This window comes from Drepanopeziza brunnea (genome assembly GCF_022702325.1).
Source record: "Drepanopeziza brunnea f. sp. 'multigermtubi' strain 214-2 chromosome Unknown ctg5, whole genome shotgun sequence".
NCBI lineage: Eukaryota > Fungi > Ascomycota > Leotiomycetes > Helotiales > Drepanopezizaceae > Drepanopeziza > Drepanopeziza brunnea.
In genome coordinates, this window is record NW_027094068.1 from 1,257,003 (window position 1) to 1,710,803 (window position 453,801).

The following is a 453,801-nucleotide window of genomic DNA, read 5'->3' on the forward strand; positions in this document are numbered from 1 at the left end:
CTTTTAAACTTTAAAAAGCAGATAAAGTGTTTTGCAATTGCATATACTTTACGACTTTTTGAAGTTACGAATATATTTTTCGATCGCGAAAAGCATTTTAATAGTAATTAGTAAATGTGATTAATAAATATGATTAGTATATATAATAAGTAAATATAATTAATAAGTATTATTAATAAATATAATTAATAAATAAAATAAATAAAAGTATTTTTGTAAAATATAAAATTTGTAATTAATCGTGAATTCTATTTTATATAAACTTAAGCATTAAGTTTAAGAATAATCTTAATTCCGTATCGCTATCTTTAACGCCGTAAAACAACTTCGAAGCTGGCTCGTTCTTTTTTCAAATCAATTGCATAACGCGTTAAAATAAAATAAGATCGCAATTAGCTTTTTTAAATTCAGTATTCTTTTCGAATCTTTTTATATTCTATTAAGCGGCTAAACTCGGCAATTCGTATTTAATCTTATCGGTATTTGCTTTAATTTTAACTCGCTAATACTTCTTTTTATTAAAAGAAAAGTAAACGTAAAGAAGCTTGATTAAATAAAAACTAAAAGTTATAATATTAATTTAATTAATTGAAAGCATAATAAAATGAATTTTTATTTAATTCGTTTTAAAACCGTGCTTGCTAAGTTTTAAGCTATTAATTTAAAGAAAGCTTTTTTACTTTTTAAATTAATAGCTCGGCATTTTATTAATAAAGACCGCGCTATACTTTGCTAGTAGCGACGAAATTGCTAAACGGTTATTATATAGCGTGATTTTATATTATTAATAAAATATAAATATTTAAATGAAATAAAAGCTTACTTATGCGTGCTAACGTGTTAATTGCCGAATGACCTTTTTTATCTTTTTATCGGTAATCGAAACGTATTTATCGCGAAGTATATTATTATTTTCTTTTTCGTCTTTTCGCAAATTAAATTCTTTATAAACTTTTTCGTTTAAATTAAATGCTTTATCAACTTAATCGCTATTTAAGTATTTTCTATTATTAAATCTAATTGCAAAAGAAACGGCTTGCATAATAAGATTATCTGCGTAGATATTTCGATTCTTTTTAAAATCGATTAATAAATTGCTTAATAAATTAAAGAAAAGAAAAAGTATCGTTTATTTATAAGATTCTTTCGCATTTCAGCTTATCGAGTTTTCTTTTCAGCTTTTAATGTTTAAAAATATTTTAAAGTTTGTTTTTAAATTGCAAAAAGCTAATTAACGGCCGCTTAATCTTGTCTTTTAGCTTTTCGAAGCTTATCTGCTTAAAGATCTTGTTTTAGCTTTATTATACGAGCATTAACTTTTATCGTATAAAGATTAGTTGATAATTAGCTTTTTTTTAGCTTTCTTTTTTAAGAAAAATTAATAAATTAATAAAAGTTAAAATATTACGTAAAAAAAATACTTACTTTGCGTTTGCTAAAGTTTCTTAATACCGGATTGCTTGCTGTTACGATTGCCGTCGTATCGGCCGCATTCTAAGAAAAACGTTTTTAATTAGTAAATAGATTAATAAATAAGAAAATGATTTTTATTATAAATTTTTTAATTCTTTTTATTAAATTAAGCTGATTTGTATTTGCAATAATACTTTTTATCGAATCAAGCTAATAAGCGGCTATATTAAATAGTATTATAAGGAAGCTAAACGTTAAGAGTAATTATTTAAAATAAAATTAAAGATAATAAAATAAAAGTGTTAAAGTTAAAAGTGAACTCGTACATTTTATTTCTAAAACATCTTAACGCGGCCGCTAATGAATTCACAAAGTAATAAAGCAGCCGCAGCTAAAATAAAGCGGCCGCCTCGCGCAATTTTTATTTTATAAAGTAAAGTCTGATTTCTTTTTACTATTACTTAATAATCAATTACAATTATCGCTTTTTTATTTGCTACGCTTTTAAATACAACGCTATTTATTGCTTTATAAAGTCGTCTTTTTTTTATTTAAAATTATTAACTTATTAATCGTAAATTAAATTATCGCGATCAAGTCTTTTTATTAATACTTTTAAATAGCCTTTTTATTAAACGAACCTTTGCTTTCGAACCGACTTCTTTCTACTAATATATTAAGTATTACGGCTAAAAGAGATAACGCAAGCTAAAATAAGTTAATTAATAAAGCAATTAAGAATCAAGCGATTAAAAGTCAAGCGGCTAAAAGTCAAGCGGCTAAAAGTTAAGCGGCTAAAGGTCAAGCGGCTAAAGGTTAAGCAAATAAAAACGAAGCATAAGAAAGTAAAACAAATATAATACGCGGCGAAAGCGTAAAAAAAGAAAACTTAAATTTATAAAGTAAATAAAGTAAGTTTATATTTAATTAATCGAAGTATTATTAATACTTTTTCAATTACTTTGCTTAGCGCAAATCTTTATTTTTAATCTAGCAAAGCTTAATTAATTACGAATGCGCTAAACCTTACTTTTGTTAAGCGCCGCGCTATTATAACTCGATAACTATCCGATTAATCTTTAATTAGTAAATTGATTAGTAAATTAATTGCAAATAATTAACAAGTATTTATAAAAATTCTTGATTTTACTTTTGCTAAGCGCCGCGCTATTATAACTCGATAGCTATCCGGTTAGTATTTGATTAGTAAATTAATTAATAAATCAATTGCAAATAACTAATAAGCATTTATAGAAATTCTTAAAACTTCGCGCGGTATTATAAGTCTATAATAAAAAACCGATTTATCTTCGTCCTTTTTTCGCTAAATTTCTTAAGGTCAAGCTAGTAAGTATTAATTACTTTATTAATTAATAATTGTTAATTTCTATTATTTTAAATAACGCTTTTCAAATACTAATAAACTCTCGCGCAAATATAAACTAGCATTTATTATCTTTTAAACCTCGATCCGATAATGTTTTTGATTTATAATTAATAAATATTTATTAATTAAATTTTTCTTTAACAAACGCAATTAGATTTACTTCGGCTATTCAATCCGAAATAAATAAAGGTATCGTTTTTAATAATATTAGCATAAGTATTAACAGCTTTTAATAAGTTTAATTTTTTAAAACTTTTTTTTTTCGTTCGCTAATTATTTTAAAACTGCTTTAAAAGCAATATAATAATCGACGAGCTAAGCGAGTGCATCAGCTTAGCTTCAAAACGAAGATTTGTTTTACGATTTAAGTATTAAAAACAATTTTTCTGCAATTGCTAAACTTTCTTTTGCTTTTATTAGCAATCGCATTAAAAAAGCTTTCGCGCAAAAAGCTTTTAAAAAGTCTTTTATTATCTCGAGCTTAATTATAGCTATAAAAACCGCGACGAAGACGATGCTTTATAATAATACAAATGAAAAAGAGCAAAGCGATGATAAAGAAAACTTAAATGAAAATAATATTCTTTTCTCTTAATACAAAAGAGCTAAAAAATCACTTTCGACGGCTAAAGTTGCTCGCTCCGTTTTATTAATTAGCAAATCACTTTCGGCAATTAAAACTTTTTTTCGTCAAAAATCTAAAAAAAGCAAGTATCTTAAAAAGTCTGCAATTGTTGCGAAAAAAAGAAGTCTAAGCTAACGAAAGCGCCGTCGCTATAAGCTAAAAAGTAAGTTTAATTAATTAATAAATTGATTCTTAAGTACAATTACTGATTTATATAGCTATTGCGTTAAAAGAGATCCGACGATACTAAAAAAGCATCGAGCTTTTTATTAAAAAGACTCTTTTTTAGCGTCTTATTCGAAAGATCACTTACGATTTTAAACAAGACTTTAAATTTCAAAGCGATGCTTTAGAATGTTTATAAGAAGCTTTAAAAGCATTTTTCGTAAAAGAATTTAAAAGTAAGTACTTATATATTTATTTACTAATCGATTTATTAATCGATTTACTAATCGATTTACTAATCGATTTACTAATCACTTTTAATAACGAACTTATATGCTATTCACGCTAAACGAATAACGATTTAAAACAAAGATATAACGTTAGTTAAGAAATTACGAGAAATCATAACTAAAAGTTTTGTTTAGTAATTTTAGTTTATTATAATGTAATGCAATATAATTGTAAAGTATAACATATATAATTAATAAATATAATAAATAAATATAATAATTAAATAAAATTAATAAATATTCGTAAATTTGTTTTATTTTTAGCGGCCTTATATATATTATTTTTAACTGTCTTACTTTAAACTCATAAGGTTTTCTTATCCTTCGTAAGGAATTTGACTTAAAAAAATCCTTTTTATAAGGTTCAAAAAAAAAAGTCCTTTATCGGCCAAGACCTTATGGGAGGAATGGGGAGGAAAACCCCATAGGGCCCCCACCCCATGGAGCAGCCTATCAATCGCTTAGAAGCAATCTAACATTAATCAGTAGTTGATTTACTATTAAGTGATCAATTACAAAGAAGCTAAGACTTTATAGCGAAGATACCTTTTATTACGATACCTTTCTTTTATAACGGAAAAGCGATTCCGTATTAAGTCGCTTGCTTATATTACCGATTTTTTCCTTATTCTTACAAAAGAGTGATTCCGAACCAAGTCACTTTTATACAACTTTCAAAGCTGTAAAGCCGCGCTTATTACACATAGCAAACCTAATTAATAAGATCGATTTACGTACGAACAAACAATAATTATAACCGATCGAACAACTAAACTTTTAAATAGAAAGTCTAGCCGACAAAAAGCAAAGTATTATACTTTTCGAGTCTTATCACCACTTACGGAACCCTTAACTATTTAGCTAAAAGAACTACTATACTTAAAGCTCTTAAAGCTATCGGAAAAGCTAGATAACGAAATATCGAGCATTTTATTTAACTTGAATAAACTATTATACGCAAGGCTAAATAATAAGATCACGGCTCGAGCGATAATAAAAGACTTCTTAAATGCGAAGTATAAAAGTCTAAAGGATTACGACTTGTAAAGCTTATTCCGGCACGCTTTCTTACGTTAAAATTAAACGAGCTTCAAGATAACGAAAGACAATACAAGACGAAGCCTTAAGTTTATTACTTTTATTGACTTTAAAAAACACTTGCTATCTAAAGGAGTGTAATGCTTTTCGAAGCAAGAGGATTACGCTAATAAAATAGTTAAGCTTTTAAACGATAAGCAGCAATACTAGTAAACCTTTAAAGAAATAAAAAAGCAATAAGCAACACCCTTAAGCTTCGAATCAAAGTGGACCGCCGAAAACTTTACGGACGACGAAGATATTACGCTTTAATTATCTCTACCACCTTTACGAAGTTTAAAAGAGAAAGAAAAAAAAGTATCAAGCAAAGAAAAAGAAGAAAAAAAGATTCAAAAGTTGCGCGAAGAGTTTTTAAAAAAGAAAAGAGATATAAAACGAAATATAAAAGTTATAGCAAAGCAAATAACGGAATTATAGACTTACGCTATACAATCTAACGAAAGACTACGACGAAATACTTTAGCGTACTCGTTTTTAATTTATTAATCGCTACGCAATACGCTAATCATATAACAAAAGCTAAAATCACTTTAACGGCTTTTAAACCCCTTTCTTAAGAGCTATACTTAGTTTTTTAAAAAGCTTAAGCCGAGTAGCAATAATAATAATAGTCTTAAGATCATCATCGAGCTAAACAACACTCGAAGCTACGAAAGTTATACGCTAAAAGAAGACCCGCTAAAACTTAAAAGCATTCTAAGCAAATTCAGCTTTTATTAAAGATAACGAGCAGATTTCCGTACTTAATTTTAATAATTCGAAAAAAAGATCTAGCATCTTCAGACGTACTAGCAAGCTCTTTATATCTTTTAAAAAGCTACGTATTAATAAAAGAGATACTAAAAGTATAAGAATCGTTAAAAGCAAGCTTAAAGATACGGATATTATTAAGCTAAAGCTTTAGCCGGTGATCCGGATGACTTTAATGATCTTAACGATAACCGACGAAAAAAAAACGAAAAAGATTAGCAAAGAGATCGAAAGCATAGATACGAAAAAAGTAAAAACGGCCTCTTTAAACTACCGAAAGGATTCGGAAACGGACCTTTAAAAGACCCCGGATCCGGAAATAAGCTTTTTAAAGACTTTAAAAAAAGACGACTTACTATAAGCAACTATATCAATAACCTTTTATCGATTAGACTATTAATTAAGCAAAGCACACTTACGTATAACACTTTAAGCGCTCTTAACGATAATAAAGACGATTTCTTTAAGCTAAAAGCAACGGACCTTTACTTAAAAGTATGGTGACAGAGGGCGTATACCTAGGTAGGTGGAGCAGATCAAGGTCTAAGAGATGGCGATAGAAGTGTCTGGTCTATTCAAGGGAGCACGGGAGCAACTGTAGATATGTACATGTGTGGTACGTGGCTTTTAAGGAGCTTGGCAGGCACGTGCAAGGGAGCACGTGCTAAGCTACGTAAGGAGCACGTGAGGCAAGGACTATACTATGTAACATACCTCTTAGTTGCGAAGCGACTGCTCAACTGACAAAAGGCTCGCTTAAAGAAAGAAGAAGGGAAAAAACAGACGAGAAAAAACTTAAGGAAAATCTAGCTAAAACATGAACGGAGCTTAAAAGCTCTTAAACAGCATAAGGCAGATAAAATAAGAGCACGCTAGCGCTAGTAAGCTGCAACGAGCCTCTTCTAAAGTGGCAACAGCTAATAGTCCTTAAGGCAAGGTGCAAGGTGGGTCCGCTTGCCGTCGCAAAGACTCGCTAATTTAAACCTCTACCCCTTAAGAGCGACTCAAATAAAAGAACTTGTAGTTGAGGCAAGCGTCTTAAATTCCTTACACTACACTTCCCTTTCGCAAGCTTTAAACACGGTTTCTAAGCTTTAATAAGCTTCTAGCAGCGCAAGGCTACGGCTCAATCTATTCTTCCGGCGTGCGCGAGCGGCTCTAATATCCTTTATAGACCTGCTCTTAGGTGGCCTTTCTTAAGCAGCTACACTTTTAAGGTATTTGGACTTGCCCTCGCTAGTAGAAGCTCTATTCTCTTTTTATAAGAGCTTTAAGCTCGCCTTCAGCTTTTCGTAGCTAAGCATAAAGAATTGCTCTTTAATAGCTTGAAGCTTCGGCTCCGACACTATGAGATTCTTAAGGTTTTGACTAGTAGAAGCAAGCTTTAAAAGGTCGTAAGAAGAAGGCTGCTAAGAGTGAGTACGCATGCAAAGGCAAACCTTTCTTTTCGAAAGCTCGCCGAGTGTAGCGAACACACTCTCACGAGCTCTTCTTTGCTATAGATGCTTTTCAAACATCTTTACGTAGTCTCTTAAGCTCTTCAACTTAAAAGCTTCTCTTATATTAATAGCGTCGACTATAAGTCTTAAGTAGCGATTGCTTTAAGCAAGGTTTAACTTTTAAGCAATTACTTTTAAGAAATCTTTTATAGCAAAAGAACCGACAATATCTTGCAATTCGGGCTTTAAAGCGATAGCTTTAGAGTGCACGAGCTCTTAATTTCGAATCTATTGCTAAGGTTCAATAGTCCTCGCAGCTCTTTCGTTAAGAATTCGGCGGTACTCGTCTTGCATATGCTTTTTCGTCGACTCGTCGTCTTTTGCGTACTAGTCTTGTAAAGACTTTATTAGCGTTTAGAATGAAAACTCTTTTTTTTTAATCAAACGAGTCTTATAAGGCTGCAGCAGCTCTTTTAAGACCGTCTGATTCACTTATTTTAATATGTATTGGTATTTAGAGTTCAAAGCGCTTTAGCGCGCTTTTTTCTTAGAGTACTTTCTCGACCGGTATGCAAACTTCTCTTTGACGTCTTGGAAACTCGCACCTCTTAGCATTAAGCGGTCCTTACGAGTAGCTAAAAGCGCTTCTTTTTATTCTTTTATAAGATTATCTTTCCGCTCGTTCTCTTTAACGATCAAGTCGTTAATCGTAAGTGGTGCCGGCGGTTCTAAAGAAGGGATATGAGGTTGGGTTTCTTTCGAATAAGGGTCTGTAAGCTTCTAAACGCTTTTCATCATCGCAACGGCTTTGTAGTCGATAAACTAATCGACTTATAACGCTCGGTCCGTAAGGTGTTAGGCGCTGTAAAGTGATATGTCGTAAAATAGCTCGAAGTAGAGTGTAAAATGAAGTAAAAAATGAGGTTTGAAAAGCTCTTATTGAACGCTCCGAGCGTTAGAAGGGAGAACAACTTCTATCGACCGAAAAGAAAGAAGACGATAATCTTGCAACCACCGAAGCAATCTGTATTGTATTATCGATAATTAAAAAGGAGCTCGTAAAGGCGTATGGCTCTTAACTATAATGATAGAGGGCGTATACCTAGGTAGGTGGAGCAGATCAAGGTCTAAGAGATAACGATAGAAGTGTCTGGTCTATTCAAAAGAGCACGAGAGCAACTATAGATATGTATATGTGTGGTACGTGGCCTTTAAGGAGCTTGGCAGGCACGTGCAAGGGAGCACGTGCTAAGCCACGTAAGGAGCACGTGAGGCAAGGACCATACTGTGCAACAAAAAGCAAAGGAATTAGCTTTATTTGCAAAAAGCTTTCTTAAAGAACTAAAGTATTCGAAACTCGACGATGACTTCAAAACTTAATTAAGTATTTTCGCTAATTAAGCAAATCGATACGACTTAATATCCGACGACTATTTAGCAACGTTTTTAATTATATTTACGAAAGAAGCTATAACCTTTTATTACAATCATATGATCAAGGCTAAGCTTCTTACGTTTAAAGCGAACGTTATTGCAATAAAAGACTATTTCGAGACTGATCATCGGCGGCAAGCAAAATACGATCGCTAAAAAGAAATTTCGCTAGATTTAATCAAAAAAAAGAATTTAAAGACCTCGCTTAGCGAGCTTAGCGAGTGCTTTAAAAAGCTCGCTAAAAAGCTTAAAAGCATTTAAAGCTCACTACGACTAAGTTTAAGAAACGATAAAAGTCTTGCCGACAAGCTGTATTCGGCTTACAAAAACGTGCTAAAAACTACTATTACACGAATAAACCTTGCGTTTACTTCTACCGCCGCAGTTGCCGACATCCGCCGAGCAATTGCATTTGCAACTAAGACCTTTCGACCCGCTAAAGCGAGTAAAGCTTACGCGAGCTCTAGCGAGCTATACGATCATACTTGCTTTCAGCACGCCTTAAAAGCTGACTCCGATTTAAATAAAGAATACGAATGCTTTATTCAAGACCGTTAATACTTTAAAAGTAAGAAAGCTGTTAAAGCTATTAAGAGTAAGAAAAAGTGTTTTGTTTGTAAAAAGTTAAGTTGTTAAAGCATTAATCACACCTCCGACGAAAAGAAAGCATCCGTCGCTAAGTTCCAAAGCTTTAAAGACGCAAAAAAAGTGACGAAAAGCAAATTCTTTTAATACGTAGCATTAATTAAAAGCTTGCTACTTGTATTTACGAAAGAATTCGATTAGTTTATCGCAAGCTTATTAAACGAGCCGCTCGAATCGAGCAGCTACGCTAATATATCGGAAGGTTTTATAATTATCTACAGCACTTTTAACGCTAACGAAGTATACAAACAACTAAAGATTCAAACGGCATTCTACGCCCTTACTAGCCAAATCGAAACCCAAAACGTGCCCGCGAGCAAAGCAAAGACTTATATAGCTTCTAAATACTTTAAAAACGTATTCATAAGCCTTATAATTAACAGCGAAGCAGCTAATTTCTCTACCGCTAGCTTGCTTTAGCTACGAGCATTTTAAAAGAAGTACTTCGAAGTCTAATTAAATACATCCCGAGTAAAAAAAAAGTCCGTCAAATACGAGATTAGCTTTGCTACTTTTATTAAAGCAATTACTTTAAAAACGCTTTTAAGCTAAGTAAAGTTTTACGTCGTAAAAAGTAATATGCCTTTTTTATTTTTATTAGCTAACATAGATAAGCATAAAGTGATCTTAAATAACTCGCGGAACGTGCTAGTTTAAAAAAAAAAGAAATACTAATAATAAAGATGTTTAAGCACGTATAAATGCTATTAAGTAAAAAGCACGTTGCTGCTTATTATAATACCGAAAGCGAGACCGTCTACTACTACTTTACGGAAGAGCAATTAAAGACTATCTACAAGCGTTTTGGCCACCTTTTAGCAAGTCGATTTGCTGCTGTTCTTAAAAAAGCCGAGTACGAATTCAAACGGGATTTGCTTTATAATATCTAAAAGTTTTACTATTACTACTAAGTATTCGGACGCTCTTTAAAGAAGTTTAGTATTAAACTCAAGGATAATACTAACTTTAATAATACGGTATACGTCGATATGATGCACTTTAACGGCAAAAACGTATTGCACGTCGTTTGCGATTTTATTAACTTTTAAGCCGCTATTTTCTTTAAAAGCATATCCGCATAGCACTTACTTAAAAGATTCAATCGATATTAAGTTAATATTTACGTCGGACCTTTTATAAACGTCGTGTACGATTTCGGAACCAACTTTAATTCGGTAGCGTTCTAAAGCTACCTTAAAAGTATTAGCAGCATTTTAAAGCAGATGCTTATAAAAGCTTATTATAGCGTCGAGCTAATAAAACGCTATTACGTCTTTATGCGACGCGCTTTTAAAATCGTTATAAAAGAGCTTTTAAAAGCTTTAAAAGAAGATCGGCTTCAAATAGCTATTAAAGCTATTAACGATATAGCTAGACTTAATAGCTTGATTCTTATACTTTTCGTTTTTAAGACCTTACTAAAGCTAACGGAACAAGATCGACTTGCTGCGTTTATTTAAAAGCGTGCTATTACTATCAACAAAGCTATAAAGGAACTACGAAAATGCTACGCCGCTAAGCAGGTTAAGGACGCGCTTAAAAAGAAGAATAAGCTAATTACGGAGTATACTTTAGACCTTTTTATTAATTCACGAGTACTCGTATAGCAAGAAAACTAAAAGTAAAAAGACCTTTTTTAACTGCTTAGCAAGCAAAGGTACACGTGCATAATAGTATATTCGAAGCTTACGGAATTCAAGTCAACTTTAATAAAACCTTATTACTTTAAAGTTGAAAAGCTGCTAAAGGAGATGCAAGTACTTAAGGTAAAGGTGGAAGAAAATCAAAGCGAAAGCGAAAAAGAGCTGGAACCGCGAAATTAGCTTAAACTTTAACATTCGCTTAATCTATCGAAGTCGCTTAATTTAAAAAGCTCGTCAAGAATAGCAAACAGCTTTCTTAACTTTTAATTTATTAATTTTTAAAAATTAATAATACTAATAGTCTAGATACTTTATTAAAAGTACGATTTTAATATCTCGACCGTGCTCGACGAAAAAGAAAGCGATTCTTACGTTTTATTTATTAAAGACTCCGAAGTATTTATTACCAATAAAGAACGCCGGGATTATAAGCTTTTAATTAAGTTACGAGCCGAAAGGATCATTAAAAGCTTTAAAGCATTATTTCAAGAGTTAAAAGCAAAAGAATTAGCTAGATTAATAACTTAAAGCATCTTTTAAATAATTTCGAGCATCGACTTACGTGCTAAAAGCGCTAAGATCTTCGGATTTAAATTTATTAACGAGATTAAAAGCAAAAGAACACTTACGCTATACGAAAAGTCTTGTATAATAGTCTAAGCTTTTTAAAATAAAAGCAAAACGAAAGTATTTATCGAGTCATTTACGATGCAGCGAGCGAGTTAAAAACTTTATTATGCTTTAGCTTTTTCGCTAATAAAAGACTACGGATATTAAGTTTATAATAAAGATATTACGCAAGCTTATACTTAATCAAGCACGAAGCTTATTTAAATAATCGTCGTACGACTACTTAAAGAAATCACTTATCGATTTTTTTTCGGCATTTTGTTTTTTATAACTAGCCTTTTATACGGCATCTTCGAAGCAAAGACGCATTAGTATAAGCGTTTTTCCGAGCACTTTATAAACAACTTCGATATAAAGCAACCGAGCTTTAACTTTTGTCTTTTTATATCAATTAATAAAAACTAGCTAAAAATAGCTGCTTTATAAACGAACGATGTTCTTATAATTGTTAATCGAGTTATAAAAGTAAAAAAAAAAAAGAGTTGGTTAAATTTAAGCTAAAGAGCAAAGAAATAAAGACTTTTACATACGCCGAACCGATGATTTTTTATAGATGCAAGTTATTTCTAAATAAAAACGGGTTCGGACTATTAATCGAGCAAAAAAGATAAAGTAAAAAGCTTGTTATAATCAAGCCCGATTCAGCTATACGAGCTAAAAAGTACTTAAAGCAACGTGCTTGAAAAGTATATTTAGCTATTATTTGCTACTTAAAAGCATCTTATGCTTTATTAATAGCTGCTTAGCATTAAAAACCGAAAGACGAAGACTATAAAGCCTTGAATAAAATGATCTAATAGCTAATCGATCACTTAATACGAGAGATCTATTACGTGCTTTTAAACTTAAAGATTACGAAGCTTTTTATATTCGTAAATAAAGCGTTTATTAATAACGCTGACTTCAACTTTTAAATCGGTTTCGTAGCTATCTTTAGCAATAAAGCTTACGTAAATAAAAACGAATTCACTTTAACGAGTGATATTTTTTATTAAGTGTTATAAAAGTGCAAAAGGATGATAAAAGCAGTATTAGCTTTTAAGCTATACGCTATATCTTTAAATATCGATATAGCTATTGCTATATCGATTACTTTTATTTAAATCATAGTTCAGCTAAAGATCCTTAACTTCTTCGTAATCGTGTATATTAACTCTTACTCGCTTTACGAGTGCATAATAAAGCTAAGGACTATTAAAGAAAAGCGCTTAATAATCGATATCATAGCTATTCGAGAGTCATACGAAAAGCGAGAGCTCTTTAAGGTACGCTAAATCGAAGGAAAATCTAACTTTGCTAACGCTATAATTAAAATCGAAGCTAATACTTCTTTGCAAGAGCTAGTTTTAACCAATACCTTAAAGGTGCAGGTAGACGGATAGGTGGAAAGGCCGCTGTAAAAGAAAGGAGAGTGAGGTTTAGTAAAGTGAAATTGTTTGTTCTTTGTTTAATCACCTTCTTTTCTTTTTCGGTCGATATAGTAGTTAGCAAAGCACTGCTTGCTAAAGAAAGAATTGCCGGTATCGGTATTTCTATATCGACCTTAGCTAGCTAGTAATAGTAGTTAAAGAAAGCTCACCCGTAAACTATGATTCACGGGTCACTTAGCATGCCTCGCTTAGCATATTAGCAATCAAGGGATCTTTAACTTGACAAGTAAACCTATTAGTTAGCTAGTGCACGTGATTCCTTTTAATCATATAAAAGGAATCAGCTCCCTCGAGCCTTAAGGAGCAGACAGAATTCAAATACCTTATCAACCGAGTGTTTTGCAATTGCAAGTACTTTGACGAACGTTACGACCTTACGAATATATTCCCAATCGCTTGGAAGCAATCCAACAAATAGAATTAATCACTTCGAAGATGAAATCGCTAACTTACTTTTTCGACCTTTTGTTCAACTTTAATCTTAAGTTCGATTCGAAGACCGCGACGAATCTTTTATTAAATATACCGCTTAAGATGCTAAAAGTAAAGTCAGCTTCGAAAGTAAAATTTATATTGCAGCTATCGTGGTAGAGTTGGGGCTTTGTATTTGTTTTGTCCATATATATAATACTAATGCTAAGCACCTTTATCACGTAAGTGCGCTGCATGCTTTAGCCCTGCTAAGTACGTGGTTAAGTCACGTGCAAGCTTTTATATAAACGAATAGTTAGTTCTTTTTTAAACTAGCATCATATCACTATATAATATAATACATATATTTATAAAACATATTCGAATATCTTTCGATCGCTCTCCTTTTCTCTTTTTATTTACTTACGATTTTACTATAGCTATATTTATATATATCTTTTGATTTAACGTTAAGTATATATCGGAGCTCTTTTCTTTTATATATATTTAATGACTTACGCAAGAAATCGAACTAAAAGTTGGTTTTTATACCCTTTTTAGACTTGCTTCCTTTACGAAAAGCTATATATTCGAAGTTTTCGTTATACGCTAGACTATTAACTATATGCTTTTGCGATATTCTTTCGAAAAGTATTCGATATACGCTAAGCTAATAATCAAGTGCTTTTGCATATAAACTTTAAGGCTATTACTTTAAAAGCGATCTTTTTTCGATTTGTATCCGTCGAGCATACTATTCGATATACTCGATAAGTACTATTTTAAAAAACGTTATTTTAATTCGAAGATCAAGCCGGCTAAAGTTTAATTCGGTATTTATAAAATTTTATTCACTTAAGCTACTTTACATAGCGATACGTTTAAAATACTATTCGTTTAGCATACTTTATTTCTTCGATTTAATATCGCTTTTAATACGAGTTTATTATTCTTTCTTTTTGTAAAAAAGTAAGCAATAGCTAAGTATCGGAAATACTACGCTAAGCTTAAAAGATTAAGATTTAATATTTACTTCGCAACGGAAATTACAAATAAAGACTTCGAATTGCTTTCGAATATCCTTCGCTTTAATAAATAAAAGATACGACGAGCGGAAATAAGCGTTATGCAATTCGAAACCGTTTCGATGTCGCATTATACTAAAAGCAAGCTATATGCTTGCACTATAACGACACGCCAGGTCTCTTGGACGCACCTCACATGCGCCAAGCTACTTCCCTCTTTTTTTCTTTCGTATTCTTTTATTCCTCGCTTTTGACCTATGAACTATAGTTCACGAGTCTTTAGCGCTTTTACTTTCGTGCATATAAATCTTAGCTACCTTCGACCTTTATACTCGGTAGTTGTTGATTTTAAGTCATTACTTTGAGATTCTCTTAAGCTCTTATATAAACTTTTGCGCTTTCGTAAGTTCTTTTAAGTAATCGCTTAAAGTCGTTATATTATTAATAATTACTTTATTTCGCCGGAAACGGCTTTAATAATATTCTTCTTCTTTAGAATTCTTTAATAGTTGGACGTCGAAACACTTAAACGACTTTAACGGTTACGAGAAGGCTTATTTTAAGTATAACTTAAAGGATAGCATTTATATAATATAGCAACTTTCGCTTCGCGAGCAAAATCTTTCGCACACCTCTCAAAGCTGCTTTAGCAGCTCCTTCCTCTTTTTCTATAGCTTAACTAGTAGTTCTTTTTATTTAAAAAGAAGCTACTAATAAGCAAAACGATAAAGATAATCCTTCGGCTTTTATCAACCTTGAAGAAGCCTTAGCTTAACATTAAGCTCTTTTTTAGTCTTAACGAGAAGCCGTTAAACTTAAAAAGCTTTTCGCAAATACGAAAATCCGCAACGAAGAGCTCGATAAAAGCGCTAGCGAGCAAAAAACCTTTGCTAATAAAGCTAAAAAAAAAAGCTCGTCGAGCTCGAAAGGAATTATATTAGCTTTAAGCGGTCTTGCTAATTACGGAACGCCCGTTAAAGCCTCTTTAAATGTCTTTCGAAAATAATTTTAAAAGCAAAGAGTTATATAAGCTCTCGGTCTTTTAAACCACTCTTTTTACTTATAAAACCGCTAACTTTCGCCGCTTTTTCGCCGACGACGATAAACTACTTTCTTTTTATAAGTTAATTAACCTTCGCATTTTAGCTCAGTTCAATACTTTTAAAGCTTCTTTTTCAGCTTTTTAAAGTTGCGCTTGTATCGAGCGGATCTTTAATTTTAAATAAAAGCTTTTAAACGGTGTAAGCTACCGAGCACGCTATTAGCAAGCTCGCGTTTTCGACAACTTAAAAGCTTTCGAAAAATATTTTTTTATAAAGCGCTAACGTAAAAACTACGTTTTTAACTAAACCGAAAAGACAGCTCACTTATTCTTAGCTTTTTTGATTATAAATCGTAGCAACCTCGTAATCGCTTCGAAACTCGTTTAAATCGCTTTCGAGTTTTTAAACGACTTCGTTAAAAAGGCTAAAGCGTTAATTAAGTTTAAAAAACTTTATATAAAGCTTAACTAGCAATTCTAAGACTTTTATTTTGTTTTTTTAAAGCTTGCCGTTATCGCCGAAATTAAAGACGAGAACCGATTACGTAAAGCTTTGCGTTTTAAGATTATTAAAACGCTACGCGATTAGCTTTATTTAGAATTTGCTAAGATTATAACTTTTAAAGACTTTTAAACCGCCGTTTAGCAATTAGCTATTAGCTAATACGCGTTTGCAAGGCTTTACGATGCTTTATAAGCTAAGTATAATACTTAATTTGCAAAGAGCTTTTATAATAAAGCTCGTAACGAATCTCGCTCGGCTTAAAAGCAGCGGTTAAGTAAAATACTTATTACGAGAACCGCTAAAGTAGCTTAACCTTCGTTTCTTTCTTTACTTTTTAGCGCTAAACTTTTAATAGCTTTAGCGCTAATGCAGATCGATTTAATAAATTCTTTTTTCTCGAAAACGCTTTTAAGTTAGCGATTAAAACTTTTAAATCGTCTCGTAAAAATTCGAATACGCCGAAGCTCTTTCGTTATTACTTAATCAACGAAATAAAATATAGCGCTAGACTTAAATACGGCTTTTATTCGAATGACTCGGACGATAAGCTTTATTCCCACGCTCTTAAAGACTATTAAGAGCTCCCTTTTGCTAACTTCGACGCTTTTAATAATAAAAGAAACGTCGAAGCTTAAGTAAAGCCTTTTTCTTAAGCTAGCTTCGAGATATGCGATACCTCGACTTTACGAAGCTCTTTAATAATAAAATGATGTGCAAAAGCAGACCTGCAATGCACATTGCAGTAACCAGTCTTATAACCCTATACTCCCGCACGACACACCTCTTAGAGCTGGCCGGTTGACGCTTACCGACTGCTTTGTAAACTACGTTGCGGTTAATAGCATCTCTATCACTTATCGAAAATAGATTTTTGGTCAGCGATTTTATTTGCTTAAATGCAGCATCGCAGCTTGACTACTTATTAAGTCATTATATCTTATCGATAAGAAGAGTGGATGCCCCGCAGCTAACGATAGCGGGGTGGCACCGGGTTTTCGGCTAAGAAAACTTTGTTCTGCGCTCAGCATAGCTTAATGATAGCTAGCGATCGATCGACTAATTGAGCTATCGAAGCGAATGTGGCTCTTAATTGATGTGCAAAAGCAGACCTGCAATGCACATTGCAGTAACTAGTCTTATAACCCTATACTCTCGCACGACACACCCCTTAGAGCTGGCCGGTTGACGCTTACCGACTGCTTTGTAAACTACGTAGCGGTTATAAGCTTTCTGTCACTTATCGAATAGATTTTTGGTCGGCGATACTCGTATCGCCGCTTGACTAATAAGTCACCACTTCTTTATCGATAAGGAAGTAGATACCCCGCAGCTAACGATAGCGAGGTAGCATCGGGTTTTTAGCTAAGAAAACTTTATTCTGCGCTCAGCATAGCTTAATAACAGCTAGCGATCGATCGACCAATTGAGCTATCGGAGCGAATGTGGCTCTTAACTGATGTGCAAAAGCAGACCTGCAATGCACATTGCAGTAACCAGTCTTATAACCCTATACTCCCGCACGACATAAAGCTATAATTATACTCGTCACTTCTATTAAAAATAGCTTTTCGTATAAAGTATTTGCTTTGCTCGACTTAAGAGCTAATAAGTACGCGTTAATTAACTTAACGCTATTTAAATCACTTTCTTTTTTTTTAAACTTTTAATTTAACCTTTCTTAGCTTTATTCTTTATTAAATTATATAATAAAGCTCGTAAAGCTATTATTTTATATTTTGCACTTCTTAATCTTACGATTAATAAGCGCGTTTAATCTTTTACTTTCTTTTTTATTATTAACTTTAGAAATCATAGCGTGATCTTCGAACGAGCATAATTAGCTAAGTATTAAATTCTTTTTAATTGCGCTCGCCGCAAGCTTTATTAATTTCGTTTTAACTTTTCGACCGCTACTTACGCTAAACTTATTAAGATTATATATTTTAATTAGCGTAAAATAAACGCTCGTTATTAACACGACGCTAACAAGCGTAATCGAGCTTTAAATCGCTTTTAAAGAGCTTACGACGCTAATTCATTTATAAACTATGATTTACGAGTGAATTAAATAGCAACGATAATCGCAAAATCACTTTTTTCTTTTTAAAATCGTCTTTCTTTCGCTTCTTTTTTTAAGATCGTTAAACCTTTTTCTTTTATTTACTTTCTCGTAAAGCCGTTACTCTTTCGCTTTACGAAAAACACTTTTTTTAAAGGCTACGCTAAATCAATATCTTAAATAAACCGTAAGCTTATATTAATCGATATCGCTTTTGTAAAACCTTTTTTACTCGCTAAACGCTTTCGCTAAACATTTAAGCATAAAATTAATAGAAACCTCAAAATCAACGGCGTTTCCGAATACGCTTTCTATATAATTGCTCGCTAAAAAAACGTAAAATTATTTTTTACGTCTTTTTACGAGCTCGATTACTTGATCTCCGAGCGTTAAACGATTACTTTTACTTAAGCTGACTATTAAGCAGCGCTAATACGCTTTACTAACGGCTTTATCTTTGCTATTAACTTTGTAGCGGAATTATTAAAGCTTATTAACGACCCTTTTATTTTTTTCGAATACTCCGATTATATATACGTGTTTTTTAAAGTCGCTAGCAACGTGCTAGCATTATATAAGCTTTACGATTATAAAATCGAGCTTTTCGAAAGAGAAAAAAAAGCGCTTCGATACTTATTATTATATAAAATATCGATCCTCGAGCTAAAGCTTATTAAAGCTTATTTTATCGATAATCTTAATAAAGGTTTTATCGAATTTTTAATAGCGTTATTTGCAGCTTTAATCTTTTTTGCTAAGAAGCAAAACGGTTCTTTCCGCTTTTATATTAACTTCCGCGCGCTAAACAACTTTACTCGTAAAGATCGATACTTTTTCTTTTTAATCGATAAGACTCTTGCACGTTTTTTAAAAGCTAAAATCTTTACGAAACTCGATATTCGGCAAGCTTTTTATAAAATACGAATAAACCTAGCTTTAAAAAAGCTTATAACATTTAAAATACGCTACGATGCTTACAAATGCAAGGTTCTTTTATTCGAATTAATTAATAAACCCGCTATTTATTAACGCTATATAAATAACCTTCTTTTCGACTTCTTAAATATCTTTTGCACGGTATACTTAAACGACATTTTAATTTACTTTTTCGACCTTTTAAAGCACGCTTATTACGTCCGCTAAGTTTTTTAACAACTCGACGACGCTAGCTTTTAAGCTGATATTAAAAAGTGCGAATTTAGTATTATTAAAATAAAATACTTAAGCTTTATTATTTCTATCGAAAGCTTAAAAATAAATCCGAATAAAACCTCGATAATAAAGCATTAAGCGCTTTTTACAACCGTTAAAAGCGTTTAAAGCTTTTTTAGATTTTATAACTTTTATCGTCGATTCATTCGAGATTACGGCGTAATAGCAAAGCTTTTAATACATTTAATTAAAGCTAACGTTCCTTTTTTATTTAATTCTTAATGCTAAAGAAGCTTCGACCTCTTAAAGCTCGCTTTAATTATTACGCTAATTTTATAGCATTACAACTAAAACCTTTTTTATATGCTAAAAATTAACCTTTTCGACGGCGTAATCGCTTTAATCTTTTTTTAAAAGCATAATTCCGATTAGCTATCAATCGCTTACTATTTTAAAATTATAGCTTCCGCTAAGCTTAATTACGTCGTTTACGATAAAAAGATGCTAGCTATTATACGCTTTTTTAATAACTTTTGCGCCGAACTCGCCGGCTTCTTTTATTAAGTTTAAGTAATCACCGATTATAAGGCCTTAAAGTACTTTATAACCTTTAAAACTTTTAACGCTCGTTAAGCACGCTAAGAAAAGCTTTTTTCCGATTACCAGGGCAAAGGATCAAGTTCTTTGTAATTGTCACCAACGGGCTAATTACTCGATTATAAAAATCTTTATATATTCAAGTAAATTATAAAATAAATAATAATAGAATCTAAATAAATATAAAGGTAGTTAATATAAGAAATAATTTATTTAATAATTTATTATAAAGAAGAAACCTTTTAAAAAAAATTACCGGGAAGACCTTATACCCTTTTTTAAATTACTTATATTTGATAATTTAATATAAGGGGGAGACCCTTTTAAACCCCCCTTTTTATTAAGGAAATTTTATACCCTTTTGCGAATTACTTATATTTAATAATTTATTATAAGAGGGAGACCCTTTTAAACCTTTATTTTACTAAGGAAATCTTACACCCTTTTGCGAATTGCTTATATTTAATAATTTATTATAAGTTAGGGGGAGACCCTTTTAAACGCCCTTTTTTAGTAAAGAAATCCTAGAGCTTTTTGCGAATCACTTATATTTAAGGCAACGACGTGCTTTACGTATAGCAGCCTTACGTAGGTTACGTATAACAGCCTTACGTAGGTTACGTGTGGCAGCCTTACGTAGGTTACGTGTGGCAGCCTTACGTAGGTTACGGGTGGCAGCTTAGCTGCCTTACGTATTACGTAAGGCAGCGACGTGCGTTACGTGTAGCAGCGACGTGCGTTACGTATGGCAGAATTAATAGCGGTGGCTGAATTAGGCTTAGCTGTTGTACATGAATTAAACGGGCCGACTCGTTTCGAAAAAAGTTCAATAGATTAATATAGAATAAAAGTCTTAGCACGCTCAGAAATCTTGCCAGATCCGTATAGAATAGTCTTACGTGACTGGATGACTAACCACCACTACAACTATTGGAATTTATCTTGGGTCACCGTAGGTGACAATAATTTTATTATTACGTATAAACTAAATAAAGATAACCTTTTAGCTAACGCGCTAATACGTCGCATCGAAAAGCTCTTTTCTTAAAACAGCCTTAAGCGCATTTAGCGCTTGCAAACGCTACTTTACGCCGATAACGTTAACTTACGACTTTGAATTAAAGAGCTACGCTAATTTACGCTTTCGAAGACCGCTATTATTATCGAAAAGATCGTAAAGCTTTTATCGATATTCCGAGTTATTAACTAAATCTTAAAAGCTAATCGAACCGCTTTTAGTTCTATAGCACTTCCAATTCAAGCTTTTAAAGCTAAATCCTTACTTATAAACTACGGTTCACGAGCTAAACTTATTATAAAAAGCGACTTGCTGCTTTATAACGGCCGCTTATTAATTCTTAACGTTTAAAACTTGCGCTCGTTACTCGTTCGAAAAGTCTACGTGTTGGATTGCTTTTAAGCGATTAGGAATATATATTCGTAAGGTCGTAACGTTCGTCAAAGTACTTGCAATTGCAAAACACTCGGTTGATAAGGTATCTGAATTCTGTCTGCTCCTTAAGGCTTAAGGGAGCTGATTCCTTTTATATGATTAAAAGGAATCACGTGTATTAGCTAGCTAATAAGTTTACTTGTCAAGTTAAGGGTCCCTTGACTGCTGACATGCTAAGCGAAGCATACCAAGTGGCCCGTAAACCTTGGTTTACGAGTGAGCTCTTTAACTACTATTACTATTAGCTAAAGTCGATATGAATATACCGACACCGGCAACTCTTTTTTTAGCAAGCAATGCTTTATCAACTATTATATCGATTGAAAAAAGAAAAAAGGTAATCAAATAAAAGTAATTAAACAAAAGAAAAATAATCTTTTCCTTCTTTTTCTTATAACGGCCTTTCTACTTATCTATTTATTTGCACTTTTAAAGTATTAATTAAAACTAGCTTTTGCAAAAAGGTATTAGCTTCGATTTTAATCATAGCGTTAATAAGGTTAAATTTTCTTTCGATCTAGCGTACTTTAAAGAGATCCCGCCTTTCGTATGACTCTCGAATAGTTATAATATCGATTATAAAGCGCTTCTTCTTAATAGTTTTCAGCTTTATTATGCACTCGTAAAGCGAGTAAAAGTTAATGCACATTATTACGAAGAAATTAAAGATTCTTAATTAAGCTGTGATTTAAGCAAAAGTAGTTGATATAACAATAGTTATATCGATACTTAAAGACATAGCGTATAGCTTAAAAGCTAGTATTGCTTTTATCACTTTCTTGCACTTTTATAACACTTAATAAAAGATATTATTCGTTAAAGTGAACTCGTTTTCATTTACGTAAGCCTTATTGTTAAAGATAGCTACGAAACCGATTTAAAAATTAAAGTTAACGTTATTAACAAACGCTCCGTCTACGAATACGAAAAGCTTCGCCGTTTTTAAGTTTAAAAGCACGTAATAAATCTTTTAAGTTAAGTGATCGATTAGCTATTAAATTACTTTATTAAAAGCTTTATAATCTTCGTCCTTTAATTTTTAATGCTAAGCAGCTATCGATAAAGCATAAGATGCTTTTAAGTAGCAAATAATAGCTAAATACGCTTTTCGAGCACGTTGCTTTAAATACTTTTTAACTCGTATAATTAAATCGAGCTTGATCACGGCAAGCCTTTTACTTTATCCTTTTTGCCCGATTAACAGTCCGAACTCGTCTTTATCTAAAGATAGCTTATATCTATTAAAAATCATCGGTTCGGCGTGTATAAAAGTCTTTATTTCCTTGCTTTTCAATTTAAATTTAACCAACTCTCTTTCTTCTTTTACTTTTATAGCTCGATTGACAATTATAAAAATATCGTCCGTTTATAAAGCAGCTATTCTTAACTAATCTTTATTAATTGATATAAAAAAGCAAAAATCAAAGCTCGATTGCTTTATTTCGAAATTATTTATAAAATGCTTTGAAAAACGCTTATACTAATGCGTTTTTACTTCGAAGATCTCGTATAAAAAGCTAATTATAAAGAATAAAGTCTTAAGAAAGAATTAATAAGTGATCTCTTTAAGTGATCGCACGACGATTATTCAAATAAGCTTCGTGCTTAATTAAGTATAAGCTTGCGTAATATCTTTATTATAGACTTAACACTTGTAGTTTTTTATTAGCGAAAGAGCTAAAGCATAACAAAGTCTTTAACCCGCTCGCTGCATCGTAAGTAATTTAATAAGTACTTTCGTTTTGCTTTTATTTTAAAAAGCTTAGACTATTATACGAGACTTTTCGTATAGCGTAAGTGTTTTTTTGCTTTTGATCTCGTTAATAAACTTAAATCCGAAGATCTTAGCGCTTTTAATACGTAAATCAATGCTCGAGATCACTTAAAAAATGCTTTAAGCTATTAATCTTACTAATTCTTTTGCTTTAGACTTTTAAAACGGTGCTTTAAAGCTTTTGATAATTCTTTCGGCTCGTAGCTTAATTAAGAGCTTATAATCCCGGCGTTCTTTATCGGTAATAAATACTTCGAAGTCTTTAGTAAATAAAACGTAAAAATCGCTTTTTTTTTCGTCGAGCACGGTCGAGATATTAAAATCGTACTTTTAATAAAGTATCTAGACTATTAATATTATTGATTTTTAAGAATTGATAAGTTGAAAGTTAAAAGCTGATCTTAACGAGCTTTTTAGATTAAGCGAATGTTAAAGTTTAAGCGAATTTCGCGGTTTTAGCTTTTTTTCGCTTTCGCTTTTATTCTTTTCTTTTTCCGCTTTTATCTTAAGTACTTGCAATTCTTTTAGCAGCTTTTTAACTTTAAAGTAATAAGGTTTTATTAAGGTTGACTTGAATTCCGTAAGTCTCGGATATGCTATTATGCACGTATGCCTTTGCTTACTAAGCAGTTAAAAGAAGCCTTTTTACTTTTAGTTTTCTCGTTATACGAATACTCGTGAATTAATCGAGAAGTTTAAAGTATGCTCCGTAATTAACTTATTCTTCTTTTTAAGCGCGTCTTTAATTTGCTTCGCCGCGTAGCATTTTCGTACTTCCTTTATAGCTTTATTGATAGCAGCAGCACGCTTTTAAGTAGACGCGGCAAGTCGATCTTGCTTCGTTAGCTTCGATAAAGTGCTAAAGACGAAAAGCGTAAAGACTAAGCTATTAAGTCCCGCCGTATCGTTAATAGCTTTAATAGCTATTTAAAGCCGGTCTTCTTTTAAAGCCTTTAAAAGCTTTTTTATAACGATTTTAAAAGCGCGTCGCATAAAGACGTAATAGCGTTTTATTAGCTCGACGCTATAATAAGCCTTTATAAGTATCTGCTTCGGAGTACTCTTAATACTTTTAAAGTATCTTCGGAACGTCGTTAAATTGAAGTTGGTTCCGAGATCGTATATTACGTTTGTAAAAAGCTCGACGTAAGTATTAACTTAATATCGATTGAATCTTTTAAGTAAGTGCTATGCGGACATGCTTTTAAAGAAGGTAGCGGCCTGAAAGTTAATAAAATCGCAAACGACGTGCAATACGTTCTTGCTATTAAAATGCATTACGTTTACGTATATTATATTATTAAAATCAGTATTATCTTTAAGTCTATTATTAAACCTTTTTAAAAAGCGTCCGAATACTTAGCAATAATAGCAAAACTTTTAGATGTTGTAAAGCAAATCCCGCTTGAATTCGTGCTCGGCTTTCTTAAAAACAGTAGCAAATCGACTTGTTAAAAAGTAGCTAAAACGCTTATAAATAGTTTTTAATTGCTTTTCCGTAAAGTAGCAATAGACGGTCTCGCTTTCGGTATTACCAGGGCAAAGGACCAAGTTCTTTGTAATGTCACCAACGGGCTAATTACTCGATTATAAAAATCTTTATATATTTAAGTAAATTATAAAATAAATAACAATGAAAATTAAATAAATATAAAGGTAATAACGTAAGAAATAATTTATTTAATGATTTATTATAAAAAAAAACCTTTTCAAAACCTCTTTTTTACCGGAAAGACCTTAGACCCTTTTACAAATTACTTGTATTTAATAATTCAATATAAAGGGGAGACCCCCTTAAACCCCCCTTTTTACTAAGGAAATATTATACCCTTTTGAGAATTACTTATATGTAATAATTTATTATAAGGGGGAGACCCCCTTAAACTCCCCTTTTTACTAAGGAAATCCTATACCCTTTTGCGAATTACTTATATTTAAGGCAACGACGTGCTTTGCGTGTGGCAGCTTTACGTAGGTTACGTGTAGCAGCTTAGCTGCTTTACGTATTACGTAAGGCAGCGACGTGCGTTACGTGTAGCAGCGGCGTGCGTTACGTGTGGCAGCTTTACGTAGGTTACGTGTAGCAGCTTTACGTAAGTTACGTGTGGCAGCCTTAGTACCTTACGTAGGTTACGTGTAGCAGCCTTACGTAGGTTAAGTGTGGCAGCCTTACGTAAGTTACGTGTGGCAGCCTTACGTAGATTACGTGTGGCAGCCTTACGTAGGTTACGTTTAGCAGCTTAGCTGCTTTACGTATTACGTAAGGCAGCGACGTGCGTTACGTATAGCAGCCTTACGTAGGTTACGTATGGCAGCCTTACGTAGGTTACTTGTGGCAGCCTTACGTAGGTTACGTGTGGCAGCTTTACGTAAGTTACGTGTAGTAGCGACGTGCGTTACGTATAGCTGCTGGCAGAATTAATAGCGGTGGCTGAATTAGGCTTAGCTGTTGTACATGAATTAAACGGGCCGACTCGTTCCGAAAAAAGTTTAATGGATTGATATAGAATAAAAGTCTTAGCACGCTTAGAAATCCTGCCAGACCGGTATAGAATAGTCTCACGTGATTGGATGACTAACCACCATTACAACTACTGGAATTTATCTTGGGTCACCGTAGGTGACAATAATAAGTAGCAGCGTGCTTTTTACTTAATAATATTTATACGTGCTTAAACATTTTTACTATTAATATTTCTTTTTTTCTTTAGATTAGCACGTTTCGTAAGTTATTTAAGATCACTTTATGCTTGTTTATATTAGCTAATGAAAATAAGAAAAGTACGTCGCTTTTTATAACGTAGAACTCTACTTAATTTAAAAGTGTTTTTAAAGTAATTGCTTTAATAAAAATAGCAAAGCCAATGCTGTATTTAACGGACTTCTCTTTTGCTCGAAATATATTTAATTAAACTTCGAAGTACTTCTTTTAAAGTGCTCGTAGCTAAAGCAAGCTAGCGGTAAAGAAATTAGCTGCTCCGCTATTAATTATAAAGCTTATAAATACGTTTTTAAAGTACTTAAAAGCTATATAAGTTTCTGCTTTGCTCGCGAGCATACGCGGATCTTGCTTGAACATCTTTTAAGTTTTTATTTAGTTAATAAAAGCGTAAAATGCCGTTTGAATCTTTAGTTGCTTGTATACTTCGTTAGCGTTAAAAATGCTATAAGTAATTATAAAACCTTCTGATATATTAGCGTAACTGCTCGATTCGAGCGGCTCGTTTAATAAGTTTGCGATAAACTAATCGAATTCTTTCGTAGATACGAATAGCAAGCTTTCGATCGACGCTATATATTAAAAGAATTTGCTTTTCGTTATTTTTTTTGCGTTTTTAAAGCTTTAGAACTTAGCTACGAAAGCTTTGCGTTCGTCGAAAATGTAATTAATGCTTTAGCAACTTAGCTTTTTATAAATAAAACACTTTTTCTTACTTTCAATAGCTTTAGCAGCTTTTTTACTTCCGAAGTATTAGCGGTCTTAAATAAAGCATTCGTATTCTTCGTTTAAATCGAAGTCAGCTTTTAAAGTGTGTTAAGAGCAAGTATAATCGTATAGCTCGCTAAAGCTCGCGTAAGCTTTACTCGCTTTGACGAAAGGTCGAAAGGTCTTAATTGCAAACGCAATAGCTTTACGAATATCGGTAATTGCGGCGGTAAAAGTAAACGCAAAGTTTATTCGTGCAATAATAGTTTTTAATACGTTTTTATAAGCTGAATACAGCTTGTCGGCAAAACTCTTATCGTCTCTTAAACCCGTTCGTAATAAGCTTTGAATGCCTTTAAGTTCTTTAACAAGCTTTTTAAAGCATTCGTTAAGCGAAGTCTTTAGATTTTTTTTTTAATTAAATTTAACGAAATTTTTTTTTAGCGGTCGTATTTTGCTTGCCGCCGGTAATTAGTCTCGAAGTAATCTTTTACCGCAATAGCATTAGCTTTAAATATTAAAAGCTTAGCTTTAATTACATGATTATAATAGAAAGTTATAGCTTTTTTTATAAGCATAATCGAGAATGCTATTAAGTAATCGTTTAAAGTTAAGCTGTATCGATTTGCTTAATTAGCGAAAATACTTAATTAAGTCTTAAAGTTATCGTCGAGTTTCGAATACTTTAGCTTTTTAAAAAAGCTTCGTGCGAACAAAGCTAATTCTTTCGCTCTTAAGTAAAAGTTTATTGCTTTTAGCTTAAAAAAATCGTTTTTATTATCGTTAAAAGCGCTTAAAGTGCCGTACGCAAGCGTGCCGTGCTTAGCTAATAGTCGGATCGGTAAAAAGTTATCGATATAATTGTCGGTTATAAGTCTTACTTTTTTAAAGTCTTTAAAAAGCTTATTTCCGGATCTAAGGTCTTTTAGAAGTCCGTTTCCGAATCCTTTTAATAGTCTAAAAAGGCCATTCTTACCTTTTCCGTATCCGTATCCTCGATTTTCTTATTAAGCTCTGTTATGCGGAACAGGCATGGTTCTACCCAAGCTACATATGACATGTCATATGACTTTACTTAATAGCGCTTTTAGCACACTAGAGCTTTTAAGTATATGTATATAGATCTTAACGAGCTTTTTAAATAGAATATACTAAGCTTTATTTAATCTATAGAATCTTTTCTTGATCTTAATGCTAATAAGCATTATAGTTAAGAGCTATATTCGCACTTACGAGCTATTTAATTAGTTTTTAACAACCTCCGAATTAATCGAGAGCGGATTTTGCAAGTCACTTTAACGCTACTTTACTATAACTTTCATTTTTGCAATCTATCTTTTTTCAACTATATTTATTCTTTATAACTAACACTTATTACTTTTAAGAACTTTAACTAATTTTCAAAAGCTTTAATTATAAAATCAACTGCTATAATAATAAACGATAAAGTAAAAGAAGTTCTTTTAATTAATAAAACGAACTTTATAAGTCGTAGCGACTTTTTAAGATAGATTACAAATTACAAATACTTTATTAAGCGCTTTAACATAAAACAATACGCATCTCTTTGTATTAGCGTAAAAGAACTTGCTCTTTTTATCGAGCAGATCAAATTAAAAACGAAATCTGCTATAAAGATAATAACGGAGCTTAATAACGAATAGTTTTAAAAGTAAGACTGCTAACGAAAGGCTTAAGAAGAACTGCACTTAAGAGCTCTTGCAAACGATCTTAATAGACTTTTAAAGCTAAAAGACGCTGAGTTCAAAGACGTTCGAAAAGCGTATAACGACAATATAAAAGAATATAACTTCGTTATAAACAATTAAAAGGTCTTAAGTAATAAGAGCAATCAAATCATAAACTAGATTAAAAAGACGGTTAAAAGCTTTATTCTCGAAGAAGCGATCTTAACGGCTTTAAAAAAAGATAATACTTTTATTTAATTCTTAATAAAAAAGCTTTAAGAAATATGCTATCTATCCGACTCGAGCTTTAAGCTATCGATAGTATAAGATTATAACAAATCCTTATAAGCAGCTAAGCAAAAGAGCGTCTTTTTAGCGGTATAAATTAAAGAACACTAAGCTATTTACAAGTTAGCGAAAATAAACAACTTTTACGAGACGACGAGTATACTCGCGATAAAAGCATTCTTAAAAGCTATTAGCGAAAAATAGTCATTAACTTAAGCGTCGTTAAAGCTCGTAAAAATTATTCGAAACGACGAGTTGTTATTGCTTTAAAAGCGCACTTTTTACGACTACTTTAACTAGTACGAAAGTTAAGTCGAAAAGAAGACTAGCAATCCGAACTTTAACTTCTTTAGCGTATTCGTTACTTTCGGAGATCAAACTACTCGTAGCACTTTCGAAAGTGATAAAGCTAACGATATTGCTTTTAAGCAGTTTAGTAAACGCTTCGATAGCTTTAAAAGACTTGCTAAAAGTTTTAAGTGCTCGTGCTTTAAAAAGAGAAACTATTATTAAAACGCAATCAAGTGCAAGATCTTTCGCTATTGCTTTAACAGTCTTAACGAAAATAGATTCGTAAAGCCGAACCGAGATGATATCGTCGTTATAAAGAAAAGGCTTTAAAAGCTTAAGTTCAAAGCGCTTCGAAAAGAGATTACGAAAGAAGGTTAAGCATAAATTTAAGTCGATAAAATCGTTTTAAAAAGCAAAGAAAAGCAATCGAATGATAGCGATAAATTAAAATACTTTAAAAAAGTGTTAATAACTATTATCGATCTTAAGCTCTTTAGCACGCTCGATAATCTTGTCTTTAACGGTCTTTATAACACGGCTAATAATAAGCATTAGCTATTTAATAGCATTCTTTTCGATAATTGCGGCGCTATTCACTTTATTAACGATAAGAATCTCTTAAAATTAAAGTTAATTCAACGCTTTCGCTTAACCGACTTTATCGAAGCTAAAACGAGTAGTCTTTTAATCGTCGAGCGAAGTATTAAAATCTTTAAAAGAGCTTTAAACGGATTAAATAAAGCTAAAACAAAAGATTTGAAATTAGAAAACGTCGTTATCGTTAAAAGGTTTAATATCAATATTATCTCGGAAGCTCTTTTAAGCAAAGCTAGCGTATAGTACTCGAGATATAACGCAACTTTCCGTTACGAAAAGATCAAAAAGAGCGTCGTGTTAAGAAAGTTAAAAAAGAAGTTTAATCTTACGTTCTTTAAATATAAGCTATTTAATTATTCTTTGCTTTAATTGATTCGTAACTCTTTTTGCTTAATAATATTCTTTACAACTTAAAAGCGCTTGCAAATACGCTATAAATTTTAAAAGAGCAATATTTTTCGAGCTTTAAAAGAAGATTCATCGGTACTTTAACATTTACGGACAAGTCATTTAAGTAAAAAAGCTTTTGAAGCGCTAGCTTATAATGTTAAAAAGGTAAGACTTAAAAGAATCATTAAGGTTAAATGTAAAGCATATGCTATTACGCACGCTTAATAAATTATATTTCGCTATACGTCAAATAACAAAGCAGCTAAGCTATTTTACAAGATCGCTTGAAATCTATTCGACTTTCTTAACGGTTTTAACGAAAGCAAATAATTGTTAATAATTAAAGATGAATATAATAAAAAGCTATTCGGCTTTATATTAAAGGACAAATTGCAATTGACGGTTATAAAAGTGCTAAAGGAATTTGAAGCATAAACAAGACGCAAATACGGTCTTTTAATAACTATTATGCGCTATAACAACGATTCTTTAATAATCGCAATTAACGTTATCGGCTTTATCGAATACTAAAGATAAGCGAAAGAGATCGAGATCGAGTTAAAGCTTTTATTATCTTTTAATTACGAACTTAATAAAAAAGCTAAGAAAGGTAAAAGAAAAGTAATAAAACAGTTTATTAAAATAAAAGTAAGAGCAAGGCTTTTAAAGAAGCTCTAGCTTAAAACTATATTAGCCGTTATCTACTTTTATAATATAATACCGAAAGCGAAAAGCTTTATAAAGAGTTCGAATGAAGTGCTACAGCTTTAATTTAAGTAATATTTTAAGTAGTACAATTCGGCGATCTTTATACGGATCGATACCGACTTAAAACTAGATTATAGCGGTTTGGTTGCGTATAGCGCTCGTGCGTACTTAATAATCAAAAACCGAAAAGCTTTTCGCAATAAAAAAGCTTTTAAAGTCAAACCGAAAAGACATATAAGCTATTTAATTAAATATATAACTTTTAATATATATAAAGTTTATGTTCTTGTGCTTTATAAAGTGATTGTTATACGTAACGTAACGTTCGATAAGACTTAATTCTATCTTAAAAACGAGAAAAAATCGGTCGGCCAACTAATTAACGAGATTAAAAGCATCGTTATTAAATTAAAAGATATTAAAGACTTTAATCAAACAAAAGACGCTTTGTTTAATATAAAGAACGTTAAAGAAGATCGCTTAAAAGAGACGAATGCAGCTGATGTAAAAAGTGAGCAGCCGTTAGACTTTATAAAAGTTGACTTAAAAGGATTTAATTAAAGCTTAAAAGATGCGACTTTATTTAATTCGAGCGATGCACAAACGTCAAGAGCTTTAATTTTAATTAAAGACTTTATAAATACGTCTATATTAAAAGCAATTGCTTTACGAAACGATTTAATAAACCTTGACGATTCGAATTATACCGCTGACCGTTTCGCTAGCTTTTTAATTAAAAGCAAAGGCGAAGGTGCTTTAAAACTGTTAAAAGCAAAAAGGAGCACCGTAAACGAGCAAAAACTTAGCTTTAATAAAGAAGCGCGCAAATTATACTTTTAAGTTGTTATTTAAAGCCGGGGCTTAAAAGGCTAAGCTATAAGCCGACTAACGGAAGCTTTTACGTTAACAACTAGCGGAGATTTAAATCGAATAATTAAAAAAAAGCTTTTAAACTTCTTTAAAGCGAGCATTAATAATAAGAAATTAAATTATAAATACTTTAAACAAAATTCCGATTTTAATAAAGAGTACTCATTTATTAATAGCCGTATTAAAAAACGCGCAAGGATATACGCAAGTGTTAATAAACTTTTTTTAAACAACTCTTGCGCTAATTCGAACCGCTATTCGCGCGTTTTAGATTTTATATCGACTTTTTAAGCTAATAGCGATCTCGTGTGCGAAGATAACAAAGATTACGAGATATTACACGCTATTATAGCAGCTGCTACTTCGTTTAAGTTATTATTAAAACAATTTAATTCGTAAAAACGAAAACATTTAAAACCTTTTACTTATTAAAAAGAGCTATAACGACACTTATATAGCAAAGAGTTTAAAGACGGAGCTTTTATAAAGCTGAATAATTTAAAGAAAAGGAACTGTTAAAAAGTGATTCTCGAAAGCGAAGCTAAGTTAAAACTTATACTTTTTAAGTAAGTGTTTATATATAAAATTAGCTCGTCCGAAAAGATCGTGAAGTTTAAATCGAAGATTATAATTAAAAGCGATTTTTAAGACGAATCTATTATCTATTTAATTTACGCTATTACGCTAGCAGCTAGATCGTTTAAGATAATAATAATTATAATAACCGAATTTAATTTAAAAGTAAAATAATTCGACGTCGTTAACGCTTTTATTAACGCTATAAGATATACGAATAGCGTTTTAATTACGTATTATTTCTTTAACGGTTTTAAGCAAAAAGGTATGTTCGTAAAAGTCGATAAAGCTTTATATAAACTTAAAGACTTGTTAGCTTTATAGTATTTCGACTTCACAAGCACACTCGATAAATTAAAGCTTACGCTACTCGATAAAGAATCGTGTATTTTTACGAATTTAAATAAGACGGTTTTCATAGCGTTTTACGTAGACGATATTCAAGTTATATATTATCACTTTAATCTTTTTAAAGCGCAAGAGATCATTAACGGTCTTAATAAAGCGTACGAGATCGAAGCGATAAAAGATATTAAATAGTTTCTTAATATAAAAGTCGCTCGAAACCGTTAGCGAAAAACGCTAACGCTTATATACGACGCTTATATTAAAAAAATAGTTAAGAAATTCGAACTTACGAACGGACGCTGCTTAGCAACTTTATTACCGTTTTATAATTTAATTAAAAATAAAAAGATAGCTTCGCGGAAGTAAGTGAAAGAGTATTAAAAGAAAGTTAGATCTATATTATATATAGCGATCATGCTACGCTTAAATATAGCTTTTACAGCTTTTTAACTCTTTCATTTTAGCATTAATTTAAGCGCAAAGCACTTTTAAATTATAAACTAATGTTTGCGATATTTATTTAGCTCGCGCTTTAAAGGTATTCAATACAGCTAGTTTAGCAAGTCGGAGCTAGTAATAGCTTTTGACGCTTTTTACGCCGATGACGAAAAGATAAAGCGATCTTTTTAAAAGTATATTATGTTTTTATTCGAAAGTACAATCTTTTAAAAAGCTTTAAAGCAAGATATAATTACTATATCATTTATTAAAGCGGAGCTTTTTAGCATAGCCTTTATAATAAAAGAGATTATAGCGCTTTAACGATTTTTCAAAGAGCTGCACTTTCGATTTGCGGCGCTTTAAGTAGTCTATTATAATAATCAATAAACAATCAAGCTTATAGCTAATAAAAAAGAGCGTATCTTTATTAAGCTTCGTTACGTCGATATTCATAATATATAGCTGCGCTAAAAGCACTTTAAAAAAAGCTTTTAAGTTCAATATCTTTTTATTAAAAAGATGCACGTTAATAGTCTTATTAAGAATCTAATTCGATAAAAGTTTAAAAGCTTTATCAAGCTCTTAAATTTATAAGACGCTCGCGCGTTAGTCGAAAAGCTTTAATAGCACGCATGTGCTATTCACTTATTACATTTTATTTTTTTCATTTGCACGTGATTTAAAAAAAAACATTTATTTAATAATCTTAACTATTATTTTATTTTATCTTATACGCTTTTACCTTTCGCTTCTTATAACAAAAGATCTATTAAAGCTTTTAATAATCTTTTTACTTTAGCTTAGCGCTCCGTAAAAGTTATAACAACGGCGAGCGCCGCCGCGAGAGCGGCAAGCGCAACGACTAGCGCAAAAAAAGCGACGATAATAAGTGCGACGAAAGCGACGAAAGCTGCGAGAGCGACGAGAGCAGCGAGAGCGACGAGAGCAACAAGAGCAGCAAGCGCAAGAGCTGCTATAGCAGCAAATTAAAGCTTTTGCATAAAGTTCGAAAAGAAATTTTAATTAAAAAGAGCTGCTTAAATTAAATTATTTCGAAAGTTAAAGAGCTTAACTTACGAAAGAATAATATGCTCGAAGCGCTTCGAGTCATCGGATTACGATTCGCTGCTATAAGACTATTCAATCTAATAAAAGCTATATTTAAATTAAAGGTCTTAAAAGCAAAAGCAAAACTTGCAAAGCTATCGAAACTATTTTTAAAACTTTTACTTTTATTCGCTAAACCGCCCGGATTATTAGCAGCACTTCTTGAAAAAATAGCATTTAAAGCGAACTGTTATCGCATAGCATTTCGAAGACTTCGGCGAACTCTTTGTATGACACTATTGTCTTTAGCGCTTACGAAGTTATCGAAAGCGGTGTTAGCAGTAATAAAAGCAGCGGTATAGTTGCTATAACTACTTTTAACACACCGGAGATAACGAATAACGCTCGTATCGCAATTGTAATAGTCTTTATTAAACTTCGATATGATCTTATTATTAATGTACTTAATGCACTTTAAAGCTTTAACGGTCGTTAGCATAAGCAAGCGCTTAATAAAAAAGTTTAAAAGAAAAAGCGAAGCTTTAAAAGTAAGAGTGCGTAGTATAGCCGTCGCAGCCGCCGCAGCTGCAATAATAGCAATAGCTAAAGTAAAGAAAGGATTCTTTTAATAGTTAATATAAATATATTAATCTATTAAGAGCACTTACTTTTAAACGGCTTCGGCCGCGCTTAACGATTCTATTAGATTAAGTTATTTGTTTAAAAAGTATTATATAAATAAATAAAGGTTGAGTGTTTGTTATAATAGAAAGGAACGCGCTTTTATTTATATAGCAACGCGATAAAGATAGCGCTAAAGACTTCCGCTACGTAATAAGACCGATTTAAAAAGGAATTGCATTCTTAATTGACACTTAATTAATAATGATAACCGTTATTTATTTGTTTAAATTGCGATAATAATCTTTTTTATTTACATCGAGTTTAAAGAGCTTAGTCATTTATTTTTTTTCTTTTTTATTTGCTTGCAGCTTAACAGCTACGCTATTGACTTAAAAGGTGTGTTATGCGGAATAAGTATAGTTTTACTTAAGCTATATATAACATGTTATGTAACCTCGCTTAGTAGCGCTCTTAGCACATTAAAGCTCTCAAGTACATATACATAGATCTTAACGAGCTTCTTAGATAGAACATACCAAGCTTCATTCAATCTATAGAATCTCCTTTTGATCTTAGTGCTAGTAAGCACTACAATCTCTTTCGTTCTTTTTTCGTCGGTCATCTTTAAAATCGCTAAAGCTATTTAAGTTATTTGCTAAAGCTTTAGCTTAATAATATCCGTATCTTTAAGCTTACTTTTAGCGATTTTTATACTTTTAATATCTCTTTTGCTAATTCGTAGCTTTTTAAAAGATATAAAAAGCTTATCGGTACGTTCGAAAGTGCTAGATCTTTTCTTCGAATTGTTAAAGTTAAGCACGGAAATCTGCACGCTGTTTTTAATAAGAGCTGATTTTGCTCGGAATGCTTTTAAATTTTAACGGGTCTTTTTTTAGCGTATAGCTTTCGTAGCTTCGTTCGTTGTTTAATTTGATGATGATCTTAAGACCGTTTTTATTGCTATTCGGTCTTAGCTTTTCGAAAACCCGGCTATAGCCCTTAAGAAAAGGATTTAAAAACCGTTAAAATGATTTTAGCTCTTTTTATATAGTTAGCATATTACGTAGCGATTAATAAAGTTGATGAATTAAAGACGTCGAGTACGCTAACGCGCTTCGTCGTAGCTCTTCGTTAGATTATATAGCGTAGGTCCGTAATTCCGTTATTTACTTTATTATAGCTTTTATACTTCGTTCTATATCTCTCCTTTCTTTTAAAAACTCTTTCCGTAACTTTTAAACTTCTTTCCTTTTTTCTTTTTTGCTCGAGGTCTTCTTTTCCTTCTTTTTTAAGCTTTTCGAAAGTAAAAGTAAAAGCGGTTAAAGTATAATATCTTCGTCGTCCGTAAAGTTTTCGGCGGTCTACTTTAATTCGAGACTTAAAAGTATTGCTTATTGCTCTTTTACTTCTTTAAAAGTCTATTAATGCTGCTGCTCGTCGTTCAAAAGCTTAACCATTCTATTAGCGTAACCTTTTTGCTTTAAAGAGCATTATACGCTTTTAAATAACAAGTGTTTCTTAAAGTCGATAAAAGTAGCAAACTTAAAGCCTCGTCTTATATTGTCTTCCGTTATCGTAAAGCTCGTTTAATCTTAACGTAAAAAAGCGTGCCGAAATAAGCTTTATAAGTCGTAATCCTTTAGCTTTCGACACTTTGCATTTAAAAAGTCTTTTACTATTGCTCGAGCCGTAATCTCACTATTAAGCTTTGCGTATAATAGCTCGTTTAAATCAAATAAGATGCTCGATATCTCGTCGTCTAGCCTTTCCGAAAGGCTTAAGAGTCTTAAATATAGTATTTCTTTTAGTTGAATAGCTAAAGGTTCCGTAAGTAGTAATAAGACTCGAAAGGTATAATACTTTACTGCTTTTTATCAGCTAGACTTTTTACTTAAAAGTCTAGTTGCTCGATCGGTTATAATTATTGTTTATTCGTACGTAAATCGATCTTGTTAATTAAGTTTGCTATGTATAGCAAGCGCGGCTTTATAGCTTTAAAAGTTGTATAAAAGTGATTTGATTCGGAATCACTTTTCCGTAAAAATAAAGAAAAATCGGTAATATAAGAAGCGACTTAATACGGAATCGCTTTTCCGTTGTAAAAGAAAAGAGGTATCGTAATGAAAGGTATCTTCGCTATAGAATCTTAGCTTCTTTACAATTGATCACTTAGTAGTAAATCAATTACTAATTAGTATTAGATTGCTTTTAAGCGATTAAAAATATATATTCGTAAGGTCGTAACGTTCGTTAAAGTACTTGCAATTGCAAAACACTCGGTTAATAAGGTATTTGAATTCTATCTGCTCTTTAAGGCTTAAAGGAGCTGATTCTTTCTATATAATTAAAAGGAATCACGTGCACTAGCTAGCTAATAGGTTTACTTGTTAAGTTAAGGGTCCCTTGACTGCTAACATGCTAAGCGAAGCATGCCAAGTGGCCCGTGAACCTTGGTTCACGGGTGAGCTCCGTAACTACTACTACTACTAGCTAAGGTCGATATGGATATACCGACACTACGATCAAGTATTTATAGCATACTTTAGCTTTCGCAAAACTTATAAGCTTTTTGCAGCATAATACTATTAATACGGTATAGCTAGATTCGTTAATTAATATTGCCGCAACTGCTACGCTTGCAAACGAGCTTTAATGCCTCGCGATAAAAAACTTAATTTGCTTTAATTTTTTTCGATCTTTTCGCGCTTTTAAGAGCACGTTATTATAGATTTTTATAGCTTTAATAAAAACAAATACGGCTACGATAACGTCTTTATAATAATCGACCGCTTTTTTAAGCAAGCAATCTCGATCTTTTATTATAAATTTATCGACGCTAAAGGCTTTGCTAAGCTTTATATCTATTACATTTATAAGTATTTTAAAGCTCTTTTGATATTGACTTTTAATAAAAGACCTTAATATTAATCCGAGTTTTAAAAAAAAATTTAATAAAATCTTTAATATTAAATTAACTTTTAGCATCGCCGTACACTTTAAAATTAACGATTAAATCGAAATCTATAATTAATACTTGCAAAAGCGCTTCCGTTTTTTCGTAAGCTATTATTAAAACGATTAAAGCGAATTCTTTTTTATTATAAACTTCGCTTAATTAACGCTCTTTTACGACTCTTTCGGCGGTCTTTTTTCTTTCGAAGTAATTTATAATTACGCTTTTCGAATCATTTAAAATTAAAGCTTAAAACGACTTAACAACTAAACCTTTTCTCGCAAGCTTAATTAAAACGAAGCTCGCGCTTACGCTAACCGCTACTTCGAAGCTTAAAACCTCGCTAAAAAGCATCTTTAGCGCGCTTAAGACCGTATAGCTAAACAAGCTAATAAATCAAAGCGCTCGATTGACTTCGACGTTAATAATAAGGTTTGGTTAAATATGCGCTCGTTCTTTACTTTTCGACTGTTAAAAAAGCTCGATAACTTTACGAACGGATCGTTTAAAGTTATCGATAACGTTTATAACAGCTTTAAATTTGAGCTCTTCGAATTAATAAAAGTTCATATAATTTTCTATTTCGAACGGCTACGAAAAGCTTTTAATAACTTTATCTTCAAGCAAATTATTCTTAAACTTGATTCGATTAATATTACTAGCGAACTTAAGTACGAAATAAAAAATATCTTAGCCGTACGCTAAACTAAAAAGCATTTTGAATACCGCGCTTTTTAACTCGGCCGCGATATTAACTTTACTTAATACTTCGCTTTCGACTTTATATACGCTCTTTTTAAAGTACGTAATTTCTATTTAAAATATAAGAAGCTCTTTAGCTTTCCCGCAAAGCTTTTCGAATAGATCAAGATTTATTTAAACGGTATTAATAACTACAATTACTTAAGCAATAATAAAGCAATAAATAAACGCTTGAAGACGAGCTTTTCTCGAACGAGAAAGTAATATAACGATACGCTAAGTCTTTTAGACGCATTTTACATGCGCTAAGCTATTTCTTTTTTTTTTTTTTCGTATTCTTTTATTCTCCGCTTTTAACTTATAAATTATAGTTCACGAGTCCTTAGCGCTTTTATTTTCGTGCATATAAACCTTAGCTACTTTCGACTTTTACACTTGGTAATTATTGATTTTAAGTCATTACTTTAAGATTCTCTTAAGCTTTTATATAAACCCTCGCGCTCCCGTGAGTTCTTTCAAGTAATCGCTTAAGGTCGTTACATGCACGAAAGCTCGGCTATTACTCGATTTCATTTTTATTTTAATATATTTAATCTCGGCAATTACTTTTCCGCTTATTACGGATCTTATATTATAAAATTAAACGTATCGCTAATATCATTTATTATATCGATTTAATTTCGATTATCTAGCTCAAAGCAATCGATACTCGATTTTTTAATAAATCACTTTTAACGCATCGAAATCTTATATTTTTATAACATTTCTTTATATATTTAATATTTATTATAAATTATATTATTTTATTTTTATTATTTATTTATACTTATATCATTTATATCATTCTCGTTCCTTTTTTATATCCGTTTTAAAGCACTTTCATATCTTAATCGATATCTATTAATTCAATTTAACGAGCTTACGTTAAAGCTTTCGAAAATTAAAAAAAGCTATAACTTTTTCGATTTAAAAAGATTTCGGATTTAACGAAAATGCTATTCGCAAGCTAACCGAAAACGAAGTGAAAAGGATTTAAGCCTTTTTATCTTTCGTAAATGCTTCGAATTATATAAGTATTCGTAAACTTTTTTTTAAATTTAAAGCTTTTAAAATGCTTGCTTTCGATAAAGCTAATATTACGGATTATATTCGCTAGCTTAATCGAGCGTTTAAAAATTATAATATCGTTAGCGATTCGAAAAAAAAGCAATGCTTTATTAAATATAATATTTTTAATCCTTTCGATTATAATATACGTTATAATATCGAAAGCCTTAAAAGCTTTTTAAATTCGAAAATAATTTAAAACGAATTTAAATCGATAATTAAAAAAAAAATATAAAGCATTCGATTTAATTAAATAAAAAGATAATATTAAATTTTTAAACGACTTAAGCAATAAGTAAATAGCAAAAGAAAAAGCTTTTAAAGCGTAGCTTTTATAATTTATTCGATAATTTAATCTTACGAGCTTTGCTTGCTTAATTAATAAAAATATTATCGATAAGCAATTAAAGTGAAAGTTCTTTAAGTGCTTATCGCTATCGATATAAAATCAGATTTGAAAGAACGTCAAACTTAAAGAAGATTACAATCTTATAATATAATATATATTATAATAAGCGACTTAATTAAGTAAAAGCAAATCATTATAAAACGGATTAAAAAATACGGCTACGCTAAAATCTTCGAAGCTTTTTTTCGTTATAATCTTTATTAAAACGAAAACTTTCGTTTTTAAATACCGTTTATTATTCTCGAAAGCAAGCGAAACTTATACGTTTTACTTTTTTATAGCACTTACTTCGATAATATTTTTTTTTTTATCGCGTAAGTACTACCGCTACGAATTCGATTACTTTATTCGTCGATCTTAACTTAAAGATCGAAGCTTTTATAAAACAGCTAGCGAAAGTTAATATTTACTTAAGACTTATCGATAGCTTCGCATCCGTACCGAAAAAAGCTTATATAAACTTATTAAAAGCAGCTTAATACGAAAAAGCTTAAAAAATCGTTTTATATCGAGTTTACGAGATTAATGCAGCCGATACTTATTCGAGTCGAAGCTACGCTATATTAAAGAAAAAACGATCGTTAAACGACTTTATATACATTTTTTATTAATATTAATAAATTGCTAATCTACTTAGCTATTAATAAAAGCTTTATAAATATTAAAATTAATGCTATTTATTTATGCTTTAATACGACCTAGCTTTTCATTTTAACGAAGCGAACTTAATATATATCGAATTATATCGAAAAGAAATACTATCGATCTCGTTTCAATTTTAAAACGATACTTTTAAATACAAGCAGGTTTTAAAAAAAGTTCGTAAAACGATAAATAATCTCAATTTAAAGCGACGTTAAAAAGCTTTAAAAGCATAGCGAAAATCTATTAAAAAAGCTATACAAGAACGCGCTAAAGCGCTTATTCGAGCAATTAATAGCGGCAATATAAAAGCTTTTCGTATTAACGACTTTAATACTTCGAATATAATTCGTTAGCGATGCATTATATTAACGAATTTATATGCTTACGTTTATAATACAAAAGCTATTATTATACCGATAAAAACTCGAGCGCGCAACGCAGCTTTTCGAGTTACGCTATACTCGCTAAAAGACGTTTTTTCGATAAAAGCAAAAGTTTAATTTATTTATAATTAGCTTAAGATTACTTTCGCTAAGCTAATAAAAATAAATAAACTCGAGCCCGTTTATACCGCGATTTTAAACCGAAACGCTTTACGACCGAAAGACTTACGCAATTTGCTCGTTACGCTATTAAAAGCTTTTAAAACTGCATTTAAGCTAAAAGCCAAGCTTTTTAAAACTATTAAATTATACGAAGGTCTTAGCAAAATAATCTTTTTTTTTAAAATAAACTACGAAGCGATTCGTATTAAGCTTTTAAAAAAGCGCGATTTGCTTAAAAACTTAACTTTTAATAAAACTATTGCGTTCTTCGCTATTTTTTTTATTTTTAAACGATTTTCTTTCGAAAGTATAATCGATAAAATAATTCAGTAAACCTTTATTAACGAAAGCGTTATTAATTGCTTTTAAATTATAATTAGCGTTACGAAAGCTTCGAAAGATTGCTTAATCATAAGTAGCAAGCTTATATCGAAAGCGACGGATAATATAATAAAAAACGAACTTGCTTCGAAGCCTTAATAATTTATTTAAAAAAAAAGTAATATCTTTTTATTTAATAGCGATTTATTTTGCAAAATTACGAGTCGCTTTATCGATAAAGCGCTTTATTATAAGAATTTACCTTTTCTTTTTTCTTTTGCTGCTTCTACTTATAGCCGAATCATTAGTAAAGTAAATTTTATATAAGTCTTCGCTCGATTAAAACGAATCTTATATCGAAATGCTATTGCTTAACGGTTTTAGCTTAAACGCTTATTCGAATTCTTTTAAATATTTAAGCTTTAATTGTAAAAAAGCATCCGTAGCAGCTAAATTAAATACCGCCGACGTATTACGCTTTTAACACTTAAAGCTTTTTCGATTTAAAAACGGTTTTGCTTTATTTTTATTATCGGCTTTATTCCGGCTCTTTTTATAATCGTATTTTACGATATTTTTTAATTTTAATATTTTTTTCTTAATTAGTTTATTCGTAAAGATCGACGTACTTTACGGACTACGATCGAAAGTAATACGAAATCTTTTTTAACGGAAATCGGCTTTGCATTAACGTTTAGCTAGCTATTCTTTAAATACTTTTATTATTATTCGTTAATTTTTAAAGTTATCGTTAATATATTCGAATAATTTTTAATTATTAATACGCGAGCTATACTCGATATAAGTACAAAAGTTAATATTATTACTTATAATACCGCGATTAAATTTAAAGTTCTTATAGCTTACGATTAAAAAATAAGCTTTCAAATAATTATCGGTTTTTTATCGCGCTTTATCGAATACGCTAATAATTTATTTATTAATATCGAAAATGCTACGATTCGTATTCGATTTTATATTATAAATTCGCTAAAGTTTCGACTTATACTTAATTACTTTTTTATACGCAAAGCAAAAATAAATCTTCGATACTTTTCGGATTATAAAAGTAGCTTTATTATTATTATAATAACTAATTCGTTTACGAGCTAAACTATTTAAATTAAAATAAGCGATAAAACGAATTAATACAACGAAGCCGTCGATCGCTTAAAAAAGCAAAGTATAAGCCTTATTTACTACGATAAATCTTCGAGTAATAGCGATAGCGATTCGAAAAACTAATAATCGACCTCGTTAAAAGCGCCGAAATTAATATATTAAAAGCTTTTTGCCTTTCGCTTAATTTCAAAAGCGAAACGTTATAATATCGAGAAAAAAACGATTTTATTACTTAAAAACAGTTTATCGATATTTTTACTTTTACGAAATGCAATCTTTTAATAACTTATTAAATAAATGCCGTTAGTATTGATAATTTTATAATCCGCTGCTACGATTATATCGATTATTAGAATTCGATACTTTATCGAATTCGAAAAAAGATCTTTTTAAATTCGATTAAAGTATTCGATATATATAAAAATAAAAATAAAAAAATCAAGCTAATAAACGAAGCAAACGAAATAAAAGCAGTATTAAATAGCAAGGTTGATTAATATAAGTTATTAAAAGCAAAAGATACTTTATAAAAGCAAGTAAAAGAATATAAATAATACTTTTTTCCGCGCATTGCCGATATATCGAAAAGCTTTCGAATCATACTCGAACGCATAGCGAACTTAAATATCAATAATATTTTATAGCATAAAAAAAAAGATTTATTTAAAAAAATAATATTAAGTAAAAAAAAATCAATCGCATTCGCTTAGCAAAAGTGCGATAAGTTTTACGACGACGTTTTACTTTCGATTAAGCTTAAAATCATTTTATATACGGCTTAGCAAGCTTTTAATTATTCGTATTCGAAAGTTTTATAACTTATTATTATTAAAATGCTTTAAAACAAGCTTAATAAAAGAGTTTTAAAATATTACGAAAAACCGTACCGAAATTAATAATTTTTAATAATTAAAAAGCAGCCGAGCTAATATAAACTTATTAATTCAATAATTCTACTTAATACAATTATATAAAAAGACGCTAATCTATCTTTAATTATAAATAAGTCTATCGAAAAGTTTTTTAATTGCTAAATAGCTAGCTTAATCGAATTTTATTCGAGCTATAATTAATAAACACTTTATTAATTAAATAAAAACCTTACCGCTTTCTTTATACCGCTAAGTCTTTTTCGATGCATTACCCTTTCGCAAAGTATTATAAATTCGATAGCTTAATTCGTCCGAATAATTAATTTTATTTTAAAACTTTTATAACTTAAGGTCTTTATATTATTTATCGACGATATTAAAATAAAAAAAACTATAAACGAATTATTCCGACGAAAAAGTACTTTCGAGTATACGTCGATTCGTGCTCGAATATTTTTAAAATATCGATAAAACTTTAAAACGGATTAAACGCATTAATATTACGATCGAAAAAAAATCATAGTTTTGCCGAAATAAAATAAATATAATAAAATTCGTATATAATTCGAAAGATCGCGAACTCGCTACGAACAAAGTTATTAAAATTAATAATTAAAAAACCTTTGAAAACGTTATTAAAGTTAAAGGATTTTTAAGCTTTTGCTTTTACTTTCGCATTTAAATTAAAAGATTCGTATATATTGCTAACCTTTTTTATAATCTTATAAAAAAAAATATAAATTAATAATAAATCAAAGCGCATTCGAAAGCTATACGAATATTATAAAACGCTTTAACGACGACTTCGATTTTAATCAAAATCGATTACGAAAATTAAAATAAAAAAATAATAATAAAAACGAACGCTAGCTTAAAAAAATAAAGAAAATATATCGGCTAACGCGAGACTACTTTTAATAAAATGCAATCGGCTCGATATAAATCCGAAGCTTAAACGAAAGTAAAACGGAACTACAACGCTATTAAACGAGAATACTGCGAAATACTTAAAGTTTTTAAAAAGCTTAAGCTATAAATTATTAAAATGCATTTTATCTTCGAAACTAACGCTAAAGTGCTTATTATTTAACTTCGACGAAAAACCATCGATATACTCTCGGCTTTAATTACGCGCTAACTAGCTTAAATTAATATATTTTCAATAAAGATTATATCGCTGCCGATGCATTATTAAAACAACTATAGCACTTTAATAATTTAAGCGATAAGAATAAAAATAAATTCGATAATAGCTTGCTAATCGATTTAAAACTTATTAAAGCTCGAAACGATTTCGAAAAACCTTCGACGGATCTTTTAATAAATATTCGTTAATTTATTTTTAAAAATATATTTTAACGTTCGAAAGAAACGGAAAATGTAAACTTAAACGAATTTAACGACGATTATAATTACAAAAGCTTTTTAAACTTAATCGAATACTTTTTAAAATTAATTCGAATAAGTACTTTCTTAACGATCTTGCGAAGACTTAAAGACTTAAATAAAATAAAATGCTATAAGTTTAAAAAAAAGCTATTAAGTATAAAGTAAACGATAAGAAACTCTAAAGATTCTCGACGAAAAGCTTTCCTTTTCGATTAATAATCGATAAACTTTCGATTAAAACGAATATTATTACGGCTTATTACGATAAAAGTAATTATAAAAGCCGTAAATCAATTTATTACCGTATTTCTTAGCGCTACTTTTAATATAAATGCTATACGGATATTAAACGATTCGTTAAAACTTATAAAGAATATTAATATTAAACAGCTAATAAGCTCGAAGAATTATTGTATTTTATTCGATTTAATAGCTTAATAAAACGCTAAGCTATCGATATTATTTATTTATTTATACGCAATAGCAAAAGCTATTTAATTATTATTAAAAATAATATAAATAAATAAATCGAAGCGAAAGCGATTCGAACTCGAAACTCGTTCTCGATAGCTAAGTTTATTTAAAAAAAATATTATGTGCCGTTATAAGATTTTCTTTTAGCTAATAATCGACGAAGATTTGAAATTTAAAAAAAAAGTAATCGACTTGCTTAATAATTAAAGAATCAATCGAATCGTAATTTTAACGTATTATTTTTAAATAAATAAAATAATAAAACGCAATTACGGATTAATTAAAAACGCGTTAAATAAGCTTAAAAGTACGGATTAAATTGCGCAATTGCTAGCCGTTTTATTCGCCGATCGCATTTCGATATATACTCTTATCGGATTCATCTTTTTTTATATAATATATAATAAAAAAGTAATACTTTCGATTAAAACTCGAATTTAATTTTAAGCTACGTTATTTTAAAAGCTAATAATCAATCGTATTAAGCTTATCGAATTGAAAGCACGTTAGTTTCGAATGCGAAACAAAAACGCTACGAAAGTTATACTTAAGAAAACCCGCTGCCGTTAAAAAGAAAAAGATGCTTTTAATAATAAAAAAAACTTTCGAATTAAGCCTTTAAAAGTAAGTGACTTAATTCTTAAGCACGATTCGATTTGTAAAATAAATATATTTAACGTTAAAAAGCTAGATTTTCGATAGCTTAGCTTTTATTAAATTTCGTCGGTAAATATAAAAAGATATTATAAATTAAAAAAGCTAAAAAAAACGAGGTTTTGCTAAATAAAACATTTGCTAGCAATCGATTAAAAAAGTTTTACGTACGATACACTCTTAAAGCGTTATTACTTCGCTTTAAGCTTTAAATAAAAAGATTTTTAAAATAGCTTTTATTAAATAAAGTAGCCGAGTCCGGCTTTTAAATCAAGCGCTTAAATAGATTTATTATTCGATTGCTTAGCTTTACGGAAAAGCAACGAAGCTAATACGTAAGAGTCTTTATAAGCAATAATAAAAAAGCAATAAAAAGTAATTAAATTATAAAAGCATAATTATACGTAAAAGAAAGACGAGTTTAAATTTGATTTTTAATTTTTTTTTTTTAAGTTTGGTTTTTTTTATTTTCTTTCTTTTTATACTTTTTTTATTTTTTTTTATATTAACAAGCTTTATATTATTATACTTATATGCTTTCGATTTATTATATACGAGCATATTATATATATAAAGCGGACCTTATTCGAAAGCTAATTAAAAAAAACATACGAAAAATCTATTATATTAATTACTTAGCAAGCTGCCGATACGCGATAAAAACCTTTTCGACCTTATAACTTAAAGTTAAATAAAATAATGCGAAAGTTCTTTATAGCATTTTAATTATTACTTTTACCTTTCGAAAACCCACTAATATTATTACGGCTCGAACCTTTCGAAAAACTACGAGTATTGCTACGGTTAAAACCTCTCGAAGAACCACCGGTATTGCCGCGATTAAAAGCTTAACGAGCATTTCGGCGAAGCCTTTTCGCAAAAAAAGTAAGAAAAGCAAAAGAAGCAAAAAAAGCAAAAAGTAATAATAATAGCGAAAATAAAAATAAGCGAAACAAAGACTTATCGAAAACCTATTATAATTAAATCCAAAAAGAATTGCAAAAGACTTTTAATATATATTTATGCATTTAAAAAAGTTACTTAATAAAATATTATTTTAATTTATAGCGGCTAAAATCTAACGCAGCAAATCTAGCGAAGCTAAATCGGCGATAGCAGCGGCAGCAAGTAAGCGTAACGCCGAAACAAAACTTAAGCTAGCTAAAAGACTTTAAGCATTAGCGGCGATAAAAAAAGCAATAGCGATACAAGCTCGAAAGAAAAAGAAAGCATTATTAACTCGAGAAGCAAAAGCGCGGCGGGTTTTAATAAAAAAGTTATTTGCAATTGTGCTTAAACGAAAAACCTTATCGGCCGACTTAATTTTATTATTTATAACCGTTATTATACTTATTAAAGCTATGCTAGCATCGACGATTTTTGCAAAGAGCTATCGAATCGAAGTTAAAACGAATATAAAACGAAAAGTAAAATAACTTACGAAAATACAAGTTAACTTAATATCATAGCAGCGCTCGCATTTAATAGAAGTATCAAAAAAAAAGATGCACCGGTTCGTAGCATTATCGATAGTTTTGCTTGCGTAGCTTACGCATTAAAAACAAATTAAAAATATAATAATTAATAATAAAGTTGATAAATAATAATGCTAAAGAAAAGATAAAAGAATATAAAATTGATATAAAAAAAGGTTAATTATTTATAGCAAGACCTCGAGTATATATTGCCGCTTTTGTTTTCTTTATTATATTACCGCTTTAAGCTTTGCGCTATTATCGATTCGATAATGCGTTATTACTTAACCGCTTAAGCCGGCGCACGCTTATTTTAACGATAATACTAACGCTCGGATTGATATTATTCTTATAATTAAATAAAAGTATTATAAGAAATATAAAAGAAAGTTAAACTCGAAAGATTATCTTGCATTTTCGTTGCTATTCTTATCTTTTTTATTATATTATATACGCTCTCGTATTAATATCGATCCGGCGATGCATTATTAAGTAATACTTTAAAACCGTATTGCGACTATGCAATTCGGCTATATGCTCGTCTTAAAAACCTAACCCTACTACCTTAATAAAAAGTGACTCGAAAGCGAGTTTGATTCGAAAAGAAAACGTATATAATAAAATTAAAGCTCTATATTTATTTTGTTTATATATATAATACTAATGCTAAGCACCTTTATCACGTAAATGCGCTGCATGCTTTAGCCTTGCTAAGCACGTAATTAAGTCACGTGCAAGCTCTTATATAAACGAATAATTAATTCCTCTTTAAACTAGCATCATATCACTATACAATATAATATACGTACTTACAAAACATATTCGAATGTCTTTCGATCGCTTTCCTTTTCCTTTCTTATTTACTTACGATTCTACTATAGCTATATTTACATATATCTTTTGATTTAACGTTAAGTATATATCGGAGCTCTTCCCTTCCACATTATTAGCTACGGACTATAAAGACGAAGAAAAGGAAAAAGTAAAAGATACGGTAATTAAATGCAAGACTGTAGCTTTTGTAAGAATTCCGAAGACACGATTCAAGCTTTTTATTAATATCGGAACGAGTGTAAGGCTTTTAAAGATATAATTGATAAAAGATATATTTATATTAATAATTACGAACGCTTTTGCTTAAGACTCAAAAGGATCGGTGCTTTTATTATTTAGAAGAAAGAGAGAAAGACTTGGTTTAAATCTATCGTATTAAACGTTCGTAAAACGGAATACGATAATATCTTAAAGAATCGATTTACTAGCGGACCGAAAACTTATAAATATTTAATCTCTTATTAATAATTAATCTAATAGCTAGCTTAGTATTAGTTAGATCAAAATGCTTAGCGACTAGCTAACTAGCCCAGTTAGCTTATTATTATCTTTAAAAGACTAGTCGATATTAAAAATATTAATATCGTAAAATAGATTAATATACTTAATTACCTCCTTAATATAAAAGTTGCTTCGGTCGAAATCAACGATACCGCAAAATAAAAAGCTAAAAAGCCTTTTTCGCTTTCGAAAAGATTTAAGCTTATTAAGATTAAAAAGAATATCTAATAATAAAAAGAAAAGAATTATAGCACTCTTAAGGCTCGTGCTTCTTAAGAATCGAGTACTATAATTAAGATAGACTTAAACGATAAGTTATTCGATAATATAATTAAAGAAAAGTCTTTTAAATTAGTTAAAACCGACGAAGTTATAAAAGATATAAAAAAAAATTAAGATCATTTAGCAAGTATCAAGAAAAAAGAAAAAGAGGACTTATAAACGAGAAAAGATTATTAACCTTTACGTTATTATTAAAGCTTAAGAAAAAGTAATAACGGCGATTATGAAATCGAGAATCGAAATTTAAATTAAAGACTTGTTTAGACTTAGCTTTCGTTTCGATAAGCTATTAAGCTATTATATTCTAATAATTTTCGATGCTAAAGAAAACGTAAAAGTCTTTTAAAGTAAGCTTATTCTAGTAAACGCTTTAATTATTAAACGTTTAAGTCGGAATTAAAAAGGCAAGCTAGACTTTTTGACGACGCAAATCCGCAAACAATTTATCGCTTGCAACTGCTTTAAAGTAGCGATAAAGACTTTAAAAGTTTTCATTAATATCGACGGCATAATTAAAAGCAGATTTTTCTTTAATAACAAATCTAAAATCAATACCAGGCAGAGGACCAAGTTCTTTGTAGTGTCACCAACGGGCTAATTATTAATTTATATATTATTAAAATTGGATTTTTATATAATTAATAATTAGCCTGTTAATAATATTACTTTCAACTTGGTCATCCGCTTAGTATTAAACTTATTAAATAAATCGTAATATAAGACTAAATATATATAAAAGTATTATTGTAATAGAAATCAAGGAATTTATAATTTATTATAAGAAAGAGACCCTTTTAAACTCTTTTTTATTATTTATATATTTATTTTTAAACCGAGGAGACCCCGGACCCTTTTTATTACTTACCAGGGCAAAGGACCAAGTTCTTTGTAATTGTCACCAACGGGCTAATTACTCGATTATAAAAATCTTTATATATTTAAGTAAATTATAAAATAAATAATAATAGAATATAAATTAATATAAAGGTAGTTAATATAAGAAATAATTTATTTAATAATTTATTATAAAGAAGAAACCTTCTAAAAAAAAATTACCGGGAAGACCTTATACCCTTTTTTAAATTACTTATATTTGATAATTTAATATAAAGGGGAGACCCTCTTAAACCCCCCTTTTTATTAAGGAAATCTTATACCTTTTTGCGAATTACTTATATTTAATAATTTATTATAAAAGGGAGACCCCCTTAAACCCCTCTTTTTACTAAGGAAATATTATACCCTTTTGCGAATTACTTATATTTAATAATTTATTATAAAAGGGAGACCCCTTTAAACCCTCATTTTACTAAGGAAATCTTATACCCTTTTGCGAATTGCTTATATTTAATAATTTATTATAAGTTAGGAAGAGACCCTTTTGAACCCCTTTTTTTAGTAAAGAAATCCTAGAGCTTTTTGCGAATCGCTTATATTTAAGGCAACGACGTGCTTTACGTATAGCAGCCTTACGTAGGTTACGTGTGGCAGCCTTACGTAGGTTACGGGTGGCAGCCTTACGTAGGTTACGGGTGGCAGCCTAGCTGCCTTACGTATTACGTAAGGCAGCGACGTGCGTTAAGTACGTATAGCAGCCTTACGTAGGTTACGTATAGCAGCGACGTGCGTTTTGTAAGGCAGCGACGTGCGTTACGTGTAGCAGCCTTACGTGCGTTACGTATAGCAGAATTAATAGCGGTGGCTGAATTAAGCTTAGCTGTTGTACTTGAATTAAACGGGCCGACTCGTTCCGAAAAAAGTCCAATGGATTAACATAGAATAAAAGTCTTGGCACGCTCAGAAATCTTGCCAGATCCGTATAGAATAGTCTTACGTGACTGGATGACTAACCACCACCACAACTACTGGAATTTATCTTGGGTCACCGTAAGTGACAATAATTATATACTTAATTATATTACGAAAAAATCAGAAGTTACAAAAGTTACAGAAGTTACAGAAGTTACAAAAGTTACAAAAGTTATAAAAGTTATAAAAGTTATAAAAGTTATAAAAGTTATAAAAGTTATAAAAGTTATAAAAGTTATAAAAGTTATAAAAGTTATAAAAGTTATAAAAGTTACAAAAGTTATAAAAGTTACAAAAGTTATAAAAGTTATAAAAGTTATAAAAGTTACAAAAGTTACAAAAGTTATAAAGGTTATAAAGGTTATAAAAGTTATAAAGGTTATAAAAGTTATAAAGGTTATAAAAGTTATAAAGGTTATAAAAGTTATAAAGTTTATAAGAGTTATTAAGTTTAAAAATATGTATTAAAAAGAGTTTAAATTCGAATCTTTAACTTATTTATTAAAAGTACACTTAAAAAAAAGGAAAAAGAAAAAGAAAAAGGTCTCGAGCAAAAGAAAGAGGTTTACGTTTCTTACGTAAGCTCTTCTTAAACGTAATACATTTCTTAAGACTTTATCGATAGCGAGCATACGCATCTTTAGAATTAAATATTTATGCTTTACCGGCTAAAGAGTATGCTTAACACTTTTAACGAGCAACGGCGCACGCATCGCAAAGCGAGTCTACTAGCTTACTTTTATATATTTGTATTAGCTTAAAGTTGCTGTAAACACCCTGCCTGATGGGGTACCTGCCATGGCCACTAGGGCCACACTAGACGGACCCATCTTCTATAAGAGGGCACACATCTCTTAGCTAGAATAATCAACGAGCTTTCCACCCATCCTTTTTGGCACTTCTTTTGTGAGACCATAAGGTCCAGCCTCAGAGCCAGGCTTCTATACGGCACATCTTTTTGGGTGCTTCTACAATAAACTTTTAATAAAACTTAAAACTTAAGTGCGCTAAGCTGTAGAATCGAAACCTTAATAATATTAATAACTTTAATAACTTTAGTAACTTAGCTAAAATGACTTACTTATGCTATTACTTGTGCTACTTTAAGCAAGCTTACGTATAAAACCGTATGTATCTTCGTTAAAACTTGAATCTTGAACGCGTCAAGCCGTAGAATCGAAACTTTAATAATAATAATAACTTTAATAACTTTAATAACTTTAATAACTTTAATAACTTTAATAACTTTAATAACTTTAATAACTTTAATAACTTTAATAACTTTAATAACTTTAATAACTTTAATAACTTTAATAACTTTAATAACTTTAATAACTTTAATAACTTTAATAACTTTAATAACTTTAATAACTTTAATAACTTTAATAACTTTAATAACTTTAATAACTTTAATAACTTTAATAACTTTAATAACTTTAATAACTTTAATAACTTTAATAACTTTAATAACTTTAATAACTTTAATAACTTTAATAAATTTAATAACTTTAATAACTTTACTAACTTAATTAAAAGGACTTACTCATGCTATTTAGCGCTAGCTTACGCATAGAACTATTATGTATATCTTCGTTAAAACTATTTATGCTATTACTTCGAGCAGGCTTACGCGTATGCCGTAATAAAGAAAGCGAAAGCGAGCTAAGTTGAATTGCAAGATCGCGTAAGAAGGATAGTTTATTTAAAGTACGCCGTAATAAATAAAAAAAACTACGAAAGTATTTGCGAAAGGTACGTTGCGTAAAGTGAAAGTGACTAAGCTTTAGTAGTGAATATCGTAGAAAGCGTGGTTTTCTAAGAGAAGCTCGTAAAAGAAAAGCTGCTTAAAGCGCGCCGAAGTCGGTCGCGAGGCTTTTTTATTAGTAGATCGTAATCGTTATTAGACGGACGTCGGAAGTAAAAGATGTTTTGCTTTGTATGCAGATTTAAAAGCTTTGTTTTTAGCTTTATAATCATTGTAAAAAGCGAATATTTTACTTTGACTATAGTTTTGAAATGATGTAACAAGCTAAAGGGTGTTCTTAAGTATACATCGCGTTTAAGTATAGATACGAAAGTCTATATTATAAATTAGTAGAAGTTGTAACAATACTTAAGCAGATGATAAAAGACGAAAAAGTTAAGTACGTACTTAATACGTGCAGATACTATAAGGTACTGCGCGTGTTGCTAAGCTACTTATCCCGATTAGGTTTAGCTATTGTATATAAATTAAACGGGCCGATCTGTTCCGAAAAAAGTTTAATAGATTAATATAAAATAAAAGTCTTAGCACGCTTATAAATCTTGCTAGATCCGTATAAAATAATCTCACGTGACTAGATAACTAACTACTACTACAACTACTAGATTACTTATCACTATTACAATTACTAGATAACTAATCACTATCACAACTACTAGATGACTAATTACTATCACAACTATTAGATTACTCATTATTACTACAACTACTATAATTTATCTTAAGTCACCGTTGGTAACAATAATAAATAAAAAAGTTGCTAAGATAATTAAACTGCTTATCATAACGAATGGAGCTTTAATTTATATTATTATATTCGAAGATTTTTATAACTAATTTAAACAAAGAAAAAAAAGGAAAAAAAAGGAAAAAAAAGAAGGGAAAAAAAGGAAAGTTTTTTTTCTTTTTAATTAAGATTAAAACTAATGCTAAAAAGATTCTAGCTTATTTTTTTGAAAACATTATATTAAATTATTAACGTTTTTCGCCGTTTTTTACGCTGACGCTTGAAGCGGGACAGACTTTTTTCGCGGCGGGATATACTTTTTTCGCCCACTTTAAGGAAGGGCCCCAAAAGTTGCGACGTCAAAGCCCATTATTAATAATAAATATCGCCCGTCATTTTTATTCAAAAAAAACCCCCCTCCTTTCGAAAAAGACAAAAAACTCAAGGCCTACTAACCGCTCTCCCATCTCAACACGAATACAAAACCAAATAGCCGTCCGTCCGCCGCTCGTTCTCAAAGTCGAAGTCAAAAAAAAAAAAAAAAAAAAAAAAAAAAAAAAAAGGAGGGCGGAGCGGCGCGTCGACTTCAATCCTCTCGATTCTCGATAGACTACCGGTAGCACCTACCTATCTACCCGGCGGCAATGCCAGGCCCGCCCCTTAGCGGAACGCCTAATTCCAAACTGGCGCGTAAGCTATCTACCGTACTACTAAGTAATAGAAAGAGCGCTACGCTAGAATACCGGGTAGCCGTCCGCCGGCCCTTTTGGCGTTTCATCCTCGTTCCTGCTAGTCTCAAAGGAAACTGAAAGAAGAAGAAATACAGTATCATAAGTGTACGGCAATCTTCAGCCTTACATAATTAATTCATTGCGAATATGGATTATGTAGAAAATAGGTTTAAATCTCTTAAGAGCTGCGATTGATTTACGGTTAGCGGCCGTTAAGAACCAGCGTCGCGGATATCCAAGTGCATGTATATTTAAGCTGGCTTGTAATATCATCCTTAATATTCGATCGTTAGATGTTTAACGTAAATGAAGAAGCAATTAAAAAGGCAAAGGAAAGGATACTTTCAGCATATACGCTGAATATATTTCAAAAAGGAGATGAATGAAAAAATGTTGCTGCTTCACTTTCAAAAGAGTTGAGTCGATTATACTGCGTATTCGTCATCCAAGAGATACAAACATCTTGGCAAATTGGAAAAGGGACGGCCAAGGCGGATAGTTATCAGTTTCTCGTGAGATTGATTCCGTAGTAATCATCTTATCCATTGCCATGGACTGTAATGTACAACCGAACGCGAAAAAGCAGCCGTGACCCAGACCCAAGCGATACCCCATTATCATGAAAAACCAACCCCAGAGAAATACCAACCCAGAGCAACCAAGACCTACAACTCTTGGCTGGCAGTCTTTCCTCCCTTGACCGTCTTCTTGGGCAACAGGTCTGAGCAAACAATTAGCGCGTGAATCGTTAACCTGCGGATGAGCCGAAACTTACTCTGGTGGATGTTGGGCAGGACACCACCTTGTGCGATCGTAACGTGTCCCAGAAGCTTGTTCAACTCCTCATCGTTGCGGATGGCGAGCTGGAGATGACGGGGGATGATACGGGTCTTCTTGTTATCACGGGCGGCGTTACCAGCCAGTTCGAGGATTTCAGCCGCGAGGTATTCGAGAACGGCGGCGAGGTAGACGGGGGCACCTAGCCGAAGACGCGTCAGCAAGCGGAAGGGCTCAGGCTCAGCACAGAAGAGACGTACCAGCACCAACACGTTGAGCGTAGTTGCCCTTGCGGAGAAGACGGTGGACACGACCAACGGGGAATGCGAGACCGGCCTTGGAAGATCGGCTGTAGCCTGGTTAGCAATGCGATCCGAAAGAAGCTGCAGATGGGAATCCGGAGATGGCCGACGTGCGAGGAGGGTTGTAGGCAGTGAAAGACGCGTCAAACGCGACCGAGGAGCCAGGTCGCGAGCTGGAGCGGAAGAGTAACTCACGATTGCGCGTTCTTGGAGCCGCTGGCCTTTCCTCCGGACTTGCCTCCAGTCATTTTGAAAGAGTTTGTTGGGGGGGGGGGTTTGGGGTTTTGGATTGGTTTGGGTGGATTGTAGATGTGGGATGGACGTGGAGATTGGTATGGATGGTGGGAGAGGAGTGATTGATGATGGTGATGGGGTTGATGGTGGATTGAGAGATGAGAAAGGGACGAAGGAAGAGGAAGAGATGGCGACGGGCGATGGAGAAGTTAAGTACTACGGCGCGCTAAGATTCCGTGATTTGGGAGCAAAGCTGGGAGAAGTGCAGACTCGACCTCTGATTGGCCGCATTCCGTCGCGTCGCAGCAGCCTAAACCGCACTCGGCCGCGCCCCGTCGAGCTCGGGCCACTTGATCTCTTGATTGCCGCAGCACTAGCGGGTTAGCTCCAAAAACTACATAACCGCGCCTTCGTCCTCGGTTGGAAACGAATTCCCTTCTTCCTTCTCTCCCCATCTACATTCCAACATCCACATCTCCATCGTCCACGCCCACGTCCATCCCACGTCCACGACCACATCTCCGACTTCATCCATAATCTCCCATCTTCACCACCACCACCTCAACTCCAACTCAAACCCCTCTCTCCATTCCCCCTCCCAAAATCCAAAATGCCCCCCAAGGCCGCAGAGAAGAAGCCCGCCTCCAAGGCCCCCGCCTCCAAGGCTCCAGCTGAGAAGAAAGAGGCTGGCAAGAAGACCGCAGCAACCGGCGAGAAGAAGAAGCGTACCAAAACGCGCAAGGAGACCTACTCTTCCTACATCTACAAGGGTATGTCGTGTTCCCGCTTCCAGAGTCGCGTTCTCGACGCGTGTTTTGCGCGTCGATCACTTCAGGGTGATGATGAAGCGGAGTGCCAACTCCCTCCATCAAGAACGAGACGTGCTGTCCATTCCAAGTATCTGCTGACATCAGGCATTCAGTCCTCAAGCAAGTCCACCCCGATACTGGTATCTCCAACCGCGCTATGTCCATCCTCAACTCCTTTGTTAATGGTAAGCTCGATTTGACTCCGCTCTGCATGGATACCGGGCCCTAACAATACCGCCAGACATCTTCGAGCGGGTTGCGACCGAGGCTTCCAAGCTTGCCGCATACAACAAGAAGTCGACCATCTCTTCCCGCGAGATCCAAACATCGTAAGTACATTGCCTTGACTCTACACACCTTAATCTGACCCATCTCTAGCGTCCGCCTGATCCTCCCCGGTGAACTCGCCAAGCACGCCGTCTCTGAAGGCACCAAGGCTGTCACAAAGTACTCTTCATCCACGAAGCAATAAGGGTCTGGTTTTGGGGTTTCACAGGATTTCGGATTTCGGATCACCTTGGGCTTGAGATCATCTGGGTGGATGAAGTCTGGGCTTTTCGGCATCTCCGGGTTCATCTTTCTAATGCGTTATGGATGGTCTGCTTTTTTATGGGGCACAACAAGCCTTCACGGTCTGCTTTTCGGGGTCAGTGGCTGTACAATAAGTCTTCGGGGTATGGTTTTTGCGAAGACGGCAATTGAATCATGAACATCAAAAACATTCCGTATCACCCATCATCTTTTACCTACGTGAGCTAACAGATACTTCCCTGCAATTTTGTTACCGACGTAAGCTAATAGATGTTTTTCTTATCATACAGCCCGACGGCGAGACTCGCCCCTGATTCTTTATATAAGCTTGCTTTGCTGCCCACCTGACACGTTGCACAAACTCTCGGGATTGTTTTTATGTTTTTAAACTTCAAGTCACGGACGTCTATTAAGACTGCACTTTGTAGACAAATTTCAGGTTTGGCAAGTTTGGCAATTGTCTATCGTTTCTTTACGTTCTTTCCTATATATCACGTGACCCGTTGGTGTTCTGCATGCTTCTCAAGACGGTCTCGGAATCTATTATCATTTCTACAAATCGATTGGAACCCAGGGAATTGTCGCTTACACGGAGGACTCGGTGCAACGGCCACGCCCAGCAGTCCCCTCCCACGTTCGGTATCCATCACAGAAGAAGAACAGCTCCACAGCTTGGGACACCGGATCAGCCCAAACCAGCCTTGCCCGTCTTGACAACATGGGAGACCGGCTGCAAGATACCCTTGTTGTTTTCGGAACCAAGAGCCGTGCCCTTGGTCCAGCCCATCTTCTCGAGCATCGCACGACCTCTGTTCTCAGCACCGAGCTCGGGAGCAGATCCACCCACGATGTCGCCATTGCGGTACTGGACAGCAGCATTGTTGTGGAAGCCGCCTCCGCTACGCTTTCCGAAGCCACCACCTTCACCACCTGCCCTCTTGCCGCTGACATCCATGCGCGGAAGATAACGGCGCGATAGTTTAGCATACATGGCGTCAATCGCGCCACTGTCGGTATTGAAGTTCCGAGTTCTAGTCGTCTTGTACAGAATTGGGAAGCGTTTGTTGCCGCCGCCAGCCGATTTGGACTTGAGACTGAAGAAGTTTGCGAGCTCGTGGACGATCTTGCGGTCTGCCTTGTCCATAGGAGGCAATGCGATTCTGGAAATGTTAGCAAAGAACCCTCATCGAGCAGAGGAGAACGTACGTCGTGTCGACTCCCCGCAGGAAACCCTTGATTTGCTCCTTGACATCTTCGATGCTCATCCCTTCTTTGTACTTTTGCTTCAGGTCCACCTTGCCGTCCTTGCTTCCCAGAAGACCCTGAGCCCGCAGCTGCTCCCGCTCTTGCTTTTTCTCTTTTTTCTTGAGCCGATCATTCGACCATGCTTTCTGCATCCCAGCCTCGAACTCAGAGTCCGAATTTTCCATGACGAGCTTACCCTTGCGAGCTTTGGATCTCTTCTGTAGGCTGGGTCGATCGTAATCCATGACATCAAAGCCATCGTATGCATCAGCCAGCAGCGTCGCAGAAGGGAATTCACCTCGAGCTCGCGATGGTCCACGCAGAGGTTTCATCTGCCGAGCCGCAATAGCAGCACGGTAGGCCGACTTTGCAAAGGAAGTATCATTGACTTCGGATGCATCTTCCTCATAAGCATCCAGCAGCAGAATTTCGTCAGAGCCCATGCCAAGTTCCTCCTGCTTGGACAGCAATCGCGCAATCTTCTCGTCGCTCATCTGGTCAATCTTCATCTGGATCAAGTCTTGGTCGTCATCGTCATCACGGTCGATAGCAGGATCCATCTCATCCGAATCACTGGTGTCCTCTTCCTCACTGCCCTCAAACTGTGCCACGAGTTTCTCCTTTACTTCGAATTTCTCCACGTGCATCATCGCGGTAACACTCGTTAACGTCGTCATAGGAACCCATCTTGCATCATCTGTTGACTGATGCTCCCAAACAACTAGATATTGCGTTCCGGAAACACGTTCTCTCTTAGACAGTATGTCCTGTACCTCGCCCATGACCCCATCGGACGTACTCAGGTCATCCAGATCCTCAATATCTGACCGGTTCCAACCACCCTGAGATGGCTTGCTTGACTCTCCAATAACTTCTCCAGAAGAGGCTTCGGTGTCTTGCCAGACCTCCCCGTCCTCGCCGCCCAAAGCACGCTGGCTGAAAGATGGAAATACAACATCCTCCCCATCCATGTTCGCAATGTAATCAGCCATGATCTCGTCTTCCTCTGATTTCTTAAACGCATTTTTGTTGCGGTGACCCCGGTGTGTCTTCTTTACAGGATTTGGGGGTAAAATAGCTTCAAAATCGGCCCTTGGACTCTCGACTGATGGATGAAGTACGGAAGAGTATGGTGTTTGGTCGTGTTGCAGTTCTTCTTTAAGAAACTCTATCCGGTCCTCAACCACTTTAATCTTGGCGTCGAAGGAATCCGTAGGCGGCACGGAAGCTTGGGGAAGTTTTGAAGGCAGAGGAGCCCGAGATAGTGCTCTTCCTTGCTGATCCCTGCCACAGAAGAGAATAACCTCCTCGCTGGAGTCAGACGGCGTGGGTGACGCAGACCGTACTCTTGGAAAAGCCATGCCGGTATGTACGGGGCCACTGCCAGCGGTATCGATAACGAAAATTGAAGTTTCCGCCTCATTTGGTGTCTTGATAGAAGAAGATTCGGCTGCTTCTTCTTCTTCTTCTTCTTCTTCTTCTTCTTCTTCTACAATGATTTCAAACTGCTCGACTTTGGCCTCCACCTCCTCTTCATCGACTTCATCCTCCTCCTCGACTTCGTCCTCCTCTTCCTCCTCCTGTTGAGCTTCGGCTGCCTCCTCTTCTTCACTGTGGACCTGAATGGAAGCGAGATTCAAGTGTGCCAGGGCAGCTTCGTTGACATCTAGCTTCGTCGGCTCAAACTTGCCCGCACTGACAAAGCTGATCTGGTTGTCTCTCAATCGTTGATCTGTATTCCAGAAGGCGGCACCATTGCGGTCGGTATTGCGAGCTTCTTCCTGTAAGGTGAAGGCTGTATGTAGGTTATCAGTAGAAGGTCAGGTCATACCAGGCTGTGATGGGGGGGGCACTTCCTTACCATTAGCTGTGCCCTCGAACGGCACAAAGGAGGTGTTACCGTTGCCGTTACCATAGCCATTACCGCTTCTTCGACCTCCACCTCCGCGAGAAGCAGCTTGGAAGTTGCCGTTGCCCCTCTTCGACCTGGAGAAGCTGTTCTTGGGTTTCGGCATGTTTGCTTGACACCGGGGCTGATGTGGTTGTGCGGCCTAGAATGCCATAAGATACTTGCTCTGCGTGCGAGTGGCGGAGAGATGTGGCGAGCCAGAGAAATGGAAATGGGAATGGGAATGGGAATGGAAAGGAAGTGGGATCGTGTGGAAGCAATGATGACGGCGTTTGTGGTTTATTTGCCGGCTTCTTATCGATAAGAAGTGGTGGGTGGATGCAGTACGGTAGGTATATTGAAGGATTGTCCAGTATCCACGTCATTTATTCTGGTATTAAATATAAATTTAAACGAACAGGAATGAGTACAATCAAAATGCAGATGACAGTAAATAAATATATATGGATATGCATGGAGATGTACAAATATAAGTAAACTATTGAATAATTCGAAATAAACATAATCAAATATAAAAATGTGATGAAAAATATTTAAATATAAATATGAACAGCTCTCAGCAGCATATAGAATATATAAACACAACATGTAAATGAGTACAATTAAATATGAGTAAATAATAAATTTATTCCGATAACTAATGAGTGATAGTCTAGCAGTCTGATAGTCTGTCCCCGTCCCGTGACCGGATCATCATGCATCTTTCTTACCTGGGGTAGCTAGCTAGCTGACTACCCGACTATCATCTCTGTAGGAACCTCCCCATCTATTTCGACCTTTCAACCCGTCTATTGAGTTCCCTACCCACCTAAACCTACTCAGATACCCTTTCTATTCATCTGATGTCCCCTCCCTTGTCACCTCGTTGAGCTACTTACTGCTCCAACATCTGCGACCACCCCACGGCGAGGCTGCCCCACGTCCCCCGCCATTCTCATCTTCCTCAACCCCTAACAACAACAACAACAACAACAACAATAACTATCACAACAACATCAACAACAACCCTCTCCTCGATCGATGCCTCCAGCTGGCTTTTTCCAATATCCTACGGATTAAATCAACATGGCCGCTATGGACTTCAGCAAATACAAGCGGATTGTGCAGCAGTACTTCTGGGACCCCGAGCCGACGATTGATGCTGCCTCACGGTCGCCGGTATGGTGTCTTGGGAAGGAATACAAAGTCACCCCCCCGAAACCTCAGGTCGAAGGCGCAACTGCCTGCACTCCCTCCTCACTCCCGGATCTGAAGTCTGCTTCTGCAGAGTCGAGTCGTTCAGCGCAGCCTGCCACACCGCCAGACAGTACGGCAAGTAGCCTTGGCTCCGGAGTTCACGAGGACGAAGACGTCGGAGGGTGGCCGACGCCCTTCCTAGACGATTTCGAATCCAAGATATGGCTCACCTACCGCTCCCAGTTTCCCGCGATTCCAAAATCTCAAGATCCCAAGGCCTTGTCTTCTATGTCGTTGTCGGTGCGCTTGAGGAGCCAACTGGTAGACCAAGCAGGGTTCACGTCTGATACCGGATGGGGTTGCATGATCAGATCGGGGCAGAGTCTCCTTGCGAATGCGCTTGTCATGCTGCGTATGGGCAGAGGTCAGTGATTTTCTCTACATGCTGGTAGGATTAGTACTGATAGTACGGTTCAGACTGGCGTCGAGGCTCCTCGGCGAGTCAAGAAGAACGGAGCATCATATCTTTGTTCGCAGACACCCCCACGGCCCCATATTCTATCCATAACTTCGTTGAGCATGGAGCTGCTGCTTGCGGGAAGCACCCTGGAGAGTGGTTTGGACCTTCGGCCACAGCTCGTTGCATTCAGTGAGAACCTACGGCGTACTGCTCAGGCGTGTAATTAACTCCCGATAGGGCTTTGGCGAATGGTCACCAGTCACCCGAGCTGCGAGTCTACGTCACTGGTGATGGGCTGGAGGTCTATGAAGACTCGTTCATGAAGATCGCCAAACCCGATGGTCAAGCCTTCATACCCACTTTGATATTAGTCGGTACGAGGCTAGGTTTGGACAAAATCACCCCCGTGTATTGGGAAGCGCTCAAGTCATCCCTACAAATTCCGCAGTCTCTTGGAATCGCTGGGTAGGTGGTTCTCCTACAGTGACGGCGCAACAACACTAACATCACTAGCGGTCAACCTTCCTCCTCACACTACTTCATAGGCGTACAAGGACATCATTTCTTCTACTTGGATCCTCACCAAACTCGCCCAGCGCTCCCATTGCCAGATAACATTGAGGATTATTCTCAAGAAGACATCGACTCATGTCACACGAGGAGGTTACGTCGGATCCATATTAAAGAAATGGATCCCAGTATGCTGATAGCCTTCCTGATACGCGATGAGGATGACTGGAGGCGGTGGCGACAATCTGTCCAAGAAGTCCAGGGTAAGGCTGTCATCCACGTGGTAGACAAGGAGCCATCTCTTCAGGGACCTGGCACTGAGCGAGAGGGGGCCATTGATGAGGTCGAGACTTTTGACGACGAAGATGACGAGGATTCCATATTGAATGCTTAGCTCAGTGGGGACTGGAATGGTGCAGAGGCGTTTGAAATTGGCAAACGGGTATTGGGACAGGCGATATGTGGGCGTGAACCCTAGGCAGGTATGGAAGCGAGGCATATAATTTGGTGTTGTTCTTGAAATGGATGGTTTTCAAGGTATTGTCATGACCGGTTGACTGCGGAAGTTACCTTCAGCGATATTATGGGCAAGTTATATACGGCAGGTTGGTGTTGTTCCGTTGGCCGGGTTTATTGATCCTTTATTAATCGTTGTTTTTGCTAGATCTGTGCCTTTATGTTTTCAGTTTTCTACATTTCTAGTCTTCGTCTTCTTCATTTCCGCAACCAGCCCACAGCTACTGCTGTGTTGTATAACCGGACGTTTTTTACCAAGTGTAAGATATATACGTAACAAGTACTGCATAACCAAGGGCATACATACTTCGAAGTCTCGAATCTGTTTCCGATTGTATTGACTCCCCTCGAACCTTTGCCGGATCTTTCTGTGCAAGCGACAATCTGTGATGTAAGGACAGTAAACCCTCGGTCTGTTTGGTCTCTCTCGGGTCAGTCAATCTGCTTCTTGCAGGCAACTATCCCTCCTTTCTACTCCAAGCAGCCGAAAGATTTCCACACCCGCTACCGTCGCGTGCCTGCCTGTGGAGGAGGAGGACCTGAATAACTACCTACCTACCTATATTCCAACCTCTCCATCACCGTACATCTATAACAAGTTACTAATAAATAAATAAAAAATAGAAACTACCAGACGCGGAATCCTGGAACTTCTTTACCTATCCAGTCGCTAGGTATACATACATGCGTAATAAGCGACGAAAAAAAAAACCCCTCTCCCTGGTCTATTAACTCATCTCAGCTTTAATATAAATAAATGATATTATTATAATTCGTAGCGACATGGTATGATATGATAATGATATGATATAGCAGTACCCTTTGAATACTGATATATACTTTTTAAAACCTCAAGTGTGTATATACGTATGTATGAAAAAAAAAAATACCATTATCCCCTTTCTACTTTCTTGCTTCTGCTTGCTTCTGCTTCCACAACACGCGCGCGCGCGCGCTTTCTGTAGTCTGTGTGAGCTGGAGTGTTATTAAATATATATATATATATATATCACCCTCTCCGGCAAAAAAAGAAGACCAGAATCAGGTACGCGCGGGTGGACGGCAAAGGGAATGAAGGGGATGATGTCTGTCTGTCAAGTTTTCAAAGAGGTCGTTCGCTGTCGTGGGTCGAAGGTTGTGCGTGGGTCGTGTCTGTCTACATACATACCTATACTGACTGGCTGGCTGGCTGGCTGGCTGGCTAGCTGGCTGGCTCGTGTGTATTATGTATATGTATATATATGTATGTATCCATGGATCCGTTCGGTCTCCTTGGAGAAAGGAAAAGGACATGTACAGGGAGGGGTATAGCGGTCGGTATAAACAGAGTCGACCGAGAGCGTCAAGCTCGGAGCTGTGCTTGATACCTGCCTATCTCTGTATGGCATGGGAATAATAGCGACGATAACAACACCGCAGAGGTGTAGATAGAGTCTGGCAATGTCCGATCCAAGTCTCGTTGACAAGATTGTTCGGTGCGTTCGACCCCGTTCTTGTATCGTTGGGTTTTGCCGGTAGGGAGGGGGACTTGGATTGCGGTATAACCAACACCAACCTCGTTCGTTCATGGAGGTCTTATATACTCATAATGAGAGTGAGTGAGTGAGTGAGTGAGTGAGTGGAATACCGGTAGTAATCAAGATGGATAGCCCGATGAGGTATACCAATAAGTGCTTCAGCTTATGCAAACGCTACAGACCGGCATCGGCTAGAGACGTCTTAGAGACTCATGCTTGGCCGGGCTTTTCGAGACCCCGATTGTTCAGACACGGGAGTGGAGATATACTTGCGAGGTGGTGAGGTTATCCTCGGGACTTATGGAGGAGCGGAAGACAGAACTGAGGAGAACAGTCTAGAAAACAGAACTATACAAACCTCACAAGAACTGTAGGGGTAGGCTTTGGTCAAGAACGCTTATACATTCGCTTGTGGATATCAGTAAACACTACTTTGAGGGTATCATCGCAATCTCAGGCCATCAGCGCTAGTCCAACTACTATTGTACGATGCAGGACTGCTCAGTAGGGTGTTTGTAGTTGATTCCGAACTCTTCCCTCCCTCTGGCAGTCTGGTTCTGGATCTGCTTGCTCCGGACCTCTTTTTTGAAGAACCTTTCGAGGTAGCATTCCATCTTCAGATCGAGATTGTCTACTGGACGGTTAGAAGCCACGAGTATCTGGGTGCACATTGATTAGACTCACCGATCGTCGCGCTCAGAAGAGTATCGCTGCGGCAGATAGGGCAAAGTGCCCGCGAGTATTCCACTCTTTGCAAGACGATCGTACAACGGATACAAAGCTATACATGAGATGGTCAGCCATGTTACTGAAAAGGTTATGGGGCTGTACACTGGACATACGATATGCCTACAATCCAGCCGAACCGCACGGTAGTGGATATCGCTACAGACGGGACAGGTGTAATCATCAACCTGCGGAACGATGCCAATGAGATCTTGGGTAACTTGTTGACAGACTGCCGTTGCAATAGTACCAGACATGATGGTATGAGCCAGGAAGAGGTTCGGAAACATTTTTGCGGCACCCAGGCTGGTTTTTTTATCGAATTCTGGGCAGTCGTCAGAGGATTCGTCTCCCGAAAACACCCATCTTCCAGGGGGCTTACTCTTCAAAATTTTCCTGATGGCATTCTGGTTGTATTCTTGGAAGTTGAGGTTTAAGAGGAGATTCATATTGATCTTGACGAATCGTGCAAGCGACAGACGACTTTCCCCCACTGCATGGCACGGAAAAGTCAGCAAATACCTGTTCAAAATTTTCGGGGCAGGAGACAAGACATGCTCCCATTTGTATAAGGAGAATCAAATATAGGAAATAAGAGAGCTCCCTTCCTCCACTACCTACGTTTGAATTTAGCCTCAATTCCTCTTTTCCCTAATTCCGTTTGAAACCTGGGTACCAAGTTAGCTTTTGATTGTCCCTCGGATGGAGGCACGAGAACATACCATTGCAACTGTTCTTTAGCCTTGGCGTAATCTCGAACACCAGAGTCCGTCTCGTTCGTGGAGAAGAAAATGTTTGCTCGCAAATATAGCTCGAAGAGTTCTCGCCATCTGTACAGATCGCTATGCTGGAACAATGGGAATCTCGTGGGCCTAGCTAGGTCAGATAGACAATCGAGACATCCCAAATGTACCGGAATCCGCCAGGGCGTTCAAGCAGCACTTACATTGCCACCCGTGTAAGAGATCTTGACAAAGCCTGGATGTCATCGAGAAGGATTGTCTGCTCTTTGGCCTGGAGCTTGTCGAGAGAGACTATATCGTTCTGGAGTAGCTCGAAAAACTTGGAATCGAAATTTAAAGGAATCTCTACACGCTGGGTGTTTTCCAGTACTTCGGCTGCTCTGTAGGAAGTCAGTGATTTTTTTCATTATGACTCCGATATGCCCAGCAGGACCGGGTGACATCGAGATCAGGGGTCCATGGTCTTGCAGCCGGACACCGAGGAACTCGAATAATGTAATTCTTTGATAAAATATACTTGCTCTTCAGAAGAAGGGGTACTGGGGGGAGGAGTCTCGGCTTGCCCATCTAATGAGTTGCCCAGGCGCTCCTGTGCTGCCACTCTCAGATAGTTCCTGGTAGCCGGTGTCAAGAGTGCGTTGACAGCTTCCCCATCGGTGAAATCCACGAAAAAGGTCAACTTCGGCACCAAAGTTTCCTGGTCCTTGAAGTTGTATTGGAAGGCAACGCCGCTGCGATGGCGACCCTCCTCGTCGAGGTTTGGCTGGCGTAGCTGTGTCAAGGTGGCGGCATCAAGACCCAGCGCTTCGAGTTCTGCTTGGATCTGATCACGAAGGCGACGTAGTTAGTACGGAAAGATATACAGACAGGGCTTTCTATATGTGACCGACCCAAACCATGCGGGCACCATTGGAGTGGTATACATCTATATACATACCTGCTTCAGAACTTTTTTCAACCCTTTGTAAGGAATTGCACTATTGACCCCTGGATAACGAGGAAGTCAGTTAGCAAATTGAGAAAGGCGCCCTCGTTCTCGTTCTCGTTCTCGTTCTCGTCCTCGATCGACACTCACAGGTTTGAGGCCATCCCTCGTTCGCCATGGCATCGGCGAATTTGTGGCCGAACTTCATTCTTTCTGGTGGTGGGTCGGCTGACGGCCGGCGGCTGGCTACACTCCACGCTATCTATTATTATGATGGATGAATGGATGATAGATCAAACCTGCCGTAATCAGCAATCAGAATTTGCATTTGCATCAGATTTGGCTTCGACTCACTCAGTGTGTTGAATAATGCTTATCTATCGATGAAATGCGCAGTCATCCCAAAGTAAACAAATCGCTAGTTGTAAGCGGGTGCTGGTGAGATGACGGACGGACTTTCGCTGTTGTTGCTGGAACGAGACGAAGTGAAGAGTTTGTTGGGCTGGCCTGGCTTCGCTCGGGCTGGGCCGGTTGACGGTCATGTGGTTGAAAGGGAAGGCACGGCACATGGTGTACCGTGTGTGTAGATAGGTCTATGTTATATATGTGTTATATATATAAACATTATATAAACATATATGGAATCAAGATCCAAACTTCAAAGAATGCAAGATGTCCAGGATAGAGGGTGGGTATGGGTCTCTCCACTGGTTTCTCTGCTTACATGTATGTAGGTTGTAGGTATGAGATGTGTATGTGTATTGATTGCTTTGCTTGTCACTTGTTTACATTTCCACTTGTTTACCGAGACCGACGCCGCGTGCCGAGACCTGAGTCATGATGTAGTTCAAAATGGATACGACTTACTTACTGTGCGGTACTATCTGCTGACGGAAATGAAAGTTTATCCCCGTACTTGTATGTTTTGAAGTTGAAATGAATTGATCGCCCGCTTGTCTAAACCTTATCGCCCTGGGCGTGCTGACGTCATCGCCCCGCGTCGATAAAGATAACCCGGCTGTCCGACGTCCGAGGTCCGATATCCGACGTCCGACGTCCGTCTCCACCTTTTGATCAGCACCTCTACCTCCACCTCCACCTCCACCTCCACCTCTCCGTACGGGAATTGCAGCTCAGCTCTCGTTTGATTATAAATCTCGATGTTCCGTAGGTAAATCAACCAAAAGTAACTAAGAACACAATATATGATACGAAAATATATTACCGACCCAATCCACCCCACCCCCTCTCTACCCACCTCGACCAACCTCGTGTTGACGTCGTCGCCAACTTTACTTCGACTACTACCATCTTCCCGCTCCATCCATACTCCCCCCGCACACAACACAACCTGAAGATGACAACAGCAGCTTCGAGCAACCAACGTCCGAGAGGGCCTTTGACCTTGATGCGCCTCCCGGACGAGATCCTCCAGCACATCCTCACGTTTTGCCCCCCGTCCGACCTTCTTCTGAACATCCAAAGTGTGACCAAAAGGTTTCACAGATTGGCTGCCGAGCCTCTGCTCTGGAGACACCATTGCCGAGCAGAGTTCAAGTACTGGGAGCCCAAACACCAAATCCAGCAGAAATTCCAAGCGAACGTGGGAGATGTGGACTGGAAACGTCTCTACGCCCACCGGAGAAAGGTTGATATCACGACAACCGCCCTTCTCGACCGTATCCTCGACCGCCAGACGGACAGAATATCCAACTTCCAGTGCATCTCGGAATACGGATACGATGCAAAAGATGTTCTGTTACGGCACTGTCGGACTGATGAATCGGCTGAAGATGTTCTCGCCAGACGGTATGACTGCGAGCCATCACACTACACCCAACCCAACCCAACCCAACCTGTCGGCTCACTGACGGCGTCCAGATACTATGCTACTTCGGTTCTCGATCATCTACATCGAGCAAAAGCTTTGGCTGAGTGGAACCGAATCGCTAATGGCGAAGATGTTCCCCTTGAACGAGCCTTGGGAAGCTTCGATTTATTCGTTTTGCACGACCACCAAGGTGACTTATTGGAGGTACGAGTCGACCAGTTGAAAGACGTGATCCGAACTTGACTGATCCTCCGTGTCAGATAGCAGAGATCTTGGACCGTCTTGCGTCTCAGTTCCGCTCCGAGTGCCCTGGAGCAGACGAGCTTTCGGTGAGAGACAAAGCCATTGCAGCTGTGAGATTTCTACGAACTCACAACCTCACTGGCCTCTCCTCGGAACGGGCATACAGGGACCTGCAGAACAACTACATCGGCGTTGCTCTCCTGGACCAACAGCACCCCTCTTTACCACTGATCTCTGTTGCAATCTTCTGTGCCCTGGCCCGGAGACTGGGCCTCGACGCCCGGTGCTGCGGTATGCCGAGCCATGCGCATGCCATGGTCCTGGCTCCTGGTGGCGAAACGCTGGATGGTCGGCCCTTGGCACCAGGTACAAGACCTGCAGAGCCCATGTATCTGGATCCCTATCGATCAGACCGGGAGGTCACGCTTGCAAGTCTCCATACGATGCTCAACGAGTGGGGAGTTCAGCAGATGCAGTTCGCAGGGCTCCTCTCAGACTCGAGCACGGCAAACGTGGTGCTGCGCACATCTCGGAATATCCTAGCCACCGTTCAGGAATATAGAGCACATACTACAAGCACAGTAAGTACCCGTCATCCGACTATCCGGCTTCACGCCAACTCGTTCGCCGACCTGGACAACGCATACTACTCCGCCCTTTGGGCACAGTACATCTTCGGAAACCCATCTCGGAGGCTAGCGGCTGCGGCCCAAAGCCAATTCATACCCCTCATCGTAGATAGGTTCGAACGGCTATATCCCATGGATGCTTGCCTCATCGAACGCTATGTTCTCCCCCTGCACGACAACCTGCCCAACGTCGAGCAATGGCAGCTTCACGAGGCCCTCCGCGTCGTCCGTACCGCGGACCAGACACCAAAGCAGGTGCGCCGCCGCAACGCCGTAGCCTCCATCGACGGCGTCCGATACAAAATCGGGCAGGTGTTCCGCCATAGACGTTACGCCTACACAGCCGTCATCACCGGCTGGGACATTGAGTGTGAGACGAACACGGACTGGTTAGCGCATAACAATCTCGATGAGCTATCGAGGGGAAGGAACCAGAGCTTTTACCACGCTTTGTAAGCATCTCTTTTTCCCCTAACTATGGGGTGGTAGCTGAGAATTAGGACAACTAGTGTGGAAGACGCGAGTATCCGCTATGTTGCAGAGGAGAACATTGAGGTCATTGAGCCGGAGGCGCCGGTTCTGTTGATGAGTCTGGCGGGCAGGTTCTTCAAACGGTGGGATCAGAAGAAGCGGGTTTTTATCTCTAATATCAGGGATGAGTATCCTGATGATTGAGTAGTAGTAGTAGTAGTATTGTTTAACGTCTATAGCGGGTCAACCCTGATGATTGAGAAGATGCGAGTGAAACGATAACATACAAGAAGAAGAAAAAGCAAAGGTACTGTTTCCTTCCTCTCCGATATTATTGTAATGCTGCGAATTCTTTGTTTGGAGAAGGGGAAGAGGGTGGATCCACCTTACATGGTTGGTTTCTCCCTGGTTAGGGACTCCCGAACGTTCTTTCCTATTTTGATTCATCGAATTTGGAGATTTCTCTTGTTTCTGAACAAGTGACGCTGCGCTGCTACGCTAGCAAATTCTTATTCTTGAGTAGGTAAACAAGTGAACGCTGCACTAGCAGCTTTGTGGATGTGGCCAATATGAATCTGATCTTGCAAGATAGGTAAGGTGTGTGCGATGAGCGATGAGCGCCTAAAAGAAGCCTTTCGCAAGAGTTAAGCCATAAAAAATGTGATTCACAGCCACGTAGAAAAAAAAAGGGTTGGTTACTTTGTGATCAATCAGTCTCGTTTGCTTGACTAGCTAACTGCCCGGTTTGCAGTGTGTCCACGTCAAGACGGGCGAGACCGAGCTGCCTACAGGGCAATTCATTCATTGGCTCCTGCTGATTGCAGATAGATAGATAGATACGTTAGTCCTAGAAGTACAAAATGGTCCATCCAGAGACAAGAAGATCGGGGCGGAGAGGGTATCGTATCTATCGGCTGCGAACATCTACATATTCCAGACCTCGACCTCGTCCTCACGTCCTCAATTCTTGCCGTTGCCCTTGCCCTTGTCCCGTAAATCCTTGATGATGGAAGGCAAGACTCCCGCATCAGCGAGAGCTTTCATGGCCTTGTACATGACGGGAGTGAAATCCTTCTTCCGACGCAGGGCAATCGCATCCTCCTGTACGACAACCATGGCCTCCTCCTGATACGCCGCGAGGGAGCGGCTCTGCTTCTCAGCTAGACCTTGGTAGATGCCGAACAGCGTACGCGGCTCGCTTTTGGCGGCCTCGATATCTGCAAGCTCGGAGTTGGAAGGTGCGGAGGCGGTGACGAACTCTTGGGTCAGTCCACAGGTGGTGCTGAGTTCCGAGAGAGGTGCTGCGAGGGGCGAGTTGATGATCACCTTCCAGTCGGGGATGGCATCGGCCAAGGCGGTTTCTACGGCTTGGAGGAGATGGGTGTTGCTGGCTAGGTCTTCGACCGCGGAGCGCATAGGGCTTTTGCAGAGGGCCATTAGGCAGAAGACGACACCATCATCGGCATACTTTAAGGTTCGCTCTTGGACGCTGTCTCGGGCAACGCTGAACCAGTTGTCACCAGCGGATCCTGGCCGAAATCAGTTTTGCTTCTGCGTCAGTTGGTCAGGTAGTTTGGCTCACCAAGGCTGACAGGCTCTCTTTGCAGACCGTCCAACCTCCAGACCTCCCCTTGAACCGGGACATAAGCGACGTAGTGGAAGCCTGGCTCGTCCTCGTCTTTCTGTTTCTTCTTTGGAGGAGCCTTCTTCCTAGCAGTTGCCTTTTTCTTTGGGGGATTGTCCTTGGTCTTTACCCATTTGTCATACTCATTCTTCAGAGCAAGGTCGGCATTGAGCACATCCATCTTACTATAGGGTCTCAGCGCATATCCATACTGTGTATCAATAACTGATTATGGATCAGGTGGCCTACCGAGCAAAGGAGTTGTGAATGTTTCGAATGAACTCATCATTCCCGATTCTCTTTCCCCGGTACGGTGGCTTCAAGTCTTGTGTAGACTCCTTGAATGCCCCGAGTTTATCACCGAGGTCTAGACCAGGAATGTTCATGACGATGTTGAGAAGAGCAATGGTGGCACAAGCGTTATTCGTTGTCTAGGCGGCAATTAGCTACTATCAATGTAGTGGAGGGGTTGGCACTGACTTGATTCGCGAACCAGACGCGCTGGGGGCACTTCTCTACATCCTCTTGCTCTTCAGCGTCATCATCATGGTACCTAAAAAGGAAGACCAGCCCGTAAACTGGCTTCCTGTCATGATATCAGTGTTGCTCGCAGTCGAGTGGAAAGATGCCTTACGGGAGATACACCAGAAACTCATCATCCAACGAAAAGATCTCCTGAATCTTGATATCGTTTATGCCCAACTGCCGTAAAACGTAGTTAAAGTGAGCCTAGTAAGATGTCAGGTTCTATTCAGAATCAGTAAACAGAACTGGAAAAACACACCGGGTCAGACTCTAGCTCCACCCAACCCTTCCAAGCTCGACGTTCGTCGTCGGTCAGCGGCTTCAAGGCCTCCTCAACAGTATCAATAGCAACCGTTAGTTCTTTTCTCTTTCGGAGGTTTCTCCTGCCTACTAGAGGATCATCGTCCGAAGCGAGGCTTCCATCAGCCATAGCCTCGGAGGAGTTGATCATAGGAGTATCCAGGTCGACTGTACCCGTAGACGCAGGTGGCTGGGCCTCCATTTGCGAAGCGCTTGACTTTACATGGACTGGAGAGCTGGACGAAATATTGAAGTCAGTCTCAATATGGGAACTGAGATCTGATTGAGTAGCGTTTGTAGGAGGTGTGTCCGAGACTTTATTGACTTGAGTGTCGAGCATAGTCTTGGGCGAAGACATGGTATTTGTAGATCCGGGGTTCTGGGACATGTTGCCGTTATTATAGCCGCTTTCGGCACCATTGCCTCTGACTTTAAAAGACGCATTGACAGCTGTGTTTTGAGAAGTACTACCATTGAATTGGGCTGAGGGGGTGGAGCAGACAGAGATATTTGGAGTGTTATTACCATTGGCTTCAACTGCAGATAGTGTGATGCCAATGGTAGTCTCGGGGATGCTTAAAGACCCTGGCGAGGCTGATAGACGTCCGGAAGACTGCGTTTTGTTCAAGTCTGAGGTGTGAAGCTCGACCGAACTAGCTTTTGTGAAGGTTGCCATTTCAGACTCCATAGAAGCCTTGCTAGCCCCCCTGATATCCAGTTTTGAATTGATTATCTGTAGACTCTCGAATCCTTTTTAATCACCTTTAGAGAGGATGTGTTCAGACTATCAAAAGTAAGCAAACATTATTCAAAATCAATCGGAGAGCTCACGTCGAGACTGACCTGTGTAAGCAGCTGCCAAAAAAAAAGTAGCTGCTTTGCTCAGACTAGTATCAAAGATTCAGAGCCGAGCAGCAGCAAACCGAGCAGAGAATGAGCGGAATGCGCAGTTGCAGTGAGTGCGTGGAAAGAGTAGAAACAGCAGAGTCTATCTTTGTGTCGACGATGGAACAAGAAGTAATCGATCGCAAGCAAGTAATAGGAGAATGTTATCACCGCAACTTGTGAGACGACGCGTCCTTCTACTCCTGCACGTGTCTCTTCTTGCACCTCATCTCATGTTGCCGACGAGCAGGAGGGGGGTGAGGCTGAGGAAGAGGAAGAAGAAGAAGAAGAAGAGGAAGAGGACGAGGCTGAGGAAAAAGACGAGGCTGACTGAAAGTAAATAAAGCGTTACGCAGAAACTCCACTCGGTTTTGATATCGATATCGAGGTGGGGGGAGCTAATGATAAAGCCAGCCACAGTTACAGCCACAGCTACAGCCAAAGCTACAGCCACAGCTACAGCCACACCCACGCACAGCCACTCCATTCCCTAGCCACACACTCGCAGCCACTCAAACCCGGCTTCATGTTAATGCGGGCCGAGCGACCCACCCTTTGCTGAGTGATGTTTGTTTGTTTGTCGCGTCTTCCTTCATGTTTTCTATCCTCTCCAACAACAAGAACAAGCTGAAAATCCGCCCACCACCACCCAACAACCACGACCCACCCAATATCCCAATCCAGCAGCCCCTCTTATTGCTTTCGGCCTCCATCTCGAAATCCCAAGCAAGGCGCCCTATCCGAGGACTCGACAGCCTATTCCTGACGCCTCCATCCCCATCCCCATCCCCATCGCCATCTACATCCCGAGCGTCCGCAAGGACCTCAAAGAGCATGCCATGAACGGAACACCTCGTTTGCGCTCGGCGTACCCGCCGACTCCTAGATCTGCTCAGCGAACCCCAGATCCTCAAGATGTCTCGAGAGTCAGAACCACTCTCCCGACCCTCCCTGATGCGACCCCCACAGCTCCAGCTGCTGCGCTCAGCAATCCGGTAATTCCAGTCAACCTGATCGATGCTCCGAGCCAGCGCATGTATACCGTGGCCCTATATGGACTCCTGTTTGTTTGGCGCCTTTATGACTGGTGGACTCTCGTGGAGGAGGACACCCACTCGTTCCCGCTTTTCTTGAAGTGGTGTATCATCGATGCAGTCTACTTTTTTGGGATACCATACCTGCGGATACCTTGGCTCGAATGGTCAGAGTCGGTGTCAATGGCAGCATCAGTTGGACACATTGGCTTGAACGCCATGTTCATGTTCAGGATACCTGCAAGTCATTCGCTGTACTCATTAATGGAATCTTGTTAACGCCAAAGCAGCTCCCTCTTGAACCGATTTTAGTAGCCGTTGCGAAAACCATCTTCGACAGAGAGATGTCGATTTCCGAGAATAGCGTACGGCCAAATAGTATTCTACACAACTCGTCTCTCATCATGGGCAAGCAAATCATCAATATTCTTCCTGAAGGGTAAGTCTTCCTGGGACCTTAACATGATCTTTCCTAACATCAAAATCAGGACCGTCACTATGAATCCAGACCAGCTGCCTTTCTGTCTCGACAGTAGTAAGCCGGTGGCTCAGATCCCGCTTTACTTTAATCAAACCACACCAAAAAGTGTTAAGCTGCTACGGATTGACTTGGAGACAAATATTAACGAGACGATTGTTCTGTCAAGTAAGGAGGTCAGGAGCGTCCGGAAAGTCCAGGACGACTCGCTTCTGACTCTCAACTATCCTGCCAAGAAGCCGGGCTTATATAGGCTTTTGGAAGTCTTCGACAATACGAAGCTGGAGGTCCAACGTCGAATGTCTGATACTCTTGTCGTTATTTGCCCAAAAGCTATTGTCAAATCGACAGGTGCTGATCGATGCCTGGGTGATCTATCTGACCTGACCATGGTGATAGAGGGAACCCCGCCTTTGAAGATAGTTTACAGCCGAACCGCGAACAGCGAACAGAGTGTTCATCACTTTTCAAGCATTCAGCCAGAGAATTTCGCTTCTCCTCTTCTCGGCTCTACAAGTGTAGGAACCTTGGTTCCTGCAGGTTCTGAAGACGCATCTCGGGCTCGATCACAACGCATTACCGTGCCATTGAACGAATCGATGATGCCGAGTGGCCAATGGCTATACTCTGTTGACGAGATTCATGATGCCTTAGGCAACGTCGCCAATTTCTCTTCGGGATCGGATGACGTCGAGCATGTCTACCCCAAGGGTGCGCATCTGGAGCAGGCTTTTACGGTGCACGACCGACCTGTCTCTAGACTGACCAGTTGCGATTCCCGGAATCCTATGATGGTGGCGAATGGAAGGACTACCCAGCTTCCTGTAGAATACTCAATGCCCGGCAAATCCCAAGACGATACGTCCCATACCGTTACCTGGAAGTTTTCGCCCTTGAACACTCTGACTCAAAGTGGAGATCACGGCTCAGAGGTTTTTTTTGAGGAGTACTTTGCCCCAACCGCTTACAGTCAGCCGACCATTCGCCAACCTGGCCTCTACACCTTGACGGGGGTGAAGAGCAAGTTCTGCGAAGGCAAAGTCAAAGAACCGGCATCTTGCTTGCTTCTTAACCCTCCCGAGCCAGAGTTGACCCTTTCAGCCGAGAACATCAATGATAAATGTGCAGGGAACTCGATCGGTCTTCTGGTTGATCTTGATCTGATAGGCACACCTCCATTTGTCGTGAGATATGACATAGAAACGAAGACCGGTACTCACTCTGAAAGCATTTGGGTAGAGGGGCTACGACACCAGCTCGAGTTGAAGCCCAGGGACGCTGGTCACTTCAAATATCACTTCACTTCTATAGATGACGCGATATACAAGGGTCAGCAACTTAGTGGAAGTGGTCTCGTATTGGAACAAGATGTCAAGCCCCCGGCTTCCGCCTTCTTGAGGCGACCTTTGGGCCCTATTGATGCATGTATCGAAGAACCAGTAGAGATGAACGTCGAATTATCTGGTGAGCCGCCATTTACCTTGGAATACGAATTGGTTCATGATGGGAAACGAAAACGAACCAAGGAGACCAACATCGAGACGGATATCTTCAACATCAGGACAGACTCATTGTCCAAAGGCGGAGAGTATTCTCTTGCTCTTACAAGCGTACAGGACAGAACCGGATGTAAAATATTCCTCAACAGCGAGGTCAAGTTTACCGTCAGACGCCAAAGACCGAAGGCATCGTTCGGACAGTTAGAAGGCAAACATACAACAGTCGAAGTAGAAGGCAAAAAGGTGGAACTTCCTCTCCGACTGACTGGTCGTGGGCCTTGGACCATCAAGTATCAGAACCTTGACGATGCATCCGGAAAGATACTCGAGAAGACCGCCAAAACCGCCAATGATTTGATCCAGGTCAACGAACGTGGCATTTATGAGATTCTGGAGGTGGCGGATGACCAGTGCCCTGGAACTGTCGACCCCGCTGCATCTACCTTCAAGGTCGATTGGTTCTCTAGGCCCCAAATTAGGCTGGCGGATACTGCCGCTCTCATTCTTGACGGTACGAAGTATCTCAAACGCGAGGTGTGTGAGGGTGATATCGACGCGGTTGACTTCAATCTCATCGGTAAGTTCTCAATATCAACGTTGCCGGTGGCGCTAATCTGTTGCTAGGAACATCCCCATACAATGTCAAATATGAAGTCCGGCATAGACCAGAGCATGGTTCCGGCTCGATCGCCAACAAGGAGTTTGAAGCTGCTCTTGGAGCTGCTACTATCTCCATGGACACAGCTAAGCCCGGAACTTACGAGTACAGATTTACGGAGCTATCTGATGCATTATACGATCACGACGGACACAAGCATACACCTCTGATTCTCGAGCAAACGGTCAACCGGAAGCCTTCGGCCCATTTTATCAAGCCAGGACAATCGTACAATTACTGCAAAGAAGAATTAGCAGGAGACGAGGTCATCCCTATTAGGTTAGAAGGCGTTCCACCATTCAGCCTCGAGGTAGACATCAAACACCAGAGTAATTCTCGACCTGAGACTGTGAAGATTCCAAACATCGATTCCAATCACTATGACTTCCGAATACCACATCGTGTACTGTCTCTCGGAATCCATCAAGTCAGCGTACGTAAGGTTCGAGACTCTCACGGATGCCAACAGAAGACAGAATATGGAGCACCCCATGTTCAAGTCCAAGTGTACGATGTCCCGACAATCTACCCACTAGATTCGCGCGTAGACTACTGCGTGGGGGAGAGAATTGCATATACCTTGTCTGGTACTGCGCCATTCGAGATATTCTACACGTTTGAAGGCGTACCAAGAAAAGCCAAGTCCCAGTCAACAACCTTCAAACGTATTGCCGAGAAGCCTGGCAACTTCATCATCACGGGCATTTCAGACAAAGCTAGCGAGTGTAAGGCGCGGACTGAGATCTTAAAGATTGTACACGAGATGCCGAGTGTCAAGATCAGCCAAGGAAGACAGGTTGAAGTCGACATCCATGAGGGTGGGGATACGGAGATTCTCTTTGAATTCTGGGGCACCCCACCTTTCGAGTTCACTTACACCAGAAGTACGAATGCTCGCCGAGGGCAGAAGTCCAAGATTCTGGAGACTAGACACGAGGTGTCCGACGAGAATAAGAAGACGATCAGGGCCTCACAGGAGGGCACGTACGAAGTGGTGGCGATCAAGGATAGGTTCTGTTCCTTCTCTACGCAACGAGCCGATATGGGAAGCAAGCAGAAGCTTCTCCAATTCTAGAAGGTTGATGGCTTCTTGTTGGATCATGGTATCAAATTCATTGTCATAGCGCGGCGTTGGGCGTGTTCTTTTGCAGATCTCTTCTTTCTTTTGATCGGCCCATAATTCAACAGATATGAAGCGAATATGAAAAGCATCCGTGTTTATGGTCCTCGCTTTGTAGACATATGTATGATACATACATAGGTATATATATCCAGGTTTCATCCCAGCTCTTTCACGCACTGCGCTTCTCTTCCATCCCAGACCTCGATCTCTTGGCCTCAATGAAATTCTTGTCCTTCTTGTTGGAGTCCTAGTCTCTGTCGGCCTGATCCTTCTCTTCCACGGCGTCCATCCAGGAGATATTTCTTCTACTCCATGTAGATGCGCTCTCCCTTTACATCTCTCTCGATCGATCGATATTCCTTCCTGCAGTGCACGCTCCAACTCTTTCAAATACTCCCCCTCGAAATCGATACCTCTCGCCCTTTAACCCCCCTTCATCAACCCCCCATCGATCTCCCCAACTTCCGCCCTCAGCCCCCTCAGCGCCCTCATCCCATCGAGCGCACACATCTCTTTTTTTCTGCTCCCAGATGGTGAACGTCTGCGGCGGCTCTTGCCATGCTACGACGTACCAGCAGCGTGTGGACGGACGTGTCCGTCCATCTATCTGCACTACTCACCCACCCACTTCAAACTTGCAGACCTTTCCTGATCCCCCTCTCTTTCCCCTCGCCTTATCCTCGCTGGCGTCTGCGCCTCCACCTCGCCTGGCTTCGAGGGCTTTTTTTTTTTTTTTTTCTTTCTTTCTTTTCGGCGCCGTGGTGGATGATGTGGCTGTCTGATGGACGTGGGGAGGGCACGTCGGGCGCTGGACAGCAGCACCAGATCCGAGCGCCGGCGTCTTGTGCTTGCTGCCTAGACGGTGGGTTGTAGTCCACATTTGCGGATTGCGGATTGCGGATTGCGTGAACCTTCTGGGTCGGGGAGCCATGGGCAGCAGGCAAGGGCAAGCAAGAGAATGGGGGAGGGTTCTCGAGGAGGGAGGGAGTCCCAGGGCCTGCTGTCTGCTGTGTGTGGATATTGGCGGCGGCGGTGGCGGACTCGAATGTCGACGAAGTAGGCTGTCAGGGGGCGCGATCCGATGAGATTGATTACTTCGTGTTCTATTCGCAGGAGGTGAGAATGTAGTTAATGTGTTTGATAGATATACATCTGTGATTACGATATGGGGTATTTCTGAGAAGGCTGCTGCTAGGTTTCAAGGACTCTACTAGACTTCGTTCCATGCAGAGACGTGGGTCCGAGAGAAGGCATGTATGATATGTATATAGGTAGGTACTCGCCTGGTTATCACGTAAGAAGAAGGGTTCCTCTCTATAGACCACCTGGACGTAAATTCAGTTCTATTCTCAGCTCACTATGCTAAATTCATTGCTGGATGCACGCATGCCCTGAATTCCAGCTGTTCCAAGATTGGCATCCTCATCGCTCAACAGCTGGCATGCAATCGAACCTTGACCCCGTTCCCGCTGCAATTCGTGAGCGTCAGGTTATGCCTGACGATAGGATCTACTTCCAACGACTCCATCCGGTCGAAACGCTGTATCAGACGCACGGTAACATAGGACGCCTCGGTAAGAGCGAATTGCTGACCTATGCACATGCGTGGTCCTCCATTGAACTGTCATTCTAGTCAGACGTCGGCGAAACCAAAAAAAAAAAAAAAAAAAAAAAAAAAACCGTGAGGCTGTGTAGTTGGGTTGACCTACCGGGAGGAACTCCCAACCGGGTTTCCTACCCTCGAACCTCTCGGGTCGGAATTCCTCCGCGTCCTCACCCCAGATGTCTTTTCTGTGATGCATGGCATGCACGGAGTAGTCGACGGAGGAGCCTTTGGGGATGAATATCTTGGACTTCCCGTCCTTCCCGCCTCCCCGGGGGATGGTCGTATCGCGGTTGGCGAAGCGGCTGTTGATCGGGACCACGGGGTAGAGACGGAGAGTCTCACTGTTGCAGTGCTGCAGATACTGACAGCCCTTCACCCGAGAGAAAGTGATATCCTTCGGCTCGTCAAAAGTTCCGAATTCTTCAATGATCACGCGTCGCAGCTTCGCAAATCGAGTTGGGTTGCGAGCCAGGTTGAAGAATAGCCATCCGAGGAGCGATGCGGTCGTGTCTCTTCCAGCAAGCAGGATGTTCAGGAGCTGCGAGCGGAGTTCAATCGGATCCCGGGTCTGTCGTACCAGTTGTTCTAGAAAAACATACTGCTTCAGCTGTCAGCACGTAGATTTTTCGAAGCGAGTGAGCATAACGAGGACTCCGTCCGCTCTTTGCCTCTCCAACCGCAATGCTATCGAGGTGTGATGAACTAACTGACCTTCCCCGTCCCAGGTTCCTTCTCCCCGAGATCTTTCGACAGCGCCAGGCGAACAAAGTGATCAATAAAGTCATGGCAAGTCTTGCAAGCCTGCTTGAAGCCCTTGGGATTGCAAAGGTAATACTTATCTCCAAACCGACCTCGCGTCGCTAATGCCGCTTGACCTCTGTCAAAAGCCTCTGCAAAGTCGGCCGAGAGAGGGCCACCAGACTGGCTGTTCTCGCCCTTGTGGTTTGGGAGGAGACGCACTTGGGAGTCAACAGACTCGCCAAAGAGGAACTCCGTCGCAGAATCCAAGGTGAGGCGGAAGAACAAGCCTTGAAGATCGACCTCGTCGGTCCACTTGTTAGGACCTAGCTGGGTGTCCAAGGCTCTCATCATATTCTGAAGATGCCTCTCCGTCATTTCCAAGTCCGAGATTTGCTCCCTCGCGAACTGAGGCCTCATCATGGCGCGAGAATGCTCCCCTGGGTCTCAGTTAGCACCAAGGCATGGTACCTTCTTCCAGCGTAGAGACCAGAACGAACGTACATCCAGCCCCATCCTGCGTAAAGATTCCATTCCCCAACAGCGGCCAGAAGTTCCCCCTCCTCGTCGGCCCCAGATCAAAATCAGTGAACTGCGTAGCGAGGATAGCCTGGATGTTCTTCTCATCGGCGGTAAAGATGTTGCGCGTGCCCAGCAACGAGTACCTACATGTTTTCAGCTTTGAAATTCAAAGCGGTCGACAGACCATGCCCAGTCACAGTGCGATTTTCGAGATTTGACAATGAGGGCGAGAAGTGATTCGGAGTTTACCTATAAGTGATAGCCCCGACATCCGCCATGCGCTTCATCGAATCGTCAGGGAATCGTTTGGCTTTGTCGGCTGCCAGAGCACGCATGATGTTGTCGATGCCTCCGGGATATCGGTTCTTCTGGAAGGGCGGCTCCTCGCATTTTAGTTCTCGAGCCTTGATGGCCTGACGACGAGTCTTGAGGAAGCTGGAGATGAATTTGTACAAGATGTAGGATACTGCTACCCAGAGGGCTGTGAGGCGGATTGGGGGTTGCATCTCAGGTGGTGGGCGGGTGGCGAACTTTTGGATCTTGACAGCATGTATCGATCCGCGAGAGATCTGGAGTCTAATTAGGTCTAGGATAGATGTAACTTCCACAGCAGAGCGGTACGGGGTAGAAATGGGAATGGGATTGATTGCAGTTTGAAGGGATATGTATCGAGGATTAAGGATTGAGGATTGAGGATCAATGACAGAGTATGTATCGTATGAGACATGAGGGTTGAACCATGATCGTCAAGTCAAGTTCTTCTAGAGCATCCGGAGCCAACGCCCTTGGCCACCTAATGCAGGCTCTACTCCGTAAAGTATGTGGTTTGTACACACGAAAGTGTCGCGAGCGTCTTGAGACATTGTATGCTGATTGACGGAGTTAGATACCACACGCACGACGACGACACTCATGCTGCATTTTCAGGTCTTCTTCGTCGGAGGTGCCTACACTAAGTACACGAAGCAAATGCAGATTCCAGGACTCCATCCGCCATCGCTACCGTGCTGCGCCGGCCTGAAAAAAAATCCGAAAGAAAGCAGATCTGTGACCTACCACGGCAAACCACCGATGAACGAAGTCGCAAGTGCACCAACGCTTGTCTCTACATCGCTCCCATGTCCCAAGTCCCAAGTCCCCATGCCCAAACCCTCTTGGACCAACCCCGATGACCAGGGCCGTCTCCTCCATGCATCCGCCCAACCCATTCAAGAGACATTAGTACAATCGTCGAAAAAATTCATTTACAGTATGACATGACATTCGTAGAAACATCGGGTATTGTCGCCGTGACACTTATGCATGCTCGTAAGGTCGTAACTATCGCACCAGGTCGCCGTCCAGTTGCATCCCGAGGCCTGTGTGCTGTGCAGCGTCAGGACCATGGTCTCGCATGTTGGGACTTTGGATTGAGTTGTCAAAGGTGAGACGTCTCTTAGCAACCGTGAGGGGGGTCTTGATCGTCCTCGGAGTCTTTGGCCACACCTTCTGGGCTGGGCTTGGGGTGATGTTGACAAAGTCAGCAAAGTCGAAGCTTTGGGTAGGCGTGTTGGGATGCAAATTTGCTAGAAATCCGACTCCAGTACCTCCTGGAGTGGACATCATGGACGAAGGAAGGCCAGGAGTCTTGGGAGGTGGTGTAGACGGTGGCTGCATACGGGATCGGGTTGGATTTGCGGGCGACGGAGAGGTTGCAAGATATAACAACAAATCTACACCTTCAGACTTTCCATTCTTTCCTTGGTTGCGGCGACCCAGGCTGCCTCGAGCGCGGACTGGAGAGGGGGTGCGAGGTGGGGAAGAGCGGATGTCGAAGGAATGCTCTGGCAATGTGTTTTCGTCGTCGTCCGATGCCGCAGCGAAGTTGGAGTGGATATCGGGGAGATGGGAGCTTCCTGCGTAGAAAGACAGACTCGGGCCAGAGGAGGTGGTGAAGTGTGGTTGCTTTTTGGGCTTGATGGGTGAGGATTGTGTGAGCTGATGGGAAGCACGGCCAGCACGAACTGTCCGGCCAACTGTTGGAGAGGAACGGAATCTCTTGCGAGAACTTGCGCTGGAACTTGGCAGTTCAAATGCGAAGCTGCTGTGCTCGAGAGCGTTGTAGGTTCGCTTTCGGTATCCGCTCCCACTTCTACTTCTTGGTTCAAGCTGATCGGAAAATATGGCTGGGGCTTTCAAGGGAGAGGTCATGATGTTTCTCGAAGTCGCATTCGAATTCGAACAGCGGAACTCGACTGAAGAGTCGCTCGACGACGAATCAGACAGAACTCCACTCGATGTCGGTCTTCTTCTTCTCTTCAGCTCCTCTTCAACCCTGGGCTCAATGGTGTCAAGCGGCAGGTCCTCCCATCCGCGAGCGGCTTTGAATTGTGCGAGCGCAAGTTGGGTCTTGAGTTTCCGGCCAATCTGCGACACGTTGTCAGCCTCGTCCTACGGCTTGAGAAATGGTGCGAGCGAGGACAGAGGATAGAGGAAAGATTTCTCGATATATGTATACCTTGCCAACTTCCGCCCGCTTCAACACAGCATCAGCCACCACCTCGGGTTGTCTCTTTTTCCTCGGAGACGACATTTTCTCGGTTCAGATTCGGATTTGAATTCGCATGCGCCGTCAGGATTTCGCAACTTGTACGGCCGTGAGGTGAGTGGAAAGGCCGTATAGCTGAGGGAGATCGCAAATCAGCGTCTTCGTAGGCACCAAGTCGAGATGTAGGTGTTGTTGTCACCGTCCAAAGGGGGTGGAGTGGAAATTGGTTCCTCGGTTGGGTCAAGGATCGATCGGTCGGTAGTTTCTGGAGTGAATGAATAAGTGAGGTTCGAATGTCTTGCTTAGCAGATGTAACTTCGGAATATTGTATGTAATAAGACGAAGAGTGTTCCGAAAGTGCGAATGGGTAAAGAGGTGGAGTGGTGAATATGTCGAGATGGAGAAACCAGATGGACTTTGCGACGGGGAGGACAGACAGGACAGGACGGGAACTGAGATGATGGTATTATTGACATTTCATCTCCCAGCCAATGAATGGGACATGGCGGCGAATCCACTTTTATTACATTTCTGTAAGTGCATATACCAAGAATATCCCGTATAGGTAAGTTTTGTTTAAGTTATAAATAAGCTATATATTACATACTATATATCATATATCGTATATCATATGTTATATACCTCTAAAGTGATCACAGTTCCCATCTCCCCGGCGCCCTGATCCCTCCCCGTCAGTGTCAGTGTCAGTGTCAGTGTCATTCTCAGTCTCAGTCTCAGTGATCCTCTAGCCGCGCAGCTCTCCTCGGCGCTTCAATTCCCCCTTTCCTTCGCCTGGGGACTCGCTCACTCGCTCACTCGCTCTGCAGACTCAGTATCGGAGAAGAAGAAAAGGAGAAAAGAAAACAGAGAAAGTAAGAAAGAGCTACGCAGTAAGTAACTCTACTCTACTACCTACCCAATCCAGGAGGCTTCCCGCAGAAAACAAGCAAACGAGCAAACAAAACAAACAAACAAAACAAACAAGCAAAACAAACAAGCAAAACAAACAAACAGATCAGACAACCACTCCACTGCACTGCACTCCACTCCACCCCACTCCACTCCAACACAATCGCGTTGGATACCCGATACCGGTACTCTACCCAGGTACGGAGTACGGAATAAACAAACCATCTTTTCTTCTTCCCGCTGCCTGTGTCCCCATTTCCATCACCCATCACCTATCGATCCGAGGCGCTCGTTCTACGGAAAGCTCTAACATCCCCAGAGCCCAGATGCGTGCATAAATGATAATGGCACCCTCGTTCCTCCGAGATCTACGACGGCGCTCCAAAGCAAGCTTCAAGGCAGACCGATCAACCGATGGATCCTCAAGCAACGACACCAATGGCTCGACGCCCTCAACCTCGACTTTAAACTCGGCTGGGGGCCATGAGAGCAAAACCCCCCCGCTCACCAATTCGACCTCGGCCCCGAATTTGGCGGCCCTCTCTGCGACAATTGCGCCTCTCGTCAGACGACCGACCCTCCCTACATCCTCTTCAAACAGGTTCAGCAGATCAGGAAGCGTTTCGGGAATGACTGGGCTGGGATCGCCACCACCAAACTCTTCTCTGCCTACCTCGCCCTACGCCCCAAGAATCACCAGTATTGCAGACCAGACTTGGGTACGTGACAAGACCGTGGCTTGCGAAGGCGTGAAGGCTGATGAAAGAAAACAAAACAAAATAGGTCTCTCAGAAGATTTTGTCGGTTTATGGAGTGATTGCAGATCCGGCACTTCAAGCCTTGGAGGGTTCGGTTACGGTGAGGAGGATCGATGATGGGTTCCCGGCAACGGACTGGCCTGTTTGCGAATCCCACTTCAAATCGCTCGTATACCTGTTGCCTGGACCGAACAAGCTGAGATTCGACTTCACATCACCGAAACTGGCTAATAACAACACTGGAAATCCGATCCACTCGTCATATTTGACTGTACATATGATTCCCCCACTCGCATCTCCGCCCTTACAGCTGGTAGTTCTCATGGCCAAGGATTCGCCAGGAACCTACGACGCATGCCCTCAGCGTGTCGAGAGAGAAGGCAACGGTCTGGAGACGGCTATCAAAAAGTTTCGAATGGCCGCTTATCTCTGGCAAGCTTTCACGGTAAGCCATGAGGATTGCACCGAATGGCCGCCTGAAAGACTAACCGCGTCCAGGCCGAGCAAATGTATCGCAACAAATTTGGGAGACGTTGCTGGAGGGTAGAAGAAGAGTGGACAAATGGGACAGCTAGTTCTCGGGACAAAGCTAGTGGAGTAATGCGATCAGAAGCCAAGGTTCATGTTGTGCGATGTTCGAAGACGGTCGCGGAGCTCCGCGACCTAGATCTTGCACAACAAAACCCCAAGGCCAAACACAGCGCGGAGCTCTTCAGTATTGCTCTCGATGCTGTCAAGGAGTATTTCAATCCGCTGCCAGGTCAAAAGCAATACGTCTCGGTACTCCTGCTTGACGCGCACTGGGACAAAGAGCAAAGCATGATTACGAGCCATGCCGCTCTTGGAGGAGGTTCGGGAGAAATTCAGTTGGCGATCTGTGGATCTCACGCTCTTCACAGCTACCCCAGCAACTTCGAAGAAGTTGTTGCGGCTTTCTCGGACTGCACACCGACAGACACGAACTATGTTGCAAATGATTGCAATGAATCTGGCAGCAGCTGGGAAGCAGCCAACATAGGAATCGGCGCACATTTGCATGAAATAGGGCATTTGTTTGGCTGTCCCCACCAACACTCGGGAGTCATGCTACGCGATTATGTCAAGTTGAACAGATCATTCATTACACGAGAGTGCTATTCGACAAGGACGAAATCCAAGGGTGGACTGGTTTTGCAGAACGACGAATGCACCTGGCACCGCCTCGACCTCCTGAGATTCAAGGCTCATCCATCCTTCGCGTTGCCTGGAGACCCTCCTCGACACAACGACGATTCTGTGCAAGCATGGCCCGTTGATAACGGAATTGTCTCCATCACCGCTCCCTCTGGAATTGCCTACATCGAGATATATACCGACGGCGACGAGATGTGCAAATATTGGCAAGAATTTGGCGATGGTCCGAATAACATCATTCAAAAACAAAAGGAATTGACCGAGCCGGAACTGCGGGCTCGGTTACCAGATGATCGAAGAAAGGCCAAGCTGAAATTGATCATCAAGTCAGTTGCGGGCGGAAGCCACGAGATTGAAGATTTCACGATCCTGGCATCCAAAGCTTCCAGAGTCAAGTTGCCAAGCGGGCATTTCGCCTTCCGGAGCAGCAAGCTAGGCCTGTCACAATTGGATGGGTCCACTCCTGAACAAGTTATCTTACATAGCGCCATAGAGCAGACAAAGCTCCTGACGCAGATTAAATTTTACCACGGCAGCTCGCTGGACGGTGTCGAATTTTGCTACGAGGATGCCTCTTCCCAGCTGTTTGGTAAACGGGGAGGGACACCAGGTGGTAGCGAGTTTAACCTGGGTAGGAACCCCAATGAAGCGCTGCCTTTTTATATGGCTCGACTGACGGATTCCAGATATTCGAAAGGGCGAATACATTACTGGATTTTATGTCAGAAGCGGCTTCTGGATCGACGGTCTTGCTGTAATCACTAGTTTGGGTAGGAAATCCGCTGTCTATGGAGATGCGAACGGTGGTGATGGGTAAGAAGCACTCCAACTCTTGGAAAATACTGCTAATCGCCAATTAGTCACACTTTGATACCCCCAAGAGGCTACAATCTGGTCGGAATCTACGGCTCTTCCGGCGCATGGGTCGATGGTTTCGGAATTCTAATAACTCGATGATGCATTCTTTTTGGCAATGGGCTCTCCCCATTGGATTCGTAGGGCTAGCTAACACCTGACCCTGAATGATGCCCGGCAGGCTGTATGTAACGGCGGCCAGGTTGGGGCAACAACACACGACCCATGGATGGTATTGTATAATGTTAGGGCAGGGGAAGCAACTCATGGGAAGGCCACTCCGGGGCAGGATATGCCGCGAAACCATTCACCGCGACTCATGGATAGGCGCTTCAATGAAAGGCGAAAGTAGAGGTACACACAGGCAGGCATACATGAATTCTCTGTGCTATACAGGGAATTAGAAGATAGATACGCTCCAAGTTCAAGAATTAATGTGTATTCCAACACGCTTCTCATGCCGCACTAGACAGATGGTTTATTTGTTTGTTTACTTACAATCCGACTACAGCCTGACAAACGAGGTTTGTGGCGCAGGTGGCTGTGGTCTATGACGTTCGCCAAAGTACAGTCAGTACGTACAGCTCACTCACTCAGTACAGCCTCTTTCACTGGAGCCAAAACCTTGGTTTTGCTTTGTGACCCTTCTGGCACTTGTTTACTTTGCCCACAAACTCTACTTTTACAATACAACCTACCTACCCACCCAACCACCCACCTACCTTTCGGCGCAGAATTTATTGAATTACGAATACCCCCATCCCATGATGTCGAAACGAGTTGGTACCGGTGTTGCGATGGGAAGCGCGGTGAAGGAGGATCCGCCTGGTATTACCCATAAATCTCGACAGGCTTGCTCAATACCACGGGGACTAATATGGGATAGTTGTTGACAAGCAGAAGAGGCTTTTGACCGAGGAGAATACCCACTTCAGCTTAATCCGCGCCATGCATCTAGCTGATCTGATCACCGAACTGAACGGTAGATTGATGCGGAATTCCCTCGTCGCGACAGAAGAGCTGACAGGACTTTGTAGGCTTCTGCGGGGTTATGTCTATCTTCTCTGCCATGCGCTACTGCCTGGGCGCTTCCACGGACTACGGAAACCTCTGGGCAGCTCTGGCTTTCATGCCCTTCGGCCTGTTCTTCGATTTCATGGATGGCAAGGTTGCGCGGTGGAGAAAGAAGAGCAGTTTGATGGGACAAGAGCTTGACTCCTTGGCAGATCTGGTACATATCTCTCCCTCTATCCCTCGCGCATGAGAAGAAGCTAACAGCCAAATCCAGATCTCCTTCGGTGTCGCCCCCGCCGTGTCAGCCTTTGCCATTGGCCTCCGCACACCTGTCGACCACCTCCTCCTCACCTGCTTCGTCCTCTGCGGTCTCACCCGCCTCGCCCGCTTCAACATCACCGTCGGCAACGTCCCCAAGGATGCCACCGGAAAGAGCAAATACTTCGAAGGCACCCCGATTCCCACTTCGCTCTCCATTGCCGCTCTGATGTCCTACTGGGTGAGCAAAGGCTGGATTCTGGAGAACTTACCAATGGGGACCTGGGCTACCGGTACCATGTTCGAGTTTCACCCTGTGGTGGGACTTTTCATCCTGAGTGGGATTGGCATGACCAGCAAGACGATTCACATTCCGAAGCCTTAGGTGGGATTTTAGTATTTGGGTTTGGGAGCGGTTTGCCGAGGTGTTGGAGCCTAGACTCTCGGTGCAAAATAGGCATGGTGGATGAGCAAAGGGAGGGGGTGTGATGGTGTGAAGTTACGGTGCGTTGCTATGATACCTCTCGGTCAGAGCCTTTAGAAGGTGACTTCAATACACTTGCAGACACGAGAAACCGAGCCAAAATGGTCCCTACTGATACTGTCTGAAGCCTCCTTGTCGTACAAGTATCCAGGCTAGCTCGTGACATAGGAGGGCTGAGATTGTTCATGCAAGAGTCATGCATTGATATCGAAGCAAAAGAGCCAAAAGGTACAAGCCAGGAAAGAACACCCATACCAGAGCGAGATGCAAGACATGAGACCTTCACCTACCTACGCGGAGGAACTCCAGAGCTAAGGAGGCTCGCTAACGTAACTAGAACAGTCAAGATAACAGCGTGGACTGAAACATAGTGTAGAAAGAATCCCTGACATTTTGTTGCCCCAATACCACCTTGGCAAGTACACCTCCAAAGAACCTTCAACGCCGAGATATCCACGGAAGCCAGACCATAGCAATTCTTCCACCTAACCACGACCTCTCGAGAATCCACGGCTGGCACCACCTCGCCCTCTTGGAGTGAAGCCGCCACCGCCTCCCCTCGAGAATCCACCGCTTCCTCCACGGCCACCACGTCCGCCAGCACTGAATCCACCTCTGCCTCGAGGTGCACCTCTCGCACCGCCACGTCCACCTCGCATGGGTCCGCCTCTACCTCCCCGGGCGCCTCCGGCTCGCTTAGGCTTCGCTGCTCCTGGGGGCGGTTTGGGCTTGGGGAGAAACTTCTCCAGGGGGAGAAGCTTGTCACCACCAATGTAGAATTTGTCTCCGGATTTGAATGAAGCAGCCTGGATTCCCTCACTGCACTTGATCGTGAAGTAGACGTTATTGATGGGGCCAAGAATCTGTTCCGTCTGTCAGTTAGTGCTCCTCAGGTGCATCGACAATGGCGACGAATGTTCTCCCCAGTAGAGCCTCTTGCCGTGTCAAAGCGCACTGAAGAAATCTTGGGTTGGAACTTGCCTCGTCGACCTTTCCTATACTCGTTCTAAAGAATAAGACGTTAGAAAGTGATCCGAATGATTTGTCTGGGTCGTGGCAAGCGCGCAGCAAGCACCATTAGTCTGTCTTGTAGCATGTGCTCCCTCCAAAGGGTGCACTGGGACACGAAACGTGCACTTGGCGCCTGCCCGACTAACTCACTTGTTTTGAAGGTATATGGGCGCATTGAAGTATGGAATCTTGGTATTTATGGATTCGCACACAATCTCTCCTGTAGCTGGCGCGTTAGCCATCACCCGCTTCAACTTGGGGCAGAAGTAAGAGAATAAATACCCTCGCAGGCGTGCATGAAGCTTCCCATCTCAAGAACTGCATCTGGAGGTCCACTGGAAAATCCGCCTCGACCTGGTAGAAGAATCAGTCCCAGCTCTGTAGTCGCCTCGATAATCCCAATTGCTCACCTCCTCGACCTCCAAAACTGCCGCCACCTCTACCACCACCGAATGAGTTTGAGCCTGTGCCGCGACCGCGGGGAGCTCCTCGGAATGACATGATCGTAGATTTTGGTGGGTATCCGGAGGGGTGGAATTGGAGAAAATGTGCGTTCGTGAAGCTCAAATCTTTAGAAAAGTTTCCAGGCGGGAGCTAACGAGCTTCGGGCTTAGCGTTGGTTATCCATTCAACTCGGTGGGCAACTCTCGATTCGACTCACCGCGCTTCTTTTCTCCAAGTCTCCAATTCAGCTGGGATAACCGCAACAAAAAAAAATTGAGAGTTCGACTCCATTCATGGAGCAAGCACAGAAGGCCGTTGAGGCTGTCGCCGAAGGCGTCAAGAAAGTAGCCGTTGGCGAAAAGAAGCAGAAGGCCAAAAAAGAAAAAGGAGGGGATAGCGGGGCAGATGCTGGTAAGACACCCTCCTTCGAAATGCTATACCAACAGGAAAGAATAACATTTGCGCAATAGGTCCTCTTGAATTGGATCCACGTAGGTACCCTGCTTACCTAGGACATGACGTTCACGAATAACTATCACCATTTCGTCGAGGTCTCACACTCACTGACCACGAAATCTGTTACAGAACCTCAATTCCTCGAAGATCGCCTTGCGCTGTTCACCAGATTGAAGACGAAATTCGATGCCGAAATCGCTGCGAAACCCCGAGAGCCAATCACGATCACACTCGCAGATGGAACCGTCAAGTCGGGCACCTCGTGGGAGACTACCCCTGCCCAAATCGCAGAAGGCATCTCGAAAAGCTTGCTTAAGCGCACAGTGGTAGCGCGACTCAATGGAAATAACGAGCAGCTGTGGGATCTAGGAAGACCTTTGGAGGCAAGCTGCAAGCTGGAGCTACTCAGCTTTGAAGATCCGGAAGGCAAGAAGGTTTTTTGGCACTCGAGCGCGCATATCCTTGGTGAAGCTTCCGAGAGGAGATTTGGCTGCAGTCTTTGCATTGGACCCCCAATTGATGATGGCTTCTACTACGAGATGTCCCTGCCTGATGGAGCCCCTGTTCAACAAACAGACTGGAAGCCTCTGGAAACACTGGTAGGACAAATTGTTAAGGAGAAGCAACCCTTTGAGAGATTGGTCCTTTCCAAGGAAGACTTGCTAGAGATGTTCTCGTACAACAAGTACAAGCAACACATCATCAAGGACAAGATCAAGGACGGAGAATTCACCACGGTCTACCGAAATGGGCCGCTGATCGATTTATGCCGAGGTCCCCACGTGCCCAACACTGGCCGCATCGAGTCATTTGCTATCATGAAGAACTCGGCGTCATATTTCCTGGGAAACAAGGATAATGACTCCCTTCAACGTATCTACGGTGTCTCGTTTCCCGACAAGAAGCAGATGGCCGAACACAAGAAGTTCTTGGAAGAGGCTGCTAAGCGAGATCACCGAAAGATTGGCAAGGATCAAGAGCTATTCTTCTTCCACGAGCTTTCCCCTGGGTCAGCAATGTGGCTACCGCATGGCACCCGAATTTACAATACACTCCAATCTTTCATCAGAGAAGAGTACTGGGCCCGTGGCTACAACGAGGTCATCTCTCCTAACATGTACAATTCGGAACTGTGGAAGACTTCAGGTCACTGGGACTATTACAAGGATGATATGTTTACCTTTGGTAGTGATAAAGAGACATTTGCTCTGAAGCCAATGAACTGCCCTGGCCACTGCCTGATGTTTGATCATCGCGAGAGAAGCCACCGAGAGCTCCCATGGAGAGTTGCCGATTTTGGTGTACTCCATCGTAATGAGGCATCGGGTGCTTTGTCTGGATTGACGAGAGTACGCAGATTTCAGCAGGATGATGCTCACATTTTCTGCCGTGAGGATCAGATCAAGGATGAGATCAAGGAGCTGTTTGATTTCCTGCAAAAAGTTTACGGCCTATTCGGTTTCACATTCAAGCTCAAACTCTCCACGAGACCCGAGAAATACTTGGGCAAGCTCGAGACATGGGATATGGCCGAGGGGAAGCTCCGCTCTGCATTGGATGAGTTCGTCCCGGGCAACTGGGAACTAAACGAGGGAGACGGGGCTTTTTACGGACCAAAAATCGATATCACCATCTCGGATTGCTTGCGACGAGACTGGCAATGTGCCACCATTCAATTGGACTTCCAGCTGCCGCAAAATTTTGGCCTGGAATACATGACTTCCGAGATGGTCACCAAGTCCAAAGACGAGCCGGAGGTGAAGCCAGACGAGCCCAAGAAGGCAGCAGCTGTCTCGGGACCTGATGGACAGAAGGGGAGAGTCTACAAGCCTCTCACGCCTGGCTGTGCTAGACCTGTCATGATCCACCGAGCCATTTGTGGCAGTATCGAGCGTTTCACCGCCATCCTGACGGAGCATTTCGGTGGGAAATGGCCCTTCTGGTTGAGCCCCCGACAAATCCTGGTCATCCCAGTCGGTGTTGGTTACTTCGACTACGCCAAGGAGGTGCAGTCGATTTTCAAGGCAGAGGATATGTTTGTCGACGTGGACCTCAGCGGCAACACCCTGCAGAAGAAGATCCGCACGGGTCAATTGGCCCAGTACAATTTCGTTTTCGGTAACTACGTTCATACCCTTGTTTGGAGATGTGTTTACCCGCTAACCGCGTACAGTTGTTGGTGACCAGGAGATGAACGGAAGAGAGGTCAATGTCCGCAATCGGGATGACACTTCAAGTCAAGATCGAGGCAAGCCTGTTTCCTTGGAGGAGGCAATCGCCAAACTTAAGGCACTGCGTGATGAGAGAAGATCGGATAACCCTTTCCCAGGTGAGGCTAAGGCTTCCGCGGTCAAGGCATGAAGCGTTTCCCTATGAGGGCTATTCGCATTGGCGTGGGCCCGCGGGGAGGCTGCACTGTCAGCAAGGCGCGATGACTATTTGGAAGATGTAGAACTCGAAAATTTGAGAGGGGCGCAAAGGGATGGGGGGTTGGTGGGAAGAGATGCGCAGAATCTAAAGAATTCAGCGATCACCACTTACAATGAAGAAGCGCTCACCTGACGTGCTGAACCTCGCGACTGTAAAAGTGATTTAAAGTATGAGGTTGGAGCCGGGAAAGTCAGTATCGTATAGGGCTGGGGGTACGACAATATTGTACAAGTATACCGTAGCGGTAGGCAGTGGGGAATGGGGATGGGTGTCTTCTCCGGTTGGCTGTGATTCTTGCGGTAGCAGTAACAAGCAGCAGCAGCAACTACGTCACCGACTCACCAGTGTCACCCATATTCCCGATTCCCGAAGGCAAGCAGACTGCAGACTGCAGACGGTGCCCTAAGCCCTTTGTTCTGCAACACCGATCGACACCATCGCCTCTAAACATCCTCTTTTACCTTTATCCTTATTTTCACTTTCGCTATTCTTACATCACTAGGTACCGGTACCGGTATCCTGACGATCCTCCGCATCCTGACGATCCTCCGCTTCCTCCTCACCATCTACGTCATCTCTCGCTCGGTAAACAAACCTTGCTTCACCGCCCCCGCCCTCTCCCCCACGTTGCGGAGACGGAGAAACAAGACAACATTTGAAAGGTCTCCCCAACGACCACCACATCACGGGGCCCAAGGTGAGTTTGTCTCCCTCTTTGCTACGGTATCATTCCCTCGCATCTACAACCTCGGCGGCATATCTCGCTATCACCATCACCATCACCATCGCCGTCGCCATCTCCATCCCCATCCCCATCCCCTTATCATTACCCTTACAGACATACCTACCGCCCGACCTACCTACGGCACCTGTGCTGAATACAACTCTAGTTCGGTACTACTCTGTGGCACTGATCACCACCGACGTCAGACAGAACAATTGGGCTCTCTGCCCCTAATCCCCGTCCTCCCTCCTCCCTCCACCCCTCCTCCACAATGACAACTCTCAACATCCCTCCGCCCTCGAGAGCACAGGTCGACAAAGGCTACGGCGCAAACAGCTCCCCATCCAATCTAGGGGCTCACACAGTCGCGACCGACTTTGGTTCTGCACCTGGCGTCCCCTCTGCTTCGACATTGTTGTCGCCGTCTGCTGCCCAGCCACATTACTGCGGCAAGTTTAATGAGGAGTGGGATGCAAGCCAGCGAGGCAGCTCTCTCCTGGAAGGCGGCAACAGCAACAATAAAAACACCATGCAGCGCTCCGATTCGGTCATGTCGCAAGGCGATACGTTAATCCCTTCGCGCGGGGGAACCCTGAAGAAGAAGGCTTCCATCCGCAAAAGTGGCTCTGTGAAGAGGAGTCCTAGTCGCAGAAGCCCCCAAGCTGGTAGCGTGCGCAGCTTAGCACATCAGGCTTCGGGTGAAGTCGACGAGACAAATAGTGCTTTTTACTCTCCGGTTCCCACTACTGGCAACCCTACGGAGATCCTGGCAAACAGATTCCAAGGTTGGCCATGCTCTAGACTATCTGTCTTGCAAAAGAACTGACTTCTTTCTCTTCCGCAGCTTGGCGCAAAGTCCTCAAGGATCTGATCACCTATTTCCGAGAGGTACAAACAAGCTATGACCACAGAACAAAGGCTCTCCTGAAGCTCTCTAATATAATCAATAATACTTCGGTACAACCAATGTTCATGCCGTCTGGCGGGATCGACGATGCCATGCAGGTTCTCCGAGACTACAACAAGACAGCCATAGCTGAGGCCAACAAATCCAAGGAAATCGAGAATGATGTTATCCTGGCTCTCACGGGCCTGAGAAGTGACTTGAACCAAAAAATCAAGGAGATCAAGGGTCTCTCGAGTGACTTCAAGAACTCAGTGGACAAGGAAATGGTGATTACTCGCAAAGTCGTCAACGAGCTTGCGGAAGGTCTGGGCCAGTCTGATATTGATCCTGCGCAAATGACAGGCAAGAAGGATCCATATTTGTTGAGGCTTGCGGCCGACCGTCAAGTTGAGAAGCAGATTGATGAGGAGAATTACTTGCACCAGGTAATCACAAACTCCTATCTCTACGCCATCATTGGGAAGCCGCTAATATGGGTAGGCTTATCTGAACCTGGAAGCATCCGGCAGAGAGCTGGAAGCCATTGTTGTGGGCGAAATTCAGAAGTCGTACAACGCCTTGGCTGGCATCCTCAAGCGAGAGGGAGATGCGGCCCACAGAACAGCAGATGAGCTGCGAAATGGTCCTATCGCCATGCCCAAGGATCACGAGTGGAATACCTTCGTCCAGAACAGTGACCATTTTGTTGACCCGAGCATCCCTATTCGACAAGCCCAGGATATCCAGTATCCCGGCCGAGATCATGAACTAGCTCAGGAAGTTCGTGCCGGATTGTTGGAACGAAAGTCCAAGTATTTGAAGAGCTACACGGCGGGCTGGTAAGTTGATTTCTTTAAACCCGTCAGCAAAGTAGCCGCCTACTAACAATCTGCTTAGGTATGTCCTTACGCCGACTCATCTCCACGAGTACAAGTCTGCAGACAAGGCACAAGGCCCAATCATGTCTTTGTACCTTCCCGAGCAGAAGCTTGGCTCCCACTCGAACGAGAGCTCTTCTTCAAACAAATTCATGCTCAAGGGCCGTCAGACTGGTACAATGCATCGTGGCCACTCCTGGGTCTTCAGAGCAGAGAGCTATGATACGATGAATGCATGGGTAAGTCTTGTTCTTTAGGTCCTCCTTAATTTTGCGTTTTCAAGATCTCACAGACAGGGTCCTCTCTTGGAACTCTTGTTTAAAGTCATGTGTATCTATATCCCTCAGAGCGACGGCTGCTGTGTTGATGATCCAACGATGCTATGCCGTTGCTGTTATCAAGTTACTCCGCTGCCATAAAATTGCGATCTCGCCCTCGCCCGTTGCGATACTGATTTATTCTAGTACGAAGATATTCGAATTCTTACCGAGAAATCTCCCCAAGAACGTAGCGCTTTCGTTCGTCAGCACGCCCGAAGTGTCAGCGGAACATCGCAGCGAGCTGGGTCCATCAGCAGTGACGGAATCATGGACGATGAGGATGAAGAGCCATTTTCTGCTCAGGCTTCGGCGATTGTTAGCGCACCAAAGCAGGATGAGCTGCCGAGACGTCCCGCGCCAGGTGGGCGTTTCCCATCCGACATTTCGTTATCCAGAGGCTTACAGGCTCCTCTTTCCCCCTCTAGCGGAAGTTCCGGTTTCGAAGATCAACATGTAGTTGCTGCTGCAAGAACCCTTCCAGGGAGCAACGTTCAACAGTACGGTCAGGAGGGCGCGGCTTCGCCTACGCATGCGGCATACGTCGACCAACAGGCCCAGGAGGACGGCATTAACCCTTACACGTCTCAGCGTATGGGCCTGGACCATGGTGGTCGTGATATGGGAGGAGTTACTGCTGCTGGACTTGGTGGCGCTGGAATGGGATCATACCAACACCATCAAAACGAGCAAGTCGCTAAGCTGCGCTCGGACGAGGAAGAGCAGGCCGCACGCGAAGCCGCTGTCATTGCTGCACCCGATGCTCAAGAGCAGGAACAGCGAGCTGTACGCGAAGCTGCCGTAATTGCCGCCCCCGATAGTTATGAGCAGGAATCCGCAGCACTAGCCGCCCGCGAAGCTACTCTTTACGCTGCTCCGGACACCCACCTGGGATCAGCTCCAGCCGTCAATGGAAGCGCGACTTTTGCTGACCATGCGTACCCGGAAGCTACCACAACCAAGAGTGGTCAGACCAGTCCGATCGAAGCTGCCGTTAGACCTTTGTCTGATGACCCGCTTCCGAGGCCATCACTTGCCGTGGAGCAAAATCGTGAGAGTGTCATGAGTGTGAGCCAGCTGCATGTTCCCGGGAAATATCCCAAGGAAAATGAGACACCTTTGAGCTTGGTTTGAGCAGTAACTTGTGGTGCATCGGGAAATTTACGTGTATAGCTTTTGTAAGGATGAGAACTGGGTCTTCCCTGGGAGTGGGGGCCGAGGTTGGACGGGTTGGAGGACAGCGTGGGGAGTTTTCGGTACTTGCTCTCTTGCTTGCTCTTGAAGTAGGATAGCTATAGTTACTCACTATACCTGGCACAACAATGGAGCTTTGTTTTTGTGAAACGGAGCTTCTCATGTGGCCTCCTGCTTCCTGTTTCCTGTTTTCCTGGCGACATCGACGCATCCCCTTCATAGTAGCCCATCGATTGGACCTGAAGCCGGCGCTGACGAATCAGTCTAGTGGAATAAATCGCAGATGTCCAGTCTCGTTCCGTGAAACCAAATGCCAAAAGGCAAACAAACCTCTCTGGACCGGGGATATAAGTACGATCATCATCAAACCATATCTGAGCAGTCAACGGCATATGGAAATACATGGGTGGAAATACGCATGTGGAATTCATCGCCTCAACTGACATTCAGGCGCGCTACCTCAACCCCTTACGATGCAAAAAAGCACTTGCGACCTATCCTGGCTGGCATTCTGATCCAAATGTAGACGAGCCCTCACAAACGCCGTCGCTTCCGTGAAATGTAAATGCAGCACCAGCAAAGCAGACCTGGCACGGGAACCGTCAAACAACCGATTTTAAAAACCCAAAGCCTAGATCCACCCACAAGAGCCCAAGCCAGGGTGGGTGAGATCTGACCCGGGACCTGATTAGAACTAAAAACTCATTCCTGCGGTTTGTGGTCCAGCTTTAGTGACGAGTCTGACCCCCTTAACCTCGTTCTCCGTCTCGGTGGCGCCTTTGGCGGCATTTTCTTGCTCACATGTACTTGCAGCGCATCGGGAATTGGGGGCGGTGCATGGCGCCTACTGTGGACCGGGGGCGGGGGATGTCGTCTGGTGGGCGTTGTCTTTTCGCTTGGCTTCACCGATTCTATTCTTTCGTCCTGACCATCTTGCCCGTTTTTCAGGTCTTCGCTGTGTGGCCCGTCTTCGAGATCCAGTTTCCGGCTCGGTGTTTGCACGCCAGGCTTCTCCATCACAGCTGCCACGTCTACTACGCTGATTGTACTCCCTGACAAGGTCGAAGAGAGGGAGATTCCGAGGAGTTTGCGTGCGACTTCGGATTGGCTTACAGTGTCGTCTTGCCGTAGCCACGAGACTTTAGCTACCCGGTCAACGAGGCGGACTGTTGTCTCGTCTGCGGGTTCCCAGTGCGCGTTCGAAGAGTGGCCTAATATCTCCAGTACTTTCAGAATTTCGTCATGCTTGTAGTGTGGTGGTTGGTTGAGCTGCGTATGAGCCAGTAGAGGGTGCATAACCCGCAGGTAGGTATGCCGTAGAGAGACCAACTCGTTAGGGAGGTCGAGCAGGTTACGGATTATAACGTCGAGTAGGACGCGCAGGTCATTGGTATAGAAATACTCGTAGGTTGCTTTGGTGGTGAAGAGGAGGTAGAGGAGCTTGAGGATGAGGAGCTGCAGGGAGGTCTCGGTTTCACGGTTGAGGAGCAGTATGATGTTTTCGCCGAAGGTCATGTATGAGAGCCCGTGCTTAGATAGGATCTTGATTACGCGGTTTGTCGGAGGCGGAGAGGAGCCGGTGGAGGGGGTTTGGGTTGAGGCTACCATCCATTGCTCATTGAGCACCAGCTGAAAATAGGACATAAGCACTCACACAACCATCCCGCAAGTGGGATTTGCTTACCAGTACTCGAATGACCGGATAGTGGTACGGATCATCCACATCATCTGACAATTCCTCGATAATCTGTAACAGCATCGTGACAAAGTCGTCGTCGACCAGCGCCAGTTCTTGTGGGTTGAGAGGCTGGCATCTGGACATCTCATACAGCAGCTCAAGCAGCAATCGATGTAGCCTCGAATCATCCCTCTTTCCCAGCTTGATCAACTCGAGCAGCCGCGCAAAGCACCCCTCGGTATTCATCATCTCAAACGTGTCTTGGCCCTGCCTCCCATCAAAGAGCAAGATACTCGTAATAACATGCAGCGTCTCCGGCCGGTCCTCTTGCAGCAGGCTGTACACGATCTGAATGCGCACGTACTCCTTGTTGGCCTGGAAGAGCTGGCTCTGCAAGAGCTTCTGTAGACAGCGCGTGAAGCCATAGTCGGAATTGAGATACTCGTCCTTGAATTTGGCAGTAAAGTGGAGGAAGGATCGCAGTGCGTTGTCAATCAACTGATGGGATTCGCATTTCGCGGATACAATGTCTTCGATCTCTGAGCGGCGGGGGAGGTTCTGTTAGCCAGGTCCAGAAGAAAGAGGGGTGGGGGTCAGGATCGCAGGCGCAACGGTTACAGTACCATCCCAGAACTGCTGTTCGTTCTCCAGAGAATACTCGAACTCCTCCATGTTCCCGGACCAGACCTGTGTTTTCTTGTCTTGCGCTGCTACCGGAGAAGCATAACGAGGTTCAGCGCTTTTGGTTTTGGTTCTGGTTTTGGTTTGGGTTTGGGTTTGGGGGGGGGGGGGGGGGGGGAGATAGATGCGCAGCGTTGTTCAAGACGAGCCGTGCCAGTCCCTCGTTGTCCGTTTCACACTCACTCACTTGCTACTAGTACCAACTTACTTGCAGTACCTACAAGGCTCGATCAGCTGACTGAGCGAGGCTGACATCCGTATCTTCATGTATCACTAGGCGTGACTAATTTTGATAATCTAACTTTTTTCTACTATTTCGTATTATAAGCACTGGAATGAGTGCAGGATCCAACTGGAAGAGTGTACCGGTAGACTGACTACCTTCGGGCAAGGTTCGGACAGCTAGAGACCGGAGTGGATGGCGACAATTCTCAACTTGAAGACGCCCTCGGCGGTGGCAATAGTATGTATACTCACCTCATTGTTATAAATCATGTGTTACAGTCAATCGCAGAGCCAATTCTATGATTTGACAACTTTGCCGGTCTCGATAAGTTGGTAAGTGGGCTCTTTCACCAACTGCATGCCCATCACAGCTGCCAACATGGCCATCAGCGTACTGATAGGACCTCCTTGCCGCGTTGTGATAGAAGGCCAGTATACTTTGGAATCCCTCTCCAACAACGATTTTGTGCTTCTTCCAAATACAGGTAGGTAGTGGCGATCGTCCCTGAGGATTGACAACCCGGTACTGTCAGCTATAGCAGTTTTCATCTTCGTAATCCGTGGGCATCGGGGCCGAGGACCCTCATGAAAGTGATGCTTATCAGCACGCAGCACGACGCTGGGCCCCAACAAGTACCGGTAGACGCGTCTGAATGGGTTCGGTGCGCAAAAGTAACCAGTCTCCATCGCGTCTATTGCTACTACCGGTACCGGTACTTGTTGGCGAAAATAACATTTTAACCTTCTTGACTGGTCGGAGAGGGAAAAGTATGTTGATAATAATGAGACTGAAATACCGTAGAAGGAAGCCCGAGCAGAGTCGTCGACGAAGGGGAGATGTACTACCAAAGTACGTACCAGTAGTACATGGGATGGGTTAATCAGGAGATAAGGAGGTAGGTACCTGCCGTTTCTGGATCTTGATTGCCGGGCTAGAACGATTGTTTGAGCAACTAAGCGAGCTCTACGCGATCAGCCGACCCAATATAGTAGTAGGTAGTTAACATGGCAAGCAACGTACTAGTACAAGTAGAACAGCCCAATGCCTTCTCCGTACGTTGAAGGTTTCTGGGTGGGTCCAAAAGAGCGGCTGGAAGCCACTGTGGGCCACATTCCATCAGAATTTCGGGATTGCCGAAGCGAAGTGTTCGGAGATGAGCTTCTTTATCTGCTCTGCAATGCAGATGCACCGTTTGCAGATGGCCCCTGTTTTTTGGGGGGGGGGGGGGGGGGGGGGGGGGGGGTTTGAAATATATACATATATATGTATATAAGGTATATATATATATATATATATATATATATGGACTGCGAGAGCGCATGAAAGAGTCTGAGAACATCGGCTGATACTGATTTAAGTGGCTATGGCCAAAATCTCGGGAATCGGTGCAAGGTCTACCAACCTCGCCTGTCTGGAAGTCAAACTCGCCAATGCCAGTCGAAGAGGAATTTTCAAAACATCGGCATGAGTGAAGAGGTGACCTCCGCGGAGCGAGATGCCTCGGAGCGATTTTGTGCTCCCTCAGTCTCCTTAGCATAGCATAGCATAGCATAGCCTGGAAGAAGTTTTCTGCCCCGTGCAAAAGTAACAGTGGCGCATAACGCACACACGGACTCGCTACTTTCTTCCGCAGTCATTTGCTAAAGCCCCTAGATGATGCCTCATCGTGCGTCTATATACTTGGTGTAGTTATTTCTGACAATATGGGAGGATCTGTGCATCCATCCAGCAGTAGCCAGGATGATCACGATCGCAGGGTGTGTTTTTCGCCCGGGGTCGCTCTTCACTCACATGCCAGACACCTATCGGATCGCCTCTGGTGTTGCACAACACTTTGCATTGCGCCTGATGTTTCTACAGCTCCAGGTTCCCCACTGAATGAGTGTGTAAAAATGGCACATTGTCGAGAGAAAGCAAGATATTACTGGGTAGTTGAAATTGGACGGGCGTCGAACAAAATGCTGGCCTGGCTTTGACTTGCCGGCGCTGCTGCAGAAGCCAGGAGCGCATGCATGCTGTCAGTTATTGTTTAACGGCATAGCTTCGGGTTCGGGTCAATTCGTGTCTCTTGAGGTTGAGTTTGCTGAACCGTGCTGCTGAGCAATCTTCCCTCTCAGCCTAATCGTGATTGAGGCATATTTACGAATGATGATGATCCAAATGTTAAATGTACCGTGAGCATTTGACAAAGATTTTGTTGCCTTGAAGGAGCTGGGGAGGTCGTTAAGGCCCTGGGCGGTAGGCCGTTGCAGATACGGGGGACAGACCCCAAGTAGCCTCATTGTCAGATGTCAGGGAGCATGCCTTCAGGAAATAGACACTTAGGCCCGCGTCCATAGACCGGGTAAATCCCGATAGCTTCAAGAAGCAAGCGGGCCTCGATACGGGTGGCTGGACGGTCGTACGGTGGTCGGATCATGGTTGAGATATACCCGCATTGAGATGATACCACGCAGAGCGTTGGATGCAGTCCGACTGACAAGCTCCGCGCCAACAGCCTAAACGGTGTACCTGATAGGTGGCCGAAGTTCCGAAGCGTATCGAGGCCCTGATCTTTGAGATTGAGCCGCCAGGGCATGGCGATGGGTTTGTTGGCCTTCAAGGTACGGTTGAACTATGGGCTAGGGCTTGCGAGATTGCACAATTCCCAGGGCACTTTCCCGAGCAAGGGAAGTACGGTAGAAAATTCGAACAGCTGGCGAACGTCCCATAGCATCTACCAATCCTAGATATGTTCCTGTCAACGCGGGCATTGATAGTGAACTCGGCGCGTAGATGAGTCTAGCCTACAAGAGCTCCCCTTGTGTGTGGCCGTCAACCTGGACAGTGAGTATATATCCTGTTAAAGGTGATGGTTTCCCTTTTCCCCCAGGCCGCCGTCGGACCTTCAGTTGTTGTATTAATCAGCGCAATTCGGAAGCGGCCTGAGTATCCCGATGCAGAGATTTGGTTGAAAACCTGCAAGAGACAGTCCCGAAGAACACAGGAAGGAACTCGGGCCACCATGAATTGCAAATCGGTAATTAGCCGATACATGCGCAGAGCCTCCTTGCTGAAGGAAGAATCTCGAGATGAATTCATCAATACACAATCAGGACAAACTGCGATAAACGAGGGCGGCCTGTTATGGCCACACCATATTATCTATGTGATAGGATCACGGTATTTGTGGAAGCGGCAATCCAGGTAGAGCACCTTTTGGCTTCCTTTTCGACTAGACAAAAGCCTGTGAGACAAGGATGGGAAGAAATGGTACTCGCCATGTAATAATTATGCAGGCCAACTTTCTGACGGCTGACTTTTGGATTCCGAGGTGCAACAAGCAGCATATAAAGTGTAGTGATGTAACATCGTCCCTCGCGGAAGCTAGCCGCTGCATGCAAGTGGCTAGATTTGACAACACGCAGACATCGGGATTGATGGCGGGTGTGCGATTAGACGGTACAGAGAAACATGAAGGAGAGAGCGAGCCATAAATTCAACAAGTGTTGACAAATGAGAGAGTGCGGGTCGGAACCCTCAATCCTTTTGAAGTTCCATGCATGCTGCAACGCATGTACCGACCGTGATGGATCTGCTGTCAGATTCTTGACTTTTCTGGCTGACACGCGTATGTATGCATGCGGCGAGGAAAGAGAGTGACTCCTGTGGCGGGAAGTGCTCCGAGGACACTACCGTCGGTACCGAGGGCCTGTCTGGCTCCGTCTGTATGGTGTCAAGGTCAACTCTGAACCCGCGAATTAGTGCCCAGCAGGAGCAGGTCAGATTCTTCAGCGGCGAAGAGCTGCAGCAAAGCCGGGCGGAGGAAGCGGTATGTGTGTATGTATGTGTGTATGTATGTATGTATGTAGAAGCACGCGAGTCAAGTCGTAAGAGGGAGGATTGGACGTTTCAGTCCCTCGCACGAAGCTGGACTCGTGCCCGCCGTGGATGGATGGGAACCGGAGGGGCCTCTCGTTTCCGTCTTCCAAGATGTACCGAGTGCTCTCATCGCTAGAGTTAGGAGGAGGAGGAGAGAGTTCGTCTTTTCGAGGAATGGGGGATAAAATTTGAGGTTGGCGGAGGTTTGGAAATTGGAGGTTGAAGGTTGAAGGTTGAAGGTTGAATTGGGTTTGGTGATGAGGTTGAGAATGAGATTGAGATTGAGGGCCCAAGTACTACGTAAGGTAGGTAGAGGGAAAGAGAGACCGGCCCACTTTTTTTCTTCTTCTTCCTCACTGTCCCTACGCAGCCGACCGACGCGAACTACGTGCTCGTTGCGCCTTTTCCAACTTCCAACGACCAACGACCAACGACCAACGACCATCGACCTGCTCTCGTCGTCCCAGCGCAAAGGACATCTAATCTGATCACTCTCTCTTCAATTGACTTCCGCCTTTTCTCCTCTGCGTCAGATTCCGCCGCCGCCTCCGCCTCCGCCTCAGTGCGACCGACACACAAATACACACACACACACACACACACATACACACACAAGCACACGCACACGCACAAACTGTCTGTAAGTTACGCACATCAAACACAAAACGCGGGTCGGGTTGCCAGCCTTCTATCCTATCCCATCCCATCCCATCCCATCCCATCAAGCAGGGCGGGGAATTCGCATTGGTCAGGGTCGGGATCAGGGCCAGGATCAGTTTCAAAGATCAGGATCAGGATCAGGATCAAGACCAGGACGCTCTCTCTCCTGCGCGTCAGCCTGCGCGTCAGCCAGCCAGCGAGCCTGCCTGCCTGCCTGCCTGTCTGCCTGCCTGCCTGCCTGCTTTGCCCAGCCTTGCCTTGATCTCCTCCTCCGCATGTTAGATCCGTCCAACGAACGAACCAATAATAATAATAAAAACCAAAAAAAAAACCCCCCCAAAAAAAGATTATTAAAAAAAAAAAAAAAAAAAAAAAAAATCCCCTACAAGCAAATGAGCGAGTAGCATTTCCGTTGCTTTGCTAACATCTCTCTCTCTCTCTCTTGCAGATCAGTTCTGGTTGTACGCGCGCGTAGCCAGCCAGCGTCCCTCCTCAAGCTCTCCGATATACGCTCTCTAGGTCTGCACTGCACTGCACGTAGCTCAAGACGCAAAAGCTGCCTCAAATCGACATACCTACACCTGCCTACCTGCCTACCTGCCTACCAACCTACCTACCCCATCCACTCGGAAGATACATCGCAACCATGTCGGGTGCAGGTTAGTTGTCCCCTCCAATCCAAATCCCAATGCCAATCTCCAATCCCTTGCCCCTACTCCTCCTCCTCCTCCTCTTCCTCCCTCCCTCGTTTCATCCATCTATCCATCCATTCACTCAGCCTGGGTCCGGAGTCGAGACGACTCCTGCTTCTGTGCACAGTCTCCCTTTTACTCTGCTCCGCTCTGCTCTTGTCTACTCTCCTCTCATCTACTTCTTCATTCTTAAGCTGCTGTTCGGCATGAAAAATTCCCAATTGCTGACATCTCGCCGCACTTAAAGTAGACGACTCGTATCGCCCCGGAGTAAGTTGTCACGGATCAATATCTTTCTTTACCCCCTCCCGTCGATTGGAGCAAGTTGCGCCCGAGATTGCTGCAGCAAGACCTCTTGGTGCTTCTGCCAGATAGTATTGTTGAAATCTGCGCTCGAGATCGACTCTAGCCTCGTTGTTGACGCGAATTCACTTCTAACACCTTGTGGGCGGGCTCCACACTTCACCTTCCACTCCCCCACTACTCTCCCGAACATCCCGGCAACTCCTATCCCCCTCTCCCATCTGTCACCTTCTCCATTAATTCTTCAAGACCGCAATAGTGACTTACGTCCAACAGCGCGAAAGATCCCCAAGAAGACGCTCCCGCTCTCCCCGATCTACCAGACGTCGCTCCTACAGTCCTCGATCTCGCAGCCGAAGCCGTGAAGATCGACACCGAGGTGACAGAAGATCTCGCAGTCCTATCAGTGGCGGGATGTCTGCCGGTGGAGGAGCACCGCATCGATCCTTTGAGGAAAGAGCCCAAGCTAGAGAGCAGATGCTAGCCAGCCTCAAGGACAATTCGCAACAAGATCGCCGGTCAGTAACGATCTGGGAAAATAAAGAATGGATTTACGCTCACAGTTGGATTCAGGGTCTACGTCGGTAACCTCAGTTATGATGTCAAATGGCACCACCTGAAAGATTTCATGAGAACTGGTTAGTGGTTATTATTTCACGGACACAACTGAGTTGGAGCTGATTCGAAGTGCTTCTCTAGCTGGGGAGGTCTTATTCGCAGATGTGTTGTTGCTTCCGAATGGAATGTCGAAGGTGGGCGCCTATACATAGCTGGCATTTTGAGTTTTTCTTTTCTGGTTTTTGAAGGAATGTTGGATTGACGGATTGGGACGATGTTCCGCGGGACATGTAGGGATGCGGGTAAGTCTCCCAAAGAACTACTATGTGAAGAAAAAAAACCCTTTGCATCAAAGACTAATTTCAATACAGCATTGTAGAATATGCTACGAGGGAGCAAGCTCAGCAGGCCGTCAACACTCTCAGCAACCAGAACCTCATGGGACGACTTGTCTACGTTCGAGAAGTAAGTCTTTATACCACGTGGTCCCCGGATGGAGATGGACTAATCGTTCCATGTCAGGATCGTGAGGCCGAACCTCGATTCACTGGTCCGCCTTCAGGAGGTCGCGGCGGATATGAAGGTGCCATTGGCGCTGGCCGGGGTGGATTCGGTGGTGGATTTGGAGGCGGCATGGCTGGTGGTGGCGCTGGTGGCGGCGGTCGTCAAATCTACGTCTCTAACGTTTGTTACATCCTTCCCTTAGTGTTAGCTCTTGGGGAGCATTACATTGACTTGCTCATCTAGCTCCCTTACACCGTGGGATGGCAGGATCTGAAGGATCTGTTCCGTCAAGCTGGTAAGTCTGACCTTGTTGCTAACAAGAAGATAGTGGGAATAACACTCTAAATAGCTCGTAACGGCGCTGTCGTCCGTGCGGATGTTCACTTGGGACCAGATGGCCGCCCCAAGGGGTCCGGTATTGTTGCTTTCGAACATCCTGATGATGCTCGCAATGCTATCCAGCAATTTAATGGTTATGATTGGCAAGGTCGCCCCCTCGAGGTTCGCGAGGATCGTTTCGCTGGCTCTGGTCCTGGCTTTGGCGGTCGAGGCGGATTTGCGGGCGGGCGTGGAGGTTTTGGAGGAGGATTTGGCGGCCGTGGAGGTCCTGGATTCGGTGGCCGTGGAGGCTTTGGGGGTGGCTTCGGAGCTGGTGGTCGAGGTGGCTTCGGAGGAGGCTACGCAGGTGGTATCCCAGGCGGTGGATTCGACGCCGGTGCCCCTGCTGCAGCTCCTAACCCCTTTACCGATTACGCTACTGCTGGTTCCGAGAGGAGCGAGATCATCTATGTTCGAAACGTAAGTACCAAATGACTTGAAGCTTGAAAATATGCGCTAATGCATCGCAGCTTCCCTGGTCTACGAGCAACGAAGATCTTGTGGAACTCTTCACCACCATCGGAAAGGTTGAACAAGCCGAGATCCAGTACGAACCAAATGGCCGATCCCGAGGAACTGGTGTTGTGCGATTCGACAGCGCCGAGGGTGCCGACACAGCTATCGAGAAGTTTTCTGGCTACCAGTACGGTGGACGCCCGCTGGGACTGAGCTTCGTTAAGTATCAAACTCCTGGTGGCGTTGATGCCATGGAGACCGAAACCTTGACTCAGGATCAAATCATGTGAAGGGGTCATTCGTTGTCAACGACTCCTCACGATTTTGACACGCCAAAGAATCGCTTGTTACACCAACCTTTCCTTTTGCGGTCCCATCTCCTTTCCTTGCATGTAATCAAATTCGCACAAAAATTGTTACGGACACCATATCAGTCCCAGGCTGAGAGGCGCGGGTCTCATCTTCCTTTGCTTCGTTCGGGGTACTCTCTGTCGCTTTGGAATCTGAGGTCACATGGTCGTATGGAGAGAGAGAATGTGCCATTGCCGTTGATTCCTTGAAAAAAAAACTGCCCAAATCAAATCAGATGCGTTGAGCATGATGATGCGTCTAGCGCACTCAATACAATGATCTTGAACCTTTTATTCTCCAGGCAGGATGAGCTGTGAAAATCTGAATCCTTGAGGCCCTGAGCAATACGGAAAGCATGGGTACACTTTCAATGCCTCCCTTAGGATGACTCTCTTGATTCACAGGTGTTTAATAACTCTTACTCTATTTACTCCCACTCTGATAGACGGCTAACAATAACAGGACTCGGGGTAACGTATCAAACAACGCATGATTCGAGTCCAGTGATTCACATACAATACCCTTCACAGCCCTGCCATTCACTCTATGGCACTCCATTGAAGAGGCACGCATAACTCATTTAAGCCATGAGCGAACGTCCTTGCCACTTCGCAACTGTACAACAAACACATCTTACTCACTCTACTCGAAGGTTCTTCTAGACAAATCATCTGGGGATCTAGAACACTCATACTATCTTATCAAATCCGAACTCGACCGCAACAAGAGTCAACTCTCAGCCTCACATATACACACTGAGCCGTGAGGGCGATGTGCCTAGTCGTCCCCTTTACACTCCCTTGCTGCCCGAGGGTATACGTCGAAGTTTCTAAACTCCCCAGCTGCCCAAACTCCTGGCCGGAAGAAAAATGCCCTCCAGAGCTGTGCATCATACAATTCTCAGGATATGGCGTCGAGCAGAAGGAATCCGGGACCTGCTGGCGATGCTTGGCCAAACATACTGGGGCATCTGGACGCGAAAGAGAGTTTATGAGGCCAAAGATCGACAGAGCGACCCAGGTGCTTGGGCCGTATGCATATGAACTCGGAGCCCTTGGGAGGAAGAGGAAGACGGAGAGGGATGGGGAGTGCTGGTTCTGCGGTGCGAAACGAGGCTGCCGGAGTTGTGGATCGAAGGAAATATTGGAGGGGGAGGGGCATGAAAAACCCCATTTCACTGGATTCAAGAGATTCTGGGAGGTTGAAAATACCGAAGGGAAGGAGGTCGCGCGCAAGCGGGCTAAGACTGAAAGAACGGATTCCCAGCAGAATATGAAGCCCCCGGCCAGAACGTCTCGAAGTACTAAAGAGAAGGAGGTCGCGCGCAAGCGGGCTAAGACTGAAAGAACGGATTCCCAGCAGAATATGAAGCCCCCGGCCAGAACGTTTCGAAGTACTGAAGAGAAGGAGGTCGCGCGCAAGCGGGCTAAGACTGTAAGAACGGGTTCGCAGCAGAATATGAAGCCCCCGGCCAGAAATTTCGACTTTCCGGATCCGAGTGGTGCTTCGCAGTGGCAACAGCAGCAGCAGCAGCAGCAACAGCCCTACCCTCAGCTTTGCAACTCAGATCCACAGCCAAGCAGCCAAGTTCCTCGGACGTTCAACGAAGAGGTGGGAGTTCACAGTCAGGACCTCGGGGCCTATCCAGTAGGGGAGGTCTCGTATCACGGCTTGTCACCAACTGCTGGATCCGCATTTGACGGCAGAAACGAGACACAACAAGCGGGAAGATGGCAAACGATCCATATCCAGCAGAACAACATAGCCGGACCTTCACACATTCCGCCTAACCAACAAAGACAACAGCAACAACAACAGCTGACCCGGCTCGACAGAGATAGGGAACGGGCCGACTTCAAGCCTGAAAACCAACTCTCTCGTCTCTCCTCACGCCCAGGTGGCCCAAATTCGCGACCACAGCCTCATCAGGGATACGGAAGCTCGAGCTCTGATCAGGAGCCGCAGCAGAGGGGCCAGTTGGTGGGTAGTAGAGCGCGAGAATTGCAGCCTCGGCAATACTATTCAAATGAGCATGTCGCCAGTGCTGGCTTCCCATACCAAAACACGAGCCTGTATCCTCCAGATCCACCACCGCTTCAACAGTATGGTTCGTCACTTCTCCCGTTCCACATTGACAACAACAGCTCTCCAAACTCCGATCCTCAAAAGTACCATTCGGGTGGCTATGCGGAGTTCTCAGGCATCAAACCTGCGCTCCGAGAATACCAGGCACCGCAGAGGTCTACAGCTGGACCTTCCAGGTTCAACACTGCTCAGCACCAAGTAGGCAGCGATGGCTCTCATGGCTTCATACCTCCACAACGTGACTTTCATGGCTATGCACAGTCGACCCATCTCATCGACCCGGCTCTTCAAGCCACGGATAATCCTCAACACCAACAAACTTATGCAGAACATTCCAGTAACAACAAAGACGGCAATACTGATCGAAATCAGCCCGGTCGTGACGACCTCCATAATGCTCCTGAGGCCCAGTACCCTTCAAATGACGGATACGTTCCATATTTTAACCAGGACCTACAAGTTCAACCTGGGAATATGCCCCAGGCCAACTTTGCGGATATGGACAACGTCACACTGGCGCCGATGTACGGCTGTGCTCTTCCATCTCAGAGCCAACAATATTCTACAGGTCAGAGTTCCAGCCGGCAATCTGTTACTGAGAAAGGGAAAGGTGCTGGGCAGCAAACCCAGGCCCAACAATTGTAAGAGTCGAGTAGGCGGAGGAAGAAGTGTACAACTTGTGAGATGTGGCGAGGCTTTTATCTGAATACTGGTTCGTTGGGTTTGATTCCAGAATGGGTGGCTTTATACATATGCAGGTCGGGATTGCTATTTGTATGCTAGCCGAAGACGGACAGACAGAGTCTTCCACCATTTCTTAGATGTATTATATGCCGTCCTTAGTAGCATACATAGCATAGCGTTGGAGTAATGGAATAGCAAGATCTTTGCCATCCCTTCTACCCTCAAAACAACACATGCCCTGTCTCACCACGTAGCGCCTCCATGCGCAAATCTGGGTGGGTATAACCTCTGTCGCCTTCCATGCCAAATGTGCTTTTTATAAAAATGAACCTCGCAACCACGACATCTAGTCCTTCTTGGCCTCAGCGCCCGCCACGCCCGCCGCGCCCTGCTGCTTCCTCTTCTTTGCCTTTAGCTTCTCCTTCGCCTTACTCCTATCCCTCTTCTTCAGCCCCGACATACCCAGCTTGCACACCTCCGCATATTTGGCAAAGAAAGCCTCTAAAGCATCGGCCTCAACAACCGTAGAAAGCTTGACCTTCTTGGCGCGATTTTTCTTGGATTTGCCGTTCGTCGCCCGGATAATGATGGGTAGCGGTTTGGACGGGCTCTGGTCGGGGAAGGGCCTCTCGGTTTCGGTCTTGGTGGCTGGTGAGTCGTCGTCGTCGGCTTCTTCGCCATACGACACTGCGATCGTCAGAACATGCTGTAGATGTGCGCTGGTCTATTGGTTACAGACTGCGTTTTTGAACCAGGAAGATGCTTCCATGGTCTTTCTTTCTGCGCTCGTCGAAGAGCTCGGAGAGGCGCAGGAAGAACTATTTGCGCGGTGTCAGTGACTATTCCATTCATTATACGCTCCCTGTTCAAGCAGCTCATTACATACATCGCCATTGCTCAGGTGCCCCCTCGACATCTCTGCGGCTCAGGTGGTGAGAAATGAGGTTGATTGATGCTGGATATCTAATATCTCAGTATCTCTGTACAGGATGGTGGTGGCATGTTGATGGGGTGGGGTGAGAACCCGGGAAATCCTCGGTAGCCTGACCTCTCCATCCCGCGTAAATTATTTTCGAATCCGGGGATTTCTGAGCGCACCATCATGATCGTACATCTATGCAATGGCGCCGAAACAGAACCAGTTGAAGTTACCCAAATCTCTCATTGATCAGCTGGGTGGTGAAGGTGCGTGGAAGAAGGAAATTTTTCCGAACTTGATAATTGATGCAGATTACAGATGCTCTTTCTGGTGGGCGCAAACAGAGATCAAGAGCTGGGTCGAGAAAAGAGCTGCGTAAAGCTGCACGGGTAGAAAAGAAGAGCGCAAGAAGTGGGCCTCCCCCCGAGAAACGAGCCAAAACATTCCATCAAGCAGATCGTACTGCGCAGCCCAAGCCGCCGGCCCAAAAGGCAGAGTCGGCGAACCCTCCTCGACAGGATCTAGTTGAGATACCGAAGCCCAAGCCGATTCTAAAGCGTGCAAAGAAGGTCGACCAGGAGCTCGAGGAAACTAAGAAAATTCGATCGTTATCACCACCTGCGAAAGTATCGAGAGCTGTGCAGGACAAGCTGGCGGAAGAAGATGCTGAGATTGCTGCGTTGGAGAAAAAGTTGGGTCTGGTAGGGAAGAAGGGCCTACCGCAGTCGTTCAAGGACGATGGACTCGATGAGCTGCTCGATGGACTAGGTGCTGAGGAGAGCGAGGATCAAGGTGTCCAGCAGAAGAGGAAAAGGAAGGCGGAGGGAGACGAATGGCTAAATCGAAAACGGAGGGAGGCGCAGAATGCTGCGAAGGGGAGAGCTCCAGCAATACAGGACGAAGAAGCTGATGACGGCGAAGAAAACGGGAGCGAATCCGACGAAGAGGTTCTAGAGGAGGGAGACGAGGCTGATGACGACGATGGGGCTTCTGACATGTCTTTGGATGTACCAGAATTTCCAGATGATGATTCACAGGAAGATGAAAGTAAAATGGGGGACGAAGACGTGCTCGATGCGAATAGTGACTTCGGTGGGTTTGATTCCGACGATGACTTGGACGGAGATGCGCCTTTAAAGCCTGCTAAAAGAGTTCGTGAGAACCCGTATGTGGCACCTGTACGTGGTGGCAGTGCTTCATCTGAGAAGTACATCCCGCCGTCTTTACGCAAAGCAGCATCCTCGGATTCCGAGGATCTAGTTCGTCTGCGGCGCCGAACCCAAGGATTGATCAACAGGCTCACAGAAGCGAATTTGCTATCGATTCTTGCAGATATCGAGAAACTCTATCGCGAGAGCCCACGGCAACATGTTACGTCCACATTGGTGGATATATTACTGACATCTGTTTGTGAGCCTACGAGCTTACCCGATACACTTATCATCCTTCCGGCGGGCTTCATTTCTGCTATTTACAAAATCATCGGAACCGATGTTGGAGCTCAGGTCATCCAGAGAATTGTGGAACTATTTGACGAGCATTATGCACACGCTACGGCTGCTGGAAACCATGGCTCAGCAGCTGCAACGACCGACAGCAGTAAGGAGACGTCGAATTTGATTATGCTTCTTTCGGAGATGTACAATTTTCAGGTCGTAGGAAGTCATCTCATGTTCGATTACGTCAGATTGTTCTTAGAAAAGCTCTCCGAGGTAAATGCTGAGTTGTTATTGAAAATAATCAGAGCGTCCGGACCCCAGCTCCGACAGGACGATCCATCGTCACTCAAAGCTATTGTCGCCATGCTCCGGCCTGCTATTGAGAGCGCTGGTGGAGAGTCCAACCTATCTGTCCGAACGAAATTCATGATCGAGACGATCAACGATCTTAAGAACAATAAGATGAAGGCTGGGGGAGCAGCATCGGCAATCACATCTGAACATACCGTTCGAATGAAGAAGATCCTGGGTTCTCTCAATACAAGAACTATCAAGGGCAGCGAGCCTCTACGAATTGGTCTCAAGGACATCAGAGAATCCGATAAGAAGGGAAAGTGGTGGCTTGTAGGTGCCAGCTGGGCCGGCCATGGAGATGAAGATGCCAATGAGCCAGCACGCTCCGAACCTATCCAAAAGACTGCTACACCTATCGAAGATTCTGGGACAGCAGACCTACAGCAACTTGCGCGGGAGCTTGGAATGAACACTGACATTCGACGAGCTATTTTCATTACCATCATGTCCGCAACTGACTTTCATGATGCCTACCAACGGCTGATGAAGCTGAAGCTTAAAAAGGTGCAAGAGTTCGAGATCCCTAAGGTTCTGATCCGATGTGCACAAAGCGAGAAGAGCTACAATCCGTACTACACCTTGATTGCGAAGAAAGTATGTGGTGACCGAAGACTTAAGACCTCTTTCCAATATTGCCTGTGGGACCTATTCAAGAAGATGGGCGAGTCAGAGGAAGATGAGGACCCCGAAGATCATGTTGAGGCACTGGATACCCGGCAAATCGTCAACCTCGCGAAGATGTTTGCCACGCTGCTGGTCGATGGAGGGTTGGCTCTTAGCGCTCTCAAGAATCTCAACTTCAGCTACCTACAAGTGAGGACGAAGACTTTCATGGAGATTTTCTTCATCACAGTTATCTTGCAGTCTCAAGAAAAGTCCCAGCCCAAGAGGGACGAGCAGGCTGTGGTGAAAATATTCAGCCATGCGAAAGGTATACCACAGCTGATCAGAGGCTTGCAGTACTTCTTGAAGAAGGTCGTGGGCAAGACGGATATCGCGGGTGGGAAGGAGGAGAAGGCGACGGTAAAGTGGGCTTGTAAAGTAGTTGGAGATACCCTTGCGGCTTTAGCTGTAGATGCATGAATGGGAGGGTTTTGTTGGTACACTTATTTCGAGACTTGGCCAAATGGTGCTATATTGTTGGTTTTGAAGGAGAGGAATGAGCCAGGTATAGATGAACACCGTTTAGTCGTTTGATGAATAACTTTAAACATTTTAAATAAACCTTTTCTCCGGTCTTCTACAAGGCTATAGCCACAGACAAAGAAAAGAGACAACTCAGAATGGGGGTCCGGAACCATGTAAATTGGTCTTGTTTGTAGAGTCGTAGGAGTAGCGCGGGTTAAAAAACGGAGACGGAGTAGCCGAGAGGCGGAGCCGCCTCTTGCTGGTGTCCCATCAAAAACATCTTGTCCATCCAGTGGTTCCTAACGTTAATCACCACAACCAACTTCACAAACCATGCTTCGAAGTTTAGTATTGCCACGGGCGGCTGCCAGATCTGCCTTCAAGCAAAGCTCGTCGTCGTAGGGCGCCCATCAATTGCGTTGCGAGTTGCAACCCCGGATCAGCGAGCTAACAATCTCTTCAGCCTTCCTTCCATTGTCGCTCCTACATCGATTGCGAGATGGTCGCGACGAGCATATGCGACGGAAGCTGGTCAGTTGCTCTTGGGCTCAGCTTTGATAGGGATGGAGCTGACGGCGCGCAGAGGAGCAGGATTTGGTTATCATCGGAGGTGGTGTTGCTGGATATGTCGCAGCTATCAAAGCCGGGCAGGAAGGAATGAAGGTAGGATCTACACACGGCAACAGAGCCTCATGATGATACATGTTTGACGGATCAAACAGGTTACATGTATTGAGAAACGCGGCACGTTGGGCGGAACCTGCCTGAATGTTGGCTGCATCCCCTCGAAAGCTCTCCTTAACAACTCGCATCTCTACCACCAGATTCTCCACGACACGAAAGCCCGCGGTATCGAAGTCGGCGATGTTAAACTCAACCTGGCACAGATGATGAAGTCGAAGGATACCGCTGTGGCCGGTCTGACGAAGGGTGTGGAGTTCCTGTTCAAGAAGAACAATGTTACATATGTCAAGGGCACCGCAGCTTTCTCTGGCGAACACGAAGTCAAGGTCAACTTGTCGGAGGGCGGAGAGCAAACCATTCTCGGCAAGAACATCCTTATTGCCACTGGCAGTGAAGCGACGCCCTTCCCCGGACTTGAGATTGACGAGAAGAGAATCATCACCAGCACTGGTGCTATCGCACTGGAGAAGGTGCCCGAGAAGATGGTTGTCATTGGTGGAGGTATCATTGGTCTTGAGATGGCCTCAGTCTGGTCGCGGCTAGGCTCTAAGGTCACGGTTGTGGAGTTTCTGGGACAGATTGGTGGTCCTGGAATGGATGCTGAGATTGCAAAGTCCGCGCAAAAGATCTTGAAGAAGCAGGGTATTGACTTCAAGGTTAACACAAAAGTCATGGGCGGCGATGCCAGCGGCCAACAAGTCAAGCTCAGCGTCGAGGCTGCCAAGGGTGGCAAGGAAGAGACTGTAAGTTTGATAAGGCTGCTCATGTTACTAGCCCTCACGTACTAATTGTTTTCAGCTCGATGCAGATGTCGTCCTCGTTGCTATTGGACGTCGACCGTACACTGCCGGTCTCGGATTAGAGAACATTGGTGTTGAGACTGACGACAAGGGAAGACTGGTTATTGACTCGGAATACCGAACCAAAATCCCTCATATCCGTGTCATTGGCGACTGCACATTTGGCCCAATGCTTGCTCACAAGGCAGAAGAGGAGGCCGTTGCCGTGGTGGAGTACATCAAGAAGGGATACGGGCACGTCAACTACGGTGTCATCCCATCTGTTATGTACACCCACCCCGAGGTCGCGTGGGTTGGTCAGAACGAGCAGGAGCTCAAGGCTGCCGGCACCAAGTACAAGACCGGATCGTTCCCTTTCTCTGCCAACTCGAGAGCCAAGACCAACCTTGACACCGATGGTCTGGTCAAGATCCTTGCCGATGCCGAGACCGACCGAGTCTTGGGTATCCATATCATCGGACCTAACGCTGGAGAGATGATTGCGGAGGGAACGTTGGCCATTGAATACGGTGCGTCGAGTGAGGATATTGCACGCACGTGTCACGCGCATCCTACTCTTGCGGAGGCGTTCAAGGAGGCTGCTATGGCGACATACGGCAAGGCTATTCATTACTGAGCATACCCAAGTGTACGATAGGTAGATAAACTGCGAAAAGCTTTCGAAACGGATCAATAGTGCTTTTTTGAGGGGCCTGTGTATGTACAGTTTGAGCGAAACGCCGGTACCCTAATGAACAAGCTGAAAACCGACACTGAGTAAAATCAAAAATCAAAACCACTGCTATAGTAGTCCGTAAAGCATAGCGCGTGACGTCTGAAATACCTGCCCTGCAGAGATGATGTTTAAGTAATCATGAGAGAGAAGGCGTTCCACCTCCTCATGCTCGTTTGTTTGTTTGTTGCTCGCCAAATATCGCTTATTCCGAAGTTGAGGGTGGTCATCCTTGGGTCCACAGATGATTGAAATGGATATAATGTGTAATCCAATTGTTTACTACATACCGGTATGACGTCGCTGGGTAATGAACTGGGGCTCCAATTCAAATTCACGCCTAAGCCTTAGCGAGCCACTTAGAGGCCCCGACTGAGATGAGTCCGCGTTCCCCACATGGCCCGAGATCTGACTTCATGTTAAAGTCAATCTCCATCGTCCGAACTCTTGACGGCCGTTTTTCTCTTTACCGATTGATCAAAACATCCAGTCAAATCCAAAAAGCCGCGGCCACTTCACCGATTGGTCTGGTTAATCCTTCGCCATGTCTTCTAAGTCCACCCCCCGCCGGACAGAAGTTTTATTGTCTCGAAGATATATCGAGGGCTTAATAGCGGATGGGAGGTCAATCATTGTCGTCAACCAGGCGGTGCTGAAGGTCGATCCGTGGCTCAAATATCATCCTGGAGGCGACAAGGCTATCCAACACATGATCGGCAGAGACGCAACAGATGAAGTAACTGCGTATGTGTACCTCCATTGCTGCATCGAGGCTCTCTGGTACTGACCGACTCCTGCAGGCTGCATTCCCCGGAAGCACAGAAACAAATGGAGCGGTATAAAATTGGACGGATTGAAGGTCGTTGGGTGAACTTTGTCCCTCCGATACAAGGTGGAAGATTTCGGTCATACTGTGCGGGGACCTCAGACGCAGAGGACGAAGAGGACAATGTCGAGGACCAGACCACCAGCTCTGAAAATTCGAGGGCTCCTTCTCCCATATTCGATGCCGTAGATCTGACCGTTCGCCGACGCATACGATCTAAGGACGATCGTCTGTTATCTTCTGCATCATCTGTATCTTCTGTCGCAGAACTAGAAGACGGAATGTCTTACCTGGACGCCCAAACTAAAGAGCAGATCGAATTGGATCTCTCTAAGTATCCGTCTCTGGACCTCAATACCCAGGACGAGGTCATCACGAAATACCGTCTGCTAGACCAGAGATTACGAGAGGAGCATCTCTACGACTGCAACTACTCTGCCTATGCGATTGAAGCCTGCCGTTACACCTTCCTCTTCTGTGGGATGCTCCTATTTCTGCGCCTGGGATGGTACGCTACCAGTGGTCTGTTCCTAGGTTGTCTCTGGCATCAGCTGGTATTTACAGTGCATGATGCAGGACACATGGGTATTACCCACAACTTCCACGTCGACACGACAATTGGTATTATCATTGCTGATTTCATTGGCGGGCTGTCTGTTGGCTGGTGGAAACGGAACCACAATGTCCATCACATTGTGACCAACTCTCCCGAACATGATCCGGACATCGAGCATATGCCGTTCTTTGCTGTTTCTCATCGGCTGTTTAACTCGCTCACGTCGTCCTTCTATGAGCGTGTAATGACCTACGATGCATTTGCACAATTTCTGTTGCCATATCAGGCGTATCTTTATTATCCAATTCTTACATTTGGACGGTTCAATCTCTATGTGCTGTCCTGGGAATACCTCATTCGAGGCTTGGGACCCAAGAAGGGACCTGCGTGGTGGCATCGATGGCTAGAGATTACTGGACAAGTCTTCTTTTGGTACTGGTTCGGTTATGTTATCATGTACAAAACCATCCCAACTGCCTCCGGCCGTTGGACTTTCCTCTTGGTCAGCCATATGATCACCATGCCCTTGCACGCTCAAATCACCTTGTCCCATTTTGCCATGAGCACTGCGGAGCTGGGGCCGCACGAGTCGTTCCCTCAGAAAATGCTGCGTACCACCATGGATATCGACTGTCCCCAGTGGTTGGATTTCTTCCACGGAGGTCTGCAATTTCAAGCCATCCATCATCTCTTCCCTCGGATGCCCAGGCACAACCTTCGTCGAGCCCAAAAGCTTGTCCAAGAATTTTGTATCGATGTTGGCATTCCCTACGCCCTGTATGGATTCGTGGACGGGAACAAAAGGGTCATTGGGAAGCTTGGGGAGGTGGGAAGGCAGGCGGCAATCCTTGCAAAGTGTCAGCGAGTCGTTGCTGAGAAGGGAGATATTCTGCATGGACATTGAGCTTCTTGAAATCAAAAAAAAAAAAAAAAAAAATCAAGGCACTTGGTGGTACCCATATTCGACTGCATCTCCGTAGAGAAAGCCTATACTTGCAGTTTCAGAGATGAGAGAGCCGTCGCTTGAAAGAGGCGGTCTCGTATATGACTACCGATTACATTAGCTCAAAAGTCCTCGTAGAAATTTGTATGAATATAATAAGGCTATTTTTATCAATCTTGTGCAATGCAGTATTCGGAATGCTCTCGACCAAACAAACAGCCATCTAAATGGCAAGGTTTCCACGATATTGTTATTGCGAAAACCATAGTATTTGACAACGATTCTCTCTATACGATTTGACAAAACCACAATAGTTGCGCTGGACCAAACGGGCCCTAAGGCTTCCCGGTGGGATTTGATACGAGTAGGGGACGACGCTGTGAAGGACGTGCTCTTTTTTTTTTTTTTTTTTTTTTCTTAGGGACTGGGATAGCTGACTGATGGGATTTCAGACGAAAAGTGATTGTAATCGTATGCATTGTTTAACATTGGAGAATCCGTCTGATGAGACCGAGTAAGTTCTGGTTGCAATTGCGCAGATGTCCTGACGTGAGACGTGAGATGATGTTCGTAGCTGACGACCCGGCCATCCATATGTGTACAAAATCCCGTGTGATACAATACAAAATCCGTGATCGGATCGAATCCTCCGAAATGCAGATAAGCCCGCAACGTAGAGACCAGAAGAGGTACGGTAGCCAAACTGTTCTTGACGACCTTTAAACATGCCGACTACTCCTGGCAGGCGAAGGAAAACAAAACATGCTGTCGCTTAAATCAATAAATCAAAACAAAACAGGGCCTCACCCCGACGACACACGTGACTTGGCATGCGGGCGAGGGTTTGTGCCAAGGAGAGTCCAAGCTGGAGCTCGGAGCTTGACAACGACAACGACAACGACAACGACAACGAAGACAACGACTTCACAGCTTCTTTACTTTTCTCCACCACCTTATCTTTTGGAAGCCAGCCAGTTGTCCTGTCTCGTCGCATATTCTCCACTCCCACTCGGGAAATCCGGGTTCCGGCACCGGTAAATAAAGGCCGCAAAACGACTCCTGCCTGCTGTGCTGTGCTGTGCAGCTAGCTTGCTCTCACTCACTCACGTGCTGCTCCTTCCTGCCTTGCTTCTCCCAAGCTGAGCGAACTCCATTCTCCTCCAGCATTCGAACTTGCTGGACATCTTTCTTCAAGCATAACATGTTCTCAGCACCCAGCTAATACTCAAGATGGAGCAGAGCGTCCAGCGTGCGCTGAACGATAAACTCTACGACAAACGTAAAGTCGGAGCTCTAGAGTAGGCAAATCCATACCCATTGAATTGCTCGAATTTAACCCTTTATCAGGCTTGAACGTGCCATACGGGACCTCACGGCTGCGAAGGATTTCGATAGAATCAAGACGATCATCCAGCAGCTTTGCAACGAGTTCGCTTACGCTGTCCATGCACCTCACGCCCGAAATGGAGGTCTCATCGGACTCGCAGCTGCTGCTATTGCATTAGGGCCGGTATGTCCCAAAAATCTCGTTATGCGTAATATGCGGCTGACGATCTTGTAAAGGACTTGGCCCGGTACTTGGATGAAATCGTTCCTCCCGTGCTGGCCTGCTTTACCGACCAAGATGCTCGAGTCCGTTATTATGCGTGCGAGAGCATGTACAACATCGCAAAGGTCGCAAAGGGCGAAGTGCTACCCTATTTTAATGACATTTTCGATGCGTTGTGCAAAGTACGTTGGCCCCCGGTTCCTCACAGATGCAGGAAGCCAGCCGTACTGATGCAAAAATAGTTAGGAGCAGACTCAGAACTATCCGTCAAGAACGGAGCCGAGCTGCTGGACCGTCTGATCAAAGACATTGTTTCGGAATCGGCAGCAACATATGTATCAATACTTCAGACTGCAGAAGACCCGACGCTAGAGAACGACAAAGAAACAACAGATGAATCCGTAGATTTACCTACAGCCTTCTCGCTGGTTAAATTCCTTCCTCTGCTCAAAGAGAGAATCTACGTGATCAACCCATTCACTAGAACATTCCTGGTGGGCTGGATCACATTACTCGACTCTATTCCGGACTTGGAACTCGTGGCCTACCTTCCAGAGTTCCTCAGCGGACTGTTGAAGTTCCTCAGTGATCCAAATCGAGATGTTCACGTTGCTACGCAGGGGGCCCTGGAAAGATTCCTGGGCGAGATTAAGCGGATCTCACGGATCAAGAAGGGCATCGCAGAAAGTCGAAAAACTCGCAGTGATGTAAAGCGGAAACGTTCAGTCTCAATGGATAGTGAGGTCTCGACAGGCGTTGGAGCCGATGCCGATGAAGGCTCCGAAAGTGGCGATGACAAAGATGCTAGTGACGACGATGACTGGATCCCAGGACAAGATGTGCAGGTAAATCACAAGGAGATTCTTGAGGTTCTCACGGCCAACCTTGATTCGCCCCTGGGTATGTTTTGTTCCATTTGTCTACGATACCGCAACTAATCGTCTGTAGAGGAGGACAGTCTACTGGAGTCTCTACGGTGGATTGTCGATTTCCTTGACATCTGTCCCGAAGAGGTGCTTCCATTCGCGCCCAAAATTCTTGCCCATTTGCTACCCGCTATGGCCAGTGGCGTCGAAACTATCCGACTCGCGGCAGGAAGAGTCAATACTTCGTTGATGAACTATGTGGTGTCACTGGGCGATGAGGGCGCGCCTCCAGAAGCAGCCTCTGGGCCATCGAGACTACCCACATCAATAGTGAGGGATAGTGCTGGACCCGAGAGACGAGATTCTTCCACGAATACTCGTGGATCCATCTCCAACTCTCGCGAGCTGGACAGGTCATCGGAGGTTCAGACACCACCTCCGATGTATAAAACCCCGTCGCCTTCCTCACCAGTGCAACCTCAGGTCGACCTTGATTATGCGGCGGCTGTCAATTCTCTGACCCTCCTCTTCCTCAATGATCATGAAGCTACAAGAGTTGCCGCTCTATCGTGGCTGCTCATGCTACACAGGAAGGCACCTAGGAAAGTCCTCGCCTTCAATGATGGCACATTCCCCGCCCTCCTCAAGACGCTTTCGGATCCAGCAGAGGCAGTGGTCACTCGAGATCTGCAGCTGCTTTCTCAGATATCGAGGAATAGCGGTGATGACTATTTTGCCTCCTTCATGGAGAATCTATTACAATTATTTTCGACTGATCGGAAACTTCTTGAGACTCGTGGAAACTTGATAATTCGCCAGCTCTGTGTCAGTCTCAGCGCTGAGAGGATCTATCGTACCCTTGCCGACTGCATCGAGAAAGAAGAGGATGTCGAATTCGCCAGCATTATGGTCCAGAACTTGAACAACAACCTCATTACGGCGCCAGAGCTGGCCGAACTTCGAAAACGGCTTCGCAATGTGGAGACAAAGGATGGACAAACCTTTTTTGTGGCGCTGTTTAGGTCCTGGTGTTACAATGCTGTCGCTACTTTCTCCTTATGCCTGCTTGCTCAGGCATACGAGCAAGCATATAACCTGCTCCAGATTTTGTGAGTCTTCATTCCACGATAGGGTGGGGATTCGCTGACGTGACTTAGTGCGGAGCTCGAAATGACAGTCAATATGCTCATTCAAATTGATAAACTTGTGCAGTTGCTCGAATCCCCAGTGTTTACTTGTGGGTTTGGTGGTACGTACTCACTATGTCCGCTAACAGATTCTAGATCTTCGGCTGCAACTATTAGAGCCAGAGAAACACCCTCACCTCTACAAGTGCCTATACGGCCTTCTCATGCTGCTACCCCAATCCTCCGCCTTTGCAGCATTAAAGAACAGACTCAACAGCGTTAGCGCAATAGGCTATCTGCACATTGCCCCCCGAGCGTACGTATCTCAATCTCGTAATAACAGTGTCGTCGAGGCCATCTCTACATTTCAATTTCATCAACGTCAAAAGAGTGGTGAAACTCATGCTTCTTCGTTTAGCACGCCTACAAACACTGGGCCGTCAAGCTTCGATAGATCCAGTCGACTGAAAGGCAGGGATGAGGGTGGCATTCGATGGAACGAGCTTTTAGATAAGTTCAAAAGCGTCCAGGAGCGAGCCAGGAGGGTGGCAAAGAGATCGGGTGGAGATTTCGATGATGGGCTCGGCATGATGTCGGAGCCTCGAGCGGGAGACGGTTCAGATGCAAGAGCATTCAAGGATTTGACTCGACTTCATGGACCACCGCAAATTGTCAAGGATGCAGCAACAAATCCAGCCGGGGCTCAGCCAACGGCGAATAAATCGAAGTCAAGCCTGGGGAAGTTTGGGCGGTTGGGAGGAGCGGTATCAGGTACTCGACCCAAAAGATAATCATGGAGGCAGAACAGTTTTTTGCTGCAGGCTTCACACGAAATTTTAAATGTAGGGAGCTTCATCATGGTCTCGTTTTCTGGGGACTCTCCCGTTCCACCAGACTTTCAAACATGCTATCCCGCTGCAAAGTAAGATCTCGTAATTCCACCCTAAGACCTTCCAGCTCCAACCTAGCCAAGTCTGTGTCTTGTGGTAGACCATGATAGCTCTTCACTTGCGCCTCTAGATTCTTCACAGTCTCCATCAGAGACTTGAACTTGTCTTCCTCCATCTTCACATCTTGAATAGTAATCTTCGTGCTAGTACCCGCTGATAACGAAGCCACTCGGTCCTTCAGTTCGGGAAGCTTGGAGGATAAAGCTTTAGCCCTCCTCTGGTAATCAATCGTCTGCTTCGTAAGATCCGCTGACGGCTGGTACGCATCCCCTTGCAAGTCCCCGATCAGTACATTGATACTCTCAAGCTCACTGATCAGATGCGCTTCCAGAATTGATATCCGCTCGCTAGCCTGGTCCAAATCGTAGGATGCAACCTGCAGATCAAGCATAGCCCTTCCCAGTCTCTCGGTCGTAGGAACCGGCTGGTTGAGAGCCACACTTAACGTCGACAGTGCTTCCAGACTGGTTTGACCTTCGCGCGTCAGGCATTCTTCGAGGGAGGCTAGGAGTTCGGTATGGGGATCGGCTTCTTCCTTCGCTTGGAGGTCTTGAAGAGCTTTGGCATCGATACGGGCGAGGAGGTCGCGCTCTTCGTCTGCGGTGTCGTTGAGGGTTGCGAGGGCGAGGAGGGCCTTGAGTGTGTCGTTGTTACGCTCGAATGACGGCGGGCTTTTGCCGTTGAATTTGATCGAGAGCCAATTGTCGATGTAGTTCCAATCTTTCGCTGCGGCTAGCTGTTGCCGAGCTGCTGTGGGGGAGAAGATGGCGCCGGGTGAGAGATGGGCCATTGTTGATCGGGGGCGGTGGTAGCAACGCCTGGACGTTGAACGGGGGACGATGGCATGAATAGCTCAGGGCTCCTATCATTAGAAGCGCCTATAAATAGAAAAAAAACTCTTGGCGCGACAAAGGTCGGCCTGGAATGTACTCAGTCACCGAAACAGGACACCTTTTTCTCTGATCCGAGATCTGCCAGCTATCGACGACTTTCCGTACTTTCCATACTTTCCATACTTTCCATACTTTCCATACTTTCCATACTGTCTCTATTGCAATCGAATACTTCGCAACAACCATGATCGTCCACTTTTCAACTTTGGCGCTCGCCACTCTCTTGTCTTCTTCCTCAGTCATCGCAATCTCTCCCTCTGAGATTCCCCCTGATACCCCGATCTCCTCTCTCCTCACGTCTGCAAACACCCACCTGGCAAAAGGCGAGACCAACGACGCTCTCACTTACTACGATGTTGCGATCTCCCGCGACCCTCAGAACTACCTCACTTATTTCAAGCGGGGTGCAACGTACCTCTCCCTGGGCCGAACCGTGCAGGCAACCTCTGACTTCGACAAAGTCCTGTCGATCAAGCCTGGGTTTGAGGGAGCTTTGATACAACGTGCGAAAATACGAGCCAAGAACGGTGAGTGGGAGGCTGCGAAGAAGGATTACCAGTCTCACGGCAAATCCGGAGAAGACCTGGCCGAGTTAGAGGAAGCAAAGGGCGCAGCTGCGCTCGCGAGTGCTGCCGAGGAGGTGGGAAATTGGGAGGAATGCATCAGCCAGTCTGGAGTGGCCATCATGGTCGCAAGCAAGATGCTGTCCTTACGAAAAACGAGAGCACACTGTCGATTCGAGCGCGGGGAGGTGATGGAGGGGATGAGCGACTTGAAGCACGTTCTCCAGATGCAGCCGGGACAGACGGAACCGCATATTCAGATAGCGGCCATCACGTACTATGCGCTTGCCGACTTGGAGCATGGGATGGACCAGTTGAGGAAGTGCTTGCATTCGGATCCGGACTCGAAGAAGTGCAAGAAGCTGTACAGACGGCAAAAGACGCTGGAAAAGCAGTTGGCGCAAGTGAACAAACACTTCGAGAAGAAGCAATACGCGAGCTCTCTGAAATTGCTGTTACCGGCAGGCGAGGACTTGGGACTGGTGCAAGATATCAAGGACGATGTGAAGGAATTACGGGAAGCTGGTACAATTCCAGAGCACGCGCCCAACGACCTGGAAATTGGAGTGGTGGATAAGGTTTGCGAGGCTTACCATGAGGTATGTCGTTTCTGTTCTCTCATACTAGATCTGGCAGCTAAAAACAACAGTTGAAAAACACCAAGAAATCCATCACATGGTGCGACGAAGCGATCAAACTGAATGAGAACTCCCTTTACGGTCTCCTCAACAAAGCCCGCCGATCCATGGAAGCCGAGAACTTCGACGCCGCCATTGCATCCCTAAAACAGGCCAAAGAACACCACCCCGGCGCTCAGCAAATCAACCAGCTACTGCACAACGCGCAGCTCGAGCTCAAGAAGAGCAAGACGAAAGACTACTACAAGGTCCTCGGCGTTCCCAAAGATGCAGATGAGTTACAGATCAAGTCGGCGTACAGGAAGATGATTAAACTGCACCACCCCGACAAGGCCCACAAGCAGGGTATCACCAAGGAGGACGCGGAGAAGAAGATGGCTGCGGTTAACGAGGCCTATGAAGTTCTCAGTGACCCCGAGCTGAAGCACAGATACGATCAAGGCGATGACCCTAATGATCACGAACAGCAACGACAGCATCCTTTCCACGGACAACAGTTCCGCGGCAATCCCTTTGGTGGACACAGTGGTGGCGGTGGGCAGCAGTTCAAGTTCGATTTTGGCGGCGGAGGATTCCCTGGTGGCTTCCAGTTTGGTGGCTAAGTCTAAGTGGAGAAGGGTGGGTGGCATTTGATTTGGGCGTTGGAGTTGGCTGCTTGGAGGAGTTGGATCAGTTGACGGCGAGCAACAAAGCTTGGAATGCATCGCTATGTGGCATGTACAGTGAATGAACAGAGATGACCAATTGGACTGATATCACAAATTCGACCGTGAGTTGGGAACTGATCAAGAAATAACTTGAGCCTACGTGACTTGGCTTCTCGGTGGTGGCTTGTGTTTCTACTGCTTGGCTTGGAATACCAGCTAGAGAATCCTCATTTCTCCCATTTCAACATCTGAAAAATTTGTAGAGAAGCACTAATGTACATTGAAGTCATTAGTAGCCTGATGAGTTTAGATGTCTTTCAGAAGGGACGGCAAAGCCTTCTCAATGCCTGTCCACACAATCCATGCCAACTCAAGTACACACTTTGGCTTTTGGACCAAATAACTCCATCCTTAACGCCACCGCCAACCAGCCATGCCATGCAAGTTCATCAGAGACGTAAATTCCACCCACACAGCCTCCCCTCTTAAGCAGGAGCCTCATATGCCCGTCTAATCACTCTCGAGAACTGCTCCATCTTGACGTTCTCCCGCACAACCGTTCCCTTGGCCTCGTTCTCCTTGTTCAGCGGAACCTTGACCACACTACCGTCAATCCGCCACCCACAGGTTGTGTTGACAAACTTCTCGAATTGCTCGCCCTGCATTCCCAACCACGACTCCAAAACGGGTCTCTCAACTTCGCGGACAGATTGTGAGACGTTGAGTGCAATTCTGATGCGGATAAGCTCCTCAAAGCCGGCGACATCGGCGATCAAGTCAGCGTAGAGGTCGTCGCCGTTGAGGGTGCTCCAGAAGAGCGCGTAAGAGGCTTGGCCGAGTAGGTTGTTCAGCACGTTGAGCTTTTGCACTGCCTCGGAAAGGGGGGCATCGCCGGCGGCAGGGAGGGCGGAGGACGTGGAGATGGGGGTCAGGATGTGAGGTGGTAAGAGGTGGAGGGCAAGAGAGAAATCGGGGGAGGGGAAGACGGTGAGGGACTTGACGAGGATATTGGTGATGGTCTCATCTTTGTTGAGGTGAGGATTGAATTGATATCTGTGCACAGGCAGATTGAATTAGCTTACTGCGCGCTTTGGGTGTTGGGTTGTGAGAGAGGGAGGGTGTCGGTTCAGATAGAGCTAATAATAAACTTCAAGGACCAGAGGGATTCAATCTCCATGTCATCAGGTAATAGGAAACGTTTAAAGATGGATCATCATGTAGACACTGCGTAGACAGTACGTGAAAAGAGCTGATTGTGTAAAAGAGAGGATGCTCACAGCTTCAGTAGCGCCAGGTTCGCGAAACAGTCCACGAACTTGCCCTCACATTGCTGCACGACGTATTCTTGAAAGATAGCTGTCGTCTCCGGGTTGTATCGGTCAAGGCCATTGAGGATCGCGTCGATGTGCTCTGGCCTGTCCGGCGCATAGTCGAAAGGGACACCCATATTTGTAGCTTCAGTGGGGGATGAGAGCGTTATGGTGGTCGAGGTCGAAATATGTGCCAGTTGGAAAGAATTTAGAGGCGCCTTAGACTCTGTGGCTCTTGGTGGGGCTAAAATAACCGAATACGTATCACGTGATATACCACCGCTTGTCTTGATCGGCCCTCCGGTAACGTCGACGTGCGAAGGGCTTCGGTTCACTTTCCTTTATTTGGGGCCATGTGGCAGCAATACAAGCAAGAAGTATCACTTTGCCCTTCCAGATCTTCAGTCTCCACATCCCTCCCTGCCACTTCCAAAAAGCAATCTGCACTGTGAGATGGACTAGAATCTTTCTACAATTCATGAACCCCACTATCATCTATTTACCTCTACTCGGGAAACCATGTCCCCTCCAAGCCTTGCGATCTCTGCCAGAATAGCATTCTTGTCAATCACAACTTCCTCTCCCTCATCCGCAACAGGCTTGGTAGCGTATGCAGCGTTAACCCTGAAAGCTCGTGCTGCCAAATTCTGAGGATTCCACAATCCTCCAATAGCACCGCTCGAAGGACTATGGAAAAATACAATACTGCCCGTATACAGGTTCTTCAACTCCTCGAGATACAGCTGAATTGGTTGGTATCCAATCACTCCGACATCGATATCCGCTTGAACCTCAAGATTCTTGAATTTGGAATTGCTGACCTCTTTCGGCTTCTGCTTGCCAGCGAAGTTGGGTGAGATATGGATCACGAAATCGTAGTCTCTTGTTGTGGAAGCAAACAAGGATTTTGGCTCGAGGTAAATGCCTTTGTCTTTGACCAACTTGCAAGCAGAACGAGCTAGTGCTGTCATCCGAGCTGCGACCATCTTCGAAGGCCCTTTGTCTGTAAAGCCAGTCCCGGTCTGATCATGATTGGAAGCTGCGAAGATTACTGCACGGTTCATGCTGGGATCGATCTTCCTCCAGGCTTCTAATCTAGTGTTTATCGAATCGACCTCCTGGCTGGTCATGGTCCCACTAAAGTCTACAATAACCGGAGAGAGACGCCAGTCCCATCTCGAGATGAAGAGAAGGGTCCTCAAAAATCCAGTCATTACTGATGACGGTGCTTGCCATGGGAAAGGCTGTAAAAATGTCCTCACAACCAGAAGCTCGACCAGCTCTTCGCTGATGTGCCCCAGAAGCATGTGACTCTCGAACCACATCTTCGTTAGTCGTATCGCCGGTGATAGAAGTGGGAAACGAGTGCAGTTTTTCGAGATGGACTGTGTATGCACCGGGAGGTGGATGAAGTTCTTTTTATATACCGACAGTGCAGAGACAGCTGCCTCTCGAGCCCGGTGATCACTCGACTTGTCCTTGATCTGACGTTCAAGAAGGATCTGCTCTCGGTCGTTATGAATTCGGAGACGGAACACAACGCCGGAGCTGTAGATGACGTCTAAGAACGCGCAATTCTGAAGAGGCTCGTCTTCATTCTCCAGACCAACTCGACTTGAAATGCTATCATCCGACTCCTCGAGCAAACTACCAATCTTGAGCAGGAGAGCTATTTTCGTTCGTTGGATCGCAATGATGTCATCCGGCCACCTTCCAGATCCCTCAAACTGTATCATCACATCGGCTGGAGCTTTCATGGGCCGCCCAGCGCCAAACCCAGGTGGGTTAATAGAGGAATACCGAAGTTGGGGGCTGACAGCCGAAAGTTGTCTGAGCTGTAACGGTAGCCCTTCGAGATCTCGGATCTGCTTCTCAAACATGCGATAGGCCTCTCTGAGACCGTCAAATTGGCTTAGTTTCGTTCCCGGCCCAGGCAATATCTTGTTGAAGCCCTCTCCAAAGAACATGAGACTCGCAGCTGACGCATCGCCGAGGTGACGCTTGACAAGAAATGTCACGATCTCTCGTAATATACTGTGGGAGGAGCCAGGTGACCATATCAAACTTTCGAGGATACTGCCATCCTTGAATCGTCGCAGCTCTGCTTTCTCTCCCCAGAACTTTTGAAATTTGGCAGCCTTCTTTTTCTCCTCTGCTGCTGGGCCATGGTCTACTAGGCGGTCGATATTGGCTGGGTCAAAGACCAGTGAAACCAACAATGACTGATCCTTCTCGGCTGGGCAGCTCGAATTGATTGACCAAGAGGGCAGACATTGCTCCTGAATGTCGATCAGACTGACACGGTCCATTAGGCCTTCTCGCAGAACTTCGAAAAGTTTATTGCTAACTGTTCTGTAGCCCGAGATGTGATCGGGAGAAGTATGATCGGATGACTGAGGAGAGAAAGATATTCGGATTGTGGAGTCGTATCTCTGAAGATTCTGTGAAGTTTTGACAATAAAGGTTGATTCGAACTGGTCGAAAGTAGAGTCGTTCAGCATAGCCAAAGATGTCTTGGCCTCATGGCGCAGGACCTGGTATGACCAAGGAGTCATTTTGTAGAGCGTATTCAGCCCCCGTACTCCGTCGAACAGAATCGGATTGTTAGACTTTGAAAAGACCACATCTTTCCCTTCGAAAAGGACTGGCCGGGTAGTCAAATCGGTAGAGGCAAAGAATTGCAGAACAGCCTTGAACATCTGATAACTGCTGTAGCCTGGAGATAGTACACTGTGGCCTTTAGGGCCACCTCCCTTAAGAAGCAGAGCAGTAGTTATAGCCCACTCAAAATGGCCAAAGCCTCCCTTCCAGATGTCGCTACCGAAGTCTCGCTGTCGTAGCCAAATTCTGCCAAGGATACATGACTCTTTAAAACCAGCCGCAAGCTTGACCGAGGAGTGAAGAACCTTGAGATAGGGTTCGAAGCTGCAATCAGCTAGGAGTGATGCGTTGTAAAATGGCGTTGGCAGCAAGGTGCTGGGTCCGTTCTCAAGGGCGTCCTTCTGTCGAACAGCATTTTTGCTTGGCTGCAACTTAGACTTGCTAAAGAAAGCTGGAGGGGCCCCGGGTATGATGCGAATTTGATAGTTGAAGCTGATTTTCGATTCGTCCCCTGGGCTCTGTCAGTAACCAAGAAAATTGGGAGAAGAGCTGTAAAATATACTCGATATAGGCTTCACGGTTAGGATTGGCTGAAGACTGTTGCCGTTAAGATACTGAAATGATAAAGATAACTCGTCCTGTACAGCATTAAGGAGTCCAGCTGCAATGCAAGCCAAGTAATATGCTCTCTTATAGAAATATCGGTAATTCAGAAAGTCCTTCTCTTGAAATATTGAAGCAGGCATAATAACTACCATATCGACTGACAAGACCTCTTCTGATTTCACCATTGTCCTCGAAGCATAGCTTCCGACAACATTGATGTTTGAAGGTTGCTCGTATGCGAGTTTATATGCTGCGTTGTGATCTGGCTTAGGGTCTGGAAAGGGAACTGTGATCTTATGCGACTTATGCAAAGCTTTCGTAGCCTCTGGAACCTGATATAATAGTCAGATTGTAATTGTCTACGAAGACTTAAGATAACGTACAGAGACAGCAGCACGAGCTTCGATTCCCTCAATCAGGCCTTTCAGTTTGCGGAGGAGTTCGTCCACCCCGCAGAGCCGCTTTTCATAATTTGGCCGTACCTCAGCCAGTAGCTCGTCCACCTGCAGCTTGAACAGACTCGACTTGTACATTCCCCCAGCAAATATCGCAGAGTCGTCATCCTCTCTCGTGTGCTTCATCTTCGGAGTTCCTGGTGTCTGGACGGAATGTGCTTGAGGGTTTGGTTCAGAGTCATGGGGCGTTTCCTCCCCGGAGTGGCTGGCACCAGAGCCGTTCGAATCCCCGGAAGGCGAGCTGGGCTGCCCATTTTCTAGCTTGCGCCGTTTCGTCGAAAGTGGTGTCATTGTTGGTATCTGGATTTAGCAGTGGTGTGCATCTTCGTATCGAGAATTACAGTAAATTTTTGATCTCCCGACCCGATAACAGTAGCGTAGCTCTCCTATCTACACGTGCTCCGGGCCCCAACTATCAAGATCGCAGGTGGAACTATCAACCGGTAACGGATCGAATAGTCTCTACTTCGTACTTCTGTTTTGCAGACAAAACAAGCTTCTTTCTTCTTAAAATTTTGTGCGTAGTATTTACCAAAGGGATCACCATCCTTCCTTCATTCATAATGTCAATCATCGACCTTGGTGAATCAGTCCCGGCGCTCACGCCTCATGTAAGTCGATTTCCGCATATTGTCTATTATCTCTCGACATATTGCCTAATTCAGTTATAATGCTTCTTAGGCCACGAGTGTTTCCCTTCCAAAATGGGCGGACAACGTTGAATATGAGCAAGGAAAGGAGAGAGTTCTGAATAGAATGATAACTGGTTACCCACGGTATGACTTGAACACCCCTAAAATCTGAATTCGCCACACTGACTTGCCCCCGTGATCAAGTTTTTTCGTCCACAAACTCATTGTTGCGTTCGCTGAAGACATTGTCAAGCAAAATGGCAGGCCTGATCAGCAGGCAATGTTGTTCCCGTCCACAAGAACTGCACAAAGATGCGTAGCCTTTATGCACTCGCGAGATCCAGCAATTACTGCAGACCAGATCCATTTGGTTGATTTGGTTCTGGACTTGAGTCGAACGAATTCTGAGATCTTGAAGAAACTTTCCCCATCCATATCTGCTGTCATCTTCCCCAAAGATTTGTTTTCTTTAGCCAAGCAATACTGGCAGCATTCAGGTGAAGGAGTCTCGAGTAGACGTGCCGAGTTCTGCCATGGCCTCTACCAAGAAGGGATATTGGTCGAACAAACAGCTCTTCAACCAATTGCCAATGGTTTCGTGAAGGGTCCGAGAAGATACCAGAAAGGTTCCATAGACAAGACGCCACCCAAAGCATACCAGAATGGAAGTGCGGCTCCCGGATCCAATGGAGCAATCGGTTCCGCCGAAAGCCGGGAGAGTTCACAATTCCTAGAGGAGCGTTTTGGACGCAATCTCGATGTCTCGTTCGTGGAAAATGCCAAGTCAGCAATCCGACGCCGTATTGCGGGCTCACTGATGGGGGAGATAGACTTGGCCACAGTGCCGGCTCTCGATACTGGTTCAAGTACACGTGGAGTGGCCAGTCTTTCGGAGAGTGACGTTTACCTCTACCCTACTGGAATGAATTCTATATTCTCCTCACATCGAATGTTGATGCAGGCGAGGGGTCCCATGAAGAGCATCTCATATGGCTTCCCTTATGTTGACACGCTAAAGATCTTGCAGAAATTTGGCCCCGGCTGCATCTTCTACGGAAATGGAGAGCCGGAAGATCTGGACGACCTAGAATCTCGATTAAACTCAGGAGAGAGGTACCTCGCACTGTTTTGCGAGTTTCCAGGGAATCCCATGCTGAAGTGTCCTGACCTTCAGCGGATACGGAAGCTAGCAGACGTATACGATTTTGCTGTCATTGTCGATGAGACGATTGGCAACTTCATCAACGTCCATGTTCTCCCATATGCCGATGTAGTGGTTAGCAGTCTGACCAAGATATTCTCTGGAGAGTGCAATGTTATGGGAGGCAGCTTGATCCTCAATCCCGGCAGTCGGTACTACCAGGCAATGAAGGAAGCTATAGAAGCTGAGTACGAGGACAACTGCTGGGCAGAAGATCTAATCTTCATGGAGCGGAACAGCCGCCACTTTGTTTCAAGAATCGAGAGGATCAACGAAAATGCCGGGCTGATTTGCGAGATCCTGCGAGCACACCCATTAATCCAGAATCTGTACTACCCGAAATACAACCGTTCGCGGCCATTCTACGATGCGTGTCGTACACCGAATGGCGGTTATGGAGGTCTTCTCTCTTTCACCTTCAAAACGACGGAGCAGGCAATAGCGTTTTACGACCGGATAGAAACAGCGAAAGGTCCAAGTCTGGGAACGAACTTTACACTGACATCGCCTTATGTTATTCTGGCGCATTACCTGGAGCTCGACTGGGCTGCACAATTTGGCGTTCCAGCTGATTTGATCCGTCTCAGTGTCGGTCTGGAGGATGCGGAGGATCTGAAGTCGAGGTTTGCAGTTGCTCTGAAGGCGGCCGAGATGGCTACCGGCTGCTCGTGAAGGTATCGATGAGCCTGGGAGGAATTGTATGCATTGTACAGCGTAATGAGACATGGCGCAGGGTAGCGGAAAAGGGCCGATCCGAACTTGAAATGCAATGGACTTGAACATATGAAAGCAGAGGGAAATAGGAAAAAAAGGGGAGCATATGGTATGCCTGATGGGACATTGCAATTGTGGCCTGAGATGAATCCAGGGAATGGGCTGCAATAAGAGCCAAGTCCGAACTACAATAGTGTTTGATCTGGGGAATTGTTTGGGTATAAGGGCAAAACGAAAGTCCAACGAGAGTTGACGTACGTTTCTTTTCGTTGGAGCATATTTGTTTTGATGAGGCGAAGATACGTGCCATTATTCCGTCTCTTCTTTGCAGAAAGTCAAGGTGGTGGGTTTCGCGTCAAAAGCTTAAATTTAGCGCGGTCAGTCGCGTTGGTCGCCGCTACCTGACTGTACCTTCACGAATAGAGAGTCCTTGCGAGGCAACGACAACATCTTCTTATTGCTACGGACATCCTCGACACCGAACGCCAATATGGCACCTCAGAAGCGCGTCAGATACGATGAAGACGAGGAGGCAACCACAGTGGAAAGCGCCAGTTCCGCATTACGAACCGGCAGTGTAAGTGTTCGCAATAGGCATTCACTGACTGTCTGTTCATCCTTACTGATCCATTTCAGCTAAACAAGAGAGCGCGGCTATCATCTGCCCACAGTGCATCGGAGTCCCGACAGCAAAGTGCTTCGCCATCTTCAGAGAGCGAGTCGGACGAGGAACTTCCCGATGCCATCGAGGACAATGGACAAGAGGCGCCACCAACTACACAATACGAGTCTATACGCGACGCAGACTGGAGACATCTTGCAAACCCCGACCTGGACGATGCGATTGCAGAGAAGAGGATCTTGGCAAAAAATCGACGGGTGGGCGAGAACCGGGCCAGCGAAAACGCTATCATTGAAGAGATCACCTGCTACAATTTTATGTGTCACACGAGACTGAACTGCAAGTTGGGACCACTCATTAATTTTGTTGTTGGTATGAACGGTAGTGGGAAAAGCGCCGTCCTTACTGCCATCACACTCTGTTTAGGCGGTAAAGCAGCTGCCACAAATCGTGGTGCCAGCCTCAAGAGCCTCATCAAAGAGGGCACGGAATCCGCCAAATTAGAAATCAGACTGAAGAATGAAGGCAATGACGCCTACCAGCCAGATATCTACGGAAAATCAATCATCATCGAGCGCCATTTTTCAAAGACTGGGAGCAGTGGGTTCAAGCTCAAGAATCATGCAGGGCGAATCATATCCTCCAAGAAGGGCGACGTTGATGATCTCGTCGAGTACTACCAGCTACAGGTAGACAATCCAATGAATGTTCTGACACAAGACGCTGCCAAGTCCTTCATCACCGCTTCGACACCAGCTCAGAAGTACAAGTTTTTTGTTGAAGGTGTGCAACTCGAGGCCTTGAATAATGACTATAAGATTGTACTGGACACTTGTGAGCAAATTGATACAAGACTTCAGGATTCGATAGACGACATCAAGCTCCTCAAGAAGAAGTTAGACGATGCGCAGGCTAAGCACAAGGCCGTCAATGAGCGTAATGAAATGAAATCGGAGCTGAGACGACTTGGGGGAAAACATGCGTGGTCACAAGTACGTGATCAGGAAGTCAAACTTGCTGAAATCGACCAGAAACTTGCAGACCATCAACAACAAATCAATGACGCCGAGGCTAGGGTAACTGAGAAGGACGAGAACTTCCAAAAGGCAGAAGATCTTTTGACCCGTCATAAAGACGCTTGTACACAATTGCAAGACGAACTACCTGCCCTGAAGGAGGAGGAGGAGAAGGCCCGAAGTGTCCATGAAACGGCGACGAAGGATGTAGCTGCGATTCACACTCAGCACAAGATTATCAGCGACGATTTGAAGTCGGCACTTAAAAGCGTCAAAGCTGTCCAGGATGCGATCAAGGCGGAAGAGAAGCGTTTGGAAGATGCTAATGGTGGTGTACACGCTCAGAAGGTTCAAGATCTTGCCGAAGCCAAGGAGACTCTCGAAAATGCCAAAGCAGAATTTCTCCGGAGCGAAGAAGCGCGCCCGCAATTGGAGGAAAACTTACGCAGTGCAAGTGCCACAGCCAGGAATCTGGAAACTCCTTTGCAACAGAGGACCGAGGAGTTCAATAATGCAAAAACCAAGTTAACCCATTTGGATTCGAACCAAGGGGATCAGCTGGCAGGCTTCGAAAGAGCCATGGCCGGAGTGTTGCAGATCATCCAAAATGATCGCGGGTTCCGAGAGAAGCCCGTAGGTCCTGTGGGACTGCACATCAAACTTTTGCAGCCTAAATGGTCCAATGCCATAGAATCAAAAATGGGCGCTGCTTTATCCGGGTTCGTCGTGACAAGTAAGCCTGATCAGTTGAGATTGTCAGACATACTTGTAAGTGAATTAGCCCCACGCAGTAGGTTCCTTGGTGCCAAATGATCACTAACCTATTCCTCACAGAGGAAGAACAAGATGGGATGGTGCCCAGTATCAATAGTGAATGGCCCTCCTCTAGACCTCTCAGGCAATGAGCCAGATCCCCAGGTACGCTGCCTCATGTCCCATAATTCCTCCTGATCAAGACATCGCCGGTTATTAGAACCGGCACCCTTTGTGTGTTGTTATTAACATTTTCAAAATTCTAGTATGATACGATCTACCGGGTAATGAGTATTGACAACGAGCTTGTCAAGCGGCAACTGATCATCGGATATGCGATCGAACAGACCATATTGATTGAAAGTCGGTCTCAAGCCATAAGCGTCATGTATGATGGCCCAAGACCGAGAAACGTGAGGCAGTGCTTTGCCATGCATGATAGTAAACGTGGTTTCGGTCATCAGCTCTCATTTGGTCCACGGAATTCAAGAGAGCTTGCCCCAATCCACCCTCCAAAGGGTCGGCCGAAAATGAGAACCGATCGTGCAAGCCAGATAAACAACCAGAGGGAGATCGTGGACCACCTCGAGCGTCAGAAGAAAACACTCGCTGATGAATACGAAAGAGCCAGACAAGAGGCTGGCCGATGCAAGGCCGCAATTCAGCAACACATAAAAGAAAATAAGACGCTTAAGATCGCCTGTCAAAAGGCAGAAGCAAAGGTTGAGGACATCGAGGGCGACCTTCAGAACCTGGGCGGGGATGATGGACAACTCGATTCCCTCAAGCAAGAATTGGAGAGCGCGGAGAAACAAAAGGCAATTTGTGAGGATGCTTACGGTGGCGCAAGTCTCGAAAAGCAGCATCAGAATAGTCTCTCGACTGAAAAAAAACGAGCCTTAGATGCTTCCAGGGCCCGAGTGGTGGAATTGGAAGCGCAGATATTAAAAGCCCGGGACAAAGTGAACAGGACCGAAAAGGTTCGAAACCATTGTCTCTCTGCAAAGAACCTCGCGGTGGAGAGCCTTGAAGATCTAGAATACAAAAAGATACAGATTGAAGATGAGCGTACCGCGCAGGCCAAGTCTATTGCCGAAGACTTCGTGGTGCAAGCCGAGAAATATGGCCCGCGGGTGCAACTCGGTCCAGGCGACACTACGAAGGCTCTCGAGAAACGTTGCGAGAGCCTCCATTCACAGTTGTCGGCTTACGAGAGAGCGCAAGGCGGTACTGATCAGGAGATCCACGAAGCAGCCATTGAAGCATTGAACATCTTCCGCAATGCAAAAAGACAGAGAAAGGGCCTTGAAGAGCTCTTGTCACTCCTCAAGCAGTCGTTCGTTGACAGAATGGAACAGTTCAGGAAATTTCAGAGACATATCTCCGCCAGATCCCGAATCAGCTTCAGCTATCTCCTCAGCGAGCGAGCTTTCCGTGGAAAACTTACTATTGACCACAAGGCCAAACTCCTCGACGTCCACGTAGAGCCGGACGAGACATCGAGAAGTGGCAAAGGTCGTCAGACCAAGACCCTTTCTGGCGGCGAAAAATCCTTCTCGTCCATTTGTCTGCTTCTCTCTCTTTGGGAGGCAATGGGTGCTCCGCTACGATGCCTGGACGAATTCGATGTTTTCATGGATGATGTTAACCGAGATGTTAGCACCAAGATGATCGTATGTACACTGCCCTCTTGACCCACAAGAGGTACTAACTTCAATCAGATCAGCGCTGCTCGCAAAGCAGTTGGACGACAATTCATCCTGATTACCCCCAAGGCATTGGGTGCTGGTATCGGGAAGGCTGACGACGTGCGAATTACCAAGTTATTGGATCCTCGACTCAACCAAAAGCAGATTGATGAGATGATTCAGCGTCAGCGCGATGGAGAAGCTGGGGATTGAGGTCCGTGTGTGAATGATGTAGACAGTAGTGGGCGTCTGGAGGCGTTCTGATTTTGGCTTACGCGCTCTGGGAACGGTGGGATGCTCTCGGTAGAGTCACTTCTTACGAACATCCTCTGTACACTCTTCAAGATGTAATACTACAGTCATGAAGCCTAACTTGTAAGGCAACATCTCCGTCTCGCCTTATACCCTGACACCCTTACTTCTCAACACGTTCAAGCCTGCGCGGGCCGTGAATCCCACCCACTGCCCTACACTGCCCAGCGCACCCCCTAATGCCTGTGAGTCTTTGAACCTCCTCTCCAGAAACTCTCTCGTCTCAGCATACTCCGCCGACTTGTCCCTCGTCATGAACAATTCCGTCGCGGCGTATATCGTTGACAGGGAGGCCCGCTTGGTGTACCAGCTCGAATCGACGGATGGGTCGCCGGCCAGGAACCAGATCTCGTCAGAGAGGGACGAGAGCTCGTGGAGGGCAGTCGGCAGGTTGGAGGGCTGGGCCATCAGAGCCAGGGCCTGCGTGGTACTCACTCCGCACGTCAATAAATGAGTAAATGAGAGATTTCCTTTTCCCCCTCCCCCGGGGCTTGAACGCAATCCCACGTGTGAAGAAAGAAGCAGGAGTCAAATCAGACAGGGCCGCGAGAATGGCGGCACGTAGGGGGAGTAGAATGGGTAGGATGGGTAGGAGGAGTAGAAGAAGAAGGGGAAGAAGAAGGAAGAAAAACGTTACCTCCTGCCAGCGATGCACCACCTCCCGGTTCGCCATCAAGCGCTCCCACGTCAACTCCTTGACTTTCCTGCCCACACCCGCACCCGCACCCGCACCCGCACCCGCACCGCCCTCGCCCTCGCCCTCGCCTCGTGCTAGAACGGCCTTCGCGCCCGCCCTCTCCTTGAGCCCTACCCTCTGGCGAAACAGGTAGTAATGCACGAGGCTGAAGGCGCCGTGGGGAAACAGGTTCGTCGAGGCCTCGATGTAGCCGGCGTCCGTGGCGCCGCGGGCGAGCGTCGTGAGCGTGAAGCCCGAGGAGGGGACGTGTGGGAGGGCGGCGGCGAGGATGGCGCTCTCGGCGTCCGCGAAGGGGCCTGGTGGGGGGGGGTGGTCGTAGGAGTGGTAGGGGGAGGAGGGTCGAGGGCTGGGTTTGGGTTTGAGGGGGAGGCGGGTGAGAGGCCGTAGGCGTGGGAGTAGGGTTTTGGTTGCCATTCCTCTCCTTTTTTCTTTTCTTTTTTTTTCGGTTTTTTTGGGGGGGGGGGGATTCTGGTTTTTGTTCGGACCGTGGAGGTATGTTTGTGAAGGGGGGAGAACGAATAGCTGCTGGACGAGGTGGTGATTTTATGCCGAGGCGAGGCTTTGGCGAGGCTGTGTGGTTTTCGGCATGGGCTTTTGAGCTTTCAGAGATCCCCCCCCTCTTGCTTTTAACGATATATTTGAAGCATTCAGAAAGCTCAAGCAAAGCCAGTTGTCACTCCTGCATGTTGGAAGATACAATTGCTCGACACCTTCCATGGGTTGCTCTTTGGCTTGGGATCGTTTCTGGCCACGCCAGGCTCGAATTTCGCGTAAGATACGCATATCACGACACTTATTTCATTATTGACATTGCACAGTGTAGCTTTCTTTCTATCTGCTCTCATCTAAGCTCCTCCCACTGCACCCCCACCCACTCCTCCACATATCCAACCCCGGTGCTCACCAGCTTCTGCTGACAATCCCTCTCGCAAACCCCAACAATAATCGTCCCCCACTCCATTCCGTCAATACTCATCTCCTCGCTCTCAAGTTCCATGATGGCATGCGGCGTAAGCTGCACCTCGAACACCCTCCCCGCGCTACAGTTGCCACATCTCGGCATGCGATTGCCATTACTCGACGCCGTCGTCACTTTCCCGTTCTCCTTGCCGCCATTGAGTAGCTTCCCAACAGCATCTTGTTTCGAGTACAGCAATGGCTGACCCTTGAATTCGTAACGAATGACTTGCTCGGGGTTCTGCGCGAGCCTATCCGCAAATGTTTGGAAGGTCTTATCGATCGTGCTTTCGTAGACATCCTTATCTTCCTTCTGGTTGCCAGATCCTCCGCCATCGTCGATCTCCATCGTCTGCGTAGGGATCGGTAAGTCCTCTGGTTTATCTAGGGTCTCGTAATCAGCGTCTGCGAGGTAGTAGAGCGGGTATGCGGCTGGGAGCTCGGATTCCGGAGGCCATGGTTCGGGTGGCGAAGGGGGTCCGTACTGAGGTGTATCGTTATTGAGTTTGAGTGCGGAAGCGAAGGTCTTGGGGAGGTCGGTCGCTGGTGACGAGGGTGCTTGAGGGGGTTTGGCGGCGAGTTCGGATGTTGGTGCTCCTACTGCTGTAAACGGGTTCGCAGTACTGCTCATCGAAGAGGATGTAGAGAAAGGATTGCCCGCATGTGCAGAGCCAGCAGTCGAAAATGGATTCGCCGAGCCCGATCCCGTACTCGAGAATGGATTGGCACCAAATAAGGTCTGTCCCAGGTCAATCGCAGGTTTCGCTGGCGCTTCTGCCTCCGGGGCAGGCTTCGTCTCCTTCTTGACCTCGGCGATCCTCACACCCCTCAATGCCCTGACGCTGCCCTCCTGGCGCCGGCACGTCTTCCTCCGACACGTCAACACATATAGTCGTCTCTCGTGGCCCGGGAAGTGTTCGGGGAGATCGCCATTTAGTTGTAACAGAAGAACCATGAGGTCGTTGCAGACTTTGCACTTCGCGAGCGTTGCTGAAGGCGGGGTAGCGGGGTCGAGCCAGGACTTTGTTAGAATCAGTAACAGTGACAGTGACAGTGACAGTGACAGTGATAGCGCTCGAACTCAACTCCTCGCTTCAATCTAGTGATGGGAGAGGGAGAGGTTGTAAGAGGGAATGCGACATATTATGGTTCGGATGCGAACATACTGGTCTTCCTCCAAGGTAACTGATCGTATCGTCCGAGGCTTCTTTCGAGGCGTAGCCAAGCAGCACGTTCGTCTCGGTGTAATCAGAATTATCCTCGCCCCCAGAGGAATCGCTGTCATAGGGTGCCATATTTGCGTGTGAGTCGAGCAGAGCAGAGCAGCGGTGTCGTTGTCTAATAACGTGGATAGAGTCTTGATCTTCGGGTAAGCAGGAAGAGGTAGTTAGGTAGTTGTAGCTTGTCGGTCGAGCTTTTTTTTTTTTTTTTTACGCGACCAAGGCTGGGAGAGGATTTTGGCTAGCCAATTAAATCACAACAATCTACCCGTCAATTGCCTTTCATCACCATTCCACAAATCAGTCTAACATCTAAATGAGAAGAGGCAAAGGGAAATTCCGGGAATCATTATTGACATACACACACACACACACATATATATATATATATACACATACAGACCATACATAGACCATCAAGTCCTGCTCCAAGACACGCCTGCGCTATTTTCCGAAGGAGACAGAGAGGTACGAAGGAAAATCTGCACTATCGATGTAGTTGCAGCCCAGTTTCGTGATATCATAAAATCAGCTCGGCGCCTTGTAGATGGCCCATCGCTCATCGCCCGCAAGTAACACCTAGTCTTAAAATGCACAGCGAATCTTGGCATACAAGTCGGTATCGAGAAAATTATAGTTCAAGTCCAGCTCACAGAAGGGGTGTCCAGAAAGCAGGGTATCGGCAGTTGGACGCTCAGAAGGATCGCTATTTTATCAGTCAGGACAAATTGCAGAAAGGTATGGCAAGATATCAGGATTACTCACATAGTAAAGCAGTCGGCCATGAAGGCTATGGCGACGGGACTGATGTTCATCGACACGTCGTCAGGAACAGGCGGTGCCTCGTTCAAGCTACCAAGCTTGTAGATAGCCCCCACGGTTTCCTCTTTGCTCCAAGGTCTTCGTCCTGCGAACATTTCGAGAACAACGCACCCAAGCGACCAAATATCAACCTTGGCCGAGTATCCTTGGCCCTGGGAGCGGACAACTTCGGGGGCCATCCAGAAAACAGATCCTTGCATATTGTTCGATGCGTCATTACCATAGATGTTGTCGGTTTTCTTCGAGATGCCAAAGTCGGAAATCTTACAAGTCCCATCGAGATCGAGCAAGATGTTGTCGGCCTTCAAATCTCGATGTAGGATACCTTCTCGATGAAGATATGCAAGACCAGAGAGGGTCTGCCGGGTGAGGGAGCTGACCACGGTCTCCTCAAACTTGCCATGCTTGCGTAGGCAGCTTCCAACACTACCACCGGAGATGTATTCCAAGAAAATGCTGATCGACATTTCCTTCCGCTCACAGCCAAGGTATTGGACGATGTTGACGTGGTCGAGATGCTGCATTGTGTCAATCTCCTGGTCAAGAGCGGCGACCATTTCTCTTATTTTTTCCTTGTCGTTTCCCGCTTTCCCGGCAGCTGCTGCGCTTACTTCGACTTGTTTGACAGCGAGGAACTCTCCAGTCGTGGCGTTCATTCCCAAATAGACGCGACCATATGTACCTTTTCCAATCAGCTGACCCTTGAACCATCTGAAGGTCGCTTGTCGTTTTGGTATTGTGTCTTGAGGAATCCGAGGTAGAAGCATACTCCCGCGCTTTGGTTTGATCTGGACAATGTTGGCGCCAAACATTTTGGTACTCTTCCGCCGAAGGATTGTGCTAGATGAGCCGCCTTGAGCTATTGGTGCTGTGAAGCGCTTGTTTGCTTCATGTGCTCCCCGGGCAACTTCACGGATTGACTTCATGCGGCCCAGACCACCGGAGAGACGGATATTTCGCTGAGCGATGCTTGGCATGGAGCCGGGTCTCTCTCGTTCTAATGCCTTCAGAGTAGATTCATCAGAGCCGAGAGTATCGCCATCGCTGTAAATACTTGAGCGAACAGTGTTCGGTGACGGGCTTTCGGTCACATTCATGCCAGCCTGTGAGGCCGCAAGTTGTGTCGTATTCTCGTGCTCGGCCACTGGTGAGACCGGTGGCGAGGGACCAGCAGTCTCCTCTAACACAGGTTGGTCCAGATCGAGGTTGGGAAAGAAGGCATCGAGATGGTCGATAAGTGCTTCTGCGGGAGGTCTGCTGGCCCAAACGTCTTCTCGTGCAAACGAGTCACGCCGGATTAATTGTGCACTCATGTAGTCTGAAGATTCGGCGGACCAGCCACCCTCGGAGTTCGCAGAGCCGGGATTGCGTCGCTGAGGTCGCTTCCCTGAACTTCGCGGCGTCTCATCCTCAAAGTCGGACGTTCTAGAGTTGCTTGCAGCGCTGTTGCCATCCTGAGGCGATGTAAAGGTGACCGATAGACCTTTCTTTGACCTCGAGGTCCTGACTCTCAAGTTAGGTCTCTTCGCAATACCATCCGTTTCGCTGTCCTTGTCTCCCCCTGCTGCAGGCCTTCGCATGCTTGACTTCTTCGCTGGCTTTCGATTTGCAAGCGGCACTGCGAACAGGCCATCATCGGAATCATCATCGGAGTCGGTCTGGGGGTTCTGCTGAGGCAAATCCTTGAAATCAACGCTAGACTCTGTGAAGTCCAGATTCGGCCCATACGACCTTCTAGTTCCTGGCGTTCCCATTCCGGGCATTCCATGAGCACTACTTGGACTCAGGTTAGGAGATGGGAGTCGCTTCGTACCCTCCACCCGAAGTTTGTTGTCATCAGTGTTATCGGGTATCTTGACGGATAGAGACCGGTCGCGCGTAGCACGGACGCCACCCTCTTGACCATAGTCCGGGACCGTGAAAGATGTATCGCCTCTTCCCCAAGTTGTACTGCCGGGCGTCCCACTCAGAGATCGGGGGCTGCTGTTACGGGAGTTGAAATCGACTGAAGACATGGCACTTCGGCCCCGCTCAGTTTGATCATTCCCTCTCGGCGGTGTTCTCTTGCCCCCCATTAGGGAGTGAGCGATATTGGGACTAGGGTGACCGACTCCTCCAAGCCGGCTTCCCATGCCGACGAGCGCAGATGCTATGCCACTGCTAACTTGGGTTGGTGCAGGTACGTGTGTTCGTTTGTCGTATTCCGACATCTCTTCAAGCTGAGGAAGAAATTGCTGATCAGCACACGACATACGTCTGCCCTCGCTGTCGATGCTCGTGACCGACAAACGTGCTTGCTGCCCCGACCTCTTGCTGAGCGAATTCGCTTTGATCAAGGTTGCTGACTCGGCAGGTGGAGGGGGAGGCTTCCTTTGAGGCAGGAGGCTGTCCAGCTTCTTATCTTCGAAAGGGGAGTGTCGAGGCTGATCAAAATCAACATTGCGACCCACGATTCCGACCGAATTGTCAGCAGGGGGGGTTTCCCTGCTTGCCTTCTTTCTAGCTGTGTACTCATTTTGTCTTCGTTCCATCACGGCCTTGTATTCTTTCATAGCCATTTCCATGAAAGCTGCTCTATCGGCTTCAGATAGCTGACTTTCGCCACCTTCAACTTGAGAATTACGGAATTTCAGCAGACGATCGCGGAGAGGATCAGATTGGGCTTGGGTGGTTGTTTCTTTGACGGTGTTTTGTCGAGAGCTTGGAGGAGAAGAGCATGACCGCCTTCTCCCAGTGAGCGTTGCATAGGCTTCTTCATCCAAAGAAGCCGAAGGCAGCAATCCAGGCGAAAAGCCAAGTCTGCTGCCAAAGCTGGCTCTGAAGCTCGATGGCTGCGCCGCAGGAAGTGCCGTCGTCGAGTTGGCTGGTGCTCGAATGTATAATTTCAAACTCCCCGTCTGATCAGCCTTGGTTCTTCTATGCAATAGGAGCTTATGGTCGTCCAGCGCGTCATCATGTTCGACTCTGCCAAGCTCCGTCAGGAAAACCTGCACCAGGTCCATATCTGCTATACCCATCGTCGAACAAAGCACGCTACGAAGTTCGCCAGCAGAATCTACATCTGTGACATCACAGAGCCGGTAGTCTGTTCCATTCAAAGTCGCCAAAACAAAATTCCTCCCTGGCACATTCCGGGCGCCACGATGCCGAGTAGTGTGTGCAAATTTGTCATATTCAGAGGCCGAGAATGTTGAAGACGGCCGGTCGAGCGAGGTCTCGCTAGAGTTTTTTCCATTTCCTATGAAAGGACCTGGCCGGAAATTTAGACAGGGACTAGTTGGAGACTCAAGATATTGTTCTTCGGGAGACGGGCCAGCTCCATCCTCTTTTCTCTTCTTTCGGAAATGTTTGAGGAATCCCTTTGGTTCTTTTGCGGACGTTGGGGGCTCGGAGGTGCCGGATCTGTCTCCAGCATCAGAGGGCGGTGGTCGCGGACCATCAACACCGTGGCGACGACCGTCTTGATTGCGAACCAGATTTGACTCCCCTACAACCCCTCCCATCCCCCCACGGAGTATTTGGCTGGCGCCCGGAGGAACTCCAGAGCCATAGATCGCTGCATTGGAAGAAATCGAGTCGGTGCTGTTACTGGCACGATGCCCAAAGTTCCTAGTATCGGGCGACACCAAGAGGCCTCCCACGCCGGTCATTTGCATGTTCGTGAAAGCTCCACCAGGACTGATGCTTTGCGGGCTACCTTCCAGACGAAGGGCCGCGCCTCTAAGGGGGCCCTCGCCTGTCTCGCTGCTCGCACTGGGACTGTGACGCCGGCTACCGTCACCGTCGATGTGGCGGAAAGCGTTCCTATGACTTGTCCGGTTTAGGGCGTTGTATATATCCGGGTCTTGTGTGTTGATGACTGGCATCGTTATCCCCCGGGTGGAGAATCGCCTGTTGGAAAAACCTGGCCCTGGTGACTTGAACAGAGACTTTCTGGGGCTGTCGTCCCCATTCGCTGTGCTCGGGGTCGAAATGTGGGCCTCACGGCTGAGGTTGGGAGAGCCTTCTAACGTGCCCTCCGTGCCGGCACTTGGAGTGGTGCCATTTGAAGACTCTCGCCGAACATGAGATGACTTCGAATCCAGTGATCTCCCAGTGACAATGCGCTTGATCAGGTGACGCATCCTCTTGCCTTCTTCACGCTCCCGCGCCTGATCCCAGCCAGTGCCGCTGTTGGAACACTCCTTTGCAAGGCGAGGGTAGACTTGCTGATGCATCATACCAAAATTCCCTCTCCCGCCGTGGCCACTGCCCAATTCCAGAAAGACAGAACCAGAAATGTTCAGGGCGGCGAAAGTTTGTTGCCAGTCACTTGAAAATGAGTTCTGTACTAACCAAAGGAGAACTCGATCGAGAGGCCATTGCGAACCAGCGTCTACAGGAGATATAGGGGTGTTCGCGTTGCTAGAACCTGCTTGTTGGTGAGGGCCTCTGCTGGTCTGCCGTGCATTGAGAAGTGGGATGGTTCCGGAGGGGTTATATTCCGGCATGTGGATATTGTTAAAACGGTTCATCTGTGTCTGGGACGGGTACGTGCGATCTCGATCTTGATAAAAACTTCCGCCATCATCCATGGGTGTAGATAGACCCGTCTCGGCGGTATTTCTCGAGCTGGACCTATAGCTAGCATCTGAGACGGCAGAGAAATCAGGACTATCGCCCCTGTTGAAGCTCGATTCTTGTGTTCTCCCAAAGCCAGGTATTCCCACCCCAGGTCCAAAGGAATCCCCGTGGGGTATATAGGTTGCTGACATCTGAGGCTCGTTACTCGGGGGAGGAGGTATGGATAAAGGCGGAGGCTGATGGGAGACATAGTTCTGACCCGAATTATACGCTTGATGTTGACTTTGACTGTTCGCAGGAGGATTGGGGGGAGGGAGGGGAAAGCCTCTCGCATCGTAGGAACGATTCCAGCCTCCCTGCCAACTCGACACCGGGGGCGGTCCCGGTGGCGGAGGGATGACGACGCCCGGGTGGTGGTTCTGGGACGGGACACTGCGCAGAGGGGGTGGAGGTGGAGGAATCGACATCATATGCTGTTGGGCCGGCGGAGACATCAGAGGCGGCGGCGGAGGAACATATTGTCTCGAGACATCCTGTCTTTGCGCTGGATTGTACATCTGGACACCCGGTCCCGACCGCGGCGACGGTCGGTATGACTTCGCGGAAGAGAAGGATGCGCCCGACGGCGAGTTCACCGGATCTCCAGCAGCGGACCGGGCTCTCGGTCTCGTCGAATCGAGGGTTGGATATGGAGAGCCTCTCGAGCCGCCGTAGAGAGGCGCAAGGAGACCGGAGGAGCTGCTCAGCTGGGGGATGTCGTGGTGCAAGATATCGTCAGATAATACCGCAGTCAGTCGTGGAGAGGGTTGGTAGGCTTCTGAATTGGATCGGTCTGATCTGGTCATCGTGGCCAGTACCCGCGCATCTTCGAGTCGTGGTGGGCCCGCCCTATCAAAGCGAGATGGGGGATAGGTAATCTGATTGATACTTTCTGATGCGAATGGCTTGGCCCTTGCGTGTTCGTGGAGCTGGGTTGTGGGTGGGAGGCGGCGGCGAGTCGAAGAGGGTTCGTGCTTTTTTATGTTTTTTTTATGTTTTTCTTTTTGGTTTTGGTTTTGTTTTTGTTTTGTTTTTGGGTATTTTGGGGTTTTTAGGTTTGTTGTTGTTTTTTTCCGATTCTATTTTTTGTTCTGAACCTTCTTGTCCTTCTTCGACTGGATGTCGCTAGGCGTCGCGGAGTTTGGGTCGGGGGGGGGGTTGGTTTGGCAGGGCAGACGGGTGCGGGTCGGTGTAGTCGGGTCGGTTGGTTGGTCGGTCAGTCGGTCGGGTCGGTCGGTGGGTGGGTGGGTCGGGTCAAGCAACAATTCGCAGTGGCAATATGGAGTTTGGGGCGGTTGTTGTTGATTAAAGGAGTTTGGTGAAGTGCGAGCGAGTTCCCGTTGCTGGCGGGACTGGGGGGGTTTGAGGGTTTGGGGGTTGGGGGTTGGGGGTTGGGGGTTGGAGGCTGACTGGATTGGGGCTGGCGGGACGGGGTGGGGAGGGGAGGGCTACCTAGAATGGACTGGGCTGGACGGGACTGGATTGCACTGGGCTGGACTGGGCTGGGCTGGCCTGGACTGGGTTGGGCTGGCCTGTACTGGCCTGTACTGGCCTGGACTGGGCTGGGCTGGCCTGGACTGGGTTGGGCTGGCCTGTACTGACCTGCACTGGCCTGGACTGGCCTGCACTCGCCTGCACTGACCTGCACTGGCCTGCACCGGGATCCGTCGGCCAAGACGTCCAACTACCGTTACAGGGATCGACCAGCGAACGACCAGAGAACGGACCGTGTCATGTCGCTGCGCTTTTGTTTTGTATCTACTCCGTACTCCGTAGTCCCCAACTCTCCACTCCGTAGTCCACAGCTCCCCCACTCCGTAATCCACAACTCCCCGTATTCCCGTCGAGCCCGCAGCTTAATACCGGTACTTAACAGGCACCGAACGCATTGACTTCCCGGTCATCAGGTCTGATTAATAATAATGCGTTAATCTGCTTAGTCAGGCAAGTGAGTACGATATGCGGCCACTGACCGAGTTTCGCCTAGATCGATGTTGCTGTTGTCGTCGCCCTGGATAGACTACGTATATTGTCCTCTGGATGTATATGTATATATATATATATATATATATATATATATATATCCATATCCATATATCTGCATATACATATACACACACATATATCTACATCTACCTCTCTCTACCTTTATATTACCGTAACTCACGGCGACCCGATGGAGCATCATGCAAACCACCACGTGACTCTCACGCCTGGAGTCCAGAAAAGTGGCGTGACCCAAGTACCACGGTAACAGGCCTAAGTATTACCCCTCGAGGGTGCCTTCAAAGTTTAGTTTCCACTTTAAACCCCCTGTTTTCCCTACCCTCGAGGGCTAATACTTACGCCTGCGACGTAGTAGGTACTCGGGTAGATACGGTACTCAGGTACTTACTACCTACTACATTCGATCTCAAGAAATCCGTTTCTTTCCTTCTCCTTCTTCCTTCTCTCCGTTTCGTTCCTTCGCCTTCTTCCTTCTCCCCGTTTCTTTCCTTCTCAGTTTCTCATTTAAAATCACCTTTCTCTGCTTCAGACTCTCTCGCTCGCTGGAAACTCTTCAACTCTCCAACTTCACCATCTTCTCCATCTCTCCATCTCTCCATCTCTCCTACTCTCCTACTCTCCAACTCTCCCTCTCTCCCCAATTCATCCACCCGCAAAATGACTTCGACCCCGTTGGGCACCAAGTCCCCTCCCGACATCAGAACTTTGTCTCTCCAAAGTCCAATTGATGTCGCTGAGTACCTCTTCATCAGACTCCACCAGATGGGCGTGAGGAGTGTCCATGGACTCCCCGGAGACTACAACTTGGTCGCTCTGGATTACCTCCCCAAGACGGGCTTGAAATGGGTTGGCAATTGCAATGAACTCAATGCTGGTACGTCCTAAGAATCTACCCTGGCCCTGCTATCGAGATACCCTACTCCGCTGACCTTTCACGTCAGGCTACGCTGCTGATGGATATGCTCGAGTAAGTGCCAATCCCTTCCAATGAGAGATGTGGATACTGAAGTCGTTGGACAGATCAAGGGCATCTCAGCTATAGTGACCACCTTCGGGGTTGGTGAACTATCCGCAGTAAACGCTATTGCTGGAGCTTATTCGGAGCATGTACCGATCGTTCATATCGTTGGTTTGCCTTCCACCCTCTCTCAACGGGACGGGATGCTACTACACCATACGCTGGGCAACGGAAACTTCAATGTAAGCGTTCCCATGAAAGATTGGCCCAGGTTCTCCCGTGACCCCCAGCTATCAAACCCATATGTGGCTTAGCGAATTGTTGACTTATCGTGCAGGTTTTCTTCGACATGAACAAGGACATTTCTTGTGCAATGGCCAAACTCAACGACCCACAGGAGGCCGCTACTCTCATAGATCACACACTCCAACAATGCTGGTTGCAAAGTCGACCAGTTTACATTACGCTGCCCACAGATATCGTCCAAAAGAAGATCGAGGGAGAGCGACTCAAGACACCAATTGACCTCCACTATCCCACGAACGACACAGCAATGGAAGACTACGTTGTCGAAGTCGTACTGAAGTACCTCCTGACGGCCAAAAACCCAATCATCCTGGTTGACGCTTGCGCAGTCCGCCACAGAGTCCTCGAGGAAGTCCACGATCTGGTCGAGAAGACGGGCCTTCCTGTTTTCGTTACTCCAATGGGTAAAGGAGCCGTCAACGAGACTCATCCCAGTTACGGTGGCGTCTATGCTGGTGACGGAAGTCAACCTGCAGTCCAAGAACGGGTCGAAGCCTCGGACCTGATTCTAACAATTGGCGCCATCAAGAGTGATTTCAACACCGCAGGCTTCACATACAAGACCTCGCAACTCAACACGATTGACTTCCATAGCAATCTTATTCAGGTGCGGTATTCGCAATACCCTGGGGTGCATATGCGAGGCGTTCTCCGCAAGATCATCAATACAATCGACGTTGGCAAGCTCTCTGCTGTCGCCGGGCCAAACGTGATCAACAAGGTCGCTGAGAACACGGATAAGTCTGACACGATCACCCAAGCATGGTTCTGGCCACGACTCGGTCAGTTCCTAAAGGAAGACGATATCGTAGTGACGGAGACTGGAACCGCCAACTTTGGGATCTGGGAGACCAAGTTCCCCCAGGGCGTCAGTGCCATCAGTCAAGTCCTCTGGGGCAGCATTGGTTACTCTGTAGGTGCATGCCAAGGAAGCGCGCTTGCTGCCCGGGATGCCGGCGAGGACCGAAGAACGCTTCTCTTCGTAGGCGACGGATCGTTCCAACTGACTGTTCAAGAAGTCAGCACCATGATCCGTCTCGGCTTGAAGCCCATCATGTAAGACCCCCCCCCTCCCTTCATCCAGTCCTTTCCCCCGCCCCTCGTCGAAACACATACTAACGAACGTACTTGCCCAGCTTCGTAATCTGTAATGACGGCTACACAATCGAACGCTTCATCCACGGCTGGGACGCCGATTACAACGACATCCAGCCCTGGTCCTACAAAGATGTCGTGAAAGTCTTCGGTGCCCCCGAAGGCAAAGCCCGCACCTACCAGGTCAAGACCAAAGACGAAGTCGAGGCCTTGTTCACGGACGAGAAATTCAATTCAGCCGATGTGCTGCAATTCGTGGAGCTTTATATTCCGAAGGACGATGCCCCGAGGGGATTGAAGCTGACGGCTGAGGCGGCGGCGAAGAATAATGCTAGGCTGGCATAAGACGAGGGATGAACAAGTGAGAACCGGTGAGTGATAATGTGACCTGGAGTTTGGCGAATGGGCTAATAGTCAGTGCGCTGACTTTTACCTGCGGTAACAGTCAGGACAAGCAATTGTCCCAGGTCAAGCAAGTCTCCATTTCAAATAGTCAGAACACCGAAAATACTAGCATTCTATATTCGACAAAAAAAAAAAAAAAAAAAAAAAAAAAAAAAAAAAAACACATCACAACGTATTTTGACAACTATTATATGTAAGCAAAGTCGGCCTTCCTTCGAATAGAATCAATTGACTTTGCATTTAACTTTATATCCGAGCTTTTTTGTAAATCACTTCCAATTAGACTCGATTCGCGGAATTCGTTGTGATTCAACTATTTTAGTACCTAGTACTTGCGAGTTATTAGTCTCAATTTAAAGATTAAGCTTAAGAAAATTGATATGGCTATTCGCTTTTCTTTCTCGTTTAGCTTTTAACTATAAAACCATGTACGTAGTAAAACAATTCAAAATGGCTTTCGCGCGTTGAGCGAGCGTCTTTACCTATAATTGCAGTAGGTGCTTTACAAGCTCTCGTTTTAAGATTAAAATCCTTGCGGGCAAGCACGCGTAGGTACCGGTAGTACAGGTACCCGGTATGTATTTCTTGCCATGGCAAGCTGACGTGACCTCGTTCCCTCCTTCGCTCTGTTTAGCTTCCCTTCCCGCGCAGCTACCGCTACCGCTACCGGTACCGGTACCGTACCGTAGACCTTGCTCACCCCAAAGCTTACGACGGTACGGTAGGTTCCATCTTTCCTGATACCGGTCGGTAGCCGCGTTCCAAAAGGGTTTTTTTTTTTTTTTTTTTTTTTTTTTTTTCTTTTTCTTTCTTCGTCGCTTTCCGTCGCGCCGCCACCATCTTTTTTCCTCCCCCGTGCGAGTGCGCAGTTGGGAAAATTCGGATTGAAGGCCTTCTTGCGGACGCACTAGGTAGGTCTAGGTACCGGTAGTGGTACCGGTACTGGGTAGTCGCGGCTGGAAGAGCGGGGCTGGGTTGGATGATTGGTTGATTGGTTGATTAGTTGGTAGATAGAATGGGATGAGGATGAAGATGAGGATGAAGATGAGGATGAAGATGAATAAGGGGAAAGGAGGAAAAGAAGAAAAAGAAGAGAAAGAAGAAGAAAGAAGAAAAGGACTTATAGATTTGAAGTAGGTAATAAATTCCTGGGCGCGCTATGAAAAGAGTTGCTTGCTCTTTATCAAACTCTTAACGGTCCTGCCAGGCCTGGAGGAGGTCTTGGCATGGTTCTACGGTACTACCGTACGCCTGCCTTCTGGGATATGCGTAGGTGGTATATAGGTATAGGTAAGTAAATAAGTAAGTAAGGAAGTAAGTAAATAAGTAAGTAAATAAGTAAGTAAATAAGTAAGTAAATAAGTAAGTAAATAAGTAAGTAAATAAGTAAGTAAATAAGTAAGTAAATAAGTAAGTAAATAAGTACGTAAATAAGTAAGTAAGAAAGTAAGTAAGTAAGTACTCTAGACTAGGTGGGTGGGTGCTGGAAAGTCATATATATGGATTCTGAGAAGTAGCGCGTCACGAGCAGGCAGGCAAGTAAGCAAGTAAGTACCTACCGTACCTACCTTACCTTACCTTACCTTACCTATCGGTACCTAGGTACATCAAGCGCACGCGCTGAGAGACTGCCCGCCCCGCCCGGCCGCAATACAGATACCATAAGAGCACCCTCCGTGAATACGGTAGTGTGATATGCACACACACACAGAGAGAGAAAAAAAAACCCCCCCATATATATATATATATCAGAGATCTCCCTCCTTACTGCCTTCCGCCTTTGGGCGAGTCGAAGAAGAAGAAGAAGAAGAAGAAGAAGAAGAAGAAGAAGAAGAAGAAGAAGAAGAAGAAGAAGAAGACGAGATTGGCTCTCTCTGTCTGATGGAGAATGCCTTGCGCGCAGGCAGCCCTGTGCTAGATAGAGGTTGGGAGGACGGGATTGCGAGGAGGCCCTTTCTTCGCTTTGGTGATGTGCACCTCACCTACCTTGGATATGGGTTATGGATCGCGTGCTCCCTTGTGTGTACTTATGTGTGTATGTGTATGTGGGCGCTCTGCTTATACTTTACTTACTACTCAGTGACAAGTGAATGATCACCGTCTCCTACAGTTCCGCATGCTATGTTGCGTCGTCCGCCGGTGGAGACGAGGACGAGGACGATGACCATGGTCATAAAGCTTCGATTCATAATAGGATATCAAAACACCAAAATTCAAATCTCGTATCCGAGATCGACATTCATCATCTCCGCGTAATACTTACTTACTCGCTCGCTCGCTCGCTCGCTATGGTGCTATGGTATGGTATCGTAGTAGTACTAAAACATGCGCGACTGAAAAAGCCAAGAGGCACAAACAAAAACATTCCCGCTAAACGCTATCACAGAAAGATTTCAAAACAGATTTTCATCGGAAAAGTTCGCCCCTCGACCCCGATTCATGTATCGTCAGTCCAACCCGGTTGCTCTACTTCAGAAGAACGTCCAGCCAACGACTCGCCCGTTTCGGAAATGGTCGATGGAGCCAAGCAACATCTCACGTAGTCGTCATCAGTGGTAGGTCAGAGTCCAAGAAGAACGTTGAGCTCCACCAACAACCGCACAAACACAGCATGCAGCTCCAGGAAGAAATCTGGCATGCCCACCAGCTCCGCCAGTCCCTTCGCCCGCAGGCTCATCCCCGCGTATCTGCCATCTGCGCCGCGATTCCTACCACTCAAGAAAGACGACGTAGGCGTGCTGTAATTGCTGTGTCCCTCGCTACCGCTTATTTGAGGACTATCAGGGTCGCCAGTGGAAGCAGCCCCCTCGGCCAAGGACTGGATCCATGCAGCGATCTTGGGGAAGCGGTCGGAGAAGAACGAGAAGCTCTGCATAGCAACGCGCTCGCGGTGCGTGCTGAGCGCTATCAGGGCGTAGACTCTGCGCCGACCACGCGCATTTGGGTCTGGGATACGAAAGACGAAGGCGGTAGTGTAGCCAGCCATGGAATCGCCGAAGAAGATGGGGCCGCCGGACATCGAGGTCGAAGAGGACGGGCCAGGGGAGAATGGAGTGTTGATATAGGGAGATGTAGGCGATGAGGTGCGCGTGTTGGGGGATGGGGGGAGTGTCTCACAGGAGAGGGTGCGCAGACAGGATTGCCGGACGAGAGAGAAGGAGGTGGGCGCCAGTGGTTCGTGGGTGGAGGTGTAGTCTAGGTAGTGCTCGTGGGAGGTCACCAAGAAGGAGGAGTCGCTCGAGGACGTACCAACTCGGACGATTGTTCTGGAGCGCGTTCTGTGGTGGGAGGGCCTGCTTGAGATGGCATTGTCGGAGTCGGAGGACTGGGAAGAGGAGACGGAGGTTGGAGGTGAAGGTGAAGGTACGCTGACTCGCTCATATGGTTTGCGCGTTCGGAATATTGGGGCATTGGTGTCGATTGAATTCGTCGTAACTCCTTCATTTGTTGCCTTTGGCAGAGTGAGCCTGCAATTTTCGCAGGGCGCAGATTTCTTCTTGTCATTCTCATCGTATGTCTTGCTGAAGCTTGAGTTCCGTCTGGTCATACCCAATGCTACAGCTCGTGGACTCTCTGGCGGCGTCTCGATCGCAATCTGTGAAATTGGGGTTGCGCTTGGGGTTGGGGACGTTGGAAGCTCGTCACCGGCCCTCTCTGACAGAACTGAATTGTTCCTGTTGGCACCTTGGGTAATCGCTGCGAGGCCATCTGCAGGATTCAGAGATCTAGAGCTGCTGGGTCGGCGCGAGCTCTTGCCCTTGCCCTTGCTCCGGCTTTGGCTTTCGAAACACGATGTGCAACCTACGGGCAGCCCCTCGGTCACCATCAGCGGGGTTGGTCCATGAGTGTCGCAATAATGCGCAAGACACAACTACACGCGATACCTGGTCAGTAGTATGCTCTGGGAATAAAATAGGTAACCTGCTATCCGCAGAAGATGCGCGTCGGCTGGCGCAAACGCTGGGACGTGGGGGGAGGAGGATGCGGTGGGCATGCGACAAAAGATAAGGGAAGGGTAGATGGGTCTTACAATGGAGGCCATGATTGGGGTCCTGGGCCCTGAATTTTAGGTCCTGCTGCGTCTCGCGACGTTCTGGTTCAGTCGGAATGCCCGAAGTGCGTCAATAAAGTAGAGAGATGGGTGCCCGCGCCGTCTCGCGAGAGGTCGGGGGTTGGAATTGAAAACGGGGTCGTGAGGATGGGGATTGTTGGGAGCTATGGAGGTCCTGTTTGTTCGTGTTCGGATTCGGGCTCGGGCTCGGGCTCGGGCTCGGGCTCGGGCTCGGGCTCGGGCTCGGGCTCGGCTCAGAGTAGACTCGGGAAGTTGACTCGGGAAGTTGACTCGGGCAGAGGAAAGCGATACTTCGTAGTACTGTATGAAATCAATATCTCCGCTGAGAAAATTCGATCAAATCGAGATGGTCAATAGACATATATATATACAACAACCACTGTCATATCATTGTTATTATCATCGTCATCCGGAGTGAAAAAGAAGGTCGGGGAATCAACTTTCAAGGCAAATGAGCAACATCCGGGCTCACCGCTAGATCATACGTACAGAAATAATACGATATGCATACCTACCTGCCTACCCCTTTCACCCCGTTTTCATCACCAGCCCTCCCTGCCTTCAGAATTTATATCTTCATTTGAGATGAGGCTCCTCATTATCTGTCGAGCAGCTGCCTTCGCTTGCTTATCGCCGTGCAGAGTAGGTACCATAATCGGGACGTACACACGAGATGCCATGCCACGGTGTTGGTGTTGACTTCCCACGCCAAGGGAGGTCAGCATTTCGCTTAGTCGCGTAGAATGGATTTAGAGTTATACCAAGTCACTCTAAGGCTAAATATGAGTAAGAGGTACTGGTACTATGCATGTATAGTACTTGGTAGTATTGCTTTTATCCAGAGCGCACTGATAGCAACGGTGATTAGGTAGGAAGCTGAATATGGCCTTGCCGATCTATCCATATACGGAGTAGTTGTACTAGTGCCGAATAATCACTCAAGTAAGGTCAAACAGAACGGCGTAGAAGATACAAAGTGGACTGACTCATGCAAACGAAGTTTGACGCTACCCAATCGCAATGACATTGAGTATCATAATCAGACACGCAGTACGCGCTACAAAGGAGGCTGGTAGCCCCTGTTAAGGTTGTACAGTAAGCTAAGTAAGGTAAGCGAGGTGGAGTTGGGAAATCAACACCCGAAGAGATCGTATGCCACACTGTTCGCAGGGGCTTGGAAAGAAGAAGTACAGGCTGGCTTGCTGATACTGGTACTGGTACTGAGGTTACTGCACTCTGGAATCGAGTTGCATTACGGCAACCCAGGGTCAAGTTTCCGGGTGCTTTCATCTCTCCCCTGTATGGGATGGCCTCGGATGTTTACTGAGTAAGTATATAGCCGAGCTTGGGCTACGTCAAGTAAAGCAGAAAGAGCGATATCGGAGACGTACTACGGTACGAAGTTGATGCGTCTACTTTCATTCCTCTTTATTACGTATTGATTCGATCAGATCATCTTGGCAGCTTCATCAGCCTTTATCAGATCTTTTAAGGTTCAAGGTATACTCTAATGGTAGCTTGGCAGCTTTATCAGATCTTTCAAGATGTGTTCCAGGAGTGGGGGCTACCCTCCGCTGGTCAGGGAAAAAATTCCATCTAGTCCTTCTTATTGGGCATCCAAGATCCGACGGGTTACTCTTTACTTTAGAGTAGAATAGTACCTTTGAAGAACCTCTGAAAAAGGCTGCAAAAACCGGGACCCAAGAAACTATATGCAAAGGCTATTGATTCAATGTCCCAGAGAGGTGATACCCCGTTACTACTTACATACTGTACTGACTGTATTGTAGCATAGGGGATATATACTTCAGACTTCCCCCCCCCCGGATTAAAACGTCTGTCAAGCAAACTCGTCACTCACTTCGCTACGATGGATAAGCCTCTCGAACAGAACACCATGGAGGTCATTGCTCAAGCCAAGAGCAGGAGTACCGTATGTCCGGATGGACTGCAAGCAAAAGATGGCATCGACGAGAAAGCACCGTCTGTGCGTGTTGATCAGGAGTCCATATCAAAGACCAACATGGAGTTCGATGGTCAGGATGGAGTCAAAAAGATTGAAGCAATGACTGTGGTTTGGACCAAACCATGGCTGATTACCGCTTATGTATTGTGCGTTCCTCTGATCTCCTCTGGCTGAGATCTGCAGACTAACGAAGCTCGCCCAAAGTGTCTGGGTCATCTTCTTCGTGAACTCTCTGCAGCAACAGGCAAGCTTCGCATGGACCCCCTATGTCACCAGTTCCTTCGCACTTCATGGCCTTACAGCCATCACTGGTGTTGTTTCCAATCTTGTCGGCGGTGTTTCCAAGCTCCCCCTGGCAAAGTTCATAGATGTTGTCGGTCGCCCGCAGGGATTCTTACTGATGTTAATCTTCACAATTCTCGGTTAGTCGTGCCCCGAGGTATCATCGTAGGCTTAACTTCTGACGAGGCCCATTCACCACACAGCTCTGGTTCTCATGGTTGCTTGTAAAAATGTCCAAACATTCGCCGCTGCACAAGTGTTCTATTGGACAGGTATGAACGGAATCGGCTATGTGCTGGACGTCTTCATTGCCGATACAAGCAGTATGAAAAACAGGGCCCTTTTAATGGCCTTTACCACGACTCCCTACATTTCCAACACATTCGCTGGTCCAGAGCTAGGTCAACGGTTCTTAGATGATAGTACATGGCGATGGGGCTTTGGAGCCTTTGCCATCATAACCCCAATCATGTGCGTTCCTTTCTGGACCATCTTCGTTGTCATGATGCGCAGAGCGAAGAGACAGAATATCATAGTCAAGGAGAAAACTGGACGGACTTTTTTGGAATCTGCGTATTACTACCTCATTGAGTTCGACGGTAAGTCCTGTACCAGCTGCAAGTAGTTACGTTCTGACGATACCAGTTATCGGCCTACTCCTCATTGTCGCAGGCTTCTCCCTTGTCCTCCTACCGTTCAGTCTCGTCAGCTACCAAAGGGAAGGGTGGGAGTCACCAATGATTATTTGCATGTTGGTGTTCGGCTTCGTATCCCTAGGACTCTTTGCCGCTTGGGAGAAGTACCTGGCACCAAAGACCTTCTTCCCCTTCCACCTCCTTACCAACCGATCTGTCCTCGCAGCCTGCGTACTGGGAGGCAACCGATGGATAAGCTTTTAGTAAGCTTCACCTGTCCCATTCTACTTTACATATCACTAACACAACCTCGCTCGTACAAAAATTACTACTCCTCATACCTGCAGGTCGTCTTCCAGCTCTCTGTCTCGAAAGCCGGTTACAGTAGGTAATGGGGAAGCCCAAGCAGTTTCCATTGCGCCCAACACATGTCCTCCTTTTCATATTAATGCGGCTGTTGACTCTCGCGTTTCTGCTAGTAAACAACATCTTCAACATCGTCTCATGCGCCTGGGGCGTCATCATCGCAATGTGAGAAGGGCCTCTTCCCTCCACTCAATACCCTACAAACTTCTAATTCCCTTACCTCTGTAGTGCCATCCGCAAATTCGATCGCTTCAAGTGGGCAATGCTCATCGCCATACCAATCAACATCGTGATGACCGGTCTCCTCATCCACTTCCGAGCCGCTGGTTCGGAGATCGCCGCCCTCGTCGTGGTCGAAGTATTCAACGGCATCGCAGGCGGTACGCTAGTAATCTGCGAACAGCTTACCGTCATGTCTGCCGTACCGCATGAACACGTCGCCGTCGCCCTGGCTCTCCTTGACATGGTGACATCAGTCGGCGGCAGCATAGGAACGGCGATCTCGGGCGCTATCTGGACGAATGAATTACCCAGCAAATTGATGCAGTATCTGCCGGAGGAGACGAAGGGGAACGCAACGCTTATATACGCGAGTTTGGTCACACAGTTGGAGTATGAGTGGGGGAGTCCGACGAGAGAGGGAATAGTGAAGGCGTATGAGGGTACGCAGAAACTGATGGTGATCACTGGAGCAGCTACGCTGGTGCCGTGCTGCATCTGGGTGCTTTTTATCAAAAACTTCAGGTTGAGTGAGCACAAACAGAAAGGAGGGCTTGTGCTGTGAACGAGCTTGCTCGGTGAAGCGGTCAGGGTCTACAAATGTCGGTAGCCAGAGAAATCGCGATCGTGACCTCAAAAGGGTACTTGTCGATTTCCAATTTGTTTCAGAGGGCTTTTACCACTTGCGATATATTAATGAGTGTGCCTCTTTCTAATATACGGACTTTTACCGGGCTATCATACGTCAAAAGGGGGGGGGGGCGGGGGGTTTTTAAAAAAAATTGGTGATTTAAGCGAGCGTGAGTACACAAAATACAGCCAAGAACTTGTTCTTTAATTCGGCAAATGTCTACAAAATTTGGAAATTTTCCCTCTAGTTGGAATATAAATATGCTTGTAACCTGTAATGGCCGTTTCCTACCTACTTATCAGGGTTATATTTCCTCTTCGCAATCGGAAAACATCTAATGAACCTTATCAGAACAATTCAACAAGTACCTATCGACCCAAGCATGATGAATCTACCTATGCATCTCGCTAACCGCCTCGACTATCAAGGTTTCGTCGGTGCAGCCCACACTCATCAAGTGCTCCAAGAACCACAGGCTACTAACGCTCGACTCCTGGGAAATATTTGACAAGCTCACGAGCTGCAATTAAGCATCGATCTATTACGTGATTGTACCGCTGAAATGCGTGATTTCCATAAACAAAGGATCAATCTTCTCGCTTACAATATCATGAACTATTTGGAGTTGGATGATCAAGACTCAGTCGTTCGCGTACCTCTTTACTCTAGAATGAACCAACAGAGAATCAACCGTCTGCGTACTTTCGCTTCGCAACACAAGATTGATCAGGCTTGATTAATCGCGTGGATTCCAAACGAGAGTCTGTATAACCATCGACGTCTCCTCCTTCCAAATAGTGCGAATCCTCGGTATCAAAGAAAACCACTTTCTCACATCTCACTCCCTGTACCTCTCCATCCTCGCTCGCACTTCAACCTGAAATTCAGCCTCTCCGCTGCAGCAGAAAATATCCCTGGAAAATCCAGAGACTCTTTGCCCGTCCGAGTAATCTACATTGACTTAGCCGGATCTGCTGGCCCCCTTTACTCTGCCAGCTTCCAAGATTGAGGAAGCGAAAACTAAGTGAGGACCAGGAGAAAGAAAGTTTTTCTCTTTAATGATTCCCGAGATCGGCGAGTATAGCACACGTACCGGTAAATCTCGGTCGTTTGGGCTTACTCTATCCCCAAGAGCGACCCAGCTTTCGAACAGGCCGAAGTCAACAATATAAACAAAGACAGATAAAAAAGAAAACTTTATCCAATATAGATATTAATAATTACATATAGCATTTCATAGAGATGGAGCTGGGAACCAATATATAATCCAAATCATCCACTTGACTTCAGCCCCGCCATGTTCCCGATCTTTGACCAGCGAAGCTCGGTAGAAAATTCCCTCGGTTAAGTTTTCGAAAGACCACAAATGCATCAAAAGGCTGAGCGGCTGAAATCCTTAAAACAGCCTTCTTTCTGATTCCAGAAGAACATTAATTTCTCTGGATACATGGCCAAAATTCAAAAACAAGATCAGAATATTTCTACTCGCTCCCTCGGGTGGGCTCGAACCACCAACCTCTCGATTTCGGATATAGTCCTAACAGTCGAACGCGCTAGCCAATTGCGCCACGAGGGACTGTAACACAAGCGGTGCTTGCTCAGGTCATGTTCAGCGCCGCGGTTTAGGGAATAATATCCCCAGCAAAAAATTGGGCGATCTTTTGCCGACGAATTCCCGCTAAGTCGGCGATATTTTATTAAGTCCGATCTCCTCTGTGGACTGCTCGCTTTTGTTGGCAGCGCCTGCTTGTCAACTAAAAGTTCAGTTGAAATGACAAATCAATTTTTTTCCCCATTAAAGCAGAAGACATGAATTTGAAAGGGGCGACTGAAGATTGCGATTGCAAGAAAAAAAAAAACGAGCTTGACCTAGCCAAGCAAGACGTCTCCATAATCACTTGCGTTACAAGTAGAACAACATCACAGCCATGAGTACTTGCATTGCATCAATTGTTTTTAACTGTTTTTGTACACGCACAACGTGTTATACAAAATCATCATCATCACCCTTTCCCAATTCAATGCCCGTAGCCCCTTCTCCCATTCCCATTCAACCTCTTCCCATTAATCCTCAGGTCATAGACACTCATTTTCCTCGGCACCTCGTCCGTCAACGCGCGCCACATATCCATGATACCCGCCCGCCGAGCTGGTAACATGCTGTACTGCAAGCTATAGAGATTCTTACGGTGAATTGGTGGCACAAACTTGCCTGTTGCGAGGCAAAGGAGGACGCGGGGTGAGAGATAGTGTTTGCGGATGCGGTGGCCGAGCTGGAAGTATTGTTGGAACATCGCGCGGAAGGTTAGGGGGACAGACTATGACTGAATCAGCAGTGAGTATTATTAGGATGTAAGGGGAAAGACGAACTTTGAGGTATATGTGTGAGGTTGGTGGTGTTCTGAGGGCGGTATCAACCAATTGTTGCGTGTCTCGAAGTTCAAAGCTAATGCCAGCTGTTGTGTATTAGCAGCTGATTAGGGCAAGGTCAGGGATGCATACCTGGCAATCTCTGAGAATCTTTTATTCTCAACATGAGCGCGAAGAGTGGAAAATGGTTCAGGCACGCTAGAAGCGTATCGAGGGAGGCTTTCAGAGATATGATCGCCATGCGTGCGCATGCAAAAGTGAGGTAAAATACAATCACTGTTGGCAGCAGGAAGAAGAGAAGCGTGAACAGGATTGTTCCCAGAAGAAGTTGGTCCAGATCGTAGTCGCAGGAGTCGATACGTTTTCGGAGTACATTGTGTTTCTTTCCGCGAAATAGCTGAAAGAGGGAGAGAAGTATGGTGTATTGCCAGTTGTAGATCCGGGCCGAGGCGAGATAGAAAGAGTAGATGTGGAGGGTCAGCACCGATAGAAGATCTGAAAAGAGTGCAATTGGCATGCTTGCTCCTGCAAAGCTGGAGAATCCAATGAACCAGATAGCGTGGGGCAGTAAGGGGTTCAGTGCTTCAACGCAGCCTGTAGGGTCAGAAACAGTTTATAGGAAAAGGGGCTGCACATACTGCTCCAATGATCTATAACCCATAAGAAGAGGTCACCGAGAAATGCTGCCAACTCGTTGTTCAGCTTCAGACCCGCCGGATAGTCCTGGAGTCTTTAGTAAAGGGCGAGATTGAGTGAGAGGCAAACCTTACCATTAGCCACGCCAGCGTTGTTTGAAGCGCTTCAATGGAGTAGTCTTTGAGAATTCCACCTATGAGTTCCGCAATCCAGTCTTTGTTATCTATAAGGAAAGACCCCATGGCAATACCTATGATAACCTGGTAAGACAAGGAGGAGTTAGTCATTGTTGATTGAAGAGAAGGAAACAGATACAGACATCATTTGCAACGAGCCTACAGAAGTTAGTATCGCACTACACAGAGCTTGAATTTATCTGACCAAAGTGTATTATAGAACCTTATGTATTCTGGATGGCTATGTGTCACACTCTCCCAGTCATCCTTTCTCTTCTTCAATGTCAGATACTGCATAGGCCACTAAATAAGGGAAAGTTAGCAGCTGCCCCCTTTCCTGTTCTTATTTGCTGAAGGAGCAAAGTCTGTTGCAAAAAAAGAGGGTTGCGGCATTCTCAAGAGAAATTTTGAGAATATCTTGAGCTTGTTGCCCCAAAGTACTAGGTAAAGGCTTGTTGCCTGGTCTGGGGATTTAAGCGAGCTTTCGATTTCCCTCAGATTGACAGCAAATTTATAAGCACGACCAGCAGACAGGGGAGCAGAGAGATGGGCAACGACCCGGAAGACACTGGACTGATAACTTACGTAGCAAGCTTGCAACAACCGAATTTCAACTTGCTGAGCAGTGGCAGATACATCCTTCAGGGCAGCATAACCCGGCTTAGCCCTCCACTCCAGCATGACAAGAATTGCCTCCGCGGCCACCCGATGACATACAAGTCCAATGACAAAAGCTCGCCGTAGAATAGGGTAGAGGTAGAGGGTAATTATTTGCCAGATCGCCATCACTACAAAGTTTCTCATTGTTGTAGCTGACTCGACTACACGTTCTGACACGCTCAGACTCCGGCGAGTGCGTCTGCCAACAAGTGAAATGTTCTTCTGTAGTAACGAGTGAAGTTCGGACGAGCAGTTGATTTGGTTGACGATTCTTGGCAGAGCAAGCTCCTTTTGCGAGGCTGGATGCTTGGTGATAGTATGAAGCTTCAACTTATCGACTAAGTTCGTCATTTTTCTCCTATTCTTCAACTCTTCTTGCTCTTCTTGTGCATCCACTGTGCCGGGCTCAAGGATCAACTCGGCCTTGTCCCCCAATGCCAAAGAGATAGGGTTCAGCGATATGTACTGCATCCGGTGCGGCTGCGGCCGCTCAAACATGATGATCTGTATTGTGGATGCTCTGGCGCATGATATCCTGGGAGCTTTGGCGTTGGAGCCCGTGGCCGCATGCATCTGGAGAGTCTCAACCTCGGCGTCTGGAGTATTCGCGAGCCCCAGAACATGCATCGAAGATTGTCCGGAGAGCTCATAAATTCGTTCCATGGGATGCGCTGCATTTCGGAATAATGTGCCAGCCTTCAGAGCGTTTTCCACGTTCCGCGCCTGGATGAGGTCAGTCGATCCTCCTTGACAGCTTTCCCACGACTTACATCGACATCCTCTAGTATCGCTACAACAAAGACGTCCAGCCCAGAGTTCCTCCAGCCGACGATTACCCCTGGCGCATCAGACTTGGGTATATCCAGGGGCCAAAATATCCTCATGAGCCCGTCATGCTCGGGCATGACAGCTTCTTTGCCAGAAAGGTCGTCAGAATGATCCTCGACGACGCAGTTGTTCCCTCGCAGATATCCCCGCACTCCCAGACCGTGGGTGCTAGAATTGCATCAGCCAGCCATATCCATTGCGCCGAGAGTATGCGGGCACCCACGAGCTCGGTTTCCCTTAAGGCCAGTCTTTCCACCGGGATTATAAAGAGGAAGAAAAAGAGGGAGAGGATCGCGAACCCTTTCGCTGTGCGCGCCTGTTCAATGTCAGACTTTGAGATAGATTACTTGTCGAGCATACATGGCCTTACGACAACTCCGTGATCCCAAGCAAAAATCGCGAGCTCATAAAGTCGCGTAACCAGATCCCACCTTGCAGTGATATAGCCGGCTACGAAGATCGCAAGTGTGAGGACGGAGAAGGGGTGCATGAATCGCCGTTCGTTGCTTCAGCATCGCCGTTTTTTGTAGGTTCAATAGGTAGTTGTCTGGATGGAGCTGCCGATAGAAGGAACGATCGACTTGCGCGGAGTGTAAAGCTTTTGCATTCGTCGCTTGACTGGATTTCGAAAAGTAAGGAGAGTGTGATGGTGAGGGTGACAGCGAGCTGATGAGGCCCTCGGCATACGTCGTCTGAAAGTCTCACAGAGCACCAAGTGCTACAGAAGAGGCTGATTCTACAGTGACCAACCCAACACCATTAAACCCATACTTTGGCAAGGATTATAGAGATTAATGCAGATCACGTGGAGTAGAACCTACTCCGTGTATTTTCCAGTGCAGCACAAGGTATCTACGGAATAGGTATATTATTTACTATGAGCTGACCCCAGAGCTCCTCAAGATAGAAAATGGATGAATAATAACCTTCTTGAGAGCGTAAACGGAGAAGACGGGGTAAAGTAAGAACAAGCTCTAGATCTTTTGGACGTGTATCTTGTTTGTTGCAAGCTCATTCCAATGGCATGCAACAAGTACCTCGGAGAAGAGTCTCGCGGATATATGCTCCACACCAGACGCCGTCCCAATGCCGCTACCAATACTGTACATCATCAAATAGACCATATTCATGTTCTGTAGTTTCTTACAAACAATGAGTAGCCACTCCGAATCACATAGAGGCATTCCACTCACATTTGCGCCTCATGTGGAGAGCATCGTTCTCCTTGTGGTCCTCCCGAGCTTCTTCCAGCATCTTGTCAATACCACGTTCCTTCAGGGCCACCTATCCCAAGTTAGACTCTTCCATCATTGACTGGCTGGCTGAAAGTTGGGTGACTGACTGTCAAGCACTTTTTATAGTCCTTGAACAGAGGTTCACACTCGTCTGTTGTGGCTTGCCCCCTTAGATATTCTGGTCCGGTGAGTGAAGCTCTAGCTCATCCATCCATAGGGGAGAGTAACCAACTTTCGCTATACCATTTCAGGAAACAGGAATCGTAACGTCTATGATGATGTTAACCTATGAAGAAGAGGGAGGTGAGGAGGTCCTATTTACTCCTTCGCATCATTACATTCCGGAGCCAAAGAGGCAGACATTTTTTTCTTGGAATGATGTCTGGAGGTTGATGAGATGGGAAGCAGGGGAAGCCATAAATAAACGAGGCGGCCACCACTCGGTACACGAGGCTGAAGCCGCTAGCTAGCTCCCCCCATCGGTGTTTTCAAAGGCCGATCCGATGTTCAGATCTTTTTTTCTTCCAAGTAACTGTGCACTCTCTCGTCCCGCATTCCTTTGGCAACACTCTGAAATTCTGGACAATGGAGCAGACCCAGGAGTTCAAGTCCTTGCAGGACCAAGTCCAAGCTGCTCTGATCTCCACGACGCGAACTACGGGTCAGATATCCGCAGAAGATTTGGGGTTCCATCGGACCTTCAACCCAGAAGTCGGCACTGCTCTTGACGAACAAAGCGAACGCGTACTTGCTCTGGCCAGCGCGTTGCTCAAATCGGCAACTTCGATATCAGATCTACAGGCGCCGAGGTTGGAGGACGCGGATGATGTGGAGACAAATTGGCGCAATGTGGTGGACGTTGTTGATTCCTTGCTAGAGAAGTCCGACACCTGCCTCGACGAATATACTGGGGTGATCAAGCGCAAGGATTCCACCAATGCTGAGCCATCTACCCAGGTGAGGCAGCTTATAGCCCCAGTGCTATTTCCAAAAGCTCACCGTTTGCAGATACCATCAAGGTTTAAGAAACAAGGGCAAGGAAATGCTTACAGAAATCAAAATCTGCTCAAGCCCCAACTCGGCTTCAACGTCAAACCAGATAACAACGACGACTCGCCCTGGAAGCCTATCCTCTCCGCGAAGCCACATGCCATCACCCCCTTTGAAAAGAGTCTTAATACCTTCACAAACGAATTTGGACAGTTACAGTATGAATGTTCCTTTCTCCCTATCACCGGCGTCGCTGCCCTGGAGCCTGCCTGCTACGCCTGCGCGCTTGAGTTAGAACTAAATATTTTTATACGGGGGCCTGGTGAGGTGTTCAAAAGAGCAGAAACACGGCCATATTCGTCGAATCAGACAATACTGACGCTCTCGCAGGTATTGCCATCCTTACGAGCATGAGATCCTACACCTGACATATCCACAATCCATATACCAAAAAGCAGACCCCATTCCCTACCTACCCTTCGAGACAACCTCTGCGACTTTCGTTGATACCGAAGAGGGTGTGCGAGAGATGCTCGAGGAGCTCAAGGAAGCCTCTGAAATAGCAATTGATCTTGAGCACCATGACCAGAGATCATACGTGGGCCTGGTTTCTTTGATGCAAATTAGCACTCGGGAAAAGGATTGGATCGTGGATACACTGAAACCTTGGAGACAGAACTTACAAGTACTCAATGAAGTCTTTGCTGACCCAAAGATCATCAAAGTCTTCCATGGAGCTTTCATGGACATTGTATGGCTTCAACGGGATCTTGGTCTCTATGTAGTTGGACTGTTCGATACGCACCATGCGAGCAGAGCTTTGGGCTATTCTGGGGCGAGTCTGGCATTCCTACTCAAAAAATTCATTGATTTTGACGCCGACAAGCAATACCAAATGGCCGACTGGAGGATCCGGTGAGAGAACAAGAAAATACCCCACATGTTTGTGATGTTCGCTAACTCTGTAGACCACTGCCAGCTGAGATGTTCTTCTACGCCAGAGCTGATACGCACTTCCTTCTGTACATATTCGATATGGTCCGCAACGAGCTAATTGATAGGTCAAATTCAGAAGTACCAGACGAGAACAGACTAGAGATCACGCTTCAAAAATGCAAGGAAACTTCTCTTCTTCGCTTTGAGCGCCAAGTCTACAACACAGACAGTGGAAAGGGTCCTGGAGGATGGTTCTCGCAACTCAACAAGACGCCATCTCTACTCAGCAATGAGCAATTTGCCGTCTTCAGAGCGGTGCATGGGTGGCGGGACAAAATTGCTCGAATTGACGACGATAGTCCGACATTTGTGCTGCCTCAACACGCAGTCTTGACCCTGGCGAAGCTGATGCCGATGGACATGGTTGGTGTCCTGGGACTTATCAAATCAGGCTCACACAGCGTAAAGTCTCGTGCAGCTGAGCTACTCGATGTCATCAAGTCGGCCAAAGCCCAAGGGAAAAACGGTCCAAGCATGATAGACATTCTCCGATCCGACAAATCATCCTCCACCCAATCTGCAATCCCTGAATTCAAAGTTTCGGCTGCGATTGCAAAACAGGCCCCACAGACTTTGGTCGCAGTAATGGACGAAAGCGAACTTCGCAGTTCGAACTCGACCTTCTGGGGTGGTGCGTTTGGAAGCAGCATGTGGGATACCCCAGATTCGCCTCGCAAGAAGGCTGGCAAGAACGAAAATCTGCGTCTCGCTGTCCCTCTGCCACCATTGTCTTCCGAGATCTTTGGTACGCCCCAAGGCTTTGCCGAGCAAGCTGAAGTTGCGCAAGAGACGCCTCTTCCTGACAGCCCACCACCCCCTCCCCCTCAAGTTGAAGAAGCATTCGTCCTGAAGCGGGGTGCGAAGCGGAAGAGCGAGGCCATGTCAGATGTCGAGCAGGAAGGCGATGGCGAATTCGATATATCTCTAGATATCGAAGATGAAGACAGAAAATCTTTAAAGGCCCGACGCAGAGCCGAAAAGAAAGCACGCAAAGCAGCCAAGAAGAAGGCAGCAGAGGCAGCCGAGGCAGTCGAGGATAATGTAGAGGAATACGATGAAGAGCCCTTTGATTACAGTAAAGCCGATTCAGTGCTGCATGGTAAGAAGGGCGTGGACAAGGGCGGTAAGAAGAGTAAGCAGAAGCCGATGGATCCTTACGTAAAGAGTATGGATGCGCCGAAGGGGATGAGGAGGTTGCAGACTGAGAGGGCGGGCAAGAGCCATACATTCAAGAACTGAAAAAGTGGGAGCGGAGGGATATGCCATTATGAGATACGCGAGGTGATCTGTGATGAGACTAAATACTTTGAAAGCCAAGGTGGAATTATGATTGTTGTCGCCATGCTTTTTTGTATATCCAAATATTAGCGATTAGTCCTCGGCCCTCCCAAGGCCGACGCCCAATGCAGCGGAGGCTTGTTGATGAATTTGAATTCCAGATGCTGCTGCTACCAGCCATGGAGAAATCTAAGTTCGTCCAGAATCCGCTGCTGATCGAAGTGACACGTACACACGCACGCATAACTTTCTCTTGTGAGGGTGCCTTTTCCACCGTTGCGTATGAACACGATCTCGCATCTCGAACTGGGTGAGAACCACACGGTCAGCTGGGGCTTCGTCTGATGCAGTCTCGTACAGCGTGCACCTTCTTTCTCCAGCTCACTAGGGCGGGTGTAAGAGAGAAAAGCTTGATCTAGACTCGCTTAATCCCGAAGGTAAAAAAATAGGATCGAGGGGGTTCCAGATCACGGTGATGGACGAGTTTGGTTGCATTCAGTTCTGTTCTTCCTCTATTCTATCCAGCTATGCATTCTCCCAGTCTGGAGCCATCCAACTACTGCTATCAACCAATGCATATTATATCTGTGATGCCTTCCCCCATCGCCCCAAATGCAAGAGCGGAAGAGCGTTGTCCAACTCTCCCTTGACCGATTTCATATCTCATGTCTCGTCATCTCATAAAGCACCGAACTCCCCTCTATCAACTCAGGTCCATCTCCTCCCCCTCGCCACCAGCCGCCTTCTCCTGCTTCGGCTCCTGCATCCTAGCACTCGTCCCAACATCCCTCAACAACCAATTCATCAGCCCCCACACAGCCTCCATCGCCTCCACCCTGTCCACCCCCAAATAAAGATCCCACCACCTACTCCTCCACACCACCACCCGCTCCCACTCCTCCCTCTCCTCACCACCCAGCACATCCATCAACGCCTCCGGCACCCTCGCACGCACAACACAGACGTGGTGGTTCAACGCGCTGATCAGAAATATGTCATCGTACCCCGTCCCTTGCACCTTCCCAATAGCCTCATACCTCACATTGCGGTCCCACATTGCGGACGGCGGGTTCATCTTACGGTACGTTTGGTACATCGCCATCAAATTGCCATCCTTTCCCTTCTTCAAGCGTTTGCCTGCCGTAGGAGTCCGGTCCGCAATACCGCCTATTTGTCGCTTAACCTCATTCGCCATCTTCACTCCGGCATTCTCCTCCACACCTCTTGAGATCTCGACAGGCGATTTTTCGGGCACCCCAGAAGCGGCGAGGGTGAGGGCGTCTTCTTCTGCTTTATCGCCTTCTTTGCCGATAGGGCCGCCTGGGCCACCGCCCCAACGGGGAGTGCTGGTCCACCACTTACCCTCCCCGAACCGCTTTTCTGTCTTGCCGGATCGGGCGCGTTGTTGAGCTGTTATGAGGATGGCGACGATTTCACGAGTCAGATCGAGGGTTTCGTCCAGAGGAGTGGCGAAGGTGTGGGTTGCGCGTGCGGAGACGGCAGCTACTGGTCCTTCAACTATGCCACAGCGAGCAACGGAGCTCTCACCCGGTAGGCGGTAGATGAAGTGCGCGGAAGAAACCATAGTCGTGGGCGGTCGTGTTGCGTGTGGTGGTGCTCGCGGGGAGGGTGTGAGGAGGAGGCGCGGTTCTGTGCGGGATGGGGAGACATTGCAGCCGAAGTCCCAGGCGACGAGTCTGACGAAGGCTGTGATCAGATGTTGGCGGCAGTCTGGAGGGAGCTGAGCACCATTGCCTACTGCAACGTGGGTTCGCATGTGGATTGGGATGGTAGACTTGTCTTTTTCCTCGGCGTCTGTCGAAAATGGTTCGGCTTCGGGTGGGAGGGATGTGTCGGGCCAGTAGCCGGATAGAAATTCTAGGTGCTTGTAGAACTCATACGCATTTCCTAGGCGTGCATTCGTCTCCCCTTTTGGTGCTGGCATCCGTCTGATACTCCTGAAAGCTGCGGTGTTGTCTATAAGCAACTCCTTTCGACGTTCTCTATAAGTCTGGGCGCCTGGTGACCGACCGCCGTTGCTGAGGCACTTTTGCGTTGCCCAGTTGGCATCTGATAATTCGCATGCTGGTATTGCATTCCACTGCTCGAATGGTGGGAGGTAACTGGCATCCGGGGTGAGGTCTTGTGGTGAGGCATCTGGGATCACGTGGATCCCGACGGCCTCAAAGACGGAGGGCTTGATGTCGGCTGGCCTATGGATCTTCTGTAGGAGTTCGACGAGAGGTGTATCTGACTGTGTCTGAAAGACCTTCTCTTCCGATTGGGGTGTGAATTGGGGGAACTTGACTGGCGTGCGAGGTGGAATTACCCTTGGTGCATTTGGTGCCGGGCCTGTTTTTATGTGAGAACTGCTCTACATTGGACTTGAGAATTACCCCCTCGCCCCACCCCCCAAAAAGAGGAGAATTGCCAAGTACTTCTCGATATCCAAATAACTGTGCTTGAATATGGGGGAGGATGGTTTGGAAGCTGTCAAAACCACCACCGACCTGGCGGAAGGAACTCCGAACGAACACCAGAATTGGGGCACAGCCAATGCTGAAGATAGCTTGATCTGGCCTATGCTCATATAAAGATCCAGGAATGACATTGACCGTAGAGGCAAGACACGCACATTGATTGCCATAATTCGAGTCTTGCGATCTTGGCTGGCGTTGCGATACGAAGCAAGATAGAAAGAGAGATATGCAGCTCTCAGTAGATAGGAGGAGACCTGCTTACCTAGTCCTATGTTTCCCAGCACGGAGAACATGGTTGCGTCCTGGAACTGCTGCTGTTGTTGAATTTGTCGTGGTTGAATTTGTTGTTGCTGTTCTTGCTGTTGTTGTTGTTGTTGTTATCGTTGTTGTTGTTGTTGTTGTTGTTGTTGTTGTCGTTGTTGTTGTAACAAGGTAGTTGTTGTAGCTGTTAAAAGCGCGGGTACCGCGACGGGAGCTACAGATAATGTATATACCTAAGGTACATACATATACATGTATATATTGTTACACACACATGTATACATATGTAGGTAGCTAATTGCCGTCAACTCCTGCAATGTTCTCCTCTCCTCCCCGCGTCGTACGGAGGATAACGGTGTAAGGCGCAGGAAGGATTGATTTGGTCGGATCGGATCTGGTGAGACAGTACGGCGTTGAGTTGTCGTTGTACCGGTACTCCGTCTGTACCCTCTGGATGATCGATCGATCACCTCGGTCTCAGGTCTCGGGTGCATCTAGAGGGAAGACCACGACTCGGCTCATGCACCATCCCACCATCGGGAGTCTCAACACCTCCGTGCTGTCGGTAGCTATTTATAAACACAGATATTCCAAAAAGAAATTTGTCAACATGCACGTAGTATGATAAGATGTATTATACATCAAATTTACGTAAACATGAATTTCACCATGTGGAAATCCGGTTGGTATCGCATGATCTCGAAGCAGGATATCCCCCTTTGTTTATACATACCGGTATATCAATACCGGTACATGGCAGTTCGGTATATCAGTACACATATATCAATACATATATCAGTGACGTCAAGCGCTCAATTGTAGTTTCAGGTCAGAAAGTCTGATCCAAGTCTAAGTTCATCCGTTCTGCGTGTATGACTCGTGACCCGGAGACAGACTGACAGACAGACTGACTGACAGACAGACTGAATTGGTTTCTCTTTGCAATCCTCCTCCTTACCCATCAATCAAATAAACAAACAAAAAATCAATCAATCAATCAATCCATCAACCAATCAACCAATCCCCCAAAGATATCCGAGAATGCACAAGTATCCCAGTGCAGCATGCCAGCCAGGTCAGCTGATCTTGAACATATCGGGCTGGAAGCGCACGGACTTAAGACTTTCTTCCTTTCTCTCGACCCCTGAGAAGTGCTCGAGCTCGTCTCAACTCAACTCAACTCAGCTCAACAAGACCCCTATTCCCCGTCTCGCATCCCTTTCGTTGTCCCCCAACTTACCCTTCGTCCACTTCGCGGAAGACATCGTGGAGGTCAACGTCAATATGAACAAACATCATGGCTGGGCTGGCGGTTTGATCTGATGGCCTGGGAGCCTCTTGGGTCGCATACCTACCTCCACCATTCTCTTTCGTCTCCGGATTGTGCAGCTGCAGCAGCAGCAGCGGCAGCACATTCTCGACCTTCCGTACCGCGACTGGCCTTGCGTTTGTTCCATTTTCCGTCATGGCGACCAACCCCAACCTGCCGGCAGGATTTTTCATAACGACCATCGAAGGGAAGAGGTGTACAGCGGTGCCGCGGGCTCTCACGAGCTTGCCGGGTGGCGGGCCAAACAAGGCGGCGGCACAACCGCCGGCTACAAATGCAATGCCGGTATCAACGCCTCCTCCTTCAGCTCCGGTACCCGTTGTTGCGACTGGTGTAGCGCCGGCGCAACCCAGTAGAGCAGCTGCGACATATCCGGCAGCGGTGGCAGCGGCTCCAGCTATTCCTATACCGAGTGTTCCGGCGCTGGTAGTAGCAGCCGCCGTCACACCGAGCACGTTTACTACGATCTTGACTACGACACCGACTTCGAGCTCTCACCACAACCTTCCACCTTTTGTAGCGCTTATTGCCTCTTCATTGGGAAACAAGAAGCTTCCCCCGAGTACTCCAGTGGCCGTTGCCCACAGTGAAGTGACAGCATCACCAACCAGCCATACGGGAGATGGCTACAGGGTGGATTTCGCGGCCCCATCTCACCCAAATTCATCACCTAACGTCAAATCGACACCATCAGCCGGGCCCAGGGAGTCATCAGAAGCCTTGAGCATGTCTTCCGACTCAAACCGTTCCATCGGACCCATCATTGGAGGCGTAGTAGGGGCTCTGTGGATGATTGCTCTGATAACATTCTTGTTTTGGTTTCTCAGAAAGGGGAAGGAACGACGAGAGTCGCTTCTCACTCCTTTAAACATTTGCCGACGAAGTCCTTTCTACGACGAGGAGGGAGCGTCTCCAGTACCGACAGGACGAGTGAGTAAGTGGAGGACTGAAATAGGCTACCGAACCGACCGAGCACGGAACGTTAGTTCAGACCTCGTAGGAAACCTCTCGGCATTTGGTGCATCTCTGAGATCCAAGGTCTCAAGAGATAAAAGCGATGCTCCAAACGTCAACCTCAACAGAGGAAATTCCCAGTTCATAGATGGGCCCATCCCGCAGTGTAGTACGATCAATTCAGCCCTATCAGCTACCGCAGCACACGCCATAGTCAAAAAGAAAGTCACAGATGGGTGGGAGCGTTTGCGCAACGGCGGCCTCTTTTTCTGGCGCAAGAAAGTTGAGCCAGCGGACCCCTTTGCTATAGCACGCAGCGAGAAGCATGCTCGCGGCAGCAACAGCTCCCCCGACTTCAACCGATTCCCAGGCATAGACCACAGCGGGCTTCAACGACAAGCCGAACATCGACGAGTCTCCTTAACACATCAGAGCCCCACCCTACCTCAGCTAGGGCATCTAGGACCGAAGCCCAAAGCAAGCGAAGCACCGTTCGTCGGTCCCAGACCAACAGCTTCACGGCACTCTCCCACAGGCTCCGCGAAATTCAAGCTCTTCCCAGACCCCATGCCCAAGCCTACCAATCTGTATTCTGATCCCCCCCCTAAAACTCCTCTAAAAGCTGCCATCCCAAATTTAAACACGTACATGTCCGACGTAGTACGCTCGCGCGACCAATCCATCGACGCAGTAACCCCAAGCTCGAACCACGCAACAGCAACTACACCCATGTACCACTCGCCCTCCACCATCAGCTCTCCTCCAGCAAGCAGAGACAGCTACCGCGACACCGTGTCCAAGAACTTTTCTGAAAACGTGCGAAAAGGGAAAGGAGGCCCCGACCCTTTCGATCTCGAGCGGGCCGAGCTGTGGAAACCGAAGGAACTCACATCTTCAAACCTCTACTCTTCCCCTCTAGGTACTTCGAAAGGCCCCCATGCGCACAACAACAACGAGATCACCAACAACGGATCCGCGTATGCCCAGTACCGGCAGTGGAAGCCAAGCGCTGCGCTCTCTAAATACAGCTCCGGCATGTTCGGCTGGGGTGACCCCGGACCGGGCATGGCACCTCGGAAGTTGAGCGATACTAGCAGCCTGGGGGCGAACGCCGGTAGCCAAGGGGGCAGCCTCGACTATGGGAACGGGAGTGATTCATTATACGCCAGTCTGGAACAGCAGTTGAAAGGTGCTGGTGTGACGAGGGGTCTTTCAAGTGCGAGTAAGGCGAGTAGTAGGGGGGGCTGGGGAAGGTGAGGTGAAGGAAGGGCCCCGGGCTGGGACTCATGGACTAATTGACTGACTACCTTCGACATTTACCAGTGGGGTAGATACGCAGTAACAAGGGTGCACGTCGAGCCGAGGGTGGGAACGAGGCGCGCCTCCGATAGAAATTCGCGGTGAAGCATACATTTCTTCTTATGAAGTTGATGCTCCTTGGTCGCAGATGTCATGAGCGGTGGCGCCAGGGCCGACCTGGCGTCTTTGTATGTGCTCATTTCTTTTCGTGTATGATCGGCAGGAAAATACCATTGAAGCAAGGAAACTTTAGCCGAGCCGAGGTCGATTCGAGAACAGAGGAAGGTTGTAATTGATGGGCATAGCCGGTGCTGCTAGATAGTTGGCTTAGCATGGGTAGATACGACGAGCACTGATGATGTGTCATGAAGGAAGTTCCTGTATATATTTGCGTCTATACTGCATACAGCGCAGTCTTCAGTGTTCGCTATTGCGTTCCTTGTATTTACTACTCGTGATCATCGCATCACCTCCACCATCTACCCATCCACCAACCCATCCGACTCATCTGATCATGACCTTCACTCTTCATGCGCTCGTTTTTTGCCTGCCACGCACTCTTAGTCTCCAATTCTATCAAAAGCGGCAACGCGAAACGTCAAAGATGGCACAAGTACAGGTTCTGAGCTCGCAAAGGGTCCACGTGCGCAAGGACAAATCAATCTACAATGCAGCGCAAGGGTGATCTAACTCTTAATAAGAAGACTATGACCAGTCATCTCCTCGGGTTGCTTCAAGCCCATAGCCTCTAGAATAGTAGGCGCGACGTCGCCGAGCACGCCATCGTTCTTTTTTAAGCTCCAGCCCTTGGGGGCATTGGCCATGATGAAGGGGACTTTGTTGGTTGTGTGGGAGGTCTTGGGCTTGCCGTCTTCAAACTTCATTTCTTCGGCGTTACTAGAGATACCCGGTTAGCATCAAGGGGGCTATTATTGACGGCTTCTACATACCCGTGATCAGAAGTGATAAACAAGATATAGCCTTCTTCCTTGCAGGTCTCGTAGATGGCTCCAATAGCCTTGTCGGTAGCTGCGACACCGATGATGGCAGCTTCATAGTCACCGGTATGGCCAACCATATCGGGAGGAGCGAAGTTGTTCATGATGAACTCGAACTGGCCCTCCTTTATGCGCTTACTCATCTGCTTAGCGACACCGGCGGCACTCATCTCAGGAGCCTTGTCGTAAGTGGCAACGCTCTTATTAGATGGGACGAGATCTTGGGACTCGTCTCTGGTCTCGAGAGGGAACACTTTCTCGACACCGCCGTTGAAGAAGAAGGTAACGTGGGCATACTTCTCAGTTTCAGCAACGTGGACTTGCTTCACACCTTGGCTACCGAGGGTCTCGGCGAGGACGTTACCCATGTGTTGGGGCTTGAAGGCAATTTGGAATGGGTAGTCGAGTTTGTATTGGGTCATGGTGGTTAAAGTGATGTTCTTAGGGTAAGCGAAGTCCTCCAATGGCGAACGGTCGTAGTCTCCGAGCAGCTGGGTGATCTCTCGGACACGATCAGACCGGTAGTTGAAGAAAAAGACTTGGTCACCCTCTGTTCACTGTGTCAATAACGATTCCGGATTTCGGAATTTTGGACCGACCTCCAATACGAGCCTCCTTGCCGCCAAGAATAATTGGCTTCAAGAACTCGTCGTTCTCTCCTTTCTCGTATCTCCCCTTGATAGCCTCGACTGGGTCTGTGCTGGTCTCTCCGTCACCAACACAAAGAGCATTGAGGGCAACCTCAACTCTGTCCCAACGCTTATCACGGTCCATGGCGTAGTATCTACCGACAACAGTCGCAACTTCACCAATCCCAATCTCCTTGATCTTGTCCAAGAGCCCTTGCATGTATCCAGCACCAGACTTTGGGTCTGTGTCTCGTCCATCACCAAAGAAATGGATGTAGACATGAGGGATGCCGATCTCCTTGGCAAGCTTCAAAAGAGCGTAGAGATGGTCTTGTTTGGCGTGCTATTCCCAATCAGCCTCGAGCCTCTTACTTGCAGGAATATCGACATACAACACCACCGTCCGAGATCAAGCCAGCCAAGTGAAGACGCCCATTGCCCTCCTTCGCCGCATTGAAAGCCTTCATGATAACCTCATTCTTGTTCAACTCGTTTTTCTTGATCGTCTGGTCGATACGAACAACATCCTGCCACACGACCCTACCAGCGCCAATATTCAAGTGGCCGACCTCCGAGTTGCCCATCAAGCCCTCGGGGAGCCCAACAGCCAGCGAGGAAGCCTCCAGCTCAGTGAATCCGTCAGTGTTCTTCTGAAAGGCGTCCATGAAAGGAGTCTCGGCCGCGGCAATGGCATCTCCATCCTTGGGCGACGACTCGCTGGGGATTCCCCAGCCGTCAATAACGACTACGCCAGACCATTACTATTAGCCACGATATCTCCAGGTACATAAGGCAGTACAGCAGGGTAAGTATGTAGTCGGGCTTCTTCTTGAGCCTCTGCCGTAGCTCGAGCGGGGTCCTCTGAGCCTTTGGAGAGGAATTGATTGGGGATGGAGATGGAGAAACCATATTGGCACTGCAGGAGCCCGGATTGGCAAATGGTGGTAGCATTCACACGAAAGATAAGTTTGAGAGATAACGTTTGCAATAAAGGAACGGAACATACTCAGCACGGTCTTGTGGTCGACGTGGACCATAGCGAAAGTCGTTGGGTGGTGAGGATGATGCTGGGCTGTATCTCAAATTAGGTGGGCTAATCTATGTGAAGCCGTCCAGGGGTGGGTAGAATAAGGTGAGTGCTTACAATAGAATACGAAGCGGATCCAAGTCCTTCTTAAATACAAAGGGATGCTTCGAAGAGAATTCTTGTAGGATCGTAGAGTTGTAGAGTTGTGAAGAGGATGTTGGGAGTCGGGACGGCTACGGAGAGATCCTTAGTGGGGTAATTGAGTTTTGGTTGCCGGATTTTCAAAGCCCCTCGTTACGGAGAATCGCGATAAGCTCAAGGTCCATCACCATCACCATCACCATTCCATCATCCCGACATTCCACTGCTCCACCATTCATCCCTTCCATTGCCAGTCACCACGCCCAGAAACGCGGATTCACTGGCCAAGTGGCGCTGGTACTTCTTCCAAACTGCCTTTGTCTCGTAATCCTCGCCTGCAACGAGTAGACGAGGAGCCAAGATGTCGAGCAGCACCCCCCAAATAACCTCAGCGCCGCCCTCTCATCTCAACCTCCCCGAAGGTCTTACGCCAGACTCGATTGACACCCTCACCGTCCTCTCTTCAATCCTCTCCCGTGTCGATCTCACGTCCAAGAACCCCACCGCCTCAACCGCCGGCTCACCACCAGCTGCCACGCCCTCGCAGCCCCCTGCCGACTTGGACCATGGTCCACTCACTGTCAGAGACCTGCCAGCCGCGACGGACGGGCTGAAGCACAATCTGCAGAAGGCGAAAGTGTTGTTGAAGCAGCTGCCGGATCTGGAGAGGAGTATCAAGGAGCAGGAAGACGAGATGAGGGATCTGGAGGCGAAGGTTGGGGAGCAGAAGGCCGTGTTGGCGCAGTTAGTGGAGGTGGGAGCCAGTGTCAAAAGGGAGAGAGAACAAAGAAATCGAAATGGTCGAGCGGATGATATGGTGGAGACTTAAGACTGACTGCTTTAAATACGAAGATGGAAATGAATATTCAGAGCGACCTTGATGGCTGAGGTGCAAGGATGCCGCCTAGACCTGTCACTAATGTGTAAGCCCTCTAGCCCTTCTGGAGGGGATCCCATGCGAGGAAGGATGGGCCAAAGGCACATGAGATAAGTAGTTCTGGATTCGGTGTCAAGAATGAAGATGCCAACAAGAGGCCCAGCAGCGTTGGATAGACGCGACATTGTTGAAGGAGTGCAGGAAGGGTATATGCATTGTTAGACAACCACAATTTACGGAATAGTCCATTAGGAGGCATTGACAGTCCCAACTCCATCGCTATTGTTCACCTTGATCCACCAAAAGCCCATGAAAAAGCACTGTTTCCACCCGGTCCCTGACACTTGGTTAATCTAGTGTGGTGGAAGTCTGACTTTCTTCAGAATATCTGCAAGTCCAAAATTTGGACCCCCAGGAACAACCTTTGTCCAGACAGATTCCTCGAGGATCTCATCATCTGGCACAAGAGTCCAATTTGGACTATGCCCTGCCTTGAGCCAATTGAAGTCGTCAACTTGGTCCCATTGGTTAGGGACGATGTTCTCGCGAGTTGTGTTCTGATCAGTAATGAGTGATGGACTGTGGACAAAATCAGGCGGAATTAGTTAAAGTAACTCACATAGCATTCGGGAATTGGGGAGAACCGAACGTTGCTGCAATACTCAATGATGGGTCGGCTGGCACAATGAAGGTAGATGTCCACGTCGCGGCACTCATGCATACGGACCTGTCTCGCAGCCACAACAATGATGCTGTTCTTGACTCCAGTTATATGAACAGCACCTGCTACATGGCCAGCAATGATCAAAGACTGTTGGATATCCTGTAGTGCCAGACCAGCAAAGGGCGCGCCATTTGTCGTCGGTACAGACATATCGACGATGCATCTATTTAGCTTAGTGATAGAGCCCGAGGAGGTAGCACGGGATGCAGATGAAGGGAGAATTATGTGGAGACCGTTGTGGCCGGTGATGTTCACACTTGGAGCCTGAGAGAAACTTGGTTTTCTGACTCGGGCTCCTGGTCGATCCATCTCTTCGTTGTAGTTCTTTGGAAAGGATGGGAGGTCGCCGAGTGTATCCTTTGAACTAGTTTCACCAGGTAATGTATTGAAAAGTCCTGGTGTAGTAGCCATGGAGGATTCGTTGGATGACAGAAAACTTTGCCCCGATACGGGAGCTTTGAGACCTTGCTCTTTCGCCAACTCGGCTGCCTCACTGAGTGGATTCGCTGAGCTGTTCTTTTGCGTGGTCTTAAACTGGAATCTCTTCTTCGGTGCAGCCTTGGTGCGAGCCTCCTGCAATTTATCCTCTAAAGCTCTGATGACCTGGGATTTAGTTAGCGGCTGATTGCTCCATTCTGTATCGTAGCTAGTCACAAGAGGAGTTTAGGGGCCTTGGAGATGGGTACGGGCCGGACGGAACAGAGAGAACAGATAGATATACAGAAATTCTAGCTGACCTGTTGGTAAATTCGCTGATCATAGGCCGGTACAAATGGGATTGCATCTGTGACCTTGTTGGAAAGCTGAGTGAGGCCAAAATTAGCATGATCGATGGCATCTTGCTGCTCTCCGGCAATGAAGCTATAGCTGTCGATCTGTTCGATCTCCTCATGGAGTTCTGTGCTTTGCTGTTGGAAGTTTCGATAGAAACGTTGGCTGATCTCTGCTTGGGACATCTTAGCCGGCTGGATGGGAGTGAATTCAGACGAATCCATCATCTCGTCTTGGGCCATTGCTGTACACAGGTCCCATGTAATAATCCGTTGCACCTTGCAAGGCACGAAGCGTTGGTGTCAGTGTCAGTGTCGGGGGATCGGGAGTTTGGGTTCTGAGTTTCCGGAACGCGGGGAAGAGTGGAGTGGAAGAGTGGGAAAGTGGGAAAGTCGAAGAGTCAGTGGCTGCAGGTCTTGCTTGCACAGAGTTGCAGAGATAAAGCCGATCAATGACTGACTGAGCTCTCTTTTCTCGTTTCTCGTTTCTCGTTTCTCGTTTCTCGTCGGCAGCTTCTGTCGCGAAGGACCGGATTTGATGAAGCTTGAGGCCTTAAAAGAGGTGAGATGTGCAGTGGTATCGGAAACTGAATTTATTGTTATCGCTTAGACGCGGGCTGTTTTATTCGGCCCAGGCTGGTAGGTCGCGGCTTCCCGAATTAGTGCGGAATCAGGTGACCAAGGTGGGAGAAATGGGGGAAGGGACGGTTAGGTCAGCTGACAAAAGGTGTGCAGGCGATAGTATAGATATACCGGTACCTATAGGTTTATAAATATAGATTGCATAATGTAGAACAATGAGCGAACAACGCAACACAACCGACCATCAGTCTATACCAAATGTGTTTGCTCTGAGCTGTTTGTTTGACGCATTTCATAAATGACCATTAGCATATCAATCGATAGCCTTGCTTTAGGGCCCTCAATTCAAAGAAACTTTCATCCTGGCATGGCTTTGGCATGGCTTTGCAATGATATGCACCAAAGTATGTAGATGCCCTAGGTGATGGGGATAAGCAAAACCACATAGCTCCCTGAAGAGGCCGCCTCTCTGCTCCCTGGTATCTGGCAACAGTGAATTGCGCGAAGGAGCTCCTCGTGAGAAGATCGTAGGACCCTTGGCCTCAAGCCGCAAAACCCCCACGCCTTTCGAGGGGAAATGATACGATGAGATGTACAGACATGCTTGATCCCAAACATCATATTCTTGTGTAATGTACATTCCGGGCCCCATCGATCCAAACCAAGAAAACGTCTATGACTTTGCGGGCACCTCGATACCATACTTCTCCTTAATCCTCTCCCTCCGTCTCTCGTCGTATCCCGGTCCGTACACACCTAAAAGAGCAAGGTTAGTGGGCTGAATACTTTGGAAGGAGGCCATATACCTCTTCCCTCTCCGATTTCTGATATTGTCTGGTCAATTGGCCGTCTGCGATTCTTCCTCAAAAGTTCTTTCCGCTCGAACTCATCCATCTCTGAGTCCTTCCTGTATCCGGTCAACGCTCCGCCTGTGTAGTCGTAGGCACCCATAACCACCGCTGTCAGGGCACCAAATCCAAGGACTGCGGGTGTCGTTCCAACTGTGACAACAATCAGCTCTATTCCGCCCTCTGAAGCAGCCCTCATCCTACACGTACATCTCAATCCCAGCACAGATCCAGCCAGAAATCCTCCGAGAGCCGTGTTCAAACTATCGTCCTTCTCTCGCAGGTTGGCGGACGCAAATCGTGTAAACTCATAGGTGCCTCCCATAGCGGCTTCACACCAGTCAGCCCAGCCCAGTTGTCGATTTTGGTACCGTTAGAACATACCAAAAACAGCGATCGTGCCTCCCGTCCTCGTGAAGACTCCCCATGCGCTCACGTTCTTCTTCGTCAGGGAGTTCTGGATCGCAGAGACCAGTCCGCCAGCCGCGCCGGTGATCATTGTGCCATTGATAGCAGCCTTGATGGCATCATGTGGGTGGTATGCCTCATTTCCAGGAGCCATGTTGACTGGTGCGCCGCTGGCTAATTGGTCTGGTACTGCGGTCGTCGTCGTTGATATTGAAGTTGAGGTACTTGGAGAAGCTCGGCAACTAAGCCGGTGGGCGATCTAAGCTCATTTGGGGCGTATATTGATCCAAGTAATCGCAGTCTGTTGCCAAGCTTACCCACCCCAGCGGACTCTCTGTGTTGTTCAGCTCTGAAATAGTAGTATTTCGCAGCCTGCATACGTAAATGCATACGCACGCAGGCATGTACTGGTTTTAAATAAGTACTCTCATCTACCTGCATACTATCCCTCCGATTTCAAGCTTATCGTGAATCATAGGGCTCTCTTCCAGCCGCGGTTGACAGCTACCCTGCCTGTCATCCATCTCGGAAAGCCCATATCAACCACCGCATCTCCAACCCGCATCGTCAAAGCTACTGAACGAGCCCGACAAAAAAACACCTACTTCCGCAGAAATCCAACGAGTGAAACTGAGGCCAAGGATTCAACGCTCGTAACGACTGGCAACCGCTGATAAGCTGGGGTCGACGGAGGTGACGAGTGTACGCAGAGGCAGCGGAAGAAAGGGCCGGGAAAGAAAATACTGTCCACGAGCTGCAATTGCCATGGATTCCAGTATGATGTTTCTTGCGCCAGGTCTGTTACCTTGCCAAAATAAACCCTTGTGCTTTATCTGCCTAGCTTAGGTACTGATACCCATGGGAAATCCAGGGAAGACCGCCCCCAGATTGATCTTGGACCTTTTGAACTACGACCCCCGACGGAGAGAAAAGAGCGGTAGAAATGTACTGGCGGATGTAGAACCACGCTTCAAAAAGGGATTCCTGTCTCCCACCGCACTCCCCAACGATTGCCAACATTCTCTCGCGAGGAAAGATGCCCGAACGCGCGCCCCAGCAGCACACGAGCTGCCACACAATGAGGCCGAGTATGTCGTGGCTGCGTACTGTACGAAATGTCGGTACCACTTCACAATACGTGTAAATTTTTATGATCGGAAAGAGTTTCAGGTGCCTTGCAGGCAAACTGACAAGGGAAATCCTCTACACCATTTTCGATTGATACAATCGCCGACAATCGAGAAGGACAAAGTATCGAACAAGTACGAGCCGCGGAAAGAGACTTATACCTTTTTATGTTCGGGTCAGAAATGCCCAGCTCTGCTCGATATCGGAATATCTGGACCAAGACTTCCGAAGTCCCTACTTGGCCTGATCAATGACAAGAAGATTCTTGGTGCTCGTGGGCGAAGAGAATTGGATAAAGATCCCATCAGATACGAAGGCCAGCAGCCGTCGACACCGGCGAATGCCTACTGGTATCTTCGGTCATACCTTAGCGACGCGAAAGGGGCCACGGACCCGGCCCAACTGAAGAAAATCGCAAAGCGGAACAAGAAATATAAAGTCACATTTGACGATGAATGCGATGAGCTTTTCGAGCATCTCGGTTTCGTTTCCGTCAAAGAGCTGTCCCAAAATCCCGATGTGAGCTGGGCTCTTTGGCCTCTCTTTCTATCCAGTACAAAATGATAAATGCTGACATCTCTCGGTAGGAGGGCATGAATGGTTTCTGGCAGCTTCCTATCATCACGGATGATAATCGATATTTCATTGACGATGTCATCTTTGAACTCGACACAATCCTTGGGCAGCTACCGCAGGCTGATCAGATGGCAGTGGCCATGAATTTCATCGCTAGGCCTGTACCCGCGACGAAGGATATCGAACGAAGTCTCGGCTGTGCTGACTATCCAACCAAGTTCAGGGAGATTGATTTGTCAACGGAAGAACACCCTTGGTTTCGCAATCTCGGGGCGGTTGACAACTTCACTGATGAACTTATAATTTGGGCTTATGATCGGCAGTGCGAGTGCGATCCGCGTAATAAGCCATATTACCTTGATTGCCTCGAAGGTATCGCCCAAGGCCGGCAGAGCTCAGACTTGGAACTCAAATTTACCATGGCAGTTTCCGTTGGCGAGTATGGACTGGCGAAACTGGAAGATGCATACAAATATTTTGGGCTGACACCCGGTACAAAAGAGGGAGATGACCATGTTATGGGCCTCTACAAGTCTCGCATAGCTGCGGCGCCCAAACAGAAGAATGACGCTATGGCCGCGCTTCTCATCATTGCTAAACATAGAAACAGCGAAAAAATCGAAGCCCTTGCTACAGACAACACCATGACTTACGAGGAGGCTCTCGAGCTCCTTGGTGTCACTGATGACTCTCCTTCTGATTCCATTGAGGCAGCTTCTGTGGTATTGGTAAGTCCGCCCGCACAAGCGTCTTTGAAAGATTTGGCTCCTCGGTCATAAGCTATGTCTAACACATGCAGGCACTCGATATGGACAAAGCTAGAGTGGCTGAGGCCCTTCGAGCCATTGCCCAACGACGTGGCAATGACTTTGGTCTCCGGAAAGCCGCATCGGCGATGGGATCTGGCCTCGGTATCGACGAAGCGTACAACCGACTACAAATCGGACCTGCATCACGGAATGCGCCTGATGAAACTATCTTCACTTATTACCAGAGCTTGTCTGGTGGAGCCCCTTCCGGATCCAGGGATAGCTATTCTCAAGCTCTGGAAACCATCGCCTTGGACAGAGGGAGTAATTTTCTGCTGGCAAAGCTTAGCGATCCTAATGCAGAGGTACCGACGAGTGCTGCAGAGCCTGTCGGACTCGGAAACATTGGAAATACCTGCTACCTCAACAGCTTACTCCAGTATCTGTACACTATCAAGCCAATCAGAGACATGGTTGCTGACTTCCAAGACTACCGAATGGATATCACACCTGAGAGTCTGAAGGTCAAGCGCGTTGGAGGTCGTCTGGTTGATAAGGACGAGATTGTGAGGGCACAGCGTTGTACGTTATCCCACCTTATTATTCGAGACCACACTGACAACTTAGTCGTTGACGAACTCCGGAACCTCTTTGAAAGCCTCAAAACGGCACCCGGGCGTTTTGTCACGCCGAACAAGGAGCTGGCAGAATTGACGTTGGTGAGCCAGGAGAAGAAGGAAGAGTTCCTGTTGCAACGGCGGAAATCTATGAGCAGTCCTGCAGTCCCTCCAAATATAGCATCGGTTGTGGAGGGTCCCGTCTTTGGTCCGCAATTGCCCCCGCCAACCACAACGCAATTATCCTCAAAGACTGTGGACGAAGATCTTGAGATGATAGACTGGTCTGTTGACACTGTGGAGACCCGTGATGATAGCAGCGAGGTCACTCTCGTCGACCCGGAAACATGTGCCGCCAAACGCGAAAATGATGTCAATTATGAGAACAAGTCTGCTTTCCATGGTGTTGAAGGTTCCAAGCCGGATGTTGTTATGGTCAACGGCAGCGACGAACCCTCTTCCATTCCCGCGCCAGAAAAGCCGCCTCCAATCCCGCCTCGCAACAAGCCTGATCTTTCGATTTCGACGGACGGGCACAAGAACATTATTGATGGTGAGACGGCCGACCTTTTGAGCTTCGGCGCTCAGCAGGATGTGACCGAAGTTATGGGGAATGTTATTAATCGGCTACAATGCGCCATAAAGCCGACTGGCTTCGAAGAAGATATGGAGCAAATCGACATTATCAGAGACACGTTCTTCGGTACAAATACAAGGTACATTCAGAGGAGCGATGGGGAACCTCCAAGGGTTGAAGCCTGGCCCTACATCATTGCCTACCCCGGCAGACATGATGATATTCGGGACCTCTATGAGTCTATTGACGTCTTATATGACGAGCAGCTTGTTGACGTCGCGGGCTCGAAGACACCCTCGTATATCTCAATCAGCAAACTCCCCCCCATTCTTCAATTTCAGGTTCAGCGTTCCGATTTCGATGACATTCTCAAGACCTCTTGCAAGAACCATATCCACATGCCTTTCCCAGAGACGATGTACATGGACCGTTACGTTGACACTGCGGATCAAGACTCGGAAATCATGCGTCGCCGCCGCGAAACATGGAAATGGAAAGCCCAACTGCGAGACCTTGAAGCCAGACACGATGCACTCAAGAACACGAGAGGGGACATCAATATCCCAGATGCACTCCTTGCAACTAGAAACTTCATCACCAGCCTCCAGGAAGAGGACATCGATGGCATCGATATCTCACCAGAACTGTCCATGGCTCTTGAAGATCGCATCTCCGAAGTAGCTGCCGAGCTCGAGGATATCAGCAGACAAATGGACGATCTCAAAACCAAGCTGAAAAATCAGTTTACAGACCTGCGCGAGTATGAGTACAAGATTCACGCCGTGTTTATCCATCGCGGCGAGGCGCGTGGCGGCCACTACTGGGTCTACATCTACGACTCGGAGCACGATATCTGGCGTGAGTACAACGATGAGCATGTCACAGAAGTCAAGGACCGCCGGCGGATCTTCGAGAAGGCCGGTGGTGCCGATGGCACCCCGTATTACATGATCTATGTGCGGAATCACCAGCTGAAGAAAATGGTTGATGTGGTGTGTCGGGACGTACCCGTACCTGAGCTACCCGCCGAGAAGCCAGGTGCGGAGATGTACGTGCGCATGGACGTCGATGTGATGACGACGTATGAGGATGCTGAGGAGGAGGACAGCAATGTGAGGCATGTGGAGTATGCGAAGCCGAGGCCGATCCGGCCGAAGTTGAGTGATGTTCCGCAGAGTTTGGAGGGGTGGCAGAGGGATCTGCAGGACGATGCATCGCCTCCGTCTTACAAGGAGGGTTTTGACGCTAACGGAAAACCTTGGTGATGAGAAGGCGAGATATGCGGAGTTTTGTACACTTAGGGTGGCTGGTGGTCATGGAGGGAATATCGGGTTGGGAGGGAGGGCCTTGGGGGTAGGTGAGCGGAGGAAGATGCAATTATCACGATGACATGAACGATGGCAGAACACAGCGATGATATCCATTTTTTGATTTGTAATTTCGACTGGACAGCAAGTCAGAGGCTGGCTGGCTGGTTGGTTGGTTGGTTGGTTGGTTGGTTGGTTGGTTGATTGATTGGTTGGCCGGCAGCACTTACCTAGGTAGCATTATCTGCATTTGCATCTGCATTTACATCTGCAGCATCAATGGACATTTTGCATTTTGCATTTTGCATTCCGCATTCTGCATTCTGCATTCGGGACCCGAACCCGACCCCGACCTGGTCTGTAATCTCTGGCTGGTCTTGTCACGTAAGGAGAGGAGAAAAGGGGGGTGTGTGCTACGGTACCGGTAGATACTAGATACTAGATACTAGATACTAGATACTAGATACTAGATACTAGATACTAGATACTAGATACTAGATAAGGGTCCACCAGGCAGAGGCAGCTTCTCTGCTCTGCTCTGCTCTGCTCTGCTTAGCAGCTACCGGTACGGTAGGTAGACCGGTACTGTATGGAAAACCTCGAGCCAGGTTCGTCTGTCTGCACGTTGGGTTTTCCACCTTCTTCTCTCTCTCTCTCTCTCTTTTTTTTTTTTTTTTTTTTTTTTTTTTTTCAAAACTGGCCGAGTCAGGGCAGCGTGAGAGAGATTTACCTTGTTCTCATGTTCCCGTGTTCCCATTTCCAGCCAGCCCCAACCCCGCTTGCGAAGATCAATACGAAAGTTTGGTCAGGGAAAATCATGGTATCATTCAAATACCCACGGTACAGGCCTAAGTATTACCCCTCGAGGGTGCCTCAAAAGTTTAGTTTCCACTTTAAACCCCCTGGTTTCCCTACCCTCGAGGGGTAATACTTACGCCTGCGACGTAGTACATACATAGAGTGCATAGTTTCATCGTTCATGCGGCTTTCATAACCTCCCCGCCACCCTGCTGCCACAACCACAGCGCCTCGACCGCATAAACCTTACTCCCTTGATGCCCGCCCTCCAACCCCGCAGCCTCTTGCAGCGTCTCCAACACCTGTCCACCCTTGATGCACATCCAGAGCCCATGCGTTATTTCGCTCTCGGGACCTCCCCACTCCCCTCTGCCCAGCCTATACAGCAGTCTCCCCAAAGTCTGGAACGCCACGCATCTCTGCGCGGGAAACGCCGATCTCGCCAGTCGCGCCAGTTCGGGAACCGTGTAGCCGGCCGCTTCCGGCGCCTCGCCGTGGTGATGCAGACCTTTGGTGACCGGAATCGCACGAGCAGTTCGGGGCGGAAGTAAGCCGCCCCGGAAGTCGAAGCGGATGGCGTTCGCGTTGACGCCTTCTGCCAAGGGGTAGTAGGGTGATTCTTGGTCTGCAATCGAGTCCTTCGTGGGGAGTGGCGCCATCCAGGCTAGTTTCGAGGGATCGGCCGGGAGCGTCGGGAAGTATTTGGTGTGTAGGGTTTGCAGGAAGTCGGGGTCGGATGGGTCAAGGTCGGGGGCAGAGGGTGCGGACGGAAAGTGTATCGAGGGTACGAAGTCTTCAGGAAGAGGTTCACTGGGTGCTGCAGCGGCTTGTAATCCTATGGGCTGCGAAGGCTCGGATTCCTCGTCTTCGAAGCGGATGGATCTTGGGGGGTCAATTCGTTTCCCGGTCGGTTTGGGGGCCGGGGTGCCTTCTGTATCCGATTTCTTGTTCGTATCTCGTTGCTGCCGCTCGCTTTCCTTCTGCTTGGTCTCTTTCCTCTTTGCAGCGATCTCATCTGGGAGATCGATCCCGGTGTCGCCTCTTCCATCGTCCAAGTGTGGCCTCTTCAGTAGCATCTGGATTAGAGATGGGTCCAGACTCGACATAAGTTCCCTTCTCTCCTCAGCAATCTCATCTGGCGACATAGCTGCCAGCCTCTGCGTGTTTTCCTGATCGATCCTCCGTCTCTCCTCGTCCATATCAGAATTCTTCTGTTTCAATGAAGGTCCATTAGTTGACGGCGGGGGGCGCGTAGCAAAAGCATTCCCCGAGTCGCCAACTACAGGCTTCACCGATCCAGTCCTTTGCTGTTTGAAAGTGGATACTCGTGTGCGCTTCTTGTGCTCAGGAAAGCCCGATGGTGTGCTCTTCATCTTGGGCGCTGAGGGAGGGGCAGTTTCGCGTTCCCTGATGTCGGCCACGAAGGGAGATGATATGGACGGCATAGCGGTCGACGGGATCCTCGAGCTGGGCTGGGACAGGTCCTCATCGTCGGAGAAATCGATCTCGAATCGCTGGCCGCGCAGGTCCATGGTTGTGAAGTGGTTTTGGAGTTGTTGAAGATGATGATGCCCAACTCGTTTCCCCCACTGTGGGTGGGATGGATGCTAGGGGGAGAGCTAAATAAGGCAGGCTAGCTGGGCCATGGGGTGGGGTCGTGGTGCACAGACCAGCGGCGGGGCCCATACAGTACAGTAAAACGGGGACCCGAGATGAATTTGGCGCTAGTACCGTAAGGGGTCATTCGTAGGTACCGGTAGATACCGGTACCACGACATGTCAAGAGGTAAGTCAATACGGTAGGTAGGTAAGTAGAGATAACGACAATCACAACAACAATAACAATAACAACAACAACAAAAACAACAAAAACAACAACAACAACAACAACAACAACAACAACAACAACAACAACAACAACAACAACAACAACAACAACAACAACAACAACAAAAACAACAACAACTACAACACAACAACTACAGCAACAACAACAACAACAACAACAACAACAACAACAACAACATCAACATCAACATCAACATCAACAACAACAACATCAACAACAACATCAACATCAACAATAATCCAATAAATTTGGCTCTTCTCCGGGATATGTGTTTATTCCCGAAGTCCAGGTGTACCGGTATTGAATTGTAATTATCATCATGGCCACCATGCACGTTTCATCTCATCTCGTTTCGTTTCGTTTCGTTTCGTCTGGAGGCGTAGCGTACCGACGGATAGGTAGGTAGGTACGGTAGGTAGTAGGAGGTACCTTACCCACCATCCCAACCATCCCACGTTTTGCCACATTGGGTCGCTTGCAAAGGTTGGTATCAACAAGCTTCGATTACCTACGTTAAGGTCGAGATTGAATATCTCCGAAGCCGAAGAGCCGGGTGCTGTGATTGGTTGCTTCAGGCCTGCCCAGTGTCACCTGATCCCGATGCGGCAGGTCGGCTAAGTATCTACGGAGTACGGAGTAGGTAGTATGTGTGCGGTTATGGGATACGGATACAGTAGGTAGTTTTGGTTGGTTGGTTGGGTGGGTGGATGGGGTGGATGGGGTGGATGGGGAGACGGTGGATGGTGGGTGGCTGAGAGCCGAGCCGACAAGAGATCAATCGATGAATCGATCAATCGATCAATCGATCAATCAGTATGAATATCCATGTCCATGTAGGTCTATCCATAGCAAGCAACATCACCTTCACCATCACCATTACCATTACCATTCATTACCATTACCATCAACATCCAGAACAAGATTAACATCAATGTCAATGTCAATATCCATATCCATCTCCATCTCCATCCCCATCCCCATCGCCATCTCCATCTCCACCTCCACCTCCATGCCAATATCCCAACCCATTATCAAAATCCCCTAATGCTTCTTTCTGTCTGCGCCCGCCCTGCTGGTGCCCCGTCGGATTCCTTCAGTCGCTCAGTCCAGGCAGGCAGTTCCTCCTGAGTCCCCAAGGCCCCAAAGGTCCCAAAGGCCCCAAAGGCCCCAAAGGCCCCCAAGTCCATCCATTTTCCCATGATGCCCCAAACCAAATAAAAGTCCGTACGCTTGCTCGATCGCTCGCTCGCTCGCTCGCTCGCTCTGCACGTCCGCGTTCCTTTTCATCTCATCCCCTCCCCCCTCCCCACCATTACCAGCACCCGCAACCAACCCCTTCTCTCTCCTTCTCTTCCCCTTTTCCCCTTTCTCTCTCCCACAACTCCACCACTCCACCACTCCACCACGGCCACCCCTCTGCCACAACTGCAATCCCCCCCTTTTCATCGATATCCCGCCATCCGCCATCAATCACCACTATCTGGGACCCTTATTCGAACCCGACAATTCGACTTGTTCCGTGCATCGACTTAGACTGCACCCGCCTGCCCTGCAATCTGCACTAGATCCAAATTCCCATCTGTGCGCCGTCGTGTCATTTCCCTCCTGAAGCTATTCCGAGCGAGATAGCACGAAAACGTGACGAGCAGGCAAACGACGACGACGACGACGACCACCACCACCACCACCACCACTCATTCCGGCCTGCATCTTACCACGCGTCTCCCCACGAGACGACGACTCCCATCATCTCGGCTCGCCCGTAACCGATATTGGGTCGGCGCATGTACTGACGAGCTCGATGATGGCGACTACAGAACGCCGCCGTACCATGGATGAGACGGGGCGGGCAGGTGGAGCGGGAGGAGGTCTGTCACCTAATTCGGCCAGTGAACTCTCCAGCCCTCCTCGATCCAGTCCCGACGCAGGATCGCCGTCGCATCGCATCCAGGATGAGAAATCCAACAACCACGCCAGCCATAAGGTCAACAACGCCAGCATCGCCGTCAACCCGCCGCAAGTGCAACCGCAAGTGCCACCGCAACCGCAGTCGCAGTCGCAACCGCAGTCGCAACCGCAACCGCAAGCTGGCGTCCTGGAAAACCCGGCTGACCAGAAACCGCCGCGCAAGAAGCCCGGCCGGAAGCCGGGATCCACCAACAAGCCCAAAAATAATGACAGTTCAGCGACCAACACCGATACGCAGGCGCCCAAGGTGAGGAAGCCGCGAAAACCCAAAGACCCGAATGCGCCTCCGGTCCAGCGACGAAAGCGCAATGCAGCTTCCGATGGGGCGCAGCAGCATTTGGACATCGTCTTCGCGAGCGAGGTGGGACGGCAATCGCCACACCCACTGCAGGAAGCCCCGCCCAATTTCCAGGTTCCCGTACTCGCATCCCAAAACGGTAAAAGTGAGGATATACCACGTCCGGCTCAGTCATTCTTCAACGCTCCGGCCCCACACCCCTCAGCACATCAACAACAACAACAACAACAACAACAACAACAACAGCCACAACAACAACAATCACAACCACCATCACAACAGCAACAGCAACAACCTCCACAGCCACAACAACCACCGCCTGCCCCGCATCCCGTGCAACATCATACCATGTTGCGCACCAGCAGCAGTGGTCAGAACTACGATCCGATTCGATCAAATTATGACCCGGTGAGAGAGACCGTCGTTAGTCACCATCCTTACAGCATCAATTCACAAGGCTCGCCCAATCACCCACACGCATTGAATCGCGCCAGCGCATCCCCATCGATTTCCAGCTTGGTCGACCCTCCTAACCAGTCTTTGACGTCGCCTTCCGTCGCCACTCAGTCATTTTTCAACCAACAACAACAACAACAACAGCAGCAGCAAGCTCGGCTCCACCAGCATGACTCAGCTTCGGGCCCGCCATCTCCAACGGTAAATCGACAGGCCCCTGCGGCGAACGTCGAACCAAAGATCAGCCCAAACGCACAAGGGCCCGCTTCCTTTGTGAGCAGAAAGTCTGATACAATGGCACCGCAACAGGGTCCGTCGACAGTTTCCAGAAAATCGGGTCCTTTGAGCACGACCAACTCATCGGCTGCCGCCTCCCCCAAACCCCAGAAGCCCAAGAAGACTCCAGCGGCATCAGCAATCGAAGAAGTCTACCCAGCACCTCCACCACTTCCAGGATCGGGCCTCATGGGTATCGGCGGCGGCGGTGCCGCAGATGGCACCGAGTTTCGCGCCCCTACAGTCATTCTGACCATTCCCATGAATGGGGAGGTCAACAAGTACATCAACTTCACGCGTCTGGCCGAGGAGCAATACGGATGGGACGCGCTTCACCCTCGATTGGCTGCTCAACGCGACAGGTTGGCACGTGTCGCCGCCGCTGGTGCTGCCCTCGAGCGCCAGGGGTCCAACAAGGACAGCGGTGATGAGATGTCTCTGGACTCTGAAGGTGAGGGCGACGTGAGCAACGTCGAGATGGGCGGTATGAGCGATGGACGGACTGGCACGGACGGAGGGAAGAAGGTCCCCAAGAAGAGAAAGATGAAGGAAGATGAATACGATAAGGATGATGGGTTCGTCGATGATACGGAGCTGCTTTGGGAAGAGCATGCTGCGGCTACTAATGATGGCTTCTTCGTCTACTCTGGCCCACTGGTTCCGGAGGGAGACAACCCTGCGTTGGAGATCAGGTATGTCACGTTCTTCTCTAGACGGACTTGTTCCGAACGGAACACGGTTAACATCTCCCAGCACGGCACCAAAGCGAGGACGCGGTCGCGGGAGCAGGGGTGGACGCGCCGCGGGAGGAGCTCGCGGCGCTGCTGCCAACAAACTGCTCGGCTCCATCCCCCTCGGCCACAACGGTCTCCCAATCCATGGTCCTGGATCTCGCGGTGGCTCTACGACACGGAAACCCCGGATCACCAAAGCAGATCGCGCACGCATGGAGCAGGAGAAGCTCGATAGAGAAAAGATGGGAGGAAGCATGGGCTCTATGCCTGCGAATTACGGAAACGTGCCTCACGTGGCGAGTGCGCCGAGCAACCTCGGGTCGACGCCTATGGTTTTCAATCAATAGATGATCATTGTTCTTGTTTGCGTTGTGCTTGTGGTAGGAGTTGGCACCGAGCCCTGGCTTGGTTTGCGGGTTTCATTTTCTCTGTATAGTTTGTCGGAGCTGTTTGAGGGAGGGGAGAGAGGGGGGGGGGGGGGAACGAGAAAACCCAAGGTCTATCTCGGATGGATGCCGGATGGATGTGTAAAATAGCCATATCTGCCTCGCTTTGCATTGCGAAGTTGAGGATAATTGCATGAGGAGAGAATGAAGAGTCTTGCATTATTTTCGCAGATCAAGGAGGTAATATGCTCCAGTGAGTGATAACTTCTGCGCATGATTCGTTGAATGCAATACATTGTTCATAAAAAGTTGAAGGCAACAACAAATATTTCGGCTCCGCTACCCCAGACTTGCTATGCTCAAAGCAGCAGGCAGCGTTCTTCCAGCATACGTCCAGCTCACGCGCCATCTTATGGTCTGTGCGTTCCGCCAAGGAGAGAGGCATCTTTTGTTCACGTCACGTCACAGGCACAAGCTAACCCTAGCATGCGATAAAAGCTAGTTAAAGCTTCAGAGCTCGATCAAAACCAAACATCGACAAATTGAACTTCACCCTGCATCCTCTCTCACTCGCAGCCCTCACTTCCTCCACAACCGGCTCGAAAATGGCGACGGCAACATCAGCAGCACCCCTCGAAAAATCAAACGAGCGACCGAGCGCCCTGCGCTCGATTATTGCTGGATCGACGGCGGGTGCGGTCGAGATTGCCGTCACGTATCCTGCTGAGTGTATGTCCCTTTGTTTTTGTCTTTTGTCTTGGCCGAGAGAGGGAAAGGGAAGGGGAAGGGGAAGGGGGTCTTGATTGGGGGATTCAATGTGTGTATGTGGTGCTAATTGCAGAGATAGTTGCGAAGACGAGGACGCAATTGAATCGCCGGTTAGGAGATGGGCAGAAGTTACCGTGGCCGCCGTTTGGGAAGGCGTGGTATGCGGGGTGTACGACGCTGATCATTGGGAACTCGTTGAAGGCGGGGATTCGTAGGTCTTTTTTTCTCTTTCCTCTACTGCGAGTGGACGAACGGGGTTGTGGATTGGGGTGGTGTTGGTCGTTTGGGAGAAGGAGTGCTAGGTGCTGAGTGCTGAGTGCTGAGTGCTGAGTGCTGAGTGCTGATTGGCATGGGCAGGGTTCGTGGCGTTCGACCAGTACAAATCAATGCTACAAGATGCAGATGGCAAGATCTCAGGCCCGAGGACGGTTATTGCTGGGTTCGGGGCGGGAGTTACAGAGTCGCTGTTGGCTGTTACGCCGTTTGAGAGTATCAAGACTACACTGTTCGTCTCCCAACTTCTACTTTGGGAATGCCACCCAGATCTGACACTATACAGAATCGATGACCGCAAATCCGCCAAACCCCGCCTGCGAGGCTTCCTCCACGCCGTGCCTATCATCGCAAGAGAGAGAGGACTCAGGGGCTTCTTTCAAGGCTTCGTGCCCACAACCGCCCGTCAGTCAGCCAACAGCGCCGTTCGCTTCAGCTCCTACGCCTTCCTGCGCCAGCTCGCGCAGTCGTACACGGCCCCCGGGGAGAAACTAAGTACCATGGCTACGTTTGGGATCGGTGGTGTGGCGGGACTGATCACGGTATATGCGACGCAGCCGCTGGACACGGTGAAGACACGGATGCAGAGTATAGAGGCGAGAAGCCTGTATCGGAACAGCTTTGCGTGTGCGGCGCTGATTGCGCGGAAGGAGGGGGTGTTCACCTTCTGGAGTGGTGCGCTGCCACGGCTGGCGAGGTTAATGTTGAGCGGGGGGATTGTGTTTACGATGTACGAGAAGAGTATTGATTTGATGGCCAGGCTGGATCCGGAAAAGAAGTACGTCTGACGTGGGCGAGGGACAACATGGGATTTTTGGGGATCTAGGTCTGAGGGTATATGCACTCACTTCTCGGATGAAGCACGGCGTTGGGCGTTTACAGATATAGAGAGGGCCTTGGACCAACATAGTCGTGATTGTATATTCATTAATGGTACAGATATGATGCGCTGCCCCTCCAGAACTCCAATGGTATAGATGTACAACATGTAGTTCGGATCATTCCTTAAGTTCGCATGTTAGAGGCCTCATAGCCTTCCCTTGAGACCTCCTCTCGCTCTGAACTCGGATACGGCCTTTTATGTCTCGCTAGGGCCAGCACCCTACTACTTCTTATCATTGAATCGCAAGAAGCCCTTCCATCTTTTCATCGTCCTCTCCATCCACCCACTCCTCGGCGCCTCCTCCAGCTCCTTGATCAAATTCGTGTAATGATTTGGATTGCTCTTCGGCTTCATCAAGGCCCCCGTAATCGGATACTATGATCCCGCGGAGCAGAAACAAGTTAGCCTCCTCCTGTCCTCTGTCCTCAGCCCTCTCGCATCTCCTTTCCTCTCGGCCGCTTCCGGTCTCGTCTCACACATACCTTCCGGCTATATCGATTCTCCAACAGCGAGTACAGTGCATTAGCCTGCTCCAGCTCCAGCTTCTCATCTAGAGCGCGGTTGGCTGGGAGGGGGGATGCTGCCGTTTCAGAGCTTGCCGCAGGAGCAGCAGCAGACGCGGGCAGGAAGCGCGAGTCGAGGCGCCTGCGCATGATATCCTGGAATTGGCATTCTGGACGGAGGGGGTCCTGGGGGAAGCGCGCAAGGGCGCGAAGGTGGTGCTTGTAGGAAATCTGTATATTTTTTTTTTCGAATGGTCAGATTATAATTTTCTTTTTTTTTCTTTTTGGATGGGATGATGGGCGAGGGTTTGGTTATTGACTTGCGGATTTAGACATTTGGTGAGTTGTGATTATTGTTGTTCGTTGAAACAGTGCGAGAGACTTGAGAGAGTCGACCTGGATCTGTCCCTGTCCATGGTTCAAGTCTTGACGTGCATCATAATGCCATTGGATGCGGCATGCGCTAAGCCCCAAGCCCCACCTTAACTGGTTTGGGAATCCGATCCGACAACTCCGCCCTTCAACTACCGATCCATCTGTCACAGTTGAACCTCCTGATAACTTTACACCATCACCCTCCAACCACCGACTACCAACCACCTCACATCACGCTCTTTGCCCTCACTTTCTCTTCCCTTGTACCTAAACCCAATCTCGGGTCGGCCGCCACTCCTTTCTCTTTGTCCTTCCCCAAAACTACTACCAGAACGATAATATGGCTTCGCAACGCTATGAAAGAGTACGTCTCATCGATCGCCACGCAGCCCGTACGATGTTTAGTAGCATCTCAGGATATCTCTCTAACAGTTACACACAGGTGTCTGCGAATGATGCCGAGTCGCCTCTAAGCCCGACCATACCTAGATCGCCGCCACCGTCCTTCAGATCCCGCGCTTCGTCCCCAAACTCTAGACACGCCACGGCTATGGAGGACCAGAATCTGGCTGATACTTTCGATGCGGACGGGTCCGACAGCGATGAGGAGAACGACGGCGATGATAGACAGCGATTAATGCGGGGGGCGTCCGTGGTGACTTTGACTGAGCAGATCGATGGGACAGACAGTGAGGTTCAAAGGCCAACGGTCATCGAGAGGAGACCGATGCCGTTCCCGGCTTTTGTTCCTCAAACCCCTACGAATGGAAGAGTATACGGCGGTGGATCTGGCTCCGATGGTGTATTCGCAAACCTGAGTGCTAAGCCCGAGAGGGGTGAGAAATTGGAAGAACACCCACCCGTACGTCCTACCTCGAGCGGTGAACATGTGACCTTCTACTGACGAAATACAGACATACGAGCAAGCAGCTGCAGATGCCGCGCCCCCTTACTGGGAAACAACCATTCTCGCACCCGGTATGGGTGGGCCCGACGAAGTCTATATCGACGGCCTCCCCGTCGGCTCTGTCTTCTCCTTCATCTGGAACGGCATGATCTCCATGTCGTTCCAGCTCGTTGGCTTTCTCCTCACCTACCTTCTACATACCACCCACGCCGCTAAGAATGGTTCTCGAGCTGGCTTAGGCATCACGCTCGTGCAATATGGCTTCTACATGAAAGGGTCCAACATCATCCCGCCGGTCCAGGACGGCCAAGACCCCCAATATCAACAACCCCCGGACCCTAACAGCCACGACTTTGACCCCAACGCCGTGAATGGAGGCCGCGTGGACTCGGGAACTGGAGGGCTGGGTGATTTGGGGATGAATGATATCATGGCGTACATCCTCATGATCGTCGGCTGGTTCATCCTTATTCGCGCCGTCTCCGACTTCCTGAGAGCAAGGAGGCACGAACAACTAGTCTTGCAAAGCCCGGAACGGGGGTTGAACGTGCCGATCATTGCTACGGGTGAGGAACCGGGCACGGTGGTCTGAGCTTTGCTCTGATTTGTAGATATGGGATGGAAAGGCGTTCAACTGGAAAGTTTGCAAGTTGGTCTATAGCAATCAGCGGGGCGTTCGAACTCGGGTGCTGAGTATACTAGACGCTGGGGATGATGCCGAGGTTGCTTGGTAGATCTTAGCACGTATATTCATCAATCGCATCTCTGAAGATTTCAGGTTTCATGACTCTGGCATCTTGCGTCCTCCAGGTGTCACTAGTGAATTTCTATCGGTATCGATATTGAGTATCCTCCCGGTGACGCCTGAAACAAGCCTTGGGATTAATTGTTTTGAATTTTATTATAGTACATGCAGGTTTCAGAATGTCTTGCTCAGATCGAATCAAGCATCGTAGTACTGTAAGGCTTTCTTTCTTTCTCCCTTCGCTTCCCATTCCCTTCGCTTGTCTCTCCCGGTCTCTCTCTGATTCTGGCCTGAGGTTTTCCATCGCAGGGAAGGGGGGGAAGACGCCGGGGAGGTGTTATTAGTGGTAGGTACCGGTAGTAGTACTGTAATACTGGGAGGTAGGCTGGCTGGCTGCCTGCGGTTTTCAAAGGGGAAGAGGGGGGAGGTGGGGTTAGAGATATGTTGAATTGACAGTCGAAAGTCGGGTTTTTGCTGTTTGAGAGGGTGGAAGGGTGGGTGGGCGGCGGAGCGTCTTCTTTTGGTTGTTCTTTGATTTTGACGTTTCTGTTTGGATTGTTTGGGGAGTTGGGGGTTTGGGTGGTTGGGTGGTTGGGAGTATGTGAGAGGAGAGGAGATGAGAGGAAAGGAGAAGAGGAATCGTATGCATTCACTGCGAAGTACTAAGTAACCTGCAGGATGTTTGTTTGTTTGTTTGTTGCGTGGCTGGTTGGACTTACCGGTACTTTCGTATAGGCAGTCGTAGACCTGGGCATGGTTACTCTGTATCTGTGGAAAAAAAAAAAAAACCACAATGATAATAGTAAATTAATAGATGAATAGATAAATAGATAAATAGATAAATAGATAAATAGATAAATAGATAAATAGATAAATAGATAAATAGATAAATAGATAAATAGATAAATAGATAAATAGATAAATAGATGAACAGATGAATGAATAAATAGATGAACAGATGAATGAATAAATAAATAAATAAATAAATAAATAAATAAATAAATAAATAAATAAATAAATAAATAAATAAATAAATAAATAAATAAATAAATAAATAAATAAATAAATAAATAAATAAATAAATAAATAAATAAATAAATAAATAAATAAATAAATAAATAAATAAATAAATAAATAAATAAATAAATAAATAAATAAATAAATAAATAAATAAATAAATAAATAAATAAATAAATAAATAAATAAATAAATAAATAAATAAATAAATAAATAAATAGATAGATAAATAGATAGATAAATAAATTTCCTGTCCTACATAGAGAATTACGAATAGATCTCTACTTGTGAGATGAGATGAGGCAGTATGGGCAGAGGGCCTAGAGTCTATACAACATCGGATTTGTGTGACCTTGGAAGTAAAACCCGTGCGTCCCTCTCCATACCTCCTTGGGTGGAAGTGGCGATTGGGAAGAGGAGACGACGGCGGCGTTGGGATCGATCGGCTCTGCCGAGTCGGATATTTTTGGAAGGGCTCCGCTCCGGTCTCCCGCTTACAGATGCTACGGGCTGCAAGGACTTTGCTCATGGTCGTCTTTTACAGAGAAGGATCGCGGAGGGGAGCTGGCAATCTTCTTTCGTGTGGTGCTTGTTTATCAATCGTATACCGGTCCGCTAGCCGACAGATAGATTAAGCGAAGGAATGAGAACTGAGCTATGAGCCGGAAGTTCTCGTGAAAGACCACAACGATGAGAGTTGCGTCTGGGGTCTAAGATACGACGTCTACGTATAAATCTTTCCAGCTAGCTGCTTCTCTTCAAGCGTGCTGTTTCTTCCTGGCAGCTCTGGAACCTCTTCCCGGTCATTGCTGGAGATGGCCAGTCATCTTCAAGAGGTTTCTCCATGTGGCCTCCCATCTCTTGACAATATTATACTTGTAATTTTGGATGAATTCTTCTTATATCAGAACAGAACTCGTCGAGTACTCGTCGATTTCATTTTTTTTTCTCCCATCTGGATTATTTCGCAGGGTGGAAGAAACGTCGAAAATAAGATAGCAACCAACGAGTCATCGACCAGGTTGGGCGCTGTAACTCACTTCGGTGCATCTGTAAGTGGGACGTATCTCACTCCATAAGTTTTCTTCTTGGTCACTTCCCCTTGCGCGTCTTTTTCAACAATCCAGATGTACTGACCACCTCCATTCGGGTCCTCGACAGGAATGAAAATTCTAAACCGAGTCAGTCCCAGCATCCCACACCCCGGGAAAGGTATTCTTACCGTCCAGGGCTCTTCAGTTGGTCAACTAATTCCTGATGAAGCTTCACCGCAGCAGCTCCGACATGGATTGCATCCCAGCCGTCCTGAGCATCCTCACCCTGGGTCCAGCCCTTTCTCCCATCTCCCACGACAAAGCTTACTCTGCCATCCTTCAGCATCTGTTTACCCCGATCACTCTTCGACACGTTTCTCTCTCCCAAGTCCCGCAATGCCTTGATGTGCTCGAGTCCTACAACTTTAGCAACTTCAGTACCCCTTCCTGCATCATTCTGTGGACTTGCAAGCTCTGCCAGCACAGCCGTCAGGTATCCAGAGCCAGAGCCGATATCCAAGACTCGGCAGCCAGGCCTTAGGAAAGGGAGCAGGGACTCGGTAGCACTGGCGTGCATATGAGGTGCAGAGATAGTGGCAGCATGACCTATACTCTGAGGTGAGTCCTCGTATGCACTCTCGGGGTCTGGGCAGTAGTGAGCACGGTCGACCTTGAGTAATACCTGATCAGCATGACCCGCCAAAGACGCCGGAGCTGCTACGAAATACCTAGGTAGATAGATCACATACATTCATCATGGCATCCCGAACTCTTGGGCTGGTGATCAATCCGTTTTTGAATAGATTGTCAATAAGCTCCATGTTCGTCCGTCCGGAGCAGCGCCAAGCCATATTGTGACTCGAGATACCGCTGAACGAGGGGATGATATTACGGACGGTATGTATCTCGAGTCCGAGGTTTTATTCCGAAGCCTGAGAAGCTCCGAATTTCGACGGATTTTGTGTGGTATTGCCCTTTAATACAAAAGGTCTTGGTTCAGAGAGAAGCTGCAAGCTGCAACTAATAGGTAAGGTACTTATCGTGAACCGAACAAAAGTGGCTCGTGTACCCGGCAAACGCCAAGTCCACTCAACACGTCCTTTGTCGCGTCGACGCGTCTCAGCGGCTGGGAAATCGACAAACCCTCTCAATCTCTATTCTAACAATGCCACATTCAATCTCGCCCGAAGAGCCTTTGCTATCCGACCGAAACATGTCAACAGAAGCTGCCCCCGAAAATGGAAATCCTCAAGCCAGAGAAGCATCTCCGGCAGCAAAGCCAACAGAGAAGGATGGCGATTCCCAGGAAAGCGATTCCGCACATGAGGATATGACAATGGCAGACGTGGTGGCCGACACGAAAGCAGTTCCCACAGAGGCTGTCAAGGCCGAAGTCGCATCCGAGGTCAAGCTTGAGGACCTTTTTGCAGATATGGATTCGGACGAGGAGTTTCCTAGCTTAACTGGTCAAGAAAGTAACATTAGGAGCTCTCCCCCGGGGGCGCCTGCATCCCCTTTGTATGTTCGCACTTGTTACGTGCGAGCTATGCTGACCTTTCAAGTCATATTGGCCCTGAATCGCGAGCTTCTGATCCAGAAGTAATGAAATCCTTCTACCAGCGTTTGTTCCCCTGGCGCTACCTCTTTCAATGGCTCAACCATTCTCCCACGCCCTCCAACGACTTCGGACATCGTGAATTCGCATTCACATTGCAGAACGACGCATACCTCAGATACCAAGCTTTTCCTACCTCAGATCTGTGAGCTTGGTCCCTCCTCATACGTTGCGCTCTGCTAATTACTGAAGCCTGCGCAAAGATGTCCTTCGCCTTATGCCTTCGAGATTTGAAATTGGTCCTGTGTATAGCACTAATCCCCGCGATCGAAAGACCCTTCGGAAATCGGCCGCTTTCAAGCCAATCTCCAAAGAATTGTGTTTCGATATCGATTTGACGGATTACGATGATATTCGAACCTGCTGTGACAAGGCGAATATTTGCAACAAGTGCTGGCAATTCATAACCATGGCTATCAAGGTCATTGATGTGGCATTGCGAGAGGATTTCGGGTTCAAGCACATCATGTGGGTTTACTCGGGAAGGAGAGGGGCTCACGCGTGGGTTTGCGATAAGAAAGCCAGAGCGATGGACGACCAGAAGAGAAGAGCTGTCGCAGGCTACCTGGAAGTTATCAAGGGTGGAGCACAAAGTGGAAAGCGGGTGAACGTGAAGAGACCACTTCATTCTCACGTAGCGTAAGTATTTCAGATTCCGTTTCTGCTCCAGTCACTAACACCCAACAGCCGAAGTCTTGATATCCTGAAGTCTCACTTTCAAACAGACATTCTCCAAGATCAAGATCCGTGGGAGACGGATGAGAAGTTTGATAGGCTCCTACAACTTCTCCCGGACAAGACACTAAATGAAGCATTAAGGAAGAAATGGAGCTCCGCACCGGGCCGTGCGTCGAAATCAAAGTGGGCTGATATAGATGCTCTTGCCAAAACAGGAGCTAGCAAAGCCCTCGATCCTAAGGCTCTACTCGATGCCAAGCAAGACATTGTCCTTGAATACACATATCCCCGTCTAGATATCGAAGTCAGCAAACATCTCAACCATTTGTTGAAGAGTCCCTTTGTTGTCCATCCTGGCACTGGAAGGGTGTGTGTTCCGATAAATACGAAACACTGTGCAGACTTTGACCCCTTGGGTGTCCCTACTGTTACGGAGCTCCTCCAAGAAATTGACGAATGGACAACACCCGATGGGGAAAACGGCGGGAAAACCTTTCAAGACTGGGAGAAGACGAGTCTGAAGCCCTATGTGGAGTACTTCAGAACTTTTGTTATAGCACTAATGAAAGACGAGAGAGATGTCAAGGTTAAACGGGAGCGTGATGAAGGAGCTGATGCAATGGAGTTTTGAGATGCACGCGAGGGACGGTTATCGTTGAGGTCTTATGTAATTCATATTTGCTTTTGTATTGATAAATCAGCGAAGTAGCTGCTGTCAATCTGGCGGGCTATGGTAAATATCACAACAAATCAGGTCTACCGTCGGCTTCCTTTGCTTTGTTGACTTGATCGCGATACCTTCCTCGCCAGTTCCGCCCGATTTTCTTGCAAGCTAATGAGTTTGCATCACGTGCCACACAACAGAGACGGATTTTAGTGAAGCCGCGACCGACCACCAAGGCCTTGAAGATTCCTCTACCTCACCTCGAGAGCTCAGCTGCCAATACTTCCTTTCCCACACACATACAGTCGAACAAACTCTCGCCCCCATAACAGCAAAAGAAAACCCGCCTCGACAAAACTTTAAATAAGGCGTCCACAGCGGCCACTCACCAATTCAATCTCTGCGCACAAGACGGCATTCTGCGAACTCTACACCTCATCACGTCGAAGCTACCTACATCGCGAATACCAACGTCTCCGATTACCTTCTGCCCCTCGACCCTCCCCTTGAGTCGAGGCTCAATCCCCTCGCACTCTATCCCTTGCGCAGGTGAATCGCACCTTACCGAATGCTATCTCGCAGCCTCATCTGCGATCAATAAATCCTCGAGCAATAAATCCACACCCGAAAACAAGCTCACGCACAAGATCCTCGCACCACCCCGCTCCCCGCCCGCGCCTCGAAACGAATCCCTTGACACAAAATGGCGGAAGATCTAGCACAGAAGCTGGACTCTACAAAACTTAGGTGAATAACAATGACATCGGACTGTGATGTTAGGTTGGTTGTGTTGACAATCTAGCAGCGACGATGCGTCGGAAGACTGGAAGAAGGGTCTTACCGTTCCCACCAAAGATACCAGAGAGCAGACTGCGGTATGAAAGGCCTCATTTACTTCTGTGAGCATCTCTAATTCTGCGTGCAGGATGTCACCGCTACTAAAGGTCTTGACTTTGAGGACTTCAACCTCGATCGAAAACTTCTCATGGGTATTTTCGAAGCCGGTTTCGAGAAGCCATCACCAATTCAAGAAGAGGCGATTCCTATTGCCCTCGCTGGCCGCGATATACTCGCTCGAGCTAAGAATGGCACTGGCAAGACAGCAGCCTTCATCATCCCAGCCCTCCAAAAAGTCAGCGCGAAGAACAACAAAGTCCAGGCCCTTATTCTAGTCCCTACTCGCGAGCTGGCAATGCAAACCTCCCAAGTCTGCAAGACCCTCGGCAAGCATCTTGGCATCAATGTCATGGTAACAACAGGTGGTACTATGTTGAGAGATGATATCGTGCGTTTACAAGAGCCTGTCCACGTGATTGTTGGTACTCCTGGAAGAATCCTCGATCTTGCTGGGAAGGGTGTTGCCGATCTCAGCGAATGTTTCACTTTCATCATGGACGAAGCCGATAAGCTCCTTTCTCCCGAATTCACACCAGTCATCGAACAACTACTCCAATTCCACCCCAAGGAGCGCCAAGTGATGCTCTTCAGTGCCACCTTCCCGATCACCGTCAAGACTTTCTCCGACAAGAACATGAAAGATCCATTTGAGATCAATCTAATGGACGAACTCACTCTGCGCGGTATCACCCAATACTACGCCTTCGTTGAAGAGAGCCAGAAAGTCCACTGCCTCAACACTCTCTTCTCAAAACTCCAAATCAACCAATCCATCATCTTCTGTAACTCCACCAACCGTGTCGAACTTCTTGCTAAGAAGATCACCGAGCTTGGCTACTCTTGTTTCTACAGTCATGCCCGCATGATGCAAACGAACCGTAACCGTGTTTTCCACGACTTTCGCAATGGCGTCTGCCGCAACCTGGTGTGCTCCGATCTTCTCACCCGTGGTATTGACATTCAAGCTGTGAATGTGGTTATCAACTTCGATTTTCCGAAAAACGCCGAGACTTATCTCCACCGTATCGGTAGATCGGGACGTTTTGGACATTTAGGTCTCGCCATCAATCTCATCAACTGGGATGACCGTTTCAACCTGTACAACATCGAGCGTGATCTTGGTACCGAAATCTTGCCCATTCCCCCAAGCATCGATAAGAATCTCTACGTTTATGATGCTCCAGAGAACATCCCGCGACCAGTTTCAAACTTCCAAACTGTTCAGAGCACTCGTCAACCGTCTAACCGCGAGTCTTCATCGCGTGACCAACCACCTCAGCAGCAAGCCGGAAGCCAACGCACTGGCGGGTCAGGTAACTACAACGCTGGACGAAACAACAGAACGAACCCCGGTCAAGAGCAAAGACAACAACCACCGAACCAACGCCAAGGTCAAGCCCAGGGCTTTTCTCGGGGCGGCGGCAATTTTGACCAGGCTGGTCGACGAGGCGGCGGTAACCAGGGCCAACGTCAGAATGGATACCAAGGGCAGCGAGGCGGCCGTGATCAATCCACGCCGATTCAATAGTCCTCGACGGCACATAAACGATATTGAGGAAGCGGTGTTGACTCTGTACATATTACCTTCTCGACACCAGATTTTCGACAGACTGGAAGGTCGAGTCCACATAGCTTTTCTTCTGCAGATCATTCTGGATATCAGCCAGTTTAGGTTTGCGTTGGGGAGGCTATGGACACTCGACCATCTTGTTGTACTATATGACTTTCTTATTCTTTACTTTTCTTACTTTTCTTTGCTGGATGCCTCTCGCCAACTGGGCCGGACAGGTTCAGCGACCTGGATCTGTTATGACTGGATGGCTGGCGTTTGCGGCGTACGGACGATATTTATCGCCTGGGCGATCTCTGGAGTATGGGCTATCTCCGCCAGAAGGGGCATGGATAGGCTGGCGTCGGCAGAAAGATCGGTCTGCTTTTGATCTTATCGCTCACGATTCGTGAGCCGTGGTAAAAAGATATGTTGCATGCATTTGGGCATCTTTGAGCATCGTGGCGATATGATACCTGGACAGGCTGCGGGATGTGGTGGTTGGGGGGAGGGGTGTTGGTGGGTGGGTGTTGTGGGTTTCGCAGAGCAATGATGGTCACTTCTCATACGCTAGAAATGGGAAGCTTGACATCCGGGATGAGGGGGAGCAAAAAAAAAACCAACAAAAAAAAACTTTTTTTTTGAGGAGGGCGCTGGGGAAAGTACCGGTTAGAAACGAGATTAGGCTCGTTAGCTGGGCTTTTCTTTGGCAAATACACTTCTTCTTCTCACTTGACCTGATCATGCGTGAAACTTGGGCCACTCAACTTTGGTTTTTCTTTGTGTTTTTTCTCATGCGTTTGAACAGTTTTTCGAATTTTGCATGGTAGAGTCCTCCCGGCCCGCGTCGTGGAGAAAGCGCATATCTTATCGATCGGCGAGAAGTACGTGCATTTCTTTCCTGTCCTGCAATCGGTCTGCCCGTACTGTGGGCTCTTGAAATCTGTTCCTTCATTCCTTCCTTCCTTCTCCATTCCTGGTTACATGGAAAACCAAGAGCGCCCACACCTTCAATACCAAATCCGGCTGCTACCTACATCAGATTCATCTGCCTACCATGTACAAACATAATATACTTCTGCATACATTAATGAAACCTACAAGACTCGTTACAGAGCGGGGAGCTAAACTACTTTCTGCAACGCCAGTTGAATGCAGCCCATTTTCGAGCGAGGCGAAGATGGCGTCCACTGGGTACTCGCTTTTCGCGTGGGGGAAATGTCACGCGCTGCTTCTCCTGCTTGCTTGCTGCAACCGGCGGGATATACAGAGTGATTCGTGAAACCCACGAGGATTGTCAGGATCGTTGAGCTGTGTATGTGCGTACGTACATACGTGAGGTGCGTGTGGGTTAAGTGAGAGAGAGAGCTCGGGTACAAGGCAAGGCAAGGCAAGGCAAGGACACCAGGTTTGATGGGGGAAATCGGCCTTTGATATCAAATTCAAATTCACACGGGTAAGATTGGTGTAGGTACTTGTCCTATCCCGGCAGCGGGCTTGGGAAGGGCTGTTTCTATCGGTGAGTTGACGTGGGAAAATGCTGGTGCTATACTATCATTGCGCGATGTGCGGTCTTGATGATGGAAGGAGGAGAGTAAACAAACAGACAAACAAGCGAGCGAGTCCTTGGAGTGGCTAGGACGAAATGAAATGAAATGAAATAAAAGCACCATTTACTCTGGACGCTATAGAGCTATTCATGTAACAACGAATCATTGCTAAGCAAAATGTCATGAATCTTCGCTGGTCTTACTCCAGCTGTCATCGTGGTCCAGTGATCTCTCCTGCTTGGTATCCTCGCCGTGGGTATGGATTTATATTGACTCCTATGTTTATCGGCAACAGTAGTGCTTTAGTCGACCGAGAGAGGACGCTGGCTTTCGGCTCTACTATGAACAATCACCACGCTTGATTATCAGCCAGCCAGCGTTCAGAGTTTTGATTGTGACTCCATAGCAAAATGCTCGTATATGCATTTCATGTTAGTCTCACCACGTATAACTTTTACAAAGAGAAAGACCCATCACCATTTCGCCCAGTATCTATCTCCCAGACAAACCTTTCCCAGACCAAGTAGCAAATCGGCGAGTACAGCCAGCTAAACCCCCAACGCCACCAGATTAACCGAATAGTATCTACAAAGCCTTGATACTCTGGAAGAAAGGGTTTGTCAAAAGCCTCTCATCTCCCTTCACCAAATCCCGCATCTTGCCAATCTTCTCCTCCTTGCTCAAGCCCTTACCCTCGCATTCCTGCTTCCACTTCATAAGCACATCTTTCAGCAGCGCACTGCCCTCTTCTACATCTTCCTTGCCGTACGTAATAGCCTGTCCCTCATGCTTGCTTGTGAAGTCCTCTAGCTCATCCGCCTTCCTCTTCGCCATGTTAACCACCTTCTCTGGGAAGCGCACAAGCTCAGCAACGTGGATACCGAAACTCTGATCGCAGACCCCCTCCTCCACCTTGTACAACAGTGTAACTTCTCTCTTTGCTTTGCCGTTGTCGTCAATATGCGCAACAACATGCAAATTATGTACTTGGGGATACTGCTCCACAAGTGCAGTTAGCTCATGGAAATGCGTAGCAAACATGGAGAAACATCCGATTTCCTTAACGATGTGCTCAGAGATTGCCCACGCCAGTCCGAAACCATCATATGTGCTGGTACCGCGCCCCAGTTCGTCGATGATGATGAGGGACTCGGAGGTCGCGGATTTGAGGATATTGGCTGTCTCGAGCATTTCGGCCATGAATGTCGAGACGCCTTTGAGTTGGGAGTCGCTGGCTCCAACGCGGGCTAGGATGCAATCGAATATTGTGAGCTCAGCCTCGTCGCAGGGAACGAAGCATCCGATTTGAGCCATTAGTGCTATCACACCTATCTGACGGATGTATGTAGATTTTCCGCCCACTGAAGGTCACGGGGGAGTCAGCAATTGCCCGATTGAGAGCATCTCAGGAATAGCATGCTAGAAGGATAAGACCTACTGTTTGGACCCGTAATTATCAAGAACTCGGACTCTCCTCTCTTCAGCGCAACATCGTTTGTGATGAACTGAATGTCATCTTGCATCTCCATACACGGGTGCCGAGCCCCTACCAAAACGGTATTCCCTTCCCCTCGTGGATGTATTTTTGGTCGAACATACGAGGTCGGCGCATGTACAGAGCAATGGGCAAAGCTGATGATCACGTCCATATGAGCCAAGACGTTCGCCAGGAGCTCCAGAACCGGGCAGTATGAAGCAGCCACACTGACCACCTCATTAACCAAACTGCTTTGAGTACGGTTGTAGTTTTCGGAAAGCTGATCAAACTCCCGTCGAATGCTCTGAAGTTTCTGTGTCGTGAAGTAGACTCCGTTCTTCTGTGTCGAGCATTCTTGGTAGTTCCTTTTGTTGCGGATACAGCCGGCTTCAGTTCTGGTCAGTCGCAAGCACCAGCCATGTTGTTTGTGGTTCTCCAGGAACAGTTTCTTGTCCATTTCCTGCCCAAGATCTTTGCTGGCAGCTCTGTGCTCCTGATCCATTTCAACCTTCATCTTGTCGAGCTTCTTTCTGATAATCCGAAGCCCATCGTCGAATTCTGGCTTGATAATGTATTCGTGATTTTCGGCAGCCTGTAGATCGACGGTTGTCTCTACCATCTCCTGTAACTTAGCTAGACTTTCCAAGTACTCCCTCAGCTTCGAAGTGTAAGTCTCCTCCAAAGGTCCCTGGTACTTCTCGTCCATGACGCCTTCCAGAGCACCGATGAAGCCTGGCAACGACAGAACAACTTGAGAAGCTCTAACGACATCCTCAAGAGTTGCGAGTTTCTTCTGGAATCGTTTCGTCAATCTGAAGAGATCTGGGATCGAGCGCATGTGCTCTTCTTGAATGGTTTGTCTCAGTTCTGTATCCTCAACAAATGCTTCCACAAGCTGTTGTCGCTTTTCAATTTCATCCCTGCTCATCAAGGGTTGCTTGAGCCACTGAGACAATAGACGTCTTCCAACAGGGGTTTTGCAGTGGTCAAGTAATCCAAATAGTGACATGGTCTTGGCGCCGTCTCTTGGTCCAGGCATCAAATTCAAAGCCTTCAAGGCCGAGGCGTCCAGCTTCATGAACTGAGAAAGATCGTGCTGGTAGAGTTGATATTGGCCAAAGTTTGAAGAGTCATGCATCACTCCCAGATACTTGATCAAGGAAGCCGCAGAACCCATGGCAAGCTTCAAGTCCGTTTGTGGTAGAGTTCCTGCAGCTTTCTCGTCCTTCAATAACCTAGCTAGATCCTGGTCGATATCCTTTGTACCAAAATCAGCTGCTGGTCGTTCCGAGATAGCTATTCCACAGCTGTCTATGATGGTTTTGAGTTTGGTCATCTCCACATCTTTCTCAGACTTGTCCACCTGAATTATGCATTCCTTCACACCCAGTTGAATAAGGAGAGACTCGAAATTCGAGTATAAGTCGTTGTCCAGAAATTCGGAAACGCCCAGTTCACGGACACTGGCATCTGCGAAGCACACCCCAACATTTCTAGCTTCCGAAGCTTTCGCCGAGACTTTGACTGCCAGTATAATAGGAGCTCCATCAATCTGCCCACCTAGCTCCTCCTCGATGTCCTGCAAATTTCCAGGTGACGCTTGTTTGGTGATCTTCCAGTTCATCCGGCCAGTCGTTCCCCATACTTCCACTCTCTTTCCAAGACGAAATAGAACCTCTCTTAGAAGATTTCTGTAGACCGTAATAGTCATCGTGACTGATGGAAGGCCGGTCGAGTCATTTTTGCCCAATTGTCGCAACACCGAGGTCGTTTTGTACACCTGAAGTCGGTCAACCTCAAGACGATATGTATGCGGAGTCTAACCCACTGTTCGGGCAACAAATGAAGCATCTTCACCATGGGCGGTATACCAATCTCCGCGGTCAAATATTCGAATAGTCTCGTCATCTTTAGCTGGCAGTGATTTGAAGAGCTTAATGAATCCGCCTTCATCGTCAACCTACGAAGGATAATCAGCAATGCATTGTGGTGATAAGTGGGAGAAACCTACCTTCAATTCCGGACGTGAAGACATGTTGGAAGTATGGAGCAATGTCTTTTCAAAAACACCGAAAGTTGTTGATCTCAAGTGAAATGCTAGGTTGAAACGCGGAGAGGTACACGAAAATCTGCATATGTCAAGGAGACGCGACGTGAAAGAGCTAGTCTCAATCAGGCCTTGCATGTACACCGCCCTGGCATTTTATTTGTATATTTGTAGTGACGTTTGCTCCCAATCAAGTGAGCAGCGCAATCCACCCAACAACATGGCCGAGCTTGAAGAACGACCCTCCAAGATCCGGAAGATAGAATCGCCAGATGGATCAAGTGAGCCTTTCCAAGGCAATTCTTCAAGCATGGACCTCCTGGACGAACTTCCCAATGGTCAGGCCGAGTCCGCAGTCAGCCAGGCTCCTCCTACAGAGGAGAACCCGCCCTTATCCAAAAGCCAACTGAAGAAGCTCAAGAAAGCCGCGCATTGGGAGGCTGGTAAGGAATACCGCAGAACGCTCCGGCGAGAAAAGCACAAAGAGAAACAAGCGCGCAAGGCCAAGGAACGAGAGGAAATCAAGGAAAAGGTTGCGAAAGGCGAGATGGAAAGACCTGTGATGGTGAGAAAGCCTGGTCCGAGAAGGCCTATTCAGGTTCCAATATCGTTTGTGTTGGACTGCGATTTCAACGACTTGATGATGGAGAAGGAGATCATTTCGCTGGGTGCCCAGCTTACGAGGTGCTACTCGGACAACAAATGTAATCCTTATAGGGCTCACTTGAGCGTCAGCTCGTGGGGAGGGACACTCCAGAAGAGGTTTGAGACGGTTCTGACCAATAATCATAAAAGTTGGAAAGGCATCCGGTTTTTTGAGGAGGGCTTCGAAACTGCTGCCGAGGAGTTGCATAGAGTCATGAGAGGACCCGGTGGAGGCAAGCTTGTTGGCGCGTTAGGTCCCAAATCTACAGAGGTTCAGAAGAACGATACATCTGCTCCTTTACCTAACTCAGGACCGGATGCGATCGATCCTGCTGCCCAATTAGCAGTAGAAGTGACGGAGTTATCCTCGCAATCCAATGGTGTTACCCAAACTCCTGAACAGCCCTTGGCCGAGGAGAATCTGGAAATAAAGCGGAAAGGATCTCAGGATACGGCCGACACAGGCATGGAAACTGCTTCCATATGCCCCAAATCAGAGCCATCTATCGTCTACCTTACCTCCGACTCCCCAAATACCCTGCGCGTTCTGTCTCCTTACACAACCTACATTATTGGTGGTATCGTCGACAAGAACCGCCATAAAGGTTTATGCTACAAGCGAGCCTGTGAGCGCGGCATCCCAACTGCAAGACTTCCGATCGGCGAGTTCATGACTATGCAAAGTCGGACTGTCCTTACGGTCAATCATGTTATGGAGATCATGCTGAAATGGCTGGAGACTGGTGACTGGGGCGAGGCGTTCTTGAAGGTCATCCCTAAGAGAAAAGAGGCCAAGTTAAGGGTGAAAAATGGAGGGGGAAGCACTGCAGAACAGGAGCAGCAAGGGGAAGAAAGCGACGACTACGAGCAAAGTGAGGTTGGAGGTAGTCTGGACGTCGTGAACGGGAAGAGTGATGACGAAAATTAAGCAGAGTCTAAAAGAACGTCTGAATGAGAAAAGAAATACAGAATCTCGCACTATCTACGGACATTTTGTCCACTTTCTATCACATCTGATATGTCTCTCCGCATGCTCAGGTTCGTCAATTTGGAGAGCAAAACGTGCTCGCCCATTTGTGACGGTTGAATTAAAGACTTCCATGTATATCACAACTCCCCCAAGTGCCACACTTATCCCTCGTCGCCAGGCTCCCGTCCAAAGAACCCACCCATACGCCCCCCTCTGTCCACAAAGATGACAGGTTACTACCGCTTATCACCCTTCCCAATATAAACCTCCGCCCTTTCTGCCTTCTCCTTTCTCGCAAGCGTCTCAGGCAACGTCCTCATTAACCCCTCCAGTCCTTTAACACCCTTCCCCCAGCCCCTCTCCACACCTTCCTGCCTCTCCAACTTCCCGACCCCCAAGTCCGCTTGCTTCTCCTCAGCCTGCACGCCCTCTTCCAGCGCATTTAGTACCCCCTCGTCAGCCTCTATCCCTTCCTTATATTCCTTGTTTATTGTTTGCGCAACCTGGGCTGGTACCTTCCGGCGCAAAGAGGCGATTTCTTCAATCAGATCTTCCTCCTGGCGCGCAAGGTCTTTGGCGCGCTCGAACAGTTTTGCGTTGAAGGGCTCGTGCTCCTCGATCTCTAGCGTTGGGTTCGTGGATGTATTGCTTAGCATGGACTTGAGAAGATCTTCGGAGGGGTCTAGGCCATTGATAGTGATATTTTCGGAGGCGGTTTGGAAGACGTTGTTGATGTACTGCTTTCGTCAGTCTCATCGCTGGAGCTTGGGGATATGTAAATATATTGTTGACGCTGGAGGATCGAGTTTGAAGGGAGAGGAAGGTGGCGCACTGCATGGACAAGCTCTTCAACGCGCTCGCGCAATTCGTCTTCCCCTGCGATGGGCGGCAGGTCCTTGTCTATCTTCTCGTTCGCGGCGCGTCGGATATTGGAGATGAGGAACTGGAGGTCATCGGGAGACTGCAGCTCGATTTTCCTTTGAAATTCGGCCATGTTCTCTAAGCCCAACTAGCTGTCCCGTCGGGATGTTTGATATTCGAGTTTAGCGTACGTACTTGTTGATTTGCGATAGAATCATGTTCTTTGAATCCGTCTCGGAATTGAAATTTCCCATGTTTAGCTCCGTACTTAGAAGAAGCGGCCGCTTCCTTGGCGCGTCGATACTTTCGGCACTCCTTATCTCATTCCTTATCGTTTGCGGGGGAGACTTGGCGGGGTCAGCGAGCTACCGGTACTCCGTAAGTAAACAAGGAAGAGGGAAAAGTGCCGGATTGGAGTACAAGAAAGACGTGGTTTGATCCGGCATGCAGCGTAGGAGATACGCGGCTACACAGCCAGCGCCATTTGCTGGGCTTGCAGCGACACGAATCTTTAGGTGCAACATACTTAACAATACACTTTCAAGCTGGAAAGCTCGGTATACGATCTTCTTCTCTGAGGCGTAACGACTGTTCTTCCAGCGAAAGCTCGGATCATGATATCAGTTGAACCAAGAATGACACTAAGCTGGATGTTCATGCTCTCAAAGTCAATGCCTCGTCTCAAAAATCTGCTGGTCAAGATTGGCCGTGTGTTGATTAACTGCCTCGATTCGACGGCTGTCTCAGGAAAGCCAGCTGTCCCTGCTACAACAGACATTCGCCGTTCATCCAATTCTGTATTTAATTCAATTTCGGGTCTGGGTTCAGGGGTTTGTGATGCTGCAGCTTTTCATATCTCGGCGCTGTTTCGAGCAGACCGCCTCGCAATCACCTACCTGCCTTATCTCTAGGTTGGCTGCCAGTCAACCTTCCACATGACTCCAAATCCGGTAACGAGAATCACACCGGCATCACTCTCAAGTTCGTGTATATACTGCTGGAATGGCCAAGGCAGATTCATTGCAGTACCGAACCGACTAGGTAGAGAGTGACGCCCATAGAATCCCTTCATTCAACCAAAACCTGGATAAATACCAACTCCATGATCCGTCCGAACCATCATTGCTGTAATCATTGTGTTATCATATTTAGTAAACGCGTTCATAAACCTCGCTCCCAAACACTCCTGTATCCATGTGAATAATATGTTCAATCCTGCGCCAATGTGCACCTGTATTCTGACCTTCAGGAGGGTATATCGTTCTGGTCCCAAGAATCGATAAGACTGTGGTCTATTGGGGAAACATCTTCTTGATCTCCTCGTCGCTGAGGCGTATCTCGTGCACAGGATCTCGCTTTCGCTCGAGTGATTCGAAGTTTGATTCGATGTAGGAAGGAAGGAAGATCTCTGAATATGTTGTCAGCCAAATATGCCTGGTACAGTCCCGAAACAACGAGGCCTCCATACCTGGGTTCCACTCGTACCCTTGGGATGATCTGACGCAAGTGATCTGTAATTATGATTGTTACTGGTGCTCTGGGATTTATGGCAGTGTTTGGAGTTTAGGAATACATACCAGACGTGGCACTCCGTCGGGATCTCCTATATTGATTACAGTGTGTTCTTGCTTCGAGAGAGAGGAGCCTGTCCAAAATCAGTCATCTATCAAAGAGATAGGGTAGATCCTAGCCCAATGTCCTGCAGCCTTTGAGGAGCGGGCCGAGTCGATTTATAGTTTTGGAACGATAGGAAAAGAACAACGAGATAGTACTCACTCAATAAGCTGCGTCTCCGATCATGTCCGTACTTCGAAGTCGAGGAAGGCGTTGTCGGTTTTTCTTGTGGTTGCTGAGGAGTTCTTGGTGAGCTAGAGTATGAGCTGCTTGAGGAGCTCGCAGCGGCCTGGGATTTGCTGCTTTCACCGTAGCAGGTCCTTGTCGGAATGGTGATAGATGAAGACATGGTACACTGCTAGAAAGTAGAAAGCGAAAGAAGGTAGTGAGCGTTAGAAACTTTATCTGTTGTACTTCGTAGGAAAGCTGAAATGTTGTCTTCTGTGTTGTTGTTGAATGATAGTTTGGGAGCGGAACCAGACTCAAGGGGAACGAAGTCGCATCACGGGCCCTAATCTCCAGGTTCCGCGGGGGCTAATGCCGAAACGGTTAGCGGCTTGAAGCTGTTCGTATGTGCCTAGGTGCCTTCGCGACTTCACTGGATACAAACTTTCAGCAACCTTGGACTTCGGCGACCTCACATCTCTCAACACGATTCACTTCTACATATCACGAAATCGCAGCCAATATGGGAGAGGTCATGACGGAAAATCCTGTGAACCAGGTTCTGCCTCACCGCAAACAAATGCCATCGTCCATACCAAACATCGATTCCCTGGAGGGTCTAGGAACAGATGGCACCGATGAATACTCAACGATGAAGAAGCTCCAACGGCATCTAGAGTGAGTTTAATCACACATTAAGTTTTGGGAGGCAGTTGCTGATACGGACACAGATATATTCATCTTCAAGAAGAGTACATCAAGGATGAGCAACGGTACGTCCTCACGAGTCGGCTTCCATCGAACGATGGCTAATTATTTCGCAGAAGCTTGAAGAGAGAGCTTGTGCGTGCGCAGGAGGAAATCAAGCGGATTCAGAGTGTGCCGTTGGTAATTGGACAGTTTATGGAGGCTATCGACCAAAACACTGGCATCGTACAGTCCTCGACTGGATCTAACTATGTTGTCCGAATTCTCTCTACTCTCGACCGCGAGAAGCTCAAGCCATCATCCTCCGTCGCTCTCCACAGACATTCCAACTCCCTCGTCGACATTCTCCCACCTGAAGCTGATTCTTCTATTGCCATGTTGGGTGCTGATGAGAAGCCGGACGTCACGTACGCGGACGTTGGTGGCTTGGACATGCAAAAACAGGAAATCCGCGAGGCAGTAGAGCTCCCTCTCACTCACTTCGACCTCTACAAACAAATTGGTATCGATCCCCCCCGCGGTGTACTCCTCTACGGCCCTCCGGGAACGGGAAAGACTATGTTGGTCAAGGCTGTCGCAAATTCTACCACTGCAAACTTCATCCGAGTTGTTGGATCTGAGTTCGTGCAGAAATACTTGGGAGAAGGTCCTCGGATGGTTCGAGACGTGTTCCGTATGGCCCGCGAGAACTCCCCAGCAATTATCTTCATTGATGAGATCGACGCCATTGCCACCAAGAGATTCGACGCCCAGACCGGTGCAGATAGGGAGGTGCAGAGAATCCTGCTAGAGTTGCTCAACCAAATGGACGGTTTCGACCAAACGTCCAATGTCAAGGTCATCATGGCCACAAACCGAGCCGACACCCTGGATCCTGCCCTTCTGCGTCCTGGACGTCTGGACAGAAAGATCGAATTTCCCAATCTCCGAGACCGAAGAGAGAGGCGTTTGATCTTTACCACTATCGCATCAAGGATGTCCCTGGCTCCTGAGGTCGATCTCGACAGTCTCATCGTCCGAAACGATCCCCTGAGTGGTGCTATCATTGCAGCAATCATGCAAGAGGCTGGGTTGAGAGCAGTCCGCAAGAACAGGTACAACATTATTCAGGTCGATTTGGAGGATGCATACTCTAGTCAAGTCAAGGGCTCGCAGGAGAAAGACAAGTTTGATTTCTACAAGTAGGGCAGTGATCGCGATGGGAATGTACGGGAGGCGCGCTGGATAGCGATATCTAGGTGTTCTGGCTGGGAAAGCGGTGTTTACGGATGGACGTGGAAGTGCCACAGCATAATCTTGATATTCGATTTTCAAGTGTCCAACGGGGTTTTGGTGGACTGACTAAAGCGAGTGAGGGCATTTTCTTTTCTTCTTGTGTACCAACAGGAGAAATACTCTAGTGTAAATTACAGATCCCGCCTCCTTGCGATTTTTTCTCCGCCCTCCACCCGGCCACCCGTTGTCGCCCGTGTGCGAAGAAAATGCATGTGGGTTTCCTGCGGGACAGCAGAATTGACACAATATACAATTCTGTTCTTCTGTTCTACTATGATACAGGTCGCGGCTTAGTTAGACTGCAAAATCCGATGTTATGAACCGATCAGCACTTTCTTCGGTTCATTGCCCCGGACAACTTCATTTTCCAAGACGGTATCACGGCATCCATTGAATAGGTAGTTTGGCCTCCTGGCGGACTGAATGACAGCATGGTCAGCCTCGTACTAGCGTATAACTAAAATTAGACCTTGGCAGTGCGGATGGTGACTTGGATATTTTGATATTTCTCACGAGAAGGATGTATTAACATCAACATCAGCCTCAACAACACACCATGGCGGACTCTAACAAACGGAAAGAGAGACCGAGAGGTGATGGAGATGGCCGAGACAGCAAGAAAAGTAAGGTAAGTCATGGATTTTGTTCCATGCTATCTGATGCGGATTGGATATGATAGACCATGAATGACATGGTGTTTTCGAGTTTGAAATTATGTTGAGGCTGTTTCTTGCATCTGGCATCATTCTTTTCTGAAGAGTGCATTGTTTTGCTGCTATATTAAATTGAATATATGCATATTCCGTCAGCAGACAAGCTTTCCCCTTCCCTCTCCCCCGCCCCCCGCCGTCAAATTCTAGTCTAACATTGCAATAGCGAGGAAATGGTGGGAAATGGCAAACGCCACATCAGAAAGCAAAAATTGCTCTTCGCGGAAGTGGGCATATTGAACCTGGCAATAGCGGGATCTGGGCAACATGCGCGAAGAACCAAGAAGGAAGAGCAACGGAAGAGCTGAAGGTGATGTTTGACGAAGCATGTTCCCCAGTTCGTTGATAAAATCCAAGTGTCTAACGATCATAGTGTGCTGAGCGCTTCTATGGCATCAAGCCGAATTCCGAAAAGGAAGACGATGATGAAGACGACATCGAAGCATCCATTCAAAAAGAACTTGCCGCTATGGACAGCAAGAAAGGCGAGACAAAACTGTTCTCACCAGTTCATCTCGATATCCCATGTGTCCTCTTCTTCAAGACCCGGTCACCGATCGATCCAATCGACTTTGTTCACAAGATCTGCGAAGAGATTGTTGCGAACCCAGGTGTACGGAGAATGAAGTATGTCAACCGATTGACTCCGATGACGCTGATGGCGAAGGCAACCGAGAAAGGTCTCGAGGATCTGGGAAGGACTGTACTTGGCGAACACTTCAACATGGTTGAGCAAGCCGTCCATGGAGACGATGCGAAAAATGAGACCTCTGAGGCGAAGCCAAATCATTCGGTAAGTGAAGCTTGCCCCTGAGCAGTTTTGGCCCGGCTAGGACCGAAATTACAGCCGGGCAGTGTGCTGTTATGCCCTGTACAGGAAGCCTTTGACGAAAAGAGAATATTGAGATATTGACATTTGAACATTTGAACAGTACGCTATTCGCCCGTCAACGAGAGCCCACACCGCCCCTCTTAGACGAGATTATCTCATCAAGTCGATAGCATCCTTGATATCAGATGTGCACAAGGTTGATCTCACAGCTTCGGACAGGATTATTGTGGTCGAGGTTTATCAGGTCAGTCTCCATTCAGACTAACACTGGCTGGCTATGCCTGTGGCAGATGTCAAGCTCGGCTCGTTCCCAGTAGACTAATACGCTCCTTTTAGTCCGTCTGCGGAATGAGTGTGCTGGGTAGTGACTGGGAAACACTCAAGCGATACAACATCGCCGAACTCTACAAAAAAGATAAGCTAAATGAAACGCCTAGTCCGAAGGACGAAGTTACGTAGTAGTGCACAAATCGCAACACAATTCCAGGCCGAACTTTGAGCCGGGTGGCTTGGTGGCTTCGGAGAACCAGCAACTTGGGGACCTCATCATCGAGACCTAATCAAGGTGGTAGTTCTTCCCTGCGGATGCGGGCCGAGACCTTAGACCACGTCACTGAGATCATAGGAGAGGAGACAGAGCTTGGATGACTACCCTTAGTAGGAATCCAAACACCTTCGCGATTTGCGGTGGACCAAACACAGCTTCTCCAGCTTCGATGCCTACATTACGTGAAACATCCCGAGCGCTCTCGAGTGTTTGCAATCTGCACAGTTAACGATCAACTAACCCTAATCGCCATTGATTTAATGCAGCTATTCACGAGAGATTATTGGTTTGAAACAGACGACATACTCGCTTTCGAATATAACACCTATCAACTGACCAGTTTTCAGGGTTCGAAAGCGAGAATTCCTCCAGCTTAACGATACCAGGTTTACGTATAATCCTCTTCACTCGGACGACGACGACGTCGTCGACCACGGCCTGCGTCTGTGCGGATGTGGTTCTCATGGCCAAGCGCCTATCCCGGCCGGCATGGAATGTTCCAACCTCGGCAGATCTAACCCGATACGCCCAAAATTGACGAAGCCCGACGACCACTGCAAGGGGAAGCGAGACACCGAGCATATCATCCATCATCCATCATCCATCATCCATCATCCACCATCCACCCGACCCCGTACGGAGTCCGAACATCGATTGAGGTTGGTCAATATGCAAAAAGCAAAGGATTATATTGTCATGCCACAAGCTTGATACAATCAAATACATCCAGAATGGTGGGATGCAGTTGAACGTTCGGTCGCCTGTCAGACTGCCGTCGCATCGTGTGGAATAATGATAACTGACAACGATAGCAAAACAAACAAACAAACCCTGATACTCCCTTTTTCTCGTCTAAATGTCTAGATACTGTCCAATCACAGCCACCAACCCCCTTCCTTCGCGACACAACCTCGTGGCTCCGCGTAGCTTTTCCATATGGGTGCATTGCATTTGCATGCCGAGTACAACATGGCATCAAAAATAATTCTTTGATATCCATGCCGCCCGCGTTTCTCGCTCGCTTGCGAGGTCTATTATGAGTGAGTACCGTAAGTAAGTAGCTGCTTCTCGTACCGAGATCCCCACACACGCGAAGCGAAGGAAGTGTCTTGCCCAGATAAGTCTTTCGACATGTCAGATATATTCCGACTGCCTGCTGTATGCATTCTGCATTCTGCATTCGTCCATCTCCATCTTCATTCAATCTTGGGAGTTTCGTTTATTCAAGCCAATCAGTAAGTGCTCTTGTTCTTGCTGTCAAGTCACGGATCTGATATGCATACGATCTCTGATGCTGGATGCAGCACTCTTCAAGCCGAGAAGCGCAGAACTCGTGGTGGGAATGGAGAGTTTCAGACAAAAGTTTCTTCTCTTTGTTCAGTTTCAGTACACTTAATAGACGCAACCATCCCCATTCTCCAGTATTCCTCGGCATCTGATCCCGATATCTACCTTCCGATCACTTGCAGTTTTCCAACTCTTATCAATCCCCCCCCCCAAGGCTTGCTGCATCACATATAGGGCAGCAGCTTATAAAATCAAGTTCTCCTGGTGCATTCGAAGTACGGAGCCGGCAAGGATATGATAGCCAGCAGCAGGAATCCGGACCCGGTATATTTTCTCCTGCATCCAAGGTCGGACCTCCCCCGCGTGGGCCTCCCTCCCACCAGAGCGTCGGCAGTCACTGGGTCCGTCTCCTCAACCAGAGAACCAACGTCCAACGCTCATGCCCATGTCCAAAACGGTGGTCGATATTACATGCCTGCCGTAACCCGAGAGCGCAGCCGTTGCGCCATGTCGTCCTGGAGAGTTGCAGTCCCGCCACGACCACGCCCTCGGATGCCCCTGGTGTACTCCCTGCCCGTTCAGTGTTTGAAAGAGCTTGCAGCTCATGACGCGCCCGGCGCGGCGCTCGGAGCTGTAATAGAGGTCAAATCGATGCAGCTCCCAAGACTATATAGTCTGTTGATGACGGACGGGCTGCCGCTTCTTCTCGCTATCAATCCCAGTCTTTCGGTCCGACTGTTGAGGCACGAATCTACGATCATGGCTTCCGAAGCTTGTGTTGTCCACTTTCTTAATCAGCCAGACCCGCGTTCGCAGTCAACCGGATCCCCTCGCGGCGAAGAGGAAATCCTGTCGAGCTCGATGCAGTTGCTAGGGCTGGTCCCCAAACTCCTCAAACACTCGTCAACTAGCAGGGAAAGCGCGTACCCGTACAGCATTTTCGAACCCACGGCTGGCGTAGTCATCTCGATGCTGTCTCCTCCACTAAGCCCTTCCAACCGCCGATCGGTCGACAAGGAAATCGGCGCCATGGCAAGGGCGCTGGCGTCTCGGACATCCCCTACTGGTACTTTTGGGATGGCAAGTCGGATTCTTTCCGATCCTTCCTGCAAAGCGACATTAACATCGCCGAAGGTCTCCGGGTCGAAGACTTGGTCTGAAGCTTTCCAGACTTTGCTTGAAGCAGTGTTGAGAGATGGCGAGGATATGTCGGTTTTGTTGCCGTACGAAACCATCCGTACGCACTACCGAAAATTATGCTGGCGTCTCGATGCAGTCAAGACGCCCAGGCTGGTGGTCATCAACGTAAACAGTGACGACAACGTGATGGTGGAAAGGAGGTTCAGCACGAAGCCAGTTGAGACTGCGAGGTTGACGGGTCTTCGAAACTGGAGTCAAGGCATCTTTGGGGATCCAGTATTGTCCAGTTGCTTCGACAATCCCAGCGACGAGTTCATAGAGGGCTGGCAGGATGGCGGCGAGGAAGTCATCGAGGACGAGGAGAACATGAATGGCCGGTCGCTTTTGTATCAGTGTTACCGGGCCGTCGTCATGATTGTTACGGAATACTACAGACCGCAGACCGACAGCAAGAGGGAGCTTAACGGCCGGAGGAGACTGACGAGCGCTCTCAAAGAGCTTAACGAAATGTTTAACGACGAAGACGAAACAATAAAGAGGGTGCGAAGTCTATCGATAGCGGAGATCACGAGGTCACCAAAGAGGCACAAGCTCTCTGAAGATTAGATCGTTTGCAGCAGCATAGTATATATTCGGCGTTTGGGGCTGGGGGCATGCTGTAGTATGATACCCAGTGAACGAGTAATGAAAGTAGTGAGAAGATGAACATTTGCTCAAGGCTTCTTCGTGCTAGGTGATGTCGAATCCTCGTCGTCTCGAGGTAACTGCATTCCCATCATGCCCATCAAATTTCCTCCGGGCCCTGCCATGCCGGCCTGACTCTTGAAGCTTTCAAGCAGATTCTTGGCCAAGTTGAAGTCGATATCAAGATCGTCATCGCTCTCGTCATCCGAGTCTGCGTCTGCAGGTTTTGTGCCCTGCTTTCCAGTGTCTGACATGCCCTTGAGCGCTGCAAGCTTGTTGGGGGTAGGGTCCAAATTTAGTGCTCCGGCCTCGTCCAACTCGGCCCCCATTTGCTCCATGAGCTTTCTGATTTCGCTGGCTTCGTCTTCGTCATCTTCTCCATCGCTGCTATGGAGCTCCTCAATCCTATTCTGGCCAAGTTGAGCCGCAGTGCTCTTTGACTGGCTAGCTTTAGCTTGATCGCCTTCCTCGTGCTCCTCTGAAGGCAAGCCCATCATCTCCCTCATCATCCTGGCGAACTCATTCTCATCGAAACTGACGTCTCTGTCCTCTTCCTCACTGTCGTCATCATCATCATCTTCTTCATCGTCGTCGTCGTCGTCGATATCCATGTCATCCAACTCAGCACCGTCAATACCAGCATCGTCATCGTTGAGAAATGCTTCGAACCTCTCGACCATCTTCTTCAAATCGGATTGAGCCTTGGCATCGCCAAATCCCGACGGTGGCTCCGGCCCAAAGACGCCAGGTGCAGCAGACTTTTTCGCCTTATTCTTTCCATCCAACTCACGTTCGAAGTCTTCGAAGTTTATGTCCAGCCAGGTCTCGCTATCTTCACGGTCTACATCCTTCCATTTGGCAATATCTTCGTCAGTAGGCAGCGTCGCATCGTCATCCATCTCTAGGTCATCCAGTAGGATCTTAAACTCGCGAACGATCCGGCTGTCTCCATTCTTTGAATCCGTGACCAGCATCTCAAACCCTGAAGTGACTTTCATGCCAAGCTCTAAACATGCGTATTTCTTGGCTCCGATGTGGTCAGATGGCGCATGCTTCCCAGCACTGGATAGTCTATCCTTCCACGAAACTGGTGCTGAGAATTGCTGTGACTTTAGTTGCGCGTACAGAATCTTGGTAAACCGGGTGGAGATAGTCACAAGGTCGACCGGGGGAAAGACAAGATCTGACGAGGAGCTCTGGAGTGGTTTCAATGCGACTGGATCGCGAAGATAGAAAGCTTCCACCGCGGGTGCGATGGATGTTGGCCGGGCATGCAGGAGGTATGCAAGTTTTCGTGGAATCGTAATTAGCGAGTGATGCAGAGATGCGTTGATCTGAGACGGGTAATGTCTGAGTCGGTAAAACGCTTCTTCCTCTACAAAAGGAGAGTTGATGAGCACTTCTGGGATTGTTGTGATCGTCTTGTGGGCTTCATCCAGAGTCAGGGGTCGTGACACAGGGCCTGTGGGAGTTGGCGAGGACGAATTGAGGACTGCGCTGAGTGGTATGATGTGGAGTCTGTTGTTGTTGATCCATACGCGGTTATCAGCAATTTCTGGGTTGAGCCAGCGAGGTAAGGCATTGGCAGCTTCGATCAACAAGAATTCGCCATCGGTATCCACAACCTTGATCCATAGATTTGGAAATCGATTGCTTAGCTCTTTGAGAATATATACAATAAGCCATTCATCCTCGACCGAGTCGCCGTAGTTTGTCAAGCCATGGAGGTACAACAATCCTAGGCATATAGTTTAGCACACGGAGCATGCTCTTGGCAATAGAGAACCTTACCTTTACTACTGTCAACCTCCAGCTTGAATGCGTCCCGTTGCCATATGTAATCCTTCAACAGACTTTCTGTCAATGTGAGAGCCTCCTTGCGCACTTCCTCTAATCGTCCAAGGAGTTCCCTCTGCGACTTCAGCCTAGAATCAAGGATGAAGAGAGAGTATTCGACGCAATCTTCGGGAAGGCTTTTGGGAAAGCCATCGAAACCTTCTCCTAACCCGTTGAAACTATCCTCTGGCATATCCATCTCGATATGCTATTGTATGAAATAAATGTTGGAAAGGTGGCGCGGCCGAAGCAAAAAGTCAAGATGAGGCTGGAGTCTTCGATGAGGCGTCGCTCGCTCGGGAAAACTTGGCGCTAGCAGGGGTCTTGCTAGTGTTTGCCCGGGCTGAAGTGAGTAAACAAAGCCAAAGCAAGTCGCGTCCTCGAGGATCAACCGCGAAATCTTCAAACTTCACCACCGACCACTTTTGCATTTCCTTTGGAGTTAATGGCCAGCACCAATCTTCTTGCATTCTCGCTCTCGGTATCGTTACAGTAATACAATATTTCGCCTCCGCTGGAGCTGCGCAAGCTCCATTTCAATTGCAATATGGTGCAAGCTGGGGTTGGGGGTCTCGACACTCCACGAACGAACATCGGAGATGAAACTTGGCTCGAGAGACCTGATATCGACTTTTCACAAGAGCAGTCATTTATCTCGCCTTCCAAGGACAACAACAATCTCGTGAGCCAACTTCGGAATGGCGGCCGACGCGGCGCGATCAACCTTAAAACACCTCGAAGTCGCGCCGTGCTCAACGATCGGCGCAATCTTCCAGCAGGGCTAGGTGGCGGAGAGTTCACACCACTCCTCAAGAGCGCCACAAGAAACAGCGCTCTGCGAAACGGACACGGCAAAGAGAATGTCCCCGCCACGCCAGCATTCCTAAAGCCTGGAGGCCTGGATAAGATATCCGAAGACATGACTCCACTCCCTGTGGGGAGTTCAGTCTATGGCGGCTCTCGAAATGGATCATATATGGCTGGCACGCCGATGCCCGAAATTGAAAGCAGCAGCGCGGCTTCTACACCCATGGCATTGTTGCCCCGACGAAGCGAAAGTGCAGGTGTTCTACAGGATGGCAACCAATTATCATTACGGGAGCAGGAGAATGTGATCAGCAGGATTGAGAAGGAAAATTTTGGATTGAAGTTGAAGATACATTTCTTGGAAGATGCTTTGAAGAAGAGTGGACCTGGATTCAGCGAGGCCGCCTTGAAGGAGAATACGGATCTGAAGGTAGACAGAATCACCATGCAAAAAGAGCTCCACAGATACCGTAAATTCGTCGCCAGTGCAGAAAGCGATGTCGAGCTCTACCGTCAGCAATTCCTGGAGATGCAGAATAAGGTCAAGCGCAAGCACATGGACCAGGGCGTTCGCGAAGAACTGGACCGTGTTCGGGTTACCTTGGAAGAGAGGGAGGCGGAATTGGAACGGCTCAAGAGCCAAGAATCGCAGGTGGATGACTTGCAGGACAAAATAGATGACCTCAAAACCGACCTGAGAGAAAAAGATCGAGAAGCCAACGACTTTGAAGACGAGATCGACAACCTCAAAGAAGATCTTGAGAAACGGGATAATACAATCTCCGAGCTGAAGGCTGCCATGGGGGAGGCTCAGCGCCGTGCCGCGGAACTGGAGGAGAAAGCTCAAGAGCTTGATGAAGCAAACGAGAAGATCAAAGAGTTGGAACATACCGTGAAGGAATTCAAACATGAAACAAGGGAAACCATTCAGGACCTGGAGCGCGACTTGCAACGATGTCAGGAGCAAGCCGAAAATGCCATCGAGGACAAAGCAGAAGCCATAGAGGGAAAGCGACTTGCTGAGGAAAAACTCAAGCAAGCAGTCCAAGAAAAGAAAGATGCTGAGGAGAACCTGGAGGAATTGCAGGAAGATATTGCCAACAAGTCAATGACGAGCAAGGGCTTCAGTCGGCAAGTCCAAGAGAAGACCAGGCGTCTGCAAGACGATTTAGAGGAACTACGAGAGATTCATGCAAAGCTCGAGCATGATCATGCAGATAAGACTCGTGAGGCGAAGAAGCTACAAGAAAAGATCGAGGATTTCAAGCAGGATGCTGAGGTCAAGGAGCAGAAACTCAAGGATAAACTCGAGAGTGTACAGAACGAAAACATCTCTACTGTTCGAGAGCGCGACTCCTTGTCCAAGCGCGTTGAAAGCCTGCAGAACGAAGTCCACCAAAAATCTGACGAGAAGAACCTCCTCCAGATTCGCCATGACGCACTTACTACGGAATCGGCTGGTCTTCAGCGAGACTTGGCGAGATTACAAAAGACTATTAAAGATCTCGAAGAAAAATTGGACCACGAGAAAACATTGGCCCTCGACAATGAGCGTCAAGTGAGGGACTCGTACAAGAGCGAGCTTGATCGTTTGAATGATGAGAACGAGAACCTTCAGGCTGCAATGAAAGATCGCGAGACTCTGTACCGTGAGTCTGATAAGGGTTGGAGTCGCGAATTAGAAAAGCTCCAATCACAAAAGGACATGGTAGAAGACAGAGCTGCCAACTTACAACGTACGATCGACAGACTACAAGAAGCCGAGGGCAACTTGTCCACCAAGGAGTCGAAGTTACAACAGGCTCTTGAAAGCGAAAAGGAGAGACACCAAAGCCAGGAGGCTGTCCTGAACCGCCAGATCAGTGAGCTCAACGACGACCTACAAACCAGACGTCAAGAATTCGATGAGGTCCGCGTGGAATTGCAGAATGTCAAGGAAGAGCTACGTCTCAGCCAGCGTGAGCACAGATTCCTTTCCGAAAAGGTCGAGGGACTCGAGGATGAAGTTGAGATTCTTCAGACAAGTCTCGACGATGAGAGCGAACAAGCCAATCAGGAGATTGCGGCTGCGAGGCAAGAATCGGACAATCTCCGGCGACAAATCCAGACATTGAAGCAAGATCTTGCGAATGCAGAGTCTGTAGCGGCTGGGGCTCGATCCGAGATGGAGGCTTTCAAGGGCGACCTGCAAGCAGGTAAGGGCAGCAAGGAACAGCTCAGTTCCAGATTGAGAGAGGTTGAGGCTCAGCTTGCGGGTGTACGACAAGAGAAGCAGATCTTGCAAGATCAACTAGGCAAGCTCAATCTCGAGATTCACACCCTGCGTGGCTCGAAAGCCGATGCGGAGGCCGAGCGTGACGAGCTCAAGAGTCAAGTCAGATCAATGCAACGGCAAGAGGAGGAGACTTTTCGTCTGGATCAGGAGCGGGTCGACTTGCGAACTTCTAAGATGAAGCTTGATGCCGAGGTGCGACGGCTTCGAGAGGAGAACAAATTGGCTCTTGCCCAGCAGCAGGCGGTGGAGAAGGAACTCCAGCAGGAAATTGACAGATTTAACGCTGAAGAGACCCGCTTGAGTTCGGAGATCCACGACTTGCAAAGAATCTTGCGAGGCTCTTCGGAGAAGCGAGAGCTGGCATCCGCCAAGAAGACCATCCAAAATCTCGAGGCCCGTATCCATGAGTTGGAGGCTCAGGTCGCCTCTGGTGATAACCAAAATGATGCTGCTAACGAGTTGTCAATCATTCGCCACGATCTCTCTGCGGCCCGACAGAAAGAGACCGAATTCCTCCAACGAGAGGCCGCTCAAAAGGACGTGCTTCGAGGTCTCAAGCGCCAACTCACCGAACTCGAACGCAAGGCTCATGAGGCCGAAGTCTCACGATTCGTACAGAACTCCCCTCAGTCCTCTGTCAGCGGCTCCGCACGTAAATCCGAACTGATGGAAGTTCGCTCTCAGCTCGCTTCGGCTCATCAGACTATCAAGGAGATCCGCGCCCAGCTGAAAGCATCTGACAAGGATGCCGGCCAGAAGATCAATGCTCTCAGTATTGAAATTCAAGCTAAAGCTACAGCTTGGGAAGCCGAGAAGGACGAGTTTGAGCGAGCCCTTGACGAAGCCGAGTTTGCAAGAGAAGAACTAGCCGCCAAAAATTCCACCGCAGAGGCGACAATCACTCGTCTCCGTGGCAAAATCGAGCGTCTCGAAAAGGCTCTTCAGCAAGAACGTCTCAACAGCAATGAAGACCAAACAATAGTTAACGAGCGTCGCGATCTTCATGAGATGCTACGCGAGACCCAGCTACAAGCCGAGTCCCTTGAAATCGACGTCCAGCAACGTGATGAGAAGATCGCAGCCATCACATCCGCCGAGAGAGATCTCCGTGCTCAACTCAAGCGTGTCCGTGAAGAACGAGCCCAGCACCAGTCTAAGGCTGCCGCTGCCCAAGAGCAATTGCAGAATCTGGAGCGCAAACATCGTAAAGCCAAAGAGAATTGGCTCCAGGAGAAGGATATCTGGGATCAGGAGAAGAAGGTCCTCACCAAGGGCGTCCGCTTCGTCAACACATCCCTCTCCACAAATCCCGCCGATGAGGCTGTGCTCGAAAACATGCAGAAGACCTTTGAGCAGAAGGAACGTCTCCATCAGAAGGTTGTGCGCGGCTTGAGCATGCAGCTCGATTATGCCAAAGCGAAGTGTGCTCGTGAAGAGGCCTTCCGTGAGGAAGCTGCGTATGCTAAGCGATACATGGCTTTACAAATTGCGCTATTCGAGGCTTGGTATGTTCCCTCTCCCCTTTTTTCTTTCCCCTTCCCTTGTACTTGCATCAAAACAAATCACATCATAAGCGAGATTTGGCTAACCTACCTCCACCCAACAGCAACCTTGCAGACATCCGCGCTCTCGAGTCCGCAGGCGTCAAGCGCCCGGCTCCCCGGCCCAAAAAACCCCTCACCCTCCGCAAGGTAGCCATCATGGTGCGCGCCACGATCCGCATGCAAAAGGGCGCCGAGGAATGGGCCGTCAGCCGCGCGCTGAATGATCGCATCGTCGCGAAGCAGAAGCAGCAGAAGAAGGAGGAGGCGGTGCAGAAGCACCGCGATCTGAGGGCGCGGAAGGAGCGTGAGCAGGAGCGGGGGTGGGGGTCATCATCACAGCGGGACCGGGAGGAGCAGAGAGGCGAGCAGAGGGATAGGAGCGGAAGTACGTCTGGGGAACGGACGGGGAGTACGATTGCGGAGCGGGAGCGCGAGAGGACTGGCAGTACGGCTGCTGGGGGGGACCGGGCGACCCGTAGCAATATGGGGAGCGTCAGGGGAGGTGCTCGTAACTATTGATGGATGCGGTTGGTGGGTTAAGGCGAGGGAGGGGTGATTGAACGAGTTACGGCTGTCCTCTGTTATTTTAGATGCATTTCTTGCGTATGCGTATGCGTCAGGCTGTGGAGTTTGGTATCAACGAGTGCCAGGGGTATCATTCGTATAGACACTAGGGTTATTGAGTGGTGTTTATAGGGGTGGATTGGGTTGTGTCAGCGTCAGCAGTGTCGAATCAGAATCTTCAGTCAGTCTTCAGTGTGCCGAAAGGGAAAAAAATTAATACGTTGATGGATGGAAGCTTTTTTTTTCCAGGATGATCTCGAGGTTTGTTCTTTGTCTCTTGCTCTCTCTCCCTCTCTTCATCCACCGAACGTTTGAGATTTTTGTATGGTGGTGTCATAAGATAAATCAAGACATCTCAGAAGCTTCCTCCCCAAGCAGACAGATAAATGAAGTCCCAATCCACGAAAGACCAGTCCGTATCATCCAAGAAGAAAGCAAAGACAGAAGAAAAGCCCAAGGTGCTTTTACCTATATACTATATACACAAATTGATTTCCAACGCCCATCGGCACTTCTACGAGCCGTCCCGCTATCCCCCTCCCCCCTCCCACCTATTCTCTAAAAACCACGTGCCTGACTATTCTATTTACATCACGAAGAGGAGGTTGGTGTCTTTTGAGGCAAGTTATCAGCAATGGAGCTAGACCATAGAGAAGAGGAAAGGCAGCATCGACGACGTACTTAGCGGGTGGCTGCAGCTTAGCTGCGGCTTCTGCGAATATTTAGTGGCTAGCTCGTCGCGGATGCTATTGAGCAGCTGCACGTAGCTCTGTTGCGGGTTCTTCCTCATGGCTGTGATGAAGGCCCATGACATGGCGCCTGTGGCTTTGGCGGCGATTGTGGCATCGGCTCTGTGTGAGACAGGACAGTCAGCAAGATGTTCTGAGTTGATAGACGACAGTCAAGAGGCCTGTTCCGTCTAGTCTGTCTCATTAGAGACCCAACGTGACTCGCGGCCCTAAGCCTACGCCTTAGCCGTACTTAGTACTTGGCAGATGGCGTAGTCTTAGGGCTTTGATTTTCTACTATTCTATGCAAGACACATGCTACTAGAACAGTGGCCGAGGACTTGCCCCATAGCCAGAGTGAACAATCCCACGCCTACTCAGCCTCAAAAACGCCTTCCCAGCCGTCTTTTTTGACATTCCTTGTCCCCCATGATATAAAAGCAGAACGGAAAACCTATGCAAAACAGGGAACGGAAGAATATACTGACGATGTCTGATCATCCTTGCTTCCTGACCACATGATAACGTCGGCTGGCGATGTCTTCGTAGACATGGTCTTATTGTAAGCGTTGTCACCAGTAGTGGCCTTCTTAAACAAGCCCATCAGGTTTTTAGCAACGCCGCCAAGATCACCCTGACTGTATGAAGACACAACTCCAAGAAGACCTTGCCCAGCTTCTTTTGCGAGATTGGGCTCTTTGAGCACACCTTGTGTAGAGTAGACATAGGGAAGATCGAGAGCTGTTCCGGAATGGCAAGAATCGAAGATGGCAGTCAACCGGACTCCAGGGTGTAACGGAGTCACCATTATTCTGTGCATCTCGTCATCAACAATATGGCCGACTTGCCGAAAGTCAACTGGGTAGATGACTTCGTCGTAGCCATCTCCTTCGTCACCATCCAGATCTCTAGTTTGACCTCCGTGACCTTGCCTATGTTAGCGCTTTTCCAATTTACCAGGCAAGAACTTCTTACCCGAGAAGTGGAAAAACAAGGAGTCGTTAGGGCGGGCATCTTTTACCAGCCAATGCATTGCCCGGAGGATATTCTGTTTTGTCGGCTGGCTCATGGGGTTTTGTTGGTCGTCGGTCAGGATAACCATGTCCTCCCGTTTGTAGCCGAAATTCTCGTATAAAAATGATGACATGTTCTTGACGTCGTTGATGCACCCTCGCAACTGTCCTCTTTGTCCAAAATAGTTTATGCCGATCAGTAGAGCTTTTCTCCTTCCGGTACAATTCGAGTATTGGAAAGAATAGCCTTGTGGCGCACCGCTGCCGAAGCTTTGCATAGAGGAAGGTGGTGGGGGAGGAGCCGCATGGTTACCGTGGACATATGCATTCGAATTTATCGATGGCATACCTGCAAGATTCAATGTCAGCGACTCGAATTCGTCGGAAGAGGTTCACCTACCAGGTCTGCCATATTGTGGCTGGTTATTCGGCACATTGTTGTAACCACCGTATTGCTGAGGGGGCGGCTAGCCAGAAATAATCAGCTTGTCTTATCTTCCATCCATACTACATTCCGAGCTGACCTGCGAATATCCGTATGGTGGTTGTTGGGGTGGGGGAGGTTGTTGATAGCCGTACCCTGGCTGCGGAGGTCCGTAGTTCTGCTGTTGAGGTCTAGAAAGGATATCAGCGATGCAGCAGAAGTATAGGAGCCACGAGTTCCTACGGGTAGTAGTTTGGCTGAGGCGGGTACTGCGGGGGATACTGCTGGGGCGGCGGCGGCGGCGCTCCATATCCTCCATGATATCCGGATCCTGGATACCCAGACATCTCTGTCGAGACCGGTAGTCTAGAAGCGTTTTCGCTGTTGTCGGCTAGACGCCGAAGGGCGCTTTCAACACTGGAGGATGAATGCGCGGAAAGGCGGTAGTGGACTTGATTTCAAGCTCTTTCTCGGACAAGTATCGCAGACGAGAAGAGAGGATGGCGTATCTCATACCAAAGAAGGAGGCTGGAGAAGTGTGTAAGTATCTCCGTATGTATGTATGTCTTGCTTGGGCTGTGGTGGGGAATGATGATTTTCAAAGGGTCCGGAGGCTAGAGCGGGCAGGGGAGGGCGGTGTTGGCCTGGGATCGACGAGCCCGAGATGCGATGCGACGCGATGCGATGCTTGTCGGTCTCGAGATGGATGCGTGTTTTCCTTTCTTGCGGTAGTGGGAGCGGATTGCCAGACAGGTACGTAGTAGTTGTACAGCTCATGGGCGACAGGGTAGAAAGACGGAGGAGGATGGAGTAAGTTTAGGAGTCGTGGGAGGAATCACAGCCACAGTCAGCCTGGTGCGGCTAATGCTACCGGTATTACAGAATATATTATTTGAAAACTCGTATTCCTTTCCACCAGATTCCCAAACAAACAAAAGCGTCCATCGTCAATCATCTACGCCCATACGGTCATTCATTTGACCTCGGCCGACGAGACGTGCCCCGAGCGGCAACAACCCGACCGACCATACACAACACCAGGAGCCGGGTCGGCCGGGTCGGCCGGGTCGAATCAAGATGCTGGAAGTGCCTTTTGCTGCCATTCAAATCCCATTCCCATTCCAATTCCCATTCATTCATTCATTCTTAGAAGAGGCCCCCTGCCATGAGCTACACTAGGATCACTGATGTGATGTCCATTCCTTTCTGTGGGTCGGACTCGACTCGACCTGGGAGCTCGCTTAAGATACCTCGAGTCGTCAACATGCCAGACAGATAAGCGGGTCTATCACCCTGGCACCTATCGAAGATCGACTTGCTTTTGCGTACCTTTTGTACTTCTAAAGTTAATTGCTGGGGGGGGAGGCTAGTAGTAAGGCCGATACAGAAGTCCAAGTCAAGTGCGATGATGCATATGCATTCATATGGCATGGTCGTCAGGACAGACGGATGAAATCATCACCTTCACCTGGCTATGGAAAGCCTCTACGAACATTGCAATGTTTCGGATCTGAGCAGGACGCACAAGCAAGCCTGTGTATAACAAATCCTTCCCGGCTTCGGTGATAACTGACCTACAAAGCTATTCCGGAATCACTTCCGACGCGACTAGCATCTCTCTGTTGCATCCAATACGTGGGAGACGCAACTGTGCTGTTATGTGTATCGGAAGATATCAGAAAGAAGATATCGAAACCACGGAGCGCCCGAGAAGCTCACTTACTTGGTGGCTTGACTGAGAGCTGCTGAGCAGTTGCGCATTCAAAACCATCAACACCTGCATATTATCCTCTGTGGACCCTACTGGAGGACGCCCTCAACCTCCTGCCGCAGCATGCATATGTGCTGTTTACCTATCGGTCACGTCCCATCTAAGTAACGAGACGAACGGTATATATAAAAGCACACTACTGACTGGCTCATCATCTCCTTCCAGCCCCCTCACCACGTTCTTCACAATGATCCCAACCAATTGAGGCCTTGCCGACCCGTTAGCCCTGCAAAGAAGCCTCTGTAATGGCTGTGGTCCCGTTACATGGCATGTTGGTGTAACAAAACAATACAAATCAAATCAAATCAATCGAAACCACACAAAGTCTACAGGAGCAAAAGACTTCGCTTCCCGCAGTCGATCTGCCGCAGCCGTCCATCATCCATATCTTCGTCTCCACTGCTCTAAAAGAAACTTGGGAACGGTCAAGTCAAGTCCAACCCACACAGATCTGCTTGGCACAAACTGTTTAGAGGGCGTACCGGTACATCATTACTTTCATATGCACGCGTTGGTGGCTACTGCTGTCGGACTTAGACTCAGACTCAGACGCACAGCTGTCAATCCCGCGTCATGTCATCCCCATCAGCTCGGGTCCAGGACCACAACCTCGGCTTCGATGGGGTGGCCGATGAAACCACAAATACACATATATCCGCCAGTCGTAGCTCAAGTTCAACCAGAGCTGTGCCCTGCATCGAAAATTCTCTGCGTCTGCCCTAGTACCAACTAAGCCCCAGCCTGTTCCCTTTTTTCGGCCGTAAACCATTAAGAACAACGCCCAATAGCAGCAGTTGCAAAGCGAGGTTTAAGCTTAACCAAAGCGAGCTCTTATTCTTACCGATCAGGATGGGATTTCGAAAGTGCAGATGCAGCCCAGTACCGGTACCCGTTACCCATCTACCCCTACTTATCTGTCTTTAAAACCTCGGTATGATTTAAAACCTCGGGGACTCAACTTCCGCTCTGCAGCAAACAAAGCGTTCATCATCAACCCTCAGTTCTCTTTTTTTTTTTTTTTTTTTTTTTTTTTTTTTTCCTTTCTTTCATAGTCACCTCGGCACATATAATTTAAACCTCAGGGAGTCCTCGATATGCCTACGATTATTACCCGAGCGTGGTATGAAGAAAATTACTACGCCGCGTTCGTTGCGTGGATAACACGACGAAAAATACTAGTATCGAAATTATACATCACCCACCCAGCACACCTGGGATACGGAGCGCGTATTTGATATTTAATGATGGTCCTTGATATGTATACGGGAGGAAATCAATATTCTTGTGTACATACATGCATATAGCACTTGGAAAGAGGTGGAAGGATGGCTGGAACGAAGGAAGGAAGAGCCATGCTCGTCTGTCTAGATTTAATGGTGCAATGTGGAGGTACCGTAGCTCGCTCGCTTGCGTGAGTTGGGACAGTGAATAATATCGCCGAGCAGAAAAGTTGAAGAAGAATTTTGTCGAGGGACAGGTAAACATAGATAGATACCGAAGCGGAAGTTCAGGTTTCATGAACCAAGACTCAAAAAGGCAGTAAAACCTATCCTCTTCACTTCAGGCATCTAAAACTGCTGTAGGGAATGGATAGTATCTAACCTCAACCAACGTATAGCGTCATCTCGATTCCCAACAGCATTGAACAATGAACAGAGCCTCAGCATCCAACTATGCGATATCTAATACGCTTTTCCAAGTCAGATACCTCAATCCGCGTTCATCAATCCGAGAATAACAAATAGTGTATCTTCAAAACGTGGCTCACTGATACTAAACTTCAAAAATCCGTCAAAACGTCATAATTCATCCCAACATCAAACCAATCGCCTCATTGCTACCACCCAAACTTCTCGATCGCAACACCTACATCCCTCCCTTCCCTAATAAGCTCCGCACAAGTATTCCTCACACACCTCCCCATTCCATCTGGCCCACTCCCCACCACGCTCGTCCTCCCTCGCCTTTCCTTCCCACCATGCAAATCCACTAACCCTCTGATTATCCCTCTCAAATCCGGTCGCCCTGCCTCCTCCGTCGCGCGTGGCACTATGATCTCCGCGCCGAGGTTCTCTGCTGCTGCTAAGGCCTCCCTGCCTAGCCATGAGAGATGGGATGCTTCGTGGATAACCCATATTAGAATGACTTTTTGACGCCGTAGTGCATAGCCAGTGGCGGATTCAGTGTCAGTGAATCGGGACATGGCCAGGAGATGATGCAAAAGTGGCCAAGCGACGGCGATGCCGCTTCCGCCTGCGACGAGCAGCGCAAGCGAAGAGTCCTCCAGCAAGGTGCGCGAGTGAGGGCTGCCGTAGGGCCCATCGACCCGGAGCTGGACTTTTGTGTGCAAACGTGCTGCGTTGAGCAGATCGCGAGAGAAGCCGTCTTGGGCTCTGATGAGCAGTTCGAGACGGACTTCTGGATCTCCGGGCTGCGGTGAAGGGGAGGCGATAGTGAACGGATGCGCTTGCAGGGCGTGTTTGTGCGAAAGAGAGGGGACGGTGATGAAGATGTGGTCGGGGGCGTACCAGCCGCTGTGTAGAGTGGTGCTGAGGAAGTTGAAGCTGGGTTTGGGATCAAGAGTTATTGTGGAGGTGAGCTTGACTGTTTCTTCGTCTTCGAGGATTTTCATTTGCGCGGTGATGACTGTGCTTTTGACGAGGAAGCGGTAGATAAGGCGGTCCAGGATGAATATTACCAGGGCGGCGAGGACGTAGGGTCGGCCAGTGGTATGGTGGAAGTAGAGGCCCAGTAATGCAAGAATCTGGAAGACAATGTGTAGACCCAGAAAGAGTTCGTACCATCGCTGGCGGAACATAGCCAGTGATGTGAAATAGAGCAGCTCATAGGCGAGCAAAATTCCAATCCCAATGAAATTACTCTTCAATAGAAGGAAGTGAAGCAGGCTCCATCCAGCCGGCTTGAACAGAGCGTACCAAACCAGCAGGAAACCAACAGCATGTAATAAACCCTCGAGACACAATAACTCGCCTAATCGACGATGGAAAATATTCAGAGATTCATAAGATCGCCCGGTAAGTACCCGCAAGGGCTGATTTTTCGCAGCGAATAGATACAGAAGGGGAATATTTGCCGTGAAAACAAGACCGAAACGGTCGGCTAGTAGTATGAAATAATCCGGAGTCAGATCTATGTCGTAAAATAGATAAAATAAATTCAAAACTAGAAAGGCAAGTACAACAGCAGAAATGCCGTTAGAAGGCAGGATCTTGTTGAGGAGCGGAATCGGCCGGGGTTGATATATCAAGGCTGCCCTGATCGTGGATATCACGCTTGGTGGCGAAGGTGGCACACTAGACTCCAAAAGCGGCGTTTCCTCATTCTCATCGATAGCTCTACGCCGGGGGCTGAGAGTTCTGCTATGAGAAGAAGAGAGTGTTTTCACATCTTGCTCATTGTCCGGTGACCAGGTTGGGTGATTCGACCCGGAATGATCATGGATATCTCCATATTCAGCCCCTGATTTCAAGAGCCTCGAAGCCCTCCTTCGTCTCCATCTGAGCGCAGTTTTGGTCCAGTGTACAACCGAAAGGACCAAAACAAAGCCGATAATGACAGCGTGATATGTCAAGATAAACCGTCTCGAGAACAGAATCTTCTCTATCAAATTCCGGAATCTCGGATCTCGTTCTCGTGCTCGGGTTTGACGATTCCCGTTATCAGCCGGGTGGTACAGCGGGGTTTTCAAGGCGATTCGGATCCCCTCACGGAGCCATTCCGAATCCATGACTACGATACTGGGAGCCCGTGTTGCACAAGATCACCTTCACGGCATCGACGAGTTTCGACTGTGGCAATGTTGATGTTGGTCAGAGTATGGGGGTAGTTCAAGATCGCTTTGAATTGGGAGATCACACAGTACTCGACCCAAAGTACCTGGATACTGGCTGGTCATGCTTCAAGTATTCCGCGCTAAGATTAGATAACGCTAGCGAGTGCTTAGCGTCGGGAACTCTTTTGTGGATTTTGGAGAATCTCAAGACCAAGACCGAGACCAACTACGCGCCGGAAGCTGTTGACCACGTTCACAATGGCAGACACGGAACCAAAGTAAGCACATTTTGCCAGATAATCCTTCAACGCCTCGCATATTCCCAAGGACTAACTAAGCCAACACTAGAAAAGAAGTGGTAGCCCCTACGAATCCTCGGGGCATCCCCTATGCGCCGTTCGTCGACAAAGTAGAGGACTATGTCACATCCCGAGCGGATGTTGAGAAGACATTGAAAAAGTTCCAAGAGATGATATCGTAGGCATCTGCCGATCGGATATGGGAACCGGGGGCTCATATCGTCATAGGAAATATCAGTTCATGGAGTCGAATCAACAACGGCGGGCAATAGGGCTAAAGGAGAAGATGCCAGAAATCAAGAAGACGCTTGATATGGTACAATTCCTGAAGACAAGAAAGGTATGCTGCTGGTTCCATGTTGGCGATCTAAGCTGATTCGTGGTTTCAACAGCCAGGCTCGGACCCAATCGAAACAACGTTCGAGCTCAACGACACATTGTATGCTAAGGCTCATGTACCGCCGACGGAAGAGGTCTATCTTTGGCTGGGAGTATGTTGCAAAATTTTATAATTAGCGGAATTTTGCTGACGTTAGTCCAGGCGGACACCATGCTATCATACCCGATCGTTGAAGCAGAGGAGCTTCTCACCACAAGGCTAGCTACTGCAAAGCAGAATCTGGCCAACTGTCTGGAGGATCAGGAATTCTTGAGGGAGCAGATTACGGTAAGGCTTTCAACGGGTTGGGGCTGCATGGTGGAGTCAATGAAATGCTTAGAACAAGGCTAACGAGGAATAGACAATGGAGGTTGCTACTGCTAGAGTATACAACTGGGATGTTACTATGAAGAGGAAAGAGAAGAACGAGCAAGAAGCACTGGATGATGGAGAGAAGGGCACGCCAAACGGTTGAATATATCAAATTACGACGAAATGACAAAAGTTAATGTTCCAGACTCTGAAATTGAGCTCAGATCTGAGCGCAGAGCCTGCTATCAAAAAAGTCAGTTGTGGAAAACTATGTGTAGTTCGGGCCCGTTTGGTCCAGCGCATGATATCTTTATTCGCGACAGGCTTTTCCCTGCGATATTCTAACATCCTCTCTCTCTCCTTTTTTTCTCCCTTTTTCTTTTTCTTTTTCTTTTTCTTTTTCTTTTTCTTTTTCTTTTTCTTTTTCTTTTTCTTTTTCTTTTTCTTTTTCTTTTTCTTTCTCTTTCTCTTTCTCTGTTCATATACGATTGAAACAAATTAAAAAAGCGGTCATCTCGAGCGAAGCCGCAAGATCGCCCTCGCCTTGCTATTTGAATCCTTAGCGCTATCAAACTTGCATAAGCTGAACTATACGGAGGACGTCCCGTGACCGAAATTGAAGCTTTACGATCTGTAAACCAAAGGCATAATGGAGATTCTATGTACTTTTACATTTCATTATTTCCGACCTCGATTACAAAACTCCGGGTTCTTAGGCCCAGACTTAATAATCCCCGGTGGACCAAGGTGGGCCTTACAAAAAGGGGAAGAGCGAGGAGGGTTAGCTATAGCAAGGTCTCTGAAAGCAACTAGCGCAGAACAGCCGAAAATGGTTTTTGAAAGTACCTAGATCTGGATCAGATTTCGCGTTACCGCCAATTTCGTATAGGGTGGCGAAGAGGTTTCAAGATCACAGCTATCTCGATCATCTTTTTCAAATTTGTGTCAAACGCGGAATTCGACCAAAAATTCTTGGCAAATACCCAGAATCGCGAAAAACCACCTTGGACCAGACAGGCATAGTAGGGTGTGGACTTCACCATGTGTCCTCCCCTGTATCAATTTATTAACTATTTTTATCCTGGGGCAGATCTTTTGTTTGAAAGAATGAGTTGTACAAGATACAGAGGAAATGACCTGCAGCGGCATTATATTGCAATCATCCCAGCTAAGCCCCCTTTCCTGTTTCCTCGCTAAATAATTTGCCCGTGTACACCGCTTCGTCATTACATGAGGGGCACAACATGCCTACATTGAATGTTCAAGACTACCTATTTGTCTTCCCTACTTCTCTCCTCTGTAACAATCTTACAACAACACCATATCCGTCATCATGGCAGAGATTCCCGGTACCACTTTGAAGCTTGACTCTAAGTACGACGACTATGACTTCCCCATCGTCTCTGCTACCAACCAGACCGGTCACCCGGGCCACACAACCCCCGAGCAGGAAGCCTCTCTCTACCAACTGCGAATGAAGCTGGAAGCTGCTGGCTACACCGAGAGACTCGACACTTTGACCCTCGTGCGTAAATAGCACAGCCCTATCTTCTCTTCCGTATTTAGGACTAACAGCCTCCAGCTAAGATTTCTGCGAGCCCGTAAATTCGATGTCGCGCTGTCCGAGAAGATGTATGTTGCGGCACACATCCGCAGTATTACTAGATTACTAGGTGGGTCTAAGCTGACCTCGAGGGCAGGTTCATCGATTCCGAGACCTGGCGTAAGGACATCAACCTCGACGACCTGACCCGGAACTTCGACTACAAGGAGAAGCCTCAAGTCGCAGAGTACTATCCTCAATACTACCACAAGACAGACAAAGTACGGATATTGCACCCCGGCAACAATACAAGTGCTAATAGACGAGTAGGATGGCCGACCTGTATACATCGAGCAAATGGGCAAGATCGACTTGACAGCCATGTACAAAATCACCACCGCCGAACGCATGCTGAATAACCTCGCCGTCGAATACGAGAAGGTCGCCGATCCCCGTCTGCCCGCCTGCTCGCGCAAAACCGGCCATCTCCTTGAAACCTGCTGCTCAATAATGGACATGAAGGGAGTTGGGATCACCAAAGTCCCCTCCGTCTATTCCTACGTGAAGCAAGCCTCCGCCATCTCGCAAAACTACTACCCCGAACGCCTTGGCCGCCTGTACCTGATCAACGCTCCGTGGGGGTTCAGCGGTGTCTTCAACATTATCAAGGGCTGGTTGGATCCTGTTACTGTGGAGAAGATCCACGTTCTGGGCGGCGGGTATCAAAAAGAGCTCTTGGCGCAAGTTCCCCCCGAGAACCTGCCCAAGGTCTTTGGAGGAACCTGTGATTGCCCTGGTGGATGTATGGCCAGCGATGATGGGCCATGGAAGGATCCTCAATGGACAAAGCCAGCAAAGTGGGAAAAGGCCAAGGATGCTCATGTCATTGATAACACGGCCACCAACCCAGCTGTAGTCCAAGCTGCCAACACTGCTCAAGTCCCAGTTGTCCCGGCAGGAGATGCGACCCAGGCTGCTCCTGCGTCACAGTAGAGTGTCTGTCATTTGGAGTTGCAGGTGTACAGTGGGTAGGGGGAGTCGAGCATGGATGAGAGAAGAAAGCAGAGTTTGGTGGTATGCGGACCTCCTCTAGTATCCTCCTCTAGTATACCTTGTTATGGGTTCGTTTTGCAGGCCTCCTGACTGCCCAGAATACAATACAGACCTTTTGTCTTATCACTGTTGCCTTTGCTCCCATGATTTTTTTTTTTACTTGTCATGAACATGACCTCGCTTGTAGCACCGGGGTACGATCATCTTGACCTCGAATTGGCCGCATTGATTATCAGAAGAATATCTGAGTACTTGTATTATCCTCTAAAATGCACCCCGTATCGTAGAAGTCAGGATGAAATTTCGGAAATTTTGATAAGGCCAGCCGAGTTTCATTATATCTGACGAGATTATGCAAGCAATATGAATGTGCGGATATATTTAAGAGTGTAAATGATTATATCCTCAGCAGTCTTCAGTAACTTTAGATAACTTTAGATAACTGTTTATCGTCCCCCCCTCCCCTCCCCTTCCTTAGATCCTTCCGTCCACACGGCAAAATCACGGCCACCAAGCCACTGGCCTATGCTCCACTGCAAAATTTCAAACTTTTGTATATGATTCCCAACACCAACGAGATATCCCATGACAAACTCAACAAGGACAGATGGTAAGTCTCCTCAACATCGTATCTGCGTGCACAATTAACATGTCCTAGGCCGAGCTGGTTATGGCGCCAGGTTAAGGTTCTCCTTAGCAACGATTTCCTGGTCACGAAAGTGGCGTGGGTTCGAGTCCCACTCTGTTCAGTGAGCATCCTTTTTGATGTTTTCTTTTTTGGCGGCTATTTTTTTCTTCCTTTTTTTTTTTTTTTTTTTTTTTTTTTTTTTTTAATCCCCATCTCTCCATCCTTTCCGTTCATTTTCTTTACTTTCGTTACCTCTTAACATCGGGTCTTCCTATAGGAGAAAGTCGTTGACGTAAGTTAAGTATTCAATGCAAAAATTAGATTCGCAATACGAACCCCCCACCCCCTCCCAAAAAAAACTCGGAATATAAGAATTACGACGGTTTTGATATTGCCGTGTTGAACATAGCAGGAATACACCCTGGATTATTATTTAGGCCTCTTTCGCTTTGACAGCCGCTCTTGATATCCAGCCTGCAAATATACCTTTATCGCTTGACGCTGCTCCTGAACATTTCTGTTAAAAAGTTTCGTTGGTTCGCCGGTAGCGAACGCATCTCTCTCTCATCAACGTGCATATCGCACTTGGTCACTTGCAATTGCAAAACAACGGGTATGAATGGCATCTAAATTCCACCGGCTCCATGAAGCTAAGCGCGGATCACTTTTTAATACTTAATGGTACATACAGTATACGGAGGTAAGTACAGCGGTGAAGTTTTTCCTGGCCCGCTTTGGAAACTAGCTTCATCGAGCAACACCTTTCCGGTCCCGCGCTCAATCGCATGCGGCTGTTTGTCAAGGATGCGTATGAAAAGGTCGGCGAGATTTGGATTTCGAAGCGCTTGTTGAGAGAGTATGCCGGAGCGTTGTCGGGCTGTGTAGGAGGCTATTAGGAGATTCATAAAATATTGAAACATTGATCCTTTAATACAGAGTAGATATTGTATCGTCGCCATCGGCGACACGAAGCGGGGGACCGGATGGTACGGCAACTGTTCGATTAAGCTAGTTTCCAAGGTGGGTCGGGAAACTTCACCGCTGTACCTGGGGTAGGAGGAGTTCCTCTGAATGGCTACCGGTACTTTTACTTATATAGTAACAACGTTTGTAAGGAGGTTAGTGCTCCTTTGGCTCCTACTACGTATGTTCCGCTAAGCGAGACATGTCCAGGCTAAGCGAACCAGGTCGATAATGGGGAACCGACAGGTGGTATCGAATAATTATGCTATAGGTAGTGAAAAGATAAGCCCTAGTTCAAATTCCGAGTGGATATTATGTAATTCAAAGATGTTTAACCATCATTGCTAGTACTTGGTACTTATCTAGTGATAATACTAGGTCACAGGAGGAAGCTTCTGATGATATTGTGTGTATGGTTGGTATTCTCTAGAACGACCGGTAAGAAATGGAGCGAGGCTATAATAATACAGTATAGGCACCAGTGCCAAGTCAAAAGATCCGTGCGGTGCCCTGGTGGCACATGCACCCTGCTCTCCTTCCGCTTTGCCTAGCAACAGCCATTTATGACGAGGAACCTAGAACGGCAATCGCGAATTCGCCCCCACCACCAATGTCCTTCATTGTAGCTAATTCCAAGCGCAAGGAACCAAGACGACCATGCCGGGGTGAACTAAATCGTCCTTGAGAGCTTCGGGGTTCAAGGCCTTCAAGTCGTAGGTATTGATGCAGAAATCCTGCCCAACCGCTTTGTAACTATCCTCATTCGTCATCGTGTAGTACCCGTAAAGACTGCCCGTGATCCTGGCGCAATCGCGCTTTCGAGGATAGCAAGGAACTTTGTAAGCTTGTCCTTTTTTCGGGACTCTGTTCTCGTTCAATTGCAGCAGGCGTTGCTCATCAACGCAAAAGTCACCCGCGACTTGCTGTAAGGTGTCGGTGTCTGTAGGTTGGTACTCGCCGGTGCTAGAGTCCTCCTCGGCATGGCAGCTTCGGCGCAAGGCGGTTGCGACGCCGAGGAAGGAGGCGAGCAAGAAAATGTTGTTATTGAAACGCATAGTGGAGTTGGTAATTGAAGGTGATCGTTTTGAGGGATTGAGCTTATAAGAAGACTGTAGAGGACTGTAGAGGACTGTAGATGATTGTGTATGTTAAGAGTTAGGAAGAGGAACAGCCTATCTTATATAGTTGTGAGTGCGAGGTGGCCCGGCAATTCCGTATATAGTACTTTCTATCGCTAATATCAAAAATACGAGCAATATACTTTTGGCAAGGCAAGCCATGAAACAATTCGAAACAAAATAGTTTTTTTATGCTAAAACTACCCGCCCCATTGAATAAATGTCGGACCCAGTTTAGGCCCATAAATCGTAGAGCGGTGGTTTCTTAATGGCTCAAAGCCCTGTTGACTCCACTGTATAGACTAAACACTGGCTCAAAGATACTATACTACGTAAGTTGATTGGTTTAAGCTCTGGTAACATTCCTTGCGAAATTATACTTTCGACATTTATTCATGGGAGATACAGTTTTCGAAAATCATCGTCAAGCATTTGAAACCTAGAGGCTCTTGGTTACAATGAAGTCAAAAAAGTCAAGCAAGTATCTAAACTATAAAAGTCGGTGTTCAGAGTAACGCATCCGTTACTACAATATAAGGCCTGAGACCAAAAGTAGCCGGTTGCCGATAGCTTTCTTTATTACCGCACGGTTATACGTAGTATTCGACGGGTAATACTTAAGCTTGTACCGTGGTATATGAAGTTATCCTTTACCGTATTACGCGTTGAGGGTAGGGTAACCTGGATCGATTAAACCGTCATGAGGCCATAAGGCAGAAACAAGCATACACGTATAACATAGCCTCCTTCGCCACTTCTCCCGCTACCTTTTCCGCTACCTCTCGCCAATCCCCTACTACCGTATCCTCTGGTTTAATAAGACCTTGGCAGGCCGTGCGGGTGGAGCCAGCCAAGTAGAGAAGCGAGAAAAAAGGATTATTCAGCCAGCAAAATCCAACGTCGAGAAGATGGTAAAGGTCAGAATTAAGCGAATTTCAATATTTTCGTTCCTTTTTGTAACTTATTTTATTTTGATAAATATATTTAAATATAAATTGCAATTAAATCTATACTTTCTATTACTTTCGATCAATTTTTATATTCGGTTCCATCATCGTCTCGTTTTCGCTTTTTCTACGAGCTTTACTAAATAATCTTAGCATATCGATCAATTCGGCGTTTTTCTTTGTAAAAAAGCCTCGGCTATTGCGCTCTTTTATTAGATCTATTAGATTTTTTTTCCGCAATTGCTCGTATTTATCGCATTCTACTCATTCGGAATCTATATATTAATCGCGTTTTGGTGGAGTTTCAATGGTGAGCAAAGATATATTAGCATATCAAGATGTAATAGCAATGCAATTCTATTCATCTTGGCTGCTTAAATGCTGTAGATTTTGATACTTGGCATTTCTGAGTCATCAATCCCTGCTAATCGGTCACTTATCGCCGGGGCCCGTCTCTACTACGCACGGCTTGCCAAGGTCTCATTTAAACCAGGGGATACGGTACTTCCTTCGCCGTTTGACTTAAAGCATGTTCAACGAAATAAAACCTATTTAGCCTTTCGATAATACCGAGCACGTGCGCTCGACTTCTTTTCTGTTACCTTTATTTTTTCTTAATTTAATTTAGCTGATTATAAGCTATTTCAGCCTTTTATCGATAACGTGTATTCACTTCGAAATAAACCGCTACTTATATTGAAAAAGCTTTACGTTTATTATTACGTCACGTGTTGATTCGAGCGTGCACGTAAAGCTCTTCAAACTTCCGCTTTTAGCCTTTTTTTTGTTACGGTCCTAGCAAGCAGGCCGTGGTTAAGAGAATAAAGGATTAGTCAGCCGAAGCTAGCGGCCGCTTAACGAGCCTCGTACGTGATACCGGTATTCGAATCAAATCAATCACGAGCGAAGCTTTAACGACTTAGCCGATTTTGCGAGCGCGTTTACCGTTAGTCAATCCTTTACAAAGTAGGTAATTGATGCGGGAATGATAAGGGCTACACCCGATTGAGATTAGATTGATCGGAGGTTCGGCGTCCCAGTGGCTGTCTAATGCATGTGTGCCTGTTTCTGCCTTATAGCCTCATGACGGTTTAATCGATCCCGGGTAACCAGGAGGTTTAAAGTGGAAACTAGACTTTTTTGGCACCCTCAAGGGGTCGATCATCACGTAATAGTACAGTATTTCCCATGCCTCGAATAAAGTAGAGTTGTTTTTCCTAAGTATGCTTCAACCTACTTTTTGAGTGGGCCGCCCAGCCAAATCTACTCGCTGCTCTATATAAGAAAATTTTTGCATGTACTACGTATGTTTCCCTTACCATACCGATACCGTAGCTTCCTTAGTTCGAGGGTTGTATTGTACTATCTACGTACTACGTAGTAGTTGCAACGAGCGCGCCACTTGCATGTATGGTTAAAGCAGCATACGTATCTCACATAGTAGTAAGTCTTCTCGCTATTCGGACACTTAAGCTCCTATCGCTCGTGGATAGCTTGATCAAGTACTGCGTCTTGGAAAGCTTCTAGATTGTGAAATATATCGCCTTGCTGAATTGAAACAGGTTTCTCTTAAGAAGCTTTGAGAAATGGATCTGTATTTTTATCAAAATCGAGTATACCGAAGCCGAGGTCGTTGAATGTAGCGTCTAAAGATTCTAATAAAGTATTCAAAGGAGCGTCGGTAGTAAGGATTTCCGCTATTATAGCTAAACAAATCGCGATAATAATACCCTAAAATTGTAAAGCAGCGAGTGAAATTTGGCTGGGCGGCCCACTCAAAAAGTAGGTTGAAGCACAGGAAAAACAACTCTACTTTATTCGAGTCATGGGAAATAATCGGCCATCCTCGAGGGGTAATGCTTACGTAGGCCTGTAACGTGGCATATCCGTACGGACTTCGATCAAGATGAGGTTCTAGACCATCACGTCGAAATCTACTACGTACCTCGAACATGCTAGTAGTAGAGTTTTTCTATTTTTGTACGGATACCTTGCCCCCAGCCACCTTTGCGTCACTAGGCACTTAGCATTGTACCCCCCGGATACTACGATCCCCCCCCATGAATAAATGTCAAAAGTATAATTTCGCAAGAGATCTTACCAGGGCTTAAACCAATCAACTTATAAGGATTCAGCTTTGAAAAGTATCTTTGAGCCAGTATTTATAGTCTATACAGTGGAGTTGACAGGGCTTTGAGCCATTAAGAAACCACCGCTCTATGATTTATGGGCCTAAACTGGGTCCGACATTTATTCATAGGGGAGAGTACGTAGTTCTCGGTCTGAAAATTTTTATATTGTTAAAGCGCCTGATATCTTGGCTGTTGACATCAAACATCCAAGGACAGATGGCCGAGCTGGTTATGGCGCCAGGTTAAGGTTTCCTTAGCAACAATCTCCTGGTCACGAAAGTGGCGTGGGTTCGAGTCCCACTCTGTTCAGCAGGTAAACTTCTCACTGTTTTTTTCACTCCCGGCTATTTTCTTCTCCTTCGTTTCCTCTGGTTCCCCTCCTCGATTTCTTTCTTCCTTTTCCTTGCTGAGCTGCGCGATAAAAGAAAAACAATGAGAAAAGAGCTCTTTTTCGTTTGGTGGGTGGAGGGAATAAGCGAGCGAGCGACCGTTCTTGGCCGCGCCCTGGCTCCCTTCTCTTTCCTGTCTCCAAAGTATGCGTAGATAGGTAGATAGGTAGATAGGTAGGTAGGTAGATTTTCCAAAGACTCTGTTCACTCAATAATTTTCGCCCCTTCTCTCTCCAGTCTACTTTGAAACAATCAGTCCCATCTTATTCATTTTGTTCGGAGCTGGCTAGGACTATTTATTATATGCGAGGAACCAGAGATAGTATAATCCTTCGGGCTTGAAGTTGAATGTGGTAACTGTCTCTCTGACCTGGTATGGTTATGCAGCTAAGCGACGGCAGAAATCAGGCCCGTTCGATTTTACTATTTACTACAGACACAGTCTACTCGCTCTCCTCCTCACTACCCTCCTCCTCGCTACTCTCCTCCTCAACCTCCGCCTCCTTCAACCACTGCACAAAGACCCCCGTCTTCTCCCTTACCCTCCGCATCTCGCCATCCTCCTTGTCGCCCAGATTCTCGCTCGCCTTCCACCACGCCAGAAACGCCTCCTCTTCCAACACCTCGAGCTGGTACAGCTTCTGAGACACCGCGGCCAGTATCACTGCCCCGTTACTCCGATGCACCAAGTCCTTCTGCAGACACCCGATGAAATCCACTTGATCTTCCTCCAACCGGTCAGTACCAACGGCAACTTCCTTCAGAAAGCTCTCGGCGCCAGGAGAGGAAAAGGCGATGCCTGCTGCTTTCGAGGCTTCGATCTTAGACGTCTCGATCAGCTGAGTGATGCGCTTCGTAAAGGCGACTGCGATTGCGCGCCGCATTTGGTGGTCCGTAGCATCGTTTCCGAGACGGAGTCCCATGAACTCTAATCGCGCGGCACCAAAGTCCCCGCCCTCTTTCAGGGCATCGAGTAGACCAGCCACAGCATCGTGGTGGAAATTCTCGTTCGAGGAGGAGCCGGGCTCGCCGTCCTCGGAGATACTGCCGGCGAAAGAGGAGTGGCGGGACCGGCCTTCGTCGGGGGGAGAGATAGACGGCTCGGAGGTGATGGTAGAGATGGATTCCGAGGAGATGTTGAGGTGCGAGGTGCTGTAGATGAGGTTGCTGTGGAAGATGGTGGCTTCATCTTCATCTTCGTCAGAGTCCTCGAAGAGGTAGCCTGAGCCGCCTTCGCCTACTATGGACAGGTCGGACGGTATTACAGCTGCTGATAATGAATCCGAGTCCGAGTCGTCGTCGCCTTGTCTCCGCTTGGCGCGGGTGATTCGGGAGGCTTCTTTTACTTCCTTGCCGTCTGCTATCCGGACGCCATAGGAGAGGAGAGCACCAGGCTGGATCTTGCAGTTCTTGCCGACGACAGCTTCGCTGGCGATGATGGCTCTGTCCACAACCGAACCATCGCCAACTGCGACATCGTCCCAGATGTAGGCATTCTGAATCGTGACGTTCTTACCAATCTTACACCTCCTCCCAATGATGCTGTTCGAGACCACACTCCCATCTCCAATGCTCGTATCCTTGCCCACCACTGTCCTCTTTCCCACTTTGCACGTCCGCGCAAGAATCACCCCATTCTCTTTGCAAAGCCCACCACGCTCAAACTTGTAGCTTTGGCCAGCCAGGAGGTTGCTATCCGGCACAAGAGGATAAGTCCATCTGCCGAGGATATCCTTACTCACTGCCTCATAAGACTGCAAGTTGAAGACCCTCGCCGCATAATGGTCATCCACTACCTCCGTGTGTATCGTCTTCCCATTCAGTTCATAATCCTTCAACACACCATGCAAGAAATGCCGTCTCGGGACCTCATAATCGAACGACTCCGCCCACAAAGCCAGCACATCCGGCGTGCAGATATCGATCCCGCAATCGATCAAATCGGTCCGGATCTCCAGCTCGGTATGAGCAGATATCAGTTCCGGGTCTAGATTGACGTATCTGTTTGCCTGCAACGGGTTTATCTCCTCGTAGTGTAAACACCTGCTCTTCGTCGGGTCCACCACGAAAACAGGCGTGATGCCTTTACTCTTTGTCCGATGTGTTTCCAGTCCCCCGGCGCGCAAAACCATTGTCATAATCGCATTCTTATCTGCCAGTCTCCGCGCTCTGTGAGCAGCTAACGCAACATCGATTGGTAGATTCGATACCAAATCTCCATGTACGAGCAAAAAGTCTCCAGTGATCAAGTCCCGCGAGTCAAGATCCCGCATAGCGTCTCCGACGGATCGGGCGGTCGTCCTGACAATCTCGAGTTTTGCGAAGGGCGAGGCGGGGCAATCAGGGTGCCATTTCGAGGCTTGGATGTAGCGTTCCACGTCCGCAGTATGCGCGCCGCAGTAGATGTAAATATCTGCCACACCAGACATGGCCAGGAATTCGAGCGTGTATTCGATCAGAGGGGTGTTGGCTAGTGGTAGTAGACACTGGTGTAGATCAGCTACTGCTCCCTTCACACAGGGCTACCTTCTGCATCTGCCAGAAGCTGGGGGGTGGCTCACTCTTGGAGTCTGCAACGTAAAAGGACTAAACCGCGTCTCGAACGAATCTGCAAGAACCTGTCCATTGTCAGTTCTCAAACCCTCTCCTCAAGCTGCACCACGGACACAATAGCACATACAACAGCCTGCAGCGTCTCGTCCCTCTCATCCTCGACCTTCTTGCCCGGCGCAGCTTTCTTTCCGCCCTTCGCAGCTCTGCCCCCGCCCCCACCGGCACCCTTCGCAGACTTTTGCGCCTGCGCCATCCTCACAATCTTCCTTCCTTCCACTTATTTCTTTGGTCAGATATCTGGATTGTATCTTCTGCTCGTTTCGTAACCTCTTGAAGTTAGTCGATGTCGCAATTGTGAAAGTGGTGAGTTTGCAGCGTAGGTATGGGAGGTGTGTAGATATATGTGCGTCGAAAGTTTTGAGTCATGGAGTGATAGTCAGAGTAACCGAGTTCGCAAAAAGCGGCGCTCAGTACTTAAGGCTGACATGACAGGGGGCGTTGCACAGATTCACCTCACTGAGGTCTAGAACCTCAACAGCAAAGCATACCTTATTGCAACGACAAGTCTTGCTTTCTGTGCTACAAAGTCATCAAGAAGCGTCTGACTGCTCGATCTCATTCCACAAGTTTCATCTTGCGCGAGAGGCAGATAGATGGCAGACAGCTTGCTACCTAACTGCCTGAGAGCACAGAACACGGTCACTGGTAACTTCAATGTCAAATCAACAGGCACATATAATGTGATTTACTTTTGTATACGCTGCAAATATTTGGCCGCACGTGCAGACCTATTAACAACTGACCTATTATCGACAGCGGTACTCCTGTGGCGCCGATTTAACCTCAACACCAAGCTGTTTTGTTTACCTGATGGTTTCGATACCTCCAAATATCGCCTCGCCCCCAAGCCTCGAACGCCGTCGAGAACGTGGACGGCAATACCCAGATTGCGCTTTTTATAAAAAACCTGGTCTTGCTCGCTCTTAAAGGCCGAAGTTTTTTTTTCCCCTGGCGTCTCATTGCGGAAACCCAGTCCCAGCCCCATAGATTCTCTGCCTCTTCTCGGGATGATTTTCAGTATCTCCACCGAGATCAGATATACCCCGTCTACGTACGCCGGGTCCGGGTTGCCCGTGTACCTGTTGTACCTGCCCCTGGACCTGCCCCTGGACCTGTCCCAGTGCAGGATTCGGAGGCGGGGGAAATCCAGCTTGCGGACGAGGTTGGGCAGTTGCCATGTTGTACTGCCGGTCATCTCCCATAGGTTGCATAAAGACACCGGGAGCTCCTCCTATCTGCGATTGTCCAGGAAGTTGACTTGGAGAATGCCATGACGTGGCTGTCACGGGCGATTTACCAGGGGACGCATCTTCATTCAAGGACTGTGTCGCCGAAATTTGTTCCATTTTCGGCCCCAGCGGTGTTTGAGCAGAGTTGTTGGGTGTTGCGAAGCCGGGATGTGCCATTTGAGGTCTTCCGGTCGGAGGGAAAGCCGCATCCTTCTTGAAGCTTGGCAGGTGCTTTTCCAAGGCTCTCAACATGCCCTCTTTTGTGAAAGGCTTGGGCAAAACATCATTCATACCTATATACTCATATCAATACCGAATTATCGAAAGGAAGCTGCCAGACTGACCGTAACGGAAGTACATGTCGATATCATCCGCTCGAATGTTGGACGTCATGGCTATGACGGGGATTTGCGGTCTCATTTCTCTTATACAGACTGTCGCAGACACACCGTCCAAGTTAGGCATGATAATATCCATAAGGATAAGGTCAACTTGGTTATCAGAATGATTAAGCTTGTTCACGGCTTCCATTCCATCACACTAAAGGATGTCAGCGAAAACTATATATGATGGATGGCTTTACAACCCACGGCTGTCTCAACACCGCACCCGAAAGCTTCCAAAAATCTTGAACCTATATCAGCGCAAACTCTATCGTCTTCAACCAGCATAATGCGAGGCTTCTGCACTCCCCACACACAATCCTGGGGGTTCGTCTTTCTTCTACCACTAGCTTGCCCCCCCCCGGATAAAATGTTCGACATCCCCTCGGGCAACATCTCCGGCATGGGATTGGTGTTCATCATTCCATTCGCAGGTAAGGAGTAAGGTATATTGTTGATGTGCTCGCTGTTGATAGGATCAATGCCATTTGTGTGACCTACAGGGTATACCATGTTATCTAGATCGTTGGCTACAGGATACCCCATATTCGCACTCGTGTTCTCCGTATGAGGTGCCATTGAAGCCCGGGGATGATCATTCGGTGGCGTCGAGTAGTCGTGTATGAGATGGAATTCATGGCTCATCTGCTCGAGGTGCTTTTCGGGCAGGCTCTCAGCCGAAAATTTTTCAAGTAGTTCCGAAGCCTGTTGCAAAGGCGATGCGGGATGGTCATCCATAACCCCGTCATTTGGTAATCCGTCGAATGGGCCTGCTCCGATGCGACTACTCCGCCGATGAGTCGCATTAACACTACGCAAAAAACCCAGCACCAGATGCATAACACCTTCATGGTTCTTGATGAACTTCTGTAGGTGAACGACTTGCTGCAGCAATGTAACATGGCCTTGGGCGAGATCTTGGTACCTCTCCGAAAGTTGTTCGAGTTGTTGTTGAGTTGCCATCAATTGGCTGTTGACGAGGTCCATCTGTTGAGAAGGGAATCCCTGATCTTCCATGTTCTGGGTTGTCTTACGCGGTGCTGGCGCCTTTCGCTTAATGCTGTCCAAAGAATCCTTCTTGTTCGCCTGAAAGTCAGGATGCTTAAACTCCCATGCCTGACGGGTGATTGATTAGTCGTAGGAGGAAGACCCGGCGGCAGGCGACTCACATTTTGCCCGTAGGGGGACTGAGTGCTGTCATCATTGTTACACCGGACCTTGTGGAAGTCATACTTGTTCAGCTGTCGCACAAAGGAAGCAAAGTTGCTATGCTTAAAATGCATAGGCAGAATTTGCTTCGTAAATCTCTCGTTCTGCAAGATATCAGCGGCGTAGGATAGACACAGACAGCTGAGAGCATACTTCGAGCACCACAAAGCTCTCGCCACCTTCTCCCCACCGTACAATCTTGGCGTAAGAAGGGTCTTCGAGCATGCTATATTGCAGCGTATTAGCCACCTGGCGCAACGACACCTCCCGCAATGGTAGATTTGTACGGGAATTTTGTATACTGACTTATACAACTTGCGAACCTGGCCCAGGATCAGTCAACAGGGTCAGGTCTAGGCCGTTCGAAAGGTAATGAATGTACTTACAAAGTCGCTGGAGCTGTTGGCCGCAGGGCCCTGATCACCGCCTTTGTCCATGGTGTAGATTTCTGACGGGAGCGGTAATTTGAATGTCCTGGTGTTGCTTAGCCGTGGCCGAGGTCTCGAACGTTCTCCACGTCAAGGGGTTGGAGGGGTTGTTGTAAGTGTGTAGCGCAGAAACGCGGTCGGATAATGGCGACGTTGGGAAGCGGGTGCGGCGGTTGAGGGGGGGGGGGGGGGGGGGGGGAGCGATCGGTCGGTGATGCTCCTACTTAATCTTGCGTTGAAGCCCTCGACATGGCGTTGGGGGGTGGGTGGCGTGGGCAGGGCGATGTTGAACGAGGTCGAGGTCGAGGTCGAGGTCGAGGTCGAGATCGGCGGGGGTGCGGCGGCAGGCGTGCGATGCAGATATATTCTTTGTTCTTTATCGCTAATTGATTGAGTTGGATTGGGTTGAGGTGAGGTGAGGTGCAATGGGTTGAGTTGAGTTGATCTGAGTTGAGTTGAGTTGCGTACGGAACAGTGTGGCGAGGGAGGGGGTCGTGGTGGTGGTGGTGGTCGTGGTCGTCGTCGCGGTCGTGGTCGTGGTCGTCGTCGCGGACTTTGAAATGGTGTGGGAACCTTGACGATGATCGTTGGCTTCTGGACGGATACAACATGTTTATCCACTTGCCTTGCGATGATGTTAACAGGCCCGCACTGAGCAAGGGTCAGTTAGAGAAGCGACAGATTAATAAACAGACCCCCCCTCCCCACCTCCCTCGATGAGACGGGTGATTGGCATTTCGGGCTGGACGAGGGTCCCATCAAGGAAAAAGAGCCGTGGCTGTATTGCACCCTGAAAATGATTCAAATACCGTATAGACTGGTTTAAATGAGTCCTTGGCAAGCCGTGCGCGGTGGAGACGGTCATCGGCGATAAGTGGCCGATTGGCAGGAATTGATGACTCAGAAATGCCAAGTATCAAAATCTATAGCGTTTGAGCAGCCAAAATGAAAAGAATTGCATTGCTACTACATATCAACATGCTAATATATCTTTGCTTACCTTCGGAACCCTCGGAAAAAGCTCTATTCATAAGAGAAGTTGAGTTAATAATTAGCTTATTCTTAAAGAAACACGAACCAAAAAAAATCTATAACTATAAATTAATTTTAAGTAAAGGTCGGATTAAATATATACGTATATTCAAACAGAATCGAGCTTAACGAATACTTAAAGCCTTTCTAACGAAAATGAAAACGCTAGTTCAGCTTTAAAACAAGGCTTAAAGGTATAAAATCTCAATCCAACTCGAACAAAGAAGATAGTTGTAGTAAAGTGCTTTTTTTAAAATATAAGTTTAAATTTCTCAATTTAAAAAAAGATCTGATAGTATAGAAAATTGAAAATATTTAAATTCGCTTGATTCTTGACCTATACAAGTATCTCGACGTTGGACTTTGCTGGCTGAGTAATCCTTTTTTCTCGCTTCTCTACTTGGCTGGCTCCACCGCGCACGGCTTGCCAAGGACTCATTTAAACCAGTCTATACGGTATTGGCTCAAGCGAGAAATCCGAGCGTCCGTAAACATGAAATTATACGGAGCAACTACCGTACCTAGGCAGGTACTTATCCCTTTTGACTTTCTACCTCCACCAAATGCCCCTTACCAATATTTGGGATATCTTGGTGTCGCTAAGGAGAAGCAAAGGAGAGAGAGAAGAGGTAGGTACTTCTGTTGTACCGTAGGTACTTATGTTGTACCTGATCATAATCATCACAGCACACGAGCAACTTCGCTCAGTCGAAACTCGAAAGCCCTTATCCGTACGGAATAACTAAAGTTTCAGGGGACCCGACTAGGACCCGGACCAGGACTCGGCCCTTACTTGACAGTCTTGCGAATTTTGAATGCGCTAATTAGCTCGAAAATGCCCCTATTTCCGAGGGAAAAGGCGAATCTCCGTAATAGGTAGGAGATCCATACTGTATAGGTACTCGCTCGTATCAGGCACCAACCATCCGCTAATCTGTCCATTCTACTGGTATGGAGTCCGCTGTATCGCAAGAAGTGAAGAACAGTGCTCATGGGAAACAACACCAGTGACAAGAAATGCAGCCCAGGTGCATTTTAAAGAAACGACTGGGAAAATGATGTCGCTGCAAAATATGGATAACAAGTCAGTTCGCTAGCATCGCCCCTGCGGTGATCTCTGTCATCCAAGATTTGACCAAGATAGGTACCTAGGTAGATGTCCGTACGGAAATGTCATGGACTTCGACTTCGACTGTTGTAATAACCGTGCGCCAGTAAGGCAAGCTGTCGACTACCGGTACTCTCATTGGCATTGAATGTCTCTGCCCTGCCAAAGAATAAAGAGGCACGGGAAAGAAACGTGAACTAGGTGCTCAAGACAAAGATTCTCCGGGATCTGGAGCACTGGACTGCATGCACCAACTGTTCCTGGAAATACTTAAGTATTCTGATGCCAACTGTGATATATATTAGCAGCCAGACAAAACTTTATCAATCGACCTGAGGCTCCTGATGACCTCCACATCAGATACAGGACAGTTCAGAATTGGTTGCAGCAATCAGATTTTCCCCGTGCGCAACTCCGGTGCGATCACTGAATCAGAGACTGAGAGGATTCCTTCCCGTTGCTTGCTCACGGCGGGTTTGTTCTGACAAGGCACTGGCAATGGATGTGCCCAAGTGCTCGCTGACTTGACAGACGCGGATACATGGCGCCTCGCAACCGGTGAAACCATATTGAAAAAGTCGTGATGTGATGTGTTTGATATCTGTCGCCAGGCCAGGGGAATCCATTCTTAGGTACTCACGCTACGAGTAGCGCACCTACGACCACTTGAAGCGAGGCTGAGAACTTCGTGATCGCAACAATTTCAACCGACGATCCGATCGAACGGAAATATCCCTTTCCAACCTTCAACTCAACTCACGCACTACCTCACTACCAGACCGCCAGGAGAACTGCGAGAAAAACTGCAGACTCCTTGGCCCGTCCTCCCAAAAGTGTTTGGATTCCTCCGCACGTCGCGTCTTGTAAGCGCAGCCTCGTTCCACAAGATGGCGCGCAACGTTTATGGCTATGGCAATGGCCCTCAGGGTCCATACACCTTGACTGCGCTCAACAGATGGTCTGTTGCAGATAAAGCTCAACTGCCAGGTAGGATGGTGCTATCGGCCTCTGCAAGCACGTATTAATCTTCACGCAGCGATGGAGAAGATCAAGGCCTTGCACGTCTATGATTTTGATAATACCCGTTAGTGCCCACCCACCTGTACCTTGGATGGCCGTGTGCTTATCTCTTTTCTACAAGTATTCAATAGCCCTCTCCCAAATCCGAGACTATGGAATGGACCCTCGATCGGCTTTCTACAGTCCCAGGATACATTTAATGCGGGTGGTTGGTGGCACGACTCGAGAATTCTAGCCGCGACCGGTGAAGGTGTTGAGAAGGAAGAGCCGCGTGCCTGGGAGGGATGGTGGAACGAGAAGATCGTCGAGTTGATCCAGCTCAGCATGCAACAAAAAGACGCCGTGACGGTTCTGCTCACTGGGCGCTCCGAAAAGGGATTCACCGAGTTGCTTAAAAAGATGATCGCAAGCAAAGGTCTTGACTTTGACATCATCGCACTGAAGCCAGCTGCGGGACCCAACAACCAACAGTTCTCAAGTACCATGAAATTCAAGCAAGTTTTTCTAGAGACTTTGATGGAATCTTACAAAGGTGCGGAAGAAATCAGAGTCTACGAAGACAGAGTCAAACATACCAAGGGTTTCAGAGAATTCTTCACGGACTACAACAAGCGGCAGAATGGTGCGAATGGAAGTATTCCAACTCGAGGCCCAATCGTCGCTGAAGTTGTTCAGGTAGCTGAGAGCGCTACCCATCTTGATCCTGTCCAAGAAGCTGCAGAGGTCCAACGCTTGATCAACGATCACAATGCGTCCATTGGCAGTGGAGACCAGCGTTCTCGTTTTGCTATCAAGAAAACAGTCTACTATACCGGCTATTTGATCAGCAACACTGACACACAAAAGCTACTTACTCTAGCTCAGCTCCCCTCTAAAATGCCCGACACCGAGATGAAATTCCTCGCCAATAATATCCTCATCACGCCCCGCCCCGCCCCTCAGAGTATCCTCGACAAAGTCGGCGGTATAGGCAGCAAGATGAGTTGGGTAGTAACCGGAACCGCCGTCTTCGAAAGTAAGATATGGGCTGCATCCGTCCGCCCCGTCTCATCCAATATAAGCTACTACACCGAAAATCCCGTCCCCATGGTCGTGCTTGCGCTCCGCAAAGGCGCTCGCCCTGTCGACGCAGGTAAGATCCAGAACTGGCAGCCTGTGCCTCAAGACAAGCAGTACGTGTTTGAGAGCACGGTGGGCGAGAAGGTCTTGCTTCGCATCGAGGCGGAGGACCAGAGCGAGACTTCGTATGAGAGCCTTTTCCCCAGCAAGACTCATAAGCGCAAGCATGCGCCGGACCCTGACGACGCTAGCAGGCGAGATGGTGGTCCGTATGGCCATCCTACAGGTGGTGGCAGAGGTGGCTATCAGCACGAAAACCACCGTGGAGGTGGGGCAGGTCGAGGTGGTCGGGGCTCTCATCGTGGTCAGCGTGGAAATCGTGGTGGTGCAGGTAAGGGGAATGGTGGTCGAGGTAAGGGCCGTGGAGGGTACAAGAATTACCAATCTCTTGACGATGTCGGAGAGAAGGGTAACAACACGCCCACCTACAACGCCGCCGTGTCGTACGAGGAGTTCCCGCCCTTGCAAAAGCAATATCAGACTCCTCAGCAGCTCGTCCAGCAGCAATTCCAGCAGTACCAACAATACCAGCAACAGATGCAGGCCAGGAACGGAAACGGTAACAAGGGCGGCAATGGTAATGGTAATGGGGATCTGCAGTACTCGTAAATCTCGACCGGAATCTTCATTGATCATTGTATTTGAGCGATTTGTACATTACTGCATCGGCTGAGACTGATATTTTTGGTATTGCATAGCTGGGTGGGGTCAGGAGTAAAGAACGTATGTATATGGCTTAGATATGGCTTATGCCTCCTGCCTTGTAGGTAGATCTCTTCCCTACCTCCACGGCAGGCATATGCCAGAAGCTCATTGAATAATACTTGTATTGCAAAATCTGTTATTCTTTCCGGAATCACACGGAATACGGCGAGGTAACTGATAGGGAAACACTTTCTGCTTTCCCAAGCTGCACGATTGGACTAATAAATATGTTGGTTGAGTAAGTAAAAGGAGCTGCTCCGTACATTCTCTTTCGACATCTTGGTTCTGTGATTTGAGGAGAACCTTGCATGGTTTTGGGGAGGGGAGGGTGTGTGGGATTAGGAGGGGGGTTTTTTTTTCTCCTTTTCTCTTTTCTTTGAGAACGTAGAGATATGCTTCATGTCCGACGTAGTCGCTCTGTTGTCCCAGGGCGCTGCGAGATGAGAATTCGAGCGGTGTGGTGTGAAGGTTTGGAACGGTAGCCGGTGTGAGTGTGCTTCACACTATCACTACTTCGCAGAGCGACGCAGAGCGACGCAGAGCGAAGGACATTGAGAGAGAGCGAAACAAGCAAGCAAGCAAGCAAGCAAGTGACTTGCCAACCGAATACAAAACACAAAGCACAAAATAGAGAGCATTATCTAGCTTCTTCGATATCCATATTCGTGACTTTTTCTAATGTTGGACATACAGGCCGGCCCGAAACTGCAGCTCTCTAAATTTCTAAGTCCAAGCTGATTTTTTTTCTTTATTCTCGTCTATGCCTCTCTATTCTATTATATTCTGGAGATCTATGCTCCAATCGAATAAATTAAATTCCTACATCTCTCCCCTCTTTCTTGCTTGAATTCAGCTCATCCTTCCTCTGCGGCTCCAGCTCCCGCACGATCCACTCATACACAGCCCACTGTGCAGCGTTCACCACGAACGCCCTCGTGCTGCACACGCCCAGCCCTCTGAAGAATACCCCTACGCCCTCGCTGCGGTACGCATTTCTTGCTATGGCTACAGCTCCCAGTCTCTGCGATCCGGTTGCTTCGCCTGCTAGTAAGGGGGCAGCTTCTCCCGGGCTGCTGACGCGTATTACGACGGCTTGTTGAGTTTGAACGCGGGTTTTGATGACGTCCAGTGGGAAGATGCTCGCCCACGTTACCACGCCGGCGATTCCTCCGCACAGCAGGACCTTCGCGGCTTCTTCCAACCGGGTACCGGCTTCTCCGCGCTCCTTCATCTTCTGGACCATGAATCTGGTCGTGAGCTCGTAGCTCCAGAAGTAGAAGCCATAGCCGACGCTATCTCTCAGAGCGGTCACCACGCCCCCGAAATACAAGCCTCGGACCCCTTCTGTGCGCAGAATTTCTTTGGTAATGCCCCAACTTGAGGCAGCGGCTGAGGTGGTGGATATCTGAGCGCGGCATTTGACGATTTCGGTGGGGGTGGAGATGACCCACGTTGCGAGGCCGCCGATGGCACCTGCTATCCAAGTTGTCCAGAGGTTTGAGGGACTAGATGGTGACTGGGAGTTGAGGAGGGTGCTGGTGCGGTTGTATGTTACGAAGAGCAGGGCGTTGAGAGCGCCGTAGCCGATTATTGGAGCTGTTGCTCCCCGGATGAGGGAGGAGGCGGACTGAAATTGCGTCCTGTAGGATGATGGGGGTAGTGGTACTCCGGTTGAGAGAGAAGGTGTCGAGAGAGCTGGTGAGGCCTGGAGACGGACTTTGATGAGGTCGAGAGGGTTTCCAATGAGAATCCCGGCTGCGCCACTGATGTAGCCGGCCCAAAAATCGGCTGACATGGCGTAGAATATATACAAGAGAGAGCGCCAAAGACTGGGTTGAGATTATTGCATAACCATGATATACAACATCGAAATATCAACTCAAAGCCGAGAAGTTGAAGGATCCCCCGCTTACTGCAGAGCCTCCTCTGACTTCTTTACCCAGTGTTTTCTTTGAGCTGAAACCGGCAAGACTGGGCCCGAAGAATCCCGAATCGACCTCTTCGCCAACGTGATCTGAGTGAGAAGTCCCAGGAAAATGGCTGCCCACCCCAGGCCAGCTCTGAGCGGCCGGGGAACAGAAGCAAGTCTTGGGAATGTAGAGCTTAACGGCTCATAGGTTGGTGTCGTCCGACGTATATACTGGTGATGGGCGACTTGCAGTGCAAAAGTTCCCATAAGAATAGGACTTTGGTATTTCGCACAGAGCTTGTCCATGGCTGTGGGCGGAGGCGGCGGGGCCATTTGATCGAACCCTACTAGCGAGGAGCGGCGGATAGCTAAATGATAAATGGACCTGGGGTAGGTGAGGCGAAAAAAGAGGCAGAAAAGAAATCGAAGAAACAGTTCTATAATCGGAGGATGTAGCGTGTAGGAAACATGAGGAATGTCAAAATTTCATGAAACTTCCAAGGGATGAACCTGTGTACCATTCACATCTATTTCAATGACAGTGCACGACGTCGTCCCGGTTATCTCCTACCTGCCAAGGACTCGTTTCGTGCCTTGCCTATGCAGCCACGTGATGCGGTGACCTCGAGACGCGCTTGACGCGTTTTGTTTTCATCCATCCCCGCCACTCAATCCTAACGCCCCTATATCTACCATCCACGACAATCAGACCGCCACTGGAGCATGATCCTGTTTGAACACCGATTAAATTGAGCCAGCGCTGAACCGTCAAGATGATCATCACTCCGCCTGATGAGCTAACAACAAGTACGCCTGCGCCGACGATGTTCATCACTCCGCCTGACGAAGTAGCAGCAAGTACGCCTGCGCCGACGAAGAAACGCCTTGGGATTCACAGAGGAACACCCCAGACCGTTGATAAACTGAAGAAGCCATTCGGGCTTACTCTGAATGAAGATAAGGAGAACACTTATCCCACGCCTCCTGCAAAAGCATCGGCTCCTCAAGGCTCTCAGCGTCTTTACACCCCTCAATCCGTGGATAAGCTCGTGAAACCCTTCAGATGCCCAGGATCCGCGACTATCACACGCGCATCCGTGAAGCCGGCGCGAAAGCGAAGAAAGGTTGACTATGGAGGTGCGGATGGAGAACAGGAGGATGGAGATAAACCCTGGACGAACGAGGATCGATTGGCCCTTGCGAACAGAGAATCGAACAAGTTCCCGGTATTCCAGGTCAAGGACAAGGACACGATGTTCAGAAAGGCATTCGCCGTTCCGCTGGCAAATAAGAGCCTCCCATCCTACAATCCGAATCGACCTCCTCCCACTCTCGGTCTCAGGCAGGGAGCAGTCTTCATTGCAAAGCCGCTACATGATCCCAGTGGCGAGTTCGCAATTGTCCTCTACGATCCGACCATCGATGAGAAGCCTAGGACCATTGAGGAGGCTAGGAAGGCTGAAAGTGGTGAACCACCAAAGATAAAGGAGCCTCTCGTACACAAGTCACTGGCGGAGATTCTGGGAATCAAAAAGGTTGTCGAGAGCGAAAGGCCGAAGGTTCCTGTTGTCATTGACCCTCGACTATCGAAGGTTCTACGGCCCCATCAGATCGAAGGTGTGAAATTCATGTACCGGTGTGTTACTGGAATGATCGAGGACAACGCAAATGGTTGCATTATGGCCGATGAAATGGGTCTCGGCAAGACTTTGCAATGCATTGCCCTGATGTGGACGCTGTTGAAGCAGTCTCCTGAAGCTGGAAAGCCCACAATTCAGAAGGCTATTATTGCATGCCCTTCTAGCCTGGTGAAGAATTGGGCGAACGAACTTGTCAAATGGCTTGGACCAGATGCTATCCAGCCATTCGCTATCGATGGCAAGGCTTCCAAAGAGGAACTGCAACAACAACTACGACAGTGGGCTATCGCCAGCGGCCGATCGGTTACCAGACCAGTTATCATCGTTTCCTACGAGACTCTGCGGCTTAATGTGGAGGAGTTGAAGAACACGAAGATTGGACTCATGCTCTGCGATGAAGGCCATCGGTTAAAGAACGGCGACAGTCAGACCTTTACGGCACTCAACGGCCTCAATGTATCGAGAAGAGTAATCTTGTCCGGAACACCAATTCAGAACGATCTTACAGAGTACTTTTCACTCATCAGCTTCGCCAATCCTGGCCTCCTCGGCACGCGGATGGAATTCCGCAAGAAGTACGAGTTGCCGATTCTCAAAGGACGAGATGCTGCGGGAAGCGACAAGGATCGTCAGAAGGGTGACGATACTGTGCGCGAGCTGCTAGGCATAGTCAATAAGTTCATCATCAGACGGACCAACGATATTCTATCCAAATATCTACCAGTCAAATACGAGCATGTGGTATTTTGCAACCTGGCTCCTTTCCAGCTCGACCTATACAACCATTTCATCAGTAGTCCCGACATCAAGGCTTTGCTTCGAGGCAAGGGAAGTCAGCCTCTCAAGGCTATTGGATTACTAAAGAAGCTTTGCAATCATCCGGACTTGCTCAACCTTCCGGAAGACCTACCTGGATGTGATAAGTATTTACCCGATGACTACGTTCCGAAGGAATCCCGAGGAAGAGACCGAGATATCAGACCATGGTACTCAGGAAAGATGCAAGTCTTGGATCGAATGCTTGCACGGATCCGCCAGGACACGAACGACAAGATTGTCCTGATTAGCAATTACACACAAACCCTTGACATGTTTGACAAGCTTTGTCGTGATCGAGGTTATGGTAGTCTTCGCCTTGACGGTACGATGAATGTAACCAAGCGACAAAAGCTTGTAGACAGGTTCAATAACCCTGAGGGAAGCGAATTCGTCTTCCTCCTTAGTAGTAAAGCCGGAGGATGTGGTCTCAATCTTATCGGGGCGAACAGACTCGTTCTCTTCGATCCAGACTGGAATCCTGCCGCTGATCAACAAGCTCTTGCACGAGTTTGGCGTGATGGTCAGAAGAAAGACTGTTTCGTGTACCGCTTTATCGCGACAGGAACGATTGAGGAGAAGATATTCCAACGGCAATCGCACAAGCAATCATTGTCTTCATGTGTCGTTGATTCCGCCGAGGATGTGGAACGTCACTTCACTCTTGACAGCTTGCGTGAGCTGTTCCAGTACCACGGCAAGACCACCAGTGATACGCACGACACGTTCAAGTGCAAACGTTGCAAGCCCGATGGAAAGCAGTACATCAAGGCTCCGGCAATGATGTACGGTGATACGAGTACATGGAATCACTTTGTCAATGAGGGACTGAAAACGATCCAGGATTTGCTGCTGAGACAGGAGTGTGGGGACGAAGCTGTGTCTGCTGTATTCCAGTATATATCCCATTAATGCATCTTATTGCTGTTATATATTAGCAGGCTGATATAATCTTTTGGGCGTTTGGGCGTTTGGGCGAATGAAGATGGGCAAGATGGGCACGTCGGCGACGGCGTAACTGTATCCATTTGATTGGCAACTGCAAGCGGGTTATGGTACTGGGTGAGCGAATACAGCCGTGCTTGAAAAAATGGGTAGCATTTACAGTACCAACAAAGATACGATTGTTTTCATTTCCCTTCCTCTGTAAGAAACGAGTGACATATCGCTTGTAACGCCCCATGAGATCTAGTCGATTGGGTGGTACAGATTGGGAAGGCGCGTCCCTGCGCTGTACAGGAATGCAAAAGTGACAGGTTCCCCACATATCGAGTACCGCCGAAATGTGATTCTGTCTAGCGACCTCGATGGCGCCCTGTCTTTAAGGGGGGTGGAATGGCAAGGAAGGTAGGAAGGTGGGAAGGTAGGTAGGAAAGGTAGGAAGGAAGGTAAGTACCGTAGGTAGGTGAATAAATGGTCGAATCCGGCGACCTCGCTTCCATGACTGGGCGGATCGGGGCTGGCTGCAGATCGGCAAGTCAACAAGGGGCAATAAGCGAAAGATATATATATATTAACTGGTCTTCACACAGGCGCGTCTCGGAACTTTAGATACAAAGATGAAGGATACTGCTTTGTAGCCGAATATTGGTGGCTAGGCGGGCGGGCGAGCGGACGGCGCTTACGGGGTATACGACAAGGCTGGGCAGACGGAGAGCTCGTCGTTGGAGCGAGGAAGGTTGCTGAGCCAACTCTTTTTTTTTATCGTCTTGTTCGTAGGGCTGCGGATTTGGAAGGTGGCGGTTTGTATAAATAGGTGTGAGATAGGAAAGGGGAGAGGAAAGGGGAGAGGAAAAGAAAGGGGAAGGGGTATCTTGATTGTCTTCATATATACAACCCACTACTCACTGCTCAGATCTCGGGATATGATTCATCAATGGAAATTTCTTTCGACAGAATCATGTCAGTTGACGATACGTTTCATCTTAGACCCAGTCACAGATTCGTCCGAGAAACGCCGCATTCATCTTGTTTTGGCGGCGGCAATATGGCAATAGTGGAATCTCAGAGATTGATTTGAAGAGACGACTGCATAACATCCTGTGTTGGTGGAGTATATAGCCACTCGATCTCCTCGAATCAGCCCTTAAAAACAGGTTTGGGGGTTTCGCTAGCGATGAATCTTCATTCGATCTTCATACCAATTGAACGGTTCTATAACCGCTGGAATACCAGTAAATGGTTTCGAGGGAAGAAGATTCAAATTTCCCCGTTTGGCAAAAATCGAAAAGTTCGTGGGGAGGTGGACTGTCTCATCTGAGAGTGTGCGATGTGGCAGTACCCCTTCTTTGGAGAGCACGAATAGTAGGCGGGCTTTCGGAGATATTTGGAAGACATACTCACGGAGGCTAGCTTGAGGTTTAATAGCTGTAGCTTTCGCCCAATCACAACCAAAATGCCCTGCGCTCCCAGCGGTGAAAATGTTTCTCCACTGCGAACAGGTGCGCGTAAGGTTTCTCAAGCCGAGGCCGAAGTGGATAAGGAATATGCTTCTACAAAAGAATTACAAATTTTTAGTAGACTTACGGAAGAAATGCATGATATATGCGGCAAATCATAAACCATCATGTTGGGTATTTCTCTCAGCTCGTTCATTGTCCCCCGTGTGCCGCTGTTGCCTGTGATTCCCATACACTCCACCATACTCCCATATTCGAGGCGACTACCAAGTCCAGCATTTTGAGCCCTTCATCGTGGATGATAAGCTTGCCAAGTTTCACGCGCTTTCCACGGATGCCACCCCCTGCTTTCTCCTGGCCGATACTGAGATCAAGACGGCCATAGTCCTCGTCTTCTTCGCTGGCCGGCTTAGCGGTGTAGGGGAACGGGTGTCTCCTCCGTGGGATTGGAGGCGCCGTATCATCTTCTGTTGAGTAGCTTGAGCTTGCTGGCGAATGCGGTCTAGGCGGAAGCTGTGGCGGCTCTTCGTCTCCACTAGGGTAGAGAGATGCATGGTAACTTGAAAGTGGACGGGATGGAAGAGATGATTGAGGTATCTTGTGACTAGATAGTTTATCCCGAATATGATTGAGCTTGGGAATAATGAACCGACCAGCATCTACCCCTTTTTTCATGGGAGACAACCCTTGGAAGATAGCTGAGGAGGGTAAGTTGAATCGCAATTCACTTACAGTCGTCGAAGACTGTAAAGAGGAAGATGTATCGGACGCGTTGAATGCTGATACAGGTCCCGGAAGGCTGTGTTTACACCGCAGGGACCGGCCCCCTGGCCCTGTTGAGAATTTGCATCGACCTCCCCAGGGACTGAGAAATACATAGCCCTTAGACTGCGATTCCTCGATATCCGCAGGGATGTGCGGTGCTCTTCCAGGAGAGCTCCCACTTGCGCTTCTACCACGTGCAGTAATTGTGTGATTGTCCGAGATATCAGAAAGTGCTCTTTTGTGCTGCATAGAAGAGCGGTTCCAGAAGCTGGACCCTTCCATGCGAACCTGTCGATCAAAGCCAGAGTTCGATTCTGGGTGCACGTGTGACTTCCCTTTATTGGGCATGGACACAGTCGCTCTGGGACCTGCTACATTATCTCCCGAGTCACTACCAGTGGTCTGTGAACGGCGGAAATAGCCGTACCCAGGGGTTGTGAGGTGAACTGACAGGTCGAAATAAGGTTTCTTGACCCGCGCTAAAGGTTTGACTCGCCGAATCTGTGCTTCGTCGGGCGAGGGTGTGCCAGTTACGCTTCCTATGTTCCATTGCGCTCCTGATGTAGGGTCTCGACGGATAAGAGTGATGGAGAAAGCATCAGAAGAAATATCGGGAGCCTCTAAGTTTCCATCATTCAAATCGCTAGACGTAGCAGTATCAGTGCTTGTCCTTGGAGGATGGCCTCTGTCCTGGGACAGAGATGAAGAGCTCAGGGGCCTGTTTTCGGCTCCTGGCAAGTGTTTCCTCCCAATTGAGTACTCTGATTGGCTAGGTCTCGGCTCCAAGGGCCCTCTATTCACTGCATCGATTTGATGCACTTGTGATGGCTTTAGTGTTGAACTTTCAGATCGAACAGGCTTCCGTCTCAGTTGTGACGAGACTGTCAACTGACGACTGAGATCAAGCGAAGATCTCGCAGACTCTGGAAGCGGTTTCCGCACGAGATCAAATGACGATCTAGCAGAGTCCGGAAGAGGTTTGCGTGGGAATTGCTTATTCGCAACAGGGGACAATGGCTCTTCAGCTGTGATGCCTGGGTCCTCTTCAAGAAGACGGGCATCGTCTGGTGTATCAAGATGCAGATAATACAGAGAAGAAGCAACATCTTCAGCTGTCACGTTTTTTAGCCGTGGCTTAAGAGTCGTGAGGATAATATCTTGCATATGGTCAGTAGGTACTTCCAAAGTGTAAGTTTGACCTACCTCTACTCCCGGGCACACGAGCGATGTACAACGTTAAGGGTGGCCTCTTCGCTTCAGTTGGGTTCCGTGGGTATTTCGGGGGATTTCCAGCTATTTGTGTGATGTCGGACAGCGAGTTTGCCTCGATGCTGGGAATCATTTTTCTCTATGTACCGGCAGGAATGAGGTCTCAAAAGGCAGTGTGAGTAGCTCTTTGTAGGTAGTGATGGTGAAGAAGAAGAAGGGGAAGAAGAAGAAGAGGAGGAGGGGGAGGAGGAGGAGGAGGAGGAGGAGGAAGAAGAAGAATAAGATGATTAGAACACTTCGCGACTCTGAAGCCGATGCGGTACCCTGTGTATTGCTTGTTTGGTGCGGCAAGGTGAGCGAGGCGTGGAGAAGTGGTTTACATATTTTGAAGACAGCTGCTGATGGCAGGAGGAATAGGGTTTGACGTGGCACGGTACTCCCGCCGCGCCTCTCCGTGCGACGTACTGAATAACTCTGTTGCTATTTTATTGTCACCAGGTTAACCAGAGACATAATATCCAGGTTGTCCAGAGATATTATATACGCGAGTTTGCATACGAAAATTATGAGGCTGAGCTCGAGCCGAGCCTTGGGGGCTGGAGACGTCGTCCGCTTGCTAGCCTAGACCGAGTATGATAAGCGAGGGCACTAAGAAAAAAAAGCTCACACCCGTTCGTTTACTCGCACCAACGCCCGCCACCAAACTTCTTTCTCCACACCAAACACGACATTCAACACACAACACACGACACTCGACGCGACACCGTCAGGAGGTATATTTCTTATTTATTCCTGCAATCGCAAAGGCTGAATTCACGCTACGTCCAAGCGTCATCTCCGAACCCCACAGCTCTCTCCGGTCTGCGAAACACCATGGCAGAGTCTTCTATCGAGGTAACGTCTTCCCCGTCTTCAAACTCTAAATTTTTTTTGACCGAATGTTCAGGATCGACTGCGTGCCTCCGCAGAGTCTTTCGATGGATTACTAGCATTAATTCCAGCAAAATTCTACTACGGGGAAGGAGATACAAGCGTATGTCAATTCCCACACCGCAACTACGAACGCACGTTGATATTATCCGCCAGGACCAATGGAAGAAAAAAAAGCAAACCAAGGAGCAAGCGGCTGCCGCAAGAAGAGCGAAGCTAGACCCCGACTCCGCCAAAACCGCCAAAGACGTGATGGATGAACGTGCGCGAAAGAGAAAATTGGAGGAGCTGGAAGAGCTTCATGGTTCCGATGTGGAAGGAGTGGAGAAGGAGCTACCCAAGGAAGGCTTGAAGCTTGCACAGGACAAGAAGGCCAAGAAGCAAAAGATTTCGAACGATACGGAATCGGCACTTTCTGCAGAGAAATCCAAGGCCGAACGGAAGGCAGCCAAGGCTGACAAGAGCAAGCTCAAAGCTGAGAAGCAGGCCGAGAAGCGGAAAGAAAAGAAGCTGAATGTCAAGAAGAAAGAGCTTACAGCGAATTCTGGTGTGAAGACTGGCAAGGTACCACAGGAACTCAAGGACCCGAAGCCTCAAAAAGACACGGCCACCGCTAAAATGGTTGAATCCTTAGTGGAGGAAGATTCTGAGGTAGAGGTCGAGGTCGAGGACAAAGCTATGGGTAAAGGCGGAGCTGAAGAGAGCCCGGTGGTGGAGGAGGAAGCAGAGGAACACGAAGAAATCCCCGGCGACAAAATGGTAAATTTCGATGCCGACGGCCTTGACGAGCAGTCCGGTTCCGCAACATCTACCTCTTCACCTCTCTCTGCAACCTTCGACAACCCCACAGAACCAAGCGCAAACACATCTACATCCTCAGTCATCCCTCCTGCCACAGCACCCAAACATATTAAGCTCCCTACCGATCCGGAACTCCTGCGCTCGCGGCTCGCAGCACGGATAGAAGCCCTTCGTGCAGCACGGAAAGCCGACGGTCCCGATGGACGCCCAGCGCGGAATCGCCAGGAACTTCTCGAGGCGCGGCGAAAGAAGGAGGAGCAGAGGAAAGCGCACAAGAAGGAGCTGCGCATGAAGGCCAAGATCGAGGAGGATGCAAAGCGAGAAGCTGCTCTGGCGTCTGCTCGAGATTCGCCCGCGTCAAGCATGATGAGCCCCTTGATCCACTCTCCCGAGCAAAACTTTTCGTTTGGCCGAGTCGCTTTCGCGGACGGACAAGAGCTCTCTGAGGATCTCACGCAGCTGAAGAACGCGCCTAAGAAGCGGGGACCGCAGGATGCTGCCAGTGCGCTGAAAGCCGCCGAGAAGAATCGGGCGCGCATCGCTGGGCTCGACGACGAGAAGCGCGCTGATATCGAGGAGAAGGACCTGTGGTTGAACGCCAAGAAGCGGGCTCACGGCGAGAAGGTCCGCGACGACACGTCCCTGCTGAAGAAGACGCTGAAGCGTAAGGAGAAATCGAAGAAGAAGAGCGAGAAGGAGTGGACGGAGCGGAAGGAGGGCGTGGCAAAGAGCCAAGCGATGAGGCAGAAGAAGCGGGAGGAAAATCTGCAGAAGAGGCGTGATGGGAAGGGCGCCAAGGGGAAAGGGAAGGGTAAATCTGTCAAGGGGAAGAAACCAAAAGTCAAAAGCAGACCGGGCTTCGAGGGGGGTTCGAGATGATAGAGAGCTCGTGTTTCGTAGTTAAACAGCATGCTTGGGGAGCAGTGGCGTCTCTGCGAATGTAGCAAGGTCAAACATATGGGGTCTACTTCGCCCTTTCCCATGCGGGAGATCATGGGCTGAGTATTACATGCACGTGAAATTCTAGTATTCTACCATAGGAAACTGAGCTGGGATTACTTGGACCGGGATCTTGCAAGCTCAATGCTGCAATAAGTAAATCTATGGTTACACCTTTTAACTCGCGAGACCTCTTGTGAATACGCCGAAAGAATATTGATTTGTGCTCTCGCAAGTGAAAGTCCAAAAAAAAAAAAAAAAAAAAAAAAAACCAGAACCAACAGAAAAAATCTCAGCTGTCCACGCCTTCGGCACAAATCAGGATGTAATGTCGCACTGATATCTTTTGGGGGGCCATAGTCCAGGCACTTATAACGACAATATAGAAGTTCCGCTCGTTGCCCAGAATAACCATCAACCTTTGTTCTATTCTGTGATAGCTCTGCAGGGCATCTAAAGAAGGGAATCTAGGCGGGTGAACACGCTGAGACATGCTGCTACGACCTGAGTCCTTGTTAGTTTTGATTTTTAGTAGAGATTATGATAGCAGGCCTACCTCAAGTTGCAATTCCTTGTCCTTGCCGTTGGTAACTTCGTCCCCGATAATCTGCCCCAAATTTGCCCCAACGCCACCTGAAGCACCGCCAGCTCTCTTCCCAAACGGCCACTGACTGTACTCAGCTAGCAACTCATCCACCTGGGCAAATGCACGCTCCCGAGACTCGTGTCCCAGCGTAGCTAGCGCGTTCTCGAGAACGTTGGCGGCGTAGGCAGCACACACCATGGCAATGGTTCGCACGTATCTGAATTCGAGATTTTCTGGGAGAAACTGGCTTCCTGGTAGGACAACTGTGCGCTGTGTAAGGACATTACGGACCCGGCGTCTGATTTCCTCTTTGGCACCTCCATCTGCTACAGGGTGTGTCGCCATGTCGAAGAGGAGGAAGTTGCGCTTTTCGGTTCGGAGGATGCCCTTGTCGACCAATCCCTTTGCTAGGCGCTCTCTGACTTGCTTCAGCTGGTATCCAATTTTCATGAGATTCCACGTCTCCCCTAAAGTGGCCACACATTAGATTCCGAGCTTTCGTCAATATTGAGAAGGCCATGGATAGCTTACCGCTCATCAGGTCAATCCATTGACTAACACTCATCTTCTCACTCGCCTTCATCATCTTGAGCGCCTCATCGAGCAGAACCTCGCCGGTAAGTGTATCATCAATGACCTCGATAACCCGATCAGCAAGTGGAAATCGCCGTCTCGAGGAGTCCTTCTGCATGCTGACACGCCCCCGGAAAGCAAGCTCGATGACAATACATCCTCTGAGCGCATACGAAATATTGTCGTTCCAGAAAGATAGATAGCCCTGGCAACTGTTAGTCCTCTGCTGGGCGAAGACTGACCATTCCTCTCTTTGCGAGCTCACCTGCTTATCCTTCAGTCCCAGCAGCAGCACCTCTTCCATCAGTGTCAGCTTGGGCTGCTTGCTCCGCTCAGCACTCTCGCTGATATCTCTGGGATCGAACGCAATTTTATGTCCATTCTCGCCGCTCTCGTAGGATGTCTCAGGGCCGCCTGTGTCACGGGAGCCTCCAGCTTTGGGGACGGGCGACGCTACCCGACTCGACTCTGCCTCCTCGTTGTCAGCTCCTCCGCCTCCTCCACCTCCTCCGCCGGCGCCTCTGCGTCGAGTGAGTCCCGACGACATTGTAGGAGTTTGCGATGTATGTTATGCCCAGTAAAGGTCCGGATTGGGGGAAGGAGAAATTTCGTCCTCGGTGGCATGCGAACAAGACAGGTCTCCGTAATGCGCCCCCCTTGCACGAGCCACAGAGCCTCGGGAGCTGCAGTCCAATGGTATGCACAATAGAAATCCTGGTCGGAGGATAGGATTTTGAGTCTCTACAAGTTAAATTGGCGGTGGTCGTAGATACTTGGCCGGAAATTGGTCGAGTTCGTGTTCGTGTGTAATGAAAGAAGTCGCTCATGGTTCGCCAAGGATACGGTAGCTAGCGTCATGTGGAGCGAGCGCGAGGCTGCTTACCCAAGATTTCGATAGCTGAAGTGGTCCTGATTCCAAAAAAAAAAAAAAAAAATCTGTAAAGAAATTCAAGCACAACGCAAGACATGAGATAGGTTTTCTAAACATTTCTACAGGCACGTAGGATTTAGCGTGCTCTGTGGGCATCTTCTATCTGTACAGATATTCCTCAACGAGTCACCGCTCAGCATATGCCTCCGATTCATTCCCTCCCCATCGTCAAGTTTCCTATAATACAAAGTACACAACTCAGTGAGCTACACGTATATCAGCTTGAATGTTCTAGTGAAATGCGATTTGAGAATTTTTCTCACCATCTGGTTGCGCAAGAATGTACTCAACGGCCTTGTCAACTAGAAAATGTTAGATGTATCCATTTGTATGAATTTGTTTTCTAAAAACATACCACTATGAATGGCATCCGCCTCCTTATCCGGGATCTCGATGCTGAATTCCTGTGCTGGCGTCAGGACCTCCATGTGGCTTTGATATTCCAATGTACTAACCTCCTCGATAGCCATCACAACCTCAACAGTATCCAAGCTGTCCAACCCGAGATCGTTCGCGAAGTTGGAGGTAGGCGAGAGCTGTAGCTATCAGTCCCAAGTCCGTCTCTTTGACATCGTATTGTCCTACCTTCGACGCATCGGTAACCTGTAGGAGTTCATCAGCACCTCTCTTCTCAATCTCTACTCGGACAGAACGCACCTTATCAAAATTCTTCAACAAGTCCACTATTCTGCCCTCAACCTCCGTCTTTGACAGGCCAGCAGCAGCAGAGTAACATCTCACAGCCTGGAAGGCAGACGGGGCGAATCGGGACTGCGAGAAGATGTAGCTCTGGGCGGCAGGGCGAGCGATTGCTCCAGATTTTTGGGCAACTTGGCGCGTGGCGCCGCGTACAGAGCTGAGGAGGGCGGTTCGGAACATCTTGGTAGGGTCGTGGGAGCGTTGGGAGAAAGCTTTGTTCTGTGAGAGATGTGGAGATTGATGATGGAGAATGAGCAGCTCTCCCAGCTCAGTTTTGAGTTCTATATCACGTGATAACATCGCAACTTGAGATGCGTTCTAGACATAACAGACATAGAGATACTTGATTAAGCTTAAGCCAGATATAAGTTGAAGTAAATAGAAAGTCATTGGCAGTTTTCCTGGTCGATCCACGAAAATCTGGTGGCATTTTGAAGCTCTTCCAAGCCAGCCAATCACCACCGCTCAGATAATAATCCGCCAGAGCGACTTTCGCGACATCAAGACAATCGACACTCCCATCGCCAACACCCTCGCCCCGAGCACAAAACCATGGCTTCCGCAAAGCCTCTGACTTCACTCGTGGCTCGCAGCCGGCCGACAGCGTCTCTGTGCCGCTCTGTTCGCACATTCACACCTACCTCCTCTCCCTGGGCATCCTTCTCAACATCCAGCATCCGCGCCGCCACCCCCTCGGGACCACCACCGGCAGGATTCCGACTGCCCAAGCCAGAGAGATGGTACGAGAGCCAGGAGTCAACTCTGGATAAGGCGGGGAAGTTCTTCTTGTTGACCGAGATGGCGAGGGGAATGTACGTGGTATTGGAGAATTATTTCAGGCCGCCGTGAGTTGTGCCATTGAGCTCCTAATCTGGGAGGCTGGGCGCTGATATGGAGCAGGTACACTATCTATTACCCGTTTGAAAAGGTAGATATCACTCGGGAGCAGCAATGGCAGGGCAAGCGCTGATGGTGGACAGGGACCGATATCTCCACGTTTTCGAGGCGAGCACGCACTGCGCAGATACCCGTCCGGCGAGGAACGATGCATTGCCTGCAAGCTGTGTGAAGCTGTCAGTTGCTCCTCTCAAAGTAGAATTGAAGGTCTAATTAAAGATAGATTTGTCCCGCCCAAGCCATCACAATCGAAGCAGAGGAGCGCCAGGACGGAAGCCGGAGAACAACACGCTACGATATCGACATGACGAAGTGCATCTACTGCGGTTTCTGCCAGGAGAGCTGTCCCGTCGACGCTATTGTCGAGTCGCCGAATGCCGAGTACGTCACCGAGACGAGGGAGGAGCTGTTATACAACAAGGAGAAATTATTGGCGAACGGTATGCACCCTTCGAGCAAACTCCACATGCGATGATTGATGTTATCCATGGGAGAATGAGAGTACTGACACGAGGGCAGGAGATAAATGGGAGCCAGAGTTGGCGGCAGCGGCGAGAGCAGATGCGCCTTACAGATAAGACTGGGTTTTCTTTTGTCGGTAGTATATGCATATTGTACATTGAAGCACGAGCGGATTGCTTAGAGGTTCTAAGACGGTATTGGAAAAAATTCTTAATCCTATTTTTTCCTCCCCACAGCTGTATGCAGAAAGCTATGTGACCTCAGCAATGTGGCGAACTCTTCTCACTTCTTACTCTTGAATTATCCAGGGGTGAGGGGTTCAGGTTGGAAAACTACAAGAGATGTACGATCTGAGAGACTTCGATATCTAGGACGGCGTCTCTTTAGCATGGGAGCTGGAGTCGCAGCCCTATAACCCCATCGACGTTCAGTGCGACATTCGAAGCATACCACACAACGGATGCAGCCTCACCGGAATTTATATTATCAGACCGAACTCCCAACTTCCCAAACCCGAATGCACATTCAGGGCGATAGGCAAAAAAAATCTCCTGCTAGATCTCATCGTTGAACAATTCCCTACCTACCTTCCACACCCCCAAACCCCGTCTCGACATGCCCTCTCAGAAGAGTTTGCAACCACAACCACAGTCACAGCAACAGCAACAGCAACAGCAACAGCAACAACAACACCAACAACAACAACAAAAACGCACTCACTCACCGTCTACCTACCCATCGCCAGTTCCAAAAGCCAACACCGATACCCAATCGCCTTCTCGATACCCATCCCGGACCCGAGCAACCGACATCCAAATTTGAAAGTGATGTGTAATTTTAAAAAATATATATATATATATATTATTATATTCTTCTTCTTCTTCTCTGCCATATACCCACCCCCTAACGTGCCCAGATCCTCAAGACGGCCGGTCCAATCAATACCGGTACCACTCACTCAGTCAGTCACTCAGTCACCTCGTAGACCTAGGTAACCTACCAGAATGGAATCAGGCAGTCGCTCTTGTCGAGCTCTCATCCGTTGTCTTCTCTCCTCTCTCTCTCTCTCTCTCTCTCTCTCTCTCTCGGCCGTCTCGCGTCCTAGGCTTGAATTGGTGACCATTCGCGACGAGGGGGCAGGAGAATGAGGTGTTTGTTTGTGTGTTTGTTTTGGGGTGGGGGGGGGGGGGTTCCCTTTCTTTTTTCCTTTCTTTCTTTTCCTCTTTTTTTCCCCCTTTTTTTTCTTCCTTTTTCCCCCCTTTTTTTCATTCTTTTTTTTTTTTTCCCTTTTTCTTTCATTTTTCTTTCGTTTATCTTTCCTTTCTTCCTTTTTTTTCCCCTTTTTTTTCTCCCTTTTTTCCCCCCTTCTTTTTTTCTTTTGTTTCGTTTCCTTTTTTTTTTTTTTTTCTTCTCTTAAACATCCCCCAGCCCCCCATCGACCTCAGATCGATCGGGCGTGCCAATGTCGATGGTTGGAAAGCTCAGTCTGATGTTGGTTTTTTTTTTCTTTCTTTCTTCTTTTTCTCCCTCTCTTCTTTTCCCTCTCTTCTTTCTCCCTCTCTTTTTTCCCCTCTCTTTTTCCCCCTCTCTTTCTCTCCCTCTCTTTTCTTTCTTCTTCCTATTTCCCCCCTTATCTTCTCCTATCGTTCCCTTTTTTTCTTCCCTGTTTTTTCTTTCATCTCCCTTTGAAACTTTTAAAAGAAAGAGTAAATTTCTTTCTTTTTCTTTTTTTTCTTTTTTAGGGGGATAAAAAAAAAACCCCCTCCGAATTTCATTTCAATACCCGAGCCTGCCTGCCTGCCTACCTGCCTGCCACACAACAACTCCGTCGTTGGCTAGATAGATAAATAAACAGATAAATAAGTTCCATCTCAAGAAAGACACTCAGATCCCCTTCCATGAATGCGCAACTAGAAGAAGAAGAAGAAGAAGAAGAATACAGAAAATGAGTGCGAAACTTGAAAAAAAAAAAAAAAAAAAAAAAAAAAAAAGAGAGAGAGAGGAGAGAGAGAAAGGGAAAGAAAAAGAAAGAGAGAAAGAACAGGCCCCGTCGAACTGAAAGCAGCTTCGTCTCTCAGGAAGGAAATCACCTCCCCCCCTTCTTAAAAAAATCGTTGCGATGAGATGCGATGCGATGTATACATACATACAAACATACAAACACATATATAAACACACATATACACAAACAAACAGACAAACAAAACATATAAACAAAAGATATATAAACAAAACATATAAACAAAAGATATATAAACAAACACACAAACACACAAACATACAAGCTACCTACCTACCTACCTACACCTAACCACCTAACCACCTAACCACCTACCTAAGTACCGGTACCGGTCCTCAACCGATATTCATTCAATATTGACTTAGCTCAGCTCAGCTTATCCCCTCTTCCCCTCTTCCCTCTTCCCCTCTTCCCTCTTCCCTCTTCCCTCTTCCCTCTTCCCTCTTCCCTCTTCCCTCTTCCCTCTTCCCTCTCCCCTCTCCCCTCTTCCCTCTTCCCCCTCCCACCTCCCCTCTTCCCTTCCCCCTCCCTCCTCCCCCTCCCCCCGAAATTCAAATCAAAGTTTGCATGGTGGAAATTGGACATGTATACTATATACATACTCTTCTTCTTCGTACTACGTAGTATATCTATCCATCTTACGGATCTGCAAGGGGAGAGAGGATTGAGTCGTTGTCAACACTCTCTTTAGCACTACCCCCTTTCCGGAGTTGCATTCGAGAGTATAAAAGAAGATATAAAGTTGATCCAAGAGAAGATGATTAAATTTTGACACTTAAATATCGACTCGATAAAATATATTCAACTCCTTCGCATTATACATCTCCATACCCTGGAAGAGACCTTCACAGGGAGGAGCGCTTGCTACGCTTTTAACCAGCGGGACGTAAATCAATACTATTCTACTGCTACTCCACACATCTCCCTCGGCCCAAACACGCGACAACACGCCTTCTTCGCCATACGCCAGCCTCGTTCATCTGTACCACGATGAAGCTCCAAGTAGAACAGGCGGGGGATAAGGTCAAACCGTGATAGAAAAATGTTCAGAAGAGAATCTCGATACCAGCCTCCCGGGCGCTTAAACGCCCTTTTCCCAAACGGGCCGGAGGGTCCGCGTTTTACCCACCGCGGCAGAGTGGTGGAAAAAAAAAAAAAAAAAAAAAAAAGCAACGCTTGCAAATGCCACCGGCATATTAAATGATATACTTTGGTAATCGGAATCGGACGCAAGTCGCCTGCCAGAGCGAGTCCAGACATCTCCTTTCCGAGATGGGTGGCTCTGGCTATCGAGGGACGTCCTCGATGAGATTGTCGAAGTGGAAGAACTCTCCTTTCCGAGATGTGAGGCTCTGCCTATCAAAGGGCGTCTTCGACGAAATGGTCGAAGTGGAAGAACCCTCATCTCCGAGATGTGTGGGGAAAGAGATGTGTGGCTCTGCCTATTGAGGGGCGTCCTCGCCGAAATTGTCGAAGTTGAAGAACTCGCTGTCAAAGCTAGGGGTCACGCCTGAGCCACTCGCCATGGCGTCGTTGAAGAAGCCGTCGGTTTGGTACCGTGCCTCGGTCGGGTAGGTCTCGCCCGCCGACGCGAGCGTCGAGTTCAGGCCGGTCATGCTGGGATACATCTGCGAGTTGCCCATGCTGTTCGTCGGTGGCACGTCACTGTTGGCCCAGTTGAACCTTCCGACGCTCTCAGCGGGGTTGGGCGTGGAGGGATTGCCATAGGTGAACGGGGAACCGAAGAAGGTGGCGGCGTCGTTGGGCAGGGCGGTGCTGAACGGTCCGAAGGTGGTGCCGGTGTTGCTCTGCGACAGGTTGATGTTGCGTTGCGCCTGGGGGGCTGGTAGCCCCAACTCCTGAGCGGACAGGCCTGGTGGGAAAGCGGGATTTGGCTTCGGTGTCGAGGCCGGTGGCGACGCGGAGGGATGGGCTGCCGATTCTTGGGTAGCGGGCCTATGGGGCAAATCCAGCGTGAACAGGCTTTGTGGGAAAGACGGATTTCGGCTCGGGATCGGGCCCGATGGCGAAGCTGGCGTATTGGCTGCAGATGCATGGGTGGTAGCGGGCGTGACCGGCAAGGACATTCGTCGGTTGTCGGTGGTCCCCAGCGGGCTGACTTGTGCGCTTGTCGACGTCTCTGGCTTGATGGAAGGCTCGCGATTGAGAGATGGTGCGGCGATCGAATGGGACCGGGGGCTGGGGTACGGAGCCTGTCTGTAGTGGTACTGCTGCGATGGCTGCGGGGCCTGCGGTGGTTGCGGTGGCTGCTGCGGTGATTGCATCGGCGTCTGCATCGCGGGCTGTTGATACTGATGTGCTAGCATCGGCGACGGGAAATTTCCTGCAAACTGCGGCGGGTATGGCGACACGAGACCTTGCTGCACGTACGAGTTCCAGATGGTCTTTTCCAGCGCGGCTCGGATCGCCACGTTCGACGTCAGATACGCTTCTAACCTGGAGTTGAATTCGCGATTGCCGCTCTGCAGATGGGCCGCAAGCTGCAGGTACTGTCTCGGGAAGCCGTCGTCCTCTTCCTCATACATCTCCTCGTTCATGACATCCGCCTCGGTGACCCGGAGACCGCGTCCCGTCCGACGCCTGTGTATCTCTGAGGCGCGACGAGCCGACTCGACTCGAGCCTCGAGACTTCGGTCGCTGCGACGAGACGCGGCAATGTATGCCCTCTCTTGGTTTTCTTCGTGTGTGCGCTCGGTCTAAGTCGAGAGACGAAGGGTCAATTGGGGGGTGCGCTTTGCAGGACAGCGACGAGATGTGGTGCGTACCTTTGCGGGCTTCAACGACCCTCCCGGGACCATGGGTGGCTGATTCCGGGAAGGTTGATTTCGGGCAGGAGGCATTCTCGGGGATGCTATCGTGCGTTGAGCACGATGGAGGAGCTGGGTCTGGATCTGGGTGTGGGTGTGGGTGTGAGTGTGAGTGTGGGCCTGGGTCTGAGTCTGAGTCTGAGTCTGAATCTGAGTCTGGTTCTGGTTCTGGTTCTGACTCTGACTCTGGGTCTGGGTCTGGGTCTGGGTCCTGATGATATGTCAATACTGAGTGAGGATGAAAAGATATTCGGTGGTGGTGAAGAATCAGGCTACGAACCTTGGTCCTTTAAGTACAGGCTGGCTGGCGGTCTGAGGTGAGTGAGGATATACCTAGTTGGTTTAGGAAGGATCCAAATGAAGTATGGTTGGGTTGGTTGGTTGGTGGGTGAATGGGGTGAATGGGTGGGTCCGGTGCTAGGTAGGTAGGTAGAGTGAAGAAGCGGATCCAGAGCACAGAGGTCGGGTGAACGTGGGTAGAGAGCCGGGGAGGAGATGCCTCTTAACAATAAGACGCGATCGATCTTCTTTGAGGGTTGAGGGCGAGTGGTAGGTGTAGTGGTAGAGGTAGAGGTTATGGTTCTGGGGAGTGTGGTAGGTGTTGGAGGTGTTGGAGGTGTTGGAGGTGTTGGAGGTGGTGGAGTGGGTGTGGGTGTGGGTGTGGAGTGGGTGTGGGTGTGGGTGTGGGATGGAGGTGGTGTAGGTAGTGCAGCAAGGTACTACGTACGTCGGGTCGGTCGGTCGGTCGGTCGGTGCAGTTCGATCAAGAAGAAGGCTGAGAAGGCTGTTGCGATCGGGGGGGGAGGGGGGGGGAAGGGGGGGAGGGGGGGAGGGGGTGGCAGAGGACGGGGACGATGACGGGGAAATGCTGACAAAACACGGCCGGAATGGGGGATGGGACTGATACCGTTTGCAAATGGACGTGGAGAATTGGCGATCGAAGCAGTTGCTGGGCGTGTCTTTTATATGTGCATCGTTTCCGTACATGTGTGTGTACAGTCTGGCCTTACCCCGTTTCCCCCTCTCTTCCCCCTCTTCCCCCCTTCCCCCCTCTTCTAGCTGTCAGTGAGTGTGCTGTTCAGACCCTCGCTGCCTCGCTGGCCCTCGCTGGCCCTCTGCAAGCTCTGCAAGCTCAGCAAAGCTCTGCAAGCTGGCTGGCGGCCCTTTTCATGGGCCCCGTTTTCCAATGGCCAAAGCGAAGGAGGGGTCCCGCTTCGAGCTCGAAGGAAGGAAAGTGGCGAAAAGTTGCTACTGTACTGTACCGGTACCACCAGACTTTTGCTCCCTTTTGCCTCCATCTCGTTGCCCCGCGGACCGCCCGGGGGGGGGGGGGGGGGGAAAGAGAGGTGGGGCTGGCTCTGCGTCACTTCCTATTTTCGATCTGGCCGGTGCTCTCTCTAGCGCCAGATTGCCGAGGGGATCGGCTGGGGAACCCCCTGTCTCCCCTGTCTCCCCTGTCTCCCCCGTCTCCCCCGTCTCCCCCGATCCAGTTCCATTCCATTCCATCCTGATGCACATCGGAAGCAAAAAAATCCATCCAGGAGTCACAGCCACGCCGTCATGTGACTCGTATTCGGGTTGGATGCCCAGACTTTTCTCTCTACTGGGTATCGTCTGCCGTATGCGTTGTGTTGTGTCGTGGTACTGCCAATTTCTTCTGCTTCACCCGCCCTCCACCCTCTCACACATACCGGTACACCATAACGAACGCATATGAAAAAAAAGTATCCGGTCATCCATCATCTTTCCCATCAATCCGTCGCGTCTGTCAGTTCTGTCAGTCCAACGTCACAAGTCCCGTCCGGCCCCCCCCCCCCCCTCCCCCCTCCTTCACATGCCTTCCCTTCTCGAGCGGTAGCGTAGCCCACTCCGCTCTCTAGCCCCGATTGACCTGCGCCATAGCAAAGCAGATGGGAGCCACCGCAAATGCCATCCTGGCGAACATGCCATTTCGCGACACATAGCGAAAGTCGGACAGGTCAGGGAAGGAAGGTAGGTAGGTAGGTAGCTCAGCTGGGCATGCAATTATTGGGTCTTGCGTACGGGTTACGGTACTGTACTTTACTGTACTGTACGGTACGGTACGGTACGGTACTGAGTAGTATCGCGCACTATTTACTACTCTCCTGTGCGAACTGGTCCGTCTCGGCAGTTGGAAACTAGTGTTGCTTAAGTCACTCAAGCCGACCGAAATCTCCTTAAATACCTCAGCCCAACGAGCTCCCTCTATTCCGTGCTAACTACCTTCTGCCTACTGCCTACTACCTCCTACCTACTACCTACTACCCACTACCCACTACCTACTCCCTCACCCCTCTCACCAAGTGGACAAGAATCCGGAGCTCGATTTACTACTACGTGGTACGTAGCTTGGCCTAGCACGTTAGGGGTGCCGCTATCACGAACAAGGCTTGTTCGTCCATCCGTCCGTCCATCATCAGTCCGGTGATGCGATGCTTGGCCTTCCTCTCGCTTTTGCCTACGGAGGGATTCCTCCTTTGTCCCGTGTCGGCCCTGCATTCTGCCCATATCTCAGAAGCCGTCCGGGGACGCAAGGGAGGGCTTTCCTCCTCCTTCTTCTTCTTTTTCGACTGGGTTGCTGGGTCAATGAATGTCCTCAATGTCCTTTCTTTCTTCCGGCACTTCCTGGGAACTTGGGAATGGGACAAGCGGGATGAGATATCAGGAAAGGGCTTTCCCCCGTTCGGCGAACGCATCTTCGCCGATGGATGGCTCCCCGAGTCTTGTTCTCCTCTCTTCGTTGGTTGGCTTGAGGTTTGGTACGGTACGACGCCTTATCTACCCGCACGTGCGTGCGCCCGTCGTGGGATTGCAGCCGGCGTCGACCCGTCTCAGGCTTACCGTCCGACACTTCCGCTTGGGACAGGAAGTTGCAAAAAAGGTGCCAAAAAGACTTCTCTTACCCTTTCCCTTTTCTTCTTCGCGCTCTTGTGATTCCGGTAGCGTTGTCCTATTTTTTCCCTGAAGAGTTTCATCACACGGGCGTCGATTGACGTACTACTTTGCTCGGGTGTGGTTGGTTGTGGTCTGAACGCGGGCAGGGAACCAACTTGGTTCCCTTCCGTTGTTTCCTTACGCACGGCTGGCTGACAACAGTCGGTCCCGTGAAGGGCCTCGAAAAGTTGTGAGGTCAACTCCCACGATTGATCGCCTGGGCCGCCTCAACAGAATTTGCGTAGGATTAGGATTAGGGTTATATGAGGGGAAGGGCAGCCTCGGCGATGAGCTCAGTCACCACCATCGCCGACCCTTCCCAAATCTCTCCTCACCCTCCAAACCCGAGATCCTACACCCCTCCCTTGTGACCCGTCGAGTCTCTCGACCCAGGGCACATCGTGAAATTGACTCGTACCACGGTTCTGCTCCGGCCGTACAATCCTGCCTTCACCCATCCCTTGGTCCTCGTCACCTTCACCCTCGTCGTCTAACTCCAAGACCTCGTCTTCATCATCCCTGTCATCCAGCTGTCTCCTCGCCGCCTTCTCACTCGCAATCTTCACATTCATCTCCTCGGTATACGCCCACCCAGGCGTATCCAGCTTCCCACTGACCAGGACGATCTTCTTTCCTGTCTCATTGATCTCCGCAATTACTCTAGGTGCAATCGGAGTAAGTAATTGGATTCGGCGACGAGCAACGTCTATCCCGCGGACTAAGGCCAGACCGATGGAATGTGAGTAGCGAGGGTCCAGCGTAATGACATTCGCAGGGTTGAAGTACGGAATCTGCTCAACGGGTGTGGAGATAATGTCCGGTTCTTCTATACGGCGAGATTCCGGGAAGTGCTTCGGAACTTGGAGTTCGGCGTCAAAGGCACCGTCTACATCTTCCTCGTGGCCGTCCTTCGGTTTGGGGATGGCTGCCAGGTCTTCTATCACGACCACAGCTACCAGAGACCCGTTGATCGTTTCGGCGAGGAGTTCTGGGGGCGGTTGCTCCCCGTAGCACATCACGCCTATGATCCCGGGACTCTCGCCCGTATACCTGATCTCCCAAGGCGGGATAGCAGTAAGAGGCTGGCCCCTCCAAAGCAGCTCGTTTGAATCTGCAGAAGCGAGGTGGAAGTATGAGATCGCTTGCATACTCCGCAGATGAGCTGCCGTTCTCGTCGTGTACTCGCTAATTTGAGACGGGAGTGTGAAGAACGTGGACTGCTTGGCGGAATCTTTGAGCGTGCTGACGACTTCCCAGGGCCCTTCCAGTGACATGTAGATCACCTCCGTGGGCTTGACGCGCCCGATCAAATCGACGAGGATCTCTAGACCGGTGCCGAAGACCCAGCCGGGGGTGTTGATGATTAGAGGGCAGTTTCTTACTGCTGATCCCATTTTCCGGTAATGAGAGAAGAGATCCAATGCGCAAGACAGGTATAAAGATGGGTCTGAAGATGGTGATATTGAAGCTACGGAGTGGGCACGGATGAGGGTACTTTTCCCAGCTGGGAGTGGATGAGAGAAGGGAGGTCCAAAATTAGGATTCTGGACGTGCACAAGAGCAAGTTGTCCGGGGGGCGAGTATTCTGGCTGTCCCGGGTCGATGTCCAGTACTGCGATGCCTCGAGATGTGCTGTTCTCTGAGATGGACAGTAATCTGTTACCGAGGATTTTCGCAAACGTTGATTTGCCTGAGGATTTGGGACCACAAATCATGACCACACGATTCTTTTCTACAGGCTCGGACAATTTTGACAGTAGTTGATTCCATTCGGGCGGGGATATTAGGGGTTGCAGATAGCTTGACTGGAGGTCGAGCTTCGTTGAGAATAGCTGTTGCGATTAGCAGATGCAAAGCTGAAGCTAGAGAATACTCACGATTCGGAATGTCGTCCTGTTGAACTTGGGCAACAGGTCAGGGTAGTTCTCTCCTAACGGACCTCCATGGGCATGCCATAGCCTACCAAACAGAGGCGACAGGGGCTCCAACACATCCAAGCCACCATGGCAGCCACGCAGAAGAATTTCGGCTGGGATGACATCGTTCATTGAGCATCTGATCACAGGTAGAGAGTGGGAAGATGCAGCGAAGACTCGATGGAAGGTATCCGATGGTTGCAAAGCCGCGCCCATGAATGTGACCTGACCCTTCCGGACGCGGAGTTCATATTGACCGACAATAACCAGGCGCTGGATAATGTCAACAAAGGTACCGAGAAGCTATTGGATTGATTACCTCCCCAGGCGCCAATCTCAAACGGAGCGTACCGCCACCAACGTCCCTGGTGTTGCTCTTACTGGGCCTGTAAGAAGAGAGTGGCACAGAGGGCTTCTCAGGCAGGATATCTGGGGATTTGGCACGTGATTCAAAATTCTTGTCTAATTCGGTGTGTAAATCGATGCATTCAAGAGAAATTGCCGAGGACGTAGCGAGTTGGACACCTTCATTGAGATCCAGGTTGATGCCATCAGCGGCATTTCCTAGGGCAGTTTGGGGTCCGGTGTCTTCAACGGCAGTCTGTGTATTCGCATGCTCCGAACTTGAGACTTTCAGATCGGTCGAAGCAGCGGTAAACGTAGGAATAGAAGCCAGAATCTGTTTTGCAGGAGTACTCGGACTGCCAGTTTTGTTCTTCAGAGCTTGTCTAGCTGCAAAGGCACTCAATTCTGGAATTGATATCAGTACAAGTGCCACGCTGCCTTTTGTTCTACGTACGAGGTTTCTTGGGAGAAGTATCAACCTTTCTCTTCTTGTTTGCAGACATAATTAAAATTATGATGGTGGATGATAAAAGGTCGTTGAAGTCGCTATCAAAAAAGTGACTAGCGTGATGTCGCTCCCATCGGGTTTTTCGGTAATCCTTGTTCCGAGTTTAATAAAAATATTATTCGCGACGCGCACTCCAGCAAGACAGCTCCAACATCTTGACCTCCACGCCACTCCACGAAAAACTAACCATGGCCTCCGAGAAATCCAAAGCCCGCGAGGCTAAGAAGGCAAAGAAACCTGTCCAGCATCAAAAGCCCACGAAAAAGACCCCTCCACTAGCTGCATACAAGAGCCAGGAGTTCGTGCACGAGAGTGACAGCGATGAAGAAGGGAAGAATGCGAAGGGGAAGAAGCATGAGTCAGAGGAAGCATCCGATAGCGACGAAGAATCATCTTCCGCGGAATCAATCAAAGCTACCTCCAAAAGCAATGGCAAAATGCCCGCACCCTCGGGAAGCAGCAGCGAGAGTGAGGATGACAGCGAGGACAGCGATGAGGCCAGCGAGGATGAGGACTCCGACGAAGCTACAAACCCAGCTCCGGTAGCTACGAAACCTACAAAGTGAGTCCAAAGTCCCGGAATAATCGGTAACATTTGCTCAATCAACTAGGCAACCTGCGAAAAAATCCACCGAAAAAGTGGTACTGTCCAATTCACCTCGTCCATTCAAAGCTCCTGCAGGATTCAACCCGGCGACAGTAGATGGAAACTTGGGTGCTTCGACTATGTTAAGGGAATCAAATTTGGCGGGCAAGCAGATTTGGTATTTTACCGCGCCGACTTCTGTTCCAATTTCCTCGCTCAAGGAGATTTCTCTGTCGGATGCGACAAATGGCAAATCAGTCTTGTCATACAAGGACAATGATTACGGATTCATGGAGTCGGCCGAGGACAAGACATATACGAAGATCATGGTACCAAGCAGCTCCCATGATGGGTACCAATATGGTAGGTCACAACCTCGACAAAGTCACGGTTTTATAACTCATCTGAGGCTAGCTTCCAAATCTATTGATCGAGTATTCCAACTACATAAAATCGTTCGAAATCCTACCACCGAAGATCCTTCCAAAGCGACAGTCCCCGCCAAAAGACCCGTCAGGCAACAACCTAGAGGCATGAAGATGCGATTCCGTCCTATTGGCTTTGGCTCTGGGGAAACTGGAAGGATTGGGTCCGCTACACCTGAGCCTCAAGCAGAAATGGATGAGGCTACACCAGCGACCTTCCGTAAAGCCCCCGGAGCCTCTGACTCTGATTCGGACGAAGTGATGGAAGATGCGCCCCCCATACCCAAGAAATCACGCACCAAATCAAAATCCAGCAAATCTGAGAAGGAGCCTTCGCTGAAGAGGAAGCATAGAGAAGGCGGAGAAAATAAGTCCAAGCACAGTTCGTCCAGCAAAATGAGTAGCAGTGAACGCAAAGAGCTAAAACGATTGGAGAAAAAGCAGAGCGCATCTCAGCTAAGCACAGTCGGCAATCCATCAGCGTAAACTGAGAGCCACGAGACTCGTACCCTGAAGCTTCATTCTCAGACACCCAGGAATATCCGAACGACACCAGTTCCTGCTCTTAAACCATCTATACCATCAACTTCATCGCAGCCTCCAAGCACAAGGGTTCTGAAAGTCAGTGATGGAAATTAGTACGAGGGAGTTCGGCTGGACGAGAGATCTTTCGATGTTTTCCTTGTCCGCATGATACCCTTTCAGTCTACTATTGTATCAAACATACCAAGTAGGATCGCTACAGCGCAGTTGAGGTTGCGTAATAATCAGTGCGCTGACTTTTACCTGCGGCCTCTCGGTAACAGTCAGGACAAGCAAGTGTCCCAGGTCAAGCAAGTGTCCCACTTCAAATGGTCAGAACACCGAAAATACTAGCATTTTATATTTTGAAAAAATGCACAACGCATCCGTCTGCTCGAATGGTTTCAATGATTGTACCAGATTTGCGATTGTTCAGAGAGCCTATATACATCTCTTTAGCCTCTTTTTAAAAAAACGATGACAGTCTCTCCCGGCGGATATCCAACACCCGCTCTCGACGCGTCTATATCCAAAAGCATTGCGCTTCCTCCTTTTAGCTCGATATATACCCAGCCTTCTATAAAGCAGGTTCTTCGACTCCGGATATACGTGCTGACGTGAAAGCAGATTTAATTTTTTTTTGATCGTGTCTTTCTTTCGTTGTCGGTTTTTATATCTTCTAAAAAGCTCAATCGCGCGCTTCTTGAACGGCGCGGTCATACTCTTTTTTAGTAGCATAACGGCCGTAGTAACGAAAGACTGTAAGAGCTTTTACAGCGCGGTTTCTATGCTGCGGAAGCGTAGTTGGATAGATGTTAAAAGGAATAGTTATTGCAGACGGGATGGAATTATATGCGATTTACCGGTACTACAGTATGGGGAGGCTATCTGGAGTGGGACACTTGCCTGTCCTGACTGGTTACCGAGAGCCCGCAGGTACAAGTCGGCGCACTGACTACCTATTTATCTGCCTTCAAGGGTCTGTTGATTTCTGGAGGCAAAAGCTTTTGATTTGCATAGGTAAACTGTCACATGCTGATTGATATGCCAAGCATTCAACGACAGTAACCGTGACAGCTTAGAATCCACCTCAGGCACTTTTTTTTTTTTTTTTTACTTGACTTTACCGAAATGGATTGTCAGATACGGACAGCTCGCGCGCGTTCTCCGGTGGATGGGGGGGAGGCCCTGTTACTTCCAAGTACTACCTCGTACGTACAAGCATGCATGCTGCAGGTAATTTCACGATCGCAAAAGTGATGGCAAGAAATGATTAGCAGTATTTTTAAAAAAAAAAAAAAATGAATTGATTACCGTGGAATGAAAGTGGATTTTAATTAGTTTAGTGCGCCGTGAAAACGTTTTAGCGCCTACCTAGCTCACCGGCCGTGTGGCGTACTTATCCGGTACAGCTGAACAAATGGAGTCAAAGGTCGATCGATGTATTAGCTAGAAGATAGGTAGAAGCTACCACGGTACAGGCCTAAGTATTACCCCTCGAGGGTGCCTCAAAAGTTTAGTTTCCACTTCAAACCCCCTGGTTACCCTACCCTCAAGGGGTAATACTTACGCCTGGGACGTAGTACATGGTCTGTGCTCTAGACCCCCACGTGACCTTAGCCCCACGACAGGTACCCTACCCTGTCAGCGCGGGGTCCAAGCCAAAGGAATTTTTCTGTCGGAGTTTCAATTCCGCCACTTCGCCTTCAACTCAAGAACTTATTTCCTCCATTTTCCCCCCAAACCCTTTCTACTTTCACTATTTCCCATTTCTACCTTGCCGCTGATCAAGTACAAAATCGCAATTATGGCCTCCAACAGCAGCTATGCTCTCTCCACCTCCCACAAGGACGTATGTCTACCTCTCTGCCAGTGTGCTAAACGCAGCTGGGCACATTCAAAGGCGATTTTACTGACTTTTTAATAGATGCTGGAGAACTCTCTTCTTGCCACTGACCCGGAGATCGCTGAGATTATGGTAGCTACAATCCTAATCTACTGCTCAGAAGTATGAGTCTCGACTGACCTTCAACCCACCAGAAACTCGAGATCCAACGTCAAAGAGAATCGATCATCCTCATCGCCTCCGAGAATGTCACCTCCCGCGCCGTATTCGATGCCTTGGGATCCCCAATGTCCAACAAATACTCCGAGGGCTACCCAGGTGCTAGATACTATGGTGGAAACCAACACATCGACTCCATTGAGTTGACCTGCCAAGCTCGGGCTCTCACTGCCTTCCACCTCGATGAGAAGAAATGGGGTGTCAACGTTCAATGCTTGAGTGGCAGCCCTGCGAACTTGCAGGTCTACCAGGCTATCATGAGGCCTCATGATAGACTGATGGGTCTCGATCTTCCGCACGGTGGTCATTTGAGCCACGGTTACCAGACCGCTCAAAGAAAGTGAGCAATTCGCCTCCCCTCGGAAAGAGAGAGCGGAACTAACGTGATGTAGGATCTCTGCCGTTTCCACCTATTTCGAGACTTTCCCATACAGAGTCAACCTTGAGACTGGCATCATCGATTACGACAGACTTGAGGAGAACGCTCTCATGTACAGACCAAAGGTTATTGTTGCCGGTACATCCGCATACTGCCGCTTGATCGACTATGCCCGTATGCGCAAGATTGCTGATCTTGTCGGTGCGTACCTTCTCGTTGATATGGCTCACATCTCTGGTCTTATCGCCGCTGGTGTCATCCCGAGTCCTTTTGAGCACGCCGATATTGTCACCACTACTACCCACAAGTCTCTCCGTGGCCCTCGTGGTGCCATGATCTTTTTCCGCAAAGGCGTCCGCAAGACCGATGCTAAGTCTGGCACGGAGACTCTGTACGATCTTGAGGGCCCAATCAATTTCTCCGTCTTTCCAGGTCACCAGGGTGGACCTCACAACCACACCATTACTGCTCTTGCCGTTGCTCTCAAGCAAGCTACCACTCCTGAATTCAAGCAATACCAGGAGCAAGTTATCAAGAACGCCAAGGCCCTCGAGGTTGAGTTCAAGAAGCTTGGCTACAACCTCGTCTCTGGCGGAACTGACTCGCACATGGTTCTTCTTGACCTCCGATCGCAAGCACTTGACGGTGCCCGTGTCGAGGCTGTCTTGGAGCAAGTCAACATTGCTTGCAACAAGAACTCCATCCCAGGCGACAAGTCTGCCCTCACCCCATGTGGTATCCGCATTGGTACCCCAGCCATGACATCCCGCGGTTTCGGCGAGGAGGCTTTCGTCAAGGTTGCAGATTACATTGACCAATGCATCAAGATCTGCAAGGAGGTACAAGCTGCGTTGCCCAAGGAGGCCAACAAGCTGAAGGACTTCAAAGCCAAGGTCGCTTCTGGTGAGTTAGAGAAGATCAACGAGATGAGGAAGGAGATTGCCGCCTGGGCTGGCAGCTTCCCTCTTCCCGTTGAGGGCTGGAGAGCTTAGATGGATGTTTTGTTTCTATGGAGGGCGGTAGTTCTTCAACAAAGGCATGGATAGGATGCGTGGGGCGCGGGTACGGTGTGTGGCTATTTCAACTCAGCCAACCTAGATATCACGGAGTAAAATGGCTGGTCATAAGGGTCCTTAGGTCGGGTTTTTCAAAATACTGAATGCAAACAAAAAGTTCAACGTACGGTAATTCTTCATTCATTCCGTCAAGTCAAAGGTAAATTTCGCACCGGGCCTCTTCATGAGGCCCTACACCAGAACTTAGCGAGCCTTCCACCTAACCTTCCCTACCCACTCCGCAAACCTCCTTACATCTTCCCTCTCCACCAGTCTCTCAACGGTAAAGAACTCCCTCGCCAACTCTTCAAGCGTAGCAACCCGATGGACAAAACTATGGCAGGCCCTACATAACCACGCCACGTTCTCCAACTGATCCTCCGCATGCCATCCCCTCTTCAACGCCTTGGCGTGCACTCCTCTGGGTATCAAATGGTGGAAGGTCAGCGGGATCCATCCCCTCGCGCAAATCTCGCACTCGTCCACATCACGCAGCGTCTGGCGCGGCGGCGGCGGCGGCCTCAACAGCGTCTCAACATAGCCGTTCAGGACCGGGGTGAGGAACTCGGCCGGTGTTTTCAGATCGGGCAGCAGGGCGTAGCTCGTCAGGGAGTCGCCTATGCTCGGGGGCAGAGTGTCGAGGATCCCGCCGGCGACGGACGGAGAAAGGGGCGTTGTGTAGAGGGCTTGGTGGGAGGGTGTACCGTTGAGCCAGGTGGAGTGGCTGAGACTCCGTACCTCCGGGGGGAGGCTGGAGAAGATCTCGGTGGCGAGGTACTGCTTGCTCACAACGAATGGGCAATTTCGTCAATCAGTCAAGTCCGGTTTTCGAAAGTGAGTCCAGATTCGTTCGGCTTCGTATTTGGACCTTTTTTCTTTTGGGGATGATGGAACGCACGTCTATGAACTCGCCTAGCTCCTCGGCATCGCTCGTCTTGCTCTCGTCTTCGATCGGGACCACGGGTTTGATCGCGTTCTTGCGGCCACCGCGCGCTCGTCGCGTCTTCTTGCTCGGGTTGGCGGGGGTGTTGGATGAGAGCTCGATGAGGGGGGTTGAGAGACAGTCTCTGAAGAGGAGGAAGTTTGACTCTTCGGATGGGTCCATCGGGGAGGGGAGGGGAGACAAGACTTTACTCGCTTCTTATCGATCTTTTCAAGAATGGGAATCGGAAATCCGGAAAAGGGTTCAGATTAAATACTCACTTATGTACAATCTAGGTACGGATCAAGGGGTGTGTGTGATAATTCAAGTACCAGCAGACCCGCAGAAGTACGATACTTACCCCGCGGTGCGATTCGGCAGAAGGTCAATGTACCCCGCGCCCTTAAGGGTACGACGACACTTCGGCTTCGAGGCTTGTGTGCAGTTCTTGTATTGCTACCTTTGTCGACTTTTATTTTTATCTTTCTTTTGAGACATGGGTTCAGGCCATGAGATTGTGATTGCTTTCGATTTATACGGAACGCTGCTCTCGACGGAGAGTATCGCGAAGGAACTGGCTGTCCATTTTGGGAACGAAAAGGCAGCGAGTATCGCTGCGTTATGGCGGCGGTAATTTTATCCATCAAATATTCTAGTGATGTGGAGTTTGAAGGCTGAAGATACCTGCTCAGATACCAGCTTGAGTATACCTGGCGACTGAACAGCATGAGTAAAACCCCCGTTCGGACCTCCGGAAGTCCAAAAAAAAAAAGGGAAAAAAATGCCACCTGCTCACGTCTACGATTTGCAGACATCTACAAGCCTTTCTCGGACATCACGCACGCATCACTCAAGCACGCTCTGGCCGAATCCTCATCCGCGACGCTTTCGGATGAAGACATCGCTCAGCTCATGAAAGCCTACGATTCCCTCGGGACGTTCCCGGACGTGGCGCCAGGACTGCAGGCCATCGCTGCCGATGATTCGATCGCAGCTTATGTCTTCTCCAACGGCACCGATGCCATGGTGGCCTCCTCCGTCCGCTCCTCCCCCTCCCTCTCTCCCCACGCTTCTGTGTTCAAGGATTTGATCACCGTCCAGGAAATCGAGGCTTTTAAACCGGACCCGCAGGTGTATGTTCATCTGGCGAAGAGGGTTGGGAAGGATTCTAGAGGGGAGAGGGGCGAGGTCTGGTTGGTGAGCGGGAACCCGTTTGATGTTGTGGGCGCCCGGGCGGTCGGTATGCAGGCTGCGTGGGTGGATCGAGGGGGGAAGGGGTGGGTTGATCAGTTGGGTGGGTTGGCTAGCGGCGGGCCGACGATTGTGGTTGATGGGGTGGAAGATGCTGTCCGGGGGATTCAGAGGTGGGTTGAGGAGAATGGGAAGGAGAGGATGTGAGGATGTTGTGATTTTGCGTGCGGTGGGATGTCATGAGTGTTGAACACTTGATATTTTTGCAGCTCTGATTTGCGGATCTGCGGACTTGCAGGCTGTGGTATTTCAGCTTGAACCGTGATACAATATTAACTGTAATATTGATTTGTTTTGGTTGTATAGTTTGTTCTTGATAAAGAGTTACTGTTCTTTGGCAATTCGAAAATGCGATCTCTATATCTGAAGTCTGATCCCAGAGTCCTGGGTTCCTTAGCACGAATTGCATATCATGTTGGATCCTTAGCTATAGCTAATGTATACCTTGTCATCTCTGCTCAGTTCTATACGTATATGTGCAAGTTCTCAAAAGTAATATGTCTTCCCTCGGCTCTGCATCAGACAGTTTATCATTGGATCCATCCGGCTTCAACACGGTCTCCGTCTAGATCGGACACCACATACGGCTGTCTCACCACATAGATACAATTCTAGTATCCTCTCCCAACTTTCAAATCCATCCGAAAATATTAACCTCACTGCCTTCCTTATGCGAAGTGTTTGTTTTGTTTCTGACGGCCTCCGGTTTTAATAGGCGAGCTCGGTTACGTCAGCAGCCGAGTGATCATCAACGATCTCCTCGATTCCAAATACGTAAGAATATCTCACGTCGACATCGCATTCGCTGACAATTATGTCCGTCTTCTTCAAGTGTTACGGCACTTGATAACATTTTTCAAATTTCTGTTTCACTCTTACTCAGATCTCTTCAGTTCCAGCCCTGAACGTGTGAAATTTTTACTCAGATTCGCACGTCCCTTGTCTCGTAAATCGCACATCCGCCTCCACTTCCTCGAATCGTCTCCAAGATGTCGGAATGTGGGAATTTACAGCGTACTCAGAGCGTCGAAGACGAAGACCATGGACATCGTGGGAGCTCCGCCAGCTCGCCTCCTGCTCTTCCTCTGAAGAAAGGGAGAGGAGGACGTAAAGTCGTACGTCATGCCCATCCATCATGTCTCATAGGTAGTCATAGTCATGTCAGTTTCTCCTAATAATATACGTGACCAGATGTTCCCTTCCGCAGAGGAAAAAAAGCAAAGAAACCGGGACTCCCAAGCTGCGTTCCGAGAACGGCGCAAAGAGCACATCGCTGAACTGGAGCAAGTTGTCCAAGACCAGAAGGAGAAGCTGCAGGAGTCGCAGAGAGCGCAGGCTAGTGCAAAGGAAGAGGTTTTGGTTCTCAAGTACAAGAATTCGCTCCTGGAGAGAATATTGCTCGAGCAGGGTAATTAGACCTCCATCACATACTTCTTGGGCAGGGGAACCACGCTGACCGATGGGTAGGCATCGATGTCAACGCCGAATTGAACAACATCTTGGTATTCCCACCACGAATCCCTGAGAAGCGAGCTCGCATGGAAAGACCTCTTCTTCGGAAGCAAGAGGCTGTGCCTGGCCCTGTTGCGGCGACCCGTAAGAGACCGCTTGAAGCTTCTACGTCGCCAGTCGTATCGACTGGGTGTTGTCACTGCTCTGGTCACCGCCACTTGAGTCCTGGGCTACCGTCGACCACTCCACCCACAGCCTTTGATTCTGCCCCGGCGTCTGAAGAGCGCCCAAGCAAACTAAGACGACACGGTGCATCCCACGCGACTTCAACAACGTATAATAAGCATGCAACAGAGCCAGCGCAGCAAAAACGGGTTTCATGTGCTCGACGATCAACTCATCCCGGCAAGTACCCCCATCCGCCCCCTCCTCCTCCCTCTAAAGAGCTCTTTGGTCCTAGATTGATTCCGTGACATAGCACCCGCTGCATTTCCCGTGACCTCTCTCCCAACACCCGTCCTCCCCGACCTCAACAGCACAGCTCGATCCTCATGCTCCTTCCCAGCCCTGTTCTCCCCAGGACCCCTCGGCAAGTAACCCTTCCGATTTTCTCCATTTCGTGGGACTATGTTCGTCCTAGACTGAGTCCGTACGTACAGATCCACCCAGCTCCTTCTCCAACTCCAGCTCCAGCTCCACAGTACCCCAATCCCAACCCCAACCCCAAATCCGCCCCTCGCCAGCCACCACCTGGGCCCCTACACCGCCATTACCCCTCGACGTGGCAGCCGAGAATGAGACATTCGGCTTGGATCTTGACTTTGAGGCCGACTTCACGTTCGGCGGGATGATGGCCGGCGCGGGTGAGAAGTTCGACTTGGATCTGGGGTTCTTGTCTTCGGTGCACGTATAATCCTTTTCTCTGGCGAGGCATAGCAACGAACGATATCTGATTGATGTTTGATGATTGATGGTTGACGATTGATTTTTGATGATTGATGATGATGATTGGGCCTCAGGTGGTGTTGGAGGCTAAGGTTAGTTCAAGTTGGTCCGTCGGCGTCGTCCTGAGTCTATATGCGGAATTTACGAATTTCCTTATCTTAAAGCCCTGTCGATATTATTACACGTATCGAGATCACTCCTCGTCCTGGTCCCCGTCTTCCCCACCGTGCCCCCGTCCCTCCTTCGCAGCGACCGGCGCCCTCTCCTCCTGCTTCCTCCAGAGCCCGGCGAGAAACTCGCTTGTGCTCGCTTCGTCGATACTCTTATCCTCTCTCTTCCTCAGAAAGCGGGGGAAGCGGAGACTCAGGCCCTTCTCGTCGCTCACGAGGCCGATCGCCGCGGTATAGGTCGGACTGATCGTGATGTCTATTTTCATTTCCAGATCAGTCCGGAGCTGCCGGCGAAGGACTTGCTTTCTTCAACAACAACAGAGAGAGAGAGAGAGAGAGAGAGGAAGCCAGACTTACCAGCGAAAGCCATCTCCCAGACCTCCTTCGGCTCGAACCACACATCCGGGTGTCCGCCCTCGTACTCAAGGTAACTCGGCTTCCCACCCACCACCACATTCTCCCCGGCCTCGTCGTAGAAGGCCCGGTTCGCTTTGTAGAAGGCGTCGGTGAAGCCGCTGATGCATTTGCACACGGCCTCCAGACTGCCCGTCTCCTCGTTCCGCACGGCCAGGAGGATCGGGGACCACCATCTCGATTTCCGGCCCTGGCCGTGCCACGCGGCGACGGGGATGAGGTCCAGCGTGTCGAAGGTGGTGCTGTAGTCCTTCTTGACCTTGAGCCAGGAGTCGAGGCGCTTGTCCGGCTCGTAGGTGGCGAGCAGGGCCTTGCGGCGGGTCTTCTTCTCGGCTTTCTCCTCGCTGGCTGCTGCTTTCTTCTTGCCTCTCACGGGCTTCGGGGCAGCTTCTTCTGGGACCGGGACTGGGACTGGGACTGGGACTGCCGTGAGGGATGATGGTTCTGGGATATTGGCATCGGGGAGGTTGTCGAGGATCTTGACCATGATGCCTTCGCATTTCACGTCCGTGGCGCTCTTGAAGAACTCGAGAACGGCTTCGGAGTCTTGGGACGTGGCGTCGATGGATCTCACCCACGTGAACTGGTTGGGGATTTCGGTGAAGAGGCCTCGGAGGAGTTCTCGTCGTTCGCGGAAGGGGCGGTCGAGGAGAGATTCCCCGTTGAGATACATGAGGTCGAAGGAGAAGAGACAGACGTTGACCGTGACGCTGCCAATGGCGACGTCTTTACGTGCGCGGTTGGCCAGGGTCTGGAAGGTCTTGAGGTCGCCGGATTCGGGGTCTACGGCTACAACTTCTCCCTCCATGATGAAGCTTGAGACGTCTTCGCCGCGGATCTTGGGGATGAGGGCGACGAGGTCGGGATATTTGTCTGTCATGAGCTCGAGGTGCCGAGAGAAGATGGAGACCCTGCCTTGGTCATCGCAGTGGACTTGGGCTCGCTGACCGTCGTACTTGTACTCGCAGCTGAAATCTCGTCCTTGAAGTTTCGTGAGCATCTCGGAGAGATCTCGCGTGATGCTTCCTAGCATTGGGCGGAGAGGGATGTGTAGGGCAAGTCCACATCTGATCAGTAGCTCTTCGCAGACGCCAATCTCAAGGAGGACGGGTATCAAGTCGTTGTAATTTGGTCGTCTGGCAAAGCAGGCTTTTACTATTTCTTCTGCATTGGACCAGACGACTGCCAATTCTTCCTTCTTGAGTCTGGCGAGCTCGGCTGGAGATTTGAGAGGGAAGTCTGCTCCTGATGGTCGCGATAGAAGTAATGCTCGCGAGAGCGCTATTAACATTGTGGTTTTGACGGCACCGATGCGAAGCTGGTCCAGTATCAGTAAAGCATCTGAAGTTCTTGGGCGTGTTTTACATGTTGACAGAGAGTCCGAACGACATATCGGCTCTCTTCTGCGCCTCTAGCATCTTGCAACAATCGGTCAACCACCCGCTGCTTGATCTCGCCACTCCCGGTGCCCTGAGTCTTTGCAATCTTGACGAGGGATTGGTAGACTCCTTTAATGGTCAGGGGTTTCGGCTTTCGAAGTGTGAAACTTTGCCGCTTCTTTGCTTCGAATGCCACATCGCCAGCGTCGCCAACTTTATCATATAGAGCTTTAAGCGATCTGCTGTCTAGACCACACACATTCTTGAGGGCTTTGGATATAGCGGAACCACCGAGCCCGAGTTCTAGAGATATGTAGGGTGGTGATATGGCATTTGTACTGAGCCAGACCTAGGGGACCACGGAAGTTAGTCATGAAAGCTCGTAGGATTAGTTCTACGGCTCGAAGGAGGGCACCCTGGTATACACAGCCAATGTCGCAAAGGATAGGCACACGATGCATGAAATTGATACATACAGTAGGAAGAAGACTACTTGGATCACCCTCAATAATCACTCTCAGAAGGTTCACAAGCGTATCTACAATCCTGATTCGACTCTGAGTACTATTAACCAACACAAAACATCTCGTAAGCAAAGCATAAGAAGCATCTCCTCCCTCTGCTGCCCAATGCCCTTGCAATTCCGCAACGTATTTTGAAGGGTCGAATGTCAGAGGACTTTCGTCGAATGGTATATTCGAGGAAATGGTATCCTCGGCTGACCCGGCTGCCTGTAGAGACAGTGTATTCTTGCCTTTCGGCATCAAGAGATGATTCACAGGTTTGGCCCTTGTAGAGTGATCTTCGAGCTTGGCTTCTTCCTCCACAGACTTTGTTTCGTCCGTTTGGTCGGGGGTGGCTTCATCCTGTCCTCCAAGCCCTGATGTCTCTGCTCTCTCTGTATAGTTGCCCGGCACATCTTCCATTCCAATTTCTTTGCCATTCTCACTCTGTTCTTTGGGTATTCGTCTACCTGCGGCTTCTTCCTGGTCCCATTCTGCCTGCAATTTCCTGGCCAACTGTTCATCTGTCAAGTTTGATGAGTTGCCTTGCTCCTCGGGCTTCTGGCATGCGGTCTCGGCTTTAGGTACGACAGGACCTTCTTTCTGCTTTCCAAAGAAGAAGTCAAGGTTTCGTGAGCTCGCAGGCGATGACTTAAAGTCGTTGTTGACTTTGCGTTTCTTCGCTGGAGGGGCCATTCTGGATCGAGATGCGACTGAGTTGGCGGGCTCGACCTCCGATCCGTCCCTACTACCCAGCGAATCTCCTGCACGTATCCGCAAAGTTCCTGGTAATAGCTCTCATGGATGTCGTTGATTCGATTTTGTTGCTGGGTCTTTGAAGTTGAACAAGACACCGCCATCCGAAGCAGGCGGGTGGTGGTCTAGTCGCGCTCGCCAAAGCACGAGCTTTGAACCCTGGAAATTAGAATGTTCTACAGAGCTGCAGCTACCAGAAACTCCACCTCCGCTGTCACCACCAACACTGCGTTATAGTACTGCATCCGTATCACTACTTCACCATGGCTCAGAGCTCGAGTCCCTCAATCTCTCGCGAGAGAAGCCCAATAGCGGTGCTCATCAACCCCGAAAAGGACATACCTCTAGGAGAGCGGGACATCCGAGTGGAAGACTATCTCAATGACAAGTTACAAAGCCCTGGCGACCTGAGAGAGATCGCTAAGATAGTCGAGAATGTATCGTTACAGAGGCAGCAGCTAGACGATCAGGTTTGTAAACCGCAGAGCATTCCACCATGTCTGGCCTCAACTAACTCAATCAATAGCTTACCAAAGCAAGAGCGGAAATCGAATTGGCCAAGGAGGCATGCAAGACTCGCGAAGTTCTCATGCTGGAAAAGACGAAAGAGTTCGAAAGGCAACATGCCAATGTAATGGCTCGTTTGAAGATTGTGACGTCTTCTGATACGCCAGAGGCGGCAGCAAGGCTCTTAGCAGAACCAGTCGAGGGCCTGCGGAAGATGGAATTGACACACCTCTACTTGCAAATGATCAGGGACGTCAAAACATGGCAAGCAGAGGCAAAGTCATGTCTGCCAGGAAATCCTAAGAAGGCCCTCAGGCCGTACATGCTGTTGCAAGGAATGGCCACGAGGCTTTCCGAGCTTCAACTTTCAGCCGAAGGTGCCGCTGTCCATCTGGTTCAGTACGTCCAACAGACAGTGGAGGTTCTCTGGGCTCAAATGAAAGCAATCATGGTGGGAGAGTTCGAAGCAGTGCTTAAGAATTCCCGGTGGCCAGATCCAACGAGCGAACCTACAGCGGAATGGAGTGACTGCATAGCGAAGCTCCTCGAGTTCCAGATGCCAGAAATTGTCCTTGCGAGGCAACCTCTCATACTTTTGCCAATGGGTTCGCTCGCAGACCCTTTCGTGCAACAGTTCAGATACCATTTTTACGGCGATAAACCAACAAACCACCCTAGTCAGGTTTGTCTCTACTTGTAAGAGAGTTGATGTGTGACTGACGGCTCATAGCTTGGAAATTTTTATTTCGCATGGTTTGTAGGAACAATATCGAAGTGGCAGAACTTTCTCCGAGAGAACATAGGCCCTTTACTCGCTACCCATTTTAGGGGCAACATCTATTCGGGCAATTCATTGTACGTCGATCCGGTAGCGGCCTTTGTGACTGCTCTGTTACCAGTAATGAGGGAGAAAGTCAATCGCCAAATCGAGCAAATTGCCGATAATCCTCCATTGTTCAGTAAATTTATGGTCCAACTGATGGACTTCGATGAGACGATCAGAAGCAAATTCAACTACGACGGAGGAAATCCAGACCTGGGCTGGAAGGGATTGACCTGGGATGTTCTGGATATCTGGTTTGACTCGTGGTACAACGTCGAAAAGAAGTTTGCTATAGATAGATACTGGGACATCATGCATACCCAGAACAGTTCGATGATTGACTACGACAGCTCTGGTCCCGGGAAGACCAAGCCGACCTTTGGAGCAGCAAAAATCTCAGACCTTATCCAAAATGTCACCGTCCAGTACCGCCAAGTGAGGAAGTTTTCACACAAGATGAAATTCCTTATCGGTATCCAACTAGAAATCCTTGATCTTTACTGGGGTGCCCTCAAAGATTCTCTGAACCTGTACACCACTATGACCTCCACAGTTGGCCGTGCTATACACGGATCCACCAAGGAACAGCAAGCCGCCCTCCAAGGAGTTGGCAAGCTTGAGACGCTATGTAAGGTCTTTGGCAGCGCGGAGCACCTGATCTCCACTATGAAAGATTGGAGCAACGAGGAGGTAAGCACTGAGTTTTGATACAACGTACTGGACATTTACCATGCGCTGAGCTGACGACTCTAGTTCTTCATCTGTCTGTGGGAAGGCTTGCAGGAGAGAGCAAGGGATACCGACAGCACCGTGGCACTCGCCGGGGAGATGTCATACACTGTGGTCAGAGAGAGTACATCTGATGCTATGGGCTCCGAGACCGAAGGCGCGGTGTTCGACAAAACTATTGAGAACTACGAACAGCTTCGAAGAATGGCCGAGTCCAACATTATCCAAGCGCTCAAATACGGATTCCCATCATCTTTTAAGCTGTACATCAACAGACCTCAGTGGTCGTCAGTTGATGATATTTCAGGTCGGTCAGCTATCCTTGCCTATTAAGGGCGTGGACTTACATTGGTAGGAACATGGCCTTCTGCCAGAACAGCAGAGCTTGATGCACCACTGCAGGTAAGTTGTTAATTTGAGAATGATATTATGGGAGTTGATCCGGTTCCAGGAATTGAAAGCAAGCCTGACTTTCCTACGCAAATCCCTGGCTGATGCTCCGTTCCGCCGTATCTGGCGCGAAGCTCTTAGCAGTCTCGCAGACCTAATCTACGACCAAATAGTTGTTAAACAAGAATTCACCACGGTCGGCGCTGCCCAACTCCGCTGTGATTTTGAAGCTATTCAAGCCACAGTCGATCGATACATCACTTACAGCAAAAACTCATCCCTTAGTATGCCGAAGCTGAGAGAGGCTATTCAATTGTTAAACATTCCGGTCGAAGGTGGCGAGGGTGATGTAGGACTGAAGGAGATTAGCGAGGAGATATTCGCGGGTGCTGAACGCACTTCAGCCATGCTTGAGAGGTTGGGAATGGAGTATCTTAGTAATGGGGAGGCGAGGGCGGTTCTAGCGAGGAGGCTTGAGGCGAGTACGGACTAGAGGTTGTTTGGGAGAGCCTTCACTTGCATAGTATCGGCGGTACATAGAACATACCATGATGTGTGCGAGTATCGGTAGGCTTTATCAGATATTCAAATCAACAACTTGGGGCCTCGCGGAACCTTCGATTTTCACGCTGTTTGGTAGGTGGTCATGCGGTCCACACTAAATTGAAATAACGCTGAAGTAGCCTGCATCTGCAAGCAGGAGTCAAGTGGCAGGTTCTAGCCATCGTGTCCTCTTCCCAAAACATCTCCAACACAAACTATACCCTTCACAATTCTCTCTAAGAAATGGCCCTCATTGTCATCTCCACCACAGCGAACGTGCCCGCACTAACAGGCATAGCCCTCAAGAGCGTCGGGAAGATGCCCTTCCAAAACCCCCTCAGTCCCTCCGCTCTGTAAGTCTGTCTGAAACAGTCATTCATCCCCTTATACTTCATTTCCTTGCCAAAGCCATCACTCTGCATCTTGCTCTTTACGACATCCAGCGGGTAGCTGCCCAGCCACAGCGCCTCCCCAGCCAAACCCCCGTAGAAAGCAACCTTCCACGTGGCGATGGCCTTGCGGTCGATGCCGTTGCGGGAGGCGTCGGCGTTCATCATCCACTCGAAAGCGAGGAACCAGACGCCATAGGCCTGCGCCTCGCGGAGGATGGTGACCGCCTCTCCACGATACAGGCCCTTCAGTACACCCTCGTGCGCGGAGAGCTTGCGTACGCAGTCCAGCGGGCCGCTGTACAGGCGTGCGGCGCCGTGGGGTTGCGTCTGCAGTCGGATCCTCACGTGTTCGATGGGGCCCGAGATCACGGAGTTGGCGATTCCCGCGAACGCACCGGCGCAGTAGTACTGTGGGTAGCTGAGCCCGGGCGATGAGGGGGACTTGGAGGTGTTGTAGGCCTCCAGACGGCGGCGGGCTTCGTGGAAGGCGCCAAACTGCACCGAGACGCAGGCGCCGATTCCGATCAGGGGCGTGAGGGTGCCTTTGTAGAAGGCGAGGGCACCCTCTTGGGCGTAGATGGTTTTTGCGGCGGCGAAGGCGTTGGGGTATCGGGTTGTGGTTTGCAGGCGGACTTTTACTATGTCGAAAGGTTGGCCTGGAGGGGGTGGTCAGAGTTGAAGGAATTAAGATGGGTGGAATGTGAAGGAATGCCTAGGCCATGATGTGAAGGAGAGACTTCTGAGATATGGGAGAGAGATTCATCATATATATCAAGCAGAGGGATATAGAGACACAAATATTCACAGAGATTTGAATCGTAAACAATTGATCAAGCAGCCAATGTCACCACTCCCTCTCCCACTCATGGTACACACGTGATATCAAATTGAAAACCGGCAAAGGAAGACGAACGATTGGAAAGAGAGAAAAGCGTATCCACGGAAAGGAAGCTCACCTATGAGTACCTGCGCAACTCCGCCTGCAGCGCCGGCGAGCAGGTCCTTCAGCGTCCTCGCCATTCCTCCCTCCTCCATCTCAGCAGCGGCGTCCGCCATCTTGTACTGCAACACACGATCTCTGCTTTCACAACTTTTCCCAAGTAGTCTTCCTGCGCGAAGTATTGAATTTTGCGTACTTCAGTTCACCCACGGTTTGTATTGCTGGGGTTATCTATGATGCGAGATGTAAACAAAGGCCGTGGTTGTAGAAACGCTTTGTGCTACCGGTATACTGAATGCGAAGCTCGGGAGTGGTGATGTGCTCGCTTAATAGTCGCTTGAGAGCCAATCATTCATTCTACTATGCCCAGAGGCCTCCTTTCAGAGTTTTCATCTTCTGGACCTCACATTTCGACATTCAACCTTCGCCATTTAACACCAACCAACACCAACACCACTAGCATTTCAACCTTCATCACCAGACTTGGGCCATCTTGAAGCTGTCAAGACCAATTTCCTGATTGAAAGACATTATCTTGGATTATCTCACTTAGCGATCTTCTCGCCACCTCAAGATGAGGGAGGTCCTCTATTGGTTGTATATCCTTGTTTTCTCATAGGACGGCGCATCGGTCACTCCGGCACTGCAGTCCAGTCCAGTCGGTCATGCCACTATGGCAGGCTTTCGGTTTTTGCCCCTCCATCAGCGGCTTGATCAGCCTTAAGCCCTCCCCACGCCTTCTCTTATCTCTGTTGCGGTCTATTTCATTTGATCCTCTCAAGTCGCAAACCTAATTCACAGCCATCTTTAAGTTTTCCATCACAGCTTTCCAAACGCAGCAGCCCCATCAAAATGGTCATCCTCGGAGGCCTCGAGCTCGTGGCAGCAGGTTACATTTTGAAAAAGCACTGTGACAACAAGAGAGAGAAGCAGCGCATCGAAGATGAAGCCGCCGCTCTAGAAGAACAGCAATACCGCATCTTTCCCTCTGACGGACGCGGTCGTCACTCGCAGTCACAACATCGAAGAAGACGATCGCATAGTCGCAGGAGACATTCGACGGATGGAAAATATAGGAAAGAGTCTCCGCAACCACCGATGTCTAGTGCAAGGCCGCCACAATATATCAATGTGCCAGCGCCTGGGAACATGCAAAACCCGATCACATATCCTCCGCCGCCACAGAGGCCGAACGGACCACAGCCGCAACAACAGCAGAGACCGCCACAGCCTCAGGAAGCACAATACCCACCAGATATAAAATACGGATGGACAGATGACGAGCCTGCGCGGCCTCTGAGACAACATGATGTCAACGATCCACCGACAGGCTGGCCTGCCAACTGGGAGCAATCGGTAGCATCACGCGCTGAGTCTTCGAGGGGCAGACAGGAGATGCGGACCGATTCGCCGCATGTGCGGTTTGCGAGTGAGAGATACTCGCCGAGTGTGAGGTCTGAGAGTCGGAGCCCTCCGCCGTGTTACAGAGCGTAGAAAGGGACGATGTGGGTAGGAGCTGAAGGGATAGATGCTGGCATCAAAAGCCAGGGAATCACATATATGTGATGGGATGGTATATCTTGTTGCAACGGTTGTCTGTTAGCGGGAGTTTGGATTTATCGCTTGTCGGCGTCTTTGACAGAGCCAAGCCAGGGTGCAAGATTGGGTTTATAGTATGTAGCTCTCGATACCATTTCAGTAATTTCATCTTTTTTGCCCATCACACCCGTTGTCGAATTCGGTTTGGGATATTCAGAGGCTGTAGATATCAGAGAATGTCAGATGGTCGATTCCACTTTGGAATATTTCTTTTGCGGGTTACTGGCATGAGGCGTACCAGGCAATTTTTGTGGTTTTGAGCTCCAAGTTTTGTTGCACGTCACTTCCATGTCCCACTCAGCGCCGGGACATTAAGAATAGCCCATACCTTTGTTGCACGTCGCACTCGTTGCCGAATTTATGTTGGACATTCGGAGCACTCGGTGCCCTGGCCATTATCAAAGTCTTTGTTGCACATCGCGCCAATGTCCCAAGTACGACCCGAGACATTCCCGGGCACCTGGGACATGGCGAGATTTACAGCCTCGTACCGTGTTCACTATCCCAGCGGGGCCAACGGAACTTGTGACAGCAGCCTGACATCCTTTTCTACTTCCAGCGGGCCCGCTCTATTGCCATCGGGTGGCTTCTCGTGCAAGTTACCTGGGCGTGTGCAGTGCGGATCTGAGTATGGTTTTGATATGGAGTTGATGGCGGCTTGGAGGGAAACGACATGGCTTGTTTGTAAGGAGGAGAAGTCTTGACCCGGCACTCGGAGATCTATCTCGCTTAGATGTCGAGGCAAGTCACGGTAGGGAATGAATTCTCTGTCTGCAAGCGGCTTTTATTTCGTCGGATTGGATAGGATGGACAACCCAAGTATTCAGGATCCTCACGTCGAAGGGAGACTCTCGGAACTTGATTCTTGTTGAGTACTTATTCAGAACGACGCAATGAAGACATCTTATTTGAGGGACTCGGAATATAAACGCCCGCAAAATTGCCCGCCTGGTTACTAGGTAGTACTGCCGATCCGACGGCAAGGAGTACGTTCCCATTGTTCGAATGGCGTCTTGGACACTTTTTGGTTTGACGCTCGGTACTCACGGAATAAGCCGAGTGGTGAACGTTCCAGGTAGCTAGGGGTGCGAAATGGCACTAGAGCTGTGAGGCCATCCATATTTCAACTATTGCCTGCCCTCACAAATAATATAGCATCAATTCTTTGGCAGAGCTCGACTATTTGGAGTTTCCATGTGGAGGTACCTGCCACGGGCATCTTCCGATTTCTCTTCATTCGCTCTCTGCATCTCATGCTATCTGCGGAAGAGGGTGGGTTGCTTCTGCCGGTACTTTGGACCACCTGCTCGAGACTACCCGTCCATCCTTGACCACAGCCAGAAGATTCTCGTCAGGCCGATCGAGAATGGTTACATCATCCAGTGGGTTCTTGTTCAAGATGAGGAAGTCGGCGAGGTATCCCGGCTTCACGTTTCCCAGGTTGTCCTGCTGCATCATTTTTGCTGCGTTGGTAGTCGCACTTTGCAAAATCTGCAAGTCTGTCAAGGCCTGTCTCCGCAGCTGAAACTCATGCGTCTGGGCATATTGAAGAGGTCCAAGGAGATCTGACCCGTAGCAAATCGTGACGCCGGCTTCAGACGCTATCCTGAGAGAGCGCAGGCCTGCCTCGAGAATCTCCTTGTTCTTGACAGCCGAGGCAGGCGGCAGGAAGTCCGCGAAAGGGGGCGTCTCCATAGCTGCGTACGTGATGAGTGTCGGCGTCAGGAAGACGCCCTTCTCAGCCATCAGCTGGGCGGTAGGCTCGTCGATCAGGTTTCCATGCTCGATGCCACGGACGCCGAGCGCCACAACCTGTCGAATCGCTCTGGGAGTATAAGCGTGCGCGGTGACGTACGTCCCAGCGTTGTTTGCGACCTTGACGATTGCAGAGATCTCTTCCTCCGAGAATTGCAGCTGGTGGATGCCGTCGCTGGGACTCGCCACGCCACCGCCTGCCATGATCTTGATGAAGTCGGCACCGCGGCGAATCTCCTCTCTAGCGGCCTTCATACACTCCGGTACGCCATCACAAAGTCTCCCGAGGATGGTAAGATGGCCTCCGCAGCAGGGCTCTTGGTCGTACATCGACCGTGTGTCTCCGTGACCGCCTGTCTGCGACAGCGCGTGGCCAGAAATGAACAATCGTGGGCCCCGAATTGCGTTCTCAGCAATCGCTTGCTTCAGTGCTGACTGTGCCCCAGCACAGTCGCGTATCGAGGTGAATCCTCTGTCAAGCATCTGTCCTGCAACATAGGGCACTCTCGCTGCTGCGACCGCGGGAGCCATACTCAGGGTCGAATGCAGGTCAGGAGCACCAGGGACGATAGTTATGTGAACGTGACAGTCAATTACTTTATCCGCGTCAGTTCCCTTTTCATGGATTTGAAGGGGAATTCGTGCTTACATCCAGGGCATATGAACTTCCCCTCCAGGTCGATGATGGTCGTTGCTTGCTTGTCTTCTATCTCTACCGTTTCCGAGACGCTTCTGATGAGGTCGCCAACCACATGAACAAAGACATCCTTTAGCACAGTGCCGTTGATAGGATCTATAACGTTGGCATGGATAAATACGATGTTTGATATTGGAGACTTGGGCCGCCAAGGCGTGACCAGATCTTGAACAGGCCGCTGCTCCATCATTTGTTGCGTAGCGTGACTTTGCAGAAATGGTACCTTTGGAGGTTGTTTGGCATGTTTGTTTCATAACGTCGAGACAATAAAGTTTTTAAGATTTTATAAGCTTACTGACTTTCTGGACCCTCTTCGAATCCCCAAAATAGGAGGCCGGGATCCTGCTCCAGATACCCGCTCGTCTAAGATAGGAGGAGCATTCGGCCCAATATCTATTGGGTAGAGCAACCGTAATATCACCAGTCTTATCTGTAGTCCCCTGTTCTTGTTGATATGCTATGAAGAATTGTAAGTACGGCCTCTCCACGGCACTGCATCCCACCTTCGTCAAGCTCGGGGATCGTCCGCATGGATGGAGATAGGCATGCCGGTCATAACGATCGTGGACTACGGCTAGCCCAGGTGTACTATCAAACTCCATTACCCTCCTGATATAAAAGGGATAGAGTCTCACTCAATTGCCTCTATTTTAAATTGCGTATATTTTGTTGAGGTGTTTTTCTTACATGGCCGAAGCGAACAAAATCTCGCCAAGATGACTTCCGTTAACGAAAAAGCCATGTCTTCGGATGCCAACGCTTGCTCCGGCTTATCAAAGATCGATGATGGTATCCCTATTGCCAGTCTCAATCCCGAGGACGAGAAGAAGCTGGTCCGGAAGATCGATTTTCAGTTCATAGCCGAGCCGTCCCGAAGTACTGGTACCTCACTGACTGCCCTGCAGTTTGATTCCCATCATGTTCATTCTGTACTTCTTCCAGTACATCGACAAGACATCCCTGGGTTATACTGCTATTATGGGCTTGAAAGTCGATGCAGTAAGTGATAAAAGGCCTTCTGTCAGATCATCCACTGACCGAAAGCACAGCACTTGAAAGGTCAAGAGTACTCTTGGGTGTCAAGTTTCTTCTATGTTGGTTTCCTTGTTGCGAGTCCTATTGCCAGCGTGTTTCTCGTCAAGTTCCCCGTAGGCAGAGTCGTCAGCAACACGGTGTATGTGTCTACCATCTCCAGAAGCCATTCCAATCATTGACAACGCAGTCCAGTTTGCTCTGGGGTACGGTGTTGATGTGCATGGCCGCTTCGAAGAGCTTTGCAGGCTTGTCGGTTCTCCGGATCCTCCTCGGAGGCTTGGAAGCCGCGATAAACCCTGGCTTCACGATCCTTACAGCTATGTGGTATAAACCTTCGGAACACGCTCTCAGGCATGGTCTGTGGTATGGAGGAGGTCAGTAAATCTCACTTTGATAGTCAAGTAGTTTGAAGATACGAAGAGCGGGAGCTGGCTGCATCCGCTCGCTCACCTGTACCGGGAACTGCTTTGCTGATCTGTTGACTAGCTCCCATCGCCATGACATTTGGAGGTCTCTTATCCTACGCTATCAATCATATCACTATAGGCATGGCGCCGTGGAAATGGCTCTTCGTCCTTTTCGGAGCAGCAACCTTTCTCTGGGGTATCGTCATGCTCATCTTCCTCCCGGACTCTCCACAACACGCCAGATTCCTCGGTCCCGAAGAGAGACGCCAAGCATTTGCTCGTGTTCAGGGGGAACAGCACTCGGCATATACGCGGAAGTGGAACAATGCTCAAGTGGTAGAAGCTCTGATCGATCCAAAGTCGTGGTTGCTGTGCTTCCTCGCTTTCTTCCTCTGCCTCCCTGGTGGAGGACTGGGTAGCGTAAGTCATCGTTCAAATCCCAGACCAGGATGGTAGGTGCTCATGTCTGCTTCACACAGTTCGGCAGTATCATCCTCCAAGGATTCGGGTTCAGCACTTTCGAGACGCTTCTCCTGGGGATGTCCCAGGGGGCCTTCATGTTCATCTTCCTCGTCTTCACCGTGACATGGTCCGTGAAGTTCAGGAATGGAAGGTGCATCTCCATTGCCATCTGTCAAATCTTCTCCTTGATCGGCTGCCTCATGATCAAATACATCCCACCCCACAACAAAATCGGCCGTCTCGCAGGCCTCTGGTTGATCGGGGCCTACGCTAGCGCTACTCCCACAATCATGAGTCTGATTTCCAGCAACGTCATCGGATATACCAAGAAAGCCGTCGTGGGCGGCATGTTCTTCGTAGCTTTCTGTGCCGGCTACATTGTCGGACCTCAGACTATGCTCAGCCATGAAGCGCCCGGCTACGAGGTAAGTTGGCGATGGCGACTTTCGCTGGCTGTGATGATGGCTAATGGGCATACGCAGACTGGATTCAGTGTCATGGTCGCTTGTTTTGTCCTCAATCCTGTCCTTGTCATGGTGCTCCGCCAAGTTATGGACTTCACCAACAAGAAGCGCGACCGTGAGGCTGCGGGTACTGATACTCTATCTCGCGAAAATGTTGCTGAGACCGAAGGAGCACTAGCTCAGATCGAGCTCGATGAAACAGATTGGCAAAATAAAAGAATTCGGTACGAGCTGTAGCACCAGAGGAGGGCGCCCGCTTGTAAAGGGGTCTGTCAGGAACGATCGGGAAAGGAAGTTGGATCTAGTTCCAGCACAGCAGGGACGCAGGAAGATAGTGACATCCCTCATCGCTCATTCTTACCAAGAGATTGTCTAGGAGACGTTGACTACATTTCACGTCCAGCGGTCAATCAAACGCTTAAAAGCTCAAGAGTCCTTGGTCCGACGTACTCTTCTCAACTCCAACTTCGTCATCAACAGCAAAAATTCAGAAGGCTCCGAGAGCTGCAACTTACACACCGAAAGCCCCAGACCTCTCCTTGGAGAAGGTTCAGGCTCTTGGCTAGCAGTCCTTGCCTCCTCGAGCTGTATTTCATATCCTCTAGTATCAAGATGTTTGTCTTTCTAAAATGCTCAGTATCTACCCTTTAAGCTAGCTTCAGCAGCTTCTTGCTGGCCAAGTTGCTCTCTATCCAAAAGCGGCTTTTCGAGAAAAAAAAAAAGGAAAAAAAAGACATCAAAGAAGTTCTGGACCACAGTCCCGCCCAGGACTGGATCAATGTCTATATTGACACTGAAAGTGCCAAGCGAGCATTGGACTCCTAAGCAGCCAGCTACCTACCCTATGTTGCCAACAACAGCGCCAACACCCAGAATCTCCCCTCGGCATCCCCTTCTGGCTGCCACCGTCGGCGCCACCGAGAAAGTTCCAGTCAAGAGGCCGCCGCTCCGTCATAAGCCAGTACACACCATCTCTCGAACCCAAGACCATCCATCTCATTCCTCACGGAAACCCGACTCTGGATCCCCCCCCCCCGCCCCTGGGCTCTACTTTATCTACAAGACGGGTAACAAGGGCCTCACTGATTGATATCCACCCACTTCTGAAAAAAAAAAAAAAAAAAAAAAACCTCTCTCTAGCCGTTGGAACAGCTGGTTTTCCTCCCGTGACCAAGGAAGGGGGATCCCATCGCGGGGTTCGTTACACCAGTGACTTTTCACCCCGAAGTGATCGTCGAATCTCCTTTTTTGACATCTACTGCAGAACTTCCGAGGGCTGAGTAAGCTTGTGTAGATTCACGGGTTCGGTGAGCAAGCTGCAAGCAGATTGGATTATTGTGCTGGTTTTTTTTTTTTTTTTTTTTTTTTTTTTTTTTAATTCTTAACAGAACTTGGTATCTAAAAGGTAGGAAAGAGTCTGAGATATGCCTGTCGCCTTCTATCGATTCGAGGCTTTGCAATACGCTATATTGGGATCGGAGAATGGAGGATGGAAAAGCCTGTTTTGTAAAGTATACTTCCATGCTCGGGCGACGAGTAAAAGAACAACAAAAATATTACTCAAAAGTGAAGCTATAGAAATTAGACAACAGCAGGGTTCGCAGAGGACGAAAATATTTGGTGATTGAAAGTTCGCGCCTGATAGCAATACTTCATGTCACATAGTAGATAATAGAGAAAAGTGGAGGGTTGCAAGTGATGGTTCTGTGCAAGTTAATACCTCCCTACTAGTGGTCATAGTTCTGCTTTTCACCTAAGCCCACAACCAGAGTGGTTTCCTGGTCCTTCACCACCTCCTATGGTATTCCGTCTCACCAAACTTGTCCTCTACCACCTCGTCTGGTATCTTCATCCCACCGAACTCCTTCGTCCACTCATTACCAAGAGATAGCGCCTTATGCGTAGTAGTCGTGAGCTTTTTCCACAAAGTTTTCTGTCTCTTTGCTTTTGCCTCCTGTACAGTGTAATTCGCAGAGGCTTCACGCTTTGACACGGGCTGTGCAATGATCATCTCGGACATCTCTTCAAGCTTCTGGTATGCCTCCTTGAATTCGACCCCAAGTTTTTCTGGGGCTAGTCGCATCCGGAAGGTCTTTATCACTTCAACTTCTGCCTTCTTGTACCTCTCTAGTTGCTTCATTATGTCTGACTCCGTAGCCGCGACGTAGTCCATAAGCTCATTCAAAGCAGGCGTAGGTGTCCAGCGTTCAGTCTTTTTTTCAAATCCCAGATACTTCACAAACCAAGAGTCGATCATGGCATTGATAAGTGTTTGCAGGATCTGAAGATATTCGAGGTTGCCGGGTGGTATAATTGCTGGCAGATCGTTCAAACCGTTGTCGAGCTCTGTGGCAATTGAAATGGGTGAGACATCTTGGACCAAGGGGAGGAGGTTGCTGTGCATTTCCTCGTTACTGTCGGAGTACATATAGATGATGGTTATGATATCGTCGAGCTCGAATCCAGTACCGTTGCATGCCTCAAGCAACGTCTGATGCAATGTGATGGTGCCTTCTTCGTGCTTCCTGGTCTTCATCAACAACTCCCATTTCGGTTGCTCCTGTCTGAGTCTTCGGGAGATATCTGTCCAATAACCTTCGAGCAAGGGAGCTCCGGCCAAGTTTGATTCCTGGGCTCGATTTCGAACCATCTTGCATGCTATGGCAAACATGTCTCCATACCGAGCTGAAAGCTTCAATTTCTGAAGCTGCACGATGTTCGCACGTAACTCTTGCGATGTATTGCTCCGAGTTTGGAATTTGCAGATCAAATACTCGTTTGACTCCTCGAACGTTCTCAAAGTCGATCTCCACTCCGCGTGTAGTGCCAACACCTCGTCTCCCAGTATTTCTCCTTCTTCAATGTCCATTTCCAACTCGAAAGCGTCCTTGCATGCATGCTTGTAGATCTGAAGTTGATACTCCCAATCGGCGAAATTTTACGGGTGGGATCTCTTAAGGCGTGATCGACCCATCGCAGTCGCTTGACCAATGATGGCATATCATAGGTCGATGCTGGTTGGGACTCTTCGGGTGGTGATTGAGCAGAGTTTGGGGTCGCGGACTCGGGAGGTGGTGCGAGATGGGCGGTCCCGACATGTTGATATGTAGGTAGAGGATTGACTGGATGAGTGGTGTGCTGGGCTCAAAGAGATTCGAAGATGGTCAGAGCTGGTCCGACAGGGTGAAAATGACTGACGAGTTGATGTGAAGGGGTGGAGATGGCTTAGAGTTGATGAGATCAGAGGTGAAGACGGCTTAGAGCTGATCAGTGAGGTGAAGATGACTCAGAGTTGATGAGAGAGGTGGAACAGTGCAAGGAGGAAGAGACAGTGCGAAGTAATATACAGCCCCAGACTAGTGGTCCGTGCGCCCTAGCGCCTCTCTTTTGTTGAGCCTCACTACGCCCTTATTGGAAGGCGCGATACAGACCAGCGCTAGATCTATTTAGCTGAGCTTCGCACCTCTGTACTTGTGGAAAGGTACTTAGGGAAATGCCGGCGCCGGGCTACTGCAAGATCTCTTCAGGACCCTTTTCAGTTTTCTCTTCGCAATAATAATGATGAAGCAAAGTGATTTTTTTCAAAAGGGACTTAGTAATTTTACAGTGTAAGTCCTTGACAGAGGTTCAGGGTAAACATCAGGTACTCCCCGCTGCTATCAATATTCTTCCTGGCGAAGACTCAGCGAGTCCCGTATATCGCTGATCAATAGTATAAGCCTGTGTGTCTTATTTCGGATTTCAATTTCCTATGCTACCTTACAGGCAGGTAGGGGGTCATTTCCATGGTCCTTTGACCTTCTCTTATAAGAGACGGTTATTACCCCATATTGAAGTTGGACATAAACCCCGTGACCAATGGCGCTTGCCATACTCGGATGCAAGGTGAATATAGTTGATCACGTGGTAAGTAAAGCTTGGCGCCAAAACACCCTTCTTTCGGTAGTACCGACAGCCGACTCGATCATGACATTGGAAGAGTGTTGCGGCTACAGCAGCAGGGTGGAGTTTTTCAACGACGACGTCTTATGTATCATTGGCAGCATACGGAACCAACCGATGATCTTCGGCCGCTTGTTCGTTCCGAAGCCATCCTGGCCCGAGGAGGACTTGCTTCCAAGTGGGAGGCCCGACTCCGCATATCAATGTCGGGTTTAAAGTATTACAGATCACAGCTTGCCTTCAGAGGCATATCGCACAAGGCGCCATCAGTATTCGGAGCAGTCAGTCTGCTGAAGAAGCGTCTTGCAGCCGATGCGGCGTTACCAATCCACCTTATCATCTTGGACTGGATGCGAGAGTTAAAGAAAGATGGCAGCGCCGAGAAACGGAAGCATGCAGAGGAATCACTGCTGAGAGCAGAGCAGATCGATACTGCTGAGAAGACTGCACGTATGATGGAGGAGCACGGAGCTGCATCCCTCATGGTCAAGAGAACAAGGCTCGGGAAGAACGAAGAGAACCTAAGTATGGCAGACGGAGACTTGTACTTCGCTCCGTCCGACAATTGAGTACCTCCTGGAGGCAGTCAGCTATGTGGAGCAGAAGATTACGTGCAAGCACTGGGACATCAGCGGAAAGTGGACTCTGCAGTCCGTCAACACCAAGCAACTCCTTGTACCGGCTACCATGGAGATTCGTTGCTATGAGAACCCGACGCAAATCTTCGGGGGAATCGATTCGGGCCAGTTTGGGGGTATATTGCGATGTTCAAAGGGCCTCGAGAGCGACTACCCCTCCGATGCCAGCGCCGATTCCGACTCCTCGGGCGCCTACGATGAATTTGACATTGGTGATAATGACCAACCGACCGGAAACGGACCAAGGTTGTTCTTCCGGTTCTTTGGATTCGATATCAAGGCCCGCGCGATAGTTGCTGGAGAACAGGGAGAAGAAACTTGCACTACGCGGTTTTCAGCCGAAGGCAAGAAGGTGGAAACCTGCTTGTGGTATCCAGAAACATACTACGGCGGAGACGTCTGATGGAGAATGGGAGGGAAGATGTACGAATTCGCAGGCTCGAAGGTTGCGAATCATAGATTCGAATTACCGTACCTGGCCGGTCCGCCGCTGTGCATGCTGAGCCGAGGACCGAGTGGGATGCTCACATTGTGGCTCATAAATCAAGAAGAAGGATGAAGCGAATGATGATTACCATAACTTGTTGAAGATTAATCAAGAGAATGTGGTGAGGCGGAGGCAGAGGCGCTGATGGCTGATGGCTGATGACTGATGGCTGATGGCTGATGGGTGGCTGATGGGTAAATACCCAATTCCGGAGTTCGCCACTGGCCGAGAGCATACTCTACTTATAGAGGTCGTTAATCCTAGACGGTATCCAGCATGTTATTATTATCGAAGTCGGTCTTTGGGCCGTAGAGTAAATCCGATCTCTCACCCTCCCCTCCGGAACTTCGATGCCCAGCCAGGAAAAGAGGGCCGGGCAGCAAAACAAACTAGGTGCGCTCTCGCCTCTTTATGATTGCTGGATCGATGTGGGTCGATGGGGGTCGATGGGGGTTCTATGTGGGTCGATATGGGTTCGATGTGGATCGATGTGGATCGATGTGGATCGATATGGGTCAATGTGGGTCGATGAGCATCGATGTGGGTCGATGCCAAGGACCTAAAGCCCCCCCGGCGGGCGAATCACATCTGCTCACGACCCTTGAATCTTCAAAACTTGGGGACCCGTTTTTTCCGTTCCCATAATAGAACACGTGACGGCCATCGATCTGCTGGGAAATTCCGATCCCAGAAAACGGTCGACTTCACGAAGATCGGGAAATGCCTCCTTTCGACACGCAAAACAGTGATCAACCGCCAACGGCCACCATGCCGCCCCGATTCATAAGGCGTCGATCGACCAGACCGGCAGATGGAGCGACCCATTCTCGATCACTGAGCATGTTGCCCGTCCGGTGGAGAGGAAGAGGAAGAGCAAGCAGACCAAGGTGTCGATCCAGATCTGAAAACTCGCTGCCACACGATCCAACAGAGAATATCCAAACATTCTACGCCTATACCTACGCCTACGCCTCTCCCGATACCGATACCTGCTTCCAACCATTCCTCAGCATCCGTCTTCTCTTCCCACCGACTCCAACTTCCAACCATCCAGCAAACCAGACCAAAAACCTGCCTCTCCCTTCTCGGCCATACCATCACCACCACCACCACATACCATAACATACCAACACACAGGACCCCCGATCCACATATCGACACCGACAACGACAACGACAACGACATCGACATCGCCCTTGGCCCTCGGCACTACCTACCTACCCACTCCTTAAGGGAATAGACGTCTCAACCACTCGAGGACGACGCAATACCACGCAGCACCCCAGTCACGAGCCATACCTAGGTACATACATACATATAACATACATACATACATACATACACACGCGCATACACACATACACCTACCTACACTTCCCATACGCATCCCCTTGTCCTCCAGCGCCCCGAACCGGCTCACCCCCCGTCCGTTACCCCCGATCCCCCAGTTCACAGACGCCATCAACCAACGGCCAGCTCACAAGTTGCGATCCAAACAACATACTTGACGCTCACGTTCCGCTCGGAGGTTGGAAAGAGAATTGCAATGCTTGCGACACGAAGCCAGTAAACCGCGTCAGAACAGAAGCAAGAATTTGATGTCTGCGTCACCTGCAGCAAGAGGGCTGGTGTCGTCCCAGAGCCATCATTCTCGGAGACCTCCTGCGCATCTTTCAGTCAGCCTCCGCCACGAGACTCCGGCGACATCTGCGGACACAGCAGTGGCCAGCGAGCCGCCAGTGATGAGCGGAGCTTTAGATTTGACGGGGACATCTTCGAGGAGAAAGAAATCAGAGAACAGCGACTCTTCAGGAGCCTGCGCGGAGGTATGGTTTGATCAGGCTAACAAGCGTCCCGGAAATGGATTAGGGTTTCCTAAGCTGGAAGATGGTCAGTGATATACAACTCCTGCAAGATCCGTCCGATCACTGATATTCTTTCAAGGAGACGAGCCGCCGTATTTTCTGGCAAGCAATAGCTCTGATGAAAATGGTGTTTCTGCTGAGAGGTTAAGGCTTCGTCCTCACCAATCATATACTCATGCCGAGCAACAGGGTTCGAATAGCAGTAGTGGTGATTACCGCAGCGTCATTGATGACCTGACGATTGAGAATCGTAAGCTGAAGCAGAAACTGCGTCAGCTAACCCATTCGCGCACTTCGCAACTGGAAGAAGATAAGCTGTTCGAGGTTCGGATCCACCACGCTCTCCCAGCTCGCAAAAGAAAAGAATTGGAAGAAGTCTTAGGATCGTTTGCCCAAAACATACATGATCCATCAGAGAAGGACGCTTCCCGCTCTCGTACCACGCCGAGATATAGCTCTCCTGATCATGCCAAGAAACCCAGTGCAAAGAATTCGACGTCGTCTGGTACATCGAATTCCCGGCCTCTCGACTCAGCATATGCCTCCATTTCTAGTTCTGGGGTGACTTCAACTCCACTCCGCGTTGGTCTTGAAGGCAGGACCGCCAGTCAACCAACAAGGGACGAACACCGTGTACAGTCGTTCCTGCACAACATTCCGGAAGGCTTATTACCCAAGCAACCTATGGTAATGACAGACCGACAAAAGAAGAAGCTCGTGGTCCAGCGTTTGGAGCAACTTTTCACCGGGAAGCAGGGCTTGCTCAGTGGCGTCGACAGTCAACCAATGCAGCAACAAGAAGTCTCGAGATCTGCAGCAAACGCCGACGCAGTTGCAAATGATGGAGTGCACGTCAAGGAAGGTATGCGGGAGGCATCTATTCATCCTCACGTTATGCACGCCGACAGAAAAGGCTCAAGCAGCGTGACTCAGCCTGAGACTTACGTTTCGGACGCTTCTGACGAGGCATCTCCCGAAGGTTCTTCGCCTGATCAACGGCCGACTAGACCTCTTGATCTGGACCCGGATCGGACCCAGGTTCCATCAGACAACGTCGACTACATTCGCCACCTGGGACTGTCCACACCTAATTTTAACAGCGAAAATTCCTCGGACTCGGACTCAGCAGCTGATTCACAAGGCTGGATCTATCTGAATCTTCTTGTCAATATGGCGCAGCTACACATTGTGAACGTAACTCCAGATTACGTGCGGGAAGCGCTAGCCGACGTGAGTGAGCGTTTTCAAATTTCTCAGGATGGACAGAAAGTCAGATGGCGAGGAGGGACCAAGGGCACACGCCTAAGCAGCGATAGTGGCGCGAGCAGTGCCGCTCACCAGACCCCCGAAGATAGCGATAGCTTGGATGAACCCGCCAAAAAAAGGCGCAAGGTCGATGGTAGGAAATTCGCTCCTGTGACCGTCGAAGATCCGGGTAAACGTCGCCCACAAAACGATCCAGCGAAAGACTTTCATTACAAGCCCATGTTCCGTCATGCGACCACTTCAGGTTTAAATTCTTCGGACGAAAGCGAGTCCCTATTCGGCTATAGTGCGAAAGACGAAAGCCGTCCGCGCATGGAATCATGGAGCCGGAAGCCGAATGCCATGCCCTACAAGAACCACGACGACGCTGGATTATTAGTCTACTACCACGGTGCTCAATTCTGCACGGATTTATCTGGCGACCGTGGAGGTCCTCCTACGCCTTTGCACGAATCTGCAATTGACCAAGATGGTTATTTTAATTTTGTTGAGGATGAAGTGCCTGGCGTGACTAGGACCGATGCCCCTCCGTTTCCTCGTACTCCTTCAGGATCATTGCTACCATTCAGGCCATTCAAAGATGACTCGACAGGATCCGATATTCCCGGGCCAGGACTCTCTCGACCCACCACACCTGAACCACTCAACGATGACGCTGTGTCAGAACTGTTCATTGACGGTTCAACCCCAGCTGTTAATCCACCGCCTGAGCTACAGACCTTCGACTCAAGTGGTCTCGGCGGCACCCGTCCTGCAGATCATTTCACAATCCGGGTCGAAACTCGCCGGACTATAGTCGATAACCCAGCCGCAGTGAAGATCTCGAAACTCTCAGCAACTAGTCCTAGCAATCGTAAATTTGCCCACTCCATTCCAAGATCTGCACTCGAAAGTTTCATTCGCGATGGCAAGACTGAGATCACGTTGCACCCCAGGAGTTCAGATGCTGCCAAGGAATCTTCGGTCCAAACAGAAATCCTCTCATCTAACCTGCGCCACCTGAAGCCATCTGAACTTCCGCCGCCCCTTAATTACCACGCTGCTTATACAAGCTCGGACGAAGGCTCAGACGGGAGCAGCAGCACGTCATCGCAGGAATCCCGGCCGTGGCGCACTACACTCCTGGCATCGAAATCGCACGGTCTCATTGCGCGACCCAACGAGGCGATGCAGGACGATGACGAGAACGAAGACGCCGTGGATGATGAAGACGAGGATGAAGAGGAAGATAGCGACTCCAGTATCGACATGCTTGCTGAACTCCGAAAACTTCATCCCGAGACTGTGGCAGCGCGGGAGAGGGAATTCGAGATGGATATCCGGCTGGCAGAGGGGAATGAGCTGTGCATGGATGATGCGACGAACAAAGATTCGTCAAATGAGAGGAGCCCATTGCCGACTACGTTATAGTGAAGCACCAGTGCTACGAGTATATCGGACGACGTGCTTAAATGAGGCGGGAAGGTGCTTGGTAGAATGTTGTTTACCCTTTTACCTTCCATGTGAGATTAGCGAGGCGTTTACAGGCTAGCCTACGGAGGCACAAAAATATCCAAGCAGTAAGTATGAATGCGCCTTCTTTGTCGAAGTAAGTCGGGATTGTCAATATATCAAACGTACATATGTATACGCATCTTGGCATGTTATGATACCCTATTTGTACATATTATCTCGTCCGCATGTAGTAGAGTAGATTCCAGGTCGTCTGCACTCATAGCACAAATTCATCGCCGCGATGAGTATATCAGGACTCCCTCTCGCCAATTTAGTGGGTCCAAACCTCCCCCTTCGTCTTCTTCAGAATATGAAGAGAAAAGTAGGAATTTTCTCTGCTAGATAAGTAGCATCCGACCTACTCTATGGAGAGTAGGTGACTGTCACCTTGACCTGACGCACCTTCTGAGCATGTGAAAATCGTGAATTTAATCTTTCATTCCCTTCTATGCTGTTGGGGGTAGTTTTGTATATATGTTTGTGCTCGTCCCAGAGTGAGGGAGGAGGGTATCCAGAACAACGCCGTACCGGGCGTACCGGGTTCCTATGCGTGCATACAGATGGGCCCGTTTGTCTTGCTCTCTCTCATGCACTACAAGCGAAGTGCGTCTATCTATGCCGTGCTCCAAACGCAAGTAGGGCACTCTTCCACGTCCGTACACGACCACTATCTTCCCATCTTCCTTCCCCAACTGCAAGCTGCAAGCTGCATCTCGCCTGTCCATCCATCCACCCACCTCCTGCATGCTGCATACTGCAGCAGCACTCCAGGACCACCGCGACCGACTCACCTCCTCCCGATGCCCCGGAACTGATCCTTCAGCTCGTCCATGTAGTGCTTGAGGAAGCGCCGGAGGTCGGGCCGCGGGCGGTCGATGTTCGTGCCGCCGCGCGTCTGCGCCTCGGAGGAGGGGTCGACGAGCTTCTCGCCGCGCTGGATCTCGTGCACCTTCTTGTGGACCTTCCTGACGGCGCGGTGAAAGGTTGGGGATTGGAGGAGCTGCCGCGAGGTGAAAGAGAGTGGTGGTTGTGTTAGCCAGCCAGCCAGCCACACATGGAAGATAGCTAGTCCAAGAACTTTGGGAGGATCGCGAGAGAGCCAGAGGCGAAGGGGTGAAAGGAAGGAAGGTGGAGGGACGTACTCGCGTTACTAGCCAGACCTGGGGGGTTAGTTAGTGGGGATGTGACTTTGATGTGATGAGAGGTGAGTGGTGAATGGGTTGGTTGGTTACCTCTACTATTGCTAACCACCTCATCTTGACGTTGGAGCGGCGGGCGTGATCATTGCGTTACAAATTGGTTAAAAAGTCGTGGTGGCTGGAGAATTTGGAAGTGCTGTGCTGATGGGATGTTGGTATTGATGCTGATGTTGGTGTTGGTGTTGGTGTCGGTGTCGGTATTGGCGTTGGCGTTAGCGTTGACTTTCCCAAATCGCGGAGGCGAAGAATAAACTTTGGTGATGCTCGCCTCGGCACAAGATCTCGGACCCGCCACATTTCGGATCCGATCCGAGATTGGTCGATAACACGGCAAGTGGGTCGCATCATCATAATCGCATCGCAGCTTCTCGACTTTTGACTTTTCTTTCCTTTCCATATTCCTCGTCCTCTTTCATATTCCTCTTCCTCTCCTCCCTTCCGTCCCGGATTCAATCATCGTCTTCTTGATCTTGATCTCGATATCCACCCTCATATCATTATTTCAAGCTTTCCCTCTCCTCCGCCTCTCCTCCTTGCCTTCCTGTCGCCCCAACGTCTCTCATACCACCAGCACTTCTTGCTCTCTCACCTGTCCACACCCACATCCACATCCACATCCAAACTTGAACTCAACAATCCTTTCAACTTCCTGCTTACATCGCTTTCGTCTCCCTCCATTTTTGCAGTGCATTTCATCGCATCTCGTTCTATTCTTTGCTGCGTCTTTCCTCGGACCTGCATTTCATTGCCAGATCCTGCATCCCGAGAAACAAACAACCCAACAAGGCATTCCGCTTCATTGACACGGCACCCGGCTTTATACACTCTTGCTCTACATAAGCCCGCACTTATAAAGTCGCGGGCCTCGCCGATCTGGAGAGACTACGTGCCTTCAAGAGGCCTCGCCCGTCGCCTCTTGACTCGTCCGACTCCTCGTCAACAGAAAGCAGCGAAAGAACTATCCGATCGCCTGGGTGGCTCAAAAAGATGCGCTCCAACCGATCCTCTTCCAAGTTTGACGGCTCTCCAGTCCCGGTCCGTGAAGGCTCCTCGGTCTCCCAGATGGACGGATCGTGCTTTGGCAAGCCTGTTGCCCCCGATGCCAAGTATACAGATGAGCCTGCTGCCGGGTTAAGACCTCCTCTCCTTCCGTCCTTCTTGACCTTGACCGAAAGTGGTAAGTCAATCAACACCTTTGCCTGACCAACTTTTAGTTGACGATGGGTGTCAGAAATGAAGGACAAGTACGCTGAGCTCACCCGACTTGAAAACGAGCGTGTCGGGCTCAGCAAAACTGACCCCCAATGGGCACGCCGTGATCCTGATCCACTCCTTGATCGTTACAGCAACATCCATCCCTGGGCCGGCAATCGCATCAAGCTCCATGTCCCTGAAGGAGTCAATGACTACATCAACGCCTCTCCAGTCTCCTTGGTCTCTACCTCCAACAAGCAGAGTGACTTGAAGGCCGGTGTCCAAGACAAGTACATTTGTATGCAAGGACCCAAGAAGCAAACCGTCGATCACGTCTGGCACATGGTTTGGCATGAGCTTGCTGAGCCCTACACATCATCCCCTGGCGTTGTTATCATGCTTACTCCCACCCACGCCCCGTCGCCCAACGACCCAACCAGGATGTTTGAGAAGTGCTATGAGTATTACCCCGTCGATGAAAACTCACCTCCGCTGATAATCAACGAATCGGGTGAGCTCGGCAAGGATTTCAAAGGCATGGTACGATTTGTGGAGCGACTGCCAGGTATCGAGGGCACACCCATCGAGATCCGAAAGCTGATCATGACTATCGATGGCGAGGATGGTGACGAGAAGCCAATCTACCACTACTTGTACCCCAACTGGCCTGACTTCGGTGCACTTGCAGAGGAGAACGTTGAGAGTATTCTGAACCTGATGAAGATTTCCCGAGAGACAAACGGTAGTGGGGAGAACGCTCGTCTCGTCCACTGCAGCGCTGGGGTCGGCCGAACCGGTACCTTTGTCGCTCTGGAATTCCTTCTTGGAGAGCTCGAAGGTGGTGCATGGGAGGGCTGGGATGACTCGGAGCACGCTATCCAAGATCCAGTCTACGAGACCGTCAATCAGCTACGCATGCAACGAAGGAGTATGGTTCAAGCTTTCGAACAATACGCCTTTTTGTACGAGGTCTGCCGAAAGCGCTGGGAGGAGAAGTACAATGTGCCGTGCATTGGTGGTCAACATACGCACATGGCTCCAACCGCGAATGAAATCTGTGTTAATGGCAACGATGAAGACGTTGAGTAGGCGTGCGGCTAAGGGGCGTCCTTTCTTTTTTCGGAAATCACTGCATGACAAGCGTGGGTGGTGTGGAGTTTGGCCAATGGTTTCAGATTGTTTCCTGCCGTTCAGGTATTTACTTGCTTCTCTGGTCGATATGGGATTGTGCTTTCATGCACTTGGTTATCTTGAATGCTAGTCTTGGTGGATCGCGCCCCTAAACAGACTCCTTTAGAGATGGAGTGAGGCAGAATGATGATTGAACGCAGGCTACTACCCTGTTTTGCTATTTTTTGATCTGAGATGATAGAGATATGCTGTGATGCTCCGAGTATGCGGCTCGGCCTATCAGAGAATGGGAGGGAATACCCAGATGCAGCCATGCGTTTGCGTGGGGTACATGCATGGAAGAGTGTTCCTGGGAGTGTCACTGCTGTCGAATGCCTACGATCTGGATTTTCGTTAGCGTTCAATTTGCATGGATCTTGCTTGCCAGTGGCCACCTCCTGGGAGGAGGAGGAGAAGGAGAGATTGGGGAAGCGCAGAAGGTGTGTGGGAGTGAAGAGTGAGTACGCGCTCTTCTTATCTCAAGTATCAATCTGATCTCCCTTCGCGTCACTTGCCTGGCCTCCGAACAGAAACGAACAAAACGTTCTCTTGGACTTCCTCTTTCTCTCTCACCTGCGCTGCGGGCCAGCAGCTATGCCATGTTCCGTTCTGTTCCAACGCCAACCCCAACGCCAACTTGCGAGCCCGGGGGCAAAAGGCTCTTTTGTGTTCTGGGTTGTGCGCAGGGCATACCGAGACACTATGGGTAGATTGATTTATATATGTTTTAGGTATGCGATATATGTGTATGATGTGTTATATGTGTGTGATATATGTTTAGATATATGTCAAATGTTTTATGTATGTGATATATGTTTTGTGTACGTGATATATGTTAGATGTAGATCACAATCGATGTATCAGCTGCGCGTAATGGTGACTTCTGGTTTTGGAAGTCTTTGGAAAGGGAAAGAGAAATCATGGATAGGTAGCTATGTGGATGGATGGATGTGTGTGTGTGTGTGTGTTATGTGGATGCGTAGGTAGATCTCGGCCGTGGATCGCGACTCGACTCGACTCGGTGAAGATGGATGGAGGTGATTACGTCAAAGGAGATGATGATGATTAAGAAGAAGAAGACTGACTGACTGACTGACTGAGTGTATTTGTATTTTGTTTTCTGTTTTGTGTTTTGCGTTTTTGAGACTTTGCTTATGCGGAGACGGAGTAGAGTTTTGTAAAAGACGAGGTGAGGCTAGGCGAGGTGAGGCGAGGCGAGGTAGGTAGGTCCTTAGGGGGACGGAATGGGTTTACTTTATGCGAACGCTAGGTATCTCTACCTATGTACTGTAGAAAGGGATTTTATCATGATTATTTTTTCCTCTTAATTTAAAATTTTTTTTTTTTCTCTTTTTTTTCCCCCCCAAAAAAGTCTGTCGTTGGAAGAATGATTAGCGAGCTCATTTATTTAGGAATTGGGTGGAAGAAGGTCGACAAGGGGTGTGTGTAATTTCGAGACTTTCAATTCATGCAAGGACGAAGGAGACGAGACCTGATGTAAAGACTCGGCTTTTCTTGAAAGTGGAAAAGCCGCCGCAAAACTTTCGGTGGTCGGGCTCGGGTCCCTTTTTGCTTTAATATAATATAATATATTCGAGTCGGGTCAAGTACGGGTCGGGTAACTGCAGCTTTTTAAGCGAGACTCGGATGGTCTTCCCGTTTCCATGGAGAAGGGGATTCACAATCGTTTTGATTCACAAATTGGCACTGAATCCGCTTTCTCTGGGTGGGAATCTTGTATAAATAGCTCTCTCTCTCTCTCTGAGGTTTCATATCGGTAACTTTGATCGAATACTTGACTTCTAGCGTGCAACTCCCCCCAAGAACAGTTCCTCAACCCGCGCGAGACTTTGCAATCACTCACTCACCCACACCACGCAGCACGAAAAAGAGAGGCAAGGCAAAGAAAAAGCAAGCAAATCCACGCTTCCCCATGGCCGCGAAACCAGAGTTCATCTTCGTCCCCGGTGCCTGGCACAGCCCGGAGTCCTTCGAGCCGACGACGGCCCTCCTCGCGCAAGCAGGCTACACAGTCCACGGCGTCACGCTGCCCAGCGTCGGCGCGCAGCCGCCCCTCCAGAACTTCGAGCCGGACGTCCAGGCCGTCCAGGACGTTGTTCACGAGGTGCTGTCCTCGGGCCGCGATGCCGTGCTCGTCATGCACTCCTACGGCGGCGTCGTCGGCTGCGAGAGCCTGCGAGAGTACGTGAGCGAAGCTGAGAGCGGGAACGGGGGCGGACAGCAGCAGCAGGGACGACGGGGAAGACTGCGCCGGCTCGTGTTTATCAGTGCGTTTGCGATGCCCGAGGGAGGAAGCTTGATGGCGGGCTTCGGAGGACGGAAGCTCCCGTGGTTGGCGGTCGATGTGCGTACACATGTATTTTCTCTCTCCCCCCCCCCATTTTGCCTGTTCCTTGCTCGGCGTGCGGCCCGGTTCCCCTCGTACGCAGAGCAGAAGACTGACGGGAGATTCTGGAAAAATCGACCAGGGCGACGCGGTCCGCCCGACCGATCCAAAGGAGATCTTCTACAACGACCTCTCGCCGGAAGCAGCCGCGCCTCACATCGCGGCCATCAGGCACCATTCCTACCGCACCTTCTTTTCGCGGCTCACCGTCGCACCGTGGAAGACGATTCCGAGCACCTACGTGGTGTGCGAGAAGGACAATGCCATTCCGGTGCAGGGCCAGGTAAGCCAATAATCAATCATCAACCCCCCCCCCCCTCCAGCCTCTTGTTTCTTGGTGGTTTCCCACTGTCTTGGGATTGGAATCTTGTGTCTTTTTTATTGGATCAGGGTTCCAAGAGACGATTCCGCCCCGTTCCCGAGACTCTTTGAAAGGGATCGGTGCTGATTTGCTGGATTAATGAAAAATAAAGGATAGCATGATTGCCGCCGCGAAGGAGGCCGCGCCAAGTGCGTTTGATGTTGTGGTTCGGTGCGAGGCGGGACATTTTCCATTTCTGAGCGTACCGGAATGGCTCGCTGAGAGGTTGGTTGAGAGTGCGAAGTGAGAGGGCAGAGGGGAGAGGTTGTGGAGGATGAGTCAGGTTTGATGCGAGATTTTTGGGGTGTAAAAACTGGATGCACTTAGTTAGCAATACCGTGACTTCTCGATCTTCTTGGCACCTTTGCTTGGAAACAGTCAGCGAAATGTTTGTTGTTTGCTGTTTGCTGTCTGCTGTTTGCTACCATGGGACGGGAATGGGGACGGAATGTGATGTGATGTGATGTGATGGGAGGAAATCCATAGGAAGTTCATTACGCTGTCGTCATGATATATGAAGGTATGTTACATGCATACGACCCGAACGCCAAATCAAAACACAAACACAGCCCTACCCTACCCAACCTCATCTTATCATCACATATCCATCCCCACATAGAATCGATATCTACCCTACGCCGCAGCACCAGTCATGCCCGGCGTGCCGTTGATATAGTCCCGGTTTTCGATCGTCACGCTCTTGGTCATGTGGTTGACCTTATACACCCCCACAAGCCGAGACGCGAGCTCGAACATGTTGTTGCGGAGAGAGATAACGATGAACTGAGCATTCTTCGTTCTTTCCTTAATGTAACTGGCAACGATGGAGACCTGAAAGTGTTAACTTCAACCAGTCGAGGTTGGCTGAGCCAGTAGGGTGGGGGTCTTACGTTTCTGAAATCCAATGCAGCATCAATCTCATCCATGACATACAATGGCGTCGGCTTGTAATGATGTAGCGCGAACACCAACGCCAAACTACTCAGCGTCTTCTCCCCGCCCGACAAATTCGAGATGTTTTTCCACGACTTCTTTGGCGGCATCACGCTGAACAGGATACCCTCAGAGAACGGATCCAAAGAGTCGACAAGTTCGAGCTCGGCATTTCCACCCATGGTAATCATCTGGTACATCTCCTTCAAGCGGAGCGAGATGGTGCTGAAGCCTTCCATAAAGCCTTCGAGACGGAGGCGGCGGAGATCATCACAGCGCTTCTTGGCGGAATCACGCTGGGCGACAGCGCTTTGGAGGTCGGCGTGGCGGGCAGCGTGTTCTTCGACGCGGCGACGGTACTCGGCTAAGACGCCGAGTTCGACGTTTACGTTCTGGGTCTTCTCCTCGAGAGCGGCAATCTCGGCCTTAAGAGTGTCCTTGTGCATGTCTGCCAGTTCGTCCTTGGTGTATTGCGGAAGCTCTTGAGCCTCAGTCTCTTCACCCAAGTCGCTGATGTTTTGGAGAGCTAGCTTGCCCAGCTTCTCGTTCCAGTAACGAAGTCGCTTCTGGTTCTCGCCGAGAACTTTTTGGTTCTCCTCGAGCTTGTTCTTCATTTCGATTTCGACGGCTCGGATCTCGTTAAGGGCTGCCGTCTTCTCGTCCAGCTCGGCCTTCAGGGCATTGAGGTCCTTCTTCTTGGCTTTGAGAGCTTCCGATGCTTCGTCGACTCGGGCTTGGTACCCCTCAGCGTTCGAACTCTGGTTCTGGATGTCTTCTTCCAGAGATTCAAGGTCGGAAATCGCAGCTTCGAGCTCCTTGGTGGCTTTCGCGTGATCCTTCTCCTGTTTGGTCTTCTGCTTCTCTGCTTTAGCTCTCGTCACCTCGGCTGCAGAGATGGCTTCGCTAAGGTTGCTGATTTCCTCCTTCAAAGCATCGACCTTTGACTTTTGTGCACGGAGCTGGTCGCCACCCACTTCCATGATCTTGTCTTGCAGAGCTTTGATCTCTTGCTCAACGCTGGAAGTTTCGCCATGCAGCTTGTCGATCTCCTTACCAAGTTTTGCTATCTCCTTCTCGAGAGATGCGACTCGGCTGTCATCGGTCTTGGATGGCTGGTGCTCCTTGCTCAATTCTTTGATGCGGCGCTGAGCGTCGGCCAGATTTCTTGCCGAACTCTCAACCTCAAGGCCGATCTTCTGTATCTTTGTATCGAGACGTGGGATCTGCTCATTGAGGTCTCGGAGCTTCGTCTCTAATTCTCTTTGGCGGTCTTGAAATTTTTGAAATTCTTGCTCTAATCCGTCTCTATCCACTTCAAGCTTTGACACCTGCTCCTTTGAAGTATCCGCAACAAGTTTAGAGGACATGAGACCCTTCTTGACTGTGTTGCCTCCTCCGGACATGGTACCTGACTTGTCGATCAACTGCCCATCGAGGGTCACTACTCGCCATCGCTTTGCTCCGTAGGCAATTCGGTTGGCTTGATCGAGATCTTTGGCGACTAAGGTATTCTGAAGCGAATGATAGAAAGCAGGTAGGAATTTATCATCTTTGGCTTTGATGAGGTCGAATAAGCGAGGGACATTTTCAGGGGTATCAATAGGCGACATGTCTCGGCTTCCCAACTTATCAAGACACATGAAATTTCCGCGTCCAAGATTGGTCTTCCGGAGATACTCAATACACTGCTGGCCCCCTTCGACAGTATCGGTGACAAAGTTGTCGAGAGCACCGCAAGCTGTGGAAATAGCGACGTCATACTTCTGATCAATGATTCCGAGGTTTCCAAGTCGGCCATGGAACCCGTCGATACGTCCGGATTCCTTGAGTCGCATGAGGCCAGTAAGCACATTGCCCTGGGTTTGTGTATTGGACAAACTTGCACGTGCCTCATCTGCCTTCTGACGGGCTCCAGAGAGACGCGATCGAAACTCGGGCTCCTTCTGAGACAGCTTTTCAAGTTCGGACCCGACTCTAGCAGCCTCTTTTTCCAAACTCGACCGCTCCGATTTGCATTCTTCGAGCTCTGCCAACTTGGCCTCACGACCCTCCTCGATGCTAGCAATTTTCGCTTCCGTCTCTACAAGTGCCACAGCGCCTGCATTGGCCTTTTCATGAAGAATGGCAAGCTCACTTTGAGCAACAGCAATTGCTGACTGCTTTTGGTTGATTTTTTGGTTCCACGGCTCCAAGGACTTTTGCTTCGATGCGATTTGGTCCGAATATATCTGGGTCTTCCCTTTGAGATTGTCTCGGATGACCCCAAGCTCTTGCTCCTCAGCTTTCATGCGCTTCTCCATGGTGGTTATTTCCTGCGCAGATTTCTCGATCTCAATGGTACATTCTTCGATTGAGGTCTGGGCATCAGCTGCTGCAGTCTCGGAGCTGCTGATCGTTTTCTCCAATTTCTTTTGCTTCCCAGCAAGAAATTTTCTTTTCTCCTCGAATTTGACATGTTCCTGGTCAAACTTTGCCATCTCTTTGAGAATTGCCTGAGTGTCTTTCTCGATAGCATCAAGTTCCTTTTGGCCTTTCTTGTACTGCTTGTCCAGCTCCTTGATCCCATCCTCGTTGCCCTGATGCTTCTCAAGCTCGGCGTCCAGTTGAGCTTGCATCTGGGCAATTGCCTCTTCGGTCACGTTGATATTGTCGCCGCATTCGTCGATATAAAGCTGGTAAAGAGACGATTGCTTCATCGTCAATTCGTTCTCGTCTCGGATGTACGCCAGCGCTTTATCTTTCTTGTCCTCCAGGCCGTTCTTCTCCTTTTCAACGTGCTGAACACGCCCACTCTTCTCGACGCAGACTTCATTAAGAGTTTCAACCTCAGTAGCCGACTCCTCAATAGGCGTCTTGTATTTGGACGTGCCAATAATATCCTCCAAATATTCCAAAAGACCATCATCGTGCTCGTTTGCAGCCTTGGGCTTCATCTGAGCAATCGATTCGACCTCACCCTGAAGGATCAAGAACCTTTTGTGGTCCAAATCCACGCCTCTGTCTCGGAGTAACGTTGTGACTACAGTAAAATTCGATTCTTTGCCATTCATATAATACTTGCTAGAGTTGTTCTTGAATGCACGACGAGATATCACAAGATCCGAGCCCGGGATAATCATTGGAGGTCCAGTCGGCTACGTATATTAGTGACTGATCACGAAATCTACATTTCGGAATACTCACTTGATCCATGACTTCTTGAAAGTGCACAGCTACCTCACAATGATCAAGATTGGGAAAGGCGGCGGAATTATGAATCAGCGCGGAAATCTTGCCCTGTCTCATCTTGCTGGCCCTAAACCCAAAGACGAATAGAAGGGAATCAATGACATTCGACTTTCCGGAACCATTAGGTCCAACGACGGAAGAGAACGAGGCGTGAAAAGGACCAACTTCTTGGCGACCAGCGTAACTTTTGAAATTCGTAAGGATCAAGTATGTGATGACGATTCGAGCTTTTGGTCCAGAATTCTCTACGACCGGGGCGGCCATTGACCTGGATTTTAGTACGATATCCATAGGTCTTTCCAAAATCGTGTCCATCGCATTTATTGGCTTCACCATAGTGGTCTGGCTCCCAGATGTACCAGGCCGCTCGTTGAGGGTCTCTGTTATATCTGCTAGCGGGGTTCCATGAAGCTGTGAAGGTTCGGGAGAGGCAGAAGCTTCTGGTGTTGGCAATGTCGGCGGTTGCAGCTCCGGAGTAGCAGAGGATCGAGACGCTCTCACTGGTGCGCTCTTGCGCTTTCGTGGTGATGCCTTCTTGGTTGGCGATTCTGGTTCCGGCTGGACAGTCTGCTCCGGGTCGAAGGTCTCCAACGGTTCGATGTTCTCTTTGGCTACGCTTTTCCTTAGACGACCCCCAGTCTTCGGGGTATTGGCCACAACGTTGGTCGTCTTCCGTCTGGCTGCTGGTGCCTTTCGAGGGCTTCGTTTTGGCGCTGGGGTAAAGTCCTCCTCGCTATCCTCACCTATCTCAGCTTGCACATGTTCTTCTTCCTCATCGGAATCGACCACAACTTTCCTACGCGCTGCCGTCCTCCTGGAAGGCCGGACGGGTAATTCGGACATGTTGGAGGCGCTGACGGCAAGTGTTTGCCCTGGAGACGAAGCCCGCGTTATTCCACGCGTTGTATGCTGGTTCAGAGCGGGAAGCACTAGCTCTATGCGCAAGAAAGGTTCTTAGAATTTTGATTTATTGAAGTGGCGTGTCGAGAAGCTGTCCAGAATGGTGGTCGGTTGTTGTCAAGTGTGTGCGGATGAGGATTGCTGAGCGGGCTGTTTACAAAGTTCACAAATGGTGTTTACTTTCAAATCGGCGCTAAGATAAGAACATGCATCAAGTACTTATCGCGCCTCTCCAGCTGACCAAGGAGCTTCCTGGTTTTGGCAACCAAAAACTTACAACTGCAAGATATTCCCAAGCAAAATCAAAGCGCATGATCCTCGAATATTCTGCGATATTTGTTGCGGCTTCTTTTGATCTCAAAGTCCATATTTCAGTGTGCATTCTACTGTTTCTATACTGCTGGCCCTTTCCGACGAGGCAGCTTCAATCTCCTCTACCACCACACTGTCTGGTCGCATCGCATCTCAGCAAATCCCCACTCAGGCGCAATAATGTTCAACTATCAGATCTTCGAGGAAGTCTTCGCCTTCGATACGGAATGCTTTTATGATAAGGATACAGTGATGCAGACCACGGAGAACCGCAAGGTTTTGGAGCCTCTCTTCATTGACCGGGTAATGAAGATGCTAGGAATCGTGAGACGTAGGGCCTTCCCAGCTCCGTCAGCATTGCGCGTAGGATTTATGGCTGATTTCAACTTGAAATTCTACAGCATCGAAGAACTATCCACCCATAGACAACAGCTCTCTACGAACCCTCCACAAACAGATCGTTGAAAGCTCAGGCGCAGATCATCACAAGCTCTCCGTGCTCTACTACATCCTCATCACATTTGATTATCCTACGGGCAAGAGAGACTATCAGGCCGAATTACAACGACAGTCCTCCCTGCCAGAAAATTATGCAATCTACATGAAGGGTCTATGGCATCTGGATCGACAAGAATTCGATGTTAGTCTTGTAATCCGCACAAACAAGGACGTGCTGACAGAGAATAGTTGGCAATCCAATACTTGACACACCCCTCATTGATTCCAACTTTCGCTGACGAGATACTGGAGACCTTGGTCAGGAGGTCCAGAGGCGATCTTACACTTGCCTTGGCCTACTACCACACAGCCCAACCTACCCTGTCGAGTCGAGCCTCCATCGAATGTTTGTTCTCGGCCATCGCGAGGACCAGTGTAACGGAGGCCTTGTACTTCTCCCGAGGCCAGCCAGAGTTTGCACACCGCCACATGTTTGAGCTCCTCGTCTCCTTGGTTCTCAATAACTCGTCCAAGGACACTATCGCCGACCGCAGCGTTGAGCTCGTTAGCTTGCCGTTGACGAGAGAGGAAGATGAGTGGCTCGAAGACTACATCATGCGCGGTGAAGGCCGTTTGTTGAAGAAGAGCAAAGATACCTTGATGATGAGACGGATCGGAACGGGCGACTTTGCTGGGTCACTTTCTATGCGAGGGGTCAATAACCGTTCTATCGGTGGTCTGGACTGGAGCACGCTGTCCCAAGCGATTCAAGATGGACTCGGGCCCCGAGTAGATGGATGATGGGTAGTCAAAGTCTGGGCTGCTTCGAATTCAGAATAGCGATGGAGTCTGGGTCTGGGCGTGTACAACAAGGGAAAATCCGCTCGTATGTGAATGTAATTGATTTGGCTGGCGATACCTGGACAAGTTATTGGAGGGCGAGTTTTCGCCATCTGTCAAATAGATTGCTCAAGAGAGCCTTTCCAGTCATCGGGCTGCAATCCTGATAAATCGAACTATGATTTGGTCAGGCAGAGTTCATTGGTCTTCTGTTTGACGGTGTGGGTGTTACTCACATTGGTTGTTCCTCACGGCATCGGGATAGGCCTCGCTTCATTGAGAAGCGGGCATCCGAAGCTATCAACATTTGATAGTGACTACAACACGTAGATTGCCATTGTATCCGGCATAATTTCCATCGATGGTTGTTGCTATTAAATAGAACCGAGCTGTATATCAATCGCGACAGCACGTGTGAACGCGCAAGCCCGAGCTTAATTGCGTGGGTCATCCTTGGGCGGCCCAGGCGATTACTTCAAACCTTTCATGCACCATGGATAAATCATAACTTGACCTTGACGTCTGCTCATACATACATCCGTACCTGTCTCTGGCGACCACCTTCTTTGGAGTCCTTGGAAATCCCACACAAATGCATGTTCCTGTCGATACATTGACTATCGTTGACGTTCTCGACGATCGGTCGAGGAATCCGTAAACCTCGAGCGTGCTTCGTAATGGATCCGAAGAATCTACCGACCCGACTTCCTCCGTTCCCAGTGTATGATGTTCCGGCCGCCAAAAAATGGCTTGCAGATCCCAAAAACCACGATCTTTCAGATTGGAAGAATGAGAAAGATACTGCTGGAGGCAATTGGTCAGCGTTGGAGCTTTACATCTCGGAGGTGGCAGGTATATCCAGAGCCGAACTGTGCGAGATCGTCTTCTCCGCCTGTCAAGAAGTATGGGGCGACGTTCCGATGCAGGTCCGTCTGAATCATGCTATGAGAGAGATCATTACTCAGAAATCTGCTGCAGCTTTAAAGGAACAATGTACTAGGAAATGGAAAGACGACATGGGAACTTGGATGCATACCGCTTTGAACGTATGGATGGGTCGAGCAGTCTCGAGATGGAAGAAGAGTGAGGCGACGGCGAAGCGCAAAGAGAGGAAGCATAAGATCCCTTCTACACCGGGGAAGACATTTCAGCAGGTGGAGCCAGTGCCACGAGCATCCGTTGAGACCGCTTTCACGAAACCATCAGCAACGGGTTCGGTCAAGGCTCCCTTCAAGGGAGGTTCTTCACAACATCAGGAAAGCTCTCGAGCGGGACCAACGCAACAGCTTGAGTCGGTCGGATGCAATGGTGTTCCAGAGAACAGCCACCCATCATCAGCTGCGAAGATCGCTCAGGTCAAAACTAAATCACGGGTAAAATCACTCCTCGGTGCACCAATCCGTGGTACGGTCATAAAATCGTCCATCGGAGGCCCCGCTACCGCTGTCTGCCAGGAATACGATGATTTCGTCACGTACGTGGTTCACGCCTCCAAAGTCCGCCATAAGGTCAATCTACTGCCCCATGATTATGATGATGATGATCATGATGGTGATAGCGAGTTGGAGAGCTTTCGTCGGACTGCCGAGAGATTTCGTGCAGCAGTTAGGGAGCGTGCGATTGAGGTATGTGATCATTCAGATCCATAGCTCCACGGTGACTGATGATATTCAGGACGGCATCCTAAAGCGTTACAATGCAACTGGATGTAACAAATCATATCATGGCACAGAACTAGATGATCATATCCTCGTTCAAGATTATCCTGAGCGCCGCGAAACTTGGGCGGAAGAGTATTTCACCAAAGGCTGTGGACCTGCGGTAAAAACTGCAATGGAAAAAGTCTTATCGTTCTGCGCCTTGAGACACCGTGGTTGTTATGTACCTCCAGGCCGTCGAGCTGCAGAATCATCAACAGCAAACACGAAAGTAATCCCGCATTTGGAGCTGGCAACACTCACCTCAGCTGACTGTGCAGAATACTTGGACCTAATTTGTATGATTGTACGAAAAGCTCTTCGTCGTACGAGTCCGCAAGCTATTTATGAGACTGCCTTCCTTCCTGCCCGGTGTGCCCCAAATCGCAAAATGGCGAAAAAACTGCTCATTCGAGCTTTTAGGCGAATGGTCAAGGTATTGAACGACGGCACGAAAACAATGGCTGTGCTGACCTAGCAATAGGACAATATTCTGGAGCACAACCGAAAAGGTGGCTACGATCTGTGCTCTTCTTTCGAAGCTAAACGCTTCTTCAGATGCCGACACTCATTTCGCACCCCAGATCCAGATCCGCAAGGCCCGGACTTGGAAAGCGAGCAGTCGCTGTCACGCTTAGAACGTTTCCTCGACGCCAATGTCGATAGTATAAGCCAAAATGATTTGATAAGGCTGTATGGACCAGAAGCTGCTTCTTACTACGATCGATTACAGTCTGAAATGCGGCCAAAAGTAAAATTCGAAATCGTCGAGGTAGGTGACAGTATTATCAATACATTTCATCTCATGCACTCTCAGTGGAGTCGGGGGCAGCGTTCGGCTTCCCCATGTCCCACAACATTCTCTACAATCTGTAACCCTCATTATCCCAGAATTCTGTCGAAAATTAACAGCCCCAAAGGTTCCATAAGCCCTGACATTTTCTTAGGATGAAATAAAATCTGAAACCGACGATACCCTCGACGAAGTGAAAAATATAGTTCTAATAGGATCTGCGAGCTGGCCCATTGATGGTTCTGGCTTTTCAAAGCCATTACCTACCTCTTTTGCACTCAGTACCATGGAAACCACTGTGGCGGACTTACGTAAACAATACCCTGATGATCGCCTCGACATCCTTCACTATGCAAACTCCCCAAACATTGTTCATGTTACATGCCATGAATGCAATGTACAGCTCGACTTTGGTTTCGACCCTGATCTTCGATCGCTGGCTGCACATTTGAAATCTACCAAGCATACCTGCATGATGATGCAAAGGTTTTCAGGCCAATTTCCACGACAGACTCTTGCAACCCAGGAAAGGCTCGGGATCTTGGAGCAGCTGATAGAGGATCTCCAAGACGGCATTCACTCGATTCCGTGGCTGGCAGCGATTTGTGAGCTACCTCGGTCAGCAGCAGAACCAAGGCCACTTATTTCCAGAGTCACGACGCCGCGATCACATGAAGGAACTACTCCAATCTTAAACAGAGCAGATACCGGAAACATTTGCGTGGAAGGAGAGGGGCCGGAAGATGATATCAAAGTCATTATGGAACGCCGGCGAAGGGAGTTACAGTTGAAGAGGAAAATAGAGCATGATCAACAAGAGAAAGGTGCCAAAAGGCCACATTTGGAAGATATGTCGAGCGGGAAAAATAGTCTTCTTACTACGATCGCGCAGTTGACAGAGCGGATCAAGACTTTGGAGCAAGCCACCTTTGATGAGGGAAATGCAGCAGCTATGGAGGGTTCCTTTCGCGGCGAGGCAGGTGAATCTCACAAAGTATCTTGAGGATACCGCTACTCAGTGAAAGGATTCTGGTGATATTGCCTTTGGCACTGCCTGGTGAAGTTGGAGCAGAGAATCACGTCCCTGGCTCCACGCAAGGAGTTCGAGGGGGTGGAGGCAGAGGTCAAGGTATTGGAGCAGACATTGGCAGAAGAGGAGACGGCCCGGCTTGAGTCGGAGCGGACAGAAACACAGGAGCGTACGACCCGTCAGGCTCAAGACCAGAGACTTCGAAGGATTATGAGCGTTATCTCGCCGGATAAACAACTGTATTGCTATTATGGGATGGAGGTTGTGAGGTTAAGCGACTGTGTGCGAATGATACCACACCCATGCAGACAGTAGACCAGAGCTCTGCTTTTCCTATCAAATTACAATTGCTAACAATGGTACCGGATGGCAATAGACAGCAAACAAAATGATTCTCAGCCCTTTAGAAATAAAGTCTTCAGATCTTGGGAGGTACCGTACAAGTATCAATCTAGGGGCACAACTCCAAAACAAATAAATCAGGGGACGGTGCAATAGAAATCCCCGTTGTGGTGACTCCTCTTTGGTACTTTTTTTTCCCTCCAATCTAGACGTCGCTCTCTTTCTTGCCTTTCTTTGGCCTCTCCATCCGAGATATTGTGATCGATGGAGTGTAACCTCCTAGCATAAGGTCTGGGTAAATGGGTCCAGATTGAAGTTCACCAGCTGGCAGCTTTTCGAAGCTGATCGAATCGAAACTTAGAATACAGACAGACAGACAGATGGACAGATAGTGTGGACGTGGATAGTCCAGTCAGAGGGGGTAGCGAGATATTGATTCTAATAACTCAACTGCCCCGAAACTAACTCGACTCTTTTTTTTTTTTTTTTTTTTTTTAAAAGCTCTTTTGTATAATTCCAGACCAGCGAGCGACGGTTGAAATCCAGTGGCGGCGGGGTGGGCTTGGTCGGAAAATTGTTCTTTTGGATCGATCTGGATGGGATCGCATGGGTTCCTGGGATCGGCGGAGACGAGAGAAAAACAACATGTTTAGTTAGGTTTGGTTTCTAGAACGTCATTGGGAGTGAGTATATTGGCTTCTAGCGAAGTTTTGTTGTTTTGGCCCCCTTTTTTTTTTGGTGGGGGGAGAGGGTGTTTGTGTGTATTTTCGCTTGATAATAAAGGTACTCGGGAAAATTCGCTGAGCCGATTTTTGTGATTTGGGATGAAAGAGGTGCAAGGGGATGAGGGGGATTGTATTAAGTGATTGGATTAATGAGCCACGTTTTTTTTTGGATGGTATTTCCTATGACTGGGAGAGACCGAGGGCTTTTCTTGACTTTTCTGCCACTCCCAAGGGACATACTACACACGCGTGAAAAATATTGTAGATCGCTCGAGAGGAAGGCTTGGTTTGGTGTTGTCGAACGGGGATGGATATACGTCAAAGAGAGCCGGTAGTCGTTTTCTCTGTTAAAGAACCCGCGTTTGAGCTGGGTGCGGAAGATGAGCAAGTCGAGGATGGCTTGATATAGAAACCCCTACAAAAAGCAGCTCGGCTTCTTTCGTTTCTACGACTCGTCTCCAGTGCCGACTACTTCAAATATCTGGCTGGTTGCGACCTCTTCTCTGAGCGCGCGTGGACATTTCATGATCAATGACGCGGAATCGAATTGACATTCGATGCGACAGACCCTGACCTCTCGGGCGGCTACTCTTCAGCGCAAGGAAGTGTGTGAAATTTGGTTTGAAATTGGGTGGTGGCTTGAAATAATATTACGGTGATGTCAATCAATGCGTAACGTCTTAGCTTGTGTCCTAGTATAGAAGGAAAGTATGACGTTTTAATTACAACGTCATGCAAGGAACTGCGACGTGCAACAAATCCCCTATTCATATAGGACTAAGCCAATCTTTTTTTTTGAGGAGCCATCACCGACTGTGCGGAGGGTAGGGTAGGATATGCAGCAAAATGTGTGTGTGTGTGTGTATGTGTGTGTGAGAGAGAGAGAGAGAGAGAGAGAGATGTCAATAATCCCTCGCTTGTAAAAACTATCACGTGAGCGAACCTTGCATCTTTGTGAATAGATATCGGGATGCATTATGAAGAATACCACCGCCAACATCCGAATCTACGAAATCGTCGCTTTTAGTGGGACTGTGGTCGTCTTGGGTTTTGTGAAGGTTTTTTAAAAGTTCGAGAACTGGGCGTGGCAGGCAGCTGTGGAAAAGCGAACAGAAGGATCCAGAATATCTAGTAACAGCTTGACAAGAAGGCAAATCAGAGAAGGGTGGAGTGATGTAGGAATTTGATACTGAGTGAAATCTTGACCATCAGTAATCTGTCTATTGATCCGCTCGCTTTCACTCCGACTCGTATGACAATTTTTTTTTTTTATCATGGCGTTTTTCATTACTAACTCATTTCTAATATAAATCACGGTTCTAGATTATTTACGAGAGAAAATCAAAAACATTAAATTTCGATGCGAGTGGCAACTTGAATAACTTAATAACGGAAATAGCTGTGGGATTAAAAATTAGATGCGTCGATCGGCGTAATCGAGGTCTTTCTAAATATTTTTTGTGATTATAGCTTCATTGAGTTCTTTATAATGTAGATCGAAATGGAACACTTGCTTGGACTGGGACACTTGCCTACGGAGACTGACTGTAACCGAGAGCCCGCAGATTCACAGTCAGCGCACTGGAAGGCTACGATTGCCTACTTGTAGGAGCTGCCTTTTACGAAGAACCTTCGGCTCTTCTCTTGCGGCAAGGAGTCCAAAGAGGCGCAGTCAGGTCATCGACATGCGGCGTCTCCTCTTAAATATTCTTTATCGGCGGGTCCGAACCTCCTTCCGGTTCCGAACTTCCTTCCTCTCTCGACCACCACGTGAACTACGATCTACCCACGGTACAGGCCTAAGTATTACCCCTCGAGGGTGCCTCCCAAGTTTAGTTTTCACTTTAAACCCCCTGGTTCCCCGACCCTCGAGGGGTAATACTTACGCCTGGGACGTAGTATACTTGACGGGCATACCGATTGAAAAGACTAAAAGGTGTTGCGACGAAAAAAGAGCTTTTCCTTCACGTGGTTTTTGCTTTCGATCAGATAATACTTTATGTATACAGCGTACTGATTCCTTTACTTAGCGCGTCGCCATTCCTCATAAGAGGTCCGCAAGGTCCAAGCATTGCGTTTCGGAACCCTGCCCGACGTAAATCGTATTACTACTATCATCAATACTACGAAGTATACTACTACTACTACTACTACTACTATTTCCAGTCAGCGCACTAAATAATAGCCGTCTTCAGTTAAAAATACAGAAAGCAAACCAATTGGAGCGTCGCAATCACCTTTCAATTTGAAAGGATCAATATATCGAACGTAAATATATTAACCGTACGACTGAATAGCCGAGCTTTACTAAGCTTTAACAAGATTTAAGACCAAGTGTAGAACGGGTATTAAGGAGCAAGGATTCCGATTTGGCGAAACAAATCCCCTTGCAGCCAATCACGCGATTTTTTCTATGATCGTCGGGGGATTTGCAATTTCGGAGGTATCGCGAGTTCGTAATCACAACAACAGTCACACACTGCACGCGCCAGTTACTGATCACCAAATCACGCCTTTCGATTGCGATCCAGAGCCGCAAATGGCGTTTTTTGGAAGGTTCCAGACACGCCCTGAGCTAGGCCCCAAGACCAAAAAGTCTCCAGATCTGCTACTAGTACCTTCTACGTACAGTCCCCCCATGAAAACTATACATATGCAAAGCATAATCTCACAACGTGTCTCTCACCCGGGCTTAATTAAACCAATCGATTTCCCAAGATCCAGCCTTGAAAAAGTCTCGTTGAGCAAGCATTTACTACGTAGTCGGGGCAGGAGCTCGACAGGGCTTGGAGCCATTCAGAAAACCACCGCTTTACCCCCGTACTGTTTACTGTGAGGCTATGTACGCATGCACGGAAGATCGATTCGGATCTCGCGGGGCGGGCATTCCGAGCTGCCTGCCGTTAAGGTTTATGATGTGGCGCTTGTCCTTACAACCGCTCCCCCGGCTGCCCTCGCTTCCGCAATCCAGGACCTTGTAGTACGGAGTAATATGTGTACTCTTATGATGCCTAACTCAATGTGGGCATTGCGCTCCAATCTTCCGAGATCAGGTAATGATGCATTCTAGTCGGTAGCAGCTGAATGCCTAGAGGTAATAAGTAAAAAAAGAAAGTACGGCTGTTGATTCTGCAGAGTCAAAGATTTGTTATTATTGTTTTTGTATTTATTAACGTCGGGCGGGTGTGCCGCCTTGAGACCTCTAATAGGGTTCGGCAACGTTCTAAGCTAGAGAGTTACGTACAAAACGGCGCCAAAAAGCAATTCTATGTGGTATAGCAAAAGCTGCGATCGTTTGCGCCCTTCAGTTGCAAATGAGATATAGATCATAATGAGAGAGAGATCATAATGAAAGAGAGAGAGAGCTCCTGTCAAAAGGAAAGTAAGAGAGCAAGGCAGAGACTGCCACAGCTAGCTTAAAAGCAAAGCTTTCTTAGAGTCGTAGAAGGACTAGTGTTGAGGCCTAACCGATGTCAGCCATGGTAGTAGACGATATTACATATGAGAAGAGTGCCTTTAAAAGCCATGTCTAAAACTCCAAATCTAAATGCAGATTATCGATATCGTGAAACACTTGAAAGGAAAATTCCCCCGAGGAGGTACCACGCTGGCCTAGAAGAAAGCCGTCCTCGGCATGTATCCTAGAGCTGACTCCTATGGTCCTGGTAGGGCGGGGCGTATCCCGTGCGGAGTGGTAGGTAAAAGCGTGTTCATACCTATTGTGCTGATAGAAACTTTGCGGCGGTTGAAGCCGCTTGACGTAGAATGTAAGGAATGCATGCCTGTTGGCTGAGTAGAGAAGATTGGGGGCCTGCCACCATAGTTGGGAAAGTACGCTGTGGAGATAGCGGGTGAGTGCCGGCTAGGAATGGAGTAGTAGCCGCTATCTTGTTGAAATCGGATCGTCCTTGGGATATTAACAATAGACTGGGAGATTGGTTGAAAATGGCGAGGAGTAGGATCGCGGGCCAAAGCTACCCTCAAATTGAGGGACAGGTTTCGGCACAGGTTTAGGCACAGGTTTCGGCACAGGTTTCCGCTTCACCGACGGGGTTGGCTGAGGGCGAGGAGCTGGCATAGGTGCTGGCATAGGTGCTGGTGCTGGTGCAGGCACGAGGTGCTGACTGCAGGAATAGCAAAACAGCGTCTGAGGATGGGACTCTCGAGCCACGAAATAATGCTGAGGAGACTGCGGCAGGTACGCTGATGTGTCCTTTGGTGGAAGGGGCATGGGAAAATATTCGAATTTGTGATCCTGTGTGGGAGGTGCTGTGGGAGGTGGTGTGAGAATATATCCGTATCTTGGATCCTGTGATGGAGCTGATATAGGAACATATTCGAATTTGTGATCCTGTGCTGGATGTGATGGGGGAACATATTCGAATTTCTGATGCTGTGGTGGAGGTGTAGGGGGTGTGGGAGGTGGTGTGAACAAGTTCCGGGGTTTTTCATCCTTTGGAGGTTCGGAGGGAGGTGGCGTGGGAGCATGGTCGAATTTTTGATCCTGTGGAGGTGTTATGGGTGATGCGGGAACATATTCGTATTTTTGATCCTCATGGTCGAAATTTTGATCCCGTGATGCTGACTCGTAGGCTGGAGAACCGTTAGCTATCAATTGAATTCGGGTTTGTTGCTGGAATTACTGACCAAAAGGATCCTTTGCATATTGCTTTTGGAACTCCTGGCATTCCAGGTCCATTCCCTGATCCCTCATCTTCTGAATCAGCTTCTTCTTCCGCTTCTTCGCAGCTCGGTCGTAATGATGCTCGACGACCTGTCCAAAGACTTCCAATGCAACATGTGCTCCCAGGTATTCTATGCCTTTCCCAGCAGCTTCGCCGGCAATCAAATCTGCCCCAGGTCCAGCCAGCCCAAAGGTCAAGCCATCCATAGCTCCTGAAATGGCCACTGGGATGATCACGTCGCGTTTTCTCGTCACAGGTTTTTGGCCGTGGGTGATCAGATTGGATTCGACGATTTGCATCTTCTTCCGTGCATTATGCATACGAGGCACCGCATAGCCCAATCCGACGAGGGAAATCCCCTGTGTCAACGGGGAGAGCAAGACGGCCGACGCTGATAACGTAGCTCCTCCAGATATTTGCCGAGTATAGCTCTGCCATTCTCGATCGAGCTCCTCGGGACTGAGGTGCTCGCACTTCGCTCGATACGTGTTAAAATCAAAAGGCATAGCGATTAAAGAAAAATTCGAGTGGGTCTTGAAGGAATGTCCGAGGTAGCTCGTGAGAGATGCGTGAAAACCATGGAGCAACAGATACGGACCATCCTCTCCTTCCAAGCGGGAGCTCGCCCTTTAAAGGCGCGCCGCATTCAGGCATTGGACTGGCAAGGGTCGAGAAGGGATCCTGCGAACCCTCAATCGCTGTATCTATGACACCAGGCTAGATTTTGTGGCCTATTTCCGGCACATGGATCCATTCGAAGGATGCGAAGGTTCGGGGTCGAGAAGCGAAGTTTTCACAACAGGCTGAACGCGCAGAACACGAATCAAGGTAAGCAGAGTGAAAAACTTAATTAAACTTGCTTCTCAGAGCTCTGTTAAGATACTATATGCTACGTAGTTGTAACTGATAACTGGGTAGTACATGTACATAGACGAACAAAGGAAAGAGTTACGTTGTCTCTATTCAATCTGATCTACAGTACTTACCTAGGTATTTTGACTTTGACGAAGTTGTAAACCCATGGCGTGCCGATGCCCATCAATCCTTACCATGTCCAAGCACTGATCCTGCGGGTGGCTAAGCAATCAAACTATCCACCTTTTTCTCCATAACTGGTTCTTTAGCTTTACTTAGCACTAGCTACTCTATCTCTTGTTTTGACCAATTGATCAGAGCTTATCTCGCTGTCGGCTCATCCGCTGTCGGCCACCTTGCTGTCGGTCTTTGACGGATAGCCGGATTGCACCATTGAATACGGACAGTTAGGTACTACTACTTGTACTAAGCTACTTAGAAAACCAATTACCAAAAGTCAGCTGGATGAATGCCTACCTATCTACGCCAAGCAATGATTGGCATCGGCACGCCATACATCAGAACTTGAAGAAGAAGGTGTACAGAGGCTGATTCTTGCAAAATCAACAACCCGGCACGAACGTATTACCTCGATCTCGGGATCTACGTAGTACGTAGTATTAGAAAATAAACCATTTTACCAGATTGGACATTCGCAAGGATACGGCGGTCAGGTCGTTGAGGTATCTAGTCACTACCTAGTTGCTAGGTTGGCCGTGAGCTTACCACTGATCCAAGAGACTTCGGATAGAATGCGTCCGGCATACGGTGCTTGGCATTGAAAGTGAGTCTTTTGTAGGAGGATTCGAGCACATGGCCAATTAGTGGATCAGCTCCGGAGCCAGATGTTGTTCATGTTTTCCGTGAGGTCGACGCTTTTTGCAATTTCTGAAATTCATGACAGCGCCAACCTTACTACACGTGAGCTTTCTGACTCGGTTCTTTTTTTGTGTCATATAACCAATCAACCAAACAATAAAAGCTGGAAATTATCTTAAATTGAAATGCTGATTTCATGCCAATATTGACAGTATAAAATTGTAGTGAAAGCAATGAAGCTCACCTGATCATCCGAGTTATTCATCAATTCTGTCTCCGACCGAGTTTTCGTAGCTGCCGAAAAAGAAGCTTGGCTTTTTCGAACTTTTAGCTCACTTATTTCAACTTTGTCTTTAATTAGAAGCCACAACTGTTTCCGCACGTAAAAGTCCAATCTTAGCCTCATAATGATACGATGTTGGAAAAACTTGCCCCCAAACGAAAGAGTAACACCTCAAAAGCTAGTACTATTCCCCCTCATGAATACTTAGTAAAAGACGGCATCCCAAGGGTGGCACGAGCCAAAACACAGCAGAAGGCTATCCCTGCTACCATTGGGATCCGGCCCTTTATTTATGGGGGGATAGTATTAGACGGTATCTAGGTTTTAAAAACCGAAGTCGTAGCTCCCTATATTGGAAGGTGTTTCTTAATCCTGATTGACATATTTTTATGGAATTCTAGAAAACCACTTCACCGAGGACCGGAGCCGTACGTCACAGCTGGCCCGTGACACAGTACTAATCCCATGCATAGCACAAGCGCTTTGTGCGCTTTCATGATTACCTACGGTACTACTTACTGTAAATACCTCACCGCCGCTTACTCCGTACATCGCTTCTAGCTAGATAAAGAAAGAGAAAAGTAATACGATCGTAGAGCTGAGGTAGATGATGACGGCCAGCCTTTAGATCTTCAGCCGATGAGATTACAAACTAAAGCTAGATTCTCTTCATCTGATTATATCAAAGCTTCCTTGCTAAGTGCATATTAGCTCCTCGATAAACCAGAGATCTCTTAGCTAGCATGACATGGACGACAAGGTAGGCGATGATAAGATAGGTGACGATAAGGGATTAGATCTGATAGAAATCAAAGACACCGAGGCGCTAATCGCCGGCTCGCTTAGGTGGGCCTCCATTTCATCCTTTCAATCTCCGTATTCGGTATAAGCGAGTGCGTTGCGGAAGCGAGCCCGTTGCGAATTTTTGTATATAAAAAAATATCGGAAATTTTTTTCTATTACTATGATCAATTCTATAACCACAAACTATACATATATAGATAATCATTCGTTTATTATATCCTCGTCCGAAATATTCTAAAATTGTATGACCCGATATAATACTTGACTATCGACCTTTTATAAAAATCCAAATTCATCTTTTGCTTTGCGTAGCTATTGTTGTTGTATTTATTAACGTCGAGCGGGTATCCAAAACTCAATACTTGGACCCTAGGACCTTTTACGTAGTATAAGGTACGGCGACGTGCTAAGTAAAGGTATCATATATTAAGTATTATTTAATCGAAAATAAAAACCACTTTAAGGAAAAGCTGGCTTTTAAATAGCCCCGGGTCCGTGATCCCGCGGTACCGCAAACACTTTATAAACTTTTTAAAAAGCATTTTATAGTAATATGCGCCGAGTTTTCTTTCGTCAACTATCGAACATCTATAGCCTTACTGGCGGCCTCGATACTTATAAATATGAATATAGGTTTTTTTTTTAAATCGCAAAGCTAAAGAAGCTTGCGTTCGTAGCCTTTATATAATCGTCGGTTGCCTTGAATTTAATTTGTAAAAATCCCCGACCTTGCTGCGCCAGGTCGGCACCACCAAGGCGGGACAGTAACGGTAGACCACTTTTTAAACAACAACTATTAATATAAATAGAAATCAAAAAACATTTATATGCTCAGAAAACTTTTCTTTACAAATGTAAATTTAAAATATAAAAATGCATTCATCTTTGGTGATATAAAACATTAAAATGTAATGAAAATGTAGCTAAAAACTGTCCCAAATAATTCAAATTTACTTGTTTGCTATGAATATCTTAACAACCACAACCTCAATTAAAAAAAACGTCTTATAGATCGAAAATAAATAATTTAATCTATTATATTACCAAAGGTATTAATTATCAAATGAAAGTTAGTAATGATGCACGTATTCTTTTAATAGGTTTGAATAAAAGTCCGATTTTCGTGTTCCTCGCTTATTCTAGTATTTACGCGGCAATTCTGATATATAATAGTCAGTGCACTGACTTTGTGACCTGCGGGCTCTCGGTCACAGTCAGGACAAGCAAGTGTCCCAGGTCAAGCAAGTGTCCCATTTCAATTATTTCAACTTGTATTAGAAATAACTTAGCAACGAATATTGCTATGATATTCAAAACTAGATGCATAGATCGGCGTAATCGAGATCTTTAAAAGTCTAACCAAGTATAAAATATTTTTATTAATAATTTAATAATGAATAGAATAAATAATGTTTGATTATCGATTGAATTTGATTGAAAATCAAATATTTTGTATTAAAAATTTTATATTTTTGAATATTGATCGTCTTTTGAATTGAATTTTAATATAAAAATTTGATATTTAAAAAATTCTTAATCAAGCAGACTCGTACCATTTGGTTTTTCTATTATAACTTCTATAATTATTATTTTATTTAAGTTACAAATATAATCGAAAAGTTGATGTTCTTGAATTTTCGCTAAATTGTCCGAGCTTTTTTCGCTGTTACAGTTGTGATTTTGCGTAATAAATATTATTTTACTTATTTTAATAATAAAAAATATATAATATGTTTAATAGGTAAAGTATAATTCACTTATCTCGATTCGTATATCTAATTTTTATTATTGTATCTTTTTTTGTTGTTGACTTATTCTTAATACAAATCGCGATTTTCGATTCTTTTCGATGAAAAATCAAAAACTTTTTTTTTTTCACGATTTGCAACTTGAATTACTTGCTAATAAAAAGAGCTATATTGATAAAAATTGAATGCATTAATCGACGGAATCGAGCTCTTTAAAAGTATCAAATTTTTAATATCATAGCTTTATTCGTTATTAAGTTATTTCTAATACAAGTTAAAATAATTGAAATGGGACACTTGCTTGACCTGGGACACTTGCTTGTCCTGACTGTGACCGAGAGCCCGCAGGTCACAAAGTCAGTGCACTGACTATTACTCATTAGTAAAATCGAAAAAAAAAAAAAAAAAAAAGTACCATTTTACTACTTTAACTCTACACAATAAAGGAATAACAAGTTGTAATTAAAATCTGATTAATTTATTAAAACAAAATTAATACATTGCATCTTTTTATACAAAATAATTACTATATAATAAATGGCTGATTTTCTATTCATTAAAAAGGGGCAAATTTTACTGTCCCGCCTTGGTAGTGCCGACTTGCTACAGCAAGTCGGTCAATTCTTTCGAATCAAAATTTAAGGAAACCGACGATTAAAGCCGATGTATTTACAAAACGCTCTTTCGAAAGCGTAATACCTTGTTTTCGGTTAATCGAATCAAGCCTTTCCTATCTTATCTTGTATACCCGTTCCTGTTTTATCGCAAATCCTCTTGATCTTTTCAATCGGTATGCCCGTTAAGTATAGATCGTAGTCGACGTAATGTTCGAGAAGAAGGAAGAGGGAGGCTCGGAGCCGCCGGTAAAGGAAGATTTCTTCGAAGAGACGTCACATATCGATAATTCAATTTCGGCTCTCTCAACCCTCTGCCGGAAGAAGGAGCTGAAGGCTCGTAGGAGGCACCTCGTACAGGTAAACAATCGTAGCCTCCCTTGCTTTGCGTTGCGAATCGATTGAACCTCTATTATTATTATCCAAATTACTAAAATTCAAACCATCGTTCTCGATATCAAAGCTTTTTGCAAAAAAAAGTAAAAAGTTCTACCAGGAAGATGGAGCTTTAATAGTATTCATTGTTTTTACGGACGGACAACATCATCGCTACCGAGAAGAGGTTGAGGTCCAAGAAGAATTAGCCGAGGGACACCTTTCTTATGCGGCCGTAAAACCTGACGTTCAAGGAGTTATGAAGACTATTAAATCTCACCACGCTTGCGATTTTTCGGTCGTTCAAAGTGATTGTTTAATGCACTCATATTAATATCGTATATACGCGCAGCAGACCTTTTCTTCTCTCAGAGGTGTTCAGATAAAAACGGTATAGCGCGTCGAAGACGCGTCGCTAGATCTTCCATCGCGTCAAGACTACTGGTTAAAGCGGTATTGCGAATCTCGTTTTGCATATACAAGTTCGCAGCGCAATCGCTTGTACCGATCAAGATTAAAAGGGTGAAGTGGAGGCCCACCTAAGCGAGCCGACGATTACGAAGTATAGTTCCCCCTTATGTATACATGTCTGACACAGTTTAGCCCTATACAGAGTAAATCTTAGATCGGTGGATTCTGAATGGCTCAAAGCCTGGTCAACTCCGTTGCACAGACTAAATACGTAGTAATTGCTTAAAGCTACTGTTCAAGGCTGAATCGTTATAAAGTTAATTGGTTCAAGCCCTGGTAAGAGCCCTTGCTATACTTTCGACATTTACTCCGTACTCACAGGGGAGGACTGTACGGAATACGGAGTAGAGGGATTCAATCCCGGATCATGGGATTAGAGGTCACATGAGGCGATTTTCCTTTCCTCCGATTATCGATTATCGGAAGTGAGGGTATTTTCACTTAGAATTAAAGAAATGTCACTTGGAATTGAAAAACTTCAATTGGAAATATTGTACTAGTCACAACCCCGTCATAAGGATACGCTCGGGATGGGCCAACATAAGGATATATCCGGGCGATTATTATACCGAATTTCCTTAGCATCCCACCATAGAAAAACAGGGCTAACATGGTTGACCTTACGATGCCAAACAAGGATTTGGCGGCGTCTCTTTGGTTTCGCGGGTGCTGTAAAGAGATGGAAAGAAGTGAAGGAAGCGGCGCCATTATTACCGGTTTCGCTTCGAAGCGAAAGGTCGAGATTAGAATCAACAACAGAGGCCGTATTCGTAATTGCAAAGCTACGTTATTGTTGCAGTTATAACAGCTGATGTTGGAGGTGATGTTGAGTGGGGTGAGGAAAGAATTATGGGTTTTGTGTCACGTGTGAGCCCGGAATAAGGATATGCCACCAAACGAACCCCTATCGGGGCCCAGACTCTTCAGGATACCCCTATTAGCTAATTTATCCGTATTCAAATGGCTCAAAAATCGGTCTCTAGAAAATAAGGATATTAACGGGGTGTCCTGAGGTCGAGAACCCTTATGATGGGGTTGTACTGCATGCCGCGGACCAAAGTGGCCTCTAAATAGTAGTATTTCAAATATCCAGTTCCCGATTCAAGAGCCGCTTAGGTAGTTCTACGTAAAGCAATCGTTATCTGGAAGCGAGACTCGAACACGTCAAAGCGGGCCAAACATTTCCCATGCCTCAACATCCGAAAGTGAATGCCGCTCTATGCTAGTAGCCAATGTTTCCTCTGTGCGCTTAAACTCAAAATAGAAGAGCCGAGCCGTAGAAACGGCGTTATGGAAATCCACACAGCTCTAGCAATTACTAGAAGCCACATTTCTTCTCTCGAGCGACTCTCCTCTCGAGCAGCGGAAAAGCTAGCGACGCCTGACTCTTGTTTTGCCTGTGATAGAACTGGCTATACTACGGAGCAAGTAGAAATGTCTTGCGTCGATTAAATTTGAATTTAATCCGCTTTTTTCTGACATCTACGTCCCCTCGCGATCCTGCAATCAACCAACTTTGCGATCAGCTTCTTCTCCTTCCTATTATTTCCCCCCCGATTTCGGCTGATTGTGCGGGCCGCATGAGAAAACTTCTCATTACTTAGAGCGGCTTTCAGTTTAAGATATTGAGGTATGCGAAGTGATGATCCACTATGTTCGAGGCATGGGAAATCTTTGGTCCGTTAAAGCGAGGCTCGAAGCTCCCCCTTACGCAGCGACCCTGCGTCGATCTTTCCCCATTCTATCGTCTGGGCTTTGCGATACTCCATCTATTATCGTTCTGCAAAAGCATGTTGCACGTCGCAGATTTAGACCACAGCCAATAGCAGTATGAGTTATGGCGAAGGTTTACAGTCTTGACGTTTCACCATGACTATTATCAAGTCCAGGGCTGATCTAGGTCCTCTCTTCAACTGTCTAGAAGGTCGAAATATATATTTCTAACACCAGCTTCAACTCCGTACAGTTTCGTCTCGAGGATACGCACTGGCTGGTTCACATTACTTTGAATATGGCGCAGCAATCAGTCCATGCAACCCACAACCGCGCGAACTCGAGGAACAAATGGATGGAAGTACTAGGATTCGAAGAAGACTTCGTACACGAAGTAGACCGAAGCAAGGGACGCTCCCCGTCTGTCACTTCCTCTTCAGATAGCCAGGAGTCTTATTGCGATCTCATCCCATACCCGCTACCTTCTCTGGGTTGTACAACCCACCCTCCATTTCCAAGAGACATCACTTTCTTCCACTCAAAAGGCGACATGGTTCTACGGCCCTCGTTCCCAGCAGTCCCATCAGCCAGCGATGAACCACCGCTTCTACCATCGCCACAGCAATTCTACATCAATATCCAGAAGCACCCTCAGTTAAATACCGCACGACCGGATCTCATCCTTCACTCCGGCCCGACGAAAGCTTCAGCCATAATGTCGTTCGCCAAATTCTACTCCATGACCCAACTGACAGACATTACCCTCTGTCCGCCAGCCAGCTCCAGATCCCCTAGCCCGATAACCAACTTTTCGCTCCCTCGCTCCCCTTCCGCCAAGAAGCTCGAGGAACGCAACCGCCCGAAATTCAAATTCGAACAACTCGTCTCGACGGGAGGTCTGTTCAAGGCAGAGAAATTCGAGTTCAGCTACACGCTGCCCTTAAGCGACACCCGGGAAACTTTCGAGTGGCAACATGCCTCTGGTTTCTTTGGGAGGACGATTGGGAGGGACAGCGGGGGTTTGAAGCTGGTCAGGGCTAGTACGGGAGATGTAATGGCTGTCTATGTGGGGTTGGGCGAGTCTCGCAAAAAAAGGAACCCGAGTCGGGTGGTGGGCATGTTCAGGTTCTTGCCGGGGAAGGGTACGGTGGACTTGGATGAGGAGTGGGAGATCCTGGCTGTCACGAGTATATTATCTCTCGTGGAGAGAGGTACGAGGACGACGAAGGCGCGTCTTTCGAGTTGAACGAGATGGAGTGACTGTCTTGGGGGACTGGTATGGATTTGGAGTCCAGGAGGAGGGAGTCTCGTAGTGGGGGATTCATGTAACTGTAATTAGTCAGCCCTCTACGCAGTCCGTACACTGGAATTCGAATGTTGATCCGACAGACTCATAGCCATTCTTCTGAGCCGTCGAGGTGAACCACAACAAACACACGCTTAAGCCGCTTCTCACCTCGCACTTGTCGTTTCGGTTGCTATGGTACCAGGAATCAGACGAAGTCGTTGATTTCTGGCGTTTTTTGCCTCCCGTGATCAATTCCGAACAATCAGATAGATCCTTGAGGTTTTTTTTTTTTTATCTATTTATTGTTTTTTTTATCGAGCCCCTTCCGTAGACTCCGATCATCTTTTCGTGGAGTGAGTCGTATGCAATCTCCTCTTTGTATCTCCTTACCTTGCAGGCGAGGCGAACCCTCCCTCGCCAAGAGTCTCGACTCGACACGAATTCAATGTCAATGCTCTGACTAAGCAGTCTGCTACTTTTTGCACAGTGCCACCATCCTAACAGGATACTTGTCTCGACTATGACCCGGTCCGACCTGGAATGTATAGTGCTGTCCTTGCCTTTCTCCTTGCCTTTCTCCTTCTTCCTCTCCCTCACATCCCTTGATTTACTCTGTTGCTAACAGTCACGCCCACGGACCGGCTCTCATCGTTCACTCCATTCCACATATAAGATCCGAACCGCCCCGCCCTTTACGGATCTTCCTCCCCACGATGGTCCAGAAAGGAGTCTCTCAAATGATTAACGGAGCCGTTCGCATCAAGTGGGGGAAGTACCGATTCGTGGTCCTCGCCGTGCTGGTGGTCAATGTTGTGCTCATCAATCATTTCTTCTTCAATTCGTCCTTCACCACGTACATCAACTCGCCGGAGGGAATTGAAGCAGTAAACGAATATGCTTCTACGCTGCTCCCCAACGGCGCGATTCCTGCAGACCCATCAACATTGGCCGCGCAAGCACCTGCCCCCGAACTGCAGCCGCTGCAACAGATTGTCGCGTTAGACAAGGTGCCACCGACCACACCCCCGATGCTACACCTGGATGATTATGACTTCAACGGACCGTACATTGGCTGGCCCCTTGCTCGGGCGTGCAACGAGACGAAATGGCAACCGGGCTTTGTGTTTGTCTGCGACAACAATTCTGGCGGAATTGGTAATATCCGGAATTTCATCTTGACATGTATCCGCTACGCCATCGAGGCTGGCGCGTCAGGGATCATCATGCCCAGAATCCAGCGCCGCTCCGAAGACAACTTAGCCAATATCTTCACGACTGGATTCCAGCCGTTCACTTACTTCTTCGACGAGAAACATTTCAAAGACTCGATGACGGAGTTCTGCCCGCAGATGACATTATACGACAACGTGGATCAAATTCCCAATTCCAAAAATAAGAAAGAGGCCAAGGAGTTCTACCCCAAAGAACTTAACAAGCAACCGGACGGATGTGATGGGCGTGGCGTGAACAGACATCTGGATCATTTCCGCCGAAAGATTGACGCCTGGGCTGTTGAGTTCAAGAATGTGCCATCTGTCGAGCGACCGGTAACGCTGCGGTTTAAGTGGGCGACGTTCTTCGAGTGGCCTATCATGCGAGACGGACCGGAGTTTGCAGCTACATTCGGGGACTTGCTGAGGATAAACAAGGATATCCAGGAGCTGGCTACTTTTACCATTAGAGAAATGGCGAAATTCACTGGTGAGGATCCTGACGGGAAGTCGCCCCCGAAGTATCTTGGTGTGCATCTGCGAACGGAGAGCGACGCCCTGGGATTCTGGCCCAATTTCGAGCAGCAGAGTACCGGATACATCAAGAAAGCTGAGGAGCACAAAATGAAGTACGCCTATCTAGCGTCTGGAAATATAACAGAAGGCCACCGTCTCGGCGAGCTTGCTGCTGAAAAGATTGGTCTCAAGACCACCACGAAGATGGATCTTTTGACGGGAGACAGACTTAAGCAGCTCACGGATCTGAGTTGGGATCAGCAAGCTCTGGTGGATTTCCTGGTGCTACAAAAGAGCACACATTTTACGGGATGTTCGTTCTCGAGTTTTGCAATGAACATTGCAATCAAGAGACATCTGATGACGGACGGAATCTTCTCCCGCGCGTGGAAGAGTCCCGGGGATCAATTCAGTACATTGGTGGGGAGATTCGAAAGCTGGTATGGCGACTGGATGTTCATGTACGAATGTATGTGGCCGTGAGCAATAGCCCAGCCTGCGGAAATTTGGGTCCTCCTACCGTCTGGATCCTTCAAGGCCAGCATTTGGAGTCTGTATGACTACGCCACGATTCGCTCGCCGCTCTCGCTTGAATAGCCTAGCCACCTTGTACTGTTACCCCGTTTCTTCTTTCAGCCATGTCTGATTTGGGTTTACGGCGCAACGGGTTATAGCATGTATCCAATACGGGCAGCCACGGCGTCTTGGGATATTTTTGGGAGCAATTGAGCGATCGAGCGAGCGAACGGAGAGGATTAAAAAAATGCAGATGCATCATCGAGGGCGAATGGTTTAGATCGAGGGCGGATGCGTGAGGTGTCGTCGTGTTGATTGGAGTCGGAGGATTAGAAAGCGAGGGAATGAATCTTTGCTACTGGACGCAGTTTTAAACATTTTTCTTCTGTTCTTTTCGCTTTCTTAAGGGGGATTCAACAACTATCCCCATCCTGTTATTCCCTCCGCCACTTTTCCTACCGAGGTCTGAAATGCACCAGCGTGCTTGCTTAAAGCGTAAAACCAACACCGCACCGGCGCGTCTCTCTCTACATGTAAGGACTGTGGACATCAAATTCTTCTGGCACTCACTCACTCGTCCATTGCTCATCTTGTTTGTTCATGCGCAGCAAGTGCAGGTGCAGGTGCAGGTGCAGGTGCAGGTGCAGGTGCTGGCGCTGGCGCTGGTGCTGGTGCTGGTAAACCACCAACCTACACAAATACGGATATGAGGACATGCATGCATTCCTATCTGCTCCAGCCAAAATATGTATACATGTATGCCAAAATATATATACATGTATATATATCCGTGCTACAGACTCTCTAAGCCTCAGTGAAGTTCGGCATCCAGATCCAGAAATTACAGCCCTTCTATCTATCCTTCCCATCGAGATATCTCGTCCATCATCCACTCTGGATTTGGAGTAGCGAATAGAGAGAGAGGTGAATATATATGTTTACTTGTATATATTTCAGATGAAATACAATGCATGCATACATACACACATACACACATACACACATATATGCATATTTCCAAGTTTTCATAGGCCTGGATTTCCAACCTTTTGGGACTTTGGATAGTCAGTCATTCAGTCTTTCTGTCAGTTAGTACACCTTACTTGTGAAATCCTACAAATGAAACCCATAATTAACGAAGCAAACCCAGTAAGCTAGTGAGTAAACAAATAAATGAATGAACGTGTGCGTACCAAAAGATTCAATCAGCCAACGCGCCAGACAGCCCCAGCCCATCCATTTCATTTCTATCAGGTAACAGTTCAATTCTCCACCTACCTACCTCCCTCCTCACCTACACTACCTGGGAAGCCACGATTCTCTCCCTATACGAAGTGCCTCCTACGAAGCCTCAGCGTTCTCCTGCGGCAGAAGAATCTGCAGAACGGGAATGAAAGCATAGACCTGCGGCGACTCTGTCAAGAGATCTTCCTCTCCTAGCGGTTCCTGACCTCCCTCTCTCCCTTGACCACCACGCCGATCACTACGCTTGATACCTTACGGGTATACCGATGGAAAAGACCAGGAGGAACTGCGATGATAAGAGAACGGGTCTAAGAAATGGGATGGGGCGAGGGCTCGGTTCGACAGACCGAAAACACGGTATTGCGCTTTCGATGAGGGCGCTTGGTAGAATAGATAACACACCGAGGACCCGATAGGTATGCGGGTTCCGAACGCGACCCGTTCCAGCTCCATGACGAGAGAGAGAGCGATGTTTGCTTGTCCTCTGTACTTGGAGCGAGGCTGCTCGCAAGGCTGGCTGTAAGTAAGCACGTACGTACGTATCCGACAGTTTATGCGAAGTCCGGAGGAGCCAGCTGCGTACCCCGTCGCTTGCTGGCTTGCTTGCTGGCGGCGGAGGGCCGCAGGTTCTACCTGCCTTACGACCTACCCTTCTTTTGAAGCGTGCGGAGGATAGCGCTACGCTGTGCTCGCTTCGGGCTTCGGCTTCGGAGTTCGCTTGCACGGACGACTCAATTGGGAAGGAAGAGCGACGAGGAAAATTAATCTTCGAAGAGGATGGAGGGGGGCTTGACGGCCGGAGGAGCGCTCCTGGCATGCACGCGTGTCTGAAGGTGTGCTCGAGAAAAGAAGGAATGAGCAAAGAGAGGAGGTTTCCTTGTTTACAACTACACTGCTTGCTCACATTCTTTCAGAGGGGGGTCGGATTGGGTGAACGAAGGCCGTCTCGAGGCTCGACTAAATTTTTTTTTTTTTTTTTTTTTCCCAATCCGGCTTCTTTTCTGCCGAGGCATACCTACTACACCAGAACGATAAACGGATACCGGTACCGGTACCTACCTACCTACGCTAAAAAACCTACCACACCACACCACACCGCACCGCAAGATCCGATAAACGTACCGAACCCCGTCCTCTCTCTAGCCTGCAAAAAGGGCGTAGGTTTTTCTCGCAAGCCTCTGCGGCCGGGGGCTCTACGAAGCTTGAAAATCAGTCAGTCAACTCAAGTCAAGTCAAGTCAACTCAAACCAGTCAGTCAGTAAGCATAACACCTAACTAAACCCCATCAAGCGCTCCCCGAGAATACTTATCCCGTGCCGATACTGGCCACATACCGTACCTACTACCTAGCCACATACAATTCCGACATTTTTTTTTTTCATTTTCTTTTTCTGTTCCATCTGCTACAGCAATACCTACCTGAGCTAGCTGATACATAGCGCCCAAGACCCCAAGACCGCATGACCCAAGACCGCAAGACGAAGAACTTCCCAGCGGCGCTACCCGATGCTAACCGACCCTAGTCGTTAGTCAATAAATCAATCAATCACCTCAATCAGTAGGTTATTTATTTATCCGTCTGTTTATTTATTTACTTACCTTGCGTGTATAATAAAAACCCACTTCCTCGTACAGACAGAGCAAGTCCGCAACTCCGCAACTCCACATCTCCGTAAAAAAACAAGTAAAAAGTGAGCGAGCACCAGCTTCATTCATCTAATTCATCTACCTACCTAGGTAGGTACCTCTACTTCACCAAAAAGCCATCTATTCATCCATCCATCCATTCATTCATCCCCTCTTCTTTCCATCCCATCCCCATTCCATCCCCATCCCCTTCATCCCATCCCATCCCCTTCATCCCCCACGCCCCAAGTGTAATGTGTAATGTGTAATGTGTAATGTGTAATGTGTAATCATCAGCAAGCAGTGGTGGTAGTGGTAGTGGTAGTGACAGAAGAGAAAATAATGCAACTGACTAACTCGAGACTCCTCCGAGCTCAGAGGTACCTCCTAAGACGGGGGCGAGGTTCAGTCAGGATCGTTGGTTTTGTGTGTGTGGTCTCTTCTGTGGAAACGAAACGGTGTAGATAGATGTGAATCAATGATGAGAGGCCGACGTGGGAGTTGAGCCAAGTCTCTCGGGCCGGAGCTACTCCTACTAGCAGTCAAGTGTTGAACGGTTCGTCGTGAACCAACTAGCCAAGCCAATATTGGCAATTAAGATGCTTCCAAGCCCTCCGCCATGCAGCCATGGAGTAGACAGCCGGAGCAAACGAATTGGAGAACGGAGCAGCGACAAACGAGAGAAAGTTTACTTTCTGATCTGGATTCATTATATCGGATCTACACTACTCAACACGCGTTTCCCACCACCCCACCAGCCCACGCACCCTCCACCCTCCCATCTGTGTCGAACAGAGGAGATACATCGTACCAGTACATATCCAACAGACGATCCGCAGTCAAGTCCAGCCAGATGCCACAAAACGCACAGGCTGGCATGTTGACCCCAGTCGCTGTTGGACCAGATCAGGTCATCGTTTGAATAGGAATCAAGATGTGGCAGATGACGAGGATATAACAGCATCAATGATATGCATTATGCCGTCCACGAGGTTCGTTGGGGTTCATGTTGGAGAGTCAAATGGAAAGCGACAAGGAAGGACAAATTTTGGATGTTCGGAAAGGACAGGAAATTGTGTGTGTGTGCCAAGGGTACACAGACTTTGGGGGCGAGGGTACTGTATCGTTGGTTCGATGCCCTTCGACGAGAGAAATAAACGAAATCGAGGTCCCGAGAGGGAAGAGGGTGTACAATCCTCTTCTGCGCCACACCTATGAACAAAAACACCAGCTCGGCCTTGGGACGTGGGAGAGCCGAAAAAGCAGACCGTTAACCATTGAACGCCGCGGGAAAGAAGTGATGCTAAAAGGACCCAGGAACTCGTTGTCGTCATATGTGCTCAAGCGTTGGTAACCTGGTGATTTGTTAGCCGGTCACGTCTCTCTTGTATGAGATGTGAAGTGGGAGTGAGTGGACGAGGCGTACCTTGAGAATTCTCCTCGAGTAATCTTGGTTGTCGGCGATGCTACCGTTACTCTCTCTCCGTTGTGCCATGACTGCTGGGTCAAGACGCGTGTCGGTGAAAGAAGAAGCACCTGCACTGCTAGTAGGCGGTTTGCCCCCGGCAATGAAGCTGTTCACAGCAGCGTTTCGCTTGTACTCCTCTTCTATATCTCGTCTCTTGCGGTGACGCATAAAAAAGAATAGACCTCCCAATATTCCCGCGATCACGAGGACACCGATAACGACGCCTGCAGCGATGGCCGCTGTATTTGAGCCCCCGCCCGATTTTTCCGAAGGCGGCGTCGAGACGGGGACTGATGTTGAATCGCCGCCAGCTGTCACGACTATAGTCACTCCTCCTTGCGTCACGACGGCTGGCTTGACGGAGGTGGCCTTGTTAGCTGGGGCGGATTGCGTTGCTGCTGGTTTTGATGATGTATTGCTCTCCATATCCTCCTCCGACGGTTCTGCGTTTGTCACCTCGAGCGTTAATCCGGTCAGGTATACACTCCAATGTCCACGGGCACCACCTAGTTACAGATTAGCCTGCTTCCGCCTAGACTGATCAAGTCTATACTCACAGGTATCATCAGGATACCCCGGACACGCCGTAGTGCATTTTGATGGAGCTACATTCGCTTCCACAGGGGGCAGAGTTTCACTACAGAAGCAGTAGGTTGAGTTGGTCATGGCCATCACGGGAAATTGCTTTTCATAGCAGGCATCTCCACAGGATCCGACCGAGTTGAAGTTGGAGGTTCCATTGAATATCAAACCCGTGCTCGAACTAAAGCAGCCCTCGGATGATCTTGTCAGAGCGACGACATTGGAAGCGGTCCAGAGGGCAGTGACCGTGCCGAGTGAGAGGATGGACTTCATGTTGATGTGGTCGATGGCCGGGGCCTAGCAGTGGTGGGTTGGTTTCGATCACTCGATGGTGATGGTTTTCTGGACTAAACGTTTTCGTCGGGGAAGTCCGGACGGAAACGCTGTATCTCCAGATCTCTCTGCACGTCGGGGCTGTGACGGAGACGATCTTCTCGATGGCCTGCCTGGACGACCGACGACCTGAAGGGGATCGTAGAAAGGGGGGGCGTGTCGGCGATGGGAGGGATGAGGTTGGAAGATGGACGACGGGTCGAGAGAGACGATCGGACTGTTGGATGTAGTGAACAGAGACTTCCTGAGTTTGTTTCAACTCGGGGCGTTCTTCTTGGAACGGGATCCCTGGGGTGTGCTGTGCTGGTTGGTGTTTGTCCGGATTCTCCTCTCCCACGAGGCGCGATCGGAATGCTGGACGACGAGATGTTTTTCAGAAAGGAGGCCGTAACGAGTGTGCCCTGGTGGTGGAAGAGATGGACGGGTTACCGCGAGAGAAAGGAAGACATCGGAAACGAAGGATGGATGTGTGGGTTGGGATGGGGTGGAAGGGTTGGAAGGGGTGGAAGGGTGGAAGGGTGGAAGGGTGGAAGGGCGGAGGAGGGAGGCGGTGGAGAGAATCGGGGGGGGTGGTGAGGTGGTTGAGGCAGAAAGGCTGGAAGGAAAGGGGAGATGGGAGGAACAACGCCAGAGAAAGCGAAAGGCTGTGGGACAAGTGGAGACGGGTGGGACGGGTGGGACGGGTGGGGCACTTGCGGGACCCGGGACCCCGGGACCGGCTTAAACTGGAACTAAAGTGGGGCCTGGAAATTGCACTCATTCAAAACATCCACTCTCAGCCAAAGGTAATCTTCAGACGTCAATCACGAAAAAGTATGAATACGTATGAATACGTATGAAGAGGTATGAAGACGTATGAATACGTACGAATAAAGAGGTCGATGAATGGTTGAGAGGGTCGAGAACCCATCGCTCGGCTATTTGTTTGTATAACCCATTCCAACCCTTTCCAACCCTTTCCAACCCTTTCCAATCCAACCCAACCCCACCCAAATCTATGTATGAAGCAGGACGGCTCAGCTCACCCGTGACCACTGACCACTGACCACTGACCACCGACCACCGACCACCGACCACTGCTCAGGTGGTAGCACAAGCGAGTATGGAAACAAGTATGATCGACATGACCCAAGTACTACGTACTACTGTACTACTACACGTTGTACACTACCTACCTCCGCCTACAGTGCCCCCTTTTCTTGTCAATTACTACAATAACCCTTTGTCTGGTCTGGCATCCTGGATAGGTAAAAGTACCGGTACTGCATCTGGATCCGGGTCTGGATCTGCATCCTACTCTGCATCCTACCGCCATCCAGCTCCGTATCTACTACTACTACGTACTATTTCCCTCTCGTCCCTCTCGTCCCTCTCGATTCCGCTCCGGAGCAGCAATTCAACTCGGACACAGTGACCAGTCATCTCGCTGGACCCGTGTTAGGAGTAGGTAGTACGGTAGTAGGACCTAGGTACCCGCACCCACGGACACCTACCTGCCTACCGATCGATCTAACCCCTAATGCGAATCCGCACCATGATCCCTTCCATTCCATTCTTATGGGAGTGACGATAAACTCTGTGATCAACACTCAGCCTCATCGTTTCTGCCGCCCGCATCGCTCGCTCATCTGGCGTTATGCTTCCATCTCGTACAGAGCAGAGTGTACTCTGTTACGTACAGCACGCAGCTCAGCACTATCGCAGGACAAGCAGCGCACAGCCTCTCGCACGAATGAGAAAAAAAAACAAACAAACAAACAAACCAAACAAAGAAAAAAGGTTCAAAGAAGCGCAAGGCGAGCGCTTGGCGCTGCACCTCCTTTTTCGCAGACCGGGCCCGGATGCTGGATATGGGTCACGATACAACTATTTATACTTGCCGCTGTGCATTATTGATTTCTTGTTGCATGATCCGCACGGGACGACAATTTTCGTACGGTTGTGCTGACACTCCACTCCCCACTCCGTATTGGAAGGAATACTAGGTAGTATAAAATGCTATGCTGGGTGCTGCATGCAGGAAACGCATCTTGGTGTCGTGAGGTCGAGGTCGAGGTCGAGGTCTGGCTAATGCCCGTCGGTCGTTTCTGTTTCTGTTTCTGTTTCCGTTTCTGTTTCTGCTTCTGCTGCGGTGCCCTCTTCACCCTCAGTCACCAGTCACACTCTCTCAATCCATCACGGAAAAGGAACACAAGTTCGTCGTTTCCAACAACACCAAGCATCTTGGAAGAGGATCCATCACGGCAGCCAAGGAAATCCTGACAGCTTCCTAACTTCCTTCATGTACGGAGTATAGTGGCTATGTACCCCCTTTCCCCCTTCCACCCCCCCAATGTTACAGCAGACGACGCCCTGTAACCTTCATGACCAGTAACCGGCGTTTCATCCTCACCGTGTCATCAATCAAGCCTCGCGTCTATGTTCAGCTGGAGGTACCGAGGACTGTACAGTACGGCCGACACTGCAATATAAAAAAGGCCAACGCGAAGGGTGCACGGGGGTGCGGGAAGCTGTTCTATACATATGCTCGTCCCTCTTGGTACTTCTCGCAGGCCGTCTCTGAGACAGCGCTTTTCTAATGCCTCAACTTTGCAGCCGCCGCGGCTTGCCCCATGCCCGGATATCTAGCACCATACCACGGGACAGGCCTAAGTATTACCCTTCGAGGGTGCCTCAAAAAGTTAGGTTTCCACTTTAAACCCCTTGGTTACCTTACCCTCGAGGGGCAATACTTACGAATACTTACCGAATGGGACGAGAGCTTTATGAGGCCTCGACAGAAGGGTGTTTGTGGGGCCAGGCCACGTGAGAGGATTAGAGCACGGACCAGGCAGTTGAGGAGTCACCTCCTTCTCTGATGGTTTCTATTTTCTAGCGAATATTTTACATCGACCTGCTCACTTTTAATTCCAGTCTTTCACTTGTAGCTAAGGGTTGTGTTGCTAGATAAAGTAGACGCAGAGCAGGGTGCACGTGCTTTTAAAGCAGTGCACGGATCTCGGGCCTTGGCACTGGTTCCTATAGGTACTGTACCGGTACTATAACCTCGCTCCAATTCTTAATTCTGAGAATACAAGTCAAGTTCTAGAGTTATCAGAATTCTATACATATATATATATATAAAGATACGTCACTTTGAGAATGGATTTATCGATATCAAGTGTTTTTTTTTTTTTTTTTTTTTTTTTTGGTTCAATATTTTAAAATAAAAAAAAAGACCTCGATTCTACCCACTAACCTCCTTCCTTCCGAAACGAAATATATCGAGCTCAACCCTCCTATCGAAGAACACAAGAAGAGCAGCTCAACAGCCTCGTAAATCCCAGCCTCTAAAGTCGAGAGTCCAACCCATGACCTACCGTATTCCGTCGCTAGAAGGGGGGGCTACGATTCTTTCCCTGTACGAGGTGCCCTTTTACGAACCTTCCGCTCTTTTTTTTTTTTTTTTTTTTTTTTTTTTTTTTTTTTTTTTTTTTTTTGGCTTCTGCGGTAGGAAGAGAGATGGGGGGTCTGGCTGAAGAGCCGAGATTGAATTATCGATCTGCGACGGCTTTTTCGAAGAGATCTTTTCTTTTTTATATATCGGCGGTTCGGAATTTCTTTCTTCTGATTTCTTGAATACTACGCCGACTACGATCTATAGTAAAGACTGAAAGGCTGTAAGGAGGCCTACCGGTACTTAAGCGAGCCGACGATTACTTGACGGGCATACCGATTGAAAAGATTAAGAGGATTTGCGATAGAAAGGGAACGTGTGTAAGAGATGGGATGGGAAGGGCTTAGTTCGATTGATCGAAAACACGGTACTGCGCCTTCGAAAGAGCGTTTTGCAAATACACCGGCTCTATCTAAAGGCTACGAACGCGAGCCTTCTTAGCTTTACGACGAAAAAAAAAAACGATGTTTGTATTATACGGATCGAGGCCGCCCGTAAAGCCATACGTATTCGATAGTTATCAAGAGAAAACTCGACGCACAGCGCTATGAATTTGCTTTTAAAAGGTTTATAAGTATTCAGCTATTTGACGAGAGGTTTTCCCTAACGTGGTTTTCACTTACGATTAGATAGTACTTTATATATAATTCCTTTACTTAACACGTCGCCGTACCTTATAACAGGTCCTTAAGGTTTAAGCATTGCGTCTTGGATACCCGCCCGACGTTTATAAACACAACAACAGCAACAATATCAACAATTCCGTCGCTAAAAATCTCCGTGCCTGTTATAGCCCCCGCATTACTTCTCTAGCAGAGCGAGCGAGCGGGTAAGGCTTTTTACGTAGGTACCGGTACCGTACTGTAGCTAGTTCCAACGGCAAGGAACCGTGATGACCAAGCCAGGGTGGAGATCGAAGCTCGAATAAATCCCGCGGTTTCTTAACGTTATACCATAATTATCGATGCAGAAATCCGACGAAATACTAGACAAATCGTCGCCTTCGACGACCGTATAGTACCCGTCGTTAGTGCCCGAGATCCTGGCGCAGTCGCGCTCGCGAGTTTTGCAAGGGACGGTTAAAATCAGGTTGGTGGAAGTCGGGGTGGTAGGATTCATGTTTTGCAGGTCTAGTACAGAAGTGCAAAAGTCGGCCGCGATACCAGCCCAAGTGTCGGTTTTTTCAATAGTGTAAAAGCCGTTGCCGGTGCCGCCGTTAGTGAGATCGGGCCTGCAGCTTCGACGATAAGCCGTTGCGACGCCGAAGAGAGAGGTGAGCAAGAAGAGCTTGTTTTCGAAACGCATAATGGAGTTGGTAAATAAAAGCGATCGTTGTACCGAATCGAGCTTGCAAGAAGATTGTTAAGCACTATGATGAAAGTGTACGATAGAACTGAAAACACAAAGGGGAATGCTTATCTTATATAGTTATGATTGTAAAGTAGTAGCTCGGCAATTTCGTATATATACTTTTTATCGCTAGTATTAAAAATAAAAATACGAGCAATACGTAGTCGTCGGCTCGCTTAAGTAGGCTTTCTTATATCCTTTTAGTTTTAAAAAACATAAGTAGACTTTTAAACTCGTATAAAGGGGCGGTGTGCGTAATATGTTTGTTTCATATGGCCCTCCTTGAGTCGAAAATCATTCTGTTACGTAGTACCACGGTACAGGCCTAAGTATTACCCCTCGAGGGTGCCTTAAAAGTTTAGTTTACACTTTAAACCCCTTGTTTTCCCGGGATCGATTAAAGCGTCATGAGGCCATAAGGCAGAAACAGGCACACATGCATTAGATAGCCACTCGGACGCCGAGCCTCCGACGAAGCTAATCTCAATCGGCTATAGCCTACATCATTCCCGTATTAACTACTCCGTAAACGATTGACTAATAAACGCGCTCACAAAATCGGCTAAGTCGCTAAACTCCGATACTATGAAAATTCGAGTTCGAATCGAATTTAAAGCTTCGCTCGTAATCGATTTGATTCGAATATCACGTGCGAAGCTCGTTAAGCGGCCGCTAGCTTCGCTTTTATTCTTTTAACTAAGGCCTGCTTGCTAGCACCGTATAGTAATAAAAAGAAGGCTAAAAGCGGAAGTTTGAAGAGCCTTAGGTGCACGCTTGAATCAACACGTGACGTAATAATAAACGTAAAGCTTTTTTAACATAAGTAATGGTTTTTTCGAACTGAATACATGTTATCGATAAAATGCTGAAATAGCTTATAATTAGCTAAAAAAAAAGAAGAAGAAAAAAAAGGTAACGTAAAAGAAGTCGAGCGCACGTGCTTAGTATTATAAAAAAAAAGCTAAAAATAGTTTTTATTTCGTTGAATTTGCTTTAAGTCAAACGGCGGAGAAAGTAGCGGGAAAAGTGGCGAGAGGGGTGGCGGAAAAGGTGGCGGGAGAAGTGGCGAAGGAGGCTGTGTTATGCGTGTATGCCTGTTTCTGCCTTATGGCCTCATGACGCTTTAATCGATCCCTGTTTTCCCTACCCTCGAGGGGTAATACTTACGCCTGCGACGTAGTACATTTGAGCACGCCGTTTGACTTTGGTTGTCAACTTCAAACATATATCTCAGTCCTTCTATAAGTATCCGTTCAAGAACTTACAGTCACAACAGGACTCCTGACCAATCCCTTTCCCTCGCATATTCATCCATCGGCGCTTGGTCCCACAGATCTTCTTCCCACGGCGCCCTTCCCGCTGAACAGATACTCCGTAATGGTGAGAGTTGTATCTTGCGACAACATGACGCGGCTGAAACTTACATAGGATGTGAACAATCCTGAGAATCACGCCATTAACCTGACCTCTACTGGTTTAGCCATCGGCTCCGAATCGCCTCCTATCGTAAGGCTTGTACCTCGGCCGCCCTCTCACAGAGTCATATCCTTTGCCTGAACATCTGTAGCCTCCTCGTCCTCTCGGCCTATCACTAGTATATCGAGAATTTTCACCACCCTTTCGTCCCACATTCGAGCCCTCCGAATACTGCACATGGGCATCCCAGGCAGCCAGCTCCGTGTATGGACTCCTCAACCATGCACTCAGCTCATGCAAAAATAACCTCGTAGTTTCTCTCCCCAAGAAATCTTTCAACATCTCTTCAGCCTGCGCTTCGCTCCCCTGTATATCGACCGTCTTCAATATCGCCACAATGTACTCCAGTAAGAACTCGGCATTATTCGCCCTGCGGTCGTTACTCGTAGAAGAGGCATCTGCATTGAGGAATGTGAAGACCTGGAGCTCCCGTCTAATCCATTTGCGTGCTCGTGAAACCAGCTCGGCGTCTGTTGTAAATAATGCAGGCGTGAGATCGCGGAATCGAGAGACTCGGTTGGAGCCTACGTGCAATGAGAAGAGCTGCTGTTCGTAGACCTGCTTGCGTCGAAGCAACGCTTGATCCGGAGTCTGTGTAGGGGCGCTATTGTTTTCCCTCCTTCGATATGGCCTCCTTGGTCTCAATTCGAAGCTAGACGGTCTCGAGTATCCTACGTTTGAGCTTGACGTCGAAACCGAGGGTTCCGATTTCGTCGAGGCGACTTCGTAGGTTCTGAACACCGCTGGCCCTGAGTCCGTAAAATTGTACTGAACAGTTTTAACGTCTGCTTTACAAAGCGGACAACATGACTGCTCTTGTAGCCAGCTGATGAGGCATAGGAAGTCGAACGAGGCGTGTTTACATGGCTGTGCGACGGCCTGGTCGGAGATGCGCTCGAGGCAGATCACACAGCAGTCTCCCTCGGGTTCGGTGGACGCATCGCGGCGCCCAGATATCTCTGCTAGAGCCGTCAGGAGGATCTGGGAGCGGGCATTAAGGGGTTCCGTGTCCATAAGGAAGATGTTACAGTTCTAGGGATGCGAGGCGTGGCTGAAGAATTTAGGGGTTTATGGAGGACTAGTGTCGAGTGGCGATTTCATTGCAGGGTTGAGCGGGAGCTAGCCGATAAGAAGTACGCCGATAAGCTTGACGCGGTCTGGACGCGACTTGACTCCACAACTTCACGTCCTGAAGAATCGTGGACGGAGGCTTAACTAACTTTTCATCACGCTCAGTAAGGGTGAAGAACCAGTTACCAAAAACCCTCCACTGAAAGTCGAAACCACAGAACGGCCGGAACACAATCAATTCAAGTGTCTCTCGTGAACGGTATTCTCTTAACGAAAACGTTACTCTGCTGAAGTGTTGGGCTTGAAGTCTAGGACAAGCAGAGCTCGAAGATCGAAGGATGGACGACTCGAAAAGAGAGGAACTGACTAAAAAGTCCAACATACTGCGTGGGGAATTGAAAATATGGGAGAAGGCTTTCTCTGCTGCCAATGAGGGCAAGAAAGCATCTCGGGAGGACATCAAGAACAACCCTGAAATTGGTGATACCCCTCCATGGTAAAGCAAGAATCTACTCTGACTCTCTGCAGCTGGCAAATACAAGGAATACAACAAGATTCGAGACACTCTTTCCGGAAAGATACCACTACCGCCAACAGCACCTGCGCGCCAGACACCTCGGAAACGCAGACACGAAGAAGCTGGACATGGAATCTCGAAACGACAGCAGATTTCCCGTACGCCTTCGAAAGGCCCGTTGCGTCCGTGGGAGGTAGATCCATACGACTCTCCATCGGTGGTCCGCAATTTGTTCACGCCCTCGAGGAAAGCACTGGGACCGACGCCACAGAAGGATGGGATGGTGCTGGGATTGTTCGATTTGTTGCAAGAAGATGTGTCTGCGCTCACGCCATCACGAAAGAAGATCGAGAAAAAGGAGGCAAAGTTCTCCATGAATGCCACACCACGAAAGCCAGCGACAGAGACTTCACTCACAGGCAGCAAAACCCCCGGGTCCTCGAAACGCCCCTTACTAGATGCCTTCGCCACGCCTGCGAAGAACAGAACTATACTAGGACAAGCAGGGACCCCTTCCTCAGTATCAAAACTGAATTTCAATACCCCGTCATTTCTTAGACGAGACAGTCATCGGATCCCGTTGCCATCCGTAAACGAGGACGAGGACGGCCCAGTCCTCTCCCCCCAAATGGTGCGCGTACCGCGTAAACCGCTCGTCAGAGGTCTAAGCAGTATGCTCGCTGGATTACGGAAAATGGAAGACGAAGCCGCAGATGACGATTTAGAAGCACTGCGAGAGATGGAGATGGAGGAGGTGGGAGGAGGCGCAAGACCTGCACCAGCAGCAAAAGCCATTACCAACCCAAATCCAAAGACCGTAATTCCGGCAGCCACGAAGGATAATATACTGGTACCGGACAAGCCGACGAATCTAGTAGGAGCATTTGACGACGAAGCGCAGTTTGACAGCGAGGGCGAGGAGCCGGCTTTAGGGAGGGACGGGCAGCCGCTGAAGGTGTACAAGAAGAAAGGGCAGAAGCGGACCACAAGACGGGTGAAGATGAAACCCAGCCGCTCCAAACCCCAGCCTAGACCCCAGGAATCCAAAACTCCCGCCGACGACGACGACGAAGACGGCGCCGACGACGTTGCCGCTCCAGGCATAGACGCTGTCCCCGAGACCCAGCAGGACGAGCCGGCGCCCTTCGAAGATGCGCGGAACTTTGATAGCGATTCGCAGTCGGAGTATACGGCTTCCGAGGGGGGCACGAGGTACAGGCGGCCGGATCAGAGCAAGAAGCGCAAGGGGGTAACGAAGGATGGGAAGATCAGGAAAGTGGCGAGGAAGGTCGGGGTGGTGGCGCATCAGAATTTCAAGAGGCTGAAGCTGAGGAACTCGGGAGCGAAGGGAGGACCGGCACACAATAGTAGGTTTAGGAGGAAGAAGTAAAGGTCACACGAGAACGGAACCATGAAGAATGCAGTGAGCCCTGTCATGAGGTTGATTTAGATAGATAGGATAGGTAGATGAATGGATAAATAAATGGCTTTGGCGAGTATAGATTAACGAATTTCACCCACCAAGCCTTGGATTCTGCACGTTGTTCTTTTTTTTCTGCGTTGGCTTCGGATGATGCTCGTCATGTCATTCTCGCCTCCTTCCTTCCTCTTCCGTCTTGAGAGCCCCCATACATACAAGCTCGATGCCTCCTCTCCAACCACTATCCATCATTAACTAACCAACATCCCATGCATGCATGCATGGCATGCTATCCATCACATTTATTCATCCAGATCATGTCCCTGTCTGCATCATCCCGCCCTCCTTATTAACAAGTAAGGTCGCCCAAATTAAAAGCAATCCCAGTTCTGGTAAACTCCGGCCCAAATGCGTTTCGCTCTCTGCCTCCATCCATTTATACACGAGATCCAAATCGGGAATTTCGACCCGTTTTCTCTCTCTCTCCCTCTCTCTTCTCTCTTGTTCAACATCGAACAAATTTTTTTCGATGAAACCAGATTCTATCCTAGTGTCGTCGTGACGCTCATTCACCATGCTCGCTGAAAAGGTATCAAAATCAAACTGCTCCCTCCCTATCGAAAAAAAATTAACAAAAAATTCCAATATGCATGTCCTATCACGAGAACGCTTCGTTCAGCACCCTGATACTCAGGATCATAACCAGCAGCCCTATGGTGACGATGATGAGGAGCGTGAAGCCGAACCAGCCGAGGACCATGGCTGTAGTTCCGACGCCGCTCTTGACGCTGCCGTTGCCGAAGTCTTGCGCAATGACGGACGCGGCGACCGAGGCGGTGTGCTGCCAGAGGACGGAGACGAGCACGAAGATGGAAGCGATGAAGATGATGGCGAGGGCGATTTGGGAGACGGGGCGCGAGGGGAAGGGCTTGACTTCGCGCTCGCTGCCGTGGGCGTCTTCTTCTTCGTGCCAGCCTGGGAAGGTTGCGAGGAGGACGAGACAGATGAATGCGAAGACGATGGCGATGATTCTGCTTCTCGTTAGCAGCTGACTGGGTGAGTGTTGGCGGATCGCGGCAGGCTTACATCAGGTAGGGGAATACAATCATGTCCTTGAACTGGCTGGCGAGCCAGACCAAGTTCAGAGGATCTTGCGTCAACGCGATCTCATTGGCGAGAGACGTGGCATTGTTGCTGCAGAGCCACGACCCTCCGTCCGGGTTGATGCAGATACCAAAGTATCCGACTCTTGCTGCTAATACGGCGTCTCCCGCTATCACTGCGATGGCATTGTGGACATTGAAGTCGACTTGGGCGGTGGATGGCTTGGGCGCGTAGTCCTCGTAGTACAGGGAGATGAGAAAGATGCCCGGTATCAGCGGTGATGAGGAAGAGCATCCTGCTAATAATAGAGCTGTAAATTTGTTAGGTAGATTTTGACATGAGTTGCGGATGGAGCTTACACAGTAATATGATAGCAATCGCAATCAGAATCATAAGCACATGATGGTATCCAAGGAACGGTATCAGCCCTGCTGCGGATTAGCATCTGCAGCACGAATGTTTTCCTCAAGAGACGTACTCATCCACCCAACTTGAAACCTTTGTGCCATTGCGACGTTCTCCTACAGAACACTCGCAGCACCAGTAAGGCGACGTTGGGAGCGCAGCTGGAATGTGCCCGCAACGCTGCAGAATCGAACGTGGTTCGAACGTGGTGTTTAAGATGGGATCGAGAGAGCGATTTCGAGGAATGCAAATCTCGACTCGTGGATGGGCGGGCTATTTTGGAGAGAGTGCGCGGGTAGAAGGTAGAAGTTCTGTGGTATCTTTTGGTCAATAAGGCAGAACGGATGCAGGTATTGTATGGGTGGGAGGGTGGGAAGTTTGGGAGAGAGGAAAAACCGAGTTGGGGTCCTTTTCGAGAAGAGAGATCCGTCCGTCAGCTAGTATGGGTTCGCAGTGCTGAGAATATGAGGTGGCTATTTTTTCCTATATTCCCGCCTTCCAATTTTTGCATTGGCTGAAGTCTTTCGTTTCCCAAGATGCGTAACTTGTTTATCAGGGTGGTTGGGAGGGTGACGGATCCCCCGCTAGCGGGTCTTGGTTGTGGTTCTCGCTTGACGGGCCGGTGCATAATAAGTGGGCCAGAGGTGTGGACTGAGAGAATTAAGCGAAGCTTGGCTAGATACACCTGGACTTGGTATACTACACAATTAGCTTCGACCAAACTTGAATGAAGTTGGCATAGCCGATGCCCTAACTTGCTATCATTAATCATCATTACCATCATTATCTTTTCGAAGTGCATGCCCGAATCCTATACATTGTTTTCTCGAGGAATCGTCTGACGCGACATCTCTCGTATTCATATTAAGTTTACTACTGCTGCTATCACTACGGAGTATATCACTATCACTATCACTGGTACCTGTCCGTTCGTTACCATGGCACCGCTCAAATCAGCCCTCTCGCACCAAGAAATGCAGGATCTCGTGGCACCTGGACTCAAGAAACCACTGCTGGATGACCTCCTTCCCCGACCCACTCGTCGTTCGTATCCTCTATCTCTGAGCCTTACTCCGCCACCGGAAACCAAGGAGATTGAGCAGCCGGGCTTTGTTTACTTCGGCCTGCTTCCCCCCGAGGTCCGTCTGAGTATTTGGCGATTTTGTCTTCCCGGTCCACGACTGGTCCCGGTCCGCTACCGACATGAGACCACAACCTACACATCTCGAATCCACGGCCCAAAATGCCTCAGCATCAACCGGGAGTCTCGCGATGAAGCACTCAGATTCTACCACGAATTACGCATTGGCCCTTACCGGAACGTCGGCTGCTACGTCGATCTCAGCATCGACACCGTCTACTTCCGAGCCAGCCTCTATGGACACAAAAACAACATATCCTATCAAACCCGAATGACAATACCCGCAACTCGCGGCCATTTCTTCCACTACCACCGAGCCGTTAACGTCGAGGGTACGGAAGTCGCCGACGATCTCGTTCCCATCCGGATGCACTCCAAGATCGTCATCGACGACCTTCTCCATAGCCTCGACAGCCCGATCATCCTGGAGAACCTGCACACAGACCAAGATACCTGGTTCTCCATCCAAGGCTTCTACAGATGCAACCGCCACTTGCACCCAATCCTGATCTCAAAGCTGACGCTCGTGAGCGAGCGGAAACCATATGGTAGGAAAACCAAACCGTACTTGCGAGACCCCGTCTGGCCCACAAAGGAGGAGAGGCCTATGCAAGACTACTTTTCACCGAGGACGGAAACGGAGAATCACGAAACGCAGTTTAGGCTGGAGTTGCCGGACTTGATGTGGCCCTCGAGCGACATGCGTGCCACGAGCTATCCGGATGATGAGGTAGCCCTCGATAAGCACATGGCACGAATAAAGGAGAGGATCTGGGATGCCCATTGCAAGAGTAACTGGCTTGATTGGATGGCGAATGACAAGGTGGCTAAGCGCTTGTTTGTCAAGATTGAGGTCAAGGTTATGTCCGAAAGTATGGACGGTATGCTGGGCGATTGAGAAGAGGAATTCCGGGACTGAAAGGGTGCGCTGCTGCTTTATCTGATAGTAGTTCAAGGCGGAACCAGGTAAGCGCACGGGAAATGTTGTGGGAAGATTAATCGCTGGATGGTGCAGGCTAATGGGAGATCCTGTCTTCGCTTTTTGCCAGATCATCGATCGCGTGGGCTGGTTGTGGCAGACGGGACACCTTGTACTTAATAATAATATAATACGTGGAGCTACCGCACGCATTCCTGTCAAACTCGTCTTCGTCACATACCCGCCCACGTATTCCCTACCAACCGATTCGCAACCCTCTCGACATAGTGGCCCGTCGCAGTGATCCCATCCGACAAATCATCCCTGTTCACCCTCCCCGAATTGTACGCCCTACACGCATGATACCAATTACGATCCCACTTGTGAAAGCACTGGATCAGTCCATCTCCATGCCTCGTTCCCTGCGCCCCATCTCGGATCATTCTCTCGATACACCACTCTGGGTATCTGGCGTCCCATTCCTGGCCGTTGTGGGCTTGCATCAAGCCCGTGTTCTTGATGAAATCCGGCGCGGGCGAGAGCGTAGTTGGTACACGAACGTTGCCACCTGATTCCTGCATGATGATGCAGAGGATGACTCGGGGGTCGACGCCGGACTCGTAGGCGACGATCGGGATCCATTTCTTGATCGCGGCGACCTCGCTGGGTGAGGACGAGAGGAGCATCAGGCGCTCGTTGATTCTGAGGAGGTGCTCATAGCTGGCCCAGCGTTGCGGGTGGGGAAAGTTGGTGCATGGGCCAGACATGTTCTCGTAGCCAGCAATGTGCTGGTGGGTGTGCCTGATCGCTCCATGCTGGCTGCTGCTTGCGGCGGCAGGCTTGGGCGGGACTCTGATCACCTGCCCGACTTGCAGCGATTCCGGTCTGACTCCTGGGTTCGAGGCTTGCACACTGGCGACATCGACGCCGATTCTCCTGGCAATGGCGTCAAAGGTATCGCCTGAAGTGATTGTGTACGTTCCAGCGGAGGGAGCTGAAGTTGGTGCCGGGTAAGAAGGGACAGGATGTCCGGCCGGTCCTGGGATGTTGATGACTTGGCCAACCTGAAGTGATTCAGGCCGGACACCTGGATTCATGCTCTGGATACTTGCAACATCCACATTGAGCCTCTGGGCGATTGCGAAGAAAGTGTCGCCCGATACAATGGTGTACTTTCCGCTGCTGGCGGACATCTTTGACGGCGTGGCCGTGTAAGGGGACGAGCAAGACCGCGGGTCCTGATCGAGGCTCAGAACGAGACTTGAGAAGCCTGTGATCTCTTCCGATCAGTCTCGGGTTTATGCTTCGGACTGTCTATACAATCAAGGGCAGATTCTGTAAACGATAGCGTCGCCGGGAGGCGTCGCCGGGAGGCTTCGTCGGAACGAAGGATGCGATTAAGAAGTGCTGTCGATTGAGCCGGGAACAGGCGGACCAGAACTTTCTCCCTGTACGGATCCTTAAGCTCTTGAATTTTTGTAATTGAAGCCAGCGATAGCCGAAAGAGTGAATGTAATTGTTCAATAATTCTCTCGATAATGTCTGTTTTGCGTACCTTACACAGCCTCCGGGTAATCCGGGGATCCGGCCTGTAAGGTACTCTGTATATAAGTTAGAATAGTGCTTGGATCTATCTTACGCGTGTTTTTCAGCCTTTTCTTTTTAGACTCCGGATGTTGAGAGAGAGAATACAGTATTAATGTTAACAACATACGAGATCACTTGGACTGGCCTTGACGAGATCCGACTCGGCTGCACCCACTAGCGCGACTCTCTTCACCGTCTCCCCATTCGTCAGCACCTCCACGAACGACCTTCCAAGTTTTGTGTCTTTTGGTCTTATGCAACGTCGACAGCTGAAAGTCACGAGATTGACCCCGGCCCGGTATTATAATCTTTCAGCTTGACCAGGTCTGAGCAAATGTGCAATGGACAGCATCATAACCACCTTACCCGAAGATTGACTTTGGTGTACGAGCGGGGCATTGGATCCTTCAAGGAACACCCAGTCACAGTTGCGAGATGTCGTGGGGACAATCCTTGCGCCTCTACAGCCGGTGTTGATCATAAGCCATAGCACGAGGACGACGACGACTACGGAGTATCTGAAGGCTTGCAAGTTTGTAGGTAAGTACTTGGTCTATTAAGTGCTGGCCAACAAGGCCAACAAGGCTGACATGGCGACAGCACTTCCGGCAAAGATGCCAGGCCCCTTGGTGAACGTTCTGGAACTTAGGTGGAAGTCAAATGTAAAATCTGACAACACGATGTGTGCGTGGAATGACGACTTGTCGCGGCTTAATTCAAGAGCTGGATATTATTGTGTTTCTCATGTTTCTACCACCACCCCTGGTTGTGGTAAATTGTATCCCTATGTCCAAAGCCTGAGCGCGTCTGAAGGTTTAAAATACACACACCCGCTAACCCTGTGCCAGTAGTCTCCCTGACAGCTCCCCTTAAAGAGTATTTTCAGACGCGCAAGCCGGCCATCAATCCTGAAGGGGGGAAAAACTTGTGCTACTTGGACAAGCCACAAAAGAACTACTGTCGTACCAAGAACGCTTGAAAATCACAGACAGAATTCGCTATTCGCGACTAATAACTATATTGAAACGGCAACAGATGATGTAGAATGAATGAGAAGCTCTGATCCTGTATACGCTGCCTGTCGGCAATCCATAGGCTCGCTAGTCATTCATGTATCCCGTCGGGGACATAGAGGTTTATCAAGCCCGGGCTGAAAAGCTCAGCCTTGAGAGATCGTGGAAGGCGGGTTGGGGGGTGTAGAAGATGGGAAATTGAATTGTTCGTGTTTGAATATCTCAAGTTTGACAATGGCAATGAGCTGAGCTCGAGTACCTACCTGGGTCCAGGAATGCTTTGAAATCTTTGGGCGAATCTGAATGCTGGAGCTGAGAAGAGAAGATATATAGAAGCAGGCTAAACCTAGAGAGACAGGTTCAAGCATCTTTACCAAGCGGATTGCAAATATCACTTCCAGGAATCATTGGCAAAACAACAGCACCTTGGTCGAGCACGACTTAAAGAATACGTTCCGAAAGAACCAACACAGAAGAGATGCAAATGAATGGGTGACAAGCCCGTCCTGCTTAGCGCTGCGTGTGAGGCAGGGTCTGTGAATGCCGATGTTTGCGGTTGAACAATAGCAGATGTCGAATGCATTTTGTTGTTGGAAATAAATGACGAGATAGCAATAATTTTTGAAGGAACTTTCCTTCGATGAATATGAAGTGGAATCAGAATTCGAAGAGACAATTGTCTGGAAATTGAAGGTTCATAAAGCAGATCGATCTACTTGGCCTTGAACTCTGGAATTTGGCATCTGGACTTTGAGGAATTGGTGCTTCAGGCAATAGGGCTTAAGCCGTCCAATTTGCTTTTTGATCTCTGCTACTCATCATACATTCATCCCATCTCACTCAGTTGAGGATCTCAGTAACCGTTTAGCCCAGGACCTTCTCAGCAGCAGAGACTTGCGAAGCCAATTAGCACTTGCATCCCCAGAAGAAGGGGCTTCGAACTTACCATCAAGACCAGTGTTGTCCGGCTCGACATGCATTGCCTTGACCTTGCCATCCTCGATCTCAAGAGCATACCGCTTACTTCTTGGTCCGCCGAAGATGGCAGCTCCGTCAAAAGCTAGGTCAAGCGCCTCTGTGAACTTAGCGGTAGGGTCCCCGAGGAAGCGGATCTTTAAATAGTCAGCTTCATAATAGGACGCCTCTTATTCGTTCGGTTGCTGGGATGGACCCAAGTCATATGAGATGGCGAGAACATACACCTGAGCTAGCGGTAGGATCTAGAGAATCGGCCCAAGCTTTTGTGCTGCGAACTGTTAGAGACCGTTGAATGTAGAGACATTGAGACTTACACAAATGGGTCGTTGACAGCGACAACAAAGACATCACCAGCGCTCTTCAGCTTCTTGTGGTTGATGTAACCTGGGACATGCGAGTTCGAACATGAGGGGCCTGAGATTTCAATGTCAGCAATTGGTAAGTCGACATAATAGGGGCCAAATCATCAAGCCATGAAGAATGCTTACTGAACGCCGCTGGAACACCGATGATCAAGGCCTTGCCCTTGATGGCTTCGCTGAGATTAACCTTGTTGCCAGGGGAGTTCTCAACCAAAACATCAAGGTTTGGGAGCTTGTCGCCGACCTTGATGAAGGCGCGGCGGGAAGCGTGAAAGGCCCTGCTTGAGCGTGGGGCGGCGAGAGCCCAGCGGCGGAGAATATTGGTTGATGCCATTGTGTGAGGTGATTTCATGAATTGGTGATCGTAGCTAGCAGATGAGGCTGGAGTTGCAGTGTGGAGCTACTTAAGCTTTCAAATTAAGATGGCTAGCGTCTCGCTACAAGACGGAGAGGTCTTGTGCAAGGTAAGTACACATCTTATTTCCGACCTCGACTGTACTATACAACCAACCATCATGATGAATATTCGAACAAATCCCGTTATCCCTTAACAGTGCTGGGTTTACAAATACCATCATGAATGTTGCCAGAGACTCGAGAGAATCACGTTTCGCCCCTGGAAAAGGCAGATGCCATCAGCCCGACTCGACTTGCTTCCCGCCCTCTCATTGGAGCGCATCCTCTTAACTTTAATCCCCCGGAATCTGGGGTAAAATGCGGAGATCGTAGTGTCCGTACGCCTTCATCATGGTCATGCGGTCTGCGGCGTCGGACTGAGAATTATGCCGTCCTTAAATTGCCATCGCAGGAGGACTTCACATGATCAGCTTCGGTCTTTTGCGTCCCGGGACTGGGTAAGTAAGTATCAGACAAGTAGTTTTAGGGAAGTATAAGAACAGGCAATGGTCTTCCTCTTCTTCTGTTCCCTTGTATTCTGTATAGGTTCCTGCATTTGAACTTTGAAAGCATGCATCTCTTCCTCCCTGTCGTTTCCCTCCTCTTCGGTGCTGTTTCTACAGCCCAATCGCCCGTTCCGTCTTCGACTTTTTCTAAAGTCACGGTATTCGTTCCACCTCAGAACTATACGGATCCAGGCGTTTTAGTAAGTCATTAATGACCCTGCGAAGAAGAAAAAAAAAAGAAGAAAAGAGAAAGAAAGAGAGAAAGAAAGGCAATTAATTTCGCGTCCAGTATGCTCGAACTGTCGAACTATCACAGGGAGTACTGCTCGCCACATGGGAGAACTACAGCCCCGAACCGCCACTTGTATATTTCCCCATCTACAAGAGCGTAGATGGAGGGCGAACGTGGAAGGAGATCTCCAGAGTCCAAGACAAGGTCAATAACTGGGGCCTACGCTACCAGCCGTTCCTCTACGTCCTACCAGTGAATGTGGGAAAATTCCCAGCTGGAACGGTTCTCATATCTGGAAGCGCTATCCCCACGGACTTGAGCCTCATCAAGATCGAGGTCTATGCAAGTCTTGACCAAGGCAAAACCTGGGAATTTGTCTCGCATGTTGCTTCGGGGGGAGCAGCCATTCCAAATAATGGCGTTCCCGCTATCTGGGAACCCTTTCTGATGTACTACAAGGGCGAAATCGTCCTCTATTACTCCGATCAGAGGGATCCAGCCTATGGCCAGAAGCTCGTCCACACAACAACGAAAGACTTGGTCAACTGGAGCGCCGATGTCGACGATGTCGTCTCGGCACGATATACCGATCGCCCGGGCATGACTACCGTAGCATTGCTTCCCAACGGCAAATACATCATGACTTACGAGTTTGGAGGAGGTCCAACTGTGACTGGAACTGCCTACCAGTTCCCGGTTAACTACCGCATCAACGCCAACCCTCTCGACTTCAATAGTTCTGTGAGCATTCCTATCTACACGAACGACAAGATCCAGCCTTTTGGCTCTCCCTACGTCGTCTGGTCACCTACTGGGGGTGAAAACGGCACGATCATCGTCAGCTCTGGTACCAACAGTCAAATCTTTGTCAACCAGGCTCTGGGTGATGCAAGTGCGTGGAAGTCTGTGCCGACTCCAGAGGGAATCTCTTATACGAGACATTTGAGGGTGCTCGAGTCAAATCCGAATCACCTGCTCATCATGGGAGGTGGGGTTCTGCCTCCGAGCACGACAAATAGGATTACTGTGTCTGTGATTGACATTGCGGAGAGTCTGAAGCAAGCTAGTTGAGTTGTGGAGGATAGTCGATAATAATAAATAGGGGATGAATAGCAACGCAATTGCAAAAAGTCTCTGGTTTAAGAGATAGAAATAGCTATCTGGCCAGGGCAGCAGCTCATTGTCTCATAGTGTGTATGAAGTAAATGCATCCATAATCGTTTCTTGGTACCATATATTGCAGTTGCCCTGCACGTGACACATTGATTGCAATCTACCGGTCTTTGGAGTGCGAAATGAGAGCCATGCGTCATGGATCAACTGAACGTCTCGCCCGATCAAAAGTCTCATTGCAAGATTTCCTTGATGGTCTGTCGAAATTCCGCTCCAAATATAGATACAGATTAGCATAGCATGTACAGTGAGTAGGTAGGTATAGGTATGGAGTACGCAGTGTACGCAGTGCACGCTCGGGCTCCACTTGCTCGGTCGCTTCACTCCACTCTCCAACCCAACGTGACCATCATCATCTCTCCGTCCGTCCATTTCCGCCTTGCCAACGCAATCGCCGTAACACACCTGCAACGTCCTGAGTGATTTGACCTTTCAATACCTACCAATAAATTACTGTTCAGATTCACGGGATCCGACACCCCCTTCCATCGCCCGTGCCATCGGACCAAGATAAAGATACAGCCTTGTGCTCCTGCCATTACGTCTCCCCTCGACGCCTTCAAGAACTCGAACTCCTCTACAAACGGCACCATTTCTTCTCACACCAGGAAGAGAAAGGCGGCTGAGGCAGCGGCAGAGGTAGACGCGGAAGCAACACCCCAACCTGCAAAGAGAATAACCACGAGGACGGCCTCAGCAGCTGCAGTTTCCCCACCTACGCCACTCACCATGGACTCAGACGACGATTTCATGTCTGGCATTTCCAGCGACGAGGACAACCTGCAGGATGGGAGCGATGATGGGAACGGATCCGCAGATGGTGAGCTACTTACTTTCTTAGTTGTGGTCAATTGATGCCCATCGATAACTGTTTCCTAACGACTCCGACTGACTTGCTATTCAGACTTCGATTTCGATGAACCAGAGCCCGATCTTGGATACGCACATAATAATGCCGACATCAAGCACATGAAGAAGAAGTTTGATACGAGTTTCAAGGTCTACCGCCCAAATGATATCCAAGCCCAACAAGATGAGCTCATCGATGAAGTGAACATGATCCTCGATATTGGAAAAGAAGACGCCGCAATCCTACTAAGACACTTTAGATGGAACAAAGAGAGGCTGATTGAGGACTACATGGACCGACCAAAGAAAGTACTCGAAGATGCTGGGCTAGGATCAAACACGTCCGGACCTCCCCGCCTCGAGACTATTCCAGGCTTCGCTTGCGACATCTGCTGCGAGGACGAGGCTGGGCTCCAGTCTTTTGCCATGAAGTGTGGACATCGATACTGCGTTACCTGCTACAATCAATACCTAACACAGAAGATCAAGGAGGAAGGTGAGGCTGCCCGCATCCAGTGCCCACAAGATGGGTGCAAACGCATCCTGGACTCCAAATCTTTAGATTTGTTGGTCACAGTTGATCTCAATGACCGATACCTTGAACTACTCACTCGCACTTATGTTGAAGACAAGGAGCAGTTAAAGTGGTGCCCGGCTCCGGACTGCGTCAACGCTATTGAGTGCGGTATCAAAAAGAAGGACCTTGGTAAAGTTGTGCCAACAGTTGCCTGTGACTGCAAGCACCGCTTCTGTTTTGGTTGTGGTCTGAGCGATCACCAACCTGCTCCCTGCGATCTTGTCAAGAAGTGGCTCAAAAAGTGTGCGGACGATTCGGAAACAGCCAACTGGATCTCAGCCAACACGAAGGAATGCCCCAAGTGTAATTCTACTATCGAGAAGAATGGAGGATGCAATCATATGACTTGCAGGAAATGTAAGCACGAATTCTGTTGGATGTGCATGGGTTTATGGTCGGAGCACGGTACAAGTTGGTACAACTGCAACAGATTCGAGGAGAAAAGTGGTTCAGAAGCTCGCGACGCCCAGACAAAGTCCCGTGTTTCTCTAGAGCGATATCTACATTACTACAACCGCTACGCCAACCATGAGCAGTCTGCGAAGCTCGACAAAGATATCTACCAGAAGACCGAGTCCAAGATGATCAAGCTTCAGACCGCTTCGGGCATGTCCTGGATCGAGGTACAATACCTGAATACGGCATCCCAAGCTCTTCAGACCTGTCGGCAAACACTGAAATGGACGTATGCCTTCGCTTTCTACCTGGCCCGCAACAACATGACCGAGATGTTTGAGGACAACCAGAAGGATCTCGAGATGGCTGTCGAAGCTTTGTCAGAGATGTTCGAAAAGCCAGTAGAGGAACTCTCGGCTCCCAAGATGAAGGTGGAGATCATGGACAAAACATCCTACTGCAACAAGCGTCGGGTTATCTTGCTCAGAGATACAGCGGACAATTTGGCGAACGGTGTGTGGTCATGGAGCACAACGTTCTGATCTTCCCACCCACACACCTTAAGCCCTTGTCCCCCTTGCCCCTTGCTCCCTACACAGTATCACACCACACGCACCCTTATATGAGAAATACAATGACTGATCTCAACTTTCTATCTCTAGGGATGTGGAGCTTTAACTGGACTGGGTCGTCTGATGGCAACGAGTTCATTCCAAAGCCAGAGCCATCCTCAAAGAAGGATAGAACAGTGGATAGAACAGGGGATAGAACAGGCGTGAGAGGATTTCTGCGGAGATAGGCACTATTCTAACTATCCGCGTGCATGCCGTTGCCTTTACCGCATCACATCAAAATCGTTGAGATTTCCTTTTCCTTTCTGTCCATCGTCTATCGCATCCATACCGGCGTCTTTCCTGTGCTGGTGCACGCTTTTCTCCCTTTGTTCTTCCCGGCGCCTTTGCATCACTACCAGTGCTTGCTCCGATATGGCGTATTTGCGCGGGCTGGGGTTAATGGGCTGGTAGGGCTGGTCGGGCTGGTTGGGTTGGCAGCGCGAGTATTATTACAGAGCATAATTCACGAAAATTTCGGGGAGCCTTTGGAGACGAGCAATGCTGTTTGGTACTGGCTGGGGCCTGCAGACGTGAGGCCGCGGGAGGCAAATCAATGCATTATGAGAATCTGTATGTGCTGAATGCATTCGCTGTGATTGATCATTGCTTTTGAAGACGATAGCAGTCACTGTGATTCCCAAGGCTCTCAAAGGGAAACAGAACCCAATACATGTGAGGATTTTTTATTGCTGATCTCTGAGTTCAGTCAGCGTAAGGACGGAAGTCGAAGAGGACTTGGTTAGACTGGGACACCACACAAATCCAAGCTGATCAGAGGGTCGTTCCTATCTATGTATTGCATGGTCACCAGAAACAAAGAGTCAGAGATAGAGCGAGCTCCTATAAAGAGAATAGACCAGCAGGAGCAGTTATTAGCAAATAATGTATTTTTATTTCATTCCTCTGAATCTTCAGGAAAGGACAATCTCTCTCTGTCTCTGTCTCTCGTCTCAAAACTCAAAAGCGCAATCAGCAAACCCCTTTCAGAACCAGCAGTCCCTGTTTGTATTGTAATGTAACTCCGGCTCACAGCCCTGGCCCTACTCCCCTGTTCTTGGGGGGGGGGGGGGGAAAACGAAGACAACAATGAAATTGCCAAAGGCAAAAAAGGGAAGCCCTGGATAGTAGTAGAGTACCGCAGCAAACTCTCTCAATCTTTTCGTTTCCTTTGGACGAAAACACCAAGTTCTGAGAATTGATTGGCCTTCTCTCACTCCCATATGACCCTTTGCAAATAAAACTCCAAACGTGCGCAAACCGCAAGAGGGGGGAAAGTAATGTAGCAACAATTGTTCATGTGTATTCCTCTCCGAAACGCCGCGCCGGGTATCTCATTCTCTCAATCTGGAATTTATAGAACAAATGTGTGCGGTGGTGAATTCAGCCGGGAAATGCGAAGCGGCGGAGGTCGATGACGGGAAGGGTGGGTGTGTCGTCGCCAGAGAGTTCGTTTTCCTCGTCTTCACTGTCGCGGATGATGAGATCTTCGCTGCCGGTTGGGGTGCTCAACTGCTTGTAATCCTTCTTGCCGGAAAGTGGGAGTGGAGTGGATGCTGGGCTGGTAGCCTTCTTGGACTTTCCAACAACCTCCGGGAAGGGGAGAGAAGCTTTGCTGAGCAAGGAGCGTCGTGGTGACTTGGCCTTGGCCTGAATCAGAGGTGTCATCGGTGGTGTCATAGGCAGCTTCGATTGGTTAACCGCCGAAGCTCCGAGACGTTGAAGGGGTGTCAGGCTGGTCTTGGTGGAGAAAGCAGGGCCTTTGGTGATTGTTGCGGATTTGATAGGAAGAGGAATTCTTGACTGTCTTCGGGGAACAGAGGAGGATGGTGTAATAAGACTTGTGCTGACTGCAGATGACTTGGGAGTCGCCTCTCGGGAGGCACCGAACGCAAAGTTCTCCTTCAGCTTCTCCATAGGTGTTGGCACGAAGTCGGTTTCCGTAAGGGTGGGTGGTTGCTTAGCAGAGCTTGCTTGGGAGAAGGAAGAGGTCACGCTGGCAGTACTCTCCTGAGATTCTGGAGCCTCAGCTGCAGCTTGTTGAAGGGAAGATGCTTCAGTATCCCCACCTCTTGCAGTGATGATCTCCTCAAAGATGGCCACCTTTTTTCCTGGCTTTGCCAACTGGTTGCCCTCATCACTGATATCTGGAAGACTCAACATCGCCTCCTCAATGGAATCGTCAGAGAAAATCTGCGTGTCCTGCTTCTTAGACTTCTTGTTTCGGAAGCTTCTCAAGACACTAGGGCTCTCCTCAGACTTAGGATTGCCAAAGAACCGGCTGGTGCTAGGCTCGCCCTGCTGGCTGGGGGAAGGCAAGATAGACTGAACATCAGCACATAGTCGGACTCGCTTTTGAGGACGGATTTCGGCGTTGATGGAGGCTCGGCCTTGTTGAACTGAATGGTCTTGAGTTTGAGGAGGCGCCGAGTGGGGAAGTTGAGGCTCAGTAGTAGATCGATTGAGGTATAGACTAGGGGCAGAGCTGGCCATCCATGAGCCGGTGTTTCGACTAAGGACATCTTGCTGGCTGGGAGAAGGTGTGAAGCAATTGATGTCGAGCTCCGCCAGAGGAATTCGCTTTGCCTTGAAGAAGCGCTCAATCGAGACTCCCTTTCTCATATTGACCGATGAAGTTGCGGTTTCACGCTTCGCCCGAGACGACCACGAGATCGCAGGAGGTGCACCAATGTTTTCCGTATCAGAATCCATTGGGAGTTTGGTGATGGGATTGAGATCTCCTCTTGCGATACTTTGTGCGATCTTTGGTTCGACGAATGCACCGAGATATGGCATGCGGTCAAGGTCGAGAGGTTGTTCGGGTTGAGTGTGCAAGACAAGTCGGAGTTCCTTAGTGCAGAAAACCCTTTGATGGAGGAAGGTGAATTCTGCCTGTCGAAAGGCTTCAAGATAGCCTTGTGGCACGTGGAATTTGCCGTCAAAGGTGAGCATGCGAATAATTTTTTCGATGGTCTTGTGCTTTCTCACCATTCGGTAAGCGGTTTTCAGCCCCATATTATTGATGCTGGCCAAATAGTCGCAGCCACTCAGAATCGCCATGGTGCGAAACTCTTTCTCCGACCAACCAGTCAATGTGATCTCTCTACAAGCAGAGAAGTCGGCCTTGTTAATTTCAATGCAATTCCCGTATTGATCCAGCTTTGTCAGTAAGCACTTCGCCCCAAAGACCAACAGATCAGAATCCTCTGACAAGATTCCGTCAATAACTCCGTTTCTCTCCAGATATACCATCTGGGCATCGGCTTCGTATGGAGCCACGATATACTGCACTCCAGTCTTCCTCAACTCGTCGATCAGCTGGCGAGCCATCTCGGGCGTCACGTCCACAGCTTTCTGGAATTCGAGGTACGCCTGCGAAGTCTTCCCAGCATTCAGCAGTTCCATCCCAGCTCTCTTGCTCTCTTCTCGTCTCTTCGATCTATCTGCTTCCGTCGCGGCCTTACTTGGAAGGTAGTCTCCGTCGAATATCATGTAGGGAATTACGCCAAAGTGTTGCAGCATTCGGACTCGGTGCATTGCGAAATCAACAAATCTACTTGGTGTCAATGATATCCAAGTCCCTAGGTTATCGGTCAACATACTTCCGAGTTGGCTTGCCCATTGCTAGTTCCATTGCACAAGACACTGTCCCACGGTGTAGCCATCCATAGGCATCGACGCCCAGGGTCTTGCCCTCGAACTTTTTAAGGTTACATGATTTATGTATGGATTTGAGTAGGGGAAGCAAGCCTGGAAACAATCAATACGTGTTCTGGACTGATTGGAACCGGCCTATAAACCATTGATGCCCATTATGAATACTCGGAGAGCACAGAGTACACTGCACTAGCAAGCAAGCCCTCTACCAGCCAAACATGGATGTGCAACCAACGCTACGCTCACAGCATTTGTTTCTTCGGGCGTAGGATTCGGGGGATTGGGAGAGTGAGAATACGGGTCTAGGTTGTCGATGTGGTGGGTGAATAGTTGTCGTGGTCGAGGTCGTCGAGGTCGTCGAGGTCAAGATGAAGCCGATCCGGACTTGGTACGTTAAGCAAAATATGGTCACTAATTCATTCAGGCGCGTTTCGATTTCACGCGCCGGGCTGTCTTACCGGGCAACCTTCGGACGGGGGGGAGGGGTGGCGGCCAGGATGTCATTGGCTGAGCCTAATTGTGGTCGCTGGTGGGGTGATAAAGTTTACTGTGCGATAAGCATCAATGAAAAAGAAGAAGAAGAAGAAGGAAAAGAAGAAAAAGTCTGGGTTGTCAATTCCATCTTTTACCAATACCAACACCAACACCATCAAACTTCTCAACGCTCGCAATGCCGAAATCCCTCGAGAAAACCCGCAAGAAGATATCGAAGAAGAAGGGGAACATCACTGCGCTCCATGAGAACTCCCGGGATGTGCAGCGTCTGAAGCGCGCGGAGATGCGAGACGATAAATTGGCCAAAGTAGCATCAGGGCGGAAGAAGAACGACAGGCCTCTGAGTACGGAATCATGTTGTTGATATACGGCCGCAGACGCAGATGCTAATACATGATAGTCCAGAGAGCGGCATACTTCCAAGAAGCGATTCGGGCAAATGATGGAAAGCCACTGGAGTTGGACACCATCAAGAACCTCATCCAAGCGTACGGCCCACCATGACCTTAAAAAAACCGATGCAGCATTTCTTAACAGGCGCATAGTTTCGTACACTCATACGACGAGGAATTCAACCAGTTGAAGAAGGAGCGCCGACCGGGACGACCAGCGAGTACGAGGGAGGATCTGCTGAGAATAAAGATTGCCGCCGACGAAAAGGAATATGAGGGTGGTTTCTGTCGGTGTTCGAAGATATTGTGTGGGAGGAGTAACGAGCTAACGGCTTCCAGATATGCCCGATCTTACGGACGAGAACAATGTGGTCTTCCTTGATCGGTGGGAGGGTTCGTGGTCATATCTCTCGACGCTGAAATGGGTCCGGGTATCGAGCAGCGGTTTGGTCCAGGCGACGAAGTTCCCACCAAAGGGAGAGTCATGAAGGAATCAGTAATTGGCGTCTACTGGTTCTGCACGGCGTTGCGGCGTATCAAAACGGCATTTTAAAGATACTCAGTTGCAAGCAAGGAGTTGAGGGATATGGAGGCCTGCGAAAGGTGGACTTGGCCCATCTATACAAATTAGTAGATTCGGATTTCATACAGGCAACGCAGTCTAAGCAGCTCTTCCCGGCTCTTGCAAAGGCCACTCATTCACTAACTTTGCTCTCCACCCCTCGTCAGAAGCACACATCTAACCCTCACATCCCCCATCCCCTGTGCCTGCCTCCCCAAAGCCCGTCCTTTATCCCTCACATCCCTCTCCGCACCCTCCGCCACCCACTTCAGATCCCTCCTCCAGCTGGGCAATTCCAGAAACCCCACTGCGCCATCAAAATCCCGACCAAACTCTACCACGAGAAACACCTCTCTCAGCGCTTTCATCCGGCTCACAGCGCCCAGAAAACCATTCTCGCACAGCTCAGTCCAGACGCGGAAATCGATCGCAAGTTGCTGGATTAGGTGCCGAGAAGGGGAAGTGAAGAAGTGATAGAGGATCCTGTGGAGATGCGTTGATATCAGGGGTGAGAGGGACGACAGGTAGAGAATATCTCGACTGTAGGAGATGGGGATTGGGATGATGCCGGTTGAGGACGTGGGTTGCCGGATGAGGCTTAGGAACGAGGAGGATGGCGTCTGTAGTGGTGCTTGTGAGGGGCCCAGCAAGAGGTAAGAGTGTGTTGAGAGCGTGTTGAGACGCGATTCGGAGCAGAGGCATAGCGTGACTGGCGGGGGCGTGTTGGAGATGTACTGGCCTCGAGAAGGGGAGAAGGAAATCTTCAGGATCCGAGTCGATTTGTGGCTGTTGTGAGATAGAGCCAGCATACAGTCGTATATCTTCAAGCGCAGCTCAGTAGGCAGACGGACAAAGGGGTGGAAGGTTGGGAGTGGGAGCGCTGGGTTTCGCGGGGTATCCATGACTGGACGATTTTGAACGTCTGAGGTGTTTATGATGAAGCTATAAGGGGGGTTAAAGATGTTCGGATACTTGAAAGGAAAGGACATAATCGGGGGTTGTTGGCATTTCATCCATCCGGATGCAATGGGGGGTACTCAGTTTTGGCACGTGCTAGCTACCTAGCTTCTACTCCTTCTACTCTCAAAGAAAGGAATCCCGAGTCATTGATCATACCTCGCAAATTCACGTGTCGTAAAATGCATCCAATTTTCCTTCCCAGTCCCCAAAATGCTATATAACGCCCAAGAGCTTCAAGATCATAAAATGTATACAATCACAACATTGCCTTCAAGTCCTCTGCGACCTTGAACGGAGCTTCTGTCTTGCTCTTGATCTCGTCAACAGTAACCCCATCAGCAATCTCGATCAAGGTCAATCCAGTTGAAAAGTCGACGTTGAAAACACCCTGTACGACATCAGCTCTAGCTGTGCGAGCGTTCGGAAAGAACAACTTACCAATTCCGTGATGATCAACGACACACAAGCCTTACCCGTCAACGGGAAAGCACATTGCTTGACAATCTTCGCATTGCCCTTCTTATCAGTATGCTCCATTGTAACTACAACCTTGGTCTTCTCGGGATTGGAGACCAAGTCCATAGCACCACCAAATCCCTTTATCTTTCCCGGCAACATCCAGTTGGCCAAGTCTCCATTTGCGCTAACCTGCATAGCTCCAAGGATCGTCAGATTGACACGACCACTTCTGATCATCCCAAAAGACTCCTCGCTACCAAATACAGCAGCTCCAGGCTTCAAAGTGACAGTCTCTTTCCCGGCGTTGATGAGGTCTGCATCTTCTTTGCCCTTCACTGGGTAGGGACCGAGTCCGAGAATACCATTCTCTGATTGCAGCTGGACCTCGACCTCTGGACCAACGAAACCAGGAGCCAGCATAGGCATGCCAATACCCAGGTTGGCGTACATGCCGTTCTTGAACTCCTTGGCCGCTCGGCGGACGATACGCTCTCTCTTAGCAGCAGTCTCTCCCGTGCCAAGCGCAGACTTGGTCTCCTCGTTGGGATCTTTCGCGAAAGTGTACTTCTCAATGCCTTTCTCAGTCGTCGATTGGATCACCCGCTTGACATAGATACCTGGAAGATGCACAGCTTCAGGGGAGATCTCTCCAGGCTCAACAATATGCTCTGCCTCCACGATTGTCATAGCAGCGTTTCGGCCCATAGCACCGTTGAAGTTGTGAGCCGTAAGTCTGAACTGGCAGTTCCCAAGCCTGTCCGCCTTCCAGGCTTTGACAAAAGCGTAGTCGCCCTTGATACTCTCCTCTAAGAGGTACTGCTTTCCATTAAACACCTTGACATCTTTGGGATATGAGTACACTTTCGGCGTTCCATCAGCGTTGTTTTGCAGAGGGAGGTCTCCAGTCTGCACAACCGTTCCAAAAGCTGCCGGCGTGTAGAAGGCCGGAATTCCTTTTCCACCCGACGCGCAACGCTCAGCCAGTGTTCCTTGGGGCGTGAGCTCCAGCTCGATTTCGCCGGTCAGGTACATTTTCTCAAAGGTTTTGTTCTCGCCAATGTAACTTGCAATCATCTTCTTGATCTGCTTCGTCTTCAAAAGCTTGCCCAATCCCGAAGCATCTGTTCCGGCATTGTTGGATACGGCTGTGATTCCGGTGATCTCGGGCTTGTTGACGACTTCGTTGATCAAGGTGTCGGGCACTCCGCAGAGACCGAAACCTCCGCACAGGACTGTGGCATTGGGTTTCATGTCCTTGAGGGCCTCTGCCGCAGAAGGGAATACTTTGTTGATCTCATTTCGCCGGAAGGTAGAGGAGAATGTGCGGGCGAGGAGAAGCGATTGCTGTAGAACTGTCAATGGCTTGAAATTGGCAATGGCAGTTTGTCCGCACCTTTGTATTGTTCCTGGTGTAGGCCCTGGCGGTCCGGAGAAGCGCTGTAGAAGACATCTTAGTTGATGGAGGAAGTATGGATCAGTTTACGAAACTGGAGATATTTACATGAAAAGGAAGAGAGTCGGATTTTCCCCTGATCAATTGAAGATACAGGACAAGCGGCAGATTTCTTACCCGGTCGGGTTCCCCACGGCTGAACCCGTAGAGCTGGCTGGAGATGCGGAATCGGGGGAGTGTCGGCAAACACCCTTTGTTTCCGAATATCTGGAGCCTCGGCCTTGGATGCATTCGTTTCTCGGACTTCTCAGACTCGTTCAACAGCAACAACAACAACAGCAACAACAAACAGTACGGTTCTACTATTGATTGCAACGGACTATTTATCTTCAATTGCTCGTTCTTTCTTCTCTTCCACCGTCTCGACTCACGGCAATGCGATATTGATTTGTTGGCAGCGCGGAACCCACTTCCGCGCTTCTAAACGCCTTCATTATTGTTTGGAAGTGCGCCAGTCTCTTTACATTTCATATCAAACAAGCCTGGAATTCGTTAATCTACTTTTGCTATGAAGAATGGGCTGGCTTCGTAGACTCAAAGCTTCAAGCCAGTGCTGACTGACTATATTCCCTTTCAAAATTAACAATATTATTTGAACATTGGTGGCGAGTTAAGATCTATTTAGATCTACCATCAGACATACCACACACAGCACATCATATCTACCGTACAAGATCTATATTCCAGGTCAAATTAATTGCCGGGGCCCGGCGGAGTTGCCCACATCTTCGTCGACCTGTTTTCTTTTCTAGCTGATTGACTTTCGTTTCCAAGGCATTCAATCGTTTCTCCCCAACTTGTTGACAGATAAGCCCTTCCACGCCTGCCGACTGCGCTTCTAGTCTTTGGCTGGTTGGCTTTAACAGGTTTTACGTACTTCTGGTTTGCCATGGCTCTTCGATCGAAAGGGTCGAAGGTGCGGCTAAGCTGACGGACGACCTCAGCGATTCAGCTGGATGTTGGAAGTCCTGCCGCCTTTCTCCGTTGATATCCTTGTATTATCCGATGGCCAGTCTAAGAAAGAGAAGAAGACTTTGTTTGATTGGTAATCGTCCACCTGCTGAGAAGTTTCTTGAAAGATGAATTTCATCTTGTAAAGCGGTCTTTATGCCACACAGCGATGGTGAGTTTTGGGCCGACGAGGGAAGAAAGCGGTGCTCTAAAGAACATTTGAAACTAAAATGTTTAGCACAGCCTTTAAATGATCGATCTTGAAGGATGAAGCAAAAGAAACAGAATTGAAAGGTTCTTGAAAGACTTTGGCGATATGTCTCCTTTTTCTGTTCCCTCTGTCTTCATTTCAAATGGCTAGCATGAATTGCCAAGCTCTATAGCAACATGGGTTTTATATGCTTCAAGTCTTTCGTGGTAACACAGCACCTCCTTGGCGTAAATATTGCTACAAAGTAATCGTTTTTGAAGTGACGGCGAGATCAAAAGCACCTTCCCAATTTGAAAAACTTGCTTTGCCCGGCAGCTACGACCGAGTCTCACCGAGCCAATCTGATCGGACTGGAACATCAAGCCTCATTTCAAGAAAGTCGGCATGATATGAAGAGAACTTGAAATGTTTAATATCAAGTACTCTGGATGTTTCTCTGGTAAGCGAAGTTCACAATAAGGGTCAAGGCCTGTTTCTGGACTGATCGCGCTCCCGCGCTAACGACTACTACTCTGTCTTCTTGAATTAATGGATAAGATACCGATTCCGGAATGTAAATAGCTGGATTCTACATTCAGTCTATTCCATCTTATCTTGCGCCGAGCTCTCCACCACGATGAAGAATACCACATGGCACCGCGCGGAGGTTTTCCGCCTCGACACCTGGCTTGCTGTCTTCCAGAGAAACCTGACACCCAACCTCGAAAAAGACGAGATTCATCAAGAGTTATGGGACTCGGCTCCTATCCTGCTATCCATCGATTTCGAAAAAAAGAAACGAAGGGGCTGCAATCGTGATCGAGGGACGATTCGCGAGATCGGGGTCTCGACATTCGACATCCGCTCTCTGCCCTCCCGGCCACTCAATTGCCAGAAAACATGTGAGAAAAACGATATTCAGTCGTAACTATCGTTGATCGGATTACGTTCCTTGGCTACAGAAATACCATCGAAAAGCGGATACGTTCCTTTTCAACAAATCCCAATCTTTCAATCAAGACTCTACCGCCCATCTCTTGCAAAGTATACTGCGAGAAGATGGTTCAAGGACCTTGTTGATCGTAGGACATGCGCTCAGGTACGAATTAGCGCTGCTACGCGACATCGGTATCGACGCTTCGGACCCAGCCGAATATCCAAATATCGCGGGGTGTCTAGATACAAAAAACTTAGCAGGGAAATTGGTCTTCAACCCAATAGGCTGGCTGAGGAAGGCAGCGCTGAGCGATGTGCTGGAGAGGCTTTATATCCCTTACGCAAATTTGCATGTGGCGGGCAATGATGCGAACTTTACTTTGAAGGCGATGCTGTTGTTAAGCCTGCATGATATTGCGAGACGACGTGCTATGGGGCCTTCGATCGATCCATCTGGTAACATGGCTTCAGTACGGGAGATCGCTTGGGGTCTGTCCAAGGTCTCCTGAGTAGTGATACCCCGGATGAAGAAGAAGGGAATAAGATGGTGGCTGCTAGGGTGGCAGACAGTCTGGAGGAAAGGGCCAAGGCTGCGGCATTGAGAAAGCTTAGACGGGATGCCAACCTGATTAAAAATCAGGATTTGGAAGCAGATCTGGATGATGGGCTGCTTATAAGAATATTCGAATGACAAAATACTCATTCGGAGTCTCATTTGGTACAGCCTGCACTTCACCACATTGCGACAACCCTGTGCTAGAAAGATACATAGATCTTATCAAGAGGTATTGTCAAATCATAATATCAACCTGTACGATGTATCTCTATGTATCGAATGTCGGCGAGCTGATATTCCCTGAGGAGAATGAGCAGCACAATTCAAGTATCAAGCGAAAAGGCCCTCCTACGGTGAGCCTAGACAGCAGAGGAGTATTCAAACTAATACACGAGGATATTAGAACCCATGAAGGTCAAATCGTAGTAGTAAAAAACTAGGTCCCTCGATCCCGGCCGGAAGTTGGCTCGTACCTGTACCTGTACCAAGTTGGCCGTTACGGATCAACTCACGATCAGTTCTAAAAAAAAAGTGCCGGCTAAAAATTTACACTATGAATATAGTATACAAAACCGGGGTGGTACAGTATCCAGTGGCGTAGGTGGTATAGTGGTTACCACCTTCAGGACAATCTGGTGTGGGGAAAAAGACATTGTAACGATTTGGGGCCGAGTGGTTTAGATTCACCAAACCACACACGACAAAAGAACCGGATCAAAATGAAAACCCATTACAGAGGCTTTTCTTCTCCCACCTGCGAGGTGGGAGTTTGTTTTGCCATTTCTTCAAAAAAAAAAATTTCCTACTTTTTTCGTCTTCTTTTTCTTTTCCTCCTCCTCTGTTTGCGTACGGCGCAGGCGTATGCATGTACTTTTCACATTTCTTGTAGAAAAAGCTTTTCTTATATCAGAATATATGTATTACTACTATCAACATCCAGATGGATTGATTGATTTGCTGATATGTCAGTTTACCTTCGCGTTTTCCTTTTTCCCAACTGGATTTCTTTACGAGGCTTTTGCTCTAGCGTCGAAAGCCCGACGACCGCTTCGCTGCTTCCCAATCCTAGCGGTGAGAGCTGGAAAAATCTCAGGTGTTTATTCCGAGTGCGAGAGATCGGATGTGGAGCATAGATAAATCGATATAGGTTTTTTAAAATCTATTGTAAAAAATGATCTGAACTTGACGTTGAGCTTATTTACCTACCTCCCTGGGATTACTCGCTTAAATACACCCCCTAACTATCCAATACCACCTCCATCACCATCACCTCCCCCGGCCAAAATCCGACGCACATATGTATCTCCCAAGTCAAAGTCAACGTGGAATTCAGGCACGAGATATCCAGCTCCGAGTCTACGAGCCAGCCTAATCTATATACCATTCATTACTTGCTCTTCAAACCATGCCAACATCGTAAAGTGACAAGCAGGACTACTACAGCTCTCTCAACTACCTACTTACTATACATCCCAGCGAAGAGGCCGGAAAGAACGTAGATTTACGAAAAAGTAATTTATGCCCGAGCCCTATTTCAGTTCATACATACGATCGCATCACATCGGCCTAGCTAGCATCTAGATATTCAGCCGGACGCCTCGGCACGCAAAACACAGCAGCTAATACATGTACGAATCTGCACCCCGACCCAGCGTGAGTGAGAGCCGCAGAACTGCGACGTAGACGGTGATCTAGGGAATATAAACCCACCGTCCCAACTCTGTTCTTCTCCTCTTTCCTTCTCCTCCTCTTTTCTTCTTCTCCTTCTTTTTTTTTCTTGGCTCGTTCTCCCTCCTCGCAGAACACAGAAGACGCGCCACCAAGTTCATTTATCCTCTCGAGTCGATAGGCCGGGGGAAGTCGCAGACCGACCAACCGACCGACCACAACAGATGGGTTGGTTCGTCGCTTTGCTAACTTCCACACGACATACGTGATTTCAACTTCCAGGATCGTCATCAGAAGCTAGCTACCTAGCCGGTATACACCGAATCTGTAAAAGACTTTGAGGTGGGGTTATAGTTGTAAACGGGAGAGGGGGATGGAGAAAAAGAGAGAGCCCAGGAAAAGATTTGGACGGATGGGTTATTCGATTCATTGGTGGGACGGACGGAGTGAGTGAGGGCTTGGCGGGCGGCCTGACTTGGGTTTGTTGGAGATGGTCATGAGAGAGGTATGGCCTTTTATTTTTCAAAGTATTACTATTATTATTTTTTTCTGATAGGTGTTGTAGGCAGCGAGAGTTGGGACTACTTGCCATTCGTTATTCGTGCTCTCGAGAAGATGGTATTTTTATGAGGGGATAGCACTGGTAGAGATGGGAACGTGAGGAGCTGATGGATGCGTACTTGCTTCGGTTGGGGATTGGAGGCGATACTACTGATATGAAAACCTGGCTCTGGCCTTGCCAGGCACAGTCGAGACTGGGCGGCAGTGGGATGGCATGGTCTGTCGCTCTTCGCAGTGAGGTGGATGTCGGAGTTGAGTTCAGATCAGCTGTTGGAAAGTACCAGATGATGTTGGAGCTTCACATGTCACCTAATGAGCGCCCAAAAGATTCAAGATACAGATTGCGCAGCCACGGAGTTCTAGAAGAGTGACCTGAGCGAGAAGTACGAAAGAGCAGACTCCATTGCCTATCCCCCATCTCGTACGCATGGTATCATGAAAATCATCCATACGGCCAGTTATGATTTGAAGCCGGATCTATCCCAACCCAGACCAAAAACGCAAGAATTCCAACCCATAGTAAGCTCCATCATCCACTGCTCTTACTTCTTCTCCTCAAAATAGAACTTCCCCAGTCCCGTCTCGTCTGGACTCCCCAGGGGTGGCCGTCTAGACTCCCCATCATCAAGTCTCTCCCTCAGAATTCTCTCTGCCTCAGCTACCCCAGCTTGGGTTCCTCCACTACCCGCCTGCAACTGATTTGCATAACCCCTCATGGCCGCCGGATCCCTCCTCGTGTAAATCGGCCCACTAACCGTGCTGCCTGCGCCTTCCCCAAACCCAACCAGACTAGCATTATCACTCATCCCATCTCCGTCCTCATCCAGCGCACTCCCATCATACCTCTCGCGCTCATCCATCGTCGAGTCTCTCCCATCAACATCCACACTCATCATGTCCTCCTCTCCGCCCTTCTGACTACCACTCGCCCAAGTCGTGGTCCGTCCGCCCGCCGACCCCGTCGCTGACGCCGAGCCTACCGTCGAAATCTTGGTCGTGTAGACTGGGTTACCATTCTGGTCGAAGTAGCCCGGGATCTGGCCTGCCGGGGGGCCGGCGCCGGCGCCGAGGTTGCTCTGGTGCGCTGGGCGCGCGGTGGAAACCCGTTCGAGGCCTGCGAGGAAGGAGATGCGGTCGGCACGCTCGCGCTCGGCTTCATTACTCGAGGGCGTGTGGCGGTGGGAGGTGTGCGGGAAGGCGGAGCCGCGGTGGCCATCTTTAATGGCGGTGGTGGAGAGGGCGGAGAGGGAGGTGGTGGTGCTGTTCGGGGTTCCTCTGTCTGCGCGTTAGTGGACATAGGATATGGGAGAGGAGAGGAGGGAAGTACGTACGGGGCTTCGGTGGGAGTTTCTGGATTGGAGGGAGGCTCGGGCATGTCGATCAGAGTTGGAGTAGCCATCCCGATGTGTGTATTGTTGGAGAGGGTACTGATTGTTTGGATGACTTCGGGTGATGTGACAGTGGATGGAGATGATAGTTTACGGAGGTAGATGGATGGTGGGTATCGGGATTTCGGCCTTCTTTACCGTTGTTGAAAGCGTCAAAGAAAGTTGAGGATAATCAGATGTGGTTTGTTTGCTTGCAACCTCTCGGAGCTGAAAGTCGAGAAGACGAGAAGTTCTCCTGAAGCTGCCAAGGGAAATGACGTACGGAAGTCCCTTTGAGCTTGCCCGCCTGCCTCGACACCGAAGTCTTCAGATTTCTGTCCCTGACAGCGCCGGCTAGCACGTATGTATCCGTAAGACAGAGTAGAAAGGAGAAATTTTCAAATATCATGGCAGCAGAATGGTTATGTAGTTATCTGCGAAGGCGTTCGGAAGTCGGAAGTCAATAATGTTACATACATCACACGTATTTCAAATTCATCCATTTATGAAAGCGCTTGCTTTCCGACCGGAAACCTTCATCATGGTATTCTCCAGGGCGCCCGCCAGTCCCAGTGCCGCCCAAGGCCAAGCAAAACGCCCCATTGTAGATGCTGCAGCCGAAAACTCAACACTTGAGGCTGTGCAACATCTCAATTATCCTGTCTCTCGGAAACGCCACTTGTACCATCAAAGTTCCCACCCCTCCCTTCCTGTTTGCCTGGATACAAAATGAGAAATCATAGACCTGCCGCCACCCCGTTAGCCTTTTGAGGAGAGCCTATTGCCGAGGCTTGTGCTGAAATTCTAGCTGCCTGTTGTGCATGCGTCTGTTGTTGTGCTAATTGAGCCCGCTGACGATCCATCATACTGGATTGCTGTTCTCTAGTCATGAATGTGCTGTAACCAGATGGTGCTTGAGGGACATACTGTTGCTGAGGTGCCTGAGATACTGACCCATTCATCATTGGAGCCTGACCCATTGCATTCTGCATGTACGGTTGCCGGTTTTGCGCGATTGAAGGAGCCGGTGTGGGCGTAGAGTAGCTGACTCTAGATTGCGTATTTTGGAGTTGAGTATGTTGAGGTTGAGGGGAGTACATCTTTTGAGGAGAAGTCTGACGGTTCAGATTAGTACCGTTGGCATACTGATAGCCCATGCCATTTGACATGGGCTGAGCTTGATGGGTTTGATGAGCATAGGTAGCCTGGGGTTGGCTGGTATATCGCCCGTTCATGTGAGCAGCCTGCGAGACTGGTTGAGCCATCTGCGATTGGTAGTTCTGACTCGAGGCGCGCATGAAGTTCTGGTTGAAGTTTTGGCCGTTGGCTGGCTGATATTGCTGCTGCTGGTTCGATGGTGCATACTGCTGCTGTTGCACGGGCCTCGGAGCCTGATGCGGGTAGGTGGGCGTATTGTAAGCTGCGCCAGGGCGATACGGCGCACTTCCCGGAGGTTTTTGGATTTGGTATGGGACTGGAGCCGTGGCAGGTGGTCGCTGCATGTTGGTTGGTGGAGGTCGAATGGGAGTCTGAGAATTGTAGTATTGCTGGGTAGCAGCAGGAACCGGCCTCGGGGAAGGAGCATATTGGTTGCCATAAAGTGAGCTGGAACTAGTGCGATGCATGGTTGCAGGGACGGCAGGGCGTGAAGCAGCGGTGGCTGCAGCCAGTGCGGCAGCCTTTGCTCTCGCTGACGCCTCATCCTCTTCCATGACACCTTGGTAGTTGGTCGATTGGACCTCGATCTTGGTGCTGATTGCCAAATCCGCCAGACGGTCGGGGTCGAGTTTAGCGACAGCAAATGGAGGCAGGGAGGCGATCATCAGAGTCAATTGTGACTTGAGGATCTCATAAGTAGCCTGCTCAGATTCGCTAGGTTTTGACGGGGTGCCGAGAGCCGTAGTGTCAGGAGCGGAGAGCAGCCCTGCTGGTCGATTTGACGCATTCAATGACATGTGTCGGATTCGTTGATAAGAGTTCAAGGTCTCCAGTAGCTCTGAAATTCCCTCGATGATTTCGTCCACATCCTTCTCCTCGGCTGACTTCTCGGCTGCAGCCTCCCAAGTGCCCAGGCTTGGATCGATTGGGTCATCTCCCATTGCCTCAATGGCCTTTGCGAACATGGCGTACTCTTCATCATCATCAACAACCTCTGAGTTCTTCAAAGCTGGACCTGGTGTCATGGCCTGTTCATTATTGTCCCAGTTCTCCACCATTTTTTCGAAGCTTCTCTCACCCAATTCTTGCCACCAAAGGCGATTCATGATACCAGTAGGTGCAACTGCAGCGGAATCATCCTTGACGGGAGCAAAGTTCGAATAAGCACCACGAAACAGAGCCTCCAGCTTCAATGCCTCGGACTCGGCGGAATCGCTCTCAGAAGCGGGAGTCTTTGAGCCACCAAAACTCAACGCCCTATCGCGCTGTTTTCTCTTCACACCTTGCTGCGGAGGAAAGGCTTTACTGTAGTCGAGCCACTGGCCAGTCGATATGGCCTGCTTGAAATAGCTTGCGCTTCTCGATACTGGCTCAGTGACACATGGTTGATACCATCCGACATTAGACGACCGAGTGGTTGCAACTTTTGATGGCTTCGGCGGTTGCAGGGCCGGCACGGTAGATGGAGTCGGAAAGAGCTCACCCAGGGTTGGGACGGGCTTCTTGTCCTCAGCCAATCCGGTGGCTTCAAAGGGTACGACTTGAGTGGCGGTAATTCCATTAGGAAGGCCCGCTTCTCGCAGAGTCTGAAGTACGGCCCTATCTTCGCCCTTAATTTTAGTGGGAATCTGGAGGCTGGAGAACAGCTGCTTTGGATTGGGTGCGGTTATGGTGCCATAAAGTGTGAGGACCATCTTGTTTCCGGTAGCTCTGGCAGCGCCGCGGGCGGAACCGTTGACCGTATCATTGACCTCACTATCTGTAGCTACCAGCTCCCTCGCAATAAGTTCATGTGCTCGTTGTTTGAATGCATTGACCTTCATAGATATCTCAGAGTGGGTAGCTGAAACCGGGATAAACTGGTTCCTAGCTGCTCCATCTGGAAGTTCGAGCTTGTCCATGATGTCTGCGACAGCCGCATCGATATCATTGAGTACTTCGGTAACATTGTTATACGTGTTCGCGGAGTGTCGTTCGAGAATAGAGGTCGAGGTCTCGCTGTTCTCCTCTGACTTCTGGCGCTTGGCCTGTGGTCCAGACGACGAGGGCCGACTTGGTAAGGATCGTGACAAGATGGAGGGGGTGGTATCATCGCTATTACGTGATTAGTATATCCAACACCAAAAATAATTCGGAAGATATTTTTGGCTGGTTATGGCGGTGCTGTTCAATGTACCGGGGCTAGGAGTTGTGTACTCACGCCTTCATAACATCAATAAGGTCGCGTATGAGAGCTCTAGAGGCTTCGGCGGATGGTTTTTGGAGACCTGAGGACATAGATTTGGGAACTTCGTTCGTATCATTCTGGCCATCAAGGGCGTCGTCGCGCTTTCGTTTCGCGGAGAGGAGCGGGGTGGCATTCGAGGAGCCTGCCGCAAGGGCGGAGCTCAGAAGTCCATTTGCGGAAGACATAGTGAGGTAGACTATCGAAGTTTGGATTGCGCCGAGTCTATGGGTGCGGGTGTGGGCGTGGGCGTAGATGTTGATGTTGTTTGTGAGCGACTTCTGCTTTCGCGGTCGGTCGCGATCGCAGAAAGGTAGCAGGCGAGCAAGCGAGGGAGCGAGCGGAGAGCGTAGGTCTGTCTGTCTGTACCTGCTACAGTGTGTGATCTCTGGGGGAGGACCGTTATCCGAGACCAGAAATCAAGGGCGAATGAAATTATTTCCAACCCAACCAAATTTCTGCCGCGGTTGTTGGTTGTTGAAGGTGAGGCTCTCGTTAGTCAATATCGTACCGTGAGGTAGGTAGAGTTGCATGGAATGGGAAGCAAAGCCAAGGCCAAATTCACTTGTTGCCTTAGTGGCCTTAGCGGGAGTCTTAGTAGTTGCCTTAGTCATCAACACGGCCCCTCTTCGGCACAGCCTTGCCGTACCTGGGCTAAGGATAAATTCCACTTCATACAACTTTCTGAATTTTGCGTGGGATATTGGGCATCCGCTCCTAGGTATCAAGGTCCTCGCTGTGAAATCGTTGAGGCTCTCAGCTCGTCCATCTTCTTCTGTGGCTCTACTGCCCAGACCAACCCTACTCATTGCCCATGGCAGAATAATACTGTGCCCCGAACGAACATCCTCCATTTTCGATTTGGGTTTTTTTTGGGGCAGCATGAACGGATGCAATCACGTATGCACTGTAGACTGGGCAGGCCCTTACTGCGAGCCAGATATCTTTCACGCCCTCCTCAAAGCAAGCTCGTATGCTGACTTCCTCCAATGCCCCTTTTCCACTCTGATTGAACATCTCTGACCCTACCTTTGTCAAGCTCCCAGGCAATGTCACTGTCATTCGATCGAAGCACAATGGCCAAGCGTGGAATTGCTCCCTCTGTGGCGATGCCGAACACAGCGCCCGATACTGCCCCAATAATAAGTCCACCTCTGAGAACCGGCCTGCTTTCAGGCGTACTCCCCGGTGGCCTCTTACTCGGCGCAACGGAATTAACAGCCCTCCACTCGCTCTGGCTCAGTATCTGGACCTGAAAGGGGATGAGAAGAGGAAGAGATATTGGAATGATATAAAGCTGGCCACTCCCGTCAATTCATTACCAGCTATTGTTATACATCAACTGCATCTGTCTTCGGTGCCTGAGGTGGGCTTATATAAGAACATTGCTTATAGTTTCCTGCTGATATTCATATTTCCAGGATGACTGGGACGACCTCGATCACATGCTTAGAAGGAATGCCCTTGAGTACCTCCACGGCCGTGGCTTTGTCATCGAGGATGCTATCCATTGGGCGTGGATATTATCCGCGCATCGCTCTGACGAGATTGTCGACCGGTTTCTTTCGAAAGCGTCGGAGCATCCAACATTCCTCCTTTTACAAGTCCTTCGTACAGAAATCTATCACGTGGAGAATCTCAAAAAGCTCTTGTTGTACATCTGGAAATATGTACTGGGAACAAGTAACCAATTTGAAGCTCAAAAATGCGCATCTCATATCGGAAATGAAATGGAAGAAAATGCATTTACGGTCATGATTAGCCGCCTGTTGTCTCAGGCTCGGCGTATTTGGCCTTCTGCAATAGTCAGTATAGCACGAATCGTATCGGCATTTGTAGATTCATTGGTAACTCGAAAAGACCAAGATCCGGAAAATCTTGATCCCGCGATCCACGCTCGAATTTGTCGGCTCAACAACTATCTGCTTCCGCTTTTAGCTCTGCCAGCATCCATCCGTCCTCTCGACTCAATGGCTTACAACTGGTCTGCGCAGAAAATTCTCCTGGAACTAGCCGGACTGTACAATCCGCCTCTCTTACTAGACCAAGCCAGCTACCGAGCTGTTATCCGTGTCCATGCTGCGTCGAGAAAGACAGCCAGGGAGTCAAAAGTCGCGACCTTGCGGCTGAGGAGCTGGCCACCGTGGCGAACCGAGCAAGATGGTATGGACGCTCAACGGTCTCCAGACGACGATTTGAGCAAAGTCATGCTGGCCGCAAGCCGTTCAAATGAGGCCGGCTACAGGGAGACTCCTTTTGACATGGCCATGAAAATCCTAGGGGGTCAGGAACAGGATGGAACTCCTACGATACAAGTCCGCAAAGTTGTTAAATGGCGAGCCGAGCGTCCTGGGAAGCCCCATGCCGATCTTGACCGATCGCTTGACCCGGGTATGTGGGCAGCAAGAATCGAAGCGACACGTGATGTCAGAGAGGCGTGGCGTGCCTTTGCTGCTTTCCGGGATGGTGGTGGAACACCAAACGCTAATATATACCTAGCCATGTTTAAGAAGCTAAATTTCGAGCTTGCACGAGAGGGACGAGAAACTCGGTATGAAGCAGTGCCCGGGGACGGGATGGAGGTTTTGCCAGTACCGGACGACAACATGAGCGACTTCTACAAGTCGCACATGCAGCCTCCGACCAGTGAAGCTCTCTATCGACATATGCTTTCTTCGGGGGTTGTGCCTTCTGGTCGGATTCTAAGATTTCTTGTTCAGCATGCCCGAACCCCTGCCAGGGGCGTTGAGTATCTCCGCGACAGCGGCTTGAATAGCGAGGCGCTTGACTACCTCACGGGCGGGCGCAATGCATTCATCCTGCCCAAGAAACCTCCGGATGTTCTCAAAAAGGTCCCTGGACCTACTCTTGGTGCTTATATTGAACTCATTTGCCGGTTTGCGCCACGAGCCGTTCTTACTCTTTCTGAAAGGTCGGATACGTATAGACTCAGCCTTGTTACAGCTGAAATCGCCGAGTCTGAAACTCTGTTGGTGGCATCCAGTCCCAGAAAATGGTGTATTCAGGAAGTTGAAAGGTCTCCATTCCCGCGCCTTCGAGATCCTTTATACCATGCCACTCGTTTACTCAAGGAAATGCAGCTCAAATCCAGACCAGCATGGTATAGCCTATTCAAAGCACTTTCCCGCCGTAATGTTGTAGTTTCCCGAAAGCACATTGGCGGACCAAAGAACGACGAACTTGCATGGAGCTCTACTAGGATTGCCCTCCGTAACTTCCACGAGTGCGGTCTCGAGCTTGATCCTCACGGGTTTATTCTGATTTGCAATTCATTCTTCAAGTTCGGCGAGGCGGCGCATGACGTCGTCTCCGATGATTATGAGGCAGCCCTGACCGAAGGCGCTCAGTTGTTGAAAGAAGAGTTTGCCAAGCTGTCCCGGAGCGAAGAGTCGCCGTACTTGATCCCAAGATTACTCCACAATATCCAATCGGTCACACTGCATATATATGTGCGCTGTATGGGACTAGTAGGGGACCTGAATGAGATTATCTCTGTGCTGGATTGGATGGTTCAGAACCGGAAGGGATTGGAAGAGATTGATAGGCAAAGTGCCAACGGTGCGAAGATGTTGACCCGGACACTCGTAGCTGCCAGGATATCCTGTTACGGGACTGAGTTTGAGGAGAGAGCCGCTGGGTTAGTGGCGCAGGTCGAGCATTGGCAATGGCCCGACGATAGCGAGCTTGACAAGTACAGTAGAAGCGACACAAGAGTCGAGGTAGATGGAGCGCCCCTTGGTGAGTCCTCGTAAGGAGTGCCGGATCCGTAGTTTTTAAATACTGTACGACTTGTACCACAGAAGAACTAGAGATGGAGATACCCAACAGAATTAGGATTGTAAAATACTGGATACGGCACAAGTATCTTTTTCATATGGCAGGCACAGTAAAAAAGGGCCTTTAAAAATGCACCACTGGATCTAAGTATCTCATGCCTGCCTCGGAATGAATTACTTGTTCTGAATTCAATAAGTACGTGGTGCCAGTAACCTCGCTCACTTCATAGTTAAGAACATCGATTGTAGAGCCAGTTTGGCATGTAAGTTGGAGATATGATGCACCACCAAAATGTATAGTGATCTCAATCTGCAACGAATAGTGGGCCCGAATGGTGATTTGCCGTTTGGATCAATTACAGGTATTGATCACTTTTCCAAGCACTACGAGTTGCACCATACGAGTCTCTAAATTATCGAAGTGGGAGGATTGCCGGAGACGAAGAAGCTAGCAAGGCGTACATCCAAGCAATAGAGTCGGACCCGAAAACAGCATTGCGCTTCTCATAGTACACACTTCTTACCTTCGCACATACTCGACACAGAATTGCCTAAGATACTGCAAATGGACATCCCAACTAAAACGATAAACAATGATGAGTTGGAATTCTCGGCTCAATGCTGGGAAACTGAAAAGGAGCTAAAGGCCTATTCGAGCGAAACCGTTGCATGGAAGGGTTGAGAAATTGTTGGAGATGCTAGATCAGGGTCAGAAAGGGAGTGGCTCGTCAATTGTACAATAAAACTCATCTCATTAGAACTCCTGCTGTCGTGTATGTAGTTGTATGTATTTGTTTACTTCCCTGGATATCATATCGCTGCATGCAAATCGGAGGTCCCGTTCCCTCTTTGCCGAGGTCAGGCAGTCAGGCAGTCAGGCAGTCAGGCAGTCAGGCACAGCATTTCGTCATCACCCAGCCCCCTTGTTACTTAAGCATTTAAGGTCACAAGGTGGTCCGTGACTGTAAACAACCAACAACCAACAACCCAAGCTACCTACGCATCTCTCCATGCATCCCACTTCTTCGACCCTTCTTACCCTCATTCTCACTTCATTCATCCATCACACCGGCTTGCCTACTCTACACACATAACACCAACCCATCCTCTGCCTATCTCATCTCTTTCTGTCACAGTAATAGCCTCTACGAAACCGAAAATCGAAAATCGAAAACCATGAAGGGTGCTCTCGTCACCGCAGCGACGCTGCTGAGCTCCGCGAGCGCCGGCATTCACAAGCTTCCATTAAAGAAGGTTTCTCTATCCGAGCAGCTTGCCACTGCCAACATCGACGCTCATGTCAAGAATCTCGGTCAGAAGTATATGGGCATCAGACCCCAATCTCACGCCGATGAGATGTTCAAGGAGACCTCTGTTCACGAAGACGGCTCTGACCACACAGTCCCCGTGAGCAACTTCCTGAACGCTCAATGTAAGTTTCCTTCACAAAAGAACCTCGGGAGCTATCTAATCGCAACATAGACTTCTCGGAGATCACCATCGGAACCCCTCCTCAGACTTTCAAGGTCGTCCTCGATACCGGAAGCTCAAACCTTTGGGTCCCATCATCCCAATGCGGTTCCATTGCCTGCTACCTCCACACTAAGTACGATTCGTCATCCTCATCTACATACAAGAAGAATGGAACTGCCTTTGAGATCCGCTATGGCTCGGGCAGTCTCAGCGGTTTCACTTCCGAAGATACCATGAGCATTGGTGACCTCAAGATCAAAAACCAGATCTTTGCTGAGGCTACACAGGAGCCGGGTCTGGCCTTTGCTTTTGGTCGATTCGACGGTATCTTGGGTCTAGGATATGACACTATTTCTGTCAACAAGATCCCTCCCCCATTTTACAACATGGTCAACCAGGAGCTTCTGGATGAGCCAGTCTTCGCTTTCTACCTTGGCAGCACTGACAAGGGAGAGGAGGATCAGTCTGAGGCTATCTTCGGTGGTGTCAACAAGGACCACTTCACTGGGAAGATCACTGAGATCCCATTGAGACGTAAGGCTTACTGGGAGGTCGATCTTGATGCGATCACTTTTGGTGATGCCACTGCGGAGCTTGAAAACACTGGTGTCATACTTGACACCGGAACTTCCCTCATTGCTCTCCCATCGACTCTTGCTGAGCTTCTCAACAAGGAGATGGGCGCTAAGAAGGGCTACAATGGACAATACACTGTAGACTGCGCCAAGCGTGACAGTCTCCCAGATATGTCCTTCACTCTCAGTGGTCATGAGTTTACCATCACTCCTTACGACTATATTCTTGAGGTTCAAGGCTCTTGCATCTCCAGCTTTATGGGAATGGTAAGTCAAAGTCCCCCCCCCCATTCCTGACCAGCTACTAACATGACCATAGGACTTCCCAGAGCCAGTAGGACCTTTGGCCATTCTCGGTGACGCTTTCCTCCGAAAGTGGTACTCTATTTACGATCTCGGTAAGGGTACCGTCGGTCTCGCTGCCGCCAAGCAGTAAATAATAATTTATCACGACCGATACATCGGATACGGGCTGAGGCTGAGGAACCATGCTGAAGTACTTGTAAGGTACTTTGGTTCTCTGGGGTTTCCTCCTCTTGCGCTCGCGTGGAATTTTCTTAAGGCATCATGGGCTTTCTCCAAATAATAATCAAGGACTCAGCATGGGCTTTCTCCATGTAATAATCAAGGACTCAGAACGGTTTCTTTTCACGCACCTGTTCCATGAACCATGTATGGACCAAGTGATGCGCTGTTGGAAGTTGATCTTGCTGGAGGGCAAGCTTGTTTTGTGCTTCTCTCACACTAGTACTCAGGTCTAAACTCTGCAAATCCCTTAATTTTCTCCAAAAATCATGTGCCAAACTCTGTGAAGGCTGTCGTAGGAGATTGTGGTTGCAAGGCTGGGCTAAGCTAGGCCCGTCGAGTAAGGTAAGCGGTCTCCCTTTCTGTTTAGTAGGTGTGCAAATGTAAGAATCAAACTTCTAGATGCGAATTAGGCCTAATATTTACCTTACGCTTGGATAAATAGATGGGTGGATTGATAGATGAAAGCCGTGTCATGATCGCTCCTAGCGCAAGGGTTGGTACTCCTAAGACTGAATCCCATGGAATAGATTTTGTTTGTCGTATCCTGCCATCCCGTAGGCAGCTTTGCTTGCCTAGATCAAGCCTCCTAAACTCGCGTGGCTGGTTGGCGCGGTGGGCTACTGCGAACCGTAGGAAGGAAGTCCACGGGAAGATATATACCCATGACGACGAGGGGGATTGGAGACCAGGGGTTCAACGGGACAACAACGTAAGGCTGTCTATCCACCAGCTTCCCGATTCATGAATTTCAGGGTGAGCTTCCTCCAGCTAGGTTGGGATCCGCGGGTCGGGTTATGGAAGGGTTCGAGATCATGTACCTATTGTTGACATTCCGGTGCCTGGTTGGGCATGACCGAAGTCTTGAGTTATTGGGTGTTTAAGGGCTGTGATATCGCCAGATGGGAAACTCGAGAATGGTCTCTTTATTGTCACTGCCACATGCTCCATATCTCTGCGTGACGCTAGGGATGAAAGGTTAGCCTGTTCGCATTGTGATGGACACCATCGTGGCTCCCGTCCTGGGCTCTTGGTCTATCTACATGTCAGACGACGGGAGATGGAACTTTCACGACGTAATCATATCCTCCGGTTTTGCAGCTGTATCTTGTTTCAGGTTGCAAGAGTCGAGAGCCAGGGACAATGAGATAGATGCCAGGCAGTCAAGCCGAAGCTCGGTCGGAAAGACGAGAGAAAAGATGGAACTCCCGAGGTGAGAGACTTCGAGAGCAGGCAAAGCAGGATTCGAAGCCTACGAAATGAGAAATGTATCAGCGAGTCTCGCAGCACACGTAGGAGATACATCTAGCCTGGCCGTACCCATAACGAGTTCCCTCGGCACTCGCCGACTAACTCTTCGTTGTCTGAATTGCTCATCTCTGGATGGTGTATGGATGAATTGGAATATGACGGTATCGAAATGATGGGATACAGAGAACCCTGTGGCTCGATCTTTCTCGCGTTGCTGTACTACGATTAGAGCTGCGGCCTCGACAGGGCAGGGACGTTATTGACATTGGCTCGCCTGAATCACGCCAAATGCTTCTCGTCAGGAGCCAGGACCTCGAAGCGTTGTGAAATTCAAGCAGGACCCGTGTCGAACTCACCGGACATCGAGATATCTGTGATTCGTGAGTAAGGCACTCATGCATGAAATCAGTCCTTTCAAGACGTTGCGCCATAGCTCGTGGCGCTTGAATCCTCCTTCTCTCCTTTCGTGGCGGGTACGTACAAGGACTGGCGGTGGAGCGTTGGTCCTGTCCGTCGTGCCTCCGAGGAGGCATTCCCGAGGCCCACGGTTGCAACGATAACGAAATGGGACGATCCGAGATCCAAGGACATATTTCCAACCTTGCAAGCGAAGCTCAACAACTGGAAGTCTTGGGGGAAAACCAAGAACTGCTTGGTCGCGTCTACTGACTGCTGTGTTTTGGGCTGCGGAAGACATCAGGTCAGGGTCCTTGAAGGAGGTTCGGTATTTCAGTAGCTTACAATCGTACGAATCGTAGGTCTGCTATATTCATAGCTCTTACCAGACCTCTCGTGAGCCGTAAATGGATATGTAGGCTCAGTACAGCTGGTATTAGCGAGCCCGAAGTTTGCTCACGCTGCGATTATTCACGCGAGTCTGAGTCGTGGCAGAATTTAAAACTTCGGGCTCTGACATCTTGAAGCGGGATCCAGAGGGTTGGTGATCAGGACTTATCTGTATACCCAGAGCAACTTTTTGTTCTTAAACAGGAAGGTACTCGAGCTCCCACGCTTCTTCTGAAAGAGCCGGGAATATTTTCGCATGAAACAGATTGAATGACGGATCCCGAACAGAAGTAAAGAGTTTCTACTTGCTTTAAGGCACTGTCTGTCTACTAGACTTTAGGATTGGGACAGCTTCTTGCTCGGCCATCGCTTCAGCAGGCGGTTGGTGGTGGGAGATCGTGGCTGACTCCCGGAGGCAAACCCTAATATTGGGTATATAAATTCCATGTATAGTAATAGAGATTTTTGCAAGAGGGCAACGCCTTGACTAGTTCTACGTCTGGTATTACTCTATCTTCCACGAATATGCAGATTTTTGTTACCTTCTTCAGGAGCAGGTGGATGATTCGCACAGATCCGGTTTTTGTGAGTCGAGATTTGGCCAAGGCAGCATGGAAACTGGAATATCGAGGAACGCTGATGATTCAAAGATCCTCTCAGCTCTGTTCGAACCTCTATTTATACTCGCACAGCAGCACTTGAAATTCCTCCCGACCATATTCTGCTCCTTACACTTGTCCGACGATCAATATTTCTGCTTTCCAGAAGGAACCAACAAACCAGGCAAAAATGTGTCAAAAGATACTGTTCACCCACATCTGTGACCACGAAGATCAAACCCTTCCCATGCTCTGTCCTCTCGCTATAGAGCAGCTCTCAAGCATGTTCATCAAATCACTTACGCATAAAACCTACCAAGAAGCCAACGAGTCCCTCAAAACTCACCTCGAGTCACTTTCCCACCCTATCGAAACAACATGGATCCATCTCTCCCACCTGTGTTCTACATGTTTGGGGAATGACCAGAGCCCTTCGGATTGTGTCTATCCCTGCCGGGCCAGAGAGGTTGAGCCAGACAGTGGCGAACAACTACAATCCATCCAACCCAACACTTCCTCGGCCTCGCAGCCAAAAAAGCACGCGGCATCGCCGAGTACCCATGACTACAGAATGCTTTTACCAAGAAAGCGCGGCTTCCACCAACCACAAGCCAGTCCTTCCTCAGAATTGCAGCTAGCCAATCCCGAACCATTGCCCAGTACCTACGACTCTAGTATCACAGCCCGAAGAAGCTTCGACTCCCGCCTCGCCGTCAATCCCTACCGGGCCAGAGAAGAGGACGAGCCAAAAACCCACAGCCAGCCACAAGCCAGCAGCAGCACGTCCACAAGTTTGCAGCCAAGCCATCTCGTACCACTGCCTAGTACCTACATCGGCAGCGCCAGCGCCCGAGCAAGCTCTGGCTCCCACCGCGCTACGACTGCCCTCCCAGTATCCCATTCCGTCCTCCGAGAATACAGGGAAGAACTCATCGGTGGAAGGCTAGAGATCGTTGCGCACTACCACAACCCCCCTGCAGGGTGGAATGCTCAACATGGGTATGACAGCGGCCCGTTGCCGCCTAGATAGGACGTGGCAGTGAAGCTCGCCATGTACGTAGGTACAACACAACACGACTCTAGACTCCCGAACGCTGACTTTTTGAAAAGGCGGTCTCTCGGGATCTCGGGCGTGAATGGAAGTGGTGACGGGAATGAGAATGTTGTGATCGAGATTGAGTTAAGCTACTGGTTCAGGTTCGGCACAGGGCGGGTGTCGGATACGCGATGTTTTAGAGAATTTCGTATGGCCCTTGATAGTGTTAGTTATTTATCTTCAAGCCTTGGATCTTTCAATATGAGAACTTACCTGCGAAAACCATCACCTCTGATGGGATGATTTCAAAACAGCAGATATGGCATTTCAAGAATATCAGAGATGAGAAGGCCAATGCCAATGTTTTCGTTGTTGTCGGCTGGCTCGCTTAGAACCCCCTCCAGTAAGTAGTACTCTCTTAATTTATGAGAGCAAGTAGGTACGACTCCAAAATGCAAGAGTGCTCATAGAATCACCAGAGCTCTGCTGCACGTCCCACCTCCACCTTGAATCTAATCAAGTTATCAGATTCTAATTGAGTTAATGATGAAAAGTTGCCGTTGTTCACCACCTATCGTCATCGTTTCTCTTCAGTAGACGAGTCCGCTGGCCTGCGAGTGGCATGCACGACTTGATTTTTTTTTAACCTTCTTTGCCACGCTTCTAAGAGAACTACCTATCAGAGCGCATCAGATATCAAATTACAGAACCCGGCATACCCACTTCTACAGAAAAAAAACATAGAGGGAGGAACGTGTAAGGTCCTCCAGCTGTGGTTGGTTGGGCATCTCGAAGAAAAAGTGGAATCGAAGAGAGACTGGGAGGATACTTGATATATGAAACATTTACTGGCTATTAAGATTAAGCTGTTCTACGGAGAGTAGCTTCATGCTGTCAGTCTCCCAAGAGTGGTTGTTGGGAAGTCCCGCCTTGGTGGTTCCGACCTGCCCTGCAAGTCGGATCAAATTTCTCTTGAATTATATTTAAAGGTCAACGACGATTAAACACACGAATACCAACAATTCAGATCAAAATAAATTCTCTCGTCTACCTAGCTACCAACCTAGATACCTATCAACACACCTCCCTCCCTCTGTGCTCATCGACCAACCAACCAGCCAGTCAACCAAGCATTCTCGCTCCAATTTTCATCATACAGCCAACCCATCGATCTCCCTCTGCTTTCCTTTCTCACCCATCCTCCTCTCCTCTCGCACAAAATGCGCCCACCATCTTCCATGCTCCTGTGCAAGCAAAAGCAAGAAAAACACTGGATGTATTACCCGTTTCTCTTATCGACGTAGCCATCAATGGACTATGCTACGCAAGCAATCCCATTCCAGCCCAAACCGAAGACCATGCATGCATGCAAGCACCAGCCACCGCCGCACCTATCCCAAGACGCCGAGCCACCAATCCCCTAAACAAAAGACGCGCCTCCCATATGTACTGTACGGTGTTTTCGCGTAACCGAGTGTTGCCACGAGTATCTATACCCTCCCAACTACCTACCCACCCAGCCGAGAAAAACGTGAGCGGGTCCTCTCTCTATCGTAACACCGCCTTTGCTTCCCCAGGAACCCAGGTCGCTTTCAGTATTGAATTTACTCTGGTGTACATTCCTTCAACTGCTCATCACCGCTCGATGCTCTCTGGGCTCATCATACCTACAGCGCTCACGTCATCCTTCTCCGTCTGGCTCATGTTGCCCTGACTGCTCTCCGCGCGCTCCATAGACACCGCCCCGCCATTAGGCAGTGCCTTCAGCTTCTTGACCGCGCCTGGCTTTTCCGGGCTGCCGCTGACGCCCATCTTGGCACCGATCGCCGGATCCAAAGCTGTGCCGTGATCCAACTTCTTCTTTTTCTTGGAATTGCCGGGTTGGTCTTTCAGCGTGCGTTTGCGAGGAGTGGTGATCTTTCCTGTAGGAGGAAGGCGAGGTTTGGTAGGCCTCTGCTTAATGGGTAGGTCGTCGTCTTCCGTCAGTGGCTGGCGTTTGTTGGCATGCAATTTTGAGAGGAACCATTGCTTGACGAGACCGATCTCGTCGTGGATATTCTCGAACGTGACAGGATCCAAAGGTTGGAGGGGTTCGAAGATATCGGCCGAGGCATTTTGGATAACAGCGCTTGGCTGACTCTGGTACAGTCTCGTGTGCAGGAGATGTAGAGGCACCGAAAGACTCGCCAGCCCAAACTCGCTGTCCAGACCGAGGGCTTTGAAGCCGAAGAAATCTTCACCAAGCTCTTCGGCGAAGTCGCCTCCAACGAACTGCTCGCTCCCATCTTTGAATGCCCCAGATCCATCTGCGCCGCCATCGGTCAGTGCGGGTCGTAGGAGGTCCGAAAGATGCGCTTTCATGCGGTCGTGCACAACCCCGAGCTTGGTTGCGAGGCGCTCCACATCATCTTTGACGTAGACTTCTAGGCTTTCAAGATTCGCCCCGTTTTCGCTGAGGGTGTGGAGAACCACTTCCTCGTCTGTGAAGCGCGCCTGCCATTTTGAGCCTGCATCCAAAGATCCGGTGATGGTAGGTATCCTTGGCGCCTCCCGATAGACATTGAATGTCTGTACCAGTTTACCAAAAAAATCTCCTGCAATATCAGTAATGACGTCTAGCGCGCTTGGCTGCAATTCCTCAAAACCAGCATGATAGCAGAGCTTCGCGACTGATCGTTGCATAGCTGCCTTGCAAACCCAGGTTGCCATGATCGGTCCGTCGTCTGATGTGACATGAGGCTCGATATCGGCCTCTACGAAAGGTTCAGGCTCGTATTTTGGAAATTGGTTGTTATACATCTAGAAATCTTTAGCACACAGACCACACCCAGGCGGAGGACAATACCTGTGCTTGCAATTGCATCTGCTTAATGACGCCAATCTTCGAGCACAACTTTCTCGTCTCCTGCATCTGCCGCATGTTGCCTTCGACTCTTTGTGACAAGGCACTTTTGGGAGCCTGAAACAATCCAGCCGGGACCATTCGTAAGAATTCTTCATTCGGATCGACGAGCTGGCCATCAGCATCTTCAACCCACTGAAGCTTTGGGTTGATATCGGGAATTGCCGAGAGCATATCGTAGTAATCAGGGAGGACTAGTTCCTCTTCACCCTCCATTCCCTCCGCCAGAGTCTCGACTCCCTGGTGAGCGTCTTTTGCCTTTCCGTTGGGGTCTGGGAGTGAATCATTGCCGTTCGCTTGCTTTTGCTGCCGAAGCCATCTTCTCATTCCCGCCTTGGATCGAAGTAACGCAGGTTCTTCGGGGTTGAGTCTATCGCCCCGGAAAAGTCGATGTCTCTCCTTAGCTACGAGTGCTCGATCTTTCTTCGTCACTTGCTTCCAGATTTTGAATTCCTCATCGTCTCGGGAATCATCCGCAGCAGCTCCTAGCGCTTGACCTAGCGAGATTCCATTGATAGAAGGCTCGTCAAGATCTCCATCAGCTTGACTCCCATGGCCCATGATGCCGTTGATTCCCGTGTATGTGTTGCATCCGATTGGCGGGGTCGCAAATCCGTTTTGGCTGCCATCAAACCCAGCATCAGATCCGTCGTTACCAATGCTACCAAGGAGGCCGTTGAGCTGAAGGGTAGGCTTCTGGTCGACCACAGGAGTGCTCTCTTCTCGAGCCTTCCGGGCCTTAGTGCCTTTGGCTCCGACACCAGCTTTCCGGCCCCGGGAAGACATAATGGGTTCATCGTCGCTGTCTTCACCAGCGTCATCATCTCCATTTTGCTTGCGGCGTTCCTCGGCTTCCACTTCTGCTCTGGGCCGGATCGCAAGATCGGGTATCAGAGGGATTAATTTCTCTGCCTCCTTCCTCAAGGCGTTTGCGCTGATCCGTAACGGGTGATCTGGGCTGGCATTATATGCAAGGCAATTATTCCAAATTAACGTCAAATCTTTCACAAAATCCTCTTTCGATTTGTATGATAGTGTCTTGAGCTTTTTGGTCATTGTCCCAAGGTCCATGGGGTGTTTGATAACTGTACTGTTAGATAGCTGATATGGCGGAGAGGGATTAGAACATACTGTTGTAGTAGTCGGGCGCATCTCGCTTGTTTACTCGGGTGAGGAAGGGGGTAGAAAACTCCGTCCGGGCCTTGAGGTCACCCAGAATCTTCTCTGCGGCTTCGTACAGCTCCTCCTGGTTAACGTGCTCCTCGCTTGCCCATTTAGATCTATTCTTGCGGACTTCATTTATGAGAGAACGCAGTTCGGCATCAGAAGCTTGCACCTGGTGCCGCTTGAGGTCGATCCGGTTGATGAGATGCTTCAATGTTAGACTCGATGCACCCAGGTTGGCATTGCTCAGGGACCCATACTGCTGGCCATTTGCGCCTTGAGCATTGTTATTGTTTCCTTCGTGGTGCATCTCTGCATCGATCTGCTTCTCGGACTCCTCGAGCTTCTGCTGCTCCAGCATAGCCATGCGGTCATTTTCCAAAGTGTAGAACAGCGTGTTGAAACTGCGCTTCACGGCCTCCTCGTTTGCCTTCTTAGCTTCCTCCAGCTGCTTCCGCGCATCCTCAGACGATTGTGGCTCCGCCACCGCAGCATCTTCCTTGTGAGAATTGAGCTGCTTCGTGGGAGATAGGCCAGATGAGACGGGAGAGCTGCCGGATTTCGAGGGGGACAGTAAGGCATTCTCGCTCGTGATCTTGGCCGGAGAGTCTCGCCCACCTTCACCTTCATCGTCATCGTCATCATCATAGTTGTCTTCATCGATAGTTCGGGCTGCCTTCTTAGGCGCATACTCGATTGTAGCAAGTTCCGCGGCATGGGAATCCTCGATGGCCAATTGCGCGTCGGCAGCCGCATTCTCCTCTCCCTGGCCCTGCTCCAAGGGGCCCGAGCCGCCAAACAAGCCAGCTATCTTTGCCTCGGACCGCAGATAGAGGTCTTTGAACAGCTGTCTCCGGTGCTCATCGATATCTCCATCGAGATGTACGGCGGCCGAGTCCCCCATTGTAGCATCGTCGGTCATGAGGCCGGGAGTCGAGCGCGCAGGCGTGTCGTCGCGATGGTGCAGAGTCTTAATGCTGGGGCGCGAGGTGGAGAGCGGCCATGGTTTGTGGTGGGCGCTGAGGTTGGAAGTGCTGAGTGCGGAGGGTAACATTGATCATGGATTGACTTCCCCCGCGAACCGCGCGATATTGGGCGAAGGACAAGATGCGTTGGGGGGTCGCGAACCACGACTCTCTCATCGACAACGGCGTGTAATTCTCCTCAACTGGGGCGAGAACGGTCGGGCGTCATGGATGGAGATGAGAGGCGCGTAGATCGGACAGAAATACGATGGATTTGGTTGTTGTTTTGATGGCTGGATGCGGGCGATGGTCAAGAGACGTCGACCGTGACCGACCGTGACTTGGGGCTGAACTTGGGCTCGGTACCACCTACTTGGCTATAGCCGATTGATGAATCTAGAGGGAGCCAGCGCATCTGAACGTAGAAGACACAAGAAAGGCGAAGATGACGGACGTGAATGATATGATTCAGAAACCCGTCGAAAAAGTATTCATATCTGGTTTTTTTTTTTTTTTTTTTTTTTTTCCAGTATCGGGTTGCTTTAATGATTGCTCTCGTGGCGGTGCGTCCAGGTTTTTTGGTTGATGATTGTCCTTGAGCTGGCTGCACTTGCGGCTGTACCGCGTAGGTCGATCAGATTAGATAACGACGCTTGAGCCCCACGAGGCTGGCCAGGGTGAATGAAGCATGGAAGGTGAAGTATTAAGTTACCTACTCGAACATTACTTCGTTACCTCTGCCTCCCTTGCAGCCATAAGGAATGAGATCCGGTTATTCATTCGATCGTAGCTCACAGATTTTCTCCTATTCCCATCGCCTCTACTTTACCTCCTCTCCAATAGCCTCCACTCTGCGAGTGCAGCAGCCACGGAAACAGCTGGCAGTACCTCTTCGGATCAGCTCTTCAAACGACCAAGCTCTCTGGGTTCTGGATTCACCCACCCAACTGGACCAAACTGGAATGCCACACCACTCTACAACTCCAAGGACTTGAAAAACAAAAGCCTCGCCCAACATGCGGATACGCCTCCCCTTCGCAGGTCTGTATCTATATCCACCTACCTGCCTACCGACCGACCTACCTGTACTGACCCCACCACGACAGGTGCCTTCATCTTCCTCTGCCTCACAGCCGCATACGCTGGCCTCTCCTCCCTCCAAGTCAACGCCCTCATCAACGACAAGCTCCTGCACGCCCTCACCCTCTTCATCCTCACCACCTCCTTCTACTGGATCCTCGACACCTCCCGCCGCCGCACCCTCAACCTCACGCTCGGGACCTGCACCTGCGCCTTGGGCATCGGCTCCGAGTTCCTGCAGGGTGCGCTGCCCAACGGCGGCTCCTTCGACGTCCGCAAAATTGTCGCCAACGTGGTCGGCTCGCTGGCCGCGCTGGCCCTGAGCACCTGGTACCATGTCCGGATGCTGGAGCGCAAGAGGCTGAAGAGGGGGTATGGCCTTGCGGCTGCCGAGGAGCAGGATCTGGAGCTGGGCGAGGGTGTTGGCCTGGGCGTGGCCTTCGGGGAGCAGAGCAGTGGCGTTGTTGTGAGAGAAGGGGCCGCGGGAGTTGCGGGCGCGAAGACGCTGGATCAGGAAGTTGAAAACTGGGACGAGAACCTCGAGACTGCGTGGGACGACGACGAGCATGCGGCTGAAAGCGCAGATGGTGACGGGGGCATGAGGACGCCGAGTGCGAGTAGTGCGGGAGACGGAGAAGGAGACGGAAAGAGGCGGGCCGAATGAAAGGGAGCAGAACCGAGAGTAGGGATGGATTATGATACGATATAACGCGATGTGGGTGTTGCTTCTGGTGGGCGGGCGTTTAGGAGCGGGTACGTTCAAATACCTATTCCCTGATAGGAGCGGACCTTGGGCTTGGATCGCTGTATGATTTCGGGAGAGTTCGCTCGCTGAACGATGGGCTAGGTGACAAACAGGCGAGAGTGAGAGATGGCTTGTAGGTACGTATGTATGGCTGCTGAAACGCACATCCACGTAAATATCATAAAAAAAATAGGGGGGGTATAAATAAGTACCGTGCCAAATACAATACATGGTGAAGCGAAACCTCCCCAGAAGGTCTTTTTTCGGTGCTGCAGTTCCTTCCTAGCCCGGTCTTTCACGGGGCCGCTTCATTGTTGATTGTTGTCAGATACGGACATGGAGTCTCCCTCCTTCCCGTGCCGAGAGTACTCTTCGTATCTGGTCTGTCTCTCTATCAGTATCCAAGCCCTGGTCAAGAATCCAGAACGGTTATCGATTTCACTCTCACTTTCTTCTATCTTCCCGAAAGCTTTTCGAGCCATGTCAAGTTCTGAACCCAAATCTCAACCCAGAATGGTATTACTATCTATCTGTTATGCTCACTGTCGCTACGGTACTAACCAAACACCTCCTATTCAAAAGCTCCGAGAAAGCTAGCACTAACTCACTCACTCACTCACTCACTCACTCACCACCCAAAGCCCTCATCATGCCACCAAACGTCTCTCCCCCTCCCTTTCACCCACCTCCCCACATGCGCCCTCACCTCCCTCGCCATCGACGCCGGCCCACACACCAGAACCGCAACCCGCTCCTCCCGGCCCAGCCGGAAAACGCCATCAACGACTCTTCTCAGATCAGGCCTCCCCCTCCCTGCAAGCCCAAGCCCAGAATGCATCTTCGTATTCCCCTCCCCCTCCCCCTCAGCATCAGCATCAGCACTCGGGTTCCGTAAATCGCCCATCTCAACACTAACACCAACGCCGGCCCCGTCGACAGGCAACAGCTCCTCCCGCCCATCACGCGGCGACGGCCCGTGCGTGAGGAAGACACTGATGTTCTCGTCGTCGAGCGCTCGCAAGGAGGAGGAGGACGCGGGGTGATAGTCAGCCGTCCAGGCCGCCTCGGCCGTCGAGCGCAGACTCCACGTGAGCGATACGCGGTCGGGGTATTTCCCTTCGGCGATGAGCTGTTCTTTCACGGAGGCGTAGATCGGGAGGGCGAAGGTAGCGCCGACTCCGCCGGCCACGAGCAGGATCCGGTCGTAGTCCCGCGCGAGGTTGGGAAAGTGTCTGGAGCCGCCGAGGGGGCCTTCGATGTTGAGGGGGGGTCTGGCTTTGGAGAGGCGGGTGAGGGCCGAGAGGGCCGTTGTGGTGGGTCCGTTGAGGGCGCGGAGGACGAGGGTGATGGTTGCGTCGGCTGGCGAGACGGAGGCGATTGTGAAGGGGTTGTAGCATAGGTCGTGGATGGATGGGGAGCCGGTGTTTGGGGGCGTGCTCTCGGCTGGGATTTGCAGGTAAACGTGCTGTCCGGGCGCGGCTGCAAATCTTCGAATCTTAGATTGAGGCACCGGGATGGTTACTTGGATGAGTGTCGTGTTGGGGATCTGGGCTATGGTAGCGAAACCAGTGATGGTGTCTAGTTTGCGGCACGCGATGTCGAAGATGAAGAGTACTAGGGCTTCAACGACGTAGATCCGTAAGGGTGAGGCGTGGAAGAAGAGGAGGGGCATGAGAGTGACTCCAATGATCAAGTGAGTGACGAAGAAGACGCGGTAGGACCACCGTCTGACGGCTTCTAGGGAGGTGGAGGAGAGGATGGTGAGCATGATGATGCCGAGGATGCCGATCATGACCACAGGATCCGCGAGGCGTTTCTGGAGGAGGCCAGCCAGGACGAAGAAGTTCAAGTACCATGCTGCGTGGCAGAGGAGGAGGCCGTAGATGATGCGGCCGGAGAGTCGATGCCAAGGGTTGAGCTCTTCGTGGGAGGCGCGGAAGACGAGTGCTAGGGGGGAGTAGACAGACTTCATGGAAAGCATGTAATGGAGAGGCAGCTGAGATGCGGCTATGACTCCGAAGCGTTTGGTGAGATGGAAATAATCTTGCGGCGGGAGTCAGTTTTCATCTATCCAAGACTCGTGAGCAGCTCGACGTATAGCAACATGATAACAAGTTGCGAGATAGCTACTTGAGAAGCATGAGCACCGAAAGGCCGAAAACAGAGCATGGAAGCGCTCAATGTGAACTGCTCCTCCAGAAGACAACTGTGCTGAGGGAGGGCCAAAAAAGGTGGCTATAAGGATGGAGATGGACCTTGCCAGCCATTCCCGTCCAAAACTTTACAACGACGCAAAGCACAGAAAGCGAATGATGAACTCAAACGTACCTTCACCAGTCTCCCTAACACATAAGAGCAGCAACCAAGTCGCCCACGCACCCCCAGCAACCCAATGCCCCCTTGAACCCCATCCTTCCGCAACCTCTCCTCCAAGCCACCACTTCGTCGCTCTCCACTTCCTCACCAGCACACCCTCCGTACCCCCTCTCCGAACCTTCAAGTCGGGGGAACTGGGCAAAACAGAGTCCTTGGATCTCCGTCTCACAAGAGAGACCCAGACAGCGAGACGGTACAGCTGATAGAAGATAACGGGAACGAGAGCCGAGAGTTGAGCGTAGACGCCATAACGGTCGAGCAGTACGCGACGCTCCTGCACTTGAGACTCAGTGAGGCTGATGATATGATAAGGCCAGCCCATTGTTGAAGATGTCTTCCAGATGAAGCTGAACGAGTACCGTTCCGATGTTACCCAGGGTTGGGAGTTACACCTGCTTATGCCCGATCGATGAAGCCCGATGACTGTTGACACTTTAGACGATGATCCGTGATCCGGACGAGATCCTTTTCCTCGAAAGTTGTTGAGATATTGATTGGGTTTATCACTACTCCTATACTAGGATTAGCCCCTTGGCTACTCATACAGTCTACAGAGTATAGCTCTCAGCTTTCACCTACTAGTATCAGCACCTTCTTTCCGACTCCTTGATTCTTCCCAAGTCGACAGAACAGAGACCTGATCGCCTTATCCGATTCAAGCTGATAAAGTGAGATCTGACTCCGGCAATTGACAACGAAACATCCCAAGTTAGACGTCAGTCATGTAACGTTTGTCGAACTTCGAAGCGAGGCCCGATTCTAAATATGCAATGGGGATGCTCTGGTTGGTTTCGTCTGATAAAGAAGACTTTTGGATCGTCACAGGGGTCTGGTAAATGAATGTATAGCTTGCAGGGAAAAGAGAGACACAGAATCGTTCGGAAATCGACAAGTCAACCAACCAGCTTTCGATTTCATTTCGCGTGTTATCCGACTTCAGTAAGAAAAGAAAACAATGTTTTTCCCTTCACAGTGCTCAGCACATGACATCGGCGGCGTAAGGGAGTTGGTACCGGTACCTCGTCTCGGGCATCAAACTCAATTTCGCCTGTACCTCGCAGACTTGCAGACTTGAGCAGCTACGCCTGCTTTCCGTATCAGCAACGTCACCAAGAAAGATGAACCTGGAATCGTCCAGCCAGACAATTCTACACTTCCTTGTCATCGTCGCCTTCTCTTCTCTGCCTTTTTCCTCTCTTCTCCTCTCTTCTCCGTTTCTTCTACACATCTACGACTAATGCAATGAACACAATCACAAGGCGCGGTCTGCGCACCGCCAGTCTGTACCAGCGGCTCGATCCAACACTTTGTCATTTAAGCAAGCCTCAATCCATCCTCTCGAATTCCTCCCGGCCCATAACGCACTCTCGCCGCCACGCCTCCTACAAATCCTCGAAACCCACGAAGCTCTCCAGCCCTTCCACGCCATCAACCCCCCAGACACAAGCAAACAGCAAGCTCCTCCCCATCAACGGGCCTCTCTCAACCCTCCCTGCCCCCCTCACCCTCCCAACTCGATCCCCCGACCAGAGCCTCCCCGCGCACCTCTTCGCCCTGGGAAAAAGCTACCTGAGCTTCTACAAGACGGGCGTAAAGAACATCTACGCCAACCACCGCGCCTGCAAGCCGCTCTACGCCCTCCTCGCCGCCAAACACGCCTCCTCCATCCCCGCGGCCGTGAGGGCCCACGCCCTCTCCCGCTCCGACTTCCAGCTCCTGTGCCGCGAGAAGCATGACCTCAGACGGGTGCCGCTGTTCGCGCTCGTGTTGCTCGTGTGCGGCGAGTTCACCCCGCTGGTGGTCCTCGCCATCACCGGCATCGTACCCTGGACGTGTCGGATCCCGAAGCAGATCGACTCTGACCGGCAGAAGCTGGAGGAGCGGAGGAGGACCTCCTTCCGCAACCTCACCCACCGGATGCCCGTCGAGAAGAGAGGGGAGGCGGTGACAATGAATCGCATGCAGCTGCTGCACATTTCATGGAGCTTGGGCCTGAGTAGCAGCGCCTGGGACTTTCTGGGTGGGAAGCTGCCCGGGCTGCCAACGGGCGTGCTGCGGAGGAAGTGGGTGAGGCGGAGGGAGTATCTGGATACGGACGATATGCTGTTGCGGCGGGGCGGGCGTGCGGCGCTGAAGGAGTTGAGCGTGGAGGAGCTGAGGATGGCTTGCGTAGACAGGGGCGTAGATGTGCTGGGTAGGCCTGAGGAGGATCTGAGGCGCGATTTGGAGGCGTGGTTGAAGTGTGCCGAGAGGCTGTCGATGGAGAGACTGGTGTTGACCAGGTGAGACATGTCTTCTTTTGTTTGTACTTCCTTGAATCCATGCATCTCTGAGGACTGGTTGTTGAGAACTGATTGCGAACAGACCGTCGGTATGGCCCAAATATAATAAGTAGATGTACCTCACTTACTCTGGTCGCATCGTGCGATGTGCCCACCCAGCAAAAATAATCACTGGCTCGATGGCATGAAGAAGCAGCACTTGATGAACGCATCTTGGTATTGTATTGCGTACATAATATTCACAAGCTTTTAGAAATGCCTGGTTAAGACCACGCTATGCACGTCACCACCATTGCATAGACTCCATAAATGCGGCGTTTGGGGGAAAAGAAAAATTCAAAAGGGGAATCCTGTACCATAGAACCATTTCCCATGTGTAACAGTAGACGACGACCCGCTGCCAATGATAAATAAACACCAGAAAATGCACAACCCGGCTGTCTATCCCCAAACTACGCCTAACCTTTAAGAACGCCCCTGTAACACCAATTTTTTCGCTCCCGTGTGCTGTTGACACCCCGCCGTAGCTGTTCGCCGAAAAAATACCAAATTCGTGAGAGTCTGATGGCAAGCTCGAGCCATCGCCTCACCGATTCCGAGCCGACCCCTATTGACGAAATCTAGCAAGCTGCGCCATGATATTCTGCACCTGCTGCGCCGACTGCTGAGGTTGTTGCGGTTGCTGAGCCTGTTGCAATTGCTGGGCTTGCACCTGGGAGGCCGGCGCTCCGTTTCCAAGCAGCGAGGCCAGAGCTGGGTTGCTCAGAATACTAGCATATGGATCTGCAGGAGGCGGCTGGTAGTTCTGCTGTGGCTGTAGAGGCTGCGTGTACCCACCCAGCAAATTTGCAAGATCCAAAGCAGAGTTGGCTTGTGCTGCTACGCCGTTGACTTGTTGAGGCGGGTGAAGGGTGCCAAGGAGTTTTTGGAGGGTACCGTTGTCGAGTTGACCGACTACATTGGCGAGGTTCTGTGCTGCAGTGACGGGAGCAACTGCTTGAGCAGACTGTTGCGCTTGGTAGGGTGCTTGGTACGGAGATTGAACAGGAGGATATTGTGGTTGCTGGTAAGCCTGTTGTTGCTGAAGCAAGAGCAGTGCTTGGTTTTGTTTCTCTCGGAGGACAAGCTCAGCGGCAGTCACCGGGTCTACGTCCTCATACTCGTCAAACCGAACAGCGTCAGCTACCCCGCCCTGGCGATGGTAGATCTGGATGGGGATCTTGCTTGCAACCTGCGATCGCATATCCAATTTAGAGATCGCGAGGACGCCTTCGATGACCTGTCGTCCAATGACTGTCTGTAGAGAAAGTCGGTGGCTGAGGAGCATAGTTTCGACTTTTAATCCTCGGCTTCGAATTTCCCTCTCAACCCAATCTACAAAGGCACGATCAAGTTGATCCACGAGAATTATTTGCACATCTGGAATATTCCGAGGATCTCTGTGAGGAATCTGCAAATCATCGTCCTCAGTTACCTCCCTAGCTCTTGGACTCGGACTTCGCTCTCTGTATCGCCCAGAGTCCCTGCCACCATCTCTGTTGCCATATAGCGGCGATCGGCTTCGGCGTCTGTCGCGGCCCTCGTAGGGATCTCGGCGAGGAGCATATTCGTCACGGCCCCGTTGATTTCCTCGAGGTGGTGTCGCCGGGCGAGCCGGTCGGTAGTCATCACGCATGCGCGATGCGCGGCCATACTCATCTTGACGCATAGCTGGAGCTGATCGGCCATCATATCGGTCAACATTTCGACCCTGCCCGTTGCGGCCACCCCGATCACCTCCACGGTTATAATCCGGGGATCGTGATCGTCTTACGGCACCGGTATCTGCTTTGCGGGTGTTCTTCTGCGGCTTCGAGATTTCCAGGTCTGGGGAAAGGTCAGTTGGGTAATCATGATACTTGGTTCTTCGACTTACGCATTCTCTTGCCTCTAACCTCTGCGCCTTGCTCACGACCCAGTGCTGCATAGCAAGACCCACTGTCATTAAATTGAACAAATCCATATGCCTGCTTGATGGATATCTGAGCGATCTTTCCGTATGGGTGGAAGACGTGGAAAATATCTCGCTTAGTGACCTTTTCACTTGGAAGATTACCTGTTTTTCACGTAAGGGTCTTCTAGTCGCCATCAGTGATTGCTGATGTTTACTCACCTATGAATAATCGAGATCCAATTGGAAACCTATCCCACAGTCCCTCGGTCACATACATTCGTTCGTTTTCGAGGAATTGATCATACAATTTTTGAATATCCGGACCCCATTTCGCATCTAGTCCGTCAGCTTCATCTTGAGATTCCACGGATTGTCCTGGGACAGACAATCTATTACCTTGGGAACTTAAGGCTGAAGTAACGGGGCTAGATGCCGATGGGGGAGGAGGTTTGAAGGAGGCGCTTGGAGGGGGAGGTAAGCCGCCTCTAGAATCAATAGACGTGCCAGGGGCACCAGCATCAATAACAGCAGATGCAGCAGCAGGATTTCTATACGAGCTAGCTGCTGGTGGAAGACCTGGAGTGTTGGCATGATATTTCTGCATATCATCATAGGGACGCTTCTGGGAGACATTTGGGCGTGGTGGTAGGCTTGAGTGGGTAGGAAGCCCCGAGGTAGGCTTGGAGGATAGGTTCAAGTAGGATGGGGATGGAGTATCGGGAGATGCGGTTTGTTCATTCTTCTCTGCGTTGGCTGTGATGTTGTCCAGGAGTTGCTGAATATCAATGCCGCCATTCGAAACATCCTCATATGAATAGGCTTGGGCATCCGTCGTCTCGTTTGACATCTGAAATGTATTGCCAATATTAGACTCAAGGGTCTGAAGTCGGGCAGCATTTGTCTGGATGGATGGGCTAGGAGGGGTAGGGACGGCGTCGGAGCCGGGTTGGGACACAGGTTTGGCGGAATGGGCGTCCACGGGAGCAGTGAGAGGTAGATTGATCTGATCAGACAGAGACTTTGCCTCTGGCATATTGTTTGCCTGTGATATATCCCGACTATCTGTGTGCTCATCCCCGTCAGAATCAATTGCCATCCCATAGTCATCACTGACATCTGAACCATGACCGACGATGTAGTCCATCTGCTCGCCTTGCTCGTTGGACCCTTCTTTGTATGCGTCGAAGAGGCTCGAATGTGCAGACGACGGAGAATCGACCTTCGAAGGCATGGGCGCTTCTGAATTGGGGTCTGCAGATGCAGCTACGACTTGGGTAGGAGGGGCAAGATCAAGATGTGTCGACGTCATATTGACAACTGAGTCGAGTTGATATTGCAAGACGGAAATACTTGAAGACTCCAGAGGGTGGACTGGAAAATGGGAGGTTGTTGACATTGGGTTCGTGTGGGTCTCAGGAACCTCTGATTCTGGTCCTGGTGTCATTAATGCTCTATGCAATGACCACGGGCGCAGCAAGCAAATGGACGGTAGAGAGCCCCAAAGCGCAAGTAGCTCGACGGCGGTTTGGGGTAAGAGGAGAACACAATGAGGGTGGCAATGGGGGGATGGTTGCAAGGGATCAAGGGCTCAAGGGGTGAGTGATTTGGGGGAAAGATGGTATTTGGGGCAGAGGTGGGTGGGTAGGCTGAATGCGCAAAATCTGTAGATCGGTCGCGGTTTGAAAGTAGGTAGTCCGTTGGAAGGGAGTCGGCGGGCGACAAATGGTCTTCCTAAGGAAAAGCGAGCATTACCGATCAGTGCGATTCGATGATGATGATGCTGTAGCGGCAGCGGCAGCGGCAGCGGCAGCAGCAGTGGTAATGTTGGTGTTGTTGCGGTTGTCGGCGCCGTCAGCGTCGAGATGGAAGTGCCACGAAGGAGGGGGGTGGAGCGAGCGAGATCCAGAACTGAAAAGCGAAGAGCAGGGTTGTCGGGACTAATCTTAAAATAGATTAGGCCACTTCTTAAGCGAGAGAGCTGCGAACGTCCTTAATTCTGATGCTGTTCCTGGATCCCGTGACCGTAACGGAACTGCTCTGTATCAGTGACAGGCTGAGTATATTTTCTGTAGCTGTAGGCTGACTCTTAATTGGGGCGTCGAGTTATTTGCAGTCCAGAGCCCAGAGCCCAGAGCCCAGGGCCCAGGGCTCTCTTTAAAAGCTCCCCCAGGCCAGGGCCCCAGACCGCAGGGCCTTTGCTTCCGCTCCTATTGTTTTCTCAAACATATCTTTCTCCCATTATTTGTCTTGCCACCAATATACAGCAATCAACACTGTAATCGCCTCTTTACAATGCTTTCCCATCGAGCTTTTCCGTCATTCTCTGCCCCCCAGCTTCGTGGGCAACTGATTGCTCTTCAAGGCTGCCGGGCGTATTCCTCTGGCGGTGGCAGTGAAGCCGCCGACCTCGATGCCGCCCGAGGATGGTTCCAGCGGTTCAACAAGTCTACATTGCCTACCAAGATTGCTACGACTACATTCGTGCGCTCCTCAGGGCCTGGCGGCCAAAAAACCAACAAGTAAGGGCTTGCTCCAATCTACGGCGTCATTCCCTCGATCACTGAACACTGTCCAGGACGAGTTCCAAGGCCATGACGGTGTGGCCTCTTCACGCTCTTCAGCTTCACGTTCCGAAGGTGCTACATCAAGGCCTCCGGAGCAGTCGATTCTACGTTCCCTCCTCGGACTCAATCAGTATTCATTGCGATACCGCTCGAAACCAGACGAGTAACGAGGAGGAGACTCATGCCAGGCTTTACGAGGAGATCACGCAGATCTACAAGAAGAGGGTACCTGGTATCACTCCACCGGAGCAGAGGAGAAAGGTTGAGCAATTGTAAGAAACATGATCCCTTTGTATTCGTCCCCGCGGTTTGCTAGTGGAGGCTATCTATGCTTCATTTCTACCAGCAAACCTGGTTCTTTCATGAAAAGCCTCGTAAGAGGTGGGTACGGGCGGACATGAGTCGTTACCAGAAGGAAAGGTTAGAAAGAATACGAATTGCCGTCAAAGACAGAATGGCTGAGATCAGAACTGCTCGTGAAGTCAAATCCTAGGCTGATGAGAAATTCTGCATGTCAAAGTTTCGAGCCCATAGGTCTTCCGAGAAGTAGATCTGATTGCTGTCAAGCTAGAAGCTCTGCCTCGATCTACTACTTATTACGCAATCATCTAAAGTCAAGAACTTTTCTGACCATTTCCTTCTTCTGCAGAAAAAAGGCCGAAAACACTGTACGCCTAAAGATGAAAAAGCTTCACAGCAACAAGAAGCGCTCCAGAAGCGGTGGGGGTGGGAGGGGCGGTGATTGAGGGAGTCCGGTCCGGAATTGGGGGAATCCCTTCCGGAAAGCTTGCACTCTTTCTGAGGTTGGAGATGTTATCTGGACTCGTACAATCTGGGAACGGTGCATTTGGCCAGGAAATTTCCAATCTAGCAATCGAGGGGTCCCGGGTCATCGGTGGCGGGGTCACACAGCGTGTCGATAGCTAATAGCGCTCACTGCCTGTTTAAAACCTCGTGGTCTCAACCCGCCAACAATCGAGGTGCATGGAATTGGAAAGTAGGTATGTTTCTATTCCCTGTGATGAAGATCAGATCGAGAAAGCTTCTTTCGATCACTTCGTCGTTATACAATAATCTTCTTTCATATAAGTCCTTTTTTTCTTCATGTCTCAGTCATAGATAGATATCACTTAACTTTGCAAGACTTCGTTTTGGAATAATGTGTACGCGGTTGGGTTTGCTTTTCAGATAGCAGTAAGGTTTGTTACATTCTTTTGAAGACTTTGGTAAACCCAAATTTCCGATCGCAGCGGCTACTTGTAAGCACCCTTTTCTCAGATTCAAGCAGAACGCCGCCAGCCTCACCTTATCTAGAAATAACAGTTCGCCTTCGAAGCCGAGCGTGTGGTATAGGTAAAAATTTTCACCTTTTTATTGATTCTCGTCTGCAGATAGCTTGCTTTTTGGACAGGACAGCAGCAAACATGGTTCATTCAGCTATTATCCACTGATCTCTGCAAGACCAAGGAGCTGTTTTTTGAAATTCATTTCTCGGACATGATCAACCGCGCTCACAACGCTTATGGCGGAAAGAACGAAGGCGCCAGATACACACTGGCCAGAGGGTGAGACCGAGCTGGGCCACTTCACTGGCTGGGCTGGGCTGGGCTGGGCTGGGCTGGGCTGGGCTGGATGGGCTGGGCTGACAAAGCCGTTGGTCGTTGGTTGCGAGGCCATGAACTTCCAATCTCGTATTCGTATCAGGACCAAGTTCCTGGGGCCTGGCAACCGAAGCAACACGTGAGTTACGGAAAATTTAGCGGGTGATCAGCCGGGATTATCTCGGCCCGCTCTGAGGCCCCACCTAGGTGACCGGGGATGGGACCACAAAACTACTTACGGAAAGAGCGCCTTCACTTATCATTTTCTTTTATCATGCCTCCTTCGTCAACGCCCCCCGCCCTCCCCAAATTTGGACGATCTGCTCCCACAACAACCACAGCAACCTCTGCAACACCTCAACCTCAGCTCGCTATCAAAACGCCTCAAGAATCCCTCAGCGCAACTCTCCTCCCAGTTGCCCAACGGGACAACCTCTAAAATCTTGACGAACGCAAAGTGAGCTCAAGGGCGAGAGCGCAGATCACACGCACTACGACTTAGTTTGTTCAAGCCAAGATCGAAGGCTTAGAAAGTGATGTCGAATTCTGGTTGATGGAGCGAACATATATGGAGTATGCATACCGAAGAAAAGCGTTGAGCTAAAGACAGCTGGAAGAAGCGCTAGAAGACTCTCCTAGCCAGGCAGATAAATCTTGATGAAATGGCGATGCAATTGGACCGATTGAAAAGGCACCGAAATTTTATTGAAGACGACTTGGAAGAGATGGTCCTCACCCCGGAGGAACGCAAGGAGGCATATATCCACCTTACGGTAGAACGGCTTGCGGGTGCAGGGACTCAAGAACAAGTTAGCGAAACGATTGACTGTGCGAAGTTCAAAAGATCAGTCATGGAACGGTATGGCGCTATGCGTACGGACACACCTGAGACTGTAGAATATTGTGTAGTAACCGGAGAATGGTTTCAGCAAATCTGTAAGCCCAGGAGAGAACCAATATGGCGTGTTGTAGCAGCTCATTTAGTCCCCCGGATTCTTGTAGAGATCACCTCGACAACCTGTTCGGCGTCAAAGACGGAACGGCGATCTTATCAGACCCCACTAACGAACGGTAAGCACCTAAGTAGGTATATGCCTTGCTGGAAATATACTAATGATTTATTCAGCTATCCCTTTAGTGAATTTAGCAGATCGTAAAGGCCGCCCTCTCCGTTGGGAACTTAGTGTCAGGTTGTGAGGGTCTCAAAAGCTCGCTTGTACAGAAGAACTAGAGAGCGGTGACTATTTACATATACAAAGTGGTCCTCCCATCCTCGCCTAGCACTTGGGGTGGCATCTAAATATAAATAAGTTTTCTACTCTCCGCGGGGCAACAGCGATCAACAGAAAAGTCACCCAATCCACTTTGATTTGATTAAAGTCAGTCAGAGCGACGGTTAACGCAAGATGCAAAGAAAGAAGCGACGTTGGATGCTCTTCGTTCGAACTTCCAACTTCGATCTACGCATCCGCTGCAACTCAACAACATACTCTGACCAAGCTCTTCTATCTCCAACATGGATCAATATTGGGATTGCGAGAATTGGAGTCCCTCAATCAAATTCGACCTGTTATGGACGAGGCCATCCCGCGAGGTATGACCATTCGTCGGCTCGCTCCCTTCAGGCCAACCTGAGCTGAACTGAGCTGAGCTGATGTTATATTAGGAGGTTGAAGAATACAGGGCAGAGCTCATTAAGATAACAAAAATGATCAAACTTCTCCCTTACATGGTGAGATTGTGGAGAGTGCGGTCTAATGTATTGATGTTGCTTGGGTTCCCTGAGCTTGCCGCCGCCGACGCTCACAAGGGCATGATGTTGACCAAAGACGCGTTTGACTACGAGTCTGAACTGGGAGAGAGAGCGCGTCTTTGCATGAGCCTGGAGCTACTGAGGTGTTCTCAGGTGAGTGCGCAGTCTCACGGATCTAATCGTTACAAGACTAATGCCCATATGCACCAGGAGGGTGGCCTACACTGTGAAATTACAACGGCGGATACAGCTGAGGAGCTCCAAAATTGTATTGAGCAGAGTTTGATGTTTGAACGGGAGAAGCTGTAAGTCTATCCAGCCATGCTTGCCTTCATTTGGATTCACCATTTTTCCATGATCGGAGAGTTAAAGTTTGAAAAGCTTTGATATGATGATAAAGGCATTGTATGCTCTGCAATCTTTCGCCGACCTTTTCACGACCTGTCAGGAGGCTATCAAATTGTATCCCAGTAACGATATCTTCCGCCAAACACTCGATGACAGTCTGAGCCTATTCCAAGAACTCGTCGAGATGTTGAAGGGCCAGGATACCCCGTGGGTGGAGATAAAATGGGTTTCCAGAGTTGGAGCGATACATTTGAATAACTACCCGGTAGAGTAGCTCCACGTCATGATGTGAGAGTAAAAACTTATCTTGGATCACAGTGGCTCACCGAAGAATACAGCAACACCCGGACACAAGCTGTAATCGACGAGGCAAACGTACAGCTCGAAACTCTATCAGACTGCCTACAGATCCAGCCGTCGACATTACCTTGGTCCACATTACAAAACAACACTACCCTCAGCTATGGAATGTTCGCGACGAAAGATGTCCAAACTGGTCATATAATCTTGAATGCTGCGCATTCTTACGGCGTATCCTTAGAGCAATCAACAACACAGTGCTATAATTGCTACAAATCACTTATCTCCCGGGAAGAGATCTACAGCAAGGAATGCTGTCCCGAGAAGAGGTACTGCAGCTTGATATGCCAACAAGTCGCAGAAACTTCTTACCATAGGATACTTTGTGGGAAGAACTTTGAAGGAATCGTCGACCGCGCACAGAGGGCGTGGGGAGGTAATCGAGAAGAGCCACACCTGAGCCCACTGATCGGCTGGGATGACAGAGTCACCTGCGGATACCCTGATGAACACTTCGAAGCAGGATTAAATGAGTATATTACACTACTGTTGGCCAGGGTATTGGCAGTATGTGTCCAAGCTGGCGGCCATCCACTCTTGCATCCAGATGTTGCTCAGTGGATGCCATTTAACAAGACGGATTTTTCGCATGGCTGGACACTAAATAGCATGGTGGTGGGACCCACTGAAGCATTACAGATACTTGGCATCGACGTCTTCGCCGATGAGCGGTTCGACTCTTGGGTCATCAATACCATGATGTATGACCTACATCTTTTATCCCCCAAGAAATCCTGAACTTTCTTTTGTTTACTAACTATTGAGCAGGGCCCGTATCATAAATAACATGGTACCGGCAGGAGGTCCGGTACCTGGCGGATCAGTCTTGCCATGGCTCAGCTGGTTCAACCATAGCCGTGTATACAACTCGGTAGTGGTCAGAGAGGGAGTGAACATTGGCGCCACGATAAAGATTGAATCGACAACGAATATCAATAAGGGTGATGAAGTCTTTATTGATACATCGCCCCTGGATGTGAAAAAGAAGCAGGTCAGAGAGGGAGAGACCATTGGTGCCACGACGAAGATTGGATCGACCACGGATATCAATGAGGATGATGAAGTCTTCGTTGATACATCGCCCCTAAATGTGGAAGAGGAGCAGGCCAGAGAGGGAGAGGCCATTGGCGCCACGACGAATATTGAATCGACCACGGATATCAATAAGGATGATGAAGTCTTTGATGATACATCGCCCCTAAATGTGGAAGAGGAGCAGGCCAGAGAGGGAGAGGCCATTGGCGCCACGACGAATATTGAATCGACCACGGATATCAATAAGGATGATGAAGTCTTTGTTGATATATCGCCCCTGGATTTCAAAGAGAAGCAAGGCGAGTCGGGCTGAGGCTTGGAAACCTATAATGGGCGAAGGCGGCTGCCTATGCACTAGGTGCCAGTCGGAATGATAAAAAGTACTTGCGGAGGCCAGAGTTTCAATGGTCCAATTGTATCAATCGTGGAAGAATCCTTAGGTAAACAAAGACCAGAGCAATTCATATGATGAGATAGTCTTAAGTCTTGCGATGGCATCGTGTGACTTCAAGATTGGGACCCATGGGATGATGGAGATGGCGACAGGGAAAGCTGGTAGCTTCTGTAAGATCCAGCAAAAATCTTTCTCATGACCATGTACACATACGGCTTAATCGTGGCCACAAGTCAAATCTTGTTAGTTGGTTTTCCACAATTAACCTTCGCACTCGCCATATTGATCAAACAAACTCAACAGTAGGATTTTCTCTGCCTAGGCTTTTAAGCGAACCAGTTCAAGTACCGGTAAACTTCAGCACATCAGTTACTTACTCACTTTACTACATGTCTTTCTGCATGCCGCGATAGAGATTTACGGCTTCTGATCTTATGTGATATATACAACCCTCCTCCCCCTTCCCCCCCCCCCTTCCCCCCCTCTTCCCCGCCCCACCCACCACCGCAAGCCTGGTATCAAGAGCAGTCCACTCGTCCCTCGAACGCTTCTCCGTACGGCTTTCTTCTCCCCAGGTCACGCAGCAGCAAGCGGGTAGACTAGCCTTCACCTCTCTAAACAGGCACTCAATATCAAAGCAGTACAGACCCTAGCATCGTGTGGGGCATCGTTCGGTACCTCCAGGCTCCGTATGCATCATCTGGTCCCGGGCCGGCTTACCTTTTCGGCTCTGAGAAGAACGCGAACGGAACCAGCAGCTGGAGCTCCAGACCGGGGCGGGCCCGAAAGACGGGCGGATGATCACCGCGAGAGCGGGCCGATGTGGAATATTCCAGCTCAGTATAGGTAGGCAGGCTTCCAGAAGCCTGGCTTGGAGATTAGTAATTGTGACATCTACATTTCATTCTGCATTCTTGTTGCCAGCCCGTCTTGTCTCCTTCTCGACCTTCTTTGGCCCGGTTTTCATTGGTTTTTTTTTTTTTTTTTTTTTTTTTTTTTTTTTTTTTTTTTGGCTGCGAGAGGGTGGGTTAAGCGAGGCCCAGCACCGGATTTGAACGAGTCGTGTAAGCCACCCTGTCTTTCGGACACGGAGTAATGTTGCGAGAGGGGTTTACGTCGGAGTTGAGCGGAGTTGGGCTCGCCCATCAGATAAAAATCATGTAGGACCCTCGAGCTTGGAGCCGAGTCCTCCAATATTCCCTGGTTCCCGGTGAAAGTTGACATTATCTGTTATTGATACTCTCGTCCAAATCAACCATGTCCCCCGGCCCCCGAGCTTCTGTAACGCTGGCCCCGTGGGATCCAGAATCGCCGACGCATGTGGAGCGCATGTATGAGCAGTGTGGATGGAAAGCCGGACCAGCGGAAAGATGCAGAGGACTCCAGAGACAAGGAGTGATTGCGCTGCAATGGGTGGTTCGTCTTCCTATCCCCCACTTACGACTTCATACATTTCTCGTGATAAGTTTGATCCCTGCCTGACGATTCCACAGGTTCTGAACAAGTCTCATCCGGACACCGAGTCACACATAGAGAAAACATGTTACCGCCTACCCGAAGCAGGCGCGGCTCGCTTGTTGATAGTGCAACTAGGCTTGGGAGGGAAAAACCAGTTAAAGCCTCGAAGCGAGCATTCATCCCCATCGGTCCCATCAGTCTAGATAGACAGACAGCGTGTATGAATCGCCTGGCTATACCGACCCGGCTCCCGGGCTGTATTCTATCGCTCCTTTCTGGATATCCAATGCGTTGCCGGGAGCTGGCACAGGTGAGCTATTGTACCCCCTCCTCGTTCTGGTCTTTCGGATCCGACCTGCAAACAGGACGGGCAGCGATGGATGCAGCAGAGAAAACATGGCGACGACGAGCGAGCGCCTCTTCGCAGCGGTTTTGGCTTTTAAGTACCTCTACTAGACACCCCGGTGATGAGAGGGTGGAGAAATTTGCTGGGCGGGAAAAAGAGGAGCCTAGGGTTGGCACTTGCCTTATCTACAAGATAGTCGAAAAGATGTGGACTGGAGAGGACACGATGGGAAAGATTTGGTACACGCCGGGAGTCTTTATGAGGAAGGAGATCTTACGACAGGTGGTGTAATGGGACTGGAGTTTGGCAGAAAAGTACAGACTGGGCATTTTGTACAACAGTTGAGCGAAAAATAGTCCAGATTGCTCATCTTAGAGTTGGAATATAGATTCCTAAATAGAGCGCTTTTGTACGATCTGTTGTACCCTCTCGCTTAATGGGCCCTTCTTACTACGGCGAGTAGCGAGACTGGTTGAAGGAGGCATCAACGTCCGCAAGATGGCAGAATTCAAGCACTGATACTCCTTTTTTTGGGGGGTGCACTGGACTTTTATGCCAAAATTGGCCTATTTTCCTCACGGGAGCAGGTACTCCAAGACGACCGCTTCCTCTTTGGCAGAGGGTTAATTAGACCAAATAGGGTATCCATCCCGTCGTAGAAGCAGAAGAGAAGCTCTCAGAGAACGTTTATGAGCAATTCGAGGGATCAAGCTCGGCTTCTGGGGTATATATCGTCATCGGGAGAGAACTAAGAACATTTGAATTCCGTACGCCACGCAATGCAGCTCCTCAACGCCAAGACCTAAGCAAATGATATCTATGCAGCAATCTGAGGCTGTGCAGCCTGTAGCTGTCCTTCCGATTGTATTTGGATGATCTGTTCCCGTCAGCCCTCAGCCCTATCTGATAATGATGTCTAACATACCTGTTGCCTCACAGCATCGCTCTTGCTCTCCGTATCGCTAATCTGCTTCTCTATCCTCTTTCTGTAATACCATCAGCTCCTTTGCCTTGAAACCTGGACGCCAGATCTTACATCTCGTTCTCAATGAACTCTAATCGACTATTGACTGCCATAACAGCTTCCGTCTTGTCTTGCTTCAGCAGCACCGGGCCGACCATCTTGTAGATGTTCGCATCCTCCTCCAGACCATCAAATTCCTACATTCCTTAGCTCCGTGTCCGACCTTTCGAAAAGGGTGCGCCGAACCTTCTGGACCGCCTTGTTCTCTTGCTGTTGCGACTCTAGCTTTTGCCTCGAATTGACGCTGTTCTGTAGATCTGGCCCCAGATCTTAGCACGCATATTTTCCCCGAGAAGAAGGCGCAGTACCTTGCTGCAGCTTCTGATACTCGTCGGACAGAGCTTGGAGCTGTTGCTGTGCTTCCGCCATGGTTGCGCTTGGTGGGGTTCAGAAATGCCTATGCGAGAGGAGATGCCAATGTATGTGGTGCCCGAGATCTTTGTATCGTAGGTAGCTGAAGAAGTGTATTGAAATGTGAAATTATCTCCTCAGATATTTTCATGCAGAGTAGCAGGTCTCCGTAGCGAGCTTCGTGGTTGAGCATTCAAGATATACCGGTATCAAAATCTGCTTGGCCACTAGCGCCGTCGCGGGGTCAAAACACTCCGCAATAAATGCCAAGTGTTTGTTCCCCCGGCGTCTATACAGCGGCCAGAACAGAAGAAGCAACGTTCCCAATTCGAGCGATAGAGAGATAATTCCCTCGGGAGATTTTGCGAAAGAAGAATATACAGAGCAAGTCTCTGTAACGACCACCTTGCGCTGCTGAAGTGCTCGGTTCCCCGCCCTCGCCTTCTCTGGATTGTCCGAGCCGCAAAATACACATCCAGGAGTTACAGACCTGTTAATCACTGACAACCTCTCTGGAGAGCCCGAGTTTCTACTACGCTCTCACTGGATACCTACTTATCGTCGGTCACAAAAATCTACAAATCCCACCTTGACCATGTCGAACACCGACTTCCTCGGGCGCGCCATAGACGTGGTCAAAAAGGCCATCGAGGCAGATACGGCGGCAGAATACGACAAGGCATACCAATTATACTATCAGTCTCTGGAGCTCTTCATGCTGGCACTGAAATGGGAGAAGAATGCAAAATCCAAGGAGATGATCAGGGCGAAGGCGGGCGAGTACATGGAGCGGGCTGAGAAGCTCAAGGCGCACCTAGCAGACGCGGACGGGAAGCACAAAAAACCTGGAATGGTGGGCGCAAATGGCAGCAGTACGGGCGGAGGCGGCAAGGGCAAGGACGGAGAGGAAGAAGTCGACGCTGATAGCAAGAAGCTGAGATCTGCGCTCGCCGGAGCCATTTTGCAGGACAAGCCGAATATCAAGTGGGAGGATGTTGCTGGTCTTGAGGGGGCGAAGGAGGCGCTGAAGGAGGCTGTTATTCTGCCTATCAAGTTCCCGCATCTGTTTACGGGCAAGAGACAGCCGTGGAAGGGTATTCTGCTTTACGGCCCTCCTGGTACGGGTAAGAGTTACCTGGCGAAAGCTGTGGCTACGGAAGCGAACAGCACGTTCTTCAGTGTTAGCAGCTCTGATTTGGTCAGCAAGTGGATGGGAGAGAGTGAAAGGTGAGTTCTGGAGACTTGGATTGGGGGAACGGCGCTGACAGATGCCGCAGATTAGTGAAGCAACTGTTTGCCATGGCCCGGGAGAATAAACCCTCTATCATCTTCATCGATGAGGTGGATGCTCTGTGTGGTCCTCGGGGTGAAGGAGAGTCCGAAGCCTCTCGTCGTATCAAAACAGAAATGCTGGTACAAATGGACGGTGTAGGCCGTGACAGCAAGGGTGTTCTCGTGCTCGGCGCAACGAATATCCCATGGCAACTCGATGCTGCTATTCGTCGTCGTTTCCAACGACGTGTCCATATCTCCCTACCAGACTTGCCGGCACGGACAAAGATGTTCGAGCTCAGCGTGGGAACCACACCCTGCGAGCTTACCGGCGCCGACTTCAGGACATTGGGAGAGTTGAGTGAAGGGTATTCTGGAAGTGACATTAGCATCACAGTCCAGGATGCTCTCATGCAACCCGTGCGGAAGATCCAGATGGCCACGCATTACAAAAAGGCAAGTCACATGGGTACCACCACTTGCCGACCTTGACTAACCATTAGATAGGCCATGGACAACGGCGTCGAGAAGTTAACACCATGTTCGCCCGGCGACGCTGGAGCAATGGAGATGTCCTGGACCCAAGTCGACTCTGACAAGCTTCTCGAGCCTCCCTTGCTCCTCAAGGACTTCGTCAAGGCAGTCAAGGGCTCAAGACCGACGGTGTCGCAAGAGGATATCAAGCGCAGCGAAGAGTGGACAGCGGAGTTCGGTAGTGAAGGAGCATAGGTAGACGTGGGTTTGAACAGACGACAGAATCGAGCGTGAAGGCGCGGTTAGCATGGCGAAGGCACGGCGTTCTTGCAGGAGTTTTAAGGCATCATTGTGGACTTTCGGGAAGGAGGATGTGATGCACGAATCGCAAATAAAACGCAAATATGGACGCAGATATCCATCCCTGAAGAGTCTTTGCGCGTTTGCAGATACTGAGAGAAGCGCAGGCAATATTTGAGTTGCAGTATTCTCGTCGCATATTCCTGGCATATGATCCAATTACCATGCAAAGGCTGGCACTGGAGTATACAGTACAGTAACTAGAGTAACAGAAATGTAATTGGCACTGCATATCTACCTAGCACAAGGTCCATGGATACCGAAGGGAGGTAGGCACCTACAGCAATATGGGGAGCAAGACACTGACGCGAGCCGGGCCAAGATGCGAGTAACAGGTATCCTTTCCCCCAAGCGGCAGCAGCATGAGTATCCATCAACGCCGGCATTAACACCAGAGCGCCAGAAAAGCCAGCCCATCTGTACACAATGATAATTCGGAATCGTCCACTGGTTCCATTACTCCTGCGCCGCAAGTGACTCCCTCTTGCTCTTCTTCTTTTTCTTCTCGACGGCGGCATCCTCGTCTCCGTTCGCCTCACTGTGTCGGCGCTTCTTATCCTTTTTGGATGTCTTGTCTTTCGACTTTTCCTTCTTGTCTTTCGACCTTTTCTCTTGCTTTTGGACGGCTTGGGGGGTGATGTCTGCCATCTCGGCGTCTTCGCTTGGGTCGGCTACCTTGATATCTCCAAGGACTGCGTCCATTGCGGATTTCTGCGTTACTTGTTAGTGATAGCACCTTGTAAATCCCGCAATGGAAATCGTACCATAACATCCTCGTTCTTTTGAGGTGCGGCTCCGGTGGCGTAGAAATCCAATCTTTCCTCAACCTGCTTTCTCAGTGCCAAGCCGAACTTTGTGGTTGGCTCTTCGGAGAAATTATCAATTCTGCTTGCAATACTGCACTTGTTGGCCAAAAATCTTGAAATACGACCCTTGTTCTTTGCTCCAGCGCGGCCGATGAAGCTCGAATGGTAGATCAATCCGTATTTTGGGGTGTTTCCCTTTGTCTTCAGCGCTCTGAATAAAGCCTTCTCAGCACCGAGAATTTGAACAGTGGAGGCGGGGTATTTTGAGAGGTTAGTTAGCGAACCGGCATGGGAGATAAGGCGCGCGGCAACGACCTCTCCGATCAGCGAAGCTAAATTGGGTGCAACGACTGCCATCTTGTCTGTCAAGTATTGGAAGAGTGATCTCCTGTACTCGGCGAGCTTGACTACGCGGTTTGCGAAAGCTGAAACGTTCTCCATGTCGTTATCTGAAATATCTTGACCCATGCTAACTCGGGCAGCATCGATAATTGCCTGTGCAATATCTCCATCATCGTTCACGATAGCAGCCAGATCGTGTAGCGAGGCATCGGTCAAGGTCTTCTTGTCGCCAATCGCAAGAGCAAGCTTGGCATAGGTGTGGTTGTCGGAAGCGATTCGGACGAGTTCTGGAAAGTGCCAGCCGTACCACTCTCGAACGCGCATGGAAAAGGTATTAACAGCCTTGTCGAGGTGGTCGAGTGTCGCAATGGCTTGGATGATGTGGTTATCGTTCTTCTGGACCGAGAACTTTACTCGCGCGCGAGAATAAGCGTGACCCAGACCAAGCTGTGCTCTCTCCACATCGCCTTCTTGAAGACCCTTAAGAAGCTTTCCTGCATGGAATCGCAGTCCACGGAGCAGATCAGCGACTACCTCGGAAGTCTCACCAGTCTCGCAGTCGACACCGGGGAAGGAGGCCTTGATGCTCCCCGCCAAATTCTTATCCGACACACCGAGCACAACCTTCTTCTTCTTGGACGGCTTTGGGAGGTTCAATTCGAGGTTCGATCGCAGGTACTCGGACAGGACACCCTCAGACACATCATTGACGTTCTCGAGAGCTTCGGCTGCTCCTCTGCATATTTGTTAATTGCGCCGCAAAACACACACGAGTAAATATGCACGTGCTTACCTGTATGGCGCAAAGTTTACAAGCTTTACCATTTTTCCGAACTTTGCGAGGTCTTGGGAAGCATCTTGAACCTCCTTCAATCTGTTGCCGACGGTGTCGGCTTGGTGGACGACCTCGAAGATTGCATATCCGACGGCGCTCTCGTGGAGCAGGTAATTGATATCGGTCATACTGGACGTTAAATTACGAATTTCCTCCTGGGTTCGGGAGAAAAATCGCAATATGCGGTTGGTGTTGGTGTGGGTTGAAAATCGGATGGCTCAGGCTCGAATTTTTCTGTGATCTGGAGTTTTTTCGAGTTGGCGATTAGCCCCACGCTACGCTAGCGGCGTTAACCAACACCCCGTGACTAAGCGACCATATACAGAGACTAAGCGAGCATATACAGAGATCCATCTTGGACTTTGCCAACGACACAACCACAAATACCTCCGAGACCGCAATGCCTGGCCACGGTCACTCCTTCGACCTATCAAGAGAGATTCGAGATCTTAATATTCCCATGCCCTCAATTCACATACTTGGTTTGCGATCCATGGGGATGGTAGGAGCTGAGAATCAAGAGGACCGGGCTTGACTGGACGCCAAACTTACCGAGCCGAGAAAATCACTGACGATCTGCATCATGCGTTCAGTGGATAGCCATGGGCTGGCAGTATCTTGCGCTACAGTCATAGGGTCAAGTTAGAATATCATTTCTTCAAAATGATAAGTTGAGAGCAAAAAGAGCAAAAAGAGCAAAAAAAAAAGTCCGAGATGGCATATCTCGACTTTGTCTTGGCTGGAGTGAACATCGCTAGAATGGAAAGGAAGCCCAACAGCATAGAAATAGGCCAAACCAAGGGAATCTTTCTCTCAAGGCTAGGCTGGGTGGGTACCAGGTAGCCAATCAACTCTGACAAAATAATGGACTTACTCCAGATTCATCTTTTCTACCTATACTTGCGTTCTTCCTTTACGTGGAGCCGCGTGTCCCATCTCCTTACACGAATTTCTGATTGTCTTTCCCGTATTGGTGTATTTTTATCTTCTATCGCTCATTCTTTCATGGGCATATTCCAGTGCTCTATTGACACTATTGCCGAGCTAAAATCTTTTAGTTCTTGAGATTGTTGTCGCCAACATTCTTTCATGATACACCCAAAGACCGCGAATCTCCCTTTCCTGTATGTGAAAGATCGGCTTTCTGTATGATCCAACCCACCAGTGCTTCCAGAATTCTCTCGCTAATTGAAATTGGGAGAATAGAATCTCGAGTGCTATATAAACCGATGCCAAGGCCCTCTCCCCAAATCCAGCCATGCAAATGCTTGACTGTCAACAGCAAAATCAGGAGATCAGTCTCGTTTAAGGTCTCGCTATCTGCTTGTACCTGTCTGCGCATCTACTATGGTCAGCTTGAGGTCTGGCAGCACGTATGATGCTAGCCAAAAACCTCGCCTCATAACAGTAAGTACAGTCTGTATTAGTCTGCTCATCTGGCATCTCAGTGTCATTGACTGGTTGTTGCGTAGCCTCCGGAAGCCGAACCAGTGCAGGCAGAACCGGAGACAGAACCGGAGACAGAACCGGAGACAGAACCGGAGGCAGAACCGGAGGCAGAACCGGAGACAGAGCCGGAGACAGAGCCGGAGGCAGAACCGGAGACAGAACCGGAGACAGAACCGGAGACAGAACCGGAGACAGAACCGGAGGCAGAGCCGGAGGCAGAACCGGAGACAGAGCCGGAGACAGAGCTGGAGACAGAGCCGGAGGCAGAACCGGAGACAGAGCCGGAGGCAGAACCGGAGGCGAAGCTGGAAGGAGAACCGAAAGCAAAGGTCCAGGATGGGTTATTCTTCAGAAAGATTCCTCCCGAACTTCGCCTTATCATCGTAAGTCGTGGCTCCAAACAACATTGTGACAATGCCCAAGTTCATGTACTGACATCCAGCTTCTCAGTGGCATCTACTCAAACCCCCCCAAGGACAAGTCAAATTGGAGCCGGTCAAAATCGCGAAGCTCACTCGCAAAATCTACAGGACCATGCCTCATGTACCACCACCGAGTTGGAATTTGCTTCTTCAGATATGTCGAGAATCTCGATTTGAGGCGTTGAAATTATTCAGCTTGTGTCTTGGGGAGCATGCCCGGGTATTAACTAGCTCTGCCATCGACACGGTACCAATAACCTCATGGGATCTCGACGAAAGTCGGTTTATGCCGTTTACCGTACCGATGGACGTCCGTCACTTAGCGATTCATTCCTACGACTTCGATCGCGTGTGGAAAGTGGCTCACCAGCGCCTAGATCTCGAGACATTGACCATAATTGATCACGTATTTGGCTGCAAAGGCCACTGTCTGCAAAGCGGCGGCTATGCAGGAGGAAGTCTGCTACCGCCATACTCTGGGTTAGAGGAGAGGACGTTCCTGGGCGTGCTCCATCACTTACTTCGCACCATCTCCAGAGGCTCGTTGAAGCACCCAAACTGGAAGAATCTCAAGTTTCGCATCCTGGTCACGGGGGCAACCCGTGTATGTGAGTTCCGCCGACGTTATCACCCTGAACTATCAATAGACCCAGATGACCCTTCGGGGCCCTTGCGACAATCATTCTTACCGCCAGCACACAGTTTTTACACTTTTTGATGGGAGCTGGAGAGTTGGGGAAAAGACGGTGGCATGCCAATTTTAATGGAAATGATTCCGGCCTCTCTTTCTCCCTGGATCGCTAGAGCCGATGCATACCTGTTCTCTATTCTAGTCGACCATGATCTTTTGAAGTTTCTCCTTTGCTGAGGAGGGCAACGCGCTTTCTTCGGTTACATGCACATTATCTTCATCATGTAGCGTGGGCAGTCGGCAAATAAGACTAGTAGTTGTACCTTGGGAGTCGGGACCATAAATCTGAGAAAGTTGTGCACTCCTAAATCTGGACCGTATACAATAACTCCGTTTCATGTTTTGGTCAAATCGGCCATTCCATATCACAATGAACGCGGGGTCGTCACTTCACGATATTTATACAGCCATAATTGGTGCACAACTAATAGATTTATCATTAAATACTCCAGAAGCGATACCTGTAATGCAGTTAGGGGTTTTTTCAACGGTCTTCTGACCGTCTTATGGCGCTCTTTCGAAGAGATGGTCTTGAAAGATTAGCATAGCTGTCGGGCCACCCATAATCCGTGCCTATCATCAAACAGATTCTATAATCAACAGGTTTAAATGATGTTGAATCATTGCTGAGATGGAACCGTATTAATTGATTAGATCGTCATTTACAAAGGTCCGTCTTTACGTAAAACAAAAGAGCCGTCCTGAAACCATCTCCGACCCTTCTCGGACCGTTTCAAGACCGTCCCCGAAGGCCGCTACTAGTAAGCATATCGCTTGTTTTCTATTAATAGTAACTCGCATTTGGCGCTCTTTTGTTGCACATCGCACAATTTTCCCCGTGATTCTAGGACATTCGGCCACTACGGAAGTATAGGATGGAACGATCTTTTGTTGCACGCCGACATTCTTCTCGGATACTTTGTTTGCATTGTATCTGCCGCGACACTTCCCTCTACTGTTTTACATACAATCCGCACTGCGTAAAAATATAATGCTTGGTTTGGATTCTGCCTTGATATTGAGACTCGTAGATTTTGCCACACATAATGGTTTTGGGGACGGCATCCTTTAAGGTAAAGATCGAAAATCTGTAGATGGATTGAGTGGGCATCTACCGGTACTCTGTACGACATGGTACCCTCGGGCTCGCTTAAAAGATCACCTTACCATTTTTATCTAAGACTGCCAAGATCAGAATTGGCGCGTCATTATGCGAACGCGATTGCTCAACGCGTTCAACTAACTCAACACAGCGTCGCAACCTCATCAACAACCAACTCGAAATTCGTCACAATGGCACCCTCCGAAAAGGCAATCGTTGCTGGCATCAAGGCAGCGGTCAAGGCGATACATACTACTGATCCAGAGACTTTGACAGTACGCACCGCTCGCGTCAAAGCCGAAGAAGACCTGGGACTCGAACTCGGATTCCTTTCCCAAGGGACCTGGAAGGAGAAGTCCAAAGTGACAATCAAGGAATATGCGGTAAGTCGCTCAAACCTCTAAGCGATACGGGACTGACAGTATCCTTATAGTCTACGTTACAGGAAGAAGACGACGAAGAAGAGCCGAATCCCGAACCAACTGTGATAAAGCCGAAAGCAGAGAAGAAGAAGCCTGCGCCGAAGAAGTCTGAGCCAGCTAAGAAGGGGGCGAAGAGGGCCTCCTCGGAAAAGAATGCACGACCCGCAAAGCGGCAAAAGAAGCAGGATACACCGACTGAGGATGAGACATCTGAGCTTACTGAACTGACCTCCGAGGAGAGCGTGGCGTCTTCGTTTGAAGATTCTGCCGATCATGACGCGCCAAAGAAGAAGGGGCCAAAGGCGAAAGCACAGGTCAAAGCAAAGGCACCGGTGAAGAGACAATCAAAGAGCACGGCGAAGGTCGAGTCAGACGAAGATGGCTTAGAGATTGACGGGTCGGAGGAAGAGGCCAGCGTGGAAGGCTCTGATGAAAGCGATGCGCCAAAAAGGAAGACAAAAGCTACCCCGAAGAAGAAAGCTCCAGTCAAGCGGCAGTCGAAGAGCAAAACAAATGTAGCGAACAGTGATGAGTCTGAAGACGAGCAAGATAGTGATGCTTCAGCATCATCCAAGAAAGTAACTACAGAACGGCCCGTACAGAAACAGTCCGGTAAGCCTGTGGTGGATTCAGATGCGGAGTCCGGGGACGAAATACCATCCCAGGAGCCAGTATCTACAGCCAAGAAGGACTCTTTCAAGAAACCTCCCTCTCCAATGGCCAAAAATACCACGCCAGAGTCAAAAGCCAATAAAGATGCAGAGTCTGAATCAGAGATGTCTGTCGTTCTTGATCCCACCCCAAAGCCGAAACGCCTGCGTGCACTGAAGGGAGAGAAGAAGGCGAAAGAACCAAAAGCGCCTAAGGCCCCCAAGGAAAAGGCCCCAAAAGTGCCCAAAGCAGCCGCCGCACACAAAGATCTTTCTCCCGACGAGATCCAGATCAAGACCTTGCAGTCACAGCTTAAGAAATGCGGCGTTAGCAAAATATGGCAGTTTGAGCTCAAGCAATACGGTGACGACAACAAGGCAAAGGTTAGGCATCTGACAAAAGCATTGAAGGAAATTGGAATGGATGGAAGATTCAGCGAGGCGAAGGCGAGAGAAATCAAGGAGACGCGGGAGCTGATGGCGGACGTGGAAGCTGTCACGGAGATGGGACACAAATGGGGGAAGGAGAGTGGGCGAAGAAGTCGATCCGCTGCCCGCAAGAAGAGTTTGAGAGAAGCGAGTGATGACGATGATGCGGAGAGCGGAGATGGAGCAGAGACGAGAGGGAAGAGTATGCAGAAGGACGATGATGACGACAGCGATGAACAGCCTGCAGCTCGAAAGCCTCGAGCCAGAGCGGAACTTGCGTTTTTGTCGGACGAGGAAGATAGCGATTGACGAATGCTATAACTCTCAAGGGCTGATAATCTTGCAGTGTTGGAAATATAAGGGAACCCAGCCAATGTTCATGTAAGATTCTTACAGGATGATATTCAGGAAAGCAATATTATATTAGTCAGACAATAAGAAGGCACGGGAAACGGCTCGTCAGGACCGGATGGATACCTCCCTAGCGGATGGAATCAACCGCTCCGGCAGGGCCTGGAAAAATTGGTACATTACGTGCCAGGTCAGCGCTATCATTCTTCCTGTATCCATTTCAAATGGTAGACGTTATTGGTATTTTATTCTCGCGATACTTTTCGCTCCGCCATGCCGGCTGTACAAAATGGCAAAGGGATGTTCCGGACGCGATGAGGCGTTCGACGACGTGAGACACAGCTCGGGGATGGAAGTTCACGAATCACCCGAACGATCCAGTCGGCAATCATGTCCAAGAGTTTCAGACAATGGAGTTTGCTATCTGAGATTAAGTACTACGTATAAGTGATGGGTCTTTAGTCCTGATCGACCCATAGCTCCATGCTAATCATAAACACTCCGTATACGGAGGTGCCGGGGGTAAATTATGGCAGACCGCCGTCGGCAGAAAAATCAGGAGTGGCTCTCCCATCATTAAATCTACTACGACTATAAGACACCTAATATTTAATGAACTTCCCTTTTGCAGCAATTACTGCTTGCGTGCGCCCAGGCATTTTTTTTGCCCAGTTCGATCAAAAGACTTGGCGTAACTAGATAATCCCAAGCCTCCTAAATTCGTCGCCGTTGTTCGTCGTACGAAGGCAGTCAGTCAGTCTGCCATAATTTACAGTACCCCCGACACCTCCGTATGGCCCGAGAAAGCTTGTCCGGTATTGGCATCTCGCTTATATCAAGGGTCCATCCCCTTAGTACTGTAGCAATTCGCTACCATCTGTTGCTGTTTGCGCCCGCAGCATCTTTGAGCTTCCAGTTCTCAACCCAGCTGCTCATCGCTCCGCGATCAGTTGTACATTAAGGTCTGACTGAGCGCGAGGTCGGTCTGTCCACATGAGAGATGTCAGTCATTACTGGGCGCCGAGAATAGGTGTGGTTTGAAAATCTGTACCTGCCACGCATGCGAAATCGCATTGAGAAAGAAGGTTGGCTTCAGAACGAGTCCCCAAGTCGGCAGCAACGGATAGAGGAGGAACACGGGCCCTGATCCTTTTTCTTTTTTTAGAAAAAGTCTTGAGCAGTGCACGTCACGGCTCTCGTTTTTCAGAGGTCGGAGCATTGCGAGAAAATAAACAATGTGGGCAGCGGTTAGGGAGGGTCCTCGTCCTAAAGGCATATCTGACACCGAGAGAGAGAGAGATGAAATTGAGGCAATATTTACTTTTATGCGATGAGATGAAGGTATTCCCTTTTGAGTTACTGTTGAATAGTACTTGACCACGTCCCCTATTTCATTCTACACTTTGCTCCACCGCCACTCTTTGGCGGCTACTCTTTTATCGATCCTACCGGATGATATACCATTTACTCTGCGCTTGGATCTTTTCTTTTCTATTTTTGTGGCCGTGGCCTCGCCAGGATGGAGTCCTGCAAAGACTGCAAGAAAGAATCCAGTCACCCTGATTCCATTAGCACAGCCCGTCAGCTCGGAAACTCATCTCTATCTTTGCTCGCGCTGTGCAACCTTTGTGTATAGATACTCCCTAGCATCCTGCGCAACTGGGCGTCAGCACAATCATCAGTATCTCAGCCCACCCCGCCCCGATTGCTGTTCATCTATACGTAGGCGATGCAGAAGCAGAGTATGGCCTGTATGCTGCTGTTGCCGAACAAGCCTGTCCTCTCAGTGTAGTATCTGCTATGGCGAATTCGGTTTCTGTGGTATCCACGTCTAAGTTTTGCGCATGGAAAAAAAAACACCGCTGAGCTGATTCCGACTACGCTGCCTGCGACGGAAGAATGTGAGATCGTGGCAGCGTGAAAGAGGGCCCATTTCTGCAGCGAGCGGCACAATCGTGCGGGTAGACGGACGCAACACCGGATACTTCGAGTCCTGGTCCAACACTCAATAGCTCTGGAAAGATCTCAACATCGACTTGGCTTCACTTTCGATCAACTTATCAATTTACATTTCTTGCATCGCACGAACGGTACCTTCCAAATTCTCACCTGTAGACGCCAATGGCGCTCTCCCCTCTACAAGTCGCCTTTACAGCCTTGAAGGAGAGCAAGGAAGGCAGGCCTGGGGACCTGGAACTCGATCGGTAGTGGGTGTGGTCTTTGACTGACCCGGGATCAACACAGAATGCTTTTAGTGATAATTGTGGTGGGGTTTTGTGGGTGGTGTGGGGGCTGTCTGGGGGGCCGTGTGGGGTGGGGGGGGACGATAATCGAAGATCATGGTTCGCACTCCAACCAATCGAGCATCTTATCATCAGCGGATTGATGGCTTTTCATGAGCACATGTGGCTTCGATGGCAAGAGCCGATGGCCGGGCCAAGCGGCGAAATATGCTTATTATTATAAGCGTTGACGTTAATTTAAAAATACCTTGGACGCTAATAACCGTGGAAGTACCGATCCTACTAACCTTATATAATTATCCTTCATGGATTCCGATACTGTAGCAGAGCATTACCAGTCACCTGGGTGCAGGCTACTGTGACCATTGTGATGTCAGCAGATCCTCTTCCATTGACGACCCAACGACGACAACGCTTTGCGGTGACGTTTTTGGGAAGAACGATCCCGGAAAAACTGAAATTCCGTTGCCGATGTCTCTTAAGATATTATCAATTCTATCATCAATTCATCAGGCAACAAAGCCGGTTTGGGGTAGATCAAGATGAAGCTAGAAATCGGAGGCTTTCTGTAAGTGCCGATTGGTGATTCCGGTCGCTCGGAAACTCGGAAGCAAGAAGTTCTACGGAGGAATTGATTCCTATCCCAGAACTTGCTGGGTGATCCTTTCGAGATGTGTGTTCTTGGAAATACCTTTCGTTCATAGAGAGATCTACCACTCCTCCCCCACACTTACGCCTGTGACGTTGTAGTTAATCAATCGTCAATGCGGGCGATCCTTCGGTCAGGTATGAAATGAGTGTTCTTGATAATCGAGAAGTCAATAATCGTCGGCTCAGTCTCGAAGGATGAATGCAGTTTTAAAGGATGGATGCAGTCTGAAAGGATGAATGCAGTCTTAAATGATGAATGCAGTCTCAAAGGATGAATGCAGTCTTAAAGGATGAATAGAGGCCCACCTAAGCGAGCGCCGACGATTATCGATAGCGTTGTAGGATGAACGGAGGCCCACTTAAGCGAGCGCATGATTACCTATTCCGATATATAATTTTATGTACTGTATTATCTGGTTTAAATGAGTGCAAGGCAAGGCAAAGCCGTGCGCGGTGGGGGCCCAGCGAGGTAGAGAAGCGAGAAAAATAAGATGACTCAGCCAGCAGAATCCAACGTCGTACTTGCACGGAAGGAAGCGAGCATTTTGATACTGAGTCATCATTTCCTGCCAGTCTCCACCGCGTACGGCTTGCCATTGCCATGCACTCATTTAATATACCAGAAGAAGACGGTAGGTGGTTTCGTATCCAAGGTTTCAACTCCTAAAAATCGTAGACCAAAGCGCGGATGGTCTGAAAGTGGGTAGGAATCGAAGATGGGCTTGGAAACAGCGCGTGGAGGTGTTACCCAACGGGCCCCTAAGCTACGCCTGGATATCAAAAATTCAATCAGACTACGCGATAGCCAAACGCCGCCTGGAAATAATTGCAGGTTTTCTGTATAGATTACAAGGTAGATAGATAGCAGCTATATTGTGGATTAGTATAAAAAATCACCAAAAAATGGTTAGTCGGAAACTGCAATATTATTCAATAAGGTGTGGTGGACCCTCATTTCCCTCCCAGGACTCGCCTCTTGGCTACCCCTATTGTGTATAGAGCTCTCGGCGCTCCCCGTCTGGAAATCAACAATGAGTGTGAGCCTTCAGGACGTTACGGACCCTCACCGCCCTGCCAATAAAGCTTATTTTCGAGAAGGAAAGATGGCTGGTAATTAAGTCGTAGTAAAACTGCATATACGGTGTTCACACGGGTGGATTCTGCCTCCTTCCATTCCGGCCCGTGACTGATATTGAGGTAATCTGAACCCTGGATACTATCTGGGACCTGGCCTGGACTCAACGGAGTGAGATGGGATAAGTACTTGTTGCCGCCTCCGCGTCTTTGGCTATTTGCCTTTTTTTACCTCCCCTTTGCTTCTCTCTGGCCCCTTCATTCGTTCACATCAGCTGGATCCACTCATTTGAACTGCATCGTTAATGCATACATACACTCGCTTAATACAACAACAACAACAACAACAACAACAACAACTAGTACTAGTACTACTACTACTACTACAGCAACCAGAACAACAATAATACAACAACATTACTTCAAAACCAAGGAGGAATGCTGGCAGCACTAGCCAGCCTTACTAACATCTTCTATGATATTTTTTCAGGACGTCAACCGGCGAAGGTGAAAATGTACCTGGAGGAGGCCAGCCGTAGTACGTTTGGACAATAGAAAAACGACCCCATGCTTGCTGATCTTGTACTAGCTTCTGTCCTCGACGATTTCAGTAAGGTCCTCTCGCGGCAGCTGAAAGGGTGGAGAGAGCATGAGCTCATAGAGACAACCTTTAATAAGTACTGTGTAGAAGCGTCACCGCGGCCGAAATGTCTTTGCTCCACGAACCATCCACCACTGTAAGCAGCCTCTGACTGTCCACAGATTGGAACGAAGACTCCTTCAGAAAGTACGTGACCTCAAGCCCGCACATCAAGATGTCGGAGCTCGAGATCGGGCTTCTCTGGAGGAGTTTCTCGCACTACGCATACCATCCGTTCCCCCACCAAGAATCGGAGATCGACTTCGCGGCGTTCAAGCGCGCCGCGGTACTACTCGTTTTTCAGGCCGATGATCTCATTGGCACGCAGGAAATGGATGGCGGAACCGAATATCATTGGCGGCAGGACGCCACCCATCATGCAAATGCCCGGCACGGGAGACTCTTCAGGAGCTTGGGAGTACCCGGTAAATCGGGTCCCTCTCCTGAGCAAACGGAGGAGCTGCTGGGTGAGGCTGCGGATGCTATGGCTCTCTCAGGCCCGAAATTTGTACATCGTGGTCCGACCCCGGAAGAACTCAAGGCAGTCGCAAGGCGCTTCCTCGAGGGGAGTGTGAGAAGTAGGGAGGTCCGGAGAGAAGAAATAGAAACCTTGGTCGGCTTGCTGGGGAGGCTGAGCATCAAGGAGAATAAATGGGGGTCGAACGGGGCATTTTATAACCACGGAGATATCTTGGAAGCTAGCTCTTCAAGTGTTGAGTTGAGTAAGATCCTAGCTGGCGGCTTGGTCGAAGACATGAATCTGGATCCTTTCACCGCAAATGAGGCTCTCAAAGCAGTGGAGTTAATGGTAATGTTTTTTGGGTCATCATCACCTTCTTCCGAATCGAGAACGCTTTGCCAGATTGCTGATGCTTTCGTAGCCTAACCTTCTTCTACGCTTCTACCAACTCTGGGCAGTCATTTTCCAGCCCCGGGTACCTACCACGAGCGAGCCCTATACCCCCCCTCAACCGGACGAGAAAGGTGCCATAATCAGATCACTGTTGCTCTTCGTACCGCACATCGTCGCCGGGAAACGGTTCGCGCGAACCATCTCCCAGCCAACAGAAGAGATTTCAATCACACCCATTCCCTCTCGGGATAAGGACAAGACCTTATCGAAACTGCTCGGACAACCCACTGTGCCGGGGGACTGCAAAGAGTGCGTGGTTCTCTTTTCCGGCACCGTAAGCTCGGGGGCGGGGACTGCTGTCATTGGCGTTTATTTTTCCCGTCCTCTCAATGGTGGTGGTGGACAGCTAGGGAACGCGTCGCCGTATCTGCTGTTCCAGCTACGGCCTAGATTTCGGGTACTGAAAGGCCAGCATGGCATTCTTCTGCGGGATCCGATATCGGCCCAGGCGGAAGAAGGTCAACAGGCGAATGGAACGTATATGGTTGAAGTTGGTCGGCCTCGACAGGGTAAGCTGGAGGTGCGACCGTGGAAGGGGGGGATGGTGCTTGTTGGTGCAGGCGAGCTATTGAGCAAAGAGAAAGAACAAGGCCGGCCTACATGGGAAGTTGCGGCAAAAAATTGTCGAATGGATATCTTCGGAGTCAATGGGGGTGTGTTAGCGGGTGTAGAGGGAGAGAGGGACTCTGGATATAGAGAGGATTATGGTAGGAAGATTGAGGTTGCGAGCGATGATAGCCCTGCCAGGGTCACGGGAGATGAATTGCTGAAAAGAATCCAAGGGTTTGGGCCAGGTTGAAGAAAGAAAATCGACCATGGTAAAATGTTGGTGTTAATGGCGAGGAGGAGTTGGAGTCACTGCAGGAATAGCGCCAAGGCGCTAACAAAGGCTCTTATAAGGTCTCTTCCCTTCTTCAGGAATTCAGGAATCCTCAGCTTTTATCGACCTTACAACTTCGCAATCAGGTCTCAAAACGTCGTCTTTTCTTTTCAGTTCGGTCTCACGATACCTCGTCTCTACCTTTCTGTCAACGATAATATATTGCGACGTTCTCCAAAAGCTAAGTGCTCCTATTCTTCCTTGGTTTGCCGCAAATGCTCGGTCTCCAGAGTACAGCAGCCTCGACAACGTACACTCATTGCTCTGGTCAGGGCCCGGCACACAATTTAAGTCTAGCTACTCATACTCTATTCTTCATCTAGAACCTCAAATAGACCTCAGTCGTCTCAACAACTTCACCACCGGCTTGTCAGCCTTACTATTCTACGAGCTTCACTTCACTTCACTTCAATTCGCTTTATTCCGCTTCACTTCGCTTCACTTCGCTTCACTTCGCTTCACTTCGCTTTATTTCGCTTCACTCAGCTTGCATATGGCCTCAGGCAAGGTCCTCAATCAGATCTAGCTCAAGCTAGCTGTTTGAGAGCCTTGCTTGGAGCTCGATCTGCCAAATATAGAAGTCTCTTTCTTTTCTACATTGCACGACGAGCGAGCAATTAATGTTGGAAATTTCGGACCCACGAGCAATTGCGTCTGAGCAGATTCGGTTAGCTTCATAGACTTCGATTATCAAAGCGACCACAACGTCAAGAACTACCGTCTTTGAGACCTGGCACACCAGAGTAATCTAGCGAACTCGCTATAGTATCGTCCGGACTCCGGTGCTAGAAAGTGTTTCTGGACTCTCGAGTGGACGATGAGAAAATGTCAAAATATTTAAGCGAACTCGTTGTCGTCGAAATAATGACTGAGTGAACCTATGCCGTGAGGGAGCTGAAGACAGATGAAAACGCTATGAGGACTCAGGAGTCTGTTTCCAGCAATAGTTTACACGCCTTGATGATTTCTCGAATTTGCATCAACGAAAAGGCCATCATCATCAATGGCAACATACAGTACCTATGACCCGTCTCAAGTGTGATCAAATCGCTTATAAGTTATTTCACACCAAAATACACCCTTTTTCGCAACTCATCATCTCATATTCACCTCGTTGCTTAGTTTTTAAACTTTTGTACTCAAATCGAAGCTGAATATATTGAAGGTATTTTGCCAAGATGAAGTTTTTCCCCGTTAAAGTTAAGCGAAGATCGCGAATCATTTCGATAGGCTGATTTTGAAGCGGAGATCTATTTTTTTTTATAGATATTAGGCTCACCTTCTTACCTTTGATGGCAGGTATGGGAGCGGGGGGAGGGAACTACCCGAGTATCCGTTGGTGGGATTTTAATCGATAAAGAAAATCGTACACTTCTATACCCAAATGGTCCTCTAGGGCATATACATCTATGTCATTAAATTCCGTTGTTGAGCAAAGATCCCCCTCGCAGGTCTCAAGGCTCGCGCAAAAGATCCGTCGGTTTTTATGTGCCCCCGATCTACCTATCTATCACATATCATTCGCAGTAATAACCTGATCACTAGGAGATAGTGCATACGCCTTCTCCCTTCACGGTCAGGCCCTGGCCCGACCAGCTCTTCACAGATACTCCTTCTCCTCGTGAATATTCACGTTCTCGGCGTACTTTTTGATATTGCTCTGCACGAACTCCTCAATCTCATCTCCTTTGCCCGCCGCGACCCTCAGGATCAGATCATTCAAGCTCTGTCGTCCCAGGATATCGACGTGATCGCCTGTTTTCGGACCACCTCTCGGGCTGAATCGATCTGGCTCATGCGGCATTTCATACACCTTGATTTTCACGCCCGCGGGATTGTAGCGGTGGATACTCCACCCTTTGTTACACATATAGCCCGTAGAGAGCAAGGGGACTGTACCGTCACCTTCGCCGAGGATGACGCCATGATCAATATTCCCATGAGAGAGGTTGGTGTCGATGGTAATATTGAGGGTTGAGTGCGGGTTTTTGCCCATGCGATAGAAGTAGGAGCGTTCGGTTGGTTTACCGATCCCTACAAGTTTAAGTAGAGGGTGGGAAATGGGGATTGGGAGACTGACCATAGAAACAGTAGATCTTTAAATTGGGAGCAAGTGGGAGTCTCGTCTCGAGAGGATTAATCCATTTCTTCTGGTCTTTCTCGTTTTCTTCTACTTCTGCAGTGGTGAGCGCTATCCCACGTGAGTAGCTCCCTTGGACTTGGTCTTGATACCATTTCTCCGTGTTATTCATGAGATAGGAGATACTCTGTTCCACTGTCAGGTTACGATATTCTCTCGATCCGTTGTAATGCTTGAAATTCAGAAATGTCCCGTAGCTGACATTCTGGCCCGGAGTGTCGTCGGGTGCCCAAGTCATATTGCCCCAAACAGCATCACCACCGATTGGCAACATACTGCTGATTCCTGGCATAGCTCTAAATAGCTCCGCGCGTTCCTCCCTGCTCAAGAATTTCTCCAAGCCGTAAACGGCAAAAGCGTTGAGTTGGGCAGTATCCTTCATTTCACCAGAAAGCACAGCCGGGATGTCCTTCAATGCTCCCAACATACTCCCGCTTATGTTGATCCAAGACTCAATATGATCATCGACCCAGTCGTCCCCTCCATTGCCGCCCTCTGCAGAAGCAACCCAATGGAAAAAGTAGAACAGAACCTGACTACCCATCGAATGGGAAACAAGAACAACTTTCTTCCCTGATGTCTTGTGCCCTAACTCAACATACATTTTCAGCCTCGTGAAATATGAATCCCTGACTTCCAAATTCTTATACGACAGCCTCCAGTCGTAAGACGCCGTAAAAGAATTATCCGGATCATATCCAATGGTAGCCAAGTTCTCCAAAATCTTGCTCCAAATCCAGTATCCCGTAATGAAAAAGTCGGCGGCGTCGAACCCTTGTGCTGCTCGCAATTTGATCCCACCATCAGGGTCAAGTCCAGTGTATTTATCCAACATGAGATGCCTCTTCCACCCCTCCTTATCCGTAACCAGGGCCCGCATCATGCTCCAACTCCCCCAAAGCCTCTTCCGGAAATACTGTCTCGAGCTGTTCGTCGTCCCCCAGCTCTCCAAGCCCGTGCTTATCACCCCAGGCACCATAATGACGGGATGCTTCGCCTTCACACCCTGCGCGACCAGATTCAGCCCCACGGAAAAACTATCATAGTTGACGGCCTCCCTCTCCCCCTTCGTAATCTCTCTTGCATCTCTGATGAAGCCCGCGGGCAGCACATCCATCAAGCTATCCATACTCAGCTCTCCGAATTCCGGGAAATCGATCAGGTCGGAACGCCCGGCAAAGAAGCCCGCGACGGCTATCCCGAAGAGGCCGCCGAGGACGAAGATGAAGCCATTGCGGCGCTTGCGAGAGTCTTTCTTCTGCTTATGTTTGTGCGAGCTCTCGGCGTCGTCGTGGGTTATCTTCGAGACGGGAGCGAGGCGCACCTCTTCGGCTTTGGCGGGAGAGTCGTCGCGGGGAGTCGAGGCTGTTTCCTTGCCCTTTCCGCGGTTGCGGAGGTCGGACATTGTGATGGTTGTGAGATGTAGAGAGGTTGAAGAGAAGACAAGCTGGGCAACATGTGTGACTTATGTGCCTTCCGACAACCCGACAACCCGACAACCGCCGGATTCGACTCGGGAGCTTGAGCTGTTTATTTACGTAGTGGAGTTCGAGTTCTGGCCCACGAGAACGTCAGATCTTGGAGCTACTGTACTTATACCTAGACTGGTGTAAATCAGACCTTGGCAAGCCGTGCGCGGTGGAGCTGGTAGCCGTATTGACTTTTTTTTGCCTGGCCCTCGCCCATGTTAAAGCTGCGTAGCTCATGTTGCAAGCATCTACCGGTACCGGTACTTATCTCCTATCTCTCTATCTCCCCGCTCCTTCTCACTCCCCTCAGCTCCAGCGACGACGTCAACGAGAATGGCAGCGATTGCTATACCTCTGGGTGAAAAGCCGGAGGGCAAGGAGGTGGAGATGCCGGCAGAGCTGAGATACATCCAGTACGAGCACGCTCTGGAAAAGAAATACCTCCCCTCGATCCGGGCCATCATTTCCAAGGACTTGAGCGAGCCGTACAGTATATATGTGTACCGCTACTTCCTGTACCAGTGGGGGGATCTGTGCTTCATGGTACAATCTCTCTCCTCCTCTTCCATATCGAATTTCCTTTCCTGACAACAGAGCAGACCCTCAAACCCTCGACCGACACCCTCATCGGCGTGATAGTCTGCAAGCTCGAAAACCACCAGGCGCACTCGCCGCCCACTTTCCGCGGTTATATCGCCATGCTCGCCGTCTCCTCCTCCCACCGCAACCACGGCATCGCTACTACACTGGTCAAGAAAGCTTTGGACGCGATGATCGAGCGTGGTGCGGACGAGGTGGTACTGGAGACGGAAGAGACGAATGTGCCGGCCATGAAGCTGTATGAGAGACTGGGTTTTATCAGGAGTAAGAAGCTGCATCGTTACTATCTCAATGGGAGCAGTGCATACAGGCTGGTGTTGCATCTGAAGAGGACCCAGGATATGATTAGGGAGGGCCAGGTCGATTGATGGGAGGGGAGGGCTTTACGAGATATGAGTTATGACGAATGATGCCAGGTCTTGGCCCATGTTTTATCTGCATACCATATGCTATGAAATCGAGTTCGAGTCCTTTTTTAGGAGCTCGAAGCAAGGCTATAGCACGCTTATTCGTAGTCAACACGAGCTACGTCCCCGTAGTCCTTCTTTGCCTTGTAAAGAAGTCTCCTACGCATTCTCTCTTTCTTGAATCCTGGCTTCGCATCAAAAAAATCTTTCGAGCCATACATCGATGCCTTGATTCCATATTCGTTTGTCGAAGTCAGCCCGAGATAGGTGTACGCATCTGAGAAGCTGGTCAATGACGTCCAAGTATAGCTTCGATAGGTACAACTGACCACACTTGTAAAATATCTGTTTGCCCTTCCCGGCAACTTCTAGCTCTTTTAGCTTGTAGAGAACCCTAGAGATATCTTCTTCGTTGTTGAAGTCCTTCGTGTAGACACAGATCAGGCGGTCGGATCGGTCCCGGCCATTGTCGGGCGTTACTTTGGCGGCGATTCCGAGATTTGCATTTGCAGTGTCTTCGGCGACTCGTGCCCAAAACAGATTGACGTCTTTAGGTTCGCAGAATATCATCCACTGTGGGAGTCAGCTTCTTGCTTGTCCTGTATATAAACTGCTGTGGCAATCTGGGTTTGCAGCAAAGCACAGGCTCATGTCCGGCGCTAACTAGTCTTCTGAAACAATTGCAAGAGAACGAACGTACCTTGCCACTCGTACACTTGAGTTCCTCCGCCTTGTCCAATATCTTGTCCACAATACTATCCTTTCTGTCTTTGATCATCGTCGTGATCGTAGATTTCGCTTTCTTGGGATTTTGCTTCTCAACTTCATGTCTCAAGTCCGTCAACTGATGCAGGAGTCTAGTCCCCTCACGGACGAACTCGGCCCAATTTGCGTCTCCAGTTGATGGAGCCTCCTCATCGGCAAGTTTTCGTCCGCCTTGGCCCTTCTCTGCCTTGTGATATGGGTTGGCGATGTAGATCTGAGGCAATTGAGGTTATTCAAATGTCCCAAAATTAGTCAGAACACTTACCCATGGGAAATCCTCAGAGACTGGCGTCGTAGCAGGCGGCAATCTCTCTAGAAAATTTTCAACCTTCTCTTCCAGCTGCCGAGCGCACCGAAAACCAGCATATGGGTTATACAGCAGCGCTTTCTTCTTCTCGGATTTTGCTGCTGCCTCGGTATTCTCCCTCGCAATATCGATCAGGCTCGGCCTCCTCTTCGCCCACCATTCATCGGCGTCGAAGTTCATCGCTCTGACTTCGAGCTCATTTCTCGTCGTCTCGTCACCTGATCTTTATGTCAGCTATGTCGATCGCAAGTCGGAACTCGGAAGGGAAAGTTGAAATAGCAGAGAATACCGTAGAAGTCAGACTCATCTGAAAAGTATCCAGCATCAGTCATAGTGGGCAACTTCCGTGGTTTTGATAGGTATTGAGATGTGATGCTTAGACGAAGTGTCAAGCGGCGTCTTGAGCTAGTGCGAGTCGCGTACCGATGATCGAGGAGCTAAAGCCTACGAGATGTTTCCAAACAATACGTGTATTAGCCTAGTTAAATTCATACCACAGTCTATTAGAAGCTATCCGACCTCACCTCGATGGTGTGGACAGGATGAAAAAGGGGAAGGAGCGATATCTCTTGGCGAGGGAGGTCAACCCCTCGCTTGTGTGCACGGACGCACTTTACAAAAAATCACTTCTTCGAGAATCTTGCACATCCAGTCGACATATATATCGAAACCATACTTATCAACTGTCACTAAAGCACCCAGTTCTGTCTGAGCACTTTGAAATATGGTGACGATATCCTCGCCGCCAGCCCTGACCGTCCTGGCTGCCCCGGCCGACCACAGCTCATCAGTAACACTGCTCTGCGAATTCCTACTGCCCTTACCACCAAGCTGCATCGAGTACGTCCCCGACTGTGAAGGGCTTTTTGTGGTAGGGACATATCAACTGGAGCCTGAGGAGTCTGTCGAGTCAGCTCTAGCAGTTTCCGAGGAACCACACGAGCAGTTGCGTAACGGTAGCCTGGGTCTCTTTGAACTGCAGAAAGCCGGACAACTGTAAGTGCTCTGGTTTACTGGTGCCATGTGGGAGTATCATTCTTCGCTCAGCTGAAGCTAATTTAGTATAGGATTCAACATGATTTCTTCTCTTGTAAATCTGCCATTTACGACCTGCATTTTCTCCATGAGGCCAAAGAGACTTTTGCCGCTGTGTCGAGTACCGGTAGCATCTCATTTTACCGAGTGGAGAAATCGGAAAGCAAAGGAACTACAGCTTTTCAAATTGTGTCTCTCTTCGATGCCCAGCTCTTTTCAGACCAGACTATCGTCACCTTTTTCACTTTTTTGCCTCCCGCAGGGGTGGAGAAGTTCGGCCCCCTTATTGCAGCAACCACTAACGACGGCGGCGTCTACCTCATACGCTACAACTTGGAGGCCAAATTTGTCGAGCTAATCAACGAGGGGGAACCTGTCCATAGACACTTGTTGATGGGTGGGCCCGATAACGCTTGGTGCTGTGCATTTTATACAGACAATATCACATCCAGTGTATATTCTGGAGGCGACAATTCCGAACTGGTCCGGACCAAGTTCGACCTGGAGGCGACTGATAGAAATACTTTCAGTTCTGAAAAGTCTACCCATAAGTTTTGCACTGCGGGAGTCACCGCGATTCTCCCGCTGCCCAGTAGCGTAAGCGATGACTCCTCGCTTCTCCTTACTGGGAGTTACGACGATCGTGTACGGCTCTACTCGATTGGCCATAAAAAGGAGCTAACTAATCTTTACTTGGGGGGAGGAGTTTATCGATTGAAGATTATCCGCCGATGGGGCTCCTCGTTTCTGATTTTGGCCTGCTGCATGCATGCGGGCACGAAATTATTGGAGGTGTCGGAAGAGCGTGATAACTTTCAAATAAGGATTGTCGGATATCTGAATGTGCCCGAAGACAGCGGGGACAATTACTGCTACGCAGCGTCTATCGTATCCGGCGTGTTTGTTAGTCCTCTTAGCAATGACGACGACGGCGAGATGAGGGTCGATCAGGTTTTTGTCAGCGGGACTTTCGTGGATAAGAAACTCACAACTTGGCGATACAAGACAGAGCAAAGTTAATCAGGAGTTATATTTGCAGGTACTACGTCCCAGGCGTATGTATTACCCCTCGAGGGTAGGGTAACCAGGGGGTTTAAAGTGGAAACTACACTTTTGAGGCACCCTCGAGGGGTAATACTTAGGCCTGTACCGTGGTACATTCGTGGAAAGGGAATCCGGAAATCAGCCGGTGTCAGATCTGCCCACTAGGCGAAATTGACCAGATGTGATGTTACGGGTATATTGGTTGGAGCATATAATCATCACCGTGATTATGGATCCGTTTCAAAAAAGCCCAGCTTTCATAATATCATCCTCTCGCCACCAGAGGGCGAGAGAATATGTAGGAGCTGGCTACCACCATCACACATAATCATTCCTATAATCCCGGTTCCAGCCATGTTCGTCCCTTCAGGTGTGGAACTTGGGTCTGCTGGTCTTCACTTCCCGCTCGATCGAGCACTACCACTCCATCTAACCCATTATCCATAATCCAAGCCTCCGTCCTGCATCTCCTGCACAGCGCATCGCCACGACGATCCTCTCTCCGAACCGCGCTCTCTCTAATACATAGTACTGGCCAGTGGCACGGAGCTCTCACGAACTCATCGCAGCTGGTGTGTGCGCAGTGTGTGAAGACACACATGCTTTCTGTAACTATGGCTCGTGCAGGCTCGAAAGTTGCTTTTGGGGTGGGTATGTTGTCGCTTGTCGGTTGTTCTTAGATAAGCCGCTGGTCGTGAAAGAAGTCGCTTATATTTTTCGATTTTGTTCTGAGCAATCTGGGAGACTTTATGGAATATGGAAGATGGAGAAGGAGATGCGGAGAGAGAAGAAATATGAGATTCAGGGGAAGGGGGGATGGGGCGAAGGGAGTGTGAATGAATGAACTGCTTGAATGGTGTCCCTATTGCCATTCCCAAAGCTCCCACTCGGCAGCTCATCATGCCTCGAAAACACTATCCTCAAGCTACATTCATCAATAAACGACCTCAAAATTTGTGAGGTCAACTCCTACTATTATCATTTATCATCTCAGAATATTCCAACTACCTAACTGTTCTTGACTCTTGACCCTTAACCCTGACCCTCCCTCTTCCTCCCTCCCTTTAGTTTCCTCCCTTTAGTTTCCTCCCTGTCATTTCACCGGCGTCTCCCCTGGTAATTCCTCCCGCCGCGGTAGCAAGCTCCACCCATACATATCTCTCGCTGCGGTGCCAGGCAACGAAGGTGTAGGAGGAGATGGATGGTGCAGTCCCTGATTCCGCCGCTACGAACTCGCGAGCGTCTAACGATGGATATATTTTCAGTAGCGGCATAGGATACCCAGAAATTTGCACACATTTTGATTCTTGATGGGGAGTTTTCAAACGGAGGCAGGTAGGTTTTGGAAGGTGGTTTAGAGCCTGGTGCGTGGGAAGGGGAGGGGGGGTCTCCCCTGCTTATTACGTGCATGATGATTGCTGATGGAAGATGGCATTTGGAGCCTGGAGAGTGGTTAATTGGGTATATATTTCGAAAAAAACGTGCTTGCTGACGTAGACGGAGGGAGCTACTGTTGCAAAGTCTGTGAGTCAATCAGTGGTTCGCTGGTTGTGGATGGACTCCCGGTAAGGGTGTATCCATGAAGGAGTTCCAGCTCAGCTTAGAGGAGGGGTGCGGAGCGATCCACATGTAGAATTATCTGGAGAGAAAAAAGTGGTAGCCATGAGGGCGTTGCAGAGACATTATTGATATTCAGCGCTTGGAGTCGCTCGCTTAAGTCATGCACTTGCTTCACTTCACTTCATTATCAATTTGCAAATGCGATAGTGGGTACGATAAAACTGG

The 453,801-nt window shown here is 47.9% G+C and overlaps 140 protein-coding genes across 145 annotated transcripts; 75 read left to right on the forward strand and 65 right to left on the reverse strand.

Annotated features, from left to right (window-relative positions):
* Positions 1-54,244: 54,244 nt before the first annotated feature.
* Positions 54,245-54,906, reverse strand: L3040_003675 (uncharacterized protein; the record flags this gene model as incomplete). Its single annotated transcript, XM_007294711.1, has 4 exons — positions 54,245-54,300; positions 54,355-54,558; positions 54,617-54,705; positions 54,854-54,906. The coding sequence occupies 4 exons, from the start codon at positions 54,904-54,906 to the stop codon at positions 54,245-54,247; spliced, it is 402 nt and encodes a 133-aa protein (XP_007294773.1).
* A 596-nt stretch (positions 54,907-55,502) lies between these two features.
* Positions 55,503-56,173, forward strand: L3040_003676 (uncharacterized protein; the record flags this gene model as incomplete). The annotated part of the gene is made up of 4 exons (XM_007294710.1): positions 55,503-55,662; positions 55,815-55,886; positions 55,943-56,030; positions 56,080-56,173. The coding sequence occupies 4 exons, from the start codon at positions 55,503-55,505 to the stop codon at positions 56,171-56,173; spliced, it is 414 nt and encodes a 137-aa protein (XP_007294772.1).
* Positions 56,174-56,917: 744 nt separating this feature from the next.
* On the reverse strand, positions 56,918-59,492 carry L3040_003677 (uncharacterized protein; the record flags this gene model as incomplete). The annotated part of the gene is made up of 3 exons (XM_007294709.1): positions 56,918-57,392; positions 57,439-59,272; positions 59,339-59,492. 3 exons carry the CDS (start codon positions 59,490-59,492, stop codon positions 56,918-56,920), a joined length of 2,463 nt encoding a protein of 820 aa, XP_007294771.1.
* A 959-nt stretch (positions 59,493-60,451) lies between these two features.
* L3040_003678 (uncharacterized protein) lies at positions 60,452-61,926 on the forward strand (the record flags this gene model as incomplete). The annotated part of the gene is made up of 4 exons (XM_007294708.1): positions 60,452-60,986; positions 61,040-61,211; positions 61,260-61,487; positions 61,536-61,926. The coding sequence occupies 4 exons, from the start codon at positions 60,452-60,454 to the stop codon at positions 61,924-61,926; spliced, it is 1,326 nt and encodes a 441-aa protein (XP_007294770.1).
* A 2,118-nt stretch (positions 61,927-64,044) lies between these two features.
* Positions 64,045-66,167, reverse strand: L3040_003679 (uncharacterized protein; the record flags this gene model as incomplete). The annotated part of the gene is made up of 10 exons (XM_066156502.1): positions 64,045-64,196; positions 64,250-64,346; positions 64,408-64,616; positions 64,674-64,784; positions 64,913-64,959; positions 65,014-65,163; positions 65,238-65,414; positions 65,556-65,857; positions 65,972-66,021; positions 66,110-66,167. 10 exons carry the CDS (start codon positions 66,165-66,167, stop codon positions 64,045-64,047), a joined length of 1,353 nt encoding a protein of 450 aa, XP_066012085.1.
* A 1,149-nt stretch (positions 66,168-67,316) lies between these two features.
* L3040_003680 (uncharacterized protein) lies at positions 67,317-69,337 on the forward strand (the record flags this gene model as incomplete). Of its 2 annotated transcripts, none has more annotated exons than XM_007294706.2 (4): positions 67,317-67,768; positions 67,841-67,994; positions 68,051-69,114; positions 69,163-69,337. In XM_007294706.2, the coding sequence occupies 4 exons, from the start codon at positions 67,317-67,319 to the stop codon at positions 69,335-69,337; spliced, it is 1,845 nt and encodes a 614-aa protein (XP_007294768.2). The 2 variants fall into 2 exon arrangements, with proteins under 2 accessions (XP_007294768.2, XP_066012086.1); XM_066156503.1 differs by having other exon boundaries at positions 69,172-69,337.
* A 756-nt stretch (positions 69,338-70,093) lies between these two features.
* On the reverse strand, positions 70,094-72,258 carry L3040_003681 (uncharacterized protein; the record flags this gene model as incomplete). The annotated part of the gene is made up of 6 exons (XM_007294705.1): positions 70,094-70,662; positions 70,716-70,942; positions 71,007-71,188; positions 71,238-71,343; positions 71,392-71,486; positions 71,542-72,258. 6 exons carry the CDS (start codon positions 72,256-72,258, stop codon positions 70,094-70,096), a joined length of 1,896 nt encoding a protein of 631 aa, XP_007294767.1.
* A 1,048-nt stretch (positions 72,259-73,306) lies between these two features.
* On the forward strand, positions 73,307-77,211 carry L3040_003682 (uncharacterized protein; the record flags this gene model as incomplete). The annotated part of the gene is made up of 4 exons (XM_066156504.1): positions 73,307-73,741; positions 73,792-73,940; positions 73,990-76,055; positions 76,103-77,211. The coding sequence occupies 4 exons, from the start codon at positions 73,307-73,309 to the stop codon at positions 77,209-77,211; spliced, it is 3,759 nt and encodes a 1,252-aa protein (XP_066012087.1).
* Positions 77,212-78,608: 1,397 nt separating this feature from the next.
* L3040_003683 (uncharacterized protein) lies at positions 78,609-80,631 on the reverse strand (the record flags this gene model as incomplete). Its single annotated transcript, XM_066156505.1, has 6 exons — positions 78,609-78,728; positions 78,815-78,880; positions 78,969-79,463; positions 79,577-80,043; positions 80,108-80,268; positions 80,375-80,631. 6 exons carry the CDS (start codon positions 80,629-80,631, stop codon positions 78,609-78,611), a joined length of 1,566 nt encoding a protein of 521 aa, XP_066012088.1.
* Positions 80,632-81,445: 814 nt separating this feature from the next.
* L3040_003684 (uncharacterized protein) lies at positions 81,446-82,697 on the reverse strand (the record flags this gene model as incomplete). The annotated part of the gene is made up of 2 exons (XM_066156506.1): positions 81,446-82,531; positions 82,623-82,697. 2 exons carry the CDS (start codon positions 82,695-82,697, stop codon positions 81,446-81,448), a joined length of 1,161 nt encoding a protein of 386 aa, XP_066012089.1.
* A 1,202-nt stretch (positions 82,698-83,899) lies between these two features.
* L3040_003685 (uncharacterized protein) lies at positions 83,900-86,449 on the forward strand (the record flags this gene model as incomplete). The annotated part of the gene is made up of 5 exons (XM_007294702.2): positions 83,900-84,280; positions 84,345-84,764; positions 84,818-86,123; positions 86,179-86,305; positions 86,353-86,449. 5 exons carry the CDS (start codon positions 83,900-83,902, stop codon positions 86,447-86,449), a joined length of 2,331 nt encoding a protein of 776 aa, XP_007294764.2.
* A 665-nt stretch (positions 86,450-87,114) lies between these two features.
* L3040_003686 (uncharacterized protein) lies at positions 87,115-88,004 on the forward strand (the record flags this gene model as incomplete). The annotated part of the gene is made up of 4 exons (XM_007294701.2): positions 87,115-87,175; positions 87,234-87,329; positions 87,385-87,578; positions 87,636-88,004. The coding sequence occupies 4 exons, from the start codon at positions 87,115-87,117 to the stop codon at positions 88,002-88,004; spliced, it is 720 nt and encodes a 239-aa protein (XP_007294763.2).
* Positions 88,005-88,588: 584 nt separating this feature from the next.
* Positions 88,589-89,615, reverse strand: L3040_003687 (uncharacterized protein; the record flags this gene model as incomplete). Its single annotated transcript, XM_066156507.1, has 5 exons — positions 88,589-88,966; positions 89,085-89,109; positions 89,265-89,334; positions 89,397-89,468; positions 89,525-89,615. 5 exons carry the CDS (start codon positions 89,613-89,615, stop codon positions 88,589-88,591), a joined length of 636 nt encoding a protein of 211 aa, XP_066012090.1.
* A 236-nt stretch (positions 89,616-89,851) lies between these two features.
* On the forward strand, positions 89,852-92,375 carry L3040_003688 (uncharacterized protein; the record flags this gene model as incomplete). The annotated part of the gene is made up of 4 exons (XM_007294699.1): positions 89,852-89,969; positions 90,029-90,049; positions 90,144-92,132; positions 92,188-92,375. 4 exons carry the CDS (start codon positions 89,852-89,854, stop codon positions 92,373-92,375), a joined length of 2,316 nt encoding a protein of 771 aa, XP_007294761.1.
* Positions 92,376-93,439: 1,064 nt separating this feature from the next.
* L3040_003689 (uncharacterized protein) lies at positions 93,440-96,383 on the forward strand (the record flags this gene model as incomplete). Its single annotated transcript, XM_066156508.1, has 7 exons — positions 93,440-93,953; positions 94,013-94,500; positions 94,556-94,893; positions 94,952-95,171; positions 95,397-95,613; positions 95,678-95,688; positions 95,751-96,383. The coding sequence occupies 7 exons, from the start codon at positions 93,440-93,442 to the stop codon at positions 96,381-96,383; spliced, it is 2,421 nt and encodes an 806-aa protein (XP_066012091.1).
* Positions 96,384-97,145: 762 nt separating this feature from the next.
* L3040_003690 (uncharacterized protein) lies at positions 97,146-98,793 on the reverse strand (the record flags this gene model as incomplete). The annotated part of the gene is made up of 3 exons (XM_066156510.1): positions 97,146-98,072; positions 98,128-98,660; positions 98,745-98,793. 3 exons carry the CDS (start codon positions 98,791-98,793, stop codon positions 97,146-97,148), a joined length of 1,509 nt encoding a protein of 502 aa, XP_066012092.1.
* Positions 98,794-104,195: 5,402 nt separating this feature from the next.
* L3040_003691 (uncharacterized protein) lies at positions 104,196-106,730 on the forward strand (the record flags this gene model as incomplete). Its single annotated transcript, XM_066156511.1, has 11 exons — positions 104,196-104,208; positions 104,489-104,511; positions 104,821-105,062; positions 105,118-105,182; positions 105,244-105,296; positions 105,397-105,404; positions 105,474-105,567; positions 105,625-105,786; positions 105,850-105,901; positions 105,956-106,404; positions 106,455-106,730. 11 exons carry the CDS (start codon positions 104,196-104,198, stop codon positions 106,728-106,730), a joined length of 1,437 nt encoding a protein of 478 aa, XP_066012093.1.
* Positions 106,731-108,063: 1,333 nt separating this feature from the next.
* L3040_003692 (uncharacterized protein) lies at positions 108,064-109,521 on the forward strand (the record flags this gene model as incomplete). Its single annotated transcript, XM_007294695.2, has 1 exon — positions 108,064-109,521. The coding sequence occupies one exon, from the start codon at positions 108,064-108,066 to the stop codon at positions 109,519-109,521; it is 1,458 nt and encodes a 485-aa protein (XP_007294757.2).
* A 385-nt stretch (positions 109,522-109,906) lies between these two features.
* On the reverse strand, positions 109,907-110,476 carry L3040_003693 (uncharacterized protein; the record flags this gene model as incomplete). The annotated part of the gene is made up of 3 exons (XM_007294694.1): positions 109,907-110,247; positions 110,300-110,378; positions 110,447-110,476. 3 exons carry the CDS (start codon positions 110,474-110,476, stop codon positions 109,907-109,909), a joined length of 450 nt encoding a protein of 149 aa, XP_007294756.1.
* A 205-nt stretch (positions 110,477-110,681) lies between these two features.
* Positions 110,682-113,355, forward strand: L3040_003694 (uncharacterized protein; the record flags this gene model as incomplete). The annotated part of the gene is made up of 2 exons (XM_007294693.1): positions 110,682-110,745; positions 110,798-113,355. The coding sequence occupies 2 exons, from the start codon at positions 110,682-110,684 to the stop codon at positions 113,353-113,355; spliced, it is 2,622 nt and encodes an 873-aa protein (XP_007294755.1).
* A 378-nt stretch (positions 113,356-113,733) lies between these two features.
* Positions 113,734-115,500, forward strand: L3040_003695 (uncharacterized protein; the record flags this gene model as incomplete). The annotated part of the gene is made up of 5 exons (XM_007294692.1): positions 113,734-113,798; positions 113,864-113,931; positions 113,984-114,063; positions 114,123-114,827; positions 114,883-115,500. The coding sequence occupies 5 exons, from the start codon at positions 113,734-113,736 to the stop codon at positions 115,498-115,500; spliced, it is 1,536 nt and encodes a 511-aa protein (XP_007294754.1).
* Positions 115,501-116,140: 640 nt separating this feature from the next.
* L3040_003696 (uncharacterized protein) lies at positions 116,141-117,882 on the forward strand (the record flags this gene model as incomplete). The annotated part of the gene is made up of 2 exons (XM_007294691.1): positions 116,141-116,340; positions 116,397-117,882. The coding sequence occupies 2 exons, from the start codon at positions 116,141-116,143 to the stop codon at positions 117,880-117,882; spliced, it is 1,686 nt and encodes a 561-aa protein (XP_007294753.1).
* A 1,269-nt stretch (positions 117,883-119,151) lies between these two features.
* L3040_003697 (uncharacterized protein) lies at positions 119,152-122,254 on the forward strand (the record flags this gene model as incomplete). The annotated part of the gene is made up of 7 exons (XM_007294690.1): positions 119,152-119,219; positions 119,269-119,431; positions 119,485-119,652; positions 119,713-120,370; positions 120,419-121,445; positions 121,494-121,573; positions 121,620-122,254. 7 exons carry the CDS (start codon positions 119,152-119,154, stop codon positions 122,252-122,254), a joined length of 2,799 nt encoding a protein of 932 aa, XP_007294752.1.
* A 64-nt stretch (positions 122,255-122,318) lies between these two features.
* Positions 122,319-123,203, reverse strand: L3040_003698 (uncharacterized protein; the record flags this gene model as incomplete). Its single annotated transcript, XM_007294689.1, has 1 exon — positions 122,319-123,203. One exon carries the CDS (start codon positions 123,201-123,203, stop codon positions 122,319-122,321), a length of 885 nt encoding a protein of 294 aa, XP_007294751.1.
* Positions 123,204-123,490: 287 nt separating this feature from the next.
* Positions 123,491-125,109, forward strand: L3040_003699 (uncharacterized protein; the record flags this gene model as incomplete). Its single annotated transcript, XM_007294688.1, has 2 exons — positions 123,491-124,468; positions 124,519-125,109. The coding sequence occupies 2 exons, from the start codon at positions 123,491-123,493 to the stop codon at positions 125,107-125,109; spliced, it is 1,569 nt and encodes a 522-aa protein (XP_007294750.1).
* Positions 125,110-125,639: 530 nt separating this feature from the next.
* On the reverse strand, positions 125,640-126,601 carry L3040_003700 (uncharacterized protein; the record flags this gene model as incomplete). The annotated part of the gene is made up of 2 exons (XM_007294687.1): positions 125,640-126,207; positions 126,432-126,601. The coding sequence occupies 2 exons, from the start codon at positions 126,599-126,601 to the stop codon at positions 125,640-125,642; spliced, it is 738 nt and encodes a 245-aa protein (XP_007294749.1).
* A 354-nt stretch (positions 126,602-126,955) lies between these two features.
* L3040_003701 (uncharacterized protein) lies at positions 126,956-130,417 on the reverse strand (the record flags this gene model as incomplete). The annotated part of the gene is made up of 3 exons (XM_007294686.1): positions 126,956-129,576; positions 129,628-130,003; positions 130,055-130,417. The coding sequence occupies 3 exons, from the start codon at positions 130,415-130,417 to the stop codon at positions 126,956-126,958; spliced, it is 3,360 nt and encodes a 1,119-aa protein (XP_007294748.1).
* A 272-nt stretch (positions 130,418-130,689) lies between these two features.
* On the forward strand, positions 130,690-132,631 carry L3040_003702 (uncharacterized protein; the record flags this gene model as incomplete). The annotated part of the gene is made up of 3 exons (XM_007294685.1): positions 130,690-130,737; positions 130,808-130,902; positions 130,963-132,631. 3 exons carry the CDS (start codon positions 130,690-130,692, stop codon positions 132,629-132,631), a joined length of 1,812 nt encoding a protein of 603 aa, XP_007294747.1.
* Positions 132,632-133,163: 532 nt separating this feature from the next.
* Positions 133,164-136,965, forward strand: L3040_003703 (uncharacterized protein; the record flags this gene model as incomplete). The annotated part of the gene is made up of 5 exons (XM_007294684.1): positions 133,164-133,250; positions 133,310-135,079; positions 135,146-135,229; positions 135,331-136,737; positions 136,786-136,965. 5 exons carry the CDS (start codon positions 133,164-133,166, stop codon positions 136,963-136,965), a joined length of 3,528 nt encoding a protein of 1,175 aa, XP_007294746.1.
* Positions 136,966-137,151: 186 nt separating this feature from the next.
* On the reverse strand, positions 137,152-138,175 carry L3040_003704 (uncharacterized protein; the record flags this gene model as incomplete). The annotated part of the gene is made up of 2 exons (XM_066156512.1): positions 137,152-137,484; positions 137,702-138,175. 2 exons carry the CDS (start codon positions 138,173-138,175, stop codon positions 137,152-137,154), a joined length of 807 nt encoding a protein of 268 aa, XP_066012094.1.
* Positions 138,176-138,602: 427 nt separating this feature from the next.
* L3040_003705 (uncharacterized protein) lies at positions 138,603-140,013 on the reverse strand (the record flags this gene model as incomplete). The annotated part of the gene is made up of 2 exons (XM_007294682.2): positions 138,603-139,739; positions 139,885-140,013. 2 exons carry the CDS (start codon positions 140,011-140,013, stop codon positions 138,603-138,605), a joined length of 1,266 nt encoding a protein of 421 aa, XP_007294744.2.
* A 510-nt stretch (positions 140,014-140,523) lies between these two features.
* Positions 140,524-146,168, reverse strand: L3040_003706 (uncharacterized protein; the record flags this gene model as incomplete). The annotated part of the gene is made up of 2 exons (XM_007294681.2): positions 140,524-140,644; positions 140,704-146,168. 2 exons carry the CDS (start codon positions 146,166-146,168, stop codon positions 140,524-140,526), a joined length of 5,586 nt encoding a protein of 1,861 aa, XP_007294743.2.
* A 1,858-nt stretch (positions 146,169-148,026) lies between these two features.
* On the forward strand, positions 148,027-150,154 carry L3040_003707 (uncharacterized protein; the record flags this gene model as incomplete). Its single annotated transcript, XM_007294680.2, has 7 exons — positions 148,027-148,243; positions 148,311-148,336; positions 148,390-148,569; positions 148,665-149,689; positions 149,770-149,983; positions 150,075-150,099; positions 150,147-150,154. The coding sequence occupies 7 exons, from the start codon at positions 148,027-148,029 to the stop codon at positions 150,152-150,154; spliced, it is 1,695 nt and encodes a 564-aa protein (XP_007294742.2).
* Positions 150,155-152,693: 2,539 nt separating this feature from the next.
* Positions 152,694-154,175, reverse strand: L3040_003708 (uncharacterized protein; the record flags this gene model as incomplete). Its single annotated transcript, XM_007294679.1, has 2 exons — positions 152,694-154,004; positions 154,164-154,175. The coding sequence occupies 2 exons, from the start codon at positions 154,173-154,175 to the stop codon at positions 152,694-152,696; spliced, it is 1,323 nt and encodes a 440-aa protein (XP_007294741.1).
* Positions 154,176-156,075: 1,900 nt separating this feature from the next.
* L3040_003709 (uncharacterized protein) lies at positions 156,076-158,238 on the forward strand (the record flags this gene model as incomplete). Its single annotated transcript, XM_007294678.1, has 7 exons — positions 156,076-156,317; positions 156,376-156,593; positions 156,657-157,052; positions 157,099-157,319; positions 157,436-157,472; positions 157,568-157,619; positions 157,683-158,238. 7 exons carry the CDS (start codon positions 156,076-156,078, stop codon positions 158,236-158,238), a joined length of 1,722 nt encoding a protein of 573 aa, XP_007294740.1.
* A 2,084-nt stretch (positions 158,239-160,322) lies between these two features.
* Positions 160,323-163,464, reverse strand: L3040_003710 (uncharacterized protein; the record flags this gene model as incomplete). The annotated part of the gene is made up of 12 exons (XM_066156513.1): positions 160,323-160,622; positions 160,675-160,760; positions 160,807-161,268; positions 161,313-161,397; positions 161,445-161,570; positions 161,630-161,645; positions 161,692-161,789; positions 162,072-162,869; positions 162,917-163,059; positions 163,127-163,142; positions 163,198-163,290; positions 163,345-163,464. The coding sequence occupies 12 exons, from the start codon at positions 163,462-163,464 to the stop codon at positions 160,323-160,325; spliced, it is 2,343 nt and encodes a 780-aa protein (XP_066012095.1).
* Positions 163,465-163,948: 484 nt separating this feature from the next.
* L3040_003711 (uncharacterized protein) lies at positions 163,949-164,572 on the reverse strand (the record flags this gene model as incomplete). Its single annotated transcript, XM_066156514.1, has 6 exons — positions 163,949-164,116; positions 164,168-164,175; positions 164,240-164,258; positions 164,317-164,387; positions 164,442-164,479; positions 164,532-164,572. The coding sequence occupies 6 exons, from the start codon at positions 164,570-164,572 to the stop codon at positions 163,949-163,951; spliced, it is 345 nt and encodes a 114-aa protein (XP_066012096.1).
* A 222-nt stretch (positions 164,573-164,794) lies between these two features.
* On the forward strand, positions 164,795-167,434 carry L3040_003712 (uncharacterized protein; the record flags this gene model as incomplete). Its single annotated transcript, XM_066156515.1, has 4 exons — positions 164,795-165,166; positions 165,218-165,417; positions 165,590-166,114; positions 166,168-167,434. 4 exons carry the CDS (start codon positions 164,795-164,797, stop codon positions 167,432-167,434), a joined length of 2,364 nt encoding a protein of 787 aa, XP_066012097.1.
* Positions 167,435-168,176: 742 nt separating this feature from the next.
* On the reverse strand, positions 168,177-170,246 carry L3040_003713 (uncharacterized protein; the record flags this gene model as incomplete). The annotated part of the gene is made up of 2 exons (XM_007294674.1): positions 168,177-169,825; positions 170,216-170,246. 2 exons carry the CDS (start codon positions 170,244-170,246, stop codon positions 168,177-168,179), a joined length of 1,680 nt encoding a protein of 559 aa, XP_007294736.1.
* A 1,433-nt stretch (positions 170,247-171,679) lies between these two features.
* On the forward strand, positions 171,680-173,755 carry L3040_003714 (uncharacterized protein; the record flags this gene model as incomplete). The annotated part of the gene is made up of 1 exon (XM_007294673.1): positions 171,680-173,755. One exon carries the CDS (start codon positions 171,680-171,682, stop codon positions 173,753-173,755), a length of 2,076 nt encoding a protein of 691 aa, XP_007294735.1.
* A 563-nt stretch (positions 173,756-174,318) lies between these two features.
* L3040_003715 (uncharacterized protein) lies at positions 174,319-176,840 on the reverse strand (the record flags this gene model as incomplete). Its single annotated transcript, XM_007294672.2, has 8 exons — positions 174,319-174,344; positions 174,489-174,694; positions 174,748-175,345; positions 175,395-175,767; positions 175,817-176,169; positions 176,431-176,496; positions 176,569-176,697; positions 176,750-176,840. 8 exons carry the CDS (start codon positions 176,838-176,840, stop codon positions 174,319-174,321), a joined length of 1,842 nt encoding a protein of 613 aa, XP_007294734.2.
* A 113-nt stretch (positions 176,841-176,953) lies between these two features.
* Positions 176,954-177,421, forward strand: L3040_003716 (uncharacterized protein; the record flags this gene model as incomplete). Its single annotated transcript, XM_007294671.1, has 1 exon — positions 176,954-177,421. One exon carries the CDS (start codon positions 176,954-176,956, stop codon positions 177,419-177,421), a length of 468 nt encoding a protein of 155 aa, XP_007294733.1.
* A 401-nt stretch (positions 177,422-177,822) lies between these two features.
* On the reverse strand, positions 177,823-179,206 carry L3040_003717 (uncharacterized protein; the record flags this gene model as incomplete). Its single annotated transcript, XM_007294670.1, has 3 exons — positions 177,823-178,026; positions 178,089-178,796; positions 178,931-179,206. The coding sequence occupies 3 exons, from the start codon at positions 179,204-179,206 to the stop codon at positions 177,823-177,825; spliced, it is 1,188 nt and encodes a 395-aa protein (XP_007294732.1).
* Positions 179,207-180,218: 1,012 nt separating this feature from the next.
* Positions 180,219-180,955, reverse strand: L3040_003718 (uncharacterized protein; the record flags this gene model as incomplete). Its single annotated transcript, XM_007294669.1, has 4 exons — positions 180,219-180,301; positions 180,352-180,546; positions 180,604-180,723; positions 180,778-180,955. The coding sequence occupies 4 exons, from the start codon at positions 180,953-180,955 to the stop codon at positions 180,219-180,221; spliced, it is 576 nt and encodes a 191-aa protein (XP_007294731.1).
* Positions 180,956-181,566: 611 nt separating this feature from the next.
* Positions 181,567-185,713, forward strand: L3040_003719 (uncharacterized protein; the record flags this gene model as incomplete). The annotated part of the gene is made up of 5 exons (XM_066156516.1): positions 181,567-181,597; positions 181,673-182,448; positions 182,517-183,233; positions 183,305-183,836; positions 183,882-185,713. The coding sequence occupies 5 exons, from the start codon at positions 181,567-181,569 to the stop codon at positions 185,711-185,713; spliced, it is 3,888 nt and encodes a 1,295-aa protein (XP_066012098.1).
* A 1,019-nt stretch (positions 185,714-186,732) lies between these two features.
* L3040_003720 (uncharacterized protein) lies at positions 186,733-188,085 on the reverse strand (the record flags this gene model as incomplete). Its single annotated transcript, XM_007294667.1, has 1 exon — positions 186,733-188,085. The coding sequence occupies one exon, from the start codon at positions 188,083-188,085 to the stop codon at positions 186,733-186,735; it is 1,353 nt and encodes a 450-aa protein (XP_007294729.1).
* A 2,148-nt stretch (positions 188,086-190,233) lies between these two features.
* L3040_003721 (uncharacterized protein) lies at positions 190,234-192,481 on the forward strand (the record flags this gene model as incomplete). Its single annotated transcript, XM_007294666.2, has 2 exons — positions 190,234-192,092; positions 192,154-192,481. 2 exons carry the CDS (start codon positions 190,234-190,236, stop codon positions 192,479-192,481), a joined length of 2,187 nt encoding a protein of 728 aa, XP_007294728.2.
* A 644-nt stretch (positions 192,482-193,125) lies between these two features.
* On the forward strand, positions 193,126-194,349 carry L3040_003722 (uncharacterized protein; the record flags this gene model as incomplete). The annotated part of the gene is made up of 4 exons (XM_007294665.1): positions 193,126-193,249; positions 193,368-193,499; positions 193,646-193,793; positions 193,848-194,349. 4 exons carry the CDS (start codon positions 193,126-193,128, stop codon positions 194,347-194,349), a joined length of 906 nt encoding a protein of 301 aa, XP_007294727.1.
* Positions 194,350-194,676: 327 nt separating this feature from the next.
* Positions 194,677-195,283, reverse strand: L3040_003723 (uncharacterized protein; the record flags this gene model as incomplete). The annotated part of the gene is made up of 3 exons (XM_066156517.1): positions 194,677-194,856; positions 194,927-195,178; positions 195,272-195,283. The coding sequence occupies 3 exons, from the start codon at positions 195,281-195,283 to the stop codon at positions 194,677-194,679; spliced, it is 444 nt and encodes a 147-aa protein (XP_066012099.1).
* Positions 195,284-195,662: 379 nt separating this feature from the next.
* Positions 195,663-196,821, forward strand: L3040_003724 (uncharacterized protein; the record flags this gene model as incomplete). The annotated part of the gene is made up of 3 exons (XM_007294663.1): positions 195,663-195,686; positions 195,765-196,184; positions 196,237-196,821. 3 exons carry the CDS (start codon positions 195,663-195,665, stop codon positions 196,819-196,821), a joined length of 1,029 nt encoding a protein of 342 aa, XP_007294725.1.
* A 2,206-nt stretch (positions 196,822-199,027) lies between these two features.
* On the reverse strand, positions 199,028-199,876 carry L3040_003725 (uncharacterized protein; the record flags this gene model as incomplete). Its single annotated transcript, XM_066156518.1, has 3 exons — positions 199,028-199,163; positions 199,214-199,695; positions 199,775-199,876. The coding sequence occupies 3 exons, from the start codon at positions 199,874-199,876 to the stop codon at positions 199,028-199,030; spliced, it is 720 nt and encodes a 239-aa protein (XP_066012100.1).
* Positions 199,877-200,190: 314 nt separating this feature from the next.
* Positions 200,191-201,949, forward strand: L3040_003726 (uncharacterized protein; the record flags this gene model as incomplete). Its single annotated transcript, XM_007294661.2, has 4 exons — positions 200,191-200,543; positions 200,588-200,785; positions 200,833-201,279; positions 201,328-201,949. The coding sequence occupies 4 exons, from the start codon at positions 200,191-200,193 to the stop codon at positions 201,947-201,949; spliced, it is 1,620 nt and encodes a 539-aa protein (XP_007294723.2).
* A 736-nt stretch (positions 201,950-202,685) lies between these two features.
* On the forward strand, positions 202,686-204,407 carry L3040_003727 (uncharacterized protein; the record flags this gene model as incomplete). Its single annotated transcript, XM_007294660.2, has 3 exons — positions 202,686-202,729; positions 202,788-202,857; positions 202,908-204,407. 3 exons carry the CDS (start codon positions 202,686-202,688, stop codon positions 204,405-204,407), a joined length of 1,614 nt encoding a protein of 537 aa, XP_007294722.2.
* A 2,156-nt stretch (positions 204,408-206,563) lies between these two features.
* On the reverse strand, positions 206,564-209,490 carry L3040_003728 (uncharacterized protein; the record flags this gene model as incomplete). Its single annotated transcript, XM_007294659.2, has 4 exons — positions 206,564-207,339; positions 207,417-209,235; positions 209,284-209,415; positions 209,467-209,490. The coding sequence occupies 4 exons, from the start codon at positions 209,488-209,490 to the stop codon at positions 206,564-206,566; spliced, it is 2,751 nt and encodes a 916-aa protein (XP_007294721.2).
* Positions 209,491-209,722: 232 nt separating this feature from the next.
* L3040_003729 (uncharacterized protein) lies at positions 209,723-211,075 on the forward strand (the record flags this gene model as incomplete). Its single annotated transcript, XM_007294658.2, has 1 exon — positions 209,723-211,075. One exon carries the CDS (start codon positions 209,723-209,725, stop codon positions 211,073-211,075), a length of 1,353 nt encoding a protein of 450 aa, XP_007294720.2.
* Positions 211,076-211,353: 278 nt separating this feature from the next.
* On the reverse strand, positions 211,354-212,111 carry L3040_003730 (uncharacterized protein; the record flags this gene model as incomplete). Its single annotated transcript, XM_007294657.2, has 2 exons — positions 211,354-211,854; positions 211,950-212,111. The coding sequence occupies 2 exons, from the start codon at positions 212,109-212,111 to the stop codon at positions 211,354-211,356; spliced, it is 663 nt and encodes a 220-aa protein (XP_007294719.1).
* A 1,015-nt stretch (positions 212,112-213,126) lies between these two features.
* Positions 213,127-213,941, reverse strand: L3040_003731 (uncharacterized protein; the record flags this gene model as incomplete). The annotated part of the gene is made up of 6 exons (XM_007294656.2): positions 213,127-213,164; positions 213,222-213,241; positions 213,284-213,386; positions 213,447-213,489; positions 213,556-213,623; positions 213,755-213,941. 6 exons carry the CDS (start codon positions 213,939-213,941, stop codon positions 213,127-213,129), a joined length of 459 nt encoding a protein of 152 aa, XP_007294718.2.
* Positions 213,942-214,280: 339 nt separating this feature from the next.
* On the forward strand, positions 214,281-215,650 carry L3040_003732 (uncharacterized protein; the record flags this gene model as incomplete). Its single annotated transcript, XM_066156519.1, has 3 exons — positions 214,281-214,435; positions 214,489-214,530; positions 214,582-215,650. The coding sequence occupies 3 exons, from the start codon at positions 214,281-214,283 to the stop codon at positions 215,648-215,650; spliced, it is 1,266 nt and encodes a 421-aa protein (XP_066012101.1).
* Positions 215,651-216,296: 646 nt separating this feature from the next.
* L3040_003733 (uncharacterized protein) lies at positions 216,297-217,741 on the forward strand (the record flags this gene model as incomplete). Its single annotated transcript, XM_066156520.1, has 5 exons — positions 216,297-216,368; positions 216,617-216,775; positions 216,824-217,243; positions 217,383-217,526; positions 217,619-217,741. The coding sequence occupies 5 exons, from the start codon at positions 216,297-216,299 to the stop codon at positions 217,739-217,741; spliced, it is 918 nt and encodes a 305-aa protein (XP_066012102.1).
* Positions 217,742-219,623: 1,882 nt separating this feature from the next.
* L3040_003734 (uncharacterized protein) lies at positions 219,624-220,862 on the forward strand (the record flags this gene model as incomplete). The annotated part of the gene is made up of 2 exons (XM_066156521.1): positions 219,624-220,196; positions 220,251-220,862. 2 exons carry the CDS (start codon positions 219,624-219,626, stop codon positions 220,860-220,862), a joined length of 1,185 nt encoding a protein of 394 aa, XP_066012103.1.
* A 107-nt stretch (positions 220,863-220,969) lies between these two features.
* L3040_003735 (uncharacterized protein) lies at positions 220,970-222,975 on the reverse strand (the record flags this gene model as incomplete). The annotated part of the gene is made up of 2 exons (XM_007294653.2): positions 220,970-222,678; positions 222,732-222,975. 2 exons carry the CDS (start codon positions 222,973-222,975, stop codon positions 220,970-220,972), a joined length of 1,953 nt encoding a protein of 650 aa, XP_007294715.2.
* A 348-nt stretch (positions 222,976-223,323) lies between these two features.
* Positions 223,324-227,921, forward strand: L3040_003736 (uncharacterized protein; the record flags this gene model as incomplete). Its single annotated transcript, XM_007294652.2, has 2 exons — positions 223,324-227,363; positions 227,465-227,921. 2 exons carry the CDS (start codon positions 223,324-223,326, stop codon positions 227,919-227,921), a joined length of 4,497 nt encoding a protein of 1,498 aa, XP_007294714.2.
* A 631-nt stretch (positions 227,922-228,552) lies between these two features.
* L3040_003737 (uncharacterized protein) lies at positions 228,553-230,478 on the reverse strand (the record flags this gene model as incomplete). The annotated part of the gene is made up of 7 exons (XM_007294651.2): positions 228,553-228,578; positions 228,648-228,817; positions 229,183-229,621; positions 229,670-230,056; positions 230,108-230,174; positions 230,232-230,322; positions 230,375-230,478. 7 exons carry the CDS (start codon positions 230,476-230,478, stop codon positions 228,553-228,555), a joined length of 1,284 nt encoding a protein of 427 aa, XP_007294713.2.
* Positions 230,479-233,739: 3,261 nt separating this feature from the next.
* L3040_003738 (uncharacterized protein) lies at positions 233,740-234,720 on the reverse strand (the record flags this gene model as incomplete). The annotated part of the gene is made up of 1 exon (XM_007294650.2): positions 233,740-234,720. The coding sequence occupies one exon, from the start codon at positions 234,718-234,720 to the stop codon at positions 233,740-233,742; it is 981 nt and encodes a 326-aa protein (XP_007294712.2).
* A 1,233-nt stretch (positions 234,721-235,953) lies between these two features.
* Positions 235,954-236,848, forward strand: L3040_003739 (uncharacterized protein; the record flags this gene model as incomplete). The annotated part of the gene is made up of 6 exons (XM_007294649.2): positions 235,954-235,973; positions 236,044-236,172; positions 236,223-236,334; positions 236,387-236,485; positions 236,536-236,661; positions 236,735-236,848. The coding sequence occupies 6 exons, from the start codon at positions 235,954-235,956 to the stop codon at positions 236,846-236,848; spliced, it is 600 nt and encodes a 199-aa protein (XP_007294711.1).
* A 1,170-nt stretch (positions 236,849-238,018) lies between these two features.
* On the forward strand, positions 238,019-239,221 carry L3040_003740 (uncharacterized protein; the record flags this gene model as incomplete). Its single annotated transcript, XM_007294648.2, has 4 exons — positions 238,019-238,210; positions 238,268-238,317; positions 238,386-238,509; positions 238,559-239,221. 4 exons carry the CDS (start codon positions 238,019-238,021, stop codon positions 239,219-239,221), a joined length of 1,029 nt encoding a protein of 342 aa, XP_007294710.2.
* A 2,277-nt stretch (positions 239,222-241,498) lies between these two features.
* Positions 241,499-241,927, reverse strand: L3040_003741 (uncharacterized protein; the record flags this gene model as incomplete). The annotated part of the gene is made up of 1 exon (XM_007294647.2): positions 241,499-241,927. The coding sequence occupies one exon, from the start codon at positions 241,925-241,927 to the stop codon at positions 241,499-241,501; it is 429 nt and encodes a 142-aa protein (XP_007294709.2).
* A 3,974-nt stretch (positions 241,928-245,901) lies between these two features.
* Positions 245,902-248,264, reverse strand: L3040_003742 (uncharacterized protein; the record flags this gene model as incomplete). The annotated part of the gene is made up of 3 exons (XM_007294646.2): positions 245,902-247,944; positions 248,020-248,076; positions 248,139-248,264. The coding sequence occupies 3 exons, from the start codon at positions 248,262-248,264 to the stop codon at positions 245,902-245,904; spliced, it is 2,226 nt and encodes a 741-aa protein (XP_007294708.2).
* A 763-nt stretch (positions 248,265-249,027) lies between these two features.
* Positions 249,028-251,329, reverse strand: L3040_003743 (uncharacterized protein; the record flags this gene model as incomplete). Its single annotated transcript, XM_007294645.2, has 7 exons — positions 249,028-249,593; positions 249,645-249,840; positions 249,891-250,799; positions 250,853-250,996; positions 251,046-251,118; positions 251,199-251,215; positions 251,279-251,329. 7 exons carry the CDS (start codon positions 251,327-251,329, stop codon positions 249,028-249,030), a joined length of 1,956 nt encoding a protein of 651 aa, XP_007294707.2.
* Positions 251,330-254,347: 3,018 nt separating this feature from the next.
* L3040_003744 (uncharacterized protein) lies at positions 254,348-256,208 on the forward strand (the record flags this gene model as incomplete). The annotated part of the gene is made up of 3 exons (XM_007294644.2): positions 254,348-254,447; positions 254,497-254,544; positions 254,602-256,208. 3 exons carry the CDS (start codon positions 254,348-254,350, stop codon positions 256,206-256,208), a joined length of 1,755 nt encoding a protein of 584 aa, XP_007294706.2.
* A 907-nt stretch (positions 256,209-257,115) lies between these two features.
* On the reverse strand, positions 257,116-258,099 carry L3040_003745 (uncharacterized protein; the record flags this gene model as incomplete). Its single annotated transcript, XM_007294643.2, has 1 exon — positions 257,116-258,099. The coding sequence occupies one exon, from the start codon at positions 258,097-258,099 to the stop codon at positions 257,116-257,118; it is 984 nt and encodes a 327-aa protein (XP_007294705.2).
* Positions 258,100-258,986: 887 nt separating this feature from the next.
* On the forward strand, positions 258,987-261,581 carry L3040_003746 (uncharacterized protein; the record flags this gene model as incomplete). Its single annotated transcript, XM_007294642.2, has 1 exon — positions 258,987-261,581. The coding sequence occupies one exon, from the start codon at positions 258,987-258,989 to the stop codon at positions 261,579-261,581; it is 2,595 nt and encodes an 864-aa protein (XP_007294704.2).
* A 1,679-nt stretch (positions 261,582-263,260) lies between these two features.
* L3040_003747 (uncharacterized protein) lies at positions 263,261-265,175 on the reverse strand (the record flags this gene model as incomplete). Its single annotated transcript, XM_007294641.2, has 2 exons — positions 263,261-264,990; positions 265,037-265,175. 2 exons carry the CDS (start codon positions 265,173-265,175, stop codon positions 263,261-263,263), a joined length of 1,869 nt encoding a protein of 622 aa, XP_007294703.1.
* A 740-nt stretch (positions 265,176-265,915) lies between these two features.
* On the forward strand, positions 265,916-267,652 carry L3040_003748 (uncharacterized protein; the record flags this gene model as incomplete). The annotated part of the gene is made up of 3 exons (XM_007294640.2): positions 265,916-265,936; positions 265,989-266,075; positions 266,129-267,652. The coding sequence occupies 3 exons, from the start codon at positions 265,916-265,918 to the stop codon at positions 267,650-267,652; spliced, it is 1,632 nt and encodes a 543-aa protein (XP_007294702.2).
* Positions 267,653-268,165: 513 nt separating this feature from the next.
* Positions 268,166-269,418, reverse strand: L3040_003749 (uncharacterized protein; the record flags this gene model as incomplete). The annotated part of the gene is made up of 4 exons (XM_066156522.1): positions 268,166-268,216; positions 268,269-268,765; positions 268,830-269,076; positions 269,137-269,418. 4 exons carry the CDS (start codon positions 269,416-269,418, stop codon positions 268,166-268,168), a joined length of 1,077 nt encoding a protein of 358 aa, XP_066012104.1.
* A 582-nt stretch (positions 269,419-270,000) lies between these two features.
* L3040_003750 (uncharacterized protein) lies at positions 270,001-270,681 on the reverse strand (the record flags this gene model as incomplete). Its single annotated transcript, XM_066156523.1, has 6 exons — positions 270,001-270,008; positions 270,066-270,104; positions 270,158-270,206; positions 270,258-270,338; positions 270,388-270,405; positions 270,460-270,681. The coding sequence occupies 6 exons, from the start codon at positions 270,679-270,681 to the stop codon at positions 270,001-270,003; spliced, it is 417 nt and encodes a 138-aa protein (XP_066012105.1).
* A 372-nt stretch (positions 270,682-271,053) lies between these two features.
* L3040_003751 (uncharacterized protein) lies at positions 271,054-271,976 on the forward strand (the record flags this gene model as incomplete). Its single annotated transcript, XM_007294637.1, has 5 exons — positions 271,054-271,346; positions 271,402-271,429; positions 271,482-271,574; positions 271,622-271,838; positions 271,918-271,976. The coding sequence occupies 5 exons, from the start codon at positions 271,054-271,056 to the stop codon at positions 271,974-271,976; spliced, it is 690 nt and encodes a 229-aa protein (XP_007294699.1).
* A 3,346-nt stretch (positions 271,977-275,322) lies between these two features.
* On the reverse strand, positions 275,323-276,741 carry L3040_003752 (uncharacterized protein; the record flags this gene model as incomplete). Its single annotated transcript, XM_007294636.2, has 2 exons — positions 275,323-276,597; positions 276,667-276,741. The coding sequence occupies 2 exons, from the start codon at positions 276,739-276,741 to the stop codon at positions 275,323-275,325; spliced, it is 1,350 nt and encodes a 449-aa protein (XP_007294698.2).
* A 3,215-nt stretch (positions 276,742-279,956) lies between these two features.
* On the reverse strand, positions 279,957-282,427 carry L3040_003753 (uncharacterized protein; the record flags this gene model as incomplete). The annotated part of the gene is made up of 4 exons (XM_007294635.1): positions 279,957-281,495; positions 281,541-281,852; positions 281,899-282,329; positions 282,379-282,427. 4 exons carry the CDS (start codon positions 282,425-282,427, stop codon positions 279,957-279,959), a joined length of 2,331 nt encoding a protein of 776 aa, XP_007294697.1.
* A 193-nt stretch (positions 282,428-282,620) lies between these two features.
* On the forward strand, positions 282,621-283,934 carry L3040_003754 (uncharacterized protein; the record flags this gene model as incomplete). The annotated part of the gene is made up of 4 exons (XM_066156524.1): positions 282,621-282,994; positions 283,044-283,381; positions 283,433-283,825; positions 283,885-283,934. 4 exons carry the CDS (start codon positions 282,621-282,623, stop codon positions 283,932-283,934), a joined length of 1,155 nt encoding a protein of 384 aa, XP_066012106.1.
* Positions 283,935-285,772: 1,838 nt separating this feature from the next.
* On the forward strand, positions 285,773-287,401 carry L3040_003755 (uncharacterized protein; the record flags this gene model as incomplete). The annotated part of the gene is made up of 4 exons (XM_007294633.2): positions 285,773-285,817; positions 285,893-285,943; positions 286,006-286,370; positions 286,423-287,401. The coding sequence occupies 4 exons, from the start codon at positions 285,773-285,775 to the stop codon at positions 287,399-287,401; spliced, it is 1,440 nt and encodes a 479-aa protein (XP_007294695.1).
* Positions 287,402-287,605: 204 nt separating this feature from the next.
* Positions 287,606-288,569, reverse strand: L3040_003756 (uncharacterized protein; the record flags this gene model as incomplete). The annotated part of the gene is made up of 3 exons (XM_066156525.1): positions 287,606-287,656; positions 287,720-288,244; positions 288,363-288,569. The coding sequence occupies 3 exons, from the start codon at positions 288,567-288,569 to the stop codon at positions 287,606-287,608; spliced, it is 783 nt and encodes a 260-aa protein (XP_066012107.1).
* Positions 288,570-288,882: 313 nt separating this feature from the next.
* L3040_003757 (uncharacterized protein) lies at positions 288,883-289,784 on the forward strand (the record flags this gene model as incomplete). Its single annotated transcript, XM_066156526.1, has 3 exons — positions 288,883-289,016; positions 289,079-289,116; positions 289,198-289,784. The coding sequence occupies 3 exons, from the start codon at positions 288,883-288,885 to the stop codon at positions 289,782-289,784; spliced, it is 759 nt and encodes a 252-aa protein (XP_066012108.1).
* An 842-nt stretch (positions 289,785-290,626) lies between these two features.
* On the forward strand, positions 290,627-292,002 carry L3040_003758 (uncharacterized protein; the record flags this gene model as incomplete). The annotated part of the gene is made up of 5 exons (XM_066156527.1): positions 290,627-290,752; positions 290,829-291,045; positions 291,105-291,494; positions 291,568-291,678; positions 291,749-292,002. The coding sequence occupies 5 exons, from the start codon at positions 290,627-290,629 to the stop codon at positions 292,000-292,002; spliced, it is 1,098 nt and encodes a 365-aa protein (XP_066012109.1).
* Positions 292,003-292,227: 225 nt separating this feature from the next.
* On the reverse strand, positions 292,228-295,196 carry L3040_003759 (uncharacterized protein; the record flags this gene model as incomplete). Its single annotated transcript, XM_066156528.1, has 4 exons — positions 292,228-292,460; positions 292,562-293,936; positions 294,005-294,346; positions 294,474-295,196. 4 exons carry the CDS (start codon positions 295,194-295,196, stop codon positions 292,228-292,230), a joined length of 2,673 nt encoding a protein of 890 aa, XP_066012110.1.
* A 323-nt stretch (positions 295,197-295,519) lies between these two features.
* On the forward strand, positions 295,520-298,198 carry L3040_003760 (uncharacterized protein; the record flags this gene model as incomplete). The annotated part of the gene is made up of 6 exons (XM_007294628.1): positions 295,520-295,726; positions 295,783-296,445; positions 296,494-297,276; positions 297,340-297,622; positions 297,671-297,717; positions 297,767-298,198. 6 exons carry the CDS (start codon positions 295,520-295,522, stop codon positions 298,196-298,198), a joined length of 2,415 nt encoding a protein of 804 aa, XP_007294690.1.
* A 286-nt stretch (positions 298,199-298,484) lies between these two features.
* On the reverse strand, positions 298,485-299,696 carry L3040_003761 (uncharacterized protein; the record flags this gene model as incomplete). The annotated part of the gene is made up of 2 exons (XM_007294627.1): positions 298,485-299,296; positions 299,597-299,696. 2 exons carry the CDS (start codon positions 299,694-299,696, stop codon positions 298,485-298,487), a joined length of 912 nt encoding a protein of 303 aa, XP_007294689.1.
* Positions 299,697-300,432: 736 nt separating this feature from the next.
* On the forward strand, positions 300,433-301,074 carry L3040_003762 (uncharacterized protein; the record flags this gene model as incomplete). The annotated part of the gene is made up of 1 exon (XM_007294626.1): positions 300,433-301,074. One exon carries the CDS (start codon positions 300,433-300,435, stop codon positions 301,072-301,074), a length of 642 nt encoding a protein of 213 aa, XP_007294688.1.
* A 1,356-nt stretch (positions 301,075-302,430) lies between these two features.
* L3040_003763 (uncharacterized protein) lies at positions 302,431-303,818 on the reverse strand (the record flags this gene model as incomplete). Its single annotated transcript, XM_007294625.2, has 2 exons — positions 302,431-303,530; positions 303,584-303,818. 2 exons carry the CDS (start codon positions 303,816-303,818, stop codon positions 302,431-302,433), a joined length of 1,335 nt encoding a protein of 444 aa, XP_007294687.2.
* A 529-nt stretch (positions 303,819-304,347) lies between these two features.
* L3040_003764 (uncharacterized protein) lies at positions 304,348-306,236 on the forward strand (the record flags this gene model as incomplete). Its single annotated transcript, XM_007294624.1, has 7 exons — positions 304,348-304,484; positions 304,537-304,630; positions 304,681-304,805; positions 304,859-305,040; positions 305,153-305,493; positions 305,553-305,960; positions 306,018-306,236. The coding sequence occupies 7 exons, from the start codon at positions 304,348-304,350 to the stop codon at positions 306,234-306,236; spliced, it is 1,506 nt and encodes a 501-aa protein (XP_007294686.1).
* A 1,549-nt stretch (positions 306,237-307,785) lies between these two features.
* On the reverse strand, positions 307,786-308,868 carry L3040_003765 (uncharacterized protein; the record flags this gene model as incomplete). The annotated part of the gene is made up of 1 exon (XM_007294623.2): positions 307,786-308,868. One exon carries the CDS (start codon positions 308,866-308,868, stop codon positions 307,786-307,788), a length of 1,083 nt encoding a protein of 360 aa, XP_007294685.2.
* A 1,276-nt stretch (positions 308,869-310,144) lies between these two features.
* L3040_003766 (uncharacterized protein) lies at positions 310,145-310,982 on the forward strand (the record flags this gene model as incomplete). Its single annotated transcript, XM_066156529.1, has 2 exons — positions 310,145-310,466; positions 310,528-310,982. 2 exons carry the CDS (start codon positions 310,145-310,147, stop codon positions 310,980-310,982), a joined length of 777 nt encoding a protein of 258 aa, XP_066012111.1.
* A 1,682-nt stretch (positions 310,983-312,664) lies between these two features.
* L3040_003767 (uncharacterized protein) lies at positions 312,665-315,607 on the forward strand (the record flags this gene model as incomplete). Its single annotated transcript, XM_007294621.2, has 2 exons — positions 312,665-312,956; positions 313,011-315,607. The coding sequence occupies 2 exons, from the start codon at positions 312,665-312,667 to the stop codon at positions 315,605-315,607; spliced, it is 2,889 nt and encodes a 962-aa protein (XP_007294683.2).
* An 871-nt stretch (positions 315,608-316,478) lies between these two features.
* Positions 316,479-316,947, reverse strand: L3040_003768 (uncharacterized protein; the record flags this gene model as incomplete). The annotated part of the gene is made up of 3 exons (XM_066156530.1): positions 316,479-316,691; positions 316,834-316,851; positions 316,924-316,947. 3 exons carry the CDS (start codon positions 316,945-316,947, stop codon positions 316,479-316,481), a joined length of 255 nt encoding a protein of 84 aa, XP_066012112.1.
* A 930-nt stretch (positions 316,948-317,877) lies between these two features.
* Positions 317,878-319,173, forward strand: L3040_003769 (uncharacterized protein; the record flags this gene model as incomplete). Its single annotated transcript, XM_066156531.1, has 2 exons — positions 317,878-318,067; positions 318,122-319,173. The coding sequence occupies 2 exons, from the start codon at positions 317,878-317,880 to the stop codon at positions 319,171-319,173; spliced, it is 1,242 nt and encodes a 413-aa protein (XP_066012113.1).
* A 2,014-nt stretch (positions 319,174-321,187) lies between these two features.
* L3040_003770 (uncharacterized protein) lies at positions 321,188-322,269 on the forward strand (the record flags this gene model as incomplete). Its single annotated transcript, XM_066156532.1, has 3 exons — positions 321,188-321,619; positions 321,705-321,944; positions 322,135-322,269. 3 exons carry the CDS (start codon positions 321,188-321,190, stop codon positions 322,267-322,269), a joined length of 807 nt encoding a protein of 268 aa, XP_066012114.1.
* Positions 322,270-322,655: 386 nt separating this feature from the next.
* Positions 322,656-327,026, reverse strand: L3040_003771 (uncharacterized protein; the record flags this gene model as incomplete). The annotated part of the gene is made up of 3 exons (XM_066156533.1): positions 322,656-322,853; positions 322,913-325,912; positions 326,349-327,026. 3 exons carry the CDS (start codon positions 327,024-327,026, stop codon positions 322,656-322,658), a joined length of 3,876 nt encoding a protein of 1,291 aa, XP_066012115.1.
* A 549-nt stretch (positions 327,027-327,575) lies between these two features.
* L3040_003772 (uncharacterized protein) lies at positions 327,576-328,634 on the forward strand (the record flags this gene model as incomplete). Its single annotated transcript, XM_007294617.2, has 3 exons — positions 327,576-327,726; positions 327,797-328,035; positions 328,083-328,634. The coding sequence occupies 3 exons, from the start codon at positions 327,576-327,578 to the stop codon at positions 328,632-328,634; spliced, it is 942 nt and encodes a 313-aa protein (XP_007294679.2).
* A 943-nt stretch (positions 328,635-329,577) lies between these two features.
* Positions 329,578-332,166, forward strand: L3040_003773 (uncharacterized protein; the record flags this gene model as incomplete). The annotated part of the gene is made up of 5 exons (XM_066156534.1): positions 329,578-329,599; positions 329,652-330,298; positions 330,348-330,806; positions 330,855-331,142; positions 331,318-332,166. The coding sequence occupies 5 exons, from the start codon at positions 329,578-329,580 to the stop codon at positions 332,164-332,166; spliced, it is 2,265 nt and encodes a 754-aa protein (XP_066012116.1).
* Positions 332,167-336,676: 4,510 nt separating this feature from the next.
* L3040_003774 (uncharacterized protein) lies at positions 336,677-338,451 on the reverse strand (the record flags this gene model as incomplete). The annotated part of the gene is made up of 4 exons (XM_066156535.1): positions 336,677-336,723; positions 336,977-337,096; positions 337,386-337,853; positions 337,908-338,451. The coding sequence occupies 4 exons, from the start codon at positions 338,449-338,451 to the stop codon at positions 336,677-336,679; spliced, it is 1,179 nt and encodes a 392-aa protein (XP_066012117.1).
* Positions 338,452-346,177: 7,726 nt separating this feature from the next.
* Positions 346,178-346,873, forward strand: L3040_003775 (uncharacterized protein; the record flags this gene model as incomplete). Its single annotated transcript, XM_007294614.2, has 1 exon — positions 346,178-346,873. The coding sequence occupies one exon, from the start codon at positions 346,178-346,180 to the stop codon at positions 346,871-346,873; it is 696 nt and encodes a 231-aa protein (XP_007294676.2).
* Positions 346,874-347,628: 755 nt separating this feature from the next.
* On the forward strand, positions 347,629-349,125 carry L3040_003776 (uncharacterized protein; the record flags this gene model as incomplete). 2 transcript variants are annotated; one of them, XM_066156537.1, is made up of 2 exons in its annotated part: positions 347,629-348,479; positions 348,533-348,596. In XM_066156537.1, the coding sequence occupies 2 exons, from the start codon at positions 347,629-347,631 to the stop codon at positions 348,594-348,596; spliced, it is 915 nt and encodes a 304-aa protein (XP_066012119.1). The 2 variants fall into 2 exon arrangements, with proteins under 2 accessions (XP_066012119.1, XP_066012118.1); XM_066156536.1 differs by having other exon boundaries at positions 347,629-349,125.
* Positions 349,126-353,369: 4,244 nt separating this feature from the next.
* On the reverse strand, positions 353,370-354,352 carry L3040_003777 (uncharacterized protein; the record flags this gene model as incomplete). The annotated part of the gene is made up of 3 exons (XM_007294613.1): positions 353,370-353,384; positions 353,456-354,003; positions 354,055-354,352. The coding sequence occupies 3 exons, from the start codon at positions 354,350-354,352 to the stop codon at positions 353,370-353,372; spliced, it is 861 nt and encodes a 286-aa protein (XP_007294675.1).
* A 6,113-nt stretch (positions 354,353-360,465) lies between these two features.
* L3040_003778 (uncharacterized protein) lies at positions 360,466-361,688 on the reverse strand (the record flags this gene model as incomplete). The annotated part of the gene is made up of 3 exons (XM_066156538.1): positions 360,466-360,568; positions 360,623-360,639; positions 360,735-361,688. The coding sequence occupies 3 exons, from the start codon at positions 361,686-361,688 to the stop codon at positions 360,466-360,468; spliced, it is 1,074 nt and encodes a 357-aa protein (XP_066012120.1).
* A 395-nt stretch (positions 361,689-362,083) lies between these two features.
* Positions 362,084-363,652, forward strand: L3040_003779 (uncharacterized protein; the record flags this gene model as incomplete). Its single annotated transcript, XM_007294610.1, has 2 exons — positions 362,084-362,225; positions 362,274-363,652. The coding sequence occupies 2 exons, from the start codon at positions 362,084-362,086 to the stop codon at positions 363,650-363,652; spliced, it is 1,521 nt and encodes a 506-aa protein (XP_007294672.1).
* Positions 363,653-364,340: 688 nt separating this feature from the next.
* Positions 364,341-365,295, reverse strand: L3040_003780 (uncharacterized protein; the record flags this gene model as incomplete). Its single annotated transcript, XM_066156539.1, has 4 exons — positions 364,341-364,713; positions 364,769-365,096; positions 365,146-365,214; positions 365,265-365,295. 4 exons carry the CDS (start codon positions 365,293-365,295, stop codon positions 364,341-364,343), a joined length of 801 nt encoding a protein of 266 aa, XP_066012121.1.
* Positions 365,296-366,129: 834 nt separating this feature from the next.
* On the forward strand, positions 366,130-367,230 carry L3040_003781 (uncharacterized protein; the record flags this gene model as incomplete). Its single annotated transcript, XM_007294608.1, has 1 exon — positions 366,130-367,230. The coding sequence occupies one exon, from the start codon at positions 366,130-366,132 to the stop codon at positions 367,228-367,230; it is 1,101 nt and encodes a 366-aa protein (XP_007294670.1).
* Positions 367,231-367,484: 254 nt separating this feature from the next.
* On the reverse strand, positions 367,485-368,444 carry L3040_003782 (uncharacterized protein; the record flags this gene model as incomplete). Its single annotated transcript, XM_007294607.2, has 1 exon — positions 367,485-368,444. One exon carries the CDS (start codon positions 368,442-368,444, stop codon positions 367,485-367,487), a length of 960 nt encoding a protein of 319 aa, XP_007294669.2.
* An 829-nt stretch (positions 368,445-369,273) lies between these two features.
* Positions 369,274-369,817, forward strand: L3040_003783 (uncharacterized protein; the record flags this gene model as incomplete). 3 transcript variants are annotated; one of them, XM_066156541.1, is made up of 4 exons in its annotated part: positions 369,274-369,278; positions 369,329-369,378; positions 369,439-369,609; positions 369,687-369,817. In XM_066156541.1, 4 exons carry the CDS (start codon positions 369,274-369,276, stop codon positions 369,815-369,817), a joined length of 357 nt encoding a protein of 118 aa, XP_066012123.1. The 3 variants fall into 3 exon arrangements, with proteins under 3 accessions (XP_066012123.1, XP_066012122.1, XP_066012124.1); XM_066156540.1 differs by having other exon boundaries at positions 369,439-369,522; XM_066156542.1 differs by having other exon boundaries at positions 369,439-369,522; positions 369,690-369,817.
* An 898-nt stretch (positions 369,818-370,715) lies between these two features.
* On the reverse strand, positions 370,716-371,525 carry L3040_003784 (uncharacterized protein; the record flags this gene model as incomplete). Its single annotated transcript, XM_007294606.1, has 5 exons — positions 370,716-370,744; positions 370,798-370,963; positions 371,052-371,097; positions 371,144-371,243; positions 371,318-371,525. 5 exons carry the CDS (start codon positions 371,523-371,525, stop codon positions 370,716-370,718), a joined length of 549 nt encoding a protein of 182 aa, XP_007294668.1.
* A 633-nt stretch (positions 371,526-372,158) lies between these two features.
* Positions 372,159-373,396, forward strand: L3040_003785 (uncharacterized protein; the record flags this gene model as incomplete). Its single annotated transcript, XM_007294605.2, has 2 exons — positions 372,159-372,293; positions 372,383-373,396. 2 exons carry the CDS (start codon positions 372,159-372,161, stop codon positions 373,394-373,396), a joined length of 1,149 nt encoding a protein of 382 aa, XP_007294667.2.
* Positions 373,397-374,227: 831 nt separating this feature from the next.
* L3040_003786 (uncharacterized protein) lies at positions 374,228-376,119 on the forward strand (the record flags this gene model as incomplete). The annotated part of the gene is made up of 3 exons (XM_007294604.2): positions 374,228-374,318; positions 374,403-375,833; positions 375,983-376,119. 3 exons carry the CDS (start codon positions 374,228-374,230, stop codon positions 376,117-376,119), a joined length of 1,659 nt encoding a protein of 552 aa, XP_007294666.2.
* Positions 376,120-377,314: 1,195 nt separating this feature from the next.
* On the reverse strand, positions 377,315-379,744 carry L3040_003787 (uncharacterized protein; the record flags this gene model as incomplete). Its single annotated transcript, XM_007294603.2, has 3 exons — positions 377,315-379,484; positions 379,534-379,681; positions 379,732-379,744. 3 exons carry the CDS (start codon positions 379,742-379,744, stop codon positions 377,315-377,317), a joined length of 2,331 nt encoding a protein of 776 aa, XP_007294665.1.
* Positions 379,745-380,258: 514 nt separating this feature from the next.
* On the forward strand, positions 380,259-380,963 carry L3040_003788 (uncharacterized protein; the record flags this gene model as incomplete). The annotated part of the gene is made up of 4 exons (XM_007294602.1): positions 380,259-380,427; positions 380,484-380,571; positions 380,629-380,762; positions 380,815-380,963. The coding sequence occupies 4 exons, from the start codon at positions 380,259-380,261 to the stop codon at positions 380,961-380,963; spliced, it is 540 nt and encodes a 179-aa protein (XP_007294664.1).
* A 214-nt stretch (positions 380,964-381,177) lies between these two features.
* Positions 381,178-383,906, reverse strand: L3040_003789 (uncharacterized protein; the record flags this gene model as incomplete). The annotated part of the gene is made up of 4 exons (XM_007294601.1): positions 381,178-381,979; positions 382,258-382,385; positions 382,436-383,800; positions 383,850-383,906. 4 exons carry the CDS (start codon positions 383,904-383,906, stop codon positions 381,178-381,180), a joined length of 2,352 nt encoding a protein of 783 aa, XP_007294663.1.
* A 5,407-nt stretch (positions 383,907-389,313) lies between these two features.
* L3040_003790 (uncharacterized protein) lies at positions 389,314-390,170 on the reverse strand (the record flags this gene model as incomplete). Its single annotated transcript, XM_007294599.1, has 2 exons — positions 389,314-390,046; positions 390,103-390,170. The coding sequence occupies 2 exons, from the start codon at positions 390,168-390,170 to the stop codon at positions 389,314-389,316; spliced, it is 801 nt and encodes a 266-aa protein (XP_007294661.1).
* Positions 390,171-390,875: 705 nt separating this feature from the next.
* L3040_003791 (uncharacterized protein) lies at positions 390,876-393,708 on the reverse strand (the record flags this gene model as incomplete). 2 transcript variants are annotated; one of them, XM_066156543.1, is made up of 3 exons in its annotated part: positions 390,876-391,020; positions 391,066-393,390; positions 393,497-393,708. In XM_066156543.1, 3 exons carry the CDS (start codon positions 393,706-393,708, stop codon positions 390,876-390,878), a joined length of 2,682 nt encoding a protein of 893 aa, XP_066012125.1. The 2 variants fall into 2 exon arrangements, with proteins under 2 accessions (XP_066012125.1, XP_066012126.1); XM_066156544.1 differs by having other exon boundaries at positions 391,001-391,013.
* A 714-nt stretch (positions 393,709-394,422) lies between these two features.
* On the forward strand, positions 394,423-397,293 carry L3040_003792 (uncharacterized protein; the record flags this gene model as incomplete). The annotated part of the gene is made up of 3 exons (XM_066156545.1): positions 394,423-394,491; positions 394,560-394,886; positions 394,942-397,293. The coding sequence occupies 3 exons, from the start codon at positions 394,423-394,425 to the stop codon at positions 397,291-397,293; spliced, it is 2,748 nt and encodes a 915-aa protein (XP_066012127.1).
* A 1,200-nt stretch (positions 397,294-398,493) lies between these two features.
* On the forward strand, positions 398,494-399,801 carry L3040_003793 (uncharacterized protein; the record flags this gene model as incomplete). Its single annotated transcript, XM_007294596.1, has 3 exons — positions 398,494-398,749; positions 398,800-399,632; positions 399,685-399,801. 3 exons carry the CDS (start codon positions 398,494-398,496, stop codon positions 399,799-399,801), a joined length of 1,206 nt encoding a protein of 401 aa, XP_007294658.1.
* A 1,158-nt stretch (positions 399,802-400,959) lies between these two features.
* Positions 400,960-402,057, reverse strand: L3040_003794 (uncharacterized protein; the record flags this gene model as incomplete). The annotated part of the gene is made up of 5 exons (XM_066156546.1): positions 400,960-401,142; positions 401,211-401,355; positions 401,498-401,512; positions 401,623-401,825; positions 401,998-402,057. The coding sequence occupies 5 exons, from the start codon at positions 402,055-402,057 to the stop codon at positions 400,960-400,962; spliced, it is 606 nt and encodes a 201-aa protein (XP_066012128.1).
* Positions 402,058-403,097: 1,040 nt separating this feature from the next.
* Positions 403,098-403,954, forward strand: L3040_003795 (uncharacterized protein; the record flags this gene model as incomplete). The annotated part of the gene is made up of 3 exons (XM_066156547.1): positions 403,098-403,525; positions 403,637-403,787; positions 403,877-403,954. 3 exons carry the CDS (start codon positions 403,098-403,100, stop codon positions 403,952-403,954), a joined length of 657 nt encoding a protein of 218 aa, XP_066012129.1.
* Positions 403,955-405,197: 1,243 nt separating this feature from the next.
* Positions 405,198-408,682, reverse strand: L3040_003796 (uncharacterized protein; the record flags this gene model as incomplete). Its single annotated transcript, XM_007294594.2, has 3 exons — positions 405,198-406,361; positions 406,408-407,549; positions 407,596-408,682. 3 exons carry the CDS (start codon positions 408,680-408,682, stop codon positions 405,198-405,200), a joined length of 3,393 nt encoding a protein of 1,130 aa, XP_007294656.1.
* A 927-nt stretch (positions 408,683-409,609) lies between these two features.
* On the forward strand, positions 409,610-410,337 carry L3040_003797 (uncharacterized protein; the record flags this gene model as incomplete). Its single annotated transcript, XM_007294593.1, has 2 exons — positions 409,610-409,634; positions 409,700-410,337. The coding sequence occupies 2 exons, from the start codon at positions 409,610-409,612 to the stop codon at positions 410,335-410,337; spliced, it is 663 nt and encodes a 220-aa protein (XP_007294655.1).
* A 709-nt stretch (positions 410,338-411,046) lies between these two features.
* On the reverse strand, positions 411,047-413,116 carry L3040_003798 (uncharacterized protein; the record flags this gene model as incomplete). The annotated part of the gene is made up of 2 exons (XM_007294592.1): positions 411,047-412,461; positions 412,747-413,116. The coding sequence occupies 2 exons, from the start codon at positions 413,114-413,116 to the stop codon at positions 411,047-411,049; spliced, it is 1,785 nt and encodes a 594-aa protein (XP_007294654.1).
* A 920-nt stretch (positions 413,117-414,036) lies between these two features.
* On the forward strand, positions 414,037-415,189 carry L3040_003799 (uncharacterized protein; the record flags this gene model as incomplete). Its single annotated transcript, XM_007294591.2, has 2 exons — positions 414,037-415,076; positions 415,159-415,189. The coding sequence occupies 2 exons, from the start codon at positions 414,037-414,039 to the stop codon at positions 415,187-415,189; spliced, it is 1,071 nt and encodes a 356-aa protein (XP_007294653.2).
* Positions 415,190-415,683: 494 nt separating this feature from the next.
* On the reverse strand, positions 415,684-418,453 carry L3040_003800 (uncharacterized protein; the record flags this gene model as incomplete). Its single annotated transcript, XM_007294590.2, has 3 exons — positions 415,684-416,942; positions 416,992-417,171; positions 417,229-418,453. The coding sequence occupies 3 exons, from the start codon at positions 418,451-418,453 to the stop codon at positions 415,684-415,686; spliced, it is 2,664 nt and encodes an 887-aa protein (XP_007294652.2).
* An 848-nt stretch (positions 418,454-419,301) lies between these two features.
* On the forward strand, positions 419,302-420,319 carry L3040_003801 (uncharacterized protein; the record flags this gene model as incomplete). Its single annotated transcript, XM_007294589.2, has 3 exons — positions 419,302-419,528; positions 419,585-419,845; positions 420,223-420,319. The coding sequence occupies 3 exons, from the start codon at positions 419,302-419,304 to the stop codon at positions 420,317-420,319; spliced, it is 585 nt and encodes a 194-aa protein (XP_007294651.2).
* A 1,517-nt stretch (positions 420,320-421,836) lies between these two features.
* On the forward strand, positions 421,837-422,146 carry L3040_003802 (uncharacterized protein; the record flags this gene model as incomplete). The annotated part of the gene is made up of 2 exons (XM_066156548.1): positions 421,837-422,033; positions 422,104-422,146. 2 exons carry the CDS (start codon positions 421,837-421,839, stop codon positions 422,144-422,146), a joined length of 240 nt encoding a protein of 79 aa, XP_066012130.1.
* A 544-nt stretch (positions 422,147-422,690) lies between these two features.
* Positions 422,691-424,983, forward strand: L3040_003803 (uncharacterized protein; the record flags this gene model as incomplete). The annotated part of the gene is made up of 6 exons (XM_066156549.1): positions 422,691-422,768; positions 422,841-423,080; positions 423,138-423,232; positions 423,309-423,482; positions 423,614-424,336; positions 424,404-424,983. The coding sequence occupies 6 exons, from the start codon at positions 422,691-422,693 to the stop codon at positions 424,981-424,983; spliced, it is 1,890 nt and encodes a 629-aa protein (XP_066012131.1).
* Positions 424,984-426,321: 1,338 nt separating this feature from the next.
* Positions 426,322-426,725, forward strand: L3040_003804 (uncharacterized protein; the record flags this gene model as incomplete). Its single annotated transcript, XM_066156550.1, has 2 exons — positions 426,322-426,480; positions 426,558-426,725. 2 exons carry the CDS (start codon positions 426,322-426,324, stop codon positions 426,723-426,725), a joined length of 327 nt encoding a protein of 108 aa, XP_066012132.1.
* Positions 426,726-427,685: 960 nt separating this feature from the next.
* L3040_003805 (uncharacterized protein) lies at positions 427,686-428,261 on the reverse strand (the record flags this gene model as incomplete). The annotated part of the gene is made up of 5 exons (XM_007294586.1): positions 427,686-427,745; positions 427,794-427,854; positions 427,905-428,029; positions 428,079-428,149; positions 428,201-428,261. 5 exons carry the CDS (start codon positions 428,259-428,261, stop codon positions 427,686-427,688), a joined length of 378 nt encoding a protein of 125 aa, XP_007294648.1.
* A 577-nt stretch (positions 428,262-428,838) lies between these two features.
* On the forward strand, positions 428,839-430,244 carry L3040_003806 (uncharacterized protein; the record flags this gene model as incomplete). The annotated part of the gene is made up of 3 exons (XM_066156551.1): positions 428,839-429,470; positions 429,521-429,971; positions 430,023-430,244. The coding sequence occupies 3 exons, from the start codon at positions 428,839-428,841 to the stop codon at positions 430,242-430,244; spliced, it is 1,305 nt and encodes a 434-aa protein (XP_066012133.1).
* Positions 430,245-430,805: 561 nt separating this feature from the next.
* On the reverse strand, positions 430,806-432,460 carry L3040_003807 (uncharacterized protein; the record flags this gene model as incomplete). The annotated part of the gene is made up of 3 exons (XM_007294584.2): positions 430,806-431,060; positions 431,114-432,233; positions 432,291-432,460. 3 exons carry the CDS (start codon positions 432,458-432,460, stop codon positions 430,806-430,808), a joined length of 1,545 nt encoding a protein of 514 aa, XP_007294646.1.
* A 1,657-nt stretch (positions 432,461-434,117) lies between these two features.
* L3040_003808 (uncharacterized protein) lies at positions 434,118-434,388 on the forward strand (the record flags this gene model as incomplete). The annotated part of the gene is made up of 2 exons (XM_007294583.2): positions 434,118-434,164; positions 434,232-434,388. The coding sequence occupies 2 exons, from the start codon at positions 434,118-434,120 to the stop codon at positions 434,386-434,388; spliced, it is 204 nt and encodes a 67-aa protein (XP_007294645.2).
* A 1,799-nt stretch (positions 434,389-436,187) lies between these two features.
* Positions 436,188-437,806, forward strand: L3040_003809 (uncharacterized protein; the record flags this gene model as incomplete). The annotated part of the gene is made up of 2 exons (XM_007294582.1): positions 436,188-436,379; positions 436,430-437,806. 2 exons carry the CDS (start codon positions 436,188-436,190, stop codon positions 437,804-437,806), a joined length of 1,569 nt encoding a protein of 522 aa, XP_007294644.1.
* Positions 437,807-442,631: 4,825 nt separating this feature from the next.
* On the forward strand, positions 442,632-444,168 carry L3040_003810 (uncharacterized protein; the record flags this gene model as incomplete). The annotated part of the gene is made up of 2 exons (XM_007294581.2): positions 442,632-443,264; positions 443,338-444,168. The coding sequence occupies 2 exons, from the start codon at positions 442,632-442,634 to the stop codon at positions 444,166-444,168; spliced, it is 1,464 nt and encodes a 487-aa protein (XP_007294643.2).
* A 1,681-nt stretch (positions 444,169-445,849) lies between these two features.
* Positions 445,850-447,794, reverse strand: L3040_003811 (uncharacterized protein; the record flags this gene model as incomplete). Its single annotated transcript, XM_007294580.2, has 2 exons — positions 445,850-446,283; positions 446,330-447,794. 2 exons carry the CDS (start codon positions 447,792-447,794, stop codon positions 445,850-445,852), a joined length of 1,899 nt encoding a protein of 632 aa, XP_007294642.2.
* Positions 447,795-448,093: 299 nt separating this feature from the next.
* On the forward strand, positions 448,094-448,826 carry L3040_003812 (uncharacterized protein; the record flags this gene model as incomplete). The annotated part of the gene is made up of 3 exons (XM_066156552.1): positions 448,094-448,118; positions 448,169-448,401; positions 448,458-448,826. The coding sequence occupies 3 exons, from the start codon at positions 448,094-448,096 to the stop codon at positions 448,824-448,826; spliced, it is 627 nt and encodes a 208-aa protein (XP_066012134.1).
* Positions 448,827-448,963: 137 nt separating this feature from the next.
* Positions 448,964-450,269, reverse strand: L3040_003813 (uncharacterized protein; the record flags this gene model as incomplete). The annotated part of the gene is made up of 5 exons (XM_007294578.2): positions 448,964-449,142; positions 449,195-449,438; positions 449,566-449,844; positions 449,896-450,155; positions 450,227-450,269. The coding sequence occupies 5 exons, from the start codon at positions 450,267-450,269 to the stop codon at positions 448,964-448,966; spliced, it is 1,005 nt and encodes a 334-aa protein (XP_007294640.2).
* A 392-nt stretch (positions 450,270-450,661) lies between these two features.
* Positions 450,662-451,992, forward strand: L3040_003814 (uncharacterized protein; the record flags this gene model as incomplete). The annotated part of the gene is made up of 2 exons (XM_007294577.2): positions 450,662-450,933; positions 451,005-451,992. The coding sequence occupies 2 exons, from the start codon at positions 450,662-450,664 to the stop codon at positions 451,990-451,992; spliced, it is 1,260 nt and encodes a 419-aa protein (XP_007294639.2).
* Between the last annotated feature and the right edge of the window lie 1,809 nt (positions 451,993-453,801).